Source organism: Tachypleus tridentatus, chromosome 9, assembly GCF_004210375.1.
Source record: "Tachypleus tridentatus isolate NWPU-2018 chromosome 9, ASM421037v1, whole genome shotgun sequence".
Classification (NCBI taxonomy): Eukaryota; Metazoa; Arthropoda; class Merostomata; order Xiphosura; family Limulidae; genus Tachypleus; species Tachypleus tridentatus.
This window is the reverse complement of record NC_134833.1, coordinates 49,889,140-50,335,189: the sequence shown is the minus strand read 5'-3', so window position 1 is coordinate 50,335,189 and position 446,050 is coordinate 49,889,140. Positions and strand designations below refer to the sequence as shown.

General features: G+C 32.9%; 2 protein-coding genes across 12 annotated transcripts; one reads left to right on the top strand and one right to left on the bottom strand.

Annotated features, from left to right (window-relative positions):
- Positions 1-43,865: 43,865 nt before the first annotated feature.
- Positions 43,866-127,175, top strand: LOC143225217 (irregular chiasm C-roughest protein-like). Of its 4 annotated transcripts, XR_013013691.1 has the most exons (10): positions 43,866-44,166; positions 83,724-84,035; positions 95,548-95,883; positions 99,938-100,207; positions 101,206-101,484; positions 107,789-107,964; positions 110,192-110,351; positions 113,630-113,751; positions 123,815-123,886; positions 127,040-127,169. XR_013013691.1 is itself a non-coding variant. In XM_076454241.1 (9 exons), the coding sequence occupies exons 1-8, from the start codon at positions 44,112-44,114 to the stop codon at positions 113,725-113,727; spliced, it is 1,686 nt and encodes a 561-aa protein (XP_076310356.1). In that variant the 5' UTR covers positions 43,866-44,111; the 3' UTR covers positions 113,728-113,751; positions 127,040-127,175. The 4 variants fall into 4 exon arrangements, 3 of the variants coding, with proteins under 3 accessions (XP_076310356.1, XP_076310357.1, XP_076310355.1); XM_076454241.1 differs by lacking the exon at positions 123,815-123,886 and having other exon boundaries at positions 127,040-127,175; XM_076454242.1 differs by lacking the exons at positions 123,815-123,886; positions 127,040-127,169 and adding an exon at positions 115,575-117,888.
- LOC143225216 (roundabout homolog 1-like) lies at positions 122,940-323,272 on the bottom strand. Of its 8 annotated transcripts, none has more exons than XM_076454234.1 (29): positions 323,139-323,272; positions 224,189-224,485; positions 167,759-168,040; positions 163,971-164,109; positions 163,562-163,689; positions 161,147-161,271; positions 160,662-160,821; positions 158,785-158,982; positions 157,740-157,829; positions 156,017-156,178; positions 153,876-154,055; positions 152,904-153,028; positions 150,975-151,200; positions 149,719-149,834; positions 148,904-149,069; positions 148,498-148,698; positions 147,974-148,001; positions 146,407-146,544; positions 145,615-145,777; positions 144,518-144,605; positions 142,098-142,172; positions 140,005-140,192; positions 138,143-138,500; positions 133,553-133,687; positions 131,918-132,106; positions 131,277-131,423; positions 129,151-129,273; positions 126,986-127,183; positions 122,940-123,210 (listed from the first exon to the last, which is right to left on the bottom strand). In XM_076454234.1, exons 1-28 carry the CDS (start codon positions 323,197-323,199, stop codon positions 126,990-126,992), a joined length of 4,482 nt encoding a protein of 1,493 aa, XP_076310349.1. In that variant the 5' UTR covers positions 323,200-323,272; the 3' UTR covers positions 122,940-123,210; positions 126,986-126,989. The 8 variants fall into 8 exon arrangements, with proteins under 8 accessions (XP_076310349.1, XP_076310346.1, XP_076310353.1 ...); XM_076454231.1 differs by lacking the exon at positions 323,139-323,272 and adding an exon at positions 258,556-258,712; XM_076454238.1 differs by lacking the exon at positions 323,139-323,272 and adding an exon at positions 258,556-258,712 and having other exon boundaries at positions 138,305-138,500.
- Between the last annotated feature and the right edge of the window lie 122,778 nt (positions 323,273-446,050).

The following is a 446,050-nucleotide window of genomic DNA, read 5'->3' as shown; positions in this document are numbered from 1 at the left end:
GGATTTTAAGTTCTCATTTTATTGTTAACACTTTAGGAGAAAAATAATATATATGATTAACCTGTAAATATCAAGAAAAGCCATGTCAAGGTTCCTTCAAAATATTATTCACAGGATGCGAGAAAAGCAGAAAGAAGGAGAAATGAGTTATAGAAGGAAAGAGCAGCAAGGTTAAAATCTGAAGGAGTTAAAAGAGCTGAAATATATGAATATAACGAAGAAAAACTGAAAGGAAGGAGATAAAGGAAGGTAAAAAGGGAGAAGAATCATGGATTACATTTTCAGTTCATCACCATGTTTTTCAATTCAGTTATGAGTCTCAAACAATCTACAATATCCATTGTAGACTATATGGCAAAGCAAAGGAATATTATGGTGACTCTTCTTAGGTGTATTGTTTTGGTGGTAAAATTTACATTCCTCCTATTAAGGTTCCATTTGAATCATTGAAATTTGACAAAAGACGTAACAAAGAATCTCAAATGTTTTTAATCAAAATTAGAAAGTATAAGAACTGTTTTCAAATGACTTCCTTTGGGGCTTCAAAAACATATGAAAAAGCCTACATGTTTAAATTCAAAATAGAAAGTCAAGTCTACTATATTATTGGTTCATGACCTATTTTCAATAAATTACACAAAATGTTACAAATTTATTTTATGGAAAATTCATCAGAAAAGGCTAGATAAAGAAGAAGGAATATCCCAGGGGTTAAAATAGAGATTTAGTTTTAGTCTTCCAAGAAATCTCATACTCACCCTTCATCAAAAACTTCACATCAGCAAGAGAAAAACGTACGACAGAACATTTGAAAAATGTTATTTATGCTGCTATAAACCTTCAGGAGAACAGGAGTGTCGGTGTAATACTCTAGTTTCTGATGAAGTGGCCATAGGGATAGTTGTAGTTGGAAAGAGGGATATTGTACTTGAGCAAAGGGATAACAGATTAAAAACGGTAACTAACAGTAACAGGATATACGATTGTTCACAATATTTATTACTTTTTGAAAAAGAGAAGATGGTTATAATATCACAGTTTTGCAAAAAAATCCTCACACTGGAATGTTCATGATGAACAACAAGTTACTTCAAAGATTTCTACGCTTACAGGTTAATGTTTAAGGAAAGTGAGTTTGACACTATTTTAAAGGCAAAGAATCTTTTAAATCGATAATGCCGGTGATATCTATGCAAAATCTGAGTCAGAGAGATTCTTTTTTGTGAGAAATATTTAGAAGACATTGAGGACAGAAAATTACATTAATCGGAGAGATGCTGTGAGACAAGTTGGAAATGGCAAAAATGTTTGGCACCTGGTGATTTTACCTTCACGTTTCACAGGAGACCGAAGATATGTGCATGTATAATGGTAGAAAATATGGACACCCTGACCTGTTTATAACATTTGTCTGCAATCTAGATTGAGCAAAAATCATAGAAAAATATCAAAACCACCATGATTTAATTGCATGTGTTTTTAGATTAAATGTTGTAAAACTTATGGAACTTTTAACAAAGTATGGAATCTTTAGTGACACAAAATATGACATTACATTATTGGATGACAAAAAAAGAGCACACATACTAATTTGGTTAAAAAAATCTGACCCATTGAAACTGATGATATAATTTCTGCAGAGCGATTGAATTCTAACGAAGATTCCATTTTATTTCAAATCGTGAAAAAGCTTATTATTCATGTTTGATGTGGTTCATTAAACAAAAGTTACAAATATATGACTGAAGGAAAATGTAGCAAAATACTTCCAATGACTTTCCTCAAAGAGACACAAATAGAAGTTGTTGGCTATCTACTTCGTAGGAGAAAAAGCCAGGCGATGGAGGTCATAATAATCTTTTCAAGGAAGTTGGTAATAGTGAATTGTACCTCATCTTTCCAGAAATTTCAATGCTCACATCAACGTTGAATCACAAAATTCGGCTAAAAGAATAAAATGTCTGTAAATGTGCCAATAAAGGTTCAAATTTGGCTGTTTTTGATATTGAACACGATAGTAATGTCGAGATGAAGGTTTTACATTCTTGTTGGGAAGATACAAAAGTACAAATGAAGCAGTTTGGGGAATATTTACTAGTCTACTTAGAAAACGGTCAAAGAGTATTTTTTATGATGGAAATGTATTACAGAGAATTGAACAGCTACCTACCACTACATTTACTACCTTTTTTAACTGTGCTTTGCGGATCAATATGAAAAACAAAAACATGATTTTATTCAGAAGCTTCATCCTATTTCATAAGGAAAACCACTGAAAGGTGGAAAAAGAAAACAAGGTTCCAGTGTGGAAACCATTTAGGTATCAAGCTTAGTGTTGAATTAGGAAAAGTTTATACAGTGCATTCAACTAATTTTAAGTGCTTTTGTTTGAGACTGTTATTTCACAGAATTTCTTGTCCTACATCCTTTATAGCTTCGAAGCGAGTCAATGGCCTACCTTTACTAGTTAGGACTGAAATAAACAACACTGCTATGGATTACATCAGGGAAATATTAAACAATGTGAATTGTCTTTTGATATTTGTTACTGAAGGTGTTGAAAACTGATAAAAGTTAATAATTTTTCTTTTAAACATATTTTTAACAATTCTCAAAATAATAAAGTGGTGTTATGTTTGTTTTTTGAGGTGAAATAAAATTTGCAAAACTTGGATTGCAAAAAAAAATGCTTTGGCTGTTGCATCCTCAAGAATTACAATAACACTAATTGAAGGAGGACGGACAAATCATTCAGCTTTCAAGCTAGCTCTTAATTTATCTCATGTTGAACAGGATGTGTGTGGTATAAAGAAAGGAACAGTAAAGGCATGAGTGTTGAAAGAATGTAAAATGGTAATATGGTATTGTTCACAGGAATGCGTTTGAAGCTTTAGACAAAATATCGATAGATGGAGGAGAAAAGGATGTTTTATTTTGTGATATCACATTATTACTATCAGGTGATTTTACAAATCTTTCCTGTCATTGTAAGAGATACAAAAGCTGATAAAGTACATGCACGTGTAAAGTTATCTGATACCATAGTCAATGTGGTATATGAAGAAGTATTAAGTTCATAAGTTTGTATAGAAAATCAAAGTTTAAATGAAAATTAAAATGCTATCAAAATTGAAATTTTTAGCAAATATCCTTAAAAGAAATTTATTTGCATCTTTAAATACCCATTTCAAGTAACTGAGATACCTGTGCAGTGAATGGATAATTTGGGTGTTTTTAAATGGTTGAAAATTTTGTTTTGCGGAATGAACGACACTTTGTAACCTCTTAATTGGAATGCTTTAGTTGTTGTTTTCTGAAATTCCAGGAAAAATGGTTTACTAAGCAATTTCGTTTTATATTTTTTTAAAGGAGTTGATTCAAAGTATTCCATTTGTAGATGTCTGTCGTCCATTTTTGGGACATATTGATAGCACGCAAAGAAAATGATTAAAAAGTGTTCATTTTATAACTTGAAGAATGGGTAAAGTAATAATGCTAGGACACGATGAAGACAGAAGAAGCTTTGTTAAGCATGACGTCATAGTTCCGTGAAGTAGAATCAGAGAATGTAACTATCATAGACAGTGCTAATATCATAGTTTAATACCAGAGGGCCTGCCCTGCTACTAGAAGTAGATGATGTAATCCTGTTAAAAGATGAAGTAGATGCGGATGTACATCGTGAACCGCATATAAAAGCACGTATACTGATATGGTTCAATGTCCTGTTAATTAGTGCCTCTACCGTATTAAGGGCTGGAATGCTAACTTCAAGAGGTAAGTTTTATCTTACTTACCCCCGAATGGTAGTACCTTATTTTCCTTATTTTTTTACTTAATATTTTAAATTTATTTTTCTTATTCTTATTTTAACTTGAGAGAGCAGTCACCTTCCCACAACTGTCTGCAGACAGTGAAGGGTGATATAGATGTGGGACGTTGTGGGCATAAACACTCACATCTCTCTCTTCTAATTTCTAGTCTAATTGTGTCTATTTATCATATGAGACTAATGAATTGGAGGTTAAGACTGATAGACGGTGTATCCCCGCCGCAGTGGAGGTCCTACCTCCTCAATCACTCCAAACCTACGATACATTTTATAATTCCACGTTGTAGCTTGTACCCTAGGATATTTAAAAAGTGCAGTGTATTCTGTTTAATTTTAATGTGTTTTTTGGTTTAAAAATTATAGCTATAATATATATATATATATGTATCTAATAATAACAAGATATATATATATCTAATACTTTTGAGAATTTAGTTATAAATACGTTTAAAAGATGTCGCGACAACCAATCTATACTAAAAGCACTTGAGTAATTAGATTTCTTTGTGATTTATTTTTTGTATGCTACGTGTAAGTTTCATTAATAAAAGAATCAGTTATTATCATAAACTAAAACAACTGACACAAGTATCTGTTCTGACGTCATGGACCTTATAAAGAGGTTTTGCTTTGTAGCCTTAGTAGCTAAAGTTACTAAATGTAAGTACGAAATAGAATCTCACTATTACGTTTGTCGCTATTGTTTTTGTTGTGGTTTATAATAATTTTGATTATCTTTTATGGTAAAACGATGGATGTTTCAAAAGTTACACGTGCTGTTACTTTCTAATAACATCTTACTTACTAAGCTCTTTGGTCTTGGTGAATATTAATTCAAAGATTCAACATTCGCGTTTTGTTGCTACAAGAATAATCTTTATTACAACTCTACAATAGAGATTATTGGTTGATTTGTGCATTTTCTTTATAATATTAGTCTGGGCATGGTAGTAAAGAGCTATAGATAAGTGTTCAGAGACTGAAATGTATTTCCACTGCAACACTCTACACTTTCAACCGAAGACGTGTTTCAAAAATGATAGCGAAAGAACTGAACAAAGTTATTATGGCGACGGGTTCTGTCGACCGGTTGCCCTCACTGTAGGAGAACCATTTAATCTACGTATGCAAAAGATATCGTTCAAGCTGAAAATGTCAATTCCAGCTCTTTATTAAAGTGTTATCAACATGCACTTACTCACATTTTAATCAATACGTTACGTATATTAGAAATAACATAAGGATTTTTGCCATTCACTCTAACTTATTTGAAACGAAACGTTACAAAAACATGGAAAATGATATCTTCAAATTTAGGAAGATTTTGATAGAAGTTATAATGGTGATCTCTATTTTAAATTTCGCTCATCTGATCTGTTATTCGTGTTCGAAAGCTTATATTTCTTGTGGTAATACAATTTACCATTAAACTATTTCTGGCTCTATACTTTTTATCAAATTGTTTTATGTTTGTTAGCTTTGCGACTTACTTTATTGGAATTAGCTTTCTTACTTAGTTGCATATGACTGTTCGTCTTAACTGTTTTTTCTCTATTTTTTTAATATTGAATTTCTTGACCTGAGCCTGGTGTGTAATAGACATACACTTGAATAAGCAATGATGAACACGAGATCAGTTGGTGAGGTTGCTCGACTTGTAAACCGAGAGTCGAGGGTTCGAATCCCCTTCACACAAAACACACTCTCCTTTTCAGCCGTGAGGGCGTTACTATGTAACGATCAATCTCATTATTCGTTGGTAAAACAGTAGCCCAAGAGTTGGCGATGGGCGGTGATGAGTAGCTGCCTTCCCTTTAGTCTTACACTGCTAAATTAGAGACGGCTAGCACAGATAGCCCTTGTGTGGGTTTGTGCTGAATTCAAACAAAAATAAAACAAATGTGTCTGTCATAAGTGTGATTCTTTACCTCAGTTATGTAAATTCAACATTCAGAGCTTCTGTTCAAACATCCTCTGAGATTGTTAACTCTGTTTTCTTCTCTTGATTAACGATTTGTTTATGGGTCATTCATTATTACTTTTATGATTTAGTTTATGTACCGATTTTTAGTAGCATTGAAACGCTAACTTTCGAGGTAATCAAGTTCGTTTTAATTAAATATGTATGTATTATGAAACTGAACCGACTTCTTTAGCGGTACATATTGATATTATTAATAAACCGAAAGATTATGTAATTTTATGATTACATGAGGTGTACTCTCATGACCTAACGGAATTAATAAATTACTTGCCATAAGCTTTATAAGCACATATCAAAAAATTATAGTTAATCAATTATACCTGTTTGTCTTTTGATATTTTTATTAATAGAGAAAAGTTATTTTGAGCCTTGGTTGTAATGGCGTGTTATTTTATATTGTTATAACCTTTTCCTGTTCTCACATGGTTTTATACTTAATGTATGTAAATCTAATATTTCACACTTCTGTTCAAACATCTGTGTCAGTTTTTAGTGTAGTGCTGTATCTAAGGTACATAAATCTAAAGGTACAACAACTAACTAATTTTTACAAACTTACGTGTAACAATTTTCAAACTGATTCTACGCTTAAGGCATTTACGAATTCTGATGAAACGTTTGTGTGCCAGTTGTCAGCTATGGGAGTGGATTTCACACATACACACACACTCGAAAACAAACAAACCTCAGAAGGTGTGATAATGATGGAATAACCTTTGCTTGTTTGTTTAACGTACGGTGTTCTTAAGTCTTTCATTTTGATTGAATTAAGAAAAAGTTAAATAGCCAATATAATAATGTTTATTTTTAAGTGTAGTCAGAAATCATTGTGATAATGTGAGTCCTGCACTGTGTCTGTATCTTGAAGAGATAAATAAACGTGGTACCGTGTATTTTGGGAAATTATTACAAGTTTGTAAAGATAAACATTTCTAAGAATATCGGTGACTCTGGTAGTGCATGGGGTGGAAAAACGACTAAGTTAAATAAATCAACATAACCGCTAAATATATCTATAACGTATTTCCTTACTACGTTTCTTACTTCAGCCTTCTACTACTGAACTGATACTGCGTTGATTAATCATTAATACTGATTTTATAATCTGAAATGTACAGTATTTAATAGGGTACACAAACAAATACTGATGGAGTTTATTTTAAAATACTTTTTCTATTTATCTATCTATACGTTTGTCTATTTGTCTATGTTCCTGGCTGTTTGTTAGCGATTTATTTGTCTATCTGTACATCCGCACGACTATATACCACATAACGTTATACGTTTTATAATGTATTTTACTATAAACAATACTAAATACAAGATGTCGTGAAAATATATGAAGTTCATGGCTTGTTAAAGCATGACACTGTTGATAGATACCCTTTGAATTTAACATGATGTTGTCGAGATTAAAATCAACTTTAGTATTTTGTATCAGAGTACAGTAAGGTGTCGACAGTTTGTACTAACTGAAACCAAGGGTCGTGCGATAATCGAAAATCCAGGTAACTGAAGGTAATTAAAAACTCGGGTCTTGAACATAACAAAGAGATTGTATCTTTAATGTATATTTAAGAATATTTCTCTGCTAGCGTTTTACCAGTACATGTTTTATTTTAACTTGTTCATGATGTCAGCTTTGCTATTCAACGAAATAACTTTAAATGAAACAAATAATGACAAGTTTTTAAGGAAACACAAAACATGTCCGTTCTCAGTAAGGTTCATGTCACTACTGAAGGTTTTATAGGGAGATCTGTCCTTTGCTATGAAGTGATTCAAGCACGTAAGGACACGTCAAATATTAGTGTGGTTTTTACAATAAGAATACATATTTAAGTATTTTTGATTTTAAAAATTTGATGCGAATAATTGGCGCTCGGATACTCGGCGCTATATTATTTATATGATCTTAAAATTATTAGCGAAGAAAGAATGGAATGTAACTTCAAAGATGCGTGACACAATTATATACGAAATTAAAAAAAAAATGTCTCAACAATGAAGCTTGTGAAAATTGCAAATGCACTTGAAAATGCAGATGAATATGGTCTATATATTGTAAAATCTAAGTATTTTTTTTGCTGTTTTTTTGTTTAGGGTAGTGCAACACATTTCATTTTAATGATGTATTAAGCGGTTTATGCTGTTCCTTTTTGTTCTACGTTTGATGTCCATATTATTTTCTATCGTTCTGAGTACAATATTAACAAATCAAGTTTAAGAACATTCTGTGAGATTCACGCTATTCCGTCTTGTTAGAGGTTTGAGGTCCGCGCTGTTACTAGATGTAGTTCCCGTTGTTGTGAATAGAGTAAGTGTCCACTTTTCGTCGAGAAAAGAATTCTATTTAATAAAAACACAACTATTTTGGTGTTTTGAAATCAAATAATATACTGAACACTTTCTACTGGTTTAAGTAATTACACTAGTTCAGTTATTTAATATTAATACAAACATATAGAGTAGAACACCATTTACACGGATTCTCAATTATCCTGATGTAAGTTTCAAAATTAAAAACATGTATGTACGTGTTTGTGTTTTCATTGAATAAAGCACACAAATGTTTAACATGCCCTAACATATTTGAATGACTTTGTAGCAAAAGATAGATCTCGCAACAGAACCAACTATCAGTTGTGACACGAACCTCACTGACAACGGATATGTTTTGTGTTTTTTTAAAAATCTTGTCTTGATTTTGTAACTTATTGTTGGGGTGAAAATGTCTACCGAACACATAAGAGTAGTTCTTCCGTTGAATGACAAAGCGGACATTATGAACAAATTAAAAGAAACGTGTATCTGGTAACATGCCAGCAGATAATAATTGTTAAATATGTGTTCAAGACACAATCTTTTTTGTTATGTTCAAGACACAAGTTTTTAATTATCTCCGATTGTCCAAGACCATCCCTGGTCCCTATTAGTATAGATAACAGTCTCTCTACTGTATATTATTTTAAATTATTATTCCTATTTTAATTATGAGGATTGTTTTACCGTTAATCTTAGGATATGGACTTAAAACTACTTAAATATTCTAGGGTGGTCCAATCTTAAGTGATATTATTGAACTTAAAGTGAGAACTATTAATAGTATCAAGGTACTTAATTGATGAATTAGTGCATTTGTTTTCTGGCGTTGCTCACTTCTAACTGTATATTAATAAGCTACTTTTATTACTGAGCTCATTTATATCTCTAACCTCTGATCTGGATTGTACTTGTTAAGGTTATAACTCAGTGGTCAGTATTTTAAAAGTACTTTTAAGTTTGTTTAAAAGAAAGATTTCGAAATTGTTTACTGCTGAAACATTATACATTATACTGGATCATACGCTTCTAGTTTTGTCAAGTGAGAGTGAGAGAGAGAGATACGTCTTCGCGCAGACAGGAACGTTTCTATCTGTTTAGTTATTGTTAATTGCAGTAGTTTCTGTGGAACGATTCTATCTGTTTAGTTATTGTTAAATGCAGTAGTTTCTGTGTGTCCAAAGAAACGTTTTTATTTCTTGGAAAGATAAGAAGTAAACGCTGTAAAAGATTTAGAGAGGAAAATGAAAATAGAACTGACCTATATCTATGCGGAGAAGTAGCCCACATCTTGTGATATTAGAAATAAATCTTACTTAGATATATCAGACAATACACAAGTAGAGGAAGGAAGAATTTTTCACATTTGAAGGAGTGTCCGTTGTATCAGAGATGGATTCATTGGGAAGAAAGCACTGCCTGTATATTTCTCTAGACGGTTCAAAGTATACATCGTGGCTTGATAATTATACATGTGTATATATAAACAGAAGTAGAAACGTAGATTCCCGAACTAAACCAGAAGAAAAACAGATCAACAACTTAAAGATCCAATATTGATCGAGAATCTGAAAGTAACTTGACGTAATTCGACTGTTACTACTACGAAAGAATTTAAAGATAACAAAGAATATACGAATCTCTTCTTGCTGCAAGTTTATACATTTTTCTTTGTTTATCATGTGAGTATGTACAACTCATACAGAATTTCAGTAAAAGGTTTTAAGGTCATTCTTTGTGTGTGTACGTAAAGTTCCACCAAGGGTCTTTCCAACGATCACAGGTTTTTTTATTCGGTAAGAACAACTCAGAAGAAGAAAGAAACCGATTATATGCCTCTTAACAATTCTCTAAAACTATCTATTAATTTCAATCTGCTTTTAGTTACTTCACTTTTATGATCTCAAAAGAGAATCTTGATTAAACTGGTTCGTATTGGACCTTGTTTGCTGGGTGCGACTATGATGTGGAGGAGCCGGCTGGTAACTTCCGAAGGAACAAGTAATGCTGTTCCCTGGACAGAGAAAGTTAGATTTTTTATAAAGTCGATCGTACGTTCTAGGTTAAGGTAAAGAGTGTGTGTGTTTTTCTTACAGCAAAGCCACATCACTCGATTTGATGAACCCATGGAGGGGAATCGAATCCCTGATTTTAGCGTTGTAAATCTGTAGACTTACCGCTGTACTAGCGGGGTTTTAAGGTAAAGAATGAGACAGAACAAAATAGAGGGAGAATTATTTCCTGCTATATTTTCCTGAAAGAAGATTTGTTTTTGAGATCCATGCATGTGGTACAGCAGAGGTCTGTCCAATTTACGTGACAAAAAGCTCTGGGGCAAAACGCTGGCCAACGGCAGGGACTAAGGTATGCAATAAGTTCTCAACTTTTTTTTTGTATTTATGTTAAATAAAGACTGCTCATTTATTTGAAGTGTTTAGACTTTTTAGTTCTATTCTTTTCACACTGACTATGCGAACTCAGTTGAATACTCTGACGGAACGTTTGCATAAATTATTGGACCAAACCTGCCTTTCTTCATGGATATTTTTAACAGTTTAAACTGAGACTACCACGTAAGTAGTTTAGTATGATACTTCTGCGTCAGAAGGATTCCACCTCAGTGAGGGGATCGTCAAGTGAGTGGAGGTCAAAGGATGTCGCCTGACAATTAAATAACTATTACATATGAACGGATTGTTCCAACATGTAAGGGTTACGCAACCGTTACGTATTATAGAAACGATGCCACCACTTGAGGTTTACCTAGGTATTATGCAATAGGCATCATAGAAGTGATAAAGACGATTACGTCATAGTTTCATGAAGTAACACCAGAAGGCGCGTTTGTTGGGGTGACATCATAGTTCGATACCGCAGAGCCTCTTGCTATAGACGGATGCTGTTACTAAGGTTCTACAAATGGATAGTGTTAACATGGCTCCAAAAATGAACGGTGTTACGAAAGGCATGCTTCTGTAGGTGGATTGTGCTATTTGGGTACTCTAGATAGATAATGTTTAGTTGCTAGTGTTACTAGAGGTAGATAATTCAATAGGATGGTGAGTTCATCGGACGGTTTCTCAGTGTGTGATTATCACTTCCATATTTAAAATTTATCACACCTACTTTTCCACTTTTATAGGTTACACTGTGAGACGATTGTATTTTTACGTATTGATTATATAGCAGACTGTGTTTTTAAATATATATTTAACACACATTTAACGTATTGATAATAGTTTTGTATTTACACTAAAGTGCATATAAAAAGTTCTGCATTTCGTGATGCTTTACATGTGAAACACTTATTGCTAATTCATTTCTATAATTAATATATTTTGCAGCATCTATTTGCTTGTAAAAGAGCACTTACGTGAAGCTCTATATAAATGGTAATTTAATATTTGGCTTTGTTAGTTGATTTGTTTTGCTAAAGTTTAACCAATTGATTGCTGCTACTCTAAAAATGTGTGGAATTTTTGCAAGCCAAACACAGTATAGAACATACTTACATTCAACTGCTGGAGTTAAGACTGTAGGCCAAGCATGGCCAAGCGTGTTATTTTGTTTCGTACTTTAAGCAGTAGATTATTCATTAACAATTCACACTTTCTTGTTTTCAAACACAATTTAAAAAATATTTGATAATTGTAACACATTCGATAGGCAGTTTATCAAGTATGTTTAATTCATTTACTTCTTTGTAAGTTAAGGCTCGGCAAGGCCAAGCGTGTTAAGGTGTGCGACTCGTAATCTGAGGGTCGCGGGTTCGCATCCCCGTCGCGCCAAACATGCTCGCCCTTTCAGCCGTGGGGGCGTTATAATGTGACGGTTACTTCCACTATTCGTTGGTAAAAGAGTAGTCCAAGAGTTGGCGGTGGGTGGTGATAACTAGCTGCCTTCCCTCTAGTCTTACACTGCTAAATTAGGGACGGCTAGCACAGATAGCCCTCGAGTAGCTTTGTGCGAAATTCTAAAAAACAAACAAACAAAACATTTGTGCAAAATTCAAAACAATCAGTTAAGACTGTACTCTATAGGATGACTAATAAATCAACGTGTTAAAGGATCTACGTAAATAGTTATGTTTAAACATTACTATTGTATACAATTATAATATTATTTTTATAGAGTTGGAATGCGTCAGATTAATTAAGTAACAGGACTGAAACAGTTTATACTGTATATATTTTGTTCTTTCAATTAAATTTTACTCGCTAATTTTAGTATTTATGATATCTACTTTGATCTAAAATTTACATGAACTTTACAGACATGTGAAATATGTATGAGATTTATGTTTACATTTCACAATGCAACAAATTATATTCGTACGTACTCGAATGGTAACAGAGTTAATGTTGGTAAGATCATTCACCAGCTCAAACATATGCTAATTTTTAATATCTGTCTACAAAAAAAACTGTCTAAATTTCAATCAAATCTGTGTCCATTTTCATAAACAAAATCCAATAACTAATCTCAAATTTTTTATTATATAAATTGAGAAGTCTCTCGCTAGTACAGCGGTAAGTCTACGGATTTACAACGCTAAAATTAGAGGTTTGATTCTCCTCGGTGGGCTCAGGAAATGGCAAGATATGGCTTTGCTATATGAAAAACACATAAATTGAAAATATTATTCTTACCGTTTTTTCGTAGAACACCCATTTGGAATAACTTTTTAATATTCTGACAAGTGAACTTGATAAAAAACGTATAACCTTTAATGATGTTCTGTTTGCAGATTTGATGGTGTATGTTAAAACTACAATAGATACTTAAAAATAAAATTGTCTTGTTCTGTAACCTACAGAAATGGAACAGTAGGTGTTATAAATATTAAATATAGAATTGTTAAAATAATCGAAATTAAGACACCTAATGATAAACACATAATAATATGGAATTATTCACCTAGCGATACTATTCTCTTCTAAAAACACTATAATTATTAAGACCATTTACTTATAAAACTGTAGTAAACCGTCCATCTATAGAACCTTGGTAACAGCATATGTCTATAGTTACAGGCCATCTGGCCGGTATTATGATGTTACCCCTTTTCCCTCTGACAGTCGCGTTCTCTGATGCTACTTTGTAGAACTGTGAGCGAGCCATCATTTTTGTCATTTCTCTTGTTCTTATTATACAACAGTTATGTAACATTTAGATGGCTGAATCCTTTACATATTATGTAAATGTTATGTAGTCCTCATGTATTGGCATAAATTTGCATACTATGTAATAGTTATGTAACTACCAGCTGAAACATTTTTACGGAGTATCAACCTAACTACTCACTCACATAGCTCAAAGTTGTTATCTTTTAACCACGAAGTATCACCCTAACTACTCAAATAGCTGTAGGTTATTATTTTTCAACGAAGTATCACCCTAACTACTCATATACCTGAAAGCTATTATCATGAGTAAAAATCACAAGGAAAACAAGCTCTGTCTTGATTTTTATTGAATGCACTTTTAGTTCCGAGTTTAGTACAAATTTATTAGCATGTTTATTATAAGATTATACTCCATTTTGTTAGTGATTGTAATTATTTCTAACAGAAGCCTGATGTGCATGCGTTAATTACTTGGAGTATTTAATACGCCCTGGATATAAATTCAATAAACAAGTCTACAAAATATTTATATCATTCATTTTAAACAAAAGCTAGTGCATACAAATCAAAGACTGTGTGTTTCTGGTGATAATTACTTTTCACTAAGTGTTTTCATGCTGTGACAATATTCATGGAGACTTTCATTCGACTTGTGTCAGTGATCATAAACGTAATTTGACTTGTGTCGATTCATGAGTTGAACGATTTGTTTAAGTGGTAATCCGTATGTTCTTAGAAAATTCAAGTTGCTTTAATGTCCTGTTCAATAATCCAACTTCGTGTTAATAATTCTTAGATTAATTTATTTTACTAAAGGAAGAGCTTCCGGTAAAGGAAACACTGAGGCGTGTTTTATGGTTGACTTAATTTTCTACTTGAAATCAAAGAAAAATTTCAATCCGAATATGTTTAGATTTCGCTCTTTGTAACGGATTAGTGAGAATACTAGACTTTCAGAATGTAAGATAAGTCTAGAAAATATGTTTATAAATAACATCTGCTTCGTTAAACCTATTATGTTTTGATTTAGTAATCTACATATTTGTTGTGGTTTTTTGCCTTCAGCTTAACCTGATTTTCATTAAACATACGTGTTAGTAAACTTTACTTAGAACGCTAAAAATAATATTTTTGGTCTGTGAAAACTTATCTTTAATGAGAAATTGTAATTCTGTGTTTTGTATACAGATGTCTTTCATATTGATTATTTGCTTGGTTTGTTTTTGAATTTCGCGCTAAGCTACTCGAGGGCTATCTGCGCTAGCCGTCCCTAATTTAGCAGTGTAAGACTAGAAGGAAGGCATCTAGTCATCACCACCCACTGCCAACTCTTGGGCTACTCGTTTACCAACGAACAGTGGGATTGACCGTAACATTATAACGCTCCCACGGCTAAAAGGGCGAGCATGTTTGGTGCGATCGGGATTCGAACCCGCGACCCTCAGATTATAATTTGAACGCCTTAACCCGGGCCATTGTTTTCATATTGAAGTTACAAAAGATGCGATTAACAGAAATTATTTAGATAAACTTGTCATCACATAATGTACTTTAACCAATCGACGTGTTTTAGATTACTTTTATTGTATTATTTGTCAGTTTTCCAAATATTTGGCTTTTTTCATCCTGTATTCGCCAAGATATTGATTTGTCAACACAATAGTACAATAAACTATTTAATAGAATAGGATGATTAACACGTCAGAATCCCCGTCGCACCAAACATGCTCGCCCTTTCAGCCGTGGAGGCGTTATAATGTGACGGTTAATCCCAAGAGTTGGCGGTGGGTGATGATGACTAATTGCTTTCCCTCTAGTCTTACACTGCTAAATTAGGGACAGCTAGGACAGATAGCCCTTGAGTAGCTTTGCGCGATATTCAAAAAACAAAGAAAACAAAAACACGTCGGAGTGACTGTTTGAACTGAGATGTTTCATCGTCTCGTGCACGGGGAAATGAAGTGATGCTAATTAAGTAATTATAGCTTATACACTTGTTTATTTCATCACATATTCGTAATGAAGTACGTTTGTACTGGTTATTCATGATAGGTTATATTAGACAGCTAAACATTCTGCTAAAATATTCCAACTAACCTTTTGTTGTGGTTGAAAATGAAAATGAAATGCAATGTGAAATTCTGTTAATTTTTTACCATCATTATTTATTAACCAAAGGAACTTAAGGAAGTAATAGAACAACGTAAAGTGGATTTTTCTGAATTGGAGTTACACGCTAAATTCCATGGTGACCTTAAATGTTTTAAAAATAGGAACCACTGCTTCCATCACTGTCTCCAGCTAGGAGAGAATGATCAATGAGTAGGGAAAGCTGTTCTATAATAAAATATAATGTGTTCCTTGAATATTAGCCAAGTTGGAATATCAGCCCTGTCTTATTTATTCCAAAAATTGAAGAAAAAGTGCTTGTATTTGTTATTCTTACAAGTTTTTAAAACATTTAACCGGAAAAATGTGTTAACTTTGATTTATCTGTGCTAAGTATTGAAGAGAAAGCACAAAGAGCTTGTACGAATAGTTGTGATAGATTTCAAAACAATTAACCGGAAAAACAGGACACTTTTTTACTTATTTATTTGTTATATATGTTCCAGGTATTAAAAAGTTATTTATATTGGTTGTCCGTGATAGATTATAAAACAGTTCAGTGAGGTAAGTGTTACCTTTGTCTCATATTTTCCAGGTATTAACATTGCTTAGCGTTGTGTAATGCTACTGAATACAGATCGTTTTTGAGAATAATAGGTAACAGACCTTTCCGACGGCAACTATGCATACATTGAGATCATATAGTTATATAAATATTGGGGATTTATAATTTAGATGTCTAGATAGCCCTTGTACTTACTGGAATCGGAGAAAATAGTAACACGAATCAACCTGAGACACCAGGACCATTCAGAAAGAAGCTTGCAAAAATATGTCGTATTATATCAGTTTAGGATCTATGAACAAACACAATTAAGTGGTAAAAGCCGTTCAAATACCTCAGTCAACAGTGTGCAATACAACCAAAAAGAATTTATGTCTGGAAACCAGGTTAAAAGGGTATGTGTTCTACAAGATAAACCTTTCAATCGTATCTCCTTTTCGGTAGTTGAATACCTTAAACAACTGGAGAATGAAACAGTTATTTATGTTATTTCATTTTGAGGCGTAACAGTCAAGTCTGTATCTATGTCAGACTCTTGATAAAGGCTCTAAAAACTGTAATAATCATACAATAGATTAATTACGGAAAGTACATATGGAGGAAAAGTCTGCTTTGGACATGGATAGCGTTACAAAGGAGCTTTATAGAACGGGTCTATTGTCCAAGTTCATAAACGTCACATAAAATATGATCGAATACGGTAATACGTTTCAGTATCATTTTAGGACGTCCATATATTCACGTCTAAACAATTTCAAAACTTTCTTATTAGCTTTCAAAATTAGACCTGATAATTATAAATTAAATAAAGATAATTTTTTTCAAATGCCACTAAATTTGTTTTTAATTAATTATTTGATTACTGAGACACTATTATGAGTTATCTTTCAAGGGAACAAAAAATTCGTCACCAATTTTCAACTGAAATCTTTACTACTAAGTCTCTGCTGTTATTCAAATATATTTAAGCCTATTTATGGTTTTATGGTTGTGCTTCCAGAAGTGTTATTATTTGTGATATTAAATAACTTTCAAAATAATAGTAAGGAAAAATATTAACATTTTCCCCGATTTTTCTGTTAAAATAAACATCTTTTGTTTTATAACTTCTGTTTTAATTATATTTAGTAATAAATCTACTGACAGTTGTTGTAATATTGCATCTGCTTAGTTAGTTTTTGCAGAAAAACTGGACAAGTGGAGCAGGTTTTGTCATGTAAAAAACATTTTCAAATTTTAAATAACACATGTGCATAATTTGAACTTAATAAATTAGCTGCTAACGTTCATACATACAACCAAACGGCGATGTGTGTATTTATACGTTTGGCCATTGTCATGTCATATGTTCAATGTGTACGTTAGGCCAGTAGTTTGTCTTTCTGTCAATTCTAACCCAGATCCATTATTAATCATCAGATGGTTGATGATAAAAGGTATCACCCACGAAGCAGCTAATTTGGAGTCAGCAATATTTCATCCTTATCTGGTGTGATTATATACGTAAGTATGCTGGTATTCGAGAGTTCTATTTTTATTTATCACTTTATAAAACTAACACGTATACATGCAATATTTTTTATCGTGAACTCAGGAACGCACGCTTTATAATTTATAAGACATAAATATAGTTTAATTTGTATCTTCGTTACTAATTTTGTTCTAGAACATAAGTTTGTTGTAAACATGGTTTTTATTGTACTCTTGAAGGACTGTGTGGTGTAGCAAGACTCATTATTTTCACCAACCTTTGTGCTGGTTGTACCAGCCAACATGCTTTTTGTGCAGTCTCCCCAGCAGGCGGAGACCGTAATAGGGAACTTCTTGGAGAGATTCGTTACGCTATAGAACTTTGTTGCTTGACTGGGGAACCGTTTAGGTTTTTAATTGTAGAAATAAAAAATGCCTAAAGAGAGTCTTGTCTTGGTCTTCCAACTGTGGAAATTTATAAGCGATCAGTTCTATCTCTACTTATATAAGTTGTTTTATTCTTTAATCAACCAGATTTCTCCTAGATTTACTCTCCTTCATTCCTTGATATTTAATTAACGTTATACGTAGACACGAAAAACAAAAGTAATACCAAAAAAATGTAAAATGGTGGCGCAGATAGCTAAACAACTAATGTTAATATGGACGTTTCGGAATTTCCTTTAATTCCATGATCAGCGTTAAAATGTCAAAAACAAACAAAAACAGGTTCATAATATTCTGTCTGCAAAAACATTAGCATTGAATGAGTTTTCATATTGAATCGGAAGTTTAGAAAGAACAATTTTAAACAGTAACAGTATAATGGAATGTGCGGAATGCACATGTTTATTAAATAACATAGCTGAGAGAAACTATTACATACAAAGGCTTCGATTTTCAAAAAGTATGGGGTTGGCAGTTATTCTCACTCGGGTGGATTTTTAACTGACATACGCTTCTTGTGCACGTATGTCTGATGCGACGTGTAGTTTTACTAATATAGGCAGCTTTACAACTACCACAAGTGTATTTATATACGACCCACGAGCACACAGGAAAGGGAAGTGTGAATTTGTTTTTAGAAATATTTTCAATTTTAAATATTGACGTAAATACTAAACGTAGCTTAATTCGTATATGTTAATTATTCGAAAGATACAGTGTTTATATCTATGTTTAAACCTTTCTGTGTAACAGTTTCTCTTAACAGTAAGTTGTGGTAAGGTTCATTATCTCTGCCATCCTCTAAGAGGGTTGTATAAGTTGAATATTTTTAATGCACCATGAGGGTAAGTAGACAACCTAAGTGGAAACGTTTTAAAGCATATTAGTTTTATGTGATATCATAAACCACAGTCTGTAGCCTAAAGGATAAGCGTATATTAATGTTTTTAGATTCTCAGTTCCTGTATTTGTATGGTGTAACATAGTTTCTTATGTTTGTGATCCTTTAAGTTAATTGTAAAGTTGCGCTCTTTATTTTTGTACAGTTTCCATCTATGAGTGAGTTGATTTAAGTGGAAATTTCTTGATGTATATTAACTTCATATAACGATTTATTATCGTTAATCCACTTCATATAACGATTTATTATCGTTAATCCACTTCAGATAATGATTTATTATCGTTAATCCACTTCAGATAATGATTTATTATCATTAATCCACTTCAGATAATGATTTATTATCGTTAATCCACTTCAGATAATGATTTATTATCGTTAATCCACTTCATATAACGATTTATTATCGTTAATCCACTTCATATAACGATTTATTATCGTTAATCCACTTCAGATAATGATTTATTATCGTTAATCCACTTCAGATAATGATTTATTATCATTAACCCACTCTAAACAAAGTTAATTGTGCGCATATGATTGTTTTATAAATTCCTAGGTCTTGTAGTTATTATAGAAACACAAACCTCTTGTGTATACTTTTGATGACATGAGACATTCTTTTCTAACAGTTTCCGTCGGTAAATGAAAAGGTTTTTACGCATTAAAATAGGTTCGATACCCGTGGTGGGCAAATCACAGACAGTCATTTGTGTAGTATCTCCAAGAAGGGTTCAAGCAGAATAAGTGTTTAGTTATAGGTTTAGCTGTTTTTTTTCTGACGATGTCCTACGTGTCACATGCTTGCCACGAGTAATATACCAAATAATACCTTTACTAGAAGATCAAGTACAAACAATGACCTATGATCATTTATATTATGATCTGAGCGATTTTAGACAGAAAAATTATTTTTCTCTAGAGTGATTAAATGAATACTTATATTACTTATAAGTATTAAAACTTGTGTAACTGATTAACCAAAACAATAAAATTGACCTAGAAAAATAACACAACAGCAAATAATTAGTTTATAATTAATGTGATTAAACACAGTTGAAAGTATGCAGTCCTCCATGGAGAAAATTTATATGTTCTATACAACGTACATTAAAGTAGGTTTGAACATCGGTATTTGTATTGAAACACAGTTTATTGTTCTAAACTTGTATATATGAAACATGTTTTCATTGAACAACTACTTGTTGATGAATGTTTGAATATGTGAAGTGATTATGGTTCCGTTGTTATAAGTGTGCACCTGAAAGGTTCCAGCTGAAACAATTTGTTGTTTCAAGCTGTTATATGTATGTTGTAAATTAGGCATATCATGTTTTTTCTACCTTCGTATATTAATTTTGTTTGTTTATTCAGAATTAAGCTACACAATACGCTACCTGTGCTCTTACCACCATGGGTATCGAAACCCGGGTTTTAGCATGTGACTCCTCAGACATGCCGCTGCGCCACTGATGAGTTCTTACACTATTAATTTAAAAAATTCAGATTTTTTGAAAATCTCATTTTATGCACTTTTACAATAAACATGCGGTCCAGGAAACTGTTATTTCCCTTTCATTACGTTTGTTACTGGATAGACATGGTGTTTGGTAGTTAAGGCACTCAACTCGCAGTAAGAGTCCCTATCATCATACATGTTTGCTCTTTCAAACGTGGGGCGTTATATTAAGGTGGTCAATAAGTGTTTACTTATAGGTGTAACTGCTTTTTTTACGATGTCCTACATATCATATGTTTAAACGGTAAAGATACCGCCCTATGAGCTGGTGGTAGGTGACATTGAATATTGGCATTTCCTGATTGCTAAATAACAAACGGCTAGCGCAAATAACTTTCGTGTAGCTTTGTGCGAAATTCTAAACAAATCAAATCAAACTTTTGTTATTTTCTTGTGTTATAGCAGGTAATACTTTCTCGGTATGCGGGAAAATTATAGCAATGTCATATTCTGTGTAAGCAAGTCTAAGATAGCAATGTCAGTTCACTGGCCACGTAAATGACATCTAGAAGTTACAGTTCTTACTACGTTGCATGAGAATGATCAGTCACATGTTTATGGTAGTCATTACTGGTAAATCTGACATTGCCTGTTAGATAAAAATCATTAGATTTATACAATTTTACTTGATTTTAAAAGTGAAGTAATAAATGAAAGCTCATTCTCAGATCCAGCAACCGTTGATTAATTCAAATCTAATAGAAAGTGACATTCCAACGTCCTGATGCAAGTATGTACATTGTTTTTGTGCTTTTTGATAATGATAAATATTATTTTATGTTTTGCAACATGTGCAATTATTCTGCGCAAATCTTCTGCGCATATATGCCTAATATATGTGTAGAAATCAGTTTTAGCTGAGAATATTATATTGTAGGTAGAAATGAAAACGTTTGTGTTATGACCACAGGATTTATTACATAGTTATCTGTGTTTGCTAACATATGTATTAGTACTTACTTCATCTCATAAGTATAAGCAAAGTTAGAACACGCTTCTATTTAAAGAAAGAAATATTCTTAAGTTGGAAATACTCTCTACTAAAACTGGCCCGGCATGGTCAGGTGGTTAAGGCACTCGACTCGTAATCTAAGGGTCACGGGTTCGAATTCTTGTCACTTCAAACATGCTCGCCCTTTCAGCCATGGGGGCGTTATAATGTGACGGTTAATCCCAAGAGTTGATGGTAAGGATTAGCTGCCTTCCCTCTAGTCTTACACACTGCTAAATTAGGGACGGCTAGCGCATGTAGCCCTCAAGTAAATTTGCGCGATATTCAAAACAAACCAAACCTAATAAAACTAAGAGTTTGTTACTGAAGAAAGATGTTTATATGGGAGAGGTATTCAGTCTAGGTAAAGTTATTTGCTGTAAATAAAACTCTTTGCCAGCATTGTAAAGATTCTTGGCCTTATTTAGCCTACAACCATAGATTCAAGGTGATCAGCCAATGTTTGGTGCCCCAAAATTATTAGAACAAACCCAACTTCTGAAAATTGGTTTTGACTCAAGGAAAGCAAGAAAAACTGAAAGTCATCAAGGTAGAAGGGCAAAATACGGGTCCGAGACCACTTTAAGAGCTTGTGTAGGACTGTTAATGTACCACACCCAGCTATAGTCAATATCAACCACGACCATCTGAGAAGAACTGGAAGTGCTGTTGGTGGAAGACCATCACCAGTCAGAGCTATTTTCGAGCTGTGGAAATAGTAATACCTACATGTGAATACCATAAGCCATGGGGTTGTAGTGAGCCTCTCCAATTTAGAAGATATCCATCTGCAGTAATGATCATGGCTCATGATGGAACATGAAGCTTTACAGTGTTAAATGAGCTGCCACAAGAAGTTAATCACTGTCATCTTAGAGTAACTACCAGAAACAACCGAAATAAGGACCATTCAGTATAACTTATGATCTTGAGACGTGAGTGCTCAGCTCTAAATGCTATTGTTTATCTGAAAGAGTCACAAAATTAAGATTGGGAAACTACTGTATCTCAGTTGTGCCGCTGGTCTGACCCTGTTTTATTAGCATAAGTTTAATGTGGAAGAGAATCACCACTAAGGATCTGGTCATTTATACAGATTATTTGTGCTGATTGCATGGTAAGGTATACCTTTAAATGGTAATAGTGGATCGAGATGTTATTCTTAGAGATAGGCTCATTAAGTGACTTCCCAACAAAGTCATTAGTTACCACATGTATGTGAGGGACATCCTCACTTTGCAACAGACAATTTCCATTGTGACCCAGTGTGAAGTAACAGCTTCCAGACAGTCATTATAGACTAAAGACCATGATTACATCTGAGTTGGGCTAATTTATCAAGTATCTCCATTTCACTCAGCTAGGTTCGTAATGAGGAATGAGCCAGTCACCCACACATATGGCACTTTGATGTAACCAAACTAGTTTTAGTGCATAGACAGGGCATCTGTTTAACCTGGTTGGACACTGACATTCGAACTGTTTACTAGCAGAAGCAGCAGGACTATCAGTTATAGGCAATGGCTCAGCAGATACCAGCCAACTAACAGAACCTGTACTTAGCAAAGCAGCAAAGTAGGTAATATTATTTGTAGCTGCATATATATAATATATACTGTGGTAGATACAGCCGTTTGGGCAATGCCCTTTTTGAGGTATCTCTATCTAAACAGTAAATTTCTAGGTGAAAATGTTATAAATCCAAGGTCGCGTGAAAATATAACAAACGTACATAAGAATGTTTACAAACACTTGGAGCAATTTGATACAGAATTAGAATTGTTTATATATATATATATTCACATACGTACACACAAATATATAAACACCTATGTATATACATATGCACTCACACACGCACATACAAATACATATGAATACACACACACATACAAATACATATAAATACACACACACATACAAATACATATGAATACACACACACATACAAATACATATAAATACACACACACATACAAATACATATGAATACACACACATATACAAATACATATAAATACACACACACATACAAATACATATGAATACATACATACGTTTACATCTGTGACTTAACCTTGTACTTACGTCTTTTTTCTCTCTCAACAACCAGCACTAATGATTTCTTATACAAGCTAAGATAGCTTCAGTGATATACTGGCTTCAGTCTGTTACCAAGTAACAAGTCCACACTTCCTTTGGTTTCACCTCACATTGCCAACAGTTCGTGACTAACCTTTCTAATATAACAACACCATTTCCTGCTATCACTAAAGTTGAAAGATACTCGTTACGGAACAAGGAATGTGATAAAACATATCAATCCCTTAAGCTTCCTGTAGTGAATACTCTAGTGCTAGCATATTTACAACAATTCAATTAATCGTTTATTTTTCTACTGCCAATAACAATGGAATCAAGTGGAATTATCAAAGATGTAGGACAGTGTATACTGTGTAATCTACACCTATGGCTTCTAATTGTAGATACTGAATGATAAAAAAAGGACGGCTTGCACTCATTGTTTTTTTTTTGTGTAAAACAGTGCTGTTACTACTTGTATAATATGAGGTTATTTGTTTGGATGGAGCATGTTTCTCTAAAGTAGCTAACGAGCTTTAGAAATCAAAATGATGTTAGAATGTTGGATAGCAATGCTGTAAGAATGTGACATTCATAGCACATTGCTTACGCTCACTACATGGAGCTGCAGATAAACTATTTCATTACGTATTGCGATCTTGTCTATATGTGAAACGAGTAGATCCTGAACACCTACGGGAGTTGAGACTATAACCGTTTTTATCATAGCAAAGCAAAGTCATGAAGTAGGAGATTATGTTAGTGAACTGATGCCAGGATCAACACTTAAGGAGTTCCAGAAAGAGCATATGAAAACCTTCACCTAACATGGCTACTCAATGCCGTTTAATGAGGTAAAGTCCTGTTCACGCCAATAAATGCATAAAGCACAGAAGCATATAATATGTGGCAATTGTATGGTCAATTATAAGTGCAGGAAGGCGTGCTGCACCATTGCTATAACTTGCCAAATTATAGTACTCTGACTGCGCTGCAGTTAATGGTCCCTAGAGCTTCATGGCATGAGACTCTTCAGATATCGTATAACGCAGAGACTGGAGGGCAAGAAGTTATGAATCACACTTGCAGTTCTTCTGACTGTATTTGTACTAAGATGTACAGTGTTGATGTGAATACTACATCCGGTGTGCTACCCAGAGAAAGAATTGGCCAAGAAAAGGTAAACTCTAAAAAAAGATCTGTTTAGTCACCTTTACAGGTAATTGTGCTGGATGTTGCTGGTTCATTACAAACACTTAAAAAATATAATAAGTAAATACTCATTTCTCTCAATTACTTCATAAATTGAGCCTAGGCTTATCTATTGGCAAATATATCTGCCAAGTTCACAGGTGATGTGTAAGTGATAGTCTAATGCAAGAGCCACCAAAAGAGAGTCACATTGATAAATAAGTCAATTTCAATAAATAACTCTTCTGTCACTTTATTAAAGGTGTTAGGTATGTTAAAATGCGCATTTCCATTTAGAAACCCAAGTCTGATGAATTGGAATTAAGAATGTTATGAAATAACAACTAAATTCCTGCCAAGTTTGTTAACCTCAGCCAAACCATTTGTTATGAACACTTGCTATATTTGATAATGGCATACAGAGCAACTGAATAGAGGTGTGCATGCTGTTTGTCAAACATACTTATGTTAGACAGGGAATGCTGTTCCCAGTTGGTATGATGTATGATAATCTCACACTAGAAAACGTCTCACAATGAACACAGGAATACATGTGTTACAGTTGTTGGGAGGGACACGTAAGTAAATATAACATGTTAACGTGCTGCATCCATAGATCTAAGACAAAGCTCTCAAGCACTAACTTGAACAGGACTTTGAGGTTGAGACTGATGTGTTACAGTGACAAAAAATTCATGTTAAGACAAACTGACTTGCCCAACGAAGAGAGAGTTGAAAGTTCTTATCTGATTGTCTATTAAGAGTCTCATAAAAATTGTTGAAATTAGGGATAAAAGACATCTGATAATCAATCTAGTTAATTATGTTAACCTACTGATTGACACAGGTGGGATTGATTTATTTATCTCTAGTTAGGATAGTCTCTGACTAGCACGATCACCAACTGAAAGAAAGTAGTGAAACATGTTTTCTGAGCTATCGCTATCCAGAAGAAGTATGGACGATAGTTTGTGATTGTTACTTGATAATACAACAGCTACAACAGGCAAACGATTAAAAATATTAATAATTGATAGGGCTTTGCGATTCTTTCTTTCCAAGCCTGTGTGGTGACGTGAAATACTGTGTATGCACTACACCATATAATTACTATTGGATTATAAGATGCTAAGACAGATGGAATCAATAGATGTAACACCCAGTACACAAAGAGTTTTCACAATTGAAGATGGTAGCTACAATTTGAAAACTCAATTGAAATGACTTTTTAACACTTGATTTACTTTGTAAGTGAGGATAGTTATGTGATTGTAAAATCAGTGACTGAAAAAAGCATTGTGACCTTTGATGTCTTAACCAGTCAAGACATTTTATTATGTGAAATGTCGTCCAGTGTTTTGAGAGAATCATTACCAGAACTATACAGAATACGCTATCCTGTATTCATCAGAAACTAAGCCTGTTTCACAAGTAGCGAGCTGGTTGGTTTTGTTTGGATGTATATTAGGATTAGTACAGTTTCTAGTCATTCAGAATAATCATTTTTAATACGTACAGAGTTTCACTGAGTAAAATATTGATATTGTTTCAGTACAATATGCAGTAACAATGGGTGAAAAATTGTAACTGTACTAAAAAGATGTGAAAAGTAATACCTGTGTGGTAAAAACTTTGTAAGTCATACGAAAAAACTGTTACTTCTAACTGTTAGAAAGTCCCTAAGAAAAGGCAATCTCAATTTTAGTGAATTCTGACAGTTAAAAGCGAGGGTTGGCGTTGCCTGACTCGAATGAGTTACCTCGTGTGTATGGAACCAGTTTTACAGTCGTAATCCTCGTTCCTGTCTAGTGGAACTGGGTTCTTTCAATATGACATTCATACAGTAGGGAGAGAAATGAGGCTGGGCTGGAGAGTAAACTTTGTTGTTTGGTATAGCTACAGGTATTGATCAGTGAAGCCAAGGGGTCTGAGAAGTTATCACATGTCTGGGACATATTTTCTATGGGTTGTACACTGAAACTTGTAAAGTTGTCACTTGATCAAAGTGATAAATTTTAGTATTATGTTTGTAAAACTAGTTGCAGACAGACACTTAATAACGTTTTACAATAGACGCATTTGGCTGAACTTTTGACCAATTGGGATTCATCTTAATATTTTTGCTATTTAGATGTTCAGCTGACTGACAGTGTTCTTCCCACAGTCAGTAGCACATATAGTCCATTGAGTAGCTTTGTATTTAATTGAAAACAACAACACAATCTATATGCTTTTAAACTTTCAAGTTTCAAAGTTCCAGTAAGTCATAAAAGGTAAAAATTTGGGGTAAAGTGATTACAGCTCTGGCTAGGATCCTGACAGAAATGGCTCTTGTTGTGTGATTTACTTGTAGATATCGAGAAATATGTAGCAATTAAAAGCAGAGAGATGCATATTGTTGTAGACAGATTGGAGCACTATTCGTATACAAAAGTGATGAAAATAGATGAAGAGTTTGATGAAATGTGTACTTGTAATTGTGCATAGAGTCGCAAGATATTATAATAAATAAAAACAAATTATATTGGTATCAGTTATACAACTGTAACAGTATCAGCTACTCTACCGTTTAGTCATCAGTCGGTTGAAAAAACTTTCTTCTTTATCCAAACACAAGAACTCTAAAGTGTTCAGAGGCATATCTTTATCACTGTTATTTTATTTACTTGGGTTAATAACTAATGTTGGCCCGGCATAGCCAAGCGTGTTAAGGCGTGCGATTCGTAATCTGAGGGTCGCGGATTCGCATCCCTGTCGCGTCAAACATGCTCGCCCTTTCAGCCCTGGGGGCGTTATAATGTGACGGTCAATCCCACTATTCGTTGGTAAAAGAGTAGCCCAAGAGTTGGCGGTGGGTGGTGATGACTAGCTGCCTTCCCTCTAGTCTTACACTGCTAAATTAGGGACGGCTAGCACAGATAGCCCTGGAATAGCTTTGTGCGAAATTCAAAAACAAACAAAGAATAACTAATGTTTTATTTTAGCTGTGGTTTATGTATATGATATTATTTTCATCGTGAGTGAAGTTTTTAAGAGTTTTATTTTGTAATAAATTGTTTCTAGCATCTTTTTTTCTTCCAATTACTGTATAGAAGTACATAATTGTTTAAAGATTCACGTAGATATTCATTGTATTGTAGTATCAGATAAGCCTCTAGTCATGCAAATAATTCATAATATTTCCTTATACAGTTATTTTCCTTTCCTTTCTTTCGGATCATGATAATTAGTACAAACGTATATTAAGATTTATGGTGAAAGGTACTGAGTTCATACAGTATATTGCTTATAGCAATCGCGTTCCTTTCTTTCATACTGGCCCGGCATGGCCAGGTGGGTTAAAGTGTTCGACTCGTTATCTGAAGGTCGCGGGTTCAAATCCCTGTCACACCAAACATGCTCGCCCTTTCAGCCGTGGGGGCGTTGTAATGTTACAGTCAATCCCACTATTCGTTGGTAAAAGAGTAGCCCAAGAGCTGGCGGTGGATGGTGATGACCAGCTGCCTTCCCTCTTGTCTTACACTGCTAAATTAGGGACGGCTAGCGCAGATAGTCCTCGTGTAGCTTTGCGCGAAATTAAAACAAAGGTTTTTGTCTTGTATTATTAAAGAGTTATTTTATACCTAATATAACATTTATATTGATTATATCGTCATACGATATTTTCTGCGTGTTTTGTCTTCTTATACATTATACATATTTAGATTAAAATATTTAATGTGTTAAAGTGTATTTCTCTTCATTAATTTTGAAAATGTTATCGTGGTTGATATATCTGTACTTCCTTTAAACATATCTTATATTTTGTTTAACAGTTTGTTTTGTATGTACATTTTTTTACTTTATTGTCCTTTCTTTTTTCTTCTTATGCAGGGTAATTTTATTGTGGTGTTCTGTATTTCGTTGCTGCCCAGGTTGTATATATATTAAAAGGTGTTTTATTATTTTAGGGATTGTAATGTTTGTTTGTGGTTAAGCGCAAAGTTGCACAAACAGGTATCTATGTTCTGCCCACCACGGGTAACGAATCCCGAGTTATAGAGTGTAAGTGTACAGATGTGTCGCTGTACCACTGGAGGCGCATTGTAATGTTAAAATGTGTTTTACCATTGTTATATGGTTTATTTTATATTCGTATTCTGGTATCTATCTCTCTGATATGGAATATTTAATTTTGGAAGGTCTGTTTCATAATATGTTGAACTGTTAGATTAATTTCTTTACATATAACTATTGTTTACTAGTTACGTTCTTGACATATCGTCATATATTCTTCGTTACTTTCATTCATAAGTTTTCAGAGCTCTTTTAACTGTTACCAAACCGTATCCAGTGTTAAAGGGTCCATTTGCAATATAGTCTCTATTACCTTTGTTAAAAGGCTTCACTTATAGTGTTTAATATACATCATATCTTTCTGTGTGGAATGAAAGTGTTTACAGAGCTGAACAATCGTCTTGATCTTGTCATGAGTGTAAAGTGAAGATAACCCTGAGGAAGGAATAATGTGTTATATAGGCATATCAGGCATTTTATACTGTAATATTTAAATGTGTAATTTTACTTAATGTGATTCTATGTAGTTTTCGCATAAACACGTGGTTGAGAAACAACTGGGTCATATTAATGTTCTCTATTGCTGCAACATCGCTATTTGTGGAAACACACCACTGATACTATTGTCATTCACTTGTTAAACGGCCTGTCATGGCCAGGTGGTTAAGGTACTCGACTCGTAATCCGAGGGTCGCAGGTTCGAATCCCCGTCACACCAAACATGCTCACCCTTTCAGCTGTGGGGGCGTTATAACGGACTGTTAATCCCACTATTCGTTGGTAAAAGAGTAGCCCAGGAGTTCGCGGTTGGTGATGATGACTAGCTGCCTTCCCTTTAGTCTTACACTGCTAAATTAGGGACGGATAGCGCAGATAGCCCTCGTGTAGCTTTGCGCGAAATTAAAAAACAAACAAACACTTGTTAAGCAGATGATATCTGGAGGTTAAGTATGCTCACTCACATAGGTAATGCTAGCTGTTATAAGCAAAGTTGACGTTTTCTGCTACGTAGAGGGGGCTGTATTCAAACTTAGTTTTCAAAGAGTCAGTTGACGGACAAGAAATAGTGACTGGTTTACAGATCCAGTAAAAGGTGACAGTTCAATGTTCTGAGGCACAGTGTGCTTGAGTTCTTAGATAGTAATAAAGATTGTTTATCGCTTTTTATCATGTGTCCAGTCAATTTATTTCACCAGTTTAAACTCATCTTAGTTCAAATTTATTATTACTTTAAATGGCTTAACGTACATTTAACATTTGTATTATTAAAACTTTTTGCATAATTATAGTCTTTTATGATGAGGTTTAACCATTTTTCAATGTAGATATTTAAAATGAAACCTCCTTTAGAGGGTGACCTGGCCTCGCATAATGGTTAGAACCCAAGCTTTGCAACCTACGGTTCTTGGGATCGAAATCCATTGCAGAACATGCTCCATCGTTCTCCCATGTGGGTTTTATAATATGATTATAAATTACATTATTCCTTGGTGAAGAGTAGCTCAAGAACTGACGGTAGTTGAATAGTTGCTTTGTCTCTAGTCTCACTTGAACAGCAGTGAGTTCTGAGTAGCTTTGCGAAAAATTCTACCAATAAACCTTTCTGACATTTGTTCTATTTTCTCACCCCCGTTAGGTCTATACATCAGAACGGAGTATTTATTTATTTATACTCGAGCAATAATATATTTCCATGTTATTCCTAAATACAAGTTGTTTGTGCTGTGGAAAAAATAACGAAGGTTACGAATGTAGTACACTACATTCTACGGATGGTCCAGCGATAATTTTTTTCATACGTGATTTTCGTTGTATAACATTATACTGTTGAGGTAAGTTCATATTGATCAAGCACAAATTGAATTATGATTTCAGAAAACCGAGGCTTAAAACCACTCGCTGTAAAAACATGTCTACACCCTGTTGTTGCTGAAGGCGGGTGCGAAGCTGTTTTGTTTCTCGGTTGGTGGAGGAGCAAGCTGTGTTGTGGTACGCCAGCGGAAAGAAAGGAGGATTTGGGTGAAAAGGTGTGTTCGTTCTTAAAACAGTTATTTTCTTTAGAATGTATTATATTTTAAGAAAAATAAACACTTTATTGAAATATGTTTCAAAATAGGTTTAATTTATGAACCAGTTTCTCTAAGGAGCAAAAACAAAAACGTCTCTTAATTTATTTTTATCACCAGTGTTTAAACGTATTCAAAAAGACAACAACCAACAATCAGAAATATTCTACCTGCGAATTTATGTAATGAATCTTTCCTTCGAGCCTGTAGTTAACTTAGATGATCATTAACATGCAATTATAATGTACTTTACGGTTAAGTCACTCGTGTGGTTAATCACACAAGGTCAAGTGTACATATTATCCTGTAAAAAATAAATGTGATAAATTTTGAAGTTTTAATCGTGGGCTCTCTATATCCATAAGGAGAATCAAGATACAAAACAGAAGTTTTCTAAAACTATTGGTAATGACAGCGTCTTATGCAATCATATTATGAGTGACCCGGTCGTGGACCTAACTACAGATATAGTCACCCATCTAAGTCTGCTAATTAGTCAGCAATATCTATCGCCTACATGGCTACTTAGTTGAGTCTCTGTCCTTAGGATCAGCAGCCCCGCAGACTATCAATAGGTTGGGAACATTTTCATTTTGTTTGGTTTGAATTCCGCGCAAAGCTACAGTGTAAAGTTAGAGGGAAGGCAGCAACTCTTGAGCTCGTGTATGTGTGCAATATTCTCACAAAATGATTAAACAGGTATTACACCCACGTGTATTGAACTTAATTTATATATCAAATACAATTTTGTATGATGTATAAACTGAAGCTATGATGGTTTGATTTTTTGATAAGAGACTTACCTCATTCATGCTAATTAATAGGGAGAAATAACGTGAGAGTTAGGCTCAACGTTTTATAAAAACCGATCTCGATTATTTTATGATCTATGACCTATAAATTAAAACAACAGATGAGTTAGAAATTCTTCCAGTAAACATTTAAAATTATGTTAACTTTGTTTCTCGCTGTAGGACCCAACGCAGAATACGACATATCTTTCTTTGTGGCACTGCTCAGGTGAATGAGTCACAAGAGAATAGGTTTAGAACGTGATGAAAATGTGTTCAGAACACTAATCATACATACACGTGTATATAGACAGAGGACTGATTAGTCCGCTGTACTGTACGTACTTTTAAAACCCATAAATGTATCAAGGAGGATGATAGCATATAAAAAGGGCAAATATAATGAGTCATTCTCATAAAATATGGTGCATGAAACATGCGCTTTTATGGTACTACTTAATTAACTTAACGACAACATCGCATCATAATAATTTTGCATGGAAGTAATTTCGCACTTCACTACATAGCACAACCTTCACAACATTATAGAGTTGGTGTGACTTGTAACTAGTGTAAGTAATCTAAAACATACAATCTTCGCATTAAATATCTGGTTTTAATATTTTTACCACTGTTAATGTAAAGTATAGCTATGTATACAGATAAATACTACATTTGTATGTTCGTATAAATATTTACCTTAAGTGAAGAAAAACACTTTTTAAGATAGATCAAATGAAAGATTATGTGGTGATAATATTGTAGATTGTAGACATTAAGAAGCCAGTTATACTTTCCCAATATGTTTTGTAATGTAACCACTTACGTACTGATGTGTAGGAACGTAAGGTATTTCTAAGTATTTGCTATTTTATTTATTGTTAGAGCTTTTTAGTAATTTGGTCTTTGTAACACGAGTGATGAGCAAAGATATTCTGTTAATTTACAGTTTATAATACTTATAGATAAGGCTTTTATTCTCTATGATTATAATTAATTATTTGCCAGTAGTAACGGAACTTTGTTGCTTGGACAGATGCTGTTTTTACATTAAAGTATTACAAAGATCAGTATTAAACAATGTTGCTTGTTTTTTAATGAAGGACGATGGTTTCAATCTAATAATAAGAATATTAAATTAATAGTTCGACTGTAATAAAACACACAAGACAATAATAGTGGTTTACAAAAGAACAAATTAGTCTCATTATTTTTTTACTCTACATGTATTTAGCGACTCTAGAGACCACGCAAGCAGTTTTCACATTATCAACAGCAGTAGCTAACTGCAACAATACAAGTTTCGCACTGAGGGGAGTGAGGCTGTGTTCGTTTCGGGTAGAGTCAACATTCTTCAGTCTCCATGCGTGACATTATTTTGAAGGTTCACACCTGTGGCTGTCTAAAGGAGGTAGATTTTTTATGCTTTTAAAATGGCAAAGCTGTACAGTTGAATGATGCGTGACAACAGGTTCTGTTTCGGTCTGATGTAGCATACCCACATATATGTCTAATTTTTCAAACTGCTGTTTTGAGTATATATGAGCTAAATTAGTATGAATATTAACAACATAAACGTAAAATTACGAAATTTGTTCAGTTTTACTTCTACATTTGGTGGGAAAATATTCAATATGTGCCACAAAAACCTTTTTTTTTTCGCATGTTAAACTTTAAGGTTCTAAATATTAAATTATACAAAATTAACAATAACCTTTGCTCGAGGTAATTACACATATCAGAGCTAACGAATTAATTTAATAAAGAAAGCGACCAATAAAACTGTTGGTCTAGCTGGGAATAAGTAACGTCATAAAAGAGAATGCTCTGATTTATTAGTTGGGTAGCCTTACTGCTATCGATGTTTTCGACCATAATCCCAATAATATCTAACGAAGATAGAAAAGCTTAGAAAAATTGGAACTAACCTAATGTTAGTAGTATTAACAACAATATTAACTGAAGTATATAATATATTTAACATTTTGTTGCTTTTATTTATTTATTACGTATGTAGTTAATAATTCTGAAAATAAATATATATGTAAGAAACTTATGAGAGCACTAAAAATATTATATGTATTTTATATTTCAATAAATACTGTTAACGAAACTTGTATAATATGTTAAGTATTACAATTTCAAATAGACTAAAACTGAGTTAAATTGTAATTTAGACTTAGAAGTTAAATGAATTTCGATATGTACCCAATTTATGACACTTGCCAAGAAGACTGATACACACAGTTTCTTTCTTTTTAATTCAAATATATTTTAATATACAAACAATAACACAATTTATAATAATGGTTATTACAAATAATGTTCCATGAACAAACGTTTTACAAATGTATAAACAACATTGAGTCTTCTAGCTGGTCCGTAACTTCCTTGATATCTTATCAAAAGTTCTAGATGAGCGAATTAATTTTGAGTTGATGTAGTTACAATTCACTTAAGATGGAACTACCTAGGTCTGTATTCTTCTTTTATCGACAGTCACACGTTGAGTTCTTTCACCAATGAAGTTACAATGTTTTAACAAAAATATTAATGTTCGATGTGTATTCACTTAAGTTAAAATATTCGAAATTATAAACGTTCCTGGTCAAACATCTGAAGTCCTCGACTAATGAGCGTTAATCACAGCGATAGCTTTCGAAGTTTATAGTATACTAACTATAACAAACCAATAATGTATACTGCCTCTTGTAACGACGTGTTGGCTATATTTATGGGCGTGAGTAGAGTTTCTAGACATTTCAGCCTGCACAACAGTTTAGGCGATACATTAGTATTTACGTACATATATATATTGTTGATTCTTACACTTAATAATCTTCTGCAACTTTAGTGACTACGCAAGAATTTCGCAATACCGATTTAACGGTATTCGTTACATGCATTTCTAATTATAATTTTAACTTAAACGTACATCGATATTGAAAATGATATATGATAGTAAATCCATCACTAATATAAAGCATATAATGTAAATTTACTTAACAAAAACGCAAAAACTAGTTGTTTGCTTTATATACTGATTCTTTATTTTTTGAAACATTTCTAGATGTTTATTATTTCTTAATCTTATTATTATTATTCAATTTTTAAAACATAGACTCACACCCCAAAAATAACAAACAAATATAGATACCATATATTTACAGTTGTTACCATAGAAAATATAACAATCTGCCTCAAGAGATTTGTTTGTTTGTTTTTGAATTTCTTGCAAAACTATACGAGGGCCATATGCGCTAGCCTTCCCTAATTGATCTCCATCTCCAACTCTTGAGCTACTTTTTACCAAGTAATAGTGGGATTGACCGTAATATTATAACGCCGCTACAGCTGAAAGGGGTAGAATGTTTCGTGCGACGGGGATTCGAGCCCGCGACCCTCGGATTACGAGCCGAATGCCTAACTCACCTGGTCATGCTGGGCCACCTCAAGAGATATGCACAGTGTCGAATATCAACTCGACTGCAAATTTAATTTTTTATAGAGAACGGTTTTATATTCTGTTTGTGTTTGTAACAGTTTATGAGGGTGGATCGTGTAAAATACAAAAAATATTTTTTCATACGTGAAAAAGAAACCATGTAAATTACCTGATTTCTACAAATAACGTTGAGAGACAACACTCTAGCAAATATTCAATGTTACCAAAATCATTTGCGTTTGTTACGACCGTTCTGAGAATGGTATTAAATATTAAAATACATATAATCTTCCCAGGAATCACATGATCCTCAGCATTCTTTTAAATATCTGCATCTTTAGAGATTACCACAACCTGTAGTTAGGAATTGATGGAAGTGGTACTGTTTATTATCATAATCCAGTGCAAATCTAACCACGAGTATGACATTGACACTTATAACTAAGTATCAACTTGAATTAAGAATTAGTTAATTTCAAACTCTTGCATCAGACACGGTGTTAACAATAACTTTAATTATCAGAGATAGTTGTAAATGTCAGAAAATCCTGAGGGAGGTTAAAATTAAAAATTTACCACGGCTGACCATTGGTGGACAGAATTTGAACAACGTTGTGTTGATGACACAATTTTGATAGCTAATTTGGAAGAAAATATGCATAAAAAATGTAAAATTATTAGTGAAAGTGAGAAGAAGGGTTTATCTACTGTCAAAAGTATATTATGAACAGATAAGACAGGCCAATGAATTCAACTACCTGGATAACATTAGGTGATAAATGTAATCATAGAATAAAACGGATAACATGGATGGCAAAAGACGCATTTCTGAAAATGAAAAAGATATAAATAAGTAGAAAAATATCTATGGGATGAATTTAAGAGTTTTTGGACTATATCTTATTCCATTCTTACATATGCATTAGAATGATGGGCAATATCGCCAAGTTGTGTTTCATAAGGTGCATCTTGAAGATATACTGGACAAGTCACATCTCAAATGAAGAAATTTTATTAAAAGCAGGTTGAAGAAGGAAACTGCTGAGTAACACGAGAAAGAGACAGTTGATGTTTTGAAGACTCGTTATAATGAAAGGAAAAATCGAAAGTGTGATTGTAAGTGGAAAGTTTGAACTAAGGATAGACAGTGGATATATCAAACGTATAACTAAATGGATAAATGTACTTACATTGGAAATTCTTTGTGTCTCAAGGAGAAGAGATTAGTGGAAGATCACAGTTATCAGCCTCCTGTTTTGATATGATACTTAAAGAGATCTATGGAAGAGACACGCTCACCAATGTCCTGTTTGGATGTGGTGCATAGAAAAGGAGAGATCTGTAGAATAACATGGTTACCAACGTCTTGTTTGGATATGGCTCACAGAGAGGAAGAGAGCTCTAGAAGACTATGGTTACCAATATTTTGTTTGGATATGGTATATATATATATATATATATATAGATAGATATCTGCAGAAGACGGTGGCCACCACTGTTCGGGTATGGTTCAGAGAGAAATAAAAAGGAATAATTATCCGAGTAGAAATATAGCCTTAAAATCTCAATTTATGTTTACAGCAGAGTTAAGCTATTGTTGCATATGTGTGTTAAGATTTCCCAGAATGCCACGTCAACTATATCAAAAGACCAGTTTTATTATTCAAGAAAGGTGAAACGGAATTGCTAGCATTTCTGTTTTCGGGATGTTTCTCATGTGAAATGTAACAAAATATTAATTAAAGAATTTTGGAATAAGTTATTGAAATACAGAGACCGAAACATTTGATTATATGCGACAAATTAAGACCAAAATATTGTGTTTAAAAATTATTGTTGTCTTAGTAATATTAACATCTTTCTATTGACAGCTAGATTTTATTTCCTAGACTAATGGAAGTTTATTATATTTATGCACGTAGACAAGCTGTATATATATATTTTTTTTACACCGTTGTAATTCAGTACGGTTTTGTGATTACGTAAAGCTTTTCATCTCTAATGTATGATATACAGACCAAATCTCATCATGCTTTGTTTTTCTTTCAGTCGAATAAATAGTGTTTAATATATATAGATATGTTATATAATGATTCTGAGGACTTTGTTTTGTCTCACAATTCGTTTTTTTATAAACAATGTAGAATACCTTTCGATTCATCTTCTAAACTATAACTTCTATTAGATAAACAGTTACAAGATCATCTACCATAGCATCAGTTTAATATTTTATTCTAGCAATGCAGAATAATTGCTTTATGAATACACATTAGTAAGTATCTTTCAGGTTCTATTCGTAAATCTTTTTTCAATCATTGGAAAACATTTTATTAATCCATTGTTGTAGCGCAACATTTAATTTAATTTTGCATGTTCTGTGAAGTATTAAGTACCTTATCTTTCATACCATTTTTAATTGATCAATTCTTAGAAATGTATTGTGTTGTATTTGATAAGAAACTGAATAATTTATTTAATATATCTTGCTGAGACGCAGAAAAAAATGTGATTTTAATATTCTAAGCATGATTGTGACATAAAAATTCTATATGTTCAATGAAATGTTCCCTTTAGGATATATGTTTCAACGGACTACATGTAACAATTTCTTTTCAAACAATTCTTTATCGTTGTTACATTTAAGTAACACGTCTCGACAGTTTCACAAGAATGGATGCACGAACATTTCACAAATTGTTTTTCTTGATATTTTTCTTAAAGTTTATAAAACATATATGACATTGCAAAGTAAAACGTGATGAATAGCATTGTCGTATCCTAAGTAACACTTTATCCCTCTACTTAAACTTCATCGTAAAAAAGTTAAAAATTTTAGATTAAGTTTAAATTAGACAATCCATTACTTGTTACATGAAATCACGATTAGTGGAACTTCACACATATAGCTTAAGCCCTCATTAGTTCGTTAGGCTAAAGTTCCTACCCATCTAAACACTACAAGTCATTCCTCTACTGTGCACGTGTTCATGAATCAGTACTGTCATGTGAATTTACTAATTCTAATTGGCTCATCTAAAGAGTGATGGGATTAGCTAGAGGGCTAGATAAAGCGATAAAGAGCCAACTGTAATCTTTGTCTCATGTCTTTTTATGGCGTTTTGACTTAACAATGATCACATGCCTCTTTTATCTATCTGTGAAGTTAGGATATTACATTTAGAATATCTGAAAACATAGCCTTATTGGAAATAATGATTGAACGCCGTGGTCTGGCAGTTGAAGTGCTCGACTCGTAATCCGATGGTTGCGGATTTCAACACGCTTACCCTTTCAGCTGTGAGAGTGTTATAATATAACAGTCAATCCTACTATTAATTAGTAAAAGACTATCCCCATAAATTAGGTTGGACTAGCGTAGATAGCTCTCCAGTAGCTTACCGCGAAATTCAATAAACATACCAACAATGATAGAACGTCTTTCATTCTTACCGCTTGTAAAGTTATTTTTAAGCTGTTATCTCAATGTTACTTTGTTCATTGTTGAGTGTATATAATTTTGTTGTCTTAAATTAACCTTAAGCAGCAGGAAGAACTGACTTGATTAAATTGCTACAGCTTGATTCTGTATATTGTGAATAACTTCAATTCAGTGTATGAGAGAAGAAACTAGTTCTTACATTTTCTCAGTCATTTTGAGTAACTGTCTTTTCATACATTCTCAGACTTATGTTTATACGTAAACAGAAACATGCTTATTATCTGTGAACCAATGCAATTGTACTTATTGTTTCCCAGTCTACAAACGTTCGCTTCTATAATTGGATTTGAACCTTGCATATTATAATGTTTTATTGGTATACAAAGGTCAGGAAGACACAAAAATAGTGGAACTTTTGTATATCATTTGTTCTAATTGAAATTTAATTTTGAATAGCGTTCTGGTCACCTTATTCATAAATAATTAACTGAACAGAGTGACTCGTGTATAATTATTTAGATTGGTTGTATGTGATGTATATACATATGATTGCTTCGCTCTTTTGCTTAGGGAATCCCCTGTAATTGCTGTTTAATTTCAAAGGTATTAACTATAATTTGTTAAGGTTTACATTGTATAGCTATCTGTTCAATTCACGAATCTGTTTAATGACAATAATTTAGACCTATGCATATCATCACTGAACCACATTGGTTTAACAATTTTCCTCAAATTCTGGTAGATGGCATTATCACGCGCTCTGTCATGTAGACCTAGTTCTACTAGCAGCTAGCTCACGAAAATGTTTCAACTAATGTATCAATTAGTGAACTGGAACAAACTTCAATAAAATCTTCTTCTAAGTATAATCATTTTTAAATTAGCTCCACAATACAATTTCTCGCTATTTTGTTTCTTTTAGAGTTACCACAGAAAGCTGTATAAAACTATCCACAACCGTCTCTAATTTTAAATTAATACAGAACAGTGGTTTGGTTTGAATTATGCGCAAAGCTACACGAGAGCTATCTGCGCCAGCCGTCCCTAATTTAGGGGTGTAAAGCTAGAAGAAAGGCAGCTAGTCATCACTACCCATCGCCAACTCTTGGGCTACTCTTTGACCAACGAATAGTGGGATTGACTGTAACATTACAACGCCCCCACGGGTGAAAGGGCGAGCATGTTTGGTATGACGGTGATTCGAACTCGCGACCCTCGGATTACGAGTAGAGTGCCTTGACCACTTGGCCATGTAGTGACATCTATAGTGGAATAAACTATTAAACAGCTCCTACCGCTAACTTTTGGTTTACTCCTGTCTACTCGAATAGCGGAGTTTGACCGGCACTCTTATAGCACACTCACAATTACAAAGTGCGAAGCACTTTTTTTTTTTTTGGCGACGGGCAGCGAAGGATGAACTCGTAGATTTGCAGTCATAATGAACTAAACCACTATTAAACTTTTTATATATATATTCGACTTAAATTGTATATAGTGTAATTTATTGTACCCTGTCTATACTAAAAATGCGTCAATTTAATAAACAAACTGGGAATACTTAGCAAATTAATTTTAAACATTTTTACAATTTTTGATTTTATGTTTAACATTGGTTTTCATAGTATAAACTAATCGAACTGTCTATTTGTTTGACAAGTATCTTATCAAACCCTTATATAAAGATATTTATATCAGAAAATATGAACTGAAACTTTTCTTTGTAACTTTTAATCGTCATTCACGAGGGATTTAAATTTAGTTATATAACTTTTTTGCCACCACAGATATAGTAAAGTTGTTTGAATCTGATTAATGTCCAAGTTCTTGATTTTTAATTGCTGTCTATTAAGGCATGGTGTAGACTTAAGATGATCTTTGTGGTGCTAGCCATAATCATGAAGTAAACATTTATGTTGATGACCCAGTTTCTTCTACTCGCATCGTTAACTTACAGAAATGGGATGATATTTAGCCTAATATTAGCATTATAAGTATTTTTCAAAGGCTATTCAAGACTTCCTGTTAGAATACTATTTGGTTTATATGAATGAAAACAAAGGTTAGTATTCAGGCTACACAGGGACAAAATGGCAAGAGAAATTACGTATGGTCGGACAAGACTGTTGAGAAGGTTTGACATAACGGTGCAGCTGAATTCACGAAGAAGAGACTGTTGAATGGAATCCGAAAACTTCAAGCAATACGTTCTTGTATTTCCCTGCCCCAGCAGAGAAAAAACATGTCGAGGAGAAATGTTTTTCAAATGATATTATTTGTTATAAATGCATACTCACTTCGCAAATAAAAACACCTACAATAACTGTGTATTATTTTATGACGTGTTTTTCACGTGATAAATAGCACAGTATTTATGTTCTTTGTTTCGTTCAGGTCTATTACAAGAAATATTTATATTTGAACTTTTCTTTTTTTGTGAAGTATATTAAACAGAAATTTATCGTAACATGAACTGAATTTGTTATTATTACCTACCGGATGTCAAAGAGTATCATGATAAATTACGAGTGAATGCACATGTTCCATAAATCTATACTGAAACGACTTTAAATACCAAAAAATTAGGTGACAAATGAATTATTTAAAGCACAAGTGATGTACTGCAATCTGTTGTCTAGAAATAACGTCTATAAGAAATTAATTAAATGTATCCGTAAAATCAAGTTTCGCGTGTTAACACTGGCATATATTCACTATTGACATACTAAACAAGTATAAATACGAGTGTATGAAAAAAACACACACAAAAGAACAGAAACATGATGTACTGAAATTGACATTCTCGGTGGAGGTATTTGTTAGATCTGTTTTAAATCCATGTCGATTTTTTGCAATCTGTGTTCTATCGATCGATCGATCGGTATCTATATGATATACATGTACGTGATTGATCGAGGTTTATACGCAAGATCCGTAGAGCTGTGGACCTGGTTTATGTATTGGTTAAGTCTATTTATTTGCCATTTTCTCCTAAACTGAGAAAAAAAGAGTGACAAAAACTCCTGTACGCTTAGAGACATAAAGACGTGAATGTTCGTGATTCGTTGTTCTAACTTAAGTACAGTGGAATAAATTTACATTATGCAAACTATTTTCTTTATAATGCTGTGATAACTTGCACTTGATATTCCCATATAATGAAATTCGATTTATTGAGAACTATTTCCGATGCTAATTACACTATATGTTTAGAGTATGTTAAATGAGAAACATATATGTATGTTTTAAATTCATTATCTACAAATACAAATGGCATGAAATGCGTTTCGTATTCGAAAAACAGTTGCTACGCTCTATAAGTTATACTGCAACTAAATCTCAACGTTATAAAAACACTAGCAAATTAAAACAAGAAAAGTTTTACACTGTACTTTATTAGAAACATTAGAGCAGAAATCAGAAAAGGAAAAAAAAAAATTAAAGCAAAAGAGAGAAACCATGAATAACTTGACAAAATTAGGGGAAAAAAAATAGTAAATCGTATACTTGAAGGACACTTAACATTTTTGGACGATTACCTAATATTCGTCTGTCAAAAACTTCTTTCGTGGTTATTAATGTGATATGGTTTCGTAGTCATACATCACTCTGCGTCGGCGTTTCTCCCGGATATACATATATTTACCATAAAAACACATGAATAAAGGCGTACTGTAACATTCGAGAACTTTAAGTATAACTACAGCTTGTAAAGCAAAGTCAAGAATACTGTACAGCCAATGAAATACAATATTTTAGTGTGGTTAGAATACCACTAGTTTTTTGTTTTAACAGACAAGAATTAGGGTAGTGAAATTCTTCTACATTGTGGATTGAATTACCCAATTCTTCTTAAAGTGCCTGTTTACTAAAGTTGTTTAGGTTTTAAACAACTCTTACTTCGCCAACTTATCAGTACAAAGAGTTGTGTTAAGTTGATTTCTGAGAAATGAATGCAAACAACTAATAGAGCAACATTGTGTCCTGCTTGAGCCTGCAAGTCTTAGGGAAAGCAAACAACTGTCGTTATGAACCTAACAACAGTCTGTTTTAGTTAACAATTTGTCATTTATCTCGTAAGTGAATGAACAATATAAGAACGATCTAATTTTATAATACAATATATCAAAACATCTTTTGGTTAAAAGTAACGCACTAATGACTTTTCCTTTACTTAAAAAGCTTTTCTTTATATCGTTGTACTTTACCTATAAATTTTCCTTTTTTCTTTTTTAAAGGAAAACAATTTAAGAATCTTTATTCAACTTCTACTTCAGAGATCCAAAAAATCCAGTCGGATAGATCAATCGATAGATACTTTAGTTAACTTTAGTTAGACCAAGTTTGATACATCAATCGATATTTAGTTTAGCTGATTCTAGTTAAATATAGTTAGCTAGATCAACCGATAGATAGTTTTTCTGACCATATTAGATCCAGTTACATAGACCAACCGATAGATAGTTATTCTGATTCTAGTTAGTTCCAGTTAGATAAAACAATCGATAGACAGTTTAGCTTACCTTGATTAGATCCAGTTAGATAGATCAACCGATAGATAGTTCCTCTGAACCTAGTTAGATCCTGTTAGATAGATCTATTGATAGATAGTTCATCCAACCCTAGTTAGATCCAGTTAGATAGATCAACCGATAGATAGTTATTCTGTCCGTAGTTACATCCAGTTAGATAGATCAACCGATAGATAGTTATTCTGACTCCAGTTAGATCCAGTTAGATAGATCAACCGATATATAGTTATTCTGACTCTAGTTAGATCCAGTTAGATAGATCAACCGATAAATAGTTATTCTGACCCTAGTTAGATCCAGTTAGATAGATCAACCGATAGATAGTTATTCTGACCCTTGTTAACCAAGAATGTATATTATAGAAAGTAAGAAATGGATCCGTAATTATAAAAATTCATTATCAAACTTCCTCAAACAAGTATAATCGCGAAATGATTTTCGTATTTCTTATTAGAATAACAGTTCTATTCAAATTTCTAGTGCAATTAAAGTCCAGTGTAACAAAAAACAACAAAGAATTATAAAAATATAACTTTTTAGATTTTTACGAATAGGAAGGACCATAAGCTGAAGCCTTTAAATAATTTTGATAGTGAAAAAAGGAGAAAGTGTCATTATATTATTATGTATATGCATGGTTATGTGTATTCTTTGTTATATTACATTATTACACATATACATCATTATATTACATTATTATATGTATACATTATTATATTACATTATTGTATACGCATACATTGTTATATTAAATTATTATTTATATACATTGTTATATTATATTATTATATATATACATTGTTATATTACATTATTATATATAAATATTGTTATATTACATTATTATACGTATACATTGTTATATTACATTATTATACATATACATTGTTATTTAAATACGCACTTGAATATCAGTCATCATTTTTGGAAACTGTATTTATTTTTAAACAGTGTACTCTAGTCTCCCTTTCTTTGTGTCGACTTTTCCGAAGCTGACGTCATCTGTAACTGCAGCAGATGACTCTAAAGCGATCGCGACCAACTGCAGAAAGAACGCAGGAAGTCGCCCAAATCGATGGAAGTGAGGAACTAGCTGAACGAAAGATACATACAGTTCAGCCTGTAGACAGTTGTTGTTCTTAGGTTGAAGGTTCTGCGACTGTTACATTTTATGGGATATAGGAGGAGATATCTCACACTAGGTTCCAATGGAACTGTCCGATGAAAAACAAAACGGAATTCAACGATGAGGAAAAGGCTTAGAGGCTGTTTTGCTGGGCTCGTGCTAAACCTCCTGGCGGGTGAGTTATTGAGTTATCTTTATCGAAGCTGTTGTTGTGTTTTTGCTAATAAATAATTTTATTTCGTAAATCGATGCCTGTTTTGTGTATTATTATCCTAAGCATTAACAGGCAACTGCCTGTATTTAAAATGTTATATAAATATTACATACAAATCACTGTGGGAACTGAAAGTGCCTAATGTATATAAACATGTGGCGGGAGTAGACCTTGCACGACGAAATAACCTAATATAACTTACATTGGAGGGTGTGGCGAGCTATAGTGGATACTTCAATCACTGCATACGTCTTCCTATAATAGATACCACCTATTCTAACGCTTTATCAGTCCTTTTATTTTTACAGGCTGACCAAGGCTGACGTATAAAACATACTTTTGATTATATAGAACATTTACGAATTCATATGAGTAATTGGCTTTGTTGGATTTTAGATCGAAGAACTTACATAAATAATAGCAAATATTAAATCTATCAGACCTTTGACAGCCTTTAAAATGCATGAATTTACAAGTTGATATGTGTCTAAGGTCATGAATGCTTTATAATGGTAAGTTAACACGAGTATATTGCTTGTTTTCTGAACTGATTGGTGTATACGTGCATACCTATACACGCATAGGAGGAAAAGTCGAATTTTCGAGACTATTTGTTTAAGAAATGGAAACAAAATTATGGGATAACTTGTACATGTTTACATTTATGTATCTTGGGAGTTTCCAACGGTTGTGCAACATACAGAAACTAAAAAAAAACTTTGTGAAGTTTAATATATGTTTATATTATATTTCATTTAAAATAACTAGGCCATACAAACCATTACTGGCATACATACAAGTACAAACACAAGTATCAGTGCACATATGATTGTCACACGTGTAAGATCTGAAATTGTTTGACTTTGGAAAAATAAGAGTTGTGATGTATTTGTTTAAGGTGTTTAAGATTGTTAACGGAATTGATAGTGTTGATACACCATCTTTTTCACATTTAATGGTGAGAATGGTAGTATTATATAAATTTTGACAGTGTAACAGTCATTTTCAGCTAAAATACCTTTATTTTTTTAACATGGTGGTTGGCCTTTGAAAGGGTTGCCTTCAGCCGTGGTGAATGTAATTACTTTAAAGGAGTTTATTGGACAACTTTATAAATATTTAAATTTATTTTAATTTAGTGGATGGAATGCCTTAAACAGACGAACAGCCCCTTCAAATTATACGTATATACATATGCAAACATACCTACATAAATGTATAATAACCAATCCAATTCGTGTAGTTGATAAAAGATAGGCCACATATAAAAATTATATTTTTCTTCGTTAATTTGGATTATATATTGTTTTGTTACACAAGAGCTGTTTTAGAATTTACATTGTAACAAAATGATTGCAATCTTACGAGCTTGATATTTACTTCACCAACTAATCATCTTATAAATTAAGTGGACTATAAGTTTATAGCAAGGTTTAACAAACCTCAAGTGTGTATTTACACTTTTGGTAAATGAAGCAAAGCCTCGTTTGATAAAATCAGTTTCACCTGAAGAGTTGACGTAGAATACCGAGACTCCTTTGCTTACGTTAGTTACATGAAAGTTCGCTGAGATTTAGTTACTTAGCTGATTACATTTAAATTATTTTGTACCATTAGAATCCTGTTATAGTATTTTTATTTGTATCTAAGGTTTTCTCACGTTTAGATATATAATCTCGTCCATGTACCTCGGAAAGTGAAGTATCAGTATACTGTGGACAGGTTTAAAACGATCTTTGAAGTTCATGGTGTAAAATTATTTTTTTGCTTGTTTTAGAATTTTGTGAAAATCTAGACAAGGGCTAATTGTATATAGCTCTCCCTAGGTTTTAGTTAACAGACTAGAGAGAAAGAAGTTAACAGCTCCGATCACCGACTTTTGATCTGTCTTTCTCTTACCAAGTAGTTGGATTTGACTGTCACTCTTATAGTACATACACAACTATAAAGTACGTAGGCGTTTATGCGACAACCAATCAGTTCTCTGATTCTTGATCCAGATATATTAACCTCTGGGCCACGCCCAGCTCAATACTCGTAAGCACGTGTTTTTGCGTATACTAAAAAACCTTTAATCGAACAGAAGATAAAATGCGATTTTAAAAATAAATAAATAGGTTTTTGCTCTAAGAAAAATAACTAATTTCCGGACTGGCTTTTACACGTCTATCTCAAGCCCAATGAAATATACTCTGATCATACAAAGAGCATTTTTTATTTGAGTCGCCCTTCTTGGCACAGTGGTATGTCTGCAGACTCATCGCTAAAAACCGGGTTTCGATACCCGTGGTGGACAGAGCACAGATAATTCTTTGCGTAGCTTTACGCTTAATTCCAAAACAATAAATTAATATTTGCGAATTGCCCGTTCAAAATGAAGGGGCAAAAAATATCACCCCTACCCATAATATACCCTAACCTCGCACTTGATAGCTAATTGAAATAAATAAATTTTGCGAAACCAATCTTGTCCTACAAAGAGGCAGAAAAGTACACTTAAGGCAGTCAAACATTTGTAAATTTCCTTGTGAGCCAATCAAAATTAAGATCATTCAAGAAATTAATTTGTGGTGTACTCATAGACTGATCATCGGTAAAATATCAATTACATTAAAGATTTATAATATATAGAAATGCTATTGCGTTTTGGTAACTACGTTCTATTAACGTTTTCATGTTATGTTGCTTAGCAAAAAAGCATAACCTAATATTGTTATTATTTTATATACTGAAAGTATAAAATTAAATATATAGACAACAAAACTGTAAAAATATTTTGTTGTTTCCTTAATTTTGTCTTCGTTGATTAAAGAGGTTTGTTTTTTATTAAAATAACATAATTATGAAACGATTTAAGTTTAAAAGTGAATTGAAAATTTTACTTTCATGATAAATTTTAAATACATAACTCTAGGCTAAGTGATCCTAGATAGAATAATTCCATTGCTATCTCCCTATTCTATCTGAATAAATGCATTTTGGCTTTTATGACCTCCTATTTCGAGGACGTGATGTGACACACACACTGGCTTTAATGTCGGTTAGATGATTTTAACATTTGGTTTGTTAGTGAAAAGCAAGTGTGAAACAACTTCTGCTTTGTTATTGTTTAATTGTGATTAATGTAGATGCTCACATAGTTATGTGAGTAATGTATATATAGTTTCTATGTATTAACATTGTGGTTTTAACGTAAATGGATCTTTAAGTCCTGGTCATACTCTATATAATAAGGTCAAAGTACGAGGATATTCATGGATACCTTTTTACAAACCTGGGAGAAGATTCAAAGGAAGTGTCTCTTACACGTTTTGTTATGTACCCTGTAAAGCCTCGCGGTGATAAGTCCGCTGGGTTATAACACTAACTGTCCGATTTTAATACCCACTGAGGGCAGAGTGTAGATAACCTATGGTTCTAATTCCATAAGATATAATAAGATTCAAGATCAAAAGAAAACAAAATAGTTGTAGGTAAGCGATTATTAACCAGTGATCCTTAAGAAAATAAGGTACGATATGTAAACACCTTTCCCTGACATACTTTGATCAAGTACCTTCATGAAAATAATAACAGTATTAAATCTACTTATGACGAACTTGAACTTGGCTACAACTTATACTGGAACTGTTGAAAACACATTCACTTAACATTTAATATTTCAAATGAGAATATTAAGCCTAATGGTTTCAATGCCTCTCCAGCTTGCAACATTTTAACCGCAACTTCTGGAAAGACATACTTAGCCATTTATTTAAGTATGTTTCTTTGTTTCTGTTAATCTGGTGAGCTCAAAGCGTTTATATTTAGAAACTTGTTCATTCACTCGTATTGCCTGTAACACTAGACATGAAACTTCGGACAATAACAACACAAACTTATTGTAATAGTAACAAAGAAGGAAGTCACTGTTTTATTACCTTTTTGTAACTTAACTTATAACAGTAAATATATAGAATTTTTCATCAAACAATACTTTTAAAATGAAAGCCAATATTTCCAATGAATTTCGCACTTTAAAATAATTGCATAATATATCGTTTTTTATCGAGTATAGTTCTGATTATTGTTTCGTATTCACAAAAACTTGGATGAACGTGTTTATATTATCAGGGCTAATATTTTAACATGGTAATTGTGTTATCAAAACTAGTCGGCTGTAAGTAGTTATAAATACCTGACTTTTCATTGCGTTAAAAATGTCTGTTTTTGTGTTGTTACTTGTAATATAGTAGCACAATGTGCATGAAAAGAAATTATAAAAATGATTAGAACTCAATTATATTGACTTTTGTCGGATAAATTTAAAAATAGATATTTGTTTCATTCTTAGATTAGACCAAATCATCGGTTTGAAATAATGTTAATAAATTCAGTCATTTACTCTGAACATGTATGTTAAGATGTCATAACTTCAACAGTACATATGTTGTGTGGAAGGGAAATCGAAATACGTGAATACTACTTTTTCGATAATAAACTTTATACACAGGTATTATAATTTTCAGTTAACGTTGATTACGATTTTAAACCCATACATTTTGTAGAGTTAAATATAGATCACTCTGTTCTTATTACTGTTGTTTGGTACATGTAAAAGTTTGATAGTGATAAAGTCGATGATACTTGTACATGTTTAACAGTAATAAAGTCCATAATACGTGTAAAGGTGTAATTGTATTAAAGCCCATGATACATGTAAAGGTTCAAAGTAATAAAGTCCATAATACGTGTAAAGGTGTAATTGTATTAAAGCCCATGATACATGTAAAGGTTCAAAGTAATAAAGTCCATAATACGTGTAAAGGTGTAATTGTATTAAAGCCCATGATACATGTAAAGGTTCAAAGTAATAAAGTCCATAATACGTGTAAAGCTGTAATTGTATTAAAGCCCATGATACATGTAAAAGTTCAAAGTAATAAAGTCCATAATACGTGTAAAGGTGTAATTGTATTAAAGCCCATGATACATGTAAAGGTTGAATAGTAATAAAGTCCGCAATACATGTAAGGGTTTAATAATAATAAAGTCTATTTACACAACCAAATATTAATAAACTCTTTTCTATTTTTTTGTTATTTATCGATGCCTAGTTAAGATAGTTTTGTTACTTACAACTGTAAGCTTTATAAACATCAGTAATTGTTTAATTGTGTAAAAGTAATAGTTTTACTTGGCTGATTCTATTGTGATTCTGAACCGTATTGGCTTATAGAGCGAATAGTCCAATGAATCTAAAACAAAAGCATTTTTTGCTTGTTTACTGCCCAGGGTAACCTAGTTATTGCCTTGGAAAATTTACAGAATGTGGCTCTGGTGAGAGAGGGAAATGATTTTTCGAGAAAGACAAACGCATGGTAAGGCACCTGGAAAGATCAATCGATAAACAAGGACTTCACAGTGGGAACCCCCTCTGGGTACCAGGAATAAGCTTGAATCTGTATAGGAGTTGTGTCAGTGTCTTGGAGATTTCTGTTCTTGCTGATTTTACTGATAAAAACGTACTTCATTCCGATGTTGCTAGGATAACTTTTGTAATGACAAAAGCATTGTTCAGGTGACGGATCAAGTTAAAAGACATCTTGGGTGAAAATTGTTCCTTCTCTTAAACACACACGCAGTCACTAAGGTTGCAATAACCTCTACAGTACGAATTGGAAAAGAGTGTATGTGACCTGAGTGTATGTACGAGTGAGGCCTGAAAGTGACATGGTAATAATAACATGCTTCTTGTACAGGTTTGGGAATGAAAGAACATTTTTGTTCGTAGGAAAGCAAATATTTGGAAAATACCACAAAATAAATCTACGTTGTACGTGAATTTTTTCGAAAACAAATAAGCAAAAACTTTTAAAATAAAAATGTTGATAAAAATACCCAGACATACGTAAATTATAATCTAAGACATAAACAAAACACTATGCGTCGGTCTATTACAAAAGCTCAGGTTAAGTAGTTTCGATTTCTCTCTGCTTTTGTTATGCTATCCAGGTAATTAGTTAATTCCATTATTTCTCAATGTAGTAATGCAACCTAATATTGATGTTGCGAATTTTAAAAGGAATTCGAATAATTAAAACGACTAACCTTCTACCAGTATAAGCACGATAGTCATGCGCTAGAACAAAGTACTTATCACAAAAACGTTGATACTTAAGTCAACTCCATACGAATGTTCATATAATAATATTTTTCGAAATACCATCCTTGTTCATAATTATCATATATTTTACCTAACTTAGCCTATTCTCGTGTAATGTGATAACAACAAATATATAAAAAAATCCTAACATAAACACATGCTGATAAAATAATATTTTTTGCCTTGAAACACAGTAACATGGGCGTCACCAGGATATTTGAACGAGGAGATGGGTGTGATGGATAGTTTACGAAATCAATTTTAGATTGGGGCTGAGTAATCTGTGAGTCAGTAGCAATCTAGAGCAGAGCCAAAGAAACATTCATGCCACGTTGAAGAAACATATTATGAAACTAAAGATTTATAGATTTAAACTTATAACGCCACGTTCGGATTCTTTGCAGCACTACATTTAATTTTCAGTGTCCATTAAAATGCAGTTGAGGCTGAAGGGGGAAAATAATTTACAACCCCACCTGGTGATAACGATGAACGAAGAGAAAGCTGTGCATACCTTAACGACACTGTCGTATTGCCTATGTCACTTAGTGGCTCAAGAGTAGGCTTCAGGGCTTATAAATAACGTTTAAATTCGGGGCTCGATTTATGTAGCGATATAGTAATAGTATTCCATTGTATAGCATTGCGTTAAAATAGTTTTAAGTCAGTGTTTATTTATTTTTAATCATTAACTTCTGGTCAAAAAAGGTTTTATGTATAGATCAGAACTAACCATTAACCCAGTTGTTAATATTAATATGTAAACATAATGGTCTAACTAAGAGTATGCAGGTTCTTTTTGAATAGTTTTAGTGCAAGTTCACCTGCTCTACATACATTTATTCTTTAAACGCTTTTAACTACACATTCTTAGAATCTACAGCCAAGGATTAAATATATTTGTGGTCAGATGAAATTCTTCTCTCAGTGAGGTTAATTTGACAAGGTGAAAATATTATTTCGATGAGGTTATTATAGCAAGATAGAAAAGTCTTCTACCGATGAGGTTAATACGACAAAGAGCTTGCGACTGGAACTTTAGGTTTATTTTCGAATTTCTCAGAACTACTTAAGTACGATCACTATTTGGCATCCCTAATTTTGAACTAATAAACTAGAGAGAAGGTGGTCAGTGTTCATCTACTTCCTTCTGTTTGAGCAAGTAATGGAATAGAACTGTCATGAAGTTCATGGGCCCACTAGGGAGAGTGAAATTTATTTTATTTATTTGTTTTGCGGTACTCTGATTAGGTTTAACTCCACCAACATCATAAGCAGATCATGTCATAAACTCATTTTGAAAAATAAAGGAATTGCTCTAACTTTAAATAATAGTGTTACTGACGTTTTAAATCGTAATGTCTAAAGAATGTACAGTTTATAAGAACATTATGTAATAACTTTTCTACTGGATATTTCGAGAAAACAAAAGACATACATAACTCGGTTAGCTTATATTGCTCTTAAATTACCACACCTTTACAACAATCATTTAAAACAGCAGCTTTTTAGTCAGAAATGTATTTAGAAACAACCATTTATGATCAACGGTACAGTAATGGGAACGATACTGCACTTAGACAGCTTAAAAGCCTCAGCAGTTGGGCAAAAACAGCTTTTTTTGCCTTGATGTATTCCTGGAGTTGTCGTAAGAACGAAGTACATAGTGATGCTTGACGAAATTCACTATTCTTAACCATTATCCCTCCTCACCATCGGAACTCAGAGTACCCTGTTCTGCTTTAAACTGTGTAATAAAATAAATATAACACTAACTTCTATATATATTCAATCTGTGAACACAAAATACTAGAGACAAAAATATTTTACCACAGAAGGTGTTAAAAATAAAACAACGTTTTAAGATTAATTTACGAATACCACCTTTATAATTAGATACAATGTTTTGAAATAATGGTACATTGAGTAAGTCGTTGACAATTTCCAACATTGTTATAAACTGTCTTTTTGCCTCCTTTGCAAAGCTCTTCACAAATGTCGTAATTAAAGCGCAGTGTTATCCAACTTGGAATTAATTTCCTTTGAAGACAGGCTGGTTGATCGATTTTTAGCGAAACTTTGATCTAAAGACAATAACATGTTACGAATCTTATGTACAACTGATTTTCTCTGCTAAGTTAATATTTTTACTTCTTTTTTACATTTTACATTATCTATTTTTTAGACGCATAAAAATGTTTAATCATAAAAAAATAAAAGAAATAAAATGAAAGCGAACATGTGTATGACATATATGAAAATGTTCCTGAATCAAAGTTTATTTTTTTACTAGTTCCAGTTCGTGCGAGTAATATTTAATGAAAGATAAACTGAATTTCGGATTTTAAAAATCACGTGGCGAGAAGTTACAGCAAACAGAACTTAACACGAAGAAAACAAAACAAGCTCGTACAAAAACAGTGGGATAGACAGATATCGTGAATTTATAATAAGGTTCTTTGCTAGTTTTATTTTTAATTACGTTTCTTGATCGAAGCAAATACACGTAGGTTTATCGTGATTGATCCAGTTAATATGTTATAGTGAAATATATGATTATGTTGTGTTTATTTTGCGTTTTTCCATTTCTGTGACACGTTTATAACAAGTCTTCTTAAAATATATTGCATATGTTCTACAGAGAAGGGGAACATTAAATTTCTTTAAGTGAATACACTTTAAACAAAAGTGTGTACACTTGTTAACGCTCTTAAGATATCTTTGAAAGTGATGTTGTTAGGGTAAAATAGTTTCCCAAGTGGCGTAGAAAATTTGTTTGTTTTTATTTAAACATAAAATACGAAAATAAATAACGTTATTTAACTAGTCTAGTGCTTCACATTCAAGTAACTTGAAATTACTAAAATGTTTGTTTCTTGCTAAGACTGATTTTATGAAAATAATTGTTAGACACATTTGGCTCGTTCATCGTTCTAGTTAATAAACTATGCTTCAGACATTTTAGAGTGAGTTCTCAGTAATACTCGTGATAGTAGAAGTTATTAATAATTACTATACCGGAGGAAGTGGTTTAGAAGCATTTGTGATACTGTAGGAAGTAGTTCAATAACTCTTGTGATACTCGAGGAAGCGATTTAGTGATATTCGTGGTACCGGAGAATATGGTTCTTTATAGTAAGATAATTAATTTTGAAATCTTTATCCGGAATCGGTTAGTGGAAGCCATCGAATCAAATCGAATTTTTAAGATTCAAATCTGGATATTCTCGCAAAATAAAGTATTTAAGCCAAAAAAATTTAAATAGGTTCTAATTAACTATCTAAATATTTTTCGTTAGTTGTGCGTAATTAGTTGTCTGATATTTCTATGGTAATCTACAGATTACGAAATAATTTAATTTTTGCATAAGATATCTCAAATTATAATGTTGAAAGATATAAAAGTCCGAGAAGTAAATTCCTTTAGAACTGTTTTTACTTTTCTACAAATATCTTGTAATATTAAGTAATTAGTATAATGTTTTACTTCTAAACTTCATCTAATACCATAGTATTAGAGAACGACTGATAGACTTCAAAACAAGTGAGGAATTAATTTTCAGCAATACTAGAAATAAACGTTTTATTGACAGAACCTAGACTTTAGGGACAATAAGAAAATTATGAATGACAAAGCATGCAGCTCAGCTTATTAGTAATATGGTCACATGAGTTGTCCCTGCTTTATGCTTTACATAAAAATATTCCATTGATATTTCAAAGGATTGTTTCTTTGTTTGTTTGTTTTGAATTTCGCGCAAAGTTACACGAGAAATATCTGCGCTAGTCGTCCCTAATTTAGTAGTGTAAGACTAGAGGGAAGGCAGCTAGTCATCACCGCCAACTCTTGGGCTAATCTTTTACCAACGAATAGTGGGATTGACCGCACATTATAATGCCCACAATGGCTGAAAGATCGAGCATGTTTGGTGTGATGGGGATTCGAACCTACGACCCTTGGAATTACGAAGGATAAATTACAATATCATTTACTTGCATGTGATTGTGCATTTGGTAAAATCGTACAAAAATAATTATTGCCCGCTTAGTATTATTTATTTAATAACAAATTAAAATGAATCTTACTGATGTGTTCTTAACCCATTAAAGTACATCGTTCTGATTCTTTTTTATTGCAACATTGAACTTACCGGTGAAACTCTTCAAGATTTCAAAGCTGGTATGTAAATTTGGCCTAAACCGCATTAATAACATCTTTTAGCTTGTAAAACGTTCACACTAAGGTGGGTCAAATGAAATATAGGTTACTAATAATTTCTTTTGGTTTATACAGTATACAAAATGTATCAAACGATACCAATAAAATCAAGTTACTTTTCATTGCCACACAGCGTGCAGAAAGAAGCCTTTATACGCTTACGTGTATGACTTTAGTTTCACTCTGACTGACAGCAAATCAACATTTTTAACAGACCGAAGAATTGAATCAAATATAAAAGTAAGTATTATTGCTGCTAAATTCTATCACAAAATGTTATACAATGGAAAACTGAATACTTTGTTTGTGTGTTTTGAATTTCGGGCAAAGCTACTCGAGGGCTATCTGCGCTAGCCATCCCTAATTTAGCAGTGTAAGACTAGAGGGAAGGCAACTAGTCTACACTATCCACCGCCAACTCTTGGGCTACTCTTTTACCAATGTATAGTGGGATTGACCGTTACATTATAACGCCATCACGGCTGAAAGGCTGAATAAAAATGATACCAAAGTGTGTGTATGTTGAATCCAAACTGAAACAGGACATCGTGACTTTTGACATAATTCGAACTGATCCTTTATGCTGATCATTATCGAACTATTAAAAGCGTAAAGAACGTTTAAACTCAGACAAAGTAATTTATGGAATATATTATTCCTTTATATTTCAAGGTAAGCATAGGTCATCAAGGTCCACCATTATGAAATATTTATGTCACGTATTTCTGGCTTTCGAAAGGTGCACACAAACGCACACGCGGACATCATTCAAATACAGTGAAATTTTCTACGTGTCCGCAAGACGAGCAGTTATAAGGTGTTTGAGCACAACAACATTCAAACATAGTGGAACTGTCAATGTGTCGATAAGACGAGCAGCTATAAGGTGTTTGAGCACAACAACATTCAAACATAGTGGAACTGTCAATGTGTCGATAAGACGAGCAGCTATAAGGTGTTTGAGCACAACAACATTCAAACATAGTGGAATTGTCTATGTGTCGGCAAGACGAGCAGCTATAAGGTGTTTAAGCACAACAACATTCAAGCATAGTGGAACTGTCTATGTGTCGGCAAGACGAGCAGCTATAAGGTGTTTGAGCATGACTGAAAGATTTATTCGTTAAAGTACTCAAATAGTTTATTTGTGGTTTTGTTATGTTTGTTTATATATATGCACGCAAGCAAGGTTGGCGAGCTCAAGTTTTTATTAAGCTTAGATGTGAGCACGTGGCATACTCCAAATGAGCTTGTGTAATTGGAGACTAAGCGTTAACCTCAGTGAGACATTGACACTTTCCTCTTGGTAATCCGTGTGTTTTTAAAGCTGTCTCTAATGTATAGACAAAATAAACGTTATCTGTGGCTCCAAGAACGCCCACTTCACACATGTTTACCAAGCCCAATGAGACTGACACTATTTATAAGTAAATTCTTTGCTCAACTCCCACTGACTATTGTATAAAAAATTCTTAATCATATTTAAAACCTGCATATTACATTATCATACAAAACACATTGTCTACATATATATATATATATTAATCACTGAGAAACATTACTTGAATGCATTTCTAGTGGCCTGAACATTCAGGTGTACAGACATATAAAGTTCATTCAAGTTCTGCTTGTTTCCGTGCAGTTCAGCAGTGTCTACCTGTTTGTTAGTGTCTGTGGACTTTCGAATCACTTTTGAAATTATTTAGCATACGAAACTTGTGTGTTTTGGAGAATTGTAAGATTTGTTGATCTCATGGCTTGTTCAAATGTGATAAGCGAGAGTGGTCATCTTATGTTTACACCATTTGGCTAAACTTCTGGAAGCTTGTTTCAAACTGCGTGAAGAATCAGCATTTCTCTGTCTTGCATATTGTGATGGATCTTGTCTTATTACTATTAGAGACTTCTGAGATATCAATATAGATTTCCAAATAAACTGTTTGTTTCCTCAAATTTCACTTAGTTCTAAGAGTAAAACGTTCTACAAAAAAAAAACAACAACAAAATCAACAACAACCTATATGAAGAAACTCATTAAATCGATGCGTAAAGTGTTCACTTCACAGATCTTGTACAAACCCCGCCCATGAATGTGACTTTATAGAAATATGAATATATTTATTTTATACATCTTATTTTTGAATGTATCATGTGACTTTAGAAATTACTGTGACATGATACTGAACTAGAAGGAAAAATATCACCAAAACGTAAATTGTATGCTGTTTTTTATATCAGTCTTTTGAATTAATCCGTGTTATCAGGCCAGGTAGTTTGGGCTCTCGACTTGTAATGTGATGGTCACGAGTTCGAATCTCTGTCGTACCAAACATGTTCGCTCTTTCAACCGTAGAGGTGTTATAACGTGACAGTTGAGCCTATTATTTTTTGGTAAAAGAGTAGCCCAAGAGTTGGCGGTGTGTGGTGATGACTAGCTGCTTTCCCTCTAGTCTAAATTATGGACGGCTGGTGCAGATAGCCCTTGTGTAGCTTTGCGCGAAATTCAGAAACAAACAAAGGTTATCAATAAATCAGTTTACAAACAACATAGTTTAAAGTTGTAATTATTTGCTTTAACGGCTAGCTAAAAACTAAATCTTAAGCAATATAAGAATTGCAACATACAAAATCATTATATTTATTTTATTTTAGAATCTCATTGCTCATTTATCTGATACAGTGTTAGTAGGGTTGTTTGCTATGTTAATCTGAAATAGTTTTTATTCTAAAAAATTCTTGAAAACATAAATACCTTAGAATTTACACAAAATATGTGAAATTGAGAAAACGAATGACAAGCACACCGTTTATTTATTAGACACACTTTACATACGTATGCGTATGAATTTTGGCAAACATAAGCGGTATCAAAGCTATAATTCAGAAAGGTATGTTGTAATATAAATATTTTTGTTTGCTGTTATACTTTAGATACGTTGTTGTAATTAGAAAATAATTCCACTACATTAATACCATGATCTATTTCTATATTAGTTTTCAAATCATATACGTAAATTATATGCAGTATTGAAAAAAGCAAAAAAAACAAATAATGTTGATAAAGACATGAGTTCAGAACAAAAACAACAGAAGTTGTTTTCTTAGTTTATTTCGTTAGGAGGAGCGAGCGTTGCAGAATAGTTAGCGCATTGGATTATTCGTAAAATAATCTAGTATTATTGTGGGTGGAAGAATGTGGTATTATTGTGGATGGAAGGATTTAGTTTTATTGTGAATAGAAGAACCTAGTTTTATTGTTGATAGCATAATTTGGTATTATTGTGAATTGACGAATCTCTTATTATTGTGGATAGAAGGATCTAGTTCTATTGTTGATTGAATAATTTGGTATTATTCTGGAAAGAAAAATCTCGTATTATTGTGGATATAATGATCTAGTATTATTGTAACGGCCCGGCATGGTCAGGTGGTTAAAGCGCTCTACTAATAATCTGAGGGTCGTAGGTTTAAATCCCCGTCACAGCAAACATGCCTGCCATTTCACCCGTAGGGGAATTATAATGTGACGGTCAATCACGCTATTCTTTGATAAGAGAGTAGCCCAAAATTTGGCGGTGGGTGGTGATGACTAGCTATCTTTCCTCTAGTCTTACACTGCTAAATTAAGGACGGCTAATGCAGATAGCTCTTGTGTAGGTTTGCATAAAATTAAAAAACCAAACAAGTATTATTGTGGATAGAATAATCTGGCATTACTGTGGATAGAAGGATCTGGTATTCGTTGCGTTTTGTTACTGAATAGACTTCGCATTTTTAGTTGCTGCACGTGCTGTAAAGTTGATAGTCAAATCCGTTATACGATTCAAAGAGCCGAATAATGCCCTTTGGTCAATTGTTCAAAATCAGAAACTGCGTATTTCAACCCTAGTGGTATTTGACCTAGACATTTAATGCACGTATTCAACTAGTACTGGTATATTTATATAATGAGGCAGCATTGCTTATTATTATATATTGACGTAGCACTGGGGCCCGGTATCTTCAGGTGATTAAGCCGTTCGACTCGTAATATGAAAGTGGCGTGTTTGAATCACTCTCACACCAAACCGCCTTCTCAGCCGTGCAACGTTATAATGTAATGTTCAATCCCATTATTCTTTGGTAAAAGAGTATCCCAATATTTGGCGGTGGGTGGTGATGACTAGCATTTCCTCTAGTCTTATACTGCTAAATTAGGCTATCGGCTAACGCAGATAACCCTTGTGCAGCTTTGCGCGAACTTCAAAAAAGCAGGTAGCATTGTGTGTATTTTTATATATTCAGGAAGTACTGTTTATGTTTATATGTTCAACTAACACCATGTATCACTAACAATAAAAGGTTATTCCTTTTGACCCTTTGTTGAGAACGCTTTCACAATCCTTTTTGGCTAATGGTCAACAATGTATATCGCCGGTTAGCAACAAAACTATCACCTGATTGTTCCTTAAGTCAACTGTGGTATTTATGTTGAATGGTCAATATTTTTGTTAATTTGTTAGAAAGACTCATTTTTATTCTTTAGTTTTTGATATCATCACTGATATAACAACAAAATAATTTAATTCGGAAGTTTTGACATTGAGCTGTAGCCAAAATCAAAATAAAATTTAGCTAGTAATGTTTCAGCCAACTCTTGTGTTCACTTTATGCATTAGGCCTAATTATTAAATTATACTACAAACACTCTTACTATTACTAACGTTACAAAAACAGTGTTTACAAAGTTTTAAGTTGTGAATAAATGATCATTAGTATATATGCTTTTGTTAAACACATACGTTACTTATTTGGCCTTAAAACATGAAGCTAAATATTTTTTTTTCATTTATATCAAATATATTTTACATATTTATATTTTTATACATTCGAAGGAATTTAAACTTTGTGTCAGAATGTCCGCACTATGTTTTCTACTTCCTGATCTTGTTTTCAACAAATAGGCTCAAGAGTGCTGTTCAAGTCTCCTTCAGATTACATTTCATTTTTCTGTGTAGTTTTTACTGAACATGTGGTGATTAAAGAATTGCTTCGAGATTGATGAAATAAGTAAGGAGTAAGTGCATTTTGAAGGTAGAGAAAAATTCGTTTTAGTTAAATTATATAATTGTCGTTAATCATTCAACAATAGTTTATCATACTTTTTAACGGCTTTTACACTAGTAGTTATATATTAAGGCAACATGTTCTATATTTATATATTCAGGTAGCACAGTGTTAATTTATATATTGAACTAACGCTGTAAATTTATATATTAAAGCAGTATTGTGTATGTTTAAATGTGGAGTTAGCACTCTTTATGTTTAAATATTTGGCTGATACTGTGTGTGTTTTTATATTCAGGTAGTACCATCTGTATTTATATATTCAACCAGTATTGTGTATTTTTATACATTTAACTAGCGCTGTGTATGTTCGTACATTCAGGGAACACTCTGTGCTCTTACATATTTAGCTAGCAATGTTTAGATAGTATTGTGGATGTTTAAACATTTAGTTAGCAATGTGTATATTTATATGTTAAGCTAGAATGTGTATGCTTAGATATTCAATTAGCAATGTGTATGTTTATATGTTTAGCTAGAATGTGTATATGTAGATATTGAGTTAGCAATGTATATGTTAATATTTTCAGTTCCCCGTTTAATTTCCAAACAAATCAGACACTGCTTCAGAAACTCATAGATCTGAACGTCTCATGTGATGGAAGAGAAGTCCTGGTTTGACAGCTGTACCATTAGTATGATAAACTATACGACAAGTTGTCCTGCTTGCCTTTTTTTTTTTTTTTTTAAAAAAAATGACCTTTTGAAATAACTTAAAAGTTTTTCCGGAAATAAAATTTATCGGTTAACATGTATTATGAGGTAAAGCATGATTCAATATTTTCCACATGAATGCTATGTGAATTGTTGACAAATAATTTCTGGCTTAGATTTGCGTTGCGATAAGTCAACTAATAATTAAATATTCTCCTACTCAAAATAAAACAGTCCTTTTAGTTCCTCTGTTTGTAGTTTTAATTTACATGTAATTTTTACCTAAAATGACCAACTAATCATTAGTTAAGCTTAATCCTCTAGATAGCTCTGGTATATATATGATAATCTATGTATAATTCATAGCTCTTAAATCCAACACTGTGGTAAGGATGATAATTTTGTCGTCAAGCCTGCCTTTAAGCTGCCATCTTGTGGTGACTGTTGTCTGCGTGAGTGATTAATCGTCCTGTCAACCGCTCTTCTATATCTGCCAAAATGTGAGAAACACGGAAAAGGTTCATGTGTATAGTAAACCTTTCTCATGAAAGACAACGTCGACATTCTGAATGACACAAAGCCCATAACCTAATGGCTCATTGATACCTTTTTGTTTACCGCTGCAGTGACAAAGAAAATTATAGCTACATATTTGTAGACATTCTTCAATCTTAGTATTTTCACAAAAACAAAAAGTTGTTGTTGGCTTTCATTCAAAAACGTGTCACGTGTAAGCTTGTACATAATGTAGTTGATTAATACTGTAAATAAAGGGTATTCTTACTTAGCTCTACTTGATATTATATTAGAACGACTGTTTCTTTGGATAAGTTGTCCAGTGTAGATACGTTTTACATCTCTCCACGTGTGACAACCCTGCTATATTCCAGCCTAGTGGTTACTTCCTTTTCTAAAAGTTCTATGAAAGTCATTTCGTAAAATGCGTATTTGAAACAGCTTTTATTAAATACTACTGGGCTTCGACACTGATTTTGTAAAATAACAAATTACCGCCTTTGGTTGATGTAGCGAAGTTTAAACGCATGATTTAAAGCATTTGAAATATGTTTATCAATGAAAAACATGTCACCAAACGTTTGTGTACGTGACAGATGAATGAATCAAGGGAAATGTTCCTGAATCAAAATGTTACATCTTTCAAGTATTAACAAATATTCTATAAAATATTATTATTATTTTGAAATTAGTAAACGAGCAAGAACTTCAGTAAGTTATTTCTTTTAGAAAAATGATTTAACAGTATTCTTTGTAAAACAATTTTTTTTTCATATTAGCAGAAAAGAGAAATATGCTAGATATAATCTACATCCCGATTAGGTATGTGTTCCTAGCTAAGCACTAAGCTATGTCTGCTATCTGTTCACCCCGTTTATCAAAACCCTGTTTCTACGTTGTAAGTTGGTCTACCAACTTCAGTGATTTAACATATTAATTACGTTAAGCAACTAATGCATTCTAAAAACGCGTGTGTAAAGTTTTTGCAGTACAGATAATGATCTCTAAACTAATGAGTTTCACTCTGAAGTTAACTTTAAAGTTTGTCTCATGTGTAGGACCTGCAACAGATTTAATGTGTTAAATTGCTGAAAGTTAATGTTAAAATTTGTCTTATAGTTGGACTTGTAATAAATTTCCTACTGCATAGATACTTCTAGAACCGCACTTTAGAGTTCGGCCACTTTCCTCTTTTCTCAAACAACTAAAGTTTGTCCAAAAGCTGACAAACATGTGTAATGTGAAAGAAAACCAAAGCTGATTCTACGTTTGTGTTTTTTTTTCGTTGATAAATAATGTAGTGAGTATGAAGAGGAATTGAAGACGTTTATTATACATTTATTCTCACAGAATGAATTTATTATTTTAAACACTCATAAATTGTTTTGAATGTTTGTTATCAACAAACTTTCCATCGCGATATTATGTAAGTTGTAAGAAGTTAAAAGTAAAAATAAGAAATGAACTTATCTCAACCGTACTATATCTGCCATATTAATTGACGATCGCCAAATATCAGGACATTTTAGGCCTTCTTGGATACTATTAACTAATTAGTGGTTCCAAGTTCTAATGATATATTGTCATGCTGTCAAATTTTGTGAACAGCTACTGTCGTAGTGTGAGCTACATTACGTTGGTGAACTACATTACTTATTAATTTTATATGACCCGTTTACAAAACTAAATTAAGTTAAGGATTAACAAAAAAATTATGTTTCATTATAATACAAGCTATTGGACAACATACATTTTTATTTTAGTTGGTTAGCTTTGTTCATCGTTCTACTTTATCTTATGGACATGTTAAGTAACCACTGCGTCAACAAGGGAAGACTACTTTAGTAATTCAAAGAAATTAGAAATGAAAGGAAACTATGATAACTCTGCCATATTCAGTTACGACGTGGTCATTTGCCCAATACGAAGTCTCATTTAAAATGAATATTAAAATGAAAGAAAGTAAATCTTCCATTAATTTTTCTTGGATGTTACGATATATATCTGAATTACCCGAATGGGCCAGATTCTTCTTATATTTCAGATCAATGAATCTCTATTTACATTATGGTAATGGAGGAGCTCTGGTACAAACGAAGTATAGCTTGGATTTAGTACAAGTGAGAAATGAAATTTCAAGATGAATTAGGGACGCTATCAACATCTAATTTACATATTATATTACTATCTTTATTATAACTAAAGCCTCATACTTTATTGCATTATCAACTAGATATTGTGTAGGTTTAGTGAAACATTTCTATAGGAATGAAAGTAATGATGGAGCAGTGGTGATGGCATACCGTCGTAAATGAAGGTAATGATGGAGTAGTGGTGATGGCATACCGTCGTGAATGAAGGTAATGATGGAGCAGTGGTGATAGCATACCGTCGTGAATGAAGGTAATGATAGAGCAGTGGTGATGGCATACCGTCGTGAATGAAGGTAATGATCGTATACCGCCTTGACAACTGAAATAACTTACTGACATCATAAGTAGTTGCAATGTTACAGAACGCTTTTCAGATTAGTCAAATTTAACTCTGATTAACTGTTTGTTGTCACATTAGTAAAACATAACGTTGTTTAACTGTTTGTTGTCACATGAAAAGTAAGCTTCACAGAAAAGAGCGTGCAGTAAAAGAAGGCTAACGGTGCTGCACCCTAGCGGTGAATTAAGCTGAAGTACTTTAATCACTTTTTTGGGTCAAATTAATTTTTCAACATAGTATTGATTTTAATTTTTCTTGTTTATTTCAGACATTTCATTCTTAGTTTCGTATTTATTTTTAATGGTCACTTGTAAGAAATCACTCAACATCACGACAGTTGTTTATAAAACTGTTGCTATGGTTACTTGTTGAGGACACCTATCGATCTAAAAGTTGAGTCACTCTGACAATTAGTCGGATGCACAATTTCTCAGAAAATTGTTCAGTGATTTGGAATATTACACATAAGCTCGGCATTTGTTTAGTCATGTTTCAAGCATAATATCAAATCATTTATTTTTTCGTTGCTTCAAGAGTCTGAGAATCATGATTTCTAGAAACGTGTGAAAATTAGCAGGTGATGTGACACACTATCTTTTATATTATATTACGTAGTGTTAGATATTTAATTAGTACTACTAACTTCAACAACATGCCATTTTATATTGGAAACATTTTACTATGGGTATACAGACTTATGACAAGAAATCATTTAAAGGTTTGACTGAACGACCTCTAACTCGGCACCTTAAATCTCTTTATGATAACAAATCACTTAAAGGTTTAACTGATTAATTAGATTATCTTTAATCTGATATAATTTTAACTTGTTTATGACAAAAATTACTTAAATGTTTAAGTGACAGACAGGATGATATTTAGCCACACATACATTAAGTCTTCTAAAACACTAAATATTTAGGTATGAGACTGCCGCATTTAGATTTCTTGGGAAAAGGACAGTGTTCTAAATGAAAAGAAGTAACACATGACGCAAAATTTGATCAATGAAAGTAGTTTTAATTATTATCTAATGTTACCTCTTGTAAGTATTAATAAAGATCACTTAGCGATTTACAGTTAACTATCGATAGTAGAAAACTAACCCAACGTTGGTGACGTGCTTAATCCTATAAGTGAGTACAGTCACCGATTTTTCCCCCTTATATGTCTGTATGAATGTTAATTGTGTAGATTAGAGGAGCTCCGTGAATGCACAAAAATTGATTGCCAGAAAAATATTGTTAATAAACGCCGAGTAGACTTGAATCTAGCCAAAGAGGTAGCTCATACACAAGTGGAAGTCTGAAGTAACTTGTTAGTACAATCAGTTCTACAAAATCTAGTTACAAAAACTACAAATAACTGAACTACAATCATTAATATAGAAGGTGTACACCCAAAATGTACTTTACTTCTGCTAAATAAATATTTAATTATAAAATTTGAAGTGTAGCTGAAGCTTGAATCTTATCTAGTTGAATAGAGCAGTTTGTGCAAGAGAAGGCTTAACTGTAGAGTGTTTTTCTTGAGAGACATTTATTTAACTGCTATAGATATCAATACTAAATATGACATTAATGTTGCAACTCACGGCAAAACATATGAGCAATATGTGAGAGCCAAATTACACTTGTGAAGTCATTCTTCACCTTATGAACCTTCCCTTATGAAAGAATAGTTGTGGTAACTTAAGATACTTGTGACATATCGAATTAGAAAGATTCAAGTACATTTGTGGATGATACTTTTCACATGTTTTGGAATTTATTTATAAATTTCGTGACCTTCAAAGAACAGAAAGACCAGTTAGAACATAACGTGAAATTACGGAGAACACAAAAGAGTTTAAACTAGTTTCTTCAATATTAAGACTTCCGAGAGTTGTGTTGTTTTCTGTAACTGTTATTATGTTATTTTATGATTTGTTAACTTTACTTTTTCATTTTTCACACTAATATTATTTCATTAACACACCTCAACTTTATATATTCATTAATATATTCCTTATTTCTCAAAGCAATGTATATGTTGAAAAAGATAACTCACGTGTACTATTGAGTGTTAAGTCATGATGTAGTTGTCATCTGTAGATGTAGAGATAGGAAATGTTATATTAGAAGCGTTCTCTCTTCGTTATTTTGAGCTAAAGTTACACATATCAATCAATACATATTTCAGAAAAAAATATTTAGTTTCTCTTCAAGTTTGGTATTCGATTTCAGTGCTGTTGATTTTTTGTTGAAGTAGTTTCTAGTTATGTTATTGCATGTAATGGAACATCTCAAACACACTCTAATTACTAGCCTTGTACTACAAAAAATTACACTAAATCGAACGTATCTTTATATCAGCTGTGAGTACTTTGTGTACTTTCAATACAAGCGTTGAATGTACAGTAGTAATGTGCTTAAATAGGCAACCACCTATCTCTCTCATCATTATTTCAACTACACTTCCATGTTCTGCTGGTAATTGAATACAAGATATTCCAAGCACCTCTTTTCCTATTCTAACTTCCTGAAAATGTCTGACGTCATTAAACCTTCTAACTAACAGACTGTTTAAATGAATACAAGTCCTATATTCACAACTAGGAGGTTCGAAGTAGTTTCGACAACGCAGGAAACGTTTCTGAGCGATGAACACATCCGATCTTTAAACGTTAATTTAATTTAGTTCTTTATTCTTGGAAAAAGTTGAATATATATTCATTTGGCTGAGTAGATTACAGTTTATATCGTACCTTTTTAGCAACTCCTTTTTTATCAGTTTGTACTTTAGCCAGTGTTATTATGCTTTTGTATGGATTCTTCTCGGAAAAGGAGTTAATCAAGTCAGAGATAAGGGCTATCAGATGCCTGTTAACTTGTTTAATTTCCTTCGATGGTGTGGGCAGTTATATAAGATAGACAAAAATAGATGAATTGATTCCCTAATGTCTGTTTCGCCAAGTGTTCACTGTACAAAACATAACCGAAATGAAACAAGATATGTGTAGGCTGTTAGATTTAACGTGTGATCTTCCTTTAAAACTTTATTTTTCGTTTAGTAATTGGATTTATATTAAGAACGCTTAAGAAAGTAAAATATTGTAATGACTCGTGTACTTTGCGAAACAAATTTGATACCGTGAAGTTATGGATTATTTTGGCTCAGTCAGAGCTGTTTTTATATCAGGATGTGTCAAATGCTCATGCATATGAAACAGGACAGATTTATCAAAGTATTTCATATGTTTAGGAAATCTGATTCTTTGAGGTCAGAAGGCCAAGGGTAGAAAAACATTGTGCACAAAAACGGCTAAAAACTAAATATTGCATCAAAAGCAATTAGGAACTGTCCGTTCGGAATTATCAACCTTGCCAAACACATTGTGTGATATATGAGATAAAGTCCAGGTCATAGACGTCTAGGGTACAGGTATAACTGTCCGGTTACTTTACCCATATAATATACTTTTATTGTAACGATCCAACAGTTAATATTACGGACAATCTTCAGCAGTGTCATGGACCCTATGATGCATAGCTGTACATGTCAGTCATTAGACTCCCGCCTGTTTCTTAGCAAACCTATGACGTAATTCATTGATGCTTTGTTTGCAATACTAATCAAGTAAGCTCGACATACGTCTTTCATATTACGATAGATGGAAGGTTGTGGAAGAGCAGACTTTGCTAGAAAGCATGGAAACTGCCTGACCTATAATTTAGATTAATTTAGTAATACAGCTAAAAAACATGTTTATAAATCATATATGTGTGTGTGTGTGTGTATATATAGTGTTGTGCAAAAGTGTTAAGATAAAGTAAAAAAATATATTTCAGGCTAATTTCAAAGAACAATGGAAGGTGAATTACATGTGAAAATCAACATTTTGTTAATCTTCATATTTAGTAGAACAGGAACTCAGTGAAAGTGCTTGAGTTCAGTAAGTATTTAATATTTAGTGTCCCACTTTTCCTTTAATAGTTGCAGACATTCTTTTCAGGTATCGCTGCAACACATTTAATCAAAGTTTCCTTTGGAATACTACCCTTTAGAATACTACTTCATACGCCTCTAATAAATTCCAATAAAGTTTCTTTGGAAGTAACTTTTGATTTACCAAGTTTCAGATCTATCAAATCCCAGATCTGTTCAACAGGATTGAAAACATGACTCTTTGGGGGGTCATTGCATCACTTAGATGACTCTAGCAGCTTCTTTCTTAGCTAAGTAATTTCTGCATAGGTTATATGAGTGCTTGGGATCATTATCTTCTTTGCAGTAGAATCCTTTATCAATAATAAGCAAACCACTGAGTACACCACAACGGATTAGTATCTGATGGTTGTTGTGCTGGTTTATTATTCTATGTATTTTGCAAATATCTCCTGTCTTCTCAGCAGAAAACGTCTTTACACCATCACACTACCTCTCCCATGCTTCTTGGTAGCTGCTATGGTTGAGGTATCTTTCACCTTTCTTCTATCGGACGTATAACCCTCGAACCAAACAATTCAAACTTGGACTCATCCGTCCATGACACCATTTCAGTCGCTCGACGATATTTTGAGATCAAAGTAAAGGTTTTTTAACTGCTACACAACCAAATATTCCATTCTTGTTGAGTCTTTGTGATGCTGTATGTCTGAACACTTTCCCGTTATTTGGTACCTGGTCGTTTATGTCATGTTTGCGATCCGTGTCAATCTTCCTTCTGTCCTGAATGCTGCATAAACGAAGATACTTAACATCAGTATCATTGAGTTTAGGTGTTGTACCTCTTTCTTTTCTATTTTCAAATTTACCTGTCTCGGTATCAAGATCTAGGGTGTACTTGACAGTGTTTAGGGGAGCATTTCCAGTATGCAGTAATTTCTTGGAGTGTCCAACCAGAATAGTGCAAAGCTTTTATGCGCACTTTTTGTTTTACTGACACTTTTTTACGCCTTTTGGGCTGTGAAATGACAACAAACTTAATATATAGTGTTAAATACTGTTGTTTTTTTTTTAAATCAAGGTTTATTCGCGGAGCGCTATTAGCCGATTTCTTCTTGTATACACCAATATCAATGCTCGCTCCTTGCTAACTTTTTCTATATAGTTAAGACACTGCACGGAGTATCATGACAGTTATTTGAGACCCTAAATTTTATTAGTAGGTTCATTCAAGCAGAACCGTTATGACATGTCCTTGGTACAAGTATATGGGAATTCTAAAGAATGATAAGTATTTTCACCTTGACTCATTCAGTTATCAACAGAGATCAGTAAAACATTACCAGTGTTGAAATTTACATTATGTAATGGCATGGACGAATTAGCATATAACATGGAAAGTATGACAAAATATTTTTATCACATTTTTACTGTATATGTATGTATATATACTTGTTTTCTTATTGCTATTACAAAAGATTCTTCTACAAAATATGTTCTTTGTTTCGTTTGGTTAGTTACTATGTCATTTATCCTGCACGTATTATAATTGTTTTGTTCATTCATTTAGTATACTTTATATATTATACTCTCTCATCATTAAATATACTTGAATGTGATATGAAGTAGAAATATGTTCACCTTTCTCTAGCTCCTAGTGTTCCATTGAAATACACTAACCATCATGAGTTTGATTGCAAAGTTTCAGACAAGTGAAACACTTCGTTGTTATAATACTTAAAGTATTTTATTACGTATAGTGATATAATTGCATAGTGCTATATGGTGTATTGAATAATTAATTCTGTTGTGTGATAAACTGATCCAAGAATTTTGCATTGAGCTTTTGAAAATGCTACTTTTGAGCAGTGTACTTAAGATACAATTTTATACACTAAATAATAGCTATGTTAACATACGTCTAGCAATTATAATGTTTTTTTAACTTATGAAGTTGACATGACCGAGTGGTTATTATCGTGCACACTTGTGAATCCAAGGTTTCATGGTTAGTCAATATAGTCCTTGTGTAACTTAAGTTAAAACCATACAGAAGGAAACCCATCGTGTTTTATAAAAGTAGAGAAAGTCAGGAAATAAACTTATTTTTTCCACTGGACTAAACATTTCATGTTCTATGTTACAGTTTCAGTTCATTCTTTGAGCTTAATGAAGGATTATAAATATTAGTTAACCTTTCTTTCAAATCACACTTCGTATGATCTCGAAATGTATGTCCATAAAAGTAGAAATATCCAAGAGGTGTTTCATAAAATAAATATATTGTTTTAGTAACGGAGCCGTTGTTGACTGCAATGCTAGTGTTAAATAACTAGATCTAACTTAGAAATAGTTTTCTTACGATCAGTCGTCACAGGACACTACAAAAATAAAAGAAAAGTAAAAAAAAAGTAAATCAAGTTGATATAATAGCAGTTACTCAAGGGAGGAAACTATTCAATGTTCGTACTATGAACTGGGGAGTGTAACGTACATGTGTATCCAATGTTCGTACTGTGAACCGGTGAGTGTAACGTACATGTGTATCCAATGTTCGTACTGTGAACCGGTGAGTGTAACGTACATGTGTATCCAATGTTCGTACTATGAACTGGGGAGTGTAACGTACATGTGTATCCAATGTTCGTACTATGAACTGGGGAGTGTAACGTATATGTGTATCCAATGTTCGTACTGTGAACCGGTGAGTGTAACGTACATGTGTATCCAATGTTCGAACTATGAATTGGGGAATGTAACGTACATGTGTATCCAATGTTCGTACTATGAACTGGGGAGTGTAACGTACATGTGTATCCAATGTTCGTACTGTGAACCGGTGAGTGTAACGTACATGTGTATCAATGTTCGAACTATGAACTGGGGAATGTAACGTACATGTGTATCCAATGTTCGTACTATGAACTGAAAGGTGTAACGTACATGTGTATCCAATGTTCGTACTATGAATTGGGGAGTGTAACGTACATGTGTATCCAATGTTCGAACTATGAATTGGGGAATGTAACGTACATGTGTATCCAATGTTCGTACTATGAACTGGGGAGTGTAACGTACATGTGTATCCAATGTTCGTACTGTGAACCGGTGAGTGTAACGTACATGTGTATCCAATGTTCGAACTATGAACTGGGGAATGTAACGTACATGTGTATCCAATGTTCGTACTATGAACTGAAAGGTGTAACGTACATGTGTATCCAATGTTCGTACTATGAATTGGGGAGTGTAACGTACATGTTTCTAAATTGACAAGTAGTTCTTATGTAGTATTGAAAACTAAACGACGACACTATTACTGTAATAGATATGTTTAGATTTTACATCTCAGCCCCTACTAATGCCGAAGTGTTTGTGAAGATGATATTTTTAGCGCTTGTGTTACCACAGATTAGTGTTCAAGACTTAAATAGGGCGAATCCTCAGAAATACTAACGTTTTGTGTGCTTATACAGTTTAGTAAGGTTTGAAGTTCATTGTATATGTGATGGGAAATAGAATTCTCTGTACTATCCTTTTGTCTTAAATAGACGTAGATGTACGGGTATACACAACTATGTCTTCTGAAAACAGCAGCTAGTATTGAAGGAGGATGTTTTAATAGGAGCGTCTGTTAAAATAGAAAACTTGAAATCAATATTCTTAAGGCAAACCTTGCGTGATAAAGCTTCACGCAAATCAAGAAATAAAATAGTACTTGTCTTTCAAACGGAATAATATAGTAATGGATTGCCCAACAGTGTGAGAAGAAAAATATAAACACAAAAGTAGATGTGAAGCCTAGTCTGTCATTCGATTCACAACTCGTCACTGAGTTATACCGTTTTCGGAATATTCTACATCTCATTAATAACCCAAGACAAGGGCAAATCGAAAGATCAAGATAATCCCATTTCGTGGGGGAGCGTATATTTATATATATGGTACATTGAGATGTCTCTTACTCATTACATTTAAATTATACTTACGTAGGATTCCACGAATATACAGCGTTAATGTCAGTAATTATCATTTATTATCAATTATTCAGCAGACAAGCTCTTTAAAATGTTAAAATAAGTGCGAAGCCTAATGTATAACACTGATAAAATCATAATCGTAATATTATTTCTTAACAGAAATTAATGTTCATTTATGTGTCAGTTTTAGACTTGTTGGAGAAATTATTATATCAAAATATCGTAGGTAAAAATTACTTGTATTTTATTATGTTGCTTTCGTGTTGACCAAATCACGTCAATCATTGCTACTGAAATTACTGTACAATATGGCGCAGTTTAAAAGACAAAAGTACAACCTCCTAAATCAAAATAAGTTTTAGAAGTCTTCATGGGTTGATGATTGTATGTTTGAATTTCGCGCAAAGTTACACGAGGGCTATTTACACTAGCCGTTCCCAATTTAGCAGTGTTAGACCAGATGGAAGGCAGATAGTCATCATCACCCACCGATAACTCTTGAGCTACTATTTTACCACCGAATAGTGGGATTGACGTGACACTGCGACAGGGATTTGAACCCGCGACTCTCAGATTAGTAGTCGAACGCCTTAATCCACCTGACTATGCTGGGCCCATGCGTTAATAAACTATTTCATATTTGGATGATTGAAAACGTAAGGAAATAGTATACTTATAATTTTTTCGTTCAGTATGAGGTAGAATAAAAACTTGTTAAATATAGGTTGTAGGTAAATATATCCACTGAATGCCATTCAGGATGTCAGAGACATAGTTATTGATAAAAAAAACAACAAACAACAACCTTAACGCGAGCGCTTTTGAAGTTTGCCTCTGAAGAAGAAAGGTTCACTGAATGTTATATTATTTTCTCAGGTTGCATTGCCAACCATTTTAAAATTATTTTTAAAATGTATAAATAAATGTTAAACGTTTAAAAATATGCCCAAATGAGATTGTCTTTATTCATGAGAATAAACAAATATGAAATACAATTTTATAATGACGAGTAAACGACTTGAATTAACTTATTTTTAATACTTCTTATAAAACGTGCCAATTCTAAAATTCTAATGGAAGGTCAACAGAAAGAGGCAATCATAATATAGTTCTGTCATATATATTCCTTTAAAGGTAGTTTGTTTTGTCTAAGCGGCCTCCAGCTGGCCCAGCTGAGGGTTTATAACGATAAAAATCGGGTTTTGGTAGCCGCAGTCGGGAAAGTACAGATAGCCTATTGTGTAGTTTTGTATTTAAAAGCAAACAAAACACATTAAGAATTCTTCTACTGTGTTTTTGAAATAGTTCAAGAAGTTTCATTTTAAGTTTTTATCTTGAATATACACAAAAAATTTTTGAAGTTGTGTTGAAAGCGACAGTTCGTTCATTATATAGCAACTGTCTTTACGTACAACTAAATTTTTCACTCATCATGACTAATATTCTGAATTGTCTTCAGGGTCCAACAATAGGCATGTGAGAGCTTCAGTTTTTGGTTTTCACCACATTTCGAGAAAAATTTCTTACTTACCTCACTAGTGTGTTCAGTCTCAAATTAGTTCCTATCCTTTACACCTGCTCAAATCGTAAGCTTGACACCATTTTTCAGTATTTTACTTCTTATCACAGATTTGTATCACAAACTGTATTATTGTGCTAATGTAATTGATAGCTTAAATAACATTGTAGTTTAGGTTTGTATAGATTTAAAACAAATCATTACATACTTGTATTATTGTGTTAATATAAATGGTAGTTCGAATAAAACTTACTTAATTAAACAAGGTGAAATAAAAGAATAATGGTCACAGTTCAGTTTTTGTAACAAAGCATTTATTATAATCAAAAATTGTGCTAGTGAGATGACAATGTTCATCAGGGTTTTCTTCATACCTTAAATTATGTTTATAAGTTATTATGCCTAACTAGCTTGGCAGTTGAAAAATGAAAAGCAAGCCTTTAAAGTAAGTTCACTGAATTATCTCATCTTTTTCCTTCTATTTTTGGTTCATGTAGGCCTAAAGTTGAAAAATTTGCTTTAAACTCTAATTTTAATTTTTCTTTAAAATATGCTCTAAATAAGCTAAACATGGTGTATATATATACATTCCATTATAAACGTTCTATAGTGAGAATATATTGTGAAATGCATTTATATTCTGGAAAAGTCAATTATAAAAGCCCTGGATAAAGACATTACAAGTTGTAAACCTGAACTGAAACCAGAGTACTTACTAACTGTGAATGAACAGGTTTAACTGTCTACTTCCTTGAAGCTAGAGAGAGTATTAGTAGTCCAAGGCTTTAAAATTAACATTCAAAATTTGACATTAAAGCATTATTAGCGTCAAACACGAGGATGAATGGTTTGTTATTTCCTGACCTTGAAGGGAAAGTATTTGTGATACCAATTTTGAAGTAAACTATATATTACATCTCAGACTTTGTATTATCAGTCTTAGACCTTAAAATTAAAATATTGGATGAAAATGATATCAGCTTCATGAAAAGTAATGTTTTAAACTTTATGCTTTAATTTAAATGTTTGCAAGAAGAAGTTACTAGCCATGATGAAGACACTAGATTTACAAAGCTCATAAAGTAAGTCTAGAATAATTAAACAATTTAGAATGGTGTAATATAATCTAGCAATTTTGTGGAATTTGGAAGAACGAGAGCACATTATGAATAAGAGTAATCATTGTGAAAGATTCAGTGAAGTAGTTAGTAAGTGATTCAGTTCAGTGTTTGTAGCGAGAGTTATAACATCTATTAAATTAACCGATCGATTAAAACAGAAACTTTACGTTTTTATGAATATTAATTCGTTATCATTGCGAGGACTGAACTTGGCCTTAGTTTTATCAAGTAATCCATAAGATCCACCCCCATGACAGAATACGTTACAACAGTATTATCAGACCAAAATTCTGAAATTAAACTATTAATATTTCTAAACTATTGGCAGTCTCAAACCATAAGTAGTTTTTAGCCGAAGAGCAAAGATTTTTTTACCAAACTTTAACCTTGAAAACAAAGAATTAAGAGTCAATGACCTTGAAATAAAAGCTTAAAGTTTTAACCCTAAATAAAAAATTATGAGTGGAGCCGGTAAAATTGTGGCCTATACGGACTTTGTACTCGGTGCTTCTGCCCCCGTAAAATTAACAAAAACAACTAATTGTAATGCCAATTTTGGCGGCCTTAAGGGTGGGCGCTCTGTGTGGGGCACACATCTCCTACTCCAAGTGCCGGCCTTGAGAATGGAGTGTCTCAATTCTTGAAATGTGAGTATTAATGGTCGTTAAAGTTGAAGCTAGCGTATTAGCACTTTCAAACATTGACATTAAAGTATTAGCGGTCTCTAATGGTGAAGAGCAAGTATCGGCACACTCAAACATTGACATAAAATTATTGGTAGCTTGTAACCGTAAAACATTGGCATCGAAGTGTTGGCAGTTGATAACAGTGTAATGACAGTATAAACAGTCACAACTTTTGAAATTATATTTTATATACTCAAAGCATGCATAATTTACGTAATAATAGTTAGGCATAAAGTGTTAACACTTAACCTTATAATACAGGATTAACAACGTCATTCATAGTTTTATCTAAAAACAAACCTTTCGTGATCCTAAAGCAAAACTGTCACTGCTCTGAACCTGCCTGAAGTACATAGATGAATGAGTTGAACCGTTAGTATTTAATGTACAATTTCAAACCCGCCTTAAGAGACGCTGTTAATAATGATTTATTATTATAACAAAGTAATTAAATATTCTTTGAGTTTCCTTTGATAAAACGTATTCGAAACTACTCACGAAGTAATTACATTAAAAGAAAACGATTCTCAATGGTTATTGACAAATTTGAAGGCGTATAACTCAAAAACCGGGTTTCGATCCTGTGATGGGCACAGCTCATATAGCCCACTGTGTATCTTTGTGTTTAACAACAAATAGAGCCTTTCAAAACGTGTGATTTTTGAAATAACGACTGAGAATTTGTAGGGACCACGTTGATCTGATGACGAGGAATCGTTTTTGCCACACGATAAGTCCAGTTTGATGTTCAATGTAAAATAACATATTTTGCATATGTAGTTATTATTTGTCCTTTATGAACTTTATGGCTGAAAACATTGCCTAGGTAAACATGAACGTGAATTTCATGTCTATTTTGTACTCGAAACATTCTTTTTTTGGCGTAATTGTAGATAATGTTTTAAAAAATAACTGAAAAGACTTTGAGTATTTGGCATTCTTGTCAAAACTTTACAGGAATATCTGACATTTCAAAGAATTATAAAGTGGTGAATAGAATTTAGACATACTGACTGTTTCTAAGTTATCAAATAGATAATCAAAAGATAATCAAATAATGAAAGTATTGTTACGTGATACCAAAACTGTCACATAAAGTTTTTTTTTTTTTAAGCGGTTTGCAAATGTTGCCAGTATGCACGAATTTAGGAGGGGCAATGGTGTATTTTATTAAGGAGGATATGGGCAGCGAATTAACGAGGTGTAAATAGGGTGTCTTGCAACAGTATAACAATTGAAACATGTCGTGTGGATGTGCTTCATAGTCACTATGAACAAAATCTACAACCTTAATAGGTGAAGTGAAGAATGTGATTGGCCACTATTCAGTACTTTATATTATATAGACGCACAAAAGCAGATATAATAAATAAACGTAGCATTCCAAACTTTTTTAAATCTCGAAGTGTAAGTTTAAGTGTGGTCCAGTTCAATCTACACTCTGCATTCACACCAACAATATGTTTAATACTTTTCACTATGATATGCATCCAGCTTATTTTTCTTTGGTTAACTTGTGTTCAGGGTTAGTGTTGATGAGTAGGCATAATCCAATAACACACGTTGATCAAAGTGAAGATTGAACTGGACCTCTCTTGAACGTAGACTTCAAAATTAAACAATTTTTGGAATCCTAAGTTATTTTTTTAGTATAAGAATTATTAAATTTTTATTAGTTTTAGTTAGGATGTCATTTTAACCAGGCCCGGCGTGGCCAGATGGTTAAGGCACTCGACTCAATAATCTGAGAGTCGCAGTTTCGAATTCCCGTCGCACCAAGCATGCTCGCCTTTTCAGCCGTGAAGGCGTTATTATGTCACGATTAATCCCACTATTCGTTGGTAAAAGAATAGCCAAAGAGTTGGCGGTGGGTGGTGATGACTAGCTGCCTTCCCTCTAGTCTTACACTGCTAAATTAGGGACGGCTAGCGCAGATAGCCCTCGAGTCGCTTTGCGCGAAATTCAAAACTAAACAAACAATTACCAGACTTCATTAAGCTGCAAATTTTTAACCATAAAAAAGCTGCTTTTTCGTCTTGAAATATTACATCTTTAAGTCGGATCAGAAACATTTCCAAATTCTTGCGAAGTAAAATCTAAATTATAGTGTTTTGTTAATAAAAAGGGATGCTAATGAAACCTTTATGTATTTACTGTCATAGCTCCGTACTTAGAAAAAACGTTATGATGAAAATTTAATACTAATTTGTTTCTTATCCTTATTGAAATTCAGTCATCGTCAGTAAATGTATGATATACACGACATAAATTATTGTTTGTTTTACTCTTATCTACACGACGTTCGGTATCGGCGTGGTAATGCTATCTGAGGCATCTGGTAAAAATAAATGTACATATAAACATGTTAGTTTGATCTAGTCCAAACCTTTATTCATTCTGAAAGTCCTTGCGTAATCCAGCAGTTAGGGTGTCTGGACTGACAATTGGAGGAATAATGGTTTACAAAAACATGCACTTTACTTTAGGTGTGCTATAAGAGTTACTGTCAAACTTTACTGTTCGATCACACGAGAGTAGATGGTGGAGAATGTTAACTTCTGCGGGGCTTGAAACGAATGTTTCTTGTACAACTCGAGTAACAGAAACTGTCTTTCTGCAGCACCAAAAAAAGATTAATTTAACGTGTGAAGACCATTACAGGGATTGCCCTACCAGAATCGATTTTATGATAATCCCTGCAGGAGATCATTTTGTTGATGTACATGACCTCAATAGAATCTGTTGACTCACTGGAAAACTACGTCGAAGTATATTTGTCAAGTATAGGCTATGTTATAGTATACGTAGTAGTTAAACATAATTGTTTTATTTCAAATTCTAGAAAGCTCAGCATGGTTTAATATGTTTGAAAGAGTTTTTAGATGTGACGAAGTTTTCCAATTAACTCGTCTTTTTGTCTATTATTCGTGTTTCTGTTTGTCTCTGTGCTGTTATATATTATTCGTGTTTCTGTTTGTCTCTGTGATGTTCTTTTAAAATAATCATTTTCAACACTAATACACATTCAAGGCGAATAAGAACAAAGATACGTTTATTTACAAATCACAACCAAACAAGAACAGGTTAAACTAAAACTGACCGCCATTTTCCAGCAATTATGTAAGAATAACAGAAATCTGATACCTTGATCGCATAATATAATACTTGTTAGAGTTACATTTCATTATTCGGAGTCGGAACTTCATCTTTAATAATTAAAAGATTATAGTTCACGTATTAGACGTATGTGGCAAGATTTATAGTCACTATTGAAGTCAAGCAGAATTACAGTACTTGTAGGTACAGTTTATGTGGCAAGACTTATGCAGTCACTTTTGAAGTCAAGCAGTATTACAGTACTTGTAGATACAGTTTATGTGGCAAGACTTATATAGTTACTCTTGAGGTCAAGCAGTATTACAGTACTTGTAGATACAGTTTATGTGGCAAGACTTATATAGTTACTCTTGAGGTCAAGCAGTATTACAGTACTTGTAGATACAGTTTATGCGGCAAGTCTAAATAATGTGAGTTTTCTGTAGTCAACACTCAACCATAGGAACGCTTACTGTTTAGTAATTTTGTAGTTAGTTAATGGATGATTCACAATAGCGAGATCATACATAGAGACGTTCACCGTCATTATATGTACAAGTAAAGAAAAACTTTTTAAAAAGGAAGTAAATGTAGAGATGGCTAATATCAATCTTTCAAAAATAATGCAAATAGATAGTAGGGATGGCATGTTTATCATCCGTACATAACAGCGTAGACACACAGTATAGTAGAATGTGAACAGATGAAAAGAAAATAAGTTAAATAGTTGTATTGAATAACACCATGTAACAAAATTTTTACTTTTTTGTTCCTGGGCAGAAAGTGTTATTTTCCAATTTCTTATGTCTAAAATAAATGGAAAAAGACTTATTTTTTTCTTTCAAACTTTGCTTTTGTGATATGGGTAATGAAATCAGTGCTGATTAGCTGATAAATAATTTTCTCGTACTTACAAGAATTTTCAAGAACTTTCTAGAATGTTGTAGAACTTACAATAATTTTTTAGAATGTTGTAGAACTTACGATAATTTTTAAGAACATTTTAGAATTTTCTAGAACTTTTCACAGTAATATATAGACAGGGACTCACCACTTCAGTTTAGTTCTACCTGCCTAAGTGAACACATAGACATATCTCATTTTGTCAGAGATGGCATCAAGAAGCTGCAAGCATTCTCCAGACGCATTCTGCTATGTATGTGGCTAGTTTATCAAGACAAGAGAGAAAAAGAACTCTGTGACAGCATCTGCTAAAATGTGTGAAGCCTACAAGGTATATTTCAGCATGCCTGTCAGGGATCAAGACAAACCCTGGGAACCTTATTTTACCTGCGAGCACTGCAAAAAAAACTCTAGAAGGTAAGATGGAGAATTTCTGCTTGCTTGAATAGTAAGATTTTATATTATACAAATCTTAGACCTTTTAAAATTTAAATTTCTTAATTTATTATTTAATTTCCAATAGTATAAAAAAATATCACATATAAAATATTTTGCATGAACTCTTACACATTAGCTGTGAATGAAATAAATTTATTCTTCATCATAACAATTTTATTTTGCTCTTCTGCAGGATGGTAAAAAAGGGAAAAGAGAGCCATGAAGTTTGCAATTCCAAAAATTTTGTGTGAACCCACTGATCACTCAAGCAATTGCTACTTCTGCATGGTGGACCCTTCCTAACGTCGAGCTGGCAAGAATGCATCTGCCATTATATATCTTCCATCATCCATCGCTCCAGTACCACATTGCCCTGAGCTCCCTGTACTCATTCCGCCAGAGGGAAAGCAGCCATTCTCAGAAGAGAGCAGCAAATTCGAAAAGGAGGTAGACGTTAAAGATGCAGATTACAATTTCAGAGGGGCAGCTGGTGAGAGAAATCCATACTACCCCAACCATAGAGACCTCAATGACTTGATTAGAGATCTTGGTCTAACAAAGTCGAATGCCGAGCTTTTGAGATCTAGACTCAAAGAGTGGGATTTGTTAGATGAAAGTGTGCAAGTTGCAAGTCAGAGGAAGCGTCACCGACATTTGTGAAGCTTCGGTGCACCTTAAAGAGAAATACAACAGCGTCAAGACTTTGCTAGAAGCTTTGAAGTATGATGAGTATGGCCGGGAAGTTATCGGAAACTTCAAAATGGTGGCATTTTGATGGGTCTCCAAGGAGGCTTTACCAAGTTTCCCTGTAATCTTTGCTTTTGGGATAGTAGGGACACCGCAGCGCACTACAACATGGAAGTACTGGTCACAGCAGACCGAGTTTTCTGTGGGGAGGCACAATGTCAAGTGTGAGCCACTAGTGTACCTCCAGAAAGTGTTGTTCCTACCATTGAACATAAAATTAGGTCTTATGAAACAATTTGTCACAGCTCTTCATAAGGAGTCTGCAACCTTAAAGTACCTTCGAGACTTCTTCCCTATGCAGTCTGAGGCAAAGATCAAAACTGGTGTCTTCGTTGGACCACAAATAAAGAAGATCCTGTAGTGCACAGAATTCCCCAAGAAGCTCAGTAGGAAGAGAAAAACAGCTTGGAGCAGCTTTGTCACAGTGGTTCGGGGCTTAATAGGCAATCACAAGGCCGAAAATTATGTGGAACTGGTTGAGGCTCTGGTGAAGAACTACAGCAAAAGGGGCTGCAGGATGTCCTTGAAAGTCTATATCCTCGACTCTCATCTTAATACGTTCAAGGAGAACATTGAAGCATACTCAGAGAAGCAAGGCGAGCGCTTCCACCAAGATATACTAGACTATGAACGCCACAAGGAGCATATAACATAAACATTACGGGAGACTATATTCGGGGGCTGATACGTGAAAGTGATTTACATTGCAGTCGCAAATCTCGAAAAATTACTCACTTCTAAACATTTTTGTATAACTTTAGTATAAATACATGCAAATTTTGATTCATATGTTGTTTTATTCCGACCTTATGTAAATGAAAATGTACAAATTTGCCCGTTTTTTACATAGAAAATAGGTTAATTTCTAAATTTCATTATCCAGGTCACAAAAGCACAGTTTGAAGGGAATAATGACCATTTTCTGTACTTTTACAACATAAGCAATTAAGAATTAACACATACTATCCGGGAATAAAATTTGTGTTACATAGTTTAGTTATATGTGTTGCTGTATGTTCATTTCTGCTATCCTTATTATCTTGTCTGAATTGTTTTCGAAGGTCTGATATTAATCATCCATACATTTACTTCGTTTTCTGAAAAGTTTGTCTTCACTTATTTGCTTGATTTTTCTCCTTTTAATATAGTGTTTCCATAGACATAGAAAGGTTGAAATGTAAACAAGTTCTAAATACAATGAGGTTTCAACTGTAGTATTTCTTGTTTATCTATTACTGACTGGTAATTTCTGTTTCACTCTGTACCTAAGCATCATAAAGAAACTTCAAATTTATGTACGAAAACTAACTTCAAGGGGTAATGATAACATCGTCTACACCAGAATTACGATTTTTTTTCTTCTAAATTACTACCCATTAATAACACTTACAAAAGCAGATACTTTATTTGAAACTATGCCATCTTAGTGAAATTGGTTGAAACCATGTTTTGGTTTTTGAGTTATCATGTAATCAAAAAAACGAAAGAAAGAAGAACAAGAAATTCAAAGTTTTTGCTGTGATATTTACAGACATTCCTAGAATTTGTGACTTGGTTATTATATAGATATTGTTATAAAAGAAAACACTATATAGTATTTTAAAGTTCTGACGACCTATTGGAGAGATACTTAAAATAACATTTTGATGAACAATTCGAGCCATTCCTACATAGGCAGTGTTACCGCCTGCCTGGGGCCCGGCATGGCCAGGTGGTTAAAGCACTCGACTCGTAATCCAAGGGTCGCCGGTTCGAATCTCCGTCACACCAAAAGTGCTTGCCCTTTCAGCCGTGAGGGCGTTATAATGTGACGGTGAATCCCACTATTCGTTGGTAAAAAAGTAGCCCAAGAGTTGGCTGTGGGTGGTGATGACTAGCTGCTTTCCCTTTAGTGTCACACTGCTAAGTTAGGGACGGCTACTGTAGACAGCACTCGTGTAGCTTTGCGCGAAATTCAAACCATCCCAAACCGCCTGCCTGAAGAGCCTGACACATCTTTAAAATAAGAATCATTTGAACAATATCAGCGAGTCTACAACAACAGATAAAGAATAACATTAAGATATTGATTGTAGATTAAGTGTATTCCTGCGAAATATATGTATATATGCCTTCCATATTATATATTATTACTTAAATATATCACTGAAGCAGAGAGTTTTAAAGTGAATGGCGAAAATTTTAGTTTTCTTTTCTGCAACTTTTGACTCAAGAACTTCTGAAATCAATGATTTGTTTAAGTTTGAAAATATTTTGACGTAGAAATGAAAACTTTGTAGAAAATATAATTTCAAAACGGTGGACGACACACGAATCCAAGCTTGTACATAATATAACTGTAAAACACTTATCTTTAGGCTAAAACAATGTTCAAGCTGTGATTAAGTTAGAAATTAATGATTTCTAGATGAAAAATATGCCATTTTACATAAACGTCATATTGTCTGTTTCAATAGGTTTCTTTTAAATTTTGGTATTTGTGCATTGACTTACTCATTGTAAATGCACAAATATTTTGTTTAATAAGTGTCTTCTTCTATAAACAAAAAGTGGCTCGACATAGCCAGGTGGATTAAGGCGTTCGACTCGTAAGTTGAGGGTCGCGGGTTCGAATCCACGTCGCACCAAACATGTTCGCCCTTTCAGTCGTGGGGGCGTTATAATGTGACAGTCAATCCCAATATTCGTTGGTAAAAGAGTAGCTCAAGAGTTGGCGGTGGGTGGTGATGACTTGCTGTCTTCCTTCTAGTCTTACACTGCTAAATTATGGACGGCTAACGCAGATAGCCCTCGAGTGGCTTTGCGCGAAATTAAAAACAAACAAACAAACTGTATTCAAAAATCAGTGTCTTTTGTACTACCTAATACAGATAGTACAAGAACACAGTATAGTGGAATGATACACAAGAGCTAAGAACGTTCATGTCAAGAAAGAGAAATCTTTACAAAAATTAAGTCTGATAGCAGCTCTAAAGTTTCTTCTTACTACTTTAATGATATTTTCAATCCAGAACGTAGAATGTGCATGTTATCATATTTTCAGAAATACCTCAGGTATAGACAATTGTTTCTTAAACAAATATAACATTATTAATAATTGACACAAAGGTACTTAAATATTAGTGCTATATACAGCATCATATATCTGTAACACTTAAAGCTGTATTATACTGACATAATTGATATTCTTGAGTCCCGCAGTGACACAGTGATATTTCTGTGAGTTTCTAGCTTACAACGCTAGAAACCGAATTTTGATACCTGTGGTGGGTAGAACACACATAGTCTATTGTGTAGCTTTGTGCTAAGCTTCAAACAAACAAACATATTCTTGACTCTATGACACTTTCATATCACGTTTTTATAGTAAAGCCGTTTTGACAGTTCAGATATGATGATAATATTTCTGTACATGAGAGATAAATTCCAGATTGTTTTAGAAATGAATTTGAATAATAATAACAATCTCTTAAACTTAATTCAGCTTTTCAATATTCTTTTGAAGCTTTCACTGGTAACATGTATTTTAGGTTCTGCTTTTTTTACTCTTTGAAGGTTTTATCATGTTAAAATAGTTTTAACGATACAGTTTTCAAGAATTAAAATGTTTATAATACTTCTCTAAAGTTTGTAATAATCATAAAATTATAATTCAGAATTCCACACGCATTTTCTGCGTAGTTTATATCATATAAAATGTGATTTTGATAGGGTCAGAAGATCAAAATTGAAGGTTATATGTAATAATGATAGGTTTTCAGATAACAGTATCAAATAAGACATGCGATTAAGTTGTGTGTCACAAAATGTGTTATGTTTGGAGTGAAAGAATAAGAAAATTGAGAGACACTTTTATCTCTGTTCTTTTTCTTTAATGTAAGACAGGATAACGAACGAGTTATCATGTTAAATGTGTAAACTGAATGATATAACATCAATATAATATTTTACGATTTTATAAATTGCAGGTACGATTTTTCCCAGTGTAATAGATATGACAAAGCTTATCGAAAAAGCAGTTCAAGTAGGAGATTCTCTCAACGTGCCATGTTTACTTGAGACACCTGGTGGTTCAATACAGTGGATACGAAATGGAAAGCCTTTAGTACTAAATAACAGTGCCATAAACAAAAAATATTGGAACATCACAACAGATAATGAAGTATCATTGACGATAAGTGACACCACAGCAGAAGATAATGGATTATGGGAATGCAGAGAAGTGGGCAGTGATGGAGTTATGATAAGGACAACTAAAGTTCTGAAACTTTTGGTCATGAGTAAGTGAATAGCATCATTAAGATAGTAACTGTAATTTTTACTTCGTGTTATGGGGATATTTTTAACACAGAACGTAGAGTGTGCATGTTATAATATTTACAGAAATACCTCAGGTGAAAAAGCTTTAAACAGTTGTTTCTTAAACAACATACGAGTATCAATAACTAATATGAAGGCACTGAAATTACAATTGCTATTTTTCATATTTTAATGTATTTCATTTCTAATACTCTTTTAAAGATCTATTGAAAATATATCTTTAATTGACCGGAAATACCCTACTAAAGGTGAATAATGATATATTCTGATTTGATGCCACTCTTGTACTTTTATGCTATTAACAGAAGTTACCCTTGAAACTATATATTTACATTATTTTACGTATAATTTTAATTTTGAAAATAACTCACGATTTCACTAATTTTCTCTACAAAATAATGCTTTTCAAACGTTTTAATAAATATTTGTTTTTAAAAATAATATTTCACTCTAGAAAATGAATCGTATACTTATCATATATAGAATACTAAACTAAGCACTTTGCAAATGTAACTCGTTTCTCATCAGAATAAGAATTAATATAATTAACTATGATTTCCATTTACGTTTCGTTGAGAAGTAACTACCTGGTTGTTCCACATTGTTAAGGCAAGCGTTTTTGTTGGAGTTGGGAGGCTAACGAAATTATTCTTGACTTTTATAGTATATTTTTATAATATTTCATTGTTGAACTGTAAAACGCTCATGTGTTTTATTGTTGAAACTTTATCATAACGACATATGTCACTTTTTAAAACTGCATTTAACCACATATTTCACTGTTGAATCTGTTTCACTCTTAAAGCTATATCATACTGACATGGCTAATATCTTCAGTCCCCCAGTGGCAAAGCGGTATGTTTACGGACTTGCAACGTAGAAACCGTGGCTGGCAGAGCATAGACAACACACAGCGTAGCTTTGATCTTATCTTCAAACAAACAAACATGTTCTTGACTCTATCACACTTACATATCAGGTTTTTATAGTGAAAGCGTTTTGACATTCAGACATGATTGTAATATTTCTGTACATGAGAGATACATTCCAGATTGTTTTAGAAATGAATTTGAATAATAATAACAATCGCTTAAACTTAATTCAGCTTTTCAGTGTTATTTTGAAGGTTTCACTGGTATGTCTGAACGTAATATACATTTAGACACTTTTGCTAATTAAGTTTTCCTAACTGTTTTAATAATTCTTAGTTGTTTCACAAGTGTATAATGAAATAACAATAACGACTGATTTGTTACGTGTGGTAAGTACAACTATTATCCTTCTCAAACACACCTGTTTTCAGGTCAAAAACAAAGTTTACGTTCAAATTTTGAATGAATATTTAGGCTAGTTTCTCAGACGGATTTGCCAGACGACCCTCGCGTCCCGGCTTTGGTTGTCGCGACTTCCCCCCCCCCATTATCTTTACAAGATTGAAAAATAGTTCGTCATATGTTGACCTCTCACAGATACCTCAAGAACACACACACAAAAAAGAGAAAAGACAACTGTTGACTCAGTGAAAACCATTCGTGACCTTCTGAAAACTTGCTCGTGACCATCTCAGAGGTTCGTGACTCACCTTTTGAAAAATACTGATTTAGAGTATAAATGACATAGAAATAATTTATATAAACTATTTATGATTTAGGCGTGTTTTATTCAGTCACACACAACATTTGGCCATTTCATGTTTTATTGATTAATATAGTGTCTAAAATTACACAAGAGCACTATTGGAAGCGTAACATAATTAAATATACTACGACATACAATACTGTAACATTTAAAAGTATCAGCTGTCAGATTACATAGAAGGGTGGACAGTTCAAAGTTTATTTTACTATCAAATTATGGAACGATAGAATTTCAAACAAGTTTATGTGGATTGATGTATATGTTTATAACCATACTTTTACTCTTTACATCTGTTTCTATAGGTTAACAACGTTTGTTTATGTGGACTAATGTGTATGTCCATAATCATATTTTTACTCTTCCCATGTGGTTCAACTGGTTAACAACGTTTCTTTATGTGGGCTGGTGTGTATATTCATAATCATACTTTTACTCTTCACATCTGATTCAACTGGTCAACAACGTTTCTTTATGTAGACTGACGTGTATGTCCATAATCATGCTTTTACTCTTCACATTTGGTTCAACTGGTTAACAATTAAATAAGTTAATTATAGTGTACAGCTAGTGAAGTACAAATATTTTGAAAGTTACAACATGACGAAAACTTAAAAAAATAATTCAGAAAACGAATGAAAAACGATAACATATTCTGTACAAAGATTAATATTGGAGACACAATTAAGAAAATGATAATGCAATAATGATAAGGCAGACACAAAAATTATAGCTTACACACACGTATCAATCCCTTATTACAGGCCACCTCAGATATTAGTGACCATGTTTAAAGTTCTTTGGGTTGATTTCGAAAAGTGCAACATGATTATAGTATTAATGATTATAGTATTTCCTTATATTAGGTTTAAACAAATAGCTAGTATTTCAGAATGTGGTTAAATAAAACTGCATTTCGCTATGATACTTTCACTGCTCTATATAATGTTATCTATCTATTTTTTTTTATCTATCTACGGATATAAGTTGAAGTTTCTTAAAATATTAAATAATATATTTTAAAATTGTTGTTTTAACACGCTTTTAATATTTCTTTAACTTCAGTTTTAGATTAGCAGGAAAAGTGCTAAGTGGTGTAAAAAGGTGGTACAAAACATTATTAACTTAACTTCAATATCAGCTTTAAAATAAGATCAAAAGTACTACATGATGTGACAAGGTAGTTCAATACATTACTAACTTATCTTTAATACCAGCCTTAGATTAGGATAAAAATAATAGTTTTGGTAAAATTACGTGAAAGTATTGTTTGATAGATGGTTCATCACGTTATTATCTACCTTTAACGTTAGCTTTGTATTAATATCTTGTGACATTATCGAAAGTATTCATGAAAAGAAGATGGCTTTGTCCGGGAGAAATCAAAGTGTTAGCCAAGCTTATTTTAAGTATTCTATTAATATGGTTAGTAAACGACTACATAGTACAGAAAAAGTTATTATAAAAAACACACCCTAAACATGATCACAATTCGTTTATCTTTGTACGTAGTTTTCATCAAGTTCTTTCCCTATACAATAGAAATTTCAACCGAATGTAATTAATGTAATTATAATTATCATCTAATAATTAAGCCCCTTTCTTCACCTACAGTTTATACTATATGGTAAACCAGTATTGGCAAAAAAAAACTGTCTTATTTGCAGTATTTGTGTTTTATTATTTCCAGGTATTGTTTTGAAGTTAAATAAATACTGTCATAACAAGAATATACACTACTCACCATTATTAAAGGTGCATTGAATGAGCTTGATTCATTAGTACATGTTTTCATAACTATGGACTTATTTTGTAAACTTGCTAACAGTTTCTTTGTAATTGAGTTGCACGTATAATGACATGTAATGTTAGCCGAATAATGGGAAAAATAAGAAAATAATTGAAAATCTACAGATTATTAAAAATAAAAAGTATTCAGTATATTGAACCACAATGTAGTTGGTTTGAAACGTGTCGTGCAAACAATATCGTCGTTTTTCTTGTATCAGGAACTGTGAGTTTAAAGCCTTATAAAAGGAAAGAACGTATAAGAAAAAACAAACAACAGTTGTTGAAAGCATCATCAGAAATAAATGCAGAAATACATGAATTCTTTGTCTCTGTAACAAAATGGTTTCAAGAAAGTGGTCTATATGGAGAAGTTGTAGCCAAAGTCGTCATATTGAAGGTGAACATGGTGACTAAACTATGTAAAATATCAAAAGCTGTAAGAGAGTTTTCGTATAGAGAAGTGACCGTGAGAAGGTAAAGAAACAAAACACAGTATTTCTTTTATTTGTTGGAGGACTGTAAGATAATTTGAAAAAGGAAAATTATCAAATCATTTTAGTTTGTAGCAGTATCATAACATGCTGATTTGTAGTTTATCACAACACTCTAGCTTTTAGCAGTATCATAGCATAGCATGCTGGTTTGTAGTTTATCACAACACTCTAACTTTTAGCAGTATCATAACATGCTGGTTTGTAGTTTATCACAACATTCTAGCTTGTAGCAGTATCATAACATGCTGCTTTGTAGTTTATCACAACATTCTAGCTTTTAGCAGTATTATAAAATGCTGGCTTGTAGTTTATAACAACACTCTAGCTTTTAGCAGTATCATAACATGCTGCTTTGTAGTTTATCACAACATTCTAGCTTTTAGCAGTATTATAAAATGCTGGCTTGTAGTTTATAACAACACTCTAGCTTTTAGCAGTATCATTACATGCTGGTTTGTAGTTTATCACAACATTCTAGCTTGTAGCAGTATCATAACATGCTGGTTTGTAGTTTATCACAACATTCTAGGTTTTAGCAGTATTATAACATGCTGGCTTGTAGTTTATAACAACACTAGCTTTTAGCAGTATCATTACATGCTGGTTTGTAGTTTATCACAACATTCTAGCTTTTAGCAGTATCATAACATGCTGGTTTGTAGTTGATCACAACATTCTAGCTTGTAGCAGTATCATAACATGCTGGTTTGTAGTTTATCAAAACATTCTAGCTTTTAGCAGTATCATAACATGCTGGTTTGTAGTTTATCACAACATTCTAGGTTTTAGTAGTATTATAACATGCTGGCTTGTAGTTTATAACAACACTCTAGCTTTTAGCAGTATCATAACATGCTGGTTTGTAGTTTATCACAATATTCTATTGTTTAGCAGTATCATTCCATGCTGGTTTGTAGTTATTCACAACATTATAGCTTTTAGCAGTATCATTACATGCTGGTTTGTAGTTTATCACAACATTCTAGCTTTTAGCAGTATCATAACATGCTGGTTTGTAGTTTATCACAACATTCTAGCTTTTAGCAGTATCATAACATGCTGGTTTGTAGTTTATCACAACATTCTAGCTTTTAGCAGTATCATAACATGCTGGTTTGTAGTTTATCACAACATTCTAACTTTTAGCAGTATCATAACATGCTGGTTTGTAGTTTATCACAACACTAACTTTTATCAGTATCATAACATGCTGGTTTGTAGTTTATCACAACACTCTAGCTTTTAGCAGTATCATAACATGCTGGTTTGTAGTTTATCACAACACTCTAGCTTTTAGCAGTATCATAGCATGCTGGTTTGTAGTTTATCACAAAATTCTAGCTTTTAGCAGTATCATAACATGCTGGTTTGTAGTTTATCACAACATTCTAGCTTGTAGCAGTATCATAACATGCTGGTTTGTAGTTTATCACAACATTCTAGCTTTTAGCAGTATTATAACATGCTGGCTTGTAGTTTATAACAACACTCTAGCTTTTAGCAGTATCATTACATGCTGGTTTGTAGTTTATCACAACATTCTAGCTTTTAGCAGTATCAAAATATGCTGGTTTGTAGTTTATCACAACACTCTAACTTTTAGCAGTATCATTACATGGTGGTTTGTAGTTTATCACAACATTCTAGCTTTTTGCAGTATCATAACATGCTGGTTTGTAGTTTATCACAACATTCTATCTTTTAGCAGTATCATTACATGGTGGTTTGTAGTTTATCACAACATTCTAGCTTTTAGCAGTATCATAACATGCTGGTTTGTAGTTTATTACAACATTCTAGCTTGTAGCAGTATCATAACATGCTGGTTTGTAGTTTATCACAACACTCTAACTTTTAGCAGTATCATTACATGCTGGTTTGTAGTTTATCACAACATTCTAGCTTTTTGCAGTATCATAACATGCTGGTTTGTAGTTTATCACAACATTCTATCTTTTAGCAGTATCATTACATGGTGGTTTGTAGTTTATCACAACATTCTAGCTTTTAGCAGTATCATAACATGCTGGTTTGTAGTTTATCACAACATTCTATCTTTTAGCAGTATCATTACATGCTAGTTTGTAGTTTATCACAACATTCTAGCTTTTAGCAGTATCATTACATGCTGGTTTGTAGTTTATCACAACATTCTAGCTTTTAGCAGTATCATTACATGCTGGTTTGTAGTTTATCACCACATTCTAGCTTTTAGCAGTATCATAACATGCTGGTTTATAGTATTTTCACACCACTTTAGCTTTTAGCAGTACCACAGCACTTGGTTTGTGGCATTATTACAACATCTTGGTTTGTGCTAATATTACAACAACCTGGTTTATACCAGTGTCACAATATCTTCATTTGAAACAATATCATAACTCTCAGGTGCACTGATAACTTTTTTTAAGAGTCATAAAGCAATAACTGGAGGAACGTCAGGAAATGGATCACAGAGGTCCCTGACTTTGGGTTTGAAGAAATGGAAAAGATGTAATATAAAAGAAATAAAGTGGAAAGTAAACTCAAGAACAAAGACAATTAAACTGATGAAACTTCACTAACTTACGAATTTTAGCTTATCCTGTTTGGATTATCCTCTTTTCAACTTGTTACTGCCTATTATTGTAAACAAAATTATTTTATCCCTCTCAGAAACTCTGTACCCTCGTTGACAAACTGTTTGTCTTGGTTGTAAGTCCTTATGCTTGTAGAATACTGTGTTCTTCGTTTGAAGAGACACTTAAAACAGTAATATTCAACAAAACGAGGTATGGCTGCAGCTTTAAACTTTCTCTTTATTACCTTTCAACGCATTTTTGAAATTTGGCTACTACGGAAAGTGACTTCAGCCCAGGAGTTGCAGATTTATATTTGTTCAAATGTGAATTTGCATATATATAAGAGTTCTTAGCAAGAAAGTCTATGATAAAGCTTTGTACACTGGTTACACTTGTAGATATAGTGCAATATTCTTGTATTTAATTATCAATGTTTTCTTGACAACAGCTGAACAAATTTATTTGCCATAACCCAAACAGAATAGCTCTTTCACTGAAAGCAAAGCACATTACTTAGAGTTAGATTTTGGTACCTTAATCAAATATTGGTGCTAAAAGTTTTTTATAAAACCCACACTTTTCAGTTTATAAACTTTCCATTTCCAAATACAAATATTCCAATTAAGTTGTATTGCAATGTTAACTATTCACAACTTATTATATGAAGTAGAATAAATTCTACTTGTGGTATGTATTATGTGCTCGTAAACTCATTTGCATTTTTCACAACTGCAGCTTCTTCTGATGAATTTTGAGTATAAATGTCATTAAATTTTTAAGAAATTCAATATTCTTGCTCATAATAATGAGTTTAATATGCTTACAGGATTTCACAACCTTGTCAAAACTTTCAAGTCTACACTTAAGTTTTTTAGAAATTGTTAAAGCAACATCAAACCGCTATAATGAACTGATCACCATTATTTTTTATTTTTGTTAGTTTAACTGGTTACTACTAATAGTTACTACTAGCTGTATGGCTTGTGTTATGTTAAATGTGTTTCAATTAATTAGATTAACTGAATAGTATGATTGACATTGGTAGTTGAATTACATTATATTTTGCTAATTGCTTTTATTGACATATTTAACATTGTTGTAGCTTCCTTTTCTATTATTATTGAACCTTCTTGAACTTTAGCACCTTTACTTTAATTTTATTTATTACTTTCAGCTACTCGTCCATGTTAACTTCACTACATTGGCTTTCATAGTCTTGGGTTTGGTTGTGGTTCTGATCCAGCGAGCTAGACCTTGAAAATAGTGCCAAATGTTTCTGTTTTTGCCTAATAAAAACAACCCAAACCTTTTCGGAATGATTTTTCGGACTCACGTCGAACTTCCGGGCTGGCTTCTGTGGCGACTATTAATTAGTGTATCAATATTTTAATTTTATATTGTACAATTCTAGAATTCGTTTATTTTCCTTCTTTATAAACATTAGTTTTGGGCTATGTTACTGGTAATGCGCTATTGCTCGACTCTATTCATAATATGAGCTCTAGCAATGTATCTTAGATGTCTGGCTCATATAAAGTACACTATTGGAGCTGCTTAAATGATTTCCGTTGGCCGTAACAAATTTCTAGAAAGACTGCGGAAAGCTTTAAACAATCATATTACTATTATGTTGTTTAACAAACATTGCATTTATTTTTCACTGTTATACTTTTAGTATAGAAATTGCTTTGCATTGTTAACTTGGTAAGTCTTTGAATAGTGAACAAGTAGCAACAGATTGGAAATTAGCTAATGTCACTTCTATATGCAAGGGCGCTAATAGAAGTTGTCCCAGTAATAATAGATCTATTAATCTCATATGAGTTGGGGAAAGAGTTTTGGAAAGTCTGATAAAGATACTATGCAAAGTCATTTAACAAAGTTTAAGGGAAAATCTTGCCTTACAAATATTTTGACATGCTTTGATAATGTTACTGCATATATAGACCCTGGTGAAGGGGTGGATTAAGTGTATCTTGATTTTCAGAAAACATTTCACGGGGTACCACATATAGTGTGGAAGATAAGTTAACTAATTGGACAAAAGAGTGGCTTGATGGAAGAAAGCAGAGAGTTGTTATAAATTAAGATCAGCCAAACTAGATTAATGTTATAAATGGTGTACCCCAGGTCTCTGTCTTAGAACCATTGCTCCTTTTGATTTACAATAATGATATAGATGAAGGAATGGTCAATAAGTTATTTAAATTTGTTGACAATATCAAAGTCTTGGATGTTACTGGCTGTGAAGAAGATGCTGCTGCTTTACAAAAGAATTTAGATCATTTATTAAGTTGAGAAAATAAATAACAGATTGATTTTAATTATGATAAATGTAAGATAATGCATATCATAATTTGAATTATAGGTATAATTTGAATGGAAATAACCTCAACAGTGTTTCAAAGGAAAGAGATCTTAGTGTAACTGTTGATCAGTCTCTCAAACCATCTAAGCATTATGCTGTTGCTAGTGGTAGCGGAAGTGGGATTTTAGATTGTATCTACAGAAATATTGAATACAAGTCTACAGAGGTTATAATTTAATTGTATAAATTACTAGTTAGGACACATTCAGAATATTGTGTTCAGTCTTTGGCTCCTTATCTTAGGAAAGACATTGGCTTTTTTGGAAAGGGTTCAGAGGAGAGTTACTAAAATGGTACCTGGGATGGAGTAGTTGACATACAAGGAGAGATTAAGATCCTTAAAATTATTTCCTCGTGAAAAAGGAAGGGTTGGAGGGGGTCTGACTCAGATGTTTAAGATTGTAAAAATAATTAATAATGGTGATAAATCAACATTTTTCACACTTAACAGCCAGAATTATAGAACCAGGTGACAGAAATAAAGATTCAGGTAAAGAAAAAGCCATATTCAGCTTACAGAATTTTATTTTTATAGCATGATGGTTGGCCTATGGAATGGATTGTCTTAAGATATTCTTAAGAGAAGGGAAATTTTGAGGAGTGTGTGTGTGTGTGTGTTTTCTTATACCAAAACCACATCTGACGACCTGCTGAACCCACCGAGGGGAATCGAACCCCTAATTTTAGCGTTGTAAATCTGTAGACTTACCGCTGTACTCCTTTTAAGGAAATGAACTTCACGAAATAGTCAGTTCAGAATTCCGGTTGTAATGGAACTGAACATTTGATAGAACTAATTAAAAGTAAAGCCATACATTTTGAGACTAAACTGCAAAGCTACACAATGGGCTATTTGTGTTCTGCCTACCACGGGTATTGAAACGAGGATTTTATCAATGTGAATTCGCAAACATACCGCTGTACTACTGAAGGGCAAACTATAAAATGAGAGAAAATACCACGCAATTGTTTGTAAAATAAATGGTAGTATCCATGCTTGATCGGTATAGTAATAAAATTAATTTCATTAATTGTATGATTTAAAAGGCTCCACAATGAACTTATTATACATAATAATGTAATGGTATTTATAAATATAACATATAAACTAAAAAGTACTTCTCTATCGGGACATGTCTTGAAAACTTGTGTTTTGGTACCTCAGACTGTGATTTATGATCGATATTGTATTTTGAACGCATATCAGACTTTTTTATATTCCAACCAAGCGTTCTGCTTTATCGTGTAAAAAAAATCTTTAGCTATTATTGCCTACTCAGCTTTATTTGATAACGCTACTTTAGCTTTGTCTCATCACAGTATGCCGTGGTAGATTACTTGTCCAACTGTCGATCGATTCGTGAAGCTTGGAAGGATTGATAAGTTCTGTGTTGTGAACATGTGGCTGTTTATGAGTTATTTTACTTTAAAACACGCATTTCATTGTTCGATAACTTATTTTTAGTAGTATCTCTAAAACTCTTTTAAAGTTATAGATTTTTAAGTAACGCACAATTACTGGTAACTAATATCCACTTTATTTTACAAATTATTCATGCAGGACCTTCCTTCCTGACTGACATAAAAATATTACATATGCAAACATAATTACCTAAGATGTGATGTTTACGAAACAATACTCAAACATTTTATATTTGACACAGTATGTCTTTTCAATGGCTCACGAATTCTAAAACAATAATGTCACATGAAAGTGATTCAAAATAAAGGTTTGGTCTAGTTTTAATACTGTATGGGTCCCCCAGTGGTATGTCTGCGGACTTACACACTAAATACCGGGTTTCGATACCCGTGGTGGGTAGAGCACAGATAGCCCATTGTGTAGCTTTGTGCTTAATTTAAAACAAAACAAATACTGTATGTTTCTTCACTGGTACAACTTACTCATCTTCCTTTACAAACAGTAAGTTATATATATGTAACGTTTACTCGAAACGTTTACAATAAAGTATTATAAATCAAATGATTTTCTCTGATCACTTACTTCCCAATTTTAACCATCTTTGCGTTTCTTGTTTGAAATTATATATATTTTTCTCAGTGAAACAAACTGCAGGCTATCATTTACTTTATGCATTGCGAGAGGCAGAAAGCAAATTTGGACTGAAAAAACAAAAAATTCAATGACAGCTAAAGACATCACAAATGAGCATATTTTAGACTCAAATAAATAGGAATAGACGGCAAACGTATCTATATATCGTCTTGTTATTTCACAAGTTTGTATATTGTAATGATATATATATATATATATATACAGAGAAAGCTAACATGCATAGATGTAACGGGCAATAAAATATTAGTTGAACAATAATTATAAGTGTATGTGGTAGGGCTGAGGGCTTGTTTGGTAAATTTATAATTCCAAATACAGATATGCATAAAAGTCCAAATAGGTTCCTACGTATATGCTTAAATTTATTATTAATACATTGTTCTGTTTTGTCTTTTATTTAATTGAAATGTGTTGCTGACATAAAGCAGCAGATTGGGAAATAAACACAGTATTGTAATAACGGAAAAAAAAAGGCAGATACAAGTTCTCTTTTTCTCTTGGTTTTATTAAGAATTATAAAAGAAAAAATAAATTTTTGATTTTCAGACCCACCAGATGATCCATTTCTTGAAATCGAAGAAAAGAAACTACCTTCTCAAGCAACAATATCGGTTAAAGAACTGACCCTTTTATCTGTAAAGTGCGTGGCTCGTCATGCTGTACCTCCAGTGGAGCAAATCCACTGGTCTTTAGACACAAAAAACATTTCTTCCAATAGTGAACTTCTTGTTGAATTCCTCCCTGAAAAGAATACGTACGTTAGCTGGAGTGTGGTGACATTTAATGTGACAAGAACATTTCATAAAAAGGACCTCGTCTGTTACGTCCACCACGAGTTGTGGCCTCAAGCCGTCACCGTCAGTGCCTCCCTGGACGTTTTATGTAAGTACTATTTTCTGTCATGTATTGTTAATATGAGAATCTAACTTTATTTCTGTGTACGAATAAAGTAAGTAGTCCTAACAGTTAAAATAAGTTGTAAAAGTATTTGTGGTAAACCTCAAATACGTGAATTAGAAAGAATATAATATTGTGAATCATTGATTCTGTAATTAGTCTTATGTAATGTACTCGAACAACCTTTAAAGTAATATCTTCATGTACGCCATATATTACACAGCATAAAATATTCTGCTTCAAGGATAATTTACGTTAAGTCAGATCAACTCTTGCTGCTTGAACAGCTTCACTACTTATTGGGCTATTAAGCTTGCTGGTCAGAAGTTGGATTAAAGTCGCTGTATTGAATTAAAATATCAGTCTAAATATTTACTCGACAGTATTAGTTATGTTTAGAAAGTGGGAAAATTAAACAAAGGATATTACTGCTTTGACTTAGCTTAATGTGTGCTATTAAAAGTGTTAGCTGAGGTACCTATGCCCTGGACGGAAGTTAAGTAAATACATGATTAATGAAAGGTTATCTTAGGACATAAAGTTGTTTCTTTTATATATAATTAAAACAAACAAACAGCAACCCAAACGTCCATAAAACATCAAGAGATAAAATGTGAAATCGTTAGTTTGCATGCATCTCATCATGGACCAAACAAACCTTCATGCCAAATTTGGTGAAGATCCATCAACAGGGGCAAAGTAGTGGTTAATAAAAACAACTGCAGAAAACACTCCTATATCCACACCTAGTGAAGTATTTACATGGACGTGCAACATAAGTGCAATTATATTCATATATATAGTACGCCAGTACATTACATCTGCGGTTTAGTTTGTTTTGAATTTCGCGCAAAGCTACATGAGGGCTATCTACACTAGCCATCCTTAAATTAGCAGTACAAAACTAGAGGGAAGGCAGCTAGCTAGTTATCACTACCCACCACCAGCTCTTGTGCTACTCTTTTATCAACGAATAGTGGAATTCACCGCACATTATAATGCTCCCACGGCTGAAAGGGGGAGCATGTTTGGTGTGACAGGGATTCGAGCCCGCGACCCTCAGATTACGAGTCAAGTGCTTTAACCACCTGGCCATGCCAGGCCTTAGATTTCCGTGAGAGGTATTCATGACGTCATATCTGCACCATGAGAATGGAAAACAAAAAGTTCTTCGTGAAGGGAAATGGAGGCGAAACGGGAAAATCGTGACCTCTTTTTGTAATTTTATGTGCACACAGGATAAAAATTTCGCGAAGTTGGGGGTTGCATATCGTGTAATAAAAAATATTTTCCAGTATCATACAAACAAGAATTATATTATAATATGATGACACACCTTTGAAAAAGTTCTTTGTGATGAATAAACCAACGAACTACTATAGCTGTCTTTGTATTAGCCAATATGTTGCAGGAGATTATTTATGTAAAATAATATACCAGAATTAATATACGTTCTTAATACGTTGTTTAATGAGAAACCCGGAAAAGGAAGTATTTGTAAATTGTAGCTAAGACAAATAATGATATTTGCGATTTCACTGAACTGGTAAATAAAGGCTAAAAATTGTAAATTTGTTCATGGAAGTTATTAAGCCGAATACAAATATAAGGTATAATAAATCCGACTTGTGTGAACAAAATTTTCTTAATGAAAGCTTCAATATTCTGAATATCTTTGAGATGTGTCTTCTGTTGAGATTTGTCTTCAAAAACAGGGCCCCGCCATGGCCAGGTGGTAAGGGCGCTCGACTCGTAATCTGAGGCTCGCGGGTTCAAATCTCCATCACACCAAACATACTCATCCTTTCAGCTGTGGGAGTAATATAATGTGACAGTTAATCCCACTGTTTGTTGGTAAAAAAAGTAGCCCAAGAGTTGGTGTGGGCGGTGGTGACTAGCTGTTTCCTAGTTTTACGCTGCTAAATTAGGGACGGCTAGCGCGAAATTCCAAACAAACCAATATAATACAGAATAGTTTTGCTTCAATGTCTCTCTGAAGTTTTCAAAAATATTTTTAGATTTAGGATTGCCCCCCATTGGCCCAGCGGTATGTCCACGGACTTACAACGCTAAAAACCGAGTTTCGATACCCGTGGTGGGCAGAGCACAGATAGCCTATTGTGTAGCTTTGTGCTTAATTCAAAACAAGAACAACAACGACTTAGGATTATTTGAGGGTAATTAAAGAACAAAAAATGATAAAAATAAAGAATTTATGGTAAACGCTTTAAAATATTCTAAACACACTAAAATGTTTTAATTTTATTGCATGCAGTACAAATTTCGGTAGCAAGTAAAATCTTGATTTACTAATGTCATAAACGATTCCACTTAATAATGGAATATTTACGAATTCATTGATAATATAGTGCATAAAAGTAATCGCAGACAAATTGAGTACAACTTTCTACGAGATTCCTGATGGTTCACTTGTTTCTGTAAGTTTACTAGTGTGATAGTGATAATCTGTAAAAAGTTTTCAAGCCTTATTCAGTATATACCTTATTATACCTTATGTATATTCAGTTGAATATACATTTTCTTCATAAAAGATAAAAAGGAAGAAAGAGCATTTGCATGAGTTTACCTCACAGACTGAAAAGAAATCTAAAGATAAATTCATCTTAGTGTTATTTTGTGATTTTTTTCTGTTTTAACATGTTTCTTGAATGCCCTCTGGTAATGTCAAGTTTTATATTTCAGATTTTATTTATTTTTTCTCATATTATCCGAGTCCCCCTATTTTTTTAAATTTGAGCCTCTCTGATTTTTCAATTTAATCACGTTATTTTTATATGTGGTTTTTACTTTCACAGTCGGTCTATGGCATTGGTAAAATGTTTTTTATGTTGTAATGATTAGAACTTTGAATTCTTGTGTGTGTATCGTTAAACCATGAACATTGTGATAAGTAACTGTGTCTAATTTAGTGACATGTGGAAAATCCATTTATAGACTGGTCCTCACATTTGTTTTGATAATATTCACAATTTTCAGTATGAGAAAATAATTAAATCAATGATTGTTTGCTATAAAATTCTAATAGAACATGTGAACCAGTGAGTGATTTAGCTGATTTTAATTACATTGTAAAGAATTTGTGTGTATGAAGCATGAATCAAGGGCTCCAGCAATAACGACACTTATTTTTCTTTAATTACAGATATATTAAGAACATCAAATGAGTTAGAATTAACGATGATAGAAACTTGTTCATTATTTAAACATATGATCAATTCTTTTATACGCAAACGAATTCTTATGATGTCACTGTCTCACCTAATCAGCCTCGTGTTTATAAAGAAAGAATGACCGTGCTAATAATGTGTTTGCTAGCTGTAGAACAACAATAGCTGCTAAACAAACAGAAACAGAAACACAGGCCTGTGAAACGAGAATATTAGCTTTCAATTAGAGTTGCAGTTCAAAGGATAAATGTTTTAAAATGAATCTCACAGGTGAGGCATAATAAAACTAAAATTACAATAATTAGATTAGGCTCAACAGCACATCTGACGGCCTCTAACCCTAGAAACCGAGTTTCAATACCTGTGATGGCACAGCACAGATAGCCCTTTTTGTATGTTTGTGTTTAACAACAAACAAACAAAACAAAACTTTCAGAGATATAAATTAGTAAACATTATCACAGAAGCGATCATCAACGCTCATCGTGACAAACGTGACAAGAAATATATATATATATACCTAATGAAATATATATTTAATACTTCACGACCTTCTGTTTTCTCGGGACAAAATTTCCATGCATATAGTTAAGTGTTTTAGTATAGAGATATCAATCTATGAGGAAAATCTCTTTCTCTCTCTATATATATATGTGTGTATATACACATATCTAAATAATAATATCATAAGACACGTATTTATATATATTTTACTTATAAATAAGAAAATGTGTTGAAGTATCAGTACATGATAACATTAGAATTCTATCGTCTAGTTCTAAACAAAGATCAGAAAAAAACGCAATAATTAATTTTCTTAATTATTACTATCATTATTTTTGTCCTTATAGATGTACCATCATTTTCCATTAGTCGGGAACCACCGTTTGGATTCCCTGTAGTCGAGGGTATGTTCGTGTCTCTTCAGTGTGACATTGATGCTAACCCTCCAAGCGTTGCGAAATGGCTGAAAGACGAGGGAACATTGCCCTTAGCGTCCTCTGTAGACGGTGTTCTGAACTTTACATCCATCAGCAGGCATCATTCTGGTTGGTACAAGTGCATTACAGAGAACCAGTTTGGATCGTTTTCGTCATTTGGCTATTTTTTAAATGTTCGGTGTAAGTACTATTCTAAAATATTATGTGACATACAGAATTTATTTACACGACAAAATATATAGTAGCAGATCACCGTGAAAAAATTCCTTTTCCCACAGGAACAACTTTATTGTTTTTTACATACATGTGTTACCAAAATAATGGTCTGGTGCTTAAAATGATCGACTCGCAATTTGTGGATCGCGGATTTGAATCCCGTCATCAAACATGCTCGCCCTTTCAGCTGTAAGGGTGTTATAATGTGATAGCCAATCCAACTTTTATTGGTAAAAGAGTAGCCTAAGAGTTGGCAGTGGATAGTGTTGATTAGCTGTCTCCACTCTTGTCTATCATTTATAAAATAGAAACAGCTAGCGTAGATAGCTCTCGGATAGTTTTGCACGAAATTCAATAAAACAAGGAAGTAAACCAAAATCATAGAGGCTACAAAATATGTTGAAAAATAAATCGCTTAGTATTGTAATAAATTGAACAGATTTTGTTATTTTAAGGTTTAAACGAATTCGAATAATCACTATACAAATTCATAAAATTGTATTTATTAGTTAAAAATCACCAGAGTACGAGTATCAGAATAATTGTAAATGGATTGTTTTATCTTCTCTGTCCCTCGCTGGAACAGCGGTAAGTCTTCCGAGTTACAACGCTAAAATCAGGCGTTCGATTCCTCTCGAAGGACACAGCATATAGCCCTATATTCTCGATATGAAAAAAAAGTAATTATTTATTTAAAAAAACATTTAAAGAAAAGCAGGAAATATTTTATCCATTTTTCACGAACTATTAAGCAATGAATCATTCAATAATATTGTAGTACTTTGTTCCATTTTTATGAAACGGCAAATTAAAATTTATTATTGTAATTATTTTCGAGTTATGAAAATGAATATTACGCATTAGAATTGAAACGTTCGCAAACAATGACAATCTTACTTACCATTTTAATTATGTTTTGGGTTTACATTTGTTAATTAGCTCTTTATGTGTGTTTTCAAAAGATGGTGCTGAAATTGTTCAAGAACCCCCTGATGTTCTAGAAGCTGATGCAGGCGATCCTTTCCGATTAGAATGTAAAGCCGATGGAAAACCGCCCCCATCTTATTGTTGGACAAGAATTAGAGAAAACAGTCGACTAGAGGGCGTTAGTATAGAGAAAGACTTATTGTTGGATACAGTTCTCTACTCTGATGCTGGACAGTACAAATGTATCGCGTCTAACACTATTGGACGAAGATTGTATACAGCTCAAACAAAAGATATTAATGTCAAAGTAAAAGGTGATTACTATTTATACTTCACCAAAACTGGGCCGACATACAAGTATAGGTAGTTCATAGATATTCATTCAAAATTATGATAACTGAACACTTTGAAAAATAATACTACGTGATTAAATGAAACTTGAGTGGAGCGCAAGCAAAAGATATGAATGTCAAAGTAAGGGGTGATTATTATTTATGCCAAACGAAAACTAGGCTGGTAGGGAAGTAAAGGTAAATATTTTTAAAAATGGAAATTCGGATGATTGAATTATTTGAAAAGTAAAACAACTTTAATATAAAGAGACTAGATTTTCTGGAGTCCAAAGTGGGACACCTAACTGATGAGGGGACCTGGCATACCAGATGGTATAGGTTTACTTGCAAGTTGAAGCTCATAGGTTCGGATTCCCTTCCCACCAAATATGCTCGCCCTTCATCCGTGATGGTCAATTGCATTATTGTTGATAAAGAGCAAAGAGTTCGGGGTGGGTGGAGATGACTAATTGCCTTCCCTCTGGTTTCTCTCTCACTGCTAAGTTAAGGATGACTACTGTAGATAGTCCTCGTGTATTTTTGCGGGAAGTTCAAAACAAAGTAAACCTAACTGATAAATAAAACACTGTTACATTAAAAAATTAAAACTTCATAAAAATGTATACCATTTTATTATTATACTTTTCATTAAACATTATTTTCTTATACAAATCAGGAGTGCGTTTTGGAATGACATTCATGAAAAATACATACCATTAAATCATTAGACATTCATGAAAAATACATCAATCATTACAATTCTTATTTGAAGATATATTTTAAAACTCATATTTCGAAATAAAGCAAACTAATTTCATACTGTTTTGTCAGCTTTAGCAATATTACTACGTACTGAATGCTAATATACGACATTTCAATGATTTCCTAATCTAAAGGTCAATGGCTGACGTCTGACGGTGTGTTATGAAATAATAAACAAGCTAATTTTGTATTAAAAATATCTTTAAAAGTATATGATTATCTATAGATTTGGATGTTTACATATGAAAATGACAGATATTATATGAGGACACGATAAATCTTATGTATACTCATAGTATGGTAATGGTTACCGCTTTAGCTTTGATAATGTGGAATGTATGAGATCATTATATCCCAAAACGGGATATTTTCGCGTCCCCTAAAATTTGTGGAGGACGGCGAGACAGGCAACTCGAAAACTGGTCACATTAGTCTAATAAAAATATATCTAATGTATGGGATGAATAAATTGTTTTTGATTTTTATTAACATATCATATGGACAAAACAAACCATTAAGTCCTTTAAGATTGTACTCGTACACCCGCCTTTAAGAAAAGTAAAAAAAATTAAACGCACCGTTTATTTTTCAGAAAAATAATTGATTCTTCTGTTAAAACCATTGTAAAGTGCTCTTTTTCACTAGTGGTCCCAGCATGGCCAGGTGGTTAAGGCGCTAGACTCCTAATCCTAGGGTCGTGGGTTTGAATCCCGATCGCACCAAACATGCTCGCCTATTCAGCCATGGGAGCGTTATAACGTGACGGTCAATTTTACTATTCGTTGGTAAAAGAGTAGCCCAAGAGTTGTCGGTGGGTGATGATGACTAGCTGCCTTCCCTCTGGTCTTAACTGCTAAATTAGGGGCAGCTAGTGCAGTTTGCCCTCGAGTAGCTTTGTGAGAAAATTCAAAAACAAACAAACAAACAATATTCGCTGCTGCTGACAGAAACTCATTTTATAATCCTGTCATCAAAATAAAATAAAAATTATTGTAACTGGAACCTAGGCTGTCTTTTTCAATCGTTAAACTTGTGCTTTCTTGTCCTATTATCTTCAAAATAGAGTACAATGAAATCGGAGGTTTTTATTTTATTGATTTCCTGAATAATCTTGTAAAGATTGATTAGTTCACCTAATTTCTGTCTTTTCTAAAAATAAAATAAGATATTACATATTTTCATAAGTGAACTATTCCATTCTAGATCTTCTCTAAATTCCTTGAAATAAATCAAAAGTTTAAACAGTATTTTAAGTAAGAATTAACTAGTGATTTGTATATAGTTAAGTAACTTTCTTGACTTGTAATGAATGGGTCTATAAATACACCTCAAAATTATACAAGTTTTTAATAGCAAAAGAGTACTGCTTTGGTAACATAAGTAAATTTTCCACCATCATGCCTATCTTTAGTCCAGATTTATTTTAAGCGTGTGATCCAAAGCATGATATATCAAATGTGTTATCCAGCACTTACTGTAATTAAGCACCACTCACCAAATCCTTATCCCTGTTATCAATTGAAATTAAAGGATAGATTAAACAATTACCAAGTTTTTTATATGTTTATTCTAAGAGTAGAGATAAATTTTCCACCATCATGCCATTGTTTAGTCCAGATTTATATTAAGCGTGTGATCCAAAGCATGATATATCAAATGCGTTATCCAGCACTTACTGTAATTAAGCACCAATCACCAAATCCTTATCCTTGTTATCAATTGAAATTAAAGGATAGATTAAACAATTACCAAGTTTTTTATATGTTTATTCTAAGAGTAGAGATAAGTTCTCAACCTGATGAAGAGAGCCTGGTGATATTTCACTTATTATTTAATTTCTATATTTTTGTTGTTCTGAGTAATCTGAGTGTCGTGGGTTCGATTTCCCATCACACCAAATATGCTCGCCCTTTCAGTTGTGGGGGCGTTATAATGTGACAGTCAATCCAACTACTCATTGGTATAAAAATAGCCCAAGAGTTGGCAGTGGCTGGTGATGATTAGCTGCCTTCCCTAAAGAAAACAGAAAGAGGCTGGAAATGAATATTTAAAAGAGAGAGATTAAGAAGGTTAATAAAAAATGTAGATACAGTTAAAAGAAAGTTAAGAAGAAATTTGTAGAAAACTGTGAAAGGTTATCAATAGGTGAGAGACATGAATTTAGAGAAGGAGTTAAAAGAATGAGACAATATTTGAATATTAATTGAAAACAAAAGTCCATGTGATTGAGCACAAGATTGATAAAGCTACTGGAGATGTAGAAAAAGAGATTACAAGAACATTGAAATGGTACAGAAAGGCTATATAATAAAATAAAGAAAATAATCAAATGACAGAATAAGACACTTGGAAAAAGAAATGGTAAATGCAAAGATCAAGCTACACCTCTTTCTGAATTCACTCAAGAATTCCAATCTAAAATTTATTTAATATTTAATATAGTCAACAACTGTTACCCTGCCATCATGCTGTTTGTGACTGCAGGACCTTCCTGGACTGCTCCAGTTTTCAGAGGCATCATTAGTCACTGGCACAGGGGGCCTGTGCCCCAATTATACTTGAAAGTGCTCTGAATCTTTAGTTGGTGTCTTCAAAAATCCAAATCCAAAACTATGATCATACTGAAATACCAAAACATTTTGTGCTTATGGGTGTGAGCCTCAAATCTTTAAAGAATTTAGCCACATCTCTGCCAGTTATGTTACTACCAAAACCAGTTCCAGAGTTTAGCCAGCCAATTCATTAACACTATCCTGTCAAGAAATCAATGGACTATGGTGGAAAGGTACCATTGAAAAGTATATCAAACTCATTTTGAAATATTTTTCAAAGTGAACAAGTGGAATAGGGAGCAAGAAGCTATTTATTTAAAATGACCAGCTTTAATAACATTTAGTAACCTTACAGTTGAGAGTTGTAAAAACTAACAAGCATTGGAAACTGCATTGTTGAAAAGGTAAAAGGTTTAGAATGATACACCAAACAGAATACTTATCCAAAGGAAAGGCCTGTAACAGGGTACACAGGAAAGAATCAAATTTGGTCAAACTTGCAAAAGATTTGGAAAGGCTTGACCAATTATTTTACCTGTGTGATCCATATGAAATGGTAGATTTGTTGGCATATCACCAATCCATAGGTGCCATGACATGTGATGATATAAGAATAAAGCTGAAATAAATTAGATATACATCTTTAAAGGAAACTCTGCATGTTGTGATGGGATTTATATTTATTAAAGTCACAGATAAGCGACTAAAGACACCATCTAGGAGTTATGCCCATCATGGCCAGATGGTTAAGGCACTCAACTCATAATCTAAGGGTTGCAGGTTTCAATCTCTATCATACCAAACATGCTCGCCCTTTCAGTTGTGGGGGTGTTATAATGTGACGGTCAATTCTACTATATCCATTGGTCAAAGAGTAGCCCAAGAGTTTGTAGTGGGTGGTAATGACTAGCTTCCTTCCTTCTAGTCTCATACTGCTAAATTATATATGGTTAGTGCGGATAGCCCTTGAGTAGCTTTGTGCAAAATTCAAATCAAACCAAACCATCTAGGAGTTACAGGATTATCAGCTTGAGTAGTATGTAAACACCAAGTAGCCCTGGTGATAGTATATAAGAACTGAAAGGATTAGTTAGACCACTAATTATGCAGCATGGAGAAAATAAACTACAGGGCAACAGAACTTTTATATATAACTTGAAATTACATATTGCTAATGACTGTAACTCTTTCAAAATAATGTTAATAAAAGGGAAGTAGTATAAATATGGGAAATGTGACCATTACAGTCAAGGCTATGAATAATCAATGTCTGTTAATAAACCAAGGAGGCAATACTGTAAAGATGGAAATTTGAGGCAAATCAGATCAATAAAGATCATGAAAAAAGGATTAACTGGGACGAAGTTCAACTAAGAGTATTCCATTTGTCCAAACTGAGATAATAATTTCATTATTTAAAGAAACTATTATAGGAGTCCATGGATTTACTCTCAAGATATATATTGACCTGCACTAGTTCTACACATACAATTGTTTAACCCAATTTGGGAATGAAAAAGGTATGAATTTGCCTCTAGAGAAGAAAAAAGAAGATGGGTTGATGTGAACACCAAGATAAAAGTTTGAAGTCAACTTCACTGTGGAAAGCTTCTATGCACATTATGATGTGTGGATAATTGGTACATATGAGATAGAAAGAAAGCATATTGGAAATAAGCTTCATGTGTAAACTCAGATGTGATTTTAGACTGCCTTGAATAGATTCACAGGTTATAACTAGGAAACCTCTGTACAGTACCAACTAATTATGTCACCAGAGACTGAACTTTTATGAAAGCACAATGTAATAGAAATATATAACCCAAAATACAACATAGCAGAAGTTTTGTGGTCCAAAGAAAATGTGATTCATCATGATCATTTGTGAGAGCAAGTCTATAGTTTGAAAGGATTTTACTCTATGTAACTCAAACTGCTGGAGAGTCTATGGTTTATTTTCAGTATTAATAAGGATGCAGTAGTCATTGAAATAAGACAACAAGAGTTGTTAAAGTGAAAGAGCTTATCTTATTATTCTACCATAAACCATAGAAAAGAAAATTGCAAAAATTATTATTTGTTGACTGGACAGTTTAGAGACTTAATAGTCGACAAGTACCAGTATATTAATTATGTAGATTATAAACATCTATAGGTTATACATAAAAGTAGAATATTTAGTTGAATAATAATGCTATATTTACTATTTTTAATAAAATGTAATGTTCTTATCATGACAAAATCATTAACAATAGTATGCTTATATTCCAGCAAAATGTCATACAGAGATATCAAAAGAAATTTTAACATTAATTTGAATTTGGTACCTTTTTTCTCAACTTCTATAATTTAAATGAAATTTTGTGTGATCATTCTTTGTACTACAGTCTAGAGATGATAGGATCATTGGATTTGGAAAAGACATGCTGTAGGATCTAGTTAAGACATTTTTGTTTTTCTGACAAAGTGATTCACTTATAGAATGAATTATCAATAGTAGTGGATAACAGCAAGAAGGGAAATTGATTTTCTGAAAAATAAAGGGTGGACTTAGATTTTTGCTTTTTTTCTTTCAAAAGTAGGTGTGTAAAGGTAGCCTTAAAATACCAAATACAATTTTAAATGTTAAAATTGTAGTTATTTTATTGCCCATTGTTATACATGTTTTAGTGAGCAGTGTTTCGATTGAGTTCTTCAGTTAATTTTCTCTTTCTTGATAACTGCTTGGAATATTTTTAAATTGTTTTATGTTTAAAAATAATTATACTCTGTAAGTCTAAGATACATATTGTACTTAATATATAAAGCATATTGGGAAAATACTTTAATTGGAGTTCTGTTCAGTAGAAATTATAGTTAAAACCAAATCTTAAACATATTTGAAACATTTTTTTCCTCTGTGTGATTTCATAAAACCTTGTTATATGGGGTACGTTGAAACCTATGCCAAATTTCTTCTGGTTCTTTGTCAGGTAGACCTGAGGTTGATCCTGTGAACAAAACATTAAATGCTATAGCAGGAAAGTCTGCAAAGCTCTTTGTTCGATTCTGTGGTAATCCCCGTCCATATCGTGCCATCTGGATTTTGCGTCACCTAGCACTCAGTCCTGGAGATACTATCTTGCCTTATATAGCGCACAATGCAACAGTGAGTATATGTGTGTGTGTTTGTATCATTATCACTTTTTAAAATAAGAAGGAACCAAATGACAAAAACCTTTATCACAACATTCAAGTCCTTTCCTTAACCCAAAAGCAAAACTTATCAAAGTAACCAAACAATGTATGACCACATGTTCATTGGTGTTGTATCAAGTTTCAACCAGGAACATACACAACAAACTCACTAGCATTTCAGGAGTGGTGCAGCTGCTGTCCCCCTCCTTTTCATAGTTTGCACTGTTACACTATAAAGTGTACACCTTTGAACAATAAATAATTTCAATAAAAGATTATTTCCTGTTTCTTGTAGCTACAAGTCAGCAATCTATAATAGTGATTTAAGTTTGATATATCATCTGGCTGCATTGATATAAATAATATATGCTGAAATTATATGGTGCCCATCCAGACATCTGCACCCCCTTTCCTGGCCTAAACTATTCTATAAGTTTATAGCGAAGAATGAAAGGCTAATACTGGGCTTCAAAGGCTTATTAATACTTATTAACATTTTATATTATTATGTTTGGGTTCTAGAATGATTAATAAAACTCATGTCTTGACTGATCTGGAGAAATCTATATCCAGTAGTTGTCAACACTTGAAGTATAACAAAATGTGCCCCAGTTTCAGTGAAAATGATTCACTTATGTAAATGTTCATATGGTGTACAATATCTGTACATGATGGAGAAAAATGAATATCATTTTCGGATTCAGTGTACAAGAAATACTATACAACGTCTGAAACATTTAAGGCAATAACACCATCGTAGACCCATGTAATCATTATAGTTGTCAAAATCTCCAAATATGGTCATTAATCCTAATACTAAAACATCAGTTTATTAGCATGATTTACCAATAGTCTTGTGAATGATAAATATAATTTTGTAATATATATATATAGGATATATAATTCTTATAGAAGCAACTGAAGAAATATCTATGAATTTCATACATTCATCAACATCGTAATAGAAACAGTTGTGTTACAATTACTGAAATCATAATAAACAATCCCATGCAATTTAAAAGATAAGATTTGACTTGAAAGATGAAACATTGGTGATCTTTGTTAAAGGACAAACTTAGCAGTCCATCCAGCACATGTGGGAAGAAAAGTATGAATTTTTAACAGTGAGATTTTGCAAAGAAGGAATGTAAGTAAGTAACCCAAGATATACTCTTAAAACTACAATAAAATAATTTATTTTTTGCTTAGACTTATAAGCACAGGACTGCTCTTAAAAACAAATAAAACGTATGAAAAATATGGATTTTTTTCTAAAAAGGAAAAAATAGAAGTTGCCAAAAGAGCATTTGAAAATAGAAAAGTGGCTATAGGCATATTGAAAAGTTTATTCCTGGAGTGAAAATTCATATCTGTGTGGCTTGTGACAAGAAAATTCAGTAATGAATTCCTCAATGTCTACTGCCACACTCCTTTGAATGTGCATGAAGATAAGGCGAGCCATCTTTTCATTGCCACTGGTCAAATGAATTTGATTTATAGGAAAGAGTTCAGAAGAGGGCTAATAGAATGATTCCATGGATGGAATGATTATCTTATGTAGACAGGATAAGATCTCTTAAATTACTTTCTTTTGAGAGATGGAGAGATGGAATCATCCTATTAGCCCTCTTTTGAACTCTCTCCTATAAATCAAATTATTTTTTTAAATAGGGAGACTAAAACTTTAAATCACATTAAACCATCAGAGACCTAATTAGTGATTTGTATAGAGGCAAGAGATCCTTTTATTGAAGTTTATAACATTATTGGAGGAGAGGTGGAGAGGATAATGGCCATTGATTTACATTTGTTGTATTATGAAGACAAATTGGTTAACAGTTTTTGTTCTGTTGTGGTTAAGATTATATCAAAATGGCTGATTTATTAAAGATAATTACAGATCTTTTTGTAATATAGTGTGGTATGTATAAAACTGATATTCCCTAATGTTATATTTTTTACGTATTTTAAACTGAAAATTCACATGTGAGCTTAAATTCAATTTCAAACTTAGCTAGCTATTAAATTATGCCAAAAATGTTTGTGGTATATTTATCAATTATTCTGTTTTGATGCTCTGTAACACACTATCTTGTGTGTTTTGCAAGAATTATCAGCACTGTATATTTACACATTTGTTGAAAAATTTAAATTTCAAAGTTTTATTGTCTGCATAACAAATATTTTGTTTTTCCTAGGAGCTTGGAACACCAAACTGTTATTTATGCGCCTTAGAAATAACAAAAGTATCTCCTGAAGATGGAGGAGAAATTTTGTTTTTTGCTAAAAATCCAAAAGGTATTGATGATGCCGTGATTTTACTGAACATAACCCAGGCCAGTTTCTCTGTGTCAAGTGGTAAGTTCAAAATTCTTTTAAAACTAGATATCAAATTAAAGAGTTTTATTTTCTTGACTGTTTCATATTTGTATAATATACATATATATATATATATTGATGTAACATGTTTTAACATTACACAGTTTGATTTAAATTATTTCATAAAGATAATGCCAATTTCAGTCCACTTAATAAGAATGAATTAGTTTATTTATTACATGTATATTTAACTCTTGCTATATGTTGCATTGACCTAGATGTAAGTTATAGATCTTAATTCGAAAACAAACTTTTCCTATAATCTATGAAATTACTTTATGTTTAATACACTAAAAATGTTTCACATAAATTTCTCCAATTGATGATAAATCTGATTAACTTACTGATTCTTTTCATTACAATGTGTGGTCTTTCCCAACACCTATCTAACAGGAATGATTCAGCCATCCCATGTAAATTTATGAAATCTGGTTGTATTAGAATTAACATCGTAATGACATTTAATTTTATCACAAGTTAATTTAAGTCTTTGCTAGATAAAGCCATGTATGAAATTTTTATTCTTCAGGTTTACAGTAGCTCTTCCAACCATCAACTCCTCTGGACATTTGGGAGGGTTTGGTTCTATTATGCTACAGTCATTAGATGTATATTTATTGCTAATAACCACTGGTATAGGTATTTCACTTCTTGGTCTCTCTGCTATTACTGGAAATTCAGTCTCTGGTGTAGTAATTATTAATATATAAGTATTTCCTGGTTATAGATTGTAAAGCTATTTTGAGCTAGTCTAACCTCAGATTCCTTTCTATGTATAAGTAAGTTTTCTCATTTGGTGTCAACCACCTACACATCATATAGTATAAACTAACATAACATTAAACCTTTTGATCTACCCATGTTGTGTAACCACTAAATTAATCTTCCCCCATGCAAAAAAAAAAAAGTTAAAGCCAGTCCTTCTCATTCAACTATTTATCAAGTTTGCCTTAAATCAATTGCACTTGCCACATATGAAGAAACTCATTTCAGATGACAACCACCTTCTTAGGAAAATAAAACTATTTAACCTGAAGATGACTTATTCCCCACCAAAATTTATGTTAAGCCTCCATAGTATTAACATTCTCTTTACTAAATATGAAGAAACAATGATGCATCAACACTATTAATTCCCTGAACAGTCTTAAATACCTCAAATTCCCTCTAACTCTTCTTTTTCAAAATAAAACAAGTTTAGAGATCTTAACCTATACTCACATGATAACATTTCCAGCACAGGTATCATCCTAATTTTCCTCCTCTGATCTTTTTCCAACAAATAAATGGTCTTTCTATTGTAATAAGCTCAAGACTGGACACAATTCCTCAAATGTGGACTGACAAATGACCTATACATTGACATTATAACCTCTTTAGACTTGTATTCAGTATTTCTATAGACACAACCTAAATTTTTATTGGACTTGTTACTAACAACAACACATTCTTTGGATGATATTAAATTATACTCATAACTGAAATTTGGATATCTTGCATTTATTATAAGCCATCTGTCATTTATTTGCCTAACTCTACAAATAGTCCAAATGATTTTGTAAGGCAGTATTACCTTTGTCACAACCAGCAGACCCAAAACTTTAATGTCAGAAGCAAATTGAAATAATATGTTGACCATTCCTTCATCTATGTCATTGATATAAATCATAGAGAGCAAAGGCTGTAACACTAAGTCCTGAGGCACCACACTCATGAAAATAACTTTGTATCAAGCTTTCCATGTGGCATCCAGATACATAACATTTATATATGTAACCTCATAAGCAGTAATGTCTTCAAAGAATGTCAAAGGATTTGTAAGGCAAGATTTTCCCCTTGTGAAACCATTCTGATTATCCAACACTATTTTGGCAATATATATTTTGGTAGTTTTTGGCAATATATCCTTTCCTTGAATAAACATTCACTCTTCTCTGAAAACTTCAATGAAAATTTGCTTCTACTTCTTTCCTTATTACTCATGTTTATAACTTTGTATCAATCTGGATGTTAGTTCATGTTTTTCAATTAATACATCATTATATTTAGCAGCTCCTTCTAGAAAAAAAAGCTTACACTATATATATAAATCATCGGGCCTCCATGAGACCTCTTTGTCCATTAATGAGTCTTAACTAATTTACAATCTTTTTTAACAAGCAGAAAACTAATTTTTAAATGGAGATCTAAACCTTTGAAGATTTATCAACTATTTTCTTAAATTCTTGCAACATTCCATCTCAACTGTTACAATTCTTGACAGCAATTCGTAATACACAGTTGGAGACATAAAATTGTCTAAACTTGGGATGTTCTCATATGTTCAAGTTGTTTATTTATGAACTTTTGTTCCAATGCCTTCAGAATTTAACATTAAAAAGTATGATTTATGAATGTTATTGATTCGTTTAACAGTTTGGAATCAACACATTTAAAGTAAGAAAGAAAAGAAAGTATATATTTTGATGACAATTTTTTTCATGAGCTTCAAATTGTTAACCAAAGCTGGTAATTTCAAAATAATGCATTTATTAACACTGATTTTTTCTTTGGAGTTGTACATTATTTTACCAGGCAACCATAGTGTAAGGTGTTCTACTTCACCAAGTAATCATAGATTGGCAATTTTTTTTTGCTGCAAGTAGGTAAACTTATTTAAGTTTTCTAAAGTCAGATATCTATTACAATCATCTAATCATTCATTAAACACAAGTATTTTACCAAAACATCTGTGTCATAAAAGTATTTAGTGATACAAAAACTTAAGTATTGTGAAAGGAGCATTTACTCCTTAACATTTGCAAAAATTAAAAAAAAAGAATATAACACAAGAAGACTGAAGGACAATAAACACCATTTTTCTTTTACACTCCAGCATAATGAACAGAAATATAAAATAAATGAGTAATTCTGTGATTATTTTCTGGATTGCCAAGTTTACTATTTTCAGTTGACTGAAATGGACGAATCTGATATGTATTTGTGACTATTCTCAGGTTATTTCTGTATTTTACTATTCATTTTTGTTGAACTGAAATAAAATGTATAAAAAACCAGATTAGTTGCTTTATACTGAAATGCATAACTAGGAAAAATTATAAAATACTTCATTTAAAATACTGATATGTACATCTAATCAGTTTCACATTATATTACATGCAATACCAACAATTTGGTTTAATATTATGAAGTTGGAGCCACTGATGAACAAACCATAAGATTTTTAAAGACTTAATTCTTTTTTATATTCACTCTAGGTTTATCAGTCCATGAGAGGGCGGTGTGGAAAACATGTCTAACTGTGGTAATCTTCTTCTGTTTAATCTGGGAAAACTTCAGGCTTATTGTACATTGACCTTTGTGATGTACTTGTTTCTTAGTAAGTAATACACTAGTATTAAAAAGTTTTGTGCTTGAGTAAGGAAGCACGTTATGCTTACATAATAATAAGTAGACAAACAATGATTTGGAAGCATAAGAAAGAGATTTATTGATGGTGAAATATACTCTATGTTTTGATAGAACATAGGTGTTGGCAGGTACAAGACAGAGGTAATGGTCAAGTGTATGAATGGCAAATAGACCTTGCCAAATGTGGCTGATGTTGCTAGGGTCATTATCACGGTTTAGTGAGAGATTGTTTGTTTTGGTTATTCTATGGTCTATACCATTTTTTTTTCTTCTTCTACATGAACCCAAAACTAATAATTGAAACTTATTACAGTCAGTAAAGACTGGATGATAAGGATATGTTGGTTCATTAAGACTGCTTACAGAAGCATTTTCCCATATAGAAGCAAGTACTCTGATTTAAAATATAAGCATTATTTGAAAAGATCCACATTTAACATAATTTACCATCTTCATTAAAACAAAATCAACTAAAGGAAAGAACAAATAATTCTGCCTTTGGGCTTCCAAGTCAAAAATGAATTTCACATGTTCCACTTGTATTTGCAACCTAATTTTTCAAGAAATTCGACAGATTTGTAACTGTTAGTTTGTTTAATCTCCTAACCTTTCTAAATTAAATGTTCCATTATCTTCTTGTATTTTAAATGCTGAAGTTTAGCATCATAATAATTCTTGCATTATTTAAAGTAAGTCATGGGTTTGAATCCTATTACTGAACTTTCTTGCTCTTTCAGTTAAAAGGGGACTTTGTTATATGACAATTAATCCCAGTATTCACTGATAAAGAGTTGTCTAAGAGTTATCTGTCTTTAGTGCAAATAGCCCTCAGGTAACTTTACATGAAGTACAACAAAACAATTAAAAATAAAGCTTTGTTTAAAAAACATTATAAAACAAACCAGACAAGAGTTATTTATACATTTGAAGGAAAACTTTACTCTTAAAACTGATGCAAATATATCACAACTTTCTGTGAGGTAGAAATTTCTATTTTATTTTTAAGTTAAAATTTTATTTATGGTTAATCTATTTTCTCTTCTGTATTTTGATTCAACTATATTTTTATTTGTCTTAATGAATGCTAGTTTACTTGCTTCCTGATGAACATTAAATATTAAAGAAATCATTTTAATGTTAAAATGCCAGTGTGAGGTTCCCTAGCAGTGATGTGCAGATAATTAATTTCCATTTATTATTTAAAGCAAATGTTTAGTAATTAGTCACGTTACATGTAATCTCAAGGTCTGGTAAGACAATAAAAATACCTTAAGGTTTGAAGTTAGACTGACAAGAGAAAGGAAAAAAGGGATGTTGGGCTAGACGTTTGTGAAAGTTTTGATACATAAAATATTTGATTTGTTCAATGATTCTTTTGGATCTTCATCTCTTGTTTAACATTGTTTCTTTGAGAAATATCTAATATTGTTTAATAATCTTAAAAATTAAATTTTGTTTCTTCCATTTCTTTTTATTTCCCTATTCATTATTACTATTTGTGATTTTATCATTAAAAATTAACTTCATCAGAATATTCTACTTGTTTGATTTGGAGATTCATTTATTGACAGAGAGTTACTTGTTATTGAGCAACTATATTTTGTAAAATTTTTATTTTGTTTGATAAATTTAATTTTTTGTACCATGCTATAAACATGGTTGATTTGACATGTTAAAACTCAGTATAATTTTGTTTTACCAAAAATTCATAAAGAATCATAACATGTTTCAAATATTTACTCACAAACTCGTTTCCTCTTCTCTTTAAACTCCTTCAAATTTTGAACACAGATTGCAGTGAAAACAAGCTACTCAAGAGTACCTACTGCCAACTATTTGGCTACTATAATTAAATACTGGAATTTAACCATGATGCTTATAACACACAAACAGTTCCAAAGTTGGAGCACAATTTTGCAGCAACAGGATATAAATAATGGACCATCAGATTCACAGTCTAGGATTCTATGCCTAGATCAGCAATTGAATGAAAGAGAACTAATTGTCTTAACTGTCTCTATATAAACTTCGGATAAACAGTAGTGACAGAAGAAATTAAATACTGTTCATAAACAACAGTCAATATAACATTTGTACTGACTATTAAGGATTAAATTTGTTTTAAACACAAAAGAAAAGCATTAGTACTGAATGGATATGAAAAATATAGAATAAACAATACCAAAGTAAAATATTAATTTCAATTGAGTGAGGAACTACTATTGATACATTTATTTTTTATTTTTTTTCAAAAATTGGTCATATGGTGATTTGTGTATACGTATGTATTGGGCAACAGCTTAAAACAGCATTGGCGTTTTGGTAAGAACATGTGTGGCATAGAATGTGATATTATAAGTTGTCAATGAGTAACATCAACAGTTGAGGAGGGAGGGGAAGTCAAGCAAATGTGAAAGATACAGATAAAGAGGGAAGAGGGTCAGTGATTAGTACGTTTTTTTTAGTTATACCATTATTTAATAAATATATAAGTTTATCTTGATGTTTTATTGAATTAATATATATTAGTTGAAATCGGTGGGAATTGAGTCTTATAAAGTTAGGGGTTTTGAAAATGTTTCACAATGAAAAATGAAGAGAGAAATGAAACACTAAAATTGGATTTTGTGGGTACCTTGCTTAATGTAACATCACATGAGGGAGGAACTACAGAGTTATGATTCAGTGGTAAAAGGAAAGAATGAAAAAAAACCTGTAAAAGGTATGACATGATATGTGGGGAGCTTCAATCTAGTAAACCTCCATCATGACACATACGGTGTCGGTGTCTATCCCCACTACTGGTTCATATAATACTTTTATTTTGTGTTATGCCTAGGAGCATGTTTACTCTTTCAGTGATTTCTTTAGACACTCATAATTAATTTTCACTGAAGGTGTGTTCTATAATTGCAATTTTTTAAGTTCATTATTTGTATATTCTGTTGTGGGTAACATCTCATAAGTGTTATAAATAAGTTACAAATATGTATTCTACTTTTACAATAATATTTACTGAATTGAAGTTGAACTTCTTTCCTCCCCCTTTGAGTCTGTAGTTTGAAGTCTTTCAAACAAATAAAAACAAAAATGAAATTACATGTATAAAAAATCCAATAGGAATAATTTAGATTTTTAACAATTGGTATTTTACGTTGTTGACAATGGTGTGCTACTATTGTTAACTTCCTGGAAATAAAGCTAATGTGCTGTTTAGTGTTGTAGATCTCAGTCATATATAACAGAAGTGTAATAATATACCAAAGATATAATCAAACCTATTAAATGTAACATTTTGCTGATTGTTACATGAGAAGTAATTTTTATTATGGTATTTTATGAAAATTTAAGACTTTCATATGTTAGAATTGGTGTGCTCTGGCAATGATTGAACAGATTCATTATATTACTGTTCCAGATTTATAGTGTGTACGTGTTGCTTCTTTGTTATTTAGTAAATAAATATTTCATATCTATGTGCAGAATTGTGAAATAATTGCTGCTTCAAATGTCTTGTTTTGTGAAGAAGTGTGTGGTGATGTTTGTTTATTGTTATATTTTAGTTTTTATATACAGTGTTTTATATGTGTGAATAATTCTTGTAAACACAATTTTGAATATGTTACCCTTAAATTTAAGATTTATTATTAAGTCCTACCACACAAAAGAAGCATGTAAAACATCTTTATGAAGCTGATTATGTTAAAAATGGTGCCAGAAATGTCCTAGTAGTTAGCAAGGGTTCATAGTTCAGGTTAAGTTGTCAAAATATTTACTCTGTACTTTGGGGCTGTTTGAACAATAGTTAAGACAGAATTCATTGGTGAGTACTGCTGACTAAATGTCTTCCTTCATGTCTAGTGATTCAGACTTATGGATGGCTGTACTCAGTAGTTATTGCATAGCTCTACATGAAAACTGTAAAAACCAAGACAACATACAAACAATTATGAAAAGAGCAAAAGCTATTTAGAGTAAATCATGACTTTAGTTCTTCTGAAAAGTTGTTTCGTCTTTCTGCAAAATTTACACTAAAATTTTAAACAATTACTTTGTGCATTTATTATCAAGGTAATGAACTTAAGTCATGTTTTATATCATCCATCATTTCAGTGGACTTCACAATTCACTTTATGTGGCATGATGTTTTCCAAAGTGGCGTCCATGTTAAATATAAAGTATGAGCAGATTGGAAGAAATAAGTACTTGAGAAATCAATATGAAAATCCTCTCAAGAATCCTGAAGAGACTTGAATTCATTTTTCTAGTAAAACAAACCTTGTTGTTGTGTTATGTATGTGCCTAGAAGATTATTGTTGTACGATATACACAAGTCTGTGATTGTACACAGTTGTCCAATATTTGATACAACGTTTGTGGTTGTGAGTTGAAGGATGTTGTGGATTCTCATTTAACTTTTAAAGAAGTGTAAAGTAAAATTACCGAGTGTGCTTAATACATGTAAAAAACATAAAATATGAAAGCTACATGTGTGTTTAGCTAGCAGTCTTTCTCTTTTATGACTTGTAGCTCATGAAATGCAATTTGTATAAGCCAATGAATGAATAAAATATGACTAGTGTAAAAATGGCCAGTTGCAGTCCAAATAATAACATAAACAGTATAGTGTACATTTCAGATGAGACAGTCAATACCATATTTCTTGTAACTTGATAAAATATACTTGGAAGGTTTGTATATAAAAATATTTAAGTTTTATTCAAAAACAGCAAGAATAAATGAAAACACTATTCTAGAAATTGTCTTATATGTTGCATTACTGAAAACTATCTAAAACAAGTCTGTGTAGCAAAGTTTTATCATTAACAAAATTATGTTATTAATTTTAGAGGAGTGTAAGAATTCTTCTCCTCCAACTGAACCTGTTTTTTATTTGTAAAAATGAAAATTGGCTTTAAGAAGGTTCACATGTTTTTATTTACATCATTAGCACACTGTTCTTTCATCAGATTAAGTAAAACATACTTTTAGGTTTATCTTTCTGATTTGTTAATATTTTTATATATATTGGCAATAATAATATTCAGGTTACTCTAAAGAAGGCCAAAGAATCTCACAAATCTTACAACATATAGTATTTTTTTATATAGTGTTATTTGTGAAGGAATCTTGTCAAATTATGCTTACTTTTTTTTATATTGTTTTGTGTATAATATTTCAATAATTTTAAATTACTTCAGTAATAAATACAGATTAAATTTCAAATATGAATATATATATAATATATACACATCAATAAACATGTTTCTTGGATTATTGGTAATGTATTTGCTTTTCCATAGATTTTGCTAGATTCATAAATTTTTATACTAATTTTTGATGTAGAAAAAATTTTGTAACCAAACAACTTCCAACATTTGAAACTGAACAACATTGTACACTGAATATAAGTGAATTGTAGTCTTTGTAATCAATATGTCACTATTCCTAAAGACCTGTATTTGTTTGTATAAATTATTGTACGTATGGTTTAGTTAAATGAAATAAATAAACTGTAATATTTGTTGCTTTTTGTACTTCATTAATTCCAGATTTAAGATTGGATTCCAAACATAAGCAGAAAACTGATTATTTGAGGCTATTGAGTAAAATCCTATGCACTGTGGTATTTGTGTGAAATACATTACCAGAACTAATTTTAAGTTTCTTTTAACTTCATCCACTGTTAGGACTTGTTAGCTGTATATCATAGCCATTCAGACACTGCTGTTTTATCTTTTCTAAAAGTAAATAAAATATGGTTAAGAGTAAAAATAAGTATTTTAAGTTTGATATGTAAACTATCTATATATATTCAGTGTACAAAATGTGTTTCAGCTAGCCCAGAAAGATCTGTAGTTATTTAGCCAACTGTCATAGATTTTTATTAACTTCACATCTATGTCCCAGGTGAATCTTGTTGTAGTGCTTAAACAAGACTTTTTTCTAATATTCTTAATTTTCCAGCACTTCATGCTTATCTATGTAATATTCAATGACTTCCAAAAGTGTATGAAACTGTAAAGAAGCATCTCCAGAAATTCCTCAAGATGACTGAAATGAGTAATAGTTTTCTCAACTTTACATCTGTAGTTTTAAACCCTGAAAGTAAACAATTACTTATTGGTCTTTTTATGGCATTAACCAAAATAAGCTGACATTTATTTTTTCCTTTGCCATCTTATTAAAACCAGATTGTTTTATTTAAAGGCCAGGTCTAGTTAATAGTAACAGTTTGTTTGTTTGCCATTAAGCACAAAGCTACACAATGGACTATTTGTGCTCTGCCCACCACAGATATTGAAACCTGGTTTTTAGTGTTGTAAGTCAACAGACATACTACTGTGCCATTATGGAGCTAATAGTTACATACGAGTCAGATTCAATTAAAGATCTGTATGATCTTTATATTATCTATTTTACAGATCTTGACTGTAATTATCATAAATTGATTTCATAACTCAAGGCTTTGTTTTTTTTGCCATATTCAAGCTTTAACCTCATTTTAGAAAAGGAAACTTTAATGACTTTACAATACACATCATACACACTAAATTTTACATCAATTACAAATCAGTACTTTTTAATGTAGTCTTTTATTTTACAAAATGATTTCATTCTCTATGTATGTACATATTATTACAGTAGTTAAACCTTACAACAACCAGTAGTACAACAAACCCCATGCTATCTAATGGAATTGTGGAAGAAAAGGAGTCTCTGTTTCCTTAGTTCAAGAGTCAATGCTCTAGAACAGCATTTCTCAACCTTTTCAATAGAAATGAACAGCTTGCTGCTTCCCTTAAGTGTTGCAGATTACTAAAATGCAAGTACAGCAAAAAACCATTACAATGTGCATATGAATATTCTGTCAGTTTTTGTGAAATCCCATGAACCAGCAAGATGGTTTTTGTAAACTAACACTGGTTTGTGGATCAGTAGCTGAGAAATACTGCTCTAGAATACTTGCATAGATCAGATCTATTACTATAATATTAAAACCTAAGTAACAGCATAGAGTATGTTTCCATCATCTAGCTAATTTTTAAAGATTTTGTAGTAATTTTACACTTAAGCTACAAGTAAAATTTTCTGTAGTGTTTGAACAAGACATTATTCAGTGTCAGACTCATCCTGTAGCTACTATAAATAGTGTTGATGTAAGTTATGGTTATGAATAAAATTACTATTTCCACAGTCTCCCTTAATGTAGAATCTAATGAAACACATATCATAGAAAAGTTCTGTTTAGGACTTTTCCAAGTAAGGAAAAAGTTTAAATACTTTGCTATTACAGCATCATCATTTATTTAGCAATGCAGTAGAAACATGGCCTGAAAAAGTTGTAATGCCAATTTTTTTTTATGAATAGACGATTTTTTAGTGAACATAGTATTAGTCTATTGTCTAATAGGATATTTCAACTAGCATTACAGATAATTGAGTTTGGAGATTACAAGGATTTTTTTAAAAATCCACAGTAAAAAACAGGTTAAAGCTTAATTTGTAAGAAGATAATCAACTAAAACTTTATAAAATTATGAAAATGTCATACTTTTTGTTTTTAGTTACTAATACAGTAAATTAAAGTAACAAGCAGTACTGGCTTTATTGTATAGTAGAAAACACAGGACAACAACAGTAACATAAAGTCATCCAGAAATGAATTAAAGTATTTCTAATTGTAGTGACTGGTATGATAGTAACAGACTGTAACAGATAGAACTACAGGAGCTGTAATAGCATGTCTGAAAATACTACAGGTGGTAAAAAAATTGAATCTGAATAACAATGAAACAGTTATTTGTCTACTAAAGACAACTATTCATCCACAATCCCTTCAAGCAGGCTAGATGTGACGTAACTCAAACTTTGGCACTTTTCAGGACAAGTCCTAAGTACAAGTTCAACAAAATTTACAATTATATATATTCCACTGTAACTAAGTTCATGTACTATACTTATGACTTGGAAAAATTGAATACCAGAGAAGATGTATCTATACACATTATTAATAACTAAATCAATAATCACAATTATACAGGCTAGTTAATTACAAGATTAAGGGAAAAAAGGTATGGGAAAATGCAGCGTTCTATTTCTGGAAATTATTTATATTGTGGTGATTTTTTTCTGATAGCTATTGTTTGGTTGTTAGATATTACAGAGACAATTTACACACATGCACACCCATGTATATATAATATATATATTCACACATGTATATATAATATATATATTCACACATGTATATAGCTGACTTGTGTTACTTTAAAACATGTAAGATTTGACATTAGCATGCAACAAATACCAGCGAAAGTTACAAAACTGAATTCTCATACATAAATTATAAATGTCACATAACTGTTGTTAAGTTCAGTTAATTTATATATGTATCTTTCTCTAATTGAACTATTTTGATGTAATTATGGTTTCCAAATCAGAAGCCACTCAGAATCACTTATTGAAAAGTATGAACAACAAAATAATCTTGTGTAATGGCACTTAATAACAGATAAAGTTACCAAAGCTTCAAAGGCCTCTGATGTGCATATTATACAACTGTTGAAGTTATAATTATGAACTTGCCAAACATCAAGGAAATGAAGACTATCATTGTACAAGAATACCTCCCCAAAGTTCAGCAAAATTACATACAAGTAATACCAACTGCTGCCAAATTTTCAGTTATGTCATCAACATTACAATAAATAAGAAACTTCAATTTTCCTCTGATTACAAGTAGATATGCTTACATGTATACAGGCAGTTGTAATCACAACATTAAAACAAGATGTATCATCTGATTCCTAATGTGATGAGAAACAACCATATTTAACACCTAATATCACTAATCTCTTAATGATATGCAAGTATTCTTCTAGTAATGAAAAGCTTGTTGCCACTTTTTACCAAACTTCTAACTATGTTCACCTTGGAAATCAGCACAGACTTGAGCACTACCACAAGGTACACTAAGTACATTTTGTTTTTAGATTATTGCAAACACTTAATTTTGGCACATCATAACTGTGTCTTCTTTATGATTATTGTCTAAAACCTTTTATTTAATTCTGAGTAAGAAGAGGAAACCAAGTTCTTTATCTCTTTCAAATGAGCTTCTTCCTGTTGGGCATTAAAATTCAAGTTTGCACAAACGTTTTCATTTCTTTATTGAACCAATGTATCATAGTTCGTAACATTTCACTGATTTTTTTAAACAAAATTGTTGAGTAGCTCTTGTGACCACTGCTCATATAGTTGGGTCACTCTACAACAGTGTAGTAGTGTCCTAGCACATACTATAGTGCTGTCATTACCTTAGTATTTGCTGATGACACTTGAAATACCATGGTTTCCTGGATGCCATCTCAAGATTCCCCAATATACTTAGGATCTGTCTAGTTCACATCCACATAACAGGTATCTAAAGAGAAATAACAATTATAATGTTTTTAGAAAACCATCATGTACACATTGTGAAGATAATGATTTTAGACTGTTCAGTAATTGTTTAAGCACAGTTTAATCTTGAAAAAGAATTGTTTTGTTATTTGTACTTTTATTTTTCTTTATTAGGGAGAGACTGATATAGTACATGTGGCTGCAGTTTAAGGGTTTAGAATAATGTCATTTTGAATGTTTGAAATTTACACGTTATCAGTAGATAAAGCTCCATTTGAATATATCACTCAGTTAAAGGTATTAGTTCTCAATAAGTTTCACATTACTTTCATTGGACAATTAAATTCTTTTCCTAAGTATTTTGAAATGTCAAAATAAGTATTTTTTTGTAAAACAAGCTTTACCATAAAACTATATTTAATCATGCAGTACATTAAAAAAAATTTTCTAAAAATTGTGTTGGTAAACATGCTATTTGATAATATGAAGAGTTGGTTGTTCACAAAGGAACAGGTTTATTTAACAATAAGTTGGATATGAATGAACTGTAGCTGATAAATGAACATTTCATCTGGTCAATATTCAGACAATACTAGTTGCATTCTGTTTATATTCTTCCATGATAGGTTGCTTGCACATATAAAAAATGGCATTTGCCTGTGACATTCAGAAAACTGATGATCTTAAAGTACCTGTCTGTAAGTAAATTTTCAGTACTACATTCTGCAATTTACTGAACTAGTTTAATTAATGAAGCTCACAGAATGATGGAGTATAAGATTAAGGTCTTAATGGTAGAGGTTTAAAGTTCATACATCTGGATGATTCTTTCATAAAAAACAACAACACTGCAGGCAGTAGGAGTAAAATGTAAACATTTAAGATATGGAATACTTATGTATGACTCCAGTTAAGGCAGTGTTACTTTTATAATTCAGTGTTTGACTAATACAATAGTTTGCCTTCACGTGTAGTAGAATATACAACAGTGAAAAAGTTTAAGAGAAAATTAGATGGGTATTTTAAAGGTAAAAGTTTGATATAATAAAAGGCATTTCTATGTGCAGTTTGTAGTGGGGTATTAGCATAGAAAATCAGATAGTCTAGAATGGACAAATAGCACTTTCTTATTTATATTGGAATTATAAAAAAAAGAAATGTATTTTAATTAATAAAGACTATGTCTTGAAGTGATATCTAGTTTTTAACACTACTTGTGCATTCTAATACAGTGAAATCCTATTTTTTTCTGAACACCTTTCTACTATTATGTACAAAGCATCTAACTTTTTCTGACACCAGGATTCAAGATTTTGATTTATTGAGGTTATTAATTCATTAACTTTCAAAAACCACATAAAATAGTAACCTTAATGTGGGGGCGGAAACACATTATTTATTTAATCATGTGAACTCGAAAGCAACTGAAAAGTTTACCCGTTCAGTAATTCTAAGAAATCATGAAAATGTGTAAACAACACTGTTTGCCATATCTAGTACTGATGATGCCTTTCATCTAATAACATTACCCAGTAGAGTAGCTGGAATGTGTGTATTTTCTTATAACAAAGCAACACTGGGCAATTTAATGTACCCACTGGGGGGATGATTGAACCCTTCAGTTTTGCACTGTAACTCCAAAGACTTACCACTATTCCACTGTGGAACAGGGTGGCTGGGATACACAGTAATAGTTATTTATGTGCTAGTTATATCTCAACTTGAATGACAACAGCTGTCATGTGAACTAGATTACATGAGTGCATTGTAATAACTATCAGTTTTATTTAAGCCACATACAAATCAAAATTATGGTAAATTTTAATAACACAATATTATTCATATATCGAATTTTATTTTTGATATCAACTATTTTTAATTGATTAACTTTATGCTAGTCCACAGTTTCAGATGTCATTACAAATTTTAAAAAATGTCACTTATGGTCAAGTTAATTACAAGTAATAGCTGACTTAACATCTTAGATTAATGTAGGCATGAAAAGTTTCACTCTAGAAGTTACATGAAACAGAAAGGACTTTTAGTTTTTTGAAGACCTAAAAACTAAGACTAGGCAGACAGCTCAAGAATTGAACCTAAACTCCATCCTTGCCAACCAATGCAATGAAAACCAAGACTTACAGTTTTTGACAGATTATTAGCTTATTTGGATAAAGCATGTGATCTATAAGAAGAATTACAGGTTATATTCATGCCTTGTCTGTTTTCACATCTACAGCCAAATGTAGGAAATGTACTAGTAACTAAAACATCTGATGTTAAAGGGAACATTCCATAAAATTATACTTAATACCTAAAATCATTTTATTTTCGACACCTATGCCTATACCAGGGGTGGCCAACCTATGGTGCATGCGCCAACCGTGGCGCATTGCACGATTACAAGTAGAGCACTATACCCCAGAGATAAGAATGTACGTTTGCGGGTATATGAGTGTGAGTCCATTTATTAGGAGTTTGAAGTTGATGTGTGTGTGTTTGTCATTTGTGTTTGTGTATGAAGAAGTTTGGTGCAATGATTTATTATGTAATTCAGTATATATCTTTATATCAAGACATAATAGAAAGAAGAGAAAGAGAAACTTAGATACAGAAACAGCAACCTAAAACGCATAAGTGAATACACAAGAAGATATAGATACATTGAAACAAACATAAATTTAAGGGTCAAATTAACTGTACCTTACAAACCGGATGTTAAATATTGTAACAAAAAGTGCAGCTCAGGATTGAAAGGCTGTTAAAGTTTGTGTGGTGCATCTGAATTAGAAGTGAAGAAATTGGTACATAGAAAACAAAAGGTTGGCCACCCCTGGCCTATACAGTTAACTTTCAGAACTATGATTTAATTTATACATCACTATTTGAAATTTTTAGTGTTTTATACCATATGTATTTCTACTCCAATAAATAAAGTAATCCTATAAACAAAAAAAAACAAAAGGGCAAGCATGTATATTTACATAATTAATGGTATTTGTTTTTAGTGTACAAGATGAATTATACACAATCTACTACAGGTAGAATCATCCAGCCATACTTATAGCCTAAAAATATTAACATGTTAAAAACATAAACAAATGTTAAGGCACCCAAGTTTAACATGTGAGTTGCCTAATAATGTAAGACGTAAAATTGATTTTACCCTATATATTCACTTTACTTTCAAGAATGATAAAATTGAAAAAGTTAGTATGAAACTGTTATTTTAAATTTTTGTTAGATGGCAGGTAGTTTATCTTATATCATTAAAAGAGAATATATTCAGATAGAATTAGTTTGGAATCAATGCTTTGGTATGTATATCTGATGAAGTAAAACACATAAGCAAGATGTGGAAGGAAAGAAAGCAACAGTTGTCATTAAAATTTCTGGCTCTAATTTATTAAACACAGGATTTTTAACCTAGTTTTTAGATGAATGTGTCCACGAGGTTTATGTCAATTATGTTACATGACATTTAGGATTTTATTATAGCAAACAATACTTTTGAAACTTTCAACTGATGCAATTTTACAGGAGTACTCAAATCTTCTTAAAAGTGAACAAAATTAGCATTTTTATAATTTATGCTATATTTTTAATGATACTTTTTATGATCTCATTTACACTTTGGAATTATAATATTTATACAGTTATTTAGCAAATAATTTGTCATTATGTAAAAGAATATTTTCCTGCAAAATTTCAAACTAAGACAAAATAATGTATATTGAGTTTCTACTTTATATTCTGAAGCATTATTATTCACAACTGTAGTTAAAACTAGTACTTACAATTCTATTTTTCTAAACTTATAGCTTGTTTGCTATTGTCTCCTTGTTTTTCAGATCTCGGCAATAGTGGTGCCATGTGTAGCTGTACTTCATTCAACGTAAACCCTTGTTTCTGCCTGCGTCTGCCTGAGGAATTGGAGTCTTGACTTGAGCATGATGGAAAACTGGGCTTATTATAGCTTGGAAGAGTATCTGTTGCTGTACATGGGAAGACAGGAGAACAATGTGTGATCTATATAGTTTTATGCAATGGTCAGAAAAATGAAGAACCTAATATGTTTCAATTTAGCAGAAAGCAGGATTTGACTTGAAATATAAATCTATTTACACTATTCTGCCAGAGATAACCTGTCATGTGCTCATACACCATTCTAGTTAACTGTCTTAACACTGTCCTTGAACTGAATAATTGCTCCTATTTGATTTAAACTAAGTTTTTACAAGTTTTGAGACCATTTAATTTTTTTTGCATCAAAAGCTTGGTTATCTGTTTGCATTTGAAAAGTGTGATCTATGCTTTCAAGTTAAACTTTGCAGATGGTGCAAAAGTTATTCTAAATGATTAAAATATGAGTTCTGGTTAGGTCTTTTCATGAGTAGTATGTGTATTATAGCAAGAATCATTTGCCTTCTGATCAAAGAATGATACCTCAGCCGATAAAATATATTTCTAAATGATCTTTTAATGTCCACAATCAATGCAAATGCAGATATTTTACAGATATATCACAGCACTTAATGTGCAGATGTTGAATAGGCTGTGACAATGATGTGGTGTTCAGATATTCATGACAAAGCAGTTGTTTTGTACACAAAGAAACAGTATTTAAATAAAACTTGTTACATAATATAACACTGAACTTGCACCATTAATAGATATGCCATTAATTTCCTGTAACTTAAGTCTTAGCTGTAGGTTATAGTTACTAATAAAGGGAACTATCCAGTTGTTTTGTTTATGAAAGATTCTAGAATTGATAATTTTCAGTTGGAACAAGGTATCAACATACTTGATTTTAGGGGTGATTACAGGCATTGCTAGGCACTGACATACAGGGCTCATGCTCCCATTATACTTGAAAGTACCCCAAATTCACCAGTTAGTGTCTTTAAAAATCACAATAGAAAATCATGATCAATATCATACTGAAATGCCATAAATTCCTGCACCTATGGGCCCAAACCCTGAAACTTTAGAGTGCCTAGTGATGCCTCATGGGGTGATATAGACTGGTATAAATTCGTTTGTACCAAAATTATAAATATTATAAGTATATTGCAGTACATCTTTTACAATACTTCCTTTACTGTTAAATTATAAAACAGCTTTAAAATTCACAAGGGGGTGGTATATATAAATATTTTAGTGAAAAGTTATATAAAGAGAATCACAAGGAAGGACTGTGTTAAAAATAGCAACTCCAAACCTCTGACTAATTATATTACTTTGTTATAACTTAAAGAACAAGCTGTGGTGGTTGGGAGCTATACTAGTTTGTTTAGATAACTGGAGCAGTTGCTTCATAGTAGTATAATTCATCTAATGTACTATCAATTAGTGCCTTTCTACCATACTGGGGGCTGGAATTCTAACTTCAAGAGGTAAGTTTTAAAATTACTTACCCCCAAATGGTAGTACCTTATTTTCTTATTCTTATTTCAATTAAATTTTTCTTCTTTACTTTGAAGAGCAGTCACCTTCCCACAACTGTCTGCAGACAATGAAGGGTGATATAGATGTGGGACATTGTGAGCTTGAGCACCCACATTTTGCTCACTTAATCTCTATTTCTATATCTATTATTACTCTTTATTTCTCATATGAGACCAGTGAATGGAGGTTAAGACTGACAGACAGTGTATCTCCACTGCAATGTGTGTCCTACTTCCACAGTAATCTCCAAAACCTAGGATACATTTTATAATCCCACATTATAGCTTGTACCCTGGAATCTTTTCAATTAGTGCAGCATTTTTTGTTTAGTTTGTTTTTGTTTCTACTTGTTTTTTTAATTTATAATAAACTAATACATATATATATATATATATTTGCAATATTGTCTACTCACTTTGCAAATTAATGATTAATTCTAAACAATTGCATAAAGCTAATTTTATATTTTTTGTAAATTTCATATTCATACATATAAAGTGTTTGAACTTACAACTGTCTACTTGTACAGATTCTTGACCACTAGCAGGAAATCTCCCACTTGGCAACAAGGAAGTTTCACATGATCCTATTTGATCTGATACACTTGATGGAATATTGACAGAGCCTTGAGGCCCTGGAGAGAAAAGAAATATTTACTAAGCATTTCTCTATTTAAGATCACATTTTTTGTTAATTAGGGATATTCTTTTGTCCAATAAATAGTAGGATATTAGCTGAAGATATTTTATTTGTTGATACTAAAAATAAATTATACCATTTGAATATGGTTATAAATGTTCTAGTTGTATATAACTCTTTAAGGGATACATTTGTAGATTAACAGTTCTCCTTGTTTCATATTTAACTTTAGATATACCATGTAAATTTGTTATTTTCTTATTGTAAAGCTATCCACTGGGCTGTCTAGCAGTGTGTCCACAACAGGAAATAAAACCCCAGATTTTTTGTATGATAAGTCTGTAAAATTACTGCTGATCCCTGGGGGTACTAGTATAAAAAATACATACTGGTTTAAATAGTTCATTAGTTATCTTAAAATTGTAAGCATTTTTACAAAGATTTTGCCAGTTTTTGGAACCAAAAATTTTGAAAAACACTGGTCTATAAATACAAGCACTTAGGAGTTGAAACTTATTTAAAATGATATACATATTTAAAACACATCTCAAATTTTACATGGTATAAAAATACTTTTTAACAAGATGATGATGTACTTAGGCTTATAAACAAAACTACACTGAAAGTTCACACAAGGTGCCAGCATTATTCAAATAAAAATATAAAAATGTTAACAAATGTTTTACTTTCAGATACTAAATACTTTAAATAACAAATATGAAAACACAGTTTTCTCAAGCAATTAATTCACAAAACCTTAAAGATATATTTTTCTGTTAAAAAACAATCTCACAGCCAGTATGAATTTTATGGAACTTGACAAATATGTATTATTGAATACTAGCACATCAAAAATGAAAACTTCCATTTTCTAGTTACTAAACCTTGCCAGATTACAGATAGAAAATTAAATTATCTGGAGGCAAGTACAAATATTAAGCATGTCTGATCAAAAGCATAAACAGTCTGAGACATCACTTATGTTGCCATTTTAAACTCACTGGCACAATTTTAATGAAGTAGTCAAACAATTGTGAGTTTAATCGACAACTCCCTTTCTCCAGTAATGGGCAGTAACTCTCCAGAACTCAGTGAATTGCTGCAGAACATATCTAATAATGCTTTTAAGGGCAAGTCAAGTAGCTGCTGTATATTTCAACATCTGAATTTTTTTTTTAAAGTTGACACTAATTACTGAGTAGAAAAGAATTGTTCTGTAAGGTTCCCTTTAATCAGATTGAAGACAGGCTATTGATATATAAACTAAATACAATTTCAATGTCCATAGTGAGTTTGTGTTTGTTTTGTCATCCAAGTTATCACAAGTCATGTTCCTTCTATCAAAACTTCAAAAATTGAATTTTCCTATACTTTTAAGAAATATATAAAAGAGAAATTGTTACTGTTTCTAAAGTTTTTCTTGTGCTCAAATAGTTATAGGCTATGAGTCCAAGTCTTTGTTTTGTTTTTGAATTTTAAATAGTAATTGAATTAGATGGTGGTAAAAGATTCTTGCTATTTTCATCAAGCAGTTTCCCCTTAGTTTCTGGACTTCATGAAAGCATTAATAATGCTGAATTGTTTTGACTTTTAATGTGAAGTATTTGAACAAATGCATTTACAGTGTTGGAAATCTGAATTTATCAAATTACAAACACTTGTTCAAATAATAAAACTTATATAGATGAATTTAAGCTCATCACAATGTGAATTCATAAGTGATAAAGGAAGATTTAACAATGATTTCTATCTCATGCTAAAACTTCAAAGTTCACGTGTAGTAGCTCTTTATAAGTTAGCAATATTTTTGTACTGTAAACAGTTCTAAAATGTTTTTATGGGTCAGTAAACACCAACACGTGTAGAATAATAAACTGAGATAGATTTTGTAAAAAATGTTCACAGAACTTGAAATAAAGTTTATTATCAAAGATTTTTTATAATCAGTATGAAGGAAATTCAAACATTTATTGTTAATTTATATCTCATTTAAAGTACCTGATCCTGTTCGACTACCTTGGAGTCTCTTCTTTAATTTTGGATGGGGTGGTCGAGGTTGAATTATGGTACTTAAATTACTGTCAGTACTGTAAGGACTGGAAGGCCGGTAAGCCTGATGTCGTGAGATATGCTTCTTTTGGGAAGCTACAGAGATATTACAAACCTGAATTTAGATACAATTATTTAGTGTAATTTCTATTCAAAGGTACAGTTGTATGTTTTATGAAAAAATTGTTTCATTTAAAGCATTTTGAAAAATCTTCTAGGATACTAGCTTACAAATTCACTTAATGCACTATATTATAATAAATATTATACAAGTAGTGTAAAGTAAGAATGAGGTATTAAAGTATCGATCACTGATGAATTTATTCAGGTATTAATGTTGATTTATACTCATTGGTTTTGAATCAAAGCATAAACTGGTTTTCTTTGGATAAGAATTATAATTTAATAGACAGGATTGTAAAATTGTTTTAGTATTAACTGTACAATAATAGAATAAGAAAATAAAGTGTTAAAAGTTTTTTGTCATGTTTAAAATGCTTTTCACCTAGGTTTAATAGCCTGAATAATGTAGCAAAAGACAAAGCTTATCCTTCTATATACATCAAGTGACTATAAGAATAATTACTTACAGGTGTTGGGGTCCATGACTAGAGACCCTTCAACTCTGTAGCCTGCATTCTGGGCTGCTCTTGCAATAGCACTGGCAAAGTCTGTCTCTGTATAAAAAGAGCCATCTGATGAACTAGCTCCACTGGAACGGGCACTTGTACAGGAGCTATTGCTATGGTCAGTTGTACTTATCCATGATGGACAATCACCTGGAAACAACACATAGCAATGTATTATGAAAAATGCATTAAAGTCGTTCACCTCAACAATACTTAAAAAACAAATATGGTATCTAACCTTATATACAGCTTCTTTCAAAAGAGATTTATTGTTGCTACATTATTCAGCAAAAGTTGGATTACATGAGAATATCAATAAAAATTGTAACTATAGCATTCTATAGACAAATAGCAATAAAATGTAAATTGCAGTGACTACTGAGACTTATAGCAAGCATAAATATTTTAAACAGCACTACATTTTGTTTCATTAATAGTGTTGTGTTTAATCATACAGGTATGCAGCTTCTACTACTTGCAGTTATGACCTATTTATGAATCATTCATGCTCCACAACGTTTGTTTTCATTACTTTATAATATCACAAGTAATGTCATAAAAATTACTTAAATGCATACTTTTCCAAAGTACAAGTTTGCTTAAGTTTTAGAAAACACTTATATTGCCCATACAATGAAAGACAAATAGCAGAGAGTATGTAAATACATCAATATTATTTAAAATTTACAAACAATCTTCTACTTTAAAAAAAGTGTTATCAAAGAGTTCTGCTAATTTAAAATCAGGTTCAGATCAATAATAACCAAATCATTTGAATTTGTAGTTGGTACTGAGCCTCAACTCTTTTCACCTACTAACAGCTATGATATCAACACGAAATTCTGTCAAAAAGGTCGTGAAATACTTGTCAAGTTTCCATATTTCCAGAGCATTTTCTTTCGTATGTGTAGAACTATAGCACAACTTTTTCTGCATGATAATGATATGTGAATTTATAAATAGACTATCTTTCAAGAAAATTTCTAATTCTTACAATAGATCTATAATCTGTTTCTATGAATAAATTCTGTCTAGATTTGAAACAAATTGCTTTATAACACATTGCTGCTGTTGTCCAATACATGATAATACTGTTATTGTAGTTTCTTAGGCACATTAAACCATACAACTTTTAGGAAAGGTAACTTGTTTAACATTTTAGTGTTATTATTATCAATTGCAAAATTGTTATATAGATAGCTGTTAAATAATAGCAGATTGGAATGGTTATACAGATGTCTGTTGAATAATTATTATACATACATCTGTAATATATTGTTTCTATGTCATTAAACATCACGACTGGTCCATCCACGGTTTACAAATATCCAGTTGTACAACTGTATCATAAAATTTATTTTCTGACATACACAAGAATACCACTGCTTATGCAAGTGAAACCTTCTTAAACATTCTTAGATGAAAAGAAGTACATAGCACCCACTTTAAACCACTGTTTTGCTTGAAGTTATGATATCAGTTGAACAGTAGTAACAAACACATCTTATTCAATAAAACTATTTATGTAGCAGTGAAATGAGTGTTTATTTATTTTTTAATGATATGTGTAAAATAAGGAAATAATTTATGTCACACCAGGAATTACAGCATAGTCAGCATCTCCAGCTACACTGGACTCTGGTGTCCGGTGTTTCAGGTTCAGACCTTCTGCACAGTAGTCAGGAACACATCCTGCATCAGAATCTTCATTTAGTGGATGATAAGGGTTTTCTGTGTGAAAAGAATAATATGTGTATAATAGATAATTGGCAAAAGTAAACCCAAGTAATGATCTACAAATGGTATTTGTTTTTGTGTAACAAATAAAATATAAAATCCTAGATATTTGTCAACACATGTATACATTAAAACACAGAAATAATGTCAGTAACCACAATAAAACTGAATCAAACTTATTGTCATTTAATATGATCTGTTATTTTGTTGATTTATTGGAGTTTTATGGCTATCTGCAAGTAAAATATTATACAAGCTAGAAATAAATCAAGTTAGAAACCAAACAAAGCTCCAAAAGCAGGTAAAAGTACTTAAATAGAATTAAATAGGTCAATGTCCCATAAAAATTTAAAAACAAAATGAAGTTGGACAGTGTCACTGTCACCAATAACACTGTCCAATATAAGGGATAATCCCATTGAAAAAGACTTGACGAAAAGAGTGCAGCAGTGCATGGTTGTAATTACAACAATGGCATACCAGTACAATGCAGACTATTGTGAAATGAGTAGCTTAGCTAGGATAACTTACTAACTTCCGATCTTGACAGAAACTAGACAGTCAAAGAGCGAAAGGAGTTTATATTGTGAAAAGCTTGTTATCATGTTGCTCATATCAAGTTAACTGCCAACTGGGATGAAGCCAAGCTTTTAAGAGAAGACTATAGTCCATATATGGAACAAGCATGGCTGTTATGACACCAGAGCAGACAGACTTAGCTTCAAATACTCACATGGCCTGGTATCTAGAAAAACTTGATATTAATAAAAAATGAAGAAAAATGAGCCAGTCATTATGAAATTCCATGAGAGAAAGGTGAGCACTAACGTGCAGCAATTCCAGGGACAGTAGATAGCTAAGAGAGTCAGTGTAAATAGTACAATTGGTGTGCTGTATAGTTTCTATATGATCCATAAAACTCAGCAGTCAACACAGAAACTACAGAGGAAATCCTGTTAGCAACCACCAAGCCACAACAAACCATGGCAGAGAAGACATGAAGGATGTTCAGTTCCCTTGTACACTTCACAAGTAGCTGCCTTATGTGAGGAATAAAAGTTAGCTTATGGTCAAAGAAAAGCCAAGAAACTTTGCCTCAGGAACCACAGAAAAACAACATCAGTGAGACAGAGCTCAAGATCTCTGTGCAAACCCCACTGGTGGCAAAAATGTATGTGAAATGTTTTGGAAAATGTAAAACTATTTGTTGTGGTCCACTTCAACAAGTGATTGTTTGTTTGTTTTTTAATTTTGTGCGAAGCTAGTTGTCCCTAATTTAAAGGTATAAGACTGAAGAGAAGGCAGCCAGTCATCATCACCCACTGCCAACTCTTGGGATACTCTTTTGCCAATGAATAGTGGGGTTGACCATCACATTATAATGCCCCCAAGGCTAATAGGGCAAGCATGTTTGGTATGATGAGGATTGGAACCCACAACCCTCAGATTACGAGTTTAGCACACTAACCACCTGGTCATGCCAGGCCAAAAAGTGATTGAAAACAGTCTGAAGCTTTCTTTCAAAAAACCCCATGTGTGATGACAGACATGAGATGTGGAAGTTATTGACATAAAACCCATTTGCAAAAAAAATAAAAAAAGGAGGAAGTTGTGTAATGATAGCATTAATCTTGATACTGTAAAGTGTGACACTTAGGACACAGCCTAAAGGGGCTCCAAGGTCCTGTGAGAAGAAATGGGAAAGAGTCAAATTCACATGGACTTGGAATCATTTGTCCAGTAAAATGTTCCAAAGAAAAATGGGTAAATGGCCACGTAGCACACATGAGTGGAGGTTCTGTAAAATGTCATACTTCTACATAGTGTTATAAACCTTCTCAAGGTCAAAGGCTTCCCTAACTGATGTTTCAAGTCCAATCAGGTGGTCCACAGTAAAGATCTGTTGATTGAACCCACACTGGGTGGGCAAGAAGAGGTTGTTTGATTCCTCAAATTATAAGCATTAACAATCCTCTCTAAGGCCTTACAGAGACAGCTAGTCAAAGCAACTGGATGATAATTAGAAGGAATCTTGAGATCCTTCTTTGGTTTTGTGCCAGGCATAAGAAAAATATTGTTCTGCCAGATTCGGTTAAAAACAACCAGAAGAATTGCAAGAAAAGCACGAAAGAGATGGCACAGCATCTCATAGTAAACCTCATCAAGTCCAACCAATGTACTACCAGACCAATGAAGAGCAAGATTGAGTTTCACCCATGTAAAGAGGTGATTATAGTTTTAATGACCAACATTCTGCCCGAGACTTGATGGCAAATGGAAGACAGCAACTGTTTAACAAGAGTATCAAGGTTGTATTGACCATAAGTCTTTTCAGGAAACAGATAGAGAAAACAAACAGTGATGTCATGACCCAAGGAAAAAATGGATGGCTTTCACCTCCAAGGGCATATTGAGTGGCTCAGACAAGGTGAGCACACTCTTGTCAACCAGCAGCTACGTCCCTTCATGCATTACCCAACCTGTTATTCCAGTATAGAGAAAACTACTGAAAGGTGACTCTATCAGCACATTTCAGTAATGTTTTATGTAAGGAAAGACACACAAGATGATACAAATCAATTACAGCCTTAATGCCATTCAGATTAGTGAATCAAAGTGGCCATTTTTGCTTATGTTGAGCATAACTGTGAAGAGAACACTATGGTTTATGACTATGTCCTTTTTCTTTATTAGAAGGAAGTCTGTTGATCTCCATGGATCCTGCCCTGGTGAGCAGGTCTGTGTTGGTAGACATAGATTCCAGTGGCTGATGGTATGAACGAATAATTGTTCTCTATCTTGGGGCCAAGAAAGATGGACCCAAGGAGACACAGTAACCCAGGGCCAAAGCTAGTGGACCCAGGCAGCCACTGGTAGGAATGGCAGGGACAGAGACAGGGTTGAATTGTCAACTCGATTATCCACTGAGCTCAAAAGATACTCCACATTATGCCAAAAAGACTTTGACAAAGGTACAAAAAGAGGTTTGCATATCAACTGTAGCAGAGGAATGTAGTGCAGCAGAATAAGTCGAGATGGAGTAGGGAACAACAATTTTCAAGCTTCCAGATAAGAAAGATCATTAATGTTTTTAAACACTGTATTTCTTTCTCCTCCACCTTCTTAGAGTAAGAACAAAGTAAGATGGGTGGAAACTATTACAATTATCACAGTGAGAGTCCAGGTGACACTCATACGCATCATGCTATTTGCCACCACAACAAGCACACGTAACAGATCCACGACAAGATGCCTTCAAATTATCAAACCACTAGTACTGAAAGCATTGGAGAGGGTTAGGATTATATGGCCATAGCTTACAGTCCAGAAAACCTGCCTTTACAGTGGCAGGTGGATGTGGCATTGTAAATGTCAAAATAAGAACATTGATAAGCAGCATAATTCCTTTTTTACAAGTGGAGATATGTCACAGTGCAGAAACTACTTGGTTGGAAAAAACCAATGAGAATTTCTGAGTTGGGAATGTTTTTCAAGTTTCTCTCAACAATACTACCTTGTAAGGAATTCAATGACTTTAAAATTCAAGAGAAGTTTACTTTGTTTCAGGTTAGATGTTTCCATCAAAATAACTCCAGAACATAGCTTTTTAATTAACTTTGAAAATCCAGCAAGCCCTCTAATCCATTCTGAATAAAAAAATTAAGACATTTAACCTGAACGTTTTTCTGAAAAAAGAATGTAGTGTGATAAAACAAGGTATAGGTGCAGAAAGGAGTGGATACTTCTATTGAGAATAATCAAGACGTAAGAGTTTATCAATTGGATGTTTTTTTACAATTTTGTTTTTTGGTGAAGTTGAAGGATCCTAAAGTAAAGGAGAAAGATTCGGTGCCCACTGACCCCACCCACCATGAAGTCCTACAGTGAAACATACTACACTGCCAAATAAGGACACTGTAGTCATGCCAGAGGTGTGTTGGGATTAGACCTCTCAACCACAGGGATCCTCTTCTCTTCTTCAGTGTTGCCACACATGGCAAACACATTAATGGACATTCTGATCCCAGATGAGGTAAACTTACCACGTATAGGCATCCTAATTGAGAGGCTGTTATTTTGTATACAAGTTTAGTTCTTTTAACAAACAAATGAGTTTAGAATTTGAATCACACATACAAAAGACTGATTTAGAATAAAAACATTTATTTAAAACCAACAATTTGTACTGTCAGTTATGGTTTGTGTTTTTGTAGAACACTCCTGTAGAACCTTTAACTAAAGTAAAATGCTGAGTATCCAATTAAAGAAAAATACCACATTTGGTATCATAAGGTTGTTTATAATTATTAGTATTATAAAAATTAAATAGTTAGAGTACAAGTTTTTCTAATATCAAAATATCCTTAAAGAAATTATTTCATAAAATATTAGCAATTATAACTGTACACACAAAATTGGAGAGATACTACTGTTATTTGCAGTACTAACCAGTAAGTTTTACTTGACCATCAGAGTATGGGTGATCTGTTACTCGGATTAGGGAACGAGGGAGGTTATGGGGTTCACTAGCTAAAGAAGGTAATGATGACTGTACAGCTCTATCCATTGCCAAATTATAGCAGTTGAGGGGATGGTTATGGGAATAATAACCTGCAAGTTGGAATGGAAGAGAGACCTCTGGGAATCGCACTCCTGGTCTTACTGGTGGAGTTGGAGCTCTATCTGAATTCCCATTAGAGCTGCAAGAAAGGGTTTCTCTTGGAGAGCCACTGTTATGGTGACTACTCAGTGATGATGGAAAACTCCTTCCAACATAAGGATTTCTTGATGTTGGTTGCAAATGGTTCTGTAACATAAGAAAAAGTTGAAAAAACAAATTTTTTATGGAGTTGAATGTGTTACTTAATCACTGACACATGTGTGATAAATTGTTTAATTCATATTACATATGGTTTTAAACTACAATTTTATCAGGCAAGCAGTACCACTGCCTGTGTAGAGATGGCTCAAATTGTTCATCAAACTGTTATTTTAAATATCTGCTCAATAGATCATCAGAACTTTACAATACTAAATAATATTTCCTTTTATAACAATATCTATGTAATGAGTGAGTTGCAAATTCTGGAATGTCTGTAAATATTATAGCAAAAGTTTGAATTTCTTGTTCTTCTTTCTCCTACTTTTGTATTACATGATAACTTAGAAAACAAAACAATTGTGTCAGCCAATTTCATTGAAGTGATATAGTTTCAAATGTAGTATTCACTTTTATAAGTATTATTAATAATCAGTAGAAATTTAGAACAAAAAAGTAATTTTAATGTAAACAGTGTTACCATTTCCTTTTTATAATGTATAAACAAGATATATTACAGTTGGATCCTCATTGTATTTAGAATTTGATTATGAATACAATATTCCTATGTCTAATAAAGCACTGTATTAAAAAATGCAAGGAAAAAAGTAAAGAAAAAACTTTTATAAAGGAAGTAAATATAGGGATGGTTAATATCAATCATATTCATACTATGCTGTTTGCATTGTTTTCCAAGTACTGATAATAGCCAACTCTACATTTACAAATGACAATATATTAAATTAAAATACGGTTTACTATATATGGTAATAAAACATTAGTCTTCTGACACTATTATTTTTACAACTATCAACTTTATGTGTGTGTGTATATATATATATATATATATATATATACACACATCAGTTTATTAATGTTATATATGTGAATTTCTTTTACTGAGTTTTGTGTATTAACACCAAAAATAATTTTCAATACATACACTTCTACTTTACAAATTGTTAGATTTGAATAACCATAGCTCTAGGTGTATTTACACACAAATAATATCATAACCACTAACCTGGCAGTCAACACTTCTCAATGTAAATAATTTGAAAGCTTAAAAATAAGCTCAGATGTATTTCCAATTATTCTACACAAATAACACTCAGTAAGATTCAACATCAAGTTATGTAGTATTTTCCTTAACATCATGTTATAGGTAATCCCTTCTTTGACTGGTTTAATCTAAAAACTGCCATAGAATAAAATGTATGTTAATCAAACATACAGAAACTAAAACATACTTGTATAAAATGACAACTTCATTTTTCATAAAAATACTGTTTTCATAGAGTTATATAACAAGAAAGCATTTCTATGTGTGGTGTATTAGTTATTTTCCACTCATCACAGTGATCCTATATTTATACTGAATATGAAGAATGTTTGGTACTTGTGTTTGATATCTATATTAAAAGCTATATGTCTTTCCTAAAGGTGTTATGGACAAACAACCTGATATATGATAAAAATAAGCACTCCTTACTTGAGGCTTGATTACCCTGTTGTTAGGGGATAACCCCTTTTGAAGAGATGGTGTGCCAGGGGGTGATCCTTTTTCACTAGGAGGTTTATCTGGAGGAGGAGGAATCAAATCTGCCCAGTTTACTACTGGAGTTTTCTGAATTGGCCGTAATGGTTTCAGTCTTTTTCTGATTGGAATACCACATTCATCTGTAAAATAGATAAAACAATCCTATATTTTATTTAAATGTTTTGTTAATCACATTCCCAAAAACATTGTTAAATATCAAGACATTTTAAATTAATTCACAAGAACTTAAAATAATGAGCTAGGACTAGAGTTTTATTGTCCATTTGAATTAAGTTCCATGAAAAGTGTCTTGACATGCACCCCTACACACATGAATTATTGCATTCATTGATAGGTACATGAGACTGCAAGAGTAATAATTAATTAAGTTATATTGAATCATTGCATTTTTCTACCACCAATGATTGTCCTACCAATGATTATAATCTTCATTAATCCCAAGTAACTGCATTTAAGAAGCAGACAAACAAGTAACCTGTTTTATAAACATTTGATCTTTTTTTTTCTAATAATAACTGTTAAAAATCTCTAAGAGAGTGTATAAAAGTTAGAATTCTTACAGATAATAAAATTTTTTGCATATAATAAAATTCATTATATAATCATTTTTGTCTGCTATTCTTTGTTTCAGAATTGATATAACTGGTATTATTATTTGTGGTGTCTCAATCGTTGCTAGGATCTTTGTTATTTTAGAATGTGACAGATGTAAGTATTCTAACCACGAGTAAGACCTTTTTAACTAATCATCCTACCTTACCTGTTCTTGTCACCACTGGTTGCAAAAGACTTAAGAGTGACATTTGTTATTATTTAGAATGTAGTCATTAATATTTCAGTGTAAAAACAGATTTATTTTAATTACATTCTTGAGTCAGAATCTATGTACAGTAAACATCTAGTTGTTTTTCTCTTAATTCAGTTCTCCTTGAACTGAAATGCTAGTAAAATCTTAATTTAGTCTTCACTGTCAAACAATGTGTAGGGATATTTATTGATATTTACAAATTTCATAGTTGAAACAGCTACTAATTTCATGTTCTAAAATTATTTTAGAATATAACCTTGTACTAGGGTATCCTTATTTTTCAAAATCTTTATGCAGTTAATCCTATCCATGTTGTCCAGATGTTTCAAGGACTTTAACATGTGATAATCCTTTTATGCAAGTTTATATATTACTACATTTGTTCTTAACTCTCAAGACACCAGGTAAATGTTTCTGTATGTAATAATAGAGAGTTAGCCTATTTGAACAGGTAATACAAAAACCTGTGCAAATGGCTTGGAATGGTAGTTACAATTATATATTAGTTGAAGTTTATTACCCATGAACTTATGGAATGCCTTACTAAAGCTTCAGACTGAGTGTAAGAGTGAAATACTTCCATAGATATCTGTCTCGCTTTTCTCTTGATATTTAGCTACAGTGTTTCCAACCTCAACCTCTGCTGTTAGACAATATAAACTGGCCAGCAGTTTTATGACATTTCCAGATATTAGTGGGAATAAAAATTTGTTTTTTTAACTTGTTTTTCTTTGCTGTTCACATTAAATTTATTCATTGGTTAACAATCGTGATCCTGTGGTTTATACCAAACATTAGTGTACTGAATACCATAAAAGGTTGAAAATTACATCCTCTCTCACATCACTAGGTTTTATTAGTAACCACAGTAAAGACAGCATATTTAACTGATTATATCAAAGAAATTAGGTCTACAGAATACAAAGCATCAATTCTATTTAGTGTGTAAAGTACATAAAGTTTATAGCTTTCAGTTGTAAATAAGTGACATAACTGACACATGCTGTATTGGTTGAGAAATGTATTGCACCTGTCCTATTTGTAAAAATGTTACAGTAATATATTGCATATGCATACATTTACCAACAATACAGATTGAAAAATAGTGTAGTACACTGAAGGTACTAATCCTTACCTATTGTAGAATTCATTTTAATATAAGTTTGAAACCAAAATAGCTGAAAAGAGAGGCAACTTTATCATGAATTTATTTTACCTGTAGTATAGCTTCCAGAGTCACTAGCAGGACTTGATATTTTTTCAGGCTCCCACAGCTGATCAAGTGCAAAATCTATAACGTAAGTTATTTAGTATTATAATCAAGAAAAATAGCCAAGTATCAAGATGAAATGGCTGGGTTAGATGGAAAAAACATCAACAGGTGAATAACAGCTTTATCTATCTTCTATTTGCTATTAGTGAAAGGAGACATTTTCTTTTTCCTAGTGTGTGTAAGGATAAATAAAAACTGTATATACTTATTGATTTTATTTAAATACAATTTGATCTACAAAATTAAAATTTGGTATATGGATCATTTGATACAAAGTCTAAGATGTTGCTTAATAAGTTTTAGAAATAATATTGTAATGACCAAACATTTATTACATACTTCCTAGTTTGCATGTTTTATTTTTAAGAGTTTTAATTATTGAAGAAATAAATTCATGAAATATACTGTTATTTCAGATCTACAATCAATGTTGTTTAAAGTTTTTGTTTAGTTTGATTTTAGAAACTGAAAACTTGATTCTTTTACGCTTTTATAACCAATTTATAAAATTAGTCTACACATACATATTTTATGTCAGAAGTAAATATCTATTTAGTAAAGCTTATTCCTACATTTCTAATATAATATAGTCTGTTTTTCTTTTTAAACAAACTTATTAATAGCGTTTTTACACCTTCTTTAAGATATACAACTTAGCTTTTGATACAAATACATTTAATGATTTGTCCACATAATATAGGAGAATTAAAGAAATTGATCAAATGTTGGAAAACATTTCCAAATTTTTAATCTCTACTCATGACATTTTACAATCAACATTTTCTAATTCTTTAAAAATTAGATTTGAACATCTTGAATATGAAATGTCTTTGTTAATCTTAGTTGTTTATAAAAGGGATGGTTATAAAATAGAAAATTAATATAGTGTGTCACGAGAAATGTTAAAACATTAAATATGTTCCACGCAAAGAATTTACTAGCTGGCTTGCAAAAAAAATGCTCACTTTTTCAACCAGCACCAATATTTGTTGAATAAAAATTTGTAATTGAATTTTAAACAATATTAATTAATAATTCAATATATATATATAATTATACGTATTTCTTCTAACCAATATTTGTGAAACTGTCATCTGCATTGATGTATAATTGAAGAAACAGAATATTTTCCATATTATATGCCTACTTACGATTTTATTTTTGACATTTATTTTTTTATGCTTTATCTTTGCATATATGTGGATTACGTTTTACGATTTATATATATAAATATATATATCATTTTTAATTGAGTGTTACAGATTGTAAGTCAAGCACTATAATCACTAGGTCATTTAGTATAATGTCAATTAATCATTCAATATACATTTTATTCAATCAATGTTTGTGAAACTGGTTTGGAAAGGTTAATATACATATATATATATTTCAATATAGCAAGCACCAATAAACAAAAGATACAGCTTCAATTACAACTTGGTGCTTAAGTAAGCAGTATAAACAGTAATGAAAACATAAATACATTCAGTCATCAACATTATGAAAAAAAACTTTCGAGTTGTAAACTGGGTTCCTAAAATCATTTATATACTACAGTAAAATCACCCCAAAAGCTCTGGAGATATCAATAACCTGTTATGTCAGTATCTATTAAATATAGGTGAATAACAAGTAGAAATGTAGCAAGAAAACCAATGGGGGTTGTGACACAGGTGCTCAAATTATAAAGGTTTTGAATCACTGTCTGTAGCTCTTTGTGGGAATGGTGGTAATTTCCTAAGTTCCACATCATACAGTATCATAAAAGATTAGTGTTGTGTTTATATTATTGAGCTTGGATATGTCTGCTTTATACAGCTGGGCTTGTGTCACTTTGCCTAGAGTGCAATTTTAAGGTTATGAAATATCAATATGTTAACAGTTATTGTTGAGTGTTTCATGTGGTACAAGATGAGGGTTGTTTTAAACATATTACTAATTTATATCACTGTACTATACTATCATTACAACTTACCATACTTGAGGGTTATTACAACACCTACAATTAGCTATAGAAGTGAGTGTTAGTATATTTCGAGGCATTGTGGATTCGGCCACCAGTGTTGCAACCCCTTCTTGTTTTTATGTTACACACCTATTAATTATTCTGCTGTTGTTAGTGGCTACTGATGAGAAAGGATGTCAGTACTGCAGCAGTTACGTTTTTAGGATTCAACCTGAAATAGTGTTTATATAGTTGACATAGCTCCTACTGTTTTTTATTTTATTTTATAAACATCATTAAGGTTGAATGCATAATTTTATAAATCTAAAACTCATCATGTGTTTACTGGATCTCTAAGCTAAATGATTGACTAACAGAATGAAAGCCAATAGTTTTGAACTATTTAAAATTCATTCACCATCATTGTTCCTCAAAGATTCAACATCCATCAGCCTTTCTGATTTTTTACTGGCATCTTCCGACCCACTGTTTTGACTGTCTTTCAACTTGAGGGGTAGAAACAAAGGTGTTTCAGTATGTAATAAAAAAAAAATAACGTTCACAGGACTGAAAAATATTTGACAATTAGATGTTGTTAAGTTAAATAATATGCAAAACTGAAGATTCTTTGAAGTTATTTTAATCACTTGATATTTCTCCCACAATATTTTTATCTCATCCTGACTTTACATTGTATATTGCTATACAATGTAAGTTATTATAAGATCATAGTAAACAATGAACTTAGATATAGCTTATTAATGAAATTATTAATAATTTATTCAACAGCAGAAAAAACATATTAACATATGAAGTACCCACATGAGCTAATTAACAGTTCATCTGCGATCATGTTAAAAATTTTTAACAGTGAAGCCACAATTCATTTGTATTTTTTATACTTAGAATTTGAACATTGTTTTCTAAACGTTTTTATGTAAATATTCACAGAATTAACATGCCTTATTAATGTTACAGTTTTTACAGATTGTTCTCTACTATAAAGGTCTAATCAAAGAAGAGTAGAGAATATGTATTAATATAGGGCCAAAAACATTGTTAACAGAAAGATACCAACTGATTATTCAGTGTTTCCTGATAATTTTTGGTTTCTTGTGTATTCCTTTATGGATTTCTATGCTTGTATCCAACTTGTTACGCAGAACTGGCTTCATTAACTTATGACTTTGTTTAGCTTTAATCTACATCGTTAGCTTACCTTCAATAATTTCCTCATAGTGTGAGAAATATAAGAATAATGTCTATGAATTGTAGAAAAATATAATCCAGAAAAGTATTTAGATTAAGTTAAAGCTATTAATTAGAGCAGATAAAAAAGTGAAATATAGAAAAGTTATGTCACTCCCCTCCACACACACAAAAAATGCATAAGATTTAGAGAAATTGTCCTCTAAAAATTATCTAAACCATACAAGTTTTATGAGTTGAACCATTTTACTTTCTATGGTATAAAGTCTCTCCTCATGAAAAAGTATGTAGATTTTATAAACGTACTGATACACTTATGTGTTTTTGTACTGGTCCATTAATCAGTGTTGTGGTAGCATATGGAGCTGGTGCAGAAGGATGTTCCTTCATGTAGAAAGTGGCCATATTGTGTGTGTCCACTTCAGCATAGTCTGAAGCATTCACGTTACATTGTAAGGGGGAATAGACACTGCAAATCAAAACAAAAAGTATTCATTTTTATTACTTATATTGATCAATTGTTTATCAACTAATGTTAATGATATAATGATGAGATCTGTAATTTGTGAAGGACGATATAGATGTTTAACAGAAAAACAGTTTATGCACTGAGATTACATGAGATGCTTTAACCAACTTTTCAGTCAGATTTTTAGTTCATAATAAACATGAACTTATGTTATTTTAAGCTATTCACAATTTTTAGTATAACACAATATTCTTTGCTAATTTTTACAATAAGTACATAATAAAAAAATTAAATATATCATTAGCTTACAAATATTGAGAAACCATTTCAAAGAGCATACGTGTGAAAGAATTTTTCAATTAAACTGAAAAAATGCCAAGAAAAGTAATAAACAAATTGAAGGTATTCTAGTAGTCAGTATTCAGACACACAAGGAAAGCTATAATACATTTTACCCTATCAACAAAGACAATAGGTTACATGGATATTTGTTTAATATAAGTATATAAAACTAAGAACCATAACTGACAACATAAAAAACAGTATCACACTTCTTGGTGTGTTATTTCAATCATGCAGAAAACAGCCAAGCAGAGTAAATATAAGAGATGGCACACAGTGTCCGTTACCTGGAATAATTATAGCCACTGGAAGAGAAGTCCCTTTTATTCAATAATTTGGTTTCACTTGTGCTGTGTTCTTTAGTGCAAGGTGAGGGTCGCCAAGCACGGTTAATCCACAGGGTCTCATGTGCACTGACATCCGCCCTAAGGATTAATGGGAAAGCCCAGGAAGTGCAGGGTTAGTCAGGAGGTTAGTTAAAAGAAAAGCTCTTTACTAGGAATGCAGACTTTGGGAAGGAAGATGGCAGGATGTATCACATAACATTCTGTTAAAATATTAGCTAATCTCATGTATACAAAATGCTAGACAAGCAGAGATATGTTCCAGCTTATGGAGTTGCAGGAACTAAAACATGAAGAATGAACATTTCTAGTATAGGCTCAGCATGCTGCATTATAGAAAATGTAAATAAAAAAGTTGAAGCTGACATGCAGCCTTTTCTGATAAGTTTAAGTACATATAAAACCATACAAAGAAATTATATTTTGCCAAACTTTTGATGTTAAGCTAAATTCATATTATACAACTGACATATCCAGAAACAGAGGAATATAAAAAAAAGACTATAACTGATTCAACTTCTCATTCTGAACAAAGATGTAAATGGAAGAAGAAAAATCTCAAAAACAAAAAAGGTTTTTTTGAGAAAACTGAGGAACATAATATTTTATGTAATTATAAAGATAATTTATTATGTGGTTAAATCAGCTCAACTGTACTTTCTGATTTCTAAAAGTAGTCTATACTTTGCTCAGCTGTTGTAACATTCACTTATTATTAAGGTCCTTTAATAATTATCTTAGCCAGCCATAAGAGCAATGCCTTTTTAAGACATGAAAAATACAAGACTGATGAAGTAAAGTTGTAAAAACCCAACAACAAATTTTTCATGTGCCATGGCATATTCTAGGAGCCAAAAATTGCATAAACACAGGAACCAATACAACTGTAAAAATAGAATATCACATGCTACTGCTGTAAACATATTAAATCACTAACAACCATTCCTAACACACAGAAGCCTTTGAGAAAGACATTAGTTTGTGTCAAAAAAGTATAATTAATTTTTAATTATTGGTTTCAGTAATATAATATATTTTACCCCTAACTTTGTCTTGTGTGTCAGTAAAGAAGTTTTCAACAAAGTACTGAACAAGTTACTGCCATTTCCGATTCTATTTCTCATAACCCCTGATACTAAGTCACATATATAAACAGTAGATAGGTTAACAAAATTTGAATTTACTGTTTAGTGAGAAACCTTCTAAACTGAATAATTAATTTAAAAATGCGACATAGCAGTTTCTTACGAAAAACAAATTCTGATTTCAATTATTGCAAATTTTTGATCCATAGTATTGAATCATCATCAGCTAAAAATTACACTAACCTTGACCTTAAACTTTACATCATGATAGCCTGATTCTGTTAGTCAAAATGTAATAATTAAAAATCATAACTTGCCTCCTGTAAAGGATGCTGTATTGTATTTTTAAAATAGGAGTTTTTGTCTAATACTCTGAATTCAGTTAATATTGTGTATATATATATACACACACACACATATCTTACCTGACATCTTCTGGTTTATGAGTTGGAACTGCAAAAAAAACAAAACAACAACAACATAAAACACATAAGACTTTAACTACACTTGATAAGTGTATATGGTAGTTTTATATAAATAATAATGTCTCCATTTGAATATTAAAATTTCACTTTCATTTCCTTATTGACAGAAATAATAATTTGTTCATTACAATTACAATAAGTTATGTTGTACATATACTCTTAAGATCTTTCAGATAACCATCAGTTCTCTGTCTTTTTTTAGATGCTCATTTAATAAAAAATACATTTTTGTCATATTGAAAACAGTTAGATGTTAAAAATACAATTTAATGTAAAATTATAATTTTTTAAAGTAGGATCAACAAACTGATTTACTATTTTTTATCATAAATATTTTCTTGATGATTAAGATGTCACTTTGGTAGACACTAGGTCATAAAGTTGTTGTTTCTTCACAAATCTATGTTACATAACATTTTATCATACTTATTCTCCCAATTAGTGTTTAAAACCAATTATTATACCTGCCAAATGAGCAACTAAGGCTTTTTTCCAGGCCATGCGGCGGCGTAAGAATAGGATGACAAAGAAGACAGAAAGCAATAAGCATGCTAATCCTCCAATCAAAGCAATAAACCAGGGCTGACGAAGAAGATCTTGAAGTGAATTACCAACTGATGTGGAGGTTGGTCCAGCTTCACTGGGATTTCTCATATAGCTTGGATCTGTAGAATATAGTAGTCCTTTTTTAAACTCAAGAATTAATGTTTATTAATGTCATTCACAAGCATACAAACTGATGTTATACAACTAGAAATAGCTTTTCTAATGAATATGAGAAAATGAAAATACATTACAAAAATTTTCTAAAAGTAATAACAAAATATGTTAAATTAATCAATATTCAAATCCTCAGTGATAAATACTAACCCATAATTATAGCCAAGGGGGAGCTGTATGGTCCTGGTCCTATGGAAGTAAAAGCTAAAGCTTTCACTGTGTAAGCAGCACCAGCAGTTAGGTTGTGGATTTTAATAGAAGTAGCATTTGTAGTTATATTGGAATGAATGTGAGAGGTGTTGCTCAGCACATAAATCTGAAACATGACACATTTGTTTGCATATTAGTAACTTGTTTTAGCTATTAACCTTAATTCCGGGAAAAGATGATGAAATTATACAAAAGTAATAAATATAGTTATATTTAAATAACAAATATTGCAAAATCACTTTAAAGTAGTGTTTCCAAGACAGGTTACAATTTGTATACTAGATAATTACGAAAATAATCAACCTTGGAAAACCAAACATATTTCCTTGACAATACTTATTTTGTCCTACTGTCTTTCTGCCTGACAAACCTCACAGGTTTTATCTGTGTATTTAATATGTATATTCTTTATTTTCTGTTTGTGACAAAACGTTTTACTACAATAAACAATGTATAAGAACTTCAGATATCTGTACAGTTTGTAACATTAGGATTTAAGAAAACTGTTAGATTAACTTACAGAGTTAAATCAAACAATAGCTGTCACATTTAATGTAGCAATAAACATTTGTATCAACTAATACTTATACCAGATATTTATTTTAACATTTTGGAAAGGAAAAGTAAACAAATGGAATATTTAATTTTCTAGAATTAAACATAAGGTTAGTATACTTAAAACTCATCCATTTGCTTTTTATTTCAATTAACCTTCATCATTGTTGTAAAACAAAGATATTTGTAATTAATCTTACTTTATATCCTTCCAATATTCCATTTCTATGCTGAGGTGGAGGAGGTGACCAGAAAATGACAGCACTTGTCATATTAATCAGCTGAACTCGTAAATTATCAGGCGGAGCTGAAGGGACTGAATGAAAACAGATACACAACAGTGTAAATATATATTTATGACAATTTATGTATAAAAATAGAGAATAATGTAATATATATATAAATCACTCTTTACCTGCTATATCCAACGACAATAAGGTCTTTCACCTAATACTTGGGTTCAACTTAAACTTGTTACATCATCAAATTGTACAGTAACTCTGTAAGTTTACTTACAAACACTATAAATATCAAACATTTACAAGTAATAAGTTTTGTTTTTGTTTTTAATAAGGATGATGTAAGGATGGCAATGCCAAAAATTACAGAAACAAAGAATGGATGAATACAAAAACTATACAAAAAATCTACAACTAAATGTTGAATTCCTTTCATTTTATGAATTCAGGTTTGAATAAAAACATTTAAACTGAATAACATTATAAAGTCTTACAATGAATAATTTCCATATCATTGTAATGTTGTTCAGTGGTTACTTATGTAAGGAGTTTTGTATGGTTTTGTGTATTCATCATTATCTGTACTTTTTGGTGTTGCCATGCTTAGATCATCCTTATTGTTCTCAATTTTTATTACTTTATTATTTTATAATGAATGGCGGTTGCTATCAAGACAGAAGTTTTAGTCTGGCGTGATAAGTTGTCCTAATGGATATTGTGTGTTGAAAATAGTGATTCACTATATTGCTTTAGCAAACATTTTGGTGTGCAAATCAATACCACAACTTAAAGCATTAGTAAACTAGCCCTTCTGAGGACAGAATTAGAATAATCAAGAGAACAATTGGCTGCTATGCTACTCGCCGGATCTCTACTTTAGCGATGTGTTCCAACAAAACTGAAGGTTTTAACAGTTTTTGGAAACCTTAAATGATTATAAAAGCCTCGTAGATTGCTATAAGAGAGGTAAGAGACTATGATGAGAAATATATATTATGCATCAGTCATTCTTTTCCCGGCCCATTCCTACATACTGAGTACTACTGTGGTTAGAAATAAGCTGTATGGTAGTCTACGTGTATTTAATTAGGCTTAACTCAGAGTATAATGCTATGATATTTTGTATATAAATGTAAAGCATAACTCATTTATAGACAATTATACCAGAATATAAAACAGAGTAAGAACTAATGGATATAAAATTCGTGAAGACTCACCATCTTCTAACGTTTGTACGAGACGTGAATTGCTAGGAGGTCCCTCCACACTTCTGTAGAATGGGAAAAGAAAAAACTCGTATTTTCTAAACTTCTTCAAGTCGGTGATAATATATGAAGAAGCCAGACCAGTCAATACAGTCAGGATCTTGTACTTACGAGGTCCATCGCTGACATCTCTGAATCTGATATAAAATCCTTCTACGTAGTTTGGATCACCTTGCATCTAAAGATGAGAAAACGATGCTGTTTGTACTTGAAAATTCAGCAAGCCAAACTCTTAAATTAATTAATTTGTTAGTCTTTTTGTGTAAGTAATCACAATATATTGCTTAAGCTGTTAAAACATATGTAATAGATTTACTGTTGTACTTTTATTTTAGTGCCTACATTTGTTTCAGTGTAGTTTTCTTTTCTGCCTGTGACGTATTTTGTTGGTTGTGTATTGCGCAAGTCCCGCTTGTTCTCGAACTTTGTAGAAAATTCTTAAATGTGAAAATCAACGATGTATTAGGTGTGTATATAATGCTGGTGATTGATAATATTGTTGCCAATAGAACGTTCACTAATAGAAGCAATGTGCCAAGAGAGAAGTATTATTATTGGACAGCTACAATCAGTGTACTTTAGACCTTAGAAGTTAAAATTCTGATTAACGCTAATTAATCATAAAACTATAGAATTTGACAAAGAACGATTATAAATTTGGAACGTTACGAACCAATCAACTTCAGTGAATTACTTCGGACGTTATTATTTGACGAGAACATTAAATATCTTTGCTGAGAAAGGTCAGCTTATACAGATGTGAGGCCAATTAAGCTAACTAGCTTAAGCAAAGTGTGACAATATAAACTCAGAATTAATTTGCTCGTCGTGGACCTGTATCGTCAATAAAATATTTAGTTCTAGATCGGATATAAGCCTCAGTGTTGTTTGTAAATTTGTAAAATTCTTACATCTAAACCATCATTTGTAATTTTATTTGGTTTATTTTGAATTTCGCGCAAAGCTACTCGAAGGCTATCTGCCGTAGCCATCCTTAATTTAGCAGTGTAAGACTAGAGGGAAGGCAGCTAGTCATCACCACCCACCGCCAACTCTTGGGCTACTCTTTTACCAACGAATAGTGGGATTGACCGTCACATTATAACGCCCCCCACGGCTGAAAAGGCGAGCATGTTTGGTGTGATGGGGATGCGAACCCGCGACCCTCGGATTACGAGTCGCACGCCTTAACGCGCTTGGCCATGCCGGGCCCTTAGCAGTGTAAGACTAGGTGGAAGGCAGCTAGTCATTACCACTCACCGCCAACTCTTGGGTTACTATTTTACAAACGAATAGTGGGATTTACCGTCACATTATAACGTCCCCATGGCTGAAAGGGAGAGCATGTTTGGTGTGACGGTGATTCGAATCCGCGACTCTCGGATTACGAGTCGATTGCTTTAACCCCTGGCCATGCCGGGCCATTATTTGTAATAACTATTAGTAATAACCTTTATTATAAATTGTATTGCTTTTTATATGTATATTAAAATATATTTGTTTTAAAATTAAAACTATGTGTATCAATCTTCTTGGCAAATAACGCAAATTTGAAACATATTAACATTTACCTACCTGCTAAATTAAAATTAAAATTTTTCGATTATTTGAAATAATAATACATAACTTACGTGACATAATAAATTAGATACTAGTCCGAATTATCTTACGATACGCAACACAGATTTGACTCTTAACAATCAGATTGACTGGGTGGTTCAAAACGGCTTCAATGTTGTATAAAATTTACAACGTATTTGTTTTTTGCAAATTATGTTTTGTTTTCAGTTTTTCTATATTATGTCAATCAAAAATGATGTTAAAGGAGAAATAAAACAATCACTTTATCTAAATTCTGTAAATATTTTATTCATAACTCACCTCCCAAATCATTTTTACAGTTGTAGAATTTATTGCTCTAACGTCTTGAAGTCTAACATTACACATACTTAGGCGTAGACGAGCTTCTTCAAGATCGAAATCTGACAAAATGTGAACAGGTTGACCTACAGAAAGAGGTTGTAGGTCATGCTACTGTTTGCATCTTGATAGCAATAAATTAATCATTCCATATATTTTAAAATTAACAATCATTCCCTTTTTACTGGAGCTCTAGTATGAAAATTTAACATATATATTTCTACCAACTTTTTTATTTTTGCTAATGTTTAATTTTTAAATAAACAAGTGTTCGTTTCGATAATATAAGAAAATAAAATTTACAACAAATATATATTAATTATTATAATCCTACTTATGAATATTATTTATCCAATCCACCTCAATTAAGCTCTTTTGTTGAAAAGGCAACAGCAACAACCTGTATTTAATATAATAGCGCTTCTAAATGAAATCTTCATGATATTTTTTTTTAATGTGTGTGTGGCAAAGTTACTAAGGCTATCTATCGCGGTTCCTAATTTTCAGCTGCTGTCCTTAGAGAAGGGAACCGGCCGACAATATCCACAACTAGCCCTTGGGCTACTATTTACGAACAAACTGTAGGTTTGACTGTAACTTATATCATCCAACGGCTAAGTGGGAGAGCATGTTCAGCGACAGGTTTCAATCTCACGACACGCGGATTGCGAGTTGAGACCTAGGGTAATTGTCAATAGTTTCTAACGCATTCAAATGATATTTTTCAATTACAGCTTTCATTAATTGTAGAATAAAACTGGGCAACACAGAGCATGAAAATCAGTGGATTACGAAAAACACGCTTTTTTTTATTTATTCCTGATTATCATAAGAAAAAATTCTGTCTGCAGTTACAAGGATCTCTTTCTAAAACACAAGTGGAAATACTTTGTTTAATGCCGACATAAAAGTCATAAATATCATAACACTTACCCATGGTTCTGATGACATCAGAGAGAGGACTTGGCGGACCAAGTCCGTGAGAGTTTTCTGCCCTTACCAAAAATATGTAAGGTGTATCCGGTCGAAGATTCCGGAGAATAAAATTCTCCCCTTGAATTCTGTGAGCAGCTAATAACCAGCCAGAGTGTAGAACACTGCTGTAATATTCCACTAAAGTAACAAAAACGTTAAGATGTTACATATTATATGCATTAAAAGAAAGGTCAGAAACATATTTTTTGACCCCAGAAAGTTTTGTAAGATTTTTTAGAGCTTTATATATTTGTAATTTTATAATGTTTATTGGCTAAATTTTGAAGAAATTCAGTGGCAACTTAATCACAGTGTCTAAATACATCTGCAACTTGCATTATTTTCTATTGTAATAAAAAATTCTTTTATGTGAGAAGTTTGTAATTTGTGAGAAACGTTTGAGCAAATGTGATATATTTTAGATCTATCTTTGATATATTTGTCTTTGTTTGTCTTTTCTACATTCAATGAATATTTTGTGCATATCCAATTTGTAGTAGTGTTATGTTTATCTATATTTTAACGGCATTTTGTATTTAAAAAAAAAAAAGTCAATCAGTGTTCATTTGTTGTGTGTATTTGGATCTCAGTATTTCGTTGCATCTGTATGAGTGTGTTTTTGAGTCTGTATGTGTGTGTGTTGCTTGAGTCCCAGCTGTATGGTATATAATAATTCACTCAGGTTCTTTTTGTTAAAACTGGTTTATAAATTTAATTTATTTCCATTTAAACAAAATACGAGATAAAACGTTTACTCAAACACGCTTGCTAGTTTGTATATATCAGGTCCCCCATGAGGCACCACCAGTCTGATACACATAAATAATAGGTCTTGCATCATTCATATCTATTTTCATACATATAACTAGTCATACAACATATATAGTAAAAGTTAGTACACATAACAGGTCTCGCCGCACCACTTTCAGTCAATTTGATACACATGATAGGTCCGCATCATGTACCACCAATCCGGTGTACATATTAATATATGTATCACTTGTAGCTAATTTTATGACGCATAATTAGTTCTGCATTATGAATACACATAACAAGTCTTTCACCACGTACAGCCAATCTGATATACATAACAGGTCATGTATCACTCACCGTTATTTTGATAAAATTGACATTGCTAACCATAAGGTTTCGAACTTATAAGCGAGAGTGTACAGTAAATTATTGATATTTTAATTAACGTAAAAATATTACGAAAAATATTAACATGAAGGGGATATATTGAGAACACTTCTATGTAAAACACTGAAGTTCACAATTTAGATTCATATATCAATACAATTGGTATAGTAGTATTAATATTTGTTATAAAGCAAGTGATTTCACGTGCTAAATATTTGTACTTCCCTTTCTAAACAGTAATGTACTAACAAATGCTTTACAAAGTATTATACATTCACAGCTTTTCCGGTATTGTAATATTTGTAGAAGAATGTAGCTTTTAATGTCTAATATTAATATATTAGTACACAAACTGATTTTTGATGGCTTTGACGAGAAACTTTAATTAAATATTTTCAATAATTTTTGTTTGAATTTGATGTAAAGCTGTCTCTAATTAATTAGTGAAAAAGTAGAGGTAAAACAGCTATCACAACAAATTCTTGAGTTACTCTTTTACCAACAAATAGCATGATTAACCGTCACGTTATAACGCCTCAACGACTAAAAGGGCGAGTATGTTTAGTGTGATGGTAATCTGAACTCGGATGCTCAAGACTGCCAGTCAAGCGCCCCAACCACCTGGCCATGAATTTTAGAATAAATGTAAAAAAAAATATTTATATAAATTTGAAACTAATGATTTAAACAAAATTATAATATATATGTACAATAGAAATAATTGCTAAACTTTATTGTAAAAGAAATAATAGAAATTAATTATTTGGACACTTCATATCTTACATAGGTGGAATAATGCAGCTCTATCATCTATAACTGTGCTTATATGTATAATTATTGAACTTGAGAAAAGTATATACCAATTAAACGATGTTACAAAGTACGACAGGTATATTATCAAACATCCAATAAAACTTTGTTGAAAAAGAACTGAGAATTCTCAAATTTTTCATCCTTACCATTGTAACCAATTAAAGGAGATTCTCCAACTTTAGGATTCCAGTGCCACGTTAGAGTTATGGTAGTTTCTGTGATATTGAAAGCAGTTGGCTTGCTAGGTGGTCCAGGAAGAGTTGATGGATCAGGCATCCGATGAAAGATGGCGTTTGGATTTCTAGGAGCTGCATGTAGTTAATGGATAGAATTAATGATATTACACCTTGCATGTTTTATCAACATTATTTGAACCCATATCTTTGTGCAAGACTTATTCAATCTCTGAGTCACATGTGGAAAAAAAATTGCAGCTGCTCTAGTATGCAATAGCGTATGAGAAAAGAATACACAAACTTAGAGGTAGCGCACTTATTCTTAGGTGACATCGACTAAAAGGATTTCGTTTTGATGCAAGATTTGTGTTGCAGTTTCAGATCGAGTTTGTTCATATTTCTATTACCTTTTTTTTTATAGTCTTTGATACTTTTATATATAATATCTACAAAATTTCAGGCATTTATTAAATAATTTTTTTTATTTAGTTTAACTAGTTTGAAATGCATGGAAATGATCAGTGTTCTTTGTTAAATGAATATTTTAACAGTTTGGAAATCCTTAAGATTTATCACCTTTAAGATATTTAAAATTCATGTCATTTATTTTATAATCTCTTCAATAGTGAAAAGAAATTACCTGAAAATGAATAATAGCAACTCTTATTGTAGACAAGTTCTTATTTTAATGATCACAACGTTCCTATCTATATTATCGCTTCGTCAACAGCTAAGAGTTACATTTAGAAAGACAGTTGAATTCGAAAGAACATTACAAACTTGTGATGATTAGGACAAGTATGCAGGTGGTGCTAAGATAGCATTTATTTTTTTTTAGTAAAATTAGATGAATAGAATAAAATTATATATAAAGAGAAGTTCCGGATATATATTTAGTATTGGTTTTGTCGACTTTATCGAAGAGAAATGAACCTCAGAATTAAAACAACGGCAGGCCCGGCATGGCTAGGTGGCTTAAGGTGTTCGACTCATAATCTGAGGGTCGCGGGTTCGAATCCCCGTCGCACCAAACATGCTCGCCCTTTCAGCCGTGGGTGCATTATAGTGTAACGGTCAATCCCATTCGTTGGTAAAAGAGTAGCCCAAGAGTCGGCGGTGGGTGGTGATGACTAGCTGCCTTCCCTCTAGTCTTACACTGCTAAATTAGGGACGGCTAGCGCAGATAGCCCTCGTGTAGCTTTGCACGAAATTCAAAAAAAACAAAAAAACAATGTCGAAATCACCTAAACAGAAACAGATATCAACAAAAGAAAGCTTCCTGAATAATTACTCATAAATTCATCAAAGTCAAAGCGAAATAAATATCCTGGAACCATCTTTATCTTTGTTAATCTTTTATTCACCTAATTTTACTTAAAAAGTGAAGCTAATTTAATGCCATCTACAAGCGTATCATGTACCTCACGAGTACGTAATGTTTTATCAAATGATCATTCTCATCGCGAGAATGAAACCCGAATTGGAACATTGTAAAACTCTTAAGTTTACGGATGATTTACGGATAAAAGATGGAAAAAAAGAGAGAAAAAAACAACAACTGAACAATAATTTCCAATCTGTGAGATAAATGCACTTTTAGAAAGGTAGAGTTGATTATGGTTTTAATATAAGATTGCTATCTGTGAATTTTTATATTAATTACAACATTGATGGGGTATTCATGATTACTTACACTCTACTGATAGATATGCACTTCTGGATGACTTCCCGCTTTCACTGGATGCAGTACATGTGTACAACCCAGAATCTGAGCTCTGTAAATCTGAGAAAAAATAAAGAACAAAATTTGCGTTTTTTCAAAACTGATAGTTATTACATTTTTATCACAAATAACTCAATAAATGTCTTTCTTAGATTAAAAAATAATTTTGTACATACAGAGAAACTTTGTCACATGTACTAAGCGCATAGAAAATAATTTCAGATTATGAGCCTGATGTAAAGCAATATTTGGTGAGTCTTCTTTCCATGCAATAAATGTGTGGCACTTGAGCTAATACAAATTTCACATATCTTAAATGCTGTATATGTATCTCCATGCTACGTTAGTGTCTCGATCTCCAAATGTCCGAACTTTTCTCAAAAGTAATTTTTCTTTGTTACCTGAAACAAAATAGCTTCTAAGTCAATAAATTACATTAAACGTGTATACTATATACGATACGTTACTATCGTATTATGTATTATTTTCCGTACAATGGCGGCAATAATGTGTCTTTTTTATTTGGTAGCCTTTATTAGTGTCTAGATTATGATGGACGAAATAAATAGAAAACTGGTATTTTATAAAAATGGGTAAGAAATAAACTAATTTTTCTTAGGATGGAAAAAACTTCTTTAAGGTTTAGGAAAAACTGGCGTACTTATGACGCTGAAAGTGCAGAACGAGTTCAGAGATGTTCGTGTGTTGGACCTTCTAGTTCGAAGCTTTGCATGCTAACCATTTGCTCACTGTTTGTCTGCGAGAGGCTACAACGTTTTTAACTGCTCATTCTTAATGTAATGTAATTTTAGAAATTAACGAGCGTTTCACAATATCGATGCAAGGTTACAATGTTAAAACTAATTTAGTTTTTATCGTTACCTTGTTGAATTTTGTACAGAATTTATTTTAGACGTGTTTATGGGCTCAGTTTACTTGTATTTTTCTAACTGCCAAGACATAAAAAATTACAACTGGATAAGATAATAAAGATTATAAACCAATGATGACGTACTGTTTATCTGTAGCGTTCCGGTGTCCAGAACAACAAATCGCGGGACACTCTTCGGCAAGGGTGAAGAGTTAAAGAACCACGTCAGTTGTGGGGTGGGAATTCCTGACGCTTCACATGGTAACATCGTTGTTGTGTACTGACGAAGAGTTTGATTGGTTGGACCGAAAACAATGACAGGTGGCGGGAGATCTGCTACAGCTTCACAAGAAAATAACACAGGGCTTATTAAATTTCCTTCAGCTTCTCACATAGAACACCTTTCTCGTAACTATCCAGCACGCGTCAAGAAGTAACTATGCTTAACTTGTCAACAGTATCATGGCTTCTATTGTAAATTAGTAATATACTCTTCGTATCTACATTAACCATGAATATTTGATAATCAAATTTTGTTGAACCTTAAGCATTCCACTACGGTAACGCCTGTTCTAGCATTAAACTTCTCTAAACAGAAATTTTCTGGATCGATCTTCATATCGAAACATTCAAAGAGTACAACAACCTTTCAGTCTGAGCTATGAGTTAGTATGTACCAAGCTTTATCAGTGAATTCCACTCGTTCTTCTTCATTGTACGGTGTTCTGAAGAGACAATTTGATATACGTAATTAGACGTATCACAAGACGAAGTTAAGTTGTTGTATTTCTTTCTTTGTGCCCAGGTTGTAGGCATTGTGAGCACTAAGTTGGATGTGAACTAAATTGATATAACTTTTATAGCATTGCTACAAAACTTAGAAACTAATATTTGGATAAAGTTATCCTTTAATGTAAAAATGAATTAAAATGAACAGTTCTAATTTTATGTACCAAGTTTTATTAAGATAAAATAAGATTTATATGGTGCTTAAAATACAGGCTTTAGCCATTTCAAGTCAGCCTGAATCAAGTCAGCAGATGAAATTCTTATGCTAAGCTTCATCAAACATTGAGTCACAAATATGTTGATTTCCTCTCGGATCGTATTTTTCAACTGCTTTACGATTAAAAGAAACAATTTTGAATATCATGAAACCAGGTGTTATAATCAAATAAAATAATTAAGAGAAGCTAATTTAGTTGTTTTCAATGGTTTCCATTTAACAAATCGCCAACCGTACTACTTCATGTGCACACAAATCTATTCTGATCAAATTTAGCTGTCTTATCAATACTTCTCAGACATAAAGAGCTGCGATACCTACATCCTTGTTAACTGCTACTGGCACCTGCCAACGAAGCTATCTAGATCATATCTGCCTGTTTTATCAACTATTAACCGTAATACCTACATCCTGCTGACATTACTACTCAGAAAATAACAGCTGTGCTTTCCATTCACCATTGTTAACTGTGCTACCTACGCCTGCTAACAAAGCTATCCAAATCGCTGTTGACTGCAGTACTAAACCATTGATGACCAATACTCACACCTGTTATCTAGAGATGCTCTAACGAGTTGAAGGATACTTTTGAAAATAGCTGAAAAATAATGGAAACTTACATAAAAACATACTGAAGTTTATGGAAATTATTATTTCTTAAAAAAAAATATATTTTCGTAGAAGTACGTTTCTCGGGGAGGGGTGGGATTGGATATACATATACATATATATACAAATACGAACACAGTATTGTATATATTTTGGGGTTACGCACACGAATATACATATATATATATATATATATCAAATAGTCTCCTTGTATTTACAAAATTGCCCCTAATTGAATTTGAGCTTGACAGACAATTTCAATACATATTGATATTGTTCATATTTGTTAAAGTTTGAAGAGATTCCAATAATTTTTTCAATAAGAGCTAATATTTTTGCTGTCACAGTTTTTATGTTACTTTCCAGAATACGTTTTAACAAAGATCCAATTTAAAAAATATAATACCTGTCACTTCCAAGTAGGCCTTAGTCATGGCTGATCTCAGTATAGACAGGGCAGAACATATATAAAATCCTTGGTCGTCTTTAGTAACTCCAGAGATTACCAGCGTACCTTCTTGTGTTACGGAGAATCTTCCATAATTGTTGTCAGGAAACATTAAGACCTGCCATTGTTAGGAAACAACAACTATTAGACATCTAAAAAACGTGTACACAGGAAGCTGTTATTCGGTATTTCTATACACTCTGGAATATTATCATTATTTACACCAAATACTGAATTAGTTCGTTTTCTTAATTAGATTCTAGTGAATGTTAAATTATTCCAAGATAAAGTCAGGCCATAACAATGACAGGTAACTAAATTAATCAGAATTTAAGATTGTTTAATAATCCAATGCTGAATTAGAAAAACACAATCTAAAAATACGTCATTAGTTATCTAATTTTAATAGTTCTTCAAAAATAATTTGATGACTGAACACAAACCTGATTGCCTTCTTTTGTCCAGAAAATTGAGGGAGGAGGATTTCCTGTAGCAACACACTCAAACTGAACGTATCCGTTCAATCCAATTGTTTGATTCTTGGGTCTCATTAGAAACGTGGGATGTGCTAAAATTGAAATATAAACTCATCACCAATATGTAAATAAAACTGCTATACGTGGTAAATATATATATATATATATATTCATGTGTTCGTGTATGTGATTGGTCATTCTATATTTACATGCATTTCTCCGTGACGAGTTGTTTTATGGTAGGAAACACAGGTAGTGAATAAAGATTATTCGAAACATAATCATTTTCGAAAATGAACGGGGTTACGCGACAGAATTCCTTTAACTGCAGTAACAATGACCGTTTTCTGAAAATGTAGGGTTTTCAACAGTCCTGAAAAGCTTATGAAAACCAAATATCAGAAATCTTTACAAGTATAAGAAAGGATCTGCTTTAAAGGCCAGCGAACAAGTTTTTTTATAATTCTAAAATAATCTTTGCAACTAAGAACATGATGGTATGAGATTAAATATTATATTTATTGTGTAACTGAAGTTTTCATTGTGCAGTCAATCCGTGCAAAGGTTTCAGAATGAAGATTGTTTGGATAATAGTGACAGAGGGCGGAATACATTGCATTAAAATATTTTGAAAAAGCAGATTAGCAAGTCACATGTCCGCCACAGCCCGTACGAAGTAAGAATGATCCAGTATATGCAGAACCAAATTTTATTTTGTTCGGAGTTCATAGGTAGTTTGATACCACGAGAAACTGATGGGCTTTGGGAAAGGGCTGTTAAATAACCTTCTCAAAGCCTATCAATTTTCCGTGGTATTAAACTATCTATCCTCGTCATGTATTTAATGGAGTTGGAAAACAAAAGCCTATGGATCAATTTGGGGTACCAGGATCTTCTGAAAAGGTATCTGCAGCTAGTCGTACCTCAGCCATAGTAAGCAAAGCGCGATGTTTAGTAACAGGTGAAGATTAGTGGCAAAAGCCCTTATGTGATTATGTGTATATAACATAATTATTAAGGATATCTGTCTGTGAAAACGACAGAAGTCACGTGTTCATCTGTTGTTTTCACAACGTATTTATTCAACCATCTCATACCTTAAGTAGCTGGTGAATAAAACAGCTATTCATGGTTTTACAGGAACATATCTGTCGCTGGACGTAGCACCTACATATTCTACAGGATTAAACTGTTGAAATGGACTTTGGGTAACCATCGCCTAAGTACAATAGATAAATTATGTAAAGCAACATGGAAACTACGTTGTAGGATATTTTAAAGGTGCATGATGGTCAAACTGGACGGTGTGACATGAATTATTACGACGTGGTGAGACTCTAAATTCAAGTTAAAATGAAGTATTTAACCTATTTGAATCCATAACACACAGCGTCTTCTTAGTCCTTATGACAATTTTTCTTTATTTTTATCTCGCATTTAATAATCATTTAGACTGTTGACAAAACGGTTCGATAAAAGGTTGATTCTTCCCATTGTTCGTGAGTTGAAGTATGTCAAATTGTGTGGTATTGGAAATGTTTGAATTGTGAATTGGAAGTCTCAGAAGTGGACATTTACAGCTACAGATTCCTGTTGTTATACAATGACATAACTTGTGTTTCTTGATGGTATCGATTTTATAATTGCTCCCAAAAGGAAGCTCTCCAAAAGTATTTCCGATTAGGTTACATTGAAGTGCGAAGTACGTTTTGTTTTGTGTGTATGCATGAAATATTAAAAGTTATGATATATATTTCGCTACTTGACTGACATATATTTAGCTGAAACTAAATTATTACCATCTCACAATTGGCCATTAATAGATTAGTCCCCAAGAGGAACAGTAGTAAGTCTATGGACTTATAATGCTAAAAGTTTAGGCTTGATTCCTTGTGGTGGGCAGAGCACCACTTTACGCTAAAGGAACAACGTATTAGTTATTCAATTTTTTCTTTTCCATAATATATTCAGATAGATTTCAAAACAGTATGGCGGCGCTGTAGTAAATTTACGAAGTTTCTCGATGTTTATGATTTTCGTCTGGTCACTTTACTTTTTGTATTAATTCATCGCAGTTGATATATTCTGATATTTGATGACAAATACAATATATTTTAAAAACTTGAATTTTTGTGACATCTCAGTAAAGATATACGGGACAATCATATAAAACACAATATACGAAAAAATAAGAACATTAAAAAGATTTAAAAAACAAACTTTTCGAAATTTCTTATTTCATTGTAAGCGTCATTCAAGTTTGCTTTGCTACTTTATATTGTTCATAACATCCTTAAACTGTAGAAGGAAAGAATTCAAAATACATTAAACAAACACATTTTAAGCTAATATGAACATAAGCACAAAAATAAATGACATTACAATGGACTGTCAAAGTTGCTGAAGCTGATATAGATCCAACAGGGTTTTCTGCTTCACAGATGTAGGTTCCTTCATCACTAGGAAAAACATGCTTGATCCGGAGACTCTTATCCTCTCCCATCTCAGCTCTGTGAAGAAATTTACTTTACTGGTAAAAGTAATAACACGTTCACGTTGTTGTTTAATGTTAATATCAGTTATGAGGGTATCTTATGTAGCAACAAATTATGATATATTTATCATCAATAAAGATTTCTTTTGCTTACTTGACGCATGGTTGGAAATACAGAGCTCAGCTGATATATTTTGTATGTACATATTCGAATCAAACCTGAACAAAGCTATGTTTAAACTATGCTATGTAAATATATTTTACACGAAACTCTTGTCAATAGAAATTAGTATGTACCTTCCATTTGGCATGTTGCCATCCTTCCGACGCCAAGTAACATTTGGTCGAGGATCACCACCAACTTTGCATTCAAATTCCACGTTTTTATCTGTGAGCGTTGAAATATCCTGAGGCTCTCGTATGAAATACGGTTTTACTAAAACATAAAAAGGAATGTTTTTTTTTAACGTGAGATTACTGGACCTCCTTAGTTTACTTTCTCAATTTTAAAGTAGTGTTTTAAACGTTTTTTTAATAATTTGTGTTATACATAATGACTCGAGTCTCAAGAGTACTAAACAACGAAGTATGTTTTGATAAGTTTAACTAATGTATATTTTTTACTTTCTACCTTTTTCACGTTTCATCTTATTGTCTGATTGAAAGAAGGGTTATCAGTGATTCCTCAACTCGACAACCAGAAAGATATTAGATAATATAAAGACCACACATTGCGAGAGTCCAGACATCTGGTATATGAAAATTGAAATAATAGAAATTAAATTTTAGTTTGCAAAAGTTTTATTGTTGTAATACAGTATAAAGCAAGCCATTTTTATTAGTTTGAAGTTGTAATAAAAATGAGAGGTGAATAGAAGAGTAATTAGAAAATATATAATTTAGTAATTTTTTTTTCTTTTGAAAAACAAGTGAAATCTATATGGAGAAAGAAGTCATGGATTGTGGCTGTACGTGCTTGGTAGTGGTTGTCATTGATTAGTATTACAGCTACGTGTAAATGGAACAGACAGCTACTGTGGAGCGAAATGAAAGAAGTTTAATATATACACATATATACTTTTGTTGTAGGGGAGGAATATTCGATAATTTATAAGATTAATTAATAATTTCTTTGTTATTTTAAACAAATTTTATATTGACATTTAAATAATTTTAAATTTACAAATATTTTCATACATTTATGTTTAAAACTTTAAAGAACAGTTTCATATACTTTAAATACATCGCTATTATAAAGCTTGTACCAAATTTCTGCTAAAACACACTTAGAAAGCAAGTTTTTGCTTGAGATAACATTTATCTATCCGTTATATTTCAAACCAGTTTTGGAAATAAAAATCTTAGAAGTAAATTATTCTTGGGAAACTTGTTTTTAAAAAACAGTGGTTCAAGAGAGAAACGGAATAACTGCCTGTCTCAGGTATCATGGAAAGCTATCTGCACTAGCCGTCTCTAATTTTGAACTGATATAGGGAAAACAGCTAATAAATGACACCCACTGCCATCAGTTGAGCTATGCTAAACGAATAGTTGAATTTGAACGTCAATTTTGTAATGTACATACGCCTTCTAGCAATTTTTGGTTTTATTTTTCCGGCCACAAGAACCTTTGATCTACAGCTAGGCGTACTAGCTAAACCAATTCCAAAGTTTATTATTAACGTAACTGATATCCATGTACATGGTACTGAGTAAAAATAATAATCAGATTTGAAATAAACATTCTGTATGATAAGGTAAGGCCTAAGTTGTTCTCAGGTAAACAGGGAATGTTGGATAAAATATCTCTAAAATATTTTCTTTGGAAAGAGGGAGGTATTTTATATATTATAATATAATGAGTCACGATTATAACTATTAAAGTAACGTAAGTTTTAAAGATCTATTATCTTAACTTAAAACAGGCACACTTCATAGTTCAACACAAAACCATTGCGCATGCGAATCCCAGTAAGGCAGTTTCTAGTTAGTTACTGTGACAAAACATCTTTTTAAATTTTTTTGCAAAACTGTTGTGACGAATTTCATCATTCAAGCTTTTACAATGAAAAAAGTTGAAATTGTGCTATTAGACTGTTTGTATTTGTGATTAATATAAACTTAAAATCAGTCTGTTGTCAATCGAAAATCATTTCGGAAACTGTGCAACAAAACAAATAGAAATGGAAGTTTTACATTATTTTGGCTCATTACCGGTTAATTAAATACCATTATGGTTTTCTTCGTTGGTGTAAGATAATGGCGTCGTTAAACATTTAAAATGCTTGCATTATTTTTATATACCCTTCACTGGTAACCATCAACTCGGAGCTTGATTGTTACTATGATCATAGAATAAATATATCCTTGTGCCGCTTTGTGAACAAGAATTAAAATAAACAAACTTTTATAGTATACATTTTTCATTGCATTAACAATACGTTTTTAATTCCAGTATTAATTTGTACAACTTTATCACGATACACTGATTGATATATGTATGAGTCATGAAATACATTTTATCCATACATAACATATTATACATTTTTTAAACTCCGAGTGTTTATTTACTTTTTTATAAGCAGTCTTGTCTTCTGAAATATTGTATTCTTCTAAATAATTTGCTGTTGGTGTTGTGGACTGGCTTGACAGCACACTAGCGGTAAAAAACATATTGGATTTTATGGAAGCGAATTTCGATATAAAAAATTATTGGTAGATCAAAATAATGTTTCTAAAATCAGGTTTGCGGAATTGGATTCTGGGAAGATTACTTTCTTGAACACTGCATAGCATACTATGTTATTTCTTCTCTCCAGCACGCAATCTCATAATCAATATGATATAGCAATATTACAGGGCATTAAAGAATCTAGTCGGCAATCTTCCTCCTTTATAAAAGGCCTCAGTATTTCAAATTTAAAATAAAAACAAAATTTCAAGTGGCTCTCTATGTAGCAAATAGCAAAGTAACAAGAATTAATTTCCACCAAGGAAAGACATCTAACTGATAGATCACATCGCCCAATGTGATGGAAGTCTTTCTCTACGAACAATTGGTTCGTGGTCTAATTCATGCTAATTCAACGTTTTTGTCAACTGTTTCCTCCCTGGTAATGAACTTAAATTACTATGTCTGTAAAAATATATATTGCTATTCAATATCTATGAATTAGTACGGCTGTCAAGAATATATAATTAACAGGCCAATTTTTTTACAGGTTTCATATTGCATAATTTATTATATTAAGTAACTCAATAAGACCCATACACATTTGTTAAGCAACAGAAAAAATATGTATTATAATGTAAAGAAAATTTAGCATTATGTAACATTATTTTTTCATACTTTCGATAAAACTTAAATTTTAAATTGGGTTAAGGCGTTCGACTCATAATCTGAAAATCGTGAGTTCGAATCCCTGTTGCACCAAACATGCTCGTCCTATCAGTCATGGGGACGTTATGATGTGATGGTCAATCCCAATATTCGTTGGTAAAAGAGTAGCCCAAGAGTTGGCGGTGGGCGGTGATGACTAGTTGCCTTCCCTCTAGTCTTACACTGCTAAATTAGGGACGGCTAGCGCATGTTTTGTTAGCTTGAAGATGAGCTAAGATGTTCGAAGCGTTGTTCTGTACTTTATTAAAATTAAAGTTTTAATACCCTTTGACAGAACATGTTAGTTAACTTACAATTTTGTTATGTACATTTTGTCAATATCAAAGTGAGAATGATCTAACGCACGTGGAAGCATTGAATTGTTCTAACTTTTGGCTCTTTTGCTTATATCATACTTAGAAGTTTTGAAAGAAAATGCTTGTACGCTTTTCTTGGCATTATGCACATGACAGATGACTATATTTTCACACCCTTGCTGTGACTGGAATATACAGATTAAAGCTTATCTCGATTTTGTATTCTATTGAAATTAATCAAGTGTTTATATTTGTATAAAAACATATTTCGTTGTTATTAAACTATCGACATTTGTATTAATCGAATCTTATTTGTGACTTTTAACTTTTTATTGTTGTTTGCTCTACAAATATGGTAAGTGACGATTATGCGTAAGGTTGTTACTTACCGTTCACGGTTAAGACAGCTACAGGCGATTCTCGCACCCCCACCATGTTCTTGGCTTTACACCTGTATCGTCCTTCATCATCTTGTCGAACATTTTCCAGAACCAGGTTGCCTGGACCCACCATTCTAATCCGGCCCGTTCCAACACTTATTAGTCGTCCATTTTTTTCCCATGATACTTTAGGTTCCGGATGGCCTCTGGGTGGTGTGCATTCCAACATAACCGTTTCTCCAACTACGATTCGTGTGCTCTTAGGACTGGCACGAAAATCATTTCGAAGAACTGGTGAAAACGACAAAGAATTAACATTAACACCTATTCGACTCAACTCAATGACTCGTGGCAATACAATATAAAATAAAGTGGACACTCTTTGTTACTGTTTTTCAACAAATTGCGTGTACCTCATAAGTAATACAGAATAATTAATATAATAATTTCATGAGAAATAAACAATATTGCAAACACTGTGATCATACAAATGTGCACAATAATATTATACCATAATATTGTGGCTATGTGCAATATTTAAAAAATAACAGTCAAAGATAAATATGTTGTGATTTATTATCAGATAATTGGCTCTATAAAACTAAATATCGTACATTATAGCCTGCACCCTGGAGATTCTTTTAAGTTTGCAGCGTCTTCAATTTCTTTTTGTTTATTTGTTTGGGCCAGTTATATCCATTACAATGTCGTTTATCACTGGTTTGGATATGTTGTTTTTCACGCGGTATTTTCTTTTGATGTTAATTTTCACTCAACTGTTTATGTGCTAAATTTCTATACATACACAAATATATAAGTGAAAATATTTTAAAATTATATATGCTTTATTTCCTATATAGTGTTCGGTACATCCTGCAAATTAACATCTGTTGATGTCGCACTATCATCTTATGGTGGCTACGTCATCCTCGCCTTCTGCTGGTGGGAATACGTCTCCTTCTTCGTGAGGTACCTCCTCAATTTTGTCAGTATGGTGACATGTAAACACCAGGACTTCCTACACCTGATTGGCTGTATTATTGGTGCCTCTTTTCTTAGTGATTCATATTAGTTCTTTATTTCAAGGGAAAGTGTATTCGATATAAAAGTTAAATAATTTCCAGTCAATGCTCTTTTTTAAGTTCTGTGTAGGGTTAGTTGCCCAATATAAGTTTTTATCTTGTCCGTTTCTACATAATCATTTTAAACTTCTCTGATATTGTATTAACTTACAGTATCTAGAACTGCACTGTGAACAAGCTCCACCTTATTCAGGTACATTTGATTTTCTTTTAATTACTTTTAACATATAAAAAACGAGCGAGTTTTTAATTCTTTGCAACCGGATTAAATTTTATGTACACTAAACCAAAATTTGAAATTCACGATTTACTCGAGTTTACCTGTGCATTAAATATTTATATATTGGAATATCACAGTTAAAACTGAACATGCTTCACGTGTACTCAAATTCAAAGAATCAAAAATATGACACTGTGCTAGTGAACTCACTAACTGCCCGAGATAATTATTTCCCTAATCAAGGGAGGGTTGACAGCTTTCACTATCATTTACACAGCAATTCCAATTTACTTTATTGAGTATCTAGAAGTGCACTGTGAACAAGCTTCACCTTATTCAGGTACAACTACAGAACGTTGAGAAGATATCATTGTGTGAGAATCCATTAAAATATATCTGGGGAACTCCTACAGCATTATCTAGAAGAAAGAGAGTTACTTACTCTAAAAAAATGCAGTATTAGCAGTAATGAGGTTTGAACTCGTAATATCAACATATTTCCAAAACTAGTATAGTTTGTAACTTATGGGCTGGTGTCTGTGAAGTTTTTAGATAGTTCTGTTGCAAAGATATAGTTAAACTAGCAGTATGGTTAATGTTACTTCAGTCATATAATATCTAAGAACATTAGTAGAATAGTGCTAACAACCTCTATTAAAATAGTAGAAAGATAACAGTGAGTTTTTAGCGTGTTTGTAGGACCCAGTAGAACAAAATTAGCTTTTCTGTATTACCTATAAAGAATGCTTGAACAATAAAACATTCACTGTGTAGGCTTCTTTGGCGTACCATAGATATACATTCACAACAGAACTCGACTGATCTTGAAAGACAGAATTATGCAACTAAAAGAAAGCAAAATTAATATTTTTTCAAAGGAAACAAAGACTGTGGTGGTTCCTACATAGACTCTGATTAAAACTAAAACACAATTGAGCTAAATGAAAGTCTGTGAAAAGTGGTTCCAAGCACTGAAGGAAGCTTTATTTAAAATACGTCTGTTAACTTATACGAGACTAGATAATAGTTTACACAAGTCATATGCTAACTTAAACCAGATATAATCAGTTGCACAACATCTGTTATTTTTGTTAATCATTTCCAACACTATTAAAACGAGAGTTTACTGCACTCGTGGATCAAGTATCATTAAAGTGGCTGATGAACTTCAGTGAACCAGAAATGATGATTGTACACTGAATAACAATGTTGAAAGAATACAAGTGAAATAAATTGGAAAGTTAGACTGACTTTCTCGTGAGAGAGTAAAGTTGTGTGTTTGTACGTATGACATAAAGTTCTTGTGAGTGTTTACTTCACCTCATGAATAAAGATAGTTTACAACACAGTAAACGTCATAAATAACAACAGCCTAGAGAAGATGAATAATAAACAGCCTCCAGAAGAACAATTAAAAGATCCACCATGTTTTAGCTTGGGCGCTAATTTCTATTTAACAGATAAAAATTTAACCACTGCAGACTAATAAATATATCATGGGTATGGTTAATTATATTAAAAATTAAGGTACAATAGGAAGTGCTTTACCACTACTACAATCTAAGAAAAGATGGAGAAAATGGTCTGATAAAATAAGTGATTCTAAGTACTCTGATAAGGAGGTTCCATGTGCATTACATTAAACAAGAATTAGAAGAAAATCAGGGTAACGCCATGCACAATAGCCAACTTGCAGAGTTTATTTAATTGGCTGTGATGGTGTCAATACTATGCACAGTGGAAGAAGTAGCCACCAGGCGAAAATGTCACTGAGCATGATCACAGCAACAGATTGCAAAGCAGTGTCTATGACAGGATCTATTCTGGAAATCAATACGTACTGGTCATTATAGATTGATATACAAAATAATATGAAATATATCAACTGGCTAATACTGTACCCATAACCGACAAATCGGTAGAATAATAACATCTACTTTAGAGCTCCAGAAGAGGTACATACATTAGATCAAGGTTTGAATTTTAGTAGTTCACACTTTATCAAATTATGATGCAAACCATGAGAAAAAGTTCGTATTTCATCACATCGTCCTTTCTGTGGTTGGACTAGTGATGTAAACTAATGATTGAAACATCTTTGTGCACTGATTTTGATGATATTACTAGAGTCGTACAGATCAAGTGAACGACAGTTTGTCAGTTGCTTCTCTAGCTTTCTGACGTGCTTATGTTCATTATGTTTGTTAGATTTCAGAAGTTTCGCGCAGAGCTACACAAAGGGCACTGAAGGGGCACTTTGTAAAAAGACATCAGTATATTAAATGTTATTACTTTATACAACATTATCAAGATATATTTAATATTTTCTTATTTTTTCAGTAACTACTGTTGAAGTAAGAAGTTGTGATAATCCATTTTTATCATGGATAATTGTTTGTTTGTGTGTAATCTAGTATTTCCACTGTTGTGCCATTTGATGCCAGTGCTTTGTATATATGACGAAAATTAACTGAAACAGTCACGTATAGAGTTGAATTAATTGAATAAATAAGGATAGACAATCCTTTGCTGACCTAAAGTAATGATGACAAGAAAAACAATTTTTTTTTTTTTTGCAAAATGCTTAATTGTTTATGTTCGTGTAATTCATATAACGTGAATAAACTGGTATAATTTCTTACGCTGTTTTCTCCGAATTGCAGTACTACAACCTATTATTGTCGTTCACATGAATTGGTACTAGTACATATGTATATATATACATATACACCAGTAAAAAAGAAAATAAGACACGCGTTTTCGACAGGTGCACCTGTTTTCTCCACCAATAAAGGCAGGAAAGGAAAGAGAATGTCCTTATTTCTAAAGCTAACACGACAACATGACGATTTGCCAAACAGTTTTGACCTTATCTTATTCTCTACGATAACATTGTTATATATTAGATCTTGTACTTCATCAAATACTAGACTGAGCGTCATTTCTAAGCTACGCGAGTGAATTTTTCATGGTGTCTTTGTTTCTGGATGTATAATATCTCATAATACAACATAAATGCATAAAACAACGATGTCTTGGAAGAATAATAATGCGTCCTAACTGGAAAGGAATTAAACAGCTGAAACTCATGAAATAACAGAACATTACCGTTTCTGTGAACAGAACCCATTAACGAAACGCTTTACTCCACCCTATGGCTCACAAAGAGCAGGAACAAAAGGAAAAATGGGTTGCACGAATTATAGCTTTACATAAAACCTTCTTTTAGCATGCTATAAAATAGTAATGACATCCTATTATGGTTCTAGTTAAACAACATTAAAAATCATGTAGTTTTTGTTTTTCATCGGATGAAAAGACACGATTATTAGAAGTTTCCAGTCTGTAAAATAACTCACGTTCATTTATTCACGTATAGAACAGGGAGAAGTTATCTTATGCCACACTTGATTAAAAAATTACAAATGAGTACACTGAATATCGCTAGTTCCGTCCTAAACACGACTCTTTAACATACATACATCAGTATACGATTTTTTTTTTCTTAGCGCAACTATATAAAATGGGCTATCTGTGTTCTGTTCATCGCGTGGAATCGAACCTTCGATTTTAATTTTGTAATTTCGAAAAATTATCACAAGACCACGAGTGACTACATTAGTGAAATAATTCTACTACTACTATAGAATACGTATTATTATTGCAGAAGATATCTTAAGATATAAACGTTAAGTTTTGAGGAATGTAATGTAATAATAATATTTACTAGAAGTAAAGAAATTCTTCTTCTTTTGTGGGGCAAACCCCTTTATACAGTTAGTATAGTTGGTATTACATGACAGGTACTAAAGAAAGTATTACAAAGAAGTTTAATACATTGTAACTAGTGTTTACTTCAGTGTAATAAAAGTTAAATTATTGTTCTTTAAATCTCATAACCATGCCAAATAATTCAGTTGATGTCAATAAAACTTTACATTTAAAGACAAATAAACAGCAGAACAAAAGCAAATATAAGAGTCACTAGAGCTTATTTAAAACTTTGTGATTGTGTGGGATTTAATTTGTCAATATTTTGTAGCTTAAACATATTTCTGATTCTTTGAGCCAAGGGAGAGCTATCTGCTCAAGCCGTCTCTAATTTAAAAGTGATAGATATGAGAGTTTGCCCTTTGCCCAAGTTAGTTAAGTACTGTAACTTGCAGCAGGAAATGTCAACCTACTGCAGTATTTTGTCAACATAACCTATGATATTTAATGTATCAAAGACATCGTGAAAAGGGTCCCTGAAAGAAATGTAGACGACACTTTCTTCGATGAGGAAAGTCATGAGTGACAGATGACTCCTGACTCCTTATGAAATTAAAAGTCTGATCGTAACTGGAAAGACTGTAGGAAGGAAATGCTTGGAAGACAGAGGTTGATTCATATCAAGAATCCATCTAAATGGATGAATATACTGACATTTGAAATACTTCAAGGAGAAGACATTCTTGGAAGACAATAGTCGTTAACATCCTGTTTAGATATGATACATAGAGATTTGAGAGAAAGCAGCTAACCAACTGCCAGCTCTACTGTTATTATTGCCAGACCGAATACTGGGATTTCATAACTATTCTTAACACATCCCTATAGCCTAAAAGCGAGAAGGGTGATTTTTTTTTTGTCAGTAATGGGACACCAATCGTGAGACCTCAGCTCCACAGTGTGGCATGTTAAACAATGTGCTGAGCTCGGCCCGTTTCTCTGAGAAACTTGGCAGATATGAGCAAGAGACAATTTTTTTAGGTAAGTTTAACCATCGGATAAAAGTATCTTATAATTAATACACCGTGGTCTACCTATTTAAACGTCATTTATATTTAAATGTTTTTGATGGCCAGACACTATAATCGGCACAGCTAAATGTTCAACCACAAAATCATTATGTTTTGAGGCCTACGTGTTTTGTTTCTAACATTAACTCGTATTAATGTCCAATTTTAACTTATTAGAAATGTAACTAGGTATATTTAAAATTTTCTTTTCTCAAATGTGATATGAGTAAAACAACAACGGGATAATGTATGTATTACGGTGTCTTTTGGTATAATTAAACATGAAATGTACACAAATTGGAGCATTTGTAAAAAATGAGTGATGGTGAAGTAGTCCACCTATCTATCACTCGAATTCTAAAATACTTTGAACATAAATATTTCTTTGCGTAGATGCTATTTGAAAGTAATACACCTTAACATTCCATTTAGTAAAATTTATTAGTTTAATGTTAAACAGAAAAGTAGGCAAGAGTACTTGTGTCCTCTGCTCACAGCATGTATCAAAATCCCATTTTTTAACGTAATATTTACAGGTGACCCATAATACACCATGATTAAAGTAAAAACAACCATAAAGAATATTACTTTCAATCCCTTTGATTAATTCTCAAAATGGAAGTCGTATATAAAGAGACGGCTTTCACTAACGCTAACTTTCTCCAATGAAATAGTTTAAAAATACAAAAAATGATTTTCTCTGTATTTTCATGATATATATTTACAGATAATCCTTTCTGTATTATCATGATACATATTTACAGATAATCCTTTCTGTATTATATACTTTAGTTTTGCATTATTACAATAATGCCAAAAATAAAACTTTGCAATTTTTATATAAAGACCAATGAATTAAATATGGTTAACTTTTTGTGTGTGTTTTTTCAAAATTAAGTACAAAGCCACACCATAGGTATCGAAACCCAGATTCCAGAGGTGGGAGTCCACAAACATACCGCTGCCTCACTGGAGAGCAACTTTCTTATGAGTTTAGCTTTTCTCTGTTAAGGAAAGAAGAATACTTCATCAGGTAACTTTTCGAACACAGTACTTTTTTCTTTTGGTATTACCATGCTTTGTGTTGCAGAGCTTAAAAAAAATACAGAAGGGGGAATAAACTTTTTTTCCCAACTGACCAATATCCAGACGATAGAAAGTAACAAAGCTTTTAACAGATATATATATATATAGCAAAACCCAGCTGGATTAGAATGGTTTACCAGTGGTGTTTTGTTTTTGAGATTCAGGATTTTCGTTCTTATACGGAACAAATATTGCAGCGTGATTGAACCAAGTACGATACGGGCGAATTTATGAACAGCAAATGTCTGTAAAATATAAAATAAATATATGAAATATAATTCAAATTCATCATCATGTCTTCCTCATTGTCGAAAAACGCTATATTTTTAAAGATGTAAATAAATAATATATTATGATACTTATTAACTAAATACTTATTAACTAAATATATAAATCAATAATTCTAATAAGATACATTAATTGTAAATAGTCGGTCTAGTCAGTCCTATGTAACAATAATGAAATTAATACAAATCGAAACGTTCACAATGAGACTATAAAACGTTTTTCCGTTATTACCAAACATTTTCATTATTATTAACTCATTACAAAAAATGTGTGATCATAGCTCCAATAAGCGTTGGGGATATTTCATCTATCACCCCTGATCCAGACACAGATGTCGAACTAATGAGTAGAGATGAAGAATCAGTCAGAACAACGTAATTATGTGTACTTGTTATGAGATACATTATTCAAAAGTGTTTCCATTCGTTGCGGACAGTTAAAAAAATAACAACAACTATTTAGGTAGAAGAAGTTAATTTTTAATTTTATTATGCATTTCAGTAGATGCATGTAGCTCTCCTTCTCCAATAGCACAGTCTGTGGTCACACCGTTAGAAAACGAGTTTCGATATCCGTGGTGGGCAGAGCACAGATAACCCATCGTGAAGCCTTGTACTTGATTTTAAACAAGGAAACACATACATGCAAATTCTAAAATATGATTTTGTATAAATATACAATGTGATATATATACACTTGAACCATTCATGAGTATGATATATATATATACACTTAAACCTTTTATGAGTGTCATATATACACTTGAACCATTCATGAGCTGAAAATATACACTTGAATCATTCTCATGAATTGTAATCACTAGTAATCTATTTTACTTTCATGGTTAACACTAGAATATATATGTTATTCACATGTTATATTAACAAGCGTCTTAGACAAACTAAAATCGTGGGTAACTGAGCAACACTTACGAGATAAGACAAATGATGATTATTGATAACTGAACAGTACTTAAGAGCAACGTGAGTGATGGATGTGAAGCAAACAACAATTACGAAACACCAATAAGCCATGTTAGTCAAATGTGAATAACTGAACAATACGTGAGATCAATAAGTAGGATGCGAGTGAGGCGAATGATGAATTTGAATAAGTGAACATCAATGGTAAGAATAACACGAACGAATTGTGTTAGGGATGATGGCCATCAACAAATAAGAAACACGTAACAGCAACATGAAGGAAGCATGTTACATACATCATGACTGTAAACAGTTCGTATGAGCAACACACTCCAGGTAAACAGTGATTAATGATATCTAATGTTATTTATAATAAAATGTGAATTGAAAACTGGTAGAGTTATAAAGAACAAAACCTGAAGAAAGTTTCCACTAGTTGCACGAAGAAAAAAAGACAGTTGTACATTTACTTCAAGAAAAATAAGAAGCCAACTTCGGCATACTTTAGGTAAGTTAAAGAAATCTAACACAATTTCCTTACTGTAATAAAAGTTCAGTTATCCGAGTAAACGTTAATTTGATTACAGTTGCTAGGACTCATGCCTTGTTCGCTTCTTCTAGAAAGCAATTCAGGCTGCCATTTTGTGTAGTTACAATGACTTTAATTTTCTGCTATCAAAAGAATTTACAGCCCTCCGTTAGAAACATAAGAATTTTCAGGTGCATAACTGACTATCTCAAGACAACCCAGAGATGGTTATTTCATGATACTTGGATGTAGATGGAAGAGAATGGTTGAACAATTTTCCTTCTTTATATCGCTTCCATGTTGTTACCAATTTGATTACCTTCTGTCGCCTTATTTATATCATGTCCATATTGTTATCAATTTGATCACCTTCTGTCGCCTTATTTATATCATGTCCATGTTGTTGTGTCAATTTGATCACCTTCTGTCGCCTTATTTATATCATGTCCATGCTGTTACCAATTTGATCACCTTCTGTCGCCTTATTTATATCATGTCCATGCTGTTACCAATTTGATCACCTTCTGTCGCCTTATTTATATCATGTCCATATTGTTATCAATTTGATCACCTTCTGTCGCCTTATTTATATCATGTCCATGTTGTTGTCAATTTGATCACCTTCTGTCGCCTTATTTATATCATGTCCATGTTGTTGTGTCAATTTGATCACCTTCTGTCGCCTTATTTATATCATGTCCATGCTGTTACCAATTTGATCACCTTCTGTCACCTTATTTATATCATGTCCATATTGTTATCAATTTACAAGCTTCTCGACTCTCTTTAATTTCTGAATAAGTGACCCCAGTCACAAAATCGCTAGTAAATGAATTATTTCACACCTACTTAATACAGGGATACTTTGGCTCCTCTACTATCCTCCATTGTAACAATTAACACTTGTATCATTCTTCAAACGGTCTTACATTATTCGCTTGGCTATTAGAAAAGGCCTCGTAGATTAAAAAAACATTCCTTAACGGAAACAATATCTTTCTCTAGACGACTTAAAGCTGGAGTAAATCTACAGAAATTAATGAAACATATTATTGATTAAATTAATGAGTTGACAATATAGTTTTATATATCTACATAATTCATACGTTATTTTTGTTATTCACCTTCGAATTCAAAACTGTTTCCATTGAAAAATAAAGAAACGTGAATTACCAGTACTTGCAGATCGTAGCTACGTTTGAAAGATAATTTATAAAACTAGTTATTTCTGAAGATAGCGTTAGTTGCTTATAGAAAAACAAAACAAAAAACGATTTCTTACTTTAATCGAGTTGCTGACAATATTTGTAATTGAAGGTTTGAAATATTTGTCTCAGTAAGAGTAAAAATATGAGAACATAACATTTCTTTCTTCAGTATTGTGAGGTACAGTGGTATAAATTTGTCTTTCTGATTTTCCGTCAGAAACAGTCAAACAAAAAATATTAACACAGAATTTACTGCTTCTTTCCTTCTAAAATATTGAATGAGATTTCGGACAGTTTTCATTCTTTTACTAAAGAACACAACAGTAAGAGTGACGTCAGAGCTGCTAGTGGGTCTCATACACACACAATGCTGTTTAGCGAAGCATTAGTAAAGGGTGTACATTAAATCAAAATAAAATCATCGTGGAATAATATATAAATACTACGATTTCAATCAGAAAAATCACAAATCAGAAAAGAAAGAAATGTGTGTGAAGTAGTTGAAGAACTGTGTTGTTCTGATGTTTGTCACTGTGTTGTTCTGATGTTTGTCACTGTGTTGTTCTGATGTTTGTCACTGTGTTGTTCTGATGTTTGTCAGGTCTACAGGGTCTACCGAGAGACATTCTTTGTGGGATTACTCTAAACATACTGAGAAAGCAATATGCATTCAAATATTTAGACACTAGAAACTCAAGACCGCCCATTCTTACAAGTGGCAGCGAAGGATGAAGTGTGGCGGTCACTTTGAACAGTGAGGAGACTTTATTAGACTGGACAATTTTAGCTTGTCTGTTTCATTCCGTAGTCGGGTTGTAGAATAGGAACCCCACCTCTCCCCATCAATCCATCATAAGTGGTCACTTAAAACCCTAATTTACACAAGAGTCAGTATATACAGTTTAAAAAACCACAAAAACCGCTGTGTCCGGAAATTAAAGTTAGAGCACAAAGTGTACAGTAAGACTAGATGTCAGCCAGTAAAACAGTGACCAATAAATGAAGTGTAAGCCTATGCATGATTTTAAATGTACTGTTTACGAAAAAATATTTATTTTCCGTATATGTATTAAAGGTAAATAATAAAAATATAATATTTAAATATATTAACTTGATAGAAATGTTTCAAATCTGTATGTACGAATTGTAACCTGAAAAAAAATGTTACAAGATTTTGTTGTAATATTTCAGTTTCAATTATTCAACAAATGAATTAAATTCGATTAAAAGGTTTGGGTTAAACCAGACATTAAAGTTTTCCTTAACTGTTCAAAGGAAGATCCACCTTTTGTTATTACGTGTGTCGTATCGTTTCTCTAGACAGAACAGCTTAGTTCTACTGATCTTTACAAAATTTCAACAACGGGTAAGTTGCTGACAAGTCGCTGTCTCAGTAAACCATCAAAGAGAACTCTTGATACAGTAAACAGTAACAGATGTAAAAATAGACAATGTTTAAGTTGTCGAAAAATGGGGAAGAAACTTGGTTGTAAAAGCTGAAGTTTCGATAATCAGACTTCACGTATAGTAAATTAGAAAATATTTAAAATAATGTACACAGAAGAATATCTTGAACTTCACTTATTTATTTGACAACTGGATGTTGTGCGATTTAAAACTAACTTTTCTTTAAGTAATTTTTAAAACCCTCCCTTCACGTTATTACTACTTCTGTTTTGAAAGAGTGTGACACTTTAAATAAACAATTATATCACTTAAATGAGTTTGCTTGCACAAAAGTCCAAATAAAATCATTACTGATTTGCTAAGTGTTGTTTAACACCTTTTGTAATTTACCCGAATGTAAAACTTTCTTTATATAAATCTTACAACAGAGCGCTTAAAGAAGTTTTGATAAGAATAGTTTCTCAACAAAGATACATTTCAAACAATTAAAAATACCTATAATAACATATCGTTATTAACATTACTCGTAATACACACACACACTCTTCAAAATGTCAGTATAAGTTTTATTCAGTTTTTATAACATATTTTGTGATACAGTTTAATCTCTTTCTCATGAAAATGTCAAAGTAATAGTTTGTTCCAGTTGTATTGATTTCACGGTATTACTTCATGAAATCCTTATATTATGGAACTTTATAGTCTTCCATGAGGCGAATATAACAATTCAGTTATTGACTGTCAATTTCACTGATTACACAGAAGAGACATGAACTAGTGAAACTGTCGGTAGCTTCACGACATATCCTACCGGATGACAAGAACTTTCACTGCTTTGCTTACTACTGTGTGTTTTCGTTCAACATTAATCAAGCAGACAATTTCTTTAGTGCTTTGAGAGAGAGTATTCCTTGTCTATGTATTCTTCGATATAAACTGAACCAACAAAAGAAGCCAAACGGTTTCGATAAATAAGACATTGAACCTGACAGCTGCGTTCCATTTTGCTATAAAATGACGAATGAAATTCAATTTTAGTTTCTTTCATTTATCTTAAAATGAACATTAGCATGAAAAAAAAAGACACTTTCCCTTGGCCTTTGCGTCCTTTTGATGTTGAGACTTCTTTGCTTATTTTTTTAGAGGAACTCTTCGTAAAATTTCTCATTAAACGCTCTGGTTTCAGAAGATCAGTCGTGTACTATAGAGAAACAAAATTCATTTCCCTTTGTTCCGTTCCACAGCGTCGCTAGGGATTAGCTTGTCCGTCAACCAGGAGCTGTTCTATCAACAAATTAGCATATATTTACGTCCGAAGGATTAAACTAACAGAGCTTGCTGGTATGCCAGAGATCAACTGCTCGTCTTGTCTACGAAAACGCAATTCCATTTATGGGTTTGATGAATGTTCTTCCTACGCTGGCTACTCACGATAGAGAACATCAGAAAAACATGTACAATATTATGTATGCCCTGACTTTTGCATGATATGCTGAACGTTTCGTTATGACTGTTTTGTATGTAATAAAATATATTACCTCTCCATAAATGCTGATCACCAAGCAAATGTACACATGAATACACATCTAAGTCTAAATATCATTTTAATTTTCATTTTTATAGTTAACTCGATATTAAAAATTCCAGTTTGTTACGAAAATGATATTTTATTTAGAACATTTTAGAAAGATCATGCTGTCAGCTTTATGTTTATGACATCTTTATTCTATGATTAGCAGAAATATTTGTACATGATTTGAGTTAGTGTATTATTCATGTCTTTCATAAGAAGAAAACTTAGTGTTGAAAGTCTGGACTAATATGATCAATGCTTGAATAATTCAATGATATGATTTACATTAAAACTGCCAAAACAAACTGCTTTTAATGGGTTTAACTGTATTTAACCAGGCACGAACGCAGAGTGAGTTCGAGAGGGTTTACGTTGCATACATGGTCTACATTGTTCTGATGAAGTATTGGCATCTTTTGATTTGAAATAGTCGCAGATTTTCTTTTTTTGGTACAAAGTAATTAGAATCCCGAAGTCGTATTGCTAATGTTTGTTTTTGTAGTTCGGATTCTTCACAGTAAAGGTCTATGAGCTGTTAGCGATAAATTTCAGCAATAAACAGTTCATTTATTTTAAAATAATATATTAAACCAAATCGGAGGTATTTAGAAATGTTCAATACAGTGCTGGTTGTCACAACTGTATCCAGAAGTTTAAATAATTACCTATTTTTCGTCCATAAAAGCTAGTTCACTTGCTTTAGGACAAAACTGAAAAACAAAAACAAAAACAGACAGATTATTCTTCTCTACTCTGGTATTATGATACATTCTGGGATAATTTCACTTTAAAAATCGCCACTATACGTTATATAACGCTGAGTTTATCATCATGCTGTCTATATCTAAGTAATTATCTTTCGATGCGTATATATACTACCGGCAGAAGTCTGCAGCGTTCCATGCAATAGGAGATATTCTAATTGCTTCCAGATTTCATCTTATAGCATCTATTTATACAAAGTTTCTGTGAGGTATGCCCCTAGACCCCTTAACCATTAGCACACTGTGTTGGCTTTTGATCTCACAAATTAAAACCTCCTTTCAAACATTCTACATACAGGCCTCTGAATGTCGGAATACTCCCGAGATGAAGCTTTTAATTAATTAAAACTGATAACAATGAATCGTTCTTCGACGTGATATTCTATAGCTTTTCTGAGAGCGAGCAGTTTCCACAATACTTAACTTTTCCCATCCCACGAATACTCTCTGAACGCCACCAAAACATTTATTTATTTATCTCGTGACGGACTGTAGTTCCAGAAGTTCAAAGTAGTCCGCAATAGATCGTGAAACACCCTCCGCGCGTTATAAAAGTAGCAGACAATCCCGTTATTTGTCTAAAGGTAATCATTCGGGCGGTGACTTCTGCCAAGTGGCGGGCGTCCTTTCAGTTGGTCGTCAGTTCTCAATTAGCGGCAATTATGATTGAAAGTAGTATTTTTTGGAATAAGGTGTAGTTCATGTTAAAATACTAAATACTTGCCTTTCCCCAATGGTACAACTGTATTTCCGCATACTTACACCGCTAGAAACCGGGTTTCGATACCTGTGGTGGGCAGAGAACAGATACCCCATTGTGTAGCTTTGTGCTTAATTCCAAACAGTCAATCAACTAAATACTTATCAGTTATTACTTTTATAAAAGTTACCTGGTGAGTTTGTTATTGACCCCAAGGTTATAAAGCGGGCTATCTGAGCTTACTACAGGGTATCAAAAGCCGGTTTTTAGTGTTATAAGTCTTATAAACTTCCACTGAGTCACTGGAGTCCCTCGTAGGCTAACGGTAATTTCATGTACTCACAATGGCCAAGTCCGGGGTCCAATTCCCCACGGTGAACGTAGCACAAATAGTTCATTGTTTAGCTTAGCAATGGGGAAAAAAAAAGAAGCAAACTCTTGCCAAAGTATATAGAGTTGTATAAATTACTTTCTCAAGGAAATGAGTTATTGTGTTATATTTCCCCACTATTTGTTTCCACAAAATATTAATTATAATGAGTTTAGCAGTTATTTAAGCGTTGTTCACGAATAAAGTAGAGATATAACTAGATATATATATATAAAGTATAGTTATAACTGGTTATTTATATAAAGTATAGGTATAACCGGTTATATATATAAAGTATAGTTATATATGACCGGTTATTTATACAAAGTGTAGTTATAACTAGTTAACTGAATAAAGTATAGTTGTAACTGATTATTTGTAGAAAGTTTAGTTATAACCAGTTTTATAACCAGTTATATAAATAAAGTATAGTTGTAATTGGTTATTTGTATAAAGTATCGTTATAACCGGTTATTTGTATAAAGTTTAGTTATAAATAATTATTTATATAAAGTACTGTTGTAACTGGTTATTTATATTACAATTTCCTTAAAGAGATATAAATTTTAAGCGCATATAGATTTTACTTTCCTGCACAAAAGATATTTTTGAACAGCTGGGAAACAATGGAAATATTTTATGTGACTATATTTACTTAAAATATAAACTGCTTTATGCAGTTCTGCAGATCCTATTATTAATTTTATCAACCTTTTTATCGCTTTTATACAAGAACTGATTAATGTCTTATCTCTGTTTGTATATAGTCTCAAACAATCTGAGCAAGCGCTTCCTTTCATTCTGCTTCATCCATTAAATAACGCCCCTTTCATTCAATCTCTTTCCCATCAAGTAGTTTACATTAGAAGTACACAAAGCCTTTATTTATTAAGGTTCCAATTGCCCTAAAACTCCTCCGAATGGTTTGTAAGGTCATTCCATTTAGTCTTAAACTACAGAAGACTACGGATGAGGTAGCTGAATTTCACTGACAGGGTTACATCCATCTCTTTAACTGTTTTTCCGAACATTAACATTAAAGTTCAGTCTTTTGTTTTATCGCTTGATTCCGGTCACACTTAGCACTAAACAACGAAATAGTCGAACACGAGAATCTGCTAATCTGGAACACAGCCAGACTATAAAAAAGAAAAAAAAAGACGTTAAATAGTAAATCGTAGACAGAACCGCCAACCATTTTAAGGAAACATGGTCAGCATTACGTCGCCGAGAAAACGGAAGTCTGTATGACCATTCCAAAAGCACGAGTCTTGTCAGCTGTATCCCAGGTATTAAGAAAAAGAGCTCATTCAGATCAAGTAATACTTTTCTCTGCCTGAGAAAGGGAGCTCAGGTTTCTTCTCTTCTCAAGAACTATAACACAGATATTTCAAAACATGTAGCAAAAAAATAGTTAAATGTAGATAGAAGGATGCTTTTTAAGAAATAGAGTACTTTAGCTGTCATTCTATCTTATATAAGTCACAATACGTAAAAAAAACTTTAAAACATATGTCCTGGCTGACCACAAATAAAAAGTTAGCATAATATTTCACAATATGACATAGCTTATTATACACACGTTATTGGCATTTAAGGGGGCAAAGAATAGTTGATATAACTTCCAGGATTAAATATAATTTTCTCTATTCTTTATAACTGATTTATGCTCTCAGTATACTATATTAAATAATTCATTGATATTTATATATATGTCGTACCTTTTTACATAAAATAACGCCGTAGGCATACTTAGCTATATAAATGTGGAAACAATGATCTGAGCACAAGGTTAAAAACAACATCAAAATATGAAAACATTGATCTGAACACTTGGTTAAAAAAACAACAACAAAATGTGGAAACAATGATCTGTATACTAGGTTAAAAAACACATAATATGAAAACATTGATATAAACACAAGATTAAACAATAACAAAATGTGAAAACCATGATCTGAACACTGAGTTATAAAGCAACAACGAAATTTTAAAATCAAGAAATCGCAGCTTTTAAATTAATGGAAAAATGGTACTTGAAAAATTATTATGAGATGGAAAAAATGAAACTATTGTTTTCCTAGTTATTTGTAGTTGAAGCATGTGATAAAAAAAGAAATGTTGATGTAAAGCTTCAACAAACCAATTTCCTCATTGGCCTCGTAATATACTGTAGCATTAGTACCTCAATAAGCCATGTCACAAGTTCAGCGTTTTTTACAAAATTATTTGATTATTTTGAAAGATCTCAATGCACTACAAAATTATCAAAACCATTTTTATGCTTCATTATAGTTAATATAGATTACTGTATACTTGCAAATTCCAGTCACCTATACGTTCAACTTAAAAAATGTGAATTTTTCGGAGTGTATAATGGAAGAGTGATTTTTACGAGATCGCATGAATTCTGAAGTAATTATAAATGTTAGTATTAATATTTTGAACTGTCAGCTCCAACTAAAATCACCTAATTCACTGTTCCGTCGACCCCTAACTTATAAAGGACTTCGACGAAGATATGTTTGAGAATTTTTAAACCGATTTATTTCCGATTTTCAAGTGGAATATTTAATCATAATTTAGTAAGGATATGAAATATATACACTTACAGGATGATCTATTTATTTTTATTACGAATACCTCCGTGTATCCTAATGCGCCTACAGACAACAATGAATCCAAGGCAACCTATTAGTAATACATACTATGTATTTATTTGTTTAATATATTTTTAATTATTTCACACGAGGCTGACAGTTCCAATTTGTTCCCAACACGTCTGTTCCTCAATCATTCAATGTTGTGTGTATGTCGACACCTAACCTACAAAACTTTTATTTGCTGGATTATTAAAACTGGGGAGGGTTGCTTTCTCTCAAACATCCCCGTGTTTGTCATTAAACATGATGTAAAAATCTTATGTTCAATTCTACTTTTGTTTCATTGTGGCTTCAGCTCTGTTGGCATTAGAAGAACTAACATAGCCCACTTTTGTCTCTCGTTGTCAAACAGCCCAATTTCATTGATCTCACGTGGGCTCCTGGGTTATTTTTGTTGCTGTAACATAGCAGCTACAGAATTCCTGCTAGAATTTTTCATCCAACATCCCGAGTGTCTAAAGGATGTAATTTCTTCGCTGTGGTCGCTCAAAAAGCCTAAAGGTTCGCAAGCAATCATGGCACTATAGTCTTCAATCACATGTTACCATCTATTGGAAATCAATGGCGGGAATCCAGACTCAGCTGCTGCACTCCCGAGTTACGATAGCTCCCAATGAACATGAAGATGAAACACAGTAGGCGATCGTTTCTCCACTAAATTTCTCTACTTTACAACATCGTATTTGAGAGAAAAAGTAAAAGGACAGCAACCCCACGGCGTCGGTCAGAAACTCGAAGAAATGAATTTAGAATAGAATAGTTTCTCATAAATACATATAGTGCGTAAATTCCCCAACAAAAAGTAATCTCTTGGACAATTATTAATGAGACGAAAACATGTAAATAAAAGATTTACCAATATATTTTTATGCAAAATCACAACAATAAGAAGATAAGTAGCCAAAATATTGGTTAAACAATCACGACAGACACTGAGTTTTTAAACACAAACTTGCATGCCATCTGCAAGTTAGATATAAAATTATAAATACTCTGTAGTGCGAATGAAATATGTATCCTTCTTTATGGGTAAAAAAGAAGAAAGGCTTAACTTTCGAAGATGCTCGGGTTATAGGATTTTTATTGTTTTATATTTAAATTTATTGACCCTATGTGATTTTTTCTTAACACCATGAATGTGCAAAGTTAAGGATTGTTGCTATCTGTGGAATGAAAGTTTGTTGCTGTTTTACGAACATTCATTAGGTAAAGAATATGGAAATATTATTATTGTTAATTACTATGTAATTATATATTATTATTTTTATTATTGTTTTCTTCTTCTGTTTAAAAAAATCATTCGCAAACAAACTCTTTTATACGGTATGATACCCACAGTGTTTCAAACCAATATGATTTAACAAAAATTATCTTTGTTACCATACGTTGTTATATGATATTTGTTTGTTTCGGAAGTTTTTAGCGAAGTTACAAAAAAATACAATATCTGCGTTTCGCCGTCACTAGTTTTACATTTCGGTAGTTGGTTAGCAAAATTAACAGTTAACTCTTGTTGTACGTTTACTTGACTAAACAGTGGAACTGGACCACTACTTTGACATTGTTTCTTACGACCCGAGGATCGCGTTTCTGAGGCAAGAGAAACAGACTATGAGCCCTCTGATTCACAGTTCAGGCCTGATACCCAGTTGGACTTGTTCAGCCTACAGAAATGAAAACTATGCACTATTGACTATTTGAGAAGTTCAAGAGTCGAAATGTAAATTTACACCTTTGCGGAAAACCATGGTCACAAATACCATTATTAAAACATATCTTTTCAGAAATGGCTGTGTATTCTAAAACAACCCATGACTGGAAGGGAAAGAGAATATGTTATACTAACCACACAACATCCGCTGATGACACCTTTCGCTCAATACCAGGCCTCATTATCATGCCATTCTTTGGTTGTTGAAATTTCTTGAAGTAGAAGTGAAAAGTGTATATTGTGTGAGAAAATTTTAGGTTTCGCCACACGTTTTTTGTTTAAACGAATTACTTTATAAAATGCATATTTGAAATTTTATATTCCTATATATTAGTGATACGGAATGAGTTAACTGATGCTTAAGAGAAGTCCTATTTAATCAGTGCCAAAGCATACTTGCTTTTCTCATTTACAGCGAGTACTATTGTGTAATAAGGATACAATGTGCCCTGTGACAATTTTCTAACACGGAAGCTGGGCTCCTTGGAGAGTTTGTAGGAAGAAGAGATTTACATATGTTACTAAATATACAATACGACTGTTTGTTTTTGTTAAGCACAGAGCTACCGATAGGCATCGGCGCTCTTACCACCAAGGAAATTGGAACTCGTCTTTTTAGCGTTACAAACATTAAAACTTAACAGAGGGACAAGCAAATATATCAGCAACTATCTCTTTTCTTTTAAAACTGTTAATTAGGAATAATGAGGCGGTTATTCAATTTCAGAATATAAGTTACTTGTGTGATTTAGTGGTTTAATGTACGAAATCGCCGCAACCATATGTTCTGTTTGTCACGGGCTACTACAACCTTTACATACTGAAGATTGTTATAAACAAAATGAAGAGGAAGCAGTGTAGATTAATTTTTTTATTTTACAAAAGTATTTTTGGTGTGAATACTTATTTCTCGATTTTTTAATTATAAAAAAACAACTCAATTCTACAATGAGCAGTATATCTGACAGTTAGGTTCGTTCGTTAATGTACTTTGTATCGTTGTTTCAGATGTGTGTGAAATAAGCCTAACAGTAGGATATTACTTCTTGACAGACACTGTCTGCAGCCAATAGTGCTTCTTTTCTTTGAGTTTAGGTTTTCCTCCTGTACACTATTTTAATTGTGTCACATAATACACAGGTATAATAACAACCTCATAATGTATTGGTGTAAATAATAATTTTAAAATTCATATGTACACTCTCTAAGTATCAATAAAAAACATATACTGATTAGAATGTGATATTTAACCAATGAATTTAGTTTCAGTTGGAAATAGTTACACAAGGCTGGCACAACAAAACCCATGAGTTCTTAACCTGGACCATAACCACCATCAACATACAAAGAGTATTCCGTTTGGAAATTACCTTACATTAAAACTTATGTGAAAATAAGGTGACTACGTAAGAAAAACGCGAATACGCAATCAGAGTAATGATTTTACAAATATGGATTTAAATCTCATTCTAGAAACATAACATGTGTATCATGAATGTACACAGTCATCTTTCTAAAATCAGGGAGAGAGTGTGGAAAAGAAATCTCACTAACGGCCAATTTCTAGGACTGGTTCACACCAACAGATCCACCCCTTAGGTAGATTTTAATCATTTCGTGGTCTTATTAATTCCTACTTGTCTTTCCGTGCACGTGTGTACAAACAGCTGGATAGATTCCCCCAGATTTCTTCTTATAGTTTGGCGCTTTGACGATTTCGAGCTTTTTTTTCTTCCTGGAAATCTACATAAATAATAGATTTGAGGCACTAAACTCTTAAAACTTTAGCTTGGTAAAGGTTTCTAATGAAGAATAGGCCTAGGAAATGTTCTCCTTCTCTGTCATGGTCATGGTGATAAAAGATATTCATAACGTTACAACAATAGTTACTATCTTTTTACCAGATATTTAGAAGAAATTTTGTAGTTTTTGAGAAAAATAAAAAATAAAGAAGCATTTATATAGATAATTTTAGTTGACTATAAACATTTTTATGTATATGTGTGTCTGTTTAACCATATACCTCAAACCTGTGTTCAAAATATTTGAAATGGGGTTCTAATTTATGATATCAAAAATCAACACATATTATGCAAATCACAATTAACTTTCAAAGCATGCTACTGTTATGGGGGCTTGTGGGAATGCCTCCCCAGGAAACTAAAAAGAAATAAGTACTATTAGATTAAATGTGGAAGGAATTTTGCATGAAATATAGTTTGAACAAACGCATGGTTGTTCACAAAACTCTACAAACATCTAATAAAAACTAACAAATCATTGTTCTGATGTAACACTACCTGGAAAGCTAAAGTTAAATTAATATAAATAAGTGTGTTTTATTATAGTAAAGAACTCAATTCTTTACAATAAACATACAGAGTAATGTTTAACTGTTAAATTATACTATACAGGAATAGTATATTACCAACTTAAATCACGAACATGAATGCATTACTGAAATAACATGCTTTATTCTTCTAAGATGTTTTTCCATAAATATAGAGTTTCAATGTTGACAGCAGTTTCATAATGGTCGTGTATTAAACCTAGACACCTAGTCTTTCATTGGTTTCTATACACCAGTGGCACAGCAGTATGTCTATGGACTCACACCGCTAAGAACCGGGTTTCGATACCCATGGTGGGCAGAACACATATAGTCAGCTCTTTATGTAGCTTTGTGCTTAGTTCAAACAAACCAGATACTTTAGGTAATCATTCAACCGGAGGAGAATAGATAGCAAATGTTTACATGAACAAAAAAAGTTCATCAGAAATATCAGGATTTGGAAAATATTCCTTGTGTAAATGTATAGCCTATTTTATATCTTGTTTATGTATTAGTGGCGTAAGTATCTAAACTGATGCTTCTTGCTTTAAATGTGCATCAGATCTGGAGGGAAGATTGCTGATTATGTGGTCAAGAACAGGAACGGCCAATCTTTACTTAAAGTAATCTTCCACGAACTATATTCTGTATTTATACGTTGGGATTGTCCTTGACTAACTCGTGACATGCTAAAGTTAATGTTAAATTTGTTTATAATGTTACTACTGTGCTTAAAGATAGATGTAAACAATTATGTACGATCACTCTTAGGATTGGTTTGGTTTGTTTTGAATTTCGTGCAAAGCTACACGAGGGCTATATGCGCTAGCCGTCCCTAATTCAGCAGTGTAAGGCTAGGGGGAAGGCAGTTAGTCATCACAACCCATCGCCAACTCTTTGGCTACTTTTTTACCAACGAATAGTTAGATTGACCGTCATATTATAACGCCTCCGCGACTGAAAGGGCAAGCATGTTCGGTGTGAAGGAGATTCGAACCTGCAACCCTGAGATTACGAGTCAAGTGCCTTAACCACCTGACCACGTCGGGGCACCACTGTTAGGAAAGTCAATTCTTTACAACATTGTTCTATTCTCTAACAGACAATGTCGTGTTTACACCTTGCAAGTTTACAAATGCTTTTTTTGATTTACAAAGATAAAGTTTGCCAAGTTGTTAAACAAAAAATGAATTTAAAAGATTCAGTATTTTTAGATAAGCCATACTGTTTTTAACCTTCAGCTGCCCAGTTGTCATTAAACGTTTCATTATCATCATCTTTGATGTCGAGAAAACCCACTTGTAGAGAAATATATATGTAAAAACGGCTCGTTTGGGTTGCGGGATTCAGATGTACAGAACACACACTTAATTTTTTCAATCACATTAACTCTATACATCCCATCATTAACTTCACATGTGAACAGGAAGAAAGCAATCAAATATCATTTCTTAACCTCAAAATTATAAGAACCGACACACAATTTAAAACAGAAATCCACCGAAAAATCACCCATACTGGACTATACATTCCTTGAAACTCAGCACATGAAACAAAACAAAAACTCAACATTCTAAAAAATCAAATAAACACAGCCGTAAAACTATGCTCACCAGATGAAATTAACGATGAATTAGACCAAATAAAACAATATTTCATCAACATCAACAAGTTTCCTCCACAAACCGTAGAAAACATTATACGCACACACCTAGACAGAAAGCAAAATCAACCAACAAAAGTAAATATATCTCACGAATCAAAGAATCACGAAACCATATAGTGCTGCATACATATATTCCCGATATCAGCAGAAAAATAACCAGCATTTGGTAAAAATTAGTAACAAAATATGACATTCCAGTTAATACCAAATATATTCAAAAACCAGGCACAAAACTGAGGTCTATGTTATGTAAAAACTACATTGACAAACACCACACCAACATTATTTATAAAATAGAATGTGATAACTGCCACGACTTCTATATTGGAGAAACAAGTGGAAAAATGGAAACCAGATTCAAAAAACATAAAAAGTCACCTTCACACGTTTTCAAACACTGCAAGTCAAATAAACACAACATAACCATGGAAAATACTAAATAAAGAAACAAACATAAACAAACGCAAAATTAAAGAAGCCTTACTTATACAACAACTCAAACCCAAAATAAACCAATACAAAGGAACACCTTTATACCTATATTAAAAATAATAAAATAAATAATATAAAATTATATATTCAAACATCTAACACCGCCCTCTACATTCCGACACTCAGTTACAGAACCCCTTTCAAACATGTGGTCAGCTTCCGGTCAGTTACCTCTTTCTTTCTTTGTGAACCTGACGATGACTGAAGAAGGTCGAAACGTTGTTCGCTTCTCTACGTAAAATATTTTCTCAACCTAAACGAGCCGTTTTACATATATATATATATCATCATCTTTATAAACAGTAACGTCACATGTTTGTTTATTGTTAAAACTTGTCGCCAACAAATCACAGTTACCTACTGTGTAAAGGATCGGGCTAACAAAATCTGACAGTAGCAATATGGCTTTGAGCTTCCGACTACAAAGTGTCAAGAAAATATATTGCATGCAACTATTTCATGCCAAAATACGTTTGTTTGTTTGTTTTGAATTTTCGCAAAAAGCTATACAAGGGCTATCAATGCTAGCCGACCGTAATTTAGCAGTGACACACTAGAGGGAAAGTAGCTAGTCATCACTACCCATCGCCAACTTTTAGGATATTCTTTTACCAACAAATAGTGGGATTGACCGAAATATCATAACGCCCCCAGAGCTGAAAAGGCGAGTGTCCTAAGCATTTGCATTATAAATAACTATATAGGCATATTATTTTACACCACAAAATTAGTATGTTCAGGCGAACATCCCTGAGCACCTTTGCATGCGAGAGTATGTTTATATTCTTACGGGTATTTTAAATAAATTAATCACTCAAGTTTTTGACAAAATTCGACAGATGGCGTTCATAATTCAACTTGTTAATGTATAAGTTGAGGTTTTTAATTCGTTAACATATTGGAGTAAGGAAAAAATAAATGGAAAATAAAACAATGGAGACAAACGGGTCCAGACTTGAAGAAGCAAGCAGAGCACGTGGTTTCGAGTATGTAACGTTAAAACAACAATAAAACATGCATACTTTAGTCCCATATGGGCCAGAATCTGCAACTCATCACTCAAAACATGAAAGAAAAAAAACCAAAAAAGCAGGATTATTATTGTAAGTTTTCGTTTTACTTTATTCTCGACTCTTCTGTAAATTTATTTAGCCTCAAGAGGGCTCTTGAATAAGAGACTATCAAACTAGTGGGTGTGTTTGTGTGTGTATGGATGTCCTTTGTTTTTGTTCCAAATACCAGACTAAATAGATCTATGTTATGGTAATATAGTTTCAGTTAAAATTAAACTGTTAAGCTGTAGAGTTTTTATATTCACAGGCACGACCTACGAACTAAGTTAAAAAATTGAAAAATGTTGACATTTCTTTAGTCCTTAATGTTTAAAATAATTTGTCTAATGTCATTACTCTCAATATGATGTGTCAACGATATATAGTATATCAGGAATTTCACATATGAATCACAATAATATTTTTTTCAGGGTTTCTTTTGAACCTATGAATACATAGAACATTTTATTCTATATTTCACTGCTTCTTACAATGCAACCTTAACATTTTAGTATTTTCAGCTGTTTTAGAGTTATTTTAGTCATTATTGAATCATACCACTAAAACTTAATGATATGCAGTTTCAATACCTCGGTAACAACATGAACGTGTTTTTAACTAGAACTTAATTATATGCAGTTTCAATACCTCGGCAACAACATGAACTATAGCTATTGCAAGATAAACTTGCTTGCTATGTAATTAAGAAGTTTACAAGCCCAGATTTATTTTTCAATAACTTGCGTCAAATCCTTCCTTTTACTTTGAGAACCAACACAAGGTGACTCTGGATTGGCTTTTCTAAATCAGACTCCATGAAATGGTATTTGTTTTGTGTTAATACAAATCTAAAAATAGTCATCATTTATGAAGCGTTGAAGCTAGTACCATTTTCTTTTCTCTTTCTTAAAAAGAGTCAAAAGAAATTTTGAAGGGGGCTAAGTCCTTGTATCTAGTGGTTTGGAAAGGCGTGTCGTGAATCAACCTGAAGTAAATTACTTTATTTCTTATATCAATTTGCTATTCAAGGTCCATCAATTAAATCAGTCTTTAAAACTTGGTATTATAAAAGACGATTATTAAAATGATTTGAATACAATGAAAATCTGTACAGACTCTCATAATATGCCTAGTTTTGGAATTAGAAAATGCACCGTGATGAAGGTGATGGTACTTTGTTGTATAGTTTCGTTAAGACAAGGGGCCAATCAAGTCTTGTACATCCTTTTTTCTTCTTGTCATGTCCACGTGCCATGCGTGAGTGGACTGTACAACGAGAGCTGTGAGAGACCCGCCTTGAACTAATTGCTATAGTTTTATCATTTGGTGGTGAGTAGAACTCTAAGATACCTTATTAAAATCCACTCGGCGGCCATGTTTAATGTCTGATAATATTCTACCAGTAATCTTTTTTTGAACAGTTTCTTATCTGATGAAATATACCCAGATGAGCAATGTCGAAAGTTCGATCTACCTAACGAACAGATGTTTCGTATAAAATATTTTTTTCCAACAACCTAAACATGTTCAAAACATTACTAATATTATGAAAAAATATATGTTTTAAGTTTCTGTTGGTGGTGTTTAGAAAAGAAGTAAAATAACTTTTAATTCTGTAATTCTCTGGTTTGTACATATTACAACTGAAACAAAGAGACTAAGTAACCAGCTTCTGAATCGCTTTAAAAGCTACATCAGGGCTATCTGCGCTAGCTGCCCCTAATTTAGCAGTGTAAGATTAGTGAAAAGACAGCTTGTCATCACCACCCACCGCCAACTCTTGGGCTACTCTTTTACTAACGAATAGTTGGATTGACCTTCACATTATAACGCCCTCACGGTTGAAAGGGCGAGCATGTTTGGTGCGACTGGGATTCGAACCCGCCACCTTCAGATTACGAGTCGAACGCCTTAACACGCTTTGCAATGCCAGGCCGTGATATAAAAGAATTTTAAAGATTTATCATGTTAGTATGTGCTAAATTGGGAATATTGGCTGTTATAGGGGAATATAAATTGTAAAGTTTGATTATCATTGGTAGATCAAACACTTTTATAATTGGTGGCTAGAGAAAGATAGTGTTAAGTATTGATTATCAAGAGGTTTATTCGCATAAATTTTGTTTGGACGTTGTCTACCATATATTAAAAAAAAATCAGCTTTAACTTTCTGCTATTTCTTTTTTATTTTCTATAGCATTGTTACCTACACATTAATAATATTTTATTAATGAAACTAGTAAGGTGAATCTTACATCAGAACAAACAATATAAAAAGTTCAGTTGTTCTGAAGGTTCAGTCGCTATTTACCTCATACAAAACAGTTGTTGTCAACTTACTGATCGTAATGCTTTGGATGCTCTAAACATAATTTAGGCTAATTAGGTAATTAGTTTTAAATCTACTACCGACGTTATCTGCCTGATAACGTCTTCGGCGATCAAAGTGTGATTCACTTTCAACTTCCAGGCAAACGTGGTATGTAGAAGCTTTATCATAATTGGCCAGATCATTTTGGAATCTTTCCCAGTGGCACAGCGGTATATTTGCGGATTCATACCGCTACAAATCGGGTTTTGATACCCGTGGTGGGCAAAACACAGATAGCCCATTGTGTAGCTTTGTGCTTAATTATAAACACACAAATATTTTGGGATAATGTTGTATAGAGAAATATTTTATAAAGCAATGTAATCTAAAAATATATTAGAATAAGATTTTTACGTCGGAAACGGGGGGATTCTTTTTTCTTCCGCTTATAGTTCGGTACTACGTTTGTAAAATATTATAAATAACAATGTGTTCGTAGTATTGTCCATTAAGACTTGGCCCGGCATGGACAGGTGGTTAAGGCATTCGACAAGTTGGATAAAGAGTAGCCCAAGAGCTAGCGGTGGGTGATGATAACTAGCTGCCCACCCTCCAGTCTTACACTGCTAAATTAGGGACGGCTAGCGCAGATAGCCCTGTTTGCGCGAAATTCAAAAACCAAACCAAAAACCATTAAGACTTTACGTTAATCATTAACATACATGTGTAATATGTAATAATGTGTGAATGGAATGACTTGTGTGTGTGAGTGTTTGTGTTTTTCTTGTAGTAAAGCCACATCGGGCTATCTGCTGAGCCCACCGAGAGAAATCGAACTCCTGATTTTAGCTTTGTAAATTCGTAGACTTACTGCTGTACTAGAGGGGTGCGAATGACATATGTAAGTATTATTTGAGTAAATATAATGTTAAGCATCTGTATCATTTGTTTCAAAAAAAAAAGTTACCTTACACCAATTTATTTTTGCCATTGTTTCACGAGTTGAATTTCTTTTCTCTTTGATTTGTATTCTGCGCTTGGTGTCACCTGAGTTTCGTCAGCAATTTCTTCCCACGTATATTTCTCAAACCAGCGCAACAAGAATACAAATGTTTGATAGTTGAAGAAGGTAATTCCACAGGTAAGCCACACGAATTATCAATGTACTAAACCACCGTTTATATTCGTCAAAAGAAAGCGGTGACAACTGGCGGATTGGTTTACTTATACATCTTCCTCTTCAGTTGAATAAAAACTGTTAACAAACGTAATACATAAACCTAAAAGTGGACAGAAAAAAAGCTTTGTTGAAGAGGGGAAGTTGATTTGATTGTGTAAAGATTTCTAACTAAAACATACAGTGACTTTAGCAAAAGGTATCTTGCTAATCGGCCCGGCATGGCCAGGTGGGTTAATGCACTCGACTCGTAATTCAAGGGTCGCGAGTTCGAATCCTCGTCGTACCAAACATGCTCGCCATTTCAGCCGTAGGGTCGTTATAATGTTACGGTAAAAGAGTAGCTCAAGAGTTGGTGGTGAATGGTGATGACTAGCTGCCTTCCCTCTTGTCTTACATTGGTAAATTAAGGACGACTATCGTAGAGAACCCTCGAGTAACTTTGCGTGAAATTCAAAAAATAAACAAACTTTTGCTAGTCACATTAGCTTCAAGCCTTTCAGCCCAACGAGGAAACAGTTCGTGTAACAGCCTAATATTAAAATAATATCATTACGGTACATTGTTTAACAACATACGTTATGAAAACTTGTTCCTTAGCTCGTTCATTTAAAAACATGATTTTTATTTCCATTAACGTTCCTGTTACAGCCTGCCTTAAGACAATAGCTTTTGTACTTTAATAACACAGAGAAGGAAAATAATGAAATCACGAGGCTGAATCACCATTTCAGATATATATACGAGTGCACTTAATGCCGAAAAGTTAATACGGAACTTTTGAATAGGTGCAATTACCTCAAATTTATCACTCGCGTAACACTCAACATACAGGTTCTGCAAGCGCTCGAACAGAATAGCGTTACATAATTTAAATTAATTGCAATTTATGAAACTAAAGTCTTTAAACCTTGTCATCTGTACGTGCTAATGATCGTTTCAACTCGTGAAAATTATTACAGAAACGAATACGTGTTAATATTTGGTCGGTTCCTTTGTTATCTAAAGTTGTACATATTTCTGAGTTATAATTTCTGCCATTATATTTTTCCATATTCCATGCAAAGTACATATGGGTGGAGAAACAAGAGATTCTGCAGTGTACCTTGAAAGCAAATATGAGTCCAGTATATATTTAAAGGATTAAAAATAACAACTTTAGTTCAAAATACGGGTAAAGATAAAATAATATTGATTCATAAGCGCAGTTGGTTAATCAGAACCTTCAGGCTGTCAACCAAGTAGGAAGATAGTTAAGTCAAATTCCTGTTCAAAACAGCTACTGTAAGTCAACACATTTGCGTCAGTTCAGAGAGGCTGCTATACTTTAGTCAACTGGTTAGAAAAAAACAACACATACATAGAAAGGGCATTTCATCTGCCCTGTAAACCAGTTGATCATGTGATGATGCGGCGCTTTTTGCTGGCGAATTCACGAGGGATTCTCAAGTGGATCATTCCTGAACTAAAGATACATGTGTGTGATGACAGAAAGTGTAAGACTGTACAGTAGTGGGCTGGTTTGTAGAGAACACTTCTCTTGGTTGTTTCCTCTGCCAAAACATGATTGTCATCGGCATTTTCTGTAAACACGTCATCGGCACTTTTTTTTTTTTTTGCTCACAGGACTAATAACCAACCAGTATGTCAAGTACAATAAACAAGGAACCATAGATGAACACAGCCATGTACACAAGGCTTAAAAATCTGCATTGAACATTACTTTAAAATGTGTATATTGATTTCGTAATTTTAAGATGGGTTATATTACAGATATCACTTTGTTAAGAAAACCCTGAATTTATAAATCAAGTATAATTGCTATACCAACTATTTTATAAACGTGGATGGTCATATATGTATATATATATTTCTGAGAGTAATAAAAGTTGTATTTATATTGTATATTTGCTTCTAGAAAAAACTAATGTGTTTTCATTTAAATAAAACAAAACAACAAAAACAGTTAAAATTCTATAGTGTTGAAAATTAAATGTAGCTGATTTTGTCAAACTTTTTTGATACAGTTTGAAGAAAAAAGTCCTAAATAATTTTATTATTTAGAGGGAATGTAATTTTATGAAATGAAATCAGTCTGCATGAAACTCAAGCATGCACGACTAAGTTTGAAAGAGAAATATATTGCAAAAAACAACAACAACAACCTTGGGAATATACTGGTATTTTAAAAGCACAAGCGGTTCGGTTTAAGATGAATAAGTCACCAAAATGGCGCCAACTATGTTACTCCAGCTTATTTTATGTGTCGTTGTTTTTGTTGTTATCCAGCGCGTGCGCTTATTGTTTCTGAACTTCTAAACGGGTTTAATATATGTGTTTAAATTCCGCACATGAACATGAGATGACAGTTCATGATAATATTCGTAATTATATCTTGCTGATCAATTAATATTTTTATAGAAATAAAATTAGAGAAAACGACCTCTACTCTCGGGATAATAATAACACTTTTCGTTTCAGCCAATGTTTTACCATTGTAGCTTCATAAGGGCTAGAAGCACTTCAAATTGCAAAGAACATTTTTTTTACCTTAGCTTTAAGCTTATAGATAAAAATAAAACTGTATTTTCTGTAAATGTTGTGTGGTCAGTAAGGTTTGAGATATAAATACGCGGATCGGGTTTGGTAATTTACGCAAAACGTTGTAATACATACAGACAACCGTTTCAGTTAGTTCGTTTTAACGCAGTCACTTTGCTATTTTGAAGCTAGCTTTATAATTAATGTTATGAGCTTTACAAGTTGATAATATAAATAAATACTTCAGGTGTGTCAACTAACATCGGTTTTAGAAGCTTATGTTTCTGAAAGGAGGTGAAGAGTGTTAGTAAAGGAACAAATAAGTAAAAATCAAGTATGATCTGCATGAACAGGTCAGTCCCTAAATAAGTGCATTGCTTTTACGTACCTATCATCATATAATACAGATTATGCTTTGTCGGGACTTTTGGGTCAGACTTTTGACATTTTTACCATATGTATATACAGCATATTTCAAACGCTGTTTCTTTAATTTTGATAGGCGTGTAGTGACCATACATAACTCTAAGCAGGGTAATTAGTTACTGGCTTCATTTAATGTAATTTTTATTTTCATTTTCTTTTCATTACTCTGGAAATGGCGACTGCTTTAAACTATGTTAATCTTCTCAAAATAACCGTTCATGTTGCTTAAATACATGGATTTATAATGATCATGCTTAAATCCTTCCTTTCCCGTAATAGCATTTGAGGACGTTTTCCTCTGCTGAGTAAATAGGCAATACAAGGAACTGAAGTATTTAACCTACACGTTCATAGTACGTTTGCTTCAACAATTATTTTTGTTAGAGCTGTTAACTAGCTATTTGTATGCAAAAGAAACACGATTTAGGGTGTGTGTTTAAAATTAAATAGATGTCTTTAAACCATTTTGTATAATAACTAGAATTTGATTTTATATTTTTCAATCACTGTTAACCTAGAAAGATTTTAATAAGGTCTATAGCTATTGCAATTTCGAATAGTAATAGGTCATTGCTGTATAATTTACATGTCATTGCCCTTTACCTATAACTTTTGTTAATTATTTTTCCGTGTTGTAATGAATCTGAAATAACAGCGCAAGTTGTGTGGGAAACACAACTAGAATTTAAGTTACTTGCCAAATGAAGCTAGCTTTTAATTCAACTTTCGTATTGAGCCCTTGTAAAAAAATAAAAGTTAACGTTTATGGGTTTTATTATGTGTAACATGATGTTATACATTTTTTATGACACACGTGTTTTCCGACACATTGAAAAAGCGAGAAATTGAAATGTGATGGTAAATCTAGAGCCGGAACTTGATTCTTACGAGTAGCGTAGCTGCAGACCCCATGATGACGATCTTGGCTTCATTGTTCACTGAGCCGTGTAACGACAGATGTTGACGATGTCTAATGTCTTTTGTCGTTCCATTACGACTGTCAGCTAATTTGATTTTCACTTGCATGCTTGACACCGGGACGTCAGTTACTGCTTACTAAACAAACAAGAAAGAACCCTCGAAGAAACTTTATCACATACAGTCCTTACTGCATGCAGAGGCAGTGTTTATCACAGGATCTACATACAGGGTGAGACTGACGAGCATATAAACGTTCATCAAATACTTGTATTACACTTTAAAGCGATGGTAGAAACAAATCGCATTATACCATGCATTCACACAAAACTAATACTTTCCAAACATGCGAAAAAAAATAAGCAAAAAATATTGTATTACAAAGGAGAATAAACGTATCCAGACCTCTCCCACTTTTTTGTATCATAATCTTAAGAAAAATAATTAGGGGCAAATACCCCACTCTTACCTACACTTTGTCGTCCTTGAAATTTTATGTTCTATGTGATATTTCATATTTTCCGGACAAGTGGATGCTTGATATGGAAAATGTTTTGGAGAAGGATTGATTGTTTGTTTGTTTTTTAATTTCGCGCAAAGCTGCACGAGGGCTATCTGCGCTAGCCGTCCCTAATTTAGCAGTGTAAGACTAGAGGGAAGGCAGCTAGTCAACATCACTCACCGCCAGCTCTTGGGCTACTCTTTTACCAATGAATAGTGGGATTGGCAGTAACATTATAACGCCCCACACGGCTGAAAGGGCGAGCATGTTTCATGCGATTTAGATTACGAGTCACACGCCTTAACCCACCTGGCCATGCCGAGTCAAAGGGAAGGGTTGAATTAACCCCATTTACAAGCAACATTACAATACAACAATAAGACTATTTTTATGCAACATATCTACTTGAAACGTACGTATTAAAATAAAAAAGTCACAAACTGCTTAAAATGTTTCGAAGATAAGATATATATTTTGTCAATTTTTTTCTGAGAAATTTTTAAAACACAATTTCATATATATATAACTTCAACCTATTTATATAACTATTATCCGAGTTTCTATGATTTTTCCGTTTAAAACGCGAACAAGAAATCAAAGAATCGTCTATGACTGAGTGAAAACAATTTAGTTAAAAGTTTGTTCTTTTATAAAATTCAAGAACGCACGAAAACAAATGAGAACAACATTTAGAAGTTTATGCTAATTCGTAATAGGTGAATAACTTTTTTCTAAAATTTTTCAGTCGAAAAAACTGTCTCGAAGACTTTAGATTCTTTCGGAGTTTCGTTGAAATTTGAAACCTGTTATGTTTTTTATGAACTTCTGTTCTAGATATGGCAAACTTATGATGCTATCAACTCAGCAAGTACACACACACAGCTTCTGTACTAGATACGGTACACTTAAAATGCCATCAACTCAGTAGGTATACACACATAGCTTCTGTATTAGATACGGTACACTTAAAATGCCATCAACTCAGTAGGTATACACACATAGCTTCTGTTCTAGATACGGTACACTTATAATGCCATCAACTCAGTAGGTATACACACATAGCTTCTGTACTAGATACGGTACACATAAAATGCCATCAACTCAGTAGGTATCATAGCTTCTGTTCTAGATACGGTACACATATAATGCCATCAACTCAGTAGGTACACACACGTAGCTTCTGTTCTAGATACGGTATCTTTATGATGCCATCATCTCAGTTGATGCTATTTTTTGTCCTATACATAGTAAATATTAGGTAAGTAGTTTGTCGCATAGTATTCAAGTTAATTCCTGCTATCAAAATAATTTTGAAAATAACTTTTGTTTATAACCAGACGTCCACTGACCGATCGGTCGTGGTGCAGTGGTTAACGAACTGTGAATCTGAAGAGCCATGTTTTTTTTTGTTTTTGTAATTTTTTAGAATTTTACGAAAAGCTACGAGAGGATTATCTGCGCTAGCCGTCCCTAATTTTGCTATATAAGACTAAAGGGAAGGCAGTTAGTCATCACCACCCACCGCCAAGTCTTTGGTTACTCTTTTAACCCAAATAATGTGGGATTGACCGCACATTATAACTCTCCCACACTTGAAAGGGCGATCATGTTTGGTATGACGGTGATTCGAACCAGCGACCTTTGGATTACGAGTCGAGCGCATTAACCCAACTGGCCATGCCGGGCTGCAAATCCATGGTTGATGTATCATAAAGGTGAGAGTCAAATGTAACTATTCTATTAACGTAACCTAACGGCTGGTGATGGGTTCTGTTGATTAAATGTCTTTTCTCTTTGTTAAAAATTAGATACTCTACCGCAGATAGCGTTTGTTTTGCTTTATGAAAATATTCTAAACAATCAACCAATCTTCAAAATTGGCACTCTAGAGGCATACAAGTTATAAACGGCATAGAATTGTTTGTACATAGTCATATGATACTTTCTTCTTTTTAGTTAATTCGGAGATGATAGTCTTCCTTTCTTTTTTAATTTTAATATCCTTGCTATATGAAGACATATTTGCAACCGTAAAACAACTAGACTCTGCTGCAATACTGAGTTAGCATTATACTCAACGATCGTCGTAATCTAGTGCCTCATTAAGCCTTTTCACCAATGAAATATCAATTTAAAAATATAAAAACAAATATGAACAATTTCAACATAAATTCGAAGTCAGTGAAACACCAGCTACGCAAATCGGTTATTATAATTATCTAGTATAATCAATCATTCGAATCTCGCAGTACAAAAAAAATTGAGAAATGATGGCAGATGCAAAAAAGGATCAGCACGTATACAGTATTCAAGACGCGTTGAGAATTTTCCATTTCTTCTGTTAGTTTCCAATTCATATGTGAAAAATATTATTGAAACAATAATAAAGAAGTAACCACTGCATAATTGTTTGTTTATTCACCACCATTCGCGAGCTTTCTTTAATTCTAACCTGACACACTAGAGGGAAGGCGGATAGTCATCATCGCTCATACTGCCAACTCTTAGGACACTACTGTCAGGCCAAGTGTTTGGATTTGGTCGTTACCTTTATAATATATTCACGAATACATTGTGCGATTTTGTTCTTTGTGGTAATGAGACGCGAACGATGGACCGAAAAAGGGGCCACGCTTGGCCTTCGTGGGTGCTTAAACCCACAAAGTCAGAAGCTAAGTGTTGCTGATAGAACTAAATGATCCCAGTGATGTAGTTAAATAATTTCAGTAACTCACACACATGCGCATACACAAAAAATTAAATGGAACCTAATTTTATATTATATACTTTAATAGCACATATCTTGTTCTCTAAAAGTGATTTAACGCCTTTCAAAAGAGTATATATATATATATGTATGTATATATTAACAGTAAGGCGCCTGTCTACAACCAAGACCATATACATACCAGATAGGTAAAGAACAGGTTGTAATTTTATATCAACATGGATTGCATCAGGTAACAGATGAGCAGCAAAGAGCAAGCAATGAAACGAAAAATTTTAATACACTAAGCTAGGTTACGGAAATAAACAGATTAACCACACAAAGACGCCAGAAACATCTGACAAGAGTCAGAAACAGTGTCTCAATCAACTGGTTAACCATTACACTGTGTAACAAAATTTTTATTTTTTCTTGTTTCTGGGCAGAAAGTGTTATTTCCCAATTGCTTATGCCTAAAGTAAATAGAAAAGACCTATTTTTCTCTTCAAACTTTGCTTTTGTGACCAGGATAATGAAATTTTCAAATTTACCCGTTTTCAGAACATTCCAGGTAGATTCAGTGCTGTGTAGCCGATAGAAAACTTTCTCGAACTTACAAGAATTTTCTAGAACGTTGTAGAACTTACGAGAATTTTCAAAAACTTTTAGAATTTTCTAAAATTTTTCATAGTAATATATATACAGGGGATCAAAACCTACCACTTCAGTTGAGGTCTAGCTGCCTAAGTGAACACACAGACCTATCTGATTTTATCAGAGATGGCATCAAAAAGCTGCAAGCATTCTCCAGACGCATTCTGCTATGTATGTGGCCAATTTATCAAGACAAGATACCATCTGCTAAAATCTGTGAAGCCTACAAGGCATATTTCAGCATACCTGTCGGGGATGAAGACAAACCCTGAGCACCTCATTTTTACCTGCGAGCACTGCAAAAATAAAAACTCTAGAAGGTAAGACGGATAAATTTTGCTTCTTGAATAGTAAGATTTTATATTATACAAATCTTAGACTTTACAAAATTTAAATATCTTTTAATTTTTTTAATTTCCAATAGTATAGAAAAAATATCAAATATATAATATTTTACATGGACCTCTTACACATTATTTGTGGATTAAATAAAATTATTCTTCATAACAACAATTTTATTTTGCTCTTTTGCAGGATGGTACAGAGGGGAAAAGAGAGCCATGAAGTTCACTCTTCCAATAATTTGGCGTCAACCCATTGACCACTCAAGCAATTGCTACTTCTGCATGGTAGACCATTCCCAACGTCGGATTGGCAAGAATTCCTCTTGCTATCGTGTATCTGGACCTTCCATCATCCATTGTCCCAATGCTACACTGCTCTGAGCTCCCTGTATCCACTCCGCCAGAGAGAAAGCAGCTATTCTCAGAAGAAACAAGCAAATCAAAAGAGGAGGTAGACGTTGAAGATCCAGATTACAATTTCAGAGGGGCAGCTGGTGAGAGAAACCCATACTACCCCAACCATAGAGATCTCAATGACTTGATCAGAGATTTTGATCTAACAAAGTCGAATGCCGAGCTTTTGACATCTAGATTCAAGGATTGAAATTTGTTAAATGAAAGTGTGTAAGTCGCAAGTCAGAGGAATCTTCACCGACATTTTTCAAGATTCTTCACTTGTCAAGACGGGCTTTGCTTCTGCCACAATGTATCCAGTCTGTGCGAGGTGTTCGAGTGGCGCTTCTTCATTGATAACTCATCCAAACGCCTCAAAGCTGTGCTGTTCTATAAACGGAATAAGTATCCATCTCTTTCCCTGGCTCATTCGATGGACCACATTAAAGAGAATACAACAGCGTCAAGACATTGTTAGAAACTTTGAAGTGTAATGAGTATGGCTGGGAGGTTATCGGACACTTCAAAATGGTGGAATTCCTGATAGGTCTCCAAGGAGGCTTTATCAAGTTTCCCTGTCATCTTTGTCTTTGGGAAAGTAGGGACACCGCAGCGCACTACAACAGGAACCACTGGCCACAACGGACCGAGTTCTCTGTGGGGAGGCACAATGTCAAGTGTGAGCCACTAGTGGACCACCAGGAGGTGTTGTTCCCACCATTGCACATAAAATTGGGTCTCATGAAACAATTTGTCACAGCTCTTGATAAGGAGTCTGCAACCTTCAAGCACCTTCGAGACTTCTTCCCTAAGCTGTCTGAGGCAAAAGTCAAAACTGGTGTCTTCGTTGGACCACAAATAAAGAAGATCCTGTAGTGCACAGAATTCCCCAAGAAGCTCAGTAGGAAGGAAAAAAAGCTTGGGGCAGCTTTGTAACAGTGGTTCGGGGCTTTTTGGACAATCACAAGGCCGAAACTTATGTGGAACTGGTTGAGGATCTGGTGAAGAACTACGGCAAATGGGGCTGCAGGATGTCCCTGAAAGTCCAAATCCTTGACGCTCATCTTGGTACGTTCAAGGAAAACATGGGAGCATACTCAGAGGGGCAAGGCGAGCACTTCCACCAAGATATACTGGGCTTTGAACGCCGCTACCAAGGAGCGTATAACGAAAACATGATGGGAGACTATATTTGGGGGCTGATACGTGAAAGTGATTTACATTACAGTCGTAATCTCAAAACACTACTCACTCCTAAACATTTTTGTGTAGCTTTAGTATAAATACATGTAAATCTTGATTCATATGTTGTTTTATTCAGACTTTACATAAATGAAAATGTGCAAATTTGCTCGCTTTTACATAGAAAATAGGTTAATTTCTAAATTTCATTATCCAGGTAACAAAAGCAAATTTTGAATGGAATAATGGCCATTTTCTGTACTTTTACAATGTAAGCAATAAAGAATTAACATGTACTACCCAGGAACAAAATTTTGCTAGTGTTATAGAGCGACTTCAATAATTTATACTATCATTTATTATTACTATATTTAAAAAACAAATTCTAGTGCTTTTTAGCTTCTGTTATTAATTCCGCCTTAAACGTATAGTCTAGTCTAGTGACAATAAACATTTATGTACAAAACCATCGTACTTGTGAAAGAAAAAATTACGTATCAATTCTTATTCATAACACAATTTCACCATGGATTACGCCTGTAAGTCTCTTGATTACGATTGTAACCATTGCTATGATACAACTAATTTCTTTTTTACTTATAACCAACCCATGCAGCCTTATTCGCGTGTAACATGTTAGTTCATTTAATTAATTCGATCGGGAACCTCTGTCTACATCATCAAATAGGTTAGTAAGATACACAGTGCAGTTAGGTATGACAAGTTATCAGGACTGCATCAAATAAGTCACTGAGATACACAGTGAGGTTAGATATCATAATTTCTCAGGACTGCCTTGAAGTGCTTTCAAATTTCTCTACCAGTTTTATGTTTTAAGATGTTTTAAAATTATGTTTTTTATTAATTTACTTATAACAAAAAATCAACATTTCGAATGTGTTTATGGATGTCTGGGTGTGTTGGGTTGTAGGTATATACATATATATATATATATATGCAAGATATAAATTTACAAAGTAGTTACAAATTCATAGCCATTTCCTTTCTATATTTTCTCTTTAATAATAACAATCCGTTTTGCATTTGTGTAACTTTTACAGATATTCCGTTTTCTGTTTTCTCTCACTTGGCGTGTAGTGATGTAGTGTCCGTATTTAAATGTTTAACAATAAGTGTAATGAGCGTATTTAACAAATGACGTTTCACAAATTAAAAGGCATGTAGCGTGCAAGTTCAAGCAAATAGAATTTAAATGACTGTTTGCACAGGTGCACACTTTTACACTATTGCCAGTGGATATTGGAAATGTTAATTCTCATAATAATTTATAAAGAAGAAAAACATAACTTGGGTTCTTACAGAATGAGCTTCGTTTTGTTAGAACACAGCCACTGTGAACAAGGGCACATGGCTGTTTTATCATTCAAACAGAGTTTCCTCAAACTCTACAGGACTTCCTTCTGATTTATCGTTATGATGGTTTATTCCCCGTTCTGTTTGAATTTATCGTCAAAAAAAGAAATATACCCTTTTTGTATTACAGGCAAAAAATATGGTTAGATGCAATTATATATATATATATATGTATGTACGCATATTAATCGTCCAAAGCTTTTCATTTCTAAATTAATTCATATTTACTTCTTCACTTTTAAATCTTTTCTCCTTTCACGCATTGATCAAACCTGGATATTTTATATAAACTTTCTCACGCTTACCGTCAACTCATCATAGAATGAAACTAAATACTGGAAAGTTGACTGATACAACTAAATACATTCTATGCCCCTTCTCGGTATAGTAGTCCTGATTGTGTTCAAACATTAATCGCAAAAAGTAAATAGAAAGACAAGGGAATATATTTTAAACATTGAACAAACTGTTTATGCTTTGATGGTGAATAATTTCGAATTCAAGTTTCCACTTCTATATTATAAACAATTGTAGAGCTACTCATCCTGGAATAAGTTTAGTATGTATACAAGAAGGTGAACGTGTTTCTACTTACGTAATAAAAGTAAATAATGTTTGTTTTGGGTTCAGAATTTTCACATACTTTGTCAAGGCGAGTTTCAAATAATCGTAATGATGTTTCTAAATTTAGCTATTTAGTGAAAAGTTCTTTTTTTGGAAAGTCAGTTCTACTATTTGGTAAGTATGATAGAAAGATTATTTTTAATCACCCGTGGCGCCAGTGTTTTAGCCCGCGTGTGACGTATTCATGACATTACACCTGCACACTGGGAATGGAGAAAAATAAAGTTCTCCATGACGGGAAACAGAGGTGAAACGGGAAAATCGTGTCCTCTATTGCAAATCTACATGCACACAGGATAAAAAATTGCAAAATTGGGGGTTGCAGTAAGCAAGAGTTCCATTATAGTATGATATATAATACGCCACATACACGCACGAGTCAAAGCTGAATATATCATACTGTTTCATTTGTTTGAATTGCATCGAATTAACAGCTTGTTTTTGTTCTTTTTACCGGTATTTCCCCAAGTCAGAAATCATACTGTTGTACTACTTTTCACATATTTGTTATGACATTGAGTCATGAGCAGATATGAATCAACAGTTGTTGTAGGAACAGTGAACCTCTGTGAACATAGCTTGATAAGAGATTTGAGTGTATGTGAGTAGTATTCTTATATTTATATGTAAACATTTAAAATCATCTAAACAATAAGTACATGTATTATCTATATCCTTGTTATTCAATAGTAATACAAAGAGTATATTCAAATATAAATTTTGTTATTTTCTGTGTTCGTCGTAGGAAGTTTCAGATTCAATTCAGACCTCTTACTCCCCCTACTGTACTATTTAAGAAATTTCGACTTGAACAATAACGTAAAACAATGCGCAGCGACACTGATTTTACTTCCCTCTTCAGGGTAAATAAGCCAATTTCTTCGTTATGGATAACATAGGAATTTTTAAAAGTATACTTTTAATTCTCTTTATATTAGTACAATATCAATGGTAGTAGATACGGCTGAAGGTCTACTGAGTTATTCTACTCATTTAATGCTAAGAGACAAAATACAACAATAAAAAATGTTGTACTTTACAGTAAATGAATCATATTTAAAGATTACATTAAAATAAATTGATCAGTAATCAATCAGTAATTTTTATTTTTTATTTTTAAAAATTGTGGGTTCGAATCCCCGTCACACCAAACATGCTCGCCGTTTCAACCTTGGGGGTGTTACATGTGACGGTCAATCCCACTTTTCGTTGGTAAAAGAGTATCCCAAGAGTTGGCGATGGGTGATGACGACTAGCTGCCTTCGTGTAGCTTTGCACGAAATTTGTAGCGGATTTACCGTTATACGTTTATTATAATACCGACGCTTGTTTTAATATGGTTTTCTTTTTTTTTTTGCATGTAACGTGTACTCTTGACTGTGGTTTGCACAAATCCTTCCTCTTCTTGAAACTTGTAGATAATTTTGAAAAGAGAAGCAATAATATTTGTTTACGAATACGCGCTAGATCATTGTTGTCAAGTGAACTATCAAGAATCTCAATTGATTTGTGTAAAAACAATGCGCAAAGAGAAGAGAATACATTGAATACTTACAGTCAATGTGCTATAGGCTTAGGAAAGCATAATTGTGATTGACGCCTATTAATTGGAAAAAAACAACAACACAGAATTTGACCATGAACGATAGAGATTTCGAATATTACAGACAATTCAACTTTAGTGAAATACTTCGTACGTTATTATTTCTACGAGTATATTAAATATCTTTGCTTGAAGAAGTCAGCTTCTAACCTGGGTGAGGCTAGCCAAGAAAGGCGTCGTTAGCTTGAGCGAGATACAACAATATCAGTGTTTTCTTATAGCAAGGTCATATCGGGCTCTCTGCTATGTTCACCAAAAGGAATCGAACCCCTAATTTTACCTTTGTAAATCCGTAGACTTACCGCTTTCCCAGCGGGACACGAACAATATCAACTCAAAATTAATTTGTTCGTCGTGGACCTAGATCATCGATAAAATATTCAGTTTTAAATCAGATAGAAGAATCAGTATTGTTTGTAAGTTTGTAAAACTGTTGTATATAAACCATCATTTGTAATTGTTAATAATACTGTGTATTATAAATTGTATTGTTTTTATGTTTGTACATTGAAATATATTTGTTTTTAAAAAAAGTGATGTGTATCAATCTTATCAGCAAATAACATAAATTTAGTACATATTAACTTTAATTAATTACTAGGCTCAAATTCATATTTCTGATTATTTGAGATAGTAATACATGAGGTACATAACGTAATAAAACGAAGACTCATCCGAAATAATTAATAATAGGTAACAAGATCATATATTTGGGTGTAAGCAGTAACAATGACGTAAAAATGTTCTATATTACATATCAAAAATATGTACACCAAACTGTTATTAGTTCAAAACAGCTAATATAAAGAAGAACCCAATACAGTATTAGACTAGGTTCCTTGAACAAACAAGCCAAACATGAAAAAAAATCACGCGTGCATGAGACAGGCAAGCAAATAAATCTGCGCAGCGACATTGAAACGTGAAATTGTTTCCTATTAGTGAAGATATTAACAGAAAAAAAGCCTTTCAAGTACTTATATTAAGTAAATTTTTTTCGTTAAACTTAGTATGGAAATTATCTGTGACCTCTTGAAGGATGGATTAATACAAAATCCATTAGGCTAGCAATTAGTTTTTAAAAATAAGTTCGTATACGTGCAGTTGCATTAAGTCAGTATATATATCTTTCAATCCCCACACTAATATTAATCAATAGGTGTTACTATCTTTATCTCATTCAAGAATGATCATTTTTTTTACTCGCTAGTTACAATGGTAACTTAAATCGGTGATGACAATTTAAATGCTTTAATCCGCATTTAGATAGAATTACTTGTTATTTTAAAAATAGTAGTTGTGTTTTTAACAGTAGCCAATTATTAATAATTAACAATATGTTCAGTATCATCGACTTTTCAACAGAATAAGTAGAAGTGATATGAATTGCGTTGGAAGAATTATAGTCACAGTGACTGTGTTTTGCCAGGATCTCAGTCACTGTGACAATTTATTGACAGGGTTGCAGTCACCGTGAACATATATTGATAAGAACGTAGTCACAGTAACTTAAGGGGATATAAAAAACCAAGAGGTGGTCAACGCTTAATTCAGTGACTATCACATTAAATATTTTACAGTTTACTAAAACTGTAGGCGTGTATATTTTATTTAGATTGATCAAACAACTGCTAAATGTTCTAAATGTTATGCAGTATATTATTTACACCATGGGATGTTTTTATAACAAATTCCTTAAGGTTAATGTATTTAAAGAAAAGGTTTGTTTGTTTGCTTTGGATTTCGCGCAAAGCTACTCAAGAGCTATCTGTGCTAGCCGTCCCTAATTTAGCAGTGTAAGACTAAAGGGAAGACAGCTAGTCATCACCATCCACCGCCAACGCTTGAGCTACTCTTTTACCAACGAATACTGGGATTCACCGTAACATTATAACGCCCCCACGGCTGAAAGAGCGAACATGTTTGGTGCGACGGGAATTCGAACCCGCGACCCACAGATTACAAGTTGAACGCCTTAACCCACCTGGCTATGCCGGGCCTTAAAGAAAAGGACTGAAAGTTTTATCTCCACTTTTCTGACACTTCCTGGTCTTACAGCACATAAAATGTTTTCAGTTAAACTACTTTAGTTTGTAAAATGTGCTAATTAATGTATTAACATTTGAGACAATTAATATATTTTAATAATGTTATGAATTTATAAGTAAGTTGCTAAAAAAGATTGATAAAACTTGTAGAATTCTGTGAATTCGAAAGTACTTGCGAATTGTGCATGGAATGTTTCCCTCTGGATTGTTTTATTTCATTCATTTGTAACTATTAGTGACCAGTTAGTAATTCGAAGTCAATGTCAAAGCGAGAACATTAACAAAGGTTTTGTCGGTTCTTAGGATTGTTTAATATTTAATATTTGCTGTGCAAAAGTTTATTTCTGAGACTACTTTAATGTCACTTATTGACCTCGAGCAAGCAATAATAATTAATGATTGAGAAATAATGTCTAAATAAGGTTTAGATTTGTTTCCGTCTTCCACCTGTCACATCTTTTTTACATACCTTAGCTAAAGACATCTGACATACAACTATGGCCATACATCATCTATTCATCAAGCCCCTCAAAGATGTCCCTCTGCATCTTTACATGTAAGTGTGTTTTACTTGTTTGCTCTTGTTTAATTACAATTTTGGAACCCTTAGAATACACGGAAATTCGCAAATACCAGATTAAGTAATACGTGATATCTAAGTAATTCAGGCATGAAAGTTTTGTATCATTAAATATAAAAGAAACACAAATTTTAGGTTTCATATAAAAAATTAAGATATAAAACTAGAGCCTCTTGAAGTGTTCATGCAAGCCATATTAGTTTGCGAAAACCGACCGCTATAACCTGGATTGGTTAAAAGATAAAATACAACTAAGTTTATTTTATGTACCTATCAAAATAAACTCTTTTGCGGATTTTTACTATGACAAAAGAGAGCTGATATTATTGTTATCATAAGAGTAAATTGATATATATTTGAAAACAAATACCCTACTTTGCTTTCCATGTTTTATATATTTTTTCTGTATCTTCCAACAGTGCCATACCGAATACTTGCCAAAATATACACTAGTTTCAGAAGTTTCCCTTTTTATTTCTTATTATTTTGTATTATTTTATTTGATGTTTTCTTCTGTAACTAATTTCATATTTTTCCACTTTTTAAACTTTTGCCAAACTGGTAAAAAGTATATAAATTAGTTGTTTTTTTAAACTAATATTTTCCTAATAAAATTTGAATCGCTTTTACAAAATTTACTGACTTTGAAAAAAGAAAAACAACAAAAATTATTTGGTCTCGAAACGTATTATATGTAAAAAAGAATTGTAATAATTAAAATATATAGGAGTACAATGATGAAAAATAATAGTCTTTTTCTTTTAGTCAATAAATAAAACTATCATGGCAACAGTATCTGTGTTGTACAGTTACGAAACGATTTAACCAAAACGATCAATATAAGTGATTCAAAATACTGTTTCAAACTTAAAGCTTTGTAGAAATTCATAATCACATTGGATTCGTCTTTTAGCTTCACTGATCCACCAAGTCCTTTGTTATCACTTTTTGTTCCAATTTTTTTTGGTTTTAAAGGTTGACTGCATCCATCAGTGTCTTTGTTAACTTACTGGATTAGACTATTCGTGACAGTAAATTTAACACAGATTTTTTCATTGTTTACGTGGTTGTTAAAGATAACACAAAGAAGAAAAATGAAGTCACAGAAGTTAGGTAAAAGGACTGGGGCGCAAATTGCTATTTTTTACTTTCTGGATCTATTCATGCACAAGAACTGATAAAAGTAACGTCATAAGGTTGTACTGCCATGCCAGCTGTCGAATGTACTCCAAAGATACCCAGTTGAGAATGTAATTCACCTACTTGTTATTCCCAGTCAATAAAAGTATGCATGCTGCCACGTAATAAACCAGTAGTTACCATAGAAAAGTAAAGAAAACGTGTTTTTTTTTTAATGACTTGGTAATGCAAGATCAGAGTGTTTGGTTCAACATTTACAGCCAACAATCGATGGCGTAAAATACAACGTATTATTTACATGAGGTCGTCATACCAGATATAGTGAAATCTGTTCGTTGATAAACATACACGACCCCTAAGTCACGACATAAAACTTCATAAAAAGGCGTGTTTTCTGTATGAAAAACATATTACTAAGTAAGTTTTTGTGATCCAAACAGTTAAGATAGTTCAGTTATTAAAAGTAATACGAAACGAGGTATTTAAAAATCAATATTTATATATTGATTTAATTACGTTTATTTGACTGGCCACATTTTAAGAAAATGTTTAATGGTTTTTATAAATTATTCTACCCCTTAAATACGTTTACATAAAATGACTATTAAACTCATGGTATGCTCTAAGGTATATTGTCTTATAAAAGATATACTATTCAGTGGTGAATGATTAGTTATTTGTCTAAATAATAATTGTATTTAAAAGACAGGTATGTCTGAATGGCAACTGTGTTTAAAAGACAGGTATGTCTAAATGATAACTGTGTTTAAAAGACAGGTATGTCTGAATGGTAACTGTGTTTAAAAGACAGGTATGTCTAAATGATAACTATGTTTAAAAGACAGGTATGTCTAAATGATAACTATGTTTAAAAGACAGGTATATATGAATGGTAACGGTGTTTAAAACCTGAATTTATTGTCTGATTTGTCAATAATCGATTGTTTTAAAAAATCGTATTTTTGATCTTTGTTTTTAAGGCTTCAGTATATAATTTATCCGTTTATTTGCATCAACTTTTCCATATAAACCAAAATATAAAGGAACAATTAATTGTGTGGTATTTTCATTATGTCTGTTTCAATAGTACACATTCAGCTTTAATAATTGCTATTATTAATGCTTAACTACTTCTGCGCAATATGCAAACACGTGTGTTATTTGATTTAGCATGTTTTCTCGCTGTGGCACTTTAAAAATCACAAGTACGCAGTATCTGGGATATTTCACTCCAACACCAAAATCAAAAGTGTTTGTTTTACTGGAAGATAGTTTTACATGCTAATATTTAGTTGTTATTCCACTATGTGTATTAGTAAAATAACACATCGTTAAGTTCAAAAGCCTGAATTACTTTATAAATCAGAGTTTTTCATTTTCAGATAAAAAGGTCCTGTCAAAATCTGACTTGCAGCTTTCCCCTAGTTATTATTGGAATTTTTAATTGTCAAGTTAAAAATACCTATCAGAGAATCACTTGGAAGACGCCATCTTTACACCATGTAGTTTTTTTTATTTTTGATTACGTAAAAAAAGCCATATCAAATCTGTCGTGGCAGTTGCTTTCTTTGTCGTTCAAATCTGTTGAAGTAAAAAGATTCTATCACAGCCTGACTTAAAAGACATCCACCTTTATGACAGAATATGCTTATCTGCAAAACTATCACAAAGTAAACTTAACTGTAAAACTATCATAAAGTAAACTTATCTGTAAAACTATCACAAACTATACTTACCTGTAAAACTATCACAAACTATACTTACCTGTAAAACTATCACAAAGGGTACTTACCTGTAAAACTATCACAAAGTATATTGATCTGTAAAACTATCACAAAGTATACTGATCTGTAAAACTATTACAAAGTATACTTATCTGTAAAACTATCACAAAGTATACTTATCTGTAAAACTATCACAAAGTGTACTTACCTGTAAAACTATCACAAAGTATACTTATCTGTAAACCTATCACAAAGTATACTTATCTGTAAACCTATCACAAAGTGTACTTACCTGTAAAACTATCACAATGTATACATATCTGTAAAACTATCACGAAGTATACTTATCTATAAAACTATTACAAAGTATACTCACCTGTGAAAGTTGCACTCTTTTCATAATTTTTACATAAGACACATTTTGTCGTTCTCTTACTATTTTACAACTTTCTCTGATGGCCTCAGCGTTTAGTCAGTGGTTTTACAATGTTAATATCGGGTTTCGATACTCGTATGGCGTGGTGCTTTATAAGAAACAAAGCTCTGGTGATCAGGTACATATATATATTCATGGCCCTGCACGGCCAGGTGGGTTAAGGCATTCGACTCGTAATCTGAGGGTCGCGGGTTCAAGTCCCCGTCGCACTAAACATGCTCGCCCTTTCATCAGTGGGGCGTTATAATGTGACGGTCAATCCCACTATTCGTTGGTAAAGGAGAAGCCCAAGAATTGGCGATGAGTGGTGATGACTAGCTGCCTTCTCTCTAGTTTTACACTGCTAAATTAGGGACGGCTAGCGCAGATAGTCCTCATGCAGCTTTGCGCGAAATTCAAAAATAAACAAACAAAAAACATATTCATTTTAGTTACGTCTTAAAGGAGAATTTATCGAAAGATAGATTATTTCTGTTCAGATTAAGGTGCGTGATGAGACGACAATAAACGAGGGTTCAGGAAAGATGAATGAAAGTGGAACCAATAAAAACAAGGTTAGGACAAAGTGAAAAAGAAATGGGAGAAAGACAAGAAAGAAAAAATGACGGGTTAACACAAGTGTTACTCCTCATATATATGATTGCCAAGTCTTGTTGCTATCAATAAGCTTAAGTCTCTCTCTCCGAAGTTAGAAGACTTGGGACATACATTCCTCAGGGAAGGAGGGCTCAGGCGAGGGTAGCTCTTGGTACCGAGAGAAACTTTGAAAATGCTCAGAAAGTATGCAATGGAATCTGGAGATGCAGCTGTCCGTACAAGCAATGATATTTACACGTGCCAAAGAAAAGAGTACTAGACTAAGGAGTTTTTAAACCAAGTTCCTCGTATAACATACCTACAACGTGACAGTCAATACTGTTAGCAATAAAACATTATTTTTTTTCAGCAATTCTTAAATTTCTAATGAAAAAGGAAATGCCACTAGATGTGACCAGTTTGCTTATTATAACATAACGGAGATGAAGTGATATTATGAAAATTTGTAAGCGATTTCGAGAGTGTTTGGATTGTGAATATGAAAAGTTATTATTCGCTACCTGTTGCCGTAAATATTGCACTCAAAGATCCTTACAGTGTAGATCAAATTTGACTTTTCGGTCAGAAGAGAATATCCTAAGAACTGGCTGCGGGTCCTGCAAGTTAAGCTGTTTTCTTTCTAGTCTGTCGGACTATGCGCATTACGTCCTTGTTTAGCTTTGTATGAAATTCTTAAACAAACAAGCGTATTTTCTTTTAGCTATCGATTCACCGATAACAGGCGTACATAACAGTAGGTATTTTAAGTATTGTTAAATGTGTATTAAATATGTGTTTGTCTGTTTGTGTTTTCTTATAGCAAAGCTGCATCGGGTTATCTGATGAGCTCACCGAAGAGAATCGAACCCCTGATTTTAGCGCTGCAAATCCGTAGACTTACCGCTGTATTAGCGGGGGGTCGTATTAAATATAGACAGGTTATTAATAATTAAAACAACTTGTTATCTAAAATCATCCGAGCGTTTTGTGAATCGATTTTCTTAATTAGATTAGCAATTGACTTGACTTTAATTAACACGAAATCTTTGTTTTATAACAAGATAATAATTAGAAATATTAATAAGGCAGTGTTTATAATTATTCAGTTTTAATTTGTATTAAGAACTGCTTTACATGCTACTGGTGAATTGCGTCAATGTTTACTAGTAGTTGTGATATCTCTCTGACTGGTTTAACGTTCATATAATATATATATGTATATATACTACAGATATTATATATTTAATGAATAATTTTGTGGCTGTTTATCATTTACACTGACTAGAGCGTTTTTAGATTTATTACTATCACAAAATAACCTATATGGTTATCGACAGTTTTATGTACACTCGATGTACTTGCCAGGTATTTTGTGACGTAAGAATTAGCGTTGTTTGTTCTAAACATATGACGGATCGTCCTAAAAACACTACAGCCTAGGGAATTTTTCATATTTAGGCTTGCTAGTAATTCTTAATATAATATACTGTCCTTAACTGGTATCTTAAACGTCTGTAATTATGATAAAATAAATAAAAAAGGACTGCTTCACCGTTCCCACACGAAAAAAGAGGTTACTGCGCGACCTCACGCCCTATTATCTGACCTGTAAAAAAACCCGTAACCGATGTTTAGAAGAAATTTTTGGTCACTTCACGCTCGAAACACAAAAGGATAGAGACGGTTAACGTGTGGAACACTTGAATGTTTGGACACCCACAGGGAAATAGCTTTAAACATGCTAGCCCTTTTCATCTGATAACAATAACAAGCTTAAAATTGCTGAACAAACCATTTGTATCTGTAAAATTAAACGACATAACTGTGCTTGGGTTTCTCCACGACGCGTGAGATGTATCCTTAAAACAAAAACTAACTCATAAAATTAAATACATGCTCATTAGCAGAAAACAAGAACTTTCTGTCTTCATCCGCGAAACGGTAACCAAACAAAGTGGTGTGAAATTAAGGTATAAAACATCATTAACTACCAACGTTCAGTAAAGCGCGCTGGAAGCCGAACAAATACAAACACAACATGAACTACTTTTAAATATGTCATTTATTACCTCTTCTAACAGCAACAAAAAATTGACAAGTGTTTTGGCCCGGCATGGCCAGGTGGGTTACAGCGTTAGACTTGTAACCTGAGGGTCGCGGGTTCGAATCCACGTCGCACCAAACATGTTCACCCTTTCAGTCGTGGGGACGTTATAATGTTAAGGTCAATCCCACTATTCGTTGGTAAAGAGTAGCCCAAGAGTTAGCGGTGGGTGGTGATGACTAGCTGCCTTCCCCCTAGCCTCACACTGCTAAATTAGGGATGGGTAGCGCAGATAGCCTTCGTGTAGCTTTGCGAAAAATTCATAAACAAAAACAAACACACATATGTTTTTTTCTTTCAAAGAAACCCGTAAATTTACCTAAAATTATCGCAGAAGAAACAAAGCTCCCATTTACCTAGACATTACAAATGTTTAAATAATTACTAAAATCGCATATCTTTCTAAAAATTGTCAGAAGAGTTTCATTATTCCATAGTTAGTATGTATACACATTTTTATAGGCATAATTAAAATGTCCTCTTCAAACATTTACCATTAACAATCTCTGTGTCAGAAGGTCGACAAATAGGCAGTGTAAACAGATAACAACAACAAGAACAACAAAAGGAGAATGTTAAACAGCAATTAATGGTTTTGGTTTTAGCTTAACTTTTGTATTTTCGAAGTAACTCCACTCTCAAACTCATACCAAAAATTATATTTTTATTCACAACATGGCCGCTGAACAACTTCATATAAACCAAAGTAGCATAATAACATTGAACAGTTATTTAAGTTAGTGCTAATAAGAAAAGCTATACTTATATTCCAATTACTTAATACGTTTTGTTGAGTAATAACTTGCATACAAAGGATTGGTTGCGTATTTTGAATATGCAAATCAGCATTTTACGCGAAGTTGATGTTGCTATTAAAGAGACAAGTCTCATTCAAACATAAAGCTACCATCAAGAAAAGTAAATCTACTTTCAACTCTACAACAGAAATGTGCGTGGATTGGAAAAACACAAAATATTCATATTGCTTGCAGTGTGTTATATCTGATGTGTTGATGTTCTAAGGGTTATGTATTTACTTGACAATTCATTATGAAGACACTTTATGTCCCTAATAACACCTCATTTGAATGTAAAATCTGTGTCACGCGTCATGTGACAACCGACATAAATTGAGATTTATTGCTTATAACATATTGTGGGTAATTTCTCGATGAGCTGAAACGACCTCTCATTAATATCATGTTAAAATAGATGATTAGTTTAACTAAGTTTTAGGTGTAATATTTTTATGAATGCGTATAAACTTTATATGCTAATCCTCATGCTATGTTTTAAATATTTAAATAAATGCATAATCTATATGAGCAGAATTATATCGGGAATTCAACTTATTGGTAAAATCATTTTAAAAGGTTAAAGAGTCCCTGCCTCCATTGTATAACGTTCATTATTTGAATACTGTGAGCAATTAGATAACACTTACATGTTGTACTGTCAGAAAAGTCGTCTTAAAAACGTGATATTTATTCAAAGCTACCAGGGCCCGGCATGGCCAGGTGGGTTAAGGCATGTGACTCATAATCTGAGGGTCGCGGGTTCGAGTCTCCGTCGCACCAAACATGCTCGCCTTTTCAGCCGCGGGGGCGTTATAATGTGACGATCAATCCCACTCTTCGTTGGTATTAGAGTACCCTAAGAGTTGGCGGTGGGTAGCGATGATTAGCTGCCTTCCCTCTAGTCTTACATTGCTAAATTAGGGACGGCTAGTGCAGATAGCCCTCGAGTAGCTTTGCGCGAAATTGAAAAACAAAACAAACAAAGCTACCAGGCGTTTGTCATGACTATCATAAAATATACGGTAATATGTACTATACTTTTATTTAACGAGTTAAGTGATCAAGTTCGATTTATTACTTGGTTATTTTCAATGAATAACTTGGGTGACAATAACATACACGATTTCAGAATAAAACCCCGACAAAGCACACAAGTCGTTGGGGTTCCAACTTTTTATAGTCATGATTTATTTTGCGTTATCCGACAGATGGCGACACAATTATTTTCAGCCTATCCGGTTACGTACACGTCCATCATAAGACTTATCAGAAATGTTCATTTTTCTTTGTACAGATCAGTTACTTATGAAACTTATGCGCATGATTTATATTTCTTCGACTGTTTGCATCGTTTACAAAGCAAATCAAGTTATAGTTAGCTTATTCATTGCGTAGAGCTTTATACGAGGTCAAACATCAAAGGTACAGAAAACTTAGCGGTTGCTAACTGCTGCACTTAACAATGAAGAAATGGGTGGTAACATTCCTAGAGCCTTCAGCGGAGTTCCTTGCTATCGGTATATATTTCCTTATGCTATCTTTCTGATCTCGGAACACCCGTTAAACTATTGCCCATAAATTATATGCGGAATAATGAATTCAACCAATGGACTTTTGTAATTTGCTCATCTCGTGGTGACGAGAAACTCACTTGAAGTAAAAGTGTATCTCAAGACGACTGATATGTGCATTAAAACATTAAAGTAGAGAACAACGTTTCGATCTTCCTAGATCAACTTCAGGTTAACAAACCTAAGAAGAACGAAATGTTGTTCTCTACTTTATTTTAATAAAAGTTTTAATACCCATACTAACCGTCTTAAAATAGAATTTGCTCATCTTTAATCACCTTTTCTGGTCGTTCCAAATGAATGAGTTTATGGTTATTTATACAGTCATTATTCATGTAGAAGCGATTTATATCATAGAATAAAAATAATGTCTGGTTGTAGCTACCCCCGTGAAAACAATTGGTGTTTTGTAGAGTTACAGTTGTAGTTAGAATATATAAAGGTAGTAGGAAAGTTATAAAGAACTTATTTTGAATGCTCAATCGACTAAACCTTCTGGTTTACTAGAAACTTATCCTTTTTTAATAACCCTTTGAATCGGTTGAGATATATACCTCATTCCTAAAACTGACTCATTGAGACGTAGCCCCTTTCCTGATCTTTTAACTTAGTTAAGAAGTTGCCTTCTTTTCAAGCCTTTGACGCATATCTCTTTCCCAACTCTTTAATTCAGTAAAGACATATCCTCCTTGTCTTGGTGTCTCAGTCAAAACGTACTTCCCTTTCCTGACCCTTAACTCTTATTTGAGAGGCTCCTCTCTTTCCTAACCTTCTGTTCTAATCACGTGTGATTTAAAGATCTTGGTCTATCTGTAATCTATTTTTGTTGTTATTTATTAAGCACAAAGCTACACAAAAGGTATAGTGTGTGTGTGTGTTTGTTTTTCTTATAGCAAAGCCACATCGGGCTATCTGCTCAGCCCACCGAGGGGAATCGAACCCCTGATTTTAGCGTTGTAAATCCGGAGACATACCGCTGTACTAGCGGGGGGCGAAAAGGTATAGAAACCCTGTTTTTAGCAGTATAAATCCGCATACATGCCGATGTGCCACTGGGGGGGCATCTATTTTTCTCACATTTAAGTCTTTCAATTTATTAGTTCTAAAGTTTCTAGCTGACAATTTCTTAAAAAGTGAAACACATGTACAATTTTTCAGAGTATTTATGCCGACTTAATTAGATTTTTTTTCAGAAGCATAACAATAACCGAATTTTAGTAACTGTAGAGTAAAAACTTGATAGTTTCAAGAATCATGATCAACACATTTTGGATTATTGAATATGTTCTGGTGAGTTCAGAGTGCTGCTTCATTACTGCAGTGTCAGTATATATACCTGAGAAAATACGAAATTCAACAACAAATTTTAAATAAAGAAGCATGTTGATGTATTATAAGAATATACATTAAATTATTATCAATTCAGGGTTCCGCTTTATGAAATTTAAAATTAACAATTTAAGTGGCCAAGAACTTCTATTTTATGAAAACTCTACAACTCTCCGATACTTTCTCGAGTTTTTCCTCCTACTGGAACGTTAGGTTGTTCATTGTATCCCTTTATTTTATCACATTTATAATTTTTCTTTTTTGAACAGTTTTCAACGATAAGAAGAAAGGCAGGTTTTGTCTTAATAAGAACGAACATAAATCAGTTTACAAACTACTCTACGTACAAAGTAATTATCCATTCTTTTTCTGTGCCGTGACACACGCATAAAGAGACGTCACCTGCTTCTAATGAATCCCTTCAGAGTGTTTTCTACACAAACTCCGGGAGACGTTAGAGAGTTTTGCACGCAATATACGCTAAGTCGTTTGAGCCAATAATTCAAAAGTTCGTTAAAAATGGGCTGCCAAAAGGTTCAGCTGAGTAGGAAATGTGGCGTTATACACTTGATACAGTTGGTACGTTGGATATTATGATAAGGAACGGTAATGTTCGCCTTAACACAAGCTGCCGTGGTCCACGTGATAAATGACTATTTTCATTGGTTTTTCTTCGATGTTTCTCAATGGGAATGACAGAATTACATTAAAAATTAGACCAAAATATTTAAAAACATTAATTATTTAGCATCATATAGTTTCAGAAGGAGGTCATTCATATAAGACATAGACATCGGTAAGAATAACTGTTAACACTTGTACCTTTTATGTCATAGCAAAGTTGTATTGGAAATAGCATTACCTAAAATGACTAAACAAACATTGACATTTTTAAGGTTACAATATAAGCATCTAAAAATTAAACTGAATTACAAGTGGTTTCTCTCAATTCTTATGTGAAAACAACAACAAGATCGTAATTTCTTACTAAACAATATCTTAATCCATAGGTTAAAAGTACGTTTTGTATTTCAAATGAGAAAACTTTGAAAATAAAATATATTGATCTGCGATTTTCGTATTTTTCAAAATCAGTATTACGAAACAATTATATTCACATGAGAATTTAAGATATCTAATCCAGCTTTTGTCTTAAAACGAGTTATGTATTTCCTTTTATGGAATGCCATGTTTTTAACCACTGTCTTATATTTCAGTGATTAATTTATAAAAGCTTGCTTTGAAAGTGTGAAGTGGATGACCTTGTCTCGCTGCGCTACATGACACCCCAACATTTTTCAATAAAAACAGAGTGCTGTTATTTGACACGTCCAAGAGAAACCTAAGCTTATCACTCAACACTTGCAAACGTGGAAATTCACACGGAGTCAGTGATTTTTGTCCAGTAAAAAGTAAGGTTATCGTCTTATCACCTGTGTTTGCTTGTCATCATTCGGAGAAACCAGTTACATTGGGCGTTTGCTCATTCCCATTATGCCAGAAGTGCTCGTTGAAATTCTCTTTCTCAACGTTTATTTACCTCAAATGGGGCGTTTAATAAGTCCATACTCATCGTCGGAAAAATGATTTATCTGAAATGTTTATTGTTATAAATTCATTGGTAATAAAGTGCTTTTTGTGACCACAGCTAAACATAAAATGGAACTGTCGAAGAAAAACGTGAACACACATTTTACTTTTAAAAATAATCTATAAATGTCTGGGTAGAGTTCGAATTAACATTCAGTCACGGAGTGAGCTATAAATGAGATACTGTTTAAGAATAAGGATTAGGTGATGGTCGTATTCTTAACAACGAAGAACCTGTTATCAAGCTTCATAACTATTGGATCTAAATCACGTAGTAATCATGTTCTGATAGCTTAATACACACAGAAAAAAGTATTAATAAAAAGGGCGTGTTATGCACGTGCAAATGAATTTGTAGTTATCTCAGTGTAGCATAAGTCAGGATAACAGTGTTTAAGGTCATTTGTATTGTGCGATAAGACTGCTGTAATTTATGTTTAACATTATCTATACTTAAGTCACGGTATCATGGTATTATGATTTGCAGTATTGGTCAGGATAACGGTAACTCAAGTGTACCTTTATACTGGTCTTTCAGAAAGAATAATTAACTTTCAACTTGTAGATTCAGTTGAACGGTAAGTGTCCAACTTATCTTACTTGTCCTTAAAATTAATCTCGAGAGATGACAACGCTTAGCGATACAATTAGTACAGAAAAATGGTCATTTGACTTGCGTTTAATGAAGAATTGTTTCATATCGAATAAAATGAGTAAATGACGATAATTTCTTCAATGATTAGTAACCAGTTAAACATTATCATTTTGTGGAATACCTATGCACAAAACACACTCACAATTAAGCATTAAGACGTCGGGAAATGAGCGCATTCTTCCAAAATATTTGTACCAATAGACATGTATATACTTGGCTAGCTCTTTATGAGAGAAAAAGAACCTCTTATGTGTGTGAAATTTAAGATAAGAATCTGATTACAAACCTGCAAGTTCAATGGTTGCATTTCGACTTCTAGCTACACCGAGAAAGTTCCGAGCCACACACCAGTATGTGCCAGTATCTTGTTCTCTTCTGTTCTGAATGATGCGAAGGAAGAAAAGAGAGACGCCTTTGGGCAAGATCATCCGGTTTGGCGTATCATGAATAATCCGTTCTCCATTGTGGTACCACTCAATTTCTGGAGTCGGTTCTCCATCCGCTTTACAGTTTAATTTGGCAGGTTCAAATTTCTTAACTGCGAGATCAATTGGATGTTCTGTAATCTTTGGTGGTCGTTGAACTGTGAAATGAAAAAAAAATTAGATTACCTCTTTCTAATTTAAGAAAAAAATCACCTTAGAAGAAAAAGCCATCTGAATAGCTTTGGAAACAAACTTGGATTTTTGTAGGTGTGTGAGGACGTGACTTACCGATACACATGCACACCCAAAAGCTTCGACAGTCAACACTCTGCCGTCCACTTTCTTTTATTATCCCAAGAGCATTAAGAGAGAGACAAAAATATTCCATTGAAACTATGAGTAAAAACACTCAGTTTGTTTGTCCGTAGTTTATACATATATGTATATAGCAGTAGAGAACACTTATAACACAAACACCTGGTCTAGATGGACAAATTGAATGCAAACACAGTTTCGTGATAATGGTCAAAATTACTTAATGAGTAACATTAAATTTACTGTAAAAGACAGGTATTATATTACTATTTAAAGTTATTATTGTTACTATTAAGTTATAGGATAACCCTAGTTAATGGTTGTAATTACTGTTGAAAAGCACAATTTAACATCCATTACTTTCAGATAGAACTGAGAACATATACAACTAATCATAAATGTGTTGTATTGCGCGGTTGACATTTTCATATCATGGTTATAGTCATGAAATAGATTTGGATGAGAATACATGACTCATTCAATTTCTGTACAAATTGTTTCACATTCTTTGTAAAACTTTACTTCACAATTATTAAACCACAATTATAGATGCAAAAAAAATTCTGAAATTGAATAAACACTTTAAAATCATACCAATAATTTTTAGAAAATAATTTTTTTATAGCTGTTCAAACTTTCAAACTCTTGTGTGCCGCCAAAGTAAAAGATGAAAATTTTTAGTAAAAAACAACAACAGCTTAGTTTTTTTAATTGCAGTAATTACGTATTTAAATATAGTTTTGTACCGACATTTAATTTATTTTGGGTGATTGATGTATCTGGATATTGTTGAATATCACCTATAACAGTGACATGTTAAGTGTCTATCACTTACTGCGAATTAATGGATCATCGTTATAATTGTTTGTTATGAAAGTCTTTCAGTCTTTATTACGAATTATGATTGATTTTAATATTAATAAAATTAATTATTCTCTTCTACAAAATAATAGATAAAATATTTCTGTAGTTTAGTTGTTAGTAAAAACTTTCGAGCAATGCTAGCAAACTATTGAGATCGAAACCAAATTTTACGTAACTGGCTTAAGTTACATAATGTTATACATCAGAACATAAGAAAAGATAACATACAAACAGAGAATTCTATTCAATTATCAGTTGGATTATCTTGCTGTTAACAATGTTTTTGCTCATAATCTTAATATCTCACAAGTCTATGTTGATTTTCAATTAGAAGGTAATAAATTATATGAATATAGAAATAAGAACCATATGATAACCGCTTTTACATCTTAATGTGTTGCTTATCAGCTGTAATTATTTCAGCTGAATATAACCACATTTTATCTTTTTATAGAGATAATGAAATTGCGAAAATGGAGACCACAGAAAAATGTCACAACAACTGATTATTTTACAGAGTAGCTTAAGATTTGATTTTTACGTACTAAAAGAGAAAATCCTAGTTTCTAATTTTCGTCACTATGTCTGTGTTTACACAAGTTTCACTAGTGGGTTTTCAGATTTAATACCACTGTATGCAAAGACATTTTTTAAAATAAAACGTTTACGATTTTAATACTACAAACTGTTTGTAGTTTGTGTGACTTTTAAACACAGTAAATAGTTTTGTAAATTTGTAAACCTACCTATCAAAAGCACATAAAGAAGGGGAGATTTTAATTTTATTACTGATGAAAAGATATAATATAGCTAGTTTCATCGTAAGAAAACAAAGACACACGTTTAACTTCCTGTGCACGAACTGAGTGTAAAATAAAACAAACACCTGAAGTCAGGATTGTCTAAATAAACGATAAGACTGTAAGGATCTGCACTTCTAGCTTGTTATGGATTTAAAAATCAAAGATAGATTTATTTATTTAATTTAATTTGTTGATTATTTTGTTTGAAGGAAGAGTGCACTAAACGAATCGCTGGCTCTTTCCAACTTTAGTATTTAGGAACAATCGCCCCCTTCGTCCCACGAGTGTATGTGATTGTTTAACTACAGTGAAGTTGGTGTTTTAAACTAAGCGAGAGTGAGTTTTGCTTTATTAGATCGCGAGTTGTGGGTTTAACTTTGGTTGGGTGTGGATGAGAGTTGATGGAAGGAAAGCAGATCAGTAAAAGCCCACAATTCATAATTGCTGGATGTCTTCGTGGTTATCTGAAGACATAATTATTTTTTTCCCTTTCCCTTTTTGGAAGGTTCGATAAGTATGTGACCAAGCAGCCAGTTCAATATACACTTTCTAGAGATAGATTCATCAGGAAAAAATGTAACGTACCAAAGAAGTAGCAGGAACAACGCCAAGTAAAACGGTTCAGGAGATAATGACCCATTGTGGGTCCAATGAACTTGTGAATTTTGATGTGGGGAAACTGAAATATTTGGATTAAATCCACTATCACAGAACAAACACGAAATGTTCGATCTATCCTGTGCTCAGGCTGTAAAGTAAAAGAAGAGTAGCACACCATGAACGTAAATAAAACTTTGTTTAATATAGTTTTATGTATTAATGTAGTTTTATATATTAATATAGTTTTATGTATTAATATAGTTTTATATGTTAATATAGTTTTATGTATTAATATAGTTTTATATTTTAATATATTTTTATGTATTAATATATTTTAATATAGTTTCATGTATAAATATAGTTTTATTTCTTCTTAATTTTTTTCTTGTAATAAATGGGGCACTTATAATTTTGTGCAATGAGGAGGTGAGTTCGTTTTTTCGGTAATAATTAATGAAGAGTGTAGTTAGTCTGTCTCATAGATCCAACACAGAGGTGTAAAAGAAAGTGGAAAATGAGGTGTATATGATCGAGAGAAGTGAAGGAATGTGCTCCACAGGCGCACCCATTACGGCTGAGGTCAGGGCTTGCCTTAGGGTCTTGATTAGGGTTCTGAATTAAATTTTATGCATTATCATGCTCCTCCTGAGAGTAGTTTTCCTAATTTTGGTGCATATTATACTGAGACAGATTGAAAAACGGGAAGGGCTGGCCTCCCTACTTACTACACCACTGATGGTTCTGTACCAGTAAGTCCTTTTAACAGTTTGCTGTCTTTCACGTCAGTTCTTGGTGTTTGGCTTTCACAGATAAGAAAGCTAGGAACCAACAGCTGAAGAAACTTTGACATTGAAAAAGTTAATACTGTCGAAACAAATCTTAAATGTACAATCGAGTATGAGTCAAAGCCGAATTTAACTCTACTTGGAAAGCTCAGTAACCCATCCTTTTCCACAGGTTCTTCAGTACTGACAGAGAACACCCAGGACCTATATGAAAAAAGCTGGACAACCTGGCCCTGTTCTTTCTTCACTCTAGCCCCGAGGCCTGTTAGTTTAGTCGCATCTCACACAAGGCCCACCCAAACATCCAGAGGAGGCACAAACTTGTCGGGTAACACCCAAAGATAGGGCCTCAATAGCGCGTGCTGCAAACAGCTGCGGGATGCGAAACCAATGTTTTTCATGAAATTTGGTCATACTTAGTTAGGTTAGTCTTGACCGTCTTCACGTTCTTTCTTGAAGGGGTGGGAGAGGGTGTCTAACAGAGATAAACTTGGCTTGACGTGGTACTGGATCTGCTAAAAATGTTTCGACACCACAGTTTATCTTTCATGTTTGTCCATTAGGCACGGCAAAAAGAGTCAATCGTTCGACGCTGAAATCTTAAATGTAACTCAAAAGAGAAGAAAAAAAGTACAAATTTCCATTAGTCCTAAATCAATGGAAAATGAAAAATACTTGACAATTTTTCTATAGCCTTATATAAAAAAATGAAAATAAATGATCACAATTTGTCAAGTTCTATAAGAAGATGAAGAAAGAAAAATACTTTGCTATTAGATGATAAAATTTGTTCTCTATTTAAATCACATAAAAAGAACTTTGAAACTTTAAGGCTTTCAACAGATGGACCTGTTTTATCCATGTATAAAGAGTCGCAGAGCGTGGATATGTAGAACCATTTTATATTTAGTAATTTTTAAAAATGTAGTGAGGACATACATTTTAGTACATTTTTTTTTCAGCTGTTTAGTGACATTGGTGAAGAAAATGCAGTTTCTGTTTTCGCTCAAAAACTTTTAAACCTCATGAACCGATTTATTAAAATGCATTTTGTAGTTAAAAGAACTAGCCCAAACATTTTCATTGCAGTAATAAATGTTTGTATACGTTCTATACTAGGATATGGACTACGTTGCATATAAGAGGTTTAACAGAATATTTGTGACTTTATGTGTCCAGTATAAGAATATGGACTACGATTTAGATAAGAGTTTTAACAGTAACTTTGTGTGTTTATATATTCAGTATCAGGATATATACTACGATTTAGGAAAGAGGTTTGACAGCAGTTTTGTGTGTTTATGTTTCCAGTATCAAGACGTGGGCTGCGCTTTATTTAGATAAGAGTTTTAACAGTAACTTTGTGTGTTTATATGTTCAGTATCAGGACATAGGCTACGGTTTAGAAAAGAGGTTTAACAGCAGTTTTGTGTATTTATGTGTCCAGTATAAAGACGTACTTTAGATAAGAGTTTTAACAGTAACTTTGTGTGTGTATATACGTCCATAGAACTATATTTTAATAAAGAAGTAGATGAAAAATATAAGAGTAATTTTTGAAGTTAATATAAAATTTGTTGAAGCTACTACAAGGTATGGAGGAATCAAGTCACACAGGAGGAGACACTTGACTACAAAACAGCTAAGATATGACAAATATTTTTAACAAGAGGCTAAACATATCATTGGATCAAATTTAATCGAAATCTGTCTGTCAATCGCTTTCAATTACTAAAATTCAAATACTGTAAACTACTATGTTTTTTAGTTCTATAATCATCGACAAATTTGGTAACACTAGGAATTATTACAACAGTTTTAAGCCAAGGTTCGTTTGGTTTGTTTTGAACTTCGCGCAAAGAAACACGAGGGCTATCTACGCTAGCCGTCCCTAATTTTGCAATGTAAAACTAAAAGGAAGGCAGCTAGTCATCACCACCCACCGCCAACTCTTGTGATACTTTTTACCAACGAATAGTGGGATTGGCTGTCACATAATAACGCTTGCACGGCTAAAAGGGCAAGCATGATTGATGTGTCGGGGATTCGAACCCGCGATCCTCAAATTACGATTCGAGTGCCCTAATCACCTGGCCATTCCAGGCAACTAAAGCTTGTAAAAAATAATATTAACGTATTGTTCTCAATAAGAGTATTACTCTATAGATAATTAACAATATATATCAAAGCAAATGCTGCAATCTTTTGATAAATTTTATGAATTTAATCATGTTGTTTTAGAAAGAAAATGCCCTTTAGTGGTTTAGCCCTAATTTTGAAGGCTTATAACGCTAAAAACACGGTTTAGACACCCGTACAACACTAACAGCCATTGTGCAACTTTCTACTTAACATTAACCAAACAAAGTGAAAGAAAAATAAAATAATCACATCTCTGTTATAAGAACTAGCTACTTCTGTACTTAGCAAATTTGTCCAAAAACACGTGAATAATGATCAACATTTTAATCTTATACGTGAGAGCAATCTTAATATATTTTATACATTCAACCACATTAATTAACAGAAACTGTGGGGAAGGATTACGAAATTCAATGCATTTCTTCTCGCACCACCTACAGTGGTAAAAGGCAATTATTTGCCTCTGCAGGAGTCATTTCAAAATCAGCGAAAGGGTCAGTGTTCTACGCAATTTCACGTGAAGTCCTTTAGTCTTTCCCCTTTGTGCTTCGGTCTAAAGTGTTCATAATTAGGTCACTGTGCACTGTCTGCTTATAGACAAATTTACCAGTTTTCATCTGAAGAAGACAGAGGCCCTTCAGAAATCTAGCATGCACGCGTATAATCAATGATTCTGTGGCACGTACACATTTAATGTTTTCTCAGGTAGCAAAAAACCTGTCAAGCCAATCTTCATCAAGTTGTCACTGTCGACTATCTTACGATTTTCATGGCGGAGATTTGGTGTTGTAAGCCCTCTATAAGGATATACTAGGGAGCAGTAATGGCCCTACAACGTGCACAGAAATATTTGCTTTTTATACTCATGTAACATGGCGGCTACTGTCTTATGTTATGTAAAAAGACAAAACCGTTCGAAATAATGTAGAAGAAAGTGTTTCTCTCTTAACAGGCACTAAATGACAGGCATTATATTAATGAGAAACGAACCGCATTACATACGTTTTATAGGGACTTGTTACAGCTATGCAAGGAACTAAAAACAATCGAAACAAAATGCATCTCAGAACCAAGTTGGTTCTTAGATAATTTGTTGATAAATAGAATCAAGAAGTATTTCACGAGTGAAGTTGACATGAGGCAATTAATGCAAATTCAACATATTTATAATTTAATAACCTGAAAAACCCGATCAAAACCAGATGTTTAACGAATTGTCGATAAGGTCACTAAATAAACAATAATAACACATGACTTTTCATTAGAAAAGCCTACCAGTGGCTCAGTTGTATGTCACGGGTTTCGATACCCGTGGTGGGCAGAGCACAGGTAGCCCATTATGTAGCTTTGTGCTTAATTCGAAACAACAACAACAACAACATCATTAGAAAAGAATAACGATATTAATGTTTATGAAGTGTTATTCAACACGGTATAAATGTGAGTTTCGATAAACAAGCATTACTGTAATTAGTAAATTACTTCAGTCTCAAACGTTGGTCTTACATGTCATTATTTATCACTTCAGTTGGAAATTCGGGGAATATTACAACAAAGACAGCTCTAATAGAAATTTCACGTTTTAAGGGATAATTTATTTTACGGAGTCTTTATTACTTATTAATTAAATTTTTATTATGTAGTTTGTCAATAGCTCTAGAGATAAAAATGCAATGTGGGTTAGTTCGCCACCACACCCAAACTAATGTAATGGAGTCTACGTATATGCTAATTTGTAGGATTGTCAAACCTCGAATCTCATTGCCAGAAGTTTGGAAAATGTTGGAAATATATGCCTCAAGTTTAAAACCCCTTAATTTTGCAGTAATTCTGTATCTGTGGTTAGCGTTTTAACTACTGCACGTTCGGCAACAAAACTTGTAACTTAACGAATAAAGTACATAATATTAAATATAGACCTAGACCTAGAAGTAGGCATATGTCGGTAACAAGCTCGGAACTTTACGATTACAGTATTTAATATTAAATATAGATATAGACCTACAAGTAAGCGTATGTCAGCTTGTACGAAAGTTAGTATTAGTGTTGATGCTATCTTAATATGAATCATAACATTTTAGCAACAGAATAAAAACCCTTTAGTTTTAGGATAATTGACCCAGACTGTAAAGCGTAACAAAATACATGTTCTAAATGTAAACCTCACTCTCAAATGCAAAAAATTAAAACCCAATCAAAATAAAAGCCTCAATCTGCATTCATAAACAAACATGTAGTTATTAGAACAAAGGATAAGTCTTAATCACTGAAATGAAGGATAAGTCTTAATCACTGAAATGAAGGATAAGTCTTAATCACTGAAATGAAGGATAAGTCTTAATCACTGAAATGAATAAACAAAAACACGGCCAGAAAACAATCTCCAGTTCACGAGAACGTGTAGTTCAGATATGAAATTTCAATTCTAGGAAGAAAACGAAACATTTGATAAAAGATCGCAAACAGTTTATTTTACAAAGCACAAAACAAAGGACAAAACGTTAGTTATGACAATGAAAACCATGTTTGTGCCAAGTACTTCTTGCTTCTAAGTTAATTTTTTATGCCAATCAGACATGTTGCATGCATACAGTCAGTATTGATAAGATTCTGAGGTATTTCTAATCACTATACTGAAATAGCTGTTTCCATGGCGACTTTTGTATCTCATGTCATTCGACGGGATACGATGCGTCTACTAAGAGCGTCGGATATAAGCTCGATGTGAGTTAAGTCCAGTGAGCATGCAGACCATTTTATTTGGTCAGATCCCTCACCAAGGAAGGCGTCAACCAGCTTAGCACAGTGGGGAAGGGTATCACCATCCATTAGACTGCGGTTGTGTCAATTACATCAGCATATAAGGGTAATGAGATTTGTCCTTATAAGGTGTAGAATTAATTGTACCAAGCTACGAGATGCTTATTTCTGTCCACACCGTACTCTTCAGCCCCTCAACCAAGTGCGTATATTAAGATGGGAGTTAGATCTGTTTCCAGGTTTTCTCCGAATACTTGTACTATAAGCTGTGAAATATAATGCTACTCCATATGACGTTGGACCCATGACTCTTTTGTTCTTCGCTGTTGCCAAAATGAGACTTATTGGAAATTTGACATGCAAGTTGATCTTGCAAAGTTTATTTCTGACGTCTTTTTACTGAAATTATGTCAAGTTACAACTGTAGACACCTCACGTAACCTCGGAGCAGTCACATTGTGATTGTAACTAGTAAGAATTGATAAATAATAGCCACCTTGTGCTCTGAAAAATGTTTTTTCTTGCCTAGACATCCGAACAACTACATCATTGATTTGTAGGCGCATCGTATATTTTGCTATTTTTACTTAAGATAATTGTGAAAGTTTGTCACAGGCTTTTATGACTCTAATAGTCAGCTTCTATTTTTTCGATTCTTCTCCGCAACAGCAAAACTTCCGGATGGCGCCTTTAAAACCACGAAAACCGTAGATTCAGTAAATCACTTCACTTTGATAGATAAGACAAAATTATGAGAGGCCACTCTATATAGCATCGTTCGAATAATCAATCATTTGCATTTTCAGCTTTAGTTACTGATCACGAAGTACCTGATTTGCATAACAATAAACTGAAACGAGTGACTGATACTATTTTATAAAAATAGTTTTTATCTTGTATTAGGTATCATATAATAAATCTCATTTATCCTTTGCTTACTTTGTGCAGTCTGTGAGGTTAAAAAAATACAAAGGTACCAAAAGGTAACGTTCAAATACAAAACAATCTAAGTAAGTTCAAATATAAGACAAAATCAGTCTTTATATATAATTTCATCAGGTAAAATTGATTATAAAAATAAAGTATCATAAATATATTACTTTCAACGCAAAATGAAAAATACTTGTCGAAGTATACAATCTTGAGAAAGGCTCCTAATGTATCACTCGTCTGTTGTACAAATTGCTTTATCTTGCACGGCGACAAATTTCGAGCAAAACAGATAAATCTGTTTCAAAAAGAGAAAATATATTTTTTGGTTCTCGTGTCTGCTTGTTTCTCCCGCCATGCTGTCGCCTCTGTCACCTGATAACTGTTAAAACTCGCCAGATAAGAACACGTGCACTCTTGCCTGTAATACTTCTTGAAATCACCCCTACCACCAGGGGTCCTTCTTTTGTGATACCCGTCTTACTAGTATTATAACACTGATATACGAGCGATAGTATACGAGTTCATGTTGATATTAGCAGATTTGATTCCGTATTCTTATGAATCAATAAGAGCTTAAAAAAGGAAGCAGCAATGTCCATAAAAAACTGACAAAATGTTATCAAATATCAGCACGAACACGAAATTACTTATCTATCTACGATCCATCTCCACTTATCTATTTATATGAATGTATCCGTCTGTCTGTCTGTCTGTATTTGCCTGTCAATAGTTTCACGTATATTACAAGATAAATAAACAATGGAAATTTAAAATCCTGCAAATAGAGATTATAAAAGAAAGTTATCAAACAAGGCTGGAGGTACTGTAGACGTTATTTATTCAGACTACAAACCTCTATTTCGGCTCCATTCTGTTACCTGGAATTACATATCGTGGTTCATGATATGTATGCTTTACAAATAACATATTCACCAGATAATATTTTAGGAAATCAGAGTTATAAAAAAGCACTGTAAAACCACAACTCGCTTCTTCTGATACTTGAATGGGGTAAGATTTTTGTTTTGTTTGGAAATTTCGCACAAAGCTACTCGAGGGCTATCTGTTCTAGCCGTCCCTAATTTAGCAGTGTAAGACTAGAGGGAAGGCAGCTAGTCATCACCACCCACCGCCAACTCTTGGGCTACTCTTTACCAACGAATAGTGGGATTGACCGTCACATTATACACCCCCACGGCTGGGAGGGCGAGCATGTTTAGCGCGACGCGGGCGCGAACCCGCGACCCTCGGATTACGAGTCAAACGCCTTACGCGCTAGGCCATGCCGGGCCTGGGGTAAGATACGAAACACAGTAGACAACTTGGTTCCGAAAGTTACAGCTTTTAATTTGCTATACTATGTTCGTGTAATTGAAGCATAAGGTTTCAAAGCATTGATTGTATAAGTATACAATGTTTAATGTTATCGGTATGTTTTTCTTATTACAATACTTTTGCCAAATGTTTTTGCACTTCGAGAGTATTGTACAACTGTATTTTGATGTTCTTTCACGTATTATTACAGACACTACAAATCATTAATTTACTGTTATACGCATAGATTAACTGAGAGAGGCAGCGAACTACTTATCACGTCAGTTGAAATGGAGAACTTATGGAAAACGTTTGGGTGCACCTGAAATATCTAAATTATATCGAAAACGTAACAAGTGTTTAACTACAGACGGTTGCAGTATCAATACAATTACTGTCGTAGTTTAAGTTATGACGAGAGTATAATTTGTTTGTCTGATTTGTTTTTGTTCTTTTTGTCATCATTCTTCTTCCGAACACTTTTCAATCGACTTCCATTCCTTCACTTCTCTGTGATTGACTTTTGACTTTTCAGGGTTACACCTCGTTTCAAGAAGATCAGATGTTTTTTTCATATCTTTCATTTAGACATTTTAAAGGATTCTATGTGTATATTTGGCGGCTCCTGAGGTATATTTACAGAAATGAGAATAAAATTGACACAGATATAAGTTTTCATGTGCCCAACACAGTGACTTACAAAATAAAAGTTGGTTTTACCCATTTTGAGTCAATTTTAGAAGGGTTTAGATTTTGGAGTTTTGATCAGTTACTTTGCCGTATTTTGATCAATTTATATTTTTGATACAAAGATACTTTTTTACAGTTCCCAAGTTGTGATATAGACGACTTTTGATATTTCTGGTATGAGCATTGACCGTGTTGGGATTACGTGGTAGACATGTTGAATACGCCCGCACGTGTTGGCCTCTTTAATATCAAAGGTATCTCAAGAAAATACTGATACAGTGAAACATCAACCAAAACGAGTTTACAGATATTTTCGTGCAAAGAGAAACGTGAGATTAGTTAGGTTTGCTTGTTTTAGCATAAAAACATACATTCAGCTATTTGCACTCTGCCCACCACATGTAGAAACTTCGGATTCTAGTGTTACATTGAAATATTACGGGGACAAGAAACATAAAAATATTAAATAGGATCTATATTAAATTAATCAAATTGGACCTATGTAATTTTTATTAAGCAGGATCAATATACATTTTGTTAAGTAGAATCTATGTAAGTGTTAGTAACAGGAAAAATAGCAGTAATTCGGAAAGCAGGCTTAGCAATAGTATGAAGGGAAGAACTCTAACATTGATTATTTCAGTTTTTAAAATAAATTTACTTTCTGATTTGTATCCGTCAGTCTTTCTGTGTGCACTGTGTGTATGTGGTGAACAGGGTTTTCGTTCATTAGCGAAACGTCGGTAGGAATTCTAGAAAAATCAAATAGTATATGGTAGGCTTGTTTAGTAAATTAAACAAGTAATTTAACATCACACTTGTAGAAGCGGGTGGTCTATTAGTTGGGTATCATGCCAGTAAAACCACGCTATTAGTAGTATTTTATTCGTACGAAATGTTAACACTTTGACTTATTTGAATAAGGTCAGTTTAAAAAGAAAAAGCAGTTAACGTGTCTTCATGCTTTCGATATAAGATTAAAATCCATTGAATTAGACATTCTCTGTGGACAATAATATTTTTGTTTCAGGTGGCGTTAACGAAACAGCACTTAATACTATAAAAAATGTTAGTGTGTTATTTGAAACTAAAACTAGTAAAGGTAAAGATGGTTAATTAATAGCTAATAGCTATAATATATTCTACCCTGGAGAATTATGTGAGTCAGTTAGCTGTACTGTGTATTTTAATTCATTAGAAACGAACTTCGAAAGTCAGAACAGAATATTAGGAGAATGCGAATTATCATGCAAAGCTAAAAACAAACCATCCAAACCTAGACATTGGCCAGTAATGGTCATAACATCAGGCTTTAAACGATCGCTTGTAGTCTGTTGTTCCATTTTTCGCTCAAACAAACCAGCTGCGGCCCAAGAGCTCTAGTCTCACCCGGAGCACGACTGACGCAGTGACAAGTCATGTCACGTGCCCTGCGTGGGCAAAGCTCCGCTAGTGTATCAATCATAATTACGGTTCTATTTTCTGAAACTAGCCAAGTGTCACACCTCGGCCGGCATCAGTTGCAAAGAAACAGGTCATTCAGCTGTCCAAACAAGCAAAGTGCCAGCGATACACCACACAAGAAACAAAGTGGGGTAAATGGAAGAGAAGCGCTATGTTTGCCTTTTGACTCAGTTAAACTAACGAATACTTACCCCGCTATCAGTTCTTACTGACCGTTAAAGAAACTTGCCAAACAGCCTTACTGTACATTTTATATCGTAACTAACTCTTATCCTGCATTAGTCAAGTTCAAAATCATCATAGCCTCATAGCTTACCATATAACAGAAAAAAGAACCAGGTTACAGAAATAATACTAGTAACTCTGTCATTGGTAGACATAAGTCATTGTAACTTCACTGCTTACCATACAATAGAAAATAAAATAATCGAGCTGTAACAAATATGGTAGAAAGGAACAACACATTGATTCAATTTCACTACTAATGGTTGTTACTATACAATATTTTAGAATTAAGTTAACAGTATTGTTAGTATTCACTTCACTTGTTTTTATGAGTGTTTTAAGTTCCATGGATCAAGGAAACTATTGAGCTAACTTATATTGAGGAAGCGCAGATAGAGCTCGTGTAGCTTTGCGCGAAATTCAAAGCAAACCAAACAAATAAAAACAAACAAAACAAAGTTATACTGGGGAAAGTGCCAGTATTGGCAAAACTCGTTTGAGTTGTATTTTTTATTTACTTTAAAACAATGAAATAGATATAATTTTGGAATATAATCAAAATACCCAATTCACTCTCGTCAGTTATTGAAACGAAAGTAATTCTCATTTTCTCATTTTTTTTAGTAAGTGATTTGCACGTGATACATCCTCAAAATACAGACTGGAGTATCAAGTCCAATTGTATAATACCACAAAAATAAATAAAAATTATAGCTAATTAAAAAAAAAAACTGGTAAAATATCCGTGATTAATTTTTGTCTTGAGTGAATGAATCAGTGAACAGAAATAATTGTGTTCGAGGACAGTTTAGCTGTCAGACAGTTTCAGATATAAAACAAACAGAATCCGCGTTCTTACATCAAATACTAGTGAATAGGTCGTTTTTTCACTGTGTTATTGTGCTGGATTATTGATATTCAAGTACTTTACTCCGTTACCATACAATAAAAAAAATCTTCAAGCCATAGGTGTGTTAGAGAAATGACAGTCAAATTTACTATTCGACCAGTCAAGACTAGCTCAAGAACTAGCTGCCTTCCTTCTAGTCTAGTTTGTCAGTTCGAAACTAGTAACGGCTAGCGTAGACAGCCATTGAGTAGGTTTTCGCGAATATGTGGGAAAATAAACTTACCGATTTTCCGGTACACATTCTTTGGTCATATCTATTGATCGCTCGACACAAGTTCGTCATGATGCCGCTCGCCATCCATCTGCTGATATTAGCTCAATGGTCATATCATGTCGTGGTCTTGTCGATATTGGTCATTCGGTACTAGTCCGGAGGTTATATCGCTACTGATTCTCAGGTGTGAGTTCAACAGTAACATCACTACGTGTATAGTAATTGCCACAGATAAAACTAAGCCAACATCTATTTCTGAACCGCCTATTGTAACATTCTAGTCTGATCATAATTTCGGTACATTGCTGGTGATAACGTTATGGTTAAATAGAACAGGTGATATCACCAGAGGTAAAGCAGCAATAGAGGGGTGGAGGTTTATTTGCCATATTTTCCTTATGTTCCTTGCACTTATCTCAAGTCTTTGTTTTCCACTTTCTACTGTTTAGTATTTTTCGTTACATGGTTAGACACCCATGTGCACGCCCGATCTGCCCTCTATGGGTAGAATTTTTCCGCCGTGATTATGGAAACATCAAACTTCTCTTCTTACTACATGAAGACAGTTAAACATTTGAGGCAAACTTTGGATCCGATGAATTGTAAAACTAACTAGTAATAAGAGAGAATTTTCACAAACCTCTCGTCACGAATAGTCTCTGTAGATATCCTGTTCTAGATAATTTTGAAATGTCCTGAAAGTCTTAGCTTAAAATGGCCTTTGTAAACTGTTTCAAATACATTATCAAAGAAGAAGTGCTGAACTTTATCAAGGTTAGTTTTAAATGTTAGAACTTAACTCACGAACACTCTAAAAGGTGCGAACGTAACAGCTGGTCGGACAATCTGACAGTCCAGTTACCCACGTGAGTTGCCTGCGTTTCTGTATCCAATCTATCATGATCAAGACGTTCCTGTTTATAGCTCTTGCAAGTTATATAGAGTAAGAAGGTGTTCGTATATTCCCTTTAACATTAACACGACAGAAACTGCGTCACTTAAAAAGTCGATAAATCAATAAGTTCAAATTTAAAGCATAAGAATAATCAGACAAACTAAGCTTTCTTAAAATACGATATGTCGATGTCACCAATCCATCATTTTAAAGTTTAGCTCAAAGTTTTCTCATCATTGTCCCACACTGTTGAAACATCTCTCATATTTATCAGTTGGTACCTTTGGACCAAGTTAAGATTGACCAATGATAATTGCGTGTTTTAACGTTAAAGAGTTTCTAATTCTTGACTCATTTTATTTTATTTACAAAATATGATCCGTCCACGGTGGTAAAGCAGTATTTCTGCGGAGTTACAACAATAGAACTTGGGTTGAGTAACTTGTGGTGGGCAGATCACAGGTTTTTTGTACAATTAACAAAGGCAAATATGTCATGCACAAAAGAAACATCCACAGAACTTGAGAAAGATGACGTTTTAGTCATGTAACCAAGAATAAATTACACGTGATACCGGATGGGTTCTAAATGTCAACTCACACTAAGTTAATAATTTTTATTCACCATCTATTAGGGACGTAACACACACACACACATGCATACCGTAAATAAAATAAAAAAAATGACGACAATAACCATCGACATAGCCGAGTAGTTAACGTTTTATGGATTGAAGATCTGCAGTGCGAGTCACCATATAACACTGAACACGCCTTGCTGTAAGGGCGCTATAAATTTGACAATTCAGTTAAGTTATTCGGCTAAGTTTAGCCGCACGATAAAAATTGGTGTTGACGACTGGTTACTCTCCCGCTGGTCAGAAGTTCCAAATTAGAAATAGGTACACCTAAACCCTCGGGGTACCTGTCTTGGCTGTCTAGCTCAAATATCGCATAAGGTTCCGTTGACGATGAAAATACCAATATCCAGTTACACATCATACCATCCATGTTATTTTTTATAGATAACGCTGTCCGTCAGTGAAAAGTAAGTACTTTCTTCATATTATACATATAATAAAACGACTTTCTACGCTGTTTATCTTTTATCTTTATAACTTTTCTGCATTCCGTGTATGTTTATGCTACCCGCAATTATACTAATGTTAAAAATGACTCGACAATTCAAAACCAATAAAATACATAAAGTATACCAGATATAATACTACTAATGAATATGGAATATTTGGTACTCCTAAAGTAAGGTACTATAGGAGTAAATAAAACCCTAAATTGGGTTTTAACCCGAAGGTTTCTAACCCGTGCAATTACAGTGTTTAACATGCACTAACTACTTTGTCATATTAAACTTTGAGGGAATCCTGTTGTAGTTGAACTGTACAATAAGAAAACTTTAGTTGAAGCATTAATTGATTGTATGAATGTTTATATTAATCTTATCAAATAGATTCCAAAGAACTAAACTATATACATTCTGAATGTAGTTATTTCTTCCGAAACTTCTTTCAACTAACATTTCTAGGGATTAATAAAACATTTATTCTAATACCGCACGATTTTGTTCTTTTAAATGCTTACCAAAGGCAAACATTCATAAAAAGTAATATTTACTTGTTGAATTTTGCTCGGGAACTGACGGGGATATTAAAGTAAAAAAAAAACAAAAAACATTTTTTTTTCATATTAGCGCGCTCGTGTCCATGAATTAGCTTGATGACGTCACCAAATCTTGTTTCTCAGAACAAATCACATCTTGCTCAGACTTGTGTAGAGCAGCAAAAGACTGATAAACTCTGGTAACAACACTATATTACTGAAGAAATAAAGTTCGAAGTTCAATTCCTATCAATACCTTAATACTACCTGTCGACTATACTTACAGGAGGCATGTTTAAGTAATCAAATGTAGGTACGGTAATTCCTCGAAAACACAGCGAAGGTCCGAATCTGACAAGTATTTCCTCTGTCACGAACCTAAGCCGTCGGCTTTATCCGCAAAGGCTTAGAAGTTCTCAGGACCTATCTGTTACAAAACTTTTATTGGTTTTGTTCTTATTTGTCCCGAAGGTTTCTAACCCGTGCAATTACAGTGTTTAACATGTACTAACTACTTTGTCATATTAAACTTTGAGGGAATCCTGTTGTAGTTGAACTGTACAATAAGAAAACTTTAGTTGAAGCATTAATTGATTGTATGAAATATAGTCGTAGACCAAAACACTCACAAAATTGGGGTATTACCGCTGGTGGAGTTTCTAAAAACTAAAGAATGACTACAAACGATTTTAGCCTTAAAACGTATAGATTCTTCGGGAAGTTTCGGTTCATTATCACTTCTAACGATGTTAAACAGAATAACTAACATAACTGAAAATGTCAGATTAAAAGTTATCTATAGTTAATCCTAATTCCTGTTATTTTGATTGGTTAATGTTATTTTCGCGAGAATTATTGGTAGGTAAAACGTTAGTGCATTCACGTCGAATGTAACTTGTATGATAAGAACATATTGCGAGAATGTGTTCAAAAGAGACCAGGAACTGAAGATACTTATTATTGTCAAATTCAAAATAGTATAAAACTTATGTTCCTCATTGAAATGAAGTATATTAATAAACTTGCCATCGAGGCCTTAAAATCTTCCTTGTACGGAATGGTAAACAGACATAGACTAATAAAAAACTTATGGGTACTAGTTAAATTTGAAAATACCTGATCATACTTCATGAAAAGGCCAATTAATTTTACATCCAATAATTTAAAGTTTATCATATTTCAGATTGTTTTTTTTTACATAATATTCACTATCATAGCTTACAAGATTCCTGTGTCTGGGTTATGAAAGCAAATGTTCTATGCACTCTTAAAAAGTTAGGCCTAATAACGAGGTTTAACAACCTTAAATAATGATAGCTAAGAAGGATACTATTGTGCGTACACCTCCATATGTCATGAAAAAATTGCGGATCATTACGTCCACACGTTCTTGCAAGGTTACTGAGGAATATTTGTATACGTTCTAGAAAGTTTATTGAGGAATACTTCACACTTTTCGGCAAAGTTGGAAATGAATAGTTCTATTCTTTCTGACAGCATTAATGAGGAACGCTTCCTTCATATGTTCTTGCAAGGTTACTGACATCCGTACAAATTATTGTAACAAATGTGCAGTTTCTGAAATATAAACATAACTTAGAAGTATCTAAAATACTATGCTGGTGGACAACTTTTTCACAATCCGTCATCACGAGCTAAATATAATATTTAAGTACGATATTTAGAATTCTATAGGCGTTATAATGTCGTTGTTCAAATGGAGTTATTTCACAGTTCATTTTAAACCTACAGTAATCGGTTACGGAAAGGCTTGTTTTCCGCCCATATTTCATTTGCCAAATATTCGGGTTACTTACTATATGTAAGTATTCAAATGGTCAACGATACGTATCTAAAAGCTTCCTTTCTCCTCAACATGGAGACATTCAGGAAAATTTCAACTTAATCCCCGGCGCTTCCATTAACTACACGATTAGATAAATTTATCGTACTCGTGAGGGTACGCCATACACCCTAGGAGAGAAAGCTGTTCTAGCAGCGTAATAATAAGCTGCCAATTATGGTTTTGCCACTGAAACTTTAGGCACTTTTTCCGTATAATTAGTTGGCCGAAACAGCGAGAGTTCTTGTACGTCGAGGTGTTACGTTTAGCAATAGCGGGAGTTGCTGGCTTACTTTTGATGGCGTACTGATGTACCTGTCTGACTCTAGTTCTAGTGTATACCTGATTTTAATAGTTACCTAATTTATTTTTGGTTCTTCTCTGATTATTTATCTTTGTTAAAAAGCACGAATGATTTATTTTTAGCTATGTATTCTAGTCTGTTTGTAACACATATACAATCAAACCCACTGGTAGTTACTAGTTCTGATAATGATGTCACCGAAACTAGCCGGTTAGAATAACCAATGAATATTTTGTCTTTCGTTATGCCAAAAACATCATTTTGTTTTCTTTTCTTTTCATTCCTAATATAGCAGCTATGTGAAAAGAAATCGTCACGCTACTGTTTTTTACTACTTATATAACTTGACTTATGATGGTATTGTTCATTACTTACATGACTTACGCTAGTAAGTCCACTCCTTGCATAAGTTGCCTTACACTACTATCGCGTACTATTTACATAACTAACGCTACTATTATGCAATATTTACATAACTTATAGTACTTTTGTACTCACATAACTTATGCTATTAATATGCACTACTTGCACAACTTGACTTACGTTACTATCGTACACCACTGGACAACTTAAGTTACTATTGTTAATTACTTAAATAACTTATGCTGCTATTGTTCGCCACTAACCCTTGTGACACTTTACAAACCTACAGTTATATTTACACAATCATTGAATCTGTTTTATAACTCAATATAACCAGTTGAACGATATCTGATTTAGGATACAATGATCACCATTTTGTCTGCCCTCACATATTCACTGAAAACATACCAAGCCGTAACAATTCTTCCTTCCAATATTTTTGAAGACTGACTACACTTGAAATGCTTATAAAGAATGATTTCACACAAAAGTAAATTGTGCATCCACTGTCTTATGTCAGTTTGTAAATACTTTTCCTTTATGCATCCACTGTTTTATGTCAGTTTGTGAATACTTTTCCTTTATGCATCCACTGTCTTATGTCAGTTTGTGAATATTTTTCCTTTATGCATCCACTGTCTTATGTCAGTTTGTGAATATTTTTTCTTTATGCATCCACTGTCTTATGTCAGTTTGTGAATACTTTTCCTTTGCGATGCCTTTTATTTTTCCATAGTTTTTATGGTCTTAAATTCTAACCTGTATATTCATTGATATAACTCTTAAAGTTTCTCTTTCAGTCCAAATTGTATTAGTCTAAAACAGTGTAAGCTATACTTTTCAATTATAATCATATATTCTAGAGCATATTAATTCCAGCTTGTAACAAGATTAAAATATAATGTCCATTCCAGAGCCCTAAAACGTATGGGAACAGAGTTTGAAATGTTAATACATCTTTGTTTTCAGTCTTATTAGGCTCTTCAAGCTGTGACTCACGCTATAGCTTGTGATTATGATTCTTTATCAATATTAGATCTACCGCACGTATTCTACAATGCTAAAGAAAAGAAACAGGTATGGTATATTTCAATGGCGTTATCATACTCAGTTTATGAGACGATTTTTTTTTTTTGGTGTTAGAAGTTGAGTTATTTATAATTGCAGACGAAAGCTCTAACAACATTTCCTTCCCCATAACATGACAACAACAAATGAATAATTATATAATAAAGTGTTAATAAGCTTTGTCATTCTCTGCACTTAAACATTAATAAAATTGAACGTAGCCTAGTGGTTAGTGTGCCCGTAACGTAATTCAGTGGATTCATGGTTCGCAAACCGCACTTTAGAGCCGAGGTTGCGTTATAACAGTGACGGTCAAATCTCAGTATTCGATTACAATAGAGCAAGAGCTAACAGAGGGACTGGTAACTAGATACCCTCCGTCCATTTTGTCAGTTTGAACGATAGCACAGGTAGCCATTGTTCAGCTGCTTGCAAACATTCTAAACCATACAAACTTAACTTTCATTGAACCAAGTTGATTTAAGCTGAGAGAAAGGAGAATATGTTTGTTACACATTTGACAAATAGTTAAACATGAAGAATAAACGATGAACATAATAAACGCTGTTTTAAATATCAATATTAACTATTTACGTTACAAATATCTTTGGTTGTTAAGTTTTAAATCCCCCGCTGGTACTGTCTACGGATTTACGACACTACAATTAGGGGTTTGATTCCCCTCGATGGACTCAGCAGGTAACACAAAGTAGCTTTTCTATAAAGAAAAAACACACACACACACATACACCCTTAAGTTTTTGAGAACTAGAGAAACTTCATTCATAATTATAGCAAAACGCGGTCTTCACACACAAGTCCTAGTTTCACATTCCAGCACTAAATCTTTAATATGATTACCTTAAATATATGTAATTTGGCAAATGTATTTAATTGTTTAATTCAACACGTCAAAGCGGAAACAACGTATTTGATCAATTAACTTCACTTAAATCTTTTGTTTTACTGACTACGATGATCACAAATGTTGATTAAATGCAGAAAAATTCGTGTTTCAATTTAGAATAAAAGTATTATTATTGTTAATTAAGAAGAATTTTTTAAAATTTTCAATTACATATGTGGCTATGCTATAAGAAAACACATATATAATCAGATTTTCTTTAAACTTCTGGGTCCCTCAATGGCACAGCAGCAAGCTTAAAGACTTAAAATGTTAAAGTTCGGGGTTCGATTTCCTGCATTGGACACAACATATCGCTAAACTTGGCTTTGTTTTGAACCAAGCAATCTAGCTTCCTGGTATGTCCGAGGTAAGACATACAGTTCAGAACACCAAAATTTTAGTTTCGATACCTGCGATGAACCGAGTACAGATATCTCACTGTGTAGCTTTATGTTTAAGAATAAACAATCTGAAACTAAAAATCTTGATAATCCTATGTTTGTAATACTGAAAGTGTCATGTAATAATTTTCACTTACTTACGATTGTTTATATATTTGAAATTAAGCACAAGTTTAGACAATCGGCTATCTATGTTGGAGCCACCAGGGGTATCGAAACCATAATTTTAACACTGCAAAGTTGTAGGTTTACCATTGTAACTTGAAGAATAACTCCTATACATGAACCCAAAAATTTGGAGTTTTAAGTATTTAATGCTTTTGAAGAAGAGAGTACTTTTAAAATTCGAGAAAAACAACAACTGAGTGGCCGCTCAGTAACAGGGACTAGTTTAATTAACTTAAAATTAATACATTTATTACATAAATAAGTTTTTGCATGCATGACAAAAATTTTGATATCAAGTTTGTATTTTGAAGAGCCCCCAGAGGAAATTCCACTTGAAATTCAGTTTGTAATCAAACCGTGAATTTTGATATCTGTACTAGGAAAACGATACTAGATGCCAGTTTTGAAACACTATACAGAAGTTATTTTTTTAAATAGCGGATGCAGTTGATTCAATAAATGTTCTGCAAAAAAGTTCAACTTATAAGTAGTTAAAAACATTGTAATTCTGAAGATGAAATTCTGTTTGGATGATACAACCGGCAAAATATATTACTATGATACGAAAAACGGTAATAATCACATTGATACGATGTTTATGTTAACATTGAAACCATACATTTTGATTATATTGTTGGAAAATATGCCAAGAATGTCCATAACAGCTTGTTTTTCATTTGCAATTTCTTTAAGCGCCAACTACGCTAACAATGTTTATTTCCACAGTATATTATGCATCCGTAGATTTATAATAAGTCAAATGTTTTTACTTACATGGGCAAATTTTCATCTAGCGCCCCAAAATTAATTACAAATTAATCATAAAGTAATATTTCCACATGTACATATTACTTAAAACAACCATAAAAGTCATACATAAATTCCTGTTTAATATCATGCTAAATGTGGGAGAAGGTTATAGAACTGAAGCACCGTGTTTGTTTGTTGATTTGTAAGCATACAATATTGAATTTTGTTGTTGCTATATCTAGTGTAAGTTTTGTTTTCACTAATGGAAATATGTTAAAATTTATTTATTTATAATATTCAAAAACATACCATCAAGACAGTTGATATAATAACGGTAGTAAAGAAGCACAATGCCAGATCTTGTTAACATAATATTCATTCTTTTTGTACGTCCTAGACATTTTAATTATTACGCTGATCATTGACTACTTTAAGCCTAATAACATGATAACTGTGTTGTCAGCCGAAGGACCCTTTGCAATTCACACATTTGTATACTATTCTGTTCTTGGATCACCCTAAACACCGAAGATGTTACCATAAATAGTTTATGATTAGAACTTCTTTTTTAAATGGATACTGGTTGAAAAGCTGTGGTTCATTTGTTGACAGAACTTCTCTGTGGTATGCAGGGGTTTACAGTGATATGTAATTTATTATATATTTAGAGATACCCATGTAAAATGGCAGAAAGAAATGTTTTCACATCCATCTTCAGGCATAGTATTTCCTCTCAATTCAGTAGGCCACCTCTGGGTAGTAAATGTAAACTTAAACTTAATGCTACGTTCCCCATGTCATAAAGCACACCGACATATTTAAAGTGTCATGTTATAACAAGGGTTTTAAAGATGATATTGATGAACAGAATTATGTGGAAAACAAAAAAACGTTCAAGGTGATGACCCTTATAGATGGTATGAAACCATATCTTACCGCACTGTATCTGGTTGTGATATTTATGCAGGGCAGCATAAATGTTGCACATGTGGCAAGCAGGATTTTCTAAAAATGTACCACATTCCCTGCTGAGCCCGGGAGATGGTGTTTTTATCAGTTAACTTTTAATACGGATATTCCAATTTAAACACGTTTCTTTATCGATTCATTAATAAAAATGATACGCTATTATCCAGTTCAGCTGCAGAAAAAGGGCTTAAAATACATGAGTTGTTATCAAGTTTAAACTGCAACATTTCTTTAAAATTCCACTGAACTGAATTCTAAGCATTTAGCCAACATGTTATCTTTGTCAGTGAGGGGAAAAAAAAGAAGAAGAAAAGATATATATTTTTTTCACGGGGTTTGAACACATAACAAACATGTCAGTTTTTTCAAAGATCGGTGAAACCGTGTATGCAGAAAAGCGCCAGCCTAAACACGAATGACAAGGTCTGAACGAAAATAATCAAGCCGTTTCGTATTGCAGGGTCGGGATTATTGTACTGGAACCAAACTAAAAAGTGAACAGACGGGTGGTACGAAACGAAAGAACCTACTACGAACAGTTACAAGCAACCCCACAAGGCCTCGAGCTTCGCTCATGCTTTCATGTGAAGTCTTAGAAGTTTTCAATGTTCAGTGGGACTTTCAAATACAGTCCTCTGACGACCTTGTACAAGGTTTGGCTTCACGCAACGACGGAAAGTCCCAGCTGGAGATCGACCTGTATAGATAGATAGCGGGAGATGATTCTATGTAGAAGATTTGATTGGCTACAATGCTTTCTGTCATGTCACAAGCTAAGAAGGAAGAGAAGAACAGGGGGAGTTACTGAGGTACTCAAATGAATAGAATAGAGGGAGAACTGGACAAAAGGTGTCCTCTTGTGCAAAAACTACTGAATGCGGTCCTCGAACACAGGGCACATAGGACTCAGCGTAGCTACTCAGGCGAAATCGGCTACGGTCATCTATATACGAAATGGTTCCTTCATTAGACTGACAGAATGAAAAGACTGTTTTTCACCACTTGTCCGGTCGTAAGTAGAACAAGCGCGTTAGGCTATCACCCTCATGAGTCGCGTGACACTGGCGACTATAACTAAATCTGTGGGAACAAGGAAAATTTGTTAAAATGAAACTAGCTAATGGTTTTGTTAGACAGTGTTATAGATCTGATCTACTTATGGTATGCTGAGACAAACAATATTCGATTTCTGATTTTTGATGACGAGAAATCCCCTGAAATAAAAATGTGCTTCAGAACGGCTAGTATGGGTATTAACACTTTTACTGATAAGCAGAGAACAACAACGTTTCGATCTTCCTAGGTCCTGCTGATGTGTCGAAGAAGACTGGGTCGAACTCATATTGAAAATACATGTCATGTATGCAATGAATACCACAAAAATATCTTTAATCCGAAATATCATTAACTGACACACGAGATAAAACTGAATATGGCTGATATGTAAATGCTTAGTTCTATGATTTTTTTTTTTTACATTTATTTAACCATAACCTCTAGCTAGCTGTATTACGTTTTGATAACGAGGCTTAATATCGTTTGATTCGAACTAAACGTTATCTCTCAGGATAATTTTTAATAGAAATATTCCTGTAAGAGGTTTGCCAAAAAGAAACAAACAAACCCGGTTTCTGCAATTTAAAAATATTCCATAGGCTTGGTCCACGCTAATACAACGGTGAGTCTACGGAGTTACAACAGGGGTTCGATTCCTTTCGGTGAACTCAGCAGATAACCCGCTGTGGCTTTGCTATAAGAAAACACACACTCCATAGTCTTTCAAACTAATTCTCAAAAGAAATGAATAGTTCTTCTTTTGCTTATAATTTCACATTAATGTTTGAGTGAATGAAAATAAACCGTTTTACTTCTCACAATTTGTGTTAGTTAGGTCAGTGCTAATTAAAGAAGCGCATTACAGTGAACGTTCAACTGGAGTTAATGAAAGTGACAAAAACAATTTTCAAAATGGTGGAATTTTAAACTTCACGAAAAATACCTCATTACGCACATCTCTGCTTTCAGTACATTGACTTACCAACACGCATAAAGTGTAAACTGTAGCTTTTCCTTTGTTCTTAGTAAGGTAATTTACTATGAAATGAGGGTGTAAAACATGTCTATTTCTAGTTGGTAGTGTATTAAATCTAATCTAGTTCCCTCTTTTTTTGTGAAGCGATGTAGAATAGACAACCAGAATGAATTTATCATATAATTGATGGGTTGGGAGCTCATTTAGTCTGAAGTCGTAATGAAGTAATTTGCCTTTAGAAAAAGATACAAAGGAAAGACTTAGCTATGCTCGTTAGTGGTATTTATTTGTTGTTGTGTAAATTTATTCTTGCCTTTTAGTGATTTCATGTGTACTTAGCGCACACTTACACACATATAGATAGATCAATAATGTACGTGCTCCCTTCAAAATGTTTTAGCACGGCAAAGAGGAAATGTTCTATTTTTTTGTAGCTTTGCTATCTAGAAAGGTTTTATCATACAATAGACAGCTACACATTCTTTTAAGGGAGCTTTGAACACAGTATAATCAAATTACAACTTAATTTTACTAAGGAATTTGAACAGTGTAATCTTGATGATTTGTGAACCTGTATTGCTGCTTATTTTTAAATAGTATGTAAATATCCCATTTCATGTCAGTAAACCGGAGTGGTGATTATTTTGGAACATATCCATCCAGTTTCATGTGATGAGAAATTATTATTATTTTGAAAGCCAACCAGTCTCGCGTTTTGGTAAATGTAGAATGCTGGTTATTTGAGAAATACCCATTTTCATATGAATCGAAATGTTGGTTATATATTCACAATATTTACTGCCGTTAGTTGAAACATTAAACGACATTTCTTCTGTAAGTTTGTGTTAAGATGTATGTATGGGAACATGTCTTGCTATATTGATTATGAAAAAATTAAGTTTTTATCTAAGGATATGTAACAAGTTCAAGATTTATTCGTTATTTTAAACTTGTAGCTCCTCACAACCTTGAGTTTGTTGAATATTTTATTTTAAGTTTCAATATTGGCGAAAGCTAGAATGATGATTTGTTATGTAGAAAGCTAAGGCATTTACTTTCACCTTACGAATAGGGCACGACCTCACCTGCTTTTAAAAATGTTTTCTAAGTTATTTTTTTCACCAAACTAATTGTAGGCCCATGACTTTGTTATTTACCGGTTACCTAATAACATATGAGTTCCATGCATAACGTAAACAAAATATTATCAATATTGCAAGTAATTCAATAACTACTGTTGTAATTATGCATCTTAGAAAAAAATAAGTGATTACGTAGTATTGTTTTCCTAACTTATTATTCTGAGTGTACTAATTAAATGCAATATGCAGACTCCACTGGTAGTACACCATATTATAAAAGTCCATTTTAAAGGTTACTGATAAAACAACGCTTCAGCTACAAAGCTAGAAACAAAACAGCTCCAATGTTTACATTTAGATTGACGGAAATATTCTTTGTCTCTCCATTTCTGTCTTCAACGTTATAGTTTTATCACACCAACTTTATTTTATTTAAAATTATTTTAAATGTACATTTCCTGCAGAAGCAGTATTTAATATTTTTGTATATTAGTCCAGATACAAATGACTCTATTGTGTATAGATTGTTTTATAGCTTGTCAATGATGTAATTACCTGTATAATAGCACGTGTTAAGTAGCGATAATTCGTTGTTTTTGTGCGATGGGTTTTAAAAAAAACTAACAAACCCTTCAAAATCATAAAATTTGGATTTTTAGTACCCTAATTTGTATTTCCTAATCTGTAGTCTTTGAGCTGGTTCACCTATTATGGTTTTGATTATAATGTCATATTTGAAGCTCAGATCGTTAATGTATGCCTTTTCCCTTAAAACAACACATGCTGGCTTATAACGGTGAGCAACACATGCCAGCTCATAACGATGAACATGATGAACGATGAAGAGCACCAACAAAGAGTCAGTGAAACATCTAACATATAATAGTCAGTGAAACATCCAACATCTAATTGTCAGTGAAACATCCAACATCTAATAGTCAGTGAAACATCTAACTAGACCATTTTCACTAAATCAGTGAACAACTCTCCCTTTTTTTCTTTAATATTTCCTAATAGGATTTTAAAGCGCAATCTTCTACATTAGCACCCCATTTTAAAGCGTAATCTTGTACACTGGTTCGCCCATTGGCTCATCAGCGGTAAATTTGCAGGCTTACAACGCTACAAAACAAAGTTTTCTTACCAGTGACGGGCAAAACAAATACCATAGCCCAATGCGTAGTTTGTCCATACCAAATAAATATGCAGAGAAGTTACTAAGTTTTATACATTGTAGCCTGTAGATTGACGAGACAGCTTGCTGCAAAATGATAAAGTTAAGCCAGTCGAATGTGTCTATAAAATTATTCACGAGACTGTTTTCATTTGCTGAGCTACACCTATTGGATATTACCTTTAATTTATCTTAAAACTGCACAAATCACAATACTAAGAGTAATCTCGAAGAACTGACGTTTGATAGTTTTTTCTGTGCTTTTATTCAATTAAATGTAAACAAAATTCATATTTCGTAATATTTAAACATTATCCATTGCAGCTAAAACAGAAATTAGTTATGAAAATCAAAACCCATTTTAACAGGACATATTCTCTTCGCTATTCAATGATGTGTTATTTACAGTGACTGAATGGTCCTTTGAGAATTATTATGTGGACTGCACTACAAAAATACAGTTTTATGTTTTACGTATCTTACAGGAATTTCAAAACTATCTTAACCATTTGAAACATTTTGAAAGATATGGGGAGGGAGACTGAATTAGAAACTTTTGCTCATTTTTCTAACTAGATACGAATAACCAGTCTCATGTGAACTGAAACAATATTGTGGAAAGCCTTTACGTTTGAACAATATAACATAAGATGTTTGTAATAAATGTTATATTCGTATGAAAGAGTCGCTAAGAGAGAATCGAACCATGGCTCCTCCTATTTTTCTCTAGAATATCCTAATCTAGGCCTAAATGTGAAGGTACATCTTAGAGATTGTTTTGTTACCTAATTTATATTCAAATATTTTCTCATTTAACTGAATAGATTCTTTCAAGCTGGTGAGGATAAGATCTTTAATGTGTGACACTACTTGGATGAGCAACTCATATTGTCTTGTTGGACAATGTGTAGCGCCTTAGTTCAAATACGAGCCTCAGTGTCTAACGCTTGGCAAGTTTTTTATTTCGGATATTTTCTGACTTGATTTGTTCTATAAAAGTTTCACTAGTAATATGTTGTGTTGACAAACACGCGATCCGAACGGATCACTTGTATAAAAATCCAGAGGAAATTGCTTTCGCTCATGCTTTAGTAATACTTAATAATATCAAGACTTAGTTCTTCTGAGTTGAATTGATGTAAAACCGAGTGGTAATATAATGGGTACAAACTTTCATATTTTAATGCCGAATCTGTTAAAAAAAAATGGGAGCACTGTACAATCATCATGAGTCTCTCGTAGAAGTCCTTCATCAGGTTTATGTTGTCAATCAACAAAGTTACGATTACTAGCCACCATTTAGTCCTTACCACCTCTGAACAACTTCCTTCGCTGTCTTTCTTTTCTAATCCAATAATACATTTTTCTTAAAGCTCAACATTAAGATTTATGTTAAGCCCGGCATGGCCAAGTGGGTTAAGGCGTTCGACTCGTAATCCGAGAGTCGCGGGTTCGAATCCTCGTCACGTCAAACATGCTCACCATCTCAGCTGTGAGGACGTTATAATGTGACGGTCGATCCCATTATTCGTTGGTAAAAGAGTAGCCCAAGAGTTGGCGACGGGTGATGATGGCTACCTGCCTTCCCACTAGTGTTACTCTGCTAAATTACAGACGCCTAGCGCAGCTAACCCTTGAATAGCTTTGTGTGAAATTCAAAACAAACAAGACTTATGTTGATAATAATTAAATGATAGGCGCGTTTATGATATTCACTAAGCTCCATATTTACCAGTATGTTCCAGTATTCCACTTAAAGTAACAACTAACAAAATATCTGGAGAAATACTATCACATTCTACTTTTTTTTTTCTGTATTTCCCAATGAAAATCAAAAGCTGGAACCTTCACGTTTTCTCTCACACCTTGCGTGGCCAGATAATTATCTCAATTACCGAAATGTCACGCCCGTACCTTTAGGGATGCCTCACGGATAACTGGGCTATGGGGAACCGAAAGCTCAATCTAAACCCCACTGTGAAGACAAATTATTTTACTTTACCTAGTTAACACAAAGATAACATTTTATTACATATGATTGTCAGTTTGATTACTTCTGATAGTTTTTATCTTGACGTCTGCCATGTACCTTTCTCAAACGTTTCATGCGAGAAAGAAAATAAAATAATCAACAGCTAACACATTTTTCATTCTGCCAGAACTTTTCCGCAGTTCTTGTATGAGCAAATTTATTAATTTTTTTAAAGTTAGGTTTCAGGAAGTGGATTACGTTTCTTTCATTGTCCGTGGTAGTGTATACTCATTCGATCAGTAACATTTATACTCCTAAAATAAGCGTGCTCTTGTTTGCATGTAAGCGTGATTGGCGCACTGTACTGCAAAAACGAAAGTCCAAGGCTCAGTTCACGATATATGGGTGCTACTAATTGGCTGTACTTCTGTGCTTACCATTTTTAACTTAAAGATGACCATGACAAAATCTTGTGGAGTCTCCGTGTCGTATAAGATGCTACTTAGGTTAGATTCGGTTTGATTCATTTTGAATTTTGTGCAAAGCTACACACGAGGGCTATCTGCGCTAGCCGTCCCTAATTTAACAGTGTAAGAATAGACGAAAAGCAGCTAGTCATCACCACCCACCGCCAACTCTTTACCAACAAATAATGGGATTGACCGTCACATTATAACGTCCACACGGCTGAAAGGGCGAGCATGTTTGGTGTGAAGGGGACTCGAACCCGCGATCCTTGGATTACGAGTCGAGTGACTAAACCTCCTGGCTATGCCGGGCCCTTTAGATTAGGGATACCCAAACCAATACATATTATTTTATATTGAGGAGGTATTTTACTGACGAAAAATAAAGTTATCCGATACGGCAGCGGTACGTTTACAGACTTACAAACCCAAATTCCGGGGTTTTATTCCCCATGATGGACACAGCAGATAGCCCAATATTTCTTTAGTGTAAACAGAAAAACAAGCGAAATAAAATATAACTCCATCTATACGAAACAATTAAATGTATTGATCGCTAAGAAACTGAAATATCCATTTCTGGCTGATAATTTCGGTGGCAACTGAGGATCCAGTGTATGTAACCATTATGCATTTCAAACTTTTAAAATATTTTTTACTGTATATAATATAACAATAATTAGTGTTCGAATACCTGTCGCACCAAACATGCTCACCTTTTCAGACGTGGGGGCGTTATAATGTACGGTCAGTCCCACTATTTGTTGGTAAAAGAGTAGCCCAAGAGTTGGCGGTGAGTGGTGATGACAAGCTGCCTTCCCTCTAGTCTTACACTGCAAAATTAGGGATGGCTAGCGCAGATAGTCCTCGAGTAGCTTTGCGCGAAATTCAAAAACAAACAAACAATAACAAAATATTTTCTTTTCTCAACTGTAACGATGATTTTTCTTCCTAACTCCATCATAGTTAATTCTTCCTGAAGATACTCCGTACTGTTATATAATATACTCAGTAAATTATATTCGCTAACTTAAATTATATAAAAATATATATTTTTAGTGTTTTAGTGTAACTTATGTTAGTTTTCTTGCGTTCTAATGTTATGGTCAAGAAATGTCGACTTTGGAAAAATACAATCACCGTATTGTTTAATTTACCCTTTGTTTTCATTTGTAAAATAAATCCTAAAACAAGATGGGTCATAAATCACTACAGCCTATTGTTAATGTTCCTAACCGTCCACTAAATTTACGTGTCTTATCTTCTTTTCACTTATGGTGCTGACGAGTGGATAAGACATGGTGAGACAGTAAGGAGCCCAGGCTTATGGGTGTATATAAACGAGTCTTGCTGTGAATCCTCTAAGCTAAGTAAACACTGTAGCTTGGTATCATGTTTGAAAACGCCATGGTGGTACTACAGTGCCAACCCCTATCGAATATACGAAAAAACACTGAGTAAACCGTGGCTCGGGTTAAGTGGTTAGCAAATACTGTTTACCTTGACTTTTGTCAGCATTTTTATGCGATGATTTAAACGTTCTAGCAAAAAAGAAATAAGCTATGGAGTTTTTATGTTTAAAAGAAAACAGTTGTTTGCTTTTGTCGTTTTTCATGTGATACCACGAAACTGACGTTAAGTAATATTCACAACGGTTTATTTAGTAATACCCAAGAAGCGTTGTACGACTTAGTCTTTCTGAATTGAATCGATGTGAAACCGACTGTTAATTCACTTTCCAATAAATCTTACAACACATCGTGGTCGAGCTGGCTCTCCATTATAAATTACATAACGTTTGAATTAAAGCACAGTGCAACACCTGGAGCATTAAACACATTGTTAACCAACCAGTATTGTTCAATATTTTCGTTAACAATTCTTCTTTTCCGAGTGGTGAGACACATTACACAATTCTTATCCGTGAGTTAGAACATATTATGAAATATTCTGAGCCATAACCGAAACAATTTAAGACTACACACCAAGCCTTGAGCTTAATATAAACGAACTTATTAATATGATATGCTAATAGTGTAAATACTGTGAAATTCTGAGTCAACTTGAGAAACAGTTTTATGTAGACCGACTATACATTAATTCTGAATTAAAATTAAAACAATACTTTATAACGAAATAAGTTATTTTGTCTTCATTGTGAACAAGTTTTACAATTGTAAAACAGATTTTCGCAGAAACAGCTGCAAGATAAAATCACGATTTAATACTAGCAGTTTTTAGAAATCCAAAGTTCGAAGATAAAGTGGGCTCCTACGGTTCGGTTATGGTACGACACACGAAGGATATTTGAAATAAGAGTATTAGGCCTCCGGTGGCTCTACGGTAAACCTCAAGGCTTGTAACGCTAAAAATCGGACCGAACACATGCAGTCTATTGTGTAGATTTGCGCTTAACAACAAGTAGGAAGAATACCGTGCATTTCACATCTGTTAGCTGACCAGCTCTGCAGACGTACATGTTTGGCTATATGTATGTGAAAGTTAATTAATAGTATGATTATACGCTGTGATTTTAAAAGAATATTCCATTCATTACATGCTTTACTGATAGTTTTACAGCATTAAAACTTCAGGACGTTCGTCATCTTTCAATCTTTTCAAATGATGTCCTACAGACATAAACGTTTCTATAATAGCACATTGTACAAAAAACAATTAGCATTATAAGAAAAAAGATCCACAAAAAATTATATTTACAAAATCTTTTAATCATTTTAAGGATTTCAAATTAGTATTCTGATGACCTTTAGTATGATTATCGCTTCTAATGTCGATGAATAAGGTATATTTACAACGTAAAGCCCAAGTCAATTTCATAGATTTTAGTTAGTAAATACTCATGTAAAAGTAGGATATGTACGGGCTTGAATTAAGTAAATACTTCTACCCTAACTTTTTAATTCATGACTTGCAAACGGTTATAGAAAGCTGTTTAGCAACATCTGATACATTCCGACAGGAGTTACAGTCATCAGATATTAGTAGTCCTGCCAGGGTTAATGATTATCGGTTACTCAAAAGAGAAAGACCACCCGATAAATCATGTCTGAAATAATTATTATGTGCTACTCATAAGAACCAATCTTGGAGTTAAGAATTGCAGGTAAACTATAAGTGTCGGAAGACTTGAAATGACAGTTGGTAAAGCATATCAGCAAGAAAAATGTGAACAGTGAATGGCCGTGAACACGGCTAACAGCAACGATTCTTAATCGTTGGAACAGTGCTTGGTAGTAGTTATAACTTTCTGTTTTATGACATTGTATATTTTGTACAAGAATTGTGTGTTAAATTAGCTACATTTACTACAGAGCTTGATGATAATTGTATACGTGTATGCCACTAGTGCATATAAAACTATTAGAGGCGCTTTTACATCACAGTAAAAGTAACAATTATATAAAAGTTTATTATTTGCATGAACCATAATCTATGAACTTTTGAAAATCAAGAAGTTCCACATGATGTAAACAAAAGTCGAGCACGTAATTTTCTTAAAACCTTTTAGTGCTGTTCAACACTTGTTTAAATATGTGATAATGGGAAAATAATGTAAGGTGGAAGAAACGGCACTGTTTGAATGACAACTACAACATTCGTGACAAACACTCCAGTATTCAGCCGCTGGTGGGACTGCTTGTTTAAGAGAAAGTGTATTTATGTTTGGGCTGAAAAGACCTCTCTATATACTTGTTGTCACTTCCGAGGAAATATATTAGGTTTTATTTTTTGTAATCTCCCATATTTTGTGTCATTTTGTGGCCTTAAACTATTTAATATTTAGTAGACTGTTACACATGTTTCGTTTTACTGAGAAATAATGGATTAAAACATTTTATACAAGAACTATAGAAGGCCTTACAGGCGTGCGAATGAAATATGTAGGTTTGTTTAATGTACGGAACATATTTTTATAATTTGCCTTAGTAAGCCATTGAAGAACTCTCATAAACCAACCCAGTTAAAATGAATATACTTGCTTCTCCGTAATTATTTTTTCTGAAACACAGTTTTGAATAATAAAAGAGACGCGAAACTTTAAATAGACTCATATCGATTGTCACGTGTAAAAATAGATTTCAGCACACAAAAAAAGATTACCTCAAATGTTCCTACACGGTATAGTTTTAAACAGATTGGATGGGATTAACTACTAGGGATATGGAGACCAACTTACATGCGGAGGCTGCTGTAATCCAGTGACCGAAGAAGAAACTCCACTGAAGTGAAGTTATGAGAAACACTACAAGTAAGCCACACATGGCGGCAGCATGTCGGTAGCACAGTGATACACCAACAAACTGAGCTCTGCTCGTGAACTGAGTGTTAGGTGCAAGCGAATCTAGCTCCTTCTCTAAAGGAAGAGTCGACTCTTGCTGAGGGTGGATATGACGCCTTAGGCAACGGTATGAAAAACTATTTAATATTCGACTTTGATTTTTTTTTTAATTTTGTAAAATCTTTGTGTCACGAGCCACGGAAACATAAAAGAAGGAATTTTGGACACTCTGAAATCTCTGTGATATATTAATGTGCTTAAATAAGTATATTTTAGGTTGCCTGTAATAATTCATTAACGATAATGAAGGGCGTTGCACTGTTCGAAAATAACTTCATAGTTTTTTATAATAATTGAAAATCGATCATAATTTCATGGTCCAAATATAGTCGTTGGAAACTGTTAAAGCTTTACGTAGAATTTTCTGTTTGTAACACACATATATATATATATACATATATATAAATATATGCAAGAGTGTTCTTGTGTCTTATACACTTTTATAAGTGACAGAAAGCTGGTGTCATATACCTTTCTTTAAATTTATATATCATAAAGTTTGCTTCTGTTTCATACCTTTGTTCACACTTATATATGAAAAATATTCTTATGAAGTATATCTTTTTATACAGTTACATAGGTGAGAGTGTAATGGGGTTGCATACGTTTCTTTACACTTGTATACGTAGGAGTTTGCTCTGCAGCTTTCTTCATACTTATAAATGTGAGTTTACTCTTGTCTTGTATATGTGTATTTACAGGCATTTATCTGAGATTTCTCTTGTATTGTGTAACTTTCTTTCAGTTTATGTATTTATGATATGGCTTTTTAGTTCTATACCGTTTTTACAATTATATAAGTGAAACTGTTTTTAAGTCATATACCTTTCTTTACAAACATATAAGTTAGAATGTTCTTGCGCTGTATACTTTTCTTTATGTTTATATATATTACCTTTTCTCACAGTTGTATATGTGAGAGAGTGTCTTTATTTTATATATTGCTTTGCAGCTATATATAGGAGAAAGTGTTTATGTTTCGTACTTTTTTACATGCACATATGTGAGAGAGTGTCTGTGTTCTATAATTTTCTTTACACTAATATACGTAAGAGTTTTTGTGATGAATATTTTTCTTTACACTTATTTATGTGAGCATATTCTTGTGTTTTAGAACTTTATTCACACTTAGATATGTGAATGTGTTTTTGTGTCTTGTACCTTTCTTTAAATTTATATACGTGACATTGTTCTTCTGTTCTATACCTTCTTTTAAATTTGTCTGTGCGAGCATGCTCTTGTGTAATATACCTTCTTCTACACTTATGTATGTCATCGTGTTATTGTGTTGCATTCGTTTTTTTACACGTATATACCGGACAGTTTTCTTGTGACGCATGCCTGTCTTTACAGTTCGTGTGAGTGTATATACCTATTTTCATACTTATGCATCTGACAGAATGTTGCGTTGTATACCATTTTTTAAATTTATATATGTGAGAGGGTTTTTGTAAAAATGTATTTCAGGACGGCTGGTATACGTATTCAAGCTTTTATTAAAATAAGAAGGTTGAAACGTTGTTCTTTACTTCATGTTAATAAAAGTTTTAATACCCATACAAATCATTTAGAAATACATTTTTACTTCAACTGGGTTTCTCGTCATCACGAGGAGTGTTCTTGTATTGTATACCTACCTTAACTCTTGTGATGTATACCTACCTTAACTCTTGTGATGTATACCTACCTTTACATTTTTATATGTAAGAATATTCTTTTGTTGCACACCTTTTTTAAAATTTATATATCTGAGAGAGTGCTTGTATTGTATACCTCCCTTTACATTTATATACATTGGAATGTTCTTATGTTCCATACCTTTCTTTACACTTATATAGGTGAGATTGCGTTGCATATTGTCCTTCTATTACTATATGTAAGAATGTTACTGTGTTGCAAAATTTTCGTTATACCTATATCGTCTTGATTGTTTTCCTTTTTTATAACTTTCTTTACACGTATCTATCTGAGAGTTGCTTCTGTTGTATACGTTTCCTTACTCTTACTTATCTGAAGTATTGTATACCTTTCTTGAAATGCATGTGTGAAAATGTTTCTTTATTGCATACTTTTTTTACACTTCTATATGTTATCACACTCTCATGTTGTAATCATTTCTTTACACGTCGGCCCGGCATGGCCAATCGTGTTAAGGCGTGCGACTCGTAATCTGAGGGTTGCGGGTTCGCATCCCCGTCGCGCCAAACATGCTCGCCCTCCCAGCCGTGGGGGCGTTATAATGTGACGATCAATCCCACTATTCGTTGGTAAAAGAGTATCCCAAGAGTTGGCGGTGGGTGGTGATGACTAGCTGCCTTCCCTCTAGTCTTACACTGCTAAATTAGGGACGGCTAGCCCAGATAGCTCTCGAGTAGCTTCGTGCGAAATTCAAAAACAAACAAACAGTTCTTTACACGTATCTGCCTGTGTGTGCTTGAGTTGTATACTTTTATTTGGATTTATATACATGCGAGTGTTCTTATGTTCTATACCTTTCTTCAGAGTTTCATACGTAAGAGAGTGCTTGCATTTTACACATTCTTTTGCACTTATATATGTGTGAGAGAGAGATTATGTTCTTTACCTATCACTATGTTTATAATACTCGAGAGAGTAATTATGATTTAGAATCTTCATTACAGTTGTATATGTGAGAGCGTTCTTCTCTTTTATACCCTTCTTTATACTTGTATATGTCAGAGTGTTCTTTTTGTTGTATAGCTTTCTTTACAATCATATATATATATGAGAGTGTTTTTGTGTCTTATACCAATCTTTACACTTATGTATGAGAGGTTACTCTGTGTTGTGTACCTTCTTTACACGTATATATCTGAGAGTGTTCTTGTGTTGCATATCTCTGTGTATACTTATATGCGCTAGCATACTATTTTGCTGTATACTTTTCTTTACTCTCACATACATAAGAGAGTGCTTGTTTTGTATTTCTTTCATTATGTTTAGACACATGAGAATGCTTTATACATTTTTGAAATCTCTATATGTGCTTACATTTTATACCTTATTTTACATTTATGTGTGAGAGAGTACTTATGTAGTATAACATTCTTTACATTTATATATTTGATAATGTTTTTTCGTTATACACCGTTCTTTACATTTCCATCTGTGAAAGTGTTCTTGTATAGTATAATTTTGTTTACAGTTATATATGTGAGAGAGAGTGTTTGTGTAATGTACATTTTTTACATTTATATACGTGAATGCTCTTTTATATGGGATACCGTTTGTTTATCCATATATATGTGAGAGTTCTTATTTGGTATCCCTTTCTTTACTCTTATATGTGTGCAGGAGAATGCTTTTGTTTTGAACCTTTTTTACACATATATATGTAGGAGAGTGCTATGGTTTCGTACCTTTCTTTACATTTGTGTATATGCAGGAGAGTGCTTTTGTTTTGTACTTTTCTCTGCACTTATACATATGTCGGAGAGTGCTTTTGTTTTGTACTTTTCTTCACACTTATATCCATGATTGTTCTTGTTTTGTATAGCTTTCTTTCCACACATGTATATTTGAGGGAGTGCTTGTCTCTTATATTGTCTTTTACACTTAAATATGTGAATAATTTTGTGTTCAATAATTTTCTTACACTTAGATATGTGAGAGAGTACAAATACTTTATATCTTTCTTTACACTCATACAAGTGAAAATTTTTGCTTTTTCTTACTGTCTATCTGTCTTTACATTTATCTCTGTGATATTTTCTTGTGCTGGATACTTTTTTCATACTTATATATATAAGATTGTACTCTTGTATTGGATACGTTTCTTCATATTTATGTATTTGAAAGTGCTCTTGTGTTCTATTTCTTTTTTTACACTTATATGTTTGAGAGTTTTCTTGTGTCATAGATTTTTCTTTACACTCGTCAATGTGAGCGTATTCTTGTATTGTATACCTTTCTTTACACTATATTTGAGAGTGCTTTTGTGTTCCAGCAGATAGCTCGATGTGGCTTTGCTATAACAAAACACACACGCTTTTGTGTTCTCTAGTTTTCTTTATGCTTACATGTGAGAGTTTTCTAGCGATGTATACCTTTTTCGCAGCCATATACGTGAGAATGTTTTCATGTCATATATGTTTCTTTACACTTATATGTAATATAATACTTGTGTTGTATATCTTTCTTTACACTTATATATGTGAAAGAGTGCTGTTTCTTTCTCAAAACACGTATCTGAGAGTTTTCTTGTACTTTGTACCTGTCTTTCCATTTATATATACCAGTGTTATTTTGTTGTATCCTTTTCCTGACACGTATTAAAGTGAGAATTTTCTTGTGTTGCATACCTTTATTGACACTTGTCTTTGTGAGGGTACCTGTTGTATTCCTTTCTTTTTAAATTTATATGTGTGAGAGTGTTTGGTGTTGCATGCCTTTTTTACACTTATATGTTTTAGCACATTCTTGTGTTGTATACGTTTAAACGTGGTAGTTTTATTATATTATATAACTTTCTTTACATTTGTCTGTGTTAGGTTACTCTTTTTCGTACCACTTTTTATCCTTATATATGCGAGAGAATGTTTGTGTTGTGAGACATTTTTACCCTTGTTTAAGTGAGAGTGTTCTTGTATTTTACGCCTTCCTTTAAGTTAGAGTGAAACTGTGTTATACACCTTTGTTTTTGCACTGTATATTTTCCTTCAGACTTATATATTTGAGAGTTTTCTTATGTTGTGTATATTTTTTTAAAATCATATATGTATGTTTGTCAAGTACACCTTTCTTTATACTCATGTATAGAAGAGAGTGCTTGTGTTGTGAACCTTTTTTAACTTGTTTATGTGAGTGTACTCTTGGGTTGTATACCTTGCTTTAAACGTATATAGATGAAAGAATGCTTGTGCTTTATACAGTTTTCTCACTTTCGTAGATGAGTGTCTACTTGTATTCTATACATTTCCTTACATATATGAACATGTGGGATCTGTGTTGTATCCTTTTACTTCCATACCTTTCTGTACACTTTTACATGGAAGAGTGTTCTTGTGTATTCAAATCAGGGAGTTCTTGTTCTGTATACATTTCTTTACACTGTATGTGAGATAGTGGTTGATTTATTTATATAAATTTGCTTTTCTGTTGCTGTATATATTTCTTAATAATTGTCTCAAACAGTTTAATATTTCAAACGTTTCGTGTCTCCAAATTACGTACGTGTCTTAGAATAATTTCACGGAGTTACTAGAGGACTTTATATGTATATCGATTATTATAAAAAAAAAATATGCTGATTAAACCTGAACACTGTAATTAGAAATTGTATAAACACATCTTGAGATATACAGCTCAAGATCAGTGATTGTACAGATAGACATCTGAACTGGGTAGCACGCATTTTACTGAAAGTTATAAGGCTGCGTCTATTAATAATTCTATGTAACACAAAATCTTTAGAAGACTGTTTTAAGGAATTGGTTTCATCGTCTGGAACTTTCAAATAATAAATTGAAAACAACTTTTATTTTAGAGTTAACTATAGTTTTAAGGATTCTGTTTTGAGTATGAAACTGTCACCAATGTGCATCTAATTAATATTTATTGTATTTATTTCTTTTTTTTTTTTAAACGTCAACAACTATACACGTTTAACAAATGAATATATATATATATATGTGTGAGTGTGAGAGAGTTATTTATTTCACTAGAAAGTGCCATTAAATTTATAAAACGATGATAAAGTATTATAGTAAACAAACACAATTAACATAATACTTTGAAATAAAACAGTTTGTGTTGATTACATGTTACGTTTCACAAAATGTTTCAAAAATAAATGTTTTGATTTTGTAATGAATCTTACAAAATATTTTAAAATTAAACAATTTGCTTTGATTAATAAGTACATTTCACAAAATGTTTCAAAATTAACACGTTTTGGTCATATGATGCATTTTATAAAATATTTCAAAATACGCTGGTTTGGTTTAATTAAGTACTGTACTTCGCAAAATGTTTCAAATTTAAACGAGGATTTTAGTAAATATTTCGAAACAAAGGGATACGATTTAATTACATACCGTATTTCACCGAATACGTTAAAATTAAACGGTTTTGATCAGATACTGCAATTGACAAAATACTTCATAATGAAAAGTTTTATATTAATTATAAACTTTATTGAAGAAAATACTTCGAAATGAAGCAGCTTGTTTTATATACTACACGTTATAATTCATAATCTATTGAGAAATTAGAATTCCACTTAAGTAAAACATATAAAAAACATTCCAAGAGAAGATAATTAACATTTCGATAAACTAATTAATACACTACTCATTATACGTGACTTTTTAATATACAAGGCTCTGTTTATTTTTTATGCAGTTAGTCGTTTATTATAGCATTCTACTAACAAATTAAATCAGCAAATTATCCAGTATACCGTAAAAAAGTAATATATATATAGAGCCAACTTCATTAACATCAAAACAAGTACAAGTACAAAACAAAAACGTATTGGGTGTGTGTGTAAGACTATGGTTAGTATGGAAAGAACTACATCTAATCATTGGAAATACATACTCTCGTAATGTCCTCTGAGGTGAATAGTTCGTATATATATCGTCTTACTATCCAAGATTCCTCTTTTATTCTTGTACATATAAATACATTCTCATGTTAGAAAAACGTGAACACTTATGTATTCATTCTTACGTCACATAGATATGTCTACTTATATATTTAGGCCCGGCATGGCCTAGTTAAGGCGTCGTAATCTGAGGGTCGCGGGTTCGCGCCCGAGTCGCGCCAAACATGCTCGCCCTCCCAGCCGTGGGGACGTTATAATGTGACGGTCAATCCCACTATTCGTTGGTAAAAGAAGTAGCCCAAGAGTTGGCGGCGGGTGGTGATGACTAGCTGCCTTCCCTCTAGTCTTACACTGCTAAATTAGGGACGGCTAGCACAGATAGCCCTCGAATAGCTTTGTGCGAAATTCCAAAACAAACTTATATATTCATTTTGATTTTACACATATCTGATTATTTATATATTCATTCTTATGTTACTTATCATTGTTTACTTATATACTAATTATGGCATTATATATTTCTGTATGTTTACATTTTTCATTTTGATATCACACAATATGTTTATTTACATCTTCCATCTTATATTATTCAGGTCTGTCTATTCATATATTTATTTTGATGCTATTCAGTTCTGATTATTTATCCATTCAGTAGCCCAGTGGAAAGTCTGCAGGTTTACAACGATAAAAATCAGGTTTTGATACTTGTGGTGTACAGAACACATATAGCCAACTGTGTATATTGGAGCTGAAAAACAACCAATAAACCAACTATTTATTTATTTCTAGGCGTATTGTTGTACATTCGTTTTTACAGTAAACTATTTTGTCTATTTTTACGATTAATTCCCAGAAAACCAGCTTTTTTTATTGTTTCAGCTATTTCTACAACATACCCATGTAACTTAATCACTAACACTCGAATAACTTGTAGTTCCCAAAGCCTAGCCAGTTACACAGAATTTTAAATAAGAATATCCATGACTCATGTTCCATCACTGCAAAATTACATGGTAGTAGGTAGCTTTAGCAGTGTAGTCGTAAATTGGAAGTACAAATACTATTATACAAAGTACCTATACAAAAGTACTCAAAAGCTTTAGTTTAAGTTATTATGTTATAGAGTACTTGTTTGACTTAGGATCGTCTTCTTTTTTATATTTTTCTGTAGGTATTGCTTGTTTTCCTCGTATACACAATACCTTACTATTTTATAATTATTCAAACATACCCACTAATCCAACTAGGAAGACATTTTAGGCTAGACACTCAGTTATTTTCATTTGGATTCGAGAAGATGGTTTTGATTGAACCTTTGCTGACCAAAATCCAATTCTTCTAAAGAAGTCGAGATTCCACAGGTCACCAGAAACAGGGGACCTCCTTGGGTATAATGATCTCATATATCAAATTAATAACCTTCTTGTGTCAGAATGAATTGTGTGACCAAATGATTGTCTCAGTGGGCTACAACACTAGTATCCGCAGGAGGAACAGATTTAAAACTTGTCTTTTCTCGCCATGTCAATCTGATTCTCTTCAATCATCAATATGCCACTGCTACTTCATCCGGAATAAAATGTACGACATTTTGATTTGTGTTCCGCTGTAATATTTACAATACAACTTTAATGGATCACTGTGTTCAAAAAAGGAAACTGAGACCAAGTATGTACAGTCAACAGTTCCTTAAAACATTTATTCTTGAAACCAGCATTAAAATTCAACACTGAGGTTAAGCGAAACTCAATCTTAGAGGATCCATGCGCTTCTACTTCAGAATGTACAAAATGAGGTCATAACATCAACGTTGAAGTTTTTCTAACAATTTTTGTCATGTTTCGATCAAACTTGAATGTAAGATAAATATATAAGCCACGAAAGCGTACGAGAGGTAAAATATCTATCTGCCTGTATGAATTTGTGGACGACCAGGCTGATTTTAAGTTCGCTCTAAAACACAGCCTACTCTGATCGAAAGTTATTATTAATTGTTATTGTAAAATGCAGGATAGATAATGAGGGAAAATGCACTTGAAATGGATAAGATTGTTTGGTCGAAGTTAATCACAAAGCTACACAATGGCCTATTTGTGCTCTGCCTTTCACGGGTATCAAAATCCGGTTGCTAGTGTTGTAAGTTCGCAGACATTCCATTGTGGCACTGAAGGACATGCAATGGATACGTGTCAAGTATATATTTTCCGTCTTTATGATGAGTTAGTTGAAAATTAAGCTTGTTATAGCAATTCTGATAAAACATTGTTAAGGTATTCAGTTTTGACCTGAATTGCATATTTATATGTAAGTGTTTTTTTTAGAAGATTTCTACAACCTTCATTTGATTTTCTTAAATACGTGTGTTAAAACTCAAAAACCTTATTCAATACTAAACATAGCACCGAAAATTGCATTTTTGTTTTAAATAAAAACATGAGACAAAAAATATTTGTAAACGTGTATGAAATTTTATGTGTATGCGCTTCTTAATGGAATATAATGTCACATGTACAACAGTCAGTATTATGCAAAACAAATGGGGCGAACGATAGCTACTTATCATATGTATTGCGTATCTCAAATCGAATAAGATTTGACATATTGAAAAACAAAAAGTTATAAGAGTACTTTGCAGTGAAGACAGAATGCTTTACTTAAAGAAATGTTCTTTTTCGAAAATGATGGCAATATTTGCCAAAATATAAAATAACTTGCAAATATCAACAAAGCGATTAAACTCTATAACAAAACTCTCGACTAAAATAAGTTTAGGTATTTATTCAAAGACAACATTAGAGAATAACTAGTCATGAATGTCCTTCATATATAAATAAACATTATCAAACGTTAGTATTTTCGCCACTGTTGGGTTTATTTTAGTGAGGCTGTTGTGCTTAGATACATTATGTCAGACAGATAAGTACTTGCAAAATTTAGATTACGCCAATATTAAGCAGAAAGTAAACTAAACACAAAAAAACAAACAAACAAACAAGCCAATAAAAGCTAACAGGTAAGACAAATACTTATTCACAATGTCCCCCAGTGGCTCAGCGGTATGTTTGCAGACTTACAACGCTAAAATCCGGGTTTCGATACTCGTGGTGGGCAGAGCACAGATAGCCCTTTGTGTAGCTTTGTGCTAAAACAAAAACTTATTCACAATAATGTTTTTGTCTAATACTAAGCTGTTGTGTTAATTTTTTAAAGCTATTTAATAGGATATCTGAGCTCTGTTTTAGCTTTGCAAGTCTGTAAACTTTGCACTGACCCACCACGAGAACTGAACGGTTTCTTCTTCGTTATGACGTCTAGTTCCTGGGATAGGAGAGGCTTTGCAAATACGTCCGCCTAGCGTAAGAGGATCGGGAATAATAATGTTATATTACATTTTGAAGTCAAACAATGAGGTCTTCAGGTGGTACCCCAAAATCATACATTACGTATGTAGCACCGAGAACAATAATATTTTATTGTATTTTCAACTCAAACAATGTCTTAGTATGGTACTTCACAATCGTTACATTACGTATATCGACGGCTATTTAAAATAACATTTACAATGATGATGGCCTACGTTATATTAAAACGATTTTGAATATTCAAATCATCATGTCACGTGATAACTACAGCAATATAAAGTCACAGTGGAACAGCTTGTATCAGAAATACATTTAGATATTGTTTGGCGTTGAAGCTAATGTGATGCCACCAAAAATGCATTGTTCTGGGGAAAGGCATGTTGCAACCTTTCCTAACATTTTTACGGGTGAGAATCCACAAAAAGGAAGGTCAGTGACAAAAAAGCCGTCCATGTGGCTCAGGTAAAGGTATGCAACCTGATCTCCATTTGGAAAAACGTTACACGTTTCGTGCATACAAGGTGTTTTCAAGGTATATAGATTCAATTATAGTAGACTTTGACTGGAGAATAAAATTGTTATTCATACTATTCCATTAAAACAAACAAAAAACATATGAGTAAAGTCGACAGATACAACGCTTATGAATTCATTTTCAATCGAAAAATTGAAATAGGAATGTAGAAATCCACTGACTTCCTACACCAGATGAATTATGGAAAGAAGCAGGAAGTAAACAGGAGCTTTTGACAGGATAGCTTTATAAAGGAGATGTTTGCAATAAACATTAAGCTGCAGGGCTATTGTTAAGATGGACAGCAGTCAAGAAATCCAACACCAGATGTGCTACACGGACTGAAACGCATAGTGAGGCTCTTCATTAGAAAGAGAATCTTCAACTCATACCAACTTCTCTAAGTATCTCTGTCACCACCTTTAGATGAACGTGTCCTGACCGAGTTGTTTCGGGTTCCTTTGTTGTAGAGGTTGGTTATGTCTCACGTTACATTATATAAGATAGTGTAATACAAATGACGTTAAAAATTACTGATTTCAATCTTTTAATGGCGAAAACAATCGTGTCAATGTACTCCATTCGTAAATAATGTGATGCCAATGGTGAAAATATACTCTTAGTGATTGTTACTAAAACTACGTATGTGAATTTTTTTTTGAGAAACATCTGCTTATCGTTGAAGTGTTCCTTTATAAATACTACTAAACACTTATTGTCAGTGATACTATTAACATTGGTTTGTATATATCACCATCAAGAAACGGTCTTATATTATAACGGCGTTTTACCTGTAAACTTAATCTGTATTTCGTGAATAACTTGATGAAACACAAGGTTTTATCATAGATAAAATAAGAATGCTAAATATAATTGACGGTGCTGCAACAGCGGTACTGAATTAATTAAGTCCCAGGTTTAATTGTTTCTTAACAAGTTTTATTTTATCATTTTAAGTAGCTTTATTGCCTCTTAATGGTATTTATAGATTTTATGATGAACATTAATAACTATAAAACACTACTATGGATTATAGAAGTTGAAAACAGACGAATATAAAGTAAGTCATTCCTCGAACAGTAGGTAGTTTCACTGCTAGTATTTATTTACTTAAAGACCACCAGTAGGTGGTTTCACTACTGGTATTGATTTGTTTTAAATCCACTAGTATGTGATTTTACTACTGGTATTTATTTGTTTAAAATCTACCAGTGGATGGTTTCACTACTGGTATTTATTTGTTTAGCCCGGCATGACCAGGAGGGTTAAGGTGTTAGACTCTTAATCTAAGGGTCGCGGGTTCGGATCCCCGTCGCACCAAACATGCTCGCCCTTTTGCCATGGGGGCATTATAATGTGACGGTCAATTCCACTATTTTTTGTTAAAAGAGTAGCCCAAGAGTTGGCGGTGGGTGGTGATGATTAACTACCTTCCCTCTAGCCTTACACTGCTAAACTAGGGACAGCTAGCACAGATAGCCCTCGTGTAGCTTTGCACGAAATTCCATAACAAACAAACAAACAAGTTTATATGTTTAAAGTCCACAAGTAGGTGGTCTCGCTACTGGTATTTATTTGTTTAAAATCCACTAGCAGGTAGTTTCGATACTGGTATTTATTTGTTTAAGATCTACCAGTAAGTGGTTTCACTTCTGGTATTTATTTCCAACACTGGTAAGTTCGAGAAGTATCCCATTGTATGGAGTTTAGAAGCTATGACGCAGATGCGCAACCAACTGATGTTTTATGAATAACGATACAGAGGTTATCAATATGACATAAAATTGTTCCCTTTTGATTTTTGGAAGAAAGAAAATGTCAGCATTATTTGTTTTGTACCGGTGCTTAGAAATAATGTGCATCTAAATGTATCCATTCATTTAATGTATACCATCTAATACATTTAGTAGTGACACATGATTAGCTCTTTAATATGTTCTACTTTTCACCGTTGAAAATAGTGTGTTTTTGGCCTAAAATTGTTTTACTGTAATTTATTAATAAATAACCTTTTTTATGCTAGAGAACTTTACTGCCTTACTACTTTGACCTTTTATTATATATATGTATGGTGCTTTTTTATTGATATTTCGGAAACTTCTAAGAAATACTGTATATCAGATGCCAAGGAAACATATGGTACATGCAAACACAACTTTTGGGCCAATATACCACGTGAAAAGTGTTCCATAAATAAGTAACCGGTGGACGACGGGTTAATGTAAGCATATACATAAATGTTCTTAGGTCCCTTCATACAGGAAGTTTAGTTAATGGCTGAACGTCACCACTGTCTGTAGTCTGAGCACGCTGCTGTTAACCAGGAACTTGTTTATATGTACACATGCTGCACATGTGTGAGTATCTGAGGAGGCAAGGACCTCACTCATGCCATGATTTTTATCAGAAAGTATTTGCTCCTAATAAGTTATTTTTTATATGTTTTCGGGTGTAAAAAAACTAGCATGTTCGGATCAAAACTCATTTTACGAATAGGTTAGAAAACACAAAACATTTAATTTATTCTACGTGTTAAACTATCATCCAGGTTTCTGTACCAACTAAAGGACGAACCTTTGGTGGGACTATTCATTAACTATGTAAGAATGAATCAGCGATATTCAGTTGTTATTATGTGAAACAAAGCGGATGAATAAATGTTCACCCATCATCTTGGAAATTGTATTTATTTCCTTATAACTTTTTCTTCTTTTTTCCACAGTTCTTTTATACAGTAGTCCCAATACATATATTACGTAGATCAGCAAATATTGGGTTTGCTGTTCAAAGATTAAGGCACCACATGACATGGGTCGTCCATAAATTGATTTGTTGCATCTAGCTTTTCTAATGATAGAAAAATTCAATAGAAAAAGAGTTTAATAAATTAAGCTCGTAATGAGTAATTGTTTGAGCTATTTGTCAAACTTAGAAATTTAAGAACTTCGTGATTGGACACTCTAATTCTGAAGAAAAACTTTTTATTAACAAGAGTAAGAATGGACTGAAATAAAATCAATGTAAAATGTTTAATATAACTAAAAATTAAGAAATTCATTGATAAAAATTGGTGGCATGTTTGCTTTCAGCCATCAATAAAAATATAATTTTAGTAGCTATTTTTACAATACAGTTTAAATTACAGTAAAATTAGCGTCTAAGCAGTTTCAAGAAATAAAGGTTTAAAATATGAGAACGTTAAAGAAATAACTGGAAAAATGACTCAATGTAAACAAGAAGGCTGAAAATGGGTTATTTCATGTAAAAAGCTTTAAATTTGATCAACGATTTAAAACCATTAGTAAAGCAAAGTTGTTAAAACATACTATAAGTTATCTTTCTATTTACATTAACAAGGCTTAAAATAAGCTTGCTCTAGCAAGTGGCTCGTTCGAACATTGAATTCGAGGATTCGTGGCTCTCGTCTTTACTGCAGTGAGTTTTCTAATTCAAAATTAAGGATAGCCATTCTTAGATAGTCTTTGAGTAGGTTTGCTCTAAACCAAAAATTAGCCAGAGTGCCTTAAAATATCAAGAAAGCTGCACAAGTTGTGATATTTATTTATCAGTAGTCCAGCAAAGTACGAACGATTTTTTCAACTTCTATCCTACGTTCTAAGTCTTGTGCTTATGATTTGCATTTTGTATCATCATAAACCCAGCCAAATAAACTGGAACATCAGATACGCGTAATATTACGTAGGTGAAGATGTGAGGTTAGTTGGACAGCTGAGTAATATAAAAACTCGCAGTACGAACAACGAATAAAATAGTATAGACAGCTGGTTTAAACCTCAGTGTCAAAATACGTTTATTTTCCAATTAGCCTGTCAGCCGATACAGGCTGAATTAACTGTAAAAAAACATAACTTGAGCGACTTGAAGTATCCAAGTATCTCTGCTATCATTAAGCATGTCTATACAGTCTATATTTTTAAGGAGAAGGGGCAAATCTTGCAGCTGTTGTCCTCTCAGGGTAGGCTTGCTAACTTCGATTCAAATCATAATGTACCAGGGAGGCAGTAACCCAGAACTGTTCGTGTTCAGGATGAAATCTATTTTGTTTTTCATGAATATAAAAACTTCTTAGGGAGAGAGAAATAAACAAAGGCCACAAGTATAATCCTCACGAGATTCAAATGCACGGAAGTTATTATAATACAACAGTGCCTGTAGATATTCCAGTTTATTAAAACTGTTTTGGTTTCAATTCGAGTAATGTTTTTTTATAGTGGTAAGGATAGGTGGTACAACATTTGTAATAAGTAATATTAACAATGCGCATATAGTATTATCAGGCATTTCTACTCGAGATATATCGTAGCCTCTGCTTCATTATTATGAGCACATCCCTTCCAAATAACACCTGATTCTTATTGCTCTGGTACTTCCAGAGGTTATATTTTAAACAAACACTACAAGTCTCAACTTTTGTGAATTTTCTGGTACTTATGAGACTACATTCCTACTGGTATGACTATTTTAAAACTTTGTACTTTCAGGTGCACTCATTTACCTTATAGAACAGTGATGCAGACAATAGGAGGAAAGCAGAAAATGTTATGTGGAACTAAACTGAATTTCTGTCTCAAAGTGATGTATAAAAAGACATTAAAAATTCATCCGAGTGCAAAGTATTTTTTTTATTTATGTTCAAAACAAATCAGACTTCTACAGAAGTTATGAAATGGATTTCACGGAGGTAATGGCTATTTATAAAACACCACATCATTATCTTTACCACAACACTTGTGTTATCCACATCACATCTAATTGTTCCATAAGTGAAAATGCAAGGAACTTAAACCTGAAAATGTTGTCAGTTCTGTACAAAGATTACTCAAGTATAGTACAACACTATGTTAAGCCATATAGCCCTCTGCTGACATCTTTTATGAAGGAGAGTTCGAGAGTTCAACAACACTTAAGAGGATTAAACCTCTGACAATATGTAAGTACAAAATGGCAAGTTATCACGTAACATGACCAGTTTTCTATTGTAAAAATCTTTACACGCGTATATGTGTGAAACATTTCAAAATCTTAAGTAATTATAAAATATTCGACTGTTTGTTTTGGAATTTCGCACAAAGCTACTCGAGAGCTATCTGTGCTAGCCGTCCATAATTTAGCAGTGTAAGACTAGAGGGAAGGCAGCTAATCATCACCACCCACCGCCAACTATTGGGCTACTCTTTTACCAACGAAAAGTGGGATTGACCGTCACATTAAAACGCCCCCACGGCTGGGAAGGCGAGCATGTTTGGCGCGACTCGGGCGCGAAGCCGCGACCCTCAGATTACGAAGAGCACGTCTTAACGCGCTAGGCCATGCCAGGCCCCATATTCGACTGTTACTATAACAAAGAAAGAGCGTATATTTTGCATACCTTAGCTGTTAACTCAAAATGATAATTTTCTTATTTGCATCGTATTTCTAATCGTGCATATTCATTAACACTGAACTAATAAGGGTCTTAGTTTTATGAGATGAATAGTATGATATATTCTAAGTATTTTCGTACAATACATTATATTTTAGTGCTCTAATATTCCTGATGCGGCATATGTCACAAAATACCTAAAGAACGTGACGAGTTTTACTAGAAAGATGATTCATTATGTGTGTGTGTTAGCATTTATCACTCAGAAGTTGCTGGTTCGATTTCCATATTTTTTTGTGTGATAACGGGAAACAGTACAACCATGTATATGAAATATTTAGTTTTGGAACTTTTGGCCAAAAAGCAGATAACAAAAACACCCTTAAATAGGGCAAATTTCCACTTTTTGTTTACAGACTTTTGGCTGCCATCGCTCACAGTTGGCTGACTCGATTACAGTTACTTTTTTATATGGTAACCATAAACTTTCTGACGATGTACAGAGGCTAGTTTGTTTTAGGTTGTTTTTTTGTCAAAGAAGAGTGATAAAAAGACCCTTGAAATAGGGCACATTTACACATTTTTGTAGACTTTTGGCTTTGAATTTAAAGATACAAGTACTTAATCGGTCAGTAAGTCAGTTATTACCTCCCACAAAGCAGTGTGCAATAAGCATTTAATGAGATCATTTGGGATTAAATAACAAACGAAAGAAGGATGTGGAACATTATCTGACATTGTTATTTATACAGTTTTTGCTTTCTTAATGGTTACCATCAGTTAGTATATATAAAGCTTGAAAGAAGATTTATTAAAAGTTAATTTAAAGTAGGTTTTTATCAGAGAATTTGAATATAACTTTTCAGGCCTATATTTTGGATAGTACAAATCATTTCCAAGCAATTCTTTCATCGAGTACGAGAACTAATCATTTGGGTTTCACTTATAGCAGCTCAAAAAAGAAGTCATGAAAGTCAAAATACATATCCAGATGAAGTAATTGTCTGTCTACTACGATTTTAGTGAATGAGATGCCTAGAAACCTTATAAGTGTAGTGAGTGTTGGTATAATAAGCCTAAAGTAAAGATATATTAGAAGATCACCGAGATTAGAGTCAAATGCATAAAATTACTCAGAAATATAAAAATATTAATTATATTTTGAACTTAAATTGTGTCTGAATTAAGTTATTTTCTCTTGTACCACCGACATTTTTATTGACAAACAAACATCTTTAAACATCGAATACTTTAAGTTGATTATTTCCAGTTTCGTTTCGCATACATGTTGTTACATATTTTCAATACGTAGACTAACAGCAATATTAGGTTATACTTTGGTTGCTAAACAACATGACATAGAAGCCATTGTTGGAACATAGTACTGTATTATCAAAACGCATTGGTTTTTCTACATATTGTAAGTTGTTAATCTAACTGATTTTATCAATAATTATTCTGTGGTTGGGCTAGCCCATCATTTTTGGCGGGCAATAGGTAAATATATATATACTTACATGCGACACGATATGTACATGCCAGCGGGCATTCAAACGTTTCAGGCAAAACCGAAGTTATGAGAATTTGCATGTGTGGTTTAAATATATGTGTTTATTTTGTTGTCTCCGTATTGAACCTAAAACCTGTCACGTGGTAGTTTAACGTTTTCTCACCAGAATTATAGAATTAGTCCATTAGAAAATGTTGATAATATATTTTGTGAACATTTCAACTCATCATATTTCTCCTTCTCGTAAACAACTCTTGATCATGGATCTTACTTATTTCAGGGTTGTAGGTAGCCCCACACTGAGCGCCAGATTATCTGTGGTAAAGTTTCTATATCTCCTAGGTTTGCTAAAACATTAAACTACGAGTTCAGATTCTGATCTTGGGATCTTGCATTGCAGGCGTGTACCCAATCAACTGAACTGAGGGATTAAGCTACATCTTATGATCCTTATTTTGGGATCTTTAAAGGCAGGTGAGTAGCATTGTCAACTGAGCTAAGGAGTTAAATCACATTTTAAAATCCTGATCTTGGGATCTTGTACGCTAGAAGAGTACACTATCAACTAAACTAAGAGATTAAGCCACGTTTTAAGATCTTTATCCTGAGACCTTGAACACCAGGCAGGCACTCTTTCAATTAAGATGAGGGATTAAATAACGCTTTATGATTCTAATCTTGGAATATTGAAAGCCAGACAAGCGCTCTAGGAACTGAGCTAAAGATTTAAATGATGTTTTAAGAATCTGATATGGGGATCTGTTCCTGGAGCCGAGTGCAATATTAACTGAGCTAAAGAAAAACTCACGTTTCAAAGATCTGATCTTGGGATTCTGCACGCCAGGAAAGTACAATATCAACTGAGATAAAGGATTAAGTTACAGTTTAGGAATTCAAATTTACTACAGTTAATTATAAGAGATTTTTCTTCACACTTTTCTTAATTAAACCTTTGCAGGTCTCTCGCCACAGGTATTTAAATAATGCTGTATATTTAGATTAGCAATCAAGCATCATTTTGGTGTAATAATTCAGTACACGTAATCCTTCTTAAATGTTTCATTAGTAGTGGCGTACTTTAACTACAACAATTTTAGTAAACATTTTAATTCGACGTTACAAATGTTTCTAATTGTTAGACACAATTAGTTTGTAAGTGAAAGCTAATTATACATTAATACAAATGCTTTGCGTGAGGGTTTCGCAAAAAAAAGTTTACGTGTGGAAAAAATCTGTGCATCTATTTTAATTTGGGCAAGAAGTGAGCTGCGAGTCCAAGGGTTTATGGCTTGTGGCTCACTGCCGTAAAAATAGACTATAAGACGATAATCCAACCTCACTATTTGGTTGTACCAGAGTAGTTCGCCAGTTGACAGTGAGTGCTCCTATAGTCTATCAGTACAAAATTAGGGTTTAGAAAGCTTAAATAGTCACTTTGAAGCTTCGCGCGAAGTTTCTGAACATAATAATTTTTTTTTAAAGTTACAGCTCTTGCTATCGAGAGAGTCCTAGCAGATAGGTTAAATCAACTATGACTACCGTTGCATATACTCTACTGTTATTATTGTGTTTTGTGCATCAGTTTCAGGCAGATTTACAAATGTTTGCATAGCGCCCACGACACTAACCAGATACCACTGTCCCGAGAAATACGATCTCGTGCAACGTGTAGTAGGCTCGGCATGGCCAAGCGTGTTAAGGCGCGCGACTCGTAATCTGGAGGTCGCGAGTTCGTATCCCCGTTGCGCCAAACATGCTCGCCCTTTCAGCCGTGGGGGCGTTATAATGTGACGGTCAATCCCACTATTCGTTGGTAAAAGAGTAGCCCAAGAGTTGGCGATAGGTGATAATGACTATCTGCCTTCCCTCTAGTCTAACACTGCTAAATTAGGGACGGCCAGAACAAATAGCCCTCGAGTAGCTTTGTGCGAAATAAAAAAAATAAACAAACAAGCAACGTGTAGTATATTTTTAAAGTAACTGCACACATAGTAATTGTGTTACTGTGTGTTTGGATAAATTAGATTTAGATTCCAAATTTTAGAGATATAAGCTTACCTCTGAGCCACCAGAGGACGAGTTGTGTTGAAGTGTTAACAATGACAAGTTTATGAAAGCACAAGGTGACTTTTTATTGGAGTAGCAATACACGATATTGGTTATTATTAATATATATCAGGTTGCATATCTGAAAGTTTAGGCTTAGCTGCTTGAAACTACGAAGGTTTAGGCAGCTTGTATACTATCGAGCTTGGTTTCTTTGTATTCATTTCTGATCTGTCTCATTGATGATAACGACAAATCTGTCAAACTTGTTTTCAAGTGTTTTTACAGGTTAAGTTAATCCAAGACTTCAACATTTGTTAAATTATATATATGACAAATTATTGGACATTAAAATGAGTTCGTTGTTGTTAAAGATAAAAGATTTATCTTATAAGCAATTTAATACCAAAACTACATAATGAATAACGTTAAGATCAGTGAATATTCTCTATCAACAGTTAATGAAAAAATATTTTTATTGGGTCTTTCTAATCAAAAATTGTTTTGTTTTTGTCTCAAAGCGTATGTTCAAATTCTTCTCTTAGGTCCTGGTGCTGGGCAAAGCCTTGTATTTATTGTGCTCGAACCCTGATTTCGATGCTCATGGTTTTCGGCAAACTGGTGCCGGATAAACACAGTCCGCTGTTTAGAGCTGTTAGTGTGCCAAGAGGGTGAAGATCAAATGTAACCATACAAGAGCAGTCCAAGAGTTGGCAGTGGATGTTAAAACTTTAGTGCTTTTTGTCTACCTTGTCTTTTCCGAACAATATGGTTATTTGTTTAACTTTGCACGAAATGTGAATTCTAAAAGAAGCAAATATATTTTTTGCTTGCTGTTAGATAACATTTGTTTGTTATTGTTAAACGCAAAGTTACACCATGGACAATCACTATTCTGATGAAAACGGGTATCGAAACCTAAGTTTTAGCATTATAAGCACGCAGATTAGTTGTTAAGCCACTGGGAGTGGGAGATCTCCTTCCGATCCCTCTAGTATTCAGTTATTATCTGCTATTAGGTAAAACGTATTTTCTTAAATATTTGGAAAATTTTAACTTGGCTAAACTTCTACATAAATCATTGAACTCACATACGAAGATGATTGCCATTTATTATTATTTGCAGTATTTGCTTCGCATTACACTGAATCAGAAACTTCAAGATACAGCTGTGTTTTGTTATTTAGATTATTAAAAAGGAAGATATATGCAGGATTAAATAAACATATGCTGAAAGTGGGTGTGAAGGTGAAGAAATCTTTATATGTTTATTTGCTTTCTTTATCGATATTTCTGTAAGCCATTTCTTCTAAAAACTTTATTGAAGAGGTTGAACATTGTATTTCAATTTATTTCAGTATATAGCATATAGGATAATCTTTTGTAATATCTTATGTTTTACGTTTATATGTGTCTTTATATGTGTCTTTGTATGTGAATTATTTGTAAATGTTGTTATTTAGTACTTCACATTCAACTCGACCATTTTCAGTTTTCTTTGGTGAACATGAAGAGAAATTTTGATGGATTGATAGATAATAGAAATTTGAATGTTCTATGTTTCTAATTAAGCACAAAACTACATAATAGACTACGTGTGTTTTGCCTACCACGGATATCGAAATCTGGTTTCTATCATTTCGTAGTCATATTGCTGTCCAACTGGAGTTCTGAAACTTCTCTGTACGTATCATCTGAGATCATGTTTTTAATTGCGAAACCATTATATAGCACTTTGTTTATATCTTACATTTAGCACAAGGAAACGTTTCTAACCCTCAGTAAGTTTTGTGTGTTTCGAATGTAACCCACAGCTACACATGTACAATGTCTATCTTCAGTGACAGACAAGAAAGATGGCAACTATTCAATAACACACACCGCTAAATTTTCAACTACTCTTTTATCTTTTACTAACGAATGGTGGTATTGACTAGCACATTACAATGGCTCCACATGGCATATTCGGTGTGACAGGGATTCGAATTCGCGACCTTTATATCCAGGCCAGCGAAACCCCCTTTTTAAAAAGTGGAATATACGAGACTTTCATCTTCTCTGCTTTATGCCAGTACAAATATGTAAGAATGGCTGAGATAAGACAGTGAGCAGACAGACTGGTGTTTTAATGATACTTTGGGAAGAGTCTCATTTTTACTGCTAAAACAATTTTTTGGAGGGATGAGAGAAGAGAGGAACTTAACTTATACAAACCGAATTAGGGACTTACAGCAATATCACAGTGAACGCTTCTCATACAACAACTGAAAAATTTACTTATATTTCATATATTTCTTTTTTCCCTGCGTTTATATTTAGACAAAGCAGATGGCTATGAATGTACAAGTACCTCTTTCCATAAAATGTAGAACAAATAAACTAGTCTAGAGCTCGTGATTGCCGCCACATGCAGCTTGTGTGGCACTAGTTGGCTTTCTCTACCTAAAAATAAAGTCCATTGATTTTTGCCAATATATTCGTTCTACTGTATGTTCATCTGAAAAAAAAAACAATTAGAACAACAACAACAAAAAAATGCCAAACATAAAAAACGTTAAATTTAATAACATTATTTAATATTATCTTCTCATAAAGCAGCATGTTGTTTTCAACTTACCTATTTAGCTGCACTGATATTGCTTTTTAAACTTCACAGCCGTTCATAACGTATAGTATATTTTAATTATATGCAATCAATGAGGTGTTAAGCTAAACATAAAACCCAGCTTTAAATGCTGATTATGTGATTGATATTAAGGAATAAAATGGCGAAACTAGTGTTCACTGTCTTGTTTCATTAGATGGTTAGCTCACGCTAGAGGGTGGATAAGTTTGTTTTTTGAATTTCGCACAAAGCTACTCGAGGGCTATCTGCGCTAGCCGTCCCTAATTTAGTAGTGTAAGACTAAAGGGAAGGCAGCTACTCATCAACGCCAACTCTTGGGCTTCTCTTTTCCCAACGAATAGTGGGATTGACCGTAACATTATAACGCTCCCACGGCTGAAAGGGTGAGCATGTTTGGCGCGACGGGGATGCGAACCATGCCGGGCCACAGAGGGTGGATAAAGCATTCAAAGTGTAATGTATTTTCTAATTTTGCATTAGTGAATATATGTTACATGATTTCGTACCTTTTGTAAAAAGAATATATTTTACAACGGATTCAATCAAGAGTCAACAGCGATGTTTTTTCTTGAGGTTATCTTTCGTAATAACTAGCATATAACTAACCATAACACCACAGCCTTCGTTCTCTACAGGGTTTCACATGTTCAGGCTCTCACAGGTGATATTAATTTAGCTTTTGATCTTTCTGTTTTAGGTTTAAAGATACACTACAACTTTACTAATTATTGTAATTATAAAGAGAGAAGAAACATTCTTCAACCAGCCAGAAGTAATGTTTTACAAATTATCTACAACTTATATCGGTCCAGCATGGCCAGGTGGTTTGGGCGCTTGACTCACATTCTAAGGGTCGCGGATTCAAATTACCGTCACACCAAACATGCTCATCCTTTCAGCTGTGGGAGCGTATATTTTAACGGTTAATCGTTGGTGAAAAAATAGTTCATGAGGTGATGGTGTGTGGTAATGACTAGCTGCCTTCCGTCTAGTCTTACACTGCTAAATTAGGGACGGCTAGCGCAGATAGCCCTCGTGTAGCTTTGCGCGAAATTAAAAAAAACACAAACAATTTATATCTTCCTCATAGTAAAATGTTAGATAATTTTACATTCATGCATTATTTTATGTTATTTTTGAAGAGATATTGTTATGAAATTAAAGAAAATCGGCTTATCTGAATGACTAAATAAGAAACAAAATTTCACAATGTATTACAGAATGACGCTATAAATATTAGAAAGCTGTTATTACTGAATTGTAGGACTTTAAACACACCATTTCCTTGTTGTAAAGAGACTAATAAACATTTATATCACAGTGCAGTGGGAAAATTGTAATGGTAAAATGTTATACAAGTTCAAGTTTCGTACATTCCTTTTTATTTTGGTTTCTAGAAGTATGACAGAAATTCTTGTTAGTTGTAACGTTTACAGCATTTCAACATGTACAACCTGTTGTTACGAATACAGAGCTTTACATAACTCGAATAAAAGAGGAAATAATTAACTCGCAGCAAGTTCTTGAGAACTGAAGTTGTTTTTTTTTTAAGTAAACGCACCTATTTATCAGCTTGCACTCGCGTTAATTCTAAAACCAGACCACCCTTCTTTCAGCCTCAAAAAAGAAAACTAAAGGTATTTGGAAATTCCTTAAATAACTTGCATAAGACCTAATGGATTTCAGAGTGAACTATAGCTCAAAGATTATTGTTACTGTTTTAAAACATTGAATTTATTTTTTTCATGAGCGAATGAGGTATATATTTTTTTGTTTTTAAGTATAACTTATCAAAGATAATATACCAACGTATACAAAATTAAAGATAAAACTTTCTTTCTCCTCCTCGAAACTATAACTGAAAAATTACCAAGTAAAATTAATTTGAATAATATTAGAAACATGTAATGAAAAATATAGTAATCATGCAAGTTTTGTACATCTAGAATGTTCATCTCAGCAATGAAAGATTGTATCCAATTGACTGAAACCATGAAATACAGCACACACGAACGCTACGAGTCTCCTCTGAGGACTTCATCAGATTCCCTGAGGGGATACAAGTATGACGGCTCTTTATATATGAAGTAATTATTTCCGAGTAATTTTTACACCTCAAGCAATGACAGATGATTAGAGTTAATGACAGAGAAGTGGAAATAAATTTATCATTTACAAGGACACGTAGGTCCAATTGCATGAAAGTATTACTTGTAGGTGTTTCATTATTCCACCACAGATAAGGTTTAATAATCAAAGATGTGTGCTAGCTTAAAAACTAACCACTGACGATATGTATTTATTGATAGAACCTAAATTTCGAGAGTATGTAAGCACTGCAAAACAAAACGTGTTTATTAGCAGAACAGTATATGAATACACAGAGAATGTTAGGATCATCTCTAATATACATATATTTTATACGTATATTATGTTTTATGTGTAAAATATAAAGAAAATTGCTGAAAAGCTGTTTAATATGGATTTAAAGAAAAATATTTATCGAAACTAATTGTCATTTGTTTTTATCTACTATAATCTTGAAACATTTGAGAATATTTTATGTAGGAAAACTGCATATTGTGATCAGAAACTTACAATAAACTTGAAGTGTTTTAGTTCCTAAGCGCGTTGCGTTTATCATAATCTGATCTTCAAAGCTCGTTTGATCATATTTCCTAATAGAAGGAAATGAAACATTTCTTTTGCATCTAACTGTATTTGGCAACAAAATGTACTACATATTACCAAACTACCCAACAGATATTTCTCTGTTAAGATATCGGCAGTTCCTATGCATTCGAAGTAATAATTTTTTTAACCTAAACAGGATAAAGAAACATTTTAAGTACAGTTGACTTGAGTTATTTAACATTTGCAGTTAATCAATTCTTTTAAAGTAAACGCATTTAATTCATAAGATAATTTATGTTCATTTCAATTCTAACATATAAATCAGAAAATGTAACCAATAAAATATAGAACAAAAATGTTAAGTAAGGAATAATATTTTTCAATTAATTTAAAATCAGAGAAAGATATTGTTGTTTATTATGAAACACACAACTTCATAAAAGGCTATTTATGAATAGATATTGGAACCCGGTTTTCAGCAGTCCGCAGACATACACTACTAGGGGCAAAACACAGAAAGAAATAATTATAGTGTGTTTTGTTTTTTGATTCTTTGACATAACTTTCTCCTTAAATTTCACTCTAAGAGACCGAGCAGTTAATATGTATTCTGAAAGACCAGTATCTAATAGTGCGTACAAATGTGAAACATTTCAGTGAATCGTGTTTTCTTCACACATCGATTTTTTTGGCAAGGCGTGGCTCAGTGGTTAGTGCACCAGGCTAAGAATCAGACGGTCCAAGGTTCTACCACACCATACAGCGCTGAACAGATTTTGAATTTTTAGCTTTGAGCGCATTATAAAAGAGGTTGCCAATTGCACCATTTAGCTGAGAGTCAAGAGTCGCCACGTTATAAGCAGAGGGTGCCACAGACCGATTGCTCTTTGTCTCTGATCTGTAGTACAAAATTCGTTAGAGCCATGTCTATCAACTTTATACAACTGATTTTACCGCGTAGTTCATACGTTACTTATGTTTCATTCAGGCTCGAGTTGTGTATGTTTTTTTCTTATAGCAAAGCCACATCGGGCTATATGCTCAGCCCATCAAGGGGAATCGAACCCCTGATTTTAGCGTTGTAAATCCGAAGACCGCTGTACTAGTGGGGGCTTCAGGCTCGAATGTAAATGAATAACGTAGTTGAAATAATCTCGCACAGAATTTCAGTACATTAACATTTTAACGCAGATAACATGTGAGATTCAGTAATTTTGCTGGAATATCCTACAATGCTGCTCTATTAGACTCCAACTGGACAAAGTAAAATGTTGTAGGCATATTTGGAAGTTCGATTCGTATGTTTGCTCTGATTAAATCATACAACATTTCCATATAGAATCTTAGGTTCAGTTAAAAACTTTGTTTTTGTAGATTTCTTTATATGTCATACTCACTATTACAGTTAACGTATAATTAATTTAGAATGGAAAAGTGAGAATAAGGCTTTTTTATCTTCCCATCTTCAAGAATCGTGTGTCTATTAGTTTTCTTACAGCTATGGGTCTTACTTCCCCCTCCTCCCGATACATTTCGTGATAAAAAAGCAATAATATTTGGTGCACTATTTGCCAGCTGGCAACTCTGTTTGTTAATTAAATCATAGCGTTCCAAGAGTGCAAGCCTTAAATTTCTCTACGTGTTTCCGTACATGCCCATGCGGTATTTCTTCCTAGGGGCAAAGAAAAGGTCTGAATGAAACCCCAGCATACATTGTTCAATGAAATCGTCTTAGAAGCTTTAAGGGTATAGATGTAATAGTCTCAAAGACAAATGGAAAAAATAACCTTTTTTCGTAGACAAGTAGGTTATTTTCTTTAAAGACACGATAATCTTGAAAGGTCTTTACGATATGACTTCTAGTAAATTTATTCAATAGCGAGCAGAACGTAGGCTCGCCAGTGAAATGGTTACGTTGCACACACCAAAGGTAATTACAAATCTTGACTTTGCACTTCCTCGAAACAACACTAGTTGGCTGTGTAATATTTGATTCTCTTGCAAGATTGAATCCCTAAATGTTTTTTTAAAATAACAGTTTTGAAATAACCAAATTTAATTTCTGTAAAACTAATCAGCTCCATTTATAGTGGGCCTGTTATAATGTGACGGTCAATCCCACTATTCGTTGGTAAAAGAGTAACTCAAGAGTTGGCATTGGTGGTGATGACTAGCTGCCTTCCCTCTAGTCTTACACTGCTAAATTAGGGACGGCTAGTGCAGATAACCTTCGAGTAGCTTTATGCGAAATTCAAAAAGAAACAAACAAACCATTTACAGTGTACGCATACACATATTTATATATTGTTATGCTGGTCTAATTAAAAGAACAACGAACACTCGATGTATTGATGTAAATAACTGGTTTGTAGGACACTTATACAAAATATTGCACTTTTCTAAGCAATAGAGATCTCAAGCCTAACTAGCAACTTTTAGGTTACACAATCAAATGTTTTTTTTCTGATACCGGACTCAGACCTGGATACTCAAGTTTTAGATATACAATTAAGATATGTCTAGGATATCAGATTCTTAACTGACTCACTCATTGAGGAGACTATAATACTTGACTTGTTGTGCTATATATTTTAACAAAATCCGATTAGAATTTACATCAGACTTTTTGTCAAGCGGCATGACCATCCTTTGGTTCATTGGTAAGTCCGATGGCTAATAACGTTAGAAACCCGTTTTTGATATCTATGATGGGCACAATACGGAGAGCCATTGTGTATTTTTGCGCTTAAAAACAAACTAACCAAGTGACTCTGAATGCATACAGTTCGCTCTTTTCAAAATCACTTACGAGACAGATAAGTGGAATATACAATTTTTCAAGAAACAATAATATAACTTAGACACACATAAATGCAAAACATTATTTTGATTGTCCATAAGAAGATATATGTTTTACTAGAGATAATACCTTGAATAAATATAATATTTTTCTTTTAACCATTACATTAAAAATAACTTAAATATCTCATGTGGTATACCAATTCAGTTAATATTCTTAATATATTTGTTTTAGAATTTTCACAACATTCAGTTACATTTTTGTAGTCTTAGCTCCAGGCTAGAGAAACTTTTGAGATTAGGTCTAAAATACCTTAGAATTGTTTGAAACTAGTTTCTGTCCATCGTGATGTTGTCTAAATGTGGAGTCTATAACAGTTGTAAATGCAGCAGCTACTTGTTATTGCAGATTAAGAATTGCTTTTATATTCTGTGATATTTTGATTACAGAACATGCATTCAGATCGAACTCATGGCCGTTTATAGAAAGAAAACGAAGTGCAGACATGGTCTAGCGCAGTGGTTCCCAACCTTTTTTATGCCCTGCACCCCTAAAAAATTTAATATGTTCTTGCACCCCTCACAGTAATTATTTATTTAAGAATAAAGGTGAAGGTGGCCAAAGCACCCCTGGTTTGGAATCACTGGTCCAGCGGATAGCGTACCAAAATATGAATCAGAGAGTTCATGGTTAGCATCTCGCTTCGCAAAATCACGCTCTACACTTTAATGCCGTTGGTGTTCTATATGGCTGACGGTTGAATTTCAGTCTTAAGTAGAGTATCACAATAATTTGGGGCGGAAGATATTGGCTAGCTTTCTTCCTTGTTATATATCAAATTTAAGGAGACCTGGCGGGGATAACCTATGTGTATATTTGCGCTGGAAATATCCGAAACAAACAAGATAACGAGATTTTGGAGCTAGTATTTTATTTTTATTTTTACACAAGAAGTGTCTTTTCTATACACTAGTGTTTCACATTTTTTACACAAGAAGTGTCTTTTCCATACATTAATATTTCACTTTTTATTTTTACACAAGAAGTGTCTTTTCTATGCTTCAGTGTTACACTTTTTTTACACAAAAGTGTCTTTTCTATGCCTTAGTGTTACACTTTTTATATTTACACAAGAAGTGTCTTTTCTATGCCTGAGTGTTACACTTTTTATTTTTACACAAGAAATGTCTTTTCTATGCCTTAGTGTTACACTTTTTATTTTTACACAAGAGATGTCTTTTTTATGCCTTACTGTTTCGCAATCAGACTTTCGGAAACTAGGCTGTTTTCCTAACCCTATGTGACAACTATAAACGTCGAGTTATACTAAGAAAACGTCAGTTACGAACATAAATGTTTCTATGTAATGATCAAGAGAACTTCGATTGATATCATTGAAACAGTAGTCGTGTGATTATGTTTTTATAAGCTTTTAATGAACTTCATACAGGAACAACGACACCTTTATTCTCTAATTATGCTAGAATCAGTAAAATAGAGTTTACGATATTAATCGCACCTGTTTGCACTGTGGTATTCCCTTGAGAATATTATATGGGTAGTCGGAATGTTCTTTCAAAACCTGTTCTAAACACAAAGACCTCAGAGTGTTGAAATAGTAAAGCAGCGAACACAATATATACAGTTAATAGATACACCTTCACTGACAGGAAGTAAATGAAGCTGTAAATGAACAAATCTAAAATAAGATGAAAACAGGTTACCAAAACAACCAATACAGTTGATAAAGACAAATGCAGTAGTAAAAGAAACTGAGGATAACGTACTTGTATAGTACAAACTGGAATAGAACCAAAACATTGGTCGACTAACATCATAAATAATATGTAGTGTTTCGTTCTGGCTGTTCGTACTAATCTCTCTTGGACCAGAAAGTTTCACAATACAACAGCAAACTTACTAGCTAGCAAAGTAAGTAGCCAATGTAAAAACAACAACTAGGGACTGGTCACCCCAGTAAACACCAACAAGTAATTTTATTTGACGATATCAGGCTTCGGTCTAATAACACAAACAGGATACAAAAAATTTAATTTCATATGTATAGAGAATACATGTCTATCTGATAAGCTTCAGAGGCTTTGGAACACCGCAGTAGATAAAAAACATTAATATCTTTTGTTGGATTTTATTTGACACCACATAAATACATGAAAACAGTTGTCCTTTTGTCCATTATCATCTCTCGAAGATTATCATTATAGGTGTTAACGTTAGTCCACTGTAAAACATGTTTCGGTCTTAGCTGCTAAACTATATTTCTAGTTCAGGCAGAGTATAATTATTGTTGTAGTTTTTATTATATTTGGAAATTATGTTTTTGTTGTAAAATAGTAATTGAGGCTGACAATCTTAATTAACTTCAGAACACGCTGAAGAAAAACGGGTACAAAGAAATTGTAACTACAAGATTGTTACATGAAACTGAACATTCCAGAGAAAGGCATGTATGTTAACCGAAATAGGATGATCATTTATGACTGACAAAAAAGGACTGCTACCGACCTAGAACTGTGTTTCACAAACACAGTAACGAGTTTAAGCAGTATTAGAACTAAAACTGAAATATATGAAGTTCTATATGCATAAGGTTCTGATACACATGATATATATATGGAAAATTTGTTATTCAGTTAAATGTGTGAAACCAATGCACTTTCTTTCGTAAACTGAAGACTGTAAATACAGGAAAACATTTAAGACGTGACATTCAAACTTCGATTAGATTTTTAAAACAGTCTTTATTAACTGTAGCATATATTGAAGATATGGGTTGATAACATGTATATAATGTTTTCTCTTCACGTCTTACAAACATTAACACGTACGTTTTGTTGTCGTACCTCATTATTTAACCCGGCATGGCCAGGTGGTTAAGGCACTCGACTCGTAATCCGAGGGTCGCGGGTTCGAATACCCGTCACACCAAACATGCTGCCCTTTTAGTTTAGCCGTGAGAGCGTTATAATGTGACAGTCAATCTCACTATTCATTAGTAAAAGAGTAACCCAAGAGCTGATGGTGGGTGGTAGTAACTAGTTGCCTTCCCACTGCAAAATTAGGGACTGCTAGCGCAGATAGCCCTCGTGTAGCTTTGAGCGAAATTCAAAAACAAAGAAATTCATTATTTACCTTAAACGTTGATTTGTGATTAGTACCTTCAAACCTCACTCAATAAAGCATATAACTGAAATCATGGATGATGCTGAAACATTGTTTTAGATATTCAATTGCATATAATGTTGCTGAATGTATGCTGTAAGAAATTGTTTGTATAGTAAGTAAAAACACATTGATAAAGAGGTAACAGAGTTGTCGAATGTATCTTGTGAAGTAAATTAAGTAAAATACATAATAATAAAGTGGTAACATTGCTGTTGAATATATGCTGTGAAGAGCTGTTTGTATAAAATAGGCTCCTGAAGGGATAAAGGTAAAAGCTTTTTCAAACACTTTCTCATAATGATTTTTTATTTTGTTTCGTACTTTAAGTAGTAGATTATTAATTAACAATTTACACTTTCTTGTTTTCAAACACAATTTAAAAAATCTTCGATAATTGTAACACATTCGATAGGCAGTTTATCAAGTATGTTTAATTCATTTACTTCTTTGTAAGTTAAGGCCTGGCATGGCCAAGCGTGTTAAGGCGTGCGACTCGTAATCTGAGGGTCGCGGGTTCGCATCCCCGTCGCGCCAAACATGCTCGCCCTTTCAGCCGTGAGGGCGTTATAATGTGACGGTCAATCCCACTATTCGTTGGTAAAAGACTAGTCCAAGAGTTGGCGGTGGGTGGTGATAACTAGCTGCCTTCCCTCTAGTCTTACACTGTTAAATTAGAGACAGCTAGCACAGACAGCCCTGGAGTAGCTTTGTGCGAAATTCAAAAACAAACAAAACAAATCTTTCTAAGTGTTTCCTAGTTGTCATGAAACTCTTACTTTATATAATATTGTTAAAAATAGACACTGGTGATGTACTGTTTTTACAAATTATTTGACTAAGTAGAAAAAATGTTCCACATTTTAAGTAGAAAACAGTTTTTCAGTAAATAACCGATTCTTAACACCTAAAACTCGTATTTCACTAAAGTCACTTAAAAAATCAAAACTTTAGAAACAATTTTTTTATCATTTTCCTTAATGCTTAGTCTCATTATTTACTTTTAAAATTTAAAGTGAAAAATGAAAGTTTCTGAACCCTGCACAAGACATAAAAAATAACTTGGCTGCCTCATAGGAAGGCACCCGACAATGGACCCAGATTTATTTGTGGGCGGTCAAATCATGAACGAAGGCGGCAAGGTAATTTAGCTAGTTTTCCCTTTCTTGCGTTTGTTCTAACAACAAAGAACTCGTGGACGCCTGCCTAGCTTCTGATGCAGAAAAGGAACTGTGCTGTTGACATAATCAGTATGGCCAGTCGATACATTGTATTAGTCGATGTCAGAAGTGGTATAGGTCATAACTCTTATGTTCTATTGTGTGGTGTTCGGTTGCTATTCAAACAAGCTACGTAAGCATCATAAGTTGGGACTTTTCATCACGATATCACTGAAAGACGCATTTGGAACCTGGAAACTGACTACTCAGACTCATCTGGGTATGAATGAAAGGGATTAACATCTCTTGCACGTGCAGTTGTGACAAACGCATATTCGTTTAATCTTTTCTCGTCATTCTGACCTTGCAGGTTCTAATGCGTCATACTTTAGTCTACGGAGGAACTGATGTGGGGTGGATTGGAGGCTAAAAATCACAGAAGTTTTGTAAGTATTATAATCCTAAAGCGTAAAGAAATTATTGTAACAAGAAAAAGAAAGAAGGAAAATGCTAGTTTATAGTTGTTAACAAGATAATAGATAATTTTTACTGGACCAATAATTGTTTTATTTGAGAAAGATGGTGAGATAGAGAGATAAACTTAAACGTTCGGCATATCTTTGAGTTTATGAGTCATGATGTCTAAGTTTCTAGATAGCGCGAGTCAAGATAGATGAAGCATTTGTGAACTAAAAGTTGGGCCTTAAGAGCTTAAAGCAGCGACAAATCAATTAAGAAGATCATAATGTAATTGTGGCTTGATAAAGAATGTTGAAAATTCTCTATTCTTGACGGCGCGGAAGAAACGAGTCTTCAGTCTCAGACAAATTCTACAAAAAAAAAAGAAAAAAAAAGACTGGATTGTTTAAACACAAGAATAGTAAATATTAGTTTATACGTGTGCTTTTAACTCTGGTCATCATTTCCTTGTCTAGACTTCCTCTCAGCACCACCTTTTCCTAGTCTAGAAGACGTTCGAATTGCTGCAAGCAAACATCGCCAAGCCGACATTGTTGTTGTTGGTTCTTTCAAGGACCACTGAACATCAACACTATGCTGATTGGCTCAAGGGTTAAGAAGTTTATCTAACTGGTTGTCTAGGAAATTGCCCTTTTTTGTCGGAGTTGAAATTTCGTTAAGAGGGAAAATAGTTTCTTTATCTTATCCTCGAATTATTTATCAAGAAGAAATAAAACCTGAAGCTCGTCTTGAAGAACAAATAGGTATATCTGAGAAGCAGACTCGTAGGAAGAGATATGTTTTAAAGAGTATTAAACAAGAATTAAAATAATTAGGTAAAAAAACAGGTAGTAATGAATTTACCTAAGAAGAAGAACTAATAGTTCTTATACTATGTGATAATTTTTGAATTCCTGTGATGGTTATTCCTTTTATTACTTAAAGAAAAATTATTGTTTAAGGTTTAATTATTCGTTTATTTATATGTTATAGAAACATTTTTTGCTCGATAGATACAAGTTTAATGGCTTTGTTTATTAATATTTAGTTTGACCACTGTATATATCTACCATGAGTGTTGTTGTTTCTAAGAACCACTTTTTGACCTCTACAAACCTATACCTTGGGCGTTGTCTGTAAGAGTCCAACTTTAATCTCTGTACACCTGTACCTGATTTTTGTCTGTAAGAGTCCGACTTTAACCACTGTAGACCTGTACCTTGAACTTTTTCTGTAAGAGTCCAATTTTGACTTCTCTAAAACTATACCATAGGTTTTGGTATGTGGAAAAATATAAGGGAGGAAAAGCAGAGGGTGTCAAATAACTAAATATATCGACAGCCGCAATAACTATGTCACCAAGAACTGAATGAGCAACATGGAGTTGATAAGGAGGATTGACAACAGAGAAGTCTGGTATGCCATGGTCGTCGATGTCTGCCGCAGATTTGACACATGAAGAAGAAGAAGAAACCTATACCTTAGGCGTTATCTGCAACAGTGTATTTTTCACTACCAAAAACCTGTACATTGATATAATAATGTGGATGTCCCTAGTTTAGGCCATTTCTGCCTTAACATACTATTGATTCAATAAATTTCTTCTACTGGACTTTTCTACAGTATTAGCTTAACTTTGTTTTCTATCGAAGTTCAGATTATAGGTTTCGCAAGCTGTGTATGATTGACAAAAATTAAGAAAAGTGCCTGTTCACTCTGATTTATCTGTATATCTTATCAAGTGTTAAGTCCTTTCCATGAATGATCCATTTTTTTTTTTTCATTTTTGCTTCAGTTAAATTTTTATGGTAACAGTTTTAATCTCGTATTTACAAATGACAATAAAATGTTTATTTAACTAAGTGTCAAGAGGACAGTTACTTTTACTGACAAATATCTTTATCTCCTCTTTATTATTTCCCGATTGCAAATGTTTTTGTTACTTTTTCGCTACTGGACTTTACTTGATTTTTGGTATAACATCAAATATATCATTAGAATATAAAGAATTTATTCATCAAACATTTCCCATTATTCTTTCAAACAATATAAGCGAAGCTGCTATTCAGTGCTTTAATTATTTTTAGCTGTTGAAAACATTTTCTGAAAATAATAAGACAAACAAGATAATTTCCAACATAATAATTGAGGAAATACTGCACAAAAAAGAATCAACCGCATTCTATAAACACGATTTATATATGTTAATATTCTGGCGTGTCGCTACGGATGGGACACTTGGCAACAAAGAGAAAGGTGATTAGCGTTTACAGGCTTTGGTTTACATAGGAATCCGAACTGTTTTACAATGTAATGCCACCACAATTCATTTATGGTTGCAAAAGGTTTTGTTACAACAACTCCGAAGGAGAATATTGTTACAAAAGCTATTCCTAAACGATGTAGGTAAAACGGGAAAGAGTTTTCACTGATCTCCGAGAAAACGTAGCACAGTAGAGCGTTCATTAGAGCAATCAACTCCAAAACTACAACCCAAATCAATCCGTAGCAAAACTTGTCTTCTTCTACAAAGAGAAGCTGTAGTTATGATAAAAAAAAAAAGGTAACCGTTAACAAGTTATACATACATTGATGATGGGCCACAAGTCAAGATTTAACAGGCTTACCGAAACACTTCGAAATAAATGGCAATTTTAATGTAAATTGTTTCCAAAGAAATTAAAATCTAACGTTTTTATTCGATTATGTATATGTCAAATCTCTGATATAGATGCAAAGTGTGCTTATATGTTTAGGCCCGGCATGGCCTAGCGCGTAAGGCGTGCGACTCGTAATCCGAGGGTCGCGGGTTCGCGCCCGCGTCGCGCTGAACATGCTCGCCCTCCCAGCCGTGGGGGGTGTATAATGTGACGGTCAATCCCACTATTCGTTGGTAAAGAGTAGCCCAAGAGTTGGCGGTGGGTGGTGATGACTAGCTGCCTTCCCTCTAGTCTTACACTGCTAAATTAGGGACGGCTAGCACAGATAGCCCTCGAGTAGCTTTGTGCGAAATTCCCAAACAAAAGCTTATATATTTCTAGTAATCGTACAAGCACTATGGTAAATGCGTCAACATTGTTCGTCTAAGACTGACAATGGTGTTTTTCGCAGAAGCTTGTTACCATGAATATTTTGGTGTTGGGTAATCAGTACGTGTTTATGGCTGTCTAATGGGCACAGTAATATTATATGTACAGATTACATTAATCACTGCAGTTACTATTCACATGTTACGGATTTTATTAAACTACCGTACTTTCATATTACATTAACCACTACAGTTCCTACTAGGCATGTTATGGGTGTTGTTGACCTACCACGTTTACGTACAACAATAATCATTGTTGTTTTTACTACTTATGTTACGAGTTTTGTTAGCATCTCATATTATTGTACTACTGTAATCAATATTTTTTCCTATTATAAATTTCATGGGTTTTATTCTCATTTCATAATAATCACAGTATAATTTGATTATGTAATTAATCTGTACACCTATTTAGAGGGAAGATGTTTGGTGTAAAAATACATCCAAAAGTTATGCATAAAACAGCGTTTTTACGAAATACCGTCAAACCGCTTTTTAAAAAGTAGTGTCAAAGTAATAACTATTTATGAAAAAAGAACAAACGACCAACACATCTGAAAACTAACTTACCATAAGCATATATTGAAGAGTGGGAACCACCAATCATGGGAGATCTGATCCTAAAAGTTGAAGGCCTATTTAACAGTTTATGCTTTCTAATTAAGAACTAAGATATTTATGTCTTGACGTAAAAATAAGCATGTGAAGATGAAGGAATTACCAGTTCCTTGCACGACCCTTTCAGAACAACATTTAGTTTATCCATGAATTTGTAGTTGTATTAAGACGCTAGTTCACCTTCGACATGATCATTCTTATTTTTACTGATTATCTGGATGTATGATGAAACTGACACCTAGAGATTGTTTGTTTTGGAATTTCGCGCAAAGCTACACGAGGGCTATCTGCGCTAGCCATCCCTAATTTACCAGCGTAAGACTAGAGGGAAGGCTTCTAGTCACCACCACCCACCGCTAGCTCTTGGACTACTCTTTTATCAATGAAGAGTTGGATTGATCGTAACATTATAACGCCCACACGGATGAAAGGGCGAACATGTTTGGTGTGACGGGAATTCGAACCCAAGACCCTCGGATTACGAGTCGAGTGCCTTAACCATCTGGCCATGCGGGGCCTAAAAGTATGTAAAATTATGATCACATGAAATTGTACTCTAGTGACCTACACTGTGAATAAGTTTTAGCTTTACTAAAAAATAAAGAGAAAGTCATGAGACAGTTATTGCTAATTGAACTCGATATTGAAAGATATCGTTTGAATATTGTGTATGTTGTATTATTGGGTTTTTGTCGATTCTATTATTATTAGTTTATTAGTATTTATGATAGACTGTTTAATACTCTTTCTGTCATTTGTTTGTTTGTATTAAGCACAAAACTACATAATGAGCTATCACGGGTTTCGAAACCCAATTTTTAGCGTTGTAATCCCGCATACATATCGATGTACCACTGGGGGAGGATGTTATTGTAATGTTCTGGCGAAGCGCTTTTTTATTAACTTTAAATTGGTAATTGTTGAATTGATTTCTAACCTTTGTTATTCTGAATAAATTGTTGTTGAACCCTGATTGTAGCGGCATGTTCATTTTAAATTGTTACAAGAGTTGTCCTCTTCCGGTGGATTAAAGTTAAGTTTATCGTGTTAGAATGATAAGATCTGGGGCTTGATTCTCAGTGGTGGACAGAACGCAGATATACTATTGGGTTAATTTTATTGATATAAGCTCAAAAAAAGTTCAGGTTACCAATTAACTATAATCTGTAAGTTGTGTTTCTTTTCAAATATTGTAATTACTTCTATATTATCATAGTGTTACATTAACTTTATGTCTGATTCATAAACACAGTGAAGAATGGTAGTGTTCAAATGAAATACAAGCCACACTTTTACAGTTCAATTTATTCTCATTAATACAAAACTAAGTTATTTCTGTGTTGATAACACAATCGAGGATAATTGTTATTATAAGATATAATCTGTATTCGTGGTCAGCGCACAGTCGGGAATAACTGTTTTTGTAAGGTAAATATACATTCAAGGTGACCTCACAATCGAGGCTGATGTTTGATAGAAGATACAAAGTGCATCAGCCAACATCGCGTGGAAGGGAATTCATATTATCATATAGTAATTAGCATATATACCCTTGAATATAATGAGTAGAGAGATTTTAATAACTATTAATATTACTGAGGATAATTAAAATGTGATGACCTAAAGCTTACATCAAATTAAAAATAGATGAACTCATTTCAAAATGTAGATCATATATTGACAAAGGAAAGAAATTGTTTTGATTGTGCACCCCGCCGTTTAATCGCATAATTGATAGTATTTCTTTGTCGTTGAATATTGTATTGATTAACTTGACAGTATTTGAAAAGTGTATGAATTAATACTCATCAATTGATTTTGTTTTCATCAGGGTTATAGTTTTATTGTTTTTATTAAATTTGTCTTAATAAAAATGTTAATAAAGTCTGTATTTCTAAAGGTGGAACTAATTATTTATCAGTCATTGTCACCAACTTATGATACAGTTATCTTTCGGGATATCTGTAAACGATTTTCATTCTCTTTCCCCGTCACTTGAAGAAAACGTCTCTATATGTAAGAGAAGTAGCTAAAAACACCGAACAAGTGTCTGATACATTTAAAGCATATCACGATATTCTGAAATGTTATTTTACATTGTAAACTTTGAAGCCGCTTGGTTTACGAGTTTGCACAGTACAGTAACAGTAATTCAAACTAGATTATACTGATAAAAAATTTTCATTTGAAACTCCCAGTGTATTATGACTGAGCCTAGTGACGACAGTTATTAGAGTTGACCTGATTATTCATTGTACCATGCATGTTTCAGTATAATCACATTCATATGGTGAAAAATTTGCATTTCGTACAAAGCCTGTAAGACTATTTATCGCAGTACATATTTTTATTTTGAGCTACTGACCAGAGGAAAGGCAGCCATTAGCAGCATTTTACTACACGTCACCAAAGTTAAGGGATTGACTTTCACTCTAATGATGCATGCACAACCTAAAGTGGGGAATATTTTACAATAGCGCACGGTTTCGTACTTGGCTCGCCAGCTTTGAAATACAGAACTGTATGATAGGGCCAACTCATGCGTTTGGTTAAAAAAGCTTGAATGTCATTGCTGAGAATTGATCAATGACCTTCGGGTCACCTAGATGGTGTAGGTTTATGGAATGTTGACAAATATAAGAACATTTAAAATTAAATGCAACCAGATTTTATGTAAGAAAAATACAAAGATTATATAGTTTCTGATCATCTCATTCATTGAATAGTTTATTTTGTTGTAAATTGAGTTAAAGCATGTTTAATATATTGGTTAATGTACTCTTTGCCCAAGTGTATTCTGAAAAGACATAACTAATTAACAATTACATTATAGATGTCTAAGTAACTGGAGTAAATCAAATAGGGTCTCATGTATGAGCAGATAGAGTTTATAGTTTGTTTGAAGTTAAGCACAAAGTTACACAATGAACTGGCTATCTATGCTGTGCTCAACACAGGTATCGAAACTCAGTTCTTAATGGTATAAGCCTTCAGACGTGCCGCTAAACTACTGGTAGACTGAGCAGGTATAGCCATTAAGTAACTTTATTTTATAAAAGTTTTCTTTACTCTCTCATTTATCAGACAGAAGCAGGACGTATATCAAAGTTGTTGTTGATTTTATTAAAGGTAATTTCTTCATTGATTTTTAATTTGATTTTGTCAAACTTGATGACTCCAATACATAATAACTCCATTGTGATCTATTGATCCTGACTTTAATATATTGCTAAGTAGTCTGTTAGAAGAAATACTGATATTACTATTACCTCACGATAGTGAAAACCAATTTACTTCTTATTCTTCTTCCATTTCTTTCAGGCAAAAATAAACTACAGATTATCAATTTAAATGGTTACATTGGTCAAAGTCAATCGTATGCTTTTATACCACTTGTTAGATAAACCTACAAGAACTATTCTTTGAAAAAAAACACATGAAAAATTAATCTGCAAAATGATATTTGTTAATGACCCCTAATTAACACAGAAGAACTTTACATTACCAGGTATATGATAAACGGTACATTCATTTATTATTTTCACAAACCATAACCAAAGTGTCTTCATAAATATCTGTACAAGTGGTCAACTAATTTTCAGAAAATATACCTAAAATTTGCTGCAGTAAATAATAAACATAGCAGAACTAATAGAACATAAACTATAATTTTTTAAGAGCTGCTATACAAGTACACATGACATATTATGATTGGGTGATAACAAGAAAAAACTACTATACATAACCAGCATACACACACAAAAAAAAATGGTTTAGTTAACAGTTCAAGTACCACGTGTTTAGACAAAGTTAAAGTCATTGGTATTATTAATGGGGTTCCACTGTAGTAAAAGTAAAACGTTCCGTTTACTTTTATATAATATCCTGTCATTTAACATGATTAAGTGTAAGTAAAGAGCAGTTTTATCGTTTCTTTTAATGTTAGTTTTAAAAGTTTTTTTATTATTGTGTCCTGCATGGAAACCACTTTCAATTAAAACTCATGTAGACGTTGTTATGTTGCCGTAATAATTCTTTGGAGCGACGAAAACGGACCCACTCTATTAAAAACGCGTAATCTTCGTCCAAAGTGAACCTTAAACAAATAGCGGGAACCTCGGCTTACGATGTAAACTCTCCACTTGTGTCTGGTGTAGCCAGATAAGGACCACCGCTCCGCTGGCGAAATATAATAACCATTGTATTATGTTTGCAGATAGAAACTTTTGGTTGAGGTCTGATCAGGCCAAAAATTATTTTGGAAAATAAAAATATCTGGAGTGTTTTCCACAATCAAAACGTTAACCTTACGTATGAGTTATCTATTATGTACATATGTTACGTTCTAAACATCACTGAGGTCTACATCGGTTAATTATAATACCTTTCCACGTGTTTTTATTGGAATAGGCAAATCACGTGTTACCAACAGCTTATTTTCAATTTTTAAACATTTATAGAGGTTACGAACACTAACAAACCCACTTACGTGTTATTATGAAATGTGAACATTTATAACTTTCATCAGGATATTCTGCACTGGTTGAGAAAGCGATAATCTGAGTAAGTGTATTGAAAACTCATTTCTGTGAAACAACTTTACAACCGCATAACTTTAACACATTCACATTTATTTTCCCAATGACAGAAATGAGAAGGAAGGAAAACAGATATGCTTTAAGAAACACTATACAAAAATAAATGCAGTTGATAAACATGATGGAAGAATACAAGGACTGAATATGAAGGTACTTATATGATAGTGTTTGAAGATATACGTGAATAAAGCCGAATGAAATACGGAGGTAAAATAACACTTGTATAAATATGGTCAGATGAGAGAGAATTTAAAGTACAAACCTATATATTCTCCGTAACGAAACATTGAACATACACGAAGGCAGAGAATTCACCAAATTGAGAAACCTCCGTTGTCGTGGTAGTAATGTGAAATTACAGGGTTTGTTCCTACACTTTACAAACAGTGGATATCACCAATAGATGTTTTGCATTTTAGGAAATTGTTTGCATTTTGACGTCATCTAACCAAAGACATTTTAAGTAATGGATATTAAAGTACTTCTCCACATAGATTTAGCAGAATCTCCACACAGCTAAGTTAACAACACACAGCTGAACGCAAAGGCTAAACCCCGTTTTCCGCAATACAAATAAGTTTAATGAGAAGACACCATGTTAATGTAATTCGACATTAACTTTCACAGATTTTAAGAAGTAAATATTTTACACTGCGCAAATTAAGTTAGAGGAAAGCAGACGCTCAAAATCTTCTCTAAATGTGAAACAGAGTGTCACATTTTGTTTAAACTTTTACCTGTCAAAACATATGTGGGTTTTCTATACGTGAAACGTAACTACCCTATTTTAACGCAAACATACAGAATGATCGTTACACGAAACATAGCTTTACTGTTTAACTTCACTAATAAACTCTTTGCAAAGTGTAATTTAATTATCTTATCTGCATATCTTTGTTGATACACAATTTATCATAGCCAATTAAAAATCACGTGTTATATTAGGCAGTATTAGTGTATAAAAATAAAAAATAATAGAGTTTAAATAATGTGTATTTTGTTCAAACATGATCAGTACAAACCTCGACTTCTGTTACCGCTTTCAGAAACCCATTGAACGACGTCAAGCTGTAACAACCGTATATATTTTCCTGTCAAATAATTGTGCCAGGTTAAATTACCATTTACAGTTTTTGGACTTTAAAAAAGTATGGAAATAACCCGTCTTCAAATTATTTTTCAAATACTTTTAAAATTAAGTTTCATAGAAACCAACAAATGACATTTTTCGGTTCCATTAATTTACTAGACATTCATTATTTTATATACTTTAATATTCAATATCGTTGTATTTGGGTTAAGATCGTTTAAGTATTAATCACGACTCTGGCCGATCGACTCGTGATATTAGGGACCCTGGTTCGAATCCCAGTCACATAAAACATGTTCGCCCTTTCAGCCATGAAAGCGTTATAATGTTACGGTTCAATGCCATTATTGGTAAAAGAGTAGTACCAAGAACAGGCGGTGAGTGGTAATGACTAGTTGCTTTCCGACTTGTCTTATACCGCTAAATTACTAACGGACAGTGCAGATAGACCTCGTGCGGCTTTGCACGAAATTCACAACAAAGAAACAATTAATCATAACATTACACAACATGACAGACAATTCTTAAGCACTTTTCGCCAGAGAAATATCTATACTGTAACAAATGATCAATAGAACGTATGAAGAACCATTTCCAAACCTAGAACAGATAACTGTTCCTGATGTATAAAACAACAATAATAGAAAAAATAAATCAGCCTTGGAATGACACAAAAACATACCCATCTGCTCGTAGTTGAAAACATTGTAAATACAGTAAGTGAAACTTCATATGCCTTTTAACAAAATCCAGCACCAGTATTTTACCATTCTGTAACTATATTACAAAAGTACTTATTTAATCTTGTTTATTCAGAAATATTTCTGAGAATACTTTTTCAGGTGCTCTCTATTTAGTCAGCGTCTTGGTATTCATTACATCACGCTAAGGTTACGTGCTACAGTGGCCATTGAAGAGAGCTTGAACAAGTCTAGCTAGGCCCCGCATCTTCTTTACCATCCACATGTGTGGTAACTATCATAAAGACGTTGTTACCCGCTGGTACAGCGGTAAGTCTACAGATTTCAACACAAACATCAGGCGTTCGATTCCCCTCGCTGGACATATCAGATAGCCTGATGTGGCTTTGTTATAAGAAAAAACAAACGCACAATAAAAGTGTTATTATCCCAGAGTCATATAACAACGAACATAATAGTTAAATGTGATGAAGATGAACTCTTGCCAACACTATAAGTGTTTCTGTAATCATTCGGAGACCTTTTGGATACATGCAAATTAACATTTACATTTTACTATTTGATATATTTTCTCTCCTCTGTTTCTTTGTTTAGAATTAAGCATAAAGTTACAAAATGGGTTATCTGTGCTCTGCCCACCAAGGGTATCAAAACCCCGGTTTTTAGAGGTGTGAGTCCGCAGACATACTCGCTGTGTCACCAGTAGGCCTCTCTCCTCTGTATCGTAATTGACCCTCCATGGTATTCATTTTGAGCTTGTTTGATATTCTATATTTATCTCTCTATTCTTGTTCTGCCACTTCTTGAGCGTTTCATTAATAATTTATTGATTCAGGTTGTCAGTCTGCTCTACGTAATATTTTTTATATGTATGACTGACAAAACTTGTAATTAAATGGATCCTGTCCAAGTGAAACGCTCAAGCTTCTAGTACATACCACAGCAGACCTAGTCTCCTCTCGGAACCGCTTTTTCTTGACAACCATGCTTTTTGTGTATGGCAGTTTTTGTCATATAAAATCGCTTGTGTCAACATTGAGAACTCGTGCCAGACATGGCCTAAAGGTTGTGAATCTGAGGAATCATGGTTGTGACTTATCTGATGAATACATTCAACACTTTTTAGCTGTTAAAGTGCTATAAAAGTAATGCTATAAACCTAATTTTCGAGTAGACATAGCCCAAAACTTAAGGACGCGTGATGTTGAATAGATACTGTCTTCATAGGCTATCAGCTCAAATTTGTGAATGACTATGAGGACTTAGCCATTGTGTAAATTTCTGAAAGAATAGACATAGCCACTTATTTCTTCCCTTCAAGCAATCAATCATCAGGGCTGCACAAATTAGGTGGTGGATTGTAGCTGAAATATACAGCGTTTATTTCTGTCTAAAAAGCACGAATGGTGTGAATATGCAACGGTGATCTTCAAGTTTGAATAATTTGAAACATAATGAACAGATCTCGAATACTTTCGACAGACCATTACAGAGCCACCTACAGAAATAATCATTATCATTACTTTATGTATCAGTCTCTCTTTTATTACCCTGTGGTCACTTTTTATGGTGTTGCGAATTGTTGATGTTTCTTCTTTTTTTTTTAGATATAGATAAAAAAAAACTCGAGGCGTGCCAAACATTAAGAGTTTCTTTTAACGCTGTTTTGTGAGATTAATTATAATGTATTCTACCTTCTACTGGGCACATCTAAGCACTCCTTTATTATTGAATAAAATTCGTTTTAAATGTAGCCCTTTTTTGGGTTGCTGAACATTTGGTTTATAGGTACAGCTATCAAACATGGAATACTATATGTCTTCATTTGTTACAACTCTCATTGTTTGTTTGTTTTTGAATTTCGCGCAAAGCTTCACGAGAGCTATCTGCGATAGCTGTCCCTAATTTTGCACTTTAATACTAGAGGGAAGGCAGCTAATTATCACCACTCACCGCCAACTCTTGGGGTACTCTTTTACCAACGAACAGTGTTATTGACATCACATTATAATGCCCCCTCGGCTGAAAGGGCGCGCATTTTTTGTGTGACGGAGATTACAACTCCGAAGGAAATCCCGCGGTAGTGATTTGTTTTTACGTAAAGGGCGGCGATTTCCTGTTTAAAATGAAATCTTATTTTATTGAGTTCTTGAGATTATTATTAAATCTAGACATTTTTAAATTTCAATAAACTGAAAGCGATTTGTGATGTAAGGTACTTTAGTCTTTAATGTTTACGGCGCGTATTTTTTCTTTTTAACTTTATTAAAAATTGAACACCATCTTTCAATTGGGTTATCATCCGTTCAATAGTTTGTTTAGTGCTTGATAAAAGTTTAACACAAATTTACGGTTTTCTTTGAATGTAACAGAGATTTTTGAAAATAGCACCACCGCTGAATTTTCTAGATAAATTTATTATTTGAGAAACAGAATTAGAAAACTATTAAAAATTCATTTTATGAAAATAATTTGCCATAAAGTGTCTAAAGAAGGCAAACATCCAACCTATTAGCATTTTAAGCTTTTGTTTCCATAGAAACTCTAAATAAATGATGAATCCTGAGTTACAGGGCACGTATTAGAATATATTTTCAGTTGAAGAAAATTATCTCTGATTTTTGGATTAAAACGCTCTTGTGATTTTACTCGCAAAGGAAAGGCTTAATTTGCTTTAATATGTATATATAATTAAATTTGATGCAAATATATAAATCGTGAAAGAACAAAAGAAAGACCTAAGAACCAAAAGGCATAAAAGACAATTTTGTTACCCGGTGATTAGTTCTATAGTGTGAAGAAAGAATTTTTAAAATTTGTTGTTCAGACGAGTCGGAAGAAGTAGTTATCAAAATTCACAAAAGTTACTCATTTGCAAACGGTAATATCTTAGATATTATTTCATATTAAATCAGCTTCATTCGCACGGAACACTTTTTAAACATTACTAATCACCATGACTTTCTGTGTAACTAAATTAGCTCAAGTTAATTTAATGTTGGACTCGGGTAGTTTTATGTTTTAATTATTAACTGTTGGTAAAATTAAAGAATGTCATTAAATTAGTGGTGGAGCAAAATACATCATTTTTGGTTTATTTGTGAAAAAAAGGAGTTATTGTAAAATTTTAAATATTTTGTTTACCTCTAAGGCAATGATATAGGAGTGTCTAGCATTTCAATATTGTAAGATTGTGACATTTAACGTTCAGCTTTTACACAGTTATTAATAAAGTTTTCAAATGCGTCTGGTCTGTGACTGATTGTTTGTACTGAATATAGCTGTGTCTTTCAGTCTAAGTGACGTACATCGATACATAAGTCGGTTAGGTGGGTAACTCCATCTTTTTGTCTGACGACTTCACCATGAGGTGATGTCATTAGTAGAAAGACAAGGTTCCTTCAAATGAAGACAGAGGACGTGATGGAGTTAGAGATCTTCTTTCTCCTGAGGTCAAGAAAAGAAGTTAGTATCCATGGAAACCAGTAGAAGCACGTGCACTTAAGCAAGGTTACAGCGACAATAGGAGCTACAAACAAGAAAAGCTAATTCTCTAGCGAAACAGGACGAGCCAAACAGTGGCAGCAGAGGAGCGCCAAATGTCTTAACGCAGTAGCCGCTGTTGCCCTTGCTGTTGCAGGGACCATCTGCCTTTGTAATTCACTTAAAGGAAATCAATAAACGAAAGAGAGAAAGAGAGAGACTTCTAGTGACAGCCGGAGAGGTATTTTCTAACTCAGCATTCGGTGACGTTTCCCTCTGGGATTGCCGGACCGACCACAGACTTATGGTGGTGAATTTTTGAGAAAACGGTGATTCATAATTCATGACAACATAGTCTCTAGAGTCTTGTCATCCAGATAAGTTGTCTTCTTTGGACTACCGTCCTACATGAAACTTGACACTTTCGGTGACTTTTGTTGTCCATGGAGGTTCGAATTGGTAAGATCAGTGTATGTTCCATTGTTTTCATACAACACTCTATGTCAGAATCGAATCATTATTGTGTGAAACATCTGGAGAATATTCTTCTCACAGACAAGTTAAATCATTTGAACCCAAGGAAACAAAAAATTGATGACTTAAGTGTTTTCCTATTACAAGTAATGCCACTTCATAAAGACTAGTAGTACAGCGCACAATCAATTTACAACTGTTGTACAACTCTCTGGGGATTACTGCAACATAAACTAATAATTAAACGACTTTATCAATATACTTGTTTCATCCAGTGTTTATACAAACACAAGGTGTTTTCTTAAACATAGGGCTAGGCTAGAAAATTGTGCAAATTCGAAATAAAGGCCTCTTCCGCTCTCCAAATATAGTAAATTCAGAAGATCTAATTTAGTCACATCGATATTAACATTACAAAACAATGGCATCTTTAACTCATTTTTTTTTTAAATTTAAGAATTAGATGTAAGCCGGTCAAGTAACGTCCATCGTCGAGCAACAATATTTGTTTTGTCGCAAAACGAGTTTTGTTAAGATAGGGTTAACCTCAGGAATAATATATTTTTCTCACACATTTCTAAAAGCAATTTTCATGTGCCACCAGCATTACCAGATGGCTAAAAATCTCGACTCATAATCCGAGGGTTCGAATCACTGTCACATCAAATATGCTCGCCCTTTCAGCCGTGAGAGCTTTATAATGTGACGGTCAACCCCACTATTCGTTGGTAAAAGAGTAGCCCAAGAGTTGGTGGTGGGAGGTGATGATTAACTGCCTTCCTTCTAGTCTTACACTGCTGAATTAGGGACGGCTAGCGAAGATAACCCTCGTGTAGCTTTGCGCGAAATTCCAAACAAATCTAACCAATTTTCTTGCAAAGATATCTTTTAAACTTTAAAACAATTGAGACACTAAAAGGAAGAGTTAGCCTTTTGTTTTATTTGTTCATTTTTGAAGTGGAATTAATATATAAAACGTAAAATGTAAATAACTTTAATAGAAAAGCACTGTAGAATATGAACAACAGTTTGAAAGTTTTCGCCCAAATTCGAAAGTTTTTCGCTTAAAGTACGTTAATTAACGTAGCAATAATTTGAAAATACTAAATTCCAAGTGAGGTCGTAATTTTATAAGATGTCGAATTGTCAATGAAGGTTGTTTATAATTAAAACCAAGCGATTGAAACAATTGTCCACTATAAATATCTTAAGTATGTAAGAAATTTGCTCTTTTATCAAATTTTTAAAATATTAATATTGACATTCTTAAATTAAGCTGAAATATGAAATTTCTAGCCACGAAGTCCTTTAGTATCGGACGCAAAATTTCTTACGATTGCGCTCGACACCGTTGGGAGTTGAAACATCAATGTTAATAGCATGTCACTTTCTGTAGTGTAGTGCTCCAATAAAGAGATTTAGGCTTACCATCATTAACACGGCAATAGAAACGTTGGTGTTCCTTGTCGCTGGTGTTCTTCTGCCAACTGCAGGGGGATGTTTAACGGGTAATATTGCTTCTTTGCCTTAGGAAATATTACGTATGCATAGTTCTCCACCGAAAGGCTCCTGTGAGCTATTTCGTTTAATGGTTTAGGAAATGGGTATGATAGGCACATTGTTGGAAAGCTTCAGGCAGAATCTACTCACAAATCACACGTACTCACATTACTACCTGTAATTGTTCATATACATATATACAAGTCGTGGTTTCAAGCATTGTCAAAGTGTCGGGATTATGGGATAAAAGGCATTAAACGCTGTCTATATGTGATTAAGACAAAAGTGGTATTCAACTAAACTGTAACAAGTAACATGATTGATTTTTATGGCCCAAAACCAAAATCAAATACGTTGTTGTACAGCTTATAGTTATCAAAATTTTGTTTGACACATTATTACGTAATATCATTGTACAGATATTATAATTGTTTTTGTGACTGCAACTTAGATATACGGCTCTGCGTTTTTATGAAATATGAGATACTGATTATCATTTACATAACTGATTAGCATGGTAACGTTCCTTTTTTCTTACATTTCCAAAAACGAAATGCAGAAAGAACTAAAATTTTATTATTTCTCCTAAAAACACTTTGATAAGACACGTGCAAGGTCCACGAACTGCCATACATCGGAGGAAGAGTTACAGGATCAATCAGTTTTCCATTTCTCGAAGCAAGATATAAAAAGAAATACAAGGAGTATGAGTTACGTATTCCTCATAAAAAGGCATGGAAGAAGTACATTGTCACTGATTACTATTTAGACTACTGCACATGGTGTCTAAGTGCTGTACATTCAACTAATTCTTAAATATAGTTTAAGCTTTATTGTTTGAAAATACTTTTCAATCTAAGTATGTGAATGTTGAATATAAAGCGGAATTCACTCTCCATCTATACAATGATGTTTTAGTGTTTTGAGTGAAATGATAAATAATTCCACTTTTGCATTTAGATGTTTGTTTATTTCATGATAACGAGAAAACCCACTTTTAGAGAAAATTATATATTTTAAAACGGGTGGTATGGATAGAGATAGCGCTAGCAGAGGAGCGAACAACGTTGCGACCTTCTTCGCTCCTTTACTAGTGCTTTCTCTACCCATACCAGCCGTTTTTAAATATATAATGTTTGTTTATTTTTTGAATTTCGCGCAAAGCTACACGAGGACCATCTGCGCTAGCTGTTCCAAATTTTGGAGTGTAAGACTAGAAGGAAGGCAGCTAGTCATCACCACCCACCGCCAACTCTTGGGCTACTCTTTTACCAACGAATAGTGCGCCTGACCGTGACATTATAACACCCCCACGGCTGAAAGGGCGAGCATGTGTGGTGCGATGGTGATTATAACCCGCAACCCTTGGATTACGAGTCGAACGCCTTAATCCACCTGGCCATGTCTGGCCTTGTAGTTGGAGCAAAAAGTCATAATATGTATCATCTGGAACAACAGCCAGCTGTGCTATTTAATAATATATTGTTCTCTGTATGCAATATAAATTATAAAGCGTTGCTAAACAGTTTCTAAAGTTAATGAGCTATCGGTCTCTTCCAGAAAGAAATGTGTGACATATGAAAAATATAAAGGAAAGTGATGAATCATACAAATGACTGCGCAATATGAGACATTACAGTAATTAGCCACTTTATAAGACTCAACTCTGCAGAGACATTTGTAAAACACGGATATGCAAAATATGTTGGTCATATGAATTTAATGATTGCGCCAGCACATGAGATCCAGAAGTGTAGTGACATTATGTTGAGTATGTAGAACAGTAGGTAAATGGAATGATATTTGAAAAGAGCGGGATATTCAGCAGTGTCTGTCAGAAGCTTCATTATGAAATGTTCAATGTTATCGAAGATACCTATCATATCAATCTCAAGTAGTAAGTGAGAAGGGATATATACACTACTATATTAAACTGTGGCCAGCAAATGCTTGTGACTGGATGAGGGAAACAAAATTGGATCAAATTTTAAAGTGCGACGAAAGCTAGACTGTGACTATAATCGAAATTCGAAAATTTCCAAATGTAGCATGCAAGAGAGCTACGTTTGCCGACAAGTATTTCAAATACTGTTGGTGTTAAGTGCGAGCATTGAAGGATGGTTTCAGTGTTGATGAAAGGTAAAATGTAAACAATGAAAATCTTATAGCGTTGTTTGATGTTGGTTTCCTTTAAAGTGAAAAGTGTTGAAAGTTCTATAATTGCGTTGGCAGGACTTAGGTTCTGTGATTCTTTCCTAATGATAAATAGTGCTGACAGTGTATATAGATGTTAATGCCAATCACGGTTACCCACAGAGTCGTATTTCTATTCTAAACAAAAAAATTTCTTTCAAAACGATAATCTAACAATGGAACAAGCCCTTGATGCTTAAAATCCAAACACCTGTGACAGACTTATTATTATTTACCTATTTTAATGTCGATGTTTGTTGAAGTTAATTTTTTATTTTTAAAATGTATGTACTGTTATATCTTTATTAAGAATTTTTCGCCTATTCACTAAAGTTGTAGAAGATTCTCGAGTGTAAGAATCAACAATATATGTGAGTACATAAACACTAGTGTATCATTAGTATTGTTGTGCAGGCTGAAATTTCTTTAAACTCTCCTCACGCCTATAAATATACTTATGTGGCTCGCAAAAATACACCATATATTATTATTTTGCTACAGTTGATATATTATAAATTTCGGAAGCTATAACTATGAATATTCTGAAACTTCAAATATTTGAACAGGAACGTTTATAAATTTCGAACATTAAAAACCATTTAACTTCAGAAGATTTACATCAGACATTTTATTTTTACGAATACATTAGATAATTTCAGCAGTAAAAACCTCACGTGTGATTAGCGAAGAGCAAAGAACGTAAAACTAGCAAGCTCTCCTCTTTTAGATGCTGAAAACTCGAAATTAACTTGCTCATTGTGAACCGTCGATAAGAAAATAAAGAAGTTTCATAACAAAAAGGAAATTTTATATTATTTGTAATTCTATAAAACGTGCGCGGGTGTGTGTGTGTTTGTTTTCTTATAGCAAGGTCACACCGGGCTACTTGCTGAGCCCACCAAGGGGAAGCGAACACCTGATTGTAGCATTATAAATTCGTGGACATACCGCTGAACTAGCATGGTGCTGTATAAGATGTTTGATCACTGTTTGAAATAACAGCTATTTTAAATTTTATTACTATTTCATATTAAAATATACTTGTATTAAAAAAAGTTATGTGTATCAGTATTTTGGCAAATATCATTAACTGATTAAATACTGAAATTTCTTTAACTTTTAAATCTAAACTCCATTCTCACTCAGTTCTAGGTTATTTGAAATTGTAATACGTAACTTAATAAATTGGGGATTCAGCCGGGATCTGAATCAGAGATAAAATTCGATCTAAATTAAAACTGAAACCATAACTCAATTTATATTTATCAGTGCTAACAATGTTTGCTCATGTCTGATTATCAAGATTACTTTGAATCACCCTCCCTTGAACAACTACAAAGATATAACAAAAGCTAATTACTTGAAATTGCCTAAGTTTCAGAAAAGAGGTTAAACAATCAATGAGAAAAAATGAACAAAAAAAGCATATTATGGAACTGCTAGTCAATGATGATTTGTTGTCTGAGGAAGTATTAAAGGAATATTCTAGAGTCCTCACTAACCAATAGGGGTTGAGTGATAAAGATAAGTTAGATATCCAACTAAAACTCAAACAAATCAAGCATGAACAAGCTCGTAGCAAAGCCAAAAAAGAACAAGCTAGTATCAAAGCCGAGAAACAACAAGGTCATATCAAAGTTGGAAGATAAAATAAACGTCTAGATGCAAAAATTCGCTTTGAAATTAGGGTGAAAGAAATGAAAATTGGACTCAAAACATGTCGACCAAGGCAGAATAATAACTTTGAACTTAATTGATATATAAAAATACCACCATTTAGTGAAAACAATGAAAGGTTGCCTAAATCATGGAATGGCTCACCGAAAAATTTTCATAATTATTGTAAAGTGTTTTAGCCGATAAATATAAAAAAATCTACCACTCTCTCACTAGAAGACCGTATGAATTATGATAAGGTTAAAATAGGCATTCTCAGAGCAAACAAGTTAGTAATCGAGGATTATCGCCAAATGTTTTGAAATTATCACGAGCAAGTTAACCAACCTTATATGGAATTTACCTATAAAAATGAGTTTTCTTTATTGATGCTGTATTTCTCTATAAATTGGTAACAGTTTCGACAAATTAAGATAATTATGTCTAAATGAGGAATTTAAACATTCTGGAAGTGACGACATCAAAACTTAATTGGACATTGAAAGTTTAAACATTGCAAGAAGCAGCTGCTCTTTTTCGTGGTCACGTAAAATTACTTTTTCATAAAAAGAAATTCCTCAAAAACTTGTACTTATCCAAACCAATAAAGGTGAGAATGTTTCTAAAAATTCCAGTTCTTCTGGTTTGAAATCTTTTGATATTTAGACTTGTGTGTTATTTTTGTAAATAAATTGGTTATATTATTTCAGACAGTTGGCTTTTGAAAAATAAAATGAGGCAACAACTAGTGCACTTTGTTAAGATATATGAACGTAATTTTACAGGTCAATCGATGTTGATTTGACCACTGATATAAAGGCTGATATAATCATGGAGGAATTTAGACACTTTTGTGTCTTTAATAAATGACACTGCTAATCTCATATTCATACGTATCCTACGTGATACTGGGTGACCACATCATTGTGGTTAGAAGATATAATGCCTTTAAATGCGAGTTCTGTCTTTGGTAAGTCTGTTATTGCTCAGGGTATTGAGGGTGGTCTTTTAATGTTTCTCTTCATAACATATATTTAGCATCAGACCTAGTTTCGGGACCATTTGCGGTTGGAGCAAGAACTACTCTGCAATTAATGGTGTATAATTATTGTTGGAAAATGATTTGGCTGGAGAAGTGGTTGTTGCCGAACCCAAAATGATTAACGAGCCAATCATTATTTTTTTTAAAGGTGATGTTGTCATTGAGGAAACTCTGGATGTTGTTTTTTCATGTGCCGTGACTTGAACTCAGGCTAGGACATTAATTAAACCAAAAAATGATAAACAAGTATTAAGAAAACAATATTACAGATTTGTCTCAGATATTTTCAGGATCTAACAGGGATCTTGTAGGTGATTGTTCTACTGACCATTCTTATGTTAGTGACAATGATGAACATTACAGATTTGGTTCAGCTGGTGAAGTTTCATTTCGTGAAAGTAAACTGATCACTGAGCAAGAAAAGGACCCGTTGATATTTTCACTATTTAAATATGTATTTTCAAATATCAAATGGAGAAAGTTCCAAATGGTTATTTTTTCAAAAATGATGTGCTTATGAAGAAATGGAAACCACCAAATGTGTCAGCTTCTGAGAACTGGGCTGTAGCTTTTAAATCATTGTTCCCAAAGCATATAACTGCAAAGTAATTGAGAGTTGCCCATGACTTCCCCATGGGAAGTCATTTAAGTGTCAGCAAGACATGTGCAAAATTATGAGACAAACGTTTTAGTCAAAAATTCGGCATGTTATTTCTCAGTTTTGTAAAACTTGTAATACCTTTCAGTTAGTTGGCAAACCTGACCAGGAAATTCTTGTTGCTCCTTTTAAATCCATTCCACCTTTCAAAAAATCCTTCACTTGTTTGATTTTAAGTTGTGATGATCTTTAGATCTTTTACTAAAAAAACTCAGTCAGAAAGCCAGTATTTGTTGACAATCATGTTGAAATCCACTTGATTCCCTGAACCCATTTCTTTGAGAAACATTTCAGCCCAAACAATTTGAAAGGTTTTGATTAATTTTTTAATTTTGTTGGTTTGCTCAGAGAAATTCAGTCTAATCAGGGATCAAACATAATCTTGAGGTTGTTTCAACAGGTTGTTTATCAGCTCAGTGCTAAATAAAGAAATTCCATTCTACATTGAAACATGTGATTCAGACTTACTGTCTCGCTAACCCAAACAATTGGGATGAAGGAGTTAATTTATTAATATTTGCTGTTCTTGAGCCGGTTCAGGACTCGTTACGTTTAATCCGTTCGAATTTGACCATTCGGCGCAAAGTCCTCTGAAGCTGACCCAAAAGAAACGCACTTATTAGATTATATTTGCAAGTTACGGTTCAGTGAATTGGCTCAAAAAAATATGATGTGATACCAAGAGCGTAGGTTTCATCCTGATGACATGGTCTTAGTACTGATACACTGTAGGGCATCCATTCAAAGCTAAGTACCTTAGTAACTCAGAAAGTTAATGATATGGACCATGTTGTAAAAACACCCGATCCTCGAAAGAATATTCATTATGTCATATCAATATATTGAAGCTCTATCACATCAAAGATGCATTTGAAAATATTTTTGCCGTTGAGCGTTTTTCTGATACAGAAGAAAATATTAGAGACGAATGAAACATCAAGTCAAAATTGGCTGAATTGTGAATGAGATTTTTGGGAAAGCTGGTTATTATAGTGTCACGGATTTATTATTGTATATTTATTTTAATATCGATATTTGTTTTAGTTAAATATATTTCTTAAAATGCATGTAACATATACTATTAAACGTGTTTTGCGAAATTCCCATGTATTTCCTGAATTTGTAGAAGATTCTCGAGTGTAAGAATCAACAATGTACTATGGGTATGTAAAATACTAGTGACTCAAATACTGAAAGTTGTTCATGAGCTCCCTATAGTTCATGAACTCCATCATGCAAGTGAGAAAATTATACGATATTTCGTTTGGTCACAAATTAGGCAAGATTTTTCCCAGTTTTGTAAATCTTGCCATATATGCCAAATGGTTTGAAAAACCTGACCAGAAAATTCCCATTGCTCTTTTGAAACACTTTAGCCGTGTGATTATTGATTGTGTTAACCCAAGAATATAACATCTGTGCTGGTGCATTTTCATGTTCTATGTAATTTTATGATAAAAAGTTATTTGTATTGATCGTTTTATCTACTGCCATGACCTTTGAAGTTTTATAATTCTTTGAAAAGTACCTCCCCAATGACACAGTGGTATGTCTGAGGGCTTATACTGCTAGAAACTGTGTTTCGATACATGTTGTGGGCATAGCAGAGATAGCCCTTTGTGTAGCTTTATGTATGACAAAACAAAGAAACTTTGAAAACATATTATATTTAATGTATTATTAGCAATATATATGCTTTTATAATATCTAACGAGGTAAGGTGTAATGGATTTACTATTATGCATTTATTTTAATATCAATGTTTGTTTTAATTTTGTATGTATGGTTAGAAATTCATGTAGCTTATAGTGTTAAAAATGCGTTACGAAATTTTCGCCTATTCTCTAAATTTGTAGAAGATTGTCGAGTGTAAGAATCAATGAAGTAAAATATTGTTGTCAGTTGAACTCTCGAGAACCTCGCCTAAAGTTTATAAATCGATGCGCCAAGAGACAGTTTTATATTGTTGGATTGGTATATTTAGTATACCATATACTACGGATGCTATAACTCATTAATCAGAAAACTACAGCTATTTAACCAGGAAAGTTGATAGGTTTTGAACATTAAAAAAACATTTAAAACTTCAGATATCAGTATTTCTACAAGGACATTAAATATCGTCGTTGAAGAAAAGTCAGTTTTTATATTACGAGAGACCGTACAAGAATAGAGAGGTAGTTAGCTAACTGTTAAACGAACTATATCAATAACAGCCCAAAATTCGCTCATTGTGAACCATCGATAAAATATTCGGTTCCACACCTTACAGAGGACTCTCTATTGTTATAAAAGTTTTACAAAGTTTTGTATATAAATCATTATTTGTAATAATTAGTTGTAATAACTATTATTATAAATTATATTGTTGATTGTATATTAAAATATACTTTTGTTAAGAAAGAAAAATGTGTGTATCAATCTTGTTGGCAAATATCACAACGTTGATACATATCAACATTTAAATTAACTTCTAAATCTAAATTACCATTTATTTCAGTTTTAGGATATTTCAAATTGTAACACGCAATTTAATAAATTAAAAGTTTGCCTGAGAAAAATTATAATACGTAACATACATGAGGCTTTGTAAAAATTTTGCTGACATCCCTGTACCATTAACAAACGTACTGAAGGATAATCAAAAGTTGTCTGAAACATGTGAATCTGCTTTTGAAAATTTTAAATTTTTATTGTGCACTCACTTATCCTACATTGATGACACGTTTTGTATTAGGTGTTGATGCCAGCGATAGTGGTGCTGGTGTTATTCTACTATAATCAAACGACAAAGTATTGAACACTTACTGTTCGTAACCCGTTGATATTTTTAAACCAAATGAAAGGAAAAAAAACAGAAGATTGAGAAATTATAGTTTATCATTACAAGAGTATGATTTGTGTAATATTTAATGATAGTAAGATTACTATTTCATGATTACTGAAGTTGTATAATTTTTTAATAATGTTTTATATTTATTGTGTTGTTGTTAATGCATTTATAATATCTTAGTTTGAAATTGTAACCGTATCAACTCAAAAACAATTCTCTCATCGTGAACCCTTATAGGACACCAATGACGTTTCAAACCAAAAAGAACACTTGCCATTGTTTGTAATAGCAGTTATTGTCAGTTGTATTATTTTTTGTATATTAAAAAAGATAGCGTGTATCAATATTGTTGGCAAATATCATAAACTGGATACATATTGACACTGTTTTATATTTCTAAATGTAAATTACAATTGAACTCAGTTTTAGGCTATTTGAAATTGTAATAGGTAGACAAAACTATTGTACTTCGGTCCAATTGAACATCATTACAATGAACTTAGATGTCACCTCTACTGTTTAAATTGCCGAAATGTATGAGCTACGTTACTCAATATGTAAAAAAAAAACTTTAAAAAATTTAAATCCTAGAAAGTTCTAATTTCTTATCAGGCCTGTAAATATATCTTAAACTATCTCCTACGTTTAGCTAGTGTTCAGTTACATACTTTAATAATATAAACAAGTAGTAACTGTTTATATTTTACCTTCAATTTGAGCATATATATTAAAACGATTTGAGATCTTTATCACGTTGTTTCAGTAGTAATGTCCATATTTCATGACAATAATCCTGCATCTTAATTTCCACTGAAAAGGCATCATCATATTGCTGTCGAAAACACATCACTTTTCCTTTCATTTCTTTGACTATCCACCTGCTGTTCGAAGACTTAAGTTTCCTAGCATCTTGGCTCGGCATGACCAGATGGTTAAGGCACTCGACTGGTAATCCGAGGGTCGCGGGTTCGAATCCCTGTCACATCAAACATGCTCGTTCTTTTAGCCGTGAGGCATTATAATGTGATGATCAATCCCATTATTCGTTGGTAAAAGAGTAGCCTACGAATTGGCGGTGGGTTATGGTGACTAGATGCCTCCCTCTTACACTGCTAAATTATGAACGGGTAGCGCAGATAGCCTTTGTGTAGCTTTGCGCGAAATTCCAAACAAACCAAACCAATTCTAGCATCCATTTCTACAGTCCATTCTCATAGAAATTCGGAAGACCTCCATACAGCTACTATGTTCTTATATGGAAGAGTGACAATAACCATTTCATTTCCCAGTTGCTTGAAGTTTGCGTTGGTTAAGCTCCTTAAGTTTATGGACTTACATGTAACTTTGCGCTATAAACAATGAACAGACTGTTGAATGAACACATCGTGAAAACAACTTATTTACCTTGATTATATTGCATACTATTGTCCATGGCACGTGGATGACTTTGGTTACACACCCTTGTGTTCGTTGAGCTTTGACAGTTTGGATACTACTGGTGACACCCTGTATATATACACAACATTACCTGAGTGTAATATATTTTAAAATGTTTTAAAACGAAGAAATGAACGACTCAAATAGTCAATTGTTTTCAAATCAATTCCCTTTAGCTTTATCTCTCATTTTAATGGTGCCTCTCGGTGACTCAACCGTAATCGTCAGATCATACAGTGGCAAAGTTTAAATTTAGATCTATACATTGTGTACAAGGCAGTTATCTTATCATAATTCCTTAGAGATTAGAGAAACTTAGTCTTTCCAGCACATGGGTATCAAACATTTTCATTGACGTAAATAATCATAACGATAATAAAAGTTTGCTTTTACTAGTATTCTGAAGACATGTCGTCATAAGCTTTAAGCCTACAAAACTAACACCTCTAAACATTCGATAACAGCAAATACTACAAAAAATCTTGATGTAGTTCCTATTTTATTCAACAAAAGTTCAAAGTGTAACAATACAATATTTTGAGACAAGGTATATGTTAAAGTACTTTCAAACTATAATACCTTTTAAGAACTGCTGTACAGCCTGTGTTAAAAATATAGTTTAATTAATTTATAGATAAGCTGTTGTTCGTTATAAATGAATTATGAATTACAAAGCCCAATTAGTATTATAAATAATCCTTTGATAATTACGCGTGATCATAAATGTTAGAAACATGGCGCAGTAACATTATTCCTCGTGTTTCAGCTAACGTTTTATCAAAGGTAGAATGAGTTTCTGCAAGGCTTAGATTTGATAAAAAAATCAATATATATCTACTACGCCTTTTTACTCGTTCTTCTTCTTTTTTAAATCACTTTCTTGTTCCTACAATTTGAACCAGCTTTCCATCAAAGTTTACGTGAATGATGCCAAGTGGTGCGAACATAAATCTCTGAAAATGATGATATATATACCTTGAGTTATATCCACATAACGCAGACGCAGAAGTTGTTGGACTCGAGTTTTCAATACTGTTTTAATGTTATGGTTAAGTATAGAAAGCCGTCAGAACCCAGATCCCATCACATTTTACGTCTTCCGCGATCCGTTTAAACTTAACCTTGACAACAATTGCGGGGAATGTTATAACACACGATTACCAGTGATTAAGAGGAATGAACTCAACTTGAAGTTCATTATAAGAATCTACTACGTTTTTCCTTTCAACAAAATTTCAAATCACGATCGAATCTTGTTACAAAATATACGACCAACGATAAACTCGAATATTTGCATTAAAATTTATTTTGGGTGGAATACATTGTGTTAATAAACACAGACACCGAAATTCTACCGAATCTCAGTTCACGAAGAAGATGTAATCCGTATGATATTAAATGTTAGCTGAGGTTGGTGTTTTAATAGTAATAACATAGCACCTTACTGTGCCCTTTACTTAGGATTGGAATTATCCATTGACGTTACTTTTGCAATGTTTGCGAATTTCCTCTTTATTCCTAATATACGTCATTACAATGGGTTCGAACCAGAGAATGTATTCAGAGATAGCAATCGAGACTCATGGAAACAATGCCTGTAACGGAAAAATAAGGAAAACTAAGATGAAAACTACAATATCAAAGAGAATAATTTATCTTACTGAAAAGTGGGTGTCTGCGAAAATTGGATCCAAACCTATGTGGTGGCTAACCTAAATTGTTCAGTAACGAATCTACATTACAGCTAATCAAGTTCGCTTTCCTTTAGACTTTCCTTCTAGCTTGCAAGTTTCCAAAAATATCCACATATAAAATTTCTTTTGTACAAAAAATAAATCCTGAAAAATACATACTGGGTTTTCAGAATAATTTAGCATGATACACAGATAGCTTTGTGTGCATTTTTGTATTTGAACAAAAACAAAGAGACAGTAAGCAATATAAATATGTATACCAATAGTATATGAGAAAAATTAATCTAACTTTTGTCGAAGTTGTTTTAATAGAAGTAGAAATGGTATCTCTACTGCTAAGAGATAGATCAAAAATGTGGATGTAGAAAAAACTTGGATGCATAGAGATCCACTAATCAAGTACAATTATATCTGGGATTAAAAACATATGTGATCAAACGGCTTCAGTGTGATCTAATGTAATACCAGGTATTGATACAGTACAATAACTATACTGCTTGAGTTAATTTGATATAAACTAAGCTGATTATTGGCTTATAATTATTATTTCATTTATAGAAGAAAAACGATGTAAGTACTATAAACATTATTTTAATTTTTTTGTGCGAAAATCGAAAGTATTTAATTAGAGAATAAATAATACATTACATGAAGGTAAGTAAGTAAGTAAGTAAGAAGGTTATGTAATAATACATTACATGAAGGTAAGTAAGTAAGTAAGTAAGAAGGTAATGTAATAATACATTACATGAAGGTAAGTAAGAACTTACATAAGAGTTGGTAAGAAACTACATAAAGGTAAATAAGAAACTACATCAGGATAAGTAATAAACTACTTAAAGGTTAATAAGAAACTATATCTTTACACCCATTTTTAATATTTTAAACGTTTAATAAAGATGTGTCTATTTATCACCTTTTTCTCTATTTTGCTGTTGAAGTAACAAAACTGAAATAACATCTAATATGAATAAAGTCCAATGTTAATACATACGGATGATTTACTGTTATATTAGAAGGATTTTACGTAACACCTACTCTTTATATTCGTAATATGCTAATAAATCGTCTTTGAAATGGAATTGAATTAATAATGTTATTTACAAATTGTCAAAATAACATAAAAGGAACACAAATGATACTACATTGTTAATTTAGTATGAGTTTTGTTCAAGATATTTAAGCAAAATCTATCTGTACTGACTATTCCTTGTTTGAAATAACAGACTACAGTAAAGACAGCTACTCAACAGCACCTGCTACCATTTAGCTGATGGGTTGCACTTTTCGAGTAGTAAGATTTGACTGTCACTACTTATAACGCACCCATGCCTCCAGTTTGCAGACTGCTATTTCTTCAACGAAACGGGTTGCAAATTATGGACTCTAGGATTCACAATGCACCCCATTCTTAGTCATTCGGAAACATTAAATATTGGAAATGAAACCTTTACATTGAGGACAATATAAATCGATTTAAAGCACGTTATTATGTCATGTTGTATCGTAATTAGTAATAAAGGTTGTAAAGAGAATCAACTGTATTTCGTACAAACATATATTAGTGTTAGAAAGATAAAAAAATCAACATTGTCAGCATTAACTATGCACACACACACATATATATATATGTATGAAAGATGAATTAACAAGTTTTGTGAGTAAAGAAATGTGTGCAGTTTTATAATAACTTTATAAATTTACAAAAATGAAATTTTAATACAAGGTATGACCCACATTACAGAAACTATACGTACGTAAAAACAGATACGTTGTATTACGTTAAGTTATCGATAAGAGAAGTGCTTTGACATCGTGGTGTTATATCCTTTTGACAGTTTCAAAAACTAAAGGTTTCAATTAATTAATGCAACAGTGGCAAAAAAGAACTTACATATATTAAAGTAAAAGATATCTGGTTATTAGTAAAAAACATTGGAATGGTATATGATGAAACAATATAGAAATTATATTATAAACAAAAGCAAATATTAAAAAGTGCTAATTTTTGTGAAACTATTTTGTCTTCTATACACTCAACATGCAGAAATTTTAAGTTATAATGCATTTACATACACTATACGTCAACGCTGTTTTTTGTTTGAACTAAGCACAAAGCTGCACAATGGACTACCTGTTCTCTGTCCACCACGGGTATCGAAACCCGGTTTTTAGCGTTGTAAGTCCGCAGACCGCTGAGCCTCTGAGGGGGGGGCTACGTTAACGCAAATTTAATGAATGTAAAACCACTATCACATTACTCTGAATTTTATAGAAGTCAGTAAAATTTAATTCCTGTAATACAGTGGAACGAAGTACTAAATCATATAGGACAAATTTAACTTTAGGTTTCAGAAAGTTATTATTCTTTTGCGCCAAAACTAATAAACGTAAAAATTAATTTATTGAATTAACTTTATTATATAAAGAAACATATACGTATAAAATAAGATTTTAATACTACTATAAATAGAATAAAAATAGGTTCGTAGGAAGGAGGAACGAAATATTTTGAACAAAGACAAGGAAATAGGTTTTACAGGTAAGCTCTTGAATTTTATTTTCATCTTTTAACGTGTTTTATCCAAATACCGATGCAAAAAATTAAATACTTTTCAGTAAAACTCATTAGTGGTAAATTATATAAAGTTTTATCTGGAATAACGGAAGAAATTAAAACATTAGGACATCTGAGAGAAACTCTAAATGTGTTTTATTCTGTCAAATGTTTCAGTTTATACGAGGTGCTATTGTAGCAGGAAATCCACCTAATGGTTGGTTTTTAACTGCCTTTAATATAAATCCGTATCTACAAAACAATAAAAGACAGGAACATTTTTCTTTAATATCTTTCTTGAAATAAAGGTAATTTTTACCTGTGCGTCGAAAGTTTTTCGAAAATTATTCAACGAATTTTCAAATTTTGCTTCACGCTCAACCAATAGTAATACAAGTCACATTTTAACGGTCCGGCATGGCCAGGTGGTAATCCGAGGGTCGCGGGTTTGAATTCCCGTCACACCAAACATGCTCGCCCTTTCAGCCGTGGTTGCGTTATAATGTTACGGTCAATCACAGAGTAGCCCAAGAGTTGACAGTGGGTGGTGATGAGTGGCTGCCTTTCCTCTAGTCTTACACTACTAAATTAAGGGACGGCTAGTGGAGATAGTTCTCGTGAAGCTTTGTGCGAAATTCACACATCACATATACTATATGACAATCATAAAATAAAGAATAACTGAGCTCACTTTATATCAGGAAGTTCTTAGAAACCATGGTTTATAGTTTAGTTTCAGTAAAGCCCATTACTTGTCCACTGAATTGCTTACGATGCTTGGTAGGTGTTAGTCTCTGTGAGAACACTGACGTTCCATCTATCACATGTAAATTCCTTCATGACTTGTGGTGAAACTTGTGGTTGTTGAAAGGATGAGCTGGGCTTTATCTACTGGCTTGCTTAAAAGAAATCATCTTCTGAAGAATGTAGTTGTGGACGCACATTTAATCTTGGATTCTTATTCATTCCCAGCAACAAACAGAATAAATACGTGCTTACTGTCGCTTGACATGGTCGATCGTCACTCAAACGCTTTTACTGCCTTACATTTACTTTAATGTTAAGACACTTCAGAATAAACATTTTTTTCACAACTCAAACATAATTTTTCTTCTTTTTTTAAACCAGGTGTCGTTGTTTTTATGCTACTTCTAACTATTTGTCTTTGTCTTTTTAACGCTTACTTAATGTTTTACTAGTAAATGTTGTGCATACTGACTGTCTCTTATTGGGTGAATATCACGTTATGCAGCTAAAGGTTGCACGACAAAAAAATCTGATAATATCGTACAGAAGTATAATTTTCAAGTTTGAATATATAGAAATAAGCCAAACTTTCCTATACATTTGTTCCCTGATATTTTACTTAGTTCTTTGTTTTAGCTTTTGAAAATGTCATAGTAGTGGTTTTAATCGAGTTTTTTGTATATAAACAGAAGTTTATTGAAATAATAATAAAAAAAAATTTTTTTGCGAAAATATTAATCTCTTCTGGAAATAATACTAATAAATTTTCGGTTCCAAATATATTTAGGTATTACATGTCGTAGAGTATGTTATAAATGTGTTTAGGTATTATACGTATAGATATTCACTTTCTTAAAGTATTTAGATATTATATGATACATTACAAGTGTTCCAGATATCTTTATACATTATGAATTATAATGTTTAAATGTGTTCCAAATGTGTTTATTTATTACATGTAATAAAATTTCAGTGTATTCATTATTTACTACAGTACGTTTGTTTCATACTTATTGTTTTGGTAGTTTGATGATATATATACAGGCCCGTCATGACTCAAGTCGAAGGCCAAACTGTTATTACTTTATTCTGTTTCAACTACCTTTAAGTTTTATAGAAGTTATTATCTATGTCATTACATCTAGTTCTGTTATCCGCAACACACTTGCCACTACTAACCGCATGACATCAAAAACTAAGTACAATTATACAACACTGAACATTGCATTTGATCTTCAAGCCCATAATTAGCTGCTTTAACTATATTTCTAAAACACAGACATCCAAGCACAGCTTTTCAAGAGAAGATTGAAACAGCGCCCTCTTTCGTCTGCCGTGTTTGTACTTGACGCTTGAACAAACGACTTTTTACAAGTCTTCAACAGATTTTTACTAGGAGTGAAAACAATACAGACCATTTGTTACCCTTAAAGGAAGAGAAAGTTGTGTGTGTCTAAAGGGAAACAGTATTATGAAAGCTTAACTGAAAGGGTCCAGTGGTAAGAGGCCACTGAAACCTTTTTATAGGTTGTCACTGGCTGCCTTCAATCTCTATAATAACGAATAATCGAAATTTTCACTTAAGAAATATATTAAAGCATTTTAGAATCAGTTAGGCTTATAGTTATTATACCAAGCTTCGAATCTCAACAGTTTTATGTACATTCTTTTTAGCTGACATTCATTGTAGAAGAATGTTTAACTAGTGTTGGTCATTCTTTTCAATAAAATGTTTTACATTAGGCTTACCTATCTATCTAATACAGGTCACTGAAATGGCGGTTTTATTTATCAAACAAACACTTACCAGTCACTTCCACACAGCTGAAAAGACCTATACACATCACCAGAAAATTCTTCACGGACATGATGTTCTATAGATGCTTTAGCTTTTCTCTCGTGAACATCTATCTGATCACCTTCGTCACCTCTCAGTTGTTTCGGTGTCACGTGATAATATAAGTTTCCAATTCAGTAACCCATGATGTTTTCACAGTAATCAGTGTTGAGTATGAGGTATTACGCTACATCTTTCATGACAAATCCTCTGTTCACTTGTATCTTCTATTCAGGAATTGCGGTTTGCTATGTACGATAGACATTGGATACGACTCTTAATATCTCTCTCAGCTACCAACAGTCAACTCCAATCGGCTTGGTTTTCTGCCTTTACGGTGTTACCTTCATCGGCAAAGACCGCCTAGAAATGAACAAGGCAAAACACATTTACCTATGACCGGACCGCAATCTGAGCTTCTTCGGGGAGCCGTTGCCATAGTTACTGGAATAACCAATTATAACAAGAGTGAAAAGGAAAGAGGAATATTGTAAGGTTTAAGGAAGAGGATCGAGGGGTTTGAGAAGGTGATTTACGGGTGTGAGAAGGCGATGAAAGTGAAAGAGATTGTTTACCACGAGAAAAACCTCAAGGGATTTGATTTTGGTTATTCAACCTTAATGTCCAACTACGATAGGGATTATAATACAAAAATAGGATATACTCTATAACCAAAGAAACGTACTCGGAAAACATAAGCCTTTAATAGATATCTTACTGAATATTAAAGTAAAAAGGTGCATTGAAATAACATTGATTGTGTAACATACTAATAAAGAACGATTGAACTTAAGATAGAAATGCACTTTTATCACAACAACAAAAGAAGAGGTACAAGTACAAGAGAAGAAGTTGCTTTCCGCTGTGCTAATTGTTTGCTATCGAGTTGAAAACAGCGAAGTGTTTGCCAGTTTAGTTGATTGCAATCAGGTAGCTCTAAATAATAGTATATTTGCTTTTGACTTAACATTTGGTATGGTAACTTTATAAAGCGAAAATGGTAATCAGCAAAACCAAACAGAATGTTTTAACTTAAAACACCCAAAGTGGAAAAAACCTAAGCTAATGTAAGCATAGTCACTATTGGCCTTTCGATTTCAAAATTCAAATTACAGAAATATACACTTTTTTGCGATATATCTAATCTAAAAGTACAGAAAGATATAATTTAAAATATGAGCATATTTCAAATATCTGCAACTATCATATTCCAAATGTAGAGTAATATATATCTGACCATATCACGTGCTATAAATTTATGATATATCATGCTTTTATTGGGAAGAGTATGTCAACAATTATAAATGTTAAAGATAAGTAAGTAAATAACTTACGACTCCTACATTTTCTTCTAACTTTTAAGTATCTTGGAAATTTGGATTTATGTTGGAGTAAATATGTGGTAGGTAATGGATGACATCAGTAAATTATTTTATGACATTTTGCACTAAGCCTAATAAACTTGGTGATGGTTTAGATAGAAAACATCAGTGTGGAATTGACATGGTGTTAATTTCATTGTCAAACAATATAGTAATTTTTGTTGGTGATGTAAAAATAGTTTATATTTTCCTGTGACTTAATAAAATGAATTCAATTTTTAAGAAATTGCATATTTAATTTCCTTGACATGTAACAGATACAAATACATTGTTGAAAAATAAAACTATAAGGTTAACTTATAATAACTTAAATCTTAACTTTCGTTACAAAATTCTTATTACACTCAGACTAAAAACAAATAGGTTGTTACCGATTAAAAACATTTTCAGTTATCTGGTGAAATATTTTACTGCAACACAGAAGGATCCTTATCTTAGAGTTCTATTTTAATACACCAGTGTCAAGACATGTGCTGCATTAGTTGATTGATATTTCTTGAAGTAATATTTTGTTTTACTGGAGACTTACAGAATATTAGTTTTGCTGGTAAACGTATTAAACTACGCCTTATTATGTTAATGAACTTCATCACTGCATTTTAGGAAACTTTGATTTTATCTTATGCTTTTGGATTAAACAATTTTTAATACATGAGAAAAAATATTTTTAGTAATTTCAATGATGACTGCATATCTTATATCAACTTAAAACGTCTCTTAGTAGGTCAGCAGTAAGCTTACGTACTTATAACACTAATATCTGGTAGTCTATTCCCTCACTCGACAGATCACAGACAACTCCATATGTGGCGTTGCGCTAAAACAAATAAATGTATTTAATAGTCCTATTTATGTCTCACACTTTGATAATCTGCCGAATCTTATATGATTTTGCGAAGCTTCTGTTTAAGCTGAAAATTATTGATTATTTTTATTTTTTTCGATCATAGCCACTAAAGTTTTATTTGCTGTATTATCTTCTCGTTTAAAACACATGAAACGTGCTGTGAACTTCATCAACCTAGTGTTGTGGGTTGAACGACATTTGTTCATTATACTGAGCCTTTGCCACATTCTTTATCAGCACAATTACACTAGCATCATGAAGTTGAAGTCGTTAAGGGATTCGAGAAAAATATACTTTGCCAAAGTGTATCTTAGAAGAACTGTAATATTTATATATATATGTGTGTGTGTTGCCTGTGAATGTGATATATTTAATAGTTAGTTTAGCTGGTGCTCATATAGAGCAAGTTTAATTTGTTAAATTTAAGAGTATCTGTTTTTCCTCTCTCGTCTGTGTTAATTAATTAAGTGTATCATAATGCGATCAGTTTACAAGGTGTTCCTATAAAGAATATAAAAATGAATTTCGTTTTTATGTAAAAAGTATATTACATAACAGTAAGAGCGTGAACTTAATTATAATAAAAAACAACAACATATTGGTAAGTGTAGGTACGTCATTGTATGGGTAAATTAGAACATTTATAAAACATGTTGCAACATTACATAGAACATTTAAAGTGGAAAGTGTTCTAGTCAATGTTTCTTATATTATTTTTATTGTAATCTACTATTATTATTAACTTATTTCACAGTAATAATTAACTAACTTTACCTTTCTCTTCGTGCCCTCTTTCCACTAGATTTACAAATAAATTTAGGTTCATAATGAATATAAACAGAATCTTCGACAAATACACAGTTGTTACCGAGATTAAAATATAGTAGTCATAAACGAGTATTTACTAAAAGCAAGAAACGATTTACAGAACCATGCTTCGGAAGTAAATTGCATGATATTAATTGCTTTATAATTGAAATGAATTAGAGAAGAAAACTCTGATAATGTTCTATGAACTGTTTATGATCATGTGGAAACGTTATAGCACGTTTCGATATACTGTATAAGAGAGTTGGATCTGAGTTTTGGAGAAATGTCAGGGTTTAATTTTGATCATTCTTCATAATTAGAGGATAATAGACTTTATGATAATTACTCTACAATTATAATCAGTGAAACTAAACAGAAACTCCATTACTCTAACGTTAACCATCAAAATGAAATCTTATTGTATTGATTAATGTATCAAAATATTTGTGTGAACAGCAATAGCATTTATTGTTATCAAGTAATATTTAAGTTTTAATTTCAATCTATTGAACACGATAGAAGTTCGTTTTGAAAAACTTAACGCTTAAGAAACTTTAAAAATAAAGAACTTTATATACTTATTTACGTCTGAAGTACACAATAACAACACATTAAGATATATTCTATATGCGAAGTACTGGAGTATCACACGGTATGATGTGTTACCATCCTTGCGAACTAAATGACATAACATATTCTTTATACATAGAGAGAGATAGACTGATAACAAATCAATAAATCTGGCAGCTATTGTTCATTATTAAAGTTACAGACATAAATGTAACTTTGAAATTATGTATATATATATGTGTGTGTGTGTGTATGCGGATGGGTATACATACACAAAAACTATCAACAATGTAATTAATTTATCTTATATTTAGAAACATACAGGGTTTATCAAAATTATTGGTCAGTGTTTACCTTAGTATACTTAATCTTATGTGGTTTACTAGGGATTATTTAATGGAGTTTGATTACACGTGAACTAATTACTTATAAACTCTTCTGGTATACCAAACAGTATGGTAGTTTGGATGATGTCCTTCACGAGAAAAACACATTCTGCAGTCAGCACCACCACAACACACTTTGAGCCATGTCTCATACATCAGACTGTATGTAAATTAAACAGTTTTAACTTTATCAAGTGACATGACGTTCATTAAATACGTACACTCCAATATATGTGTGTGAGGGAAAATGATTTCATTATGTAAAGGTGTTAATTTCTTTGTTTACAGGTGATGAGTTACAACCTACATTATTAGCGCTTCCATTTAGTGTCACATGTAACTTTATAAGTTTATAGTTAAGAAATTTTGTTAAATAAAACAGATGTTATGCAAATCTGCTTGTAAACACCGTAAATGTGTATTTGTGGTTTTGTGTGATAAAACTACTTAGGTCTAGTTTCGTCCATTATATTTAATCATCCGTCCTTCTGACATTACGTTTATATTCACAGTAAACATTTCTATGTAAAACAACAGCTGTAGAGATATATTAAATGACACCTAACAAATAATTGTGTTAATATCATGGACATAGTTTGGTGACATGTAATGCCACATTAATTTTAGATACATCCATACGTATGTGACAACTCGTGTGTATTGATATAATGAATATATTTACTTCTCTCTATACAGGTAATTAATGCGTTGTCAGAGACAACGCTTGTCTCTGACTATCTCTACGTATACGTAATTACTGGTACAAAGAGCTCCAGTACCATGTCTGATAAAATTACTCACATTAACAAGAAAGGGGCGTGCATCTACCTACGTTAATGACAATCCGGCAAACTGATTACGGTGCGAATGAAATTGATCTTATATTGGATTTGCAGACTTCAGAAGATAACCCAACCCACTGTGATACCAACTTTTAAAATAAGTTTTCCGCAAAAGGATTCGTTAATTTCAAAATCGTATCACAACCATTTTTTCACTTGAAGCTGTTATATTCTTGATTACCCTGTTACTCGACATTTTTACATCTTTCGCTAAAATGCGTTTTCCACTACAAAGATAAGCTTTGTGTTTTAACAGTCTTGAATTCAAAAATCGATTGTTCCAATAATCCCGTTCACAGCAACGATCGTTACAAACCTTATGACAAGCAACCAATACAATACATCACTAGAACTTTTTTTAAACAAAACTGGTTATTAGCAAGCCAAGCGGTGCCTCTTAAAAAGAAGTAATTTATATTTTTTCAGAAATTCCCATCTAGAAGCTGTTTTGCAAGTTGAAATCTGCTACTTATGTCTGTGGGCACAGTTACGAAAATGAGCAGAGGTGCAAAGTTTTAACGGAGCAAATAAAATATTTCTCTCTTCTTTTTTTGGTGTAACTTTGAAGTTCGCATTCTTGCAAAAAAGAAAAGAAACTGAAAATTTATCATTACTGGTCTCGTAAAGGCAAAATAACACTAAATTAAAAGTTATAATGTAAACTGAATGCATTTGTTTTGGCATAAAGATAGTTTGTTTAATAAGCAGTCGAATTGTATTAGGTTTTGGTTTTGTTATGTGTTGTGTTACTTAGGAAAGACAATCCTTTTCGAGGGTTAATAAAGTTAATCTAACTAGCAGAGAGATGAATTAAATGCCAGAGACCGCTTTCCGTCATACTTAATTAGGTAAAACGTAATTAGCTCAACGTGCGTTTCTACCTCATGTAATTATTTTATCTCATATAGCTCGAACATGTTTTTAAGTTCAATTGAGCGATACATGCAAAGTTATTGTAAAAGCTAAGAAATATTCTCGGATATAAAAAGCCAAAATAAATCAATATAGTGACGTTATAAACAAAACAGTGTACATGAATTGTGCGTCGGATTTTATTTGGTCCAAATTATTCGAAAGTAATAAGTTATCCATAAAAAAATATGATCGTTGAAATTAGTAAAACATAAATAAAAATATATTAATGAAATAATACATAAGGCATACATTAAAATTAACAGGAGAGAAAAAGTAGCTTTATGTAAAAAAAAAAAAACACTTCAACTTGATTGGTGTGTGATGTAACATTTTATACTACTGATATGAATATCATTGTTATTTAAATAATGAGCCACAGTTCTACAAAAACCAAAAGGAAATACGTTTACACAAGTCGACATTTCTTTGAAGACGACACACTTCGCTGTTTTTATCACTGTTGTCCTCTGATTCATGTTAGGTTTTCCATTACTCTAAACCATGTCATTTGATTCTGAACGAACCCTTGAAACAGTTTATGTAAGATGCACAGTTTGAATCACAAGCGGAGGACTTGCATGATGAATTCTAAGACATCTTGTCATAAGTTAAATATTTTTAATCAGTAAAGGCGCTGTTAATTTTGATGAGAATCGTCATTTTTCTCAGGCTAGTGATTGTTTCATAACGATTACATGCATGTTAACTTTTGTTTGTAGATTAAATAACAGAAAAATATTAATTCAAATAAGACAGTGCGCGAGGGATAGTTTTGTAGACATGTTAATATTCGTGTGTCTATCACTAAGTTCAATCGAACGTAGTATTTTGATTAAGGATCAGCACTTCATCAAAGCTGATCATTCTTTTGAACACTTTAAAGTGCTTGCCTTAGGTCATGCCACAATTTAAAACCAATAAAAGAACCGCTATTGGAAAAAAAATATTAAAATTGAGCTATTTAAGTTCTTTGGATATTAACGGAAGGTTCACCTTTATATACCTAATACCCTTCTATTATTGTCTTAAGATTTTACAATTTGTATTTCCGATAATTTTTAATACTGATTTTTAATCATCAGATTTATTACATTGTTTTTACTACGTTATTTAATTATTGTACTTATATCTCGCGCTACATTCTGTTTCGTGTATTGTTTCATTTCGAAACGTTCTGAAGTTGTTGTTAACCAACAGGCTTGTTTCTGGCTTGAAAAAAAAGCAAAAAAAAACTGTTTGCCTGAAATGTCGACAAGTTAATAAATTATCACCACAGTTTCATATATATGTATATATATACACACATAATGGTGGAAGAGGGAGGTGCAAAACTTATTCCAAAAGTAATTCTGAAAAAAGGAACTATGAGACAAATGTTTAGTTTAAGTTTAATTGTTTGAATATATTTTAAACCATTGTAAAAATCACAACTGTACTTAGAAAATAGTAGAATAACGAATGAGGGTTGTTGTTGTTGCTTTGAATTAAGCACAAAGCTACTCAATGGGGTATCTGTGCTCTGCCCACCACGGGTATCGAAACCGGGTTTTAGCGTTGTAAATCCGCAGATACACCGCTGAGCCACTGGGGGGCGCGAATGAGGTAAAAAGTGTTGTGTATATTTCAGTAGAACTTGAGAAGTTTTTCACTGACCGAAAGAGAGATTATTTTCTAAGTAGGGATACACATAACTCTGTTTGTTGTTGAGCACATAAATATATAATGAAGTATTTGTGATCCTTTCATTGCGAGTATTGAAGTCTGAATTTTAACACTATAAAACCTCAAATTTACCTCTGAGCTACCAGCGGGTTTCTTTTCAGTCAGGAGACTAGTTAATTTTATTATATGTATTAAAGGATTTCTCAGCAATACTGACCAATATAATAATGTGGTATAAATAGATTTTCGTTGTGTTAAAGGTAAGGTTTTTTCTGTAAAAATTAAATTTACTTAACAATATAAAACCAAATCTTATTTGAAATAATTAATAATATAATCTATCTTAAGTCATAACCATTATAATTTATTTACACATTTGAATTGTTGTTATATTTAAAAAACGATTTAGAGGTATAAATTGTGTTGGTACGACAAAGAGCGTTGTCAAAAATTATTCAATATACATTCTTTTTACAAATGTGATGGAGTACACTGCATGAGTTGTGTTAAGTGGTGGTTAGCGTATTTAATTGCATATTAGAAAGTGCAAGTTGAGAAACTTGTGATTAGCGTAATGGGCTGCGATTGCAAAAGATCCTGGGTTCGCGCTTCGATATAACGCGGAGCGTGCTATTAGGTGAAGAGAAATCGTATAAACCATGAGTGCTGCTAACTTCCTCCTTTTGTCAGCGGTTGCACATCAGATATTAGTAAACCTTAGACTCGTGGCTATCTAATCTGTTTTTTGGGTGCATATATCTTATAAGTTTCATGCAGTGAAAAATGGAAATCTGATGTATTTCCTTTTTCTAAAAAAAAATCAGGTGATATTCAACATGTTTTTGAACACATCGGTGGCAGTTTTCTTTAGTCGATAGTTTAGTTCTTTTCTTTCAAACAGTTCTAGGTTTACATAGGGAATATTATTTAGAAAGGTATTCTTTAATCGACTCACAGACTCTTACAGACCTCCCGCGAAAGTACTAAGTACGAATTGTAAATAAATACTGCTGTGTATACAACTAAGATGAGAGAATCGTTCGATTATGAAGAAAATAGATTAACTTTCTCATTTCATTCAGCATCGTGCAATGAAAAGTATAATGAAATGGTCAGTTTGAATATTAATAAAACTTTTCATGTGCTTATCACATTTTGCATCTATTTCTTAGAATAAAATATTAGTTAAGAATACCAAAATCAGTAAATATATTTGATTAGAAGGCAATTAGATTTTTTTTGGAAATAAAACCAGTAGTAAACGCTTGTTGAATAAGTTGAGAAGTTCTCATGTTACATGTTATCCAAGTCGCTGTTAGATATAACTCTCAACATGTTTAATTTTATGTTACGTAACTTATAAATGAAACATGTGTGGTCGTTATGAAACAGTAGTTAATCCATCCTGTCTAGTCTTTAATTAGGCTGACAAACAATTGGGTTTGCTAACGTTCTATGAAGCTCATAGGGTAAGGTATCTGTAGCAGCATTATTATGAGTCATTACTCTATTTCAGTATATAATAAAACCCAGTAAAACTTTTATCTGGTTTTTAATTATGCAAATACCTTGAGTATTATACAGAAACACAGGGCAACTGATATACCTTGAGAATGATACAGAAACACAGAATAACTGAAATGCTTTGGGTATGGTACATAAATACAAAGTAAATGAAATACATCGAGTATGATACAGAAATACAAATTATCCAAGTTGAATCACAAGTTTCTTGATCAAATAAGTAGAGCTGTTTTGTTTTTATCTACTTACTTAATACCGTATATCAGTTATGCTTTGAAAATATTAATTTAATCTTATTTCATTTGCAGAAATTATTCAAACATTTATAACAGTTGACTCACACCATGATTTATTTTTAGATATATTCCAGTTCTTTCCGGTTTCTATTCAGAAGTGAATTTTATATTCATTAATAATTATTAAGGCTAGATTTAAATTCAATATGGATATAAAAATGATAATTACTTCTAGGACTAATTCAAACTGATGGAAATACTACGTCTATCTGTGTATTTTTATTTATAATAAAAGAGATTATAAAATATGATATGGTATTAACACTATATAATGCTATAGAATGCCTACTATTAAACCATATATATATATATATATATATATATATACATGGTTGTCATGTTGGTTAAAGCTAAATATGAAAACGATAGTATCATAATTTAACTTCAATTTTTCAGAACAGTACAATATTAATGAAAAAGTGTAGCTATAGCCTAGAACTTAATACAAAAAGGATTTATTAGTCATTTGCTCTCTTTGCAACTGCAACCGTAAGAACGTTTTCGACAAGCACATCATTATTAGTTATACAAGATATTCAGGTGAATGACGAATGGTTTTTAACTTTTGTTTTTTCTCTTCACTTCGGTAGATATGTGCAGCTGGTTCCTGTCTTGTTTCTTAATTAAATGTTTTAATACATAACGAGAGGGGAAGGGGAGTTGAATAAAACCTTCACGATATATTTACCTTTCTTGTCTGCTTCCCAAAAAACATCACACGTACCACCAGGTGGACAACAGACACTAAAGACAACACATTGGCTTTTTAAACATTATATTTCTCAAGGTTAATCAGGGAGAACATAGTAGTTTAAATAGTGGTGGTTTAAACTTGTATGCGTTCCAAAAGCTGATCAAGTGAACCCTGTCATTATGTAATGACACCTGGTGCCACGTTATTACCTCCGAGATCAGCGCCAAATGGACGCCATACATTTTTTGATGAAGGAAAAAAGAAACTAAAACTCATACCTATGTGTTGAAAAAAGATGTTCAATATATATTTTTAAATTTTTAGTCTGGCTGGAATATAGTTCTATCTATCTTTGTCATGAAAGAGGTCATTCACGATATAATATTTATTGAAACAAGTCCCAACACAATTTACTAGAAAATGAAGCCAAATCTTACACAATAATGTACCGAATCTGTCTTAATGAACGAAAGAAACTGGCCTTGCAGCAGTCATTTGGCTCAACCAATACACAATCCCATGTTAATATTCACGTTAACATTTCAAAGAAATTGATTTATAGTTCTGATGTTTATTTTCTATACTAACCTACGTATAACCAAAGTTTTTTAACCTATATTAGAAAGTAATAATAAAATAGTAGATTATCTACCTGTATATAAATGTAAGCAATGGGACACAAGTATTATTGATACGAAAGTGCGAGTCTAGCAGTAAGAAAGACATTCTCGACATCTCAGAAATGTGAGTGCCTCTTGGTGCTTTTCCTTGACGAGAAATCGTTTTGATTGAATCCAATCACTACACTGTGTGTTTTTAGCACAGTAGCTGTGCTATCTAACGCTTGCTTCTCTCACTGTGGCACCTGGGGTTCCTGTTCGAGACATTAGCATTACAAAGTGTCCTTTGCACATTCAACAGCCAGTTTACTCAGTTTGTCCTATGTTACTCTTATAGAGTTCAATACCACTGAGTGGCTCCCATCTACCACACCAAAATAACGGCCACATTCTCTCGTCGGTAATGCGGAACTCGCTCTGGTCATTTCGTTGATACGGTTTCCTGAACAGTCGGCTTATTTCAACCCGGAATAGCCGGGATTAGTACTGCCATTACTTTCAAGCCCGCTTAAATTATAAAAGCAAAGTCAATCGAGAAGCTTATAGTCGTCAAGTTCTGTTCTTGAGTATAAAGATTTGGTTTACCAAGGAATGATTCATGGCTAAAGTAAAATCGTATAATAGCAGTCGCAGTAGCACTTTTATCAATGGAACGCTTACACAATACTTTACCTAATCTGTTTTAATGAACAAAAGGGATTGGATCTACAGCAGCTCTTCGCTTCAACCAACATACAATAACAGTGGACAGTCTTAAGTGTACCGTTTCAGTATTAAAATTTAGGTGGGTTATATTAGAGCATATAAAGATACCAGGAAAATTAAAAAAACAAAACGAAATTTGTGAAAAATTTAAGGCTGTATGAAACTGATGGTTGGATCCACCAGTTCATTCATTTCATAGTCTTATTTTTGGTTTCTTGATTGTAGTCTATTCCGTCACTTACATGAAAATAATTCCGAAAAACTTTAAACTATTTGATATTGACAATGTTTTTCTTGCAATGTTATAGTTCATAAACGTAAAACAGCTTAAGCTAAATAAACACTTGTTATTATATTGTATATCTGTTTAAACATAATGATCCAATAGTATCTGCAATAATATAATTTCTTGAGTTATTAATTGCAAATCATTGCCGAAAAACGGACAGGTTTAACGTTCGAAGGCAATTAATAATGTATAAAATGTTTAGTTAATGCCAAACTTAGTTAGGTGTCGAACTGGATTGAAAAGCCTAAGGTTCACGTCACCATACTTTCATCTTTCGGCGCATTATAAGAGTGACAGCCGATCCCATTTTTTGGCTGAAGAAAAACGAAATATTTGTAACAGGTAATGCTGCCATGTGGTTGTATTCCCTCTGGTCACTAGTTCAACATTATCTTTGCAGCAGGTAATGCTGCCATGTGGCTGTATTCCCTCTGGTCTCTAGTCAAACATTATCATTGTAAGAAGTAATGCTGCCATGTGGCTGTATTCCCTCTGATCATTAATCCAACATTATGGAAGTTATATTCAATTCCGAAGGGTTTCTGACTTGGTAGTTTAGGCATACCAAAGTGTCGTTGACATAGGAAATACCAATACAATATATAAAGTCCAGTATTATTGTTGGTTGATTCACACCCAATTTAATATTAAAGGTTGTTGGTGTAGAAAATACTAGTGTAATATAAATACTTGGATGATACACATAATATTTTCCTGAGCTTTTCCGATAAAAGAAAGAGGGCTTAAAGAAACTTGAAAGAAAATGCACATCATACAGTACAAATCTGACAAATATAATTTTTTTTACATCACTGAGAGTTTTTGCTACATTGTTCAATTCAAGGAAGCAAGATAAAACCTTCAATAAATTCACTTTGCATGACTTATAGATCAAAAGATCACCAACACCTGTAGTAATTTTACGTAGAAGGTAATTATTCCTTTTGTATTACGAACAATTTTGTAACAGTATTACCCATATGTAAAACACTTATGTAGATAAAATCATGTGTAGTTAGAACAACAAAGTGGTAGAGGCTTGGAATTAAATTGCGTGAATACTTAGATTACCAAAAATTACTTGTTTGAGACACGTGTATGTATATATATACATATATATATATATATGTGTGTGTGTGTTTTGTAGAATATTAATACTAATAAAGTTAAGTGAATTAAAACAAAATCACAATGAAAGACTGTGTTAAAAACAGCAAGTATAAATCTCTAACTAATTATATTAGTTTGTTATAACCAAAAACAAGCCGAACCAAAAATAAATTAGAAAACTGAAAGGAACCCTTGGTACAAGCTATAATATAGGATTATAAAATGTATCCTAGCTTTCTTATTTTATTTTTGTTTCGGCTTGTTTTTGGTTACAACAACCAAATTTATATATATATATATATACATGTGTATGCATACGGTGCTTCATTTTCATTCCAGTTTCTATGTGATCATCTCTAAAGAACAACAAATGTTAAGGCTACATATGTCGAACTCAGATGGTCAGAAAAAATACAATCTTAGTTCTTACTCTCATCGATCTTCCTCTGTATTTATCTGTCATTCTTCAAAGACTCCAGACAATTACAAAAACATGTTTGAAAATCTACGGTTTTAAGTTCCTTCTTATCACGAGGTTGTCGTTTATTTTTACAACACGTTCTAATAATCTTAACTTCTAGAGAGAATTTTTATTCCAGATGTCAGGGTTTGCTTGTATATCTTTTGTGAGTAGTAACACATCTTTCCTTCATTAACCTTCCTTATATATATATTTATTATTTATTTAAATAAGCCATAAAGATCTGTATTATCGAATTTAAAAACTTCTCTTTTATACTAGAAGATTTGAATTTGTAATGTTGGGTTTACATTTCTCAATATTGCTTTTTAAATTGAAGAGTGTCTGTTCAAAACGGTTGAAATTTGTTTATCTAAAACAAACGAATTTTCTCTGTCAGAAACAATCGAGACGTGTATTTGAAAAACGACTAACGAGTCTTGCTGGAAGCAACCTGATGAGTATTGATTAAAAGCATCTCACAAGTTTCTGTTAAACACAACCGTTATAATACAGTTAACGTTTCAGATACTTATTAAACTAATAACGTAAGTGTTAGTTGTATTCATACATGTATTAAGGACACATTAGAACCTACATATAGACTGAGAACCAAGAGACAATTACTGTGATCGTGTTTATTTCATTAATCAGTGTTGTTAAATGAAACACTTCGTTGCGTATTAGAATACTTTAGCAAGACGCACATTGTTAAACGTATATATTTCTTTTCATATTGCAGTCTAATTGTTTTACATTTGAAGCATGTTTTGGTTAGATATGACTATTTTCACTGACACCAAAATCTGTAACAAACCAATGCTTTAGTCAACCTTACCTATTCGTGGTCTCGGCGTGAACAAGTGGTTGCTATGCCAGGATTGAGAATCTGAGAACAGCCGTCGAAAAATCGTCCACTCTTTGGGACCGTGGTGCACTATAAAAGTAACAGACAGAGCCTACTATTCGGTCAGAAAACAGCACTCACGACTAGGCAGCGGGTGATATTTTCAAGAATATAAGTTCAAAGCTCCCCAGTGGCACAGCGGTAACTTTGACAACTTATAACGGTAGAAAACAAGTTCCGATAATCGTGATGCTTTGCAAAATAAAAATAAATACCAGTTCAGAATTATAGGAAGCTATACGCACGCAAGACTTATGTAGATTTGCGTGAAAATTTCAAACAAACCTGTACAACAGAAACTAATTATAACCAAAGAACATCAAAGGCATTGCTACAATCAACACGCTTTAGAATTTGTTTTTGCCATTTTATATTTATACAAATTTAACTTCTTTTAAAAATACAATTTCTAATTAAATTAGGCTTTGCATGACCAAGTGATTAAAGCACTCGACTCGTAATCTGAGGGTCGCAGGTTCGAATCTCCGTCACACCAAACATTCTCACTCTTTCAGTTGTGGGGGCGTTATAACGTGACTGTCAATCCTACTATTCGTAGGTAAAAGAGTAACCCAAGAGTTGACGGTGGGTGGTAATGACTAGCTGCTTTCAATCTAGTCTTACATTGTTAAATTAGAGTGATCGTGTATTTACTTAATACTTAATTAATACTTAATTTCGCCCTCGAGTAGCTCTGTGCGAAATTCTAAAACAAACAAAAACTGTCACCTTGAGAATGTTCCTATAATTGAACAAAGGAAGAGTGGTCACCCTCTCCTTATACATGCCCTGGATCTATCGATCCGCAGACAGACATAATAAGTAATAAATATTTCTTATTAGCATACGTTTTTAATCAAATCATACCTTAGGAAAGTCAAAAGAATATTCTAAAAAACATAAGTCGAATACTGAAATAGATAATAACTCTGTAATAAACAAATATTTCTTTATATTCAAAATGTTCTTCAATCATTTTATATCACTTACGAATAACATCGAACATTGTTTAGATATTCAAATTATTTCTTTCATTGCTGCCGTTGAATTTCTTCATATTTCAAGGATCAAATGGGCGAAAGTACAAATCTAAATGTCGGACACACTCAAGAAAGACTTGTGAAAATAATGTTTACCTACAGCTTGTGTTGTGTATCTAGCACAAGTAAAATAAATGAGAAATATGAGTGTGAAAATAACACCACAAGGTTCCCATACAATCCTTGTCTTTCTGAAGTAACGTAAGTAATTTTAAATGGTTGACAGCAACATTGAAAGAGAGAAGTGATGTAGTTTAATGGAGGTTGTATGTCTTTTAGTTGATTTGTTCTTATTTTACTCATTCTTAAACCAGAATTTAATGGCTTTGGTTTGTTTTGAATTTCGCGCAAAGCTACTCGAAGGCTATCTGTGCAAGCCGTCCCTAATTTAGCAGTGTAAGACTAGAGGGAAGGCAGCTAGTCATCACCACCCACCGCCAACTCTTGGGCTACTCTTTTACCAACGAATAGTGGGATTGACCGTCACATTATACGCCCCCACGACTGAGAGGGCGAGCATGTTTAGCGCGACGCGGGCACGAACCCGCGACCCTCGGATTACGAGTCGCACGCCTTACGCGCTTGGCCATGCCAGGCCAGGTGACAGTTAATTCCGTTATTCGTTAAAAATAGTTGAACAAAGACCACGAGGCGGGGAGTGCTACTGGCTTATTGCCTTTGCTCTGTTTAGTAGATTAGAATTAGGAATAGCTATATTTCACTCGTAGAGGTTTCTGATTTGGTGGTTTAGCTGAAGTTCACATGAAAGACGATTTACGTTAAAAATTCAAATTCCAAATCCCCTTCACTTCTTTATTTGGTGTTTTATAAGCTAAGGATAGTTTATCTCAACACAATGTTTTCCTTATTCTTTCAGTTCAAAAGGTAATAAATAACATTTATATTATAATTATTATTATTTATGTTTATGTAAAGTAGCTTCAGAATGTTGTTGTAAGGATAATTCTGATTCATTTCATTTACATACGTTTCTTATAAAATCAACATATGATAATATAATAGTATTTCTTTTTTTATGGGACTAGGCATTACCTAACAGGTAATATACATACCTGCAGGTTCAAATTTTTAAAAAATCCAGTAGGGACTTTAGAAGTCGTCTCTTAAGTTATATGTTACATAAGGTGCTATTTAGGTTGAAAGCAGCAAATCCTTTTTATACTATTTGAAAATATTTTAATACATTTTTAAGTATCTAATTTTCTTATGATCGAAAAATTTTGCTGAACAATTAAATCTAAAAAAAACAAACAAACAAATAAATAGCGAAAATAACATACTAGTCTAACGGTTCCTATTGTCAAGTGGGTTATAATAAAATAATAATAAGGCCAGTGCATTTAACAATGAAAGCATTTTATTTCTTTGACTTCGAGTCCTACAACTTTCCAGTTGTAATAAACTTTAAAAGTTACGTGCAAAGCTGGTTAAATGTTAAAAGTCAATAAACCTAAACATTATATAAAAATCACACTATCTGCAGATATTATTTTCAACCTTCCTCTTTATTTATCCATTGCAGATTTAAAAGCTGTAAAAATAGAATGTCTTTCATTCTTTTACTAGTATTGTACTAAATACCTATTGGACAGTGACTTGTGGAATACAAAAGAAGGATCTGAAATGTTATTTTTAGTCGCTTTATGCCTGTGGTTTTGAATCCACAATGGAGAAAATAAAACAAATGTGGAAATAAACAACAACAAAAACATTTGCAGTTAACACTTTTATAACAAATTTTAGGCTTATTGTTATGTAGTGAACGTTGTTTGTCAGTGTTATTTAAGTATGTTTTTGTGAAATATTCAATACTTTTAATTCCACGAATCGTTTTCGTTTTTATTTTCATCCTAACGACATCGTTTAAATAGTAAACTACTAAACTTTGTAACTACTGCATAAAATATGACTTTGATTAAAGGAAACAGCTGTCGAAACGGCAGATCTTTAGTAATGGACTTTACAGACCGAAATAGACTGGTACAAAACATATATATAGATAGAATAGTAATACGGTTATTTTGAAAATCGAAACTATATGAGCTTACACAAGCTTTATCTTCATTATTTGTTTGAAGAAATGTCTACGCTTACAGGGTGTTTTTTTTTTACTTCTCAGCATTTCCCTAGAACGATAAAAAATGTTTAAGATTGTGTGACCTTTCTTCTCAACACTTTCACTTGTCACTCCCTGCTTCCAGTCTTTCGACACATTTAGTTCTGCCGTTGTCAACTCACTAGCCAACATGTGGCTTAATGTCCGTCATCTGTTTCACGTTTAGTATTTAACAGAAATTTTCGCCTGGTAGAAAGTAAAATAAAAAAAAACAAAACTTTTAATGCAAAAGAAAAGAACAGTTAGAGAAGTCAAATCACAATCTACGAGTTGCAACATTTAATCCCATCATCAAACAAATTCGAGCTTTCACCTGTGGAGGCGTTATAACGTAACCATTAATCCCACTATACGTTGATTAAGATTAGCTCAAGTGTTGGTGATGGGTGGTACTTACAAGCTGTTTTCCCTTTATTCTATAACTAAAAAATTACAGACGACAAGCACAGTTACTCCACCAGTAACTTTGCACGAAATTCAGCAAAGAAACCAAAGATAATAATATTTTTTTCTCATCACTTTCGCTTCTTGGTACAAGTCCTGAAGTAAAAAAAATACACAATTCAGTTAAACTTACTAAACAACAACAACCCGTATGAAAAACACAAGCCTTCCAGTGGCACAGCGTTATGTCTGCAAACTCACATCGTTAAGAACCGAGTTTCGTTACCTGTGGTGTGCAGAGCACAGATTACCCATCTTTGTTCTTAATTCTAAACAAACTAACAAAATTAAAGACCAGTAAGAAGTTTTCAAATGCCTTACTACGTCATTAGCAGAAGTATAAGTTTCGGTTTTTTCGTGACAGTGATTTGATGCTTGTCATTTGAAAGCGTCAGGCTAATAGTGCCTGACGGTTGATGTATACTTAACTTTTCGAGCCGTAAGTTCTTGTATCAAACACTAATATGGGCTTGATTGTTGAATTTCTCGCAACGTTACTGGCGGACTATCTGCGCTAGTCGTCTCTACTTTTTAAGTGATAGACTAGAGGGAAGACAGATATGTAAGACCTTCACCGGCGACTCGAAGGCTAATCCAAACAGAAAATGAGATTTGCCCATTATTTTTGTAACCAACACATGGCCCCAGAGTTCGGAGCGCGACTTTTCTTTTTTATCTTATTGACGGTAACTGGTGCAAACCGGAGAACGTCATACCACAATCCAGGACACTAGCCACATAGAAGTATTCGTCCCCTGGTATTGGAGTTTGGAATTTTGTACTACTATGAATAAAATATATTTCCCCTATAAAGTTCCAAAGTTTACCAGCTTCAAGTTTAAGATAAGTAATAAATTATTAGAATTTGTGTATTTAATGTACATTTAAAATAACACCAGGGACGGAAATGTTGTTTATCTGTAAACATGACAATGAAAGAGTTAACCTTTGAAAATTTGTAGCATACATCACAAAGACGTTCATTCAAGATGTTTACTTTGAGACAAAAAATAACGTTATGTATATTTGACATATTTAAAAAGATAGAATCAAGAGACACAAATATTATTTTACCGCCACTGAGATTGCACCTAAAGAAAGAATGTGTCGTGGTTTAAACTTTATGTCTTTTGGTCTTTGAATTTAATAACTTACAAATTATCAACGATGATGACTTGATCACATACACAGTAGAAGTCTGTGTTTAATAACACTTCCACCTTGATTAAATACATAGCGGTGATCTGTGTTTAGTAACACTTTCACCTTGATTAAATACATAGCGGTGATCTGTGTTTTGTAACACTTCCACCTTGATCAAATACACAGCGATGATCTGTGTTTAGTAACACTTCCACCATGATCAAGCACACATAGGTGATGTGTGTTTAGTAACAGTTCCACCTTGATCAAATACACATAGGTGATCTGTGTTTAGTAACAGTTCCACCTTGATGAAATACACATAGGTTGTGTTTAGTAGCACTTCCACCAAAGAACTGTAGAACAGGAAAAGAAAGAGCAATGGTTTTGAGAAAAAAAATCAAATATAGTCAGAAATCCCGTAACACAAAGATTTCATAACTGGAGGTTGCATAAATGTTACAGTGGACTGTATGTAAAAAACAACAACAAAATATTGTTAAGGTGTTCAGTATCTAAAGTTGTATTAGAGTATCATGCATATAAAACAAATCAAACATAAAAAATCTTCAATTTTTCTATCCCCCAGTGGTTCAGCGGTATATCTGCACATTTAAAACGCTAAAATCCGGGATTTGATACCCGTGGTGGGCAGAACACAGATAGTCCATTTTGTAGCGTTGTGCTTAATTCAAAACAAACAAACAATTAATTCTTCTGGAAACACATTGAAAGGTAAAATCGTTTTCAAAATCATGTATTTAATTATTGTTTATGTTACTTGCTTTTAAACAACTAAACTTGAAAACAATTTTGTCAACGCATCATATAGTTGTTGCTTTTAAGATTGATTTACGACATAATATTTTCCACATATTTTTATACATAAATTTAAAATCAACTTTAGGTCAGCTTTGGAATTTTGAACGATTCTTATATATGAGATTGGGACTTTTGTAAATTATCTTAGCTGTGTTTACTAGATTTAGTGATTGGTTAGCTTTATTCATGAGCATATTTTGTTTCAAATGTTTAGTAAAGGGATGCAGTTGTATTTTACAACGTGCGTTGGATTCGCTCAGTGAAAGAGAAGCAACTACAACGCTAAGTAATGAGGCAATTACGTTCAATACATCTTCTCAGGAAGTTTATATTTTTGTGAATCCAAGCGGATCAAATTAAGCTGTAATGTCTTCTCATCCAAAGAAAGACAACAAACACCAATATGATTTAAACATCTGCAACTGACATTAACAGCCCAATACCCATAATAAATACATCGCAATATTATTCTCCACTTGTATTTCTGTGTTACTACGGTGACGCTAAGTACATAAAAGAGTATTTGCTAAAAGAAGCGTAAAATTAGTAGGCAACAAATGGCAGGCCAAGTCTAATTACAACTTCAGATATTCAATAGCTTCTTGCATTCTTCGATTTTCTTTGGTTGTTCGGTAAGGCAGCGTTAGAAAGGCTATACAATAAATGCATTTTTATTGTGCAGATTTAATTAACAATTATCAACGTATATATATATCCATAAGTTAATTTTGAGTGCAAGTAAATAGATCTGTTTATAAAGTCTATTCATACAGCAGGAAGTTCGTGTTTGATTCGTGGAGCATATTTTAATATGTTTCTCGTCACGCACTTTTCATTCATATGCTATCATTGTAATTGTTCTGCTCATTTAATATCCAGTTCTTAAAAAGAACACTTCCACAAAGTGACTGATTTTTCGTACAGTTTGTCATAAAGCTACTTACGTAGTTCGGTATACTATTTTTCTTATATGTTATATAAATGTATGGATAGTTTATTAAATGAACTTGAATGTTTTACAGAACGTGTTCATTATTACAACAGATCTACAAAATGAATGTACAATTTTAAGGTTATTTACATTGTTTTATTTTCTTTCAATACACGTATTAATATGTTAAAAATAATTCAGATTTTATTTCCTGTGAATATTATATTTCATACAACCATTTGTTCTATTTTTTCTACAATTGATTAAAATAACAATTAAAATAGTGGCGAAGGTTGATAGGAAGAATCAAAGAAATTATTGTGCAAAATATTTCTGTATATATGTTCTTCTATAGCTATTATAATCATGAGCATAAACATAGTGTTTCATTTTTTACATGAGTTTTCTGAACAATCAATTTTCCTCCAGTGACACAGTGGCATGTCTGCGGACTCTCATCGTTAAAAACCGGGTTGCGAAACCCATAGTGCGCAGAATACAGATACACTATTGTGTAGCATTGTGCCTAATTCCAAACAATAATAATAACAATAAACTATTTCAATTTATTGGTAAGCAGTTGGATTTACGTAATTAGTTGAAGCTATTCATCAGAGGAGAGCAGGTGATAGAATTTACGTTTATATTTTATGTATATATATGTGACTGTCAGTATACAAGCTACGATCTCTCTCCATTTTCAATTATGATCAAAAGGTTTTTTAAAGTGATACGAATATTCCACTTATTTAACAAAGATTAATACTTCTCCGTGTTATCAGCACGACTAAGGAACTGAAAAAAGAACGAATTCATATTAATATTAGGCATGCATGACTTCTATCACTCAGGAAATAATTCTTCAGTTTTGTAATAAAACCGTATATTTTTTTTCTGGATCATTTGAGCTAATTTTAGCTCGCATGGCAGACCTTTTCCTATACGATGCACAATATTTTTCTTTTCAAGATTATATTAATTGCTTACGCTGTGTAAAATACTGTATATTATATTTCCAGTTCCACTAAAGTAGTTTAAAACAATACAATGTTAATAACGGGTTAGCCCTATAATGATAAACAATACTTTTTTTAACAACACAAGCTGTCCAGCCAGCGGACTTGTAAAATACTATGTCTTCATTTAAATACAAATTGATAAAATTCAGCTGAACAAAACAGGAAAAAGGAAATCTATCATATTTGTTTAGAAGTATGTAGACCTTTACTTTGAGACAACATGGGACAGTAGTGAAACTAAACATAATTATTCATTTCTTGTGTTCGTGGGTTAAAATGTCGTTTACACTGCATAACATGCGAAGTCGTAGGAGCTAAAAAAAAGATATTATTTATTGCAGTTAAGAAGGAATGGCTTAATCTGTTGACAAGAATATGTTGTAATATATGCTAGTAAGAATACGATAATTTTTTCAGAAGTTCAATATTCAAAAAAGGAAAACTTTGATGGAAAGTTTGTATAAGTGCTGAGTGAAGCATGGAAAATGACATTGTAGGCTAAGAACTTGTTTGTTTGTTTTCTATACTTTATTGCTTTAGATACAAACTAATCGCTATATCTTATACCCAGTGAATATTTCACCAGAAAATTGTTCGAAAATTGTTTTTGACACACTAAAGAGACAAATTAATAAAGGATGACCACATTTAAGTTCCCATAGCAACACCACAAAATCACTTATAGTAACATACCTTCAAATGAAAACTCAATAATGTTTAGGACTAACTCAGTAAGATGGTGGGGGATCGTGTATGTATGGGAAGACCTTCAGTTTTTCTGAGGTTAAAAAATGATTAAATGCAAGAAATTTTCCTTGTGTGGAATGGACGGTAAGAAAGAGAATTTGTCCATTGTAAAAAGTGATCTTCGTGCTCCGTGAGTGGAGGATCTTAAAACATATTCAAAACGTTTTGTGTTTTCAATATTAGTATGCACTAGACCACATAAAACATAACGTCACTCAAATGACACAAGAAATAAAACTGTCTGTGATTCCATCTACGTGAATCTTTGGTGAGAACTAACTTCCCATGTTCTCGTCCATGTTTTCGATCAAACACAAACTACGGTTAAGTCGGCCCGGCATGGCCAGGTGGTTAGGGCACTCGACTCGTAATTCGAGGGGCGCACGTTCGAATCCACGTTACATTAAAATGCTCGCCTTTTCAGCCATGGCGACGTTATGATGTGACGTTCAATCTCATTATTCGTTAGTAAAAGACTAAACCAAGGTTTGGCTGTGGGTGGTGATGACCAGCTGCCTTTCTCTTGTCTTAAACTGCCAAATTAGGGACGGTTAGCACAGATAGCGCTCGTGCAGCTTTGCGTGAAATTAAAAAAAAATTAAAGTTTTTAACACTTAAGTGAAAACAAATATTGGACATTACTACAAATAACAGTACCTATCTTATTTAGAAAAATATTCCAATACACTATTTGTCTTGAGGAATCTAAATAAATACAAGCAGTCGAATTCAAAATTTTCGGTAATATTAGATTTTATTATACTTGATAATATCATATGTTAATATAAGGGCTACGATGAACTTTATAACTTGGAATCAATAGATACATGTCCTGTTAAAAAAACGAATAAAAGTGCAGAGATATTATTAACACTACTAAAACGATTGGCACACTAGAACCAGAATTTCTAGATAACGTAGAAGCCAAGAAGTTCCGAAATCCTGTGTTCTTCCTACGATATATGACCTAAACGTACCCTCATGTCTCCTTTAGCAGTTCAGTTAAGTATTTCCAAAATCAAACTTTACAAAAGAAAACAAACGCATTACTATGTGAAATTCCATGGCAGAAGTTTGATTTTTTAGCACATTGTGAAAGAAGTTCCAAATGTCTAAGGTAAAGTTGAAGTTAATTGAAATCTTCATATCAGCTACGGACTACAGAAGTGAAGAGAGTCTCTAGTGATGCAGAGGATCCAACTTCTTCAATGCCAAATTCCTGGTTAAGGTGTGGATCAGAGATGAGAGTTAAAGCCCTGTTTAAAATGAACGACAACGTGATAGATATTGAGCTTATAGCACCTAACATTTATCCATTTTGATGATGGAGAAGAAGATGCCGAGATTGTTCAGTGACCTTATACACTTGAACATTAGTACTTTAATCTGTGGAATAAATGTAAGTCTATTGTCAAAGAGAAGTAGCAACATAGAAATTTGTGCATCTCCTTTATGGATCTTAGGATCAGGACGCAATATCGTTTAGTGGTAGATATGCATACAGATGGTTGTTATAAGATGAAAAGCTTAAGCCGTTTGCAGTGACTAACTCTTAAAATTGAAGCTACGAATCACTGAATTCATACTTGATGATCAACAGGCAAACTGAAGATCATTAACCTAGAGGTTGTTTGCAAGAGTATGATGAAGCATTTTATGTTTGTAAATGATCAGGGTAGTGTTGGTCCAATTCATCCTGAGAGATTGTTCTGTTAAACCATTACTGAACAAAATAGGTAAATACTAATTCAGTTCTTAAAAATAAAGGCCTTGTAATTTGCTAAAATATCATATTGTGTCATAAACCTTTTAAAGGTGTGGATAAAAAAGATCTCTCTTCAGAATGTCTTCTCTGATTAATGTTTCTAGATGAACCAAATGGTCTATGGTAGGAAACACTGGATGGTGGGATGTAGATTATTTGATTTAAGGAACTGAGCAATATTACCATTAATCATCCTACAAGAAATATACGTAGATAACTAGTCAAAGCACTAAAGCTACAATTAGAAACAAATCAGAATGAAGGGTGGTAATATCTCGATACCATAAATACACAAATTTGGTTAAAAACAGAACCAGAAGAAATTAATGATGACGAGAAACTTCAAGTAAAAATATATTCCCAAGATGGCTGGTATGTGTATTAAATTATAATTAAAATAAAGTATAGAACAACGTTTCGATCTTTTTTAACCTGATAATGACCATACCAGCCACCTTGAGGATATATTAGAACCAGAAGAAAATCGAGAGAGGCGGGAGAAGGGTAGTGCAACATATTGTAATAGATGTCATCTGGTTTAACTGATATGTTGTCATACCAATGAAAAGCAAGTTAAAGTTCCACCAGAGTTAGTAGTCGCTTATGGATATGATTGCAGTTAGGCTGAAAAAAGGTGAAATTATTTTGGCCTTTATTTGTTACACCCAAAATTAAATCTAACAAATTAATGTTCATTTGAAAAATTGGTTTCTCCTTTATCTTTGTAAGTTCACCTTGTTTATTCTATTACCTTAATACTAATGATTTAACAGATGACTTTCTTATATAACTCTTGAAGTTGTACACACAACAGAAAACTGTCGACTTTGTTCAATAATATTTTGATGACTAAAAACCTACTTGAAATAAAAATGTGTCTCAGAACGGTTGGTATGGGTATTGACACTTTAAGGTTAAGAAAGAGAGGATTTGCAACGATCGAAAGGAAGGTTGAAACGTTGTTCTCTCCTTATTAATTAAAGTGTTAATACCCATAACAGCTGTTTTGAGATACATATTCAATAATATGTTTTTATTTTGATCTTTGTTTACACTATACCATGTTTAACTGTTTCAAAGTGGTTTAACTTTTAAAGTTTTTAATTGTTGTATTGATATAATAATATATTAAAAAGATGTTGAAAATTGTTTTTCTTGTTTCCAAGTCTTAATTATATTAATATTTTCTGTACATAGATCGATTTTTATTGTTCTGAAATGCAGATATGGTGTGCGTTGTTTTTTCCTCTGTTTGTTTTGTAAATTTGAGGAAACATTTGGGAAACGAATAACTATAGATCCTATCTTACTCTTTTAAGTGAGAGCAGAAAATTTGAAGCATTTTCAAACTATAATAATTTTAAGACTATAAAAATAAGTCTATAATATCGTCACATTCAAGTTTTGAACATTGAAACTAGATATAAAGAATAAATACTAACGTTTTTACTTAAAAAATTTCTGAGATTATTGCCAACCTAGTGGATTTTATCTATTAAATTATTTCTTTAAGTGTTTTCACAACAACAAACTTAAAAATATATTTTAATCGTATGAAGAAACTACAATCCTTAAAATCATTTCAAAAGAACGGAAATATTTCTAGATTCCTTGGATAGATCTATTCGTATCTTATTCAACTATAAACTAGAGTATGTAGAGAAAAGGGTTTTATCTAGGGATTTGTGGTACCCTCTAGTACCAGAAAAACTTCGGTACCATGATTATATGAGTCCGTTTGTTATCAAGAATATTCGCAACTTGAGAGGTTTATCCACTTTGTACCAAATTTTCGATAATGTTAGAACCAGTAACACCGCTCTCTCGGGGTTACACTTCTATAATTTTGAACATAAACATTCTAACAGCAGCAAAACAAAAAAGAGAAGATAGCCCAAGACACGCGTAAATACAACAGTAACATTATCGCAACTAAGCCAGAAAAAGGAAATGTTAGAGTTATTTTGAATACAATTGACTACATTGTTAAACACAGGCAATTAGTAATACTAAAATTTTTCTAAATTTTTGAAAGGCTCTGCTACTTTATAAGGAAACAATGTGGTTAAATTATTACTTAATTTAAAGAAAGCTGATATCTTGGAATATGATACTTATAGCAACATTAGATAAGTTGGTTCCTATCTGGGCAGACGTTACCAGGTGCCTCAGGCTTTTAAGTACGATGTTTCAGACACAGGTTCTTTTAACTACAATATCTTCAATTATTATGTACATCTTTAATTAAATTTAAATTTCGTAGTTGTTTTTTTTAAATAAAAGAAACTTAAGGTTTTTATATGTTTATTTAACCAATCCAGATATTGAATCTCTGTTCGTTAACATTCCCTTAAATGAGACTGTTTACCTTAGTGTTTATCTTATTAAAAAAAAAAAAAGAATGCGTTAATAAATGGGGTAGACAGTCGATGGCATCTGCCATAAAAAAACAATGTTGTTTTTCAGTTTAATGGTGAATTTTATAAATATATTGATAGAGTGAGAGAGCATGGGAGATAGCTTAGTGCCTCCAAGGGATAACGTTTTCCTATGTTTTCATCAGAATTGTTAGCTGAGGAATTGTTTAACCGAATTGTAATCGCTTATATTTGTGATCGATACGTAATATTAAAAAATGAAGATTATTTAATGATATTTGTAGAATATTTTAATTCTAAGCATGTTAACTTTAATTCTAAACATTTGAAAATAAAATTAATTTGTGAATGTCAAAAAGGCACTGTTTTTTTGTTCGTAACACAAATGTATTCAACAAATAAAGCATTTTTATACATGTTATTATCAGAAAAACCCAACCTCACTGGACTATATACTCACTTTGGCAGTTTTTCCCATTTCACATCACAGAAGACTTTGTGAAATGTTTATGTTATTCGCACACTTACATCCTTCCCAAACAACTTTTAATATTTTATCATCAATAAAATCATTCAACAACTACCTCAATCTGGGTCACTGAACTATGACATACGGATGCTATAACAAATTATCTCTCTACTACATTCACTAATCTTGAAGATGATAATCAATAGTCTATTCATAAGTTAACTTCAATGTATATTTAGTACTCTCCTTATAATTAAAACCTTTTTCAAGTTTAAAGATGGAATCCAGTTTTTTCAAGAGTCAAATATCACTCATAGATTTTGCTACCAAACGTCTGGGAATGCTTACGTCGGCTATCAGAAGACTGGGATATATTTTAAAAGATATGGCACAACCATCAATATATTCTAAGTAATCAGTAACGCCTAAAACAGAAATATCTTACGGCTATAGGAGATACTTTTAATTCTCCTTGCAAAGCTGAAAATATACAACCAGCAAAGCGCAACGTACATCTACGGTGAAACGGGGCTTAGATCAGTAAAAAATGTGAAGTTGCATCTGAGCCATCAATGTTGGCGATCTACATAAAATTAATGGAACCCTGACGGTTGACAGGTGCAGACAGCTTCTGGTTGATCGTGTCGTTTCCTTAGAAACAAGGCTCATTGAGGGAACATTTGCTTTTCAGTAGATGACGATCCCAAGAATACAACAAATGTGTTGAAACGATAACTTGGCAGTAAATAGATCATTTGAATATTTACAACCACGACTTGCTTGCATAACGTACATGTATATACATTCTTGAGATTCTATATGTTTACGTAAAAACTAAAGATGTTAATGGGCGATCAAAATATTAAGGAATTTTGCAATTTATTCGTTTTTCTTTCCTGTTTTCGTTGTAATGTCTTACACCATCAATAAATTTTCCATCTAGTTCTTAGTTCCCATTGTTTTCATCTCTAACATCTGTATTATGTGTTTCAATAATTATTTTCTTTATTTATTTTACACAATTCAACTTTATATTACACGAATGAACAGACCTTATAATGTTGCTTCATTTAATATCGTTTAAATTATTCTTCAGAATCTTTGTTTTCGTTCTCATGTTAGTGTTGTTTTATAAAACTTACAATTTATATATTTTAAAACTAAAGCAATTCCAACACTAACCTCTCACAACAAATAGAAAGACATTTCAAGAAATTAATATTGTATTATCTTGTTTAATGTCCGTGTACCAAATTTATATTTTAAAATTTAACCTTCTTTGTTTCAGACATTCTGAGCATCAACATAATGTTCATCTTTACTAAATGATGCATACTTTCTTAAATTTGAAAAAAGCAAGTCCTGTTTTAATCACTATGTTAAAATGTTCGTTGCAAGAGGAAGAGCAATATTTTCTTATTTATTTCCTGTGAATGTTATGGAAGTTGAATAAGTAATTCTTGAACGATTAAAACACTTGGTTTATAGCTTCTATAGGTTTGGACTTTATAATTTTCACCTAATGTTTCTATCCTTAAATACAAAGTCATCGCGGTGGTTAGGAAATAATCCCTCTATTTGTTAGTAAAAGCGTATCTCAAGAGTTGATGGCAAGCAGTGTTGACGAACTGCCTTCCTTCTAGTATTTCACTGCGGTTTAAAACTAAGGACAGCTAGTACATATAGCCCTCGCGTAGCTTTGCGCAAAATTCCAAAATAAATAAACAGTGGTCATGGGAAATATCCATTGTAATATGTTGGTAGCAGCTTTGTTAACCGAATAAATGAAACAAATGTTGGAGATGGACATCACTTTTGGTATATTCTAAAAGCTTCAGGAAAAACAGGATAGATTTTATCCCGAAAATGAAAGTCTAATTTTTAAATAACACCCTTTAATTTTTTTTGTGAGTACCAGACATTACTCATAACGTACACCATGTAGAATTGTAGAGATGAAGTCACGTTCTTTCCAAAGCACCTATACTTGTAGGACTGAAGTCACGCTCTTTCCAAAATATATATACTTGTAGAGCTGAAATTATGCTCTTTCCAAAATACTTTAAATTGTAGAGCAGAAATCACGCTCTTTCTAAAATTTCTTTAATTGTACAGCAAAAATCACTCTCTTTCTAAATTATTTATAATTGTAGAGCTAAAATCGCGCTCTTTCCAAAATGTCTGTAACTGCAGACGTGAAGTCTCGTTATTTCTAAAATATCTGTAATTAAAATACTCTATATAAAAATGTTTAGTGATACTTAAGATTTTAGTTTGTTATCTTTCATTTAAAATCATATCTTAAATTTACTATCGTGTAATTTATTTTTTACATTCAAATAAGTGGTTGAAGATTTTTGTTTTTTCAGTTAAATAATCATCTTATAAATTTTATTAATTTAAGACGTAAACGTTTGCTTGTTACATCGCGCTAAACTACACATTGTGTTATGTCCTTTCTGTTTATCGTAGTAAATCGAACCCCAGGCTTCAGTGTTGTAAATACATTAACTTACGGCTAACTTATCGGGCCACAAGAATAAATCAAGTTTTATCTCGCAAATAATTGTAATATAGCACTCATACTCTGACTGCACGATATTGTTCAAATAAGAGAAATTACAATATCTTCATAATTCTTGAAAATCTTATTTAGCAATGATTTAGACAATATATATTTTATTAATTCAATATTTAATTTTATATGTAAACACTTAAAACATTTATAATGAATTATTTCCAATTGAAAATTTTAGTATGAACCACGATGACAAATTTTCCTCTAGAAGTTTTAGCTACAAATATTATACTTTTAGGGCAATGCAAATAATAAGAATTTATCTCTCGAAAAACATTGTTTTTTTTTTTAATCAATAAAACAACATTTTAACTTTAAAATATACCGTATGAAAATATTACTTTAAACTTTATTTCTTCTATTTCTGAAATATTGAAGTTTGAATATGGACCTCTATTATTCTTGACAACGAACACCATCAGTCATATTAACACTAGGACTAGGATGACCTGGTGGCTAGGGCGCTCGACAGCCATTTGAAGGTTACAGGTTTGAATTTTTTTACCGTAAGGGCGTTATAAGGTGATGATTAACACCATGCATACCATATGATAAAAAGTTGCCCAAGAATTGAAAAAGCTAGGGACAGCTAATGCAGATATTTCTCGAAAATCTTTGCACGAATTGTAAAACAAAAATCGTGTTAACACTATATTCTGTTCTGATACCTATTTATGGCTTTCATATTACGTTTCAATCCTCCATCGTTATAACACTGTTATAACTATTGTATACCAATCTTCAACCCTTCATCGTTGTAGTTATTAGGTATCGCTTTTGAACCCTCAAATGTTATATTACAATTTAAAGCTTTGTGAAATATGGTTGCGGAAATCCATGTAGAAACAATAAGTGCGAGTAACGATGAACAATAAAGACTCGATTAACGATGTGCAACAACAAAATCAGGAATCTTTCATGAGGGAGCTTCGAACTGATGCACTAGAAAATTTCCAAATTGTACAATCTATAGTTTACAACTAACGCTCGCGACAGAAAAACATCTAATTTTTGAATGGCGAAAACTGGAGGAATCATAAATTTTTGCTGCACAACAGTATTAAGTAGATCGAATTAAGTTTAAAGCTACTCTCTCAGTGTTTCACAAAACTTCTGTGCAATACCACACTACAGCGAATATCACTTGCAATAATTTTGTAGGGAATAATAATTACTATTACTGCTTCAGAAAACCGTCAGCAGTAGATCTCTAGCTTTGTTTGCTTACTTTTTTGCGGTTCCTATTTATATATTTTAAATTCTCCATTTTTAATTATCTTATACGTTGGTTTCGTTAATGAACAGCAATTGGCTAGAGTAAGACACCAACCTCCATTATACAAAAACAACCTTTTCAAATAAAACAAATGCGCCTAAGTAATCGCATTAAATAAAGATTCTAAAAGTAATCATTTACAGATCTGGATAGTTGGCTTTGTTTTTGTAAACACGTATTAAGTACAAAGGTAAGAGCTCATAATAAAGTTGCATTTATTTTGTATTTAAAGGCATGTAAATCAACTTAAAATAGATCATGAACATTCTCGGTGTTTCGTCTAGATTTTAGTGTAAAGTGAAAATACTTATTTGGGGAATTATCAATGTTTGGGTGGTCTTAACTATTGAAAATGAAGAATTTTAGTGGTGTGTGGGAATAAGAGTGCTTTATAAAGTATTTTTGTTCGAATGCTTTACTAAAGGTTTGGGCAAGACTCCTGTCCAATTCCTATTACGAGCCATTTTCATGATTCATGATACATCACATTTAAACTTTCTGACATTGTAACTTATCTATAGTTGCTAGATATCAAACTTCAACCCCTTCATTATGATATTTTCATAACTGCTATACGTCACCCTTCAATCATTTATCGTTATAGTATCACTATAACTGCTAAATCCCACCCTTAAACCATTCTTCGTTATAATATCTTTATAACTCTTATATGTCACTTTTCAACCATCCTTCGTTATACTAGCTTTATGACTTTTATATGTCACCCTTAAACCATCCTTCGTTATACTATCTTTATGACTTTTATATGTCACCCTTAAACCATCTTGCGTCATATTATCTTTATATTAGCTTTATGTCATTCTACAATTATCCATCGTTATAATATCTTTATAAGTGCTATATGTCATCCTTTAATCATCCATCGTTATAATATCTCTATAACTCTTATATGTTACCCTTCAATTATCCATCGTTATTGTATCTTTATAATGGTTTTATGTCACCCGTTAATCACCCATCGTTGTAATATCTTTATAACTGCTATATGTTATCCTTCAATCATGCATTTATAGTATCTTTATTACTGTTACGTATCATCCTTTTATCATCGACAGTTATAGTATATTTATAAGTGTTATACGTCATCTTTCAACACTCCATCTTTATTGTGTCTTTATATGAGTGATATAAATATATATATTATAGGTGTTATACGTACTCCTTCTAACTTCCATTGTTATATAGTCATGTTCGACTTCTGTTTTGTTACACAGTGTTTTAAATGACCACAAATTAATTATATTTTAAGAAATTAACTGTTGTTTCATGTTGTAAAAATGTTTTTATTATTAAGCACAAAGTTACCCAATGAAGCTATCTGTGTTGCCTCTCACGAGTATCAAAGCCCCATTTTTAGTGTTATAACCTCTAGGACTAACCATGAAGGGAGAGTTAAAAATGAAGTAACATCAGTTCCTTAGTTCTGTTAAATCTGACATCGTATAGAAACTAACTTGTACACATGTAAAATCGAGGAGCAGAACTTAAAATATTGTAATAATACAAACAATTAGAAGTTATTGTGTTTTTTCGTTTTTTTAAATATGTTCTCTTTCCTGAGGATCTGTAGATTACGGGCCTTTCTTTAACTGCTAGAATTTCGTTTTTTATAAATATTGCCATAAGCCTAAAAGTGGTTTTATAGTATTATGGTAATTAATCAGACAGTTTGCTATTTATTTGATTTTCAGAATTGTCCATAACTTGAGAGAAAATAGGTAAAGAGTTACTACTGTTATTCGCGCAAGTTTCATATGTACTCGAACAGGTTAGTTTAGTGTATTGTATGAAAAGTGCTTATTAAAGCCATCTCTTTCTTGCATCTCCTGGGAATTATGACGTATACAGCAGGAGTTATTCAGAATATCTAGTATGCTCCTCTCACTAATTATAACAGTATCAGCTGTGTTAAAAAGCAACCACTGAACTGTAAAATTACTTAGATGTACGTATATATGTACTAGAAAAAATACAATTTTATCAGACTACAAAATTACGTTACCAGATAGTTAAATGGTCCAATGAACCGCAGGTACAACATATGAGAGGTAAGCAGATAGACAGATTTCAATGACAATGCCTTCAAACTTTTGAATAAAAGATATTGACATGTTATGTGAAAAATATTAAATCAGCGGACGTTCAAATTACTTTATTTACACAATGATATAACACTATAGATCTAATTATATAACTTGCAGACCAGAACAGAGTTTTTCCGATATTGTAATTTAACATATTAAGACTGAAGCGCTAATTACTTACATCGTAAGTGATATTTACTATCTCACAAGAAATGAATTAATAAAACATGTTTATGTGCTTTTGATGTAACACTAATAATAAGGGTTAAAATATATTATAAAGCATTGGTTATTTTTAGAAAGATTATTTTTGATAATTGTTACAGATACAATAGAAAATATATTTTATGTATTGATAAAATATCTAGTGTAAATACCAGCACAAGGTGACGCATTTTTTTCGAACACAGTTGGTTTCATTTGCTAAACCAATGCAAATAACAAGAGGAAAATTTAAGTAGCTATCAAACTCGTAAAAATATGAAAAATAAATAAACTGAAGGGTTGTAGAACCCCTGAAAGTTTCGTAATGACTGGAGGTCGAGAAATTAGGAAAAACTTTTGTTTTGAACAAAAAGAAACAAAAGAGGCATAAATACACCGCTTTACAGCAGAGATAAAGCTAAAATTATAATTCACGACTGCAATGTGAAGTAGACATAAAAATAAGTAATTCACAAGAAAGGTTATATTCTACAAATACACATGGACTACTAGATTTTATAGATTATTTTACGAATGTTCCCAGGGTATCATAGCTAGAATCTTATATACTATTTTATAGATACACCCAGACTACCATACTTAGGATCATGCAAATAATTAAAAAAAATTTCTGAAAAACAGACTATTATATATATATATGATCGTATATATCATTTTAAAAATATACCGAATTACTAAGTTTACGATCGTACATATGATTTTACAAGTACTTCCAAAGTATCAAATATTCAAACATACAAATCATTTTACGAGTACTCCACACCATTAGATATTGGATCTTACAGACCAATTTACAAGTATCTTCAGGCTATTAGATCTATGACTGTATATACTATTTTAGATACACTTAGACTTCCATATCTAGGATCGCATATGCTATTTCACAAATAAATCCTGACTTCCATATCTAAAATCGTAAATACCATTTTACAAAAATATCCATAATTCCACAACTAAGATCATACAGGCCTTTTCACAACTATGCCCAGATTACCAGATCTAGAATCGTATAGAACATTTCACAGGCACTCCAAACTGCTATTGTAATAACAGTTACTGCGCATTGCAAAGCTTGAATACATTTTTAAGAAACTGAGTAAAACAGTAGCTTTATAATAATTGCATGTCGGTACATTATTAGTTATGGCAAGTTAGAATAGTAAAAACTTTAATGCTTATCAGTATGGCGAAATATCTTCATATTTATAATCTCTAATAAAAAATAACATTAAAATTATGAGAAAATTAGTAACATTTTATAATAGGACGCTATGGTGGTACAAAGAGTCATTTCTAAAGAGTATTTCAAGAATTACTTGGAGCATAAAAGAAGGAAATAGTCAATACTTTTTGTACTGTAGAAAGTTCACGTTTAATGATACATTTTGATAAAGAGTATTAGGTTTAATGTGTCTGAAACATGAATTGTTCAAGATTGTACTTGTTTTAGCCAAAAAAAATATGCTGGGAAAATTGTGTACAGCCATTGGTTTGAAGATGACTTGGTTTCGAAAGGTCGTAAACAATTAATTTATACTTTAAAATTGCAATAAATATTAAGATCATTTCAGAGGGAATGCATTTTGTTCAGTTTGATTTTCAGAAGCAGATTTATAAATATATCTAATTTGCAGCTAATGAAGAATTTAATGTTCACCAGTTACTAAAAGAATTACAAAAAAGGTTAAAAAATAAGAAAATAAAGCTAAAAAACTGGACATGTTTGTGATCTCATCTTCCAATAAGCTTTAGGCCTTCCGTAATAGGGCTTTGGTTTGATTTGTTTTGAAGACGAAAGGCGGAAGACTTTCGAAACGTCGTCCTCTGCACTTGTGTCTCCACAACAGACAGTTGCCGTCCATTCTACAAAGTTTCAATATATAGTTGTGTCATATGCTATAAATTTTTACACCTAGAAGCTTTTAAGTTTATAATTTTATAGATTATTTAAATTATTTTAATCTTGCAAATAATATGGTTTACTGATTGAATAATTTAACTACTCACTTAAACTACATCATTACAAGATGATTATAAAATAATGATATATGTGAACTATATTGGCTTTATCTTTATGTGATCTCTAATCGCTCTTTGAGCCAAACAGATGGGTCTGAATGTTACACTCGAGAGATATTTAGTTATGACAGAAACTGAAAATGACTTATAATACTCTTGTTGTATATAAAAATTTTATCAAAATAATATTCTTTAAATGTGAACACTAATAAGCAGAGCAGTAACCGGTCATTTTTGCCGTAAAAAATACACATCTGTAGGATAGTTCTTACACGAATAAATTTTATAATTTTAAAACCATCAGGATTACAAAAAAAAAACCAAAATGTCCTGTTCTAGGTGAGTGTTAAACAGTATTTTAGTGGATAATTATTGATTATTAATCTACAGCACAAATTCATTTTTATTTTTATTTACTGATTAAAGTAGATTAATTAGAAAGTTTTTGCCAACAGGTAATTAGATTAACAGATTAACATGAGGATCAAAGGACTTAATTTATGGTAAGGATTACAAGATTTACTTTAGGAATTAAAGAGACAAAATTCGATTTCTAACACGAAAATATTATACACTGAAAAGCAATTTGTTATTAATCTATTAAAAATTCAGGTTAAATCAAAACAAAATTAGACTTAAGAAGCCTCTCCCCGGTGGCACAGCAGTAAGTTTGCGGATTCGCACTGCTAAAACCCGGGTTTCGATACTCGTTCTGGGCAGAACACAGATAGTCCATTATATGGCTTTGTGCTTAATTCTAAACAAATAAACTTAAGAAATTTGAAAGGTAAAATGGTTAAGTATTTTAAAATGATAAATTATGAAAGTAGCTTTACTGGTTAGAGTTCAAACACAAGTATTAGTAAAATAGGTTCTAGTGAAATAGGTGTGTGACTGTATACTTTAGTTAAACTGCTAAAAGCCAAGCAATTAAGTTTTGTATCAGTTCACTTGTTACAGTCCTGCAGAGAATGACATTATAGCGGTAATACAACCATTTCAACTGACGCAGTTAAAGAGTTGAGATATTTCTATATCATTGTTGCGGTTCTGGTGATTGTTTTTACATCTGAATCAAATATCCAAACTCCTACAACAATTACAAGAAATTAAGTGCAAAATATCATTAAAATAAACATATCAAAACAAACACTTTTTAAGGCAGCCAAACATTTGACAACAACTACAACGACAATGTGGTAAAAAACATAGTTGTTGATCAAACTACGACGATATTTTGGTAAAACAACATAGTACTGATGAAACTACGACAACAATGTGGTAAAACAACATATTTACTGATCAAACCGCGACAACATTGTGATAAAACAATGTAGTTAGTGATCAATATTTTATATCCGACAATTCAGAGACAAAAGTTCCTCAAGATGAAAATACTGTCTACAAATTTGTGAGAAGAAGTTATTCCCTGCACTACATCTAAAGTACATATATATATATAGGTAGTATGTTACTTTTATACATCAATCAAAATATAAACTTAAAATCATGTTAAACTGGTAGTAAAATAAACTAAAACACTAGTAGAGGATGTTAGAGATTAGTTGAAACCAGGCATGATCTGTTTCTTTGTTTTGTTTTTTTAATTTCGCGCAAAGCTACTTGAGGGCTATCTGCGCTAGCCGTCCCTAATTTAGCAGTGTAAGACTAGTGAGAAAGCAGTTAGTCATCACCACCCACCGCCAACTCTAGGGATACTCTTTTCCCAACATACAGTGGGATTCATCATCACATTAAAACGCCCCCACGGCTGAAATGGCGAGCATTTTGGTGCGACCGGGATTCAACCTTGGATTACGAGTTAAATGCCTTAACGCACTTGGCCACACCGGGCCGGTATAATCTGAGAAAAATTTATAAACTTATGTAATAATTCAATATATACCACATTTCAGTATTTAAATAGATAACTATGACATCAAGTTCTCTGAAATAATGCATTATAAACTTTAATAAAATAGTTAAGTAAAAGTTACCGAAGATTATTCAATTCTAAAGAATGTAGTTTAATTATTATAAATCAAAGCATGAATAATTTATTAAGATACTTAAGTAAACAGCATTTCTGACCTGCAAGTGCATTCACAAATGAAGCGCACAACTACATTTTAAGTAATATTACACGGTCATATTACATGACTGAAGCTAATGCTGAACACGTGTACACTGATCGATCCGTAACCAAATCTGGTTAGAACGATTAACTCGAAATCAAAGCTTGCTGTAACAGGATAATATATTACTGAATTTAAGATCTTATGATATTGCTCAAAATGGTTGTAAAGATCCAGTAGTTTTATAGAAAGCTATAACAAAATGAAATTGGGCAAACTTACATACAATACAGATTTCTCTGTCAAAGGTTTGCATAAGCAAAGTGTTTTACAAGCATATATAAACTTATTAGCTCTGAATAAGACAACGTATAGAAGATAAGTAAACCCTTAATCTTATTTCAGCTGCATATTACATAGATAATCACATCAGAAACTAGAAACCTGTCGTGTTATTACAGTTACTTTCAGCTGACAAATAAAACTTTATTGATTCTATTAATCAAATCATATGACACTTACAGAATAACAGAATAGAGAGAGTACTCAAATAAGTGTATAAACATAAATCATAAGCATGAGATATTAGATTTACCTATAAATAACAAAATAAAAACTTGTATTTTTTTAAAGCCTAAGCTGCATGTAAGAAGTGGTAGAAAAATATTTTCATCGGTCCAAGGACTTCTGCTGTCTTTTCAATAGGTGGACTGGAGAAAGCTCACGAGGGTGGAATCTAATAACATTTTTGTTGTAGAATCATTATGGATTAGATTTCAAAATCTTTGATAGTTTCCTTGGATCAAGCTGCCTCTACCGTTAGCTATTCTGGGATTAGTATAAGTCTATTGCTCGTTCTGATTTTCTTCGTGGAGTCAAAAGTATCCAGTTCCTGTTTGGATAGCAGCTTCAGTTTAACAGCTGTACACTTGGTTGGAAACGTTAGGTTGATCAAAACACACGTTATTGTAACAATGACATGATGACTTTGGTGGAAGTCGACGTGAGGAATTGCTAATTACTGACGTCACTGTTGTTATTAACATTATCTGGTCATAGTCCTTCCCTACATCTATTTCTGTTATAATGTCAAACAGCTCCTATTCCTGATAGTAGTTCTTTCGTTTTAGGGCTATGTCCTGTTTTTATACATTTTATTTGTTATGCAACTATTTAATTTTGTATTGTTTTTAATACATAATATTGACATTTAATATATTTGTGAAAGAAATGTTTACCCACAGACGAATAGTTCAGCTAGTCCTTTGTCACCGTAAAGTCTAAAGCAGTAATACTGCTTTTCACACAACGATATCCACTCGACAAGTAAAATGATTTAAAAGAAAAAAATATTCGTATATATTTAGTTATGGAAGGTAGAATTGTGACAGAAAAACGTGACAAGTTTATCTGTACTGTTTCACTTTGTCATAATATTTGAAAGCTTTATCAAAGTTATAATCATGTAAATAATGTTTGATTTTCTTGATTGTTATTCTTTATTCATATTTCTTGGCGTTTATGGATTTTAAAGAGCTTTCTCTAACAAATCTTTACTGTATTTCTTGTTGAGAGCTTAAATGATTAACTAAAACCATGCCCAAATTGAACATTCTATGTTTCAACATTAATGAAGAAAATATATTGTTCGCTGTTAAAACAAGCTGTTTTTGTAAATACAGTAATAATGTGAATGGCCTTTTAAGCTTGTAGTTTTGGATAAGGTCCAGTATGTTGGTTGAAGGTAAAGTAGTTTTGGATAAGGTCCAGGTTGTTGGTTGAAGGTAAAGTAGTTTTTTTTTACTAGTCCAAGTAATTATTAATTAAATTAATCTGATCAGTTGTTCTATGTTGTGTACATGATGTTATTTGTGAAACTTTAATTTTCAATAATGTAGAAATATTTGTAGGTTACAACATTTTTCTGTTACAGTATGTTCGCAAACGATAAATAATATTGACTTGAATTTAATAAATAGTATTTGTTTGTTTGTTTTAGAACTAAGCACAAAGCTACATATTGGGTTATCTACGCTCTGCCCAAAACATTTTTAGCGTTGTAAGTCCGCAGACATATCGCTGCGCCACTGAGAGCTAATAAATATAAATGAATTTGTACGTCTGTACTCTTTTCTGTTATGGGAAGTATTTCAAGCAATAAGATAAAGCTTCAGTTAGTCGTTTTGCAAGGTAGCATTCGAACCTACGTTGTTGTTTAATAAGCAGAAATATAAATTACACATAAACATGAATTATCGTGATTTACTTACCCCTGTTGGCTCAACAGTAAACCTGGGATTTTTTAAGAGTATAGATGGTCCATTGTGTAGCTTAGCGCTTAATGACAGACAAACAGTCATGAATAAAGAAGACTGAAGATATATTTTATATTGAAAAAAATATATATCGTCATTTATGTAAAGCATAATACATACATATATATATACATCCTCATTTACAGAAAACATAATACGCATGTACATCGCATTCACGAAGCATAATTGAGATATAGATGTATGCATTAACAAACATAACAAATAAAAGAGATACATTATGGTCACATTGAGAAATAGTCTGATGCAATATTATAAAAGTATTACTGTCATTATTTCTCGACGCATATTATTGTGATGTATATCACAAGTGGCAAGGTGGTTAGGACGATCGCATCGCAATCTGAAGGTCGCGGGTTCGAATGTCCCTATACCAAACATCCTCGTCCTCTCAGCCGTGGGGACGTTATAATGTGTCGGTCAATCCGACTATTCCTTGGTAAAAGAGTAGCCCAAGAGTTTAGTGGTGGGTGATGATGACTAGCTGCCTTCCCTTTAGCTTTACACTATGTTATGGATGGCTATGGGAAGATCATAATGAGATACCGCGTTTCGAAGTATAAAACTTCTTAAATTTTAATTAATTAACACTGCACTTCATATGCCTCTATTTGCAACTTTGGCAACTTATTTCCTGGATTTTTTTGTCTCCTCCCTAATTAAAGACATGCATGTTAATTTTTCATCAATTAACAGTGCACATCAAATATTACACATCATAGGTTTGGGAAATTATTCCTTATTTCTTATTACACATGTATGTGTAGGTGGGTAAGAACCTATGTGTTCTTGCGGTTGAATAAAAGTAACTGGGCGTGAATTCCAGTTTGTTACGAGGTCAATTTATATCCGTAAATGCAATTTCATGTTGACGACTTATTAGATAGTACACTACATTTATACCCATAGGTTTCGACCTAAATCCTTTCCCGACAGTAATTTGCCACCATGTTACAAAAATATAATAGCATTACTTGTACGTGTTATCAAAATGGGTGTTTCTGTAACATAGCTGCTGCACGTAGCCCATTATTTATTTGGAAGCGTTAACACTAAATCTGACATGCTCAGTTAAATGGGAATAAGGTCATGAGACACAGATACAAAATAATAATATATCATAAAATAAATTCACTGAATGACTTAAAATATAAATATTATGCTTAATGTGTATTCTTATATAAATATCTTTTGATGTATTAATTAACTATTTCAAAAGTCCTTAGGGTTATATATTATCAATGACCACGGCTAATGACCTTTTAAGTAGACTTTGTAGAATTTGTGATAGGTTTTTATGTCGGTCCGACAACAGGGTGGAGACTCAGGCTTAATAGCTAGGCTAAACATCTTTCTTTTTTTTTTTCTTTTCCTTTTACGGGTGGGGACCACTGGAGGGAAAATTCCAATTTATTATAAAATACCCTTATCCAAGTTTCTCATTGGTTACATGTTCTGTTCCAGCTCTCCAGACTATAGAATCACTGACAGTCACCTTAATTTGCTAGCAGAGAGGAGTCGTGATGAATTACGTCTACTTAGAGCCTTAACAATTTAACAAAAGTCTGGGGTTACACCCAGTGATGGAAATAAACTGTTCTGCCTTATAAGCACGTCTCATAACCTACTATAGAAGCAAACTGTAATATATTCCATGCGTTAAATATTTGTTTCATAAATCAATGGTTGACTGATATGTCATAATAACAATAAAACGCTTAAGCATACCTTTTATTTGAATTACAGGACAACAGGATAAAGCGCACATTTTATCCCACAGGTGAGGCTTTTTGTGATTGCTAGAAATCTTTCTCGTGAATATAAAATAAGCTCTTGAGCCAGAGTTTATTTATTTGTAGAAATACCTCATTTTTTACGTTCTTTGTCATTTTCAACTGAATTTAAATTAATTATAATTTGAAACGGACATATAAAGTTTGTGATAAAATCATTATATTGCTGAACGAATTCAGTGACGAAAGAAACAACCACATAAATTTTAGTGTAGAAATATGAATTGAAAATAAACTTGAACAATTTAATAGATTATTTTATATTAAACAGAAAGTCTAGATTTGTTTGGACAACCGCAATCATCTCGAATAGAAATTCGATGTCTTTTAGGTTTTGAAGCAAAAATCTTTTTAGTCAGAGAAATAAGTGAAAAACAACCAATCAGCAAAGACCCTTGATGTGATCATTTGATAGTTACACGTGTGGCACTGACTGTTCAAATTAATTTTGGAATGAACCCGTAATAAACAGCATAATATCAGCCTTAAAATATTCTGTGTTAGAAATTCATAACGTTGAGTAGGAAGTAATCCATCTCAAAATCACGACCTACCTCACAAAAAGGAAAAAACAACAACCTCACACTCTCGTTTTCTGACCCTTTACTTTACACCCATTGGTCAAAATCACGAAGAAAAGAAGATAATTTAGGAATTAAATTGATGACTATACATCAGATATTTTAATATGTAACATTCTCTACAAGATATACACAATATATATGTAACATTCTCTACAAGATATACACAATATATATTCCTCTATAACTTAGGCTCGGCATGGCTAAGCGTGTTAAGGCGTGCGACTCGTAATCTGAGGGTTGCGGGCTCGCATCCCCATCGCAAACATGCTCGCCCTTTCAGCAGTGGGGGCGTTATAATGTGATGGTCAATTCCACTATTCGTTGGTAAAAGAGTAGCCCAAGAGTCGGCGGTGGGTGGTGATGACTAGCTGCCTTGTCTCTAGTCTTACACTGCTAAATTAGGGACGGCTAGCACAGATAGCCCTCGAATAACTTTGTGCGAAATTCAAACAAACAAACCTCTATAACTTAATAAAATATTTTTTGTATGAAACTTGTCACGTAGTGATTTTCCTCGTGAACTATTCATTCTTAAAGAAAAACTGATGTATAATGCAGTTATTTAAGAAAGTGCGTTGTGACGTAACGAAAAATGTACAATACAACTTGACTTTCGACACTGTTATCAGTTTGTGGATAGAGACTAAAATAAGATAAAATATGTGGTGCTCGTAGAAACAATAGTTTTTCTAGCTGATAAACCGCTCTCTTCAATTGACTTTAATACTTACAGCATCGTAGGCAATGAATAATTCAGCTGTTAGCTTTGAAAGGGTCGCTACTTCTCACCTTGAGGATATTGGTTTCTCTATGCTAGTGAATGCTCGCTTTTTTGTTTTTTTGGCTGTATAATTTCCATGATTCTCCTTGTAGAATACACGAGCTGCATTGTCTAAAAAACAGAACAACGAGAAATCTCACAAACTTTACAGGTTTCAGTGGTTCATTACTGTATTTAAAGAAAAGTAAAAGAGAATGACTTCGTTATCGTTTCTTAGTTACAATCTACATAATGAAACTAATGTAACTGCTGAAACGAGCTGTTTTAGTGAAATGAGACTTCACGCAAAATAAAGAACCGTAAAGGGAAACTAAGTTTGGAATGTCTGAGTGTCTAATATATATATTAGTAGTATAATCTTGTTAGGGGTCAGCACAAAAATAAATGTTTTTCTTACACTGAAGTTTTAACTGGAGGCAAATGTGACGCGAGAACTCATTTTAAAAAATCGTTCAATTAAATTGAAATCTAAAGATTATAGTGGTTAAAGAACATGAACTCAGTTCCTGTAGAGCTCTTGGAAATAAGGTCGAACAGAACATTGCTGTCAAGTATGTCCTTATCATCTTAGAATAGCTGTACAAACAAATATCTATTGGTCTGACTTGAACACCAACATCACTCAGGTACACTCTGAATGTTAAGTGCTCTTTGGCAGGAAATTGTCACAACAACAAATGTACTAATATATAGCACCTTCAGCACTTGTACCGCTTCAATAATATAAGGCAGTTATAAATATATTAAACATATGTTTTCTTATTTGCATTTGATAAAAGCATGTTTCCATTGCCATATAACATTTATGATATTTTCCTTGAGGTAATTGAATTATGATCACTTTAAATGAAATAAATCAAGTTGGCTACATTATTTTAAGTGTTACCTCTAACAACCTTGTCCAATAATCATTTTTCGCAGCCAGTTGTAGAAATTTATTTTGCCCTGTAATGCTTTTTATCATAAAATGTTTTGTTGTAAATAATTTGTTTTAACATATACGTTTTAGTAGCTACCACAGCTATGATATAATATTTATATTTTAAGGCCTTCCTCTTACTGTGTTTATGCTTCCAAACATATATATTTTACAGTTTCATCTTACTAAGTTGTATTGTTAGATACAGATTACCATAAAAAACAGACTTTGATGTATACAACCTAACAAAGACATAATAATTATATTTCATGAACCTAGGTAAGCCACATCTAGAAAATATATCTTAACAGCTGTGTCCGAACATCTTCATTTTTGTGATTCACACTCGAACATCCAGAATATAAACATTGTACCAACTAGATGCTAACAGGTACATATTAAGTAAGTACTTCCTGACAATTTTACCCTAACTAATACTTCCTGGTACTACTGACTGTTATATAAATCAAGATAACCTGCTAACACCTACATTCTAACAAACATGTCAGCTTCATCGTAACAGACACATCCTGTAAGGTGTATTTAATAGTCGTGTAACAACAACATTCTGGTAGTTACATCTGAAGACATTTCTAGACATCATAGTAACAGGGTACTTAAATTTACGTCTTCAAAGTTGTATCTTAAAACTACTTCCAAAAGAACCTACCCCAAGAAGTATTATTTTCAACAGATAAATGTGCTTGTTATGAGCTAAAAATATAAATATTTCTATTTACAACTGAAAGGAATACAACGTTAAAACCATCACACAATAAATAGTTATTGAAAATAAGGATTTGCTCAAAAAATGACTAAATATGTTTTGGTGTCCTGCAACACCATCTTATTGGAACAACGTAAAAAGCATGGCTGAATCTTATACACTCACATAATTATTTAAATATCAGTAATACCATCTAGGCTTACATTATTAAGAGTTATAACACATCTACACATTTATTTATTATTTCTAAACCTGAACAATCTTCCTTGTTCAAAACAATATCTTTCTATTTTGTTTTTGTTTTTCAATTTCAATAGTTTCTATGATATTTAAATCAGTTTTAAATTTTACCTGTTTTATCAGTTTATTCCAGTTTAATACAAGGAATGTTTTCACCACATGATCTACTAATACTGATCCATTTATTTTATATTTTTCCACCACTCTTTTATGTTCCTTGACCCCGAATTTTAAATTTGACTAAACATTCATGTTATCTACTTTACATTTTCCTTCCAATGTTGTACATGCCTGTTTATCATATGTTCAAGTAGTCGAGTTTATATTTATATTCACGTTATCCTGAAGATGATGTCATGAAATACCTGAAACATATGTAGAAGCTTTGTACCTGTTTTTAGTAACTATTTATTGTGGCAGATTTTAACGATGGATATCTTTTAATTGTAAAAGAGATGAGTTTACAAAAGTGACATTTTAAATTTATTTTTATCAATATTTCCACATTATATTCGAAGTGCAGAAGTCAAAAGCTCTCTTCAAGACCCAAAATCGAAACCTAGATTGGGAAGGTTATTAGGTTGATAATCTGTAATTTTAGTTTTAGAGTCTGTGATCCATTAGTAATTTGAATTGTTATAATAAAAAATATTTACAATAATGTAATCAAAAATTGATTTTGTATAATTTCAAAATTTCTAATCCAAATGTTGGTTAAATACACTGTAAAATTTAAATTAACATAAAAAATCCACCTAAAAATACACATTGTTTATTGCAGCAAACAGCTGAATGGTGCGTTTGCTGTGTTTAATGTAACTAGACAGAATACACATAACAACACTCGTTTAAATAGAAGAAAATGTTCAGTTTACAGCATTTTACCCCAACTCCTGAGTCATCTCTATCTCCCATCCTTGTCTCTATTTTTATTTCTTGGCTTTAATCTGACAAACCTTGTCGTCAGAGCAATAAGGGTTTTTCTAACGATCAGGATTCACGAAGGAAGCAAAGAAGGAGCTTTTGGGTAGTTCTAATCGCTCGTAAAAACGAGTGCTTGGCACAACGTGAGCAAGCCTAAAAAGTGTCAACACCAGCTGAACAGGTTCCACCTTTATTGTAGGATGAGGCTAGAGTGTGGTTAGACATGAGTCAGAAAATCCAATGGAATCACATTTTATTAGAATTCCACATATGGTTCCACGGTGATATAACAAAATTGCTTTGCAAGTATCGGATTTAAAGCCACCCAGTGTATTATATATATATATATATATATATATATATAGAAGATGAAATATATATTATATATATATATATATAAGATGAAAATTTTTTTTAAAAACATTACTCGATCTGCTACTACTTTATCTGATACGCCTGGTAATTCACTAAATTAATATTTGGGAAGCTAATACGACCATTTTTATTATCATTTGTAACAAAAGTGAAATAATTCGTTCTCATTTGCGAAACGTGATTGATTTTTGTAGTTTTACAGTCTTGATAGGGACTAATATTAATTAAAAATAGGTAAGAATTGTAAGTTCACAAACAAACAGTTAACAATTAAAAGTCAAATTTTTCAATGTGAAATGTAAACCATTCAATTTTTGTGTGTGCGTACCTCAATATTTTAAAATGTCTGTTTGATTTTGGAATTACGCTCAAGGCTGTCTACGCTAATTGTTCTTATTTTCGAAGTAACAGGCCAGAAAAAAGACAGCTAGTCAACACCATCCACTGCCAGCTATTGAGCTACTCTTTTACTTATCTAAAATATCCTGTGGTTGAAAGGGCGAGCATATTTAGAGACGGAATTCGGACGTGCCACAATTACCAACAGACCATATCAGGCCTCTTCAAAGTGACACTTTTCTTACGATAACCTATTGGATTATTATCGAATAGAAAGTTAGGTCTGTACAAGAACTAGTAATTTGTAGGAGACAGCACCATGTAGATGATTAATATTGATGTAGTCTGATAAAATGAAACAGATATGACTTAAAGTGTTTAACTAAAAACAAATTCATTGCTACACTACAGCAGAGATAATCACTGAAGAGAATAGAAGTTTGGGTTGGCAATTGAAAACTTATACTATGAATACTAAAAAGGATGAAATAAAGTTTGTTTGGTCAACAAAACTTGGACTGGTTGAAGACACAGGGAAACGTGAAGTTGACAAACTGATATAGCACAGAATTCATTGAACCTTCACTTAACAACAACTATGACAATTCTGTCTAAAGAGAAAAGAAAACAACTTCCAATACGCTGTACAGCATAAATACAATAACAATAATAATCAGATATAGTAATTCATTACAGGGTAAATGTGACACAAAGGGATGAAATCTGAGTGTGCTACTTCTTTATCTGTCTTTTGTGACCAAACTCAGGGTGGACGTGAAAGAATTAATGTTATGTTGATCACCAAGGCAAAACGCTATTTAATTGTACTGCAATACAGGTAGATAAAACCCTTAAAAAAGAATTTAACAATTGGGACAAAGTTGTATGTTTATCCTGACTGAACTTTGAAGTAAGATAAAGTAGTAAAACCAAAATAAAAATAAAAACATCTCCACAGGTTGGTCTTTGTGTAAATTACGAAGAATCTCTTGCTTTGGAGTTCTGTGGATCATTAGCTGAACTAAAATACATGCATTCCATATTTTGGAGATGTATAATGGTGTACTAGTCTCAATTATATCCATAATTGTTCTCATAGTTGTGAGACTATATGTCTTTCATATTATAAAAATTGTATTTGCTCATGCTTTACATTAAGTAGAGTCCAAGCTGTATTTGACTCCTTTGTCTGGAATTATTAGGTAGTTCACATTAATAGCCGGTGATTCTCAGCACTTTATTTACTTATATGTGCATCACTATAATAATATTAACGTTAATGATAGTCCTGTATCCTAAATCGGGATGTTTTGTAGATGGGGTATTTGCATTAACTTGTGAAGAACTTTATCAGCCTTTCCATGCAACTAACTCAAGCTGTAATGTACATAAAAATGGTACTTTGATAGTATTTTATCCAGTGTATTATGTACCTTCAAATAATTTTAGAATCCATAAACCATTTTAGTGGTGTATGGTGCATTAATTCTTTGATTATATTCAGTAGAAGTTAGAATAGAACTTATATTTACTGTCATTATCTTGGTACCATCCTTTATCTACAATAGCCTAGTTCTAGTTTACTATCATTGGTGTCCATATTAAATCCATAGTTTGATCTTGGTTGTGCTATCCTCATTTAATTTATTATATGTGGTCTCATATGTTTATAATGACTTTTAGAAAGAGTAAATTTTATTAATTCTCAACCAAAAAAAATCTTTAAGCTACTTTCTTAATAGCAAACACCTACAGTTTATATTATTTTGACTTTGTTCCAGTAAGCTAATACAACTTTTCCTGTAAACTGAACGAATGCATTTCTATACATATTTTTCTTAACTATGTTCTATATCTGCTTTTCCTCTTCACTACAAGAACGTAATCAAATTTTAAAATGGAGTTTGAAATGCGCTTGAATTTTCAACCACATATACATTAAATATTAATATTATTGGAAATTACATAATCCACAATTCACAAAGTAGACATAAGACACTACTCAAAATTAACAGTATTTTACGAGTTTTAAAAGCAGTCTCAAAAATACTTGTATCATCAAAATCTACTTGCCGGTAACTTACTTTAAGATCTAGCGTATTAAACCTTGGTCATTTCTGTAAAATATCCATACATTAGTTTGTAGGATGGAGCATAACTATTCTAATTTCTGCTTACAATTTATATAGATCCTCAATATTCCTGTTCTTATTTTACTATTTCACTATGATTAACGACCACGCGCTTTATGATGATTTTATAACCCTGTTTTCAATATCTATTTAATTTCAATACCTGTCGTGATCCAGTTATCTAGGGAAGCTTACGCTTTGATTTTTCTTTGTTGAAAGCACAAACTAATTATCCAAATGATATTAAGTAAATTTATTCAATCCAGACAGCCACATGGCCTTACAAAAACATTGAAATTCTCCGACAGTAATTTGCTGAGATATGTTTGCTAATTATCACAGAATTCTAAGCATAACCTTTGATATCCTGGATGCACTGCATTTGTCTCAGACACAACGTAAAAAAACAATTTTAGACAAATACCCTCACGTACTTCTCCTTCATGCCACGCCTACAATTTAACCAGATAGATTTTTCTACTCATATTTGTCCAAATTGCACATATAGTACAAATTTATCTCTACGAGACGTTATTATCTAAACATACAGGATTTTCTTGGACAAATAAATAGCGTACTGTATTTGTTGTTCCCTCCACACATTTATAGCTTTACATATCACACTATTTGTGCATTTGAAGGAGTACTGAATAATTTTTTCTGTAAATTAGCAGTCTGTTATTCTTAAATTTAACTTGTTTTGCATTTGACTGTTCTTATGGATAAATTTTGCTGTAACAAGGATGAACCATGAAACAACACCGATTAATTAAAGAGAAGCCATGTACACTTCTGTCCTATGTAATGTTCTAGAGAAGGCTAACTGTTCTTATTATATCTAACTTATTTAAATTTTATAGAGTTACTGTTTGAATGGAAAGTAGCCAACTGTCGTACTGCGAAGTCAAATCCCGATGGCTTCTGTCTCAATAAATAAATTAACTTCACTTTTCTGTGTGTCTTTACAGGCTCACAACATGCTATAGCTAGGCCATTAGATGCAGCATTGACGTTATTCAGTTGTGACTAAGTGACGATATTGGTTGCTCCAGTATTAACAACTATGTTCAGCTGGAGCTAGAAATAGTTAGTTTATACTAACAGATCTGACAGCTCCCACATTTTGTTTATTGTCATAGTGGTTTTGTCAAGTAATGGGACAAAACGGCTGCTGCCCTTCTTGCATCAGAAACGTAAGTGAGATGAAGATAATCTCATTTTCAATGTTCTTTATCTCTACATTTAGAACAATTTTCTCAAAATGGCTTTCGCTGAATAGAGAGCTTACTAAGTGCACATTTTCTTGGGTAAACACTAGCAACCTGAAATTCTGGTGGTTAAATTGCCAATTACTGTTTCTTACTTTTATAGGATTCAGGATTCTTGAGATAATGTGTTTTAAGTTGAGTTACTGCAGTTTCTGTTGCTAGCCGTTTTAATTATCGGATTTTTTCAAGGTCGCCACTTGGAACCAAAGCAATGTTGACATTTACACTTTTTTATTCGTAAACAGAGCGTTTCACTTTTAAATGATGCTGCATAGTCTATGATTAGAACTTCAATACATTTATTCATTTGGGTATCAACAGAGTATGTTGTAACGATAACTAGATAAGCTTCACCGTAAAAATTCTGGAGATCATCTATGTGATATAAACACCACGTTCTGCGTGACCATGTTCGGAACTCTTAAATTTGATCTAGTGAAAAATTAATTATCCATTAGTTCAATGCATCTTTTGAATCTCTTAAATTATATTAGTTCAACTCCCCAACTGGTTTTTGTTAAAATATTTCATTGTATCAAGAACTGGAACATTCAGACCCAGTAGGAGATCTTACATTTCTTTTATATGACCAAACATTCGTTGTACTAGCTGCTAAAACAGCCAGTTGAGTTAATCTAAATTTCCTCGCTCTGCATCTTTTCACCTCAGTGAGTTAACTTGTTTCTGTTCGCCACACTGCATTGAGACTATTCAGCCTTCCTATCGCGACTAGTACACAATCAAAAGTAATTAGATTTAGCTGATAAGGGTAAGAAAACCTTTCTATAATCATGAAACTGAGGTTTTCATTACTACATGCCATGCATTGTTGCCACAGGTACATATGGCATCTTCTTGTCAAGAAGACCCTTCTGATCTTGAGAACTTCATACTATGAGAAAATCTACACGGTGCCTCTAAGGTTCCGTGGTAAACGTAAGCTTCTTGTTTATTTGGTGACACAACAGAATCATGAGAGACCTTGTCAGGCTGTGGCTTGGTATATTGGTTCAGTAATGGGGATGGCGGATAGTGTATATCAGTCATTAGTACAATTATATATATAGAATTCCCCTCATGGTCTCTTATATTCCAATCTTATGTACCAAAGCAAGGGGGGTTTTAAAGGCTTTATCCCATATCCCTTTCACCAAGGATGTTGGCAACGATGACAACACATTGGTTCAACTTTGCCAGTTGGAGAATTGACAAGGATTGGAAGGATATCAGGCAGGGTTCTGGAGAACTCTCCAATTCAAAGCGTGGATACCTGTAGTTCTGACTTGTCTCCTAAATTCTACTCCCAGACCAGCACAGTCACTTCGTTTTGAGTATTTATGTTTGGCATATCTTAAATGGCAATATGGCAAGTACGTGCAATGAATAATTCTTGGTTTCACTTGCAAAAGTAAAAACTGTATAAGTTAAAAACAGCCTGGTTATGGTGGTTTCAAAAGATATACAAAAATATGAAAGATGAATAGAAGGTGAAGAGCAAGGCAACTAAACCTGTATGTTGTTGTTAACTGTGATTTACAAACATCAAATACATTCGATATATGCTAGTTTTGACAATAATGGACTCACACACTAGTCGGCTAACGAAACATGGAGAATCTTTCTTTCTCACAGTTTTTTAAATCTGCTTTTGCCCTCTTTATTCAATAAATCTAAAATACTTCTGTAGCAATATAACCTTTCCGGCAGTTGTTTGCTTATCAGTATTATTTAAGTGCAAGAGAAATGTTTCAATAAAACAGTTGCTACTGACACAATTGAATAGTTAATATAACAAACAATTGCTTTAGAAGTACTGCTTTATGTATATACAAAGTATACATAGTATAATTGTGTATGTATGCACTGTAGAGTGGGTGTGCATTACGACGGTATATTTGACACATGTAATAAGATAGGTGTAGACGGATACTTTCTTGACACCATAGCTCACCCATATTATTATGTTATTTGATTAGTATGATAAAATACACTTTCTCTTGTAGTGTCACATGTTACATATCTTGTTATATATTTAGTGAGCCCGTCGATACGCAGTGCCTGATGTTTAGTTGGTGTATGGTGATTTCAACAAAACACAATATTGTCCTACTGATCGGATAAAATCTTATCATATTCGGTGATCAATAGAAACTTATTTTAGATGAAATATTTTATGTTTCATTTATTAGGGAATACACTAAAACTCCTATCCATTGATTATCTTTTTTACCAGTTATCATGCTTTATTACGTTAATGTAATTAGAAGTACTAATTATTTCTGATTATGCATATTCTTCACCGGATATCTTAATAATTTTCTGTCGTCGATTGGCCTTTCTTTAAGAACCTAACTAGCCAAATTTCAGTTGGGAAAAAACATAAAACACAATACGTTAAGCATCAACATTTTCTAAATAAATGTCATAAACTGTCACATCTGCACTTCACTTCTATACGTTGCCCTATGATCATTTATAATGTTGTTTTTAATAATTTCCTTGTTATCTACGTATAAGCTAAAATATGTTCATTGCATAAAAGGAGAACAATCATGTATTTTCCTTTAAAAGATAAAAGGTTACCTATAATTTTGAAGTTACTATTAAACAGTAAAAAACATCCATAATGAACTTGTTATCTACCGAATAATAATACAGTCGCTCATATCGGAATTAGTTTGATGTTTGTAAGAGGCTATTTGACAGTTTCCTGTAGCATTTTACTTCCAACACAGATTGTTAATAACGATATATATCAATTAATTATTAATTGATGTTAGCACGTATATTTTAAACGTCAGGTTTCTTAAGACAAAAAAAAATTTATCACGCTAGCCGTCCCTAATTTAGCAGTGTAAGACTAGAGGGAAGGCAGTTAGTCATCACCACCCACCGCCAACTCTTGGGCTTCTCTTTTATCAACGAATAGCGGGATTGACCGTTACATTATAACGCTCCACCCTTTCCCGCTGAAAGGGGGAACATGTTTGATGCGAGAGGGATTCAAACCCATGAACCTCAGGTTACGAGGCGAGTGCCTTAACCACCTGTCCATGCCGGGTCAAGTAACTTTCGCTTGTTTACGTTTAAGCGCAAGCTACATAGCGGACTATCTGCACTTTGCATAAAGTTAATACTAAGCCACGTGGTGACAATAAAAGACACTAGGACCCATTTCACGGTCATATATAATTCAAAGTTTGAGATACGTGTGTGTTTATAGCAATCATTTTTTTTCCTTTTCATAAAAAGTTCTTTAAGTATTATTATTGCTGTCATAGTGTATATAAAACTTTGTTGTTTTCTTCCCGTTAGCTTGAATGTGTAGAAAAATAACAACATTTTTTTTGTGAAGAAATTATGGCGCGGTAAAGAAATGTTTAGAAAATATGGACCGTGCCAGAAGTCCCAATCAAGACGTGAACGTAAATGCAAAGGGTACTTAGAGAGATATTTATCATTTTTGTATCATTTATCCTAAGGGATTGGTCTCTTTTCAAGTTTCTTATTTTTGGTCCAGGAGTATGTTTAGTAATTACAGGGGAGGCTGGAAGGAAAGATGGTGCTCTGTTTTAAGTAGCTGGATGTGCAAGTTATTGTCCTCTTATGAATAACAACAGCTTTAGTTCCTTTATCTGCAGGGCAAAAAGGATCGGCAGTATTCTTGAGGTGGAACTAATCTAGACAGTCTGTTTAGAATTACAAAAGGCCGGATTGAACAACGGGAAAAATTGCCATATGGGAGAGTTGAAGCCCCTCATAAACGATAGTGTTAAGAGATCAAACATCACGATAATTACTTCAATGAATTATGTTGTAATTACACTATTCATGAACGACCATTACCGCCATCAATTATCTAACACATAATAGATGCAAAAATCAGTAAATGTTGGATGTTGTTTTCCCCAAAAATGACAAATAATACTTTATCAAAACTATTTAAAGTAAAAATTAAGATAAATAGAATGTTTGTTTGTTTGTTTTTGAATTTCGCGCAAAGCTACTCGAGGGCTATCTGCGTTAGCCGTCCCTAATTTTGCAGTGTAAGACTTAGAGGGAAAGCAACTAGTCATCATCACTCACAGCCAACTCTTGGGCTACTCTTTTACCAAAGAATAGTGTGATTGACCGTCACATTATAACGCCCCATGGCTGAAAGGGCGAACATGTTTGGTACAACGGGCATTCAAACCTGCAACCCTGGGATTGTGAGTCAAGCGCCTTAATCACTTGGCCATGCCGGGCTAATATAAATGGAAGAACAGTACATTTTTCAGCCATACAGGATGTTATTTACATTCGACTCGTAATCCGAGAGTCGTGGATTCGAATCCCCGTCACCAAACATGCTCGCCCTTTCAGCCATGGGGGAGTTATTATGTGACGGCCTATTCCACTGTTCGTTGGTAAAAGAGTAGCCCAATAGTTGGCGGTGGGTGGTGATGACTAGCTGCCTTTCCTCTAGTCTTACACTGCTAAATTAGGACGGCTAGGGCAAATAGTCTTCGTGTTGCTTTGCGTGAAATTAAAAAACAAACAAACAAACTTTTAATGGATAGTTAACTTGGGAACAGTTATGAAAAAACACCAAGAAGAGCCCTTGTGTGTGTGTTTTATCTAGAAAGAAAGGACATTGTTTGTGTAAGCACTGTTTTACAATTTTCTAATTATGATAGATGAAGTACTGTACTGCAATGGAATAGGTATTATAAACTCAATTTTTTTCATATAAAGTGTAACAAAACTGGTTAAACAAATACCCCAGTCAACTGACTACATAATATATTTGGCTATAGCGCAGCAGAGCTGAAAAAGAAATGAGCCCGAATACATGATATACGTAATTACAACAGCATTCCAAGAAAGAAACATAACAGAAAGAAACATGCATATTAATTTGGTTAAATGTAGCAAGTAATCTCTGTCTCATTTCATTGTCAGCTAATACTATAATCCTTTAAAGAACTAAACTGATCCGAAATATATACTATTAAACAGCATATCATTGGACTTTTTACAAATTCTGGTTATTTCTAATGTGCGTAATGTTTCGCAGAACGAATACTTTGTCAGTCTCAGAAGGATTGGCTTCAAGTATTTATGCACGAATCGTTTATGAACTATATTTCTTTTAAAACTAAATTCTTTAGTATGTACGACAGCAAGTCAATGTCTTCAATATTCTAAACTTGTTTTTACTCTAAACCCTGTAAAAGTTAGTTTTCTTGACTCACGTAAACTAATTAAATTTTTCAGTTCTCTGTAATATATGTTGATTAATGTAAACCTTCAGTTCCATAAAACATAATGTAAACTGTAGTAAATCCTCATTTCTCTATAAACTAATGCAAGTCTTCAGTTATCGTTTTTTTACGAATGCCAATTAATTTAAATCTTCAAATGTTTGTGATTTACATAAATGTAGGTTTTCATTTTTCTGTAACATAGAGCAAGGCAGATCCTCAGTTTTCTTTAGCATACATAGATAATTTACATACTAAACTACAGTGGAATAATGAGGGATCAATTAGCATGATTTATTTAAACTGTGGAGACATTAATCTAAAACTTAGCTGTAAAATATTTCAAAATGTTTCTTAACAAAAAAGTCAGACGTTTCAGCGGCAATTGTCATCCTCTTTCCTGTAAAAGTGTATGCTTTTCATTTTTAAAAGTTGTGTTTTTGGTCTAACCTAGTTTATAGATTAGTTTCTTCACTGCGTTCCAGTAAACGTTTTGGCATAAAGGTTCAGTTCCTTCAGCTGTACGATAAGATAGCAACAACAAGTGAAAAATACAAGAATAGCAGAGGTAATCGTACACACGTGAAATCATTGGCTCTCTAGTCTACATACGTATAATAAACATCAGGGGTATGTGGAATACATAGTGAACTTTAAAATTTAAGTTCTGCATAAAATACAATATCCAGAGTAAATATTCTTCTGTAGGTTTTCATCCTCTGCATATTTAGGCTAAATACCATAGTGTGGGTCTCTAGTTCTCTATAAAAGAAAAGTAAATACCATAGTGAAGGAGACTAAATACCATAGTACGGGTCTTCAGTTCTCTATGAAGGTAAAATAAATACCATAGTGCGGATTTTCAGTACTCCATGAAGGTAAATTAAGTATCATAGTGAAGGTAGATTAAATATTATAGTGCGGTTCTTCAGTTCTCCATAAAGATAGACTAAATACCATAGTGACGATTTTCAATTCTCTATGAAGGTAAACTAAATATCATAATGCGGGGTCTCCAGTTCTCTATGAAGGTAGACTAAATAGTATCCAGATATTTATGCTATGTGTAAAATAGGTTGTTTGTTTGTTTTTGAATTTTTTAGGAAAGTTATAATAAAGAGCTACGAGAGCATAGCCATTAATAATTTAGAAATGATAGACTAAACTGAAGGCAGGTAGTTAACAACATTCACAGGTAACTCTCAGGCTACTCTTGTCTGACAGAATTGTGGTATTAGAGAAAACATTCTTATAGGGCACCCAAGGCCCAAAAGTAAAAATGGCGGGAAAAATGAGCCTCCAGATTTACTGTCCAAGTTCAATAACCACTAGACCAAAAATGTAGAATAAATACAGACTAGATCTTTAGACTCTCTAGTGATCATTTTTCACTTCTTTATGTTCCATGTAAAATCTGTTCTACTGTAGTTGTTCACAACTTTTACGGTACATAGATTAAATACTAGAATACATTTTACACTTATCTATGCTATATGTAAAATCTAATCTTTTATAGCTTTTCAGATCTTTATACATTTTATACGATACTTCAGTTTTAAGCTCTTCAACTGTACGTGAATTAAATATCAGGGTACACTTCTCTTTTCCCTGTATATAATTAATAATACATCATATATATATATGATCTTTGTACTCTGTATATGTTAAATGATGTATGTACATTAAAACTAATCTACAGAAATTTACTTCTTTATTTTTAACTGGAGTCAACATTGGACCAATGTGATACGGTTTTATGTGAAATGTAATAAGAAATGGAAATTACGCATTTTTACTGCAGGCAAATAAATAATACACATTTCACGGTACATTATGCCCTAAGTATATACTAGGATAAAACAGTACAAACTAAAAAGATTATAGATGATTAGGTGAATAAGTTGTACATAAACGTCAATTTCACGAATTTTGACTTTGTTTATAAAGAGTAAGAATATAACCCTTACTTAACATGAACATCTGAGTCCAGTAAAGAGATTTTTTTATCAGTCCGGGAAGAATGAAAACACTTCTTAAATTACCATGCAATTAGAGGATAAATGTTGATAGAATTTATAGTTAGCCACATTATAAGATGCAGTATTTGTCCACCAGAGGTCAGACCTTGTTATCAACTGCTAAGCTAATACACTGTAGGGACGTTGATCCTTTAATGCTGAAGATAAATATATATCAAAGATAAGGATTCTCATAAAACGAGTTTCTGAACGCGTTGTATAAATATAGCGACAGGGCAAGTATCACGAACTATAGCTAATTAGAATATCTGTCAACCTAGCATTAGTAAAGTAAAAAGTGTAAAAATATGTCCGCGGGTCTTTTTTTTAATAACTTACGAAATAAACTTAATTATAAATTGTACTGGTTAATGTAACAGTGTGCCATGAGCAGTAATGGAAGACCTCAAAAGCGGTCGTAAAATTTAAACATAGCGATGTAACAAAATCAATGACATTATTTAGAAGAGTCACATCTTCCTTTTAAAGCACATAGCTTACTTATGTGCCTAACAGCATCGGTTTAACTCACAGTCTAGATGTTAGTGATTCCAAAAAGTGTAAACTTTACAATTTAGTAAATTTCTCCTGTGAAGTCATCGCTTGTCTTTGTAACAAGTTCTGCCTCATAAACGCATTATGAACTTTTGAGTTCACAAAACTAACTACCATTTTTTTATTATCTGTGGCAATTGTCTATGAATTATGTCACTCGAATTCTCGAAACACTTGTTGTTGTTATCAGTAACTTGCATAACAGAAAAAAAATAATGCTACTCAGTTGAATGAAAACGAGGTTGAATAGAACAATAAATTTATGAGTTACTTCCTAAGTGAAAAATCATATAAACCATAGTTATTTCAACAAAGAACAACATGTTATCATGAATATACCGCTTCTCATGGGTATAGAACAGAAGCAGCTAAACAAACAAGATCTTGACTGAAAGGAATGATCAAATTCTAAATCGTGTTTGTGAATAATGAATATTTTAAACGTTTTGTTTACGAAAATTATGTTATTGCAATTATTCCGCACCGGCACTAGAATACAACCAAATGTTTTAAAAAAGTTTTAATATTCACAAGGAAAAAAATCCGTTTTGCTCTAAATGCTTATAAATTGTAAGATTTAAAATAATAACTCACGATTTTAGTTTTAGTTCAACCCAGTATTAGGTTTGTTTTAACAGATTAATTCATTCATTTTAACCTTATAAAGCAGACAATGTTTGGAATCTTTCATAAGTTTATAAAGATATACTAAGATCCAAATATAAATTTATTTTGAGTTTAAAATCGAAGTTCTTAGAACAAAAGTTGTCTTCTCCTTTTACGGGTTTAAAGCACTATAGTGAGGGTTCGATATCCATGGTCATCTCAATGCAGCTAGCACATCCCATGGCTTTGCGCTTAAACAAAAAAAAACAACAAAAAAAAACACAAAAGTTAATCCACAAGCCAATATTGCTTAAGATAACATAGACCCTTAAAACTTGGCAAAATTATATCCTGAGAAAACACTGTTAAGCACTTTTTATAACCTTCAAGTTGAGCCATAAAACAAAAGACGCAATCTTGAAAGTACACTTTCAGTCATATACGATGCATATCTTATGTCATAAGCTAATTAATGTGGAAAGGATAAAGACATACGCAATATAAATTGTTTTAACACCATAACTTTACTTAAGAATAATAAAAAAACACGTGAAACTTAATACACTTATACTTTCTGAACATCCTCATAGCTTGATTTAAAACTTTGCAAATTTTCTGAACCATGGCAATTAATTTTAATTAAAGTCTTCGCTAGTGGTAACTCGACACATAACAAGACAATTAGTGAAGATTTTTGAATTTAAAAAAAAAAGTGACGCTATCTATGAGTGTAATATTAACAAGAATGTCAACTTTCATGCTGATGTTGGCTTTTATAGTGAAATTATCATGTTATAAATTGGTGACCTCAGTGATAGAATAACTTTTTATCACAGAATGAGTTATTTAATAAATATACCTAAGTAACATTTATGATTATAGAGACATATTATTAATGAAAAATAACATCTTTAATTGTCCAAGGGAATAACTATTTAAAAAAACCCAAAAATAACACCTATGATTGTGAGAAGAACTTACTTTAAACACGACAGATACACTTCTATACTCATCACAAAAGCGATTTATTAGAAACATAATTAGTAGTGCCTCCTATGTTTAGCAATCGAACTTGTTTGTCTGCTTATCTGTTTAGAGATTATCTCTTAGCCACAACAAGAAGCGATTATTACAAGAAAGTAATTCTAAAAGAAACATCAGTAATAACATCCATGATTGTTACTAGTATTACAATAAACAGTGTATTAAAACAACAGCATTAGAATCTATGTTTATAATGAAAAATATCTATTAAGAATAGATACACCTTCTATAACTTATACAAATCAGCCATATTTTACGCTCTGAGAGCCAGAGGTAGCCATTTTCCATTTAAAGTTGTCAACCAAAGAGAGGGCAGTAAGTCAGTAGCACCCACTATCTGCATGGTTAGTGTTGACTGGATAAGAAGATTGATTGTTATGAAAGTTATAGCGTTACACAGCTGAAAACGAGGCTTGTTCTGCTGCATATCGTGTCTCAAACCTTAAACTGTGGGATACTCAGCCCAGTATTGTAACCACTAGGAAATGTCCTTCTAATAAACCCATAGAAATATCTCTCATAATTCTCATGAGAAAGGATCTAATTGATGATTAAAAATATACAGTCGTATTTGTTTTTTAACATTCTTTAGACTGAAATTTTGAAGTTGATTTTTATTCTGAAGATAAAAATAATTATCAGTTTTGAGGACACCCGCGTTTAAGACGTTATCAGTCAGTGTATTGGTATCTTATTTTCTCTGTTGTTTAACGGTCCAGTACAGTTCTGTTTGATCATTCAAAATATTTCTTATTCAACTTAAAATATATTACTGTAATTAACTCTATAGAATTATCAATTACGTTTTCCAAAACAAAACGTTTATTTTTGTGGTGCTAATATTCAACGGAGGACTCACTTTTTATTGATAGTTCTAAGAAGAATCCAACTAGAAAATAAAAAAAAATATATAATTTAGAATCACTTATCGAGTCTAGTATGTACGAAACATCCTGTTAATATTTGTTTTACTTTTTTCTGGTTTTTTTACTCCTCACATCTTTATATATATTGTTTTGAAATTACTCAAAGTACTTGTGATCGTTACCAAACACAAATCCCTGTTGAATCCAGTCTGGTCATGTTCCAGAACTGACAGAAATTATACACTTGATACATGATTAAGGGATTGGTATTGCCTAATATTGTTGGATAATTTAAAATGTTTTTGAAACTATTCTTTTATTATGTAAATTGTTTTGATAAAATAACTATTATATGCAATAATACTCGTCAGAAAAATAGCAAAATTTAGCCTATTGTTACAGAACAACTGTAATTAAAATGCTACTCAACTCATCTTTATTGTGCTGATGTCCTTAAAGATAATAGGTGATCTCATTACTTAATTGTACTGTCACACAGCCTTTTAAAGGAAATAGAAAAACATCATACTAATACCTTTCTATAACATTAGATCACCTTGAAAATGAGCGCACTTTAATTAAAAAAAAACAAACAAAGCGTACTTACAAACATCCAGGATAGCTTAAGGAAATCATCAACGTGCAATATCTTTGATATAAATTTACATTTATCTTCCTAAAGTTATTATAATATGATTAAAATCATAATTTTCAAACTGTAGTATTTCATTTTAGTTGCCTTGAGATATAATTACGAGTAATGTTTGGGTATCATGTTGGTGGGCATCGATATGTAATTGTTAATGTAGTCCTTTACTATTATTATTTTTAGCCATTTTCAATAACTCCAGATTTACTGTCAGATTAGATATGATTTTAAGAATAATTACTACGCTTGCAGGTGTCCGCACACTATACGTGTGTATGGGGTACTCAGAAAGTTGTAGCCTTGAGCACCTGAGTCTCACCTTTTACTAACGTAAAATTTACTTAATTAGTGATCTGTCGTTTTTATATAGACTCTTAGCTGGATTTTATTAAACATCTGAAGAAAAACAATATCCTTAGTGGTGTTTGGTTGTTAATTACCACAGTTAAATTTTGTTTTTTTATTACATAAAAATATTTTCATAGTTTTTAAATTTTATGCATTTTTAAAGATTGTACATATTATATATATATATAAACATCTGTATGTATACATATATACTCACATTTTTAAAACATACAGAATTAGAGTTATTATTCATAGTTTATTTAGAGGAATACAATTGCTTTATGTTTGTAATAAATGTAATTCGTTATCGTGTGTTTTCAGTCACCTCTATGATCTTTTCCATGAATACTGATAGATGTTATCGTATTAGATAGCTGACAAAACAATGTTAGTTTTATATTTGTGAAAACTTCTGGTGTCTTTATCTTATGAAAAGCTGAAATTTAATCACCCAGACTTTATCGTGAGGAAATTCATATTTTACAAAGTTAGCACGTGCATCAAAGTGATCGAAATGAATGAAAGGTACAGAAATATTTTAAACTAATCAAAACATGTTATACCTGCCGACAAATATTGTAAATTTGGCCTGCATTCAGCTTAAAATCTCGCGGAATGACACGTTGTGATACACCATTCACGTACGAAAAAATTAATCACTGACGCATGAATACTAAAAAAAAGTTTTTGACACACGATTAAAAACTCGAAGAACATTTCAATGGCTGTAGATAGGATTAGGGCAATTATGAATCGATTTTGTACTATTAAGTGACATACAGAACACTATGACAAATGTTGTTCACTTCATGGGATCATAAAAAAAACAACGCCAGTTCCTTTGTATTCCAGATAAAGTAACATATTTACACAAGTCAGAAGATATAAAAATGTTAACCCATTAAGCTGCTTCTATTGGAACGATCTTCTAATCAGGTCATACTCAGGTATATTTCAGACTCCAATAGTATTTTATGTCTATGCATTCAAAGTTTAGATCTGTTAATATTAAGCTAAAAATGTAGATCAAACACGGGAATATACGAAAGTACATGTTTAGCTCTTGAAGTCCCAAAGTTGAAGACGTTATCCCTTGCATATATTTAAACTCAAGCTTCTCGTGTCATTCATATATAGGTATACTACAGGTGTAAGTCTGTGATGTGAGTCGTTCATATATGTGACCTACATCATATTACAACATAGTTATATACAATTCATGCTTCAACATGCTCGTTGAACAATTAAGCTACATTCAGAATTACAACATAATATCCACGAACACACTTCTTATCTCACAGCAAGTTCGCCCCCACGCTACAACGTTTAAGAAGTAATTATGTACAAAAAGTCGGCGTTCTTGGAAAAAAATAGTGTAAATATAATAGTAATTCAAGCAACAGTTTACGTTAAAGTGCCGTCCTTGTAGAAACATTCTAATAAAAAAAGTTATTTAGTTGAACTGGATTTTCCCTAACTATACTCTTACTGTAGGCTACAGTTTCAGCATATATACCGATATTCCAAGTTACAATGCCACCAGATACACTACTATTAAAGTCGACAGTTTTTTTCTGATACGCTATTATTACAAGCTATATTTTCACTCGATAAACTATTATTATAAGTTACACTTTCACCAGACATACTATTATTACAAGTTACACTTTCACCAGACACACTATTATTACAAGCTACAGTTTCACCAGATACACTATCATTACAAGTTACAATTTCACCAGATACATTATTATTGCAAACTACTGTTTCACTAGATACACGGTTGTTACAAGTTAGTGCCCCCAGAGACGTTATTATAATAAGCAACATTTTCACCAGATGTACTGTTATTAGAAGCCAAAGTTTCATAAGACATATTGTTATCAGAAGGCACAGTTTCACCACATATACTGTTATTGAAAGTTATAATTTCATCAGATACACTGTTATTAATTGTTACGGATTCATCTAATAGATACACTTTTATTACAAGCCACATATACACCAGATACGCTGTTATTATTAGTTACACTCTCACCAGATATGTTGTTATTATACATGATCTATCATAATAAACCGATCCATCTCTCTACAACTTGGAACATATGTATTCTCTGTGTAGATATATTTACATAAAGAGAGTTCTAAATCCTCAATACTTTAGATTTTTATTTAGTGAAGAAGCACAAACCTGTAATTTAACATCTTTTATACAGTACTTAGAGAAAACACTAGAGGAGGAAACTGTTTCTTAATGTTTCTTATATTCAAATTTAGTTGAAAAGGAGTAAACGTTTCATCTAGAAGTTGCTTTTTAAATAACATAGGGCTATTGTATGCAGAAAAAGTTCACAATATCTGGACGTGAATGAGTTGTCCTTTTTTATTTTTACACTACTACCGTAAATGAAAGAAAAAGGAGAGACTGTTATCTATCATAAAAAAACTGTCCATTGTAGCAATATTTACCTATCTAGTGCACTCGATCTTCTATTACATATACTTACATTTCATCACACATTTAACTCGTCCATTTATGCATTCAGTACATTTGTACTTGTATGACTTATACCTTCAGTTTACCTCTCACTTAACACGCTCATTTATACGTTCAGCACACCAGTTACAGTATAATTTGTATCTTCATTTTACCTCTCACTTAACTCGTCCAGTGCACCAGTTATAGCATAATTTATACCTTCATTTTACCTCTCACTTAACTCGTCCAGTGCACCAGTTATAGTATCATTTATACCTTCATTGTACCTCTCACTTAACTCGTCCAGTGCACCAGTTATAGCATAATTTATACCTTCATTTTACCTCTCACTTAACTCGTCCAGTGCACCAGTTATAGTATCATTTATACCTTCATTGTACCTCTCACTTAACTCGTCCAGTGCACCAGTTATAGCATAATTTATACCTTCATTTTACCTCTCACTTAACTCGTCCAGTGCACCAGTTATACTATAATTTATACCTTTATTTTACCTCTCACTTAACTCGTCCAGTGCACCAGTTATAGTATCATTTATACCTACATTTTATCTCTCACTTATTAACATCATCTGTGATTTTGTGCTTACCTTATAGTTACACAACACGTACAAGTTATTTTGAATATCAGTATCTATAATATTTTCAATAGGTGGAGAGAAAGCTCCTTAAGTGTAAGAAACATATAGAAGGTAATGTCTGATTTTTAGTTTGTTTTACAAAATTAAAAGTACAAATGTAGTAATTCAGCAGATGTGTGAACATGTTATTGTCTCGCAGTATTTTATTAGTTAAAACTTTGCCTTATAGAAGTTTACAACACTCAGGTAGTTAATATAATATATTACGTTTGTTTCGTTTCCTATGACTCGTGTGTGAAAGATTCATGTTTTATATTTGGACAGAAAGTGTATATGTAACTGGTGATAAGTTTCTCAAGTGTTTACTCAAGCAAATGTTGACATCAAACCTTCATCTCAATTTTTTTTCAGTATAACGTGAACTGCCAACTTTAATATTTACGCTAACAAATGTCTCAAGAAAGATTATTTAGGAAATATAACAAATAATATTTCAAGAAAACCTATTTACTGACATAAAAATAAGTGATACAGCCGTTCCGACATTTAAACAAAAAAATATCTTATATCTTAGAGCAACATAATTTCTCAACGGTTCGTTAACCCCCACGTAGCTGGAAATTATATCAGCTTTAATCAGTTCATTAACCTCTTGTAGCTAGGAGCTATATCATTTCTCATTGGTTTGTTAATCCTCTATATCTGAAAGCGGTATTATTTTCACCAGTTTGTTAACCTACTATAGCCGAGAGCGATATCAGTTCTCATCGGTTTGTTAATCTCCGTAGCTGGAATTGATATCAGTTGTAATCAGCTCATTCACCCACTGTAATTAGGAGCGATATCAGTTCTAATTAGATCGTTAACCTCCTGCAAGTAGGAGCGATATCAGTTCTAATTAGATCGTTAACCTTCTACAACTGGAATCGATATCATTTCTTATTTGTTCACCTAGATACTGATATGGGTGTTTTGAAAACACTGGAACTTTTTAATTTTTTTTTCAGAATCTACTTTTAATTTATTTTTATCCTTTCTACCTCATATTTAATTTACTTATCTAAACTGATTCTTTGTATATTATTCAAACTGTAATAATGAAACGAATACATATAAAAACAATCTTTCCCTAAACGTTGTCCAGGGTTCATTATAGTCGACTAAAATACATACTTCAACTGTTTAAATAAGTGTATTCAATAATGGTTAAATGGCTGAGTAAAAATTAGACTATGTTTGGGTATTAAAAAGTAGTCTAGGTTTTGAGTATAAAAAGAAGTCTAGGTTTGATTATTAAAAAGTCTAGGTTTTGAATATAAAAATAAGTCCAGGTTTGGGTGTTAAAAAGTAGATTCTTCTACTTTATAAAAGAAGGACAAAATTCTGCAAGCTAAAATTTTTTCCCTATATTTGAAAAAACAAACAAACAGCAAAATGTTTCATCTACGAATTTCTCTTTGCTTAAGGTTTTCAAACAGTTGTGGTGTACAGTGGTAAAACGTGTTTTCAACTCCTGCCAACGCGTTTTCTTTTGTGTGTATCAAAGAAACACTACCGCTTTGTCATTATTAACAGTTTTCCAAGGTTTTTGCTTGGTAATTCTAAGGCACAGTTCTTTTGTTGACAAGAATAGTCGGTAATTTAAAGTAACTGTGATAAAGAAAAACCTTAAGATAAAGCAACGGTTGAAAAGACGTGAGTTTTCTTACCCATTCTTTCATCAGATACACATGTAAGCAACTAGCCCCTAATAGCAGCTTAGCTTCTGAAAGACCGTATTGTGTTCGTCCGTGAGTGACTTAACTCAAAATGGATGTTTCTATTACATCAGACTCGAGTCAAGATTGCGAAACTAAACGAACGCATCTTCTGTATAACACTTCTATTATTCGCGCACTATGATAACATAACATAAATATTTACCCTACGATGTCAAGGGTCAGAGAAAAGTTTTCCAATTCACATGTGGCATCTTTGGGTGATGATTATGAGTGTCAACTACAATATAACTAGATAATAGTTTCTTCGAAGACTTAGAGAACGTTTAAATCCATCAACCAGAAAGTATTTTGCTAAACAAAATCCATATTTGGAAATCACCAGTTGTGCATAAAAAATGTTTCCCGTTTATTAAAGAAATACACTTATGAATGAATAAGTAATGCGAAAAAAATAAAGGAAGGTTTATTGCTGTTTTAACAGAGATTTGGAACTTTAGCCAACATCACAAGTTGTTAAGGGAACTTAAAATTCCCTTTCTCTAATTTGTTTATATTATATTAATGAAAAACAACAACAGAAAAATAATTTTTATTAATCGTTTTCTTCGAGCAAACGAAACTATTTTATCGTGTATTTAGCAAGAACTTCAGTTTACCCTTGTAACAACACATATAATTATAAAACTGGTTTTTGTTAATTTATTTTTTTCACCAAAACGTGAACTTCAGTGAAGACAAGATGATCTAGAGGCCTAATATATTATTTGATTCAATAAATAATAATAATGGATATATAATTGTGACGGTATGTCATGTGATAACCAAACACCTAAAGTATTTTAAATTATTAGCGGTGAATAAAAATAAGAAGTGGCCTGGTGACTAAGGTACTCGCCTCGATATCTGAGGGTCAGAAGTTCGAATTCCCCCGATCGAACATGCTCGTTGGGCCGGCCACCTTGGTATAAAGATATATCGGTCGACTATAAGAAGTATATGTTATACGATGGTGAAACAAGCACAGAGAAACATCCATATCAAACTGATTGTGATGTTTTACCACAACACATGTTTGAAAGCTAATTATTCTTTGCATGCTTTGACGGTTTTCTGCCTCACTAATGTACTGAATTATTGTTTCCTGTTTTTTTCTTTCCATTCGACCTCAGTTGCACAATGTAATGGTATGTCTGCGAACATACAACGCTCGCAACCACGTTTCAGTACCCGTGGTGGGCAGAGCATAGATAGCCCTGGGTGCAACCTTGTACTTAACTACAATATAACCGTTTTTTTAAAGTTTCAAACTATGTACAAAATGTGCAAACTTCGGATGTAGATAATGTGTTATTTCAACACCACACTACCTATTGCTTATATTGATTTTAATTTGATGTGTTTTCTAGAGGTTTGATGGTCAGAGTATATAAAAATGAAACCAAGTGACTTATTTTGAAGTAAATATCAAATTCTTACACCACTTTTCTTTTATGAAACTTTAATGTATCTTCCTTTAGGACTAGAATTAGTTACGCAATTGAGATGTTAAGATAATTGTTTCATATATGACATGTTAGAAGACCAGTGCTTTGGTATTTTGTTATTACATAAATCTTCTTTGTAAATTATGAAAATCAAACAGGCTTAGGATTTAGAAATATTTTCTACGTATATCACGTTTCCACCGGGTTCGTCATAAAACACGTTTTTCGAAAAAAATCACTTTTGCTTAAAATACTACAAGGCAACTTTCATTTTTGCACTATTTTAAAACCAACAAAGTTAATTCCAAATGTTGTTTGTTTGTTTTAGTGTAAAGTTCTACAATGAGTTATATCTTTAATGTCCACCACAAGGATAAAACATCGTATTTTAGTGTTATAATGCAGGTTAAGTTACCATTGTTACGATTTCATTTGGTTAGTTTTAGAAGTAGTTTTATTACTCTGAATTATTCAGTTTCGTGATGATAAGAGAAAAACAACAACAAACGATTATTAACCAATCGAATGATGCGTATCAAACACGAATATTATATCAATGTGTTATAATGTTTTTATTCTTCCACAGGTAAAATTTTGTACTAATTGCTACCTCTGTTGTTTTAGAAAACAGGAGTAATATCCGGTATAAAATAACATCTGCTCTGCGTCATTTCGTATTATTTTTTAGTTGAAGTTATTAATAAATATGCTTAATATTCCCATAACTTGTATTGTTTAGTTTATTGTTACTTGGTGAGAATAAATATTATTTTCAAACTGAAATCAACTAGAACTTAAAACATGTTATTTAAACAGTATATAATCTACAATCTGCCTTTTGTTTAACGCCATCAAAAAACTCCTTGTAAAGCAATAATAATAAAAATAAAACACAGTTTCTCATCCTTAATATTCAAATATTTATACTTGTAACTTTAAAAAAAATGTAAGCTGACGTTTTTAAGATCCTTGACATTTGACGCTACGAACTTTATAAGCTAGCTGTGTACAGCTGTTATGTTGACAGTCTGTTTTGAATGAGTGATTCTTTTCTCACGAAAATACTAATGCTTCAAACAATGAAAGTATTTAACAAAACAGATGATGCAATATCGAACTGAGGTCAAATAGCAATGGAGCGTGGGTAAAACTATTCTACAAAATTACTTTTGAAATCTAAGATTTTAATATTAAAGTTCTAAAAATAGAAGCCTATGATACGTTAGAAATAACTATTTCATGTACAGGACAAGCTATTAAACTATCCAGTTGTCTATTACAGAAACAACAAAAGAAAGTCGAACAAATCGCAATACACTATAATTTTGAATTTGCTTCAAACGGAACAATAAATTGTGGGTTAATGCTATTTTATAAGTCTATCATGTATGATCGTAAACCATTAATCCAGTTGTCTTATATTGCTACACAAAATTTAGCCAAGTTGTTTTGTTACCGTTGGAGTTTCTCAGTTTCCATGTAAAAGCGCATAAAGCCGTAATAATTCATATCAGGACAATGTATAACACCAGCCAAGATCGTGAGTGATCCGTTGGCCTCTTGTTCCTACCTGGTTTCTTTTCACCACATTTGTCTAATCTCACTGTCGTGATATGAGATGTATTCCTGTCCAACCGGTCTTGTTTTCAAAAGAATGATATGAAGAATGAAATCTGCTTCCACTTGTCAGTAACTTGAATGGGTAGATGTATAACACCACTATATAAACCAAACAGTCTGAGTAGGCAGATGTATAACACCACTATAAAACCAAACAGTTTGAGTAGGTACATGTATAACACCACTATATAAACCAAACAGTCTGAGTAAGTACATGTATAACACCACTATATAAACGAAACAGTGAACAGTTTAAGTTAGTACATGCATAACAACACTATATAAACCAAACAGTAAACAGTCTGGATTAGTGGATGTACAACATCACTATATAAACCAAACAGTCAACAGTTTATATGAGTGGATGTACAACACCGCTATATAAACCAAACAGTCAAGAGTCTAGATGAGTGGATATACAACACCATTATACAAATGAAACAGTCAACAGTCTGGATGGGTAGATGTTCAACAGCACTATATAAATGAAACTGTCAACAGTCTGGGTGGGTAGATGTTCAACAGCACTATATAAATGAAACTGTCAACAGTCTGGATGGGTAGATGTTCAAAATCACTGTATATATGAAAGAGTTTACAGTCTGAGTGGGTAGATGTACAACACCAGTGTATAAACCAAACAGCTTTAGCATGTTATGAGCCTGTTTGTCAAAATTTTGTAAAACATTTTCAAATGTATAAGTCGTTATGTTTTTGCTTGTTTTTAAGTGTTTTTTTCAATTTTAGTGAAATACTAAAGATAAGCTTGTTTAACAAAACTAGTAGAAGGACACTAGTGAGTGTCAATAAGTTTAAATACTTTTTCTTCCTGTTTTAACGTTGAACTTAAAAAGAGACTACACTATACAGTTTAAATTATTTGATTTACATATATAACTATGCATGTTTGTAACTTTTAAGAAGTCATTCAAGCAGATATTTCATAAGGTTTATCTGTTTTCTGATGTTATGAAAAAAAAATTGCAAAGTGGACTGTCTGTTCTCTTTTCATTGCGAGTTTGAAATCTGATTTCTAGTATTATAAGCTTTCAGATTTACAGTTGTGCCGTCAGGGGGTACACAGTAAAGTAATTCAACACAACCTTGAGAGTCTGTTTAAAATACAATACTTGGTTTATGAAAGTTCTCTAATTCATCATCTATAATAGTTTTATAGAGATCTTCTGTTTCTCAACCTTTAGAAACATCAATGTTAAAGTTCTTAATTTTGGCAAACTCAGTTTCATAGTTTTTGACTTATTAATGTCAAGTATAGCATTCGGAAAGTAAGTTAAAGTAAAAGGTAAGATAAGCTTTCTTATCTGTATAGTATAGAAATAATAGAAAATAGAGTGAAATAATAGAAAATAGAGTGAATTAATAGAAAAGTAATGACGAATGTTTTTAAACTCATTATGTCAAGTTTGAACACCCCAAAAAATCTATTCGGATAATAACATGTATTAATAAAAAACTTTTTTTTTTCATTCACTATGGATACATTTCTACAGTTTTCCGAATATTTCTTAATCCAACAAAATCTGATCAACTACTCTGATATTTGTGTTTGTGGTGTCCATAATAAAAATAAGTTAACACTATATATGTGTAAAAGAAAATGCCGAATGAACACTAACTGGATGAATAAACTTAGTGCATACTGAAAATACATGGTATTTGGAGCATTATGTTTTGAATGCATTTTCTATATGTCATAAAGTTGTTGGAACAATGCAAGATTAACCCTGAAGAAAGAACTCGCTGTTCATTGCAGTCATCGGGAAAATGCTGCTTAGTTTCGAGCTAATATCGGCATCATTTCCTCACGGCCTGGTACTTATGTCGTCATGGGTCAGTCAAACACCATCCATCATTGGACATTGCTGTCTTGCAGGTTCCACGAAACGTGTGTGACAGACAGCTTGATTAATACTTCAACCTTTAGCTTTGCCATACAACAAAACAGCTTGCCAGAGCTTTAGTAAAGTTTTGTCATCTTTCCTTCCCTGAATAGCTCTCAGTCTCACCAGCAGATAAACGCACAAAGATAACTAAATACTCAGGATGGTGATCATTTTAAGATATAAGAATATAGCTTAAGATTCTTCCTCCCTAAAATAAGACTTGAAATAAACCTAGTTTCCAATATATATTTATGTAATGATTCATTTACTAAAAATTAAACGCAAAATCTAAAACATTTCAGCTAAATTATGATTTGTATTCATAGCTGCTGGAAAGTTATTTATATGAAAATATAATTTCGGTAGTTTATGTTTCAGATGTGTGAATGAAACTTCAGAAATTTCATTTTATCAGTGTTGATATGTTCTATTTAATAATTAATGCATGGGCCTGGCATGGCCTAGCGCGTAAGGCGTGCGACTCGTAATCCGAGGGTCGCGGATTCGCGCCCGCGTCGCGCCAAACATGCTCGCCCTCCCAGCCGTGGGGGCGTTATAATGTGACGGTCAATCCCACTATTCGTTGGTAAAAGAGTAGCCCAAGAGTTGGCGGTGGGTGGTGATGACTATCTACCTTCCCTCTAGTCTTACACTGCAAAATTAGGGACGGCTAGCACAGATAGCCCTTGAGTAGCTTTGAGCGAAATTTCAAAACAAACAAACAATTAATGCATAGAAATATGTTAAATATTAATGAGAGCACTGTTAGTATTGCGAGTTGGAAGAAGCGTTAGTTTTTGACATCAAAATTACATAATATATGGTCTTTATGGTCAGTATTTTATATAAAGATTTTTGTTAAATTTTGCGCAAAGCTACACGAGGGCTATCTGCGCTAGTCGTCTCTAATTTTGCAGTGTAAGACTAGAAGGAAGGTAGATAGTCATCACCACCCACCATCACATTATGACGCCCCCCACGGCTGAAAGGGCGAGCATGTTTGGTGTGACGGGAATTACAACTCGCGACCCTCGGATTACGAGTCGAACGTCTTAACCCACCTGGCCATGACGGGCATTATATAAAAAGAATAGACATTTGTAAAGGTAACACTTTGAAGCTACGTTGACGAAAACAACTGAAAACTAGCTTTTTTTAAGGACGAAGATATTTAAACCTAATTATTTTGAACAATCAAGAAAAGAAAATAATCCTTAGAAAAGTAATATAATTTGGTCGGCTCTATTTTAACCACACACGGTGTTTCATGTATTTCGGATTAAATGAATCCTCAGTTATTTACTTAAAATCTAGTTAGTCTGTCGGGCTGCGGGTCGGACGAACGCGATACCACTGAATACGTTGTGAAAGACAGTAAAACCCATTATTCGTATCATATAGTTTGTAAAGATATTGTAATAGCGACTTCTGCCAGCTTGCTTCTCGTTCTATGGTCAAAGACTAAAACTTATGGATGGCTGTACCTGAATACTAGAGCTCTTTGACACGTTTGTTTATACCAAGTGCACATAAGATGCTGTATAGGTTAGAAATTTTTATTTCTAAGTTGTGTTTTAAATACGATAAATCAGTATATTGATATTAATGACAGTGATATTTAATTTGTTATGCTATAATATCAATCCACACTGACATTAGTCAAAATAGTCGATGATACAATATAATATAGTCCCACAAGAAGCGTGTTACTTTAACCACAGCTTGACACAACATACTAAAGAGCAAGACGCACCTTTTTAAAATCATATAATAAAACTACATAAAGTTACATACTATTTAAAAACTAACAAAACTATGAATTAACATTTGCTACATATCATCAAAACAATTAAAATTCTTCATACCACACCCACAGATAGACGTACCTGGAGGGACTGAGACTTCTTCTATCTCACTAAAGAATTCTGAATAATATAAAGAATTATTTGCATGCGTGAGCATTTGTAACGTTCACCATTCTTAGCTCTTTAAGGTTTAAGTTTAGCGTGAGTTTATGATATCATTGCGTTCATTGAAGTAATTACGTTGATTAATTGATGATTTGACACGAATTACGTGACTTTCTTTGTTATTGTTACGTGTTGTCAGCCTTAAGAACGTCATGTCTGCTTAAATCAACATAGCTATAGAGATCATGTTAATGCTGTTTGATTGAAGGCGGCGAACTGATCAGAGTGACGCCACCGATCTATTTTTACTCCCCTTACAGAAGTATCCTTATATCCAACACTGCTCTATTTTTCTTACTCCCCTTACAGAAGTATCCTTACATCTTCTTACTCTCCTTACAGAAGTATCCTTACATCCAATTCCTGATGTTCTCACTCCATCGCAGTTCGCTTCTTTCACGAGACCTTGATGCTTAAACGTGTGCCAAAAAGTTTACCAAAGATAATTTATGCTCTTTTCGGATAAAATAATGTCGAGCAATCTAAGTGTATTCTAAACAGTCCAAAGTCACAGTTTCTTTGTCTTTCTTTCTTCACACTTACTATTTGAAGACTTGTAATCTGGTTTAGAGTTTTATAAAGCTGGTATTTTCAAGACAGTACTTTCTCTAATAAAGAAAAAATATATATTTACATAAATTTATCGATATTAAGAAATGTCGGTAAATCTATCGATACTACTTAATTAATAAAGAACACTACTGATAAAGGAAATACATTTGGTAAACTTATTGATTTTATTTCATAAGAAATATATAGATAGGTAAGCTAGTGATATTATCTGATAAAATAATTGTGTGGTACCATGTGATTAGATCATTTCTTCACATATTACGGAATCTATGAGTTAACAAATTGTATTAACTACAGAATACTTAATGTTAAACGTAGACTTTCAACAAACTAATGTAATAAATCCTATATAGATACAATCAATACTAACTCGTAAGACAATTAAAGTTTGCTCTCTTTCTTACTCAACAGAAAGCTTATTATTTGAAAATGAAGTATTAATACAACCAAACAAACTTCACAGTTTTATAAATTGTCAAAACTAATAAACAACATCTATAATCTGCATGAACTTCTCAAACAACATCTATAATCTGCATGAACTTCTCAAACAACATCTATAATCTGCATGAACTTCTCAAACAACATCTATAATCTGCATGAACTTCTCAAACAACATCTATAATCTGCATGAACTTCTCAAACAACATCTATAATCTGCATGAACTTCTCAAACAACATCTATAATCTGCATGAACTTCTCAAACAACATCTATAATCTGCATGAACTTCTCAAACAACATCTATAATCTGCATGAACTTCTCAAACAACATCTATAATCTGCATGAACTTCTCAAACAACATCTATAATCTGCATGAACTTCTCAAACAACATCTATAATCTGCATGAACTTCTCAAACAACATCTATAATCTGCATGAACTTCTCAAACAACATCTATAATCTGCATGAACTTCTCAAACAACATCTATAATCTGCATGAACTTCTCAAACAACATCTATAATCTGCATGAACTTCTCAAACAACATCTATAATCTGCATGAACTTCATAAACAACATCTGTAATCTGCATGAACTTCTCAAACAACATCTATAATCTGCATGAACTTCTAAACAACATAATCTGCATGAACTTCTCAAACAACATCTATAATCTGCATGAACTTCTCAAACAACATCTATAATCTGCATGAACTTCTCAAACAACATCTATAATCTGCATGAACTTCTCAAACAACATCTATAATCTGCATGAACTTCTCAAAGATGTAAAGTGTTTGGCAATGCTTATCTTTCTCTATGAGAAACACATAAAATATTTGTTTGTAGTTAAGAACAAAGAACTATTTCTGTTCTACCCAACACTACTAGTATCGAAACCCCGTTTATAGTGTTGTAAATCCGTACACCTATAAAAAATGAACAAAATGACCTAGAAGTACAAAGCTGACGAAGTGAAACAATTTTGATTTAATATTTACCTTTTATCTCTGTGGCTATAGTTTCTTTAACTTCAGATGAAGGAATAAAGAGCTAATATTAAAATTGCTAAATAAAACATTAAACTTTAAACACTGTAACTGTTTGTGACAGCCATCCATCCCTAATTTAGAAGTGATGAGGCAGCTACTCAACAGCACTTACCATGAACTCTTGAAGTATTTTAATCGAATAGTGGGATTGACCGTATTATTATAAAGCTCCTATGACTGATAGCGAGTCGAACGCTCTAACTAGCAAGCTAAGACGGTAAAATGTCAAAACGTAGAAAACTCCCTGTGTAAGAAAATTGTAAAATATCAAAAACACGACAATTGTTCGATGAACTTACAGTTAAACTGAAGAAAAGACAATAAAATTGGATCTTAGGGAACTTATCTTCATAAATCGATGAATGTTGTATTCCCGAATCAATACTGCTTAAAAGTAATACGTTTTTTCATTCAATAAATGCTGTTTTCTAAGTCTAATTGCAACTTATCCAAAATGACATACAATGGGATGTTAGCAATATCTTAAAATTTACTTTCATCATTTAAAATGATAAATAGTAGTTTTTGACTTAGATTAAGCTTTGACAACACTAGTGTTTCCTTTGTCAGCTTTTGTGATGGTTATCTTTTCATTTTTCTTCACATTTCTAAAAGCTATCCTTCTCTTCCTGAGTAGCATTTTAGCTCAATACACTAATACTTTAAACTGTGTTTCAATTTCAAATTTAGTCAAGCCCAAACTGTACTTATTTTCACCTAAATCATTTCTACTTTTGTTTGTATTTCTATTTGTCATAAATTAATCATTTCTTTAAAAAACTACAATAATGATCTATTGATTATTACGTTCTAATATTAACTTTCAACACCACAGTTTTAGTAAACCATGGGTACTTTATTAGTAACGTCTATTCACTGTTAGGTAGAAGGTAACTAAATCTGTTCTCATCTTTTTTAACGTAACTAATTTTTTTTCTAGATGTGTTGGTGTTTAACTAAAATATTTTTAAATAGTATCTTGGTATGAAACAAAGTCTGTATCACATTCTTTTAAATCAACTCAAATTCAACATAATAATTCTGATTAAACTGCTGTCATTTGCGTAGTTTTGAATAGTTTCTTTAAGGTTTTGAACAAGATATCAATTAAACGTCATGTCTTAGCACATAAACAACACAAAATGATAACGGATACCATTCCTTGTAAGTTACACAAATATGTCCAGTGAGGCTCCCAAGGTATAAATAATACATAAATTCCATTGTCTCACAATTAACAGTGTTTAGTAGAAAATCACACTCTCTCACATAAACCCACACAAAGATTATTGACTTGGAACTATAAGTGACATCGATGTGCTGTAGTATGAAAATGATACAGCGAAAATAATAAATAAGCATGTGATGCAAGTGTAATATTACACGCATTAGTTTACAATATTAAATAAACAAATGATAAAGGAATCATAACTTTCTTGTCATACTGAAATAATTTCTGTATTATACACGAATTAACTATAGTGTTAAGTAACGGCACTAAACTAAAATGGTATGCCTGCAGGACACCTTCTCAGATCGTCACGAAACTTGAGATTATATCACAATACATCGTGGGATATCTTAACAACTTTCCTGGAGGCCTGTCGTGACATAATGACTTCAATGAATACGAAAGTTGATGGCTACTAATCCGTTGCCGCAAAATCATACTTTATATTCTGTGTCCGTGGGTGCGATACAAGAGTGACGACTGAAACAGAACCGCCATTCGGTCAGATAAGAACTCTAGGCAACCATCTACATCACTAAATCCTTGTCCGGAAAATCCGTGGTACTTTGAGAAAGAATCTCAAACTTTATGGCAATCAGTCCATCTGTTATCGTTCAAACAGTTCTATGTTATCTTGTTCGTTCTTTTAATTTCGCGCAAAGCTACTCGAGGGCTATCTGCGCTAGCCGTCCCTAATTTAGTAGTGTAAGACTAGAGGGAAGGCAGCTAGTCATCACCACCCACCGCCAACTCTTGGGCTACTCTTTTACCAACGAATAGTGGGATTGACCGTGACATTATAAAGCCCCCACGGCTGAAAGGGTGAGCATGTTTAATGCGACGGAGATTCGAACCCGTGACCCTTAGATTACGAGTCAAACGCCTTAACCTACCTGGCCATGCCGGGCCCTTTCCGTTAAATGAATTGCACCAATATCAATTCAAAATTAATTCGCTTATCGTGAACCCTTGATAAGACAGAAGTTCCAGGCCAGAAAGCAGACTCAATATTGTTTGTAAAACCTTTGTACATATATAAATATTTGTAATAACCATTATTGTAAAATATAGTACTCTTTTCGTATTAAAATATATTTCTATTAAAAAAACTGTGCGTATCAATGTTGTTGACAAATTTCATAAATTGGATAACCCAGCGACATTTATTTAAGTTGAAAAAAACAACATTTAACTCAGTTTTAGGTTGTTTGAAATTGTAATGCGTAACACAAGCCACAGAAGAGGTTAAACGTACAAAAGTACAAAACATTAGCGTCTTTGCCAATGTTCTGGGTGTTTCACAAAATTTATTTTCAGTAACCATACATTCACGAAGTTTTAAAGTAGTAATAATTTACTATATTTTTGTTGTTTCTTTTTTAATTTGTCTGTCTTTGGTCGCCTGTCTAGAAACATTTTACAGACGATGTAAAGTATAAATAATGTATTGTAAACTATTGAACAGCTGCAATCGAAAAGTTGTTTTAGCTGGAGTTAACCAAAAATCACACTCTAGAAATACAGTGTATATTTACAATGAGCTAAATATCATTGAAACATGACATTCATGAGTTTTAGTGTACTATCTCCAAAGAAAATCAACGTTCGTGATTCGTATAATCAATAAAAAAACGTCATCTTCTGTGGTCAACATATAATTTGAATTACTACTATATGCTTGTGTAGATCTAATGGAAAACCAATAGTTCTTTGTCTAAAGTATATCCGAGGTTTGCAGTTTTGCATTCCATCCGTTTTGAACTTTAACATAGTCAGTGCCACTTTTGAAAGTGAGACTCAGTGAAGCATAACAAAACTTTCTGGTTTCAAAATTTAAAGCCATATAGCTTATTTCGTTCTTTATCTATAAGATATAACTCTAAAACTATGAATATAAAAATAGAAAGTACCAGTTTATTCTTCCAAGCATGGTAAAAAAATATTAATAAAATAAAAATACTAATTTCTACATCGTACTAGATGTAACAATAGAAAAAATATGTGTATGAAAATTGCACTTCTTTTCGACATTGGAAAACTTTCCTCACATGCAGCTAAAACTGTCATACACAGTGAATGTTAAAACCAAGTTTGTTTCAGTTTAATGTCGTACTAGAAAGTTTTTAGAAATACTATTTTTAGTCGTACAAAAAAAACCAAAATGTGTTGAACTGATTAATACATTTTATCAAAGTCTCAAAAAATGCTATTTTTGTTTGTGTAGGATGTTTATATTTGAAGGGAACAGTAGCTGTTCTCACCTTATACTGGCTGCATGCTTATGTCATATTAGTACAAATAGTTAAATAAGTTTAGTAGTTTTGTTGAGGATGCTCTTAATCCACACTTGTAACTTAACAGACAAAATGGATTTTATCATTTGTCTTATAAAGTTTTAGTTAGCAGACGTGGTTCGAGTAATTCCAGAAAATCCACACCCAACGAGTAAACTATTATGTTAGAGACGGCTTTTAGAAGTTAATTGGCCAGTGGAAGAAAAACGACTTCAGGTTCGGAACTGTAAGCCTAATGTGCCGTTACACTAGCAAATAAAACAACGAAGGTATTCTTTCTCCCATATCGTCAAGTTACAGTTATCTAACTCATTTATCTGAGAACTTGAAACATATCTTGATTTGTTTTCTTTTTTCTTTACGTTCCCTTCGAATTAAGAATGTTCGAGAGCCCATCAAATACACATCACTACTTACCTGTTTTAGAAGCAACACGATAAAGTAATGAACTTCTTTCTTGTTGGGCTTTTAAAAGAACGAACTATGAATTCACTTTAAGGGAAAACACTCCTGACTGTTTGTAGTGCGTGACTCATTACAGTGTGAAGACAAGTTCAAAAGAAATGTAGAATATGTTAACCTGACGATCCCAAGTCTGCTTGTCTTATTTTCTAATTGATGCGAAACAATTTCAGTTTAATTGTCGTTAAGCACAAAGCTACATAAAGAACTATCTGTGTTGTGCCTACCACAGGTATCAAACAGGTTTTTAGTCTATAAATCTACAAATTTACCATTGTACCGCTAAAGGCGAAACGATATAGGATAATTTGATTTCAGCTATAATGTATCTTTTTACTGCCAGTTTGTTCGTAACATAAAATATTATTTTTCGAAACAAACTTTCAAACTGTGATAAATATAAGTCTTAATACGTAATCTACAGCACTGAGTTGAAATTCAATGCTAACTTCTGAACACATATATCTTAATCCACAGAACTATTCATTTCTTTGTTTTTCAATTTCGGCCAAAGCTACTCGAAGTCTATCTGCGCTAGCCGTTCTCGAATTTAGCAGTGTAAGACTAGACGGAAGGCAGCTAGTCATCATCACCCACCGCCAACTCTTGGGCTACTCTTTTACCAACGAATAATGGGATAGACCGTCACATTATAATGCCCCCATGGCTGAAGAGGCGAGCATGTTTGGTGCGAAGGGAATGCGAATCCGCGACCCTCAGATTACTAGTCGCACGCCTTAACCCAGCTGGTTATGCCGGGCCAGAACTGTTCATAAAATTTTTACAAGCTTCAACAGCGACTTCTTCTAGACGTTGGTTCAAACATTATTTGTATGCATGCACCTTACTAGGCTTTTTCTTATCAAATTTTGCTAAGGTTCAAAGTTAGTTGATTGGTTAACATTTACTGGCTTAAGACAACAGTGCTACCTACGCCCAACAACCGGTAAAAAAAACAACGACATAAAAGTAATATAATTGTAAAATGATAAAATTAATCAAGATAAAAGTAAAGAAACTTCATAGTGTCACGTAAAACTGAAACAGAATTAAAAGTCCAATGGTTCTTAAAATTTAAAATCACGAGTAAGGTAGGCAGACTTCAGGGGTAAGCTCGTGGAAAAACATATTTAAAATGGAGCTGTCGTTGTAGCGACGGCACGACAGTAAAACGTGGGCTATCGTGACTTGAGTGTCAGAAAGGCCACATATTGATGCATCAGTGTCAGATAAAGGAAAACGTTGAGTTAAAAAAACTGTGACCAATGCGTAGCATAGACAAGACAACGTTCTCCTTCAAATCCTACGGAAACAAGTCAGCCAAAACGCAACAGAAAGTTTAATCTGGAAAAGATTGTTGTCACGTTCCTCACTCCAAGTCGATTGCCAGTTCGCGCGGAGCTGATTCTTGAATACAAAATGGTATTCCATATATGGGACAAGCAGGGTAGTGATAGCACCAGAGCAGGTGGACTTAGCTACAGTGTCAGAGAGCTCATTCCTACGAATACCGACGTGACCTGGTATCCAGAAAAACTGAATAGAAACAGAAATAAAGAAATACTGTCCAGTCGGTTTCAAATATTGACGACATCAGGGTGAAAACGAATGTGAAGTGATTCCAGGGAAAGTAGAGAGCTAAGAGAGTTGGTCTAAATAGTACAACTGGTGTACTGCATAGCTTCTACGTGATCAAAAACAATAGAAATAGCATACAACTCGGCAATAAGCACAAAACTGTTGAGGGGATCCTGTGTGTAACCCACAAACCACAACAAACCATGGCAAAGCCCAAAGAATTACCCTATTTCGAACCAATGGTATAAATGGAATGGAAGAATGGTTTGAAAGATGTTGGGTAAACAGAAGATGGTACTTCCATCAGAAGTATCCAGCATCCTCAGATGACTTAAAGAAAGGTCACACCCACTTGCACCTAGACACAAAGGCCAAATGGAAGAATAGCAAGTCATCTATTCTGAAAAAGCACAGCCCATTGAAAAAGAAAGACACAACCACAGCTGGAATAGTGTGGAAAAATCGAATTTTTAAGTATAATATAAAGTAAAGAAAGTTGCAAGCAGCGGAGATAAAGAAGAGAGTTGTGAGACTCTGTGTACAAACTTTGGACTGGAGAAGGACAGATAGCTCCATGCAGAAATGAAGTCCCTAATGTGAATGGGGTCCACCATCTATAATCCCAAGGTCTTGGCAGAACCATATATCAGAGTACCATAGAATAGTTTGGAGCAAATGAGGGTACAATAAATGTTTAGCATAGAACATCGATAAACTTCCCAAGAGGTGGAAGAGAGGACATGGAAGATGTTCAGTGCCCTTGTACACTTGATGTTAATAACTTTCTTTCCCTTAGGGATCACAGGAGTAACAAAATCATTGAGGTGGAGCTATGGATCAAAGTGGCCGCGAAAGTGCATGCAAGGGTTTTAGAGTGAGAAAAGATAAAGCTGTTTGCTGTGGTCCACTTCAACAAACGATTGATAATGATCTGAAGATGCCACTCAATAAACCTTGTACTCGACGACTGACACAATATTTGGAGGTTGTTGTCATAGAGCCAGTTTGCAATGGCAGGAGAAAGTTGTGCAGTGATAGCATTAATCTTCACATTGTAAGCTGCGACACTCAAGATTCAGCTCTGAGTGACTAGAAGTTCCTGTGGAGTACAATGAGTAAGCATCGAGCCTACACGGACTTGTAATCGCTGATCTATTTAAAGTTTTGGATAGAAGTGGGTAAATGATTATACAACCCCTATGAGTGGAGGTTGGTCCCGCAAAATTCCATATCTCTACGTAGTATCATAGGCCTTCTCAAAGTTAAAGAATATAAAAATAAGATTTTGTCACTTAAGAAAGGCTTTTGTGATTGACGTTTCAAGTCAAATCAGGTGGTATAGAGTGGAGTGCTGTCGTCGGAACCCACACTAGGTAGGCAAGAGGAGTTTGTTTGATTCAAGGAACCAAACAAAGTGAGAAAGCTCGTCAGAGCTACTGTACGATAGTTTGAAGGAATCTTGGGATCCTTCCGAGGCTTAGATAAAGGGAGGGCAATAGCCTAGCACTAAGCTTCATGAAAAACATTCTCCTGCCAGATCTGGTTAAAAATAACCAGAGAAATAGCAAGAGAGAGCTGGCTTAGCATCTTGTAGTGAATATCAACAAGTCAAACCATCGTATTACCAGACGAATGAAGAGGAAGCTTGAATTACATTAGGGTAAAGAGGAGATTATGGTCATAGAGACAATCTTTCCAAAAGAAAGGAGGTGATCACTCTGCCCAAGACCTGATGGCCAAGAAGGTGGGGAATGAAACAGATGTACTAGATGCACGAGAAAACTCGTGAGTACCAGCGAGGGTCTTGGCATCAACAGATTACTGGCCATCAGAAAGCAATATTGACTGACCTTTTAAGTCTTGTCACACATGATTTTCAAACCACTGGAAGAAGAGATATCGGTTGTGAATTTAATTCAAGATTCTTTCTGACTTTAACGTCTTATCTGCCGAGTATGACCAGTGTTCCACTAAAAAGCAATGCCATTTTAAAGTGTAAGATACCTGGGAAAAGTACTCTAGGCCCATTTTTGAGCCTTCTGTGCCATTTGGCAGACAGGAAGAGGATACTGTGAAAAACGTGTCGAGGTTTTAGGAATAGGTTAAGCAACTGTCTAGACGATACAGTCAGTTACTTCTACTACGCAATTGTCCACTAATGCTATAAGCACGACTGGATTAGGTTCTAAAAGACCAGAGAAAGAGAGCCAGTTTGCTTGGTCAATCTTCCAACAAGGCACGTTAGTTGGGTAGCATAGACCATGATCAGCCTCCATCAACTTTATAGAAAATGATCACTGTCTTGTGGGTTTCCGTTTATTCTCCAAGTGCATGCAAGGGTTTTAGAGTGAGAAAAGATAAAACTATTTGCTGTGGTCCACTTCAACAAACGATTGATAATGATCTGAAGATGTCACTCAATAAACCTTGTACTCGACGACTGGCACAATATTTGGAGGTTGTTGTCATAGAACCAGTTTGCAATGGTAGGAGAAAGTTGTGCAGTGATAGCATTCATCTTCACATTGCAAACTGCGACACTCAAGATACAGCTCTGAGTGACTGGAAGTTCCTGTGCAGTACAATAAGTAAGCATCGAGCCCACACGGACTTGTGAGAGAAAAGTGAAAGAGAGCAGATAGAGAGATTGATAGCAGTAAAAAACTGACTAGGTGCACCAGTAGTGAACAAATAAAAGTTGTGGTCTGAGAGCATAGATCTACAAAACAGACTCTCAGCACCACCCCAGAGATGCTTATGTCCATTGAAGTCCCCCAGGATTAAAAGGGAGATGGCAACTGTTTAGTCAGAGTGTGAAGTTGTGATTGATCATAGGTCTCTCCAGGAGGCAACTTGAGAAAACAAACAGTGATGATACAACCCAAGAAAACACAGATGATGGCGACCTTCAGGGGTGTATCGAGCGACAAAGATAGAGCGAGCAGGTGCTGATGGACCAGTAGTGTCACTCACTCCTCCAGGCAGTCATCAATCACACAACCTATTATTCCGGAATAAAGAAAACTGCCAAAAGGTGACCATATTGAGAGGATTCAGAAATATTTTTGCAAGGAAAGACACACTGATTGATGGGAAACAATGAAGGCTTTAATGTCATACAGGTTAGAATGGAAACTTCGACAGTTCCATGTATCAATCTGGCCATTTTTATTTAGGTGGAGAAGAACTAGCTGAGAACCGTTTAGTTTACGACCTCATCGTTTTCCTTTATTATTAGGAGATCTTTTGACCTTCAGGGATTCTATCCTCAATCGAGTGGGTAGGTCTCTGCAAGTGGATGTATATTCCAGCGACTCAGGGCGAGAATGAATAATCGTTCGATATCTTAGAGCTAAAGAAGATGGACCAGAGCAAACGCCAGAATCTGGGGCTGAAGAAAGTGGTCACTGGAAAGAATCGCGAAAACAAAGATTAAAGAAGATGTGGGTTTGTCAAGTCGTTTATCCAAAGAAAGCAAAAGATCCTTCAGATGGATTGAAAGGACTTCGTTTGAGGCACAGAAGGATCTGTCTGCACTCCCACCGAAGCAGTAGAAAGTAGTGCGGCAGCATATGTGCGAGATGGAGGTGGAGAAAATAACTTCCAAGCCTCGGGTAAGAAATGTTGTGAACAATTTTGAAATGCTGTACCTCTTTCTCCTCTACTCACATATATATGGCCGCATCTTACAGTTCAGATAACCCGCCTTGACAGTGGCATGTGACGTGATGACGTAAAAAATAAAGGTTAAAATTAGAACATTGGTCGGCAGCATAATTCCGTCCTTGTCAGTGGAGATACGTGCGTCTCACTGCAGAGACTTCTTGGGTGGAGAAACCAGCTTTGATCTCTGACTCGGATATGTTCTTAAATCCCTGTTAACCGCATTTTCTCGTAAGGAATTTAAAGTAGCATGTTGAGTAACCTCAATGGGTATATCCCCCATGGCTTTCGAATGCAAGAAGAGTTCACTGTGTTTTGGAGTAGATGTTTTCACCAAGATATCTCCAGAATGTAGCATCTTGACCGACGTGGGAGGTGCTAGGAAGCCCCTCTAGTCCTTTTGTATAAAAAGGGAGACCTTAAAGATTTTTCTGCCAATGAATGTAGTGTAAGATACGGATGTAGAAGAAGTTGAAAACTGTTGTTCAGACTCTTTATGACGTAGTGGTTTACCAATGAGCTTTTAATTGTTGTTTTAAGACTCCATAATAAAAGGAGAAAGATTCAGTGACCACTGACCACACTCAACATGCAACCCTACGAGAGGACGTACTACTATGCCAAAAACAGACACTGCAGTAACGTCAGGTTTTCGTGAACACTATACCCAAACATCAGCGTCAGACATGATGATCACAACACCTGTTGAGAACATCCACATTAGTACTCAGTTGACCCTAGTTTAAGAGAACCAGCCGATTGACCGTGGGGGAGCCACCCCAAGGACAACCGTCTGCAGGAATGTAAAGCAAAAGTGGCGTGTTGGGGTTGGACCCCTCAATCACCTGGATCCTCTACTCCCTATCACGAGTCGCCACGCACGGCAAACACATGGCTGGATGGTTCTGTACTTTCAGTTTACCATGTACAGAAATCCACCTTGAGGAGGGTTCATAAGTTAAGCAACTACGCCAACAGGAGAAAAGTAGCTATTGTCAATATGTTCAATCAGTTATTAAAAAAAACGATATATGAGACTTGACTGATAAAATTAAAACCGGATATTCTTAAATTGGTTATTAATTCTTTTTTTATTTGTTACTTTGCGCAAAGCTGCCCATTACAGGTATAAAAACCATATTTTTAGCAGTATCAATCCGAAGACATGTCACTGTGCCACTGGGGGAGAATATTTATTCTTAATAAGATGGAACCTCTTGAGCAAAATCACCTTTTGCAGCAATATTACATTCTCAGATAAATTTTATACAAATTTTTTAATTAAACCACATCTAACTAAAATAGTTACATTTTTTACATAAATCGTTATAGACATTTTTCAAATTAAACCACATGCAATTAAAATAATTTTATGACTTTTAAGTCACTTTCCTTTACATTATTTCAAATTTATTTCAAGTTGGACAGCTTATTTCTGATAACAAGATTCAACATTCACGATTATTACCTTTATAAAATTGGGTTTTAACTAGCTGAACAGTAGTATTTCTCTCCTATAATTTCTCTAGCAGTAGAAAGGTTTATTTTATCTCAGATTCAAATCTTCAAACAAGATCAAGTGGTTTGGTTTGTTTGGAATTTTGTGCAGTGTTACCCGAAAACTATCTGCGCTAACCATCCTTAATTTAGCAATGAGAAAGGCTGAAGTAAGGCAACTAGTCATCACCACCCGCCGCCAACTCTTGTGATACTCGACGAATAGTGGGATTGACATTCACTTTGTAACGTTTGCGAGTCAAACGTCGTAACCGCCTAGCCATGCTGAAATACATGAAAACAGAATAATCCAAATAAACTCTTCAATTAACAGATAAACCATATGTGATTAAGCAGTATATTTAGGTATCATTATTACTTTTAACAGAAACGCATACACGGCTTCATCAGCTTAGCACTTAACTAGTGATTACATATACTGTTTGTGTCTCTATGTACATATATCTAGAAAAAAAGTAACGTAAGTATCCTATTTGTGACTTTATGTTCAGGCTTTTAAAATAAGGAGTATAGAAATATATACATTTAGAAAACGAATTCATGCATATGAACGGAGCTATTTCACTGAATCAACGGTTTTACAGCACTATGTGCGATGTGTGACCCATTTATTTCCAACCTAACTTTTCAAATTCCACTGTATTCATCACAAGGCCTAGGTAGTTCGAACTTCTCTTTAACTACTGATGTTTTTGAGACCTTATAAACGTTTGCAGGTATGTGTATGTATGTACATTACAAACCAATTATTAGTTCTTCCAACAAATTAATGTTAGAATAATAACACTTCCTACAACCAAACATGAGTGTTAAATCGTTATTTTGAACCAAGTAAAATAAAGCTGAAAATGACTGAATTGAAAATGTCTAACGTATGTAATCAATGTTCTTAAGAGATTGCTCTTGTTCCCTTTTGATATTTGGAAAGTTTGTTATAAGAAAGAGATGTGTTAGTGTGAAGTATTTAGCCCGCCAAAGCATGATAGAAGTATTAGTTTCTCTTTTCATGTTGTCTCCACAAAAATCTTTCTTTTGTTTATTAGTTAAGAATCATTTTAGTGTGTTATGGTGATGAATTAAAACATATTTTACAAACAAGAAATATAACTATTTCTTCATTTTCCAACTCATATTCTTATTCTGATATTTTGAGTATGTAGTCACACGAATGTTAGTCATTTTAGTCGATAATCACAGTCGTAATTACTTGTGAATGTTTGTGTGATAAACGAATGGTCTTCAGAACGATAATCCATCAGCCTCAGTAGGTATAATAATGTTTCAAAACACACGTATCAAATAAAAGTGAATACTGAAAACATCAAAGTCGATATTACTGTAATGAAACACCTGTCGTGACTGACATCTTAGCTTTTCTTCGAGTAACAGGATAAGGTGTTCTTTTTTTCAAACTGAAGTGATTCCACTCTTTCAAAACGACTCTAAAAAACTCCGGCTGAGAACCGGAACGGCAGGTGCAAGGAGTTGAATCTTAGACCAGTTTTTAAAGGGAAGCTACAGCTCATAAAAGGGTAAATTTCTAAAGGATACAAAAAACAAACAAAATATATGAGAGGTCGCTACGAAAACATTTATATTAGCAGTCATGCGTGAGAGATACTTGTTTCTATTGCCGGTTAAACCTAATATATTGTTTGAAATCTTGTCCTTGTAACCGAATAGAAATATTTTCAACAGAAACCTAATACATGCAAACGCAATAATTTTGACTCGGAAGTTTTTCCCATATTTTTATATCGTGTATCGGTATTAAATTATACAAGAATGAAACTTATATATATAAATATATATATATATATATGATATTCCGTAGTAAAATTTTTTAATAAAATTATTTTTCGCTTTCGAACTTAATACTGACTATATAAAAATGACCATAATTTGCATCATAAAGTTTTATAATTATAGGTATGCGCAATTATGGGTTATTAAAAAGCTTTATGCTGTGGTGATTTAATTTAATTCAGGTTTTACCCATAGAACATTACAGTTTTATAAGTTTTTGCATGGTCGTCAAGTTTTATTTAGTTTTTTGAAATAATATTGATCATGAAAGTTACAAATATTCATCTCACTAAAAACAGTATATACTTACTATTATTTATTTAGCTAAATTTAAGAAAATAATCTCACTCTTGTCCTTTTTAAAGTGTCTGGTGATAGCATCCTGTCGAGTATACTTTATGAACTACGTTTAGTCTTACCTTTTATAATTTATTTACTTGTTACGCATACATCGAAAATGATCGTCTCTAATAACAAATAAATCACACACATGCATCAAAAAATAAACTACAAAAATATATCAGTATTATATGTAATTAATTCAGGGGCCCTATGATTGTTTACAGAATGTTAGCGATTTCACAAAATTTTGATGCATAACTACTTTTGCATTGTGAATGTTGTGACAGGCAGCTACTCCATACAATATGTTGAAACCACCGTTAGTAAACTATTTAAAAGTTAACAACAAAAACTATTTTAGAGGCAAACTAGTAAATTATAAGAACTTATTCTCATCTGCTTCACCCCCACCCCCACACACAATGTACAATATTTAGCGTACTTTTATATAGATGGAAAGCAATTCATTAGCTCTTGAGTATATTAGAAAAAAAAGGTTGAGTGACCTTGTACACATTGACCCCTCCTCCTACCGTTAGTCTGACGTGTTTTCATGAAAGTAAAAAAGTGGAAACTACCGCAATTTTAGATCACGAAACTCGTAAGAAGCTTTTTATTTATTTATTTTATGGTTCTGTTCTCTTGAAAAAGGCATGCAAAAAGACTTATAAAGAAGCTGTAGGCTTTATTATTACTCACATGGACATGAGAAAATTCCACCTGGATGTGGGATATCAAGCACAAATACAGTTTTCTATTAGAGTGAGCTCTTACATTGACAGGATGCTTGGCGTGACTCTGTCCATTAGAACACAATAATAGTTACAAACTAAGGATGGGCCTCTGAAGCAACGATCCTAAGCATTACTCGATCTTCATTCTTTGTTCTGCAGTTAACAAGAGCTACAGGAAGCACAGACTAGCAAATGGTTGTGTTACACAGGAAGCTCTTGTCTTCACGTGCAGATAAACCATTAGTGGATCTACGTATGCACTAAAGAACATCATTCAAAAGAACATCACGTTAGACATATTCATAACGGAGCTTCATGAGTATTATATTTTGTTGTGTTTAGGCTTTAATTGCGTTTAAGACAAATATAAGCAGATAGAACAATACTTTATCCGTCGATTTTTAGTGAATAGATGTATATATATATATGACGGTTATCATTTTCATTATTAGTAATCTACATAATCACTTAAGTCTAACAACTAACAAATTATAATTTTTTTTACAGTACACAAATTATTAATTATATCATAACATAGTACGCTTTTTCTGCTAATCTTCTGCCGTGTTCAGGGAAGCACTGAAAAGCTGTATTCAATCCCTGGTCACCTTGATAGAAGCTGATACAATACAATCACAACTAGAATCATTAACATTTCAGCAACTTAGTCACTAAGCCACGCCCATTAGAGGTAGAAAGCAAGATGTGTTTAAAACTATGTGTATTTCTTGATTTTCATTTAAAACCATTTGCATCCAATGTTCAGCATTTACATAAGATTCTCCTTGAAATACTCGAAACGTTTCTTTATGTAAATATGAATTCCCTATGTAGGGTTAGGTTACCTTTCCGGAATTACAATTCGAAACTCCTGGGTTTCAATTGCCGCAGTGGTTAAAGCGCGGATAATCTATTGTGTAATGTAGCGCTGTGAAACAACAATTGAAGTACACGCTTCATGGTAATATATCTTTAGTTCAAGACCAGCGACTGAAATTTTCAAATTTTTTAACGTTTTTGATATTCAATTTCAAGAAAACTTCATAGGGTAATTTTCTGTATATAAAGAGATAATCTGTTAAATTATTGGAACACCTGTTCACCTCTTAACTTTGCAAATGTTTTTAGAATTTTGTTTTATTTTCTCAATAGTTTATTTTAGTAAGCAGCTTACTCACTTAATTCTCTTTAACTACAAAAAGTTTTGTTGTCTTTGTTTGGGAACTGATTTTCCTGTAAATTTGATTTTGGCGGTTTTTTTGTTTTTTGTCAAGTGAAATTAAATAAACTGAAATCTGATTCGTCAAAAAGATTTAAAGTTAGCAAACTTGAAGATGTGTTGTTTCCAAAATTTTATTGCGGATTTACAACAGAGGTTTCTGAAAATCTAGATAATTTTTCTGAGTAGAAATGCTCATACCAATAAAATATTGAAAAATAAAATCAAAATTATTTATTTACAAGAACATTTATAAATAAAGTATTGGTAAAATGCTGTTATCTAAACCGAGAATGTAAAAGTATTTCATCAAATCAATGTGTCAATAAATGAACTATCATTTTAGTGATTTGTTTGAATACAACTCTTACTGAGCAACCGTTTATTTACTACACGACATTAAATTAACTTGCTGTCATCAAACATCAACAGAATCTTTAAACATATAATATATTTTAGAAGGAATATTCGAATTTAAACCAATAAAAGCTTAAACAAAGAGACATACATTAACCATAATCTCAACCATATAGAAAACTTGATTTGGTGATTAATAATGGTCGTGCCACCCCCTCTCTGAAAGATCGTCTCTTCCAGATATATGTAATAACAAGTATATAATACAATAAAGTGGAACCTGGTTCAGAGTTCACAAAAGAGTCCGAACAGTTAAATCTTTCTTTTTTATCAAAAACAAATCGGAGACTAAATATTATTTTGAAGTTACCTTCTGATGAAATATTTAAAATTCTCTTCAAGTCTTTAGTGGTTGGAAATTAAAAAGTATTCAAGCTCATTACGAATGGGGTCTCATGATGATTTAACAAAACCATGTCTAAATTTGGCAAATTTTGAATAAAAGTTTGTCAAAGTATAATTTTATTTTTATAATAAGTAAAGGAGTTCAAGTATGAAAGGATAGAATTAAAGATAAGAAATTTTCTTAAGTGGGAAATATATAATACTTTAAGAGTAATTTTGACGTATAAAACATGCTTTTAAAGAGAACTTACGGTTTCCATCAAGTGTTAATAACAAGCTAAACATACACTTTAGATTTACTTGAGCACTGAGTTAGGACCCATGGCGCCATTTAATGTGTTTTAATCTAGTACTATATTTCAGTATTAATAAACCTCGTTTGAAATAAAATGTCTTAAAGGTAGTCAGCTATAAAAAAAAGTTTAATATTTTTCTTGGCGTTTGTTCTTGTTTATTCCTCACTGCGAATCTGATTACAAATTTTAAATTACAAAGACAATATAATGTATATAAACACCATTCGTAAAACTTCTTTCATTAAAACGAATAATCTATTATAATTTCTTACGTTAAAAATAGTGCATGACTAAATAATTTTCTTCTAGTTTTCTAAAACAAAATATTTTTAATACTCTAAATGTTTTTCTTTACCAAAATTCGAAACATACATTTTCGATTTAATTCTAAAAACTTATTTCATTAGTACTGAGTAGACTATATATTTTGAACCTGAACTGGTACTTATGGATCAGGCATAGCCTAACTTCGAGTTGCTGATCAGAGACAGGACAACTTATCAGAAACCCAATTCAATTAATATTTAAGAATTCATAAAACCAAAAAATCTCAAAGTTTACAAACATAAAAACATATAGAATTTTCAGTCCGTATCCTGTACAGTGAACCTGTGAGCTGATTGTTTTTTAAATAAAGTTAACCTCATCAAACAATATTGTAGTTATTAAACAAGATACAGCACTTGGTTGATTTATTTTCATGAAATGCCATATTTTGTAGAACAAGTTTCTTTGTCAAAAAGGACAGGTAATAATTGCAATAATTACGTTTTCCACATTTGTAATTTGCTGCTTTTACAACGAGAAACGACGTCAAAGATTGACTGGAATAATGTTTTAACCACACTTTGACAATTTGTTTATAAATATATATTCCATATTTTTCATGCTAAAACTAAACTTTCTAGAATTGTTTTCTTGAAACTTTTGATCCTTTCAAATAAATTTTCAAACAAATAATATCTTAGATATTACACTGAATTTCAGAGTTTTCGAATTTATTGCACATTTAAAACATAATTAAGTAAATTTGTATGCAGTTTGCAACAAATAATACCTAGGATGTTTCTTTAACTTTCCTAGACTACAGTTTATCACTATTCTTCTTATTCAGAGTTGAAGCTAATTGGCTGAAAAGCGTTAATGCTATCAAATCAGAGTTTAATGCTCGTATATACAAAATATTTCAAATCTTATTGTATACATAACTTCATCATGATTTTGAACTCTGATTAAGTAATCACCTGCAACATATTTAACTGATTATTTTCAAGTAAAATTCTTTTTTTAATGAATTTGAAAAGTTATTTTTATTTTATATTATTTTATTTTTATATTATGTGTTCGGTTCTATTGCTTTCAGCATATTTTAATTTTATTGCACGTTCAAAGGAACGAGGCGGCCTTTGTTTAAAGTTTTAGATAATTATTTACAATGAATTTTATCGCTTCTAAGAAATTTAAAATATAAATCATTTATTTATCAGATCTGAAATGCAATTCATTTTTAAAAAGATTTAGTGAAATCTGATTCTAAAGGGCCGAAGGTACTATATCGATCTGGAAATAATTAAGCTTTTTAACAACTACTGTAGGAACAACAACAACTTTATAAATATGTTGATCTTAAGGCTACATCATGAACTATCTACCTATTCTCTATCCACTATGGGTGTTGAAACCAGCTCTTAGAGTTTTTACTCTTAGACTGAGCCACCGCTGGCTACCTTCAAATAATTCCAACATAATCTCTCACCATAATAAAATGCTCTGTGGTGTCCTCCCTCTCGAAAAGTCCACCAATGGTACAGCGGTAAGTCTACGGACTTACGACGCTAAAAGTAAGGGTTCAGCTTCACTCGGTGGACTCGGCAGATACCTAAATGTGGGTTTGCTATAATAAACACACACACCCCTCTCAAAAACAATTAAACAATCACTCTTTACAGACCCCTTATGGGTTAGAGGTAAGCTTACATTGCAAAAATCTGTAGCACGAATTTCTGCGGTAGACAAAGCGATTGTTTGTTTTGGAATTTCGCACAAAGTTACTCGAGGGCTATCTGTGCTAGCCGTCCTTAATTTAGCAGTGTAAGGCTAGAGGGAAGGCAGCTAGTCATCACCACCCACCGCCAACTCTTGGGCTACTCTTTTACTAACGAATAGTGGGATTGACCGTCACATTATACGCCCCCACGGCTGGGAGGGCGAGCATGTTTAGCGTGACGCGGGCGCGAATCCACGACCCTCAGATTACGAGTCGCACGCAGCCGTGGGGGCGTATAATGTTGCGGTCAATCCCACTATTCGTTAGTAAAAGAGTAGCCCAAGAGTTGGCGGTGGGTGGTGATGACTAGCTGCCTTTCCTCTAGTCTTACACTACTAAATTAGGGACGGCTAGCACAGATAGCCCTCGAGAGCTTTGTGCGAAATTCAAAAACAAACAAACAAAATCTTGTCTAAATTTACTGAAATTTGAATAATATTTATCCAGCTTTATTCAGATGTCAAGACATTTTCACCGCTTATGAGAACTAGTTTCATGTTCTGACCGTGAAAACTGACATATACATGAATTTTATACGAGACCTTCATTTTTTAAGTTCCAGAAGAAGGGTATTTTCTCACAAGAAAAGAGGGTACATAATTTATTACGTAGCGTTCAAAAAGTTTGTTTATATTTTAAACATAAAATGCTATCCTGTTAGAGTATATTATTATTTTTAATAAAAGACATTTGAAGCAGATGTATCTACTATTTTAATGTTACAAGCTAACTGAGATTAATTGATAATATGTGTATAAAAATGTCATTGAAAACGTTATTATATACTCTTTTATTGGTGTTTTTAATGGGAAATCGAAGAAAAATAATTAATTCACTTCTTTTGCTAATAGAAATGACAGTTAGAAAGACGAATTCTGTAAGAGAAATAAAAGTAATTATAACTTTATAGTTTCAAAACACCTTTTTTATTATTATTCTTTAAATTATCTAATCATGGACTAAAATAGTTTTAAAATCCACTTGAGTTATACGTCTGTTCCCTAGCGGAAAATATTAGCATGAAAAACAAAACACTAATGTCAAAATGAAATTTTTATTTAATCTACAAAAAAAATTACTTAACAAATAGTAAATCATTTCCGATAACAAAATTGATATTCTGTTGTGTGTTTTTGCTTGGTTGTTTATTTTGAAGAAAGATAAATTCAGCTTTGCGGGTGATACTCTTTGTTTTGTCACACATTCTATAAGTGGTACTTCATGCTATTCATTTGTCAAGCAGCGTGTTAGAAACTAAAGAACACAGATATAGCCAAGGTTAATACAAAGCATTTGTTCAAAAAGGTTTGTATTTTATTAGTAAGTCGAAAAGACAGTTTTAAAGCTAACAACTTGATTTTCAATGCAAAAGATATGTATCTACCAGCAACTTAATTTCAATAGTCGTTTATTACTTTAAATACTATCTCTTTCACAAGACAGCCGTGACGTGACACTTGGTGTTTTTTAACTGTTTTACGATACATATTTAGACAGCATTGAAAGTATTAGAAACTGGCTCTCTACTGTGTAAACCAGATTATAATTTCATTTTTTTGAGTTACATTAATTCATGAGAAGCAAAGTTAATTATTTATACAAATAGATAATTGATTAACAATTTAGATTATGCATAATTATTTTTATGATCAATAAATTTACTCAAATACTTTATTGTAGCACACCTCCGAAGTTATACTATATTCACATACGAGGGCTGTTCAAAAAATACGCCGACTGTTTGTTTTGCGCGGCTCCAGTTGGTTCCAGGGGAATCCGCTTGGTGTCGCTAGGTTTGTACAGATCAGCCGATTACGACGCCATTTCCCGATTGCAGATATCTTTATTTGTGTATTAGCTACGCGGTTTTAAGTGAAGTGCGATTTTTCGTTTGGCGGATTTCAGAATGAATGACCTGAAGGAGCAATGACTTGCTGTGAAATTTTGTGTTAAACTTGGAAAATCTGCGACTGAAACTTTTGCTATGCTTAACACGGCTTACGGTGATGTTGCTATGAAGCGTACGGCATGTTTCAAGTGGCATGAACGTTTTAAGGATGGTCGACAGTCCATTGAAGATGATGAGCGCCCTGGACGTCCTTCCACGTCAACTGACGACCCACACGTCGACAAAATCAACACCCTGGTGCGGGCAAATCGACGTCTGACTGTCAGGGAGCTTGCTGAAGAGTGTGGGATATCAGTTGGATCTTGTTACGAGATTTTGACCGAAAAATTGAAGATGCACCGCGTTGCTGCGAAATTCAGCCCTCAGAACTCGTGAGTTTTTGGCCAAACACTCCATCACTGTTCTTTCCCACCCACCCTACTCACCTGACCTTGCTCCTTGCGATTTTTTCTTGTTCCCCAAACTCAAAAGACCCTTGAAAGGAAGAAGATTTGAGACGATTCCCTAGATTAAGGCAAATGCGACGAAGGAGCTGGAGGACATTACAAAAGAAGCGTACCAGGACTGTTTCAACAAGTGGAAACACTGTTGGGGTAAGTGTGTGCGTTGGGGAGGAGAGTACTTTGAAGGGGTCCCAGACCTGTAACTTCTAAATAAAGTACGTTTTGTTTTATGACGTCAGTCCGCGTATTTTTTGAACAGACATCGTATATATATATTCCAATAAAATTTCGTTTTTTAATAAACAAAATTTACATATAAATTGTTGTCTGCAAGCCAAAAATGTACCTTGTAAGAGACAAGATAACTTATTTTTCAATACAGTTACATATTCTATCATAAAATAATTTCTCTAACATTTTCGAAAAACACTGAATATAATCGTTGGGCTGTAATTACTAACTTGGCTTTTATTATCGTTTTTGCATATTCATATAATTTTGGCACTTTTTAAAGAATCAAAGAATGTTTTCCTCTCAATGATTAAATTTATTGAACATTTATTGAACTATTTTTTTCAGTAATTTCTACTGAAATATTATCAAGATTCAATTTTTTTCATTCTTTAAAAGAATTTTATTTTTATATACGGGTGTCACAAGTATCCTTGTTTCATTAGTTGCAGAACTTTAAATTCATACTTTTACCAGTTTAATTAATTTCCTCCATCAAACCATTGACAAAGTAAAAATTAAATGCATCCATTTTATTTAAAGTATCTACAAAACTATTACCAAAATATTGTTTATTGATGATTTATTTAATATTTTAATAATACAAAATATTATTAATATTTTAATAATACAACTCCATTTACTTTCAATATAATGTTGAGATATAAAAATATTGGCATAATATTTATCTATGTTTATAATTACACTACTTAAATGATTTCTATATGTAATATACTTACTTTTACTATATCAAATTATTTTTCTTTCTAATTGTATTTCTTCTATAATTCTACATCCATTTATTATTATTTTTAATTCTAATTTCTGTTTTATATACTATACGTATCGTAATGTCAGTTAAATCAGTTTTATAATAACTACAAAATTGTATTTAACTTATTTACATGCTTCTTTTGCAGCCTGCGCTCTATAAAACATGTAATTCATGCTCTAATATGTTGGTATTGATAATACTAGCTTTCCTGGAGGTTATTTCTGGTATATTACAAAAATCACTTAAGTACAATGTTGGATAATGATCATTTACAAAAGATAAGGTAACGCCCATACTATTCTTTTTAATATTAGATATAGCATAATCTATTAAGGTATTAGTCTTGTTGGTAAGTTAAACTTAATTATTTTATTTTAATTGCAATAGATAAAATCAAACAATTGATTTACATACACACTTTTCTCCATTAAGATATTCTAATTGAAATATCCAACCACAATAATTGAAGAATGATTCTTATTTAACATATTAAAATATTCTCAAATGTGTTAACAAATATTTTCACATCACCTACAGGTAAATTGTAGATAACTCTATTTTGTTTTTTTAATTTATATTACAATAAATTCAGTACTTGCATACATTATCAAAATGTTTTGAAAAAACATCGCAAGAAATTTCCTGTTTAATATGTACTAGAATTACACCACATATTTGTCTTTCCTGTTAAAAAAGTAAGGAAAGTAACGTTAAATATTAAACATTATATCGTCATCTTTAAAACAAATACCGAACAAGTTAAATAACAATTTATAGAGCACAATTCACAAACAATTTCAACTCTATTTCTTTTTAACCTCGTGGCATTTATATAATATACTGAAAAACCAGACAAATTACTTATTTTTTGTTCAAATTGATAAATACCAATATAGTAGCCTATTATTTCTGGATCTGTTTCTTCAAAATTAAACCTATTTAATTAGTTAATCATTACATTATATATATTAACCCTGAAGAAGCCGCAAAGGCGAAACTGCGGTTTAAATAAAACATATTCTTTTATATTTATCTGTAGTATTAAGGTCGTTTTTTTTCTTAAGTTTTATCAAAATATGTAAATCCCTCCAGTATGCACTACAAATATTGAAAGACTTACAATTATGGTTCTTGAGCATTTCTTGAACTGGTCATTTCTCTTAACTCTGTGTAATACTTCTATACCATTAGACCATTGCTATCTTCTTGACTATTATCTCTTTGTTTTCCTCAACCGTTTCAAATGCTTCCATTAGTTCAAGATTTTGGCTGTTACTATACTGTTTAACCTCATTCAACCACCTACATGTCATATTTGAAATCTCTGTACATAAAAGTACATTTTTAGTTTTAAATTTTTCAAATTAATTTTTATGCTAATTTAATTTTTAGAGGATAACTGTACTTAGCTTTATAAGTCATTATATGAGAAAAAGTTATACGTTCCGATAGTGATGCTATTTTTACATTGTCATTTTTAATGTTTTAAATTTGCAACTACTGTGAATCTAAAGTAATTTTACTCAAATCTACCTCACTGTGACTGCTACTTGGATGGTGACTATTTTCGTATCGAGATTTCTTCTATCTCCAGCTGGACTTATTTAGATGGAAAAAAAAATTACGAAAACTTCTTCTGTGAATCCAACACAATAAAAGTGATTTGCTCCAGAACATTTATTATAACATTTTGTCGTATTACTTACATTACGAACAATTTTCTTCCACAAGACATAAATTGTTGCAAACTTCAGTCGACGCCATATTAACCTTAACAACTTTGTACTTAACTTATGAAATGTTTATGTCTGATATAATAGTCTAGCATCTTATGCAGTTACCTTTTCTTAATACTGTGGTTTAATTTTAGTGACTAGGTAGGATGTATAGTTAAAGGGTTAATAAACTAGAAGGGGTCAGTTTGGTATGGAAATGAGGGCGTGGTATTCAACACCACTAAAGGAAAATCGAACTGTCAACAGTGTTAGAGTCGATGATGGTAGAGATTGACGAGGTACTGAAAGAGAGAAAGGAGAGGCTTAATTCATCTCTCTTATCTCACGTTTAGATAAGGAAGCTTACTCAACTTTGCAGCAAGCGCAATAAAGGGTCAGTGATAGCTTCTCTGACAAGTACCATTACGCCTATGTCCACCACCAGACAAGCTCGATAAATCCTTAGCCCCGAAACAGAATCATTGGTAAAGCTAGTTACCATGACAACGAAAGATATGATCATTCTTATAAGAACAACAAGAATAGAAATAGAGCAAGCCAAACCATAATATGAATGAATCCATGATTTAGTAGGATTTTCTAGAAAGCCAGATAGCGACAAGCGTGCGAAATGTTCTACTTTGTCTTTCTGTCCGTATCATGGACGCATCATAACTTCACTATAATTTTTTTGAAAATGAGGTATTGCAAGAAGAACCCTTTTTGATAAGACAATTTACTCGTCTGATTTAAGTAATTAACCTAGAAAGTTGTTTTTTAGAAACTTATTAGTTTTGTTTCGTAGAAAAACAGTTATTTTATTTTTACTTGCTTTATAAAGCTTTCAGAACATGAGGTATTTATGAATTAATTGAATTATCCAAATTACGTTTCAGAGGAGTAATAAAAAATTCCTATTAATTTGATATTCTGCCATTCACCACTATGAGTTCAGTAGCTGAAAATTCTTATACACGAAACCAAACTTTAAAGTAAGTACAAAAAAGCGATATTATTTGAATATTGGGTATTACTAGTTTGTTTCTAATAGAATGTCACACAGGCCTAGCATAGCCTGGTCGTTAGAACACTCGACATGTACTCTGTGGGTCATGGGCTAGAATCCTATTACCAAACAGGCTTGTCCTTTCAGCCGTGGAGGTACTATAAATGTGACAATCAATCCAAGTATTCATTGGTAAAGAATAGCCCAAAAGTTGGCAATGGGCGGTGTTGCCTAGCTTCATTCCAGCTACTCTATCACTTCAAGATTATGGTCCTCTAGTAGAACGGATCTCACATAGAGTTCGAATAGCTTCACGTAAAATTCAACAAAAAACAAAGCTGTGTCTTGCGCGAAAATCGAATCCATAAATTTATCGTCCTAAGCCCTTAAAGTCATCGTTGAGCCTCCAACAGACAATGAATAATAGAGTTAACTTTCAAAGCTAAGAACAAGGAAGCTAACGAATGCCCTATAATCGCTTATTCTATTCAATACGTAGGGGAGTCATACTTATAATGTAGACAATTGTGAAATGTTTATGTTTGCTAATCACATATCAGTTTTTAATACACCCTTTTATGTGTACTAAACCTACTTTTTGCTTTTAAGTACAACACTTTCGAATAAGATTCTTTCTTTTAGACGTGCTTTTAATAAACAAGCAGTTCAATAATATTTTGTTTCTGTGTTTTATATTGTTAACTATCTTTGTTTTAATAAAAAGGTATTCTATGTTAACTTATTAAATTTTCTGTGTTATCGTAGCAGTTTTAAAATTTAAATAAGGAGTTGTTTATCACTGTAGAAAGACATCGTCGTCAGCTTATGGTTCTGTTTGTGGTACGTTTCCTTAGTAACAAGTAATGCTAGAAAACGCAGTGGATAATAATATACAAATTTCTCACCAAAAGTGAGAAGCTTTTCCTCAACTTTAAATTATTTATAAAATTTACTAATTTTGCAAATGACAGGTAAGACTATTTTTAACTTCATTGCTATTGTTTTGTGTTACAAATGGCGATCTGGAAAATACACATGTGTGTTTCATTTTAAATAGGAATAGTGTAGAACGACGCGCCACTCGTTTGCACCTATGTCTGTTTCGCTGAAGTATGTTTTGCCTATAGTCATTTCTTAAAAAAATAATATTTTGGGAAATAAAAAGTAAAAAAAAAAAATATTGTTTCTGCCTTTGATTAGAATTATTGTAATTAAAAGTTAATAAATTTGTCACACCATAGCTTGTTTGTATTTATTGAGTCCTATGCTCATGTAGAGATACAATTTTCAGAATTGTACAATAAATTTAAAAGATGAAGACTTGTATTTTTGAACGATTTAATTTTTTTACAATAAGTGAAGAAATAATTTCAATAAAGTGTTTTAAGTATGCGGAAGAAACGAAAATTATCTTTTTAAATAATATTTATAAAAACACATTTTATTTTACACCATACTTTTAAAAGCTTAAAAAAGGTAGAAATACTTATTAGGAGCGGGTTCATCCATAATAAAGTAGCCAATGGCAAAAAACAACTAATACACCTCCTTCTAAATCTCTTCAATCATGACTAGGACGTAGGTCGGTTTACCTTTTACTCAGGTAGGCAGGACAAAATAGCAATTAATTATTTCAACGTCAAAAGCCGTCATAATTAATGGGTGATCTCGAAAACATTAAGGTTGTGGATGAGTCGTTAATTACCAAACACTTATCTAACTGATTATAGATAACTACACCTAATTCGTTGTCTGGGTATTCATATAATTTAAAATGAAATCACTTATCCACAATCTTTGCTGGTTTATTTACAATTAAAATATTTCTATAATGATTTCCCTTTTAATAACAGAATTAAATTTATACTTGTTACTTCTGTGTAGCATTCCTTATGAGAGTTCTCTGTATATTCATTAGGTTATGTAAAAGAAAATATACATATTGACACAGAAGCTAAATTATATAAAATCCATGTTTTTAGGAAAATTAATATATAAAAAAATACTTTAGAAAGTTCTAAGTACTCTTCTCACCTTGACATCATCTAAGAATGTTGTCAAGATGGATGATATTATTTCATATTTAATGGAAGAAAATATATACAATTTAAGCTAACCTCACAATGTATATTTCAAGGTTTTGCATAAGCTATTAATTATCAGAAGAACATTTTAAAAATATCCTCGTTTTATATTAATAATAATAAGATTATATGAACCGTATGAATTGGGAAACTATATAAAATCTGCTTTAAAAGATAATCGAATTTTAAAGTATGTTTTGTTTAATAGATATTAATGAAATATTTGTAAATTAACTAATTGGTTTAAAGCTTAACGCTTTTATTATTATTATTAAACATTATGATGAACATATGTTAGAACATTATATTGAAAATGAAGTTATGGAAGATAAAACTACAATACTTTTGCACATAAGACTTATCTATATATATTTAAACATTTTATGTTAATATTTATTTATATTTACAGTTTTGATCCTTAAATCTGATGTAATTGTCTATCTAAAACACTTTATACAAAAAAATACTTCCTTCGTCAAGGTTTTGTTTAGGTAGTAATATTTAAGTTTATTACATGAAATACCCGAATTCCGCTGCGAAGTCCAAAAGCCCCAGTTCAAGCTCTTCTATTATCTCCAGTTACCACAAGGAGGTCCGTACTCCTATATAAACCACAGTTATAACACTTGTCTATGTATGTAAAGTTTTGTACTGATGTCTTGCGAATTATAGAAGTATTGCATTATTACCATCAGTGTATAAGTTATTCACAGAAAACATCTACAAGAGTTTAAAAGTGGTGAAATCATAAGAAAACATAAAGTAGAATTCCAGGCCAACAAATAAACTACAAACCATGTTTTTGTGTTGAGATAGAAAACATTAGAGTATATGGAAAATTTTTACTTATTCATTAATTCGAAGCAGGCCAACTCTGTGAAAGATCATGAAATAGTTTAAAATATCAGATAAACTAATACAAATGGTTAAATTTGTTCTGAGGGGAGCGAGTGTTTGGTGCAGATAGTAAAGTAGTAGATCAATTTGTTCAAGGTTTACAGTGGCCTAAGGCCTTATGTCACTTTTTCTCTTCAATATTGTACTAGAGAAAGTAGCAAAAGACATTTTTATAGGCATCAGGGAGTGTGCCTGACATAGGATGATCAAAATCTAATACAAATCTTATTCCTACGCAAAATTCTGGGTAATTTATCAGACGCATTTTAGCTCAGATTTACACCAGAAATAAATAATGGTAGCGGGCTACACCATATAGATCAGGACACCCCCAGATTATCTGGAGTCAGCTTGTGAATTTGTTTGTGAAAGTTTCAAGACTTTGGAAAGACTTTGCAAACAAATAAGTTTATAGACACTCATCGCCAATTAATATAGGACACAAAGGGATATCATGGCGAACCTCACATCCACAGCAAAAATATTTACGATAGTAACTTCATTGAATGCATAAGACTTTTTTCATGTAGAGGTACTTACAAGGCCAAAAGTACAAACGAAGTCAACTAATTTGGATATTCTTCACCAATGAATCAGTTTGTCTTTTCAGAATTAACTTCAGACATAGGCAGGAAGGAGTGCATGCCAGTTGTCAATAGATATCATATATACATTGATAATGATGGTTGACATTCAGGGATCATGTAAGTTTCTTTATTCGTAAAGAATACTGGTTGAGTTATTTTTATTCTTTTCTCCTTCATGAAATCGTTCAAGGATTCTACATTGTTATTATAAGGAATATATAGTATATACAGAAACTACAAAAACATTATTAATAATAAACGTCGTTAATTAATAACATTTTGTTATTTTTTCTCGTAAGAAATTAAAGGAATACACTTTCTTAAAAATGCCGTTTAAACAGCATTGTGATATAGAGAAACTAAATTTCACAAAATCTAACAGTTGGCACGACTTCAAGAGCCACATGATATAACTTCTGCATCACGTGTTTTCCCGTGGTAAAAAATATTGTTTAGCTGACGATATATACAAACTTCAATAGGATATAATTTATCATCTTTAAGGACCCTATTCATAGTACTTTCATTTTAGTCTATATTTGTTCCTGGAAAACTGATGTAAGCTGTAAATTATTTACCACCTGCCGCTTTATTATTTTTCTCAAAGAACTAAGAAAAACAGTTGTTCTAAATGGCAAGTCTTTCATTTTTTGTTCGTCAATTCAGTCGAATTGTGATGAGTTACCTTTGTTTTCGTTTGTTTTTCTTCTTGTTGAACTTTCTATCTGACTCTCAAGTATTGAATCTTCAGCATTTTATCAAACTCTTTCTTATCCGTTTGTTGTGATTGTTCGTATTCAGACTTCCATCTCACAATATTTTAAAGAAAATAACTGAATGTTAAACCTTAGGTTTATCTAACCTAACCTGACTGACTATTTTATTTCCTTTGCTATTTCTTTCCTCTTTTTTTATGGTTCCTATTATCTGCGTGTTCCAAATTATATATCCAGATAGAAAAGCCATTACCCTCTCTTGAAAACACTTTAAGGTGGAAAATATGAATTTGAAATTTGTGGTTTTCCAAACATTAGTTATTCATCAGATTACGTTTGTTTTTTTTTTTTTTTTCCAAACATTCCGCTTCTTCACCTGTTGTAAAATTACCACTATTTGACTTTGAGCCTACAGAGACTTTTACTACTCAGCTCAGCTTGGTTGAGCTCCTTTACTATTCTTGCAGATACTGAAAATCTTACCTAAATACTAATTTTAAATCAATTGGGGTATTGTTTGTTTGTTTGTTTTTTGAATTTCGCACAAAGCTACTCGAGGGCTATCTGTGCTAGCCGTCCCTAATTTAGCAGTGTAAGACTAGAGGGAAGGCAGCTAGTCATCACCACCCACCGCCAACTCTTGGGTTACTCTTTTACCAACATATAGTGGGATTGATCGTCACATTATAACGCCCCCCCCGAATGAAAGGGCATGCATGTTTGGCGCGACGGGGATGCGACCCTGCGACTCTCAGATTACGAGTCGCACGACTTAACACGTCATTGGGGTATTATTGAATGACATACCTATTTTCTTGTACCATACATTTTGTGAATTTTATCATATTTTTAGCATTTGATGTCAGTGTTGTTTTAATTTGGATTATTTCTGTTTATGTGTTCTAGCCATGTCTATTATACCCGCTTGCATCTGGATAACTTTATTGCTACAATACTCAAACTTTATGTAATATTTCCAGATTTTTTTTTTTCGTAACAAAGTTCAGTTTTTCAATACTGTGAATCCAAGGCTTGAGATGGTAATATTTCTCTAAAGGATACGAAACCTTCATCATCTCCTTGTTCTTACGGTATTGTTGGATTTGAAATTAGTGTAAAGTGGCATTCACCAGTTGCTAGTTTAACTTTCTAATGAGAAAGGAGTGGCCATTTTACAACCTTGTGTTTCATTGAATAAAATTATAAAATCTTTATTCTTTTGTTCTCTGACTGGTTACGTGTGTATTAGCAGTTGAAAGAGTTTTGTCATTGGTGTCAGAACATTTTTGATCAGTCAATTACTATGTAACTATATTGATATATGAAACATGTATTGCGCCACTTAATCTGCTTTTTGGTCACATTAATCTCTAACACTAGTGAATTACTACATTAAAATAATGCAGATTCCATTCCTTAAACATCAGTGACTCACAACCAGCTATATTTTATATGTATGCAACTTTTAATAAAGAATAATATCGATACTGTTTTGTACAGGTAATATTTTGTGTCTCCTGCCTTGTATTATCATATTGCATTGTACACCTTATATGTTTCATTTTTGTGTCGTTATTTTCTACTTCATGTATTTGATTAATACATTTGTTTTTCACGTGATTTCTCTGGAATAAAATTGATTGATTTACTTTCAAACCTGTGATTCTTTGTCCGCTATTGTTTAATTAGAACCTTACTGACATGCCTATACAATAAAAAGTATCCCAATAGTGAAACTTCTAAATGGCTCATTGAGCTGACCACTGTCCAAACATATTTAGGAAATCCGATATTTTGTTGTTTGCTTAAAACTATCTATGTCCACTTGTTGGGCGGCCTATCATGATCGTACATATATACTGATGTGTAGATTGCTTGTGCCAAGGTGTTTAACTTAATTGTCTCTAAATTTTCATTAGGCAGCATTGAGACATTTGACAAAGTAACGCATCGCAAACAAATCTGGTATATTAATTAATTCACAATGAGCGAGAAATAAAGTTTTCATTATTACCTGAGGCAAATTTTCTTTTTACCAAATCATTTTCTTGGAACTATTGGACCAAGACAATCATTTCAATTAAACATTAACTAGTTCGAGTTATCGTGCTTATTTTCACTTGCTTTATTGTCACATTATTGTACAATAAAATGCTCAAAATAAAGTTTTTAACCTTTCTAACTAAAAAAATTTCACAACATCACTCAACGACTTAAACCTGATCAGAGTTCTAAAGAAGAAAGTGTTCTGTGGCCATAGATACGAGTGCTATCCAACGAATGTAGATGAAGCACATTGTATAACTTTCCTCATCAGATTTATAGTTTACACGCAATTTAAACCGTTAATAGCACTTCCAATTTCACAATTCTATCTAAATTATAGTTTACCATGAGAAGATATTAAGATATGCATGAATACTTCACCCCAGTGGATCTAGTGTTAGCTTCTGGTTAGTGTACTTCCTCTGAGAACATAATAGTTTCTGGCTCGCAAACCAATGCCTTGAAAACATGATTCCGAAACTGGGGACGTAAGTGTGCTAAAATGAAGGTAAAATTTTATCGATTTATCAAAGAGAGAAGTCTAACAGTTGGCGTTGGATATTATTGTGTAGATGTGATATGTATCGTCTAGCAGTTCAAATTGAGCGACGACTATGCAAAAAAAAGTCTTATGTGTAGTTTTGTGCTTATTTCCAAAAAATAAAACAAACCTTACATAAAAACTGCTCATCTATTATATTGTTTCTTCATCTATTATACTGTTTGTTCATCTATTATGCTGTTTCTTTATTTATTATGCTGTTTCTTTATTTATTATGCTGTTTCTTCATATATTATACTGTTTCTTCGTCAATTCTCTAAGATGTTAAGTTAATTGAAATTATTCTTGACCATAATACGATATAAAGTTAATGTCTGGCATTTCAACTGATATTTTTGTTTACTTTTTACCTCAGTATAGGCTTAGCAAGGCTAATTGGTTGGTGTGTCCGGACTTTGAATTTCAGAATTTTTGTTTTACTACTCTTTGCGTCAAAAGCACCCTCCACACTGTGAGTATACTATAGGAGTGATAGTCTAATCCTAAGCGTTGATGATATGTGCTATTAACTAGATTCTCTTCTCTTCTATCTATCAGTTCCAAATTAGGATCAGCTATGTGCATTTTCCCTTCCGTAAGCTTTGCGCGAAATTCTGAAACCAGCAAACAGTGATATCCCTATTTCTTTTTCCATGCGTGTTATTTCTGATTATTAACAGGTTGGATGCCACACGACCCACCAGTGGGTCGTGATAGCCTTCCAATAAGGCCCACACGGTCCACCAGTGAGTCGTGCTCAATTTTCTTTATAAAGGGTCACTTATTGGCTGGGACGCAACGACTACATAAACACTTTTCCCAAAAGAAAAGTAATTGTAAAATGACTAGTGGGACCTGGAAAGCATCGGTAAAATAGACTTGGAGCCAATGTGTTAAGAATGTTTTGTTTTCGGTATTATTTACCCAGTCTAGATGTATAAACTCCTATTTCTAATATGTGCATGCAATCGAGATAATATGCAGTGTGTCTTTCGGTTAAAACAATCCCCCGCGTGATTCATTGGTTATTGTTGACAAGAGCGATGGTAACGAAACTTTATTTGATAGACAAACCTATTTAACTTTTACGATTTTTTTCAGCTTTTTTACACTGATACAGCTTTTCAACCTACAATCAGCACTATCATTTGGTGTAAATTAGCCCAAACGTGCAAAGTTATTCAACGAAAACTGCTCAAGTTTGACGAAAAGTTTTAGGCACATCTACGCAAACAGTCACGTTAGCTATAGATCTAAAATTTTTACTGTAGTTTTATCTAAAAGACGGTTGATGCAGAGTAGCAAAAATATAAGAAAAACGGTGCAGATACATAAGTAGCGGTTAGACCAAGCAAAATAAATTAGCCGTTTCAGCTGACATTTTTCAAAAGAATCACACGCGTGGACTGTTACTATTGATTATTCATTACCAACTATTCACCAGAAATTTACAAACGCTTATGAAATTATCCCAATTAAAAACTATTTAGCATCACATAATATTAACCTCGGCACCTAATATATATAATGATGGTTAACACGGCTGTAATCGTTGCATGGGGTGAATGGTGATGACGAGAAACTGTTAAACTAGATTCCATGGCCTTACTACAAAGGAAGCTATTAACACTGGTTCAAGGAAGAAAAATGACCACCATATATTTTAAATAATATAGTCGATCCTATAAAGTAAAGTTCTGTTCCAAATATTAGGGTTGCGACCCTAAAGCTAATGTTGGTTATTATCGAATGCCATATTCTTACTTGTAGTTTGTTGGTCAACGACATGTAATCAAAAACACCTTAGGTGCGAAAAAAAAATTGTGGTCGAAAAAAGGTTCGAGTGTTTGATTTAAAGAAGTGAAACAAAAACTGGCGGCCAAACCGGTAGCTACGATTGTAGCATTGATAAAAATCTTACAGTAAATATTCATTCACTAGTTAGATGGGCCGCACATTTCATTTTACCCACCATTATGTTGAACAAATAGTATAATAGTTTAACTCACGTGTCTATAAACTGCCGGTCAGACGAAAATTGAAACTACTATAAAATCTAAAGTATTTCAAATAATATCTCATAATTCAATGAACAACGTCTTAGATTCATAAGCCAGTGTTTTTAATAAACACAATTTAAAAGTTTAGTTACATAAGCTGACGAGTTTGATAAAAATGGTGTGACATGAAGTTACGTGAATAAATTCTTCCACTAGAGTAATCTAAATACAGTTTAACAAGAGCAAATACTTTTGGTTAAAATAAAGTAAACATAGCGTTATGCTTACAAGTTTTTTCAGTAGAGTCATCTAAACACAATTCAACAAGACTCAACACTTTCGGTTCAAGTAGTTTACATGTAGGCTTATGTGAGTTAAGTAAAAATGACGTTAACACGCTGTTGACTCAACACTTTCAACAAATTTTATTCAAACGTGTATTATCACTAACTGTAAAATTAATCTAACGGTTTTTTTTTTTACCAAAAGCTTAACTTACATTATCAAAGGTTTTACTTTTAGAGATTAACTTGTAGGCTTTAATAAAAATAATATTAAAATTTTAATGTTTCATTGACGATGTGTGAATTTCTTCTTGACTAATTTTGAATAACTTGTATAATGATTTAGAAAATCTCTATGTTTTAAAGTGAATGATGTTGTCTGTTTAATTTTAAAGGTTTTCGTAAAATGCAAGGGTTTTTATAATTGTGGAATTCTATCTGTGAACACCATTATTAGTGTAATAATAATATTATAATCTTTACTTTGCTTTAACGGTCACAACATTTGATCATGCCGAGCTGATAAAAAGGAACTGATAACTTATTTTAAAAAGATATTAATTAAGAAGAAAAACAATAAGTGAACTGCTTATTTACGACTGCAAATGAATTTTAAGAAACTTGTTTTTTTTTTTTTACATGGTTGATGTAATTATATGTACTTGAAGACGTTTCATTGACCCAAGCCTACCTGTTATGATTTACAGACTCCGGTGAATAAATTTCAATAGATATATGCGTATCTTACGTTGCCTATAATATTGAGTTCGATTTGTTCATTATTCTGAGTAGTGTTTTAAACACATACTTTAATATGAAAGATAAATTTGTAGGTGTATTGGTTTAAATAGTGTTATGAGGTATATGTACTGATGAACAATTGTCTTAAAACGTTTCATTATAGCTTGTACACAGATTTCCAATATTGTTTAAACGAAGTGATACAACAAACCTATTACTAGATTTACCTATACTGTTTATATATCTATTAATGATCCATCTGTGTTAACACTCAGTAAATAGACTTACCTGTTTCGGTTGAATAATATCATTCGACAAATGTTCTAACAAATTACTTTACTGAATTTTCATTGTTTGTTTCAAGAAGTCAGAGGTTTTTTGTGATGGAAGTTTTGAACACACTACAAACTTCACGAATCATTTATATGCGTGCTATAAATTTGACAACAAAAAAGTGCCACTTTCTCTGTTCTGACTGCACAATTTTTTTGTTTTTGAATTTCCCACAAAGCTACTCGAGGGCTATCTGTGCTAGCCGTCCCTAATTTAGCAGTGTAAGACTAGAGGGAAGACATCTAGTCATCACCACCCATCGCCAACTCTTGGGCTACTCTTTTACCAACGAATAGTGGGATGGACCGTCACATTATAACGCCCCCACGGCTGAAAGGCCGAGCATGTTTGGCGCGACGGGGATGCGAACTCGCGACCCTCAGATTACGAGTCGCACTCCTTAACACGCTTGGCCATGTCGGGCCTGTCTGCAAAAACCAAAGAATTTATGTAAGCTATGTGTAAGTTTCACAAGTTTTGTACACGAATAAACAAATTTAAAGAGTTTTTTTCGTCGACAACGACCTACCATTACATGATGTACACACACTATACAAGATAAAAGCACCTATCAAGACCTACTAAAAAGTGTAAAGAGGTTAAAGTTACGAGAGTTATACGAAATTTTTTTTGAAATCTTTTAATTACTAGTCAATCTTTAAATAACCTTTCTTAATTGGTCTTTAGCTATTTATTTTGCATCAACTATTAAAAACAGCGTGTGTTTAGCAGAAAAACACATACTAAGTTGCTACCCAATGGAAACGTTTTATAAAGATAAGACTATGAACAAAATCCTGTAAAATATTACTGTATTTTGTCTCTTAATGACCTTTAGACTTGAACAATGATAGTTTGTCATGTGGATCTGTTTGTTGGGCGAAAAAATAATCTCGCTCATTTTACTTTTTTTCAGTTGTTCATATCACTGTGGGACACGTTCAGTGATGTAAGTAGCTTTAGTTCAGAATGTATAAATCCACCTAATTGTACGAATTTTAACATTTACACTGAGCTCCCAGTGTTATTCTATGTTTGATCATTGTGAACTCTAAGCTATGCGATCGTATTTATTACATATGGCTACTAGTAACATGGTGGTTCTAACGTTGTTTGTTCGTCTTGAATTTCACGCAAAGCTACAAGAAGGCTATCTACGTTAGCCGTCCTTAATTTAAAATCGTAAGACTAAAAGGGAGGCAGCTACTCATCATCACCCACCGCCAACTCTTTAACCAACGAATAGTGGGATTGACCGTCTCCACAACTGAAAGGACGAGCAGGTTTGAAGCTGTGTTCCTCAGATTGCGAGTCGAACGTCCTAACCACCTGGCCATGCCGGGCCAGAATAAGTAATGAAATTACTGTTCGTTGTTCTTTCTTGAAATATCGATGGAAATATTTAACTGAAAATTTCGCTACCCTAATCAGCAATGGGAAAACTAACTAAGATTACTTATAATGATCTGATTTCTTTCGAAACTACTGATTACATTTTTACAATAACATTATATAGTGGGTTTATTTAAGGAAATATGTTTGTTTAAGTTAATTTCATAACAATAAGTTTGCTTTAACAAGGATTAAATATTTTATATTTGGGCGTTTCGTAACTTGAATCTGTAATGTAGTCTTTCAAATTTGTGTCGCATACTGGAGAGATTTAAACATTTTGATTTAAAGGTTAGAAAAAAACAATCTTTATGCTCTAAGTAATTATAAAAGTATTTTTTATATTTTTAACCAACGTTGCACTTCTATGGCTTCATCAGGCTTAGTAGGTACAACCTTGATAAAGCAGTAAAGGTGAAATGCTCGTTAAAATAAAAACTTCTTTCATAAGATGTTGCAATGTAGTCTTTGAATAATTTGGTTCGTTCAGATGTTGCTAAGTAGGTGAATTGACAAAGAATGTACAAATTATTTATATCATTTTTAATTGTCCAAGACAGCAAAATTCTAAGAATAAAACATATTGATAGAAAACTCGTTAGAAACATTTTTTGCATTAGATGTAAAAGAATTACTTCTAATCTTTTAAATTTATATCTCTGCCTTTGCATTATATATTTTGGTAGCTATACTGGTTTATTTTTTGGTTATCATCTTCCAAGAATACAAGCTTAAATTTAATTATAGTAATTATATTGTGTCTTGACTTCCTTTTTCTCTTCTAGCGAAAGAAACCGACTTCGCAAGTGATTATTAGTTTAATACATTTTAACAATTCCATACAATTTATCATGAAAGCAAAATATCGATCTAATTTTAAACTTAAACCGTTTATGAATTAAATTATTTTCTGTTATATCACCAATGTTCTAAAAGAAACCTATTTAATAAACGGAGACTAAATTATGAAATAAACAAATATCATTCAATTTTTTTGTTTGTACATTTCATTTAATAAGTTCAGTACATATAGTAACAACAATATTAGGTTATACCTTTGTTGCTAAGCATAAAGCCATTTTTGGAATACTTTGTCACCTAAATAACTGGTTCGCTCAGGATTTTTTAGGTTGATGTATTCTGGATGTCTTGAATGTATTGTTAAGTAATATAGAAATATAAACTACATATTTTCGTTTCTAGGCAATATGACATAAAGTCATTCTCGGAATGCATTGTTACCAATACTGACCTTACTATATATTAGAAGTTGCTATATAAGAAAACATTTCTTTTCTGTGTGGGTTTTCGCTAATACTTGCCTAATTTGGAAGATGCACATGCGCGCACACACATGTTAAATATATGTAATACATAGATGAACACTTTTAGGGTCCACTTACTTTGGGTGCAAAATTTTAGGTTTCTAGGTTCTTAGTATGAGTGCAAAATTTGAAACATTTAAGCTTTCTTTCTTGAAGTTATGGGGGTCACACAAAGAACCACAGGTAGCCCTTTTGTTATTATATATTGTCTCAAACATTTTCTTTATTTTTATCACTTTCATATTTTTCTCATGTTCATTCCAATTCTTGCCTTAAGACTGCGGCCCGTTTTTGAAATTACCTGAACTGTTTAACGTTGTTTATTTGAAGTCCTTTAACTAGGTGAGGTGCAACAAAAAGTTTGAAAATCTCACAAGCAAAGAGATCTTTCAGTACCTGATTGGATCTGGCATGATCAGGTGGTTAAGACATTCAACTCGTAATCCGAGGTTTCCGCTTCGAATCCACGTCACACCAAACATGCTCGCACTTTCAGCCGTAAGGACGTTATAATGTGACAGTTAATCCCAATATTCATTGAAGAAAAGTAGCCTAAGAGTTGGTGGTGAGTGGTTATGACTAGCTGACTTCCCTCTACGAGGGCTGTTAAAAAAATACGCGGACTGTTTGAATTGCACGGCTCCAGTTGGCTCCAGGGGAATCCGCTTGGTGTCGCTAGGTTCGCACAGATCAGTTGATTACGACACCATTTCCCGATTGCAGGTATCTTCATTTATGTATTAGCTACGCGGTTTTAAGTGAAGTGCGATTTTTTTGTTTGGCGGATTTCAGAATGAATGACCTGAAGGAGCAACGACTTGCTGTGAAATTTTGTGTTAAACTTGGAAAATCTGCAACTGAAACTTTTGCTATGCTTAACACGGTTTACGGTGATGTTGCTATGAAGCGTACGACATGTTTCAACTGGCATGAACGTTTTAAGGATGGTCGACAGTCCATTGAAGATGATGAGCGTCCTGGACGTCCTTCCACGTCAACTGACGACCCACACGTCGACAAAATCAACATCCTGGTGCGGGCAAATCGACGTCTGACTGTCAGGGAGCTTGCTGAAGAGTGTGGGATATCAGTTGGATCTTGTTACGAGATTTTGACCGAAAAAGTGAAGATGCACCGCGTTGCTGCGAAATTTAGCCCTCAGAACTCGTGAGTCTTTGGCCAAACACTCGATCACTGTTCTTCCCCACCCCCCTACTCACCTGACCTTGCTCCTTGCGATTTTTTCTTGTTCCCCAATCTCAAAAGACCCTTGAAAGGAAGAAGATTTGAGACGATTCCTGAGATTAAGGCAAATGCGACGAAGGAGCTGGAGGACATTACAAAAGAAGCGTACCAGGACTGTTTCAACAAGTGGAAACACCATTGGGATAAGTGTGTGCGTTGGGGAGGAGAGTATTTTGAAGGGGTCCCAGACCTGTAACTTCTAAATAAAGTACATTTTGTTTTATGACGTCAGTCCGCGTATTTTTTGAACAGATCTCGTAGTCATACACTAGAGCAAATAGTCCTTGTGTAGTTTTGCGCGAAATTCAAAAGTAGATAATATCAGAATGATGACTCACAAAAAGTCCAGCTCAGAATGCACTAATAACTTTGTCAAAGATTGCATCTGTATGAGAAGTAAAGAATTACTTACCTCAAATTCATTCTGAAGAAGACAAACCTCTCCAGCATGATATATAGAATGGCTGAAAAGTGAATTTATGAAAGAAAAATGATTCTTCAAATTTGACAAAGTGCACTTAACGTTAGCCAACATTAGTTTAGGGTGAAAAGTCATGAAAAAAATTGGTGTTCTCCTAAATGACATACAAAAGATTTTGAGAAATAAGCACTACATAAACAATAATTGCTAAAGAACAAGCACTTTTCTAACTAACGTAAATGGATTTTGATGATATAAAGTTTGTGAAATTATAGCGAATGTTTGTTTGTTTTCTGAATTTCGCGCAAAGCAACGCAAAAGCTATCTGCCCTAGCGGTCCCTAATTTAACAATGTAGCACTAGAGGGAAGACAGCTAGTCATGGCCACCCACCGCCAACTCTTGTGCTACTCTTTTGCCAAAGAATACTGGGATTGACCGTCACACTTAACGCCCCAACGACTGAAAGGGCGAGCATGTTTGGCGCAACAGGGATTCGAACCCGCGACCCTCAGATTACGAGTCGAACGTCTTAATCCACCTGCCCATGCTGGGCCGAAATTATAGTGAACAAAGATGTATACATTATGCAAATCAAGCTAAGTAAGAGAGTTTGTAGTTTTCATCTCACAAAATATTGTTGAGTCTTTCATATTTCAGTCTTTATGTAGTTGTGAAGGGCCTGGCATGGCCTAACGCGTTAAGGCGTGCGCTTCGTAATCTAAGGATCTTTGGTTCGCGCCCGAATCGCGCCAAACATGCTCGCCCTCCCAGCCGTGGGGGCGTTATAAAGTGACGGTCAATCCCACTTTTCGTTGGTAAAAGAGTAGCCCAAGAGTTGGCGGTGGGTGGTGACGACTAGCTGCCTTCCCTCTAGTCTTACACTGCTAAATTAGGGACGGCTAGCACAGATAGCCCTCGAGTAGCTTTGTGCGAAATTCCAAAACAAACAAAACAAACAAACAATGTAGTTGTGAACCTGAGTGATGTAAAAATGTCATTGTTCATTAGTGTTTTGGTGGTTGCATATGTATGTAAGTTTTTGTTCAACTGAAACTGAGAACATACAGTTTTTACAGATTATTAACAAGTTTCATCTGTTATATTAAACTAACATTTATGCCATGTTTAAGTCTTGTCTCAGCCAATATACTTCAGCCACGATGCAAATCATAAGGTAACAAAACAAGATTCATCCTAATGTGAAAACGATCTTAGTAGCAGCATCTGAATGTGCTATAGAAACTGATGTAAGCGATAAGTAATTCTTCTTTCAACTTTCCCATTCTAGTGTTTTATCGCAACTTTTTTCCTGATAGCTCTAGTTATTGGCTTCAGTTTAGGATCTTGAATTGATTTGTATGTTTTGTTATAATTTCTTTAAAAAGTTTATAATTAGAATAATGTAAGTTAGGTTAACATCTTTAATATTTTTTTGAAAATGTTAACACTTATAGTTATCAGACTATAATGGAACTCTTGGTTATATGATAATGGATAATCTTTTTTATTACGTGAATAAGCAACACCCAACCTCGCGAAATTTTTATCCTGTTAACATGTAGATTTGCAACACGATTTTTCCCATTTCGTCTCCGATTTCCTTCAGAGAAAACTTTATTTTTCTCCAATCTAAGGGTGTGGATATCACGTTGTAAATACGTCACATGCAGATTTAATGCGCTGACGCCACTCATAATTAATAATAATTTTTATACTTACGAAATAATAGAACTGATCTTAAAAAAATGAATTTTAGGCTAAATAGTTAAGTCTAAAAACACCATTTTATTATATAAAACTCGCCGTGACAAAGAAGTTGAAGGTTTTGAACCCGAAACAAACCTTATTTTTTTTATTACATAAGTAAGAACACGTGAAAGTTCTTATATATGATTAGGTTTGATTTGAGTTTTTCAAACTTCAGTTGTCCAGTTATTTTAACAGTGCTAGTACTGATGAAAGAAAATGTGCATGAATTTTTAGTCAGAAACCAAGGAACTACTGAAAATTAACAAATACTTTTGTAATAGAATTAAAAAAAAAAATTCTAGAGGAGAACTCTGCTATATTTCATGATATTATTTCTACCTAATCTTATCTACATGTAGTTATTTCCTTTGTATGCTTCTTTACATTGTGGTTTTTTAGATCCTGAAAGCAGTTTATATTGAAAAAGGTAAAATCAAGTTTAGTACTGTAATTATTTCTGTTGCCTGCTACATCAGTTATTGCTTTTACAGATTGAAATAATATAAAGTAAACAATTAACTCAGTTTCAATATTAAATGGTGTAGCTAATTTTGTAACATGCTTAAGAAGCAGTAAATTTTAAGCTAAGTAACAGGTTTAATGAACTCAAACAGCAAATGGTGTAAATATAAATACAACTGCAGAAATTTACTTAGGAAATAAAGGATATTACATAGAGAAACTAACCCAAGAGGTAGCATGAAAGGAGGACATCACACGCTGTTTGTTATAGTTTTGTATTATGACTTCTCTGCATCAAGACATGATTCAAGAAATAGTGTGAAAAAAGGACATAAGATACTGTCTGCTATAGCTTGTATTCCGACTTCCCTTCCTAAAGATATATAATCCTCTTCTGGGTGACAATCATTATCACCGATCTAGTTGGATAGATTAGATTTGAAAGTGTATAAAACCGTTGCTTTTAATATTATGGATTATTGGTATTGATCTTGAGTTTTTTATACCGTTTAATAGTTAGGGCTTAAAGTATATTTTACTGCTGAATAAGTGTGGATCTATTGTTTTTTTTAGAGAATATGAGGGATCAATATTTCTTGCTTTCTGTAAAATGCTTCGATGTCAATTTGAATTTTTATCCAAGCAAATTATTCCATTTTTTAGACATCTATGAATATTGATGAAACACTGGGCCGAATACTTTGAATCGTGATAAATGACCTACCATTTACTGGATTAAAACAGTTGCGGGAGGTTACTTGACCATGAATATCTCGTAACGATGTGAAAGCCATGCTAAGTGATACGTCGTTATCATTATATTAAGCAGTTGACTCAGACGTCACATGAGTCATTTGTATCTCGCCGATTCCTCCTTTGTCCCAAGTCTTCCCTCCTGGAGTTGCCCCAATGATGGGACATCCCGTTAACGGATCCTACCGGAAAGCTAAGCTGATATGCTCTTCACACAAACTATATACCCCAGATTACAGTGTCATTTTTCCACAACTTGGTTAGTAGGCCCCCGATACAGACGAGTCAGTGATGTCATTCTTCCATTTATCATCGTAAAAAGCTTGGTGAACTAAACTTTAAACTTTGATTATGTACAGAGAAGTCAGCTGTGTTCATAAATGTCCAGTGTTCATCGAACGACTGACTCATAGTCACCGTGACTAAATTATAGGAGTAGTATCTTCATCTACTTTATTTTGTGTTTTTTTTCTACTGTCGGGATGACTTATCATTATTGCCCAGTAGCAGTACATGATTAATTGATGTCTTTGTTTCCTGTCTCAAATCACGACGAGTGTTTATTTTTTATATTTCACTAACTGATTTAGTTACTCGATGCTCATTAATCAAGATGACAATCAAGAGCAAGAATAAAACAATTCGTCAAAACATTCATTCAATCAAGAGGACTAAATCACGCTTCAACCATCAGCTACTCTATCTCACACATTGGTGAATCACGCAGTAGAAATTTGAAAGCCTAAAATATAAACCATTGATAATAAAAACGAGGGTTTATTCAAATGCTTCATGAAATTATGATTAGTAAATATTGTATAGAAAAATAGTTAACACCTATTACTACTAGCCCCACTTTATTCAGTTTATCATGTAGTATCACTGCATAAGGGCGTTTGACTTGAAATCTGAGGGTCACGGGTTCGAATTCCTATCGTATCAAACACGCTCGCCCTTTTATTCTTGGGCTACTCTTTTACCAATGAATAGTGGGATTGTCCGTCACATTATAACGCCCCCATGGCTGAAAGGGCGAGCATGTTTGGCGCGACGAGGATTCGAACATGTGACCCTTAGAATACAACTCGAGTGCCACAACCACTTGGCCATGCCAGGCCATAAAAATGGCATTCCGAAATATTCGAACCTTGTAAATAAAACGTTGTATGTTTTCTCACTGTCTTCATCTCCATTATTAGACTTCGGTTTCCCTATCACGAATCCATTGCTTTTGTGTTGTTATTTTGAAACTGTGTAATAGAATTTAACACTAGTGGTAGCATGGTAACAATTTACTAGCCGGAAATTCAATGCGTGCGACTTCATTAATATTTTTGGAGTTCAAGAAATTTTCAGTGTATACTGATAGTGTAAAATCATTATTTTGGGGTACTTTCTGATTATTTCGATCCTGGGCCACTTCAAAACTCCCCGACCATTTTTATGTTATTGATATTTTATAAAAGTGTTTGCTGTAGCACTTTGATAGTGCACTTTTCTTATATAAACAGTATCAATAGCATATTTTAAGTGTGATGATAAGATAAGAACAATGCTTCTAACACTTTACATCCGCTCTTCATGTGCGATAAATTCTTAAGTGCTTTTCAGTCGTGGGTTAGAGAAATGATAATACTAAATTATTTAAGTCAAAAATATTTATTTTATATTGTTCTTTTATTCTGCCTAATGAAACAAATACTTATTTTCCGCCTCCATAGTTTTATTTTTCGACTTTGATACCTCCTGTAAGCGTCGTTGATGTCCTGAAGACATTATTATTGAGAATTTCTTTACATGTCTCCACTTCCGTTTTTAATCAGGATGAGAATGTTTGCCTTGGGAACAACGATACAAAGATGATAGAAAACAGAAACTTTAACTTATATATGTTTCAGACACATTTAGTTCTACTCCGCGATGTAAGCAATACGTGAACTTAAATATGTCATCTCCACAGTGGACACAGCGTAAGTTGCTCATTGTATGGCTTTGCGCTGAAAACAAACAAAAAATGTGGATCCGACGTTCTTTGATTTGTTTTTCTTGTCGACACCAAAAACTATTACTAGCTGCCTTTCCTCTAGTCTGTTACTTCAAAATCATGGATAGCTCATGGAAATAGCTCTCGAAATGCTTTGCAAAACATTAAACAAAAAGCAACAATAAGTAAACATATACTGTATGTTTTTATTGTTGAGTTCAGTTTGCAATGTGACGGACACATTATTTTAAGAAAACCTTACGCGCTAGATTCTATGCATAATATATTTGTAAGACTTTGTGGAAATATAATAGAAACATTATTTATTTAATATGAGCACGATTATCTGACAAAAATAATATCGTATTTGATTTAATATTACATAATTTTACAAATGATAGTTTTGCAAATAGAATATTAATACAAAACAAGATACTTTGATTCACTAATAGATAACGGAACGTTTATGAACAATAATGTTACGGATAATCCTAAATTGTTGCAACCTTATCACAAAACACATATTTTTATTAAATAAAACATAATATGGAACACATTAAGAAATTGGGGTGTGAGGGGGTTTTTCTTATAGCAAAGGTACATCAGACTACCTGCTGAGTCCACCGAGGGGAAATGAACCCCTGATTTTAGCTTTGTAAATCCGGAAAACTTACCTCTGTACTAGCATGGGACGTTAAGAAGTCGTCTTATAAAATTAATTAATTAATATTATAAAACATTAATTTCAATTATTAGATTCTAATTCCTATTCTTGAACGTTTTTCAGCAAAGAACTATTACCAAATTGAATATGTTTTGTTTTTGTGTGTATTTTTATGGCATAGCCAAAACGGGATATCTGTTGTGTCCACCGAGGTGAATCGAATCTCTGATTTTAGCGTTGTAAAGCTGTAATGATCTATAGAATCCAATAGCGGTAACCTAGATTATAACCCGATAAACAGCTAACTTGTATGAAGCAATTGATCACTTATAACTTGTACTGAGGTTAATCACACTTAATAAGGACGAAGTTCTCAATTCCGGGCTTCTCTTGGGAACTTTATCACTAATCGCCATGGTTACTCACTATTGCTTTCCACCGCAATTTCTTTAATAACAATTTTCTGGTAAGGATCACAGGAACCGTGACAATGCAGTTGCAGAAACTTTCTACAGATTATCCACTGTATGTGATCGTAGGATTTGAAGACTACGTTTAAGCAGATAAGCGTGATGTACAAAAGTCCATTGTAGTTGCATCGGTAAACTTGCAGTGCCGTATTTAAAGTGGGTGCAACCAATGCAATTGCATGATGGGGGCCTCGACTATCAATGGGCTTCCAGCATAGGAGTATTTGCAAGGGGGTTTTAAATAGTATTTCCATTTTGTAAATTTGCTAATTGTTTGGTTAGGCTGAATTCTTTTAATTTCAATTTTTCAACTATCTTTCTTATAAAAATAATGAATGTTTTGGAGATGCTACTGGAACTTTACATTATTTTTATATTACTAGAAAGTATGTGCAGCTTTATTGTTTTGGTTTGTTAGGTCAGACATCTTTCTTTTTTCAACTGCATCTTTTCCTTTCTGGATGAGACTTTTCTCCGAATTCGATTGAGCATCGTCTCTTATCTGTTGTTATCCAGCGTGCGAGTTTTTGTTTTCTTCCATGAGGAATAGCAAGGATTCACTTCCTCGAAGCGTTGTATTATTTTACCTCACATCACTTAAGAATACCTACATATGAACATTTTTCTTTGAAAAGGCTTTTTGTTATACTCCAACAAAAATTTCCACGAGAACAATGCACAATTATTGTGTTATAAAATTAATTTGAACCAAATACGTAAGAGCTAAACATGCTACCAGTGGTGCTTGTGCTCTCACCTGTAATGATACATCTGTACAATAATGTATATAAATGGTTCCAATAAGGTACTTTTAAACGTCTTTATAAATCGATAACCTCAAACAAAAATACATAGCTTGTATAAACTTATAAGCCAAATATGAAACAATAAACCCGAACAAAAGTACTCATGCCGTCTATAGGTTTTAAATTTGTACTTCTTTCGAGTAAATAGGTTCTAACAAGTTTCAACACTATTCCATTTTTAGGAAATAACCTGGGACTTATAAGAAACTGCTTATGATATATCTATTATATTCCTAAGAACCAACAAATCCTTTCAAAAACTACCCACTACAGGAAATTAAATTTAAGAAAATATTAATATTTGTGAACTTGTAGGGACGTTATGAGTTGTATTATGAAAGGGATATTCCCCAAGTTAAATAGTGTTTCTTGTTTAATCGTGTGACCTTTAGCATTTAAAATATTTTATGTGTGTTTTAACAGGAATTTTCACTGAGTAATAATTATCTGCATCTCCTATTATAGAGAAAACTGAATGAAATGAACACCGTGTGTGTCTGCTTTTGTTTCTCAAAACAATATAGTGCTACATGTGTAAAAACGGCTCGTTTGTGTTGAGAAAATTTTTTACGTAGAGGAGCGAACAACGTTTCGACCTTCTTCGGTCATCACTTGATAATATGGTATTAAATCGACATCACTAATTAATATAGTGCTACAAAAAAAAAGTTTTACGGAATAATAACACGTTGTTGTTTTGTATTAAATGTTGTATTATACTCTTCAAAAAAAGAAACGCAAAAGGGATGTTTTTGTTATTTTAAAGAGAAATATATATAAGGCTATGGAATTGTCATGAACAACATGGATCAACTCGTGAGCGTCCACGATCTGGCAGATCTCGTGTGACCACGCCCGCACGAGATCGCAACATCCGGTTACGTCACCTTCGGGATAAGACCACCACTGCGACGTCTACTGCCTCAACCATACCAGGGCTGCGTAGGATTTCCGATCAGACCGTACGCAACCGTCGACAAGATTCTTAGGCCCATGTGCAACTCATCATGGTGAACGTGAACGACGTTTTTCAACATGACAACGCCCGTCCTCAAACAGCCTGACTCACCACTGTCTTCTTGAGACACCACAACATCAACGTTCTTCTCTGGCCCTCCAGATCACCAGATTTAAACCCCATCGAACATCTTTGGGACGAGTTGGACCGACGTCTGTGACGGCGACAACCTCAACCGCAGACTCTACCTCAGCTTGCAGCAGCTTTGAAGGCTGAGTGGACAGCCATTCCACAGGATGTGATTCGTCATGTCATCGCTTCCATGGGCAGGAGATGCCAAGCAGTTATTGATGCTCACGGGAGGCATACTCGTTATTGACGTTGAGTGACGTTAAACTTCACCTAGTGAGCGCGGACTTCGCCTTTGCAGACTTTGGATGTTCAGCAGTGAATGTGCAAAGTTTCACATATGTCATACAGAACTACCTGGAATAAACTTGTAAACAATTTGTCTCATATTTTGCCTTTTGCGTTTCTTTTTTTGAAGAGTATATTATGTGTAAAAGAATAACCTTAAGCTATTTCTTTTCTAAACCATAATACGAATAAATATTATTTAAATAACAACATTCACCAGAAACATAAGGGATCATTTTGGTTGCTAGGTTACAACCTTACAAATTCTTGAAAACACTGTCGCTATGTTACAGTAAAGTTTTACGTTAATTAAACTTTAAAATAAGTTCCGAAGAGTAACAATGATATGAGTATCAAAGGATAATGTTAAATTATTTGTATAACGTATTCTTTTTAACACTGTTGTTCCAACTTGTTAGTTTTTTTGCATAATTAATATATTCTTGATGACATTTGAGTACCTTTAAGCCCATTATCCAATTTTAACGTCTGTAATTCCCATTTTCAGAAACACTTTTAAATTAATAGACAATACGTTTCCGTCCAGTTAATTTACAAAACATTTAATTTCATATTTTCTTGCATCAAACAAGAAAATCAGCTGCAAATAATTTTATATATTACAAAAAAAATCTTAAATACGTTTACCAAATATAATCTTTAAGTAAACTAAGAAGAGAAGTTCAATTAAAAGTTTCATTTGTTACCTTAAAATTCTCAACCGAGTTAGCCCGGTATGGTCAGGAGATTGAGGCACTCGACTCCTAATCTGAGGGTTGCGGGTTTGATTCCCCGTCACACCAAACATGCTCGCCTTTTTAGTCGTAGGGGAGTTGTAATGTTACTGTCAATCTCGCTATTCGCTTTGTAAAAGAATTTCTCAAGAGTTGGCGGTGGGTGGTGATGACTAGCTGTTTTTCCTCTAGTCTTACACTGTTATATTCGGGACGGCTAGCGCAGATAGCCCTCGTGTGGCTTTGTGCGAAATTCCAAAGAAACCACATTGGAGAAATTATCGCAGATAGCCCTCGTGTAGCTTTGCGCAAAATTCTAAACAAATCAAACTTAGCCAAGTTATCTCTTCACTGTATAGTGTTCTGCTGTGAACAATTCGTTAAAATGCTAGAAAACTTTAAATTCTTCAAACATTCCTTGCTAACAAAAAGAGAGAAGAGTTATTTTGGTGAA

What these genes read in the sequence shown, in the direction of transcription:
- LOC143225217 (XM_076454241.1), top strand. Translation starts at nt 44,112, where the DNA reads ATGAGGAAAAGGCTTAGAGGCTGTTTTGCTGGGCTCGTGCTAAACCTC. An exon ending in TATTAATGTCAAAGTAAAAG is followed by an intron (nt 101,485 to 107,788) that starts GTGATTACTATT and finishes GTTCTTTGTCAG; the next exon opens with GTAGACCTGAGGTTGATCCT. An exon ending in ATATAGCGCACAATGCAACA is followed by an intron (nt 107,965 to 110,191) that starts GTGAGTATATGT and finishes TGTTTTTCCTAG; the next exon opens with GAGCTTGGAACACCAAACTG.
- LOC143225216 (XM_076454231.1), bottom strand. Translation starts at nt 258,640, where the DNA reads ATGTGTGGCTTACTTGTAGTGTTTCTCATAACTTCACTTCAGTGGAGT. An exon ending in GGACAAAAGAAGGCAATCAG is followed by an intron (nt 160,822 to 161,146) that starts GTTTGTGTTCAG and finishes TAACAATGGCAG; the next exon opens with GTCTTAATGTTTCCTGACAA. An exon ending in ATCTGTACAAGTAGACAGTT is followed by an intron (nt 127,184 to 129,150) that starts GTAAGTTCAAAC and finishes TCCCATGTACAG; the next exon opens with CAACAGATACTCTTCCAAGC.